The sequence below is a fragment of the Nycticebus coucang genome, chromosome 13 (assembly GCF_027406575.1).
Source record: "Nycticebus coucang isolate mNycCou1 chromosome 13, mNycCou1.pri, whole genome shotgun sequence".
Classification (NCBI taxonomy): domain Eukaryota; kingdom Metazoa; phylum Chordata; class Mammalia; order Primates; family Lorisidae; genus Nycticebus; species Nycticebus coucang.
Window position 1 is genome coordinate 92,440,455 of NC_069792.1, and position 576,716 is coordinate 93,017,170.

The following is a 576,716-nucleotide window of genomic DNA, read 5'->3' on the forward strand; positions in this document are numbered from 1 at the left end:
TCACTTGTAGCAGCCCTATGCTCAAATCAGCAAATATTTAGTTTCAATAGGTACTCCCTGGACTCAAGCCAGTCAATCATATATTAAATAGGAAAAAATAAAAGACCAGAGAGATTTCAAAATAATTTTAGCTCCCCGAGAATATAACTCCCTAGAGAATGAAATATGGTTGGTTGACTTGTACATATGCTGCCTTAGAATGCGTTTTTAGGACAAAGTATGAACGATAATACATCATGATCCATGCTACCCAGTGACACACCTGGGACTGCTGGGTAGGGTTGCACATGTTGTGCACTGCAGAAAGGTGCTTAGCAAGGGGACAAGTAGAGGCCGGAATGTAGCCAATGCTCAACTTCAGAGCTTGTCCTTTTCAGGGTTGCATCAATCCCATGCATGATTCCTTCTCCGTCCATGAAACCAGATTGACATTAAGGGTGAGAAATGGAGTCTCCAGATGAAAATTGGCATTCCCTGGCAACTCCATTGGTGAGTAGAATTTACTTCAGAGGAGCCCAGAGACCCCTTTGCAGTCACGTCCACATGACTGAGGCCAATGTGACCTTGGACAATTTAGTCACTACATGACACTGTATCACGATTTTTTTATAGTTACCATCACATCATGAGGGAATGCCAGGACACGTCTGAACTGGGTGGCAGGCTGGGACACTGGAATCACTTACTCCAAACTCTTGTTTTGCAGATGAGATCACTGAAGCTCAAAGACCGGAAAAATTATGGGAAAAATATGCCACTTTCCAGTCTCATGACTCCCAGTCCAGTGTTATCATAATCAGAGTACAACCCATGAGTTGTTGTGAGGACTGCGGTGAGTTGATCTGTGGGAGGCACTTACCACAGTGCCTGCTTAGAAACAGTGGGAATTACAGTTACAGCGTCTGCCTGCAGGAAAAGGCTTTACACACAGCAGCTGTGACCGTGAAGGCCTCCCTGCTGTTACCTAATTCCTGATCTGAGTGGGAGTCCCCATTTGGTGAAGGCGGGTCAGGTCAGCGCAGTGGCTCTCTGCTCCTTTTCTCTGGTGATGCTTCTTTCTGGGGCACCTTCCCCTGGGTCATCTTGCAGCTCCCGTAAGACAGGCTGAGGGCAAGGTTCACCTTCCGCCTCCTTGGTTATGTTTATTGAATACAAATGAGCAAAAGTGACCTTATTACAGACATAACCTTGGCCCTGCCCTAATTTGTTTTTTATAAGCAAGTTACAGAGAGGGATGATCAGGGAGCTCTCACTTCATGGATGCAGAGTAAAAGTTCTGGAGGTGGATGGTGGTGATGGTTATACAAAAAAAGCGAATGTACTTAATGCTACTGGGCTGTGCACTTAAAGGCGGCTAAGAAGGTCGCTAGCATGTGAGTTTTACCACAGTGTTTAAAAAGTAAGTTATAAAATTTAGGGCTTGATTTCTTTAAGCACACATTTTCATGTATTGGGTCATTCCTGGTGCCAAGTGCTCTGCTGAGCACACCCTGTGTACCATCTGGTATCAGCACCCAAAGATGTTTACTATCACATACCTCATTTTCTAGTGTCTGAGGGGACTCTCAGATGGTCAGTCACTTTCCAAAGTCACTTTTGCCCAGAAAGAGGCACTATGGCAATGGGCAGACCCAGGACTCCAGCTGAGGTGGGCCAGTCCAACTTAAGTCTTTGCTCTACGTCTATGACCCTAACTGCCAGGCTGGTCATTCAATCCAAACTAAGAGGCCCAGTGATTATGCACCGAAGTTTCATAATCATTGGTGATACTCTCTTGGGAGGACCCTCAGACTGTCCAGCCACTCCCTGGGGTGTGTTATCACAGCAGATGACAACCTTTCACTCAGAGCCCAGAAAAGGGAAGTCACAGTGTCAGCCAGAAAGGTGGCGGCACATGGTCAGCCCTGAGTGACCAGGATGGCGACTGAATCTGGGGGACATGCATGTTCAGGTCCTGGGCTGGGGCGACCAGGGCTGCTGCACTCCAGGACCCTTGTTTTGGCCAAGCCAGTACAGGGCTATGTCCACCCAAAGGAAGGACCTTCTCTCTCTCCCCTAATCTGCCCAAGGAGGCTTCTGGGGCTGCCATGGCCCCGGGGGCTGGTGCTGTCCTTGTGGGACTGAGAAAGTCCCTCAGGCCTCACTACAGTCTGCATGCCAGGTTTGAAGCCCTGGTCAATTTTGCAGCAGCCCAGGCAATGTTTAAGAGCAAGGCCTTGCTAGCTGGACGGACCCAGGCTCTTTTGCTTGTGGGGTGCCCTGAGCCATTTTCCTGGCTAATGAAATGCGTGTAATCCTACGGATTACAGGGGAAACTCTGGTTAAGGCAGAACCTCATGCCTGGCCCATAGCAGGAAGAACTGCCCAGAGTTAATGGTGATGGTTTCTCCAGCTGTTGCCCTGGGAAGGGCCGCCAGCCGGCACAGGTCTGCAGAATCCTCACTGGCGGGGGTGGGAGATCTCTCCCTTAGGTGAGTTCACCGGGTGCCGCCCGTGTGGCCTTGTATCGCCTCGCAGACAGGCTTAGGGTTCCCTTGACTGCATCCTCCCTGCTTCCCTCTCTCCCTCCTCTCTTTCTCCATCCATCCCTGTGCCTCTTTCTCTGTCCATTCCTCCCTCTCTCCCACTTTTCCCCTCCATCCCCCTTTCCCCCCTCCTTCCCTCTTTGGCTCCCACCCCCTCAGAGCTGGGTGCCTACCGTGAATGTTCCACTTGAATGCAGTTGGAGGATGCATGGCTTAGAACAGAGGGAGCCTGAGTCCTTTATACCCCAAGGAAAGACCCCTAGTCACATGACCGTCTCCCCTCCTCACATAAGAAAGCAGCCTTTCATGAGCAGGGCAGGTGGGCTGCCGAGGGGAGGGCGGCCTCTTAACACAGAAGCTCGGAACAGGCCAGGACTACATATTAAGAGGCCACATCTCGAGCTCGGAGGAGACCCAGGGTGTAATTAGAGAACAATGGGGGCCTGTTCCACACCACCCCACGGCACCTCAAAGGCTTGGAGGCCCCTGGATTATGTCTCAGGGTGAGCAGGGGAACTCTGAGGGATGAAAGACTTAGGAAGGTCACGTGGGCTCCCCACAAGGAAAAGGACTGCCTTTGTCTGGTCTAGTTAATTCTTCAGCAGGAGGCTCACTGGGGTGATTCTGCATATATGGTCTTGACCTCAGACCTGGGAATTTGATGCCTCTTTCTGGGAGTTTGCTGCCCAAGCTGTGGGGCAGGGTGCGGTGAGGCTTCCTGATCAGACACCTTAGGTTCTACTGCCAGCCCTGCTAGAGTACAGCGTGACCTTGACCATGTCACCGTGCAGTCCTGGCTTCCTAGGGTTAGCAGGAGGCAGTAAGCCTTGTCCCGCGTGTGCGGGCGCTATTTGAGTCCTGCTTCCTCTCTCCTCCTCTTCACATCCTCTTGGAAAGTGTTTTCTTTCCTGGTTTTAACAAGGAGAACTAACATAATGTGCCACAAATGTTTGATGGCCTCACCATCCCTAGAGCAGCCCCACCATTGCTGTTCTCAGAATGGAGCAATGGAGCTCCGTTTTACAGATGAGAAAAAACTGTGTTGAGGTTGAAGGATCTGTCAAAGCTCAGGTGTGATGGGTCATTCTGGGATGCCGGTTGGCCTGGCCATGAACCCTCTGAGCTGCTCACCTGCCGCTGCCTCCTGCAGAAGATGACCCCTCAGAGGATTAAGTCAGGGATCAGGTGAGGCTTTACAGAAGCCACTGAATGGTTTCTTCGTCGGTAGCTGTCGTTGTTCCCGGAAGCTTTGGTTTGAAGACCATCAGCTGTTGTTCAGGATCACGTGTGTGCGCACTAAGGCATGTGGCTGTGTTGCCCCTACTCTCTTCTAATTAGCACAGAAGGCCCACTGTGTTTAAAACTACCAGGTCAACAGGGACATTTGGCTCAACATAACAAAATCCACCTTGCAGCATTCCGAGAGTGTAGCTACTGTGCAGTTCTGAGGCGTGATGACAGCCCGCACAGGTGTGTTGTTCTAGACGTTTCATGGGGATTGGAGAAGAAGGTTCATTATCTCCCCATTGCCCCCAACAGGATGTCTTAATCTTACGTTGGCATTTTGGGCCAAACCTTTCTTTTTTTGCATGGGAGCCATCCTGCATACTGTAGCATCCCGGGTCTCTACACATGAGATGCCAGTGGCACTCCGCACCAAGTTGTGACAACCAAACATGCCTCTGGACGGAGCCCTGTGTCCCAGGGGAGGCCAAATCACTCCTGATTGAGAACCACTGGCCTCCAATGTCCCTGAAAGCTTGGCCTTCATTATTCCGTTGGTGGAATAATGTGAGAGGGAAGTTTTCACAAGAACCCGGACAGAGGAGAAAAAGTCTGTTCTAAATTAAGTATTTAGAATTGCAGATTTCAGGCTGCGTGCGGTGGCTCACATCTGTAATCCTAGCACTCTGGGAAGCTGAAGTGGGTGGATCCACTAAGCTCAGAAGTCTGAGATCAGCCTGAACCAAGCGAGACCCCATCTCTTCTAAAAATAGAAAAACTATCCGGGCATTGTGGCAGGTGCCTATACTCTCAGCTACTTGGGAGGCTGAGACAAGAGGGTCGCTTGAGCCCAAGACTTTGAGGTTGCAGTGAGCTATGATGCCACAGCTCTCTACCCCAGGTGACAGAGTGAGACTCTGTCTTAAAAAAAAAAAAAAAAAAGCATTGCAGATTTTGTTATAACAGCACCTGACTTCTTCACTCACACAAATCCATAGCACAAGTGTACCTATGCGGAAGTAGGAGACGCGCTCTGGGGCCGGGAAACACAGACACCGGCTTCTTTCCTCCCTCCTCCCCCTTCCCTCCCTTTTCTTGTCCTTGTCCCCCTCCCTCTCTTTCTCTTTCTCCCCCCTTTCTCTCTTCCTCTCCCTCCCTCTCTCCCTCTTTCCCTCGTCTCCTCGCTCTTTCTTTTTCCAACTGAACTGATCTTTTGTGCATGAATGAATATACAGAAATGCAACTGCACCTTGGCTGCCAGGAAGAATGCAGTTTAATGATGTTCCAAGCGTAAGAACAATCTCCTTCATCAGCTCAGGTACAATAACTGTCCCATCTTTGGTCCCACATCAGTCCTGCACCACTGGTGGCCACAGATGCACCAAGTGGTAGGAACTCCAGTGCAGCAGCAACTCGGAGGCCACCCTGTTGCCTGAGTCACCCCCTGACTCAGGATTTACTCCGCTGAGGAGGGGATAGACCTCCCCTAAACTCCAGGAGACCCATGGGCTCCAGGCACTGGTCAGTTCACTCCTGAGCCCTGTTTTTCTCCGGCCACTGCTGCTGTTATGAAAGATGGGGTGACATAGAAAACTGGTCCTATATGGTCCTTTGAGCCTTTGTCTTTGGTACTGGGCTGGATCCATGTGCAGGCCTCAGAAATACTGCAGGATTGAGCTTTGTAAGTTACAGTCATGTTTACTCCCCCAAGGTATGTGGTAGCCATGTCCAAGTGGGCTTTCCCCATGAGTGAGTAGCCCTGGTGTCAAACACAGGCCCACAGTTCATTCCTTAGGGTAAGTTACTCTTTGAGGAACCTTGGGGATCCTTACCTTAATTCATGTCAATGTGTGGGTCTAATCAAATGAACACATACTTATCAAATGGGCCTTTCCTCTTGATTCCTATTTAGTAGGAGTCCCTGTCCCCCCTGGAAAATTTTCTTTGTCTTCTTCTCTGCAAACTGGAGCCCCAAAGTCATGACAGTAGGTATTTATGAGATTGACATTTACATAAACTCAAATGTTCTGGAGATTAAAAAGAAATCTCACTATATATGACTAGACAGAGGAGTGACTGGCTGCTCCTCTACTTAAAGTTCAAGTTCTACCTCCCCAAGCACCTTACTCTTTACAGACAACTAGTGCCAGGGCAGTCAAGTGTCTTCCATGGGAGAAAATTGTCCTACTTGGATCGTGAATAGAAAGTGACTTTCCTCACAAAAGGGCAGCCCCAGGTCACAGAATGGGGATAACTGATAGCCACTCAGGGTCCTGAGGTGACAGAGTGGAGAAGGGGCACCGGATGTATCAGGAAGAAAGCTACCCCTGGTAATGAGGGACAAAACATCTGGGCAGACATGGTTAGGGATGCTCGGCTCAGAGGCTCAGCATCTACGTGGACGTCGGAGCAGCCAAAAACCTGAAGATAGTAAAACACAGGACCTGATAAAGTGAAGGGGACACCCCAGAGTGTGGGTGCTCAGCAAAGGGCGGACTCAGCACATACAGAATGTTCAAACCCTGCACCTTCTAGAGGGAGTTCTGGCCTTTGACCAGCTCCTGAGGGCAAACCTCAACCCTAGGAATGTTCTGCCCCATGAGTGTCTTTGTACACTTGGGGCTTTGGGCAATGCCAGATGGTTGATGCTCACAGTGGGATCGATGGTGGGGACCTTAGGTCATGCAGTCTCAGGCAGAGCTCTCAAGGGACTGGAGACAGTACCTATGTCTGGCCGTGCAGGCAAGCACTCCATTCCTGCATGACTGACCCCCAGGGAAATTGCAGGACACCAAGGCTTGGATATGCTTTCCTGGCGGACTGCACTCGTAAGTGCCGTTACACACGTTGCGGGAGAATTAAGCACTGACCGCACAACTCCCCTTGGAGAGGAAGACTGGAAGCTCACGGCCAGGCTCCCAGGAACTCTGCTCTCAATGCTTTTCACTTTTGCTGATTTCTATCTGTAGCCTTTTGTTGTAATCAATGACAAAAATAAACATAATAGTTTTTCTGAATTCCAGGAGTCCGTCTATTGAATCACTGAACCTGACAGTGCCCTTGGGGCCCCTGAATATAGTGGGACCCACAAAAGAGAAATCCAGAGAAGGTAGCAATAAAAACAACTCTCCAAACTGCCTCCCCATGGGACATTTCCATCATCTGCTACTTAATGCGGCTTGGAATATTATCTAGATCCCATAGTATGACAAATTTGACTAGTTGTATATAAGCAAGTTTTAGTTAACTGGACAGAAAAATTCTATGCGACTCTCTCCAGAGCATGGACTCCCTCTTTCTTAATCAACTTTTTTCATTGTTTTCTGAAAGTCTCAGGTCTAAGTTACCTCAGGTACTGTGCCAGGACTAGGTTGGTTAGGCCAGTGTGCCCACTCACCCCCAATCCTTTCTATTAGAATTGCTGTGAGCATCACAGGAGTTTCTTGTGCACAGGTATCGTGTTTCCTTGGCTTTGAAGCAGACAGGGGCTTCTGGTGTTGCTGCATTGTTTGTGATGCCTCCAACATGGGGCTTTCTACCCTCAATATGTTACACAGATTCTCAGGACAGACATAAGTATTACTCCCCCAAACAACCACTTTCAATCAATTGATGATCTCGTTGGAACCTGGGTGAATCCTGCGAATATAGCCCCCTTGAGACACGAGCCAGGGTGAGTGGATGTGCCCTGGAGTGAGAGTTAGGCTCTAGTATTATTTTCAAGGTCTTACACAGACTTGCAGATATTCTCAAGGCATTTTTGTTTTAAGGCTGAAAAAAAAAATGAGAAAGAACTCAGGGTAATGAGACAGAAATATTACAGAGTCATGAATTAAACTCAAACAGCTCCAGTGTTGGTTCAGGGTGTAGGTATGAGATGGTGCATCAGACAGGAGTCATTCAGAGTCAGGGTCAGAGAGTGGGAGGGGGTCCCCTCCAGTTAGCTGCAAAGTTGAGTAAGGAGCAGCCCATATTTCTCTACCCTTTGCTCAGAGTACTTTTCCCGACACTCAGCTGTATCTAATTTGCACCCTCAGTTTGCATGACATTAATTAAACTCATTAAAACCTTCAGTAAATGCAATATGCTGGACTTACAGAGAAGTGAGAAGAAAAACTACTGAACTGTATGTTTGGAAGATTTCCTATTCCCTCCCCTGCGTACCAGGTAAAGGGGTTTTGGCCTTGATTTCTGAACCTTCCGCTCTTAATGCTCCTCATCTATTTTTTAACAGAGGGGTAGGCGAGGGTACAAAGAGAAGGCGGGAAAAGTGAGCTGGTGGATTCGTGTAAGTCATAGCGAAGCTGCCTTTGAGAGCATAAACAGAGAACAGAGGCAGAAGGAAATCAAAGCAAGCAGAGGAGGCCCGTGGAGAGAGAGAAGCTCCAGAGAGCTTGGTTTTGGGACAGTCGTTGAGTGACAGGCTGGAAAATGAGGCATAAAGAGAGGCTCTGAAATGGTGGCTTGTGAGACGTGGGAGACGACGGAGGGAAAAGAACAAGAGGAGTTTCTAAGAAGTGTTGTGGGGAATCCCGGGGATCCCACCTGATGTTTTACAAGGGCGGGAGAGAAGATTGGATAGCTCGCCTGTAGTCTGTTTGTTTAAATGTAAAACATTGCCAGTCCTAGGTTCTAGGAACACTCAGCTTATATTTGGGCTACATTAAGAAGGGGTTTCCCACAGGTTTTGGTATACTTTGTAGTTCCATGATTTTTGGAGGACCTGAGTCCCTTGACATGATAAAATGGATAAGCCATTGATTTGGGGACCTGCAGACACTTTTGTCTGCAGATATGGGAGGAAAAAACAAAGCTGATGCTGAACACATCTGAGGGCAAGTGAGGCTGTGAAGCCGTCAGGATGGAGACTGGGCATCACACGCCCACTTCACGCTGCTTTCTTTTCCCTCAATTATTTGTACCCATTTTTCTTTAGTCAGGAATTTCAGTGTTTATGTAGGTTTGTCTTTAGTTATATTTTTGTTTGCCTTTCTGTATTAACAGCTTACTTGGGGACTCAGAGGCTAGCAGACATGCCTGAGTTCCCACAGAGAGCAACAGTGCTTGGTCAGGCTTACACCTGCATTTTTATTTTCTTTTTTGCAGTTTTTGACCGGGGCCAGGTTTGAACCCACCACCTCTGGTATGTGGGGCTAGCGCCCTACTCCTCTGAGCCACAGGCACTGGCCCACCTGCATTTTTCTTTCTTATACCTTATTGCAAACGTCAAGCTGTTAGTTGAAGGGGAATCAGGCATACTAGACTCCAGCATGAATGAATGACTGGGTGAGCTGTGACATTTCCACGGCCTCCTGCTAGGGCAGGAAAATCACTCTGAGTGACAGGATGCTTTGCTATAATGCATTCACTGTGAAGTCACAACGCAGGAAAGCAGTGTACGTACTGTGAGAGTGCAACAGCCTTTTCACCCTCTGACAGACATACGTTGCATTCTTCAGATACCAGGAATAGTACTCAGGACAGTACCTGAAGATTTAAACCAGAGTTGGGAGCAATTACTATCCTGTGATTAGAAGGCAGCCAGCGTAAAAATAAGTAAGTACATAAATATGAATGTATGGCCAATTGTCCATAGTGAGGAACCCGTTTGTCTTCATAGAGCTTCAGAGGAGAGGTAGGAGAGGACGCTGTGTGGGTAAAAGCTCATATTTGGGGGTTAGCAAGACTTATTTTTAGTCCTAGGTCCACTACTTAGTAGGTAGGATGTGAGACTTCAGGCTGATAACTTAATTTTCTGGACTTTAGTGTACATATATATGTATACTTATATATATGTGTGTATGTATATGAAAGGCAAATAAAAGAATCTATACTCACAGGTTATAAGAGGATTAAATGAGATAAAATGTGTAAAGTTCATGCACAGGGCCCAGCATATAAGAGGTGCTCAATAAATGATGGTGCACGTCTGTTTTTGTGGGCGGTGGGGAGAGAGGGGGTAGAGGTCTGCTACTGTCAACAATGCAGCACCTCATGAGCGAATATCCTGCTCTTGGTCAGGGCAACAGGAGTTGCTCTGAAGGGCTGTAGTGGGAAGATCAGTGTCACGTTATCAGGAAGGAGAGTTTTCCCTGCAGGCTGTGTCACTGACTCCAGGTATGACTCTGGGAATTCATCTTCTTTCCAATCCCTTGTCTGATCTATGAGGTGGTGGCACTAAACATTTTCTAATTTTCCTACCATTTTGCAACCAACTTCTCAAATGCAGCTCATTGTAAAGATTTCCCAGGTACTATCACTCCCAATTTTCAAGGACATGTAAAACTCAGGAAACTGAGGCAGAGAGATTAACCCCCTTGCCCAAGGACACACTGCTTCCAAGTGGTAGTGCTGGATTTTAACCCAGGTGAGCCACTCCATGCCAGAGTACACAGTCACTGAACAGGCACTAAGACCAGTATTTGAGTCTGGGGGTACAGAGCCGAAGCCATCGTAAGGATTCCTTGTAGAAGCTGGAACCGCAGAAGAGACAGAGCTGTTTTTGGAAACTTTGCCCAAAGCAGAGAGACACAGGGAGAAGTTCTCTGGCTTCTTCCTATACTACCCCGCAATCTCCTACCAATCTCTTCCACTCGGCAAACTAACACAAGGCTGTCAGCAAGGTGTTCTGGGAATGCAGTCGGCATAACTTGGCCCTCTTCACTAAAGAGCAGAAAAGAGGACGAGCAGGAAATGGACCCGAGGGTCAGGAGGCCAAGGCTGGACACAACCAGGGCTGCTTTTCCTCTGAGCTGAGACCCCACACTCTTAAGGAGACCTTCAAAAGCGTAAGAGAGAGGATGTCAAGCTTGGTCAGCTCAACAGCTGACAGGGCCACCAGGCATTTAGTTGCCATAGCAACAACACGCAGTGTGTGCTAGAGGTGGATACAGACTTGGTGGTGGGAGTGGACGAGAGAGCACCCACAGCATTGTCTGCGGCAGCAACTGCAGAGGGCCGTTTCCAGGCACCAGGGAAGAACAATTAGATGCATCATTTCATTTCATTTCACTTTGTTCTCACAACACTGTCAGTACAGGCAACAATGCTGCTGTCCTTCTGTGGGAGCGTGCTCCTGGAATTGTGTGGCCTGGAACACAGAGGACTACACGCCCATTTGGTACACAAACAAACTGAGGTTCAGAAAGACTAAATGACTATCCCAGGACCACATAGCTTATAAGTGGCAGAGCCTAAATTAAACCCAATCTTCAAGCCCATCCTCCTTACGACATACAGTATAGTAAGCTACTTACATGTTGGGGGTAGCCTCGATTTTATGGTCTAATCTCATTCCTCCTCAGCTATTTTGACAATGTGTAAGGCATATTTTCTCATTACAACAGCCACGAAATTTCTCAGGAAGCTTCCACCAGGAGAGGTTATCAAACTAACTACCCTGGGGAATTATTTGCTTTTGAAAACGATGTTACTACATGGACAAACATGGTCCAAACGAAGGTGTTCTGTGAAGCTTCAAACAAAACATAGGTTCTAGCAACCGCAGAAACAGAACCCACACTTTCACAAACAAAAGAGATGCCATTTTGTGCCTTAATTCACTTTGACAGAGTACATGACTCACAGGCTAAATGGTAATTTTCTGCCTCTATGATTAGGAGAGGAACTATTTCAACATGACATGTCCCATTACTAAGCTCTCTGACAGGGGGATCCTTCAGGCATATAGTGAGGGAAATGAATGATAGACAAGTGGCCATTGTTATTACTTTGCAAGGAATAGAGTCAAGATCCTGTTAAGGACAAGAATATGCATCCCTCGCCTAGACTACAGGAAGCATTTCTCATGCAGAAAAGGCTTGATGGACTTAGAAGGAAACCAGCTGTTAAGGTGGCCTGTTCTTGAAGGCAGAAATCAGCTGCAATTCCACAGCCAGAATGAGCTGCAGTATTGAAGCACTTACCACTGCACCAGCCACTTGAGCCAGACCGGAGCCGCTACACCCTCTGTGGGGTCAGCTGCAGCCTGGGCAGAGCAGGAGCCAGGGACACTTGAGTTGGGCCGAAGGCAGAAAGTTTGTAAGATACCAGGAGGGGAAGGGACCAGGGCTCTCACACCCTGCGAGAAGGAAGTGTATGTCCCAAGGGTGGTGTTAGGGATCCTACACTGGAAAGATTTCAAGAGATGACCAGGGGAGGGAGATGATGTGAAGAGAGGGAGTTTAGGGTGTCTCAGTTTAAAAATCAGAGTTGAGGGCCAAAATTCAAGGGTTCCATATGTCATATTTGTTCTGAATGAGGAGTGAATATAAGACTTGGCAGGATAGATGGAGATCTACAGCAAAAGCCAAAGACAAATTATTTGTATGTGTAAGAGGTAACCCAGGTGTTTGAAAGGGCAAGGTTGTCCTGAACAGGAACATATGTTGAGACAGTTCTCTTCCATCTTTGCTGCAGGGACATTAAACATCTCAGTGGTCCTAAGGTGTCCAGGTGACCTGTCACTCCATCTTTGCACATGTTTTTTCTTTTGCCTAGAGTGACCTCCCCTGTTTTCTCCTGGGAAAACTTCTTTTCCTCTATCCAACCCTGTTGGGTGTTTCCTCTGGGGTTCCACAGCATGTTATTCCGATCTGTTATAATAGCACTTGTCAACTGCTTTGAAATTTATCTCTTTACATTGCCAACTTCTCCACTAAATAGTTGGTTTCTCTCTCTCTCTCTTTTATCATAGAGGCTGTGTTATTTATTCAACAAACATTCTGAGTAACACCCCCTCCCACTCTGGAATTCTTGGAATTCAGTAGATGAGTTTATGGAACAATTCACCATTCATTGAAAGTGCATTCAATTCATGCATTCATTGAAAACACAGGGAAAGGAAGGGACAAGTCCAGGTGGACAGATGCCTCATTGCTCCAATTTGAACTTGAACTTCTCCCTGGAAATGCATGTCTTCATTTGATTGATTCAGCCAATATCTACACTATGAATGTTTTCAAATGTGATATTTTCCCCCAATGGGATATGGTTGAACAGGCTTTTGCCTGGGTACATGGCTTGATTCTATCACCTTCTATATTACATTTTTTCTTTATGTGACCATTTCTTCTCCCCAGTTATAAACCATCAGACTACTTCTGAGTCACCTGTGTATCCTTATGGCTTATCCCATTGCATCACTGATATGTAGGAGAGAACAGGTGTTGCTGATTCCAAGAATTAGTGAGTAAAAGTCCTAATAAGTGGGCTCATCCTAGGCAATATAGAAAGTATTGTTGTGAAAGTTTCTTCTTCTTTGGGTCTCTGGGTCTTCCTTATTGCCCTTTTTGGATGAAGGAAATGTCCACACTGAGGAGTCCACACTAAGAAATCCAATATCAGGAAAAGAAAGGGTTGAAGGGAAAAGGCAGCACACCGGAGCTTGGGGTTCAGAGGAGAGAATAATGGAGATTTCAAAACCTGTTGGATTTTGCGGATAGACTTTGAAAATAACATTAAAGATCTTAGAAATTAGCCTGCAGGAATACTTATCTATTCTGTGTTACTTGGTGCTGGGTTTATACCCAAGAATAAATTGCAGAAGAAAAAAAAAATAAAGAAATAAAAGCTTGTAAACATTTCAGGGCAGAAAAATGTCCATGCCTACATCTTCTTAAAATAAGGTGGGATTTGCTTTCTAATTTTATTTTTACAAACTTTTCATTTGACTAGAAGATAACTGCTAGAAATTTATGAAAAACATTTCCTTCAGATGCAGGGACAAATCCTCTGATTATTCTCTTCTAGCAAATATCATCAGGCTGAGGGAACTGGGTTCAAGGAATAGTCAAAGTCCTCTGAAGTAATTCTTCTTGACAAGACAAGCTCAACACCATTAAATTCAGCACAACTCAATTCGACTCAACTCAACACAACTCAACTCAACAACTCAATACAACTCAACTCAACTCAACATAACACAACTCAACTCCTCAGCACAACTCAACCCAACTCAGTTGGATACTACTCATCTTCATTTCAATTCAACTCAGTTGTACTTCTTATGTCAGGTCCTGCAATTGGCTCTGGAGACCCAGATATGAATTAGGTTCTATGACGGATCTCAAGAATGTGACTATCTAGTAGAGGAATCACTAAAACTCCTTTCCTTGATGTACCCCCTGCCACCTGTGTGTAGATTATTTGGTGTCTGACTACCTCATGGCCTGCAGAGAAGTCATACAGAAAAAGAAGCTTATAAATATTAGATGTGAAAATCTGCCCCTGGGCCAGGTTACCTCAGGGCCTCTGTCCTGGGATTCATCTGGCTCCGGCAGAGGCATTGCTGAAAGAAGCGGCACAGCTCCATCAAGCATTGGTTGAGCTTTTGGACGGCCAGCGTGAGAGGAGCAGCTGCCATGGCCCCCTCTTTGAGGAGGGGCTGAGGGCACCCTAGAAGATACAATTTTAGAGCAGTCAAATCCATGAGGCTTTAGCAAGCATCTCCCTTTTGTTAAGCTCTGTACCAGGTGAATCCAGTCTAATGTCAGGTAGTTCTGTGACAGACAGGCACACATAGGGGTGCTTCACCATTGCCTCTTAAAACTAGGTGGAGAGAAGGTGGGGATCAAGTTCCTGAAGGACATCAGAGATAGTTTCTCTGAGGATCAAATATTGAACAAAGATCTAAAACACTGATGAGAAATACATCGCATGGAGGGCATTTCTGGTGTAAGGGACAGAGTATACCGAGGACTCAACAGTATGGAAGGGGTTGGCTTACTGAGGGAAAATGGAGAAAAATTTGAGTACAGAGGCTATGGGTATGTGTACGCACAATGTGTATGTGTGCCTGTGTGTACAGGTATGTGTGTATGTTTGCGTGTCTGTGCATGTACATGTGTGCGTGCCCATGTACAAGGGGGAGAGAAGGGAGGCACAGGTGGTTGAAAGATGAAACCAGCCTGCTGGGTCATTGGGGAACTAAGTTCTGAGTTTGTGAGTTCTCTGTCTCCATAAACTGAAGATTAAGTATGCTTCAGTGAACCAAATTTCACTGTTGCTTAATATGTGGCTCTTAAGGAGAAGGAGGCAAGCAATAAAAGAAGGAAACAATAGATTTTTTTTTAAGGTTCCATCTCCTTGGGATCTCCTGAGGCTGGCACAGCTTCCTCTGGCTACAGCTATGTTTTCTTATATGGAAAAAAAGCAGACCCCTTCTTGTCATATAGGGTGACTGGTAGGATTATATGAGACAATCATAGAAATGAACAATAAATAATAACTATTATATTGATTTATTTACTAAAAATTTCTTGAGCACTCTCTACATGCCTCACACCAATAGGGCTATAACAATGAATAAAAAGAGAAAGGCCTTTCTCTCCCACAATGTACCTTTTAGGGACTGGAAGATTATATTAGGATACTACTGATAATTTTCCAACAAAGAAGCACTAATCACTATCAAAAAATGACCTAAAACCTAGAAATAAGCAAAAAGGATCACTAGTATAGTTCAGTTATTGTCCAGTAGACTGTCTGGAGATTGGTCATATAGGAGTGCACACCATTAATTGACTTTCTATTGGACAGATCATTTTACAACTCTGAAGGGGTAAAGGTTAACTGATGGAAATATACACGATTCTTATCTAAGAGTGATGCAGATAATTTCTGTCCATAGCAATGTGAATGAATTTTGCATGGTAGAAGATTTTTGCTCAGTTAAAAATTATCAGTATAGGATATCAAATTAATAGCAGTATAGGATAGCAAATTAATTTGAAATTAATTGAAAATTCCTTTGACTGCCTATGACATTCTCTCATCTTCCTGGTTTCCTTATTAATTGATAAGTTAAATAACGTTATTGAGATGTTAACATGTATTCATTTGGTATCTTTATGAATCATGTTTTTATAGTTTTGAAAACTGTAACTTAGCAGTATTATATTTATTAGAGTGGAGAAGAGACCCCTACTGTCAGAAAAAGACTTAAAGAAAAATGATAGAAAGGAAATATTTTATCCTGAGTCAACTAGAACATTAAACCTTCCCGAACACTTGTCAATTTCCACCAATATAGCATGACTTTTCTCTAATATTTATTGAGCACCTGATGTATCTCAGGCCCTTGCATAAGTTCTTTGCATACGTTATTTCATTTAATCCTTATAAAATCTTGCGAGGTGGTTACAGAAGTATATAGAAGATACTAAGAGTCTGAGTGATTCTGAGGCCAGATAAGTAATACAACAGGGAGTGACCCTATCAAGTTCTGACTCTGGAGCTCATGCCCCTATCCACCACCCTTTACTACATGGACATAATTATCTTTCCTGGGGTTCGATTCCTATGCCCCCTTTCCCTAGTGCACTACCACCACATTTCTCTAACATGAGAAATGATGCTCAGAAATCTACTCAGTTGCTCAAACTTGGGCATGGTTCCTTCCCTCTTGTGCTCGCTCCATGACCATCACATCCTCTTGATTTTCTTTCCTAAATATCACTCACAGCCTCCCTATTACACAATCACCACCATGCCATGCTGAGTCATAATGTAACTTCAGGCAAAAGAAAAATTGTACCCCCCATATACATGTTGCCTTGCCATAATCACCACCCAGCCCCACTGGCTGTTGTTAGCACAGAAGTCTCCTCGCCAGTCTCCCCACTCCCAGCAACCCCCTGTAATCTCTTTTCTGCCTTCAGAGAACCTGTTTTGTAACACAAATCTGATGATGTCACTCTCACCTGGCTCAGAAGACAATCCCTCTCCTTGAAGTGGTGACAAGGCCCGGTGATCGCACTCCTGCCCGTCTCTCCAGCCTCATTTGATACCACTCTCACCTTCGGCACCATTATTCTAGCTGCAGGGCCCTCCCTCTGTCCCTGGGAGACATCAGTCCTTTTGTACCACAGTGCCTTTGCTTACGCTCTGCCTCTGGTGGGGATGCATGGGTAGAGGTAACCTTGTCCAGACGCCACTTTCTTAGCCAATAAACTCTTGAATGATGCCCCCAGCTGGAAATCATCTCTTCATCTCTGGACACGTAGCATTTACTGCTTCTTCTCTTAAGAAACTCACTACTTTCCTTCTTAAACTGTAGCCTTTATTTATTTATTTATTTATTTTTGGCGTATATGGCACATCTCAGGAGAGAGAACACAGAGGGGTGGAATGAGCACAAGCCTTAGAATTAGACAAATCTGGCTGGAAATGCGGTTTCCTTTTATCTGTACGATTCCCTAGAGTTGCTCCATGAAGATAACATTTCTACTTTCCAGAATTATTGTGAGGAGAAAGTAAGAATGGATCCTGCACTGTGCCTCACACACAGTAGGAGCTCAGTAAGTATTTATAGAATGAATGAGTGAACAGCAAAGACTTTGTGGCATGATGTGTGTGTGTGTGTGTGTGTGTGTGTGCAGAATAATTTCCTGGAAGACACAGAGCACCTTTAGTTTACAATTATATTCTTCATTACATAGGTGGATGAAAGATGGATGGATGGATAATAAATAGATAGTGATAACTAGATAGATAGTTATCTGCTTGGCGGGTAGGTGAATGGATAGAAAGATGCATGGACAGATATGATCAATATTTGTTAGACGTATAGATAAGGTAAATGACAGATAAAGGGATGACAAATGGGTGGGTGGATGGATAGATATGGTAAATATCGGCTAGGTAGGCTGATAAGTAGGCAGAGAACTATATGGATACAGATGTATGGACATGGACATGTAGGTGTAGACACGGATGTACATACAGTTAACTTGTTTTCTAAGACTCCATCCAAAAAGCCCCCATGTGCACTAGCACTGTGCTAAAAAGAATTCCTGGGGGAAAACGGGATATCATTTCCTTTGGTAGCATAATCATGTCTCCACGTCTGAAAGGCCCAGTCACCATTCACTGCAGGCTGACAGCAGGGCTGAGGCAGATCTGAGGAGATAGGAAAAGGCAGACGGAGCAGCCTCCCGCAGTTTAATAATGCGCTGTTGACATATGCCCGGATAGTCCAGCAACACTCAGGAAATGAGTACAGAAAGGGAGCCAGGACTGCCAGGGGCCTGAGGACCCAACCAGCTCTGAATGATTGACTTGGTATAGATTTCTTTGTTATGAAAACCGACTCAATGGGAAAGAAGAGAGTGAGGCAACCAAAAGCTGCAAAAAATGCAGCAAAGCCACAGAAAGTTAGTCCCGAGCCTCTGTCCAGGCAGCAAAGCCACAGAAAGTCAGCCCCGAGCCTCTGTCTATGCAGCAAAGCCACAGAGAGTTAGTCCCCAGCCTCTCTCTGGAGTTCTGAAAACCCACGAGAAGTCCTGAAAATAATTGTTCTTCAGATCTACAAGAATTCAGTGTCCTTTGACACAGAGCAATGGTAAGCCACACCCAGACAATGGGGCTGGATTTTGGAGTCCTTTTTTATTCCCTTGCCCATCTCTGCCAGCCATTGTGCTCATAGTAAGAGCACCTTCTATTTGGAAAGTGCCCAGCCTGCTGCTCAGTAGATGCCCACTCTATAGAAGTGACTGAATTATATTATACGGAGCCTTATAGCTCCAAATCACTTCCCCAGACGTTATTTTACTTAATACAAAACCACAAGGGAGAGAAAAACACAGACATTTTTAGGGCCCATAGTAATTGCAATTCTTTTTCTTTTGCAATTGAGGACTATAAATCCTGGAAGCTGAGTGCTAGAGGCCATCTCACCAGTAAATGGGTGAGCTAGGATTCAAATTCTAGCATTCTGACCCTACATTTATCAAATAAGCCTCAATTTATTGTACCATACAACCTCGTTCAAAATAAGCCCAAGCAATAGTGGTGACCGGGCACTGATACTCACTTGACACTTGGTGGGGTCTTGGGAACAGCACTGGTTCTTCCCTGGGGGTGAATGGCCAATCTGCAGGAAGATCACCTGCAAAGGGCAAGAGTGGCCTTCCAAAAGTCAAATGGCATAGCTTCGAGTGGTGCACATAGTCAGAGAATCATAACACCTTAAGGATAAAGCATTCTCAAAATATATAGGGAAATGGTAACCAAGAAAGAGGGAAGTGATTTATACAAGATCACACAGCAAGTTAGCAGCACAGCAAGGCTTATAAACCAGTTCTCCTGCCTCTTTTCCTGCTGGAACCAATAAAGTATTAAACAAGAACCAACTTTGTTTGTTGTCCCACCATGCCCCTGCCCCCAGGCTATGTTTTCCCCATGGTATTGAGTTTCTCTCTCCTCTGAGGTGTCCTTACCTGTCTGTAGATCTTTGGGGGCTGATGCCTTGGTTGGACTTGTGGTCTGTGTACCAGGAGTGAATGTTCCTGGGATGAGATGAAAGAGAGGTGAGCCTGCCTCTTTTCTAGGGGAACCTGATCAGGAGAGGAAGCCCTGTGCCTCCAGTCCTGCCAATTCAACCAATATGGATTAAGCCATGTACTGAGAAGGGTGCTGAGGATTCAGGGCTGAATAAGAAAGAGCCGCAACGGAGGTGCTCTCCGTATAGAAGAGGAAATGGACAAATCTCCCCGGCAACTGTGAATAGCATGATGGGTTGGTTGGAAGCCTGCTGACACTGGTAAGATGGTGACACTGAATGGGACAGTGATGGTGTGGAACAAGAAGTGTCCAACTTGGGGGCTTGTGGGCAAAGAGAAAATGTCTCGGTGTTCACATCAGACGACCCACTAGTGCTGGGCTGCAAAATAATGCATACACATTTTAAGGGACGTTATCTATGAATTACTTTTTGAAGTTGAATTACAGTAGCAATGTGTCATACGAGGTTTGCTCAAAAAATGGTGTTAATCAAATGAATGCTACCATTACCCTGTGATGGACAAAAAGTCAAAGAAAATGTCAAAAACATGATTGTCGTTTGAAGCGTGCAAGACCATTTTGAAGTGCTATTTGAAATTCAAGAACGTTGCAGAAGTGTAACCACAAGGAAGGCAGAACCAGCAACTGCTTAGCAATTGCACCATTTGTGTGAGTTTGAGGTGCGTGGTACTCTGAGTGACGTGCACAGGGAAGCTCTGGAAGGCCTCTTTTTAGCATGTTCATCAAGCCTTGGTTTGGGGGACACATCAAACTCAATCATTCTCGTCAAGATTCTGGCCGCTGGCCAAACCAGCAAAGCAGACCCCTTTGAGGGGTCGAGAAGATCAAACAGGCAATTTCACCCATGTGGACACGTGGAAAGAAGGAGTGAGGTTGAGATGCAACCTGAGCACAGATGATGGGCACCCAAAACGGCCAGGGCAGGTGGCATCCCCTCTGGGACAAGTAGCATGGCAGTTAGTGAAGAGAATGGGCCTTCCAGGCAGATGTGCAAAGACCCTGACGCATGAGCAGTGAGTAGTTCTGTGTGGCTGGAGACTGAGGGGGAGGGATGCGGTGAGACCACGTAGCAGGCAGGGCACAGAACCTGGCTCCATCCCACACAGTGGAGATACTGCAGGTTACTTATGAAGCTTCTCTGCTAGGCTTCTGGGTATTGCAGCATCGAATTCAACATGGCTTGCACTCCAGTGCAGCACCAGAGATAAGCATGTAACACCTTCACACAGTAACAATGACAGGCGGGAGGACGGCCCTGGAGCAATCTAGCAATTCTCTAAGGATGGGCCAGCGTCTTCTTTTGATTTTCCTTCATGCTTTGGACTTTAAACACCCAACACAGGAGTCAGCGGATGCTTGTGCCTGAACGCGTTTCTATGTAGTTCTTAGCCACACCCACATGCAGAGTTTGCTTGTTTACCAAATCACAGAGGGTTAGTACTGAAAGGGACCCAGGACAAAAGCACATGCACACTCTCCTGTGGAGGGTGTCTTGTTTGCCACTATCCTTTCCAAAGTGTGTCTCCTGAAGCCAACAGCAATGCCTTCGCTGCGGGTAGCGTGCAGCCGCCGCTGTGTGTAGGGTGGGACTTGCCATTGACTGAGAGCTTTCCCAGCACGGTGCATTGAGACAGACATGGTCTAAGTTAATCATCAGAGCAAGTCTAAAATCTCCCATTTCACGGGTGAGAAAACCAAGACTTAGAGGGGTAAGGAAAGTGCCCAAGGACACAGAGTGGGGGGTAGAGCCAAGATTTCAGCCCATGTCTGAAATAGACACCAGAGCTCACAGTCCCAGAACCGTGCTGACTGCTGTCGTCCACTTGACCAAACCAAAGTGCAATAGCTTTAACTTTCCCATACACACACACACACACACACATACACACACACACACGCACACACACACACACGCCTAAACCAACTGAACTCACGCCATCATGTCAGGTGTCTATGTAATGAGAGTTACCAAAATGGCTCTCCCTGGCCTGTTTGTGCAATTGAGATTTTGAGCCTGAAGTTAAGACTTCACATTTACATCTATAAAATTTCAATACTCCTCTCCCTGTATTCCTTAAGAAATTCAATATTTTGACAACTTTTATTGATTGCCTACTGAGTTTCACAGGAACCTGAGATTGAAGATGTACGTAAGTCTTGAGGAGAACATAGTCCAGAGGGGAGTTAAGTCAAGTTTGCAGACACCGACAGCACGCTTATGAGAATGTCACCATCCATTGACCTCCATTGACCTTGGTGGGCATAGAAGAAGGGCTTCTGGCCAGACTGCAAGTATCAGAGTAAGAGATTTGAAAAAGAAATAAAACCTTTTGTCTCCTTGTAGGAATAGAAAATGTGGAAAATTCATGGAGCTGGAATAAAGAAATAAAAATCAGTACTTCCCAGGTACAGTCTTACGTACAAGGTTAATATGTTATGAATTTCTTTTCAGTCTTATTTTGCTTTGTTTTCTATTCTCTGTTTATATATATATATTTTGAGATGGAATCTCACTGTGTCACCCTTGGTAGACTGCTGTGGCCTTGCAGCTCACAGCAACCTCAAACTCTTGGGCTTAAGCAATTCTCTTGTCTCAGCCTCCCAGTAGCAGGGACCACAGAAGCCCACCACAATGCAGGCTGTTTTTTCTTGTTACTGTTGTCATTGTTGCTTAGCAGGCCCTGGCTGGGTTAGAACCCACCAGCCCTGGTGCATGTGGTGGTGCTCTAACCATTTAGTTACGGGGGGCTGAGCCCTATTCTCTGCATATTTATTACATACACGTTACATGCACACACACATAAATATATACATACATACAAAACTTAGATTGCACTCAACAATTTCCCCCCTGCTTTTTAGAGCTCAGGCCTTCCTCGTTACATGATGATATGTTAGCATGGATATAATATCTGTATATGTTACCAAGGTGTATGTTATGGTGCATTGTATATGTGTATAATATAATACTGTTAATGTAATCGTATTAATACTAGGCCAAAAAAAGGAAGTCAAACTATCTTGAGGAAATAGTGTTGACTTCTAGGGGTCACTCATTTAATGGACAGAAAAATAAGGAAAAGGAGAAGAAATTGAGGAATGGGCTTCGCGAAGCAGGAGCTCATTCATTCAAAGATGGGACAAACAGGGTGTGGTGAAAGGAAGGAGGAGAAAGTGTTTCTTTATAATCACTGTGCTCCTTATATTTATATGCCTGTAGGTGGGTTATATTTTAAAAATTTAGAAAGATAGTGCTAAAGATAGTGCTAAATTTAAATTTGAAAGGGGGAGGGAAGGAGCGAGCCTCCTTTCGTACCTGGGGTTGTGCTGGTCTGGGGAGGGCTGCCAGGTGCGTCTGTCATCCCAGCAGGAGGCCCCACAAGGCTAACTGTGGTCATGGCTTCCTCGGCCCCTGCAGGAGATGATGGTGTGGAGGGACCTGCTTCCCAGGGCGGCCCTCCAGTTTTTTTCTCACCGATGGTCTGAGCCCAGGGCACAGACAGTGGAGAAGCCCAAGTCTCTCCGTTGGCTGTTACCCAAGGAGTTCTGGCCATTCCCATGGTAGCTGCATCCTCAAAGAGACAGTAACAGATCACTGATACGCTTGACCACTTTGATTGAGACACAAAATTGTCCAGACATTGACTTGTTGTCAAAGGGCAAATGCAAGCCCATGTGTAATACGGATAATCCAGGAGGATTAAACTGTAACCTGAACTGAAATAAATGGGCAAACTAAACTTCATTTTTTGAAACACTAATTATATATATATATATTAAAAAAAAAAACACATACAGCTGGGTGTGGTGGCTCACGCCTGTAATTTCAGCACTTTGGAAAGCCAAAGCAGGAGGATGGCTTGAGGCCAGGCGTTTGAGGTCAGCCTGGGTAATACGGAGAGACCCCCATCAACACACAAACATAGAAATCTTAACCAGTCATGTGGTGTGCACCTGTAGCCCTAGCTACACAGGAGGCTCAGACAGGAGGATAGTTTGAGCTCAGGAGGTTGAGGTTGCAGGAAGCTATGATGATGCCAATGTACTCCAGCCTTCGTGACAGAGTTAGACTGTTCAAAATCAAAACTAAACAAACAAAATATTCTTCCCAATCTCTTAGGACACCCCCCTGCCCCCAATCCGTTACTGTAGTGTCTTTCAACATTTTTTTTTTTTAATCTCAGGGCACACTTGAATCAGTGTTAAACTTCCGTGGTACACTCATATTATGCCAATCAAAAAAAAAAAAAAAGAGTAATTTAAGTAATGATCTTTAAAACTGTTTACAGCACACCTAAGATCCTCTCACAGAACACCAGTGTCCCATGGCACGCTGGTTGAAAATCACTGAGTTGGCATATATGTTGACGAGGTCAGCGGGCTGTTTCCTGAATTTAAAAACTGTATCACGTGACACAGTGAAGATATTATGGGATCTGAGGGGAGGAGACCTGAAAAAGTTACTTCTGCTCCTGCTTCTTTTATGCTGTGAACTTTTGGGCAAACGAGTTAACACTTTGTAGCTTTTTCATTAAAACAAAGGTACTTAACTCACAAATAATATTTGTCCTGCAACATCACAGGATTGTTGTGAGTTAAGGCAAATTTTTCTTTATTGTTCTTCTAAAATTTGTTAGACGTATACATTATATATATTCCCATAGTTGAAATTAAAATAATTTTTTCAAGTTTTGCAAAAACAATTCCTATTGGAGGATTTTTAAACCTGTGAGTTAAGTCGGGAACAATTTCCCTCTTTAAAATATTTGGATTTCTCATCCAGAACATGGTAGATCCCTTCAAGTATTTACATCCTTTATTTCTCTCCCTGAAGTTTTGTACCCTCACTTCTCCTTTTAGGGTGATAGCTAGATTTTTATGATTTTTCTTGCCACTAACAATTACATTGCTTTCATATCATCCCAGAAAGTTTTCTGCTTTTGTTCAAGTGTCATGATGCATCTATTGTACTAATCTTGTATAGTAAATCTAAGAATTTTCTGGTGAAGTTGAGTCTCTTTCTGCACCAAGCAGTCAGCCTTATTTCCTTGTCACTTGACTCTATCAATCCTGCCTCCTTGGGGAATCCTATGTCTCCCATCCCAGATCCATGGGCTCAGGAAGGAAAGAGAACATTTGCGGAGATGTGTTGTTAACAGCTGGCCTAGCATCTGGTAGCAGACACGTGAATGAATCAATGAATTCTGATGACTGGTCCAGTGTTGGAACTCACTGAGATAATGCCTCTCAGTAAAAAGTCTCACCTTATTTTCTGACAGGAAAGGGGGGATAAGCATGCCTTTGAGTCTTCAGTGGTCACATGTACAAGAGGCTGGGCAGGAAGAAGCCTCTAGCCACTGGCAGCAGCTTTCCCCACTGGACTCTACTCATTACCACGCTCCTGGCATCCTTACCCAGCTTGTTTCACATGGACCTAAGCATGTTATAAAATGTTGACTTCACCATTTCGTGTAAAATGCTTTCCTGAAGTGAAAATACCTTATGCCTCAGTGTTGTGTGATTGTTTAAGATGTTAGCCTTGGGGGAGGCTGGGTGAAGAGTACCAGGGTACTCTGTGTTGTTTCCACGACTTCTTCGGAGTCTTAAACTTGTTCAAAATAAAGTTATATAGATACATGTCAGAAGTCCATTACACCCATGACATTTGCTGCCTTAGCTTGGTCCTGTTGAACCTGTGCTGGCCCCTCTAGCTCTCCCACAGGAGGGAGGCTGAAGCACAGGTGCAGGTGGTGAAGGGACATGGGGAATGACTTGACTTGTTTATGTGAGAGCCTAGAGAGAGCCGGACAGAGACACAGCAGAGGGGAGGAATGGGCGAGAGTGCATCTTACCCAAGGTGGGGAGAGTCTGAGAGACAATGCCGCCCGTGGCTGTGGCTGTGGCTGTGGCCCTGGAGGGAAGCCCGGGAAGCCCACCCGTGCTCAGAATCTCTTCTCCTTCTGAAGGAACAGGTATCTCCCTCCAGGGAGATGTTCTCAGAGCAAATGCCCAGTGTGTGCTCCGGGCCCAGCGTGGGGGACTTGTGCTGGGTAGTGTTTGCTGGCTTCTGGTCGCAGGTCCTGAAGTCCCAGTGGTTCCTGTGGTAGCTGCACCTTCGGGGAGACAGACAACACTAGCCTAACATGCTTGACACTTTGGTCATGAAAAACTATGTAACCAGAGAAAGGTCACTAGACAATAATTACGTTGAATGAAGAGAGCCAAACCTTATCCCAAATAGTGCCAAATGCTACCCAAAGAAGTGTTTCTCCTTAAATGATAAACTAAGCTATCAGTCTCCAACAGAGCTGTGTGTTGAATCATGGTGTACAGAATGGAAAGTCCTGAATATGTCGGGCATTGTCCATTTCCGGAACAGATCCTGACCCCAGGCAGAGTCCCTGCCCCACCTCTAGGCCTCAGCCACTCCCTGGCTCTGGGACTTGTACCCAGCTCTGGTACAACACAGTTCAACAAAGTGCCTGGGGCAGCTGCAGTCTCAAGTGTGCCAGGTGCAACCCTGTTCTGGAGGCTGTGGCAGGAGTCTGGGAGTTGGCACCACCCAGGGTGCTAGACACACTGCTGGTCAATGTGTGATTGATAACAGGGGATTTCTCTGTCACTCACCCAGGGTGCCAGACACACTGCTGGTCAATGTGTGATTGATAACAGGGGATTTCTCTGTCACTCACCCAGGGTGCCAGACACACTGCTGGTCAATGTGCGATTGATAACAGGGGATTTCTCTGTCACTCACCCAGGGTGCCAGACACACTGCTGGTCAATGTGTAATTGATGACAGGAGGTTTCTCTGCCATCTCCCAGAAGTCAGAAAGATTCCTTCCTGCAAAAGTCACAGCAACGAGATCAAGTCGTAGGTTTCTCCTGCTGGAGGGGTGTGCCTAATTCTCAGCCCAGAGAGCTCATTGAGGAATGGCTGGTGGATCACCTGATTTTCCCGTCATCACACAGATGAAGATACAGTTGGATTCATTGCTTGGACTCACTGTAACAGAAAGCACACGCAGTAAGGCGGAGCCGTGGGTCTGACGCATCTTTGGAAGAAACAAAAATTATGCTGGGAATGACTAGTTTAGTATATTATAGGAAAATAAAGTGAACTCCTTACTCCCAAGGCAGCTCTGGTTTTCGGATTTCTTTCTTTCAGTTGGCTGGGGTAAGAAGTGATGAAAGGGACACCCTCCAGGGTCCACTTCTAAGCTTACAACACCAACTCTGTCACTTAGTAGCTATGCAAACATGAGTCAACTGCTTGGCTGCTTCGGAACACAGTCTAGCCTTCTTTAAAATGGTGAAGATTCAAATTCCACACTGTCTTATTTGTAATCCCCAAATCTCAAACATCTCCGTACAATGGAACATTTTGTGTGAGTTTGGTACCAAAAGTCATTCGGTGGCAAAACCTGACTTGAAAGGTGTGAAGCTACTATAGTCTTTATCTGTTGTACTTAGTGTAAAGGGCCGTTCTGCAGAACAACCACTAACGGGTTTGATTAGAGTAGGTGTCCCTGGGTGATCTTGGCCTTGTATAGTGCGACACCCTACTAGACCTTCAAAAGTCTGAAAACTTACGAATTTCTAAAGCACTTCTCTGTGAAGATGCTGCTTAAGGACTGCAGATGGACCGGTATGTCCCTATGAGCGGGACATTGAGATGATGTGTGTGGAGCCGCAAGTATGCTGTATAGCAGATAGAAGAGCATGGCCAATAGCCAGAATAGCAATTATTGTTATTAGTAATTCGTTACTATTATTCTATACATTAGTATGGTGACTAAGAATGGGCTGAGAGCTGAGTGGTCTTGGGCCAGTTGGTTAACCTCTCTAGGACAGAGTTTCCTCACTGTCCAGGAGGAATACACCCAGCAGCTATCCTGTGAGGTACAGTGAAGGTCCAGGGGGGTGTATGTGGAAAGCCCTCCAAAGAGTCCCTGTTAACTAGGGATGGCAACCATTACCCTGTCTCCTGCTTTGAAGACAGTGCTGCTCCACAGTGAGCCCCACCATCTTTCTGCTGAGACCAACTGTTGAGCTGTTGGCTGGATCTGTACTTTTCAAAGTGGGTCCCCAGGAGACATGCTCTGCCTGGGGGTTATATGAAGCCAGCTTATAAATGAGGTCTACCTTTCTTAATTGCAATTCAAACATGTGTTTAGGCTCCATAGAGATCTAAACCTGAATTCTGACACCAACCTTGAGCAAAATATTCAACCTCTATGGATCTCAGTTTTCTCACCCTTAAAAAGTTAGCTTAGCTCTGTACCAGAAACTGTTCTCTTGAGTCTGCCAAGATTCTTCCGATTTTGAGCCTTGGATTCTTCCTCCAATTTTCAGGACCCCAGGAATAGCCTTATTTGAAAGATGGAGCCTTTGAATACTGGTGTTAGAAGCTGGACTGCACTGATTATCTAAATAAGGCTGAAAGGTCCTAGCAGCCTGGCCTCTGGCAGAGGCTGGGGGTGGAATCCAATCAGCTACATTATCTTCCACGGCGGACGTCAAACCTCAACATTGCCAAGTATTTTCAAGTTGAACACACCTGAGAGGATGGAGGTGGATTTAAAAATCTCTGTGAGGTAGCTGGTAGAATTCCCAATGATATCCACCAGCAGGGCTGTAAAATCTGCAAGACAGATTCAGGAGGGTGAAATTTCTGATGCAGAAACTAAAGGGAAACGTATGTTGTACTTGAATTTTTCAGAGTAAGGTTTATAAGTTTAACTGAGTTTAGGGTATTGAGAAATATCAACTATTATATAGACTAGAGAAATATTACTAATTCTAAAAAAGAAAAAGTCTTAATGCCAGGCAGGCAGGACTTTTGATCTGCTGTTATAATTTCCTTTCTCCTTCCATCATCCTCTCCCTCTGTCCCTTCTCTACTAACACCGAACAGCCGTTGTTGAATAATGCTGGTTTGTTTCTGGGTCCCTCCTTCCTCCATTTATTTCATCTGATGGTTTTCAAACACCAAATCCATCTGATGGGAAGCAGACCCATGGACATGCAATCTAAATTTACATCATTTTGGATTTTGGACATTCAATGTTAAATTTAGTGGTGGGTTATCAACTATGCACTATCAAAAGAGACAAGGCCCTTCATAAAATTATCACCAGGAGCCTCATCTACTGCCCACCTCATTAAGAGGGCAGATGGGGGGAGGTCTGACAGAAACTCTGCTCAGAAAGCTCAGGTTGTAAAATCTTTGTGAACTTTCTCTCTGAGCAGGGTTTAAATGGGGCCATTGCTTGACATGGCAGGTGCTGCTGGCCAGTGAAATTCCTGATATACTTCTAGGCAAAGAGCTGCCACCTCCCCTGTTCATGTGTGGCTTTCTAGGATCCAGCTAAAACAAGGGGACAAGATTTGGGGATCTCAAAAAGTGATTTCTGAAACAGGACGCTTCTTGGTTCAGCTGGATTATTTCCCATCATGCCTTGTATAAATACCTCCCTCACTCCTGAAGGGGATTATGAGTTGGGACAGGAGCAGGCTGACTTTATAAGACAGAACCCAGAGAGAGAGGAAAATGTGAGGTGACAACTGATGGACGTGCAGCGTGCTTTGACGGAAGAAGGCGGCCACTGCTATGTGTGAGCCAGTGCCGTGATACACTCTGACCACATCAGAAGTGATAGAACTTGCCCAGGGACCCAGCACACCAGGCAGAGCTTGGATTTCAGCTGAGGTCTGCCTTAGGCCAATGTATGCTATTTTATAAGTAGTTAACTTATCTGTGGATAAATGCTTTTCAAACAATTATTTCAAATGTGTAGAAATATGCTTTGGCTCATGAAATAAGATTTTTAAAATTTTATTTTTATCTTTCATGTAATCAGGCAAAGGACTCACCCAGCACAAAATCTCACCCCCAGCAGAAGCTAATAAAATGGTGACAAAGATATGATTATGAAAATTTTTTTTCCCTTTCACATATATTTTGTTGATGAGATTCACAGGACATTAGGTATTCAGTGAAGTATCTAACACATAGTACTCATCAAATTTTGGTAACTATGATCTTCATAATTGTCACATTATTTATTTTAGAAATTCCACTAGGCTGGAGAGGGTATGAAACGGGGAGCTTTACACACAAAGATGTTTGATGAAAGATTATTTATACATAGAAAAATCTAAATCTAACCAAAAGTCCAAGAACAGAATATTGGCTAAGAAAATACTTGCTTTCATAGGTAACATATCCATTACAAGTATTTATGAAGTTTGTAAAATGGTGGAAAATATTTTTAATATTAGATTAAGTAGGAAAATGAGAAGGAGGCTTTAGTTTACCTCACTGGGGTGGGGAGCCTGCAGTCTTGGGGCCACGTGTGGCCTTCCAGATCCTTGAGTTCAGCCTTTTGACTGAATCCAAATTTTATAAAATAAATACTTTGAATAAAAAATGGGGCCTTAGTGTGTGTCACACTTTATGGGGGCAAGACATGATTGCAAGAGGGACTTTACCTAACAATTGCAATCAGTATAACTGGCTTATTGTACCCTCAATGAATCCCCAACAATAAAAAAAAACAAAAACAAAAAAATCTAAAGTATTTGTCATGAACTCTAATATTCAAATAAATAATTTTAAATATTTAAAAAAAAATTTGTTTTATGAAGTTTGGATTCAGTGGAGGCGACTTACAGATCTGGAGGGCTACAGGTGACCTTGGAAGCTGTTCTTTTATTCCAAAATTAGAATTTTTACAATGGACTATAAACTTCTGTATGATCTGTAACACCTTCCCTACTATGTCCTCACCAATCTGAGTTCATTTCCATGACTCTCTGCCCTAGCTCACCTTCCCCTGCTGGGCCATCCTTTCTGGCCCTCACTCTGCTGCCTTGCATTTGCCTTGAACACTGACCCCAGGAGCCACAGGGATGGGCCCCCACTTCCTGATGGTCACTCCTCAACCCTCACCTCCTTACGGGAGATTTTCCAGGTCATCCTACATATGGCCACAGTTCCCACCATGACTTTCTTCCTCAGCTTTCCCTCTGTTTCACTGTCCTCATAGTCAAGCTCTCAGCCCACATACTGTTTATTTACCTACCATTTGCTTATATACTCTTGTTCTCATCTAAAAATCTAAGTTCCATGACAGCGGGAGGTATGTCCACTCTGTTGTGTGGTACCTGCTCTCTGCCACACCTACAGGAGTATCTGGCTCATAGTATGGGCTCAGTAAAAAATTGCTGAATGGATAAATTAGCAGGGAGAAAGTAATTGTCTCTTCCATTTGTCAGGATTCTCTAAATACAAGTAATATGTAATACTTTTAATTTTTAATTATAAAAGTAACACATGGATACACTGTCACGAGAAAAAATGTTCAGATCCTGAGAGGCTCCCTTAATCAACATTTTTCCACTCCAAAACACACACTCCAATCTTCTTTTCAGAGATAATCACCTATCTGGTGTCTAGATAAGTATTTTTTAAATAAATAATATCATGTCCTTTGTGTTATTTTGTAACTTTCTTCTTCTAATTAAAAACTTCGTAGGAATTTTTCAGTGCTCAGGCCAAACCTGACCACAATTCATGCATAAACATATTGCCTGTGTCTGCTTTCCGTAGTTTAATTCTAGAGTAGATTTGCCATTTTTCTAAAGGCAGCTATTTAGTTTGTTTCCAGATTTTGCAATTTAAAAAGTGTTTCCTAAACATTTTCTTCTTGCCTCTGCATACCCCGAGGGTAAAACCAAAAAAAGAACTTTATGGGATAACAAATGCACACATATTAAAGTGTAATAGATACCACCATATTTTCCTGTCTTCCTCTGTGGAAAACAAAAACAAAACAATACAGACTTATCTAAAGGGGCATAAACAAAATGGGAAAGCTATAAGCCTCAGAGTCAGCTGTGCTCACCTGATAAGTCATTGGTCCGATTGCTTACACAGTAGCAGTACCTCGTGGGAAACTTGGCAGGGTCCACAGTCTTGAGGTGAGAAACTGTGAAGAGAAAGGACTCACACAGAGATCCTGACATGTGTGCAGGCCACTGCCCCCACCACCAGCATGAAGACGAGCCGCCAGCACTTACTGTTGTAGATGGCCACAGAAAGCTTGTGGAAGGCAAAAGAACTGTAGGAAGTGATGCTCAGCAGGGAGAAGAACTTCTTGCTATCTACCAAAGACATGGGGTAAAGATGCAGGCAAATGCCACCAGCGTAGGAATAGACAGACAATGACGTGAGCAAGCACATTGGTAATACAAATTAATAAAAACAATGAACAAATGATAAAAATAAACTGTAAAATAATAAAAATGAGAAATGATAAACTAAAATAAAGCTAAACCTGACGACCCAACTCAGGTCACTTGGTGGTATTTCCTGATTCACTCTTAAGTTGTGGCAACTCCCATGAGAGTCCAAGGTGTAGTTAGTGTCCTGAGGCTGCTGTAACAAATTACCACAAACTTAGTGGCTTAAAACATTAGAAATGTATCCTCTCACTCTCCTTTTAGGGGTTCTAGGGGGGAGTCTGTTCTCATCTCTTTCAGCTCTGGTGGCTGCCTACATCCCTTGGCTTGTGGCCACATCCCTCTGCCCCTTCTTCATATCACCTTTTCCTCTTCACGTGTCTCTCTTTGCCTTTTTCTCATGGCATTTGGCAAAACTCAGATAATCCTTAATTATCTCCTCATCTCATGATTAGATATTTAAATTAATCACACTTGTTGCCCTGTGAGGTGATTAATATTCTCTCTTTGACATATGAGGTAGTATCCTCTGGTAATTATGAAGTGAATATCTTTGTGTGGACTATGAGACAAGGGAAAACAGAACTTTTTTTTTTTAAACAAAGAGTAGTAACATAAACAGCCAGGTTCAGTAACAAATGAATGAGCATCATACCAACACTTACTGCCTGCTCTCTGTTTATATCCGGGAAGCAGTGTGCTAAGGGAAGGTCTTTCCACACTACGGTCTGACAATCAGCCACCTGCATCAGCTTGCTGGGCATACTTGTTAAAAAGGCACATTCTTGGGTGTGAACCCAGAACTACTCAATCAGATCAGAGAGAAATAGGAGGATTGGGACTCCTAGGATTCCAAATTTTAACAAAGTCCTCAGGTGATTTTTTTTACTTATGCAAATTTGTGACCTACTGAGATCGTGGCTGAAATGGAAGAACCATTAAACCTTGGTGCATCCAGATCCCTGGCAGTGCCCATTCCCCCCAGGATCCCTGCTATTATCCTTGCAAAGCACAAAGACCAAACACCTGTGGGGCCCTAGTGCTGATTTTATTAATATAAGCTCTTCGGAAGAATGAGGCAAGTCGAGGTTGAATAGCCTCACAGTCAGTTTTTTCATGTTTTTCTGATGGTTAAGAATGACCGAAAGCCCTTGGTAATAATGCACATTTGGGCTCCTTCCAAGCTCAGCTGGATCAAAGTCTCAGGGCAAGGATCTGGTGAGTTGTGTATCTAATAAGCAGTTCAGGTGTTTCTTACCATGCAGGAAGTCCGGGCTGGATCACAAACTGCAGTTAAACAGACCTGGATTCTAATTCTACCTGGCAATGAACATGCCCCAATTTCTACCTCTATAAAATGAGAATGGCAGTGCCACCTCATGGGGTTACACCAGGATTAAATTAGTGGCTGGAAATGTTATGAGCTCCTTAAAGGTACAAGTTAGGACTTTTGAGTCTCTGCAGCATTGTGCAGAATCCAGCAGGGGAAAGAACACACGTGATAAGTGTCCAGGGCCGGGAGGGCTAGGCTGTGTAGAACAGCCTCTACCTGATGCTTCCGTCTCTCCACAGCACCCACTGGAGGTGCAGCACCACCATCTTATTGTGCACCTCCGAGGCAGTGCTATCAATGCGACTCTCACGAGCAAACTGGAGGCAGGGGCCCTATCTTTGTGACTGCAGCTTTAGGCATTGGGAAGGGGATGACTAGCTCCTCAAACAATGTTGAGGAGTCAGTAACTGAGTAAAGAGGTGTAAGGCCACCAAGCATAGTTACACAGTTGTGTACTACATAATCCTAGGAAATGCCATTCCCCTAGATGACAATGCTGGGTTATGCATACTGTTTACTCTCTGTTACTCTTTTCTTCCACCCCTGGAGTGGAAGCTTCCCCAGGCCAGGGATTTTTGTCCTTTATTCATTGCTTTACTCCCTAATACTTAGAATAGTACTTGGCATAGAATAGGTGCTCCAAAGTTACTTATTGAAGAAGTGGACTTTAAATAAGGAGTGTGCACTAGGCTTCTCAGTCATTCATTTGGTACACACTCTGGATAAATTATTTTCTTGGAAGCCACAATAACATAGAAAGGAGATTAGAATACTATAGTAGGCACTCAGAAATCCAGAATCACACTAACTCAATCAGCGAATGCTTCTTGGAAGTTTATGGCAATAAAGTTACAATTACAAACGTCTGCACCCAGGCCACGTGAGGAGTGCAGTTTGTTCTCAAGATGCCATAAGCCTTCTTCCTTCTGATATTTTCAGTCTCATCTTGACATAGGGAGGGCAATGTATTCTCCACTCTGAACATGGAGCAACAGAGACACAGAGTGACCTTGCGTGTCTTCTCCAGGTCAAAGTGAGGTTCAAAAGAGAAGTTGGTACAAGACAAAATGGGCCCAGATTGTGCTTTAAAAAATGATTACCTTTTAAAGCTCTGCTCAGCATCCCATTCACAAGCTCCGTAAGGTTAAGTGCAGACAGATCGATCGACCTTGCAGGTAGCTCTGAAAGAGATTCAAAGATAACATCACTGGCAGGCTTTTCTCAGCAACAGAAAAAGTCCTTGCTTTCCAAACCTCCGGCAGATGCACTTGCTCTTTGGACGTGGGCTGAACATACGCCAAGTGCCAGGTACAAGGGGATGGAAGGCAAGAGGCGGTTCTCGTCCGTAAAAGGTAACACCCAACATGGTGACTCAGGTAGTCTGGAGAAATACAAACAGAGCACAAGAAACTCTTTGAACCACATTTGATCTCTTCAGTTGGAGAGAACAGCGGTTAGAGGAAACATCTCATCGTAATGGAAGCCCGGGGGCTTTGTAGGAATTCTCAACAGCTCTGTATTTGTGTAACAGTAAGCCTCATATCTTGAGTAAGCATTGACATTTTCTGGAAAGATTTTTTAAAATTCCACGATTTCCCTACGTGGACTCCATTCTCGGAGATTTAGATCTAATTAGTCTGGGACGTGATCCAAACATCAGTATGGGGACAAGCCCCAGTAGGTGCTGGCAGTGTATAGCCGAGTACAGAGACAGTGCTAGGCAAAATGTGCCCCCTGCAATTCCTACTTACTCCTTGAAGATTTAAAAACAACAGCTGGCAAGGTGGGTGCAGTGATAACATGAAAAGAAAAAAGCTCAGCTGACAAGGTAGAGGTAGACGCCAATGTTCCCCTTTATATTTTTACAAACATTGTCTTTTTCAACTGTTAGTTGATGTTCAAGTAATGACCGGAGAGATCCCCTTCTGTGGGCATGGAGGACAGAGGTCAAGGGTGGGGGGGAATCTGCACCTAATTCACAGCCCAGGCCACCATGGAATGGGGGAGGGGCTCACCTGTGGTAGCGAGAAGTGCCACCCCCTTCTCCTTCCTCTCTCCTCCTCTGAGGCCAAACCCTGCCAAGGGAAAAGCCTTCATGAGAGAAATGTGGGTCTTCAATCCTAGCCTGGAGCTGGAGAGGCCTTGGAGGCCACCACTACGGCAGCTCTTAGCCCAGGAGTGTCAGAATCCAGGGACACTGAGGAAAGGCAGGTCGCAGGGCCCCCTGTCCCCCTGAGCCCCCTCTTGCAAACCCTAATGTCTTTGGGCAGGTTGTTACCTGGAAAGCCACATTTCAATAAATAATGCAAGGTGATTCCAACGCAGGGGGCATGATCCACCCCACCCCATTACTAGGCTGGGACGCTGGGGCTCAGAGAGAAGCAGAGTCCATGCATTTGCACAACTGAGCCGTGCTCGGGAAGGGCTCAGAACTTGCCCCTTAGAACTGCAGCACAGGGGCCAAATTATTCGGCCTCTTGCCAGTTGGCGACTTTTATGCTACTAAAGAAAAAAGTGTCAAAAATTTTTTTTGAAATGTCAGAGACAATCATTCATTCATTGAACGGCTACGCATTGGGGGCCAAGTAACACACTAGGCATAGGGTATAAAGTGGTAAGTGGGAGGGAAGCAAGTCTCCAGCTGGGAGAGCTTCCTGTCTGTGACCTTGTCAGGGAGGAGAGTCAGGGACAGGGCAGGGACGGGTGAGGAATATTGCTGCAAAGAGAAGCAGGGTCCTGTGTGAACCTCCATCAGGGCACTAACTCCGTGTAGGGACACAGAGAAGGCTCCTGTGAAGTGACATTAATCTGAGAGCAGAAAAATCGGTTATTTGGGATTCGATGATATATAATTATACTGCATTATAACTATTGTTGCAATGATTTTTTTCATTTTACATTCAGATGAAGAATGTGCTTTATGTCCATTTTATACATAAAAAAACCAAGACACAGAGTCTGAAAATTCCTGACAGAGTAAGTCAGGATGTAGGGCTGCCCTAGTTACCTGTTGCACCAAGGAGAACCTCATCATCTTCCTTCTTAACATCTTTATTCCCAAACATTGAAATCAAAGTTTTCATGAGTAAGATAGTATCCCAGAAGTGCAGCCTCACACAATTCATAACAACCTTAGAAATCGTTTTGTCCAACACCCTCCTCAAAGGATGAGTAAACCAGGACCCCAAATAGTTAAGTGGTGAATTAACTCCCACGTGAGGCTAGTGGCTAAAATGAATTTAGAACACAGGTATCTCAGCTCTTTGTCCATATTATTCTCCCTTGCTTTTTATTTTATTTTATCTTATTTTGGCAAGAAAACTTAACACGAGGTCTTCCCTCTTAATGCATTTTTACCTGCACCTGCAGTGTTGTCACTCATCTTCCCTGTGTCATGGAGCAGGTGTCTGGGACATACTCATCAGGCATAACTGGAACTCAATCCACCCTTCCTCCTCCTTCAGCCCTTGGTGATCACCTTTCAACTCTGTCCTGTGAATTTGACTATTTTTGAGACCTCTTGTAAGAGGTATTTGTCCTTCTGTGACTGACACGGCACTCTGCATAACACCCTCCGGGCTCATCGGTGTTATAGGGTATGGCGACAGTTTCTTCTTTTTTACGAGACTGAATAGTACTGTGCTGTACACGTATATAAGCCACATTTCCTTTATTCATTCCTCCATTAGCAAATGACTTCTAGGTAGTTCTCAAGAATCCTGTTGAAACTGAGGTCAAGTCAGTTTTATCAGTTAGCTCTTTGGTCAGACATTAAAACTTCTGGAGCCAGAGGGAGGTGGGGACTATAAATACCTTTCCCCCCAACAGGGCTACCAAAACAAGGGGTTACGTTATAACAAAAGAAAGTCCAAGACAGACATTAGTCATTAAGTGTGTCTGTCAATAATCTGGGTCTCTAGCTTGGAGGAGGCCAGCTCTGTCTCTGCAGGTGCTCCGAGTGGCAGTGGACCCGAGGGAGCCATCACTCTGAAGTACCTGTGGTAAGATCTGTGGGTGGCTCTATTAATCTTGCTTGTCACCTGCCTGGGCAACAGAGTCCTCCACGCAGGCGAGGGACTCAGGATCATCTGAGTTCTGAATCTCCAGGCTGCAGGGATGCTATGGGCTGTGGGGCTTGTGGGATTCCTGTGTCTTTCCAGACAGAATGTTGCACCCTGCACAATCTTTCTTTCCGAGCATCTTTCTTTTATATCACTCCTTTCACCAAAAAAAAAAAAGCATTATTTCTACCATTCTTTCTTCTAATTACAAATTCTTGGGTGGATTTTGAAAACTATATTTGCATCGTGAGCCATATACCCTTGAAGCCCAGGTTTTTGAATAGTAGGTAACATGGAAGTATTTTTTTTTAAGCTGAATTGCCAGACAGATCATGTAAAGGCATTGTTCTATTTTTGGTTAAAAAGACCACCGTAGTAGCATCTTTAAAGTGGAAGATACCTGGCATTTTTACACTTCTTCATGATTAGTATTTTTTTACCTTTGGTCCTTTATGATAACCTGTGAAGCAGAAATTGTTTCCATTTAAAGAGAAGTTTGGAGGATCAGATAAAAAAAAGTATGGAAAATTGTCCTGCTTATACACAATACATTGGAGCAATCGGCATCCCCGAGAAAGGGTCGTGGACGGCTGAAGGAGCATTTTAACCTTAAATACTCTTGTAACTTTTGCTCTTTGAACCATGTGAATGTATTTATTAAAAATAAGTAAAATCTTCAAAATAAAGGGTAATGATTTCCCCTCCTAAACCAAAAGCATACCATAAAATTATCCTGTTTGTTTACCAAAAATTTAGGGACAGAAACCTGGTCCCTGAGCCTCTTTTTCTGCTGCCATGTATTCATCATCTCACTGCACAGCTAACTTCATACCAGCCAAAAAGAATGGCAAGGAAAGATGAAATGATTACCAAGGTGATGATGGCAAATAACAATACCTCCCATTGTAAAACCTCCTGCCATCAGGAGAATGTCACGGTCCTTGTGAATTTAATAAGATCATGAGAATCCAAGTAGTCAGTGAACCATAAAATAATAAGCAGCTCATAGGAGCTATTACAGTGCCTGTCAGAGCATTAGCTACAGACCCCACTTCCATTAATGGCTAGAGAAAACAAGACTCAGGGACATCAGGGAAATTGCTCCAGAACAGGGTGAACCAGGGAGGAGCTCCTGCCCGTTTACCTGGTGTAGGTAGCAAGGCCATTCCCTTTTATTTCTTGGCTTGTCCTTTAATGCCAGACAGTAAAGCAAAACAGGTTTCATCAGAGAAATTATAACCCAGACATAACATCAGAGAGAGTTTAATTCAAAATACCCATTTTATAGATGAGAAAATTAAGATCTGGTGTTGTGAAGTGACCTGCTTAAAATCCCGAATCTGTTCATTCATTTAATCATGTAGTTAGCAAATATTTATTGACCAACTATAATAAAATGAGTGATTGATAATGTTATAGAGCACCGAGGAATTGCTGGTCATCGTGTGTGTTTGGAAGGCAGACACCAGGGAAATGAACTCAAGGATGTAACCGTAAACAATGTCGAACAGTTCGAAGGCAATCATGAGAGTGTGTAAAGGGAAGTCTGATCTTGTCTCGGGAATCTGGAAGCCTTCCCTGGGAAGGAGCTATTGAGCTGAGGTCTGAAGGATGAGTAATATTTGAGTAGGATTTTAGTGGATGAGAGAGTATTGGATGTATACAGAACAGCACATACCCAGCATATGAGCTAGGCTTGAGTATCGCTTTAGAGCAGCAGTTCTCAACCTGTGGGTCGTGACCTCTTTGTAACAATGAAAATATATCCTGCATATCAGATATTTACCTTATGATTCATAACAGTAGCGAAATTACAGTTAGGAAGTAGCAACGAATATAATTTATGGTTGGGGGTCACCACAACATGAGGACTGTATTAAGGTTGCGGCCTTAGGAAGGTTGAGAAGCACTACTTTGGAGGATTGAAAGGCAGCCGGCAGGGATGAAGTGGCAAGACCGGAGGAGATGGAGATCTTAGAGACTGGTGATGACGAGGCAGGCAGGGTCCTACAGGGCCTGTGAAAAGCTGGGGACACTGCATGAAGAAGTCAATGAATAATTTGGGGCAGGAGAGGGTCGAGAGAGAGGAACGCAGAAGGCGACATAAGGAAAGAGTGCTCAGGATGTAAGTGGAGAGAGGATCTTGAAGAGACAAGACGGAAAGCTGATTAAGACAGTTCTCTCCATAGTCCCGAAAAAGGGAAACGATGGTGTGGACGAGGGGGTTAACTGCGGGGGTGAAGACAATTCTATTGGGTAAATGAGACTCAAACAGTCAGAAAACAACAGAAATAGGGAATTTATTATTGTCATTTGCATCAAATTCATTTCGGATTCTGGGCAGAAATGTTGGCTGCTAAGGTTCTCTAAGCACAGTGAATACTCAAACTTTGTAGCTGAGACACTTTTGGAACTCGGACCAGACCCACCTGTGTTCCAAAGGGACAGGACACATACCAGGCCCAAGCACAGCCTCACCAGAGGACCAGGTAGCAGGAATCCAGCCATCTTCGCAATACTCAGGCCACCTGGAGGGAAGCAAGTAAGAACTTGGAGGAACCCGGCTGGATTACTAAACACAGTGATGCCCAAGGTCCTCTGAGGAAAGTGAATGGGGCGTCATTAGAATTACTGTCTGAAAAAGGCTTTGTTCTCGTTAGGAGAGGTTAGGATGCTGGTGGTAACACATTAACTCCAGTTTCATTGGCTTCATTCAACAAAAGGTGACTTTTTGTTTACAGTGTATATTCGTGTATATTAGCAGCGATCTGATGGCTCTGCTCTTGAGGCCTCCTGTTAATTGAGGCTCCACCATCTTGTAGCTCTCTCTGTAACTGTGGCCTCTTTAGTGACTGATTCACTGTGGCAATGGAAGGAGAGCTGCATGTTGCACACCAACTCTAAAGCACTCTGGCAGGAAGCAACCCATTCACCTTTGCTTATAGTCCATGCCAGAATCACTCCCATGGTCTTGCATGACTGCAGGAAATCTGGGAGGACGGGAGGGGCTGCATGCATACTCGGGGAGCACTAAGGAAATCTGGGAAAATGGGGGAGTGCGAGCATACTCGGGGAGCATTAATGTCTCTTCTATGAGTTTTCTGGCTAAACGGCCATCTAAACAAATGGGAAATGTCCTCTAAACACAGCACCACTATTGCTCATCGATAGGAAGATAATGTTGCTGTAGAGTAAATGTCAGGGTTCAGAGTCACTTTCCTTCCTGTAGCACTGCATGCCAGCCATTCTTTGGGGGCATTTGCTGTGCAAAATCATCATGATAGTTACAGCTGCAAAACTAATAAGCATAATGGGAAAAAAGTCATTTTATCATAAAGACACTTGCGCTCAAATGTTTTAACAGTGCAATTCACGAGTGCAAAGATGCGGAACAACCCAAGTGCTCAGCAATATGTGAGTGAAATGATAAATCGTGGGGTATGCATACCATGGAATATTATTCAACCATAGAAAAAGATGAAGATTTTTTTTTTTTTTTTTTTTTGCAGTTTTTGGCCAGGACTGGGATTGAACCCACCACCTCCGGTATATGGGGCCGGCGCCCTACTCCTTTGAGCCACAGGCGCTGCTCAAGATGAAGATCTTTTATCTTTTGGAACAAACTGGAGGAGTTTGGAGACCATTCTCCTGAGTGAAGTGCTGTAACACTTCATGTTTGTAATGGGATAACAAACATGACACATACTTCATACTAGACTGGATTTAGTAAACTAAAACTTATATGTGCATATGGGAGCAAAATTCGGTGAAATTCAAGTAGGGGGAGGAGGGAAGGGAACGGGTAAATTCCTACCCAGTGGGCACATTGAAAAGACGTGCCTATAACTCTGACTTTAACCTTACATAAGCAAACTATGTAACCACAGCATATGTACCTCCTTAATAATAACAAAATTTTAAAAGGATAATGGTAAAATTTATTAAGCGCTTTCTGCATGCCAGCAGCTGCACAGAGTCTGTGATGCACACTGTCACTTGGTAACTGCACACGGTCTCTGCGGAGAAGTATACGGGTAACACCCATTTAACATGCAGACTGCACAGATTTGGTTTGAAAAGAGCAGATATTTGCCACTGGTAGAGCATTGAGTCGATCTGGAAGGTGAATTGGGAGGGAAGAAAATCAAGACCATGCATCCTAGGGTTGGAAGAAAATATTTCAGGAGCTGAGCATCTTCATAGCAAATTGTATGTTGAGAAGTTCTGCTGTCTCTTAGAAATGGGAACCCCTGTGGCATTTTCTTTCGAGTGATCCCAGTAAACACTTAAATTGCTTTTTAATTATTCACAGATATCTGACGGGTTTTTCTTCTAGATGCCAACTTGAACAGAGACAGGCTGTACAAGGGGGAAAGAGGATGGGGCTTTCTTAGAGTTCTCTTGTTCTCGTCAATCTGTTGACTCTCTGAATCTCAGTTTTCCTCATCTGTAAAATGGGGTTAAGAAAACCTAGTTCACAGTGTCTTTGTGAAGATTTAAGATACTGAATCCAAAGCCTTTAACCCAGTGTCTGGCACATAGTAGTTCTCAGACTACCTATCAGGGATCAAGTTCAGGCTGGAGACACAGGCCAGAAGACAGAGCCAACATTGCCTCTTCCCTTGAACTGCTTTGTGACTCCGAGGATACAGACGCATGCCCAACTAAGTCACACTCAAGACCAACTGTGCAAAGTTCTGGACAGAGATTGACAAGGGGAAAAAGAGAGATGGGGGGAGGGAGGAAGAGAAAACCTCACGAATCGAGGATTTAGCATTCCCTCCAAAAAAGTGGTACTGAAAGTGAAGTGGGAGGTGGGCAGGCAATCTGGGGATTCCCTCCTCTGCAACTCAACTGCTATGGAGACATTACCCTGCCTTTCTGAGCCTGTGTAGAGCATGGACAGAATACCTTGAAGGTATCTGGTGAAGATTTATAATGAGATCATGAAATACGATGATGCCGACTGCAATCTCTGGGATATGGTAGATCCTTGGGAATCTTATTTCTTTCTTATTCTTTTATCTTTTCCTACTTCCTCCTCCTCCATTCCTCTTTTGTGTCCATGCCAGGGTTCAGCATCATACCACAGGCAGAAGAGGTGAACAAATACAAATTTATACCAGAAAACCAATTAATTGTATGTATATAATGGCTACAATTGTTTTGACACTCACTTCATTATGTTAGCCACTCTTTTCTATTTACTAAAAGTAAACAGGCTAACATTTATTACTTTAATTTCTATTGATTTTGTCCTTGGAGAAAAATGCATTTTTCCTTCTGTCTGTTTTTTTTTTTTTGTTGTTGTTGTTGTTTGCCATTGGCCAACTCTACTATATATTTAGATTAAGTTTGCCAGATCTAGTGAATAAAAATACAAGATACCCAGTTACATTTAGTTAAATTTTAGATAATGTTAAATAATATTTTAATACATCGCATGTTTTGAAACATCCCTAGTTTGGAGAGTTGGAGAATTTTATTAATGAAAACTTCACAGCTTATACAGGCAACTGGATGGAATTCACCTCACAGCAGAACTGAGAACATCTGGTCTCCCTGGGCTCCACCTTGGAAGCCTGGGCCACTGTGACAGCCCAGGGCAAGGGAGGAGCCTGGTTTAAAGTCAGACAGACTTGATTTGAACCTTGACTTGGACTTGGCCACTGTGATCTGGACCAAATTACTTTACCTTCAGTCACTCAAAAAATATTAGTGGAGCCCATGGCACAGTTGTTACAAGCACAAGAGTCAGAGGGCGGCTTGGAGTTACGTCCTTGCTCTGCTCTTTGCTAACTGCGCAAGTTCCTCGCTCTCCCTGTGCCTCAGTTTCCTCTCTCAAGACTGTCATGGGAACTGAAATATGTTGCATTTATAAACTGCAATGGACAGTGTCTGGCACAGAGCCAGCATCATATAAATTTTTAACAAATAAATAAAAGTGATGGTACTTAATAAAAGATGTTGGGACTCCAATAAGCAATCAGCAAGACAGAGGATGTTCTCCATAGGATGGAGTTACTACCCTCAAAGTCCTATCTTACAGAGACCAGGTCAGATGTCCAGTACTTTACCATAAAACCAATTTGTCATTATTTTACTGTCTTTCTCAGGGCTATTACTGGATAACTATTAATGAATTGTTTCTTCGGGGACACCTGCAGAAAAGCAAGTCATTTAGTAATAGGACAGCAATAACATTGTACTGAAGGGAAATCAGAATACACCCCCCCAAACCACGCCGCTTTGGCATATGGGGTATTTTGAGTGGAAGACCATTGAGGATTTGCAGATGCAGAAAGAAACCTTCTCTGAGCTTCTCCGGACTTCTTATCTGACTCTGTGAAGACACTTCTGAGCAATGAGGATTGCGAAACAGCCCCTGTCCCAGGGCAGTTTCACGGCCGTGAAGGCAATGGAAAGCCAACATGGAGGCGGGCTTGGACAAACAAACTTTACTAGAATAACCCCTGTGTTCCATTAGTGTCCCCATATATTTGCCTTCCCACCATTTGCCCCACTAGAAGCTCAAAACCATGCTCCTTTATCTTGTCACTGCTCCACAAATGCATCATTGTTTTGTTGAAATGATATACAAGCCTCCTGGTCTAATGGCTCCTTTGGGATTTTCATTTCATTTTTGTGAGCCCCCTTGACGAGCATATGAGCAAATCGTTTCCTCTTGTTAAGCTGTCTTTGGTCAGTTCACTTTGCATGACCCCAGACATGCAAAGGATCTAACTGGGTAGAGAAAACAAGTTTTCCTTCTCTCTGACAGTATAATTTATTGAACATCCTTTGTTGGGCCTGTGATCTCTCTTATTTTACCTCTTCAAGTATCCTGTGGGCCACTGATATTCCCTTTACATAAGAGAATGACCCAGGGATCTGAGGTGTAGCCCCCAGTCTACCGTTCCAGGGTTTCAAAGTGGGAGAAGTGGGATTTGAACTGTGGTCTCTCAGACACTTAAGTCCATGCCCATCCCCTTTTTATCTGTTCTATCCTCCTGCCTTCCAGGTACCATCCTGGAGTGCCAATAAAGGGCCTAATAGTAAAAACAAGCAGAATCAATTATTTCAAAGCATCTTGGTGGTGGAAGGGGTTGGAGACCTAGTCGCACTCCCAGGGTAGATCTGAGGAGTGCTATTTTGACTGATGAGCTGGGTATCCACCCAAGAGTCTTGTGAAACTAATTCACAACTTGTCTGTGTTGGGTCACAACAGCCCTAGGGCTAGTAATATGGACAGTACAGATGAAACCTCTGGAGTTTCCATTAAGCATTGCATTATCTCCACTTAACCAAAATCCCAAATCACCAAAGGTAGCTGGATCTGACAAGCAAACCTGTCTTTCTCCCTGTACTTTGCAACCAAATGATACCTGATCAGACACAGAATAAGGACAACGTGCTGTGGAAAGGTGAAAACTCACACGGAAGCATCACCTGGTCTGAGCCAGGCATGGTGAGTGATGACTGTTCTTGAGATGTCATCATGGTCCACTTACTCAGCAACCTTCCGTGTCAGTATGAGCTCCCCTTCCTGAAGAGGAACGAGAGACTGGGAGTCTAGACAGTCATTAAGCTGTTTTGGGAAGCCCTGGACTTTAAACTCAAGCAATTGGCTCCAAAAGCTATGAGATAACACGATGATGTTTGGAACTGACTTTAAAAGCATCTAATAAAGAAAAAGAAGTGAAAAATCTGGTATTTGCTGACTGTTTGATATACTAGGAGTTTTTAGATATGATAACTTATTGGGCCTACTAATTGCCATTAACCTTATTGTATAGTTTTGAGGAATACTAGGCTCGGACAAGCAAGTGGCCTGAGGGAACACAGCTGAAACAGCCAGCATTGGGACCCTAGACTGTTTGCTGCCAAAATCCATCATTGGTTGAACACCAGCTAAGAAGGTGTAATGCTTTAGCTGTCGCTGTGCTGCCAGCCACTGTTCAGTGCATTCTTTCAACCTCATTCCAATTCTTCGGATTTAAGGTCATGTTTCCTTTATCACAGATGTGAGGGCAAGCCATCTTGCTAGCTGATGACTGCATTTAAGATTCTAATCAATAAGCTAAAAGGAAAAATGGAAAGAAATAGATGGTGATCAAATGAGCCAGGGATGGAGGCTTAGCTAAGCAGTGCGTAGATCCTGGATGATAGAAGCTGCTCATATGATTCGCATCCAGGAGCCCAGAGCTGGGGATTACAGCAAATGCATTACTTAGCTGGCTGAAGGCTTTGGAGGGGTGGGGGGGACAAAAAAGAGTTTAAAATATCTACTGTATATGACTTACCTGTCTCCTGAGCAGGATAAATGACTTCAAAGAACTTAAACAGCCAGAAAGATTAACAGCTGGGTTAGAGCCGTGGGGTTTATATGAGTTCTTAGTGAAAGATACAGGGATGGGATGGGGAGAGGTTTGATAATTTTGCTTTAAAGTTTAAATCCTCTGGGGGAAAAGAAAATGAAATAATAATCCTACCCAAATCTTAGAGTGGTGAAAGAGGATCAACTGCATGGGGGAGAAATGCCTGAGTGATGAGCTGAATAGAATCTGTGAGAAGAATGACAATGCTCTGATTCAGCTCGGGATGGGAAAACTTCGCCGACAGTAATTACACGTATTGAAGCAGAACAGGAGTCCCCAGGTCTAGGTGAGGACTGGCTTCTTCCCATTGCAAAGGCCTGTGGGTAAGTGTCATCTGGCATGCAGGCCAGAAGAGTCTTCTGCAGATATGGCCTAGCTGAAGGCTATAGTCAATTTCAGCAGGTGCCTAGAGCCGGGTGGGCAAGCCTACCTGTTTTCATATGGACTGCAATCTCAGGATGATTTTAAACAGTTGAGAAAGACCAAAGAAAGAAAATATTTTATGATATGTAAACAGTGCATTAAATTCAAGTATCAGTGTCTACAAATAAAGTTTTATTTGAATATTGTCACACTCGTTCATTTGGGTACTGCATTTGGCCTACGATGGCAGAGTTGAGCAGTTGTGCCAGAGACTGTATGGCCCACAAAGTCTAGAATATTTACTACTATTTACTGACCCCTTATATGATAGAAAAGTTTGCCAACTCCAGGCCTAGAGGAACCCCTGTAGCTAGATTCCTTCTACTCTTAGAGCCCAAGTTCAAGACTCTTCTTTTCTAGGTTGCCGGAACTGCCTGCTAACTTACCATTGTGCTGTCCCACCTTTGCTTCCTGGAATCAGTTTCCTTTCTATCAGCCACGGTGATCTGTTTTTAAATAACTTTCTTGAGCTATAATTTACCCATTTTAAGTGTAAAATTCAATGTAAATTTACCAAATTGCACAACCATCATTACCATATTCTTGTTTTAGAATATTTCTATCACCCCATTAATATTCTTTCTGTCCATTTATAGTCAATCTCCATCAGCAGTCCCAGAAAACTGCTAAATTACCTTCAATATGTATAGATTTGTCTTTTCTGGGCATCTCAGGTAATTGCACTGATGCTATATGTAGTCAGAGGAATCTTTTAAAATCATGAATCAGATCATGTCACTACTTTGCTTATAATTCTCCCATACTTTTCTTCAGTACTTGGTACAAAATCCTATTCTTTACCATGGCCACAAGGATTCAAAGTCTCTATCCATACCTCATGTTATTTTTCCCTTGTTCAAAGCCTTCCAGTGACATCTCAGGAACTTTGCGCTGGCTGTTCCCTCTGATTGGCACACTCTTCCCCAGCCTTCACAAATGACTGGCTCCTTCCTATTCTTCAGTTATCAGTAGAGATGTCACCTATAATTGGATGCCTCACAAAAGGACGGTCCACTAAAACCCTGAGCATGACTCAAACTCCAATTATTGTGTTTGTCTGTTGGCTTGCTTATCTAAGATATGTTTCCTGCCAAAGATGTCAGATTCATGAGATTGGGGGGCTCGTCTGCCATATTTGTTTACCACCATTTCCCAGGATCTAGTGCAATGCCTGACATAATATCTGTGCAACAAGTCAATCAATCAATTTATGTTTAGCTGGACCTTTAGTAAAAGCCCCTAAATCAGGTCTGGGCAAGGTGGCTTCACGCCTATAAACCTAGCACTCTGGGAGGATGAGGCAGGTTGATTGCCTGAGCTCATGCATTCAAGACTAGCCAGAGTAAGATCCTGTCTCTAAAAATTGCCAGGTGTTGTAGTGGGTGCCTGTAGTCCCAGGTACTTGGGAGGCTGAGGCAAGAGAATCCCTTGAGCCCAAGAGTTTGAGGTTGCTGTGAGCTAAGATGCCATGGCACTCTACCAAGGGTGACAAAGTGAGACTCTGTTTAAAAAAAAAAATAACTCCTCCTTTCTTTACACCAGTATTTTTCAACCTTTTTTATGTCATAGCACACTCAAATCTATCCTGTCTCATGATTTTCAATGTTATCTATAAAATGTTGAATTGATAGATACAGTCATGCATCACCTAATGACGGGGATATGTTTTGAGAAAAGCATCACTAGTCAATTTCATCACTGTGTAAGAATGTTGTAGATGATGTAGCCTTGATGAGGTAGCCTGCTGCACACCAACCCTGTGTGGTCTGGCCTAATGCTCTAGGCTGCATATCTGTACAGCAATAGGCAGTTGTAAACCAATGGCATTTGTGTAGCTAAACATAAAAAATGTACAGTAAAAATACAGTATAATTATTTTTAATGGTGCACCTGTATAGGGCACTTACTATGAATGGAGCTGCAGGACTGGAAGTTGCTCTGGGTGAGTCAGTGAGTGCGAGATGAGTGAATGTGAAGGCCTAGGACGCTGCGGGGCACTACTGCAGACTTTATAAACACTGCACACTTAGGCCACATTAAATTTGTTATAAAACAATATTTTTCTTTCTTCAGTAATAAATTAATTTGGCTACCTTTTTACTTTATAAAGTTATTTTTTTAATGTTTTGACTCTTTCGTAATAACATTTAGTGTAAGACAAACACAGTCGTCCAAACTTATTTTCTTTCTCTATTTATTCTATAAGATTTTTACTATTTTTAAATTCTTTTACTTTTTAAATTTTTTGCTAAATACAAAGACACAAACACAGGCATTAGCCTAGGCCTGCACAGGGTCAAGATAGATCATCAAGACCATTGTCTTTCACCTCGACATGTTGTCCCACTGGAAGGTCTCTGGGGCATTAACACACATGGAGCTGTCCTCTCCTGTGATAACAATGCCTTCATCTGGATACCTTCTGAAGGATCTGCCTGAGGCTGTTTTATAGTCAACATTTTTTTTTTATAAGTAGAAGGAATAACTCTAAAATAATGAAAAAAGTATCCTATAATAGATAAACTAATAACATAGCTGTTTATTATCATTATCCAATATTATGTACTATATGCAATTGTGTGTGCTGTACTTTCAGATGACGGACAGTGCAGTAGGCTTATTCACATCAGCAGGGCCATGAACACATGAGTAAGGCATTGCATTTTGTTAAGATAGCTCAAATGTCACCAAGTGATAAGAATTTTTTATCTCCATTATACTGCATGGAGCCCTCATGACATGTGTGATCTGTTGTCAATGAACACATCCTTGTACAGTGCATGATTACATAAATACAGGTACACTATAGATATAGGTATAGACACAGGTACAGATGCATCTCTGATCCTAAAGTTTCTTCTCCTTAACTCTACACTCAAAGACTACTGGACATTTCCACCAAATGTTTCTTGTCCATTTCAAATTTAACATGTAGAAAACCATGTTCAAGCTCTTATGGCAAACCTGCCCCTTCCGCAGTCTTCTACCCCATCTCAGTGGTAGCTTCACTCTTCCTGGTGTTCATCAAAGGGCTTTGCAGTCATCCTGAGTCTTCTCTCACATCTCACATCTACCCCATCAGTAACTTCTGTCAACTCTGTTCTTAAAATGTATCCAGATCCCAAACATTCCTCGCCATCTTCACTGCTGTCACTCTGCCCCCAGCCTCTCGGGGCTGCCCTTGGGCTATGGCCACCATGCAGGGATCCTCCTGACTAACCTTCCTGCTTCTGCTTTGCCTCCTCCAGTGTCTTCTCAGTACAGCACTCAGGGAAATCCTTTGTAACAAAAATCAGATCTTGGCACCTCTCTACTCAAAGCCCTGCAGTGACTTTCCTTTTGGCTCACGGTAAAAAAGCAAATATCCTTATAAAAGCTCACAAGACCCTCTATGACCTGACCCCTGCTTCTTCCCCAGGTTCATCTCTTACTCTCTTCCCTCTGCTGACTCTTCTTGCCCTGCACTGGCCTGAGCCAAACCTGCCCATAACCAGGAGATAAACTGCTAGGAATGCTTTCATATCTGATGCAGGGATAGGACAGGGGATAATTGGACTTGTCTCAGGGGAGACACCTTACACGTCGCTAGTGTGGGGAAACCATGGAGTTCTGGGTCAACCAGATCACTGTGCACATTGTTGAGAGCTGACATTAGGAACAATAACTGGTTCCCAGGAGTATCTGAGACTTAAGGTTGTGAATGGGCTTTTGGTCTATTTGTGCAGATGGAAAGGGATTTTCTCAGGGATATATTTTTAGCCCTTTTCTCTGTCATGGAGTTGCCTGAGACTAGGGATGAGTAAGTCTTGTTTGGGGAGGAATGTATGGTTGCAGTGTGGGTGCTCTCCCACAACTGCAAAGTTGGTCATAGACATTTGTGCTGATCGACATGGATCTTGCCACCAGCTGATGTCCACTTAGCAGATGAGCAGCAGTTGCCTGCCCTGGTTCCCCAGAGGCTACAGACACTATTTCCACAATGGATCGTGGCCATAGGCATAATGAATGCCTTGTCCAGTGTTGGTCAACTTTGTCCTTTAACTCACAGAGTAAATCATGGCAACTAGGTTGGGTTTTGGTTTACTTTGTGTGTATTTATCTTTTCCTACTTAGACCCTGACTGATCCAACCAACCACAACTGCTGGAGAAGCAGACAGAGAAGGGACTTGAGTGAGTAAACATGGTGAGTTAAAGGAGTTTATCCTTTAACTCCTTCTTAGTTAGCAGAGATTTTTGTTCAAAATGAAAAGTTCTAATGAATTATTAGCTAAGGATAACTCTTTGGAGTCAGACTTCTTGAGTTTCTGCTTCTACCATTTATTAGCTCTGTCACCTGTGACAAGGGACTAAATTCTCTAAACCTTCATGTCCCTAGCTACAGAATAGGGATGATAGTAGTTTTGATCTCAGAGACTTATAATGATGATTAAATGAGATGATTCACTAAAAATACTTGGTAAGATGTCTAGCACATGTGTATGCTCAGTACATATTGGTTTTCATTGTCATGGCTAACAGAACTGAGCTTGGGAGAGGATTGTAAAGGACAGATACAGAAATGAAGTAGACATCCTTTTTAGCTGGAGGAAGTTTTCTGAGCTCTAATATTCCCTTCACTCATCTATGAAGACAATACCAAGTAGTCCATGCTGATTTTGAGAAATTCCTAGTTACCTAGAGTGATAGACAGGCTCTTTGAGGGTCCTTCTTAAACCTTGAGTGTAGGCAATATCTGTGACTTGATTCTAATTGATAAAATAGGGCAAAGGTGATGGGTTGCCAGTTCCATGATTATGTTACATAAAATTGCCTCTTTCTTGCTAGCAGACTGCCCCCAACCCATTTTGGTGAAGCAAAAAGCTCTGTTATAAACTGCCCTAGGGAAAGAAAAGCACATGTGACAAGTAACTAAGAGCTGCCTCTGCCCAACCACCAGGAAGAAATGAGGTCCTCAGACTAGCAACACTCAAGGAACTGAACTGTTCCTAGCATGAGTGTGGAGTGGAGTTTTTCTCTAGTTGAGCCTCAGATAAGATCACAGCTCCAGCTTGCACCTGAATGAAGACTTGTGAGACCTTAAAGCAAAGGATTCAGTTAAGCTGAGTTTAGACTCCTGATCTACAGAAACTGTGAGATATTACATGTGTGTTGCCTTTAACTGCCAAGTTGATGGTGATATTGTTACACAGCACTAGCTAACTAATACACCTGCAATGTGGCTGCATTAACTCACTATTGTATTCTTTAACACTTACAGGCACTGTGCTGACTTCAGAGGACAAAGATTAGCAAGACTCAGTTTCTAACCTTGAACAATTCACAGAATAGCAACGGGGGGCATGTGATGAAGCTAGACACTGAAACCACTGAGAAAATCATAAAAATAGAGATGCTGTGATAGATGTCTGTATAGGGTGTACCATCAAGGCAAAAAGGTAGAGAATGGTTTGTTCCACCTGGAGGATGAAGGATTCAGGAAAGACTTCTCTATGGAAGTGATGTCTTAGCAAAGTCTTGGAAGTGAGTGTTTCACTGGTAAAAGAAACTCCATTACCAAAATATAGCATTATTTAAAAGCTGGCAGCCTGGGCAACATAGCAAGAACCATCTTTACAAAAACTTAAAAACAAAATTGCCAGGTGTGGCAGCACATGCCTGTAGTCCCAGATACTCAAGAGTTTGAGAAAGGAAGATCCCTTGAGACAGGAGTTTGAGGCTGCAATGAACTATGATCATGCCACTACACTCCAGCGTGGATGGCTATATCTCAAAAAAATTTTGTTTTAATTAAAATTAAAAAAGAAAATCTGGGTGTGTCTGGGTGGGGCATGCTTTTCTTCACAAAGTAGAAGAGCAGGGGGAGGAGACAAGATGGCTGACTGAAGCCAGCTTTCCATAGAGGCTCCCGTCCAGAAGGAGAGTTAAAGGACAAAAATTCAGCAAGTAACCTGGTGGATTTGAGCTCCACTAAGAGAGAAGGTTGTAGAATGCATGTCAACCCCGCTGAGGAGAGCTGCAACCACAAGGATACAAACAAAAGGGGAACCGCAGAGTTGTTCTGTTCTGTTCTGTCAGTAACATTAATCAGGGGCAACACTGGACCTGAATGAAAACCCCTCAACATTCATCAAGCACCCAAGGTTGTCAGGCCTCACCTCCTCCTGCTGCAGAGAGGCAGAGCACAGTGGCCTGGCAGACTTCCTTGTGATTCAGGCAGGTACAAATTCTTGGAGTACCGATTCACTACAGGCAACTGGGTCAGCCAACTGCAGGGCTATCAGTGACTAGATGTGAAGTGGTGCAAGGTGGGGAAGGAGGCAGCAACCTTCCCAGACTGATTTATTGGCTGGGTGGCTTCTCCTGACTCCACGCAGCACTGGAGCAAGCCAAACCAGAGTGGTCACCAGACCCCTGTGATCCAGTTCCCAGAGACCTCTTAAACTCTCTGACCCGAGACAGGTGCAGATTGAGACAATTGATTTGGACCTTTTTGAACTGAACCAATGGCCTGAGGACAAATCAGGTGGTGCCCTGGGTGCATGGTGGTAGGAAGGTTTGATTTTTCTTCTCCAATTGTTTGCCGGTGGGGGGCGGGGTGACTTAATTGCTGATATTTCTCCACAGCTGAGACTTCAATCCAAAGTATCTGTTTCACCAGGGTGGAACAGAAACCAGCTGAAAACAAGACGGAACCACTTAGCCCCACCACACCAGACAGGGCCCCAGTTTCTCAGGCCACAACACTGTACGGGCCCTCGACAAAGCCCCAGGGGAAAAAATCAGAGGGAGTAAAACAACCATGGGGCGGAATCAGAGGAAAAACTCTGATAACATGAATAACCAGAATAGATCAACCCCCCCAAGGAAAGATATGGCAGATGCAATTGAAGATCCCATTCATAAACAACTGGCTGAGATGTCAGAAATCGAATTCAGAATTTGGATTGCAGACAAGATTAACAAAGTGGAATTAGGAATTCGAGGAGAAATTCAAAAGCTGTCTCAAGAATTTAACGAATTTAAAGACAAAACCACCAAAGACTTAGACACACTGAAGCAAGAATTTGCAGCCCTCAAAGATATGAAAAATACAGTAGAATCCCTCAGCAACAGAATGGAGCAAGCAGAAGAAAGGATTTCTGACATTGAAGATAAAGCCTTTGAACGCTCCCAAACTCTCAAAGAGGAAGAGAAATGGAGAGCAAAAATGAATCATTCTCTCCAAGAGCTCTGGGATAATTCAAAGAAGGTGAATATCCGAATCATAGGGGTTCCAGAAACAGATGAAGTGGCCTCGCTGGGCACAGAGGCCCTTCTGCATGAAATTATGAAAGAGAATTTTCCAGACATGCCTAGAGATTCTGAAATTCAGATAGCAGACAGCTTCAGAACCCCAGCACGACTCAACCCCAATAAGACATCCCCCAGGCATATCATAATTAACTTCACTAAAGTTAATATGAAGGAGAAAATCCTCAAAGCTGCCAGGAGAAAGAAAACCATTACCTTCAAAGGGAAGAATATTAGAATGACTGCAGATCTCTCTGCTGAAACTTTTCAAGCCAGAAGAGGGTGGTCACCGACTTTTAATCTCCTAAAGCAAAATAACTTTCAACTCCAGATCTTGTATCCAGCTAAACTGAGTTTAATTTATGATGGAGAAATTAAATACTTTAATGACATTCATATGTTGAAGAAATTTGCCATAACCAAACCAGCTCTTCAGGATATTCTCAGACCTAGCCTCCATAATGACCAACCCAATCCTATACCACAAAAAATAAACTCACTCAGAAACTTTGGATCAAACTCCAATTTCCACACTGGTGAAAGGATTAAAAATGCCCACTGGACTTTTGAAAAACTCGATACCCAAAACTTCACTAGACTTATCAATATTCTCCATTAATGTGAACGGCTTAAACTGTCCTCTAAAAAGGCATAGGTTAGATGATTGGATACAAAAACTCAGGCCAGATATTTGTTGCATACAAGATTCACATCTTAACTTAAAAGACAAACACAGACTCAGGGTGAAAGGATGGTCGTCCATATTTCAGGCAAATGGTAATCAGAAAAAAGCAGGTGTTGCAATTTTATTTGCAGATACAATAGGTTTTAAACCAACAAAAGTAAGGAAGGACAAGAATGGTCACTTCATATTTGTTAAGGGTAATACTCAATATGATGAGATCTCAATTATTAATATCTATGCACCCAACCAGAATGCACCTCAATTTATAAGAGAAACTCTAATAGACATGAGCAACTTGATTTCCTCCAGCTCCATAATCGTTGGAGATTTCAACACTCCTTTGGCAGTGTTGGATCGATCCTCCAACAAGAAGCTGAGCAAAGAAATCTTAGATTTAAACCTAACCATCCAACATTTGGATTTAGCAGACATCTACAGAACATTTCATCCCAAAAAAACTGAATATACATACTTCTCATCAGCCCATGGAACTTACTCCAAAATCGATCACATCTTAGGTCACAAGTCTAACCTCAGTAAATTTAAAGGAATAGAAATTATTCCATGCATCTTTTTGGACCACCATGGAATAAAACTTGAGCTGAGTAACAACAGGAATCTGCATACTCATACAAAAACATGGAAGTTAAATAACCTTATCTGAATGATAGCTGGGTTAGAGAGAGATTAAGAAAGAAAGCGCCAATTTTTTGGAACAAAACAACAATGAAGACACGAACTATCAGAACCTCTGGGACACCACAAAGGCAGTTCTAAGAGGGAAATTTATATCACTACAAGCCTTCCTCAAGACAACGGAAAGAGAGGAAGTTAACAACTTAATGGGACATCTCAAGAAACTGGAAAAGGAAGAAAATTCCAACCCCAAACCCAGTAGAAGAAAAGAAATAACCAAAATTAGAGCAGAATTAAATGAAATTGAAAACAAAAGAATAATACAACAGATCAATAAATCAAAAAGCTGGTTTTTTGAAAAGGTCAATAAAATAGATGAACCTTTGGTCAACCTAATCAGGAAAAAAAGAGTAAAATCTCTAATCTCATCAATCAGAAACAACAAAGATGAAATAACAACAGACTCCTCAGAAATCAAAAAAATCCTTAATGAATATTACAAGAAACTTTATTCTCAGAAATATGAAAATCTGAAGGAAATTGACCAATACTTGGAAGCATGTCACCTTCCAAGACTTAGCCAGAATCAAGTGGAAATGTTGAACAGGCCCATATCAAGTTCAGAAATAACATCAACCATACAAAACCTCCCTAAAAAGGAAAACCCGGGACCAGATGGTTTCATGTCAGAATTCTACCAAACCTTTAAAGAGGAATTAGTACCTATATTACTCAACCTGTTCCAAAAGGTAGAAAAAGAAGGAAGACAACCCAACACATTCTATGAAGCCAACATCACCCTGATCCCCAAACCAGGAAAAGACCCAACAAGAAAAGAAAATTATAGACCGATATCACTAATGAATATAGATGCAAAAATATTCAACAAGATCCTAACAAACAGAATCCAGCAACACATCAAAGAAATTATACATCATGACCAAGTCTGTTTTATCCCAGGATCTCAAGGCTGGTTCAATATACGTAAATCTATAAATGTAATCCAGCACATAAACAAATTAAAAAACAAAGACCATATGATTCTCTCAATCGATGCAGAAAAAGCTTTTGACAATATCCAGCATACCTTCATGATAAGAACACTTAAGAAAATCAGTATAGAAGGGACATTTCTTTAACTGATAGAGGCCATCTACAGCAAACCCACAGCCAATATCATATTGAATGGAGTCAAATTGGAATCATTTCCACTCAGATCAGAAACCAGACAAGGCTGTCCATTGTCTCCATTGCTTTTTAACATTGTAATGGAAGTTTTAGCCACTGCAATTAGGGAAGAAAAGGCGATCAAGGGTATCCATATAGGGTCAGAAGAGATCAAACTTTCGCTCTTCGCAGATGATATGATAGTATGTCTGGAAAACACTAGGGACTCTACTACAAAACTTTTAGAAGTGATCAAGGAATACAGCAGCATCGCAGGTTACAAAATCAACATTCATAAATCATTTATATATACCAACAACAGTCATAAATCATTTATATATACCAACAACAGTCAAGTTGAAAAAACAGTTAAGGACTCTATCCCATTCACAGTAGTGCCAAAGAAGATGAAATATTTGGGAATTTATCTAACAAAGGACGTGAAAGATCTCTATAAAGAGAACTATGAAACTCTAAGAAAAGAAATAACTGAAAATATTAACAAATGGAAAAATATACCATGCTCATGGCTGGGAAGAATCAACATTATCAAAATGTCCATACTACCCAAAGCAATATATAATTTCAGTGCAATCCCTATTAAAGCTCCACTGTCATACTTTAAAGATCTGAAAAAACAATACTTCGTTTTAATATGGAATCAGAAAAAAACCTCGAATAGCCAAAACATTACTCAGAAATAAAAACAAAGCAGGAGGAATCACACTATCAGACCTCAGACTTTACTACAAATCGATAGTGATCAAAACAGCATGGTATTGGCACAAAAACAGAGAAGTAGATATCTGGAACAGAATAGAGAACCAAGAGATGAATCCAGCTACTTACCGTTATTTAATCTTTGAGAAGCCAATTAAAAACATTCAGTGGGGAAAAGATTCCCTATTTAACCAGTGGTGCTGGGTGAACTGGCTGGCAACCTGTAGAAGACTGAAAGTGTACCCACACCTTTCACCATTAACTAAGATAGACTCTCACTGGATCAAAGATTTAAACTTAAGACATGAAACTATAAAAAAATACTAGAGGAGAGTGCAGGAAAAACCCTTGAAGAAATCGGGCTGGGTGGGTATTTTATGAGGAGGACCCCCTGGGCAATTGAAGCAGCTTCAAAAATGCACTACTGGGACTTGATCAAACTAAAATCTTCTGCACAGCCAAGAACACAGTAAGTAAAGCAAGCAAACAGCCCTCAGAATGGGAGAAGATATTTGCAGGTTATGTCTCTGACAAAGGTTTAATAACCAGAATCCACAGAGAACTCAAACGCATTAGCAAGAATAGAACAAGGGATCCCATCGCAGGCTGGGCAAGGGATTTGAAGAGAAACTTCTCTGAAGAAAAGAGGCGCACAGCCTTCAGACATATGAAAAAATGCTCATCATCTTTAATCATCAGAGAAATGCAAATCAAAACTACTTTGAGATACCATCTAACTCCAGTGAGACTAGCCTATATCACAAAATCCCAAGACCAGAGATGTTGGCGAGGATGTGGAGAAAAGGGAACACTTTTGCACTGCTGGTGGGAATGGAAATTAATACATTCCTTTTGGAAAGAGATATGGAGAACACTTAGAGATCTAAAAATAGACCTGCCATTCAATCCTGTAATCCCTCTACTGGGCATATACCCAGAAGACCAAAAAGCACATCATAACAAAGATATTTGTACCAGAATGTTTATTGCAGCTCAATTCATAATTGCTAAGTCATGGAAGAAGCCCAAGTGCCCATCGATCCACGAATGGATTAATAAATTGTGGTACATGTACACCATGGAATATTATGCAGCCTTAAAGAAAGATGGAGACTTTACACCTCTTTCATGTTTACATGGATGGAGCTGGAACATATTCTTCTTAGTAAAGTATCTCAAGAATGGAAGAAAAAGTACTCAGTGTACTTAACCCTACTATGAAACTAATTTAGGGTTTGCACATGAAAGCTATAACCCAGTTACAACCTAAGAATAGGGGGAAGGGGGAAAGGGAGGGGAGGGAGGGGGGATGTGGGTAGAGGGAAGGGGATCGGTGGGATCACACCAGCGGTGCATCTTACAAGGGTATATGTGAAACTTGGTAAACGGTCTGTAAAGCTAGTGAATGATGCCCCATGATCATATCAATGTACACAGCTATGATTTAATAAAAATAAATAAATAAATAAATAAATAAAGTAGAAGAGCATAGAGTGTGTGTACAGTACAGGGTGTGTAGTGGACAGTTGGGGAATATGACACCTGGCTAAATAGGGAAAGGTGGGGGTGGCAGGTGGCTTATCATCAAGGACTCTGTGTTCTAAAGCAAAATTTAAAAAAATTTAATTGTAGGTAATGTAGAAGAGCCACTGGAAAGTTTAAATAGTGATTGTATGAGTGGATTTCTGTTTCTTAAAGCCCACTGTGGCACAAACACTTCAGAGAATGGACTCAAGGAAAGATGTAGAGGCAGAGATAACAGCTGGAAGACAGGAAGGGAAAAAGCATGGCACAAAGAGGACTGTCCTCAGAGGGTCACGAGAAGTCAGCGGCTATGCAGGGTGGAAGTGAGAAGGGGGCCAAGGCTGCCTCCTAAGCCTCTGGCACAGGTGCTTATATGGACTGCTGCTGCCAGGCCCAAGAGGGGACGGGAGAAGGGAGCAGGATTGCAGGGGTAGAGGCAGGAGAGAAGTGATGGGTTCCTTGTGAGGGTGCCATTTGTTATTGAGAAGAAAGGATGGCAAAACTCTTTCTGCCAACAAGAGGAACAGAGACTGGTGGGCAGAGAGAAATTTTACAGCAGCTAGATAGGAGGGAGATAGTTTCTTTGAAAGAAAAACTCTGAAAATGAATCCTGAGAATGGTGGTGGAGATGGGAGGCAGAAGTCAGGAGGGAACAGGGATGTGGGACAAGATTTTCCTCACCACCCTGCAGTTTCTTTGACCTAAGGACAGACAGTTCCAAGAGCCCTAGTTCACCTTCAAGACCTTGTCTGCCTAGACCATCTCCTTCTCCCCTTCTGTATTCCAAACACACTCGACATCTTAGTCTCCAGAGTGCTGGCATGCTCTGCTTCCCCAGGGTATAAATGTCATGAGTTGTTTGTCATAGGTAGCAGATACCACAGGAACAAGAATATAAAAGCACAATTTTCCTTAAACGGAACTGCTGAGCCAAGCCTATCTCATGCTTCTGGGGCTTTGCATATTCTCTTGCAGGTGTCTGGCAGGTCTCTCTTCTCCACTCCCTTCTTCATTTTTGGCTTTGCCTTGGGCAATATGCATAAATATTCCATTCATACCTCATTTTGTATAAGGAACCTTCTCTGATACTTCTGATATGAGCCAGTACCACTCTTGGTATTTCCATTAAACTCTTGATTATCTCTATCATCGTACCTCTAACAGACCTGAAATTATCTTCCAGCCAATACTTTCCTACCACTGAAATGTGAAATATTATATTCTCAGTGCTGGGCTCATGGTAGACACGTAACTACTAGTTCTTTTTTTTTTTTTCCTTTTTTGAGACAGAGTCTCACTCTTGGTAGAGTGCCATGGCATCATCATAGTTCATAGTAACCACAAAATCTTGGGCTCAAGTGATCCTCTTGCCTCAGCCTTTCGAGTAGCTGGGACTACAGGTGCCCACCACAATGCCTGGGTATTTTCTAAGGATGGGGTCTCACTCTTCTTACTCAGGTTGGTCTCGGACTCCTGAGCTCAGGCAATCCACCCACCTTGGCCTTTCAGAGTGCTGGGATTACAGATGTGAGCCACCTCACCCAGCCACAACCACTAGTTCTTAAATAAGTACGTGCTCCTTGAACTAAACTGAACAGAGTATTGGGAGAAAGAAGCAAGGATTATAACCAACATCCTAATCTAAGGGAACACAGTTGGAAAACTGGCCTGTGAAGGAATCATGCCCACCGATGGTCCAATTTGTAATAGAAAAATATTGAGAATTTGTTCTTGGCTGCTGCATTTGAACTGTACACCCCACTGATAGGGAGAAAAATCTTGCTAATATTTTGTGCAATTAAATTATTTCCATACATGTTTATGACTCTAGCAACTCCCAGGGGAACTTTCTCATGTCCTCATTTTATTCCCTGGGCAATAGCTATACCTGTGTAGATCTTGTGATCATTTAATGCTAACAAGGAAAGCCACAGGCTCAATCATAACATCCATGTGGTGAACAAAGCTATATATTCAATGCGTATTTCCTTGTGCTGGGCAGTCATGAAGGCTACATTTCCATAGCAGCCTTGTAGGTTGTCATGTCACTGATCTTGGGCAATGACAACGTGAGTGCAAGTGATGAGTCACTTCGAGTCCAAGACAGACAGGAGAGGCCAGCCTGGCTTTTCTGCATTCTCCCCTCCTAGTTCTGTGGATGGAAGTGAGGGGCTGTAGCACTTTAGAGCCCACTATGGAAATAGTCCAAATCCTTGCATCACTCTTTGGAACTCAGACAATCCACCCTGGACTGTGACCTGAGAAAGACATAAAATCTTCATTGTGTTAGGCCACTGACATTGAGAGGCTTTTCCATTGCAGGAGACAGCATCATTTATCATAAATAACACAATCTCATAAGGGCTGTTTTAAAGCAAATAACATTCCTCCACATAACCACTGAAATGTCTATTTATTAATAAGTGGTGCAATATTTATTTAAGATAGAACATAAAAAATCAGGTAAGAATTGTTTGCATAATATGTATGGAAATCAACCTATTAAAGTTGTTCAAATATTGGACAAAGCCAGAATATAAATTACACGTACAGTTTAAAAATTACAGGAAATCATATTATAAAGAGCACTAAAGGCCACTTGTGGAATAGTTGTGTTCCCCTGTAAGCCAGAATGTAAAGAAAGCCTACTCAGAGCACGGAGACAAATCCAGGGAGCAAGGCACCAGAATTCTATGCCATAAAGGGGGTCAAAGAAAATACAACCCAAAATCAAATACAATGGATTCACATCACTGGAAACCTCGATTTTTTTCTTCAATGATTGGTGTTCTTCAATCATTTCTACATTAGAAAATGAAAAAAAAAATAGCCATATCCCATCTGAAACAAGGTCGCTGTCGTTTTTCTCTTTAAGACAAGAAAGGATTGACTTATTTGATGATGTTCACCTGTCTTTCCAAGGCGATTTTTCAGGATGGGGCACAGCCAACTTTACGTCTTCAACAGCAAAATGTCTGAGTTTTAACAGAATAGCTGCCCCAATCTTGGACCACACAACCCTCAGGGGAACTTTGGAGGGTGGAGCTGCCCTCCCCTCACTCGGCTATTCAGTATTCAGTGGAATAAAAAAGGGCACAATTACCTGGTCAGGTTGGCTTCCATGAGGAACCTTGGTCTTTTAATATCAAGAAAGAGAGACACAACTGTTCTGAACTGAACTGAAATGAAAACGGATAATGTTTTTATAGACTGGCCTGTCTCTTCAGGGTTTCAAAGCCCTGAAATAAAGGTACAGTCCGGAGACAAAAGACCAGAGTCAGCAGAGCTGAGGAGGAGATATTTGAACTTGTTGGTGAAAGACAATGACAAGAGGTCCTTGGGGGCAAAGAACAAGGGGTGCTTGTGGGATTATCTGCAGCTGCACCAAACTCTGAGAGCTAATGGATTCCAACATGAACCAGGTGAATAATTTATGTGGCATTATTTTCTGCCACTGACAGCTGGATCGTGAAACCACTCAGAGGAACAGCTGAGCCAGGCACTACTCTTCTCTCCAGGGAACTGGGGGTCTGTGATCAGTTTCCCGTAAGGCTGAGTGGACACAGAAGGGCAAGCCATGATGAGGAGCATGGGGCGTGATCTGGGAGCGTTTCATAGACCTGGGAGACTCAGCTGGGGGTGGAAGGAGAACACGCTTTGCAGGTACAAGGGCTTTGGCTAAAATCGTGGCTCTACCTCTTATCATGTGTGACCTTTGACAAGGTCTTTTCCCTCACAGCTTCAGTTTCCTCATCTGTAAGATAGAGACAGTAACATTTCCCTCATGGGGCTGTGATGAGGATGGCATGGAGTGTAGAGAGAGTTGTTATGTCACATGCAATCCAGAGAGCTTCGAGTCAAGTTTCTCTCCCCTTCCCTGACTTCAGTTTTATAGACAGAGGAAGGGAATGGAACATTGAAAGAAAACATATTCTCATTTTTTATTATTCTTAGGTATCAAATTGCAGTCCATTTGACACGTCTAAGAGGAATTACAAGTACATTCCTGAGGACTGAGCTAGGCTTTAGACTGCTTCATTGTAAGCCATTTTCAAATTATTCTTACATGTAGCCTATTTTTGATTCTGTCAAAAATTATTATTTCCCCCTGAAACTTAACTTTAAACCCAGAACAATTTTATCTGGAAGAAGGAGACCTAAGGAGAATGACAACCTTTACAATTGCTGCGTCAACTGTTGCTGTTCAAGAACTTGGCCACTCTTCTTCCTGATTATCTCTTAGGACTCGTCAGTTTAGCCTGACTCAGGCAGACTGAACATCCTATCCTTGGGTTTAACAAGGAACATTGTGGAGTCCTGGAATATTCTAGCAAAGCTATCCTAAGCACAACATAAGTGGAAACCACCTATGGAGAGCTTCATTTGAGCCAACAGAGGCCTGCTTACTTCCTAAAATAATTTCCTAGTTACACAAATGTAAGATGTCTTAAATGAATCAAATGAATCCTGTTTCTGTCTTTTTAGTTTTTGGAGAAAGCGCTATAAAAGTACCTGGCTATGAGCTGGCCATATGGCGATTCTCTGGGACAAAGAAAGAGGAACCAGGCTGGGTTCAGATGAGACCCAGAGATCTCAGAACAAAGGGACACCTTTGGTAAACTTGGGGCCACATAGAGCCCCAAAGAAATCACATATTAGTTTAGAGATTTTTTAAAAAGAAATCCTGTTAATTGGCCTATAGATAAGGATACAACTTGAAGCATGAGCTGAATGAGTCCAAGGCATGGGCCAAGAAGGTGAACAAGTCCAAGCTTGGCAGGACAAGGAGGGATCAAAGTAGGAGAGATCAGAGGAGGGGAGGGTAGAAGGGCTCTCCTGGCCATGGGGTCATTCTCCTTCTTTTCCTTTCTCAAGTGCACCCAGAGGCAGGGGGTTTTGCTATGCCTTTTGAAGACAGCAGGAATGTGGGAGAAGGAACATTTTCATCTTTCAAGGCATGGGGACATCAATCATACATGCACTCTAGAGATGGGAAGAAGTTCCCCAAATGTGTCTGCCTTAGTAGTTTCTCAAATGGGCTGGGAATTTTCAGGGCTCAACAGGAATGCTTTTTTCTCACTTCCTATTTTACTTTTAGGTTTTTGTCTCCTCTGGACCAGGAGTCAGGAGACCTGGATTCTGGATTCATTCTGCTACTCAATTACTTGCTCAATCACTGACAGACTTGGAGTGATTCCCTTCACTCTGGGCCTCTGTTTCTTGATCCATGGTTGTTCTGGGTGACCAAAGTCTTTTCTTGCTCTGAGCATGTAAGAATCTATGAAATTATGTCTGTCTTCTTGTGTCTATGAGAATATATCAAACAGTAAGCATGATTCTCCTGCAGGGTTGCTGAGGTCAAGACTCTTAAAGACTAGAAACAATCTGCCCAGGCAGGGTTTGAGCAAGCTTGAACTCTTCCTTCTGGAAGTTCCTTCACTCATTGGTAGAGTGTCATGCCATCATGGCACACTTGACTTTCCTCATGAAACTATGAGCCCTTTCATATTTAATCATTCCTGCCATTTGGTTTTTCCTCCTACAAATAAACCATCCTTTGAAGAATGCTACAACACCTGGTACTGTATGTCCAGTGGGCCAGCACAGCTCAGCCACTGGACCCAATATTCCTGCTGTTTTCTTTCCAACATTCCTTTTCTTTCCCATTTCGATGAGAAAAAGTAAACATTTTTATCTGCAGAGACGTACTTATTTAAAAAGCAATTCTGAAAGTGCCTGATATTTTCATGTAATAACTGGGATTGTACCTCCACTCAAAACAATTGTTTCTGAAAACAATTTTCTGGTGTGAATTTAGAATTCATAAATAATAACAAAGACTGAAACAATGGAGTCAACACAAACTTACAAAAAAAAAAAAAAGAAGGAACATAATTAACAGTCCCTGGTATGTGTCAGTTACTGTACTAGGGGCTTTAATTGTATTTTGATTGTCTCATTTGAAAATCAAAACAGGACAGAAGAATCAAATACTTTCGAAGTCCTGAATTCAAATTTTCTTCTAGGTCATCTCTGTGTGCTTCCTCCTATTCTTCAATGCTTCCTCCTATTCTTCAATAGTATCATCACTGGCTTCCAAAAACATTAACACCATCCAGAAGAGCCATTACCTGGCTCTTAACATGCTAACTTGGTCATTGGTGAGGGGATACCTGCTGCCTAGTTTAAGGGCAAGTTGGCTCAGTCTTGAATGGTGTAACATCAGTAATATAAGAATACTGGGCTGTTTTTGATATAAAGAAAGAACTTAGACTTTTTAAAGTTCATCTTGAAATAAGCAAGCCTTCAAGGACAAGTGAGGATTCAGAGCAAATTCCTAAGGATGGGTGGGATTCAGAGAGCAAAGAAAATCTTGTGATCTTAGGTACCTTGAAAGCATATTTATGAAAACCGTATATACCAGCTATGAGGCACCTGCAGGGGAAGCAAAGAGTTTGGGGAATCCTGTGGATTGTTTGGTAGAACTGTCAGACTTCTTCTCTTGTCCCAGCAGATTTGATCTGCAAGACATCTCTCTCTTGAGATAGATGCTGTGCCATAGTCTCTTGGTCAACATGATGAAATGGAAGTAACTCAGCTTGCCTGGTCTTGATCTTGGTAGAGATTTAGAGAGGAGGAGAAAGATCATTTCTCCAAGATATCCTAGAACCCCTTTCTTGCATAGTTTTGAACCCAAACTTGAAGTCCCCATTTGACCCACTCAGTCTTCCCTGGACTGATGGGATCATTACTATTTTGGTGCAAAATTTTTACTCTCGCTTTCTTTCATGTTCAATTTTCCATTGTTTCCAGGCTAGGAAGCAGTCCTTTCTGTATAGAGTTGTCTGCAGAGATAAAATCAGATGCAGTTTGAAGGAACCTCCAGTATTTGAGGCCACCAGATTCCTAAAATTTTGATGGCAGAAACTGTGGTTTTTCTTAATCTCTGAATTTCCAGTGCATTGCATAATTCTTGGCATACAGTGGTGATGAATAAACCTTGTCAAGTGGATAAACAAATAAATTATTCATTATTACACTCTCATTATAGTAGCATGGAAATACGAGAATGGTTTTGCCAAATTATGAGTAGATCCTGTTATGTTGGGATTTTCTACAAGTAATTAATGTTTTCAAACTATAGTGTCTAGGCACTGCTTTGCACAAAATAGACACAGGAAGCATTGTTGATTGATTTGTTCACTTTGGCTTATAAACCTTGGGGTTTTCTAGTTGGTTTTCAAGAAAACTAGAGCTTTATAATATCAGTGTCATATCTAATAAGGCTAAGTTCTCAGTTCTAAGAATAAATATAGTTGTTGAATAAATGTTTCTTAATTATTTTTCTTTTCCTCCAATATTTTTTTCTTAAACTTTTGCTGTTTGCTTGTGTGCTGGTTTTTAATAGTCAAAACTCACACTTGATCTCAAGTACTTTTCTTTTAGCCCATTAGAATTACCCTTCACTTACCATTTGTAAAGTTGATTTATTTCACTCATTTGGATCCTGCTAAAATATGAACTCTTAAATTTTCCTTATGTCATACTGTGACACAGAAACCAAACCCATATGATAGGATCACAGTTTTACCTGAGAAAATCATTCCTAGTTTTTATGATAGAATTAAGTTGTCACTACTTCATGGTTTCTGCCAAAATTACTGCAATTTCCTGGGCAAGTTCTCTAGCAACTAGCATAGCCGAGGTTATATAATCTTGGACCATGTTATTAACCAATTCCTTTGCATTGTTCCATCATGCCATTCCTTTGCCTGACAAAAGGATCTTTTGGGGAAGATCCTTCCCACAACTCATTCAATCCCAGACCCTGAACTTCCGTTTCCTTGACTGAGCCATGTTGGTTGAGGTTGCCTATGAGTAAGCAACTTCAGTATATTTTGTTTGCTCTTCTGGAATGCATGTTTTTTTAATAAAAAGGGGAAGTAGAATTATCCCAGAAGATTATTTTTCTTTTTCCCTTATGTTTTCTTAGATGGGGGAAAAATAGCTCTTAAGAGACTCATCATTTATTCATTCATGAAACATGTATTTTGTCTGTGTCCACACTGATAAAGACAACTTACTAATCTTGCAAACATACTGGTGATCAACACCAGCCCAATCCCCGCTGTCCTGGCCTTATGATCTAGCAGAGCAGCTGGACTGCCCACCTATGGTTTAGAAAATAGCACAAGTTCCATTTCTTTCTAGGTTATTAGAAGAACCAAAGGTAGTTATTCTAAATCTGGATACATGGCAAGTCTTTTTAGCTACAACTCCTTTGAGTTGCTGGAATTCTATTTGTAAGATTCTGAAACTAGTAAGTTCTGCAAGAATATTTAAGTTAAGAAAAATAATTGGTGCATATGTAGAGAATTTGATTCATTCTCCAGAATTGTTTTATGATTTCCAATACCTCAAATACACAAAGAACATAACAATATGTTGTATGGCAGGTAGTGCAATCCCCTCTGATGAAAGATGATACTGGGGAGACCAGAATTAAGAACCAAGACCCCAGGAAGAGGCATAGGGTTTCTTAGGTAATAGCTCCCAATTGATTATTCAGTTGTATTGAAGGGAGGGGGAAGAAGACAAAATGACCTGTGCCTTTGTCCTTGAGATTGCCAGAAGGTCAAATGAAAAACCACAGGGGAGGCACTTCATATTGAATGTGTGTGATCACTCTTATGTATTTCTCATCTCAGACTTCAAGGTCCTCACCCATCCCTTCATTGGCCCTCTGTGGAAAACTCTCTTCTCCCACTCACAATGCTCACCTTTGGCCAGGGACTTCAGACTTTGGTTGTAAGCTCCTCAAGTCAGGGGCCAAGCTCTTAGCACCCCTATATTCTGAGCCTTTTGCTTAGTACCTGTGGGTTGAAAGGAACCAGTCTCTGAAGAAGTATCTTCTCTTTCCAACATAGTGCATTAGGTAATGACAAAACCTCCACGGGCAGCCTGCCATAGCTACTGGGGCTCTTGCCAAGACTTTGAGGAAGAATATGGATGTTGGTTGCATGCAGTCATTTGTTTAGGTCATTTAAATCATCTGGGTGGTCACCATGGCAACCACCCACAACCAGTGCTTGAGTGTGTGAAAGGAGTGAGCCGATAACAATGTGGTGTAGTCATTCAGCTAATTCAGCCCACGTCTAACAAAAACCTTTCCCATCAAAATTTGTGATAGCAGTAGTAACATAAGAGGCCCCAGGGTGGCTTGTGCTTTAATATTGGGCTTATATTCTAGGGCAGTGCTCTTCAGGCTGACTGCTTACCCTTCAGCTAGTCTTATGGCAAGGTATGGTCTTAGCATTTTCATTAAGAAATAGAGGAATAACATTGGATGGTTCTAGAAATTTTGCCTATTTGCATGTCGGTAAACGTAGCTACCTTGCATTGTTATTTTTCTGGATCCCAAACACAATGCACAGAGTGAGCATGTTTTGCATTAAAACCAGACATGCACCTCCTGCTGGATAAACTGTGGTACATGCTCACCACATGACACAAAGGATGGGCATCTTGGCGCCATTGTGTAAATGGTGGAGTGTTGTGGTGAGGGGAAGCCAGGGAAGGGAGGATCTGAAGGCCAGACTTTGACTCCTGGCTCTCCACAGGACAACTGAGTGACCCTGTGTGTCACTTTACCTGAGCCTAGGATTTCTCATTTTTAAAAAGAAGTGCTTGGGCTAGCTAATCCTCCATGCCTTCTTGACTCTCATAATTTCTGTTAGGTGGATATTCTGTACTTAAGTGTCACGGGGAGGAACGTGAACTGGAACCTCATTTTCAAGGCACTGAATTTAGCTCCTGCCCAGAAGGCCACCCCTACTTTTGACAAATTCCATTGTCCTTGGCTACCTAAATTAGAAACTATTTTACGTGTGTGTGCATCTATCTACTTTTTTCCCCTACCAATTCATAACTCATCAGAAATGCTACACTTGAAATTACCACCTTTTACAGACAAGGAAACTGAGGCATGATACTGAACAATATCAGATCAAATCGGGTATTTTTGAGAGCTTTTTAAATAATTCTGCCAGTTTTTCCTTAATAAAGTATTTGTTTAAATTCTTGGTTTTGGAGATGTGATGACTCATTTTTTTTTTTTTTCTAATGTTAGCTCTGTAGTTAGCAGCCTCATGGATACACAATGTGATTTTGTTGAGAAAATTATTTCCTTACTTTAGAAAATGTTAATCACTGGAGTGTTTTCTACAAGGGGGCAATGATCCTAGAAATAACGTGACTCCTTTCTCTGCTTACCAAATGAAAACCCAAACCAGCCAACCAAATGAATAGCACAGCTTGTCAATAATTTCTCCCTGCACTGGCCCAATCATGATCAAAAGTAAGAAGAGCAGATAAGTGTATGCTAGAAGAGATTAGCGGTACCATTTATATAGTGAAAAGTCATGCAAACCATGCTGAAAAGGAAGTGCTTCGTCGTGGCAACATGGAGAGGAAGGAGGCTGTGGAAGCCTCTGCCTGGGTGGGGGCCACCACGCACATGCCTGCATCTGATGCAGCCCTTGGTGGCCCCGTCGGTAAGCGTCTGGTGTGAGAGTGAGTGAACTGTACAAAGTCCGCCTACATTACAAGGAGGAGTCAGCCAGTGACCCCTTTTAAACGGGCTTATTGGAAGGGGTCCACACGGAATCGGAAATCCCGTCCCCTGTGGACGACAGAGGCATGGAGCCGCTGGGCGTGAAGGGGTCCGTGTCTGTGTCCGTCTCACCCTCGGCAAGGTACCGCTTCTCCCTCATCCAGCTCGAACCCCCATTGGGGCCAAAGGCATAATCGTCTCTGTCCTGAGAGATGCTGAAGCCACTTGGAGACCGCTCCAGCTCCTCATGGTTGACTGACATAAGGGACAGAGGTGTGTCGCTGTCCCGTGTGACGCTGCATCTCTGCCGGGGGGAGATTCGGTCCGAGTAGGGCCCGTGCAGTTCAGCCTGGGAGTGGCAGCTCACTCGGGAGTCCAGAAGAGTTAAGATGGGTAGGACGGTGGGTCTTTCCGCGTATGTTGTCACCGAGGAAGGAAGTGTCCCCTGACTCTTTCCAGAACTGGGTCCCCCTCGGGGCAGGTCTCCGGGATCATGTGCAAAAAACCCGTAGGGGCCGACTTTGTCGATGGGCACCTGGTGGAAGCTGTAGGGGAGGTCAGGGGGGCCTGTCTCAGAATAGTTACAGATGATGGTTTTCAAATCCGAATACCTGTTGTCCTCTTCCTTCTGTCCCCCCGCTGGCGAGGCGGCCCCCTGGCCGGGGCCGAGCTCCGTGACCTGCACCTGCAGCCGCTCCATGTGCTGCATGTGCATGTCCACCAGGAAGTCCAGTTTCCTCCCCATGTCCTGAACCTGGAAAACAGAAGGAGGCAGTGACTGCTTCCCTGGCACGCTGGGCTCGCCGTGACTGCTCCGAAGGAAATATAGAGTTACTGTGTCTACATTCCAGGAGGGAAGAGAATTCTAGCAAGTCTTAATAGTAAGAACAGCAACTAATAATGTGTTGCATGTCTCCTACTCATAGGCCCTGCACAAATATTAGCACTAAATTATAGAGACAACTGACCTAAAGGCTTTCCTGAAATCAAAGGCTGAGAGCAGAGAGATGGTTTGAGGAAGTCCTTCTTTGCCCTCCAGAGGAGGGGATAGCTTGCTAAAGCTGCCTGGGTTAAGGAGCAGGTGTCCCTGATTTACGAACATTTCTTTAGACCGAATCACATGTCTCCTAACTTTACACTAAATAAATGTCACTGCCAATTTCCATGAGGATCATATCAATCCTTTTATTTTATTTAGAACCCAAAATGGGAACCATGAAGAAGTGAGAGGAAATCTGAAGTTTTTAGGGGGGGGGGGTGCATATATCAAGAATGTTGTTTTTCATTATTAAAATTTAATTTATAATCTCTACTCAGATAAGCTTTGCTGGTCTGTCAGTGCCTCTGTTTCCTCACCTGTAGGATGGAGATAATAAATTATAAAAATTTATAAAATTGTAAGATACTCTTAACTTTCATAGAGCTAAACATCACAGGTGTTTCTCCCACGTGGCGATGCAAGCCCCACAGATACCAGGGTAGTGGTTACCAAGAATCAAGCTCTTCAGAACCGGAGGGCCTACCCAGGGGCCCTGAGGGGCAGCAGAAGCTGCATCTGTTCTTGTGGGGAACTTGCGTGAGCACATTTTCACGAGTTTGTGAGCACATGTGTGTGACACAAGAACCTGGATTAAAAGTTTTGCTTCTCCTGGCAATATCCTTTGCAAGCTGTGCACCCCGTTTGCCCTTGAACATTTTCTCTGCTTCCTGATGCTCTTTTAGTTTCACTTTCTGGAAATCCAGTACTCTAACTTGAGGAACGTTATAAATCACATATAGTCTGTAATGCTTCTTATTTGTTACAGGATTTCTTAGAATACTTAGTTAAGTCAGTGATTTGAGAGATGCTAAAGGGTCCAGGTCACCCAGTTCCACAAGACTATTGTTGGTGAGAATGAGTTCTGTCAGACAGGGCAGAGCCTGATCCAGTCCCTCACCTATACGGCATATTCTATTATTGTTCACTAATAATGTTTTCAGTCTTCTCAACAAGGGAAAACCATCCAGTTTCCTGATCTCATTGTCAGAAAAATCAATAGCATCAAACTGGTCTTGCTCTGACAATCTACAATTCACTGTCCTGACATATATTCTCATTTTACATAAGATATGAGCACAGCGAGAGACAGTGGCAGGATCTGAGTGTTAGTTACTGGTGTCACACCCAAGCCTCAACAGTCACTAACACAGAGCATTCGGGACCTGACTCTGCTTGTTAACTCATTTAATGTTGACAAGTTTATAAGGTAGATGCGATTATGGTATCTGTCCTACAGGTGAGGAAACAGAGGTTCAGACAGATTAGTAGTGCTGAGGTTATAAATGAAATTTTAAAAATGAAAAACAATATTCTTGATGTACCCTGTCCCCCCAAAATTCAGATTTTCTTTCACTTCTGTATGGATCCCATTTGGGGTTCTGAATAAAATCAAAGAATTGATAGAATCCTAATGGAAATTGGCAGTGACATTTATTTAGTGTAAACTTAGGCAGATGATGCTAGAATCTGAGCTAGCAAACTATGGAAGCCAGAGTGAGCCTCACGGGTGCTGGGAGTGACTTTCTCTTTCCACCTGAGTGAGCCTCCCCCATATACCCAGATCTCTTCACACAGGCCACCCACGGAGTGGACAATGACAAAAGGAGAACTAAAGACGCACAAAGGGAAAAATGGGCACGGAGGGTAACTAACACTTCTTACACAACCACCACGATGTGCAGATGACAGCAGCCACCGCCGTGCCAGCTAATATTTGGATGCATCCGCTCACTTCGTACTTACAGCAATTTCATGAAGTATTTAAAATCCCCATATGACAGACAAGGAAGATGCTTAGAACAATTAACTTGCATGTTATCATCCAGTTAGTAAAGGCCAAATCAGTGATTTCATTTCCCTAATGTTTTGTTGAATGGTAGATAGTATTAATCAAGTATCTCATCTCCCTATAAAAATGGCAGTTGAAAATAAATTTTATATACTTGCTTTTTGGTGAAGGAAAGAAAAGACCTACCTGTCTTTCAACTTTCACGAACTTCCCCATCATGCTTTGGTCTTCAGTTTCTGAGGTGGACGGCCTGGCTACATATGGTTCATTCCTAAGAAAAAGCCAACACGTCTGTAAGATCATTACATCTATTTTGCTTTGCAAGGTAATTCCAGCGAGGCAGGCCAAGGCCCAGGAGTCATCGTTCTCAGTCTCATCCTCATCTTGTGCAGCCTGAAAGAGAACCACTCAACTCTGCAGGCGTGAGGGTGTGTGAGTCGGGAAGAGGCAGAACTTTCCTGCCTTCAACCCTGGTATCTCATGCTTTCCTTCACTGTAGGAGAATTTGAAACCAAATATTCAGCTATAATAAGAAGGCTTGCCTTGGGTTAAAATTGCTAAAGCACCTAACAGTGCTTAGAGTGTTTAGTTTCTTTCAATGAAATTTCTTTGTTTTTCAGTCTCAGACTGCTGCTTGAGAACATCTATTCTGAATATGTGTGTGTGAGAGAGAGAGAGGAAGGGGTTGTCTAATCTCCAAAATTATATATAGGAGGAACAACTATTTCATCTGGCTAGTTTTGTTAGAAATGGAAAACAAATGCTGAATCTGGAAAATGATTCAAAAGATGGCACGGGGGATGGGATTGAGACGTGTGCTGAATTTATTCTTTGGCTAGGCATAGTGAATGCTGGCCTACATTCCAGTTAGTTGCAATATTTTTATGTTCTATGTAGATGAGAACTCTCAGGGAGCCCAAAATTATTCATGTTAGGCATTTATTGACAGTTGATTTTTCTTTCTTTTAGGCTACTAAATCCTGGTAAATCCTTGGCCTGTCTTTGGCTAAGCAGTCTTCAATTAAGGCAGATGTCAAAAACTGATGACCTGTAATTTAATCCAGCCTACTCGGGTTTTCCTGGGCCTGTACAAGGTTTTAAAACATGTAAGCCATCTCAAAAATGGAGAATTTCACATAAAAAAATCGGAATATTCTCCTTTTTTGAAAAATTAGACTATGGGGAAACAGAGGACCTTAATTCTTAAAATTAGCAATCATAAAACACACAGCAATTACCTCCTTTAGATGGGGCACATGCGCTTTATGTCCTCACGGCCCCGTCACTCCCTGGTGTATCCCCAAGACCGAAGCACACCCCTTTTCACCGTGCCATGTTTTTGCTCCTTTTATAAGAGGAAGTTACATAGTATTTCTTAAGCCTGACTCCCTCAATCACCTATCTTACACACCTTGAAGACATTTGGGAATAAAGAGATGTAAATTCAGGTAGTAGACTTCCTAAAGGATGCCCTACTCAAACTTTTAAAATGTTTTTTTGGAGGGAGGAGACCTGCTCTATTGAGGGACAAAACTTCTGTGCTGCAATGTTGATGGGGGCCTGACATCTGACTGCCTTCTCTGGCTCTGTCCTGAGAGGGCTACTGGTCAACACAACAGGAAGAGGTAGGCAGACGATTATCAGTGCTGCAGGCTCTGCTAACATGACAGGTTCTTCTGGTTCTAATAAAAAGCATACATTGCCTCTTGTTTTATAACTAGGAAACTGGTGTGGTTATTTTCATTTTCAAAACCATAAAAAGAGGCTGGGTGTGGTGGCTCACACCTGTAATCCTAGCACTCTGGGAAGCCAAGGCAGGTGGATTGCCTGAGCTCAGGAGTTCAAGACCAGCCTGAGGCAGAGGAAGACCCCATCTCTAAAGATAGCCAGGTGTTGTGGCAGGTGCCTGTAGTTCAGCTTGGGAGGCTGAGGCAGAGGATCTTTTCAGCCCAAGATTTTGAGGTTGCTGTGAGCTATGATGATGCCATGGCACTATACTGAGGGTGACAGAGTGAGACACTATCTCAAAAAAAAATAAAACAAAAAACATAAAAGGAAGTATCACCCACATGGTTTGGGAAGAGGGGCCCAAAGTCTTTTGTACAGAAACCTTTCAAATGGCCACACTGCAACAAGTTTCAAACTCTCTCTTCTTTTTATTTAGGGGAGTGGCCACTTTACCCGCATAAAGGACCCAAACTGAGATCTGGGGGTGGGGATGTTCCACAGGCCCGTAAGTCCATGTTCATGAGCCCCACCTGGGAGACTGCTGGGATGGGTAGGTAAATGCTGCCCCTTTCTGAGACTTCTTATGTTTAGGAGTAGATGGAGGTCCAGGGGTGAAAATCATATCTATTCTGAAAGACACAAAGAAAAGATGGATTAAATTCCACATAACCTTGTTTTGGCAGTAAAACAAATCATTCCATTCCCCCTGAAATCAGATACGGGTTTGGAGTAGATAAGGAAAAGAAAGCGAGAGAGACAGAAAAAGAGAGAGAAGCCATAGCCTCAGCATGTTCTTATCCATTGTTCTTTCTCTCCTGGTCCTGACAGCATCTTTCCATCCCGGGGGAGAGGGAGACAGACAAACCACTGAAGCAGGGTGAGGGCCACATCTTGTTTTCTTTTTTTTTTCCATATCCTTTAATGAATGCAAATATATTAACAGAAAAGACCCCCCCCAAACTATACAATTTCTTAAATAAGTCAGGAAAAGTAAAAAGACACAAAATTACATTGCTTCAATGCAAATAGAACACACACATCACAGCCACACTTGTGTTTTCCCAGATTTTCACAAAGAAAACGGGTCACCGTATTTCTCAGTGAAGACCCATACTATACTCTGGCTAATCAGAGACTTCCAAACTTTTTTCTTTAAAAAGAACATTTTTAATAGACTAAATACTGGTTATCACTGAGTTTTTGTTTAAGGTACAACAGCGGCATGGTTTAAATGTTATTTGCAGTTCTTGGAAAAAATAAAAAATTTAATGTAATGAAATACAGAAAAAGTAGGGACCACCTTTCATTATTTTGAGTACCATTGTTCTCTTGAAAAAATATTCCAACCTTCTAAAATCCCAGTTAAGAACCATTTCCAAGGGGAAAAATAAATCCAAAGCCATAAAATAACTACTGAACAAAAGTATGTGTGCACATCTTGTTTTCTTCATAAGAAATGTCACATGTGTGCAGCTCTTTGATCCTTCATCCAAACATCTAGTTAGGGAGTTTTTACAGCAAAAGCCAAGGCTCCGTTTTCACTGTGCACATCACTGCTGCTCCCTGAGCCTCTCTGGCCACTGGAAGGACAGATGCAACCCCAGCTCCCGCTTCTGCTTCCATTTCTGCAGGAGGCCCCGGCTCTCATTCTACGCCAGGATCAACAGGAGAGAAACGTTTCCCATTGTGCTGCCAGGTTTGGGTGGGAGCAGGCTTGAAGGTTCACCACAGACCCCAAACCATTAAGACGAAGCACAGGTCACTCTCTCCTCTCTGGAAACCCAACTGCTCCTCCTTTAGTCACTGCTGTATCCTAAATCAGCCTTCCTTTCTCTCTGGCCCACTGCAACCTAGACACGGCAAGGAAAATGCAATTCATCTTGCAGGCAGTCAACCTCTAGCTACAACTCCTAGAGAGACATTTGCCCAAAAACATAGCAAAAATTGTGACAGTGTGATGATCCACTCTGTGCTCATTAAGATTGGCTGATGGTTTTAGAATCTGGTATGTCTTAGACATCATGCTCCCTGGCTCTGTCTGTCAGAGAGCCACACTCACATAAGTAACGGCACCTTAGGCTCAGCATTCGTTCACACATGTGTTCAGCAGGCATTGAACACTCACTGTGTGCCTGCCGCTATGCTAGGACGTGAAAGTTGATATCCCAGTTAGAGACGATGCAAGGTCATGTATAACCACACCACCCACCCAACAGCATTGTTAATTCCCAAGCCCGGCAGTGGACGTTCCTTTCACTCAGCAGGCCATGCTGGGGGGAAACATTACTCAGGAAGCTAAGGCCCAGAGAGGATTCATGGAAATTGGAAATCTCACGGATTTTCAACCAATCAGAAAATGAATCGCAAATAGGATTCTGGTTGACTGACTGTTGTTCAGTGAATCTTGACATCATGCAGCTCTTTATTTAAAAACATTTTTTTAAAGATATTCTTACAAATTATTAAAGAGTTGGCAAATTTAAAAAGTAGGAAAAAATAAGTCACACATGAACTCATCATCTCAATATAGCTACTGAGATCCCTTGAGGGAAGTCCTTTTCCTTCATCTAGGCCCCTACGTGAAAGAATGTGTGAGTGCCCTGTGTATTTCTGAATAAACACGTGTGTGTGCATTTTTGTAATAATGTCATACATACATTAGTTAACATCTCAAGACTAGGTAGAGTATATTTACTTTGTGATATATGTAATATGTAAACATATGTATGTGTAAGGATATATACATATGTCTGAGTATATTATTACTAATCATATCCTATATATATTCACAAATCACATAATTTTTAAAAAAATCTAATTGTGTACTTTTTCTACATACCACTTGGTGGCTACATAACATTTTAATGAGATCAGGTGCCATTTTTTTTTCTTAACCACTGTCTCATAATTAAGGAAGTGCCGTGTTTCAGAGAGAACAGGGACTTTGGCAACTGTTAGGCCTGTTTAATTCCCAGCTCTGCCACCTACCAGCTACTTAGCTGGATAATTCTGGGCGAGTCCTTTGTCCTTTCAGCTTCACCTCATTGAAAAAATGACATTGTAATGCCATAGTTTGGGGGGTTATAAAGGATTAGACACATATCAGTAGCTAATTTAGGAGTTTAATAAAAATAAATAAAATTTGTGGCAATTATTAGTTAAGGATCGATGCTATTTCCATATTTTCACTATTACAGTATCTGATGAATTTTTTTTGATGAAAATTTTTAATATGGGAAAAAAATTGTTTACAATTGGCCAATTGGAGTCAGTTTAGATGATCCCAATTTTGTTGACAACAAGGAAAGCATTGCAGGCAGCATCCAGGGGAACATGAGCCTTCTCCTGTCCATCAGCCTGGCCAGGGGCTCCCCTCGGCCACAGCAATAAGCTTCTTCACCATCTACTCGAGCTGGGGCATTAACATCCCCAATGTTTGATGAACACTTTTGTTCTTAAAAATTTGCCCTGCATTTTGGATTATTTCTGGATGTCTTTCATCATAAACTCTAAGGTTCACATGGCTGTGACTCCTGAGTAGTCAGGAGAGCACAGTCCCTCCAGATGCGACCATCTTACCTCGTCTGAAGGTACTTGATCCTGGAAAGCATGTCGAGATGCCCCGCGGAATACTGCTCAATCACATCCTTCACATCGTAAGGCCTCAAAGTCTCCTTGAATTTTTTTTTATAGAGACGGAATTGTAGAATTCTGTAGGGCAAAAATTAAGGCTTTGTGTGTCATGGATGGAGAATGAAGGAAATTGTAATACAAAGCTAGCAAACTCAGGGGCAGGGGAAGAAAAGAAACAAAGAGAAAACACCTTTCTGTAAAGAACTTCCAACTTTTGGGTCTGGTTCTGCCCCTTCAAACCATACAGAGTTAGGCTGGCTAGTACCTCACCGTCATGACTCCCTCCCTTTAACCACTTGAATAGCAAGGAGGTGACTATCATAATAAGCCAGAGAGACACTGAGCTTAGGAACTATCCTAATAATAGATCAATGTGTAGATGACACATCTGTGATTGAAAGAACTTCAGCATCTTCCCAGGACCCCCCTGGCTAAAAAGGCCAGAGCTGCTCCTCAGACCCAGGCTGTGGGCTGACCAGGTCCATGCACTTCATCTGTCAGCCCATGTATCTCATCCACTGCAGCCTCTTTAGTTCTTTTGCTTTTGAGCTCCTAAAAAAGAAAAAAACTAGTTTCCATTTCCTGAGTTTTCTCTGGTTCATTATAAAATGGGACACCTGGTACAGAGAGGTGAGGTCAAACCCTCACCTCCATCCTTTATTGTTTCTTTTGTGGGAACCAATAAAGCCACTCTGGATGGCTAACACTCCTTGAGAGGCCCACCATGCAAGTGGCACCCACTGTGTGCACAGTGTCAGTTACAGCCCCAAATCACAGGTCAGTGTTGGAGGCCACAGCCCATCCCAGACCTGCCATCTCACAATTGCAAAAATCTTTCTTATTGTGCAAAGTTCTTTTGTTACGGCTTATGGCTCCAGCTTCTAAACACTATTTTGGCCAGCTGACTGTAACATCTAATTTACTTGTCATCCTTCCTTACTTCATAGAAGCCTTCCCTTTGCACAGTTCCACTTGAGGCAAGAGTCTGCACACTGTGGTTCACAGGTCGAATCTGGCCCACTGCTTATTTTTGGAAGTAAAGTTTTATTGGATATCAGCCATACCTGTTCATTTATGTACTGTGTTGGGGCTCAGAAAATAATACCCCAAGATGAAGGCTTCAGAAGCAAAAGTTTCTCTCTGATCTTTTCCTGCCCTCTTGATTCTCAGGTCCATTTTCCCCAAGTGATAGAAACTAGAATTCCTCTTCCCCAAGGCAGATCATAGAAACCAGAACCCCTTTTTCTCAAAATCCAGACATAAAACCTAAAAAAAAATATTACTTTAACTTTCCCTCTGCTTTTCTGTATAAAAACTGGCCAAAAAAGAAAGTATCTGAACTACCTTGTTTGCTTGTTGGATATAAGACTCCCATTCCAGAGAGGCTGGGAATCAGGGGTCCTCAAACTACGGCCCACGGGCCACATGAGGCGGTGTGATTGTATTTGTTCCCATTTTGTTTTTTTACTTCAAAATAAGATACATGCAGTGTGCATAGGAATTTGTTCATAGTTTTTTGTTTTTTTTTTTTAAACTATAGTCCGGCCCTCCAACAGTCTGAGAGACAGTGAACTGGCCTCTTGTTTAAAAAGTTTGAGGAGCCCTGAGTCAGGCTGGCTGGGTTTTCCTACTCAGTCTATTAGCACTGGATCATACCCTTTTAGTCCAGTCATATTTCTACATGGCTATCCGTACTTCATTGAACCTAAGCATAAAAATGGACAATTTCCACCCTGAATGTTTGGATCATCATTCTGAAGACTCCTGTGTACTCACGCAAACTATATTTGTGAGCATTTTTTCCCAATTAATCTACTTTTTGCAGGTTGATTTTTTTGTGAACCTTCAGAGGGCCAAGGGGAACTCCCTCTCCTAGATCCCCACAACTGTTGCTGCTGTTTTTGTGCAGTTACAATGACAACAAAGACCAAAGACCTATGGACCACAAAACCTAAAATATTCCTATTTGGTCGTTTCTAGAAAAAGTTCGCCAATGCCTAAATTAAGGCATCAGTAAAAATGCTAAAAATAAGAAGGTAGAAACCAGACTACGACATTTCCCAGGAGAGACTCCCTCTAGGTTTTCTTTGAATAATGTCATTTATCCAGATAGTTTTGTCATCATCAACCACATTGACATCATGTCATATGCAATTGTATTATGAGAAAGTAGGTCAAAGGTTTTGCTGAGGTCTACATAGTATAACACCATTTTGGTCCCCTGACCTACAGGATTGCTAATGATGCTGAAAATATCATGACCAGTTTTTAGAAGATTCAACTTAGTTTCCAGAATTCACTGTCACCCGTATAAAGCACTTACATGCCCATATCCTGATAAAGTTTTTAAAGTTGTAGTATACTTTTAAATTTTCTTGCAGAATCCTAAAGTGAAATAGAAATAGCCATGGTGGATTCCAGTACAGTCAAAAAATCTACAATTTATTATCTTGTTAGGAATGTTAATGAAAAAGGACAACTTGGGGTCCTTCCTCTTTGCTAGGAGGAAACTTTCCACTGGCTGGTCCATCGGCCTGTGTCCGGCCCGTGCTGCCGCAGCCTGGGAGCCAAGCTGGGCAAGTGGGAAGGCCAGGCCCGGCTGTATGTGGCCACCAGATGGTCGCCGGACACACCAGAACTGGGCAGCTGGGAAGCGGGGCGCTGACAGCTGACAGGGGAGCTGCCCCCCAGAGCAGTAAGGATGCCCCCTGAAGGGACATGGAGTTGCTCAGAAACAGCCTGATTAAATAAATAAATAAATAAATAAATAAATAAAAAGGACAACTTGGATGAAGATAGGCGAAGAAAAATAATTTTGAGTAAGAGAAAAACCCATGTCAATACACCCCGATCCTAACACCCTGTAAACTGAATGGTGGTTAAAGCAAGAGAAGAGCTTAGAAAAAACATTTGGAAATAATGCTGCGAGGGTGGAGGGAGCATGTTTTTAACAAGGCAAGCAAGTGTCACCATAATGACTTCTAATGTCAGAATCGTCCTCGAGGCAGCATCCCCCATATAGTATGTATGTACTCTTTGGACCCAACTCAGAATTACTGCAGGGGCTTCCTGCTCCCTTCTCAAAGCCCAAGAGCCCTTTGCAAGATGCTCCCATGGGAGTTCAGCTGGGCCTGGGGAGGCAGTGGGCAGGAGGAAGGGGCGTTACCTGACAGCTCGGATGGCGGCCTTCAGGGTGGGGATCATGTCTTCAATGGGGAAGTCATTCCCGTAGCCCCTGTCTTCCGCCATGGGATCACCTGTCCCAGCATCTGGGAGGAAGACGCATAAATCAGGCCAGTCACACCCTGGGGACGTCACTGTTCAGCCATCGCCTTCTAAGCCTCTGGATTAGTCAGCCTCGAGCCTTTGTTCCCACTTTGTGAAACTATGCAATGTCCTCTAGTGGGACCGCGTTCAGCCCATCTTCTCCTCCTGAAGTCGGAGTCAGAGGTATATGCAGCTGGGGACAGGCGGAGGGTGGGAAGAGGCTAGAAGGGAGGCCAAGTGAGTTCCACAGTCCTGGAGTGGCCCCTCTGAGCAAGCAGAGGTCACATGCCAACATCTAGCATTCTTGCTCTGCCAGTCTCTCTCCTGGTGACCCTGGGAGGTCACTTTCTGAATTGTGCACACCTTAGCGGTCTTGGATAAGGCTAATTGGTTGATGGAACTCAAGGTTTGGCTCAGACTCTGCAGACACTGGCTTTCCTGCTATTTCTCTTTGCATATGCACAAGAGGCCATATCTCCTGTGGGCCTCACAGGATGATTTTCTAACACTTCTTTCTACCCTCAGGGGCACTGGGGTTCTATCTCCAGTTCACTTTGTACCTAGACCCTCCCCATCCTTCAAGTTGACCTCTATACTCATCACAGCTACCCCTGGAAACCAGGGTGACATGTCCTGAGGCTCCCAGGAGGAATCTGGGCTGACAGTGATGGAGTTGGTGGAATAGAAAAATGGCTAGAATGGCAGCCTCATGTTCCACGACTCCCGAGAGCGGATCACAGACACCTCCAGCCAAAAGGACAGGAATAAGGGGAAGGAAGAAGTTGGTTTGGGTGGGAGGGGAGAGGGCTACCCTGTGGACTTGAGGGACAGGGAGAGGTGAGGAGGGAGGAGTGGAGGAGATGGCATGGAGAGAGGAAACACGTTACCTTCAGAGCTCTGCCAGAAAGCGTAGGCTTTCATGCGGAAGGCGGTGCGGAAACGCTCTTTATTGTTTAAGCCAACAGGCTTTGGTTCTTTAGAAGGACTTTCTTCTATGGCATCTACATTCAGAGGGGTAAATAGCTTTCCTTTAGTATTGCTACCACGAGGATTAGAAAGGCGAACCCGATCCAAGAGACCCAGCTTTTGGCTACAAAATAAGCAAAAGTGAACAATTTTCCTCCTTCAGTGCAGGCTCTTCAAATTTCCCGTCCCGCCATAAAGACTCACACATTCTCCTCCAAGGAAGCATGCGGACCATGCACTCCTCTGCTGAAGAATTTGATTAAGCAGTCAGTCTGATTAAGGAGGGTGAAGCACGCATCCTGTTAAGGGGGCTCAAAAATTTACTGGCTATTACACCTTGGGCAAGTTTGGTAACTTGTCTGAACTTTAGTGTCCTCGTACGCTTAAGTGGAGGCCACGTGAGACAGAGCTGTGAAACACCTGCTCATTGCCTATGTCGCGGTCAGCCTTCCCCACGCCCACCCTCTGCGCCTGTGGCCTCCTAGCTCTCCTTCGTAGCATCTCCTGGTGCCCAGGAAGTCATTTTACTCAGACAAATCCTTATCAAATGTTCCTTGAGCAGAACCAAACAACAGAGGACATAAAGCAGGAATTAATTCTTACTCTGCTGGCCACAGACAGACTCCACACTTAGAATTGACTAACTCCTAGCTAAAATGTAGCTTCTTTTTCAATGATGAATGTGGGTCACAAAGCCCAGTAATACCCTCAGTGCCTGTGTCCTCCCACAACAGAAAGCACGGAGTTTTGAATCTTGTTATCTCCAGGTACTATTCATGCTCATCATTAGTATCGTGACAACAGCCAACCTGCCGCTAGGTCTTGTCATTAAGCTCCTCACAAACACAGACGACCACGTCTTGAAGTTTTAAATGTTTTGATAATTTTTTCAATGTAGTCAGCTTCTTTTGTACTGTGCATTGCTTTTTATTTAAAGGTTCAATTATTACTGTGAAAAGGGGCCCATGGGCTTCACAATACTGCCAGGGGGTTATTTACTGCAAAAAAACATCAGCAACTCCAACATGAAGTTGCCCTGGTAGGAAAAGCCAGTTGCACCTTGACTTAAGCCAGGTCCATCTTTCCCATCTGGCTGACTTTGGGCAAATGGGTGACCTTTTGAGCCTTAGTACCACATCTGTAAAATAGGGATACACATTCCCTGCTTCCCCTGGTTATGGTGAGATGATGTTTGTCAAGGATATGACACAGAGGTGGACACATAGCAGGTGCTCTGTACATACTAATGTTGTCCCTCTATTTCTCAACTTCCCCCCTGCCCTTCCCACGGTGAGCATAAGGATAAAGGCCTTTTTGTATGGGGATTTCCAAAGACAGCCACATTGCATGTTTGTACACATCAGCTTCCTCCCCACTACCCCACAAGGGGCTTGGCACACAACATATACTGACGTGCTCGCGTCATTGGGGAATAAATGAGCACATGAAAGAATGTGGCTGGTTGAATCAGCTCTTCATGGGTTTGAGACAACGTATTTTTCAAAGAGTGTGTGCGGTTAGGACACCATGTGTTTCCATCAGAAGCTGCTGGTGTCTGTGCCGCTTGGTGCATGCAGGGATCCTGGGGTTGGTGCTGCAGAGACGGGGTGTGGGTACTCCTGCCCGTGCTCTCTGAACACCAGCTCCTCATCTGTTAAGGGGCTTCATGGAGGTTTGGAGTATATGACACATGCTATCTGTAACATTTGCTGCCTACAGCCTGGCGTACAGAAGGCGTTAAGAAATACCTGAAATAACAGATGAGCAAATGATTGACCAAGTAAATGCTTCTGTGAAAGAGCAGTGGGCACTCACTATCCCCGACTCCTTCCAGACCTGTCCTTCTCTCCCAGTTCTACTGAGGAATCCTATGAATAACCATCTCAGGGTAAATTTAGAGAAACTCCAATATTCATCCAGCTCCATCTTCCCTGAATCAAAGTAAAAGTTTTTGAAACCGCTTTCCTGATGAATGGATGAATGGCTGGATGAATGGCTAATAGAACAGAGACCATATCAGGGCCAGTAAGTTAAAAACAGTGTGCGAAGCAGGAACTCAGGTGGACACACACAGAAGGCTAGCCTGCTCCATGCTGTGTGGAGACTGTACATTTCCGTGTCTGGCTGCCCCCATCGAGTCCTAGTTAGACAGGGACTTTTTCCTGGTTATCTGTGAACCCAGCAAATCCCCCTGCTTATCACACCTGGATATTCAGCATAGAGGCTAAAATCATGGGATTGGGGCAAAGCTAGCCTGGGTGAGCCTGTCCTGACAAACCATACAGCCTAGGACACATCACTTATGCCGTCTGGCCCTCAGGATCTCAGCAGCAAAACAATGACCATAAGCCTTGATTTGCAAGGATGTTTAAGGGTGAAATGAGGCAAAGCATGCCAGGTGCTCAGCAGGCTGTCCGGGATGCAGGAAGCGCGCAGGAAACGCTGGCTGTTATCCTTATCTTGGTGAGTAATCCTCCCACAGAAGCAGGACAAGGCTGACCACGTGTATGAAAAGGATGGATACAATTTCCTTGGCCACAAAAAATGTTTTGTTCTTTTATTTACATGAATGGAGTGAATTTCAGGGATTTATATATTAGTTTACTGTACTCCTAAATGCTTGTCTCCAAACATCCCACACTGTCATTGCACCCCACCTCTGCAGGAAGTAAGTCTACAAGAAGCTTAATTCCGAATAAACAAAAGAAGACAAAATTAATTGCAGCTACTTTGTCCTAACTTGAAATTTCATTATAATTACTGAATATTTAGAAAGACAGGGAGAGGACTCTCTTTGGTTCTATCTGTGTTGGGATTTAGGATTTGCTTGTTTTGGCATTTAAAATACTTCGCTGTAACCTCTAACCATTTAAAGTGCTGAGACCATGTTCACTTAAACCCCATTCATCACAGACGACAGTTTAGACACCATCAGAAATTCAGGTGCATCGTTGGGCGTAAGTCAGATGCCTCAGTTCCAAATTATTTGCAGCCGCTGCACCTAAGAGGCTTATGGAATTCTTCCTGCAGCAAAGGGGATGATCGGCTTACTTCTTAATTGCGTTGCCTGAAATCCAAGACCCTAAAGGATAGTTAAATGCAAGGCAAAGTTCACCTTTGAAACTCAAAACTCTTTTCTGCCTTTTCCGTATCGATTTCCAGTGCACAGTTCAGGTCTTGTTCTAGGAGGCCACTGCAGATCTTGCAAGAAAAGCCTTCTTTGGAACTGATATCAGATTTCCTTGGAAAGCCAGAGTTCCTGATTTGATTTAGTGCAGGTGAACAATTCCAAACGTGACTTGTAGAAAATGCAAATAAATGGACTGGGGATGGGACAGTAAAATCAAGCTCGTTCTGTCCAGGCTCCTGCCCAGCTGTCAGCACCCCAGAACTCCAGCCAGGTCGGGCTCTGTGCAGTTTCCTGACACTTAGCACTTTGCACATGCTGAGAACTCTACCTGGGGAAACCTTCATCACTTCTTTCATCTAAATGACTCTTGGTTTTGTCCTAAACTTGGCCTAAGCATCAGCCCCAAGGCTCACCTATCAGCATGTCTGGATGCTCAGTGCAGCAACTAAGACCCCTCAGACATCCATTCACTGTGCCCCTAGAACAATTTGATGCTTGGGCACCATAACAAAATCATCATTGGTTCTCCACTGAGGATGAATCTGACCCTGCCCCAACACCGCCTACCAGGAGACATTTAGTGATGAACCTTCATAGTTAACTACATCCCCACATTGACTATCTCCTTCAGTTAACCTAATTTTTGTAGACTGGACATGCACCACATGTACTTAATGGAAGTTCCTTATGTTGACCACCTCTGTATGTTAGCCAGTTTGTTATGGTCCGTCAGGTGGTCAACTTACAGAGGTTTTGTATTTTTTGTTGTTGTTGCTGAGACAACTACTGCTGACCCCGCAGTGGCGAGCACTCCTGCCATCTAGTGGACAGAGGCAAAGACACCGTTAAACATCCTGCAACTCACAAGAACTATCTGTCCCAAATATCAATAGTGCTGAGGTTGAAAAACTAAAAGGCAAGCTTTAGAGCCAGAAACAACCCTGCTCAATTGTATATCCAGCAGCTATCCCAGTTGCTGGCATATTGTAAACCTGAAGGCATTATTATGATGTTGTCTGAATGAAGGAAGGAATACAATATTCAACTTTTTCATTAATAAAATGTAATTTTATTACATTATTAATTTTATTACATTCAGCTGAGGGAGAGAGTGCTGTGTTCTGAAAAGAGCACTGGGTTCAAATTTCTATTCAGTAATTAACATTTCAGCTTCATTAAGTCACTAACTCTTTCTGATTCAATTTCTTCATCTGTAAAATGAACCTAACATTACTTATTTATTAAACAAGGTATTCGACATGTGGTAAATATGAGGATCCTAGAAACGTTCTGAGTTTAATACAGTGGTGATTAAAACAGAAGTGCTTTTCAGCTTCCAGTGAGCTTGTGATAAAGTCAGAAAGATATACAGTAAGACGCATTCATTGTTAGAAATCAGACAAGGGAACAGGGTGCAGTGACAAAGAATAATGGCAGGTCTACTTGGGTAGAGTGGTCAGGGAAGACGTCTTGAGTGGGTGGGAAGCCAGTCACAGGAGTCCAGGAGGAAGATGGTGATAGTCAAGATACAGGGACATGAAGGGTGAGAGGGGGACTGATCTCCAAGAAAAGAACTCTCTAGACAGAAGAAGCAAGGGGCAGGAAGACTGGGAATGGGGGCCTAAAGGGAGGGCACGTGGTCTAAACAACCTAGGTGAGGGCAGAGTGGCACCAGATAAAATCAGAGGCCATTCAGGGATCTTGGATCATGGGTGGAAGGATGATAGCTGGATGGATGAATGATGAATGGATGCAGCGTCACTAGAGTAAAAGAAAACAAAACCAAACCAAGAGTAATTGAAGAAGTGGTTAACCTTCATGCCATTTGATCTGAGAGCTCAGTGAGATGGCACAGACAGACTGACCAGCACAGGGCAGCTATGGGGGTTAAGGATTTAATTTTTTTTTCCTTTTTACCTTCATTCTTCCATCTTCCTACCTTTCCATGTAGAAGGGTGGGCCTAACACAGATCTGAAGTCACCTTTTAGTAGGCTCTTCTAGCACCATGCCCTATCCTGAGAAAGATGGAGAGGCATACAGGTAATAAACATCTGTCACATTTCACGTGCCACACAGTAAGCAAGGAGGGCTGAGGGGATGTACTGCGTGAAACGTCTGTTTTCAGGCTGATGGGAGCAAGCCAAGGAGCTGTGACTCGTTCTTGTGTTCTGAGGAATGACGTGCTCACAGGTAGAGAGCAGGCACGTGAGGCAGAGGGAGGATCATGCTGTCTCTTATTTTTAAAGTCATAAAAATGGGATTTCCATACTCTCAGAAGAATTAACAAGCAGCCTCTAGCCTTCTACTGGCTTCTCTCAATGGGAGGAGGTGAATGATCTGATTGGGTTACAGTGAGTGTGCAGTAGTTACTGGTTCACGTTCATTTATCAGGAGAGTTCCATAGTAAATGTCAGAGTTCAGATATGGTCTTTCCCCAGCTCTCTGCACCCTGTGGCTGGCTGGGTGAGTATCTGCTCTGTGCCCTGGAGGCTTCCGAGGCCAGACTTGGTGGGAATTGTTATGAAGCTCCTTGTTGCGCCCAGATCAAACCCTGCTTTACTCAGCAAATGTAACCTATGTTTTAATCCTTCTCTGATTCCTAGGTCTATTTCTCAATTGATTCATAATCCAATTATGAATCAAAATTATTCCAAAATGAAAATTGAGACACAGTCTTCAGGACGGGTCTGGGATTCCTCTGGGTTTAAACAAAATTGGTCCTCTGGAGTCTCCCCTCTGCATCTTCATGACTCTGCAGCCTGGGCCAGAGCTGCAAGGTCTGGGTGGCAGAGAGAATATTAATAGCCATGGGATTGTGTTCAGGCCTTGTGTTTTGCTCTGGGTAACAGTTTTCTCATCAGTAAAGTTAGGAAATTGTATTATTTGATCTCTACATTACCTTTAGTTAACACTGATTCTGAGGTGTTTTTCTGCCAACATGACTCTGACAGATAAATTTTATGTGGCTGACACCACAGAAAGAAGGCAAAGTTTGAATCACAGAATCTGGCCAAATGCTCCCTTACTCCATATAAGATCCTGGCTCTGTGCTTTTTCTCACCTCTATAGCCTCCTCTCACGGCAGAGACTCCAGCTACGTGAGCCAAAAAAGGTACAAGAAAACAAAATAAGCAAGGACTGATTAGATAACTACACCCAATATCCAGAGGGGATTCATGGTGGTTGGGACCAGAAACTTTGGAGCTAGGCCACAGGATCCAAGTTGTGCTCTTGTTACTTTCTAGCCATGTGACCGACTTACCTATCTGAACCTCATTCTCAGCTACAAAATGGGGATTAAAAGTAGTACCTACGAGGCTAGGTGCGGTGCCTCACACCTGTCATCTCAGTACTCTGGGAGGCTAAGGTAGGTTGATTACTTGAGCTCAGAAGTTTGAGACCAGCCTGAGAAAAAGTGAGACCCCATCTCTGCCAAAAAACAGAAAAGCTAGCAGGGCATAGTGGCGCATGCCTATAATCCTAGCTATTCAGGAGGCTGAGGCAGAAGGATCACTTGAATTCATGAGTCTGAGATTGCTCTGAGTTAGGTGAGGCTATGCAACAGAGTGAGACTCTGCCTGAAAAGAAAAACAACAACAACAAAAAACCAACAACAACAACAAAAAAACCCCAAATAGTACCTGCCTCTTAGGGTGAGTATGAAGCAATTAATAAACATTCTTTGTAAGTTATTATTACAATACTTGAATTCTTTGATCCAAAGAACAGTCCTCTGCTAAATTTGACAGCTCAGTAATGGAACAGATATAATCACCAGATGAAGATAAAGCAGGTCCCTAGGATAAATTTCTTCCCTTTCCAAAGACAGATACAGAGAAGAAAAGTCCTGATGGCTGCTGTTGAGATGAAATGGTTTGAAGATACAAAGTGAACCAATGGGCTCAGACAAGCAATTGTCAACACAGGTAACTGTTGTAAGAACGTATGCCATATGATTATTAGGAATTTGAAAATTCATAGGTAGCATTTCTGAATGGATGCCATTTTTGTCTGCTTGATGTTTCATCCTCACCCTGGGACGAAATGGGAACTGATTCTCCCCACTTTCACCAAGTGATTCTAATGGGGGATGCTAACCGTGGCACCTTCCTTTGCACCCACCCACTCCAACAGTGGGAACCTGGCCCAGAGGTTAGTCAGGAGTGGCCTCTACCTTCCAAGTCATAGGGATTGTCCAGGCTGTGATATGTGGCCCAAATTGAGCAAATGGGAGTGCTTCTCTGGGATTTTAAAAACCAATGTTGGGTGAAGGATAGATGGACAGAATAAAGAAGAAAAAGAAGGTGATACTGAATCTTTGGGCATGAGCTTCATTGGTATGGAGAGTCATTTGATGTAGTGAAATCATCACAGAGAGACCAATAGAGGCAAGAGATGGAGAGAAGAAACCCAGAGGGCCCCATTCCTGTGCCGCGGGGTCCCCACCTGCTCTGCCGGCTGGCTGTGTGAGTCATTGCCTTGCTCTCTTCATCTGAGGTAGTTCAAGCTGTGTCTATGACACTTGCAGAATGGAGAGCTTATCCATCCATCCACCCACCCACTCTCCCATAAGTTCATGTCTACAGAATGCTGCCTACTGCCAGGCTGTGGTCCAGGCATTTCGTCAGGTGCTAGAAACAGAGCAGTGAGTAGAACAGGCGAGGCTCTTGTAAACTTTTGTTATTAGTACATATTGAGTATTATAATTTTTTTTTTTTTTTGCAGTTTCTTTTGGCCGGGGCTGGGTTTGAACCCGCCACCTCCAGCATATGGGGCTGGCACCCTACTCCTTTGAGCCACAGGCGCCGCCCCGAGTGTTACAATTTTAATACAGGTTACCCCTTTCTTGAAATGTGTATACATTTTTGGCACCTTCAATATCAAGAGGATAGATATTGAGGAATGTGGGTGGAAGGTCAGGGAAGGCCACTCTTGGGAAGTGACATCAGGCCCAGCCCCAAATGAAGTGAAGGAGCAGCTCTGAAGACGCGAGGTAAGATTTCTGGAGAACAAGTGTCAAGACGGTGTGCCTGTTGTATTCATGACCTCACTTGACTCATGGACAACCAGGAGGGCACAACAACCCATGTGCTGCCGGCAGGGCCAACCCGGTGTGGGAGGAGCACAGGCTTCTGCAGAGAGACCTGCATTGCAAAGACCCACCGTGGCTATTTCTGAGCTTGACTTGGGTGTAAGTTATGTGAATGCTTGAGCTCAACTTCCTCATAAGTGAAATGGAGTTACAATACATTCTTTACTGGGTCATGTATCTACTCACTCAGCAGATATTTACGGGGCACATCCTATATTTCAGGCACAGTGTCAGCTTTGTGAAGCTCATGACCTAGACCAGTGTTTTGGAAACTTTTTGATCCCCTGGCACACTTGAACTTATTGCTAAACGTCTACGGCACACTTAAATTACGTCAACAAACAAAAGAGTAAAAATATATACTTACTATGCTTTGAACTTCTTTTGAAAATAATTTAATTATCTTTAAAGTTTTGGGGGCACATCTAAGATCTTCTCAGGGCACACCAGTGTGTCACGGCATACAGGTTGAAAATCACTGGTCTACAGAGAGTGTATGTTTCCTTCTCAGGATCTGTGATTCTAAAGTTAACCAGAAGGAAGGCAGCCAACTTCTACAGGTGCCCCGAGGGTTGCCGTACATAGGGAAAATGGGGAATTATAGCTAAATGCACCTTTATATTTACAAAATATTCATAATAAAATTTAACAAGAAGAATATTTTGTAAATATTATCCACACACATATGTGTTCTCTTAGGGAATCTCTGAGTCCTAAGAGCAGCATGGGTGGGGTATCCTAACTAGGTTAGGAGGGATGGGTGGTGTCAACTGCCTCCCTTTTTACAAGAATCAAGTAAGGTAACATATACAAAGTGCTCATGATGAAATGGTCAAAGCCAATCTCTCAGTCATAATACGGATTCAGCTGGGCTTCTGTTCCTCAAACAAGTCCATATAAATCAGAACAGCCAAGACAACTCTTACAAAGCAACAGCTTTATAACTAACTATGAGCTTGAGCTCTTTCCAGTAAGTTGAATAAAAAGTTATTTTTCTAGACCCCAAAGTAGCCCCAGGAGCTGTTAAGTCAGAAAATACAATTCTTTACTCAGCTGACAAGTAAACAAATGTGTGGGATGCTTAAGCGAGAAGGAGGCAGCGAGATGAATGGCCACGGTTTAGAAAGGCTAACACAGGAAGGTTGAACACCAGTCACCTGTCAGCTGGTGGGGGAGGCTATTGGAAGGGGGAAGATGGGTGTCACTAAGTTTTTTTTTTTTTTTGGCCGGGGCTGGGTTTGAACCCGCCACCTCCGGCATATGGGACCGGCGCCCTACTCCTTGAGCCACAGGTGCCGCCCAGGTGTCACTAAGTTTTAATCTAACACATACGTACCCTGCTGACCGTGCTCCAGTCACCTTGTTTCCCGCTTTCCTGGGTAAAGGAATTGACCCCTCGGTAGACAATTCTACCACCCTCTGAATTCTGTTTGGATCTGTATAGAAAAGGCTCTAAAAGGCTCACCTTTCCAGTGAGAAGCCGACAAAGGGTTCTCAACCTGTGGGTTACGACCCCTTTGTAACAACGAAAATACACTGCAGCATTAGGAAGGTTGAGAACCAGTGCTCTAAAGGTAGATTTAATAATTCACTGGAAGGATTAACACCTGCATGATTTAAAGCCCTGCTGGTCATGAGAGAAGAAGGGTAAAGAATGCCCTGTTGGGAGCCCTGAGACCAGGTATCACGACTGCTGGTGCCCATGGGCTGTGTGGCCTGGGTGAGCCTGTCCTCTCTGGGGCCCTCAGCTTCTATAGACACATCTGGAAGAGCTCTCTGTGGCAGCTTCCCAGTCTGCCTCCGGAGCCAAGAGCTGCTGGGGTCCTCTAGCAACTGCCCTGGTGTTGTCACTGTCAGTTGCCCATCCCTGCTTGCTGATCTCTCCAAACACCCCTGCAGTCTAAACTGGGTCCAGGTGAGAAACTCGCGGGCAGCTTGAAAACGCACAGAAAGGGCCCAGAAGCTGTGCCATCTGTCAGATCATGTTGGACAGAGCTTCCTGGGCTCGATCAGGAGGACCAGACTCAGCTTCCCAAAGGCCACTTTTCTCAAGTGGGTCCCCTACAAGGCAGTTCAGGGTCGTCTCACCTCCTTTGAACAAATTTTGTCACTATAGAAGCAGACAGTTGGACTTGAGTGTCCAGGAGATCAATTGTGAGGCCTTACATGCAGTTTTTCAGCAATCATGGTTTAAAAACATATAGACATATATATATACACACACACACACATAAATATGCACATATGTTTATGTCTATGAATATATAAGTAGTTTACACTGATCTTTGCAAAAGATGGTTTTTCTTTATAGTCTAGAACAGAGTCCCTAGTTTCTCCTACATTGTGACATTGAGTGGAGAAGAGGAAACGAGGTCAGTTAGAGAAACGATCATAACCCAGAAGCTTCTGCAGTCTCGGCAGGGCCCTGCAGCAAATGTGGTTTACTGGGAAACCTCTGCAGTTTTAGGAATCATGAATTAACAGCCTCATTCACTTTCTGAAGAGCCATCTGTGAGCCCAAGAAAACAAAGCAGTATGTCATGGAAACAGCACATTTGTAATATTCATACCTGACTTCGAATTCTGGTCTTGCCACTCAGTAGTTGCTGTGTGACCCAAAGGGAGTGACTCAACCTCTCTGAGTAGCTGGAAGTCCTGGCACAGAACCTAGCCCTCAGGATACACCAAATACACGTGGCTGCTGCTCTGATTCCTATTAAGGTGTCCTTGGGTAAATCAGCATGAAAGTGGCAGAGGAATGTGGGAGTCCGCAGCAACAGTAAGTCCCCATGTCCTGACCTGTGACCAGCACAGCCGCCCTGTGCCAGACAGAAACACACCCTCTTCCCGACACAGTGATGGGAAGAAGGGGCTCATAAGCAGAAACCTACCTGGCTGCTGCCTCCAGCTGTTCTTTCCTGTAAGAAGAGGAAGGGAAAAAATAAAGCATAAATTCCCAGCCTTCGCTCCAAAGCTTCCCTCTGAAGTTGACGAAGCAGAGCTGGGCTCTAGGACAGGTTGGTGACTGTGGAGGGAAACCATGAGGGAAGGAGGGTCCCCAGCCAGACTCCAGGCTGCCCCAGCGACCGCGGCTCTGCACGTTCCCCTTCCTTCCCTTCCCCTCCCGTCATTCAGCCAGGAAAGGATTGCTGAGCACCGACTCTGCCCCAGGCCTTGCGCTGGGCTCAGAGGATTTGTTTAAGGGTAGGGACAGACCAGGAAACCAAGAAAGGCTTAATGTAGCAGCCACACCCCATGTAACTCTGTCACCACCACCGCCATCATGGTTGACACTCTCATCACTGCTAACATTTACTGAGCAATAATTATTACTGAAATACCAGTTTAAGCATTTTTATGGATTAATTCATTGAATCCTCATAATAATCCTATGAGGTTAAGTACCATTATGATCCCATTTTCCTGAAGAAAAAAATTGAGGCACAGACAGGCTAAATTAACTGCTCAGGGCTTGAAGGAAGTGGAACAGGTACTTGTCTGTTAAGTTCTACCTCGAGGGGCCTCTCCTTGGGGTTCTCATACATCGGCCTGGAGTCTACACTGAGCCAATCCCTTCCCAGGTGAGGTCATACCCTGTCTTCAGGTCACACCGTCTTAGACCAGGTATGGTCCATGAACTCCTGAGGGCAGAGCCTCTGGGTTTTATTTCCCCTCTAAAATCTGAGCACCCTATACTCCAGCCCATGGGGAATGTCCACTAATTGGTGAAGGAATGACTGGCCATTCCTAGAAACCAAGGTGTGTGGGCAGAGAAGGAGAGGATCACAGCAGAGAAGCAAAAGGGCCCATTGGAGAGTGAAGAACTCTCATGTCCAGAGTGAGCCCTGCACTGGTCACAGCATCCTCTGAGCCTGCTTCCGCTCTTGGGCAATAAAGGTTAGTTGGTCTCAAAGCATGAGTACAGAAAAATCTGTGACTTTCTAGGATTCTCTAGGTCTTCAAATCCAGAGAAAGGGAGAGTTACAAAAAGAGGGGGCAGGGAAAGTGAGCAGGGAGCTGAAGGCAAGACTGGAGAAGTCACCACGGAGAGAAGGGTTAGAGAATCAGAGGCACCACGGCCTACCCCTTCCTCACATTCCAGATGACTCCTCCTGCCTCCTCCTCCTCCTCCTCATCATCATCATCAGACGTTTCCCTACTCACCTCCTAGCCGAGGACCTTGACTCACTTTCCTGAGATTGCCTGTGGTCCCACCACCAAGTCACCAAACTGATACCCTGTGATGCCCAACCCACCCCCTACTTTGGGCAGGTCGATGAAGGACCCACGCTCTCAGTGACAGCCCACCCTCCACTGTTCTCCCCACCACCTGACCCTCCCCACTGCACTCACAAACATCCTTCTCTACTAGACTCTGCCCATGAAGGAAAAATCGAACGGTGCTAATGGTGGTTTCTGAGGATGATAATCTGGGCGCTTAGGGTCTTCCTTCCCTGCTCCCCCCATCCCTTCTGTGCTGTAGCATCAGCACTTCCTCCAGCCCAGACTGAACACCTGCTGAGGGCCGAGGACTAGACAATGAATGTCACCCATTTACCCAATTTAGCCATCACAGCAACAATCTTCAGAAGGGGGTATTCTTACGCGAATAACTCTCATCTCATTTTACTTTTCCAATTTTCTCCCTAAATAATGTTTTCTTCCAAGAGAAACAGGGGGAAAAACATGAGCTTTGGCATAAGACCTGGGTTCCCATCTTGGTTCCAATATCTATTAACTGAGTGGTATGAGGCAAGCTAATTTATTGCACTGATGCTCTGATTATGTGGTTACAAAGAAGGGAGTTACCTAATCCATTAGTCTACCTACCTCCCAAGACATCCCCAAGCTTAGATAACGTAGCGTACATGAAAGCAGACCCAAAGCTATGTGGCCACATGAAATGACCACTGCATATAGTGTCCCTTCTCCACTTCCAGGCACTCCAATAATTCTAATCTTGGTCATAAAAGAAACAAGTCCTGGATACACATGAACTAGCTCTTCTTGGCCAAGGATCTTCTACTTCATGGCCTTAAGTACCTTCCTCTCTGTTTCAGTCCTAACATGTCTCAATTCCAGAGCAATGTTGTCAGTAGTCAGCCCCTAGTCATATATGGTTATTAAAATTAAAAATCTAGTTCCTTGGTTGCACTTGTAATAGTCACATGGTCAATAGCCCATATGTGGCCAGCAGCAACCATATTGGACAGTACAGCTATAGAATATGTGAAGTTGGGTAAAACCGCACTGTCACTTTTAGGAGACCTGGCAGTGTGCCTGCTCTTTTGTTGATGAAAAGCGATGTCTGGTTTTTAACATCTGCCCTCATCCCTGCTTATATACGAGGCTGTTTAATCTACCATATCCCACCCTGGCATCCTTCCACGCCTTCTCAGACTCCTACCACTCACTTATACTAATTCTACAAAGCATCTACTGTCAGCAGGTCAGAAGACCGGGGTGTGGTCTCAGATGTGCCCAACTTGATGTGTGGGCTTGAGCAAATTCCTGAGCTTTTCAGGGTGGGGGGTCCCAGTTTCTTCACTTATAATATTGAGTTTGGACTCAAAACTTTCTGAGTTTCTTTGCAATTCAAAAAAATGAGTCTATAATTGTAGGTAGTAAAAAGAAAAAGAAGAAGAAAAACAGACCACCACCATCCATCGCAGCTAGCCCTAAACACACAGATCTGTGCAAATTAACAAAGGCCTACACCGAGCTGGAAATTTTGACATGGCAGGACTGTTGCAAGGGGGCTAAACAACTTCATCCTTCAATACCTTCTGTAGGAATGTACACTGATCCAACTGCTATGAAAACAGTCTCATTCCTCAAAGAGTTAAACCTAAACTTGCCAGTTCTACTCATAGCCAGGTACCCAAGGCACTTGAACACACATGTCCACGCAATAATGTGCGCCTGAATGTTCATAGCTGCATCATTCACAGTAGCCAAAAGTGGAAACAACTCAAATGTCCATCACCTGATTAATGAATTTAAACATGTGGTGTACATAAAGGGATATTCTACAGCCATAAAAAAGAATAAAGAGTTCTAGTATGTACTCTGACATCGATGAAACTTGAAAACATTACGTGAAATGAAAGAAACCATACATAAAAGACAACACATTACAAGATTTTGCTATTATATTATTACAGAATAGAGAGACTAGAGACAGAAAGTCGATTTGTGGTTGCAGAAGCTGGAGGAAAAGAGGAACCAGGAGTAACTGCTAATGAGCACAGGGTTTCTTTCTGGGATGGTGAATTGTTCTGGAATTAGCTAGTGATGTTCCATGGTCTACTTTGTCAACATACTCGGAACACTGAATTTTCCTCTTTATAAGGGTACCTTTTATCCTATGTGGAATCCTCTTACAGGTCATGAAATATGTATCTCAATGAAGTTATTTTTTAAAAAAGGCACAAAATACCAAAGGGAAAAAAAAAGAACTTTAGAAGGCAGGTGAGAGACACCAGCACATTGTCAGGTGCTTCTCTACCGTTAACACAGAGTGGGTTGAATTCAGGGACCTTCTCTTTCCGGGGGACAGCCTTGCTTCAGAATGGTTGCTAAGTCAATTTCTCTACTGACTTTATACTTTCATCCTTGAGAAACAAAGAGGAAGAATGAAATGTTCTCTCTTCATTTACATATTGTTCCCACATCACAGCCGCAGTCTGCAGAGCGCCGTATTCCTCCAAGTCCCTAGCAGCTAGGACAAGGCCTTATTTATAATAAACCACCCCAAAGAGTGGGTCCATTGCCAAGACCTTGAGATACATAGCACACATCTTGATTCTGCGTCCAAAGTGTTCTTGCTTTTGGGTTCAAGGTCACCGTGTTCTCCTAAGGGGAAGTCTTCTGCCCGTTCTAAGAGACTCTGCTTTGTGACATCCAAAAGCCTCAACAACTGCACCAGTAATAGAATTTTAGAACCAAACAGAAACATGTAGGTCATCTTCTGAGTGTGTAAGTCTAACTACAAGAAGACACAGTGAATAAGCCCAAACTGTATCATTCCTTTATTGAAGATGTTTTCCCCTCTTCTTCCCAGCCCTCTGCAGGTTCTCAGTCCCTTTGTCTGTTCTCTTTCAGGCTCACCCTCCGGTCTCCCTTCTTATTGCTTTCACCATGGTCTAGGGCTCTCATTTCCTCTTATTCTGAACCTTGCAAGCATTTACTAACTGACTCCTTGTTCTGACCCTTGAGCCTGCCCAATCCACCCTCCACACTTGCTCCTGTGACCTTCCTGGAATACAGTCTGTTCATGTAATTCTCTGGCTGACCAGTTAGACTTCTTCGCAAGTCACATGTCACTGGCCCTCCATGGTCTGCCCCAGTGCTCAGCTCATACAACATCAGTAGAAATAGAAATTCTATTCAGTAGAAAGAATAGAACAGAAAGAAGCACAGCCATTCACATCTCTTTAGGAGTGAACATGATGGGATGGGAGCAGGGGATGTGGGTGGAGACCTGAACCTAGAGGGCCTGGAGATTACAGTCAGGCTTTGGACATTCTTCTCTTTGATGTGGTCACCTGATGGAAGATTTGATGCAGGAAAATGAGTCAGTAGAACCCAAATATCCTTTATTTCCTGAAATCTTTACCATGATGTGGTGATGGAGGTGAAAAGACAAATTGAGGGAGAGTTCAAAGCCTGATTGCAGGCACAATAATGAGTGTGTAAGAAGCTGGGGGGGTGGCTTAGAGGAGCCTTCCACTTATTACTGGGGCATATTGTGGTCCACTGAACCTGCTCTGGAGCAAGTCCCAGCCCCATATGAGGCTAACTGTTCATGTACTTTTTCTTCCAAGCCAATAGCTCTGGGAGTCTAGCATCCTACCCACAACCTCACCAATCTGAGCTCAGGGCCACCATATCGCAAACCTTCTATTTTCGAAGCCCACATAGTGAAAAGATCAAGGGTTTGGAGGCCTCTAGAAGTGGCTAACATTGGTCAAAATGTCCAAAGTTTCTGAGCCTGGCTCAGAGGGAATACAGACTTCAGCCTGTCTGCTGGTGGGGACTGCTGGCCCGAGTGTCAAACTCAACCCGGGACTCCTATTCTAGATGCTTTTACTACCCACCTGTATCAGGATTGCTGAAGGTGGGTGCCGGATCTGTGTTTTCCAGATCTGCATTTTCACAATCACCCCATTGAATCTAATGTACCTTGACATTTGAGAACCTCTGACTTATCTCATAGGGTTCCTGTCAGGATTAAACCAGCTATGAACTTGGGTCCCTGGAACATACCGACATCTAAGGTGCATCTCCCTCTCCCTTTCCCTACTTCTTTCCAAGGAAAAAAGTTCTTGTTTTTCCCTGAGCCCTTCAATTCTGTCTCCCACACCTGAGAACACAAAAAAGCATCTCTGGAAAGCCTGAGGATGACTCCTGCTACCTCCATTCACCTTCCCTTTCCCACACTACAGAGTGGTCTGCTGGTGCCAGGTGAGAGCAGCGCCTGGAATTGCTAGAGTGGCCTATTATCTGGGTTCCCTGCTTCCTCAGCCCACAGATCCTGCTCGTACATTGACAAGGCCTCTCCTCATCAGCCACTCCATGCTGGTAACCCCTGGCTGCACACTGGAAATCACCCAGGGAGCTTCACAAAACATTGATGTCCAGGCCCCAGCCCTAGAAATTCTGATTCAATTAATCTGACATGTGGCCTGGGCATTGAGATTTTTAAGCTCTCAGATAATTCTCATGTACAGCCTGGGCTGGGAACTTCTGCCCTGAAGGGTGGGTGTCCTTTAGGAAACCATGAAGCCACACACACAAATACAGCCCATAGGATGGATGGGCAGTCATGCCTTGAGCATTCAGATGAGTTGCCACTTGCCTGAAGAATGGAAAAGAGACGACTGATTCATAAAACCTCCATGTTGCCACCAGGTCAATCCGGTTGGGGTTGGTGGCATAATACCTCCAGGCAGCCTGAGGAGAAAAAAGAAGGGCAGGAGTGACCTGGTACCACCTGCCACTAAGCCCTTGATGTCTAAGAATTTGAATGTGCATTAAGCCAACATTTTGCCATTTTTTTTTTTTTTTTTTGGTTTTGGCCAGGGCTAGGTTTGAACCCTCCACCTCTGGCATATGGGACTGGCGCCCTACTCCTTGAGCCACAGGCACCGCCCAAGCCAACATTTCAAGAAACTTTTTGTAGTTCCTTTGGGAAGACAATGTTCCTTGACTATCCTGGAACTACAGAAAAAATTCCTTGACTATCCTAGTTGTCTATTTTAATCTGCACACGAACTTTATGGCCAGACTGTAATAGGTGGTGTAGTGAGTGGGGAGTAGAAATATGAATGGGAGTGGAGTGGCTATAAAATCCTTGATAGAAACAGGGACGACTCCTTCTAGAAGACTTCTTGAGACTTCTAAGTCAGATAGGAAAACAGTCTTTTATACCATTTCTGGGTGCAAGAGAGAGCCTGCAATGAGGTCTTAACACTATTATCCTGGAATCTTTGGGATGCTCTGATGATTTGGGGTTTGGGTATATGATGGGGGCAGATTTTTGGAGACTGGTACCAAACTAGAAACTACAATATGTAGAATACGTCATGTACTATACTGTGTCGACCCACAGGACACTACCCACTACTGGATAGGAACTCACGAGTGGCCGAGCACTCAGGCAGCTGCAGTTAGAATGAACACTCCACTCTCCTATTCACTGTGCTCTCCATTCCCAAGGGCTCATAACATCATGAAGCAGGAACTCCCTCTGAAGGGGGAGAGGAAGTCTTTCTGCCTTTTCACCACCTCTCATGGCTCTCCATAGCCCCTACCCCATGAAGGGTGAGGGATGGAGGTGGAGAACTGGCAGGTGCACAGCAGCCCCTGGTCCATGGTGTCTACTGGGCAGGGCAAGCAGTGAAGTGACTCAGCACTTCACATACACAGGGTGTCTGTTTCTATCTTGGCTTCTGGACTTTCTACCCATGGCAGATGTGAAGAAGCCAGCTGTCCTTGTAGATGACTGGCTAAAACCTCAAACTTGGGGCTGACCTTTCCTTGTGGGTCCAGAGGTCAAGCCTGGAGTGGGAAGTGGCAGCAAAAAGGAGCCTAGTGCCTCTGAGGTCAGAGCCTAATTCTCTACTCCAATGTTATCAGTAAGCAAGCTGATGGTGTGATCCCTGAGTCCTGTGACTGTTTTCTTCTTAGCTTAGAACTTGAATGAGAGAGGGATAGGATTGCCACCATCAGGGCATGGTGAAACCAGCCACATAGATATTCAAGGAAATGCCCATAACCATCCACAAGCAAGCATGTGCAAGCAAGCCTGCTCCTGCCTGGGCGTATGCGTGTGCACTGCACCCCGCCCCCAGATCTGAGTCCCATTCCAGTTCATTCCCAGGCAGACAGACCTGAATGAGCTCAGCAGCTGGCTTCCTCCTTTTCTCAAAGTGCTTCTGACGGTGCTGCTCCTGCACCTTGAGTGCCAGCCCCGACCCCAGGATGCCCTGCAGGGAGAAGCAGGCAGGCAGTCAGAGTGCACCCCGGGGGTAGCAGATGTAATGGGACTCAGTAGCATTCCAAAGCCCTGTAGAGACAGCATCCCACAAAAAGGACAAAGGGGTGAGGACCCCTTCCTCCTCTTGGAGACAGTAAAGAGCTTGGGTAAATGGGACAAGCCTTGGAGTTCCCAAGGCCTGGATTCCAATCCTGACTCTGCCACTTTCCACCTGGGGCAAGCCTGTTAGCTGAGTTGCAATCTCAGTTTCTTCCACAGGGAGATGGATAATAGTACCCACCTCATAATTTTGTTAAGAAAAATGTGACATATGTATAGGAACTGCTTAGTAAGGTCTATAGATAGCCAGTAAATGTTAGTTACATTTAAAAACTATTTTAGCTGCATGGACTGTTACTCAAGACTTTTCTATAGCCACACTTCCCAGAACTGCGATATGTTTTGATTCCCAGGTCAAACTTGCATGTGGATTAAGTGGGTGGAAGCACGTACTTTTCAAGCTGAAGGAGATCTTGGAGACGGGGAAGCACCTCCATCCCCTTTGCCTATTTCCATGTTAAGAAAACTAAGGTCCAAAGAGGTCATATGCCCATTTCTTTTCTTAGAAAAGAAAAGACAAGCTGGAACTGCCAACAGAAAAAGAGCTTCACCAACACAAGAATGGGAGATGAAGAGGGTGGCAGAGGGGCTGTTATTTAAGAAAGCTTTTTCAAGCTTCATGATTAAGAGCAGGGTCTTAAAACCAGCAGACTTAGGATTCATGACTCTACAATCCAATAGCCTTGTGACTACAGAAAATTTACTAACCTAAGTAAAGCTTGGTTTTCTCATCTGAAAAATGGAGGTAAAAATACAACACCAAACTCATATTGTTGTCATGAAGATTAAACGAGGTGATGCAGGTAAGACATTTGGCATGATTTGGTCACACAGTAAGTTCAGTACACGCAATCTACTTTTATTGTTATATTTCTGACATTGGGCTTTGGGGGAAGGTATTCCATTACATTCCAAGACATTCTTGAGGGAAATGTATTTATTACACAAGGGATCAGACAAGGTAAAGGAGCTCACATATATGGAGTCCCTGCCCTGGGCAAGATGCTGGGAATGCACGAATGAAAAAAAATCACCCCACCCTCACAGTCCTCAGAGAGGCAGATTTGGAAACGTGCGATCCCAGCACAGGGCTAGAAATGTTTTTACAGAGTTATATCTGGAGGAGGCAACTAACTAAGCCTACTAAAGGCAGCACTGAAACTGTGCCTTGAGAGAGGTGCTGCTTGGAAGGGTTAGTCCTGGCAAAGGAGAGCAGGACAGACCATGGCAGAGAGGCAACACCCCTGAGATTAAGGAAATGGCTAGTGAGTGACAGGGCTTGGAATTTAGGGTATCAGATGATGGAAGACGAAGCTGAGGAGTTAATCTGGGGCCAGATGGTGAGGATCCTACATGTCACACTGGGGATGTCACAAATTGAAAGTACTTACCGCTGGAAGGGCAAAAAATGAGACGCCAATTAAGGAAAAGGTGGCAGCAATCAGACGGCCTTCCCAAGTTTTGGGGGTCTTGTCTCCATAGCCAATGGTGGCCAGTGTGATCTGAAAGGAGAAGACTTCAGACATGGGGCACCCGACCTGTAACCTCTGTGTCAGCTTGGCTAATGCTCCCATTTGGAACAAGATTTTGATGGGAGAAAAGACATGGAGCATCAAGTAACTTAGATGGGAGCCTTGAGACTTGTTTTAATTTCCTACCTGTAGTCAATAGGTCAACAAACATTTTAATAATTACAAACACACATATGTGCATTAATGTATGTATTTACAAATGTGTGATTCCATAAATAGCCATGTTTATGAATCTGTGTGCTTCTGAGTATATCTGTACATTTCGTGAATATGTGTGTGCATGTCAAATGTCTGTGCATGTGTCTGGGTTCTGGTCTGTGCAGTCTATTTCTGCATGTGTTTACATGTTTATGTTATCAGTACACATGTATTTGTGCACATGGGTGTGCGTATTGGAGGCGGAATATTATAGCGATTAACAGTGTAGTCTCTGGAGCTTGAATGAAATCAAATCTGAACTCAACCTTACTGGCTGAGAGGCCTTTGATTAGTTAATTAACCTCTTCATGCTATGATTTCCCCATTTTTCAAAAGAGGCTAATAATAGAAGTTGTTTGAGTTTAAAGTAGGTTAATAAATGAAAAGTTTTTGGAGTGAGACTCACAGGGATGTCCAACCATGCCCTGAGGCTGGCTGTGAATGCTTATTTAAGAGTTGCTTTGGGCCACACATTAAATACACAAACACTAACGAAAGCTGAGGAGCAAAAAAGACCCATGCATAATTTTCATGATTATCTGCCACCATAGATACCCCTGCCAGAGCAAAGTGAGCCTTCAGTAAATGCTACCGTTAGTACTAGGCATTCCGCAGTATGGGGATGAGCACACACAGGTCTGTGTACACATATATATTACCCACCAGTGGGTTTGTTTGCACATGTGTGACTTGGCTAGTGCACAGCCTATGACTAATAAGATAAGACTCCTAAAAGCAACCATATAATACTAAGCTCTGACTTCTAACAACCACCAGGGAAAAGTCTATCCCAAGTGCATGCCCTGGTGGGAGGGAGACTCCTGTCATCAGAGTCAGCGATAGAAGACTCTACCTCTGACTGCATGAAGCAGTCACCCAACTGAGCATTCCATGCCACATTCTTTCTCTGCCTGTTAACAGTCAATCCCCACAGGGTCGGCCTTCAAGTGAGTGACTCACCAAGCCCCACCAAAGGGCATCTGCGTAGGTCTCGAACTCCTCCTTCATCTCCTCTCCGTGTGCGCCCACCTCTGGCACATCTTTCTCCACCAGGTAGACAAGAAATGAAGACAAGATGAGTGTCAGGAAGCCGATATACCAGGCAGTGATGAGTTCCTGGAAGAAGAAGCAGATGAGGGACATGGTCACTGGGAAGTCCTCGGGTGGACGCTGGAGCCAGACCCCTGGAATTGGAACCCAGGTTTATCACCAGCCCTGTGATTGTGGGCAAATTATGCACCATCTCTGATCCTTACCTCCTATTAATGGAAAATGGCATCGGTGAATATGGCCATTAGTTCCAACATTAATTAACAAGTATATGGCTAGAAGGAAGGAGGAAGATTTCTGGCTTAGGGCCAGGGTGATATAGAGAGACGGCATAGATCAGCGTATCATTGAAGTTTAGAAAATACTGATCAACATAATTCCTAATCCTCTTTCCAGCTCCAACTTTCTCCATGTCTCTCACTCTATTTCAATTTCAAGGTTTGGCATGATAGTTTGGGCAGGGTGGAAGTTGGGGTTATTGGTGAACACAGTCTGGAGATTCAGCCTGGAATTCCTTCTGAGGCATCACAGAGAACAAAGATGTTCAAATTGATAGTCTTTCTACATCTGATCTTCTGCAGCCTGTCAACCAAACTTCTGGGCCAACAGAATATCATCAACAGCCCCCTGAATCCCTCTGTGACTTGCTCCTGTGGGCTGAACTGCCCTCCACTTATGGGACCAACCTACGAGCATCATCTTATCTTCAGCCTTATCCACCTGCATTGTGAAATTTTTCTGGATGTTTGTTCCCTCCATAAGGAGTTCAGCTGCAGTTCCTTTATTCTTTCTCTATTTTCCAAATAGACATCTCTACATCTCCAACCCTTTATTCTGCTCATTTGCCCATGGATCTGGCCTTCCCCATAGTATCACGACAGTCCTGGGAGTTCGCTCTACCATAGAGAGCAGGGGCGGCCCCATGGCACAGGCAATCCAGCATCCATTGCCCTTGGCGAGGGTCACCCTGCAGGGAGTTTGCCAAGGGAGAAGGTGCAATAGACAGTCATTCCCCAGACGCTGTAGAGCACGAGCCCCCTGCCTGTGGAGTGTGGTTCTAATGTTCACACATTTTTCACAGCTTCTGGGCCCAAATGAGGTCAGAGGTTTCAGCTGTTTAATGTGCACACAGAAAAACTGTTTTGCGTTATTAAGAGACAGCATAATAGTCACCAGTGAGGAGTGAGAATGGTTCCCATTCTGTACTTTGCAATTATTGAAAAGGCCATTCAAGATAATTCTGATTTTGCATAATTTTTGTCAGCAGTCTTGTGGCAGAACCTGTGACCGTCCCCCAGTATCCACCAGCTCCTCCACCTGCTGTGGCTCTCCTGCGTCAGGTTGGGGCTAAGGAACTAGGGTCCAGTCAGCGTGGGGAAGTGATGAGAGCAAGTCCCTTCTTGGCCCTAAATCCATAGTACAGGATGCTCCAGGCCCCTCTGCCGTGCTTCAGTGACTCAACATCTGTGTTGAAGACAGACGAGGCCCACCCAGCACCCAGCAGACACAGAGAGAGCAGGAAGACGTAGACACATTCGTGCCCAGCGGTGGGAGCTGCATGGCTTGTCTGTTCTGGGAGCAGAGCCTGTCTTATCCTAACTGGTTCAGAATTAACCTAGAAGTTTAAGTCTGTGTGACAGAGCTTCCCACTCTTCATCTCTAAGTGCCCAGAGGAGTCAAGTGTAGAACCTGACCCAGAATCAAATGAATAAATGAATGAGAAGTGAATTTGTAAATGCTTGCTCACCAGTGCCATGGGAGACTCCACTGGGGGAAGAGCTGCCTCCCGGCTCTGGCAGTGCAGTTTTCATGAGGACTCAGAACATATATTTTAGAATTTAGCATCAGTTCATAACCCTAAGTCTGTGAGCAGACAGCTCTGCTCCGGAGCCTTTTCCCATGAGAGGGTCCCTGCCTCAGTGGGGTCTGCAGTGTGAGCCCTTCTGTTCTCAGGAATCACATCACAAACATCCAGTGCTTGCTGGTAATTACAAGATCTGACAATTAAGTGTGTGAACTTGCCACCATGTGCAGAACTGATGAAAACATTGCAAAAATACAGTGAATTATATGTGAGAGTCTTTGGCTGGCTGTGAGAAGCATAGCAGACCAAGTAAACATTGATAGGAAAATTGTTTGGAAAATTTTAGCTCAAAATCATGGCCTGAAAAAGGTGTATGCAAAAATGGGCTCTTGCATCATGACAGCTCACACGGTACTGTCTGTGAGGGGGGTTTAGTTAGTAAACAAATTACTGTATTGGAACACTCTCCCCACTCACCTGATCTGGCCTATGGTGACCTTTTTCTTTACCTGAGATTAAGGAAACACACAATAACTAAGAGGGTGTCGTGAAGGCTATGTTAACCAGTGTGATGAAAAAATTTCCAATTGTATATAAAACCAGCACATTGTACCTCATGATTGCATTAATGTTCACAGCTATGATTTAATAATAATAATATAGAAAGGAGACGCAGAGAGTATCATGAGTGCTGGCTTCTGGCTGCTGGGTTCCACACCTGCTCAACCCTGTGAGACTCTGGAAGGGAATCGGACTAAGCGCCAGCCCTCCCAGCTTCTAATCTCCTTTGGAGAGGTTGCCAGCAGCACATCATTGGACACGGACTGCCTGGTTTGTGAACCACAGCATGACTGCCTTCCTCTTTCCCGTATCTGCTTCTTCATCAATGTAAGGAAGTAATAATACCACCCAACTCATGGGGGGCGGTGGATGTCAAATAATAAGTTCAAATACTAAGTTCAGCAACTGAACAATTCCTGTGATTGGGGTCCTTCCCAAGTGTCCTTTACAAGGATACTTCATTCAATTCACTTGGTTTCAATTCACATCGTCCTCACACCAGCCCTATAAGGTAAGTACATTACCATCCCACCTTTATAAATGCAGAAACCAAGACTCGGAGCAGGAGTCTGGATTCAAACCAGTGCCTGACTCCAGAACTTTCCTTCCTGCCACACGTTGCCTTGTGTGACCTCATTTCATCCTCTCAACAATCTACAGGTGCAGGCTCTGCTGTCCCTACTGTAAAAATGAGAAAACTGAGGGCCAAAAAGAAGTGCGTGACTTGCCCAAAGCAATTTGCATGTGGTGGAGCTGAGAGAGCTGCGCCCAGGTCTCCCGGTTCCTGCTCCCCGCACTGCACCTGTTCATGCTTTCCTCCTCTTCCTCGGCCTCCTTGTCACCATCTTTGGTGGTGGCAGAAGGACCACCCGTGTAAGGGCACTGGTGGGTGAGCCGCCCGCGGGGTCTGTGGCTTCCTGGTGCACTTACCTTGCTGTGGGCGCAGATGGCGGAGCCCAGCAGCTTCCAGGTGCCGCCCCTGCGGTCCATCCGGAGCATGCGCAGGATCTGCAGGAAGCGCAGGCTCCGCAGGGAGGTGGCCAGGACATTGCCCTGGTTGCCCACGGCGACCACGGGCACAGAGGCGATCAGCACAAAGATGTCTGGGGAAGGGACAGAGAGGACAGAGGTCAAGTGAAGGCAACGCGTCGTCACAGGTGCTGTCCACTGACAGATGGACACGTGCCGTGCAGGGGGACATCCCGAGCAGCGCTGTGTGAATGCTGACACCAGCTGCACGTGGTAAGTGGGATTATCCTCCGTGACTGATGTGGAAACAGAGGCTCCGAGCACGGCGGCCTTCCCCCGGCCTCACAGCCAGAGCGGTTGAGTTGGGATTGGGCACAGGCCTGTCAAACTCCACAGTGGGCTCCACACCACAGAGCCCCGATTTTCCAGTCTCCCTGGTGTGGGGACTGAGATTCGCTCTCAGGCATTATTTTACTGTGAATTTCCCTTAGAAGCATCACTGGAAACAGGAACGTGGGTGCAGGTAATTTACCAAGAGATACTCCCAGGAAGCAGGGATTGTAGAAGAAAGAGGAGGGAAAATACAATGTGGGGGGGGCGGGTAATTGAGGCCGCAGCTGAGTCTTTTCCGGCTGTGAGCAGGACACCTCCCATGATCACCTGTCTGAAGATGGGGAGGCTGCTCTGGTCCCCTGCTGCTGGAGGGTCACTTCTGGGACTATGAATGGCCCCACAATTCTGAGCTGCACCTGCCCAGTGATCTCCCTAAGCTGTTCAGAGAAGACTTTGGAATAGACTGTGGAAAGAAGTGAGGCCTATCCATGATGGGGGATGCTGGTATCAGAAGGTGGCAAAAAATGCCCACTATAGCCACAGATGAAACAGGAGAGGCCTCGGGGAGAGAGACACTTGTGAAATGGCTAAGCAGCCCCCAAAATCAATATCCAGAGTAGAAGAGAGGGGAACTGGTCTCTATTCCCTTCCGTGGCACTCAACACCCGTATCAGTTCTCATCCCACTGTCCTGCAGATGGTTTGCAAGTAAAAAGGATGCATGGCTAAGTAAATTTGGGAAAACTCAGTTAAGCAGGTTTTTAAAATTATTAGCAGACAAAAGCAATATTTTTCACAAAAGCCATATGAAGTGGTGGAGGAATGTAGGGTGGAAACACAGGCACATCAGGAAAGATGGCAGCAAGGACAGTGTGACGCTGAGGACCAGCCTTGTTTGTCCAGGGAGAGGGGGAGGGACCTGCAGCTTTGTGACTGCAGCTCATCCTGGGAGAACTGACACAGCCTTATGGGGGACGTGCCTGTCCTGGAGAGGTCCAGGTGCCATACTCTGGGGTGTTCTCAAAGTGGACAGGAATCTTTTAATATCTGGGTATAACCCATCCCAAAGCTACTCGTACACAGACACACACACACACACACACACACACACATTCTCTCTCTCTCTACTACTACCCTGTTTCCCTGAAAATAAGACATCCTCCGAAAATAAGACCTATTCACAGGAAAGCTAAGACGTCCCCTGAAAATAAGACCTAGCGCATCTTTGGGAGCACACCTTAAAATAAGACACTGTCTTATTTTTGGGGAAACAGGGTACATTCGAAATGCTGAGAAAAAACCCCAACAGCTTCAGAAGTCCAACTTTGGCTACAGGTGGGGACAAGGCAGAGAGGCCACAACCGCAGCTGCACAGAGATAAGTCTGGCATCTCGGATAAAAGACGCGGCCCAGCTCTCCTCTGGGCCAGCTGTCCATCCCTGAAGGCCTGTGTTTAGTCCTGCCAGTCACTTTTTAAAAAGGAGGTGAGTAATGAGCAGCATGTTGCGTGGAGGAGAGGGACTATGATGCTGAGAACATTTGTTGTAAAGTAGAAGCCATCAACGACCTTTCTCCCGGACAGAAGACTGCTGGAGGGGAAGGAAGAATGGAATGACTAGACTCAAACGTCTGAAGAAAGAGGGGTTAAGATGAGGGTAATTACTTTGATTGGTAGTGAGGACCCCATGACTGTGGGCATACCAGAAGAGTCTGGGTGAACACATAAAGGCTGATGCCAGGGACTGGAGCATCAGACAGGAGGGTGTGTTGCACTAAATGCCTTTGGATGACATTCTGTGACCCTGTAACTTTAACCCTTCCCAGGGATTTGAAGCTCCAAGACTCCTAGCTGTCACTCAAGGAGATTTTGTCCTGTCACTGCATGGATCTTAGCAGCATTTTCAGATGGGACCACTTGGGCCCACACTGCACCAATAGCAAGAGTTCCCATGTGCTCTATTATCAAACATCCCTGCACCTGGATGGGAGGAGTCCAGTGACACTCTCAAAGCAACCTTCATATCAAGACGTAAGACCACACCTGTTAGGATGGACTCTGCTCCTGACCACCTGTGGGACAGGAAAATGACTCAGCTCTGTGAGCTTCAGTTTCCACCTCTGTAAAATGGGCATAATGTGGTCCAATAGAATTAAATTCTCAACCAGCAATGGGGTCTCATCTACTACCCCCACCCTGACCAGTCTGGAAATGTGTGGCTAATTTTGATTGTCACAGTGAGTTGGGGTGCTACTAGTCTGGGGACCAGGGAAGCACAGCGTCCTGCCACCTGCTGGCTCCTTCACAACCCAAATACCAAGAGTTACTTCTCCTCCCACTGCCCAATTAAGAATCCCTGCCCTGTAGCACTGTCATGAGGATAAGCCATGGAAGGTGGGGATGGTGGGGCTGTCCCTCTTCATCTGGCCTCACAATGTACATGGTTTCCCAGAACAGTTACTTAGAACTTTCTCAGAGGAGGAAAGAAGGGAGCTGAGGAGACCCCCTGGTGCGGGGTTGAGGCTTACCCAACATGCACAGGGGCTTCCTGGCGAACTTCAGGCGTCCACGCCAGCCTTTGTAGCGGCAGCAGCAGCCGGCTGCCCAGATCCTCAAAGCAAACTCAGCTCCGAAGATGAAAATAGCGAATGTCTCCTGCATGGAAGAGCAAATGGACAGGATTAGCTGGGACCCAGTCACTGGAATGAGCAATTTCTGTCCTGAAGATCCACAGAACTAGATCTCTGTTGTTGCTGTGGTGCTAGCTGTCCCCAACACTGGTGAGCCCTGCAACATGATTACTTCTTCTTTTTCGTTGCTTTTATTCCAATGGGTTACTTTTTAAAAAAGTCCTTTTAATGTACAAAACGCCCCCCAGAAATGCAGTTAGAACAGAAAGAGAGGCGTTGATGAAGCACAGTCCATTTCTTCCACCCGGTGTCTGGGCTCTGGTGTTGCTATTTGCCGCTATCAGTTATTATACTGAGCGTGGCTCTTGGGCTGGGAATCTCCCAAGTGTTTGGTAATATTATGCTCAGCTTGAATTTTGAGAGACCAAGGCATACAGTAGTTAAACAGATTTATCAAGGCCATGGAGTGGCAAAGAAGGGCTCCCAAGCTCAGGTAACTCAGCTTCAGGGCTCATGTCCTGCAGACCTCAGCCCCACTGCCTCCTCTCCCCTTCTGCACCTCCGTGATGATCAGCACAGACACCTTCACCTCTTTCTCTTCTGTGACCTCCTTGGGACCCTCGAGGCCTTGTTGCTCCACAGCAATTCCTGAAACTTAGTTCCTGGACTAGGATGGTGCACAAGGATTTCTCCCATCAGGTCTCAGCTCTGGGCCGTGCAGTTGTAAAAAGCTGCCCTCAGAGCAGTCTGCTGGCTTTGGAGCAGTGAAGGCAGGTCCAGTGTGAGGCAAAGACTTTGCTACTCTGTGAACACTAATTAGGGGGCCAGCATCCTTCCCTATGTGGACACTGGGGCCACACCCTGTGATCAGGACCACCTTAAGAGGTGAGGCTGACTCCTCATCTACCAGGGGCACAGTCAGGACCCCAGTTAAGGGCCTAGTTGGCTAGTGCTGTCCTGGGGCTGGAGAAGGGGCAAGTCCTTCCTGGGATCCCCTACAGGCAAGGTGTTAAGGCTGGCCCAGCCCACACCAGCATCTGCTCCTCACCTGGCCTTGCGTCCTTTAGGCAAGGATATGACCAGAGTCAGGTGGTAACTAGGCAACTTGCCGAAGAATTCTCAGCCCACTCTTTCCTGCACACCCCCTGATGGGGAACAGAGAGTGGAAACAGGTGGAGGTCCCCACCATGGAGGCCTTAGAGGTTTTATGTAGAAAGGGGATTCTGTACTTGGCCTTGAAGAGATCCTCAAATTTAGGATGTAGGACATTGGCGAGAAAAAGCAGAGGCAGATTTCAGAATAGAAATGGCCTTTGGGTTAACTTCTAAGAGGGCTGGGATATGTCTGATAGTGTGCATTAGTTTTTATTTTAACCTGTTGATTTCCACTTATCTTTAAAGTGGGATAGCAAGTCCCTACCAGGAATGTCGTTCTCTCCATCTGTGCCCATAGCAGGCCTCACCAAGTGAGGGAGACATTGCTTTTTCTTGAGCCTGGACTTGGCAGGAGACCCAAGGGCAGCCTCCTCATCATCATGGAAATGTAACCATTGCCTAATCCAGCAGTATGCAGGTGGCCATCGTACCAGTAACAGCAGCCAGTCTCCCGATGCAGTCTCGTATTCCTTGAACGTGGTCAGAACAGCCAGAATCAAACACCCCAGGACAATCAGGAACCTAGAAGGGAAGAAAGAGACTAAGAAACCTTGGAGTCCTCCAACTTCCACTGCACATTGCTGTGTGCTGGACACGCTGGCCCATTTAATATTCCTGACAAATCTATAAGGCAGGTAGGAATTATTGGACCTGTTAAAGACAACAAGGTGAGAAAGGTCGAACATTGCATACTTTTACGTAACCAGCTAATTAGGAATATCATTTAGTTAGAATTCAAACTAGATCATCTAGTCCCAACCTAGGAGAGCTACAGACTCCCAAATGGTGAAAAGTTAACACAAGTTTTGGTAAATCAACAAGAACATGAATAAATGAACAATGTGTCCTCCACATATAGGACTTTGTTTTGAAAATAGATGAAGATGTTTTCTTAGTTGGAAGAAAACATGAATTTACTACAAAGATTCAAAAATTCAGCAAAGACTTCTGTTACCAAGTATGAATATTCCATTTTATAGTCAATAGCTACTAAAGGAAAGAACTTCTTTCCATTAAAGATCTTCAGAATTGTTTTTGAAGTGCTAGAAAGAATAAGAACCTTCCCACTGAAGGATTCTGCCTGTGGGTCTAATTTGTAGAAAAGTCACGTGGTTCATGTCTCTGCCTCAGGCATAAGCACACTGAAATAATTCTTTAGGGTTTTTGTCTTTATAAACTCTGGGGTGGGGGGAATGTGTGGTGTGAGTGTGTGTCTATGTCTGTGAGACAGAGAAAGTCTGTGCTTCATGGTTTCGGCAAAGAAAAATGGTTCTCACTGTTGGTGAAGAATCTCTGGTTCAGTGATGGCCAGTGTGAGGTTCCCTAGGTGTCTAAGAGGGAATTTACAAGGTAGGGTTCAAGAGTGAGGCTTGCCAGCCCATCTACCGAGCTCTCCTATTCCAGGTCAGCCGGCTGCCTATCCTAGTTAGTTCCATGCTTTTTCAGCTTTTGCGTATTCATTCATTCAATATTTACATGGCAGACACTGGAGACACAGGGGTGGAATTCAATGATGAGTAAGTAGATTGTACCCATGAGGTCACAGTCCAGACAAACAGCAGGCTGCCGCATGTGATGGTAAAACCATGATGTAAGGAGGATGGAAATGTCTGCTCCTGGCCTTGGCTGGGACACAAGTCCTGGCCCTGACCCTTAGTGATCCTGATCACATTTTCTGATGAATAAACTTGCTGATCTGCAGATTCGAATCTTTGTATTTCCAACCCTGCCTAGGAAGCTAACCAAGATTCCCACCTCCCCCATATTTGGCCATTTTACTTGAAATTCATGACTCTGACTCATACCTGGAATCTTCCTATCCTGAGTTCCAAATCTTCTTCTTAGATGGTGAAGATGATGGTGGTGACAACATCAGCAATTCTCCTACCACTTGCCACCTTCTGTGTACTCCCAACAACCTCCCACATTAAACAAAATGGTTCCCATTCTGGAGATGAAGAAATTCATAAAAAGGAATCATTGCCATCAGGGTAATTGTATTGTCAGTAAAATGACCACAGAATTTGGAGTCCAAAGACATGGGCTCAAAAGGAGGCCTTGGTGCTCTCTGTGTGATTTTGAGCAGCACATTGACATTGGTGTCCCAATCTCCTCATCTGTAGGATGGGAATAGTGAGTCTGCCTAGAACTCATAACTACTGCAAGGACTGCAGGAAGTTCTGGTTGTGGGGAAGTATTTGGCCAACTGTTCAGGATCATGGTGTTCTCAAAGGCACATGCCTCAACGCTGGCCAACCAGGCCCTCGGGAGCAAGCATGGAACTTAATTACTCTTGGAAGATTCTGCAATAACATATTCCACTTCTCTCAAGACTTTAATTTATTCATTCACAGGCTTTGTAGACAAGACCTAGATTAGAATCCCCTCCCTCCTCCTACACTCTGTATGTTCTTCCACAAATTATACAATCTCTCAGCATCTTGGTCTCCTTCTGTGTAAAATGAATCCAATGAAAGGGCCCATATTCTCCATTATTCTCTGACATAAGATGTGTCAGGTGCCTAGGAAGGTGCCTGGCAGATAGTGAGGCTCCAGTAAGAGTTAGCTATTATTTTACTGCAACTTAATATCCGTTTATTCCATGCTTCTTCTCAGGCATAGCACTGGTTTAAAGGATACAAACACGAATAAAATGTATCCTCATTTTTAAGGACCCCTTAGTTTAATGGTGAAAACAGAGGGCAAATAATTACATGCAAGTGTGGCTTTGAGGGTACAGAGTTAGAAGCATCAGGGAGGACTTGGGACCAAGAGGTTGTAAGGATATCCTTAGCTTAGCTACAACTGACTATATGTCCATATTTATCTAGCATGTCTTTTACCATTTTATGTGCATTGACCTGGGGTATGGCCCCCTAACAGTGTGAACAACATGCTCAAGTGGAAAGAATACAAAAGTTCACAGACACCAAACCCAGATTGATATCCCTCAGTAATGGTTCATGATCTGGCCTTGTCCTCCTTACGGCTTCATCATCTCACCACTTCCTGACTCCCAGGTTGGTCATAGGAATGGTAGCATTTTCTTAAACTCTCTCAGCTCCTGTGCTGTCTCAATGCTCTTCTACTCTGCCTGTCCCTACCATGTCCCCCACTGTCTACCAGCTAATGCTTTGGCAGCACCAGTCACATCCTGCTCCAGAGCCTTCCCACACACCAGCTGCTCTCTGCAGGTGCCCTGTATGGTCCCTTCCCTGGGACCCCTGGAACCCTAAAGCATCTCTACTCCAGGACTGATTAAAACTTGCGATCATTTTGTAGGGGTTTACTTGCATTGTGTGCTAAATAAAACATCGTCTCATAATGTCCGGCACTAGCATTCCTTTTAGGGAGGGAACTGTCTTTGTCTAGTGAAATACTTTATTGAGCCTATTGTGCTGGAAGTTGAAACCTAAAGACAAGAGGCTGCTGAACTCTTTGATAATAAAAAAAAATAACCAGAAATTGTAGATGGGAAGTGATGTTGAGGGCAAACTGGAGATGAGATAGGGAAGATATTGAGGGAAAATGGAGATGAGATGGGGGTTGTGCTAGGGGAAAAATTGAAGATGAGATAGGGGGTGATGTTAAGGGTAAATTGGAGATGAGATAGGGGTCATGTTGAGGGAAAATTGGAGATGGGGATTGATGTTGAGGGACAGGAATGACAAAAAATAAGAGGATATGGCCTAGCCGTATGCTGAAGGACTTTTAAGAACAAGATTGTCTAAAAGTTTGAATTCTAGCTAGATGCGATGGCTCATGACTGTAATCCTAAGCACTTTGGGAGGCTCAGGCAGGTGGACTGCCTGAGCTTGGGAGTTTGAGCAGCCTGAGCAAGAGCAAGACCCCATCTTTACTAAAAAATAAAATAGAAAAAGTAGCAGGGTGTTGTGGCAGGCACCTGCAGTTCTGGCTACGGGGAAGGCTGAGACAAGAAAATTGCTTGAGCCCAAGAGTTTGAGGTTGCTGTGAGCTATGATGCTACGGCACTCTACCCAGAGTGACAGAGTGAGATTCTGTCAATAAATAAAGAAATGAGCTTAAGTTCTTTGCCCTGAAAAGCAATCCACCTCCACCAACCATAGCCTTGTGAGCAGCTTTGACTTCAGCTTCCATTGAACGTGGAGCTGTACTCCACTCCTGGTCAATGGTGAACTAATTTGGCAGGAACAGGACCCCTCAGGCAGACTTGGAGAGTTTACTCAGCTTCCTGTACTTGAACTAAACGTAAATCTTAGGAAGATTCTACCAGGTATGTTCATGGTGACCATGCCCTCAACTGATCCCCAGGGAGTCTGGCTCTTGTGTAATGGCCTCTCCTGAGTGCAAGCAGGAACTGTGACTGGATTCTAACAATAGAATATGGCAACAGTGACAGGCTGTCCCTTGTTTGCTTAAGTTTTGCTATATGGCAAAGGCAATAGGATAGTCACATCTGTGATTATGTTACATTATGTAAGATTTCGTCTTCACAGACTGGAGCTAGAGATTCTCCAGCTGAAGTTTTGAGGAGCTTGTAAGAGCTTTTGGGCAAGGAACTATGGTGGCTTCTGGGACCTGAGAGCAGTCCCCAGCTGATGACCAGCATGAAAGTGGGACCTGTCCTAGAACTGCAAGGACCAATAATCATGTGAGCTTGGAGTATGGCACCAGGCGCCAGAGAGAAACATGGTCTGGCCAACATATTGATTGCTGCTTTGTGGGACCCTGAGCAGAGGACTCCATTATGCTGTGTCCAGACTCCTAAACCACGGAAGCTGTGAAATTTAAAAACTGTGTTGTTATATAAGCCACTAAGTGACAATTTGTTATGCAGCAATAGAAACTCTGTGGGAGGGGAATCTGCACCTAGCTAGTGCACCTAGCTTTTATAGAGTGAGGTAACCCACATTACCTCGCTGATGTCTGAGCTGCATTTGTGGGCTTCATCTATAGGACTCCACCCCCAAGATCAGAGATTGTGTCTTGTTCCTCTCTGTATTCCAGTGACCAGCTCGAAGCCTACAACTTAATACTAATTGATAAGTGTTTGGAGAATGGATAAAAATACCTCAGAGATTAGCAATCGCCCTGCTGTTGTAATTAAAGGCCAGAGATATAAGGTGGTCCTAGAGGGATAGTCCAGAGTGCTATCTGAAGGGTTTTTTTGTCAAATGAAGAGTTGGAACTTTATTTTGCAGATTTTAAAAATATGTATTTGTTGGTATATGTGTCTATTTCCATGTCCATATCTCTACCTATATCTGTGTCCCAGACCAGGCTCTAACAGGATAGGAAGGTAACATGACCGGCTGACAAGAGAGGATGAGGCTGAACTGAAGAAATGATGGGTGCTGTGAAAGAAAACCCTTCTGGTGGTCCCAGCAGGATTTTTGACTAATGAGATATGGAGGCTGAGGAAGAGGAACATCAGGAGGGCACCCGGGGTAGGGAAAGGATGGACGATGAGCTATCCTCAGACGCCCGGAGGTTTATAGTGGGGCCAGTAGAACCACCAAGAAAAATGCCATGTGGGTAGCACCAGGTGAGGTCCGAGTGGAAATATACATTAGGCTGATCAAAATCTAAGTCTTAGGCTTAGACAAGAGGCCAGGGTTGAAGACCTAACTCCCCTTCAGCTCTAGTCATCTTATTTTAGAGTCAGGGAATCATTCAGCCTTAGCCACCCACCAAAATGAGCCTCAGCCTAGTTCCCATCTACAGGGAGCATGCAGAACCCAGATACAGCCAGCAGGGGCAGCACTTTTCCACAGATCATCCGCAAGCCCTGGAATCTACTTTCTGATTGGGGAGAACAATCATTGACTTGCAAAGCTACAATCATCCAGAAAGCTCCCTTTAACCTGAGATGCAGCAATGCTCCTTATTTTCTCACACATTTCAATTTACCCTTAAAATACGAACTCTATTTCAGACTGAAACCGTCTTACTGAAACCAGAGGTCTACAGGACCCTGACGTGGCGCCAGGGTGGTCTTCCCCTTCTGCTCCTGTTCTGGCTTCCTCTCTCTCCGTGACTCACCACTGCTCCTTCTCTTCCTTCCCTTTTGCCTTTGTCACTCGGCTTCCTTCTCTGTAGCCTTGACTGTTTAATGTACTTTCTCTTCTTGTCCCCCCCTTCTCCCCTTTCTTTTCCTTCCTTTCCTTCCCATTCCTCTCCCCTCCTCTCCCTTCTTTCTCTGTTCCTAATCTACCACTCCTTACCCCTCCTACAACCTGCAGGAGTGAGCGAGGGTTTGTGGCCAGGGGTCTGGGGAGAGCAATGGCAGCCTTCCGTCTGCATCATCCCAGCTGTCCTTAACAAACGATCCCGGTCAGGCTCAATAGTCTTGAATACCCTGAAATCAGCCCCTGTATCCTAGATGCTTCCACCCTCAGTATTCTCTCTCTAGCCTCTGCTGTCTTCCAACAAAGCCAGGGTTGGGAAGGTGGGAGGGAGATGACACAAGAAAGGCTGCTCTGTAGCTGAACCTGGTTCTACCGTGTAAGGTGCAGGGGGCTTGAGACAAGGACCAGTGCATTGTCCAGGCCTACTCGGTTCCTTCCCCTGTCGGGTAGCAGGCAAGGGAGGCACAGGCAGCTTCTGCAGAAGCAGATGTAAGGGATGACCACAGTGGTACCAGGAAATCTCTGCCACCTCTTCTCACTCATGCTTGGCATCCCTTGACAGGCAGCACAGCTGGGTCCACCGGAAATAAGAAGCAAGATTAAACAGCCAAACATCTGCTCACAGCCTTCATTCGTGGCAAGACAAAGAGGGAAAACTCCAGCATTGACCTAGTAATTTCTTTCGCACATCACTTTCTCTCGTATGCACTCCTGAGAGCAACACTGCAAGGCAAAGGCATTATCATTATTTTGTTTGTATCTACATTTTACACACAGAGAACTGAGCCTCCAGCTCAGGCAGCAGGGTCACTGAGGGACCAAATAGTGAAGGGTTAAACTGTGCTAAGAGCTGACACTGGGGCCTTAAATGAGAACCTGTAGAGGACAAGGCGTAGTCAGAGCCAGTTTCAGAACAGGGAGAGCAGTCACACTCCCAATTCAGCTATGAATGAATAATTTCTTCCCTTCTTTTCCTCTGGAGTCCCAGGTTTGGGGGAGAAAATCTCAGTACTATTTCTGGATAGTTCCCAGAGATCCCTGATGGCTGCTGCCCTAATTTCAGTTGTTCAGAGGCAGCTTCCCAGTCTGCAAAATGTCATAGATGCAGGGAGGAAGGCAGCACTTCACCTAGCTAGACTGTCCACCCTAGAATCCTTGTCTGTCTGCCATTAAACAGGGATGTGTAGAAACATTCTTCCTAGCCAGGTGACACCAGAACGAAAATGTCTAGAAGAGCAGGTGTTGCTGACATCGTAGTTAGCTGCACCTGTCCAGACCCCTGAGTATCATTGCTGGTCTTTGCTCTCAAGTAGAAGACACAACCCAAAAAGGCAATGACCAACCTCAGATTGATTACACCAGGCTCTTACTCATCCTTAACTGAAATGCCTCCGAGGTATTACCTATTAGGCAGCTCCAAAGAGGATGTTTGAGTCATCTCCTAATGCGTTGCTCTATTTTCTCAGAACAGGGTTGACAAATCATTTTTATCTCGTCAACTCACTATGATGGGTCAAAGAATGCTGTGTTGAAGAGAATTTAGATTGTGGTTAAATTAATGGGGTGAGATGCTACTATCAATTACTGAGGCTTTCATCGGCGCAGGGAAACTTTGCCATCCTCTGGGAACCCAGACATGAGTATGTAAGTCACAACTAAAATCATTTCACTAATGCTTCTTTTTCCTGACTTGACTCATGACAAGCTCTTCCCAAACTTCTAGTAACTGGAACTTTCAAGGGTCCTTAAGAAGGGTTTATTCTTATTCCTTCTTCTTACAGAAAGGAAATTTGTACACCAAAGGTCTGAGTGACGTTCCCATCCTTTCAGAGATTGGGTGAGAACCCTGGCCTCCTAGCTCCCAGCAGGGTACATCTCCCACATTCCACTCTGTTTTGTTTTTGGTAAACTCAAGAGGGAACCTTTATTTACATGTCTGCTATTCTTTTAGCTGGCTATAGTCCATCCCCTCTATTAAATCCCATCAATATCAGGGCAAAAGGCAAAACATCACACACCAGTGCCATTCAGGAAATTTAAATAAAAGAGGTGTTCACCTTCCCTTTTGAGGGCTGAGCTCTATTCTTCCTCATTGAACATTTATCCATTCTCCCCAAATATGTAGTGTGCCTATTTACCCGTGAGGTGCCTAGTAACTAAAAACCATGTCATCAGACATCAGGGACTTAAAATACAAAGAATACTTCTGAAATCATTCAAAATGTTTCCACCTCGTAGTACTATCTTAAACATTGCACAGCTCCTACACCACTAAAACAGCATGGGAAACAAATAAACGCCCTGTGTAGTGAGATTGCATTCCAGGGTCAGCAATGTGACACACCGCTAAGCCAGGCAGGGCAGGCATCTGCAGGAAGGTCCCCTGGAGAGCCTCCAGGGCTATTTCACACTCTGAGCTGGAGAGAGGTAACGAGAGCAGCAGGTGAAGAGAAAGGAGACGTAGAAGCAGGTGTTAGGAGAGGATGCCTTTCACCACTTCCTCTCACACCTCCATACACATATTCCTGTATCATTTTTAGTTTTCTTTAATATTTTTGTTTGTTTTTTAATTTAAAAAAAATTTTATAACATTAGGGAGTACACATGTTTTTTTTTTATCTGTGACCGCTATTTATTACTGCTGTTATTTTGTGAATATTGTTACTAAAAAATTGAATTTGTGAATATAATTATAAAAAATTCTTTACATGATAATTATATAAATATAACAAATATAAGAGAAAAATTAGGAAAATAACTTTTTTATCTATCAAAATCTACATTTTATATAAATGTTTATTCATAGTTATATATTACAAGTCAAAATTAATACGACTTTACTGAAATACAGTTAGATAGCATATTGAAAAAGTAATTTATTACAACCAAATGTAGATTATGCAAGTTTAGAGCTAGATGTAAATTACTCTCTTAATATTATTACTAGTACATTTGTATTAGTAGATGATATGCAAAGAACTCTGTTACTCAATTGTATCTCTTTTTTTGTTTATTTTTTATTAAATCATAACTGTATACATTGATATGATCATGGGGCATCATACACATGTTTTGTTTATATGCTTTGTTTTTGTACAGATTTAGTCAAAGTTGTAAGTGTGCCCTTCACCCAGATAGTGTGCACTGTACCCAATAGGTGTGAATTTACCTATCCCATCCCCCGACTCCAGCTGGATTTTCATTGAGATTTACTCCCACAGGTGCACTTACGTGTTGATCAAGTTCCAATTTGGTATTGAGAACATGTGTTTGGTTTTCCATTCTTGTGATGTTTCACTTAGAAGAATGATTTCCAGTTCCATTTCTAGGCGGAAAGATACTAGATTGCCATTTTTCCAGTATCACTTTTTAAAGAAGAGATATCTGATTATGCCAACTCCCCTTTGTAAACATAGCTGTGGGTTTCTCATTCAAAAAAGGGTAAAGTTCTAACTCTTTAGCATGGTGAAACTGGTTTCCCCAAATCAGAGCGTGTCATGAAAGAATGAATAAAAAACATGTTCTAACTATATGCTGTCTCCAAGATACTTTAATTCCCAAGACATAAGTAGGTTGCTAGTGAAAGGACAGAAAATGCTAGTTCATTCCAACAGTAGCCAAATTAGAGCTGGGGTGGCCATAAAAATATCAGACTTTAAAATAGACTTTAAGGCAAAAATTGTTATAAGGACAAAGGGGAACACTGTATATCAAAAAAGGGCCAATCTATGAAGAAGATATAACAATAACAAACATATGCACATCCAAAATACAAGAAGCTTCTTTACAAAGCTCACGTCTTCACTTTTTCACCCTCCACTCACACCAAACTTGTAACTTAACCAAAAGACAACGGGCTCTTACAAATTCTGTTCTCTCCTATACACACCCTTTCTTCCTCTTGCCCAACCAACACTTCCTTTTCCCTCTTTAAGGCTCAGCTCAAATGTCACCTCCTCTGGTAAGTCTTTTTTCACTAATTTACTCACTCAACAAAACATTTACTGATCATTTATTACATGCCAGGAATCAGGAACAGTCTTTGCTCCCAAGAGCTAAGGTCCCATCATCTCTTGCTCTCCAAGCAATACCATGAAATCCCACAGCGCATGCGGTGAAGATTTTGTTCTTTTCTTCTCATAGAATTCACCCATACCCTGCCATGTACTTAGCCTCTAGGACCCGTGCATTCAACAATGAACAAAGTATATCATACCCTGCTTGCATCCCATGTACCCGTGTTCTCTGATAGGCCAATGTGGCGAAGCAGCAATACTATAATTTTCCTCTTGTAATCATGGTGCCCAGTCAGTGCACAGCTTCCCCAGGGGACTAGTTCAAAGGTGACCAGAGTGATATTCAGCAATGAGGTATGTAGCTCTTTTTTCTAGGATATGTTCATGAACTGAACTGTCTGACCTCATAAAGTAAAGGTAACGGGATGTCACTTCTATGATTAGGTTGCAAATGACTATGAATTCCATCTTGTTGCTCAAATACCTCTTTAAATTTTTAATTTTTTTTGTAGAGACAAGGTCTCACCATGTTGCCCAGGCTTTGTAAACCTCAAGTGATCTTTCTGCCTGAGCCTCCCAAAGTGCTAGGAGTATAGCTGTGAGCTACCATGCCCATTGTCTTGATGGTTTTGAAGCAAACTGTTATGTTGGAGAAGCTGGTGTAGTATGGAACCAAATGTGGCTGCCAGCCAGCAACCACAAAAGAATCTTGGAAGAGATTCCTTCCTCAGGTTAGCCCTAGGTAAGACCTGGCTGACATTGTTAACTGTAGCCTTTTTGAGAAACACTTAACAGAAGACCCAGGGAAGCTGCTTCTGGACTCCTAATGCACAGAAAATATAAAACAAACATGTGTGTTGTGTACGCTCCCAATTTTTATAGTAGTTTATTATGCAGTAATAGGTAACTAACACTGGTTCTCCAATATCTAAATTTTGGTACACCACTTAGCAACAAGATGATCTTGGGCAGGTTTATTTTTCTGAACTTCAGTTTCATCCTATAAAACAAGAGTGACAAATCAAGGGATCTTTATTATCTTAATATTCTTTATCCTGGTGTTTGTAGTTAAGAGATTGCACCAGGGCGGCAAAGATTTTTGTAAGGAATAGGTACTTCCTTAATCAGGTCTCCATGCAAACAACCTTGAAAATTTAACTATAAATTGTAGCCTGTATCTAGGGCGTGCCATGGCTTTGCAAAGTGGGGAGGCAAAGTTTACAAAAGATGCAGAATTTCACACCATTGATGGAAATGATGATTGAAAGCTGTTCTAAAAATAGCAGGGTCATTGATAAGAGATGAGCTTGCAGAAAAAAAAATCACTGACAAATCAATCGATACTTTAAAGGATTAAAAAACTCGTATAATGCTGTCCGCAAAAATGCTGGGAAAATAAAATGTGAAGTCATATTGTATAACATACAATATACACATTATATAATACACAATTTTGGCATTAAAAAGTAAACCTCCGAATTAACACTTGATTCAGTCTTTGTTCACGCTAAATATTAGAGCCTAGTTGCCATTATAAACTAAATTTTATTAACTCTGAGATACAATAAATGCTTTTCTTTTCTACTTCAATTACATTTTTTTGACATAAATACTATTTTGTCTTCCCTGTTTAGTAAGGAGTGCTGGAGCCCAATTTCAAAAGGTTCCCCTTAAATACAACATTTTACTGATTCCTAATAACTATGAAATAAATGTATCCTCTAAACCTACCTCATGGGATGATCAAACTGGATTAAAAGACAATCACTTAAAAGTGTAAATACATGGATGTGCTTAGAATTCTGGCAAGTAGTGGGCACTTATCAAGTGCTAATAGGAAGTACTCCAAATTTGACTTAAGAGCATGTAGAAAAAAATAGTCATTAAAAACTTCCATACACAGTTATAATTTAATTAAAAACTAAAAAAAACTTCATGTTCCATTTTTTTTGTTGTTGAGACAGAGTCTCACTATGTTGCTCTTGGTAGAGTGCTGTGGCATCACAGCTCACAGCAACCTCAAACTCTTGGGCTTAAGGGATTCTCTTGCCTCAGTCTCCCAAGTAGCTAGGACTATAAGCCCCCGCCACAACACACAACTATTTTTTTTTGTTGTAGTTGTCATTGTTGTTTAGCAGGCCCAGACTGGATTTGAACCTGCCAGCCCCAGTGTATGTGGCTGGAGCCCTAACCACTGAGCAACGAGCGCCAAGCCAGCTTCCATGTTGTTGATATGGGGAGAGAAAATCAAATTTATAAATAACCGTAGGGAAATCTATATCTATTTCCATATCCATGTTTATGTCTGTATCATAGTCATATCAATTTATAAATTCGTAGATGTATAGGGTAGATGAAAGTTTTGGCCCCCTACACCAAGAGTTAGCAAACTATGGCCTTCTACCTGTTTTCATACAAAAAAAAATAATTTATTAGACCACAGCACACTTATTTACTTATTGCCTATGGTTGTTTCTGTGATGGAACAACACACTTGAGCAGCTGCAACAGAAACAGTCTGGCCCATAAACAGTGTAATACTTACTATCTAGCTCTTTAAGGAAAAGTTTGCCAAGTTTTTTCTCTAAGAAAAAGTTTGCCAACTTCTGATCTAAATAAACTAAGAGTCCAGGGCAATTTAATTTAATCAATCCCATCTGAGGACATGTTACATGTCTACTACTATATAGAAAAAAATATTTAAAACTTAAAAGTAAAGGACTTAATCTTAACACCTCTGTTGAATTAGATAACAGAGCATTTCAGATGATGTGGAGAAATAAAACTGGTGTATATCCAGGTTTTGTTGAGTTCTCTTTAAAGAAATTAATAAAAATTATGAATAAAATTAGTAGAGGGCCTGCAGTTTAAGGCTTTTTAGTTTCATAGTGACTCTGCTCAGGAAACATCTATTTACATTCCGTGGTCTGTTACCATGTGCATCTCTTTCTGAGTGCTCTGTCTTGGCTTTTAAATAAGTCAACAGCCCTTTGCAAAGTCACTGTTGCCACCCTAGGGCCTGCTTGTGATGATAAGTCTCAGTCTGTTTCCTGTTGCTATAAGAGAAAAGTGTAGAAACTGGGCCATTTATACACAATAGACGTTTATTTTTCTCTCTCAGTTGTGGATCTAGGAGTCCAGACGCACGGTGTTGGCATCTGGTGAGAGCCTTTTGCATCATTTAATGAGACAGCATGTGAGCAGCGGAGCAAGATGGAGACAACCTGCTCTCATAACCAACCCACTCTTGAGGTCACAGGTCCACTCCTGAGACAATGGTATTAACCCACACATGAGGACAAAGCCCTCACACCTCGTCACCCCTCAAACGCTGTTGCTCTGGGGATGAAGTTTCCCATACATGGACTTAGGGAGACGCATTCAAACCACAGCATGCTGACCCTTACTCCAAACTTCATGTCCTTCTCACATACAAATACATTTATTATGTCCCAATAGACCTAAAAGTCTTAACTCTTTCCAACATCAACTCAAGTCCAAGTCTCATGTGAATCAGATCTGGGTAAGACTCAAGGGACAATTCATCCTAAGGCAAATTCCCCCTCCAGATGTGAGCCTATAACTTTTTTTTTTTTTTTTTTGGCTATGGCTGGGTTTGAACCCACCACCTCCAGCATATGGGGCCAGCGCCCTACCCCTTTGAGCCACAGGTGCCATCCAGCTAGTTATCTGCTTCCCAAGTGCAGTGTTGGAACAGGTACAAGATTGATATCCCCATTCCCAAAGGAAGCAATAGGCAAGAAGACAGGAATAACAGGCTCCAATCAAGTCCAAAACCCAGCAGGGCAGACGTTAACTATTAAGACCTCAGAATAATCTTCCACTGCATGTACCACCTCCTAGACACACAGGGGAAGGGGTTGGACCCCGAGGCCTTAGGTATCCCTGTCCCTATGGCTGTGCTAGGCTCAGTCCATCCAGTAGCTCTCACAGATTGAAGTCTCAGACCTGCAGCATTCCCGGACTGGAGTTGCACGTTAGTTCTGGGGTCTGGCCCTCTAGCTCTGGGGTCTCACGGGCTGTCAACTCCCATGACTTCATTAGGCACTGCCCTAGAGAGAGCTCTCTGCAGTGGCTCCGTCCCTGTAACAAGTCTCTGCCTGGCTTCCCAGGCTCTCTGCAATATCCTTTGAAATCTAGATGAAGGCTACCACGGTCTCACAGCTCTTGCATTCTTTGCACCTGCAGAATTAGCACCACATGAATGCGGCCAAGGTTCATGGCTTGTGCCTCCTGGAACTGCAGGTTGAGCTGCACTCCAGCCACCTAATCATGGCTGGAGTGGTAGAGGTCCCTCCTCTCAACACTGTTGCACTGAAGATTAAGTTTCCAACACATGAACTTTGGAGGACATATTTAATCCACAGCATGGTACTAACTAACAGTGGTGCTTTTGGCTTTGGATCTGTTCTGGGAGCAAAGATCTGAGGTGCAGGATAGAAAATGCTGAGGTCCTGGAAGCATCTTTCTGGAGATCATGCCATTCTCCCCAGTCTTAATGACGAGAACCTGGCTTCCTCCTGTTCGCATCCATCTCTTTGGTGAATGCTCACTTGACATTAGTCACTATTCTCTCCTGAACGTGCTTTTTATATTCTTCACAGGGCCAGGCTGAAAGTTTTCCAAATCTTTCCATTCTGTCCACCTTTTAATTATAAATTCTGCCTTCATGTCATCCTCTCTTCCCTTATTTTACTGTATGCAGACAAAAGAAGCCACGCAGTACTTGAATGGACTTTGCTGCTTAGATAGTTCTGCTGCCAGAGATTCTAGTTCATTTCTTTTAAATTCTGTCTTTCATAAAGCCCTAGGACATGGACACAATTCAGCCAAGTTCTTTGTCACATTATAACAAGAATAGTCTTTACTGTAGTTTCCATTACCCTGATCCTCACTTTTGTCTGACACCTCATCAGAATGGCTTTAACAACACTGTGGTTTCTACAGAAGAAATCTCTATGAATACTTAGACTTCCACAGATAGCTCTTATCTTCTGAGTCCTCCCCAGAATCACCCTTAATGCTCCATTCATGGAAATAGGGGATTTTTTTACTTTTTTTTTTAGCCTGCTTCTCCAAATTCTTCCAGCTTTTGACCATTACCCAGTTTCAAAGCCACTTTCATATTTTCAGGTATTTCTTACAGCAACAGCCCCACTTCCCAGTAGTGATTCTCAGTCTTTTAGTATGGCTATAACTGAATAGCACAGACTGGGTAATTTAAAAAGAAAATACATTTATTTTCTACAGTTCTCAAGGCTGGGAAGTCACACATCACGGTGATGGCCTCTTGCAAGGCCTTCCTGCCACATCGTCCTATGGCAGAAGGTGGGAGGATGAGGGAGGGTAAGTGAAGGAGCAAGGGAAGGAGAGAGTTTCTCTTCCTTCCTTTGTATGAGAACAAACCCCTCCCGCGATAGCAGCAGTAATCCATTCATGAGGGCACAGCCCTCAGGACCGAATCCCCACTGCAAGGTCCACCTCTCAACACTGTTGCACTGAGGATCCAGTTTCCAACACATGAACTTTGGAGACATATTTAATCCACAGCATGGTACTAACAGTGGTGCTTTTGGCTTTGAGGCAAATTTCTTTTTGACCCCACCAAGCATCATGGGTGTTCTTGTCAGGAAAGACCTGGAGCCCTGGAGTTGGGTGCATCAGGGTCTCGAGTCCAGCTTTACTGCTGACCTCCACCTCCTCTCATCTCTGGAGTGAGAATACAGTGTATACCCTGGAAGAGGATTCAATGAAATAATGGATGTAAAATCTCTAGTGGAAGACAGTAGGGACTCAGTAAATGGCACTGTCTCTTCAACTTCTGACAAAGGCATGCCCACTTATAAATTATTTATAACTAGAAGCATAAATTTGGGAATCATCTGGGAATGAGTTTAAATTTTGACTGCATTATTTATTGCTGTGTGACTTTTAGAAAGTAACTTAACCTGTCTGACTCTTCAATCCCTCATGTTTATCAGAGGGATAAACCTCACAGAGTTGCAGTGAAAACTGCAAATGCCTCAGTTTCTTCTTCTGTAAAGAAGGGATAAAAAATGCTTAGGCCAGTTCATGATAGATGCTACTGTTATTATTAATACAATTGCTTTTTTTTTTTTTGTAGAGACAGAGTCTCACTTTATCGCCCTCGGTAGAGTGCTGTGGCCTCACACAGCTCACTCTATTTCTTATTATTACATAAAACAGTGTCTAGGCAGTTCGTAAATTCTCAACACCTGAATGGAACTGTCATTATTATGATACATTTGGACTTCATCAAACATATATCATCTCTGGAGAACTCCACCAAGTCACACTGTAACTATGTTCCATTGTCTTTCAGACACCGTCAATTGTAAGACACACCATAATTGTACAAACTACTGAGAAAGGAAACTGCCAATTAAATTATGACAGCTATTGATTATATTTCACATCCTCACTTCGGAGATGTTAAAAAGGGGGGAAATGCACCTTAGAACTGATAAAACGGAAGTAGGCAAAGGTTCCTGATAGCCAAGTCGTTAAGGACAAGCCCTCTAAATAGGATGGAGTGTTAGGAAGTGACTCTCGGTGTACTGGAGGCGAGCTGGAGGCAGATCCTCAGTCTCTAACACCAGCACGACGCACACACTGAAGTAGGGTCTGTCTGGCCTAAGCTCTTCCCTTTCTTATTCCTGTCATTCCCACACCAGAGCAGTGCACTGCCCACCCTCACCTCCCACTCCTGCACCTCCAGGCACACCTGAGCCCTTGGCAAATTGTCTATTCTTCCCTTAAAATAATATTGTATGTCTGGTCTACCTCTCTCTGCCTCTGCTAAGCCACAGTCATTTCTCTACTTGATCACTCCTGCAGGCTCTTCCCGGTCTCCTATGCCCTCTGTCACTCTTGCCCCTCCAATGAATCTGCCAGACAGCAGACCCATCTTTCCCCAGCCTCATTTCTACACTTGTCTTCTAGCTCCTGGCTTGACTTGGTGGCATTAAGGGATTTGTTTTGTTCCCCATGTCCTTTTGTCTTCTCCTCCTGACCTCCCAGCTCCTCCCCTGACCCTTTATGCCCACAGAGCCACCTGGCACTTAGCCAACACGATTTATTAGCAAGCAAAGTTTTAGGAGTTGGGCAAATCTGGCTTCAAATTCTCGATCTTGTTTGTAGCCACTTGTCTCACCTCTGGAAGCTGCAATCTCCTTCTTTATGAGACTGAGTGAATAAAAGGCCAGTATAAACACGGCCAGAGCAAGTGAGGAGCTGGCCTACAGAAGCTGGCAATTTCCAGCTCAGTGCCCGGAGCACAGACCCCTCCCCACCCATTTTCTTTAACTTTCAACCACGGTGATAAGATTGTGTCACCTTACAGAACCACGCCTCATGCCCAACACATCCCCAGGAAAGAAATGCAACATTTCTTTAATATCCATTCTAGAAAGCTGACCTGGAAGGTTAGACGAGACACAAAAGTGCCTGAGCTTCATTGCACTTGGCCCACTCTTACTAGAACCATTTTTATTGGCATTTTCATAATTCCTTCAAGAACTTGTCATGGGACACAGGGTATCAGAATCAGACAGCTGGCTGGGGTACGTGGTACCTGCCATCAGAAAAGGTAAGAAAGTAAACCTTGGAAAATCAGAAGAGAGAGAAAGCAGGTGCCCACTTCTCTTTGTTATAGAAGTCCGTGCGACATCACAAGGTGGGGAAGACAAAGATGTTATTAAAAACCATAAGCCTCGGGCGGCGCCTGTGGCTCAAAGGAGTATGGCGTTGGCCCCATATGCCGGGGGTGGTGGGTTCAAACCCAGCCCCGGCCAAAAACTGCAAAAATAAACAAACAAACAAAAAAACCCAAAACCCCATAAGCCTCAAATTGAACTTTGCAAACATAATATTCTTTTCTTCACACCACGGGTGGTATTTGTTGAGGTCTGAATCTGTTCTGTGGACGCCCACTTTGCCAAGAGCATGATGCCAAACCTCACAAGGATGACAAATGTAGCAAACACCTGCAAAGTGCCTACTATGCACATCAATAAAGCACTGACTACATACAAGACACTAAACCAAAAGCAGTATAAACTTGTGAAAAGATCATGACCTTCAGAATCAGACACTGTCTTTAGTTCCAGCCCCTTCTCCTCAAGTTGTGGTTGAACCCTGGCTCAGGTTAATTTCTCTTAGCCTTGGCCTTCTTTATTTGTTAGTTGGTGATAGCAGTGCCCACTCGGTGAGGCTGTAGTGGAGATGGGGATAAAGGATGCAGCATGTCTCAGATGCTGTGGGAGGTGGAGATGTTAATGGTGGGGTTCAGTGCTGTGACTGCAGGGGGTGGGTGCAGCACCCTGCTTCTAGGAGAGCCAGAGCAGAAACCATGACAGGCAGCTGACGTGACAGATATCCCAAGGTGGAGGGTCGTTTCTCTTTCCAGCGAAGGTTCCTCAGATGCAATTTCTTGGGCCCAGGAGGAGAAGGCCTTTGGTATATGAGGGTGGAAGGAGAAAGGTAGCATGGGAAATGGAAGACAGATGACAAGGCTCCCCTTGACCTTCCCACCTTCTAGAAAGAGAGGGGCATATCTACGTCAGGCTCACAGAAGATGCAGTGTTTTTCTCCAGCCCTGCCTAACATCTTCCCACCCAGCCAGGAGGATCTCCCGGGAGGCTCTGAGGGCTTGCAGTCCAGAGCCGGGAGTCTAGAGCACCTGCTCTAGGCCACGTCTGTCCTTCCACCACACGGCACCTCGGTCCCCATGGCATCCCACTCCTCTGCCTCTGCCCTGATGGCCTTTTCCTCTGCCTCTCCCACTGCGGGTCCAAGCTGTCCCAGCTTCTGCTTGGTTCCTGATCCCTTTTCATGTCCACCATCTGATACCTTCATCCTAGGCTTGTCTAGTCTTCTGGGTTTAAAAGACTCACTTGAGAAAAGAGATTCAGAAGCAAACAAGAGAAATGAAAATAGAAGATTATATTGCATTCTAAACTTGAAATAAATCAACTATTTTCATTTTCCTTTGTCCCTTTCTAGCCTAAGGACACAGTCATCTATTATTTTTACAGATTCACACTGTGACAGTGTTACATTCTGCATTTGATCTTATTAAAGCATAAATATTCTACTTAGCTATAAAATATTCAAAACAATCATGTTTAATGGAAGAGCAACATCGTATGGCATCAGCACCCTAAAGTACATGCATAACCATTGCCACGATGCCCTGGCAAACACATGGATCTTTGTCCATACAGTTTGTCTTTATTTTATTTATAGACAGAGTCTCACTTTATCACCCTTGGTAGAGTGCCATGGCGTCACAGCTCACAGCAACCTCCAGCTCTTGGACTTAGGTGATTCTCTTGCCTCAGCCTCCCGGGTAGCTGGGACCACAGGCGCCCGCCACAACGTCCGGCTATTTTTTGTTGCAGCTTGGCGGGGGCCGGGTTTGAACCCGCCACCCTCGGTATATGGGGCCAACGCCCTACTCACTGAGCCCAAGGTGTCGCCCAATAGAGTTTGTCTTTATTTAAGACACTTTTTAAAATAATCTCTTCAATATCTGGGCTTTGAACATCATGTGGATTCTTGATGCATTCTTACCAGATGGCTTTTTCACAGGGGTGGTATGACTTTACCCTGTCTCTAGGGGTAATGAATGAGGCCCCCACTTTCATCCCAATTTCACCAACACTGGCTATTACCACTTGCTAATCATATTGCTAGTTGAATGGGTATACAATGGCACCTGGAATTTGCATTTTAATAGGGAATAAAGCTTTGCACCAAAAGACTAAGGCATTTATTATGAGACCTCCAGCTGAGGAATGGAGGACCTAGGAGAAATGAGAATAGTCTTCTCAGCAGCTCTGAAATTATCCCAAGTAGGCATTCACCTTCCCTACTCATACAGCAGCCAAATCAGACTCCAGCCTTTCGACCATTTTCAGGCTGAAGGCAGTGGAGAAAAGGCCAATGTGTAATTGGCATATTACTTACTTATCTTACCATGTCCTGGAGACTTTTTCACTCAGATATAAAAATAAGTCTTCTCAGACCCAAACCAAAAGGTCCAAATATCTTATATTCTCTTATCCCACTAGCACCCTCCTACAAACGGCCCCACTTGTTTCTTCTGAGAACCAGACTGTAGACACAAAGAAGATCTCAGTCCATGCTGTTTTCCTCCCAGCATGACACAGACACAGATTATTCTCACTTCATTTTTCTCTTTTCCTTTTGGAAATCTCATTAGAATGGAAACATTGAGTGGCTTCAAGTTTCCAAAATGAAAGGGATTAAAAAGGGAAAAATAGCCGTGCACGATGCCAGCATTAACACAGCAGAGATGACATCTGTTTGCCCAGCTGTGCTTCTAGAAACAATAGTCATCACGGGTAATTGTGGTAGTTATTTTCTTTCCACCCTGGGTTCTGCGTTTGTCTCTACATGCCCCTGGATTTTACATTCTTTCACTCAGTCCTTCGTTCAATACACGTTTACTGAGCAATTATGCTGTACCAAGCCCTAGGTCAAGTACAGAGGTGGCCCAAAATATAGTTCTACCTTTCAGATATTTATGGCCTTATAAGGAAGCCAAACACTCCATGGACAGTGCCAGCATTAGCATGGGTATGCCACATGCTACTCTGCCAGACACAGGATGGTCAACAGTGCCCTTCTGAGCTCTCTGTGGTTGGCAGATAACAGCAGCAATTTCAAAAGTGGACAGGACCTGCATTGTGGAAACCCCTTCCTCTCACCTGTTCCATAGGCTAGTCCCTTACCTTAAGGGAAAAATGGAGGAAGGTCCTCACTAGCCACTGGAGCAGCGAGTTACCTTGGCTTGGGTTCTCTTGGTCATATTTGTCCCCCGTTCCCAGGACTGGTGTCAAATGTCATGCAGGAGGCACACATTTATCTGGAAGGGCCCTCAGAAAATAAGGACAGGCTGCATACATTTTGAGATGTAGGAAAAGAACGGTAGCAAGAGGAAATAATACTAGAGGCAGGAAATATTTCAAATCTGTGCCACCAACTCTCTGGGTAATATTGGACAAATGGGTCTAACCAACTGACCTCTTAGAGCAGCTGTAAGACGTCAGCTGGGGGAATCACATGAGAGCACACACACACAATTCTAGCACCGTTCCTAGCACATAGTAGGCCTTCCGTTCAGGCTTATTCCGTACCTCTCCAGAAGATACTTTTTGGATCTGGAACAGGTTTGTAACTTTTATTGGCATCAGAAGGTGTAGCCGGGAGATTTGGCGCTGCAGGCTATGTAGAAGGAAGCAGACCAGACACAGTGTGGCTCAGCACAGGTCCCAGAGGTTCAATTACCTGGGAACAGTCATGAGCAGGCAGCAGAAAGGCCCTTTCTCGGGGACCGTTTACTGGCATAGGAGGACAGATGGGCCACTTCTGGGAGCTTGTCTTCCAGACACCCTGGGCGTCCTTCTGTCAGTCCCCACTTTCTCTGAGAATAATAGGCATCAAGTGTTCCAGTCACTGGTCTCTGTCAGTCTTGACCTTTGGGAAGGATCTGAACACTCTGCGAGGTGCCTCCTCACTCTCCAAGCTCCTGCCATTCAGCTGTGCCTAATCTCTTTCCTTCCTAGCAACCTTTGTCGCCAGCTGAAAGGGGTCTAACCTCCTTAGACAAGGAGATTTGCATGTGAAAAAAAACGTTTCTGTTTCAGTGGAAAATTACGCCTGGTCTGGGCTATCAGATTCTAGTCCTGTTCATTATTTTTGAGCTATTTAGGGCCACCTGTGTACACACACACGCATATTAAAAAATCCTGCATCATACAAACATCCCCAAACCCATACAGCAGTTTAGCTTATCATCTTCCTTCCTTCCTTCCTCCCTCCCTCCCTGCCTCCCTTCCTTTCACAGAGTCTCAAGCTGTTGCCCTGGGTAGAGTGCCAGGGCGTCACAGCTCATAGCAATCTCAAACTCTTGGGCTTAAGTGATTCTCTTGCCTCAGCCACCCAAGTAGCTGGGACTACAGGTGCCTGCCTCAATGCCCGGCTATTTTTTGGTTGTAGTTGTCATTGTTGTTTGGCAGGCCCAGGCTGGATTTGAACCTGCCAGCTCCGGTGTATGTGGCTGGCGCCCTAGCCGCTTGAGCTACAGGCGCCAAGCTGGCTTGTAACTTTTCAGCTTTATCACAGTGCAACAATGATACACATTCAGTAGAAACTGGACTTTAAAGACCCATACAACCATTCTATTTTTCACTTTCTGCACAGTGTTCACTAAGTTACATGAGCTATTCAATATTTTTTTACAAAATAGGTGATTTTCCCTAAGTATAGGTTAGTAAAAGTGTTCTGAGCATGTTTAAGGTGGGTGAGGCCAAGCTATGATGTTAGGTGGGGGTCAGATGTATTAAATGCATTCTTGGCCTAATGCTACATTCAATTTATGATGAGTTTATTGGGACACAACTCACAAGTCAAGGAGCACCTGTGTGTGTGTGCGTGTGTGCACATGAGTACGCATAGGTATATGTTATATCCTATATCCATATGAATAATTTCACCTTTTCCAAAACATTTTCTTTTAATAAGAACCTTCTTTAAGGATATAATGATGACTGGGATTTCCTGGGGATCATCACATCCTAGAACTGTGGTATGCAAAGGTAGCTGCAAATTGAAGTCACCTACAAATCTTAACAAACGCCCTCAACACACACGTCTTCTGAGTTCTTGCTCTGGGTGGAGCAATGCTGGAAACCAGCATTGGGATAGTGGTCAGGGTAGGTAGAGTCAGGGTGGAGAGCTGCTCTCCGGAAGGGGTCTGTCCCCAGTTCACTTGGAGGGCTCCCGAATCTGGCTGGGTGACTGTGACTGCTGTCTCCCTCTGGTCACCATCACAGAAGCACACGAGCCTGCAGCGAGTGTCTGCCACTCGCTTCCAGAGCCAGCAATGGAGAGAGAAAGGCTGCAGCAAAATGGTGTTACACTTCGATGCTATCCTGTATGTTGGGAAAGAAGGTCATGAACACCATCGTAAAGACTGTATACCCTACTATCATCAGCGGGACGAGGGGGGAGTTATATTTACATCCGGGGGGTTGTGAAAATTAAAAGATGACCCTTTAAAAGAGGGTGACACACGGTCAGTCAATGGCTGTTACTCGTGAAGCCCTGCACAGGAGCCATGGTTGGCAGCTTCCCATGGCAGAGACGGTTGGGTCTTCTGTGCCCTGTGGACCTGTCATGTGGCTCCTATCACAGTGGGTCTTCCATCCGTCCACCCATTTCTCAAGCCCATAGCCCCCTCACTGATATCATGCCCTTTGTCCAGCATTGAGCAAAGTGCAAAGCATGCATCATTTTGTTAATCTTCCCAGCAAACCATTGATATATTATTGCCATTTTCAAGATGGGCAAAAATAGCCTAAAATATGTAAGAACAAAATTTTGCTTTAATAGAAAAGTACACAGTGGTTAGGTCGCATCCTTCCAGGTTATCTGACTCAAGTCTGTCATTGTCTTTGAGTTATTTTATAGCACTGTACATTGTAAGAAGTCAATTATACAGTCACTGATACATGATCCGTGGTTTTATAATAATAAATGTGAAAAAAAAAGAGTCAGAATTTCCGTTTTAGGTAAGTGCACTTTGAAAAGTTAGCAATGTCATGCGAGTGCCCCAACCTCCAGGGAATTCGGGGCTGTCTGGGTTGCCTTATGGCAGGACCTCCGGATATTTGTCTTTGGGACGTGTTCTACTCTACCTGTACCCAGGGTAGTGACCCTTACATCTGTGCACAAGGCCTATCTGACCCGTGTTGAGTGAAAGGACATCCCCTTCCATGAGCTCAGGCAGGTGGCAGGTCCACGTAAGAAGGAGTCTCTGGCAGGGGACCAGGTTACAAGATACCCTGCCCTGTGCCTCTTCCCATAGACAAGTCCTCCTCCTCTCCCTCGGCACAGTCTCCAGGCCTGAGCCTCACCCTCCTTGACCTTGAGACACAGCCCTTGACAGCTACCAAGTGTGGCCCAGTGCTGCCTGTGGAGGAGGGGAGCTCCCAGTCACGCCACTAGCCCGCCCAGACAGCCTCCGACCTCCCTGGAGTTTGGGGCACCCCCACAACACTGCTGCCTTTTCAAACTGAACTTATGCAAAACCGAAGCCCGGATTTTTTTCACATTTATTTTTATGAAACCACAGGTCCTCCATCAGCGCGTGTGTGAATGACTTCAACATGGACCTAAATACAGGCCTTCACATTTACCATCCATAGTTCAGTTTCATCTTCTTACACCTAACACCTATCTCCAACTACTGCAATCATTTGGGGAGCTCACTTCTGCTGCCAGAGTGTCACCTGTCCCAGCTACGTCATCTCAGCGTCTGACTAGCAGCACGGAGGGCTCTTTCACTGACCAAGGTCCCACTCTCCTTCTACAACTTTCTACTGCTTCCCCACACCCCCAACCCCTTTGGGAGAAGGATTCTGACTTTGGTTTCCCACTCCCTCCATCTGCCGGAGTTGGTCTCCTTGAAAGAGCTTTGCCACTTTGGCAGAACAGGCCTTTTCACCATGCCACATCTGAGGTTAGCTGCTGATTACATGCCAGATCAGGCCCAAAGACCCAACCCAACTCCAGTTACACTCAGCTCCCGGGAAGAGCACAACATGCCCGGACACTGAGCTGGTGGTAAAGCTTCCCTTGGTCTGCCCCTCCCTGGCTCACAGGCTCTCCGCATAGGCCCAGCCCTGATTTGAAAAGCATCCTAGCCACAGTAACAAAGACCCTGGATCCATTTATCAAGGTCCCCTTAACCCCGTGGGGCTTTAATAGGGACTGAGTAAGTGATTCCTCCTTAAGGCTGACTTACAAGCTGCGTGAGAAAGTTGTGGTGAGTGCAGCATTCAGATGGGATTTCCCCCTTCTCTATAGAGATGAGGACGCTAAGTTTTCTCCTTGAAATGAGGACAAGGAAAAATATACCGATGGAAAGTGTAGATAATGACTCAGAAGTAATGTACCTGGCCAGTGTACTGTACACACACTAGTCTTCACTAGAAAGAAAATTCCAAGCCCGGAGTGCATGGCAGTGAAAAGACCTAGGATCAGAGTTGGGAGACTTGGGGCCGAAAGCTCCTGGAGGACCTAGGACAAGTCACTTTACCTCTCCTCTCTGAGCTAGCTTCTTCCAAGAAACCAGATAACTTCTAGTTCTACTGAGGCACAGCTCACAGCTGATGCAGTTGATGTGATCCTGGAAACAAGGGGGTAAACTTGTCACCGCAACCGAAGACGATTTTGAAGGAACCAGGCCAGTGTTTCTTTCTGTTTTTCTCTCTCTTTTCCTTCTTTCTTCTTAGTTTCTTCCCAACTTCCATCCCTTCTCTTCTTCCTTCTTTTAGGAGCAGAATTCATTATTTGAAAATAAATCTTAGGCAGAAATCCAATAAATATTATAGGAGAAAGGATGGTGGCCTTGTGGGTGACACGGATGAGGGTCATCCCTGACTATTCATCCCTGAGGGGATCCCTCTTCCCGCCGGCCCTCTCTCCACTACACACACACACACACACACGCATTGGCATCATTCATGAATCAATGGATTAGGAGAATTCCTTATTTGAAAGAGTCTTTGTTTTGATGAATATACTACCTGAGAAATAAAAATGATACTGCCACACATGGAGTGACAAAGCACTTCCCTATCACTACCTCATTAACTCTTCCCTATAACATGCCAAACTGGGTAATACACCCCAGGCCACAGCTGGGGGACCTGGGGACAATGTTCAGGATGCCTTAGGTCTCCAGGAATAGCTGCTGAATGATGGGACTTGGAGACCCCCCCACCCAGCTAACCCCTTCTAGGGTTGGGTCTGAAAATCCTCTGGCCTCTGCTCATCCACAGGTGCTGGGATTCCCTCTGTGGGGCACGTGACCACTTCCCAATCTGTAGTGCAGATTATCAGTTGGGCTTCTGGGAAGTGGACACACCTGACCTGCCCCCTGGCTGGAGAAGGCAGCCTCGTCCCCCACATTTAAGTCCCAATTCAGCCAATCTGTAGCTGTGCAAACTTAGGAAGTCATTTAATCTTTCTGAACCTCTATTTTATCACCTGAAAAACTGGAGTAATAACAATGTTTATCTCATACGATTTGTATGTAGATTCCATGAGATTCTGCACATGAAAGAAACATGCAGTGAACACTAAGAGTGTGGGAGAAAGAAAATTATATATAATCCAAGTTAACTATAACCAGTTAACAACAACAGAAACAAGAGTAATATGGTATGTAAGGCGGTACCACGCTTCATAGTAGAAGATAAATCTATGTTTTGTTTTCTTCTCTTCATGGAGATTTTTAAAGGGGTGGGGAGGTATTCTAAGATTCAAAGGTTTGGGGAAGGTCCCTCTTGTCCTGAAAGACTGCAGCAGATGTCGTCCTGCTCTGCCCCATCTCCAATTGAGGACTTTTCCCTGTTCCCCAGGCTCCTGTCTGCAGCCAGCCTGAACCTGCCACCCTTCAATGAAATTCTTTATCTCTTTTGTATCTGTATGGTGGAAACATTCTATAATGCTTACATTTAACATAACTGTCTCCTTGCTTACTTGTGTGGCAAAAACATTCATACTCTATTCTTAATAGTATAGAAGTGTATCATTGCATTATGTATATTAGGTTGGATCCCCCAAACCTTCTGTATATCAAATCAGCACATAGTACCCCATAAATGCATTAATGTACATAGTTATGACTTAATAAATAAAAAAAGAAATATTATATAATGCTGAGCCTCTCTGCCCCACTCATGTCAGCAGCTTGAAATTTACCACGGGGAAGTAATTTACACCAGAGAAATACACAAACACTACAAATCAGGTCTCTGCCCTCCCCTGCCCAGGGTTGGTTGTTAAACTTTCATCCACACACTTCTGCAGAGGGTCCTCAAAGAGTATCCGGAGGGGAGAGGGAAGAAACCAAGCTACTTCATTCATTCATCAGACATGTTTCTTGCTGGTCACCTGCTAGGTGTGGTGTGCATTTAGCCACAATGTCTTAATGGCTAGCCTGCAATGCTGATTCACTGAATCTCCACCTCCTGGGAGTGGAAGCCTTTGTAATATACAGGGAGGCTCAACTATTGAATATCTTCCAATAAATGCACTTTGATGACTTTCCAGCTTGTGTGCAGTAGCTCCAATAACTACAAAGAGCTTCCCAGGAGAGGTCTGGCCAGGCCTGCTTCAGTAAACTGAAAAGGATCATTTAAAAGCAACCTATTAAGTATTTGTATGCAAATGGCCCTGCCAGGCTCCCAAAAAAACAGTTTTTTCTCCTAAGGAGGTTAAATATTTTCAGTCTTGTTTATGTTATTAATTTGCTTAGTTACATGTATGCTTGTGGGTGTATTTTTAATAGAGGGTGCAAAGAGCTTGTGAGGTGAGCCTTATCTCTGAAATATAAATGGAGGAGGTTTATGAACTCATCAAAATGACCACAGACCTTGCTGTACCCCACCCCATGGAGAATAAATCTCTGCCCTGTTCCTGTTTGGTAGCCATGGTGCAACCTGCAGGCGAGAGAAATGAAACAGAAAAATGAATCAACTCCAGACAGATCACACCCCTAGCACCTTGGACAGTGCCCAGCACAGGTGCAACCCACAGGATGCATAGATCCCAAGATTGGCAATCATTAAAAATCATGAATGTAAGTGGACTTGGCTGTGGTTGTGTTACAGGAATTACATGTAAAGTCATAAATTAATACACGGAATGCATACATTGGTTTAGCTGGAAAAGGTGGGACATCTCAAAGTGGGGTAGAGGATAGGGATGGAGTGGTTTACAGGTTACAGGTGGGTTTAAAGACTCTAATTTGTAAATGGTTAAAGAAATGAATTTGTCTAAAGGCTTAGAATGTTTTAAGTTAGTTAAGGAAGTCTGTTAATCAGACACAAGCCACTGGCCACATACCCAAACTCAAGTGATTTGTTACGTAAATTGAAGACCTGCAGGTGTGGTTAAAGCTTTGTTTTGCACATCCTCAGGCCTGTTAATGAGTTAGAAAGCATATTCTACAAGAAGGGAGGGATCATGAATGTCGGACCTCCCTTCTCATGGCTAGCACCTCAGTTTTAGAGTATCCCCTTGGCCAAGGAGGGCTCCATTTCGTCAACAAGGGGAGGAGGAGCTTACAATTTTATTCATATACATGCTTTGAGAGGTTAATCTGGAGAGGGCAAGGATCTTATTGACTTTTCATTCCCTAGTAGGGCATACAATACCTGGCACTTACCAACTGTTTAATACTTGTTTAGTAAACATAAACGATTAATAAATTATTAAAATCCAGGAACAAAAATAAACTCCAGAATCATATTTTATTTTCAGATGGATTTAATTTATTGATTTAAAATTTACACTTGCATCCTTCCAGAAAGTAATGGAGATCATCTGTAATTAAAGTATAGACACATACAAATATAAATAGGATTAATTGCTTTTTAAAATTTAACTTTATTGATTGGTTAACTCAGGGTCTGCCTGATGACTTTTGGACTTCTTTCTGGTGGTGGAGATTCTGAGCACTTCCATGTCCTTAAAAGTAAGGAGCTATCTTCCTGAAAACATTATGCCTTTCTCTTCCTTAATTCTGACTAGTCTCCCAACTAATTGGTCTTAATTGGTGGGGTCTGACACACCAGTTTGTCAATCGTCAGGAGCATAATGTACTTTCAAGAACCAAACCCAAGGCAGGCTTTCTCATTTTGCCATACTATCTACTCCTGAAAAGTGTTAAAATTAGATTTATTACGACTAACTGAGTCAAAGGGAACAGGACAATCTTTTTTCTAAGTGGCTGAAAAATAAAACAACTCCCTCATAAATAACCTTGATTTGGATACTTTTTGGAGTTCTCAACAAAGCTATGTCCTAACTTTCCATTCTGCTTATTGGAACCTGTTGTGCCAAGCTTCAACTACATAATGGTAATTCAACTAATTGGAAGAAGAAAAGAAGGAACAGAGAGGGTGAAAAAGGCCTGAAAAAGGGTAAAATGTTTTATAAGTTGTAATATTATAATAAATCTTAATCAAATAAATTCAAGTTGTTTCCTTAACTCCCCCCTGCCCCCCCAGTCCTCTCTCTAACTCTTTTTGGGAGTTAAAACCTACATCCCTGCCCTAAGACCACAGGAGGTGACTCAGTGGAATTGTCAGGCAAAGGACAATTTTTCAGAGATTGATCAGGAACACGAGCTACCATTAAACAGTAATAGCACCAAGCTTAAAACTCCTTTTAAAGCTCTTTCTGCTTATAGAGAGAACAAATAGTACTTTAAGAGTCTGCCATTCTTTTGATTTTCCAGAAAAATCAATGAACTTCTCCTTCGTTTTCCTCAAATCACTTGCCCTCGTTCTTCTGATGGGTGGCAGGGACAAGTACCAAACTTTTGGCAACAAGAGAGAGGCGGGAAGAAAGGGTCAGGTGTTGAAATTGAGCATTGGCTGTGTTCTGCGTTCCAAGCACATGCTAGGCACTAGGCTGTTGCTGAACAGGGCAGATGTGGTCACTTTTCTTCTCTCTCTGTGCTTACAGTTTACAGAAGGAGGCTCCATAAATCATACATTTAACACAGGCTGAGGTGGAGTGGGCCCTCCGGGTTGTCTCCTCTTTGCAAATCAGGAGAACATTTGACAGTGATTCTCATCAAGATTTGTTCTATGTGAGAACCAGGAGGAAAAACTACACTTGGTTGGCAGAAGCAATAGTGAGGAATATTGTGCCCAAGGAAAAGAACTTCTAAAATATCTTCCTTGTTGTAAAGGGATGTGATGAGACTGATTCAAAAGTGGCTCATGCTCAGTCTCTGCTCAAAGGAAGAAAGTACTGAGTTCACAGATAGAGTTGAATGTACTCACGAGAAAGTTGTGTGGTCATCCAGAAAGAACACGGCAACCCTTTCCAGGGAGTGAGACAGAGGCAGCATACAGCTCTAGATTCTTCTAAAAGCTCACCAGAAGCAAGTAGAATCAGGTGGAAATTAGCATACAGAAGACAGGATGGTGAGTGAGTACATGGGATTCAGGACCAAGACCTGGAATGATAGGAAAGATCTTTCACCTGTTTACAGGTGCTATGCCTGGGTATTTGTCATGTCCTGGAGTCTGCTAAGACCACCTGGCAAAAGCCAGGTACGAGTACTCTTCCAAATCAAGTTTCAGTCACTTCACATTGGTAGCTTGGACTTGACAACGGTGGCAGTATTTACAGCCTAGAAAGCAGCAAATGCTACAAATCAGGACTTTTCTTTGATAGAAGTTATATTTACCAGCATATCGAGTCCAGACTAATAGCCTAAAAGACCTGCATGCAACCAAGAATTTAGAGTGGTAACAGATAGCACTGGCTACCTTGGAAGTAATGCACTTCCCCTCACCTGATACTGCGTATAAGCCATGATATTCAAGTATCAGTTGGAGGCATGGAACAAACGACCTTGAAGTTTGATTTCCCCCTGAGATTCTGCATGTCTACACAAAAATATTTATGAATAATTTTAAGAGTCAATTGATGATAATGTATGCATGAGAATTAGATACCATGGTGTAAAGTGTTTCCATCCATTGCTGTTGGAAAGGATGTGTGCGTGTATGTGTGAGTGCATGAGGGAGGTAAAGGAGATCAGGGTTTTGTAGTATTTATAAAATAAACTAAGGAATCGACAAGTAGCTAGGGCCTGAATTGTATTAAATGCTAAGAAATGCAAACAAAGACATGAAAAAATGCTCATCATCTTTAATCATCAGAAAATGCAAATCAAAACTATTTTGAAATATCACCTAAGTCCAGTAAAATTAGCCCACATCACAAAATCCCCAAACTGCAGGTGTTAGCATGGATGTGGAGAGAAGGGAACACTTCTCTGTGGTATATGTACGCCATGGAATACTATCTACACTGCTGGTGGGATTGCAAACCAATGCAGCCTTTTTGGAAAAAAAGTATGGAGAATTCTCAAGGAACTAAAAGTTGATCTACCATTTGATTCTGCAGTTCTGTTACTAGGTATCAACTCAGATGAACAAAAATCATTTTACAAAAAAGACATTTGCACCAGAATGTTTATTGCACCCCAATTCATAACTTCCCAGTCGTGGAAGCAGCCTAAATTCTCACCAACCCATGAATGGATTAAGAAATTGTGGTATATGTATGCCATGGAATACTATGCAGTTATAAAAAAGATGGAGATTTTAGATCTTTTATGGTTACCTAGATGGAGCTGGAACATATTCTTCTTAGTAAAGTATCTCTCAAGAGGGTATATGTGAATCCTAGTAAATGTGGAATGTAAAGGTCTTAGCAAAATAACTAAGAAAATGCTACAAAAGCTATGTTAACTAATGTGATGAAAATGTGTCAAACGATCTATGAACCAAGTGTATGGTGCCGCATGATCATACTAGTGTACACAGCTATGGTTTAATAAAAATAAAAATAAAAAAAAAGAATGGAATAAAATGTATCCAATGTACTCAATATTATTATGAAACCAATATATAATCACTTACACATTCATATGAATGATAAAACACAAATATAGTCCAGAAAAAAGGAGGGGAGAGGAGTAAAAAGGGAGGGGAGGGGAGGCGGAGTGGGGGAGTGTATTTGGCGGGATCTCACCTAATGTGCACAATGCAAGGGTACATTTCAAAACAACTAAGAGTATATTGCAAATGATAAGTAAGTGAAGTGATGGTTATGTTAATCAGTTTGATTTAAGCATTCCAGGCTATATATCAAATCATCACATTGTACCTCATAAATGTATAGAGTTATGATTTAATAAAAATTTAAAAAATACTACAAGGAAAAAAAAAGTCATCATTCATATAGATAATAAAAATATAACCAGAGATAAATTGGCAAAAAGTAGATGAAAATGATAATATTCCAAAATAAGCTTTACAATTTTTAAAATACTACCTTTCTTGGTGTTTCCTTTTGTTACACTCCTAACTACTTTCAAGCTTCAGTTACATTTGTCAGCTTTCAACATCACTTGACTCCTAGTTATTACAAATAAGTCATAAACAATTAAAAAAAAAACCCTGCATTTTAGCTATCAAGGACCATGCTATTTTGTGTCAGTGTAAAGAGAAGCAGACTGAGGCTAGCACACGACCACCCCCGGAGGATGGCAGAGTGTCAAGTTATCACCAAGCTCCTGCAGCTTCTGAAATCTGGGACCAAGCAGAAGAAAACAGGTCTCATTTCAGATCCTGCCAAGACCAAATCAATGAAAATGAACTTCATGCTTGTGGGGAGAATAGCGCTCTTTGTCTGCATTTTGGCAACACTCTCTAAGGGATAAAAATAAAAAATAACATTTATATCAGGGTTTGGAAATTTCACTTCCATTATCCTGTTGAACTTCACATAAGCCTTAGGGAAAAGTATCACTGACTTCATTTTTTCAGAAGACAAAACTGAATTTCAGAAAACTTAAGTCACTGACCCACAGCCACACAGAAGGAAGTGGCAAACACAAGATAATATATGAAATCAAGTACCTAAAACTCACTTCTCTCCTGCCAAATCCATACAGTGGTCCTTATTTCTTCCACTGAGATAGATCGTGACTTCTCATTTCTCAACTCAGAGCCCAGGACAGACTAGGCCCCTCAGACCCTGGCCTCAAGGTCCCTGGGCTCTTCTTCACCCATCACTTTCTGTGTACCAGAAGCTCTAGTCACACTGGACTCTAATTTCTAAGAATTTTCTAAGTGCTAAGGCTATGCACCTGCTATTCTCTCTGTTCCATATCTCTTTGTATCCCCATGCTGCTTATCAAAAATTTAATCATGATTCAAAGTTTAGCTCAGCTCTCACCTAGTCTGTGACATCTTTCCAGTCTTCCTAAGAAAATCTTCTTTTTGTTTTTCTTCTGTTGTCACTGTACTCCTTTCTCATTTTCACTTTTGGGACAGAGTTGTTTGGGAGCTGCAATGGGCTGAATTACGTCCTTCCTCCCTCCCGTACCTCAGAATGTGACCGTATTTGATTATGGAGCCTTTACAAAGATTATTACATTTTTTAAAAGGCCACAGAGGTGGGTCCTAATCTAATACAACTCATGTCCTTATTAAAAGAGAACATTAAGAGTGGTGCCTGTGGCTCAACGGAGTAGGACGCCAGCCCCATATGCCGGAGGTGGCGGGTTCAAACCCAGCCCTGGCCAAAAACTGCAAAAAAAAAAAAAAAAGAGAGAGAACATTTGTAGACAAAAAGAGACAGCAGGGCTGAGTGTGCACAGGAGAAAGACCACGAGAGGACCCGGTGAGAAGGGAGCCACCCGCCAGCTAAGAAGAAAGGCTTCAGGAAAAGCCGACACTTCATAACACCTTGCTGACTCCTGTATCATGGACTGCTAGAATCGTGGGGAAATAAATTTCTGTGGCTTAAGCACACAGTCTGTCATATTTTGTTATGGTAGCCCTAGTAAACAAATGCTGGGGACCTTCTTCACTGGTCCTTTGTAGAAACCTGGCCCACTTGAAGGTGATAATGACCAGGCAGCGGGCCCCTTGCAGAGTCACTCCCAGTGACTGCTGACACTCTCCTGGGAGTCCGAGGAGGAAGCCTCAGTTAATCCCAGCTTCCTCACTTCTGCTTTCCTACATGGGTGGTTCCTCTATAGCTGTTTTTACCTTGGGATGATAATAAACATTCCCTTACTATAATTCCTGGGTACCTGGGACTCTGCACCTCTGTTACTCTACACATTTTGTTCTAGTACGGCCTTGATAGTCTTACTCTTCTTTTTCTCTTTTTAATATGTATATATTCAAGGTGCATAACATGTTGTTTTGACGTACATAGGAAATGTACATTGATGTACAAAGTGAAATGATGACTACAGTTAAGTAAATTAACCTACCATCACTTTCTATAGTTACCTTTTTGTGGTTTTGGTAAGAGTACTTAAAATATACTCTTTAGCAAATTTTCCGTATACCATCCCAGATTATTAACGACAGCCCTCATGGTCCAGGTCAGATCGTCTAGACTTCCTCAATCTACATAACTGCACATTTGCACCACTTGACCTACTCCTTCTCACTTCCTCCTCTTCCTCAACCCCCAGTAACCACTGTTCTACTCTCTACTTCCATATATTCACTCTTCTTTAGATTCCACATATAAATGAGACTATGTTGTCGTTTTCTTTCTGTGTGTGGCTTATTTCACTGGGCATAGCGTCCTTTTGATTCACCCATATTGTCACAAATAGCAGGGTCTCCTTCTTGCCCTAGGCTGAATCATTAGGACTCCAAAGATAAACCACAGTCTCCTACTTGGGGACTTGGAGAGGCGGGATCTGGTGAGGACATCAGCTCATATAATTGGCATCTGTTACAGAATGCTTCCAGGGCAGGAGGGCTCTTGGGCTTTGGGAGGTAAGACAGGAAGGGGGCTGATCACTCACCTTTTCTAAGCTATGTTTGCATCTTCTATTTGGGAAGCCAGCTCTGTTAATAACTGTTTGTTTCTCTGCCTGAGGGCCATGTGGGATCTAGCTCACCTGTTTACAGGTGACAGAACCAAACAGCCCTCCCAGCCTTAACCCAAGTCGGCCTCCCCTGGAAAGATCCAATCAGCATTCAAATTGGCCCCTTGCCAAGTCTCCTAGTAGGAAATGCCCTTGGAGGCTGCAAAGTCTTCATTTGCAAACTGACAGTCACTTCTTCAGTTTCCAAGGCCAGGATAAAAACAGCTCTCTACCTTCCGATAGGAAGCCTCTGCTAGAGCAGAGAAAGATCACACCCACGCCCAGCTGAAACTCATCTTCCATTTTTCTCAGCCTGTCACTGTTGAGGAAGAGACAGCTGCTGCGGCTGCTGCCACCCCAGGCAGGCAGGGAGAGAGACAGGAGAGCCCCAACCTCTTACCATATTAAGTCACAGAAATTTTCTTACAATATGTCTCCCTGCCACTCACTCAGGAAGGTCCCTGTGACATCATTTTGAAAGTTTCTACAGAGAACGGAAAGATGGGATCAAACCTCAGTTCCCTAATCAATGAAAAGACATAATTCTTAAAAGTCTACACTTAAAGGAAGAGCAAAGGGTGAGCAGGAGGGAGGGAGGTGGGAGAAGGAAGAGCAGAGAGAGGGAAGCGGGGTGGGGGTCTGGGTCTCGGTGTGTGACACACCTTTGGGGGGCAAGATACAAGTATAAGAGGGACTTTACCTAAAAATGCAATCCGTGTAATCTGCTTTCTTATACCCTCGATGAATCCTCAACAATTAAAAAAAAATCTATACTAATTGTTGGAAAGAATGTGCTATATTTCACGAGCTTCTTTTCCCCAAAGCTTTTTATTTTTGCTGTTTTTCCAGACATTTTGGTGTAGCCATATATCCGTTGGGTTGTTTTCCACGGCATCAATTCCCACTCCCCTCTGGAATTATATCCACGTCTCACCAAGAACCTTGCTTAGTGTTGAAGGGTGAATTGCGTCCGCCCCACCTCTAAAAATATAGGTTGAAGTCCCAATCCTCCAGTACCTCAGCAAGTGACCTTGTTTGGAAACAGAGTGTTTCCAGAGGTCATGAGGTTAAGATGAGGTCACCAGGTTAAGCTCTAATACAATGTGACTGGTGTCCTTACACAAAGGGAAATTTGGACATAGAGAGAGACATGCCAGAGGGAAGATGATGTGAAGACATAGAGAAAACTGGTGAGGTGACCAGAATGACACAGCTACAAGTCGGGGATGCCAACGATTTCCAGGAAACACCAGAAGTGCAGGAAAGCTGAGGACGGACTCTTCCCTGGAGCAGTCAGAGAGAGTATGGCCCTGCCCAGGTACGCAGTGCAGACTTGTGGCTTCTGAAGCTGTGACACAGTAACTTTCTGTTCCTTTGAGCCACCAGTTTATGGTACTTTGTTACAGCGGCCCCCGAGAAACTAACAAACTTAATTAGTTGGGTCTACTCACTGAGCCTTCTGAGCTTTTCCTTTGACTTGGGATGTTCACTCTGATAAGAATGGAATTGTGCCCCCTCCAAAACTCCTATGGTGAAGCCCTGATCTCCAATGTGACTGTATTTTGAGATGGGGCCTTTAGGGAGGTAATAAGGTTAAATAAAGACATAGGGTGGAGAATATCCATGGGATTGGCATTCTTATAAACAGAGGACACTGCTTTCTCTCTACATACACAGAGAAAGACCACGGAAGGACACAGTGGGGGTGGCCTTCAACAAGCCAGAAGACAGTGTTTGTCCAAAACCAAATGTGCTGGCACCTGGGTCACGGATTTCCATCTGTGAGAAAGTCAATTCCTGTTGTTCAGCCACCTGCCTGGGGTGTTTTCTCATGGCAGCCCAAGCTGACAGATATACACCCCAAGTCTCTGCAGAGTTCCAGGCCACATCCACACTTTGCACAATGGCTCCAAGTCATAAGGCTCACTGGCTCCTTCCCCCAATCCTTAGCAAGAGTGACCCAAAAGCTGCACAGTGATTCTAATTCTAGATATTCTTAGAAAATTACATTGACTGAGCCTTTAAAACATACCAGGCAATGTGCCCAGCACTTTGGATGTCCTGTCCCTTACACCCTTCATGCCAGTAATAGTGGCTACTGTCCCAATAATTTCCAGAAAAGGTAACAGCATCAGAAACTAAGTAATTGGTCAAGGTCACCCAACTAGAGAATGGAGACACCTAGATTTAAATCATAGGCAAATGGCTCCTTTGAACATGCTCATTCCCCTGTACCATGGCAGAAACCACTGCTGGATAGGAACTATCCAAGTCTGCAGTCTTGCTTCTGCAAATGTGATTCAGCCACATCGGGCATCACTGTAGCACCAGGCCTTCTCAGTCTTCCGTGGGTACACAGATGACTGGGGGGATGTGTTACATGGCAGACTCTCATTCAGAAGGTCTGGGGCTCAGTGAGTGTCCTGGTGCCACTGAGGCTGGAGTGGGAGATGGACACCACAGAGCTCAGGGGTCAATGCTTTCATGCTTTCTTTTCTTTTTTATAATTTCAGATTAATAGGAGGGTACAAATGTAGGTTACGTTGTTTCTGTTTCTATTTTATTTTTTAATTTGGCCGGGGCTGGGTTTGAACCTGCCACCTCCGGCATATGGGATCGGCGCCCTACCCGCTGAGCCACAGGCGCCACCCCGTTGTTTCCGTTTCTAAGGTAAAGTTCACGTTGTAGGTGATCCCTCTACCCAGGGGGCTTACTGAACACCCCCACACTGTGCACCTTCGGTGGGATCCTGCCTGTCACCCTCCTTGCTCCTCTTCCTCCTTCCCCTCACTAGAATATACTTGTGCTTTTCTTTTTTGTGAGGGGCAGTTGTTTATATATTGGTTTCCTATTAGTATTGAGCACATTGGATACGTTTTTTTTCCCGTTCTTAAGATACTTTACTAAGAAGAATGTGTTTCAGCTCTATCCAGGTGAACACAAAAGATGTAAAGTTTCCATCTTCTCTTGTGGCTGAATAGCACTCCATGGTGTATGTATACCGTCGTTTGTTAATCTACTCATGGGTTGATGGCAGTTGGGTTTCTAATTGTCACCTGAATGCATTCTTCATCACACATATTCAGAATCTACTCTGCTCCTAGCAATGTGCTGGGTAATCGAGACACAAATAAGAATTAAAAACTTGATTTTAAATTCCTTACAGACATGGGCTGCTATTTTGACTCATTTCCCTTTGAACAACCAACATGGGGCACGTAATAGGCACGTGGTCAGCGTACCTGTACTCCCCTTTTAAGTAGCACATTCAAATAGCAAAATCATGACGGAAATTCACCCTTGTGACAGATGTTCTTAGTCAATGGTTACTATTCATTTTTCCTTCCCTCCCTAACTCCTGGAGATCTACTTTCATTAAGAGTAACCCCAAATTCTCACTCTCAGCTTCCCTTGTAGATTGAGGTGGTCGGGTGACATTATTTTGGCCAATGAAATGTGAGAGGACTTTTCTTAGCTTTTCCTTATAAAAGGGTTCCTATGATTTCCTTCTTTGGTCTTGTCCTTGGATTTAACACAAGTAGATGCAGTATTTTAGGTGACGATGAGGCAACTAACATTAGGGAAAAGCCAAGATAACGGTTTATACAGCCCTGTCACTGTTGAGCTGCTGAACAATATCAACCACTGCCTGTTTCATCTATCTTGTCATGTAAGAAAAGAAAACCCTCTCCTTTAAGCCAATCGTACTGCTACCAAGAGTGATCCCAACCAACACTACCTACTCCTAGGTTAGGACATTTTAATCATTGTACCAACTAAGGTAAAATTAGCTAATTCAAAAGCTGGGAGTAGAGCCACATTCAACATGACAACAACATGTTTCCAAAATCAGTTCCAACCAAACACTAACCAGGAGCAGATTCCATGATTTGATGTAGATCCTGTTGGAAGCAGATCTTCCATTTTCATTGTGCCTTGCTGTCTAATCCAGATTCTGTTATTCCGTTTCATAAAATTATTTCAACTCAGGTGTTGGCATAGAAAATGCTAAATCACAGGTTTACCTGATCGTTGCCCGCTTAACCCTGATGGGTGAGGGAAGCCTAGCACCTTCAGGATGCATTTTAGGTTACGTTTGAACTGCAGCCTCCACATTAGCATCAACTCATGGCTAATACATCATGACTAATACAGCCTACTCCAAAGGCATCATTGGAACTTTTATTTCCTCCTTCACATTTCGATGAGATGGGAGGAAAAAGCAGAAACCTGCATCCTGCTTTCATCCATTCACCTCCCACACAAATACATCACTCTTCTTCACTGCTTAAGGGAGATACCAACAGGTTCCCTCCAGAACCTCCAACAGGTTCCCTCATTTCTTTGTCTCTGCCAGAGGACAAAGAAAAAAAGTTTGCTCATATCAGTATTTGATAGAAGCCTAATAGGGACATATAACATAAACGAGACGCTTCTATATATGACGGAATCCCATCTTACTGCTAACTGTACATTCTGAAGGAGGAGAAGCAGGCGAAAATGCAAAGCGCTGTTGGTATTCCAGCTGAAGCAACAAAGGAAAAGGTCTAATCTGATCCGTGGGAAAAATGATGATGTGAATAAATCAAGTGACTAAATAATTTACTGCCTAAACCAGATGACTCTTCCCAGTGAAAGGCAGAGCTATTAATTATTCTGGGACAATAGGCATAAAGTAGAATAGAGCTGGACAAACCAGGATGTGTAATCATCCCATAAACAAGGGCTGCCTCTAGTTTGTTCCCAAGTACACGCAGCTCGGCGGGACGTGTACAGAGGAAATGGGCTCACTCTATATTTGCAGATAGGAAAGAAAATGAATGATTGTTTGCATTTGTGAAACCCTTTGGGGTTTTCTATGGTAGCCCGTGTCCAAGCCTCCCCTAGTCTTGCTTAATAAAGTGTGTGTTAACATCCTTGTTTTGTAAACAAGGTCACTGAATCTCAGAAGGGTTGTGATTTGTGTGAGACCGTACAGCTTAGCGGTCGTGGAGGCGGAACTGCCCCCAACACTTCCCATGAAAAGTTATTATTATTGATATTTTTTGCCCATTGGCAGGTGAAAGGCCAAACATTTCTTCCAAAGGATTCTTTCCAGCTTTGAGAAATTGGCTCAGAGGACTCCTGAACAGAGTTCTTGAAAGCCAGCCCCAAGGTGGGGCTGCCTTCGGAGTGTGAGTGGAGGCAGGGGACAGGTAGCCACAAGAAGATTCAGTGAGAGAGGCCTCAAAACAGAAGAAAAATGACACCTTTGGAACACACACTGCATCCAGAGCACTGTGATAGACACGTACGAATTATGTCTTACCTGATTTTCACAACAAACACATAAGCTAGGTGTTCATGTTCCCATTTTTCAGATTGGGAAACCGAGGCCCAGACCAATTAGGTGAGGTTTTCATGATTAGGCAGCTGGTGAGTTGTAGGTCCAAGAGCCCCACAGACTGTGTGCTCTTGTCGCCACATTGGATTGTCTGACATGGAAAATTGGAAGCCTTGGGACTGTCTCTCCATGGCCACTGTTGCCCTGGTGCCGCCCCATCCAGCCTTACTGGGGCCAATGTTGGGGCTTTCTTGTCTCACCCTATATAGTTCATTTGCCACACGGTGGCAGAACGATCACTTTAAAAAGAAAATCAGATTTAGTGGTAATGGCTACACAACCTCGGGAATATACAAAAAATCACTGAATTATGCATGTTAAAATGGTGGATTTCGAGGTATGTGGCTTATATCTCAAAAAAATACCCTGGGAAGCCAACAAAATGACAAACTGCAATCTTTTTAAATGTAAGTTAGATTCCACTGTTTCCCTTAATGCTTTCCATTGATTTCCCACTGAAGCATGTTTGGAATAACATGAAGGTTTCTGGGTGTCCTGGGAACCCTAAGTGGCCACCTCTGATCTCCCTCCTTGCCTGGCCACCCTGTGTATTCTGCCAGGCCTTCAGTGAGCCCACCCTGTGAACTCCCAGCTCAGACGTCTGTGTTTACTTGACACTGTGCCTGCAACACTCCCCTGCTCTCAGGATGGCTGGCTTCTTTGTGTCATTTAGTTCTCAGCCAAAATATCCTCTTATAAAGGCCTTCCCTGAACAAGCAGGATACTCTGGCACCTCTCTAAGCCACTTTCAATAGCACCAGCCTGTTCATGTCTTGATAGTATTTAACGCTTCTGAAATCATCTGATATATGGGTATGGGTGTCGTCAGCAGCCTCCCCTGCGTGGCAGGTGCTCCTGGCTGGAGTGGGCTCCTTGCCGGGCTTCTTCACAGCTCTAACTCTGTGACCCTGCACAGGGCCTGACGGGGAACGGTGGACGAATGGGATTCTTCTCTGGACAAATCCATCAGAAAAACCCTGTTTCTCATCCACACTAACATGGCAGTGAGACTGGGCAAAACTGGAGAGCGGAGAGTTATTGTTCACCTCTTCTTAACTCTGTCACTCCTGGGAACCAAGTTACAGAATCTCTATTGAAAAGGGAAAACTGTTTTAATTTGGAAAATATTTGAACCTGCCAGAGAGTGAACATTTTGAAATCCCTTTCCTGAGGGACAATTGTTTGCAAACGGTAGCAGCTTAGCCATGACCTCCATTAGGTTAGTCACTCCAAACACACAAAACAAATGACAAATCTCAAATCTTTGAAGCTTGAAGCTTGTGGGGACTCCAATGCCTTTCTTGTAAGAAAAGGCTAAAGACAATATGATCGTACTGAGACTCAGAAGCCGGGTCCTGATTGAGAATGACTGAGATGAATGCTAATAATTAAAACAGCAAAATAACTATGACTGCTGTTCAGTGAGTAGTCGCCACATGCCAAGTCCCACACTAGGAGATTGACCTATGTTATCTCTTTATTCTGGCAGCAGGCAGAATTCTCAGGGGACTCCCATGACTCCCTGCTCCTACATAATTCCCAGGACTATGGTTGTGATGGATTTCACTCCTGTGACCAGTTCCTTTTATGTCTATATACTCCTCATGGAGTCCTATTCAGTGATAAGAAAGATTGAAATAATGTCCTTTGCAGCAACTTGGATGGCACTGGAATCCATTATCCTGAGTAAAGTAACTCAGGAATAAAAATAAATAAATGTCACATATTCTCACTTATAAGTGGGAGCTAAATTATTGCAACACAGGGGCACGTAGAGTGATACGAAGCACACTGGGGACTCAAAAAGGAGAGGGTATGAGGAAGGAAAAGTTACTTCTGGGGTACAGTGTACACTATCCCCAGGTGGTGGGTGCACCAAAGCCCCAACTTGATCACTGTACCATATATACATGTAACAGAATTCAACTTACTAAAAAAATTGAAGCAGAAAGGAGAAAAAGACATAAAAAATCCCGTAATAAATACACTTTTAACTCTCAAAAAAAGCAAAAGTAAAAACAAAGTGAAACAAAACTATAGGTGTCTCCTGGCATTGCTAAGCTAATTTCAGGTATGACTAGAACCTTGCTCAAGCACTGTCCCTTCTGCGGAGGCGTGGCTGGCAAGCAGCAGAGCAAGGCTTCGTGTGTATTTACAGCCACTCCCCATCCCCTGGATCACCCCCAGAACTCCTGTCAAATCAGCTGCAGCATTAGATTCTCACAGGAGTGTGAACCCTACTTCAAAATGTGTGTGTGCGGGATCTAGGTTGTGTGCTGCTCATGAGAATCTAATGCCTGATGATCTGAGGTGCAGTTCTGGGGCTGATGCTAGTGCTGGGGAGAGGCTGCAAATACAGATCATCATTAGCAGAGAGGTGTGAATGCACAGAGAACATAGTGAATCAATTGCTTGCAGACTCATATCAAAATCGTCCCCTTCCTCCCGCAGTCTGTGGAAAAATGATCTGCCATAAAACTGGTCCTTGGGGCGGCGCCTGTAGCTCAGTCGGTAGGGCGCCGGCCCCATATACCGAGGGTGGCAGGTTCAAACCCGGCCTCGGCTGAACTGCAACTAAAAAATAGCCGGGCGTTGTGGCGGGCGCCTGTAGTCCCAGCTACTCGGGAGGCTGAGGCAAGAGAATCCCTTAAGCCCAGCAGTTGGAGGTTGCTGTGAGCTGTGTGATGCCACGGCACTCTACCGAGGACCATAAAGCGAGACTCTGTCTCTACAAAACAAAAACAAACAAACAAAAAACTGGTCCTTGGTGCCAAAAAGTCTGGGGACTACTGTCCTAACACATGAAAAAATAAAAGCAGAGTAAGAGATTGAGGGAATTTAACACCTCTGTAAATACCTCTAAGGCTTTTTCTTGGAGAATTAAAGTGCATTACATGAGAGTCACTGATTTAGGAAGCCAGGGATGTAGGACATGACAAAATGAGACTTAAAATAACTAGAGAAAAGAGAAAGTTAATGGGAGACATTTAGCCTTGGACATTAACACTGAAATTGACAGACTGACACATCTGGAATTCCACGCCTGGTACTGCAATTTGCTGATCCACGTGTAACTCTCACATTAATTTCTGGCGAAATGTGACATTTAAGATAGGGTCACATGATTGAACAATAGATGGCCAATTATAGATTGATTATAGGAAAACCCTCGGTTAAAGTTAATACAGAACTCCCTAAAGTTGAATCGTAGCTCTACCCCATGCTAGTTGAGTGATCCCAGATAAGTCATTTCCACTCTTCCAGCCTCCATTTCCATGTTGGGGGAATAATACTGAGTCGTTGTGAATATTTAAAGGTCTGATATAATAAGATGAAGAACAACTTTTGACACAAAATAGGTAATCAAATATATGCCAAGTTTTCCATCTTCCATCTTCATTTCCAATCATGGCCTTTGAGGCCCTCAGACAGGATTTAAATCCTGGCTCTGCCACTTAATTTTATTACCCAAAAATGTTCTAGGTCTAAAGGAAATTTTGCAGCATGATTCTAATGCACCAATTCTGGCTGGGGAACTCTGCAGGGAAGCTGTCTTCAGACACTAAAAGTTGACACACAGATTCGGAGGATGGCCACATCCGCAAGCCAGATGCCATGATTCCTAATTCCAGCCACCTGCCACCTCCATCCTCTACTGTGCCCACCTCCCCTGTGTACTAATCCCAGCAAATAAATCAGACTTTCCTCCAAATGGGCAACCAATACCTACCTATATGCCAGAGACATCACAGGAAGCCCACGGACTCTTGACCACTAAGAGTGATCCCAGGGCCACTTCCCCATGAGGGCACAGGTATTAGTCTTATTCACTAATGTATCTCAAGAGCCTCCCCTTATGCCTGGCACATAATAGGTTCTCATTAAATACTGTTGAAACACGAAAGATGGAATACATGAATTAGACTACTATCTACCTGGCATTGTATTAAGAATTGTATGCAGGTGTCTCAGAACAACCCAATGAGATAATCACTGTTCTTAGAACCATTTTACAGATGAGAAGACAACATGATTTTAAATAACTTGCCCGAGATCACAGACCTGAAAACTACCAGAGCTCCTACCATTGCATGTACATGCTTCTGAGCACAATGTAAAATTCTTCTTAGCTTATAAAGATGTTTACGCTGTCTGTTTATTTTATAATCATTCCGTTATAGTTATTATCATCATCATCACCTGCTTTTGTCCTTAGAAAACACTGAATAGTAGAGGAGACAATGATCAGTCCATTTTTTTACTGAAGTGCTAGGCTGCATCAAGCATTACACAGTCAAGGGCATCTGGATAGTTTAGTTTGATTGAGAACTTATTCCTCTCTGCAAAACCACTCAAGAGCAATAAAAAATCTTTTGAGGCATGAAGTAAACTCAGCTAATTTTTCTTTGCATGCATTAGTGGAAAAGAAATATCTATTTGAATCATGTAGCATGACCAGTGCCTCCTATGTGGGTAAAGTGGAGTTACTGGCCTGAGAGGTGACGAATGCGTCTGCTTGTTTCTGTCCAACAGGTTTTCCACTAGTCAATCAAGACACTTATTAAATACTTACTATGTGTAGGACACTGTGCAAGGAATGATGGGAGTGAGTGGGTGGAAAGCATTCCGACCCTGTGTAGGAAGCCAAGGGGCTCTCACTTCCCTGTGATTATCTGATAATCTGCCTCATCTGATTATCAAAACAGCTTCACGAGACTGGCACTGTTTACTCTTAAAGATGTCTAGGGACCTGCCGAGACCATAAGAAGAAAAGCTGGAATTTGAACCTAGACCTGGTTCCAGACTTGCAAGTTGAACCTCTACATTACACCACCGCATCATTTAGTTTTATAGTAATATATTTCCTTACTTGTCTTCCTGATAAGTAGGTGGCAGAAAGCTCAGATTTAAAGTTACACTAAAAATTTCAACTCTACTGCTACTACCTTCACTGCTGTATCCCCAAACCCCAGGACAGTGCCAGGCACATAGAAGGTGCCAAATGAACATTCAGTAAATGAATGGATAATTGAATGATCTTTTGTATTTGAATCACCATGGTTTGCTATGAATTTTGAACCTTGCTATGAATCTAACATTGCACTTTTTTGAGGAACAGAACAACATTTATGTTCATTTATAAGCACTTTGTTTACCCAAATCCTGTGGAGTAGGCCTCAGTTTCCTAGTTTTGTAAATAAAAACATAACTCTCAGAGAGAATAAGAAAGTAGGTCTGGGTCAGATGAATTTTAGGCAGGAGGCTAGAACTCCACTTCCATTCTACTGTGATGTTTTACACAAATAAACAGTGGGGCTCTTCAAATGTTTCTGAGGAGGAATAAGATGGTGAGATCTCTGTTGTAGAAGGAACTCTGCAGGAGTGGATGAAAAGCACCAAGATGTAAGGAAAGAACCACCTGATGAACATGCTAGTTCAGTTCTGACATGTACCTATGAGGTTTAGCTTTCAGAACATTGAGCCCATTCTACATATGAGCAACCAAGGCTCAAAAGGTTGACTCATCTGCCCAAACTTATAAAGCTGGCAAGCGGAAGAGGCAGGATTTGGATTCCTACATGTCAGATCTGATACCACCTTGCGACCCTGATGATTCTCCAGTCTTACTGCTGAAATGCTCAAAAAAGAAAAGAAACATGAGCTGGAATTGTGCCCCAGGCTTTCTGAAGGAAGTGATAGGTGACTTTGATTTGGAAAAAAGAGCCAGTGACAAGGAAACAGGGAGGGAATTCTAGGCAGGGAAATCACAGGGGATTAATGGGGGGTGGGGGGGAAGAAGTGCAAGTGAGGCCCTGCAGATTAAAAAGTAGAAAATATAGTTAACCCTTTTCTTACCCCAGTATGGAGATTGTCATGAAATCTCCACCAAGCAAGACAACAGTGCTTTAAGGAAAGAGAAATAGCTTTGGAGTCAGATTTGGCATTGGAGGGCCTGAGAGTCCCAGCTCTGGGTGTTTGGATAAATGACTGAACTTCCCTGAACCTCAATTTCATAGCAAGAGAAAGTAACTAAAAGTTCAACGTACACAGTGAGTGCTCAACCATTGTTTGTTCCCTTCATCCCTTCCTTTGACTGATGGTCCTAGGGCAGAAATGCCTGACAATTGTCCTTGCATCCTGATTCTAAGCTTTCAGGATAATACTTGGCTTCACAATTTGGTTATTTTCATTTTTGGACTGGGCCTGCGTCCCCATCCTTTCCTGGAAATCAGAGGGAGATCAATGGCAAAAAGCATTTACTGAGCCTTCAGATGCTGCGTGTTGAAAGGAAAGCTGCAGCCTAGTGAAGAGAGAGATGTCCTGGATGTCACTGGAGGTCCCTGCAAAGATTCAACCACTGACAAGTGACTCTTGATCTCCCTACATACACCACCTGGAACCTCAGAACTGGTCAGTGTCAGAGACATCAGATAGTTCAGGGTTCTCAAACTTTATGATGATTTCTCCATGTTTATTCACCACTTGAGCCAACAATAACTTACCTTTCTTGATCTTGAATTATATTTTAACATACAAATGTTTAATTTATTTTAACAGATAACTTTATATTATTATTTGATTTAATACAAGGAAACTGTAAAAATAAATATAATAAAGAGACTATAAATAATAAACAGATATCATTGCCTGCTTGATGTTCTGAGCTCAGCGGTTACTCTTTTTTTGTTTAAGAAAGAGAGAGAGGAAGAAAAGAAGAGAGCGGAAAGAAGGAAGGAATCAGAGAGAGGGTGGGAGTAAAGTTTACTAGCACTAGTAAATGATAGAGAGGTGTTACAGATATACTACGCCTAAAATGAGACTTCTTCCTCTTACCCAGAAGGATCAAAAGAATGAAAAGGGGAAAACTCTCACACAATGTGATTCACTTCTATTTGACATCCTGTTTCTCCATTTATTTTTTGAGAACATCTCATGAACAAAACTTGTATTTGGGAAAACATGGACTCAGCCTCTCCTTCTGTACATGGGAGTCTGAGCTCCAGTCTGAGGATTTCCAGTTTAAGTCCCACTGTACAGAACGGAGCCAATGTCCTCTCTGCTCCCTTTCCAAGAAGCCTGGGAATGCTGTGCTTTTCTCATTTCTGTCTGTGCCATCCCATAATCATGTATCGGCTACTCTGGAGCCTTGAGGTAAAAGTCTTTTCATTATTTATAGAAGCATAGTTTTCATTATAAAAGTAACAGAACCACAACACCCAACTTAACCAGTGCAAGGAAAAGATGAAGAAGCTACCCACAACCCTACCACACTATCCATGGAGGGGGCCAGCATTTCTTTTATTCATTTATTTACATAAGTGTTATCACAAAATTCATGCTTTTTAAAAAGCATCTTGAATAAGTCTTGGGAAAGAACTGTCTCCTGTGACTATTTTCATGTGACTGTACCTCTGTTTCCTCATTTTCAAAATGTGGATGATACCATTGTACTTTTTCTGTGCAGTTGTAAGGATTCAAAGAGATGACATATGTAAAATACTGTGAGCCTGTTGTTTAATTTCACCGTTCTAGAAAACTCCTATCCATGCATCAAAACCCTATTCAGATATGTTCTCTTATAGAAAAACTTCCCTTCGGCCTGAAATACTCTCCTTTTATATTATGTCTGCAGCCCATGTGTGCACCTAATGTTGTTTTTAGCAACTGGACTCTAAATATTGTAATGTTATACAAATACATTTATTGGTTAAAAAAAATACAGATAAGTTTAAAACTTTCTGGATTTTTAAACTATTTTTCCCCAAGCTCACCAAGAAAACAATTTAGTTGCTTCTACCACTTATCTTCCAAGCTAACCATTAAGTTGACATAAATTCATGTATCTCTTACACAACTATATCATACTCAATATATTATTTTCCCACAGTAGTTTAAAGATATCAGAACATATAGTTATCTCACTCTCTCTAACTACTAGTTTGTGCCAATGTATTTAGCTATTCCCCAACATATATGTTGCTACATCCTTGTACATGGCATCTTGGGCAATTAATTACCTTTTGTTTGCTTGTCTAGAAGTTAGACTGTGAGTTCCTTGGGAATAGAGTCTAAATTCTATTTACCAGAGTAGTTCTTTAATGAAGCAGAGTATTTTGTTATATCCAAAATGCTCAATACATAGTTGATGAATGAATGAATGAAAAGAAAATCAAAGTATCCCTTCAGACTCCAGACTGAAGAGAAACAAGGAGACTTTCCTGATCTTTCCTTCTCAATTCACTGACCTTGAGGATTCAGAGCACGGCCAATTCTCCACACGGGGCATGGCCAGGGGCCCTCAGTTATTTTAGGGGAGCCCAGCTGCTGACAGTAAACAAACTGCCCGTCCCATTTTCTGATTCTTGTGCAAAAGCTCAGAGCCCTTTGGGCACAGGCAAAAGGGATTTAATAATTCTATGAAATAAATAAATAATTGCTTTTTAAAATAGCCAAATGGGATATTTCCAATAAACTACTTGTCTACAGGAGAGAAGAAATGTGGGGGGAGAGAGAAATGCCCAAAGCAGCAAATTTAAGAAGCTATAAAGGTAACGGAAATAGGAGGTTTGCAGAGAAACGTGCTGTTTTAGCATCCCATCTTCAGGGCACTGCTGGGGTATTCGTTTCTTTTATGAGGCGGCCATGAAGTTGGAAATAGAAGCAACACTCTAAATCATTATTTAGCAAGAGGGGAGCAATTTCTTTGCCTAGGCAAGCCTGACTGCCGTCGTGATAATGCCCCTTGTTCATTTGTTCTCACTCTCCAAGCAGCTGAAAATATTTGATAAATTGTTACAGCCTGTGCTTTACCGTGACATGCCATTACATCAGATTATTTAATGGAATGTTCCATCTTGGAGTTGAGACAGACTTCCTGCCTTTATTTTTGCTTTCCCTTCCATTTGGAATGCCTTCCTTCCACTCCATCTTTCCGAGCCAACTCTACTGACTTCACAGCTCTCGGCCCGAGCATTACCTTCTCCAGAAAGTCTTCAGCACCATGGAGAGGTACACTGCAGTGGCTAGGACGCGCCAGGATTGCAGCGGCTGCAACGCACTGGGCTTTGCACATGTGACACTCTCAGTTCTGCCCAAGTGCTTGGAACTCACAGTCTCATTTTCAGGATTTGTAAAATAGAAAGAATATTGGCACCTACCTCTGAAAGTTCATGGAAAGATGAGACTTTTACAAAGCACTTGCCAATAAACCAGTGCCCAAGAAATTATAGTCATAGCAATGATTGTTATTATACGCTTTATCACTTGATGTCTCCTCTGTGAAAGTCAAGCTGGTGTCTCTCCTCTGTATACTACAGCATCCTGTAACTGCCTTACGGTGGCTCTTATTGTACTGTCCTAGCGTCTTATATTTACCTGCCTTCCCCTCTAGCTGTGACCTCCTGGAGGGCCCAGTTTCTCTGTGAATTCTAACAAAATTCTGATCTTTATTAATATACGTTTATTTTCTCCACTGTCTTATTTTATCTGCACAGTACACCCAGAGATTAAGCTGGATAACTTTTAAATTTTCTTTGGATGGGAGACAAAATGAACTTCAAAGTGGCAGAGTGACATTACCAGAGTCCCTCAGCAATGACAAAGCCCAGGTGTCCCCCCAGGAAGGCTCTTTGTACCAAAACACAACCTTGTTGTCATCTGTGAACTCACATTAGCCAACTCGACTCCTTGTTTGCTAAAGAGCAATGGAAAAGCGTATTAATGACTGAGAATGTTCTATTAGGATTGATTGTTTGGAACAAGAAGGGACAAATGAAAACAAAAGTAGCAAACACTTAAATACCACTTACCAGGTGCCAAGAACTGTGCGGAGCACTTCACAAATGTTAACTTGTTTAATTCCAACCAAAAGCTTAGGACTGGGTCCTATTATTCTCAGTAAGTGCGTATGTTATTTCTACATCAACATATAGAAATTTAGAGGCTGGAAGAGATCTATGGATTAACTTCTGAGAATCACTAACCTGGGGTCTAGTATCAGAAAAGTAAGCAATTATCTGATGTCTCTAAAATTTCATCAGTTCTCTTCCCCAAAATAGTAGCTATAATTCCTACAAAGCCAAAGAAGAGGTAGGAAATGCTTCTCTTAAATGCAGGTGTGTAGTTTTGATACATACAGCTCATGGAACTGTAATGCTACATGATGGTTAATGGAACTGGCTGTGGACCCAGAAAGCTCTGCCCAGCTCTGCCATTTATTGGCTGGGGAACTTTTGGTTCAAGAGTGTTTAGCAATTTTTTAATGAAGAGAAACAGGGTGACCCTGTGCAATATCTTCTATATGTGGGTCATGGGTTTAGGCCTAAGTTAATTGCTTGGTACATAGACCATGGATGAAGCCCAATGCATTTAAAATATTTAATAAAGTGTTAAGTTTTGGGAGGCAGGTTAAAATAAAGTTACACCTACTTTAAAATATGTAGTAGGATTTGGGGGTCCTCAATGGCTTGATTGTACATGAGCAGAGAGTATAAAACAATCTCTGAGGAGACTTTTGGCCCATCTGCAGACCATTTCTCCATCTCCAGGAAGATGGGGCAGACCTCAAGTTGAGATGCTGGTGTCTCACAGGACATACGGGCTCTTCCCTGGATCACTGGGAATTCTGCCCATGGGTTGGCTTTGATCCAGTAATATGTAATAGCTGCCCTCAAGGTGCTCAAAGAGGGTGATCTCAAGCTCATCCTGGCCCACTGTGTATCAACATTTTCACAGAAAGAAACTTTATTGACGGAGGATTTTGTAATGTGAAGTTCATCAATTCCCCAACAGATAGTCTAATATTGGTGGTTCAACTATAAAAAGACATGTCCACTGTGAGGAGAATCCCAACTATTTTAGAAGATCATGCATGTTACTCCATATAATATGTATCTTTTTATGGGAGAGAGAAGGAAAAGCAGAGAGAAGGAAGGAGGGAGTGTGGTGGGGCCTTGGTGTGTGCCACACCTTCTGGGGGCAAGACATGATTGCAAGAGGGACTTTACCCAACAAATGCAATCAGCGTAACCTGGCTTATTGTACCCTCAATGAATCCCCAACAATAAAAAAAAAAAGAAAAGAAAAGAGAACTCCTTTTGAAAAGAAAACTTCTGAAAGGTTATAGTTTTCCAGAGCATTTATAATGTTTCTTTTTGTGTTTTCTTCAGAACAAGCCACTCTGGGGTCCCGATTGAGTTCCTATTACTGTGTTGCCGGTTGAAGGCAAACAGCCAAGACAGCCAGGTTGGCACACCTACAGAGGAAGCATGTTGGTCACACTGGGCTCAGTCAGGATCTATCTGCGCTGCCATTTACGTTTTCCTTTCTGGTTTGGCTTCCTGTTAATATCCTATGTATGCTATAGGCCACCTCAAATCCTTTCCAGAATGAGGCCTCAAATAAAATAGTAAGAGAATGCCCAGAGAGAGATCTGAACCCCATGGACCAGTGAAGATTCTACCATAACCAAGCAGATGAACCAGGCCCCTTGAAGAACTTTGTCCTTACAAAGTTATTGCATTTAGGTCTTTACATACCTCACTGTGATCTGAAGAGTTATCATCACTGTAGCTAATAAAAGTGTGGGGGACAGATGAAATAATTTTTCTATTCAGAAGTCCATTGGTCCTTCCTGTCTTCTGGATATTTCTTAGAAAGTGCTATAGAATTTTTGCATTGGGGTGAGTCCTGGCATGAGTTTATTCCCATTTTTCTCCTGATGGGGTGACCACTGTGTGTGATCCCAGTTGGCATCACCTGCTCCTTATGTCTCAAGGTTCTTGAGGGTGCTTCTAAGGATGCGCTGACCTGATGCCTCCTAATGGTCCTCTTTTAATCACGGCTCATAGACACGCGGAGAATGACACTGTCTGTTCTCTCATCTTCCTTTCATCCCTGGCTTTTAAGAGGCAGCTAATTTATTCTGTGACCCTCCTTGGTAGAACATTTATACCATTTCTGGAAAGCTCCATTCCACTTTTTCAGGGAGGGATTTTACCAGCACACAAGTACTTCTACATCCCTTTGCAAAATTCACCCACATATCCTTTCAAGCATAATCACACATTTATGGAGGTGTCCTATGTGCAAAGGAATAAAACCCCAACTACTCTCCAAAAGTTTGCTTTCCAGTAGAATTTGGGATTCATTTTCACAAAGCAAAAAAAAAAAAAAAACCAGCAAGATTTGGAATATAGATGTCAGCTCTCCTCGTGGCTCTGAGTCCAGCGGCCAGCTGTTGACAGTTGGGGTTTGGTGAGACTACTCCATAGCGTAATAATGGCTCCTTCCCATACTCAGGAAAATTAAGTGAGATAATGTATGCTAAGCAACTTGCAAAGTGCCTAGTGATAAAAACAGGAACAAACATAACTGTCTACTGTGTGCCAAGTACTGGTATATAGATACTAACATTATCTCCACCTAACAAAAGAAGAAACTGAGGCACAAAGAAGACGGCCCCAAAGTCATAATGGTGATAAACGTGAGCTCCAGGATTTGTGCTGAGGTTGTGTGACTCTGGAAACAATCTGCTGTGCCACAGCTCCTGGGACACAGGGGCGCTGAGGAGGGTGTTTGCATTCTCTCTCTGCTGCCTCTTCTGCTTTACACACTTCTCTTCCCTCCTCCTCTCCTCAGTGGGCTTAGATAAAAAGTCTACAAGATACATCACATGTTTCTAACCGTTCAGTTTTCTTGTGGCTTCCCCTTCCACCAATACTAATAGCACAGAACACTCAGAGAATCCAACAAGGATTGATTTTGCAGTGACCTGGAAATTTTCTCCATATATTCCTGGCTTTTGGGCAAAACCTCAGAAAAAAATTACTGTAGAAAATAAGCTTCTCTCTACCGTGAAGGCCTCTGGAAAAAGTCCCACAGGCTTCCTCTGTGGCCCACATTCTAAAGTTCAAGTGCATAAATAGCCTGGGTGGAAAAAGTAGATAGGAGCTATTTTCTACTGAGAAGATGTAAGGAGTGTGTTTTCGGAGCCCAGATCTCATACAGCTTTATGAATTTGTTACTAAATTGTGGTCTGTGGATCAGCATCGCCTGGAAACTTGTTAAAATGTAGACTGGTAGGACTCACACTGGACAAACCCAATTGGATTCCACACTTTAAAAGGTTCATGTGTTCCCAGAAGTGGGAGGAGTGCTGCTCTAGGAAAGGGAGAAAGGTGCAAGAAATTAGCAGGAGAGTGCATGTCTTCCCCACAGCATAGTGACGGGGAGTAGACACACTGCACTTTATGCAAATGAGTGACAGGTGAGCAAGTAACAGAAATTGTAGGGACTTTAAGGAACAAATTAACAATTAAAAAATACCACTTGTATATACAATTTAAAAATACAGACAACGCATAAAGTTAGGTAAATTAACATATTTCCTGAGGATGTTACCATAATCACAGAACTGTTTGGTATATGACTGTCTTTGTCATATCATATTTTAATGACATGTGTCTGTCTGCTTGAGATTATGAGCTCGCTGAGGGCAAGGAGTGTATGTTATTCCTCTTTGCATTCCTGAAGCCTGAAAATAAAGGTTTTAAGAATTAATGAATGAAGAGGAAATCAAAAATCAAAATAAACTTTTCTGGACCTCTGAAAACTAACTGAAATTTGGTTAAACTCAGGCATGTGCTTAGCCCAATGCATTTAGTTTTATCCAAAAATTTGAAAGTGTTATACAAAATAAAAATTGCCTGAGTTGGTTAGACCAATGAACTTTGTTTCATTTTAATTTGTTTTAATCTCATTCTCCCTACCCCTCTATCTCCATAATAGCTTTGAAAATCAGTAGGCCCACAAATCACAGTGGAAACCAGCAACCCAGCAGCATCTGGAAAGGACAAAATGGAGCTAGAGTCCTTCCAAGGCCCAAGTCCCAGACAGCTTTCATTGGCTGGTCAGTCTGCTGGTTCCCTGGAAAATTCCACTGACAGGATCTATATTTGGCCTGGCTCAGAAATTATCCAGTGATATCAGGCTTTTCTCTAGAGAAATTAAAAAAAAAAAAAAACAAGCAGTGTCAATTGTTAAACATTGTAGTTCTCTGAGCCACATACAAGAGTTGGAAATACAACTAATTAACAAAAAAAATAAAAAATAAAATAAAAAACCTAAAAGGAAAAATTTGGTACAGGGATTTTGCTACATATTTCTTGGAATCTAGTAAACCAAGCACATGGATAGAGCTGGATACACATCCAGGGATAAGTGCATGCCAAGGAAGACCTGAGAAAGCTCTAAGCTCTCACCTCTTGAAGATTTTAAGGCTCTGTGAAAGAAGACATGAAGACAAAGGTGGAGTTACAAACTAGCTACCTGAGCATTGAAGGTATATCCTAGCATATACACAGAGATCCTTAGTAAAGGCTGAAAAACTTATTCATCTAAGAAAATTTAAAAATTTTCAGTCCAGTCATTAGCTGATCACTTAGCTAACAGAACAAACAGAAATAACAACACTAAGTCCTTGGAGGAATCTAATTTCGAGAGTTGTTACATTTTATTATTTAAAATGTTCAGTTTCTGGCTTGGCACTGTAGCTTTGTGGTTAGGGTGCTGGCCACATACACTGGGGCTGGCAGGTTCAAACCCAGCCTGGGCATGCTAAACAACAATGACAACAACAAAATAGCCAGGCATTGTGGTGGTGCCTGTAGTCCCAGCTACTTGGGAGGTTGAGGCAAGAGAATTGCTTAAGCCCAAGAGTTTGAGTTTGCTGTGAGCTGTGATGCCACGGCATTCTACTGAAGGCAACATAGTGAGACTCTAAAAAAAAGTTCAGTTGCAGAAAAAGGCCATTCATAGAACAAAAATATTTTTACTCATGCACAAGGAAAAACAAACAAACATAAAAAGCCAATAAATAGAAACTTGCCTGTGAGGAATCCCAAATGTAAGACTTACCAGACAAAGATATTAAGTATGCTACTTTAAATATGGTTAAAAAACTGAAGAAAACCATGTACAGTGAACTAAAGGACATGTGAAAACAATGTCTCACCAAATACAACAATAAAAACAGAATTTATATGTAAAAAAATAACAAAACAGTGAGCGGGGTGGTTCAATAGAGGGAGGGTTAATGGTGGGATCACACCTATGGAGCATCTTGCAAGGGTACAAGTCAAATCTATCAAGTATTGAACACAAATGTCTTAATACTATAATTAAGTAAATGAGGTGAAAGCTATGTTAATTAGTAGGATGTAAGCACTCCAATTTGTGCAAATAACCAACACATTGAATCCCACAAAGGCATAAATGTATTCATGATCTATGTATATATGACTTAAAAAAATAAAGAGACAACTGGTGAAAAAATAACAAAATAGAAAAGGACATTAAATGAAATGAAAAATTCTGGAGATGAACCCAATTCATGTTACAGCTAGAAGAGAAGAGATAAGCCACCTTGCAGATTAACCAATTGAGGTTATACAATCTAAGAAACACACACACACAAAATAAAAATAAAGAAAAGTGAACAGAGCTTCAGAGACTTGTAAGACATCACGCAATGTACCAAAATATGCATATGGGAATTCCAGAAGTAGAGGAGTGAAAAAAATAGTCAAGAAATTATTTGAAGAATTATTACTAGGGTGGTGCCTGTGGCTCAGTGGGTAGGGCGCTGGCCCCATATACTGAGGGTGGTGGGTTTGAACCCAGCCCCAGACAAACTGCAACAAAAAAATAGCCGGGCATTGTGGCAGGTGCTTGTAGTCCCAGCTAATTAGGAGGCTGGGGCAAGAGAATTGCCTAAGCCCAAGAGCTGGAGGTTACTGTGAGCTGTGATGTCACACCACTCTACTGAGGGCAAGAAAGTGAAACTATCTAAAAACAAAACAAAACAAAACAAAACAAAGAACTATCAACAAAAATTCCCAAATTTGATTAAAAAAATACTAATTTACACATCCAAGAAACTCAATGAAATTCAAGTAGAAAAACTTTCATAATGAGAGTTTCACCAAAGCCAAAAATAGAATTTTGAAAGCACAAGGAAAAGCAACTTATCATATACGAGTCATTCTGGACACTATTAACAGCTAACTTCTTATTAGGAACCAAAGAAGCCAGAAGACAGTGGGATGACATATTAAGAGTGTTTTAAAAAAAAAAACAACACTTTTTTATGTACTGTCAACTAAGAATTCTCTATTCAGGAAAAATACTGCTAAAAAATGACAGGCACAGAGATTTTGTTACTTGCAGACCTGCTCTGCCCCTCAAGAAATACCGAAAAGGGCGTTTCAGACTGAAAGGAAAGGACGTTAGACAGTCACTCAAATCCACATAAAGAAATAATGACAACAGTAAAGGCAAATACGTAAGTTAACTATTAAATACATTATAAATGTATTTCTGTGTGGAGCTTTTTCTATATAATTGAAAAGACAACTACTGGGGGGAGGGCAATTGGTGGGATCACAGCTATGGTGTATCTTACAAAGGTATATGTGAAACTTACTAAATGTAGAATATAAATGTCTTAACACAACAACTAAGAAAATGCCAGGAAGGCTATGTTAACCAGTGTGATGAAAATATTTCAAATTGCATATAAAACCAGTGCATGGTGCCCCTTGATTGCATTAATGTACACAGCTATGAATTAATAATAAAAAAAGAAGAAAACACAACTACTTACAGTAACAATTATAAATCTGTATTCATAAGCAATGTATAAAGATATAACTTGTATAACAATAGTAGCACAAAGGAGGGGGCTGAGAAGGGAGCTATATAGAAGAAAAGCTTTTTATAAACTATTAAAATTAAATTGGTATTAATCTGAATCAGATTATTATAAATTAAAAAATAATTTTATTTTTTTATTGTTAAATCATAGCTGTGTACATTAGTGCAATCAAGGGGTACAATGTGCTGGTTTCATATACAATCTGAAATATTCTCATCAAACTGTTCAATGTAGCCTTCATGGCATTTTCTTAGTTATTGTATGTAGACATTTATATTTTGCCTTTAGTAAGTTTCACCTGTACCCATTGGAAGATGCACTGTAGATGTGGCCCGACCGATTACCGTCCCTCCACCCTAACCTCCCCCCTCCCTTCCCCTTCCTTGGCCCTTTCCCCATAGTCTTGTGCTATAGTTGGGTTATAGCCTTCATGTGAAAGCTATAAATTAGCTTCATAGTAGGGCTGAGTATTGGATACTTTTTCTTCCATTCCTGAGGTACTCTGCTAAGAAGAGACAATAACTCAAAAAAAAAAAAAAAAGTTGAAGAAATGATAAGAGAATAAAGCAGAACACTAGAAAGTATCTATTTACTACAAAAACAGTAAAGGAGGAATAGAAGACAATAGAAGAAATTATACATATAGAAAACAAATAGAAAAATGGGAGACAAATCTTAACAACATCAGTTATCACATTAAATATTAGTAGATTAAACATTTCTGATTGAAATTTTTTTTGATTAAAGGGAGAGTTTGGCAAAATGGATGAAAAACCATGTTTAAACTATACGCTGTCTATAAGAGATACACATTAGATTTAAAGACATTAAAAGACAAATACATGCTTAGAAAAGTCCAAACTATCCAAACAGTACCCAATGAGAGATGGAGTTGCTATACCATTGTCAAATAATAGACTTTATGACAAAAATTTTTACTACATAAAAAGAGAGAATTTTGTAACGATAAAAGAGTCACTCCATCAAAAAGATATGATAATTATAAGACCTCGTTTCTACTAAAAATAGAAAAATTAGCTGGGCTTTGTGAAGGTGCCTGTAGTCCAAACTACTTGAGAGGCTGAGGCATGAGGATCACTTGAGCCCAACAGTTCAAGGTTGCTGACAGCTGTGATGTCACCATGACACTCAATCCCAAGGTGACATAGTGAGACTCTTGTCTTAAAACAAAACAAAGCACTGTCCACCCCACAATAGCAAAATACACAGTCTTCTCCAGTACCCATAAAATCTTTCCCAGCATATAAGGGAAAGATATACTGGGCCATAAAACAAGTTTCAAAAAGCTAAAAGAATTGAAGTAATACAAATAAAATTCCCCAATCACAGTGTAAAAAACAAGTAATTGAAATTTGGGAAATTCATAAATATATGAGAATAAAATAATACATTCTTAAATAATCAAGGATTTAAAGATGGAATCATGAGAGATTAGAAAATACTTTGAAATGAACAAGAATAAAAATACAACATACTGAAACTTATAAGATACAACAGAGTTGGTACTTAGAGAAAAAACGTACAATTATAAATCTATATTAAAAAAGAATAAAGATCTCAAACAAATAATCTAAATTTCCCTTATGAAACTGAAAAAAAGCATAGAAAATAAACTACAAATTAGGCAGAAGAGAATAACAATGACTAGAGCAGAAAAGAATAAAATAGGAAACAGAAAAAAATAGAGGAAGTTAATAAAATCACAAATTGGTCCTTTGAGAAGATTCACAAAATCATCAAACCTTTAGTTAGAGGGACAAAGAGAAAAAGAGACATGGTTCAAGATATTAAAATATGGACCTTGAGATCAGAGCAAGATGGCGGCCGACTAGCAGCTTCCTTGCATCTGGGCACCGTGAGTCTGGGGAGATAGGACTCCAGGCATCTCTGGCTGGTGGGATCTGCCTATCATCACCCCTGTGAGGATACAGGGAGTCAGCAAGAGACTTCTGGACCCCAAGAGGAGGACTAAAACAGTGGAAAACCGGCAAGTGGTTGCGTGTGTTCAATTGGTCTAAACCCGCCCGCAACTGTAAGTTCAGTAGCAGTGAGACTGCAAACCGGAAAGGCCTTACCTATGAACTATTTTGATGTCTTTGGACTTGGTACTCAGTTGAACTGCCTTGGGGAGAGCCTGAGCGGGAGTGCGGAGAACTTTGGCCATTGTCTAGGGCCCCAGTCTGAGCCGCTGAGCCAGACGGAGCTAATAGTGTTTGGCTGTGGGCCACAGGGAGCCATTGTGAGTGATCTGCCCTGGCAAGCTCCGCCCTCAGGGTTGCAGAGCTAGAATCAGGTGGGAGCTGGTAACCTAGCGACTGAGTAGCCTAAGGGTGGTGTCTGAGCTGCCTTGCAGCCCTAACCCTCAGGGGCAGATTGAGACTGGTTTTGGCACACTGGGTAAGTGGATAGCCACTTCAACAGTGATTCCAGGGACAAGCACTTTCCTGGGAAACCTTCTGCTCAGCAAGTATACAAGTTCAAAGTGCCTTTCAAGTGGGCTGAAGAGAGATTTAGGGTGTCTACCTGCTGGGGTTTGAGAAATCAGCAGCCTCCAGTCATATCAGAACTGTGATTAACATCTTGTACCCCAGAAGACCACGTGTTGCACAGACAATATTCAATAACATATACATACTGCTTTCTTTTTGGTTGTGTTTCTTTTTTTTTTCTTTTTTTGGTTTGGATGTTTTTTTGTTTATTTTGATGTTGTTGATGTTTTGTTTTTTAATTTCAACCTTTTCCGTACAGATCTTTTTTCTTTCTCAATTTTTCTAGTTTAATTATAATTTCCCATTGCTGCCTTTTTCAATAACTAGAATTTCATTTTTGCTAGTGTTTCTACCGCTATTACTTGGGTTTTTCACCCAATTCTATCCCGTAAAGTTTTCTGTTTGCTTGTTTTGGTTTGATTTATAGCGTTTTTGTCTTTCCTCTCTACTTGGTGGAGGTGGGGTACTGTGTCGGATCAGGTTACCAAAGAGCTGCTGAGCTCAAGGGAACCACCCAACTGGGCACCCCCAGAAGGTGGTTTTTTTTTTTTTAAGGTTGTGTCAAAGTAACCTACTATACAACTATATTGCTCCATCTCCCTCTTTCTGTGCGTCTCTTCTTTTTATCAATATTCCTTTTATCCACCCCCTCTCCTTTCTTTATTTTTTTTTCTTTTCTTGTCACTCGGTCCTCCTTTCTTTCATCCCTTTCTTGCTCTTCAACCTTCTCACCCTCCTGGTCGTGTACCAAAAAGAATCATCGAACCCTTAGTCCACAGGCACGAGAACTTAAAGAGCAAGAGGCAGTGAAAGGAAAATTAGGGCAAGGAAACAGATAAAAGAAATCACTCATGAGGAAGAATCAGCAGAAAACTCCAGGCAACATGAAGAACCAGTCCAGAACAACCCCACCAAGGGACCATGAGGTAGCTACTGCAGAGGATTCCACCTATAAAGAAATGTTAGGAATGACAGAAAGGGAATTTAGAATACACATAATGAAAACAATGAAAGAAATAATGAAAACAATAAAGGAAACTGCTAATAAAGTGGAAAATAACCAAAAGGAAATCCAAAAACAGAATCAAATAAAAGATGAACGATATGAAGAATATAAAAAGGATATAACAGAGCTGAAGGAACTGAAACAGTCAATTAGGGAACTTAAGGATGCAATGGAAAGTATCAGCAATAGGTTAGACCATACAGAAGAAAGAATTTCAGAGGTAGAAGACAAAGTTCTTGAGATAACTCAGATAGTAAAAGAGGCAGAAAAGAAGAGAGAGAAAGCAGAACGTTCACTGTCAGAATTATGGGACTTTATGAAGCGTTCCAACATACGAGTTATAGGAATTCCAGAAGGGGAAGAAGAATGCCCCAGAGGAATGGAAGCCATACTAGAGAATATTATAAAAGAAAATTTCCCAAATATCACCAAAGATTCTGACACACTGCTTTCAGAGGGATATCAGACCCCAGGTCGCCTCAACTCTCACTGAGCTTCTCCAAGACACATTGTGATGAACCTGTCCAAAGTCAAGACAAAAGAAAAGATTCTGCAAGCTGCCAGAAGTAAGCGCCAGTTGACCTACAGGGGCAAATCCATCAGATTGACTGCAGACTTCTCTAATGAAACTTTCCAAGCAAGAAGACAATGGTCATCTACCTTTAATCTACTTAAACAGAACAATTTCCAGCCCAGAATTCTGTACCCTGCTAAGCTAAGCTTCAAAATTGATGGAGAAATCAAATCATTTACGGATATACAAACATTGAGGAAATTTGCCACAACAAGAACAGCTCTACAGGAAATACTTCAACCTGTTCTGCACACTGACCACCACAATGGATCAGCAGCAAAGTAAGAACTCAGAAATTAAAGGACAGAACCTAACCTCCACACTGATGCAAAAGATAAAACTAAGCAATGGACTCTCACTAAATAAGATGAATAGAATACTACCACACTTATCAATTATCTCAATAAATGTTAATGGCTTGAATTCCCCACTGAAGAGACATAGATTGGCTGACTGGATTAAAAAACACAAGCCATCCATTTGCTGTCTGCAAGAAACACACGTGGCTTCAAAAGACAAATTAAAGCTCTGAGTCAAGGGTTGGAAGACAATTCTTCAGGCAAATGGAATTCAGAAGAAAAGAGGAGTTGCAATCCTATTTTCAGATACATGTGGATTTAAAGCAACTAAAGTCAAAAAAGACAAAGATGGTCACTTTATATTGGTCAAGGGAAAAATACAACAAGAAGACGTTTCAATTCTAAATATTTATGCACCCAATTTAAATGCTTCCAGATCTTACTCAGTCTGAGCAATATGATATCTGAATAATACCATAATTACAGGTGACTTTAACACTCCTCTTACAGAGCTAGACACATCCTCTAAACAGAAATTAAACAAAGATATAAGAGATTTAAATGAGCCCCTAGAACAACTGTGCTTGATAGACACATATACAACACTCCATCCCAAACATAAAGAATATACATTCTTCTCCTCACCCCATGGAACATTCTCCAAAATTGATCATATCCTGGGACACAAAACAAACATCAACAGAATCAAAAGAATTGAAATTTTACCTTGTATCTTCTCAGACCATAAGGCACTAAAGGTGGAACTCAACTGTAACAAAAACCCTCGACCCCACACAAAGGCATGGAAATTAAACTATCTTCTGTTGAATAACAGATGGGTGCAGGAAGAAATAAAGCAGGAAATCATTAACTTCTTTGAGCATAACAACAATGAAGACACAAGCTACCAAAACCTGTGGGATACTGCAAAAGCAGTTTTGAGAGGAAAATTCATCACTTTAGATGCCTACATTCGAAAAACAGAAAGAGAGCGTATCAACAATCTCACAAGCCATCTTATGGAATTGGAAAAAGAAGAACAATCTAAGCCTAAACTCAGTACAAGAAAAGAAAACTCCAAAATCAAATCTGAAAATGAAATTGAAAACAAAGAATCATTCAGAAAATTAAAGAAACAAGGAGTTGGTTTTTTGAAAAAATAAATAAAGTAGATAAACCATTGGCCAGACTAATGAGGAATAGAGAAGTAAAATCTCTAGTAATCTCAATCAGAAATGATAAAGGGGAAATAACAACTGATACAACAGAGATACAAGAGATCATCTCTGAATACTACCAGAAACTCTATGCCCAGAAATTTGACAATGTGAAGGAAATGGATCAATATTTGGAATCAGACCCTCTCCCTAGACTTACCCGGGAAGAAATAGAGCTCCTGAACAGACCAGTTTCAAGCACTGAGATCAAAGAAACAATAAAAAATCTTCCAACCAAAAAATTCCCTGGTTCAGATGGCTTCAAACCAGAATTCTATCAAACCTTCAAGGAAGAGCTTATTCCTGTACTGCAGAAATTATTCCAAAAAATTGAGGAAGAAGGAATCTTCCCCAACACATTCTATGAAGCAAACATCACCCTGATACCAAAACCAGGAAAAGACCCAAACAAAAAGGAGAATTTCAGACCAATCTCACTCATGAATATAGATGCAAAAATTCTGAACAAAATCCTAGCCCAATAGATTACAGCTTATCATCAAAAAAGTCATTCATCATGATCAAGTAGGCTTCATCCAGGGATGCAAGGCTGGTTTAACATACGCAAGTCCATAAACGTTATCCACCATATTAACAGAGGCAAAAATAAAGATTACATGATCCTCTCAATAGATGCAGAAAAAGCATTTGATAAAATCCAGCATCCTTTTCTAATTAGAACACTGAAGAGTATAGGCCTAGGTGGCACATTTCTAAAACTGATTGAAGCTATCTATGACAAACCCACAGCTAATATTTTACTGAATGGAGTAAAACTGAAAGCTTTTCCTCTTAGAACTGGAACCAGACAAGGTTGTCCTCTGTCACCTTTACTATTCAACATAGTGCTGGAAGTTCTAGCCAATACAATTAGGCAAGACAAGGAAATAAATGGAATCCAAATGGGAGCAGAGGAGGTCAAACTCTCCCTCTTTGCTGATGACATGATCTTATACTTAGTGAACCCCAAAGACTCAACCACAAGACTCCTAGATGTCATCAAAAAATACAGTAATGTTTCAGGATATAAAATCAATGTCCACAAGTTAGTAGCCTTTGTATACACCAGTAATAGTGAAGATGAGAAGCTAATTAAGGACACAACTCCCTTCACCACAGTTTCAAAGGAAATGAAATACCTAGGAATATACCTAACGAAGGAGGTGAAGGACCTCTATAAAAAAAAATTACAAAATCCTCTGAAAGGAAATAGCAGAGGATATTAATAAATGGAAGAACATACCATGCTCATAGATGGGAAGAATCAACATTGTTAAAATGTCTATACTTCCCAAAGCAATCTACCTATTCAATGCCATTCCTATCAAAATACCAACATCGTACTTTCAAGATTTGGAGAAAATGATTCTGTGTTTTGTATGGAACTGGAAAAAGCCCCGTATAGCTAAGGCAGTTCTTAGTAATAAAAATAAAGCTGGGGGCATCAGTACCCCAGATTTTAGTCTGTACTACAAAGCCATAGTGGTCAAGACAGCATGGTACTGGCACAAAAACAGAGACATAGACACTTGGAATTCAATTGAAAACCAAGAAATGAAACTAACATCTTACAACCACCTAATCTTCGATAAACCAAACAAGAACATACCTTGGGGGAAAGACTCCCTATTCAATAAATGGTGTTGGGAGAACTGGATGTCTACATGTCAAAGACTGAAACTTTCCCCACTCACAAAAATTGATTCAAAATGGATAAAGGACTTAAATTTAAGGCATGAAACAATAAAAATCCTCAAAGAAAGCATAAGAAAAACACTGGAAGATATTGGCCTGGGGAAAGACTTCATGAAGAAGACTGCCATGGCAATTGCAACAACAACAAAAATAAACAATTCAGACTTCATTAAACTGAAAAGCTTCTGTACAGCTAAGGACACAATAACCAAAGCCAAGAGACAACCTACATAATGGGAAAGGATATTTGCATATTTTCAATCAGACAAAAGCTTGATAACTAGGATCTATAGAGAACTCAAATTAATCCACATGAAAAAAGCCAACAATCCCATATATCAATCGGCAAGAGATATGAATAGAACCTTCTCTAAAGATGACAGACGAATGGCTAACAAACACATGAAAACATGTTCATCATCTCTATATATTAGAGAAATGCAAATCAAAACAACCCTGAGATATCATCTAACCCCAGTGAGAATGGCCCACATCACAAAATCTCAAAACTGCAGATGCTGGCGTGGATGTGGAGAGAAGGGAACACTTTTACACTTCTGGTGGGACTGCAAACTAGTACAACCTTTCTGGAAGGAAGTATGGAGAAACCTCAAAGCACTCAAGCTAGACCTCCCGTTTGATCCTGCAATCCCATTACTGGGCATCTACCCAGAAGGAAAAAAAATCCTTTTATCATAAGGACACTTGTACTAGACCGTTTATTGCAGCTCAATTTACAATCGCCAAAATGTGGAAACAGCCTAAATGCCCACCAACCCAGGAATGGATTAAAAAGCTATGGTACATGTATACCATGGAATACTATTCAGCTATTTAAAAAAAATGGAGACTTTATATCCTTCGCATTAACCTGGATGGACGTGGAAGACATTATTCTTAGTAAAGCATCACAAGAATGGAGAAGCATGAATCCTATGTACTCAATTTTGATATGAGGACAATTAATGACAATTAAGGTTATGGGGGGGGAGGAAAAGCAGAAAGAGGGACGGAGGGAGGGGGTTGGAGCCTTGGTGTGTGTCACACTTTATGGGGGCAAGACATGATTGCAAGAGGGACTTTACCTAACAATTGCAATCACTGTAACCTGGCTTATTGTACCTTCAATGAATCCCCAACAATAAAAATAAATAAATAAAATAAAATAAAATATGGAACTTGAATGTTTATAGAAGCACGATTCACACTGCTTCGTGATTAAAACAGAAGTGGATTCATAAAATCTGGTCTATGCTTACCATGAAGTACTGCTCAGGCATACAATAATGGTGATCCAGTGTCTTTTGTAACAGCCTGGATGGAAGTGGAGACCATTCTTCTAAGTGAAGTTTCACGAGAATGAAAAAACAAGCACCACATGTATCAATACTGCATTGAAACCAGTTGATCAATACTTAAGTGCACATGTGAAAGTAAAACTCAATGAAAATTAAAGTAAGTCAGAGGGACGGGGAGAAGATGGGTAAATTCACACTTAACAGGTACAATCCACACTTTCTGGGTGAAGGACACGCTTATTAACTTTGACTTAACACATGCAAAAACAAATTACATAACCAAAATGTGCACACCCCTACAATATTCTGAAATTTAAAATGATTTGGAATAAAATAGAGAGCATTATTACTGATCTTTTTTTTTTTTTTTTTTTCAATTTTTGGCTGGTGCTGGGTTTGAACCTGCCAACTCCGGTATATGGGGCTGGCACCCTAGTCCTTTGAGCCACAGGCACTGCCCCATTACTGATCTTAAAGAAATAAAGAGGATAATAAGAAAATGCTATGAATAATTGTATACCAGAAAAATTAGATAGCCTAATGAAATGAACACTTTCCTAGAAAGACACAAACTACCAAAACCGATTTTTAAAAAATTAAAAATCTGGCTCGGCACCTGTGGCTCTAGCGCCTAAGGCGCCAGCCACATACACCTGAGTTGGTGGGTTCGAATCCAGCCCAGGCCCACCAAACAACAATGATGGCTGCAACCAAAAAATAGCCGGGCATTATGGCAGGTGCCTGTAGTCCCAGCTACTTGGGAGGTGGAGGGGGAGAATCACTTGAGCCTAGGAGTTGGAGATTACTGTGAGCTGTGATGCCACGGCACTCTACCCAGGGTGACAGCTTGAGGCGCTGTCTCAAAAAAAGAAAAGAAAAAAGAAAAAAATAAAAATCTGAATAGACTTTAACAAATAAAGAGACTAAATGAGTAACAATAAAATACCCTCTCACCATAAAAAAGACTATTACCAAATGCCTTCTCTGGTGATTTTCTACCAGACATTAAAAGGAGATTCAGCCACAATACTTCACTCTTCTACCATAAAAAAAAGGAGAAAAAATTTCCCAACTCATGAGGCCAGTACTACTCTGATAACAAAACCAGATAAAAATATCACATGAAAATGAAACTGCAAATTAACATCCATTATGAATATAGATGCAAAATATCTCAACGAAATACTAGCAAACAGAATCCAGCAACAAATGGAAAGGATTATACGTCATGACCAAGTGAAATTTATCCCAGCGGTGCAGTCTGATTCAACATATGGCATCAGTCAATGGAATACACAATATTAATAGAATAAAAGACACACAAAAAAACCCTACACATGATTATCTTAATAGACAGAAAAATAACTGACAAAACTTACCACCTTTCATGAGACAAATGATAATAAACCAGACAAGTAAAAGGGAAGTTACTCAACCTGATAAAAGGCACCTTCTAAAAACATACAGCTAAGGTCACATGTAAAGATTAAAGACTAAATGCTTCCCCTTGCAAAATCAGGAGCAAACAAGATAAGAATTCTATTCTCCCCATTTCTATTCAACTTTGTAAGATTCTCCCCAGGACAGTTAGGCAGAAAAAGAAATAAAAAGCATCTGAATTAGAAAAAAGACTTAAACTATCTCTATTTGCAACTGGCATGCTCTTGTGCCCAGATATTCCAAGGAAAGCCACTAAAAAGCTATTAGAACTAATAAACAAGTTCAGCAAAGTTACAAGATGCAAGGTCAATATTCAAAAATCAACTATATTTCCAAACACTAGTAAGAAACATCCTGAAAATTAAATTAATAATACAATTACATGTATGGTAGCATCAAAAAACCACTTAGGAATAAATTTAAGGAGAGAAGTATAAAGCTTATAGTCTGAAAATCATAAAACATCATTGAGGTTCATTTTTAAAGGTTTAAATAAATGTTAAGACATTTTGTGTTCATGTACTAAAAGACCTAATATTGCTAATATAAAAATCACTCCCCAACTAGATCTATAGAGTCAATATAATCCCCATCAAATTCCTAGCTGTGGATATTAAAGAAATTCACAACCAGGATCAACTAGCTTCAGTTTGACCTATATCTCAGTTTTCTACTCCAATTTCGTAGGTGATTTTCAAATATAAGGGGGAGGCCACACGAATTCGTGACAGTCTTCTATGTTTTCTCTTCCATCTGAACTATGGGGCTAGAAGGGCTGTGTCATCCCCTCCCACAAGGAGTAAGGACAGTTACTCATTCACACAGCAATTCCTTGCTCACCAGGCAGAGTGTGTCAAATATCATTCCGTGAGCTGAAAATACAAACATGGGAAGAATAAGCAAAAAACCATTCTTCCTCTTGAGGAGCTTATGTTCCAGTGGGGCACAGACAATTAAAACAGCAACCCAAATCCCCAATAAATACATAGTACGTCAGATGGTGGTGAGTGCTATAGAAAATATTATAATTAAGCTGGGTAAGAGGGAAACGGAGTGGACTTCTGGTAGAGCAGGAAGGCACAGGGAGTAAGCATGAGCTGGGAAGTTGCAATCCACATAGTCTTTTCTTGCTTTTCTCCACGGGGTACTCTCTAACCTACTCCCATCTTTCCTAAGACAGTAGATGAAATTAAATGTTACCTGCTTGGAACTGCGACAGTTTCCATTTATCCATTTTTGCTTTGCTCCACCCCACCTGTCTCCCTCCCTCTGTCTATCTACCCAATTCTCATTCCATCCCACATTCCACCCATCCATCCAATCGCATATTCATATTTTTATTCATTCATTCTTTGATTATTGAGACGTCATTCGTGCAACATAAAATTCAGGCTTTTAAAATGTAAAATACAGTGGTTGATAAATTTAAGCAACCCTTGCCACTATCTATTTTCAGAACATTTTATCACTTTACAAAGAAACCTCATACCAACTCACCATTCCCAACAGACTTAAAATTTAAGTCTATGAGGAGGAGACAAAGGCCTCGGAATGTGCAGGCAGCTCTGTGTCTGGAATGAGTTAAGAAAAGTGGAGGGTGGGTGAGTATCCCGAAGCCCTTTTGATGTACTGATTTTCTCCTGAAGACAGTTGCCTCCTCCTTTTTACTGCCATGCCCCTGCGTGCAGCTGCCTCCATGTGTCCCTGCTTCTCTGCCCCAGTCAAGGCAGAGCTCCTCGCCCAGCAGAGCTCCGTTCTGCCAAATGGCCCTGCAGAATCCCACCCAGTTGTCCCACTCTCACTGTGCGGTGCACCCCAAGCTCCCCCCGGGCATACTTTTGTTCCCTGACTAGTCCACTTCAGCATCCTCAGCCCTGCACGGCTTCCCAAATGGAAGCTTGGAAGAGAAAGGTAACATGCAGTTTTCCCTCTGTTTGCCACAGGAAAGAGGCGTGTGGCAGGATGTGTGGGTGACAAGTACAGGGGGGACCGAGCTGGCAGGCCCAGATGTGACAGGAGAACAAGGAAGAGCACCAACGGAGCTGTCCTGTGGGAAGGACTCGGACCTTGCTGCCCCAGCTGCGCAGCTCCCTGTTTCCAGCCTTCACCTGCACAGCCCCGGGTGCTAACGTCAACAGCCTGCATGGGAATTAGGCTGTTCCACTTGTTTGCATCTAGGCTACACATGACAATTCTTCCTGTGCAGTGACAAGGCTGGGACCAGCATGCAGTCAGTGAGGCACTCACCTTGGGCAGAAAACTCAAGGGGTCCCTTGTGCATGAACGCTCATAGCAGCATCAGTCATCATACCCCAGAAGTGGACACGACCCCAATGTCCATCAGTTGATGAATAGATGAAGAAAATGTGGTATGTCCATATGATGTATTTTTATTTGGCAATAAGGATGAACCTTGAAAACATTATGGTAAGTAAAAGAAGCCAGACACAAAATTTTTATATAACAGGTATGGAAATGTCCATAACAGGTCAATCTATACAGAATGAAAAGTAGATTCGTGGTTGCCCTTCACTGCTCCTAATTTGAGGGATGAGGGGGTGCTACCCAAAGGGCATGGAGTTTCTTTTCAGGGTGATAAAAATGTTCTAAATTTGATTTTGGTTATGGTTATACAACTCTGTGAATATAATTTGAAAAAACATTGAATTGCACACTTTAAATGTGGTATGTGAATTCTATCTCCATAAAGCTGTTACAAAAGCAAACTTAATGGGGTGCCAAAGATCTCCACAATCAAGATTTATGGCGAACAAAATATCAAAGTGTTTAACCATGATGGGATCAGACTCTGTGCTGGCGTGACTCACCCTGACTCACTCCCTGCTCATCTGGGCCCTGCGTAGCCAATGTACATGCGTGATGAACTCCTTACTTAGAACAGTGGGGACTCCTGCAGAGGGATTGTAACCCAGGGGGAGGGGAGACACATGCAGAATATTTTATTTCTCAAGTTGGATGGTGGGGCCACTCATGTTTATTATAATTAAATATTAAAATATTTTCCCCAAAGACATTTATTTAAAGAAAGCAAATTTTACAAGACCATTAAATAATCTGCAGCATAAATAACCAATAAAACAAAGCAACATCCTCTTCCCCCAAATTGTCCATTGGTGCATGATGGGGAATCCAGTGGCAATTCAAGGACCCAGACCTCATGTGCCACTGCACTTGTCCCACATGGAAGTGCAGTGATGGGGAATCGTGGTCCAGATTCCCCACATTCACTCCCACTTCCCTGCTTCTGTATTTGCTGAGTACATCTCCACACCAGGCCTTGTGCTAGGCAGCACAGATTCCCAGAAGAGCGTACACGGCTTCCACAGTCCAGGAGCCCAGCATCTCACATGGCAACACCAGGGGCACAATGGACCAGTAGATAGTCACACAGTGTGCTCTGGGGCATGACCAGGTCTAAGTGGGGTGCAAGGGAGGGCCTTTATCAGCAAGAAACTTCTGAGGAGCTCAGGATGGCAAGGTGTGGGTGGAGCACCCAGCAGTGGAGAGAAAGTGTACAAAGGTCAAGAGACAAGTCTGGACAGGCCACACTTGGCAGCACCTCGTACCATGATGGGCTCGTGAAGATAGAGGCTTGAGATAAAGAGGGTGGAGTCAAAAACCAATGGGTGCTTTGGGTGTTCTTGACACCACGAAGCTGCCACACCAGTCTCGAACAGACATTAGAGCAAAAGGAAGTCTTTCTGTCTGTTACCTGGGGGGCTGTGTATTGAGATCCTCTCTCCCAAACCTTCCTGGACATCTCTTGTAAAAATAACTGGGACTCGCCAAGGCTGGTGTGCAGGAAATCCAGTGAGCAGACATGAGATGGGCCTGCTCAGAGAGTCAACGGGAAGGAAAGGAACTTTCAGCCACACAGTGGCCTCCTGACAGGGGTCCAAGCAGGGACCCTGTATCAGAATCTCCTGTGGGACTTCATAAAATACTACAGGAGGCCCATCCTAGAAACCCAGATGCCAGCGGGTCTGCGCGGCAAGGCACTAACAGGAATGAGTCCCAGAGCCCATCTGCCTGGGTCCAAAGGTCTCTGTGACTAGCTGTAGTCTTGTTTTTCTGTGCTAAGCTTCTCTTTCTACATTTCAGGATATGGACTTACAGAATTTCCATAACTGTTAAAAGAACTTAGAATCTAGCCTGGCCTTTACTAAGCCTATAAGGATGACTTGTTACAATCACCTATTAGCTCTAACTTTCAAAGGATCTGTAGGCTGGAGTAGAGACCCACAGCAAAAAGAAACACCTGGCATAATAAAAAAAAAATCCAGGCTTGGGCTTCGACAGACCTGTGAGTTGTGTAAACTTGGATAAGACACTTAACTCTCTGAACTGCAACTGTCCCACTTGTGACATGGGAATCACTTGTAACGCTGTTGAAAGGCCTGGTAGTAATAAGGGTACAGGTCTCCACATAGGGCCTAGCACATAGTAGGTGTGCAACTATTATTGTGGTTGCTAAGGCATTCTAGAATAGGATCTTAGGTAATTTCAACTGGGTCTGGTTGTTTTAGGATATAAGTAGCCATTTATCCTTTTTGCCTAGATGAAGTCGGTCCTCTAAATTTCCTAACAGGAATTTCTTTGCTTATAGCAGCAAAGCCACCAACTGTCAACCCTGTGCTTAGAGCTCCAGGAGGGAAGTGTTAATAGTGCAAATGTAATTCCTTGGCAGAGAGTCCTTCCATCACTTCCCTGCTCTCCCAAGAAACTGAGTTGTAAGGACAGGAAAAAGGAACATTGCGTTCTTCGTCATAGCCACTGCTCCCAAAGGGGGCTGCGTCCCTGATGACTCTAGCTGCCCTCCCACCCCCAGACAGTGTCTGGGAGGTGTAGCCCATTACCATGGAGATGAGGACTTTTCCCACAGAGGCAGCCAGCGAGCTCTCCTTCAGCGAGGCTCATGCGTCACACATCTTACATCAGTCTGGCATATCTCAGCAGTGAAACACGCAAATTGTTCAAACTGACGTCATTGTACACCACCGCCCCTGTGCCTGCCGCTCATAAAGAACTGAGCTCATCTGGCTTTTAAATGGCCTCATATGTCAGTTTGTCTTAAATCCCCTTCCTTTTTCCCTCCCTAGAATGAGTGAGGAATGAGTTAATGTCAGGGATTTTTCTGTCTATCCTTTGTGAGCTCCCTGAGCTTTGGGAATTTGTCTTTCCTTCTTGGGCTCTCCTACAGGCCTGTGATGGCAAGCCATGTAGAGCAGAGAGCCAGGCACCTGCCACGGCCATCACACTTCAGCTGGGGACCATGGCCAGGCACTCTGTCAAAACCCTGGGTCCCCTGTGAAAGAGATTTAAATGTACTACCTCCCAGAGTGTAATTAGGAGTGAATGATACCATTTACATAAAGTGCTTTTCAGATTTTAAGGCTGCTTGCAATGCTGTCTTGAAATACTTATTTACGCAGCCAAAGCATGTGTTTAGAGTTGCTTGGTGGACAAATTTCTCAGGATGTGTTCTTTGCAGAGGCAGAACAGAAAAGTTTCCAAGAGTCATAAATGATGGAAGACCAGCTCAGGGGATTGGGGGCAATGTGGGTAGGGAGCTAAAATCAGCATCTCTTCTAAGCCAGCAGGCAAGAACACATTTTATCAAGTAATCCTCACAGTCACTCTGAATGAGGTATTACTGTCCTTGTCTCGCAGATGGGAAAATGGGGAAGGGCTGGGCTGCAAGCTCCTCACAGCCTGTTTCTGATGCTTTTCGAACACTCCGACTGCCAATCCCAGCCTGCCTCTTGGTGGGTGTGGCCAATGGGATGGGAGGAAAGTGCCACCACGCCACTCTCTTTCCCCTGCAATCGGAAAACAGAGGGGTTCTCAAAATGGAGCTGCATGGAATTCCTGAGAGTGTGTGCAAGCCGGACTGTCAGGCTCTGCTCCAGCACATCTGATCCCACAGGTCTGGAATAAAGCCTGAGAACTTGACTTTCCAACAAATAACCAGGGGATGCTGCCAGGGCCACACTTGAGAGAGAATCTCTGTTCTAGGGCAGGGCAGGCCACAGGATGAAAAGTGCCTGAATCCCTGAATCACTGTATGGAGTCAAGCCCCACCTCTCACTGCATTCAGGATCTGGAAATCTGTGTTATATGTCTGAAATTTAAGGGTTTAATTATCACAGCTGGTAGCAGGACACTTGAAGTGAAGGCTAAAGAAAATATTTTCCTCATGTGAAAATGGGTGTCTTTATAAAAATCAAAAGTTCCTGATGGGAGTGAGGAGGAACCCTTAGTTTCGTATCTAGACCTCCAGTATCACACCTCCAGTGTGATTTCTATTGACTACAGTCGTGACACCAAGAACCACCTTCCAATTCCACTACGCATAAAAAGTAGCTACAATCCACTATTAGGGAAACAAGCAAAGAAACAACATTTCTCACTTAACCAGGGTCATTAATTATATTGAACCTGCTACACTGGGCTTCAGCCGTATCTCTTCCTCTGCCATCATGACAGAGATGTGGTACCCACTTGCTCTGTGTCAGGCACTGTGAAGTTCTTTGCATGTCCTCTAGCACTTAATCCTAGTATGCATTTCCTGGAGGTATGTAATGTTTTTCTGCTTACAGCTGGCTGATTAATCTTCTCAAAGCAATACTTGGAAGATGCCATTCTCCTGATGAAAACCTTCAGGGCCTCTTTATGTCCTACATAGAAAAGTTTAAACTCCTCAGCATGGCCTGAAATTTGCTCCAAAATCTCCTATATAACTACTGGTCACTCCTAAATTCTAATTTTAGTTTGCGCCAGTGACTTTCAAATGTTAGAGTATATCATAGCTCCTGGGAAGACTAGGGACAGGGGCCAGAGTGGTGGCTCGGGCCTATAATCCCAGCACTTTGGGACTGTGGCAGGAGGATCAATTGAGGCCAGTTCAAGAGCAGCCTGGTTAACATAATGAGACTCTGTTTCTACTAAATAAAAAAAAAAAAATCTGGTTGTGGTGGTGCACACATGTAGTTCTAGCTACTTGGGAGGGTGAGGAGAAAGGATCACCTGAACCCGGAAATGTGAGACTGGAGTGAGCTATGAATGTGGACTGCGTGACTAACCCAGGCAGATTCTGAGACCCCACTCAAATCTCCTTAACAAAAATCACTGGTGATGAAGCCCAGGAATCTGCATTTTTTTTTTTTTTTTTTTTTTAGTCAGAATCTCACTTTGTCACACATGGTAAAGTGCTATGGCATCACAGCTCACAACAACCTCAAATGATTCTCTTCCCTCACCCTCCCAAGTAGCTGGGACTACAGGGACCTGCCACAATGATCAGCTTTTTTTTGTTGCAGTTGTCATTCTTGTTTCGTGGGCTCAGGCCGGGTTCGAACCCGCCTGCCTCTGTGTGTGCAGGTGGTGCCCCACCCACTGAGCTTGGGTGCGAAGCCAGGAATCTGCATTAATAATAGACTTTTTAAAAAAAGAGTGGCTTTAGGGGGCTGGGGGCAGTGGCTCATGCCTGTAATCCTAGCACCTGGAGACCAAGGTGGACTGCTTGAGCTCAGGAGTTCAAGACCAGCCTAAGCAAGAGTGAGACCCCACCTCTAAAAAATACCCAGGTGGAGAAGACAAGATGGCTAACTGAAGCCAGCTTTCCACAGAGGCTCCCGTCCAGAAGGAGAGTTAAAGGACAAAAATTCAGCAAGTAACCTGGTGGATTTGAGCTGCACTAAGAGAGAAGGTTGTAGAACACACGTCAACCCCGCTGAGGCGAGCTGCGACCACAAGAATACAAAACAAAAGGGGAACTGCAGAGTTGTTCTGTTCTGTTCTGTCAGTAACATTAATCAGGGGCAAGACTGGACCTGAGTGAAAACCTCTCAACCTTCATCAAGCGCCCAAGGTTGTCAGGCCTCACCTCCTCCTGCTGGAGAGAGGCAGAGCGCAGGGGCCTGGCAGACTTCCTTGTGATTCAGGCAGGTACAAAATCTTGGAGTACCGATTCACTACAGGCAACTGGGTCAGCCAACTGCAGGGCTATCAGTGACTGGATGTGAAGTGGTGCAAGGTGGGGAAGGAGGCAGCAACCTTCCCAGACTGATTTATTGGCTGGGTGGCTTCTCCTGACTCCACGCAGCACTGGAGCAAGCCACACCAGAGTAGTCACCAGACCCCTGTGATCCAGTTCCCAGAGACCTCTTAAACTCTCTGACCCGAGACAGGTGCAGACTGAGACAATTGATTTGGACCTTTTTGAACTGAACCAATCGCCTGAGAACAAATCAGGTGGTGCCCTGGGTGCACGCATGGTGGTAGGAAGGTTCGATTTTTCTTTTCCAATTGTTTGCCGGTGGGGGGTGGGGTGACTTAATTGCTGATATTTCTCCACAGCTGAGACTTCAATCCAAAGTATCTGTTTCACCAGGGTGGAACAGAAACCAGCTGAAAACAAGACAGAACCACTTAGCCCCACCACACAAGACAGGGCCCCAGTTTCTCAGGCCACAACACTGTACGGGCCCTCGACAAAGCCCCAGGGGAGAAAATCAGAGGGAGTAAAACAACCATGGGGCGGAATCAGCGGAAAAACTCTGGTAACATGAATAACCAGAATAGATCAACCCCCCCAAAGGAAAGATATGGCAGATGCAATTGAAGATCCCATTCATAAACAACTAGCTGAGATGTCAGAAATCGAATTCAGAATTTGGATTGCAGACAAGATTAACAAAGTGGAATTAGGAATTCGAGGAGAAATTCAAAAGCTGTCTCAAGAATTTAACAAATTTAAAGACAAAACCACCAAAGACTTAGAAACACTGAAGCAAGAATTTGCAGCCCTCAAAGATATGAAAAATACAGTAGAATCCCTCAGCAACAGAATGGAGCAAGCAGAAGAAAGGATTTCTGACATCGAAGATAAAGCCTTTGAACGCTCCCAAACTCTCAAAGAGGAAGAGAAATGGAGAGCAAAAACGGATCATTCTCTCCAAGAGCTCTGGGATAATTCAAAGAAGGCGAATATCCGAATCATAGGGGTTCCAGAAACAGATGAAGTGGCCTCGCTGGGCACAGAGGCCCTTCTGCATGAAATTATGAAAGAGAATTTTCCAGACATGCCTAGAGATTCTGAAATTCAGATAGCAGACAGCTTCAGAACCTCAGCACGACTCAACCCCAATAAGACATCCCCCAGGCATATCATAATTAACTTCACTAAAGTTAATATGAAGGAGAAAATCCTCAAAGCTGTCAGGAGAAAGAAAACCATTACCTTCAAAGGGAAGAATATTAGAATGACTGCAGATCTCTCTGCTGAAACTTTTCAAGCCAGAAGAGGGTGGTCACCGAATTTTAATCTCCCAAAGCAAAATAACTTTCAACCCCGGATCTTGTATCCAGCTAAACTGAGTTTCATTTATGATGGAGAAATTAAATACTTTAATGACATTCATATGTTGAAGAAATTTGCCATAACCAAACCAGCTCTTCAGGATATTCTCAGACCTAGCCTCCATAATGACCAACCCAATCCTATACCACAAAAGTAAACTCACTCAGAAACTTCAGATCAAATTCCAATTTCCACACTGGCGAAAGGATTAAAAATGCCCACTGGACTTTTGAAAAACTCGATACCCAAAACTTCACAAGTCTTATCAATATTCTCCATTAATGCGAATGGCTTAAAATGTCCTCTAAACAGGCATAAGTTAGCTGATTGGATACAAAAACTCAGGCCAGATATTTGTTGCATACAAGAGTCACATCTTAACTTAAAAGACAAATACAGACTCAGGGTGAAAGGATGGTCGTCCATATTTCAGGCAAATGGTAATGAGAAAAAAGCAGGTGTTGCAATTTTATTTGCAGATACAATAGGCTTTAAACCAACAAAAGTAAGGAAGGACAAGAATGGTCACTTCATATTTGTTAAGGGTAATACTCAATATGATGAGCTCTCAATTATTAATATCTATGCACCCAACCAGAATGCACCTCAATTTATAAGAGAAACTCTAACAGACATGAGCAACTTGATTTCCTCCAGCTCCATAATCGTCGGAGATTTCAACACTCCTTTGGCAGTGTTGGATCGATCCTCCAACAAGAAGCTGAGCAAAGAAATCTTAGATTTAAACCTAACCATCCAACACTTAAATGTAGCAGACATCTACAGAACATTTCATCCCAACAAAACTGAATACACATACTTCTCATCAGCCCATGGAACTTACTCCCAAATGGATCACATCTTAGGTCACAAGTCTAACCTTAGTAAATTAAAGGAATAGAAATTATTCCATGCATCTTCTCAGACCACCATGGAATAAAACTTGAGCTGAGTAACAACAGGAATCTGCATACTCATACAAAAACATGGAAGTTAAATAACCTTATGCTGAATGATAGCTGGGTCAGAGAGAGATTAAGAAAGAAATCGCCCATTTTTTGGAACAAAACGACAATGAAGACACAAACTATCAGAACCTCTGGGACACCGCAAAGGCAGTTCTAAGAGGGAAATTTATAGCACTACAAGCCTTCCTCAAGAGAACGGAAAGAGACGAAGTTAACAACTTAATGGGATATCTCAAGCAACTGGAAAAGGAAGAACATTGCAACCCCAAACCCAGTAGAAGAAAAGAAATAACCAAAATTAGAGCAGAATTAAATGAAATTGAAAACAAAAGAATAATACAACAGATCAATAAATCAAAAAGCTGGTTTTTTGAAAAGGTCAATAAAATAGATAAACCTCTGGCCAACCTAATCAGGAAAAAAAGAGTAAAATCTCTAATCTCATCAATCAGAAGCAACAAAGACGAAATAACAACGAATTCCTCAGAAATCCAAAAAATCCTTAATGAATATTACAAGAAACTTTATTCGCAGAAATATGAAAATCTGAAGGAAATTGACCAATACTTGGAAGCACGTCACCTTCCAAGACTTAGCCAGAATCAAGTGGAAATGTTGAACAGGCCCATATCAAGTTCGGAAATAGCATCAAAAATACAAAACCTCCCTAAAAAGAAAAGCCCGGGACCAGATGGTTTCACATCTGAATTCTACCAAACCTTTAAAGAGGAATTAGTACCTATATTACTCAACCTGTTCCAAAAGGTAGAAAAAGAAGGAAGACTACCCAACACGTTCTATGAAGCAAACATCACCCTGATCCCCAAACCAGGAAAAGACCCAACAAGAAAAGAAAATTATAGACCGATATCACTAATGAATATAGATGCAAAAATATTCATGAGATCCTAACAAACAGAATCCAGCAACACATCAAACAAATTATACATCATGACCAATTCGGTTTTATCCCAGGATCCCAAGTCTGGTTCAATATACATAAATCTATAAATGTAATCCAGCACATAAACAAATTAAAAAACAAAGACCATATGATTTTCTCAATCGATGCAGAAAAAGCTTTTGATAATATCCAGCATCCCTTCATGATCAGAACACTTAAGAAAATCGGTATAGAAGGGACATTTCTTAAACTGATAGAGGCCATCTACAGCAAACCCACAGCGAATATCATATTGAATGGAGTTAAATTGGAATCATTTCCACTCAGATCAGGAACCAGACAAGGCTGCCCATTGTCTCCATTGCTTTTTAACATTGTAATGGAAGTTTTCGCCACTGCAATTAGGGAAGAAAAGGCGATCAAGGGTATCCATATAGGGTCAGAAGAGATCAAACTTTCACTCTTCGCAGATGATATGATAGTATATCTGGAAAACACTAGGGACTCTACTACAAAACTTTTAGAAGTGATCAAGGAATACAGCAGCGTCTCAGGTTACAAAATCAACATTCATAAATCGGTAGCCTTTATATATACCAACAACAATCAAGTTGAAAAAACAGTTAAGGACTCTATCCCATTCACAGTAGTGTCAAAGAAGATGAAATATTTGGGAATTTATCTAACAAAGGATGTGAAAGATCTCTATAAAGAGAACTATGAAACTCTAAGAAAAGAAATAGCTGAAAATATTAACAAATAGAAAAACATACCATGCTCATGGCTGGGAAGAATCAATATTGTTAAAATGTCTATACTACCCAAAGCAATATATAATTTCAATGCAATCCCTATTAAAGCTCCACTGTCAGACTTTAAAGATCTTGAAAAAACAATACTTCGTTTTATACGGAATCAGAAAAAACCTTGACTAGCCAAGACATTACTCAGAAATAAAAACAAAGCAGGAGGAATCACACTATCAGACCTCAGACTATACTACAAATCAATAGTGATCAAAACAGCTTGGTATTGGCACAAAAACAGAGAAGTAGATGTCTGGAACAGAATAGAGAACCAAGAGATGAATCCAGCTACTTACCGTTATTTAATCTTTGACAAGCCAATTAAAAACATTCAGTGGGGAAAAGATTCCCTATTTAACAAACGGTGCTGGGTGAACTGGCTGGCAACCTGTAGAAGACTGAAAGTGGACCCACACCTTTCACCATTAACTAAGATAGACTCTCACTGGATCAAAGATTTAAACTTAAGACATGAAACTATAAAAATACTAGAGAAGAGTGCAGGGAAAACCCTTGAAGAAATCGGGCTGGGCGGGTATTTTATGAGGAGGACCCCCCGGGCAATTGAAGCAGCTTCAAAAATACACTACTGGGACTTGATCAAACTAAAAAGCTTCTGCACAGCCAAGAACACAATAAGTAAAGCAAGCAGACAGCCCTCAGAATGGGAGAAGATATTTGCAGGTTATGTCTATGACAAAGGTTTAATAACCAGAATCCACAGAGAACTCAAACGCATTAGCAAGAATAGAACAAGGGATCCCATCGCAGGCTGGGCAAGGGATTTGAAGAGAAACTTCTCTGAAGAAGACAGGCGCGCGGCCTTCAGACGTATGAAAAAATGCTCATCATCTTTAATCATCAGAGAAATGCAAATCAAAACTACTTTGAGATACCATCTAACTCCAGTGAGACTAGCCTATATCACAAAATCCCAAGACCAGAGATGTTGGCACGGATGTGGAGAAAAGGGAACACTTTTGCACTGCTGGTGGGAATGCAAATTAATACATTCCTTTTGGAAAGAGATATGGAGAACACTTAGAGATCTAAAAATAGATCTGCCATTCAATCCTGTAATTCCTCTACTGGGCATATACCCAGAAGACCAAAAAGCACATCATGACAAAGATATTTGTACCAGAATGTTTATTGCAGCTCAATTCATAATTGCTAAGTCATGGAAGAAGCCCAAGTGCCCATCTATCCACGAATGGATTAATAAATTGTGGTACATGTACACCATGGAATATTATGCAGCCTTAAAGAAAGATGGAGACTTTACCTCTTTCATGTTTACATGGATGCAGCTGGAATATTCTTCTTAGTAAAGTATCTCAAGAATGGAAGAAAAAGTACCCAATGTACTCAGCCCTACTATGAAACTAATTTAGGGTTTTCACATGAAAGCTATAACCCAGTTACAACCTAAGAATAGGAGGAAGGGGGAAAGGGAGGGGAGGGAGAGGGGAGGTGGGTAGAGGGAAGGGGATCGGTGGGATTACACCAGCGGTGCATCTTACAAGGGTATATGTGAAACTTGGTAAACGGTCTGTAAGGCTAGTGAATGATGCCCCATGATCATATTAATGTACACAGCTATGATTTAATAAAAAAAAATAATAATAAAAATGAAAAAAAATAAAAATAGCCGGGCATGTGGCAGGCACCTGGAGTCCCAGCTACTCTGGAGGCTGAGGCAGAAGGATCACTTGAGACCAAGAGTTTGAGGTTGCTGTGAGCTATGATGTCACAGCACTCTACTGAGGGCGATAGAGTGAGACTTTGTCTCAAAAAAAAAAAAAAAAAGGTGGTTTTAGGTTTACAACAAAAATGAACAGAAAATAAAGATTTCCCCATATGCTCTTACTCCCACCACATACACCTCTCCTACCATCAGTGTGCCCCACCAGCCTGGTACCTTGGTTACAACTGATGAACTTGCCATCCCTGACAAGGGTCCATCCTTTAAAGTAGAGTTGGCAAAGATACAATGTCACATGCCCACTGCTACAGGACCATCCCGGGTAGCTTCCCTGACCTACAACTCCTCAGGGTCCTGCCCATTCATCCCCCTTCACCCCTCACCTCTGCATCACTGACTTTCTTAGCCTCTCCCGAGCTTTGCCTTTCCCAGAATGTCCTGTAGTTGAAGCCATCCAGTATGTAGCCTTTCCCCACTGGCTCCTCTTACTTAGTGATGTGCATTGAAAGTCCCTCCATGTCACTTCATGGCTTGATAGCTCATTTCTTTTTAGTGCTGAGTAACATTCCATGTCTGATGTACACAGTTTCTTTATCCCCTCACCTACTAAAGGACACATTGGTCGCTTCCAAGTTTGGGCAATTATGAATAAAGCTGCTCTAAAGCAACTGTGCAGGGTTTTTGTATGGACATCGGTTTTCAACTCCTTTAGGTACGTACCAAGGAGCAGGACTTGGATCCTATGATAAGAGTGTGTTTAGTTTTAGAAGAAACTGCCACATTGCCTTCCGCAGGGACTGCACCATTTTGCATTCCCACCAACAGTGAATGGGAGCTCCTGCCGCCGCGCACCCTTGTAGGCATTTGGTATGGATAGTGTCCTGGATTTTGATAAGTGTGGGGTGGCACCTGACTTTTGTTATGCTTTGCATTTCCTTAATACAATATGATGCAATGTATGTACGATCCGAATCATCTTTTCATATGCTTAGTGCCTTCAACTTATCTTCTTTGGTGATGTAGCCATGAAGGTTCTTCAGTCAGACGGAGGGAGGGTGAATGGTGAGATCACACCTATGGTGCATAATGCAAGGGTACGTGTCGGATTTATTAAGTATAGAGTATAAATGTGTCAACACAATAAGTAAGCGAGATGAGGTTTATATTAACCAGTGTGATGCAAACGCTCCTAATTCTATATGAAATCAGCACATTGTACCCCATACACACACTCATATATACACGATCTATGCGTTTATGATTTAATTTTTTTTAAAAAAAGGTTCTTTAGTCTATTTTTTTAAAATGGTTCGTCTGGATTTTTTGTATATTTAAGTAACAGTTCTTTATCTGATGTGTCATTTACAAATATTCTCTCCCCATCTGTGGCTTGTCTTTTTATTCTCTTGACAGTGTCTCTCGGGGCAAAAAAAAAATTTATTTTAATGAAGTCTTGCTTATCAATTCTTTCTTTCACAGATGCCTTTGGTGTTACATCTCAGAAGTCATTATCATCCCCAAGGTCATCTAGATGGCCTTCTGAGTTACCGTCTATGAATTTTATGATTTTATGTTTTATATTTAGTTCTAGGATCTATTTTTACTTATTTGTGAAGGGTAGTGTGTCTAGATTCTTTTTTTTTTTTTTTTTTTGCATGTAGGTGCCCAGTTTTTCTGAAAAGACTATCTTTTCTCTGTTGGATTGTCCTTCCTAGAATCTGAATTTTTACTAAGCTCTCTCAGTGATTCTGACATGTTTGGTCCAAAGAACCACACCTTGAAAAGCACTATTTTTTACACATTAATTCATTGTTAATTCATGAACATTGAAACAACCAGTCCTCAACTCCCTGTTGCCAATTAGACTTTGTATCAGAGAGAAATTGCCTCTTAGTTAAAACCTCCAAAACAGCAGCTGGCATTGCCTTAAGGAAGGAACAAATCTTGTCTTCCCCACTAGACGGTAGGGCTCTGGAAGACAAGGCCCCAGTCTCAGGAATCTTTACCTGTTTCTCCTGATGCCTCCTCTCCATCCTCCCTCGATCACAGCCAGGCCTAACATAAGAAGTTGCTAGAGAGCAGAGCTCAAAAAATACTTGTTGAAATGAAATTTCTGTCTTTTTGCATTCAGTTAACCATGCAAAAAGCATTGGGTGGGGGTGCAGCAAAAGGATGCAGCTCCCTATGCAGCCCAGACCTCCCCTAACAGAGAATTCACAGTTTGACTGCCAGCTCTAACATGGTTAATTGTCAAGCCATTTTTTTTTTTTGTAGAGACAGAGTCTCACTGTACCGCCCTCGGGTAGAGTGCCGTGGTGTCACCCGGCTCACAGCAACCTCCAACTCCTGGGCTTAAGCGATTCTCTTGCCTCAGCCTCCGGAGTAGCTGGGACTACAGGCGCCCGCTACAACGCCCGGCTATTTTTTGGTTGCAGTTTGGCTGGGGCTGGGTTTGAACCTGCCACCCTCGGCATATGGGGCCGGCACCCTACTCACTGAGCCACAGGCGCTGCCCTGTCAAGCCATTTTCAAATAGCCCATTTTCTATGAGAACCGCATTCTCTAACCTTCCCACTTTCTTATTAAACACCTGCAGCTGTTCTAAGATTTCTAAGCTTTATACTTTTTCTGAAAAAAAAAAAAAAATTAAGCAGACTTTATTATTCAGCTTTGCTACAGTAACCAGAGAAAACTTTAACTTGATATTTTTCGATTAAAGCTCTAGCAATGGGCGTTGACACTGCCAGATTGAAAACTGGTGGTTGGGAAAAGGCTGTTTTTCTAAAAATACCAAGTTAAGAATTTTCCAGTTTCCAATCACAGGAAAGAGAATCTCCATATGCAGGGAGTCCTAGTCACAGACACTTTATTGCAGAAATGGGCACATTTTGTTTTCTAAACACATTCATTTGAAGCTGTCCTTCTAAGAGCTGTGGGTAACAGAAAGAAAAACCCGCAACAACTCTTTTTATCTCTTACACTGGGCAAGATGTCAAGCCTTTTTGTGCCTCAGTATACTCACTTTTACAATAAGGTCTGGAACCAGGGATTGGCAACTATAGCCTCTGGGCCAAACCTGCAGCTTGTTTTTATAAATAAAGTTTTATTGGCACATAACCACACCCATTCCTTTAAATATTGTCTATGGCTGCTTTCGAGTGCTTTATCAAGGCCAAGGCAGAAGTGAGTGGTTGCAACGGAGACCAGCCAAGTCTGAAATATGTCCTATAGGCATATTTGCCAGAATGTTTTTACAGAAGAATATTTTTAGGGGAATATTCATTTTTGGAAACAATTTGCCAACTCCTGGACCACACCCTTTCAATCCCAGAGTTTAAGAGGAAGTTATGTCATTTATCTATTCATTCAATACTGAATTTGAACATGTCGGATGAAGCCCAAGATTGTTCATTTTGACAAGTTCCCTAAGAGATTGCTCTGCAGTCTGCACCTTAACATTTGGGAAGTGCTGGAGCAGGCAATGGTGTTGCAGTGATTTAAACCACTTAGTGTCCGAGTCAAGATAAAGAGGAGAGACTTGATTCCAGGTTACCGCAAACACATATTGTGCCCTGATGATGTGCAAGGCTAACTCTTGCAGACACTGCAGACACAGACAGAACAACTGGTACAACCTCACTGCTTCATGGAGCTCATGCTGTACCCAGAAGGCCCTTGGGGGGGTGGGTCTGTGCACCTCAAGAAACAGCCCTTGCTCCAGGGCCTGGGCCAGTGCCTGACACCAAGTGGACACAGGTGACACTTTGTCACTGACATTATCTAACCACAGCATGACACCCATGTCATTATGAAGGGGCTGGCCAAAGGACTACATAGCCGCACGCTAAAACAAAAACTGCTATTACATTGGGTAGAACCAAGAAAAAGATGGGTCTCTCCTATGACCTGCTTTGTCTTATTTACTTGTTTGCTTTTTAGTCTCTTGAGAAGTCTGCTACCCAACTTGTTTCTTTTTTTTCCTTCAGACAGAGCCCCACCTTAGACCCTGAGCAGAGTGCAATGGTGTCATAGCTCACTGCAACCTCAGACTCGGGCTGTGGGCATCCGAGAAGCTGCTGGGATTGCAGGTGCTCACCACGGTGCCTGGCTGGGTTTTTCATTTTTTTAGGAGTCAGGGTCTCACGCTCGCTCAAGCAAGTCTCAAACTCCTGAGCTCAAGCAATTCTCCCTCCTCAGCCTCCCACAGTGCTAGGATTACAGGCATGAGCCGCAGCACCCAACTTGTTTCTATAGTAGTCTTGACTACCGTGAATTCCACTTCCAGTAACATCCTTCAACCTCCACCATCGGCTGAGAGCTTCCAGTCCTTCATGGTTCCTTTTATTCTTGTTCTAATGAATCGTGCTATTTTACTGGTTTGTGGCCTTCTCAAATCAATTTGGGAAAGTTAAATTTGAAAATGAATGTAATAGATGTACCATAATGATTACAATGAAAATATCCTGTAAATATAAATGATATCACCATCTCTGTACCCACCACAGCTCTCCCCACTGTGTACCCTGGGATATTCATTGCCTTCCCTTTTCCAGATGAGGAAGGAAAGCTGTGACTCACTGCACTGGGCTGAGTCCAAGATAGAATTATATGAACCCAAAACTGTGATGGCTGTTGTCTTTTGGACGGAGACTGGAATAGACAGTGGCTTTGTTGTCATCCTGACCAGGATACAGAATAACTTCATCTCTCACTAGCTCTGGGGAACTACCTTAGGCCTCCTGCTTATTTCTCTGAGCCTCAGTTTTTTAATCTGTAAAATGGAGATAGTAATTGGTAGTATTTTATAGTTCCTCAGAGCCATTGGCAGGGTTGATTAGGAGCTCTTGGGACTCAGAGGGGATGGCTGCATGTGGAGATGAGCTGGAATCTGGGCTGTGATCAAGAGACACACGATTGATCCATGGGTCCCCTTGACTAAAGTCTGCCACAATTTCTGTAGCCACTGCCAGAAGGAAGAGTCAGAATGACTGGGCTCTGCTTCTTTTCGGGCCAGGAATGAGTTCTTTGGCAGGTCAGCTTCTTCATATGCTAGGTAAGAATAACTACCGCCCAACAGCTGTTCACAAAAGGTTCCACTGGCTCCCAGCCCCTCTATGCAGAATACAGTGCTCCTTCCTTGTGCCTCTAACATATCGGGAACTTATTTCTGTCCTGCCCATGGTGCATTTCATTTAATCAGCAGCTAACAGGGCTGGGCTCCAGACATACCCATCTTCCAGGAACTTGACCTTCAGTAGCAGAGAGAGAGATATCAACAAATAAATAAGCGCAAACTGTGCAGAGTTCAGTGGGATGCCGGGAGGTAGGCAGCTATATCTGTAAGAGGTGACTGAGCCAGGATCGGGAGGATAAGCAGAAGCCAGCAGCACAGAGTGAGGTTGAGGGGTATCTTAGTCCAGAGCACAGGGCCGGGCAGGAAAGCACAGAGGCCCATTCAGCCGGAGTGAACAGGGAGAAGGCAGAGCAGGAAGCGAAGAGGACACAGAAGACAGAAGCCACACCAGGCAGGAGGTTATCTACCAAGGTAAGGGGTGCGGGTTTAATTAGGAGTGGAAAAGGAGGTGCGGGAATCACAGGACGGTTTCAAGTGGTGTCAAGAAGTGACTTGTATTCCTTTGAGGATGGCATTGGTTGAGGGCAGTCAGTATCCAGTTTTTCTTTTCCTCCCAGTGCATGTCCAATGGTTAACACAGAGTAGTCACTCAATGACTATCCATAGAATGGGAGAACCAATAAGAAGAAAATGGACATATGGGAAATGTGGGGAAAGGCTCTCTAAACCACACAGCACTCTCAATGTGAATGGTTAATTGCTATTATTTGAAGGCTATTTACATGCCCTTTCAAACCCAATAAAAACAGAGTCAATGAATTCATCGCATGAACCCTTGGGGGGAGGACTAGGAAGTGACCCTGAAGGACGGGCCAGCACGGTGGCTTTCCCCCAATCAGCCCTGTGTCTCCTCATCATTATCAGCAATGGCAAAGGCCCAGGCTCTGGGAGTTGGAAGGAGCTCTGATGGTGGTCTGCCCCACCCTAGAGGCAAACATAAGCCTGTGGGATCTTCCTGAGAATCACTGGAATGTTCCAGAATAAATGTGCATTCATTCTCACTGTGGACCCCTGCCGACTTCCAAAGCATCTGCTGAACCCAAATAATAAAACTAAAACACTGCTTCGACTGACCATGATTTTTTGAGCACATACTACATGCTGCCATTGCACCAAGTACCTGTTCAGGCCCCCACCTGATCTGCATGGTAGCCCCAGTGATGGGCATCACAGAACAGGTCTCTCTGATTCTAGGAAAATAAGCCCAAGCATAAAAGAACCCAATTTTTATTTTATAGCTCATTTGAGGAAGTGACACTAGCAACTACATTCATTGTCCCCTCATCACAAATCAGAACTCGTCCTTGATACTTTCCGTGGATTATCCCGTGCGGGGCTCACACCCACTGCAGGAGGTGGGCACCCTTTTTGGGTTTGACAGGAAAGGAAATGGAGGTGCTGAGGTATAAGTAATGCAGCAAAGGTCCCACAGAGGAGTGGCAAAGAGACAGCCCCAGACAGATCAGTGGCAGGCCATCATGCTTAGCAGGGAGCCTGCTGTCACCTGCCTCAACACCAGCCCCACCAGACTCCCCGGTTTCCTGCTCAGAACGTCAATGGTGGGGAGCTCGTTACCACCCCCCTCCACAAGGCAGCCCATTCTGCTTCCAGGCAGTGATGGATGGACCTGTAAAACAATTTCCTTATATTGACTAAAATGTCTTCTCTCACTTCCATTGTGCGTTTTCATCCTATTCAGCACTGGGGCCACACCTGCATTACTTCAGAACATCAAAACTACCCTCCATGGTCAGCACCATCAACACCAAGACTGAATCCTAAAGAGTGTGTGCCTCAGAGGGAACCAGACAAAACCAGGCCAAGTCCCTGCTCCACCAGTCAGAGCAGCGTGCATGTGAGAAACTGCTCAACACTTGGGGGTCCGCATCCTGGTGTGTATAGTGGGGACAACACCAGTAATAACACCTGTCTCAAAACAACGCTGTAGATCCAGATGCCATGATGTCTACACAGTGCTTGGAACAGACTAATAAATGATACTTCAAGGTTGTCATCTTCCTAGAATGAACGTACCACGTCCATGAGAGACAAAAATTACAACTGATGAAAAATGCAACAGAACTTGAAGATGCAAAAAAACCCATAAATGAACAATGATATTTTTTAACAAAGAAAGAAAAAAATACTTTATTGAATCTTATGTGCTAACCACTTTTGTGTTTTCTATTCTAAGTTTACATCCTACGAAATAGATGTCATCCACCTCATTTCACAAAAAGAAAAAAAACCTCTGAGACTCGAGGATGTCAAGCAACTTGTCCAAAGTCCCACAGCTTATCAGTAGCAAAGTCAGACCCAAGACTCTTGATCCAAATCCAGTCCTCTTTCTACTTTGTCTTCTTTTCCCTCCAGCATCTGGCCAAGGGATTATCAGCGTTTGCTCCCCTGGGATAGATACAGATCACGCTGAGGGGCTCCACAACTGAGTTTGCAAAGCAAATCCTCAAAAGTCTTGGAGAGGGAACTGTGAGGATGCCAAATTAATCCACAGGAGGACTCAGTAGAGAAGGAGCGAAGGGGAAGACTGGCTGGGGAGACAGATTTTTTGAGCGTCTTTTTGCAAAATCTAAAAATTACTAACCTTCTACATGTCAAAAGATATTTTTTTGTCAACACATGCAAGAACACCCTGTTAAGAAGGAACCCAAATGAGCAGATGGATGAGATCGCAGACTCACGGATGCTGAAGCTGGAAAAGTCCCTGACCCAGGCCCCCACCCCCAACCTGCCCAAGCCCTGCCTTTGAACTAGGCTGGGTTAAGTAGCTTCAGAGAGCCTGCAGGCTGCTGGGTTTGGACTGAATCTCACTCTTGGAACACCATGGTGGATGGAGTTGGGAGTTTTTTGTTTGGTTGGCTTTTTTTTTTTTTTTGCTTCTTATAATGCTACCTCTGTCTCCACCTTCCACCTTTCCCTCTGCTTTCTCTGCTCTCCATTGCCTCTGGGTAAACAAACAGAGAATCCTCATGTTTACTCCAGAAATTTGAAACTCAGAGATGTCATATAAAGTGCTTTCACATAGGCTGATAAAATTAATATGCAAAAGTAGAAACATAAACCCCAATATCGTTCCCAATTTAGTCTGTACTTCTCATGGTGGGGGTGGGGGAATAAAGAAAGAGGATACGTAGGGCCGGACTCAGGGACTTACACCTGCAATACTAGCACTCTGGGAGGTCAAGGCAGGTGGATCCCTTGAGCTCACGAGTTCGAGACCAGCCTAAACAAGACTGAGACCCCCATCTCTACTAAAAATGAAAATCTGAAGCAAGAGGATTGCTTGAGCCCAAGAGTTTGAGGTTGCTGTGAGCTATAATGCCATGACACTCTACCAAGGGTGACAAAGTGAGACTCTGTCTCAAAAAAAGAAAATGAAACAAGATACACATAGATACATAACCAGCATTGTTCTCAAGGAAATGTCTACTAGTGCCAGGTTGGCACAAGTTTCCTGGTACTCGTCTCTGAAAGAGCAGCTTGCCGTGGACCAACTCTCACTTTCCCGTGACAGTGCTTTCACATAGGTTGATAAGATCAGTGTAGAATGATCAGTAGAATGGGACATGTGAGCCAGCATGATGTTACACCCCATGCTGCTTGGTGGCACACCTGTCATTCTAGCTACTCAGGAGGCTGGGGAAGGGGGATTGCTTGAACACAAGAGTTCAAGGCTGCAGTGAGCTATAATGCCACTGCACTCCAGCTTGGGTGACAGAGTAAGATTTTGTTTCCAAAAAACAAACAAACAAAAATTCCTAAGTCATTTTACCGTGCAGTCTGACTGAGAACCTTGGACCAGAGGATCATAATGAGCCCTTCTCAACAACTCCTGCTAACATGCCAGTGGCCATGGTTCTGGTGGGGGGATTTAGTTTAGGGTCAGTTAGATCTGGGTTTACTCCACACTAATTAAAAGAGTATCCATGGACATGTGGGCCAAATGCCCAAATGTTTGACTCTATTGGTAGCTCTGGAGGAAGATCACTGATTAAAACACATTGCATGGTGCCTGACGCACAGTAGATGATTTATAAAGGGTACATGCTATTCCCCAGTAAGACACGGACTCACTGAAAATCAACTCATTCTCTCAGCTAGCATGCTCCTCGCTCACTCTTGGTGTTAGCTGAAGCCCACGGGATTAACCACCAAGGCTAGAATTCTATCTAAGATGGGCTGTGAGGATGAGTGGGGCTGGAGGTTCTTTCAGTGCCACTTAGATCACAATTCAGCCCTAACTGCCAGCCAGGCCTGATTTCCTCTGTAATCGTGAGTTTCTAGAATGTCTGAAGGACTCTCACTAGACCTGTGGACAGTTCCTGCAGCCTCCAGTCAACAATCTTGGAGTTCACACTCCCAAATTCTAGTGGCAACGCTAACATTTTTAAGTGGTTATGGGGCCTTACAATAGTCACTCTCTCTCTTGACTTAGGGTCCTTGTAATGGTTAATGTCTGGGTTTGCAATCAAATTGGCTGGGCCACACAGATGTGTGGTCAAATGCTATTCTGAATGCTTCTGTGGTGGTGGTTATGGATGATAATTACATTCAAATCAATGGATTTTGAGTAAAATAGATCGCTCTCCACATGTGGGTGGGACTCCTCATTTAATTGGCTGAAGGTTTGACTAGAACAAAAGACTGGGCTCCCCTGAGCAAGGTGGATTCCACAGCAGATAATGGTGGACTTGAACTGCTATATTCACTCTTCCCAGGCTCTCCAGCTATGTCCCTCCCCCAAATCCCCTTGCAGATTTTGGACTTGCTAGCCTCCATAACTGCCTGAGCCAACTCCTTAAAATAAATTTCTATTATTATGCACACGGACACACATCATTGGTTCTGTTTCTCTGGAGAAGTATGTCTAACACGGTCCTCAGATATAAAATGTGTGTGTGTGCATGTGTGTATTATGAAATGTTAACTTAGGTGAACATTTTCAAAGTGTGATACATGGAATGATCATAGAAGCTTCTCAAACAGAAAAAAAAATCTTGTGATTATATCTAATACACGTGAGAAAGTCTAGGTTAAATAAAGTTGAAGTTAATGCAGGACTTTTCAAATCCTTGAAACCTTTAATATGTTCATATAAACTGTGATTCTGGTGCAAACTGTCTACAACACAACCTGCACTTATTTGATTATACAATTCTTTTGTTGTGTGAATATTCTAGATTTCTTAAACTGAGGTCCATAGATCTTTTCCCCCAAAGAGTATGGGGGGAACAATTCAGAGGGCCAACCCAAGAACTTAAGATAGCAGAATATTACTCATTTTCATTGGCCTCCAATTCAAGCACCAATAAACCACAGCCTATGGGTCAAATCCCTCCCCACTGCCTGTTTTTATTTAAAAAAAAATTTGTATTGTTTTACTGGAACACAATCATGTCCACTTGTTTATATTTTGTCTGTGGCTATTTCTTGCTATAATAGCCGGAATGAGTACTTGTGACAAAGACTGTAAGTTTGGAGAACATGAAAAGTCAAAAAAAAATCTGGCTATTCACAGTATGATAATGTGATTTACACTCAGAATATATAGCTTGATCTTCATCCCTGGTTCCTGGTACAGAGATCCTAAAATCCTTATAATTTCAGGTTCCTGGTGCAGACATCCTAAAATCCTTATAATTTCATCAGCAGTAGGGGTAACAAAAACAAACTTACTTCTAATATTTGATCTTTTACCCCAGTTTTAGATACTGAGCTCCTAATCCCTTTGAATTTCTGGAGTGATAGACGCATCTTCTGGTCTAATGAGGTAACTATTGTGGGTTCCTGGATGGGGACTGTCCAGCAGAAAGACCAAGCCATGATTAGAGCTTGGAACTTTCTCCCAGGAAGAAGAAAGGGGCTGAAGACTGAATAAATAGGCAAATCATGCCTGCACAATGAAAATTCTCTAAAAATTCCTCAGCCAGCTCCATTCATGTAAACATAAATTGTATATAAAATCAGCACATTGTACCCCACAAATCCATTAATGTATACAGTTATGATTTAAGAAAAAAATGTTAAGAAAAAGAAAAAAGGAAGAAAAATTCCTGAACCAGAAAGCTTTTGGACTGGTGAACAAAACCACATCCAGTGTACCCCAACTCCATGGGGACAGATGCTCCTACCTTGGGGTCCTTCAAAGCTCACCCTGTGTACCGTGTGTCTCTTCATCTATTTATTTTGTCCTTTAAAATATACTCTATAATAAATTTGCAATAGTAAACAAACTATTTTCCTGGGTTCTGTGAGTTGCTGTAGGGATTTACTGAACACAGGGGTGTTGTGCGAACCTCTGATTTGTAGCTACGTTAGATGAAGTTTTGGGTAGCCTGATAGCTGGGGATGAATCTTTAACCCACGGGATCTGATGCTATCTCCACATAGGCAATGTCACAATCCAGTTAAATTGTAGGACACCCAGCTGGTTTCAGAAAATTGGTCAGTGTAGAAAGAAAACATACATCTGGTCGTAGAAGTCTTGAAGGTTGAGAATACAGTAGTAAAAAAAATAGTTTGGTTTTTTCCCCTAAGCATACAGAAATAATTTTTTGATCCCTGCTCTAATTGAGCATTAACATTTTCTTCAGTTATGAATGTAGGAGACTATAGTATTATTAATAGTGACTGTGACTTTGTCACCAAAAGAAATCACAGATATTTTAATATCACATCATAATCGTAGCAGATATCTTGAAATAACATTGACACGCTTCACTGCTTTGCAATTATGGTAGTCATTAGGCCTGTTGCCAGATCTTGTTATTTCATGTGTTAATAAGGTCGCACATATATTACGATTTCTCATTTAAAAAAAAAGTAACTATATTTAAATGTAATTAGCTTTCTTTGTAATCCTACAAATTTTATTTTATGCATTTAAAAACATTTTTCTGAGAATTCCATAGGCAGGTTGCCAAAAGGATGGGTTGCCCAGACAATATATAAGAATGCTGATCCAGGAGACTGGTTTCCTAGGACTGCACATGGTAATGGCATTTGCCTTGAGTGTGTCTGTATCTCCCCAAGTTCTGGGGAGATAGATAAGAGAGGTGCAGAATCTGAAATAGGATCCATGACTAGAAATTTTGATTAGGAAGGAGGTTAAGCATCTTTCTCATGACAATCAATGTCATGACCACGGACTCACTGTCCCTCACAGCATTCTGGGCAGTCATCAGGAATGTGCTTTTTTGGATGAGAAAATGGGTTCCCCAGGCTGCTTTTGGCCCTTGGTCATTTCTATTCAACATGAGCTCTGGCCACAGCACTGTACAGGCCACTCTTCTGGTTTGGATTTTTAGATAAGAGGCCCTAGGACCCTTTGCTGATTTTCTCTTTGTACTTCTTTTTTTTTTTTTTTTTTTTTTTTTGTAGAGACAGAGTCTCACTTTATGGCCCTTGGTAGAGTGCCGTGGCATCACACAGCTCACAGCAACCTCCAGCTCCTGGGCTTAAGCGATTCTCTTGCCTCAGCCTCCCGAGTAGCTGGGACTACAGGCGCCCGCCACAGCACCCGGCTATTTTTTTGTTGCAGTTTGGCCGGGGCTGGGCCTGAACCCGCCACCCTCGGTATATGGGGCCAGCACCCTACTCACTGAGCCACAGGCGCTGCCCACTTTGTACTTCTTTTTAATAAATGGAAGGACATGAGACTCTTCTGAGCCTGGTTTCCACAACTGCAAAGTTATATGCTATTACCTGGTCTGTTGATGATGAAACATACAAACATACATGTCTACACACATGCATATGATTATATATGTAAACATATTTGCACACACAAATATGCACACGCATATACGTATGTTGTACGTGTGTACGTGCACATATACATATAGTCATGTGTGTACATGTGCATACGTAGTGTACACACGGATATACACACAGATGTACACATGACACTCACAGTTATGAAGCTCAAGAGAGATCACGGACTTGAGAAGCTTTGATAAACCCCATAAGGAATTAACTATTAGGAAAAGAGTATTATAGACATCCATTTATTTATTCAACATAGTTTATTGAGTACCCAACATATGTCAGACCTGGGTCAAGGTGCTGGAGATACAGTAGTGAATAAGAAAATCCAAGTCTCTGGACTCATGGAATTTACTCTTTAGAGGGGGAAAGATAAGCAAAGAACCATTAGCAAATACTCAAGATAATGTCGGAGAGAGAGAAATTCTATGAAGAAGATATTTCAGGGAGCCTTGATTGAGGGGGGTGGGCTACTTTAACTTGGGTGGTTGAAGTTGGTGGAAGTGACATTTAAACAGAGAGGTGAGGGACCAAGGAGCCAGCCATGGGGAGATATGCAGAAAGCGTGTTCCTGGCAGAGGGAACAGCTGGTGTAAAATCCAAAGGTGGAAATGAGATAATCACGTTCAAGGACGAATGTGATGTCATTCCTTTTTTCTTGTTTGCAGTGAAGTTGCATCTGCTCTGTAGTTGGCAGGGAACACAGGTAGGATATGAGCATGGACAGCTATGCTGGGGATGGTCCCCGGGTTAAGTGCCATAGGGTATTGAGCACAGGAGAAAGAAGTGATGCAGTTCCTTTATTTTCTGAAAAGCCTGGACTCTAGGTAGATGAGAATGAAGCAAGCATCCATGGTGGCTATTCAGCTTAGGGCGGGAAGAGAAAGCTGAGGATCAGGAGCTCACATTTATTAGATACCAGCTGTATTCAGTGGCAGGCAGATATGTTTTCATTTAATTAATAGTCCACATCAGCCCTGTGGACGAGATACCATTAACTCTACTGGAATTTGGAAACAGATTGAGGCTGAGCACCTTGGTCTGTGTTATACCACTAACACCAAGTGCCCTTCCATTAGGACGGCTATGTCCCCTGAATACACAGTCAAGTGGTACCTTACAGGCAATTCCCATTGAGTGCCAGCACTACCCAGGGAATGAGGCACCTGCCCCTCTTTTGCCACCTTACTCCAGCAAGGCAGCACTGACTCTTGTGTGAAATAATATACATGTGTATTGTTCATCTACTTCATTGCATCTCCATGGCCATGCTGTAAATATTTGCCTAGGTGAATTGAACTAAGACCTCCTAAAAAGCATGATATGAGAGCAAGACCTGAAGACTAGAAGCCTAGGGAAAGTCTGGAACTTCTTAGACATTGGTTAAGTGGTCATGACCAGAATGCTGATGGAAGTGCAGACAGTCTCAGGTGGAAATGAGGAATATCTTACTGGGAACTGGAGTAAAGGCCATCCTTCCTATACAGCAACAGAGAGCTTCCCTACATTGCTTCCATGCCCTAGGGCTTTGAGGAAGGCTGAAAGTTAAGAGCAATGGAATAGCATGTCTGGCAAAAGAAACTTCTAAGCAGCAAATCACTTAAGTTGCTCTGTGTTCACTTCTAAGCACTTACAGTGAGCTGTCAGAGAAAAAAGAAGTAGAGTGAAGAGATTTGGACAATTTGCATTCTGGTCATACAGTAGAAAACGAAAGAATGTTTTCAGGAAAGGAAGACAAGGATATGGCCTAGAGACCATTGCCTAGACACCATTCGCTCAGGAAATTCATGTGCTAGAAGAGCCCTAGGTGTTAGTCATCAAGATAATGGGTAAAAGAACCCTGAAAGCATTTCTGAGATCTTCAAGGCTGCCTCTCCCACAATAGGCTCAGGGGCCTAAAGAGGCAGAATGGTTTTGGGAATTGTGCTAGGAGCACCCTCTACTGGCTGACTGCCCAGGCTTACTACAAGACTGCTCCCAACCTTTGAGGACAGTGCCTCTGGGTCACCCTAACCATGGTCCTGTGTGTAGTTCCATCCACCACTCCAGAATGAGTAGGTGGCAGACCACCAGCAAGCAGCGCCCACTTGGTGCTGATTCAGAGGTGTGCAGAATGCAAGAGCCGTGGAGGTGTGGCTTCCTCTACCTAAATGTCAAAGGATGTTACAGGAAAGCCTGTGGGCCCAGGGAGAAACCTGCCATGGGGGCACAAAACTGCAAAGAGTCTCCAAAAGAGCAATGCTCGGTGAAAATTTGAGACCAGGGTCACCATCAAGACCCGAGAATGGGAGAGTCACCAGCACCACGCAAAACCTGCCCAGGAGAGCCACAAGCAGCAGCATGAAACTTCAACCTGAGAGAATAACCCCACGGGCTGCACCTGGAATCCATCCACCACCCCAGTCTGTCCAGGAAGCAGAGTGTGGAGTGAAAGACTTTAAGATTTAATGTCTGCTCTGCTGGGTTTCAGATTTGTTTTAGGCCAGATGGATCTATCTATTTTCAAAAAAGATAACTTGTTTTTGATTTTACAGGCTTATAGTCATAAGACTTTGCCTTGAGCAAAAGGCAATGGAATAGCGTATCTGGCAGAAGAGATATGCAGAGATCTCTCAAATGACATTTTGACCTTTTCAGTTGATGTTAGAATGAACCAAGACTTTTGGGATTACCTGAAGGGAATGATTGCACTTTGCAAGTGAGAAGAACATGAGTTTTTGGTGTCCAAGGGTAGAATGCTGTGGTTTAGATATGGTTTGTTTCCGCCATCAGAAATTTAGTTGGCAGTTGAAATTTAATTACCAATATGGCCATGTTGGGAGGTGGTGCCTTTAGGTTATTAAGATGGATTAATGTCTTTCCCTGGAAATGTGGTTGGTTCTTGTGGGAATCAACCTCAGGGATGGATTAGTTCCCATGGGAGCAGGTCATGATAAAGCAAGTGTGCCTTCCTGTTTGCTCCCTTTGCGTGCACTCACTTGTCCATCTGCTTTTTTTGCCATGCTGTGATGCAGCTTAAGACCTTCACTAGATGTCACCAGCTGACCTTGAACTTGCTAGCCTCCAGAACCATGAGCCAAAATAAACCTCTTTTCTTTAGAATGACCCAATCTCTTGGACTCTGTTATAGCAACACAAAACAAAGTAAGACAAGTGTTTGGATTTAAAAAAAATGCCTTAGATACAATAACCTGATCTTTCCCTCTAACATGAACATGGAAACATTTCCCCATGTAATTAAAAATGTTATGGAATCATTTTCCATAACCACATACATAGACTGGCCAAGTGTGGTCACACACCCAAATGGGATGACTTCAAGGGATAATGGAAGTGCAATGTAGGCATGTTAAGGGGTGTCGGCATAAAACCAGAGGGAGTGGTTGGAATCAAAGCCAAGCTGGCCATGCTGGCCCAAATAAAGATATTCAAGGTCAATTTATTTAAATATTTGACAATCTAGTAATTTTACTAGAGTTATGTCCCCTCCAAATTTAAAAATAGATATTTAAACAAAACTTGTAAACAACTATTCATAGAATCTCTATTCACACTAGCCAAAAAATAAAAACACCCAAATATCCATGAATGAATGAATGCAGAAATAAAATGTGGTCTATCCACATGATGGAATATTATTCACCCATAAAAGGAAGCATTGATACATGTTACTGTGTGGATGAGCCTTAAAATCATTATGTTGAATATAAGAAGCCAGAGAGAAACTACGTGTAGTTCCTGTGTATGATTCAAGTATCTGGGACAGATAAATCTAGTGAGACAGAAAACTTATCAGTGGTTACTATGGGCTGAGGGAAAATGGGATGGGAATAATTGCTCAATGAGTACAGAGTCTCTGTTCAAGGCAATGAAAATGTTTGAGAACTAGACAGAGGTGACGGTTGTACAGCACTGTATACTAAATACCATTAAAATGTACACTTTAAAATGATTAATTTTGTGTTACTAAAATTTAGTCTGAATTTTCAAAAGTTGACAAGTCACATTTCTGGTTTAGATTCCCTCACTGCCAACTTGTGAGCTTTAAAAGAGATGATTTTGTTAGCCCTCTCCTTCTCATTTAACATTTAAGTTATAGCTCACTTTTTATATCATGAAGATTGCAGCAATGAATATTTTGACAAATGATATATTTTCACATTTTGTGTTATTCCTTTAGAATAGATTCTAGCAGATGACATTCTCAGGTTGTGGAAGAACCATGGATGTTCTTATGACAAAGTTACTGTCTAGCACAACTGGAATAAGTCAGTCCCCCACAACTGCTACCTGAGAGGTCTCCATAATTTCATCCTCACCAGCTTTCCCATGTTACCTTTCTTATAAATTGCTTGCATGATACAGTACATGAGGCATCTCAGTTTTTTCCTTAGCTCTTTAAAAAATAATTTCTCAATATCAACTTCCTTTAGCAAGTCCTTCCCTGTACATGTGAGCTGCTCTGTAGTTTTCAGACTGCCTGTTCTCCCCTGACTCCATAAGTCACCCCCATTGCTTTTGCCTGTGCTGCACCTGTCGTTTCAAATGTCCTTTCTTCCCTGCTCCTCTGAATGATTAGTACCTACACATTACATTCATCAAGGCTGAGGCTGCTGCACTTCTTTCCAGCTCTCCGACTCTCCAGCACTGTATTGTTTCTACATCTCAACTACCAAAGCCCTTTGTCCCTTCCACTTTCATGGTGCAGCACATTGTATGGGAGGTTTTTTTGGTTTTTAGTTTTTTTCTTACGTGTCTCTTTTTGTTCTCAAGATTTTGAAATCCTTTAGTACAGGACTAATATAACTGGAATATTAGGACTAAAAGAACTGGAACATATTTACAAAACTCCAAGTTGAACTGAACCTACTAGCATAGTCCCTGACCCAGTCTTCCACCTGATTTATCTGTATGGATGTACCCAGGCTTTCAAAGGCACAGAGATGCAGTGAGAATGCTGAAGAGCCATTCACAATAGAGAAGAGTGGTATTATTTGTACTAATGGACATCAAGGTCTTGTACATGGGACATGGTTTCACTACTTGTGATGTAAGTGTAAAGGCAGATGTTTGAAAGGGCAGAGCTATGCCTGGTGTCCAAGAAATTGAAGTAGATTTCAAAGTGATTCTGAAAGCAGAAATGTTAACGGTGCTGAAAAGACATGGAATGTGAGAGGTGTGCTAACATCAAAATTATGTGGAGAATATACGGGTCCTCTTTCAACAAGAATATCCACCAAGTAAGCTGGAGAGACAGACAGAGACAGAGAGAAAGAAGAGTTCTGACCATCATTTTATGGAGTGCTAATTAAAAATACTTAGATTCTAATGGTGAGCACTTCCATGCATCACCGTTTATATGATCAGTAACTTGGTTACAAAGTTGTCTATGGCTGCTGTAACACATTTTCAAAAATTCAGTGGCCTAAGACAAAATAAATTAATTTTCCCAGAATTCTGGAATCCAGAAGTCTTAAGTCAGTATCACTGAGCTGGAAGGCCTTCCCTGCCTTCCCTCGCGGTGCTCTAGAGCAAAGCCTTCACTGTTTCTTCCAGCTTCTGGCGGTTGCTGACGCTCTTTGGCCTGTGGCTGAGTCACCTCCAGCCTCTGCATTATTTCCCCATGGCACTTTTCTCTTCTGTGTGTCAAAATCCTCTATGTCTCCTGTTATAAGGATACATGTGATTACATTTGAAGACCACCAGAATAATCTCAGATAATTTTGCATCTTAAGATCCTTAACTTCATCACATCTGCAAAGTTCTTAAAATAACATTCACAGGTTCCAGGGATCAGGATATGGATCTTAAAGGGGGCCATTGTTCAGTCTACTGCAAATATAAAAATAGGAGACAGCCTCAGTTTGCTATAAAGCTCTAAGACAAGTAATGCATTTGTATTATATCTCCTTGTTATATTACCGACTTCCTAAAGGTGAGAATGTGAAGGCAAGTCTCTTATCCAATCTGTGACTGCATCACTAATTTCAAACAGAAAATCCCAACTCCAAGTGGTATTAAGTCCCAATGGCTAATCCCACACATCCCCCTCCCTCTGCCCACCTCCCCCCTCCATCCCCTCCCTTTCCCCCTTCCCCCTATTCTTAGGTTGTAATTGGGTTATAGCTTTCATGTGAAAGCCATAAATTAGTTTCATAGTAGGGCTGAGTACATTGGATACTTTTTCTTCCATTCTTCAGATACGAAGAAGAATATGTTCCAGCTCCATCCACGTAAACATGAAAGAGGTAAAGTCACCATCTTTCTTTAAGGCTGCATAATATTCCATGGTGTACATATACCACAATCTTAGCACAATAACTAAGAAAATGCCAGGAAGGCTATGTTAACCAGTGTGATGAAAATGTGTCAAACGGTCTATGAAACTAGTGTATGGTGCCCCATGATCACATTAATGTACACAGCTATGATTTAATTAAAAAAAAAGTCCCAATGGCAAGATTCTACTCTCTACCTCTTTTATAGACACTTCCTTGCTTGTACAGGAGTTCAGTTTCCACATTTGTAGAAAGATGGTTTTGTATAATAGACTTTAATTCATTCAGTTAATGTGGAAGCCGGTCCCAAAGCTCATCCTTGAAAGTCACATCATGTGCTTTCATAGAAAATCTAAAATCTTGGTAAGGAGGAGAAAATTCACAATATATACTCATTTCTGATACAGAATGCCTGCTTAGTATTTCAACTAGTCACTAAGTTAAGAATGTTAAAGTGATTTGTGTCATCATGGCATCCTCAAGGTCTAGCCAAAGGCTAAAGAGAACAGAAGGAGATGGGACAAGAGAGGAAGATAGAAGTCATTCCAGACAGAAGCTCTTAATAGGTCTTGGTAAATGTGTTGTGCTTTATCCCAAGAACAATGGAAAGCACTGGTGTGTCTTGTTTAGAGCTGGGGTAGGGAGGGGTGAGATAGGTCCCCACCTGCATTCTCTCATGGATTACTCTAATTGCCAGGTGGAGATTCAAATGGTTGAAGCAAGAATGGTTGGGGGAGACTACAGTCATCCTGGGTTAATCTTACGTTAGCTTGAACTTAGGGATTGCATTGGAGTTGGAGAAGTGGATACTATAGGTAATACTTGCAGATGGAGCCATGAGGGCTTGGTGGATGGGGAGGGTGCAAAAAAGGGGAGGTTTAAGGATGTTTTATAAGTTTCTGGTAGATAAGGGATAGAAGGCCACCCACTGAGTCAGAAAGAATTAAAACCAAGCCAGGTTTTAGATATCTACCCCGTTTCCCGAAAATAAGACATCCTCCGAAAATAAGACCTACTTACAGGAAAGATAAGATGTCCCTGAAAATAAGACCTAGTGCGTCTTTGGGAGCACACCTTAAAATAAGACACTGTCTTATGTTCAGGAAAACAGGGTAAATGCTGATAAGAAGGCAAGTGGACTCTTGGACAGGAAGCAGATACACAACTATGAGAGGTCTGCATGGTAGAATACTGGAGTCCTGCTCATGGATGAGATTCTTTAGGGACAATGCTCTGTCTAGAAGGGACGGGAAGACACCAGGACATATATGGCCATGGAAGCTGAAGGAGGAAGAGATTTCAAGAAGTGCTGAATACTGCTGAAGTGTCAAATACAATGGAGGCTGGAACATATCCGCTGGGCTTACGGCCATGGATTGGGGGTCTAGGCAGGAATTATGTTGGTAGATCATAGGGGAAAAAAGCCAGAATGGGGTGGGTAGAAGGGGAGCAATTGAAGATAGCAATTGAGACAACACTTTTGAGGATTCACGGAGTCAGGTAATGCATACAAAGCAGTCAGCGTGACGTTACCACCGAGTAGGTGGATGGTAAATGTTAATTTCTTTGCCTTCCTCGTCTTGAACACAAATTGACTTTCCCTCTTGGTTACTGAGAGAGATTAACACAAATGTTTCTTTTGTGGCTTTGGGAAAGTACCCATAAAAATGATTTCTATTGCCAAGACACAGCTTGCTGATGTGAAATATAACCAGGGCTGTTTATTATTCTTATTGTTTTCCAGAACCTTGCAAATGTCAGATAATCTAAACCTATGTCATCATAAAGACAATTTGTTAGTTCTATACCTAAAAGTGAATTAATTTTTATGCTGCTGTTAGAGTTCTCAGACATGGTTCTCAATCACACCCAACCACACTTAGTTTAGGTAATACTATCCTCAGTGTGCATCTGTGATGGAACATGGGGTTCATGTTATATATTTGACTTATTAAAAATCCATGAGAGACTTCACTCAGAGAAAATAAAGGCTTTTTCCATCTATATGTAACTAGATAAGCCAGGACCTCTGAGCTGTGGGGTGGTACATTCGCTCATCCCATCCATAACTGAGTATCAGAGGCCATATGAAAACCCTATGGGGAAAACAACAATTAAAAAGCATTAAGCCTGTCTTGGAAGATAAAATTGAAAAAGATCTGTTGGGCTCCATGAGCAGCAGACAACAGAAGAGAGATAACCTGCAGACAGTGTGGGGCCATCTCCCCATGGAGATCTGAAGACCTTTTGTCTCCAAGACAGCCCACCCCACCCCGTCCTGTTCAAGTCCTACAATTGTTCACTGCCTGCACTTTTCAGAGTTCTGAAGTCTCTTTTTCACATGTTGAGTTACAAACTGTGAAAATGATTGCTTGCCTGACCTATTGACACTTTAAGTCATAGTCATGTATATAAAAAATGGAAAAAGTTTGAATGTTGCTGGGGTGAAGAGCTCCTTCCGATGGCTGGGTGTCAGGTGTTGGGATCGCCTCACTGTCTACAGCAGGTGATTAGTAACTGCTCACAGTAATTGAATACTTTACCATACATCAGGAAGTGTCTCGAGACTTTATATGCATCATCTCATCTAATCATCACCCAATCCTAAGAGTAGGAGGCAAATATTATTCATCCTCACTGTGAAACAGAGGAAAAAGAGGTTCAGAGAGACCAAGTCTTGTGCTAATAACTTGTAGAGCTACAACCCAAATCCAGGCTTCCTGACTGCCGAGATTAAGGTATTGACCAACCCATTACAAATGTCTCTAAATGGCCAGGTGGATATATGGGAGGAAAGGAAGAAGGAAAGAAGGACAGATAGAAAGGACAGGTGGAAATATGGTCAAATAGATGCATGGATGGGTAGTGAGAGAGAACAGAGGAAAGAAAGGATGAGTGGAAAGTTAAATGTATGGATATTCATATGTCTTAGGGTCAGTAAAAACCACAAACTTCCAGGAGAACTAGAAACAATGATTTACCACTGACTGTCCTATTGTCTAATCCAGTTTTGCCTAAGAATGATTATCAGTTACTGCAATGCTGTTCCTCTCCCTGTAGGGTGGTGTCAGACCTCAGAAGAGGCAAGTCTTCAACCTGGGAGGCAGAGACAGGAAAACCCTGGGTGGGGACGCGGGTTATAGCTCCTCAGGTCTTGCTGAGGTGTGAGTTGTCATCCAGATTAAGTCGCTATCTGGCAAGTGGCATGAAGCAAATATGTCAGGCAGGGGTCTTGATCCCGTCAGGGCTCCTGAAACTAGGGACACAACCAGTGAGTCCTGGAAAGACCCAGAACTCTCCTTCTCAAATCATGTATTGAAATTAGCTTCCTCAGAGGCTATGAGATTATTCCTCTCATGCTCTCCCTCAGGGCTCACTACAGTATCTTTGGAAGAGTTTATCCCAGCCAAGTTGGAGTGAATCAGAGGCAGGGAGTTAGGGATCTTGGGGCTCTTGCTGAGAGGTGAGGATCAGGTCTTTGCTGGGGGCCACCTTAGGAGAAAAGGACATCAGAGAGAGAGAAAATCTGAAGCTTTATTTAGGAAGAACAGAATCAAGGATGGTCTATAGGTTACCAGTGTGAAATTCTGATTCTGAGGCTAAATGGCATTGATTTAATTCTCCCGGGGACACATCTGTAAGTACTCATGGAGTGATGACTGGTAAGTTCCTCTGTCTTTTCTGCAAACCTGTAGGCTCTAGACTGACTATGCTGAGTTACACTGGTCAGTAACCAGTCACAGCCAGCACTGTCCCCAGTGAGTGGTATTTTATGCACCTTTTGTCTATAGGAGTGTGGACCAGATAAACTGATGGTAAAAGGAATAATTAGCACACTGAGTAACTATTCTGGGTCAGGGATTTTATAGAGATTCTCTCTATTCCTTCAAGACGGTGGATACTTGGAATGTGGCTAGTATGTCTGAGGGGCTGAACTTTAGATTTTATTTACCTATTTTAATTAGCTTCAACTTACACAACCATGTGTGGCCAGTGAGGACCATACTGGGAAATGCATAAATGGAATATTTCCATTGTTGCAGAAAATCCCACTGGACACTCTTGCCTGAGGGCTTTGGGCAGCTCTTCATAGAGGTCCCGGAAACCCTGTTTTGACAGAGGAAGAAACGAAGGCTGAGATGTCTGATCATCTGCCCAAAGAGACCAAATGTGCAGGTAGCAAGGCTGGGATTTGAACTTTGGTCTTTCCAACTTCAAAGCCTATTTTTATTTCGTGACCCTACATTTACAACTCTGACTTCACGGATGATTTGCTCGACAGCAACAGCTGTCCTTGTCCAAGGTGGTTTATTGTGGCTTCTCACACAGCTTTCCCCACCACATTACAAACACAAACTAACCTTATGTCATAAATACTATGTATCCTCAATTATTTTAAACATATATCTAGATGTCAGTGGATCGGTCACAATAGGAGAGGTCATGCTACAGTGCCACACACCCGCTAAGTCTCTGTGGCTGAGAGTGATGCAAATTCACTTCTGCCTCCCTCCCAGGGCAAGCCCAACATAGGGCCACCTGGGCTCTGCCAGGGGAGGCTATGGTGCTACCCGGTCTTCTCCAGCCCCCTGCACCCACTGCCAGAGCAGCCCCTTACAGGGGAGCAAATATGTGATAGTAACTCCCACAAGCCACCCATTGTTCTGGTGTTTATCTCTTTCACATAAAAGTGTCTCTTAAGTCATATGAACTCTTGCTCTTGGCTGTTCAGACTCTGAAATCACATTTATGTCTTTGTTCCCTCAGAAGACTTCCTCAGGCACCCAGACTGCAGCCCCTGCACTGAACTTTTGTGTCTGAGGATGGGAACAGCATTTGTTTTCTGCCCACAAGGAGCATCACGGCTAGTAGGGGACACATAAGGCCACCAATCATCCCAATTTGCCCAGGAAGGACTGAGTAGTTTCCTGGAACATGGGACTATAAGTGTCAAAAGTAGAACAGCCCAGGGCAAACGCTCTCTGTATTCACAGGGCGTGGGGTTTGCTGGGCACCCTACACAAGTCTGTGGACTATCGTAGCCCTGTTGGAGCATTCTGATGGGATGGCGAGGGAGGTTCTGAAAACAGGGAGACAGAAGGTAGTGGTGGGCTCATCAATCAGAGTGTGGGATGGAAGCTTCTGGAGGGGAAGTTCCACCAGGCAGGAGGAACAGTGCACACACACTCACACACACACAGAATCAAGAGAGCACATGGCTCGTTCAGACAACTACAAATGGTTAACTACGGCAGGTGCATAGAGCCTGAGGTGGAAACACCATAACACACTGATTCAGAATTTCTGGAAGGGAAGTCTGGAAGGTTTTTTTTTTTTTTTGGCCGGGGCAGGGTTTGAACCTGCCACCTCCAGCATATGGGACCGGCGCCCTACTGCTTGAGCCACAGGCGCCGCCCGTCTGGAAGGTTTTTAAAATTCATTTACCTTTTATTTTGATTAAAATTATTTTCAAAAGGAAATACAACCATATGATTGAGTTCAACAGGGTCTAGACTAATCAACTGTTCCCCTTACCACAGGCAACCAAGGTTTCTAGTTTCTTTCATGTTTTTTTCAGACATAGTCTGTGCAGATAAAAGAAAATATGCACATTCTCCTCCCCTAAATTGTCTCCCCCACATATGTCACCACATTTTGCATTCATCGCTTAAAAATCTAACCTGGAGGTGGTTCCAGAACATTAGAATTCACACGGAAGCTAGATCCTTGAGCAATTCTGATGAATATCCAGGTCAAGACCTACATTGCATTTTTAAACATGGTTAGAATGAAGAAGAGAAAGGAAAAACCTGGTTAATCTTGCCCCAAGATTTGAGAAAGGACACATCCCGGTTCTGGAAAATGGAAAATAATCAGGGAGAAGCCAGCCCCCTTCAGTCTGCAGGTCACAGCGTCCCTCATAATCACACACACAACTTTTGTAAAGTCTCAACCGAGCAACACTTTCCTGCCCATCTGAAAAATGAAGCAATTTAAATTCTGTTTATAAGGTCACATAAATAAGTCCAAGGCCAGGCAATGAGGGAAGTGCTTTCCCTACCGGCAGAGGGGCAGGTTGGCTGCTCCCGGGCGGGTGTCCCACTTTCCTGCCCTCCCAGAACTCCTTGGGCTTCCGTCCACCTCAGCACGCACAGCGAGGGATCATCAGTATCGTCTGATGTGTCTGTGTCCCCAACTAGAGGATGCTTTCTGAGGACAGGGGTTATGCCTCATTCATCTTTGTCTCCAATAATGTGGCTGCCACACAGCAAACACCCTCAACAATCTGAGTCCTATTGCAATGGAGGCGAGGGGGGTGAGGGGCAAACTGCAGGAATGTGTGTCTATTAAGGGAAAGAAAGAAAAGGAAATGACAAGAATAGACTGCAGGCCATTCTGTCATGGAAAGTGACACTGTTTTTTGCATTTTCCCTTCCTGACGGGAAAGCCCTTGCTGCCATTTCACTCAGAGAATGTTGGAAGTGTCGGCCGCCCATATGAAGGAGTGCCCTGCACAGAAACAAGAATATATGCATTTGCTTTACGGGTTCTATTTTTGTTCCTGGTAAGAAGGCTATTTCTGTCCCAACTTTGAGGGGCGGCTGAAAGCAGGCATGCTGTAGCTATAGCTCTTAGAAAGTGGCACATTTTTTTTCTTTTTTTCTTTTCTTTTCTTTCTTTCTTTCTTTTTTTTTTTTTTTTTTTTTGCAGTTTTTGGCCAGGGCCAGGTTTGAATCTGCCATCTCCGGTATATAGGGCTGGCACCCCTATTCCTTGAGCCACAGGCGCCACCCATAATGGGCACATTGTTCAAACTAGTAATGCTCAGAGGCTTGGGACCGTGGTGGGAACTCCCGAACTCTGGGACACAGCAGCACTTGGCACCATGCTGCTATAACTATAGCATCAGAGCCAGATGGGTCTCATGCCCTGGCAGGAGGGAAACAGCCACGGTTTCTAAAAGCTCCCTGGGGATGGTCCACCCAACATGCACCAAAATAGAATCTCTGGGGAAGCCCACACCCCAAAAGTCTGTTTTAAACTGTATCTCAGGCAATCTTCCTATAAAGGCACTCTCCGCCTGCCTGCCCTTTGGCATGTTAGCTCTCCTTCCCGACCCCTGGTGCTCCCAGGGGGACTGGCACCACTAACCTCCAGACATGATGTTAAGAGTGAGAGATGATGAACTGATGAACAAGCAGTCTGTCGCACAGGAAGCAAGGGCTCACTGGCATCAGGACGGTGAAATTATTATTATTATTAACCCGATACTGTAAAAGGGATTAAGCCAGCCAAAGCAGAAAGGGGACATTGCCAGTTTACGTATTTTTCCTTTCAATTTTGCTAGAGAGAAGGCTCATAGTTGACCAGTGCTTGTAAGTCAGACCAAGAGGTGACAGGCCTGTTTGGTCTCTCCCCCACTTTCTACTTTACGCCCCTCTGATATCCAAATTCTCCCCCCAAATGCTATCTCTGCCAAGACACACTCTAGTTTCCAGCTGCCTACTGGTTGGCTGCTTCTGGAGAATCCCAGTCCCGCACTTTGAGCCTCCTCCACCACCACCCTTTGCTTGTCTTTGGCCCTTTACCTTCTTTCCCAGGGCAGATGAACGTAGACTCCCTACTCAAGGACCAAAAAAGGGATAAACTCTGAATACCTTCTCCAGGCTTCCAGGCCCTGCATACTTGGCTCTATCTTGCCCATCCCACCTCAATCCCAGCATACACCCACCCCATCATATCCTGCTCCTTCCAAGGCAGCACCCCCTTCTTGCTGCAAAATGAGCCCTTCCCACTCCAGCCTCCATGGCCATCCTCCCTGCCCACCATGTCCTCTTTCCCTTCTACCTACACTCTGGGCCACCCTGTCAGGTGGGCAGTAGTAAAATCCCACTCATATCAACTTTCCCTGGGGAGTCTTTCCTGATTGCTGCAGTCCTTACCATGCACCTTTTCCTGAAATCCTAAAGGATAATGTACCCACAATTAAACAATTCAACAAAGAAGCATTTACTGATCACCTACTAAGTGACAATAGGGCTGACAATGATGGTGATTCAGTGGGAATATTGAAAGAAGGTATTTCTTGGTGATCGATAGGATTAGGAAGGTGAGGAAGATGAAAGAACCTAAAAGGACCCGGTAATTTCTGGCCTGATAATTAGGCCTGAGATTTAGATAATTAGGCCTCAGATAATTAGGCCTCAACTCACTGAGATGACAAAGGAGTCATCATCCTTTGAGAGGATGAAGGACTGGGGTCCAGCGGTAGGAGGGGGATGCAAAGCTGTTGCAATATGAGGCTGTTGCCCATGCTTGGGGAGCTATGTCCAGCAGAGCCTTGGCTATATGAATTGTACAGCCCTGGAACTCTAGAATTCTCTGGCTAAGGGAAGAAACCCACAAATAAGCCCACACGTTATAATACAAAGTGGTAAATGCTATAGGTAAAGTGGACACAGAACCAAAAGAGCCCCGAGGGAGAAGCAAATGCCTGGGGATGCTGGGAGACTTGTAAGGGAGGTGAGATGGCCCTGGAGCTGGGGCTGGAGGACTGGTAGAGGTTCGACACAGGAACAAGTGGAAAGGGCGTGCTGGGATGAAGGAACAGCATGTGGAAACGTACTGAAGCGGGTATGAGCAGGGGGGTTCTAGAAGCGGCCAGCTGGTCAGAGTAGAGCGTGTGAAGGAAGCCTGGGCTGTGCAGCTAGGGCAGATGAAAGGGCTGCCAAATAACGTCCCTGCACCAAACACGACCCCTAGACATTCTTGGTCTACAAAGCAGTCTAAAAGACTAGGCATTTTTCATCAAAATCTGGATTTTCTTCTCCTATCGAAAGAGAAAGAAGGGCCTGGGTTTTCATTTTCAAAGTGATCACAGTCAGGCCGAGTGGTGGCTACTCCCTTGGAACAGCCATGGCTGTCCTTATGGCCACATCCCCAAACTGCCGCTTACCCTTATCTGCACAGACCCTTGTGGGGCATTTGAGACTGGGCCATTGCTGGATCTGGGAAACAGTGCTGGGAAGTCCAGTCTAATTTGTGAGTTGCTGCAGAACTGCTGGGGCAAGGGAGGTCAGGGTGGACAGGTAACAGAGACACAGGGACAAGGCCATTTCCTTCAGTTCCTTCCTCTGGGAGGGTGGACCCCAAGCCAGCCATGAACAGAACCCCATCTGAAAATTCTCCAGTCTTTAGAGCCAGCGTCCTGGGTCTCTGCTTTCCTCTCTCTCTGGCCTTCTCAGTTAAGAATGTTGGATCCCAAGTATTGAGTCAGAATGGCTCTACCCAATGATTTAACCAAGACATCCACCCACCCCACGACCCTTCTGCAGGGCAGTGCTTTGACCCACAGCTGCCCCAGATGTCCAGAGATTATGTATCTGTACAGGAGGCTGCTGGCTGCTTCTGCATGCTGCTCAGGAGAACCTAGTGAATTACATCACAGCCTCCAGACGCTGCTGATCCACACCCTACTGGGGAGGCGTGCTGGGGAATGCAGTCTGCTGGAGGAAGAGAAGAAAGCCAAAGGGCGGCGTGCTTAAAATACTCCCAGCTGGAGCTATTGATCGCCCTGAAACAGAGTGGGGAAAGAGCCCCGGAGGGAGGCAGAGTGGCCCAAATTTTCTCTCAGCAGAGATCTTCTTGATCTACAGAATTTAAACCTACAAAGGAAATGGATGAGGTTGGTGCCAACAGGCCAGTGCTATAGCATCATCACTTTGCTGCTTCTGGAACCCATTAAGGAGACAACGATGCCTTCACTCATTTGCTACACTTTTTCCTTGTACCTCTTGTGTGCCTCCTACAGGGACTCAGTCCATCCTCAGACCTCACAGTCTATTAAGAAATGTGTACAGCTAAACAAATAACTAGTACAATGTGAAAAGTGCATCGACTGGGATATTCACTAAGTATAACATTGACTCATATTTGTAATTTCAGTTGGGTATTATAGAGACTTCATGGAAAAAGAGAGAGTTGAGTTGGATCTTGAAGGATGAGTAGGAAATTGGTTTGGAGACTAAGAGGAAGGATGTGCAGGCTCTAAGGCAGAAGGAACCCTGAGGGCACGAAGCTGAGTATCTTTGGGCCTCGTGAGAACCGGGTTCTTGTCCTGGTTCCACCAATTCCCAGCAAAGTGACTAGGAACATCTTAACCTCACCAGGACTCAGTTTTCTCATATCTAAAATGTAGATACTAAGTGCTTCCCTTACAGGGTTATTTAGAGAGACACTGTCCAATACAGAAACCCTAACCATTGGGGGCTATTTAAGTCATACATTAATTAAAATTAAATAAACATTAAAAATCCTATTCCTCATCCATAGTAGTGACAGTACAAATGCTCTGGTGTCCCACACAGCACTATATTGAACAGTGAAGACTAAAACGTTTCCATTGTTGCAAAAAGTTCTAGTGGACAGGGCTGATTTAAAGGATGAGAATTCTGCATATAAAAGTCACTCTGCATAGTTCTTGGCACATAAAAATGTTCAGTAACATGGGCGATGCCTGTGGTTCAAAGGAGTAGGGAGCCGGCCCCATATGCTGGAGGTGGCGGGTTCAAACCCAGGGCCAGCCAAAAACTGCAAAAAAAAAAAAAAAGTTCAGTAACATAATTACACCTAAATAATTATCATTTATAGAGGCCTAGAGCAATAATTTTCAAAGTGTGAAATGAATGAAGGAGAGATACACAGGTAAGGAAGAATTGCCATCGCTGGGAAATCAGGTGATGAGGGAGGGAGAGAAGGAAGGAGAAAGGGAAGGAGGGAGAAAGCAGGCATATAGGCAGCAGGAGGGCCAGTTCTGCAATTGTTGCTCAGGGCCCTTTCTCCCTTTCCTGCTCTAACCAGTGCCTGGGCGGCTGATCCCTGCAGACGACCTCATCTGAGCTCCCTTGTTGTCTGGATTCTAATAGGGTTTGGCTAATGCGAGTGAGAAATAATACAGAAGCCAATTTGCAAAATGAACAATGACCCACAAAAGGGATAAACTGATCCAGTCATGACATGCAACACAAATTAAGCTCAAAATGTTTTAAACAACAGCTCATCAGTCCCATATGTTCCAAGCTAAGACAAACTGATGTCATAATAACTTCGTGTGAATGCCTAACTTCCAGGCAAGATTACGGATTGTTCCAGCACATCACCTAGATCATAAATTCTGACCCAACTCTGTCCAGACTGTGTTTATCAGCTTCTGCCCTGAAACGGTCCTATGACTAATCCCAACCCCTTACTACCTTACAGGTATGTTCCCAATTTCCCCCTTTTGAGACATTCTTAAGATTCTGTTGCTGGGCTGCTCTTCCTTAATCATGACATTTAATAGGCCCAGCTTGGTAAGAGGACTAGTTTTTCCCATGGCAGGTGCTTTGAAAGGAAACAACAGCAGAAGTGAGGAGGGTGGGAAGCAGGTGAGGCTTTCCTTTCCACTCTTCACCCTGTTTCAGGACTGACACTGCCTGTAGCTGCCCCCCGCCCCCACCAGTGTAGCTTGGGCTTAGGGCCCCTCCTTTACCAGCTCTAGTAACCTGGGGGTGGTAATGGCTTTTGGGATTATTAGCCTCACAATTCGTCATTTTTTACACAATATCCTGTCCATCTTTTATACAACCTCCCTTCATGGAAGAGTTTTTATTTGTGAGCAAAATGTATTTCTTGATGCCAGCTAGTGCAAGTTACCATTTATTATTAAGCAACATGCTGAGCTCCCTTCCCTGAGTGTCTTCTGAGACATGTGCACAATAGGTATTCACCTTCATTTTACAGATGAGGGAATGAATTTGTAAGGATAAGTGACTCACCCAAGGCCAAGTCCGTCAGTGTTCAGCGCAGGAACACTTTTCAAATTCAGATGTCTATGTGTTTTCTACTACTCTGCACTGAACCCAAGCGTGGGTGTTTGAAAAATAGCTCTCTCCTTCCCTCTAATGAATGTTCTGTTAGTTCCTGGAGTTTGTTCTCAGTGTTTATGTTTTTGTTTTTTTCTCCTCCAATCCTGGTAACACTCTGACTTTGCATTAAGCTTTCACAGCCTCCTTCAAGAACTGACATATCTTTTTTACTTCTTCCTTGTAAGAAGCCATTGGCCAAAAAAAAAAGAAGAAAAAATCAACCACTTTTCTGGCAGATTTCTGATCATTTCAGGCTTCAGCCTTGAAAGATACCAATGTCCTTAGACCCATCACTGCAGAGACCAGATGATGACTTTTAAGGAGGATATGGTACTACCCTGGAACCTCAAATGGATCCTCCTATCCAATTCACAGATCTGTTTCCCAATTGATAACACATAGATATAACACAACTGGATCATACCAATAAATGCACATCTAAATTTACACCAAGAGACACTACTATAGAAATCAGATAATCCAGGAAGAGTCAGTATGAATTAAAAGTTAAAGCAAATGGTAATAAAATCTTCCTAGATGAAGCAGGTAACCTTAGAAAGACTGATCTTTAAGGGAGAACCTCATGAGTGATGTTGATTAGTTATGTACACCCAAATTGTTCTACGGGATGAGAATAATGGAATATACCCTAGATTAACAAAGGCAGACCCTTCACAGCACCCTCCCCTTATATTTTGAGGTGAGAAGTCATGGAAGAATATGCATAATGAATCTGTGGGGATTCTGTATAGAAGCAAATCAAGATAGGACAGAAAATGACTCAGAGGCTGGGAAAGTCCTGTTCAGTGCCCTTGTAGAAGAAGGCTGCATCCCTCATTTTATTTAACTGAGGTTGATCCAGCCAGCTAGCCAAGGAATTGTTCTTTACCAATCAATGACTGAGCATATAAATCTGAACTTAAAAAAATATGAAAGTTTGTGGTAGGTTGGTGGCAAGTGTAAGAATTTGGGCCAGTAATAGCTTCAGTGCAGGGGAAACGAGCTGCCACTGAGCTATGCAGAACCTGTGTTCAACAGTGACACCATGTGTTGAGAAATTACAACAAGTGTAGACCTAATATATTTACCAATTTTCTTGACAGGAACATTAAAATCAAGACTGGCTCCTTTCTGAGCTCCATAACTCCCTGGAGATTGTGGTTGATTCAAGATGGAACTACAAGTCTTTCTGAGGATAAGAAATAAACTAGAAAGTAGAAGTGAAGTAGGTTATAGCAGTCACACTGGGAGACCTGGGACTTAGTTCTGGGGTTGTCACTTGCAGTGTGTGATTTAGGCTGAATCATTTCATTTCTCTTGGCTTAATCATCTCATCTTCAAAACATCTTTTCCAGATCCAAGACTCCCAGAGGACATAAGCTTCATAACAAGACTGATGTTTTGTTCACCGCAATATCCCCAGAGCGCAGTGGATAGCACACAGTGCTCACTCATAAATGCTTGCTTAATTGAATTGAATTAATGATCTTAAGCATTCCTCTGTAGATTCAGCCTTGAGGCAAATGGGAGGGAAAAATCAGCTTTGTGCCAGGATATTGGTCATTAAAGAAATTACAGTAGTGCCAAGCACCTGGAAGACAGCAGATAGACGTTCACCTCTAACAGTAGATCAGAGAGGTTATGTGACTTGGGGAGTTGCACAGATATCCAAGCTATAAGAGTGAACTGCTAACCACATGATAAGGCTTTTGCAGCCACAACGCTGGGTTGAAGAAGGATACGAAGGCAGGACAAATCCACATCTTTTTAATCACAAAGTCTTACAAACAGGTCCCCTCTGTGAGAGCTTGAATCCTAGCTGTCTCAGAAAGAACTCTGGACCATGAAATACTGATCTTGGAAGGACCCTAAAGACTGACCTTCCCAAATGTCAGTAGTTCAGATAACCATCACCATCCTTGCTTTGTCAAGATACAATTTCTAGTTTTCATTACTTTTTGTGTTATTTTAAATAAATTTTCTTTTCCACTTGAATATAATTACCATATAAGAAAAGGAAACTTTATATCACAACTTTTAGTAGGAAAGCCAGATCCCCTCACATAAGTGAGTTACTGTAAGAATAAATGTGCTGGCCCAAAAATGTTATTAAGTTCAAATAAATTTAAAAACTTAGTTAATAAATCTGTGCCCACCCACCCCCCACATTCATGGTAGGAGGCTGAGTGGCAGGGCAGGAACAGCCCTGTGCAGATCCCTGGCTGGCTGCTGCCCTGCTGGGACTAGCCCTGCACACCCGCAGTCTTTCTGCTGATACCCCAGTGGCTATGCACGGCACGCATTAGGTGCTTCTCTGTCTTAATAGCTGTGTACCTGCAGGCCTGTCTCCATTTAACATAAAAATCTCCCAATTCCCATTGTGTTCTCTCTTTCTCTCTCTCTCCATGACTGAGTTGCCTATAGCCTCTTAAGGCTCCTCTCACTCCAATCTCCATAGGGAGAGCAGAGTTTGGGGGCAGCATGCTCCCAGGGAGTCACAATGGGGAGGGCCTGGGAAAGAGTAAGCTATAGGAAGAGAGGTGGGGTGGGTACCGGAGGCTCAGCCCTGCTGCTTGGGTACCTGACTGAGACAGGGCCGGTCATTTCCCTCCACTTCCCTCCTTATAAAATGATCAAGCAGATAGACAGGCACTTTTCAAAAGTGGGGCCAGAGCTGACCAGAGGCATCTACAACTGAACATCTTTACTAGTGTAGGTCAAATTCATCACTCCACCCGCTAGATAAACTTGGAGTTAGAAAAGTGGTATGCGAACTTAGTAGTCTCCATTTTTAAAATGGGTTAAAAGTAACTTTTTAAAACTATATCCAAATAAATTTTGGAATTGATTCCTTGAAATATTGGGTGTTAGGCAGGGAGAAAAAATAGGTGATTATTGGGAAGTAGTAAAGGTTCCTTATGAACAAATTGTGTCACAGTCACCTTATGTCTATTTTTAACAAGACAATGAGCCGGGTAGATAAAAGTTACTTGTTTATTCAGTAAATCTACACTGAACAGCTGCAACATGTCAGGGAGTTTGCTGGGTGCCCCACAGCAACTGCCCTGGCACAGCAGGACAGCAAAGAGACATCACCAAATATTCAGGAAGCTGAGAAATAAGATTGCCCTCTGGTCATTAATGTGTTTTAAAAGTAAGCAAACAGAATTGGAGAAAAGATATGTAAACTGTCCTTAAGGAGACAGATAAAGGTTCAAATTATACCCATCCAGCAGCCCCTGTCCAGTCTCCTTCCGCTTCTCATTAAAATACTATCGAGGACACAGGGAAAAGTCAAAATGTCCTAACTCATAAACACACTGGAAACCCTTTTATAAGCCAATCATTAGCAGAATTGAGAAGAAATGTTTCATACTATATTTGATGAATTCACACATGTTAAGTGCTTGGAACAGTATCTGGCACATGAAATATTAAATACATGTTAATTATTATTAGCATAAAGTCAAAGGAGCTGGGCTGAGGAAAAGAATTGGTGACCTCTGCAGATGTTGTCCTGTGAAAGAGAGGAAAAGACCCCCTGTGAGGCTGAAGGGTGGAGAGCAGGTGCAGTGGGATGACTAGGATCTCCCAAATCAGGTCTCCTCGGAACTCCAAAGTATGACCTTATTTGGAAATAGTTTTTGCTAAAGTAATTAGTTAGGGTGAAGAAGAGATCATACTGGAGGAAGGCAGGTACCAAATCCAAAGACCAGTGTTGTTAAAAGAGGAGGAAGACACAGATGCACTCCAGGAACATGTCCATGTAAAGACGAGGCAGAGGCTAACGTGGTGCACGCACGGAGCAAGGGGTGGAAGGAGCTGGCTGCCACCTAGGAAGACGGAGGGGCAGACTCTTCCCTCCAGCCTTAGAGGGAGCATGTCCCGGCCTACACTTTAAGACTTGTGGCCCCTGGAACCAATGCAGGATATATTTCTGTTGTTTGAAGCCACCCAGTGTGGCTGTGTTACGGCAGCCCCAGGATACTATTTGGAGTATCTGTCTCTCTTCTCCATTGGCAGAGGACGAGGGTCTGTATTAATAAATAAAGTGGGTGGCCCACTCCTGCTTTTGAGTGCTGCTTCATAAATCAGCAGATACTGTTTTCTGTCACTTCTGATCTTTTTGTCCTTAAGGAAAAGCCAAAACAGAGAAAAGCCATGGCAGAGAAGAGACATGTGTCTGGGGGAGGGAACCAGCACAGGGGAGCATTGTACTGAGGGTGGAGGTAGGAAGATTTGGTGGGGAGGGCCTCATGTGCAGGGGCTCGGGGTCTTTCATGTGCTCCACCACTGTGGATTGATGGAAAGCTGAGCTGCCTGGCATGGAAGCTCCCGCCACCATTCATCAGAACTGCACAAAGCAATCACCTAAGAGACCTGAGGGCCTGAGCAAGGGATCATGCAAGTGAACCTTCTGGCTGTACATCTGGGGAAAGGCTGTGTCCACTATGGTGGCAGTGGGCAGGGCCATAGGCAAGCCACACAGCTCTGCCTGTTGGCAAACGCTGGCCAAGGAAGATACTCCCTGCTGACACATAAATTAAAAGGAGAAAATAATCACTGCGGAGCCTATGAAAAGAACATTATTATGTGAGTGAAAGAGAATATTATCCTGAAATCTGAAAGAGAATACCTCCAAAAATAAGTGCTACAGAAGCCTGAAGAATATTTTAGAAAAACAGAAAAGGCTTTGGCAACAGGATGAAAGAGAACCTGGTCTCTGTGAAAGAGGAATAAAGTTACAAGATACTTTGCAAGAAAAGGAGAATTGGGTGTGACAAAAGGCACATATGGACATTAAGAAGATGGATGCAAAAGTTTTTCATAAATATGTTAACATATTTCAGTATTACCGAAGGATGTGTTCAAGAACACAGAAGTGGTGTAGAAGCTTAAAATCAGTAATCAGTCATTGGTATCTCTAAGACATTTGATAAACACATTATCCATTCTTGAAAAAAATCAAGTAAACTAAAAATATAGGGTTATTTTGTTGACATGAGAGAGTATCTTACTCATGAGCCATGAGGCAAATCTGACAAATGACATGAACAAGACCAGGCCACACAGTATCAGTACAATAATTTAATATTATCCTTTCAAAAACTACAGTCGGAGGAATTAGGATCAGAAATAAAAGTTCTGGTTTTGCAAACATGACTGTCTCTCTCTAGAAATAGAGGTAATGTTTACTGAGCCTTCATGAGGACCAGACATTGGCTCACACTTGGTTAGGTTTCCAGCTGAATCTTCACAATAACCTTAAGAGGTAGGTGCTGTGATTATGTATTCAGTGAGCAGACAAGGAAAACGAAGAACCCAAGGGTTAATTTGCTCCAGTTGTACAACAGTAAGTGCCGAGACAGATATGTGGGCTCTAAGAGCGATGTCTGACTGAGTTCTCCCAAGCAAGTCAAGAGAACAGCAACCCAAGCAAAGCAAGCACTACGGTAGGCAGATGTACAAGTAAACACATCCTCCCAAAGTAAAGCATTTCCTGTATATAATAACCATTTTAAAAAGACAAAACTTTTTAAAAATTCCATTTAAATTAACAAAACCAACAACAATGACTCTGACAACTTTCCCAGGAACAAAAAGAAAAAATCTTAACACTACATAGATGGATCTTGAGGACCATAGATAAGGGAAAAACATGTTTCTGAGAGAAAAGACTAACTGGCAAAATGTTGATCATTTCTCAAATAATTGTACCCTCAACTTAATTCCTAAGGAAAGCCAAAGATCTTGGTGTAGACATAGTTAAACTTACTCATTCTTAAGTACGACTGTGAGAATATATCAAAAGATTCAGAGAATCTGAGCCATGTGAGGGGCCTCACCCTAAAAAGAAATAATTGTCATGAAGTGCCTTTAATAATAAAAACAGGAAGATACAAGAATTGTTCCTTGCATAGCAAGAATTATTGAATAAAGGCAGTGAAGTAGAGTACATGGAAACAAGTCCAAGGAAAGATGAAATTTAGTTAAAGGTGAAGGTAGCACCACAAATGAGAGAAAGAAGAGAGACCGAAGAAATATTTTTCAGTATAGTTCGTGAAAGCAGACATTTCCTCTAATTCAAACACTGCAATAATACTAGGAGTCCTAACAGAGGGCATGATATTTGAGAGGCCTATTGAAATATGAACAGGATTAGGTCAGATGTACGAGTAAGGTAGCATTTATAATAAAGAAGATAAAACAGTGAGGAAAAATAAATATTCTGGTGCAAATGTTAAAAAAAAAAAAAAGAAGAAGATAAATATGCAATGCCGGATGTGATGGAGAAAACATCTTCAGTCATTTGCAAGAAATTTACCAATGGTGTGATAGGGAACAGCAAGAAAGAAGACCACAAAGGTAAACTGGATTTAGTTATGGAGTTTGGACTCTATCCTACGAGTGATGGAGACCCCACTGCTGAACAGTTTGAAGAGGGTAAGTGATACGGTCAGGTTAGTACTTTGAAGATCAGTTAGCTGGCCATATGGAGGAGAAACAGGAAATTGAATGTATTAGAGCATGGCCGCAAGAGCCAGAGTATGATGGAGTGTGGACCTGGGCAAGGACAATGTGGGGAAGGGGATGGGAAGGAACAGAGCCAAGATTGCTTAGGTGGTAGAACCAGCTAGACTGAGAGTAACAGGGTAATGGGAAGGTATCAGAAAGGTGAAAGAGTGAAGCAGAGATTATGGTCTTGGTTTCTGGTTAGCAGGCATCAGGGCCACTGCTGGAGATGAGGAATTCTAGGGCAGAAGGGATACTGGTTAGAATGTGACCTTGACTGTGGGAGGAGGGATGTAAAAGCTCATACATACTCTCAGCATCTGACTTGTCGACTGCCCACCTTTAAAGAAAGGCTGGAACATTTTTCCATGGTTCGATTTGTTTATCTTTAGGGTCTTAGGGGTTGGAATGTTGGGTCTCTTCTATAAGCAGTTTCTCCAAGTTTTCCTCAAGTTTCTTCAAGGTGGAAGATAATTTATTTTCCATGACAGCTCCGTTCTTGTTGGTTCTCCTTCCGCAAGGGCAATCCATGCCCTTTATTTTTCTTATATCTGAAATATTTCTATTCAATTAGCTAATTTATCCCTAAAGTCATATCCTTCACTTTAATAAGAGGAAAATGAGGCCACTCTATGTATTATTAAACTTCATTTCAGGCTGAAATGGAATTATAAACTAGCGGTAGCTCCTCTCATCTGTCGCAAGTTATTGGCCTATGAATCATGCTTCTGAATGGGTTTCAGTCTTGGAGGCAGTAGGGAAGCTGTCTTAAAATAGCCTGAATATAGCTCAATGAATATTTTTGAGAAGTTGATAATTTTGGAAACTTTTATAGGAACATTCTTACTAACGACAACCCTGGAACAGGGAATCTACTTCAGGTTTTGAACTTGTGAGTTACTGTGTTTATTTCTTTGCCTGCTTTCTTTCTTGAATGCAGTGGTATTCTAAAAGATCACATATTATCCCCAGATGAGGCTTAGTGATTAAATAGGGACTTTTAAACCTCAACTCTAGATTTCAGTGGTTCACTCCAGCATAAACCCTCCTGGAATCACCGTGTCCTGAAAGACTGTATTTAAATCCTCATCTTGCCTCATCTCAACTGAAAGGTTCATATAGTTCCCCTCTTCTCCCCCTCTGCTTCCTTCCTACCCCTTTCTTTTAGAGACAAGTTCTTGCAGGTGGTAGTGCAGTGGCATTATTGTAGCTCATGATAGCCTCGAACTTCTGGGCCCGAGTGATGCTCCTGCCTCAGCCCTCTGAGTATCTGGGACTACACGGGCATGCCATCAGGCCTGGATAACTTTTCTTATTTTTATGTAGAGCTCAGGTCTTGCTATGTTGTCCAAGCTGGCCTTGAACACTGAGCCTCAAGTGATCCTCCTACCTAAACCTCCCAAAGTCCTGGGATTGTAGGTGTGAGCCACTGTGCCTGACCTCTTGTCTCCTTCTGAATCACTCTGACCTTAATGCACTGCTCACCACTTCACAGAGTGGAATGTTCAGGAATAATAAAGTCTCTAAAACTAGAAAGATCTGGTTAGAATCCTCCCTAGTTCTGTGATTTGAGGCAACTTTCTGATGTCCCCAGGGCTCCGATTCCTCAACTGTGAAGTGGAGAAAGCGAGAGTTCCTCCTGCGCAGCTCAGTGTGTGATCCCAGGGAAGTGTGGGGAGAGCAGCAGCCCAGAGCAAGTGCTCAGTTGTGCGCGCGCACACACACACACACACACACAGCACTCTCAGCACAGGATCCCGTGTTGCTGCAGACCAGCTGTGTGAACTTGGGTGAGTCATCCACCCTCTCAAAGCTCAATTACCACTATCTCAAAATGCCAAAATGAAGGGAATGGGTGTGATGTGTTCAGTCATTGAACAAATTTGCCAATTCTGTGGGAGACACCGTGAGACACTATAGAAGCATGAGTGGCCTTGAATCCACCATCCTCGGGAACCCTGGGATCTTACCTTTAAGGATATCTAAATCCCACGACCTTGGAGAAGTACCTTAGGAATGCAAGAGAACCATTGGGTTGTGAGTGCTGGAAGATGCCAAGAGTTAGGGGAAGGTTTTAGGAGCACTGAATTGTAACAGGCTAGAACTACGAATTCCAAAAATGTGAACTCTGGAGATGCTAGAAGGTGAGGTAAAACAAGGCAATCCAGAACACGGGAAAAATACGTGAAAGGGTGTGTTTGGGGAAAGGGAGGGCATGTTAAGAGCTATGTATTTTCTTCTCTGAAGGTTAGGAAAGCTGTGCATCTAACCACACAGATATATGTGTGATATATATTATTGGGGAAAACTGAGGCTCAGAGAGGTTGAGTAGCTTAGTTAAGCTCAAAATCACTCATCTTAGGTGATGGGAGTCTGACCCTGATTTTTTTTATTATCCTCTATTGCAGATATTTTTCTCCTCAATCCTAGGAAACTAAAAACAATACATTATCAGAATTTGTCCCTCCTTAACTGAGAAGACTCTGCTATGTTCTGGAATTGGAGGTGAGGGGAAAGCACCCTCCTCAAGACCATTGTGACAATGAAGCCGTGGGCTGCCTGCTGACGCCTGTCTGTCCACCCTGCACAGGACTCTCTTCCCGCTGTGCAAGACTCCCGAGGGGAGAGATTGGAGGCTTATTGGCCTATCTCCCAGTAACAGCTGGCTCAGTACTTGCTTGTTGAGAAAGATGAAAGAATAAACCAACACACAGGTGCCTAAAAAACACAACTGGGGTCAGAACAAAGACTGAGGGCAGGTTTATCTGGAGACAGGCTTCCAGGACTCTGGGGACCCTGAGGTTGGTCGGATCCTGGTCCGATGGCCCTGTGAAATAAGTGTCACTGAACTGGCACCACAAAGCAGCAGCAGCCTTGCCAGACGATGTGATGGATGATGGTGACAAGTCCCTCTGGACTCACGCGTCTTCTCTCGCCCATCAGTAATCCTTGGATCATTGGCGCGGCATGATGTAATGGGCTTTCCATCGCTCTAATAGTCTGGCCTGTCAGTGTGGCTTTATCTCAACATGTACAGGGTAAAAGGCCCTGAAGCCTGTTCAGGACTCTATACTAGGAGACTTTCAGAAAAATTCAGCATCGAAGGCTAGCCCCCTTCTTACCCTGTCGGTTCTGCAGACGTGATGTGCCCCCAGCCTCACAGCGCTGATGGTGTCCAGCCATGAAAAAACTTAGTTCCATTCTTGAACTATATGTTGAATTAATATACAACATAAAAGGTAAATATATGTCAGCCATGATTTCTAATAAACCCGTAGATTTTATTTCTAATAGATAGTATGTACAGCTTTAATTTTGAAAGTATAATTCTTAAAAAAGGGTTGGGCGCAGTGGCTCACACCTGTAATCCCAGCACTCTGGGAGGCCAAGGAGGGTGGATTGCCTGAGCTCACAGGTTTGAGACCAGCCTGAGCCAGAGCGAGACCTCATCTCTAAAAATAGCCAGGCATTGTGGCAGACACCTATAGTCCCAGCTACTCGGGAGGCTGAGGCAAGAGAATTGTTAGAGCCCAAGAGTTTGAGGTTGCTGTGGGCTATGATGCCATGGGACTCTACCGAGGGTGACAAAGTAAAACTCTGTCTCAAAAAAAAAGGAAGGGAGGGAAGGAGGGAAGGAGGAAAGGAAGGAAGGAAATTCAGGAGGAAGGCTCAGAAGGCTCAGGTCGGAAGATGGAGCTGAGACAAATGTTAAGTTCCTACTATTTCATGCACATGAATACGGATTTTTCTTTCACTGCAAAACCAAAAGGTGACATGAGAGATGGCCCAGCGCTCCTACACAGAAACGGCTGTCACTGCATGGGAACATCTCTATTTTCCTGATGATTGACTGAAAGTTTCCCTCGGCTCTGACTGAACCTGCTCAAAGACCAAAGGCAACTTCAGTGCCCAAAAAATCTGCATCATGGATAAAAGGGGAAGTTGCAGCTTTGCAGAAATCACTACAGCACCTGTGCGAAAAAGGGCTGGTGGTTCTTGCCCAGAATGGGTGAAGCTGAGAAGGACGTCAAGCGCCACCTCCCTCTCCTGCACCAACGGTTCCCTCATCCACTAGATAAGGAGCTTCATGAAGAAATGCTTTGAAAACAGGGCACTTGCAAGGGTATCTATAGATGTCTTACTGGTGGTCATTTCAAAGTGATCAGGGTTTTCATTTTCAATAACTTTTTAAATTCAAAGTCAAGTTGACATAACATTAACCATTTTAAAGTGAACAATTCAATGACATTTAGTGCATTTGCAATGCCATGCAATCACCGCCATCTACCCACTTCTGAAACCTCAGCTACTCTCCATACCCAGCCCCAGGCCTCAGAAACCACCAGTCCATATCCTGCCTCTACAGACTCACCCATTCTGAATACTCACATTAGTGAAATCACACACTTTCACCTCACGTCTTGCACTTAACATGTTCTCAAGATGCACTGCTCAAGACAACAGGCCCAGGGCAGAGAACACAACCTGTCCACGCCCCAGAGCACTCACATTCCAGCAAAGGAGACCACGGTAAACTATTCAGTATGCAACAAAGTTAACGACTGTGGAGAAACGTCAAGCCAGGAGAAAAGTTGGAGCTGGAGAGCGTCAAATGCATCTCAGAGATGGGCGGCCTGGCCCCAGGCCACCTCCTGGATGCTGGCCCCTCCGGCAGCACCTCCTCACCTGGGCTCAGCCCACTCATCCCTGCCTCTTAGGGAGGACCAGACGTGAAAACAAGAAATGCCACACACGGGAAGATGGACTCAACTCTGAAGACAGCGAGGCGTCCTCAGAGAGCCCTCACAGCTAGGAGCAGCTCTTACTTAGCTGCCTCGGAGGGCTACCACTCTGAGCAGACCAGGCCACACGCCCTGCCGTGTCAGTGTTGGCTTAAAGAGTGGTGAAGACCAGTGCTGGCCAAATCTCTTCTATAGAGCAACAAAAGCAGCAGCAAGGAACATGAATTTGGAAACACGGTCAAGCAAAACAACTAAGGAAATGAACCACCTGGATGAGCAATGAAGAGGCAGGCGGCCCAAGAGTTTTCAATCAAGAAAGAAGTACACGTTCTCTTCTTCTCGTCTTACCTAGCATACAGGCCTCTCGTTACTACAGCCATTTTTTCTGCTCTGTTTTCTGACAGTGAAATCAACTTTCAGAAAACAGAGAAGAGAGCTGAGAGACGATGTCTGACTGTGAAAAACAAACCTACATCTGAACTTTTCCATTAAATGAGCCGATAAATTACCTATGTTGAATAAACCACTTAGAGCTGGAGCTTCTGCTATGAACAGTGTCAAGAATCTTGCTGCAGAGTAACTTTGAATAGCTACAGAGATGTAAGGGAGGACCACGGTTGACAGAGGGGCACTGTAGGGGCAAAGCGCTGTGTAAGTAGTAGATGCCGGTATCTAAGTACACACGTGTGCACAAGACAGTAGGTGCCTGGTGCTCCCTCTGCACCTCCCAGCAGAGTGGTCTGACTGGGTTACTTCCTGTCATCTGTGAAGTGGAGATAATCCTTAGTGACGTCCACCAGTGCACTTCCCAGGAAGCAAGTTACACGGAGCCTAGCTGCAGAAAATGATCAGGTGCTCTGAGACTAGGAGACTCCCATATTCCCTCTGGCCAAGAGGCCCTGCTGTGTCACTCATCATTGCTGGATGGAGTGATCAGTGTTTACTTGTCTGTCATCCTACTAAACCCAAAGCTCCACAAAGGCAGAAAATGCTGCTTCACTGTTCTCCTAGCAGAGTATCCAACATGGTGTGGGTGCACGATTAAATGGGGGCTACCTGTGAACGGGTCATGAGTGGCTTTGTGAAGGAGGCAGGCAGGAAGGAGGGAGAAGTGGGGAAAAGTCATTCCAAGATGAGGGACCAGCCTCAGCAAAAACCAGAAGTGGCTTCTTTTGCACATTTGGAGCAGTTCTGCTGATGCGTTCCGATAAAAGATGAAATAAGAAAAAATAAGAATCTGGAATGCTACTTTAAAGATTCAGACTCTGTAACATGGGCCCTGGAGGCATTGTAGACCACAGGGAGTAATAATATATGACCTACTCCTAGCTAAATTTATTGCCTTTGTAAACCAAAACTTGAATGTCCTGGGTTTTCTTCCTTGCTCTGCCAAGGACGACAAAATACGGAGACTATGTTGCTGTCCATCTCAAATTATGCCTAAAACATCCCATATAAAGAAAACCATTGCTTTGGAAATAACAGCCTCTAAGGAAAATTTTAAGACAAGAATGAGAACCAAGAAAGCAAATGCAAGATCAAATATATAAAACGAGTTCGACATCGTAGAAAAAGGCTTTGACTGACTTTAGAAGCAGTTCCATAACATGGAAGATAATTATTTTACCTTTCTGAACCTCTCATTTGCCAAGACTTTTTTTTTTTTAAACTAGGAATGGATGCTAGATTTCTCAAATGCTTTTTAATGTTTCTTATCAGAAGATCAGATGACTCTTTCATAGTTTGTTAATATGGTGACTTGCATTGATTGGTTTTAGGATGTTAAACCAACCTTGCATACTTGGTAATATTTTTACCTGGTCCTGATGTGGCATCGTTTTTACCTTCAAAATACATGAAATATGTAGGAATGAATCTGACAAAAGGTATGAAGGATCTGTTCACTTAGATAGTCCTTGGGGCAGATGGTGAGGGTCTGAAATGAGACCCCACAAGTGGGAATAGGGAGGTGTGGTTGCCTTTCAGAGGCTTCTCCTATCAACAACAGCTTGTGATGCAAGTCAGTGTCTCCCTCAGCACCAACTCAATAACTTCGCAAGTGGCATAGTCTACACTTGGCGGCGGGCTACTTGGAGAAATGTAATTATTTGGGGATCTCATTTCCTCAGATGGGTCATCACCAACTGTGTCCAAAGGCCTTCATGACAGGCTTGTTTTTAATTGTTTACTTGGGGCCTTGGAAGCCAGTGCAGTCTAGAATTGGCATCTGTGGGATGAAGACAAAAATTTTCTGCTTAAGATTCCCATGCAGGCGTATCTGAGTTGAGCAACTGCCTGCACAGTTTCATCTGCTGTCTAAAGGCCTGGATTGTGTGGTGGTCACGCTTTGGCATATCAGCCAGGTTTCAATAAAAGGTAGGCCCTACCTACCCCTAGTCCACATACATATACATGCCGGGAAACCCAGTGGGTTATTTTTTAATTCTGACAGTATCTCTGGTGCTCAGGGCTGTGAGGTGGGGAAAAGATGGGGTCCTCCGTGTTACCTGAGACCATTCTGTGTCTCAGTGCTGTCTTGCCTAGTCACGCCTGTAATCCCAGCATTCTGGGAGGCCAACGTGGGTGGATTGCCTGAGCTCACAGGTTTAAGACCAGCCTGAGCCAAAGCTAGACTTCGTCTCTAAAAATAGTGGGGTTTGTGGTGAGCACCCGTAGTCCCAGTTACTTGGGAGGCTGAGGCAAGAGAATTGCTTGAGCCTAAGAGTTTGAGGTTGCTGTGAGCTGTGACACCACAGCATGCTACCAAGGGTGACAAAATGAGACTCTGTCTCGAAAAAAAATAATAAAATAAAATAAAATTCTTAAAAAAATTTAACATACAGTTGGATTTTTATAGTTCCCAGTTTCCACAACATTTTCCTATATTTTATCTGGGGAGTAAGCCTCAGCCCTGGAGGCCAAATTTTGAGGTTAGAATCCCAGGCTTTTGCTTACCAGGTTTATGGCACTGGACAAGTTTATTCATTAGTTAAATGGGGCTGATACAAGGAATGACTGAGAGAACTTGGGTGAACAGTATCCACTCAAGTGAATGCTGGCCATCTCTGATGGGGATGGCATCACTTGCCTGTTTTACAGATGAAGCAGTTGAGGCTCAGGGAAGTTACATGATTTTCTCAAGGTCACAGTGTCACCAAAACTCAGGACACAAAGGTCACCACTAGCCACCAGCTTGAAACGTTCCCAAATTGTTTGTGATCCATATAATCCTCCCTGACCTTCTTGCCCCACCTAATTCTGAGGACAATAAATAGCTCATGCTCTACTTAGAGGAATAGCTGGAACTTGGTCTTGGGAGGTGTCTAATATACACTGACAGCCTTTTCTGCTCAGAGCCAGGGACCCTGAAATTACATTCAGCACCAAGCAGAAGAGAGAAGTCTTAATGAAACATGAGCTGCCATTATTTATAACAGAAAACAAATCAGGACTAGTGCCTGGTGAAGCTTCCCAACATTTGCAATTTACCAGCACCTCCATCTGCACCTACTGATTCCCTCTCCGCACTTGCAACCAGGAGATATGCCTCTTTACCCACAGTCCTTCTTTCTCTGTAGTATATTCCAACCCTAGCTGGCCATTAGAATCACCTGGCTAACATTTAAAAAGTAAATTAAGAGAGATACCGAGACCTGCCTATTTACCGAGTTCAGATTTAGATGGTCTAAAGTAAGACCTGGTCTCCATCGCTCCAAGCTACCAGGTGATATAATGTACAGATAGGTAGAGACCAGAGTTGTAGGTTGTGGCTGTTGAGTGGCTGGTTTGTTGGAAATGTAAAGTCATCTCACTTTGTAGAGTCTCCATTTCAGAAGGAGTCAGTCATTCATAGAAACTCACAATGCCCACTACATAAGGTGCTGTCTCCCTAACCAATCCTCCAGCTCCTTCCCTTCCTGCCTGGCTCTAGTTACCCTACTTAAACCTGGCTAGTGCCCTCCACTACCAGCTAAAACCTACCTTTGGCATGACCTTCTCACCCTGGTGAAACCTGGCCAGGGCTCCACCATCTCATAGAAGCCCTGGGCTTATCATGAACACTATACTCTTCTTCACTCTGCAACTTGACACCAGACACATCCCTAGGAACACTCCCCCTCCCTCTGCTCCTCCCTCTCCAGGCCCTGAACCCTCCTTGTCTGTGCCTTCGGGGGCCTCCTGTTACCATTGGCTTTCTTTCTCTCTGTTTCCAGATCCACCTGTGTCACCTCCTGGTTGGGCTGGCTCCTGGGGAATGAAATGCAAACTTCCCAGCAAGACCCATGATCTCAGCAAGGGCCTTCCCGGTGTCCCCTGGTTTCCTAATCAGGTTTTCTGTGGCTCCTCCATGTGATTTATACCTGAGCCAAATGCATCTATGTTGCATTTGAGGACAGACCATCCACCACCACCCTCTGTGTTTCCACCCAGGCTGTTCTTTGTACCAAATGTGTCCCCTCACTCCAGTGTACCCTGTGAAATCCAACTTATCATTTAACATCAGTGACCTGTTAGTGCCCAGCTCCCCACCTGTGCCAGCCACGCCCAGTGCTCACCGACCTCCCCTATAGCCCAATGGGACAGGTGCTATTATTACGCCCAGGTAACAGGTGGGATCCAAGCACAGAGAGGTGTGTTTTTTAAAAGCAAAATGCTTGTACTAGTTTGAGGGTGAGGTGGAAGAGAAAAGGTGAAAAGGGAGGTGAGAGAATAGAGGTGCCCAAAGATGAGAGGTCAGAGTCGCAGGGCAGGTACCGGCAGGGGTGGGGAGACTCACAAAGAGATTTTGGCCAGTGAGTAATTCTTGGGGGCATATTCCTCAAAATACAAAGATGTCTGACATCCAGTTAAAATTGTTTGCTATCTCTCTAGTGCAGGATTTATTTCCCCATCCCTTATAATACCCCAGACTCTCAGCAAAGTTGACTTTATACACAAACGCTCCGAGAAAGTGATTTGGAGAGAAATCAGCACACGAGGCTTGGGAGGACACCTCTGCTGGCTGGAGCAGGGAGGTGAGTAGGCAAGACAGGACGGAGATGCAGAATTCACTGGGGCGAGAAGCTCAGAGCCAGGTGAGAAGCTCATCTTTTCCCCACCTCACAGCCCTGAGCACCAGAGAATTAAAAAATAACCCACTGGGTTTCCCAGCATGTATACATATGTGGAATAGGGGCAGGTAGGTCCTACCTTTCATTGAAACTTGGCTGATGTGCCAAAGCATGATGACCACACAATCCAGGCCCTTAGACAGCAGATGAAACTGTGCAGGCAGAAAAAAATGTGCTTCCATGCTCACTCGCTCAGCTCAGATACGCCTGCATGGGAACCTTGGGCAGAAAACTTTTGTCTTCATCCCACAGATGCCAATTCTAGACTGCACAGGATTCCAAGGCCCCAAGTAAGCAATTAAAAACAAGCCTGTCGTGAAGGCCTTTGGACATAGTTGGTGATGACCCATCTGAGGAAATGAGATCCCCAAATAATTACATTTCTCCAAGCAGCTCACAGCTAAGTACAGACTGTGGCACTTGTGAGGTTATTGGGTTGGTGCTGACATTAGCACCTGGGGCCCTTTGTTTCAGAGGGTTCAGACAGCAGTGATTATGTCTGCAGGACACTGAGTGCTCCCAGGGGTGCTCCAGCCAGGCGAGCTTCCCTGCCCATCCCAACTGCGTTGGGAGGGAGCTCTGTCTGCACAAGGGAGCACGGGAGCAGCTTCCATTGGTCCCAACCGAGCTAGGCTCCCAGGCACACATTCACATCTGACTGCTTAGATGCCACCTGCCTTCTTTCTCAAAGAGAATCCTGATTTCATGCACTTAAAGACAGGAGGGTTGGGAAGAGATCCCAGGACCTCGAGAATACAGGTACTAGGTGGACCGGTCCTGGACAGGGGTCAGGAAACTGCAGCCAGTAGGCCAAACCCAAGCAATCCAGTCTGCCACCTGTTTTCATCACATTTTACAGGAAGATGCCACACCTATTCGCTATGGATCGTCCACAGCCACTTCCTCCCTGTATCGGCAGAGGTGGGGAGTTGTGGCAGAGGCCGTGTGTGGCCCACACAACCTAAAATATTTGCTTCCTATCTGGCCCTTTACAAAAATGCTTGCTGACCTTTGACATGTCCCAGATTGTATTGTTTTCCCCAAAATCCTGCTCCTCGAGTTTTAGGAAATGGCAACCTGTTTGAAATTGGTGAACCATGACTTGGGCTTATTGACCTCCAGTCCTTCCCGCCCCCCCACCTCCCTTCCATCAAACCACTGCATCCACTAGTCCACACGCCTGGTGTCTGTCATCTGTCCTCCTCCGCACTAGTTGAGTTCTATTCGCACTGCTGCTGAGCCACCAAGCTGACCACACCTCTCAGCCTGGCCCACCTCAAGTCCACTGTCTCTCTCCTGCAGATGAAACTTTTTATAAAATACACCTGATGGTGCCACTTCCTTCTTGCAAACTCAATATGCTTTCGTCACCTACAAAAGAAAGTATGTGCTCTTGGCTGTGGCCACAAGGCCCCCCACTCTGATCCTGGACAATCTCTCAGCCTCCTGTCCTGTGGCTACTTCTGCAGCGCCGTGTCCTAGTTCCATGCAGCTTACAGAGTGTCTGAGATCATCACAGAGAGTTTCATGCCTCTGTGTCCTGGTACGTGACGCCGTTCCCTGAGTCTGTGATGCCCCCGGGTGTTTTCCATGGAAATATCCTTCACGCCTTTCAATGCCACATTCAAATGTCAGCACAATGCCAGGAAGCCTTCCCTCATGCTCCTGTTGCCCAGCAGCAGGGCTAATTCCTCCTCTTCTAGCTGCCGTGGGCTTAGCTTTCTGCACCCTTTCTTTATTCTAACATCTTCGATTGCATTCTCTCTTCTCTTCAAAACCGTACAATTCTTGAAAACTGGCACCTTGTTCATATGCTCCTATATTTATAACCTCTAAGCCCAGCATCTCAAAATTGGTAGCTATTTGTTAGCTGAGTTAATTACCTAAAGGTATGAATGAACAGACGGTGAAGGCAGACAGCACTTTGCCCCACGTTGTCATCTTCAACAACTCTTTCCCCTCTCACCTTTACCTTTCCCAGTACCTGCATCTCCAGGGAAGGACCACACTTGAGGACAAGGAGAGTGAACACAGTTTAACTTGGAGACTAGAGATAATTGTCAAACAGAAATTCTCTTTTCATTAGGCAATCATTTACGCAGCACCTATTATATGCCAATCCTTAATTACTTTCCATATATATATTATCTGAAATAATCACATCAAGAAGGTAAGGAGTTGAGTAGATCAGCCCCCTTTTGTAAGATGAGGGTAGATGGTCACCCTCCCAGGCTCTCACAGCTGCCCAGTGCCCAGCCCAGCTGTCCCCAGCACAGTGTGCTGCCTTCCTGAGTGCTATTGTGTTGTTTCGTGAAGCAAAGTTAAAAGCTTCCCAGCCCAAAAAATCCCAGAAGAATTTTGTATTCACTGTCCTAGTTTTCTGTTTTTTGGAGGTTTTTTTTTTTTTTTTTTTTAGAAAACAATAAATCAGGGCAGCATGTTCCCTGGCCCCAATCCCACTGTCTCTAGGATTGCCACACACCCTCGCTCGGTAGGAGCCCTGGAGTGGCAGTGCTGACACCCAGGCAGCAACACTAGCTTTTTTTGAGGCTTTTCCTGAGTCCTAGAGGTGCGGATGAGGTAGTAGGACAGTTACTCAGGTAGTAAAAGAAAAGAAAATAAGCTATTTTAGAGAGCTTAAATGGATTTCATTGAGCATCAGTCTCCCTCCTCTGGGCCTCAACTTCATGAGAAAAGAGAGGGTTGGCTGGTGTTAGGGCTAAATTGCATCCCCTAAAATTCAAATGTTAACATGCTCAACTCTAGCACACCAGAATGTGATTGCATTTGCTGATAAGGTCTTTCAGAGGTAATTAAGTTAAAATGAGGTCATTCGGGTGGCCTCCCCTCGTGACTGGAGTCCTTAGAAGAGGAGATTTGAGCAGAGTTGCATCCAGAGGGAAGACTGTGTGAAGACACAGGAAGAAGACAACCATCTGCAAGCCAGGGAATAAGAACACTGCCTTCCTGGGGCTTCTCATGGAGGGAGGGAGGCAATACTCAAATCAGCAAGAAAATCGCAGATAACACAGATGCTCTGCAAAGCATGGAAACAGGGCAACAGGCAGCCCTTGAAAGCACTGCCATGCTGATGTGATGAAAACCAAGAAAAAAAGAGAAAACGTCACCCCTTCTTCATGGCAGAGGCAGCCCCAGGTATTAAGCCCCCACGGCCGGCCTCCACCAGCCCACACCGTGTGCATCAACTCAGGTAGCAAAGCGATGCCACAGAAAATCCTCAGATGCTAAGAACACGTCAGTGCTGAACTTGCAGCTTCCCCAGTCCTGGAAGGATTTTCTAATTCTGCATATACAGCAGAACCTCTGCTAGGGGAAGAAGATAGGAGCTTCTGAGATTCCCCTGAAATCAGCCTTTGTTGTCCTCAGAGGCCCTAAATGAGGCTCCTGCGTGTCTCTCCCTGGTCATGCCTGGGAGAAGCAGCAGCCAGGTGTTAACACCGGGTTCCCTAGTCTAGTAAGTGGACTAGCAGCCCCTGCTGCTACCGCTTCCTCCTTCCCCCTCAGCTCCACCTCCCACCTTCTCCTCTCTAAAGATACTTACCAAGCACCTGCTACACTAAAGGACCTGTGTGAGGCACTGCAGAGGCGACACGGGATAGTATTAATATCATGGGATGTAAACAAGTAAAGAGGAAAAATGACACAAATATTATACGCAGTACTGATGTAGGTCAGGAAGAGTGTTCCCTGATGGGCTACTTCGTTTATCCCAATAAAAACCTATCTTTCCAACACTGAAGACCAAGAGCGGCTGCAGATCTGTGAACAGTGGTCAGAGCAGTCCTGAGTGGTGAATGTATCCCACAGCCCACCTGCAGATGGATGGGCAGACCCCTCAGCCTCCCACGCTCCCCTTCTCTTCCCCTGGGCCTGTGAGTCTCCCTCTCGGCTTCTCCCCTTGGCCCCCGTCCCTCACTGACATTCCCATCTGTCTGTTACGTCTGTCTGCCTCCTTCTCTTACCACTGTCTTGCCCTTCCATGAAACGTAGCTGGGTTTTTTTTTAAATGTTTCAGCATTGAACAAGAGTTTATATTCCCCGTTTTAATTAAAATCTAATGAGTGTCAAAACAGCACAAAGTGCCAAATGAATATATATAACTGTCCGCAGGAAGAGTCGGGGATAAATGCTGGAAGGGATGGTTCTTGGTGGCAGGTGCACAGGTTCAAGCCCTCTATGTCCTTATGTAGGCCGTTCTTCACTGGGTAAGCTTTCTAACCCCTTGAAAGTGAATGCAATTTTAACAATTCCAGTGTCCTCAGATTTTTATATATCTTTTTATTTATAGAGAAATCCCCAACTAGGGGAGCAGCCTATTTCTTTAGCATGAGTCATTGATGGGTTGCTATGGGTTGGTAAAAAAGAATAGATGTCCCTACTTTGTCCTGAAATAGGAAAAAAGAGAACTGGCATTTTTGATCCTTTAAATAGAAGCAAGTTCAACTTCAAGGGGTTAAAAAGCTAAAAAATCCAAGAGAGAGAGCAGTAAGGGAGAAATAGACAGCATCCAGGGAGTCAAAAGGGTGGACAAAGGGACCTGTGTCCTGGTGAGAAAAAAGAGAGAATGAAGGTGGGGGCGGGCAGGGACCTTGATGACCTGGGTTCAAAATCTGTCCCCACAGCAGCTCACCTTCTAGCTGTGAAAGTCAGGGCAAACTTGAATTTTTTGAGCCTCGCTTTTCTTATCTTTACTTGGGGATACTAACCCTGAACTTGCAGGTTCCTTTCTTCCCTTCACATCCTCTATTTTTTACCTGGCTAATTCCTAGTCTTCCTCTAACCACTACTCACAGGGACCCCCCTTGCCCCGGGGGGCCTATTTTGCCCAAGCTGCAGGCCCCTCCTGCAGGCTCTCACCTACCCACACAGTCTGCCTGCTTGTCCACCATGAGTCTCCATCAGAACAGATTTAAATGACCTGCTTCCTCCTTAGCTGCTGAGCTCCCAGGCAGGTGACAGCTAAAAGCTATAACCCCCAAATCTAAAGCATAGTAAGTTCTCAATAAAAACTTGCTGTAAGATAATAGCCAGCAATAGAGATAAATTCTCCCCATTCTACTGGGAAAAACAGGCAATAATAAATAGTTATGGATCATAATGTTTAATATATAATACATAAGGTATATAATATAATAATGTATGAAATATTATATGTTAAGTAATAAGAGCCAATAATGTATAATTGTTTAAAAATTTTAAAGTATATGTGTGTGTGTCTATATGCACACATACACAAACATACTCCTACACATGTCCAGGCAGATGGCATGGCAGGGACAGAGGCCCTGCAGGGGTGAGGAAGGAGATCAGCATGGCTAGTCAGTAGAGCTCTTGCACCACATTCTGGCCTATGTTAGCCCTGGGTGCAGTACTGTATCCATCACCTGCCTTACTCTCAGGAGATCTCCATGTCATTCGTGCCACTCAGAGGTCATGTGGTGCCCACTGGTGGGAAGTCCTAAAGAGGCACTGATCATCCCTGGCTCCTGATGTGACAGCCCTAGGTAGTCCCCTCCACTCGAATGTGGCCTAGATGTAGTGACTTGCTCCGAATACATGGATTAGGACAGAGTGATGGGATGTCACTTTGGCATCCTTCTTAGGGGCCCTGTCTCACGTTCTCCTTCACTTTTCCTCAGATCACCAGCCCTAGGGGAAGCCGTGTCATGAGGCAGCTCACGGAGAAGTCACTGTGGGGAGGGACTAAGGCCTGCTAAAAACCACACGGCTGAGCCCAGAAGCAGACCCTCCCTCCCCACACCAGCCCTCAGATGAGACTGTTGCCACAGGCGCCAGTGACAGCTTGGCAGCAGCACATAACAAAGCTTGAGCCAGAGGCACACAGAACCCAGTAAGCCACAGCCAGACTCCTGACCCAGAGAAATTATGTGATAATAAATATTTTGTGTGTTTGTTTTTCTTTTTAAGAGACAAGGTCTCACTTTGTTGTCCAGCATGATGGCAGTGGCATGATCATAGCTCTCAGCAACCTCAGTCTCCTGGGCTCAAGTGACTCTCCTGCCACAGCCTCCCAGGTAGCTGGAACTACTGGTGTACACCACCACAGTCAGCTAATTTTTCTATTTTCTATGTTGCTCAGGCTGGTCTCAAACTTCTGACCTCAAGTGATCTTTCTGCCTTGGCCTCCCAAGTGCTAGAATTATAGGTCAGACACTGCCTGCCTGATACCTGGTTCTTTAAATTGCTACATTTTGGACTCATTCATTAAGCAGCAATAGATAACTATGGATAATTAATGCAGTTCACAATGGCATTAGCATAGTCCTTGGTTTGGGGAAAAGCACCATCTCCCATCCACCCTACGGAAATCACTGATTTGTATGCTCATCTTGCTTTCTTCTCACCACTCACTTGATTAATGCCCTGAAATAGTTTTGTCAGCACAAAGAATGGCCTCAGCACAGCAACTTAACTATAAAGCTTGGGTAAATCATGCAATTTCTCTAAGTCTCAGTTTCCACGTCTGTAGAATGGGTATGTGCTGGGCTCCTTCTCAGGATTATTTTCAGATTCAGTGAGATGATGACCATGAACATGTTTCAGTCTACCAAGCTCTACAAGGCAGACTGTGACAGGGCCAGTTTTCTCAGGGACCAGAGACTGAGCACGGGAAGCTTAACAGCACTCCCCCAGGATCACCCAGTTTTCCCAGGATGGCATGTCAAGCTCTCAGTCCAGAGAGGTAGCCCAGAAATGTATCAAGCATCCCACCCCTGCAGAAGGCACCCATTGCAAGGTTGGTTGGACAGCTCCTACATGCACAATGTGCCATGTCCCCCGACCCCTGAGCTCCAGCTCTATCTGCTAGGGACACACAGAGACAAGGAATCAAACCTTCTGCCATATGAGAGCCCTTCAGGACTGAGAAGTGACCTAACAGTGGGTGTTCCTCTTCTCTGTTTTCTTTACTCCTGAACACACTTTTCCAGCTGGTTCTTCAATCCTTCCCTTGTCCCTCACCAGACACAGAACTTCATTTATCAATATGTTCTCATGATGTCAAACCAATCAAACTCCTGCTTCTGACTGCCAAGGCTTAGCTCAAGATGTCCCCTCCATGTGGAATTCTCTGGAATTCTCAGTGTCCTTGCCTGGCCCAACCTGCCATTATTCTTCCAAGAAGCCTTTCTAGGACCTGTGCCCTCAGCCTGGCTGGATCCCTCCCTGGCACAGCACTGCCCCTCCCGTCATGCTCACCTCTCTTGTCCCTTGTATCACCATGCCTCCCTGCATGTTTGTGGGCCTGCTCTTGACACTGCAAACGTCTTCAGTGCTGGTGTGGTTCATCTCGAATCCACAGCGTTTGTTCACAGTGAGAGAGTGGATGGATGGATGGACAGATGGATAGATGGACAATGAGCAAAGAAATAGAACACCTATTCCTAATAAGACAGGGTTCCATGGCCACTCACCCCAATGTCATTGTCCTGGGTATGTACACTTTCTAAAGAGGTTTCTTTGTTCTTCAAAGTAAGGTCTGGCCATTCCTCCTGGCCTAACACAGAGAAAGCTTTACCAACCATCCCTTTGAGCCCTGTGGGTACAAGTGTCATTACTTCATTGGTAAGAGAGTTTTACTTGAGAGAGAGAGAGAAAACGAAGGAACAAGCCTGGGTTAACACCCTGCCATACTTCCAGGCCTTACAAATTTTTCGTCAGTAAGATGCTGTCCCACATAAATACAAACTCAGGGGAAAGGGTCTTAGGAAAGCTCAGAATCAATACTTTAAGAAGTTATTTCCCTTTATAAACATAATACCTCCTCGCTGCCAATAATGTGGAAAAGAGAGAGATGCAGAAGAATGAAAAATGAATTAGTCAAAATTTCACAACCCAGAATCAGCTATTTATAGTATCTGATAAATTTTCTGTGCAGGGATTTTGTGTATTTGTCATGATTCAATGATACTACATACTCTAATGTGCATCCTGATTTTCTTTTTCTCCTAAACACAGTAACATAAGTTTTTGTTCCTATGTTATCATGAATGTGTTACAAAACCAAATATGAATGACCATATAATATTCTAACAAGGGCACATACCACCTTGGAATCCCTCAAGGAACCTGCAACCCAGTGGTAGAGACAGATATAGTTGATTGAAATCTTCCCCTATTCCTGGGCATTTAGGTTGTTCCCAACTTTCTTATTATTAGAAACGATGTCCCAGGGAACTTACATGTCTAACATGAAATTATTTCCATATATATATATTTTTTTTTTTTTTTTGCAGTTTTTGGCTGGGGCTGGGTTTGAACCCGCCACCTCCGGCATATGGGGCCGGTGCCCTATTCCTTTGAGCCACAGATGCCGCCCAAAATTATTTCCTTAAGTTCAGTAAGTTTCCCAGAAATGCAGATAATGGAGAAAGGGAATAAGCTCGCTGTGGCTCTTTATACCTACTGCCTTCTAGGCGGACTGCACCCAAGCGACCTCTGTGCAGTGGACTGTGAGTGCCTATCTCTTGTGATCCCCAAGCTCAGGGCCTCAGAAACGCCTAACTAACTACGGCAAGGCGGCAGGTGGAACCCAACGCACACTGGGATATTTAAGAGCATGTCTTGCTGGGAAGACTTCCCAAGCCAGGCCATTTTTGCCGGATTCTGAGTTTACTTAATGCCCCCCCTTCTTCAATCCCACTGCCTCTTCATGACAGCAGCACCTCCCATCTCTTGCCTGGGTCACATGGCAGCCTCCATACTCTGGCTTCTATCTGTCTGATTTGCTTTATTTCTCATCTTTCAGCCAAAGTGCTCTAAAATTAAAACTCTAAAACCAAATTATCTTAGACATTTTTCAGTGGCTGCCCAATGCCCTCCCAAGGCTTTCCATCATTCCCTAACTTCTCTCCAGTCTTGCCATCCGTTCCGCACCCCATCCCTTCCTCACTCTGTAATAGGTATCACTAGGTGCCTGTGGTAGGCTCAGAAGTGTGAAAATTGACTGGACATAAGCGGTAAGGGTGAGCTCCTGTCCTCAGAGGCTCTCGGTCTGACGGAGGAACCAAAGGATGACAGTTCATGGGGGTGGGGTCCAACAGTGCAATAGGCAGGGGGCAGGGCATCGATGTCAGGGCTCCTTGCTTTTCACTCAGAGTCCATCCTTTCCAAATACAAACAAGCAATTCCAAAAGAGATTTAGATCTAGACTCCAAACTCAAAATCAAAGAGAAACTGTCCATGAGGGGGTATAAGGGCTTCCCCAGCCAAGAGCCATATAGTTACCTCCTACCTTATGAATGATGAGCTGGTACCAACAGGTCACGTGTGGGTCACTGGTTTGGGACTCAGAAGACATTTCTACAGACATGGAGTTCACAGCATATCAAGGGCTCCTCAGCATCCCCACAGCCCGCTGACCTTGCAGTTTAAGAGGCACAGCGCAGACACCATTGATATGGTGGAGGCATTCAGGCTCGATGCGAGGACAGAGGTCGGCATGCCCAGGCCTCTGCCTGGCTCACATAACCACTCAGTGCTGACCATCCTCGCCTTGTGGGGGTAGATTCTGTGCCATATGGCTGATCTTAGAAGTCTGACAGTGTAGAAATGAGCTTTGCAAACCATTAACCAAAAGAGAAACTTCATAAAATGCACATTGTATTCTTATCACCTAAATAATAATTTTTTTCAAATCAATTTAATATAATAAAGATAGGAACCATCTTGGGGCTACATAGGGTTGAGGCAGGTAAGGGGAAAAGTTCACTGGTAAATCTCAGATGGCCAAAGGGTTAGAGAAATAAATAGCTTCTACAATTTCCTTTCTTTTCAGATTTATTCAGATGTTCAGGGTGCTGGGCAGAGTGCAATGGGGAGCAATATGGACACATTCATTTGAATTCTCAGAGTGATCCCCTGACAGTTGGTATTATTACCAAGCCCAGAAGGATACCAAAAGTCAGACGGCTTAGTGCGTAAAGGCAAGTCTGTCTCCCCAGTGATACTCCAGCAGGGAGGAGTGGCTGGGAGCCCAGACCCAGGAGTCTGACTGTTTAGGTTGAAATCCCAGCTTTGTCATCACCTACCTTTGTAAGTCTAGAAAAGCCACATACTTTCTTTGAGGGATAATGGCATGAACATAATTGTGGTACTTACCTCAGAGGGTTACTGGATGATGAGTTCAATACGATAGCACTTTGATCAGAAAGGCAGCTGACACATGTGTGCTGTTCATTTCACCCCTCTTGCTGTTGTTTGGTTCACTGCTCTTTGGAAATTGGTGCTGGGACAGTGGTGTGTGGAGGGAAGCTGAGGGTATCAGAACTCTCACTAGCATCTGCCTCAGATGGCTCCCGCCAGTCCAGAATTCCCATCTGTGCCCTCAGGAACATGCTGGTTGTTTGTCAGCAGAAGCCCTTTCTTATTGAGGGGATGTTGGCACAGAAAAAAACTGAGCTGATGCTGGCATAAGCGAGCCTTCCCTTATAGGGCTCATATAATGTGGATTGATTTGAGGGTGGCTGGCTTGGGCTCTAGAGAAGCCAGTGTTAAGAAAGGGAAGGGACCACAGGGCAAATCCAGTAAAGAGGGTGCACGTGTATCGGAAAGTGCCTCTTCCCACAGTATAAAAGTGCCTAAAATGAGATGGAAAAGGCATCAGAATGAAGAGGGAGAAACCTGGACTCTTGTCCCACCATTAGCTGGGCAGCTGTGCGGCCTCGGGCCAGGCTCTTCCCCTCTTTGGGCCTTAGACACCTCCTCTGAACAAGGAAAGGCCTGGACCAAAACTAGAAGCAGGGCCAAAAAGGAAGTAAAGGATTTTTTCGTGAATAAGAATCAATGTTGTTGATTAACTTCAGCCTCCTTCCACTCATTCATCCATTCAAATTGGACCTAGAGGGCCCCTTCCTTCCCCACCCCACCCCCAACATACCTTACAAATCTGAACTGAATGAGTGTGTCCTCTGCCCATTCCAAATGCCTGCAATGCAACCCCTTCCCTCAGGCACCTGCGAGTCCCAGATTTCCTGCTAGATGGAGCCCCTGTGCTGCACTGCACCGCCAGGACCATGGTTAGCTCCCTCAATGGTTTCTCAGAAAAATCCACTCCCACTAAACATTGCATCAGTTTGGATCCTTAAAATTGTGGGTGGGAGAAGGCAAGGCACCGGAAGGGTTACCTGACAAGCAAACAGCCTTGTCTCCTGGCTCCTCTCTGTCCCCTGTTCCCAGTGTTCTGCCATCACCATAAAGTCCAAATCCTTCTGCCTCCATTAGGCAGACTGGCTTCCTCTTTCCCCAAAGCCTGGGCCCCTGGCAACACTCAGAATCTAGGAAGAGAGAGGCAGTAGCTTTTGTTAGCAAACTTGTAAACCCAAACCCATGGAGCACCCAGGGGTATAAAGGCACCCTCTGTAAAGAAACTCACTCTTCTTAAGGAGCAGACTAGATTCTAAGCAGTAAAAAGTAATTTCCTTCATCACACTTATACTGAGCACCTACTAAGTAACAGGAACAGTGCTGAATGCTTTAACGAATTTTCAGCCACTAGCTACATGTGTTTATTATATAAATTTAAATTAATTACAATGAAATCACATTTAAAATTTGTTCCTCAGTTGCAGTAGCCACATTACAAGTACTCAGCAGTCACATGCAGCTCATGGCTACCACATTGGACCCCACAGATATGGAACATTTTCATCATCTCAGAAAGTTCTATTGGACAGCTCTGGTCTAGCAGGAGCAGAGAAAGAGAAAGCTATGCCAGACAGGAGGAAAAGAATGGAACAGAAGGAAGAGGTCTCCTTCCCGAGCTCAGCACTAATCCCTCACCCGCAGGCAGGAGTCATCCATACACCTCAATGGAAGAGGTACCCACTGGAGAGCCAGCAGGTTCATTTTTTTTTTTTCAACATTAAAATAAGATGAGGATTTCCATCCATGCAGCTGGAGGCAATTTCTTTCCATCTCAGGATGCTCATCTCAATCCTCCTCCCCTTTACTCCTGATCTCCCTGTCTTGTTCATGCCTGTCACACCCATAGACACTCCACCTCACATCACAAATGTGGATGAGCATGTCTCCTGGCACTATCCCCCTGTGAACGCCTTCACCACCCTCAGTTCCTAGCATGGAAATTTGATAACATAATGCATAAATGAACAAGTCAGTGGAAAATGAGTGAATAAGTAATTGGAAGAACGAAGAAATGGATCAAAGCATGCATCCTGGTCCATTCCCTTTGGGCTTAATCTGGCGTCTCTGTCATAACCCATCTAATAACTGTTGAACTTGGAGAGGTTAAGGCTCTGTTTTCAGCTGCCTGGTTACCATCTCTCTAATCTTAGAAACCTGTGAAAAAGAGACACACAGGGTGCATCCACCTCTAATCACTCTGGGAAATGCCTATATAAAACCATGCAGTTTTACTAGGCAAGAATAACTCTCATGAGTCACTTTCCTTTCTCTAAAAAATGGGATAATTTGGCATGCACAGAAACATCCCTGCTTTTTCACACAGGCTTTCTTCCTATTCCTGTTCCTTTCAGACTTAGAGAAGTGCTCTTTCTGCTTGTGAAAGCAAAACGCTCTCCATGTGTTCTTGATCCAATCAACAACCTTCTACTTCCTCTGGGCATAAACCCACCAATCACTGCTGCCTCCTGTGCCCCACCTCTTCCCACTGTCGCGGGGACTAGTTTTCTGCAAGTTCAGCTGGAGGAGGATATCCCCTTATCATCTTTCTAATATGACCTACACTCAACGGACTTCCCCTGGCTCAAACTCAAACCCTGACCCACTGTTTTCTCTTCTCTTCTCTTTCTTTTTCTTTTCTTTTCTTTCACTATCAAATCTCTTAAAAGAAGCAGCACTGTGCCCTCACTTCCCATTAACCCTAAAACCTGACCCTGTGCTCATCCACTGACATTTCTTTGTAAAAAACACTGTCCCCATTTTCCTTACCCAAAGTACCATCCAACTTATCAAATTTTATCCTTCTCGATGTGTTGTACTCGAGTGAAAAAGGAAAAAAATGGAATCTGTGAATGTTTTTTGTTTGATTGAGATAGTATTTTAGAAATAGGAAAATTTAACATGAAAACCCAGATTTTTCACTTCTTATTATAAATTAGGTCTAGTGAAGTCTTTTTTCCTACTCAGAAGCAATTAGCAGAAGCAGCAGTTACTGTATTCAGAGAAGAGAGAGTCTGCAGTTTCCCGCAGGCCCCACCACTCCCTACTGCCTCACTCTAGCTAGGCCACTCATTTCTAATACTTGCCAGGCCACTGAGACATTTAGGTCTGTAACTCTGGGCTGAAAAGTTCAAACTCCTAATAACAATATGCTTTTCCACCTTTAAAGTAGTGTTTCAATAGTTCTGAAGATATAGTCATAAAAAGTCTGAACATAACTGATTGAACAAATTGAGCATGAATTATATGCAATTCTTCCTTTTGAGATTCGACTTTTATTCTCTCATCACTGCCATCCCTATAATGAAACCTACCATCTCTATAACCAATCCTTTGCTCACATTCTGGTCTTTCCTTAATCAACTACCTAAGCATCAAACAAAAAACAAGGCCACTTCTTCAAGGCCAATGTACTGATTACTGAGCTGTCCGACAAGCCAATACCTCTGTCTGAGTATGCTGAGACCATCATGGTATGCACAGGGCTTAAATCCAATCCTGCTCTGACCCTGCACAAGTCTTAAAGACTGCTTAGACCACTCACCTCTCATTCTTAAAGTACTATCCCACCCTCGGGGCCGGGGATTACTGTGTTCAGTGGATTTGACTGCTCAGTTCATTCATTTATTCTTTATTCATTACAATTGTATTGAGAGTACACTGTATTCCAGACCCTGAGCTGGGCACAGGAAAGACAGCTTTATTTATGGCCTTCTTTTGATGTCTTCATTTTACTTATCTGCATTCATGTCTTGGCATCATAATTTGAAACTAATGCCTGGGCCTAGTCTGTGTTCCACGCACCAAGCTGGGGAAATACCCCTACACAAGATTCCATAAATGCTTACAAAATTGGATTGGATCTGTGGACCCCAAGCTGGCAGAGGATGGGGAAGACAGAAGCTTGCTGAACTCAGAGGAATCAATCCCAATGCTCTCCCAGCCTCATTAGTACCATCTGGGCTGCGTCATGGGCCAGTGAAGCGAGGCAGGAAAGAGCCACCACCACGCTGCTGCCGGTGGATTCCTCGGACCTGCTGATGAAAGCCTTCCTCGGTTGGCTTTCCAGCTGCTCCTACCACCCAAGAGATCTCCCCTCCCTGATTTCCTGTGCTGGAAGTGACCTCCTGGGGGGACCACTACTTGGAGTTCTGGTTCTGTGGCTCTCCAGGCTCTAGTCTGCAACCCTCAGTTCCATATTTTCTCTTCCACCCTGGAATGAAAGCCATATCTGCACCAAATCTGCTCAATGAAGAGGACAGGAAATGAAATGAGATGTGCAGCCAAGATACGACTCCCCTTTCCAATTTGAAAACTGTGGCTGAACAAATGAAAGATTCTCCGATAAGTTTAACATGTTCTCTGTGCTTAAATCAAGCTCGTTGCTGAGCAATAGTTGGCCTCTGAATACAGGTGAGAAATGGAGGCCTGTTTGGGGGCAGGATTTGAGCAAGTGCACAGGCATATTATGGGAGATATCTAGGGAGAAAAAGGGATTCTCCCATGATAGACTGTAATGCCTTCCGGTGAACGCGAGTAGCAAGGAAATCGCCACAACTTACAGAGTACTGGAGGGGGAGTGCCCTCTTCTCTCTAATAACAGAAATGTATAACTAGTTCACACATTCCCTAAACATTTAATGTCCTTCTCGGTAATTTCACAAATGTATCATATTCAAAGACATCACCAAAGCTAGATCTATGCGTGGTTGAGAGGGAAGCTTTCCACCAGGTGCCATTCGAGGAAACCTCACATCTTCCTTCCCTTTTGTCTCCACCACAAGCCTGTACTCCATCAGTAGACTGTAGTCCTGAAATTTTCAAGGCTAGAATTCATCTTGAAAGGTCTAACTAAAGAAACAAATTGATGAATCCATTTGCTATAGGCTCATCACATTATGTGGAGAAAAAACAAAATAAAGTGTCCTAAATAGAGGAATGAATTTATTACTAAACGTGATGAAAAAGGCCAGGGTACTAGAGACAGACCCGGATTTGAATGCAAAGACTAATCCGGATCTCACATAGCTCGGACGTGGATTACAGGAGATTGTGTGTGAAAGGTGTTAGTTGTATGTGGCGCTAAGACAGACAAGTGGTGAATTTGTTGTAGGTGCTGAGCACTGTCCTGAGCACTTTCCATGTACTGGCTCATCGAGTCTGCAAGAGGACCCTACAATGCGATGCAATTATGGTCCACACAGTGCAGAAGAAGAGCCCGAGGCCCAGAGGAGCTAAGAAACATGCCCGGGGCTCACATTGTTCAGGGTGGAACCAGAATTTGAATGTCCAGAGCCCAGAAAGCCAAAGCACAGCAAGTGGCTTTGTTTATATTCGTGAGAAAGATGGGCTATGGGCTCAAGGTATAGCAATCTGATGGGAACACTCGTGTGGCGAGCAAAATCCAGGCTCGGGTGAGAGGGGCAAGGGAGACTGGAGAACACGTGGGTGGGCTCCACGGGGCGGAGGCAGCTGGGTGCTTTTGGTGGGGCAGCCTGAGGACAGGGCTTCCTGGAGGCTTGGGAAAAGGGAGAGAGGAGATGCAGGAGCTCCAGGGAGAGGAGCAGGGGCTGAGATAGACTGACCAGTCTCTCAAAGTCCACCTTGCAGCCAACATGCAGCTCAGGTGGCCAAAAATACAGTTCCACTAGACAAGCAGTTCTCAACCTGTGGGTCACAAGCCTTTGTAACAAGGAAAATACATCCCGAATATCAGATACTTAGATTATGATTCATAGCAGTAGCAAAATTACAGTTATGAAGTAGCAACAAAAATAATTGTATGATTGGGGGTCACTACAACATAAGGAACTGTATTAAAGGGTCACGGCATTAGGGAGGTTGAGAACCACTGCGCTAGACCATGTTCCCATTTGGTGGGCTGAGCAAGGGGCACAGAGTGGTGACTCTAACTTGCAGAGGGACTCAGGTAGATCCCTGTTGCTCTCAGGCCCTCCGGACACTGATGAAATTTCAAACAGCACTGCTGCAGAAGTCAGACATGACGACTGGGGTTCTGGTTAAAGAGCAGAGGGCCCATAGTCACTCACTGTCTCTTCTGTGTTAGTAGACTCGACCTGTCCCGCCTTCCTTAATCTGCCTTAAGGATGAAAAGAAAAATTAAATACATTTGGAACCTTGGCAATAGTACATAAAACTGAGGGAGTGTGGTGGTTCAAGAATTTCCTGAAGCAACTAGTTGGTACTAAGAGCCTGCACCATGCCAGACCTGGGCAAGGCAGTGGGGATGTAGGGAACAAGGTGGTCCTTACCCGTAAAATAACACCAGACCATGAAGACAACCCTACACAAATAATCACCTGTGAACAGTGGTGATAGACAGCATGAAAGAAAGATCCTGTGTACAGTAACAGCGCACACTTTGGATGAGGGCAACTATTGGGATGAATCCCGTCTTGATACTTTCCAACTGGGCAATTTGTTTTTCCCATTACATAACCCATCCTGAGTCTCAGCACATTTATTGCTGAAAGGCAAGAGGCTTGGAGAGTGGTGGGGTCAGGAGATGATCATCACAGCACTTGGCATGTAAGAGCTGAATGAATAGTTCTGTCCATACTATGGTTAAGCCTATAACAACATTGACAATGATAATGACAATGAGAACTATGGTAGAGATGACGGAATGGTGATGACAGTGAAGATGACGGAGTGATGATGGATGGTGACAAAGGATGCCGGCATAAGGGATGCTGTCATGCTGGTCCCATCCATTTTCCCTTCACAGTGGACTCATACAGGCTATTCTTTTTTTCTTTTATGAAATCTTTTTTTTTTTATTGTTGGGGATTCATTGAGGGTACAATAAGACAGGTTACACTGATTGCAATTGTTAGGCAAAGTCCCTCTTGCAATCATGTCTTGCCCCCATACAGGCTATTCTACAAGTGAGTTTAGAACTGAAAGCCTATGTGGGTGCCTTGATCTGCCACCAAGTTCCAAAAAGGCAGAATGACATTTCCACACTAGATTTCTTCGGTTACTTCTCTTCTGGCCTCTGCTCATGCAAGTGCCACCTCACTCACTCTGAGAAAATGCCAGCCTCTTCGGGGTGAGCCGGAGCCTAGGGAGGCAGAGGCGGGAGCATTTCCAAAGGTCAGAATGACTCAGCCATCCTCCGAGAAGGCTTGGGTGATAGGGAGGTGACGCTGTCAGCACAAGGAAACAGTAGAACCCTCTCCACCATCTCCATCATGACTAAAAGCCTGCCTCACTGATTTTTTGCCCTCTTCTGAAAGTCTAATGAAGGAACCTGGGTGCTTGCTATATTAGAATTGCAACTAATGGTTCAACTTCAAAGCCTCTTAGCAAACTCTTCAATGTTTGCTTGGACAAATCTCCCAAGAGGTCCAGCTGGAAGAAAAGTCATGCCCAAGAAGTTACAGGGTCTCCCACCAGCCAGCCTTGCTGAGCCCATAGGCCAGAGCCCAGGAGAGCAGAACACGAAGCACTGGAAGCTGCTCCCTCCAGCCTGTGTTCTCCAAGAACAGAGCAGTCCCCCAAACACAGCAGCAGCTTTACGAGTCAGGGAAGCTGGTGACACTTCTGGAGACACTGGGGAGGGGGTATGTGGAGCAGATCAGGTTAAGGAGGAGGGTAGCAGTCTGGGCATACAGTTGAATGGGACCCCCTCTAGGTGAAGAAGCCAGCATTTTTGCCACCAGCGTCTACTGCTTTATGCTGTCTGATCCACACATAGCCTGAGTCTGTGACCCAGGGCTAGGTGTGTTTAATGATTCCTATGCCCTTAGGGCAGGGGTCCTCAAACATTTTAAACAGGGGGCCAGTTCACTGTCCCTCAGACTGTTGGAGGGCCGGACTATAGTTAAAAAAAAAAAAAAAAAAAAACTACGAACAAATTTCCTATGCACACACTGCACGTATCTTATTTTGAAATAAAAAAACAAAATGAGAACAAATACAATCACACCACTTCATGTGGCCCGCGGGCCGTAGTTTGAGGACCCCTACCTTAGGGTCTGTGGTTCTCAGAAACAAGATGTGGTAGACAAAGCACCCGAGAATAAATAGCCATGGATTCCATTCCCAACTTTGCCAGGAACAAGTGGTTGGACCACTGCCAAGTCCCTGGTCCTCTCTTTAGTTATCAAATATTTCAAGTAGCCCTTTTGACCCTCCAGGCCGTCCTGAAGTATTAGAGTACTGCACTACCGATTTTCGTGCTTTGCTTTATGCTAACACTCCCATGCTGGGAATACAACCCTGAACCACAAGGTTGGGTTCTCTTACCTTGTGGAATTATCTCCTGGTCGGGGGGAGTGGACGCACATGACAAATGACACAGTCGGGTGAGGTGAGAGGATGGGTCCTGCAGAGCAGGGACAGCGGCAACCTAATTTATTTACACGACTACATCAAAGAAGATCTTACTTGAAAAGAATAATCTTTAAACTGAGATAGGAAACCCTGAGCAAGATTTATCCAGGTAAAAAGAGAAACTGTTCCACTATTCCAGAAAAGAGGGTCCACTATTCCAGGGCAGAAACGGCTGGACACTTCTCTGATCTCGTTACATTTCCCATATTGTAATTTACAGCAAAATACTACATTATAAAGACTGTGACCTTTTCCTACAAGTTGACTCTAATTCACACTCTAAGGGAAGTGAATTACTATTTGCAGCTTCTAATCAAAACCCAGCGCTATGAGGATTACAAACCAGGGTATGAACCACCCTAATTTGGAATCAACACCTACCGAGGTGGTCACTTAGCACTTAAAACCGATCTGTGTACATTTGCACCAGAGGGTGACTCTAACTTGCAGAGGGACTCAGGTAGATCCCTGTTGCTCTCAGGCCCTCCGGACACTGATGAAATTTCAAACAGCACTGCTGCAGAAGTCAGACATGCAGAGGGTTTGCTGACTTGCATACGGGCTGTTAGAAATACCACTGTAGCCACCTCCAAGTGGGTACTAAATCATTTGACACCAAATAGCTCACAATACTGTTGATTTGTTTTGCTTTTTACATGCATGACATTGTCCACACGTTGGCAGAACTAAATCCTAAACTTGCTTTCACTACAACTTGCCATGTGAGTGAGGCTATAGGGAGGAAACATACGGTCCACCCCCCACATCCCCAGAGCCCACCTATCACTAGCTACACGAAGTATGAATATTCACCAGAAGAATCTGACTTTTGCAGAAGAGCCAAATTGAACTGGATCCCTTTTTAACAGCCTCATTCTCCTTGCCTGCAAAAGCCAGAAGTTAGGTTGACCCTGAGTTTCCTTCCAAATGCCCCTAGAGTGGTGCTGGTTATAGAAATGCGGGTTGTCAGATCTGGAAGAGACTCAGCCAAGACCCTGATGCCCAGAGAGGTACAGTAGCTTACCCAGCATCACACAGCAAATTAGTGACTCAGGCAGCATGTGTGGCTGAGCTGTCCAGTTCCTATTCTACTTGAATGGGGGAGATCATGAGGACAGCTTTACTTTACCTCAAACTAGTAGGTAATGAGAGGGCTTCCAAATGGGGCAATTCATTACATCAGAAGCAGCATGGCTAAGAGATGAGCTGTAATTTTCCGTGCCTTATAGGTGGTAGGTGGGAAGAATAGAAAGAGCAGAGAGAAAGAAGTCTGCTGTACTGCAGGACTCATCTTGGACAGAGTGGACTTCCCCAGCCCTTCCGTCTGGGCTTATCGTGACCTGCTTTTGGCTAGTAAGATATTACAGGATGTTAGCAGATGTGATGTGAGCAGAAGCTTGGGTTATGCAGGCATGTTTGGACATGCCCTCTTACGCCTCGGCCAAGCCCTGAAAGTACATGTGTAATTACTGCAGTGGTCACAGGAGGCGAGACACAGAGCACATCCAGCCCAGCCAACCTGCAGACCTGCGGATGGCCCGGGAGCTATCCGGCCCAGCCCAGCCTTGAGTAGCTGCCCCTAGGCTCCTGCAGACATGTGAGCAAGCTCAGCGGGGCTCACAGAACCACTGCAGCCCATCAGAAGACCCATGAGAATAAGGGTAGATTGAGACACACCGCTGGAGACAGCTGGTTTACACAGCATTTTCGTGGCAACAGCTGACTGATGTACTCAGAGCTGAAGTGGCCCAAAGCCGCACCTCTAGTAAGAATGTAGCTAGAATTTGAACTCTGCGTGAAGTGAGATCATGCTTTGTGGACATGGTGAGCAGTTAGCTAACCATCTAAGTGGAGCCTCCTCTTTCAAAGAGTGAAAGGGGACACTGAATGTTGCTTTGGACCTGTGAAGTGATCCGGAAGCATTAGGGGCCTCCCCACCCCACACTTAGTGAGGTATGTACAGCATTTTTGGCAGTCTGGATCTGTCTTATAGCCACCAAAGAGCTCAAAACATGTGGTGTCTTCACAGTTTGACACACATCCCCAGCCAACCCCTTGCAAGAAAGTTCCTTCCAACGAAAACATCAGGATTTCAGAATTTCATGGTAGGAAAATTCAGCCACGCCGATGCCAGCTCTACTTTGCCCTAATACTCCCTGGCTGGTGCCACTGCCAAGTGTTCCAGCTGTCTTTTGTGCTGGTCTTCCTAACAAGTCCAGGGACAGAGGGGCTTTACAGATAAGGCACGGAAGTCCAGTGGAGCCAAGCTGCCTGTTACAGTCACCCAGCAAATGAGTCCCTGAGGGCGATGATGGCAAAGTAGGGGCCATGGCATCCCCTGAGACAGTCTGGGGTAGCTTTTCAGCCTTCATCACATACAAGAGTCTCTGCTCAATACTGCTTAGGATTAGGTTAGACGGCCAAGGAGGAAGTATTATCAAACCCTGACCCCATGGGCCCATCTTGCAGTTCCACCGAACTTTTCTTTAGGAATTCTAATTCCCATTTAAAAACAAAAACAAACAAACAAACAAAAACCCTTAGAATGAAAAACTCAAGACAGAAATTGTTTGTTTCTGTTTTTCTTTTTTAACAGAGCAACTCCACTCACTTTGCTAATGTCAGGAGACTGAGGGGTCATCCTGGAGCTCCAGGTGGGGGCTCTTCACCCATGTGATCTACTCATCCCACACCACAGACAGCCAGGGGGTCCACCCCCTCCCCACCCTTCCCACCCTCCATGCCCCCACTCTCACATACTTCTGCTCACCCCACAGAGACAGATCCCATTAATGTGACTTGAATATCTACCAAGCACTAGGATGCAGGAACATAAATTGTCCCATGGAATCCTCAATCCCCAAGGCTGGGCCAGATCATTCCCACTGTGATGTCATCCCACAGATGACAGAAGTGAGGCTCGCAGCCATAAACTGCCAGAGGTCACAGAGCTTAGCCAGTGTTAGACCCAGGGAGGAACTGGCTTCTGTCCCCAAAGACTATTCCTTTTTCTTCCCTTCTTACATTTATTCATTCAAAACACAACAAAACAAAAGCTGTACCCTTGGGGATGCTATGGTGAACAAATTCCATTAGAAACAATCTCCCCAAGCTCCCATTTCAGCTCTCTAATTTCCACCACAGCCAGCACCACCCACCCCTCAGTGAAAAGCGTGGGGAGGAGGCTTAATACCAAAGACCTTAGATTCACTCAAATTAGGTATCATCTCCTCAGTGGTGGCCACTCACAACTGGGGACACTCTGGTTTATCTGCTAGAGGTCAGGCCACACAGCTCAGGACTCAGGACTTCCTGTGCCCACTTGGAGGTGACTACCCCTGGGCTGTGGACCGAGCAGCGTTGTGCCCACTGAGCCAGAGTCACACTCCTCAACCCTTGCCTCAGTTTCTCTACTGTCTCCAAGAAACACTGGCTTCTGTGAGCGAGAAAAGTACTTAATATTCCCATTCCTGTGGAGTTCAGTTCTGGAACTGCCTGTGGGCAGTGGTCATACTGGGTGCCTGAGGCTCCATTCCTTCATTTCTATCTGCACTGAATGCCTTGCACCCCACCTTCCTCAGCAGGTTCACAGTCATTGTAATAGCTCACAGTTATTCACAGCATGCCAGGAGCCAAAGCATAGTTTTGGCTCATTTTATGAATTTGCTCACTTAATCCTAATAAAAATCTTATGCCACGATGGGGGTGGCACTGTTATCAATCTAGGGCTCAGAGAGCTTATGTAACTTACCAAAGTTACAGAACACACACAAAAAAACTGATCTGAGGTTCGCACCCAAGCAGTGCCCTGAGGCAGACATTCTCAAGGGAGAGGAGGGGTTAAAAGCGGGTAGAGGCAAAGGGCAAAGGGATGATTTTGCCCTCCTGGGACATTTAGCATTGTCCAGAAACAGTTTTGGTTGTCAACAGAGGTTGGAGGTGCTGCTAGCATCTAGTGGGCAGAGGCAGCCACACTGCTGAGCATCAGGCCACGCACAGAACAGTCACCCACCGCGAAGACTGAACTGGCCAGAAGTGTCGATGGTGCTGAGGCTAGAAAACCGGCGAGTTCAGAGACACGAAGACTGGAAGACTCGGTAGGGAAGCCACTGCCTGGGGCTGCTGTGATGATTAAGGGCACGCTGGGACCCTAATGCTCAGGAGCACTGGACAGGGAGGGCGTTACTTAGCTCTGGGAGTCACAGATCGAACCACAAGATGGCGCAAGAACGTGACAACAGTGAGGCCAAAGTGCTCCTCTTTTCTCTTTGATTTTATTTTTCATTTTGATGGAGATTATGCTATTTTAACACTGTTGTGGCAAAAATGCTGGATGACTCATGTGTCATGATTTGCGTAGCTGATTTCATGAGTTTTTGACAGTTCCTGGTTTCTGTATAGGATTATTTTCCATCTGTGGCGGGGGTCTGTGCTCGTGGCCCACTGCTCTGACCCCAGTTCCACACTCCGCCTGATGTCCAGTAAACGCCGGTTTGGATTCATGGAAGGAACGACAAAATGCAGGATTCTGACTGGCAGACCGGGGAGAAGGCACAGGGTGGAGAGAAGGAATGGGAGGGGAATGAAAGGGAGCTTCCAGCAAGACAACCAGGAAAAAAAAAAAAAAAAAAATGACAGACAACTTGGGGCAGCTGTTGGGCCCATAAAAAGGGTTCAAACCTGAGAGCTGGACAGATGTGTGCTCAAACCATGGCTCTTTCACTATGAGGGACTTTGAACAAACCTGAGAATCACTTAATGATCTCACCCTTATCTGTAATTTGATTTAAAAATATAGTACCTGCTTTGAAAAACTTTGGATTCTTACAGCAATAAGACAAAGTCATAAGCAAAGAGAACACTGTAAACTCTAAAATGGCTACAGGTGGAGGTTACTAGACTCAGATGTGCTTTTAAGTGTGTGTTCCCCATTTGTCTACTAAAAGGAAAAAAAAAAAAAAAGACCAAAGCCCTGAGCCAGGTACTGCAAGGAATGCACAATGAAAGCGCAGTCCCTGGCTGAGGGCTTCTGTCAAGGGGGGGTCTTGAATTGTGTAAGTTCTGTAAAATGCAGGAGCTTATCTGATTTCCTGTCTAGTGCCCAGCCTAGGCTGAGAACTCACAGAACCTCCTTTATACGGGTTTGAAGAAAAGCTAAGTAGGATATCTATCAGAGAGGGATCTGACTGCTATGTACCATCGTAGGATAGAATTCACTATTAGTGTATTTGCCATTTTCAGGGCCTCCCCTCCCATAAGTAGACTCATATAACCAAACTCAAAGAGACTGATGTATAAACCCACATGTCAACTGATTTCTATATAGTGGGAATAATTGCCAAGGATACCAGATACTACTTCCATAGGCCAGGTGATCCTTGATATAATTAGAAATTGGTTTTGTGCAACACAGGACATTACTCACACTATTTGAGTATTTCCTCACTCAAATGAGGAAATAATGGCACTGAGCTTCTAGCCAATCTGACATTTCCATTTCTTCTCCAAGGATACAGAGTCATTAAACCAGCTAGATCGTATTCCTGGGTGCCTGAGAGAACGTCCTACCTTGCTCCTCAGACACCCCCGTCCCTGATCCTATGGTGAGTCAACTCTACTCCTGATGGGGAATTCTTTCCCCAGATGGCCTGACCTTCTGTGAGATGGCAGCTTGGTCTTGCTCTGGACTCAGAGCCATTCTGCCTTGTACATCTTGGATCTCTTCCTCTGGGGGCCGAATTCCTGGCTCATCTCTTCTTGGCTCCTTTATCACTGGGCTTGTGGAGTCGGTGGAGACCCCAGTCCTCCCTGCTGGCTTCTTCTCACTACAGTTCTCAGTATACAGCCATCTGGTCTGGGGGTGGGTCAGAGAAATGTGGGCTCAATATGGTGCAGCCTGCCCCATTGATAAAACCCCAGAAGGCAAAAAGCTCTGGGTAAAGATGGAAATCATCTCTGTTCTTTATGCTACTTAATTAAGAACTAATCTAGTTATGAAAATATCACAAAGCTCCTCTAGAAACCAGACTGGGGTCAGGATTTAGAATGTGTCCATTTACCTTATTGCAGAGCTGTGGGCTCCATACTTATAAATCACTGCTATAAAAAGACTTCTAGGCTATTTGTTACTCAGTGATGAGCAAGGATCACACATCTAGGAAGAGCTCTCTCTCACAAGTAGGGACTGGGGTGCCATCCAGGGCCTCTTTGCCTCTCCACACACCCCCATCCCACCCAACCACCACAGCCACTCTGCCAGGGAGCACTGCAGTCCCAGGAAGCTAGCCATGACCCTTCAGAGTTCTCAGTTCAGGCAGAAGCACCTGACCCAGGCTGGGCCAATCAGAATGCCCCACCTCTCTCTGCCACAGTGATTGGTCCAGAGATTGGCGTGTGATCCAGGTCTGCCAATCAGAACCCTTCCCAGGAAAGTTTCAGAGTAGGATTGAAGAGTTAAAACCCAAGGCAATTAGACCCCAGTTTCAAGCTGGCAGCAATCGTGTCTCCATGCTCATGAGAGAACAGGTCTGAAAGAATGAAGCTGGCAAGCAAAGAGAAGCAGGAATGAAGGAGTAAATGCTGGTAGGTCCTGAGTGTTCTCCTGGTTTCTACGAAACCTACCCACTTCATGCTTAAAATACTGCAGTGAGGATTCAGTCACTTGTCAGCAAGGAGTCCAGGCTCATTGGACCTTAGAGGCACTTTCACCCACAGACATGTTTGAGCCAAGTCCTTTCACTACCTTTGAATTTGCCTTTAGAAACTCCAAAAATTTCATGGATTCTCAGGTGGTTCTCTTACTTGGGGAGTGGAACAATAAAAGGCAAATATCATCTTGGTAAACCGGGCTTTGAGGGCAGGCTGACCTGGGTATAGATGGCAGAGCATCCACTTAGGGAGGTGATGACCTTGGCAAGCACCCTCTGTCCCTGAGCCCCAGTTTCCCCATCTGCACAATGGATGTGACTGTGATTGGCGGACCTCCTGAGACTCAGCATAGTGCCAGGCAGTGTACGGAGGCTCCATGAATGTTAGTTCCTTCCAGTTCATATAGCAGCAGAAGACAGCCCTGCGTTCAGTCTGTTCACCTGGAGCCATCAGACTGGCATCTTGGAAAAAATATAAGTGCCATTCAAAGCCAAGTTTCTACAAGAACAATGTGCTGGGAAGACAGCTGGATGGGGACAGAAGACCTTGTCCTGAGCTGACTATGAAGTCCTGTTTTGTGAAGCCCACTCTCATTTCTTATAAACTGAAGGAACCACTGGAGTATCCTGGAAACTCCTTCAACCCCCCATGGAAGTCATTGGGAGTTTGTGAAAAGCTAAGCACAGTAGAACCTCTGTAAGCTGACCCCCCAGGGACTGTAACAAACTGGTCAGCATACAGAGGTGGTCGACGTGAGGAACTAGGCCTGCCGTACGGATGCAGACATGTAGAGCACGTCTGCTCTATGACAATTAGGTCAGCTTGAGGAAGTGGTCACTGTAGGGAGGTGGTTCTACTGGACTTCCCATCCACTGCCTCGTACAGTCACAGCCACATGCAGAAGAGCATTTTTTTCTCCCTGTTTTGCAGAAAAGGAAATTGAGGCAGGGGTAAGTGGCTTCTCTCAGTTTGAGCATCAAGAAACTGGAAGAACCAGGATTCATTCCCAGCCTGACTCCAGAAGCTGCATCTTAACCACTGCAACCATGTGTCTGCACACACACACACACACACAAAGCGTACACACGTACACACACGTACATATGGCACACAGACATGCACACTTACATGTGCACGGGCGATACTCTCAGACACACAGCATACATGTGTACACACACACACACACGTTCCCCCGATACACAGAACGGTTAGTGCAACAGCTCGTCTAGGGCCACCTAGAAAAGTCACCCCAGGGGCTGCCTCAGAGCCTCCCACTAACCTCTCCCCCCGCCGCTGCTGTCAGAGCGAGGCTCTTGCCCTGAACACATTCTCCAGCACTTGGGTCCTGCTGCCTGGCACTGTCTGCCCATGGACTGTGGAGCCCCCCACCTCAGGGCACACAGGCCTGCTCTCCCCTGGTCAGGCATACTCTGAACCAGATGGCCTAGGATGAGTCTGCTGGATTCTTCCTTTGTCTCTTCTCCCAGGACAGATATCTCTAGGGGACCGTTCTCAGGAGGGGGTATGGTAGTTAGGACAGGGCACTGGTTTGAGAAGCTTCTGCTCCCCCTTGCTCACTGTGCAGCCTTGGACTGTCACTTCACCTCTTAGGGCTTCAGTTTCCACACTTGTAAAATGGAGACAGGTGGCTGGGACAACTGGGCTTTCAGAGCTTCAGCACGATTGACCTTCGAAGATGAATAACTCCTTGTCTGGGGACTGTGCCTTGCATTGTAGTGAGTTTAACAGCATCCCTCACCCTACTCACTAGGGGCCAGCAGCTCTGTCCCACCGCCAAGCTGTGACAAACACAAATGTTCCCAGGGGTGCAGAATTGCATCCAGCTGAGAGTGGTCTCCAAGGGCCCTTCCAGGTCTAGCACTCTGGCCTCCTCAGCACTGTCAGGGTCACATTTGTCACGGCACCGAGTGCCCCTCTCCAGACAGGGACAGCCTCTCTAACTGGCTGCTGTATCCCCAGGCTCCCTGGCCAACCTAAGCATTGGACAAATTATGGACAGTGCCCATCCTGCTTTCCACACTGTCCCTTCATCTGACAGTCTCTAGGAGGGGAGGAAGTGATTCAATCTCTTCTCTCTTCTTTTCTTGAAGCTCCATACAGGCGAGGGCATTTCTGCCTGATTGCCGGGGGAGACCAACATTCCAGACACACTTCTCAGGTCTCTCCCTACTCCTGACTTGCTCTTCCCCAGGCAAAGAAGGAACTGGTTGATAGCAGCCCCACAGCTATGGGTGCCCAGTACTCAAGAAAGCAGGAATGATGATGTGAGGGCCGTTAGGTAGACCCTGATCCTCCATAGAACTGGCTGGGTATGTGTCTGCTCTGCAAACCCATCTTTCCCCTTAGGAACATCTTGTGTTATTGATTCAGAAAGGGAAATATTAGGGAGCTCTTGGGCTCAAGGGGAAGCCCCTTTTGCCAGCACATTATTATAGGCTGCAAAGTTGCTATCTGTCTACATGACTCCATCTGACTGCGCTCCGATTTCTTAACTGCTTCACAATCCGGAAGGAAGAAGATTGTGACTAATGTCCCCCCAAAACTCCAACACCTGGCACTTAGTAGATGCTAAATAAATAGTCATTGAGTGGATGCTGGTGAGTGATGGCCCAGAAAGAGGGTGGTCTCTCTGAAGCAGTGAGTTCCCATCACAAGAGATAAAAAGAGAGTGGTGGCTTCGTGACAGAAATGTCACAGAGGCAACCAAAGTGTGACTTGTGGACTGGATTAGATGTCCTTTAAAATGTGTACCAGGCTTGAGGTTTTATTGTCAAGCCTGAGGTTTTATTGTCAAGCCTGTATGGTTCAAGACAGAGTAAAGTAAATCTAAAGCTATTTTGTTAATAATAAGGAAGAAAGGCTTTGGCATTCTGAAAGTTGAGTCACTTGCCCAGGGAGGACCAAGACCATCTTGAAAATCATCCCTTTTTAAAGGAGCCAGAGAATATCATGTTACTCACCCAGTCAGACCATCTGGCATGAGATTCATTTGACTTCGAACAAAAATAACACCCACTTTCTTTATGTTCCTGTCTTACCTAGGGCTTTCCCCAAAGCAGAGCCTGTGAAAAGGGCCTGGGGTAGGTGGTTGCTTTGGGAGGCAACTCTAGGAAGCAAGAGTGAGGAAGTGAGCAGGTAGAAGGAGGCAGGAAAAGACCAAAGTCAATGTGAGGGTGCCATGCAGGGAACCGGGGGTCTCAAGACCATTCCCAATTCTCACAGAATCTTCCAGACTTATGTGCACAAAGGACAGGAGTCTGGAGAATTCAGCCACATCTCCTCTCCCCTTCTGTATGAGCCGGCACTGTCATTCACTGTCTTGCACTTGTGGTCCAAGTTTACGTGCATGCAAGCAGCATGGGGTCACCCGGCAAGTCTGAGCTGCCCCAGGCTGCCCCAGCTGAAAAGAGATGTGGAGTGAGCAGAGGGGACATGGGGCACCACAAGCAGCTGCAGTCCCGCACTCTACTGACCCACATCCTCCAGGGCTCCAGTCTCACAGCCCTGCATGCCTAACCCTGGCTGTCAGTCCTCAGACAGTCTTCCTTGCTCAAAACCCATACGACTGCAAGGTAAGCCCAAATCATGCGTGCTGTCTTTGAAACACCCATGATGGGACTCTCAGCTCATTGGCCCATCTCAAACTCAAGCTGCTCCTCCTCCAACTAGAACCTTCTCTCTGCACCCCAGTGAGTCACCTGCCCTTCCTTGCTCATTGCCTGACCCAAAAGCCTTTGGGCTTTGGCCCTAAAGTTCTCTCTGCCTGGAAAAGAAAACTCTCTTCATTTCCATCTATCAAATTCTCTCCTGTCCTTGACAGTGCAGCTGAAACAGCATTTCTTCCTCAGAAAGTTGCTCCTTTATCAGAGTACTTAACACGCTGCATTGTAATTTGTGTTAAGCTTGGTGTCCCCAGAAAAAGGAGCCTCTTGAGATTAGAGACATGGTCTTAATCCAGCTTTTTTTTGGGGGGGGGGGGTAGGAGTTGCTGGCATGAAGGGGATATTCAGGGAATGTCTGCTGAGTATCTGAATGACTCTGATAAACTCCTGTATTTAGGGCCTACTTCTCCCACTTGGGACCAAAGAAGGTGGAAGAGCTGAGTTAGTTTTCTGAAGCATTTTCTGAGTAGCCCTAGAACTACAAGATGCTTCTAAACATACTCTGAGGCATAATGACTCTGGGAGATGCTCCATCCTGGGATCCCCTCCAGGAGTCACCACAAAAGACAATTCCTTTCAACTCTGTTTAACTCGGCAGCAATCCACAGACTCATTCGGCTGCAGAAAGCTAAACGTTATTAACACCTGATAAAATCTAGATCAGGTAGGCTATCTAAAAGGCACGCTGGGCACAGGTGCAGCGATGCCTTTGGATCCTTTCAGTTTAAGAATTCTGTAATCACCATCAACTTCTGACTAAACTGAACATTACACATTTATTTATGTATCTTTAGAGATGGGTTTTGCTCTGTTGCCCAGGCTAGAGTGCAGTGGTCACGGTTCACTGTAACCTCAAACTCTTAGGTCAAGTAATCCTCCCACATCAGCCTCCCAAGTAGCTGGGACTGCAGGTGTGTGCCACCAGATCCAGCTAAGCTTTTGTATTTATTTTCTGTAGAAATGGTATCTCACTGTGTTGCTCAGGCTGGTCTCAAATGATCCTCCTGCTTCAGCCTCCCAAAGTGCCGAGATTATAAGTGTGAACCACCAGCTCTGGCCATGCATATTTATTTGATTCAGAAAAAAAGAAAAAAAAAAAAAGTCCCAGAGGTTCTCAGAGGTGCAAGCAGTGAGCTTGCTGCTGTGACTAAGCCCGTTTAGAAGCAAAGAGAATTTCCCCCAAGTGCTAAAGACATTAACCTGAAATTCAAATATGGAAATTGGACAGTATCAGAGAATTTATTTGAGGTCCATGGAGGTGCTCGAAACCCTGAAATCATACACTAATTTGTGTGAATGCACAGTATCCCTGGGGAAGGACTCAACCTCTCGCTGTATTCTCATGGGGATCTGTGAGTCCCCAAGGGCTCAGGACCCCTGGATTCAGGTCAGTCAGATTGCTGGTCCTCAAGAAATGCACAGGCCAACCTAGCCAACTCCCCATGAGGAGGGAAGACATAGCTGTGCCACCCTTCCCTGTTGGAACTCTGCCTCTCAAAGAATTACCTGCACGTGCTCACACGACACCTTGGCCCTGCACCTGACCTCTCCAACGTCTCCATTTCCTTACCTGTCCCAATTGGGAACCTCATGTGTAATTGTAGGAGGGTCAGATAAAATGAGAAAGTTACACTAACAGATAGTAGTGAGATACTCAGCCACATTACATACCACTTCAAAACCCAGGAAAATCCTCACTTGTTAGTTTAAATCTAAGAAGGAGAGATGTTTCCTTTTTGATTCAGATCAGGGCTATCTTGAAAGGCAACCTGTAGCCTCTACTGAGTAACCAAACACCTCCTGCTTCCTGAAACAGCCTCCGGCTTGTGTAAGACTCTTGGCCCTCTGCCTCTCCCAGGCTGGTCATTCCCAGAGCCACTTGTTACCCCTCTTATCTCTCTGGTTTCTGTTCCATGCCCTCACTTAGCAATCAGTCAATCTCCAAACTCCTAGCCCATTCTATAGATGAGGCTGAGGTGCACAACCATGAGGTTATACTCTAAGACAACAGCTAACAAGCTAGCGTGCTGGACACCAAAGCCCAGCCTCCACCACTCTGAAACCCCGTAGTTGGGTTAAAAAAGGAGTTGCACTGCTCGGGAGGCGGAGGCAAGAGAATCGCTTAAGCCCAGGAGTTGGAGGTTGCTGTGAGCTGTGTGAGGCCACGGCACTCTACCGAGGGCCATAAAGTGAGACTCTGTCTCTACAAAAAAAAAAAAAAAAAAGGAGTTGCAACAAGAACACTCCACTCACCTGGGTTGTGCGCTGAATAAACCTCCCCAGCCCCTTACTCCAAGATTCTTCCAGCAAAACTCTCTCCCAGTAGTTGTGTCTGAGGGCCTTTCTGTCTAATATTTTTTTAATGTATTGAGCTTTTAAAAATAGAATTTTTTTATCCCCTGAATTTCTCAGGGTGAGGACTTGCAGTTCATTGCTGTTTTTGTCGTTATTGTTGTTGTTTTGTTTTGTTTGAGACAGAGTCTTACTTTGTTGCCCTGGGTAGAATGCCATAGCATCATAGCTCACAGCAACCTCAAACTCTTGGGCTCAAATGATCCTCTTGCCTCAGCCTCCTGAGTGACTAGGACTACAGGCACCTGCCACACACCTGGCTAGTTTTATTTTTTTATTTTTTCATTGTAGAATGTAAATGTTTTGGCACAGTAACTGGCTATTTTTAGACATGGAGTTTCACTCTTGCTCAGGCTGGTCTCGAACTCCTGAGCTCAAGCAATCCACCTGCCTCAGCCTGCCAGAGTTCTGGGATTACAGGCATGAGCCACCATGCCTGGTCTCATTACTGTTTAATTGTGTCTTAGAATAGCAGCTCTGTTTACCGGACTGTGAAATTTCTGTTTGTGGAAATCTTCTTAACACACAAATAAAGGATCTTGAACAGATCACCCAAAAAAGGAAAAAGAGGAGATCGACCAAATAGCTATCTAAAATAGTCAACATTAAAGTAACCAAAGATATGAAAATGAAATAAACTTCCTTTCTTATCAATCAAATTAGAAAAAAATCGAGATGGCGGTACAACAGGATTCTCAATTATTGAGGAAGAAAAAGAACACTGGTAATTATATTTTGAAAACTAACCTAGACAAGATCTATTTAAACTTGTAAAAGGTCCATTCATATTCATGAAAACAAGTCAGAGATTTACAGGCCTATCTAAGTCCTTCAGTTTTACATGTAATAATGTAATAGTGGAAAACAGAAACCTCCCTATGGCACATCTGGAGGAAGAAATATTATGCACAATTATGTTAGCAAATACTGATTAATAATATTGTAAGATACTTATGTTTCATGTGCATGAAACAAGTAGGATCTTGAATTATATGATGAAAAACTTGGACAAAGGACAGACATTCAGGAGACTTCTTAAAATGTTAACAGAGGGTAACATTTCATGGGTGGCTTGGATGATTTTCTCTATCAATATTTTTTCTATTGCTCATATTACAATATTTCAAAGGGGACCATTATCAATTTTATACTGGAAAAAATAAACATCATTTAAAAAACTCAAAATATACTTATACATCTTAAAAGACCTTTCTCTATTTTAGTTTGTCGCAAAGGAAGTTATTTTCTAAGAAGGTCACATCTCTACCTGTAGAAATCTTTTAATTCTTACTACTTATCCAAATTCAAATCACGCCTTAAGGACCTGCCAAAATGCCACTTGGCAAGTCATTTGCAATCATCTGCTGAGCATCATCCCACCAGCAGAATAAACAGAAGCCATGCCCTTGAGAAGTTCGGGTCAGTTCAGGGAAATCAGTGTTTAAACAAACAAACAAGAAGTGAGGACATGTTGGGACATCCTCCACCAAAGAGAACACTGGGGCAATGAGTTCAGGCCAGCAGCTCCCGATGGTGCCTTGTGTCCCCTCTGCTCACCCTATATCTCCTGGGGCTGCCTGGGGCAGCTCAGACTTACCAAGTGACCTCCTATGGCTGTGTGCATGTAAGCTCGGACTGAAAGTGCTGTGTGTTTATTCCTAAGTAAGTCTCAGGAGGCACTACTGGAAGGGGACAGTCACAGGGTACCCTGATGCCAGGAAGTGGACCATTTGAGCCAGGCTTTGAAGAGGACATGGAATTAGCCAGGCACCAAGGGAGAGGTGGACAAGCATGTGAGTGCAGAGGCAGGCAGGCTTGAAGGCCAGTGTGGTCTTCAGAGGCTGGGAGAGTCACAGCTGGCAGGACACCAGATGCACTGAGCCGGGAAATGACAAGAGGACACCAGAGGGCTTATGGCCATGCTAAGGAGACTTGTAATGAGGGTATATGAACAGACCCAAAAGAACCCAGGGTCAACCTGGGTTTTTAAGGCTGCAGTGAAAAGGAGGCAACAGTTAGGAAATCCCATTAGGCAAATATCTGAGCAGTGAATGGGGGGAGTTGCAAACACCTGACGGATGCCTGTCACCTAGCAGACCCTCTCTGAGTATCGTGAACAAGACAGACAAAGGCTGGGGATGCTGAGAAGCCAGATCAGAAGCAGGACGTTAACACAAACCACCACCTACAGAGAGTAACAGGGTGTGGAGCATCTCCAACTACTAAGCTCAGATCTCTCAAATGGTAACAATAGTTCTGAAGAGCATCAGTAGATGAAACACGAAAACACGTAAGGGTGTCACCTGGCAGGTGGGTTTCAGTAGACGAAGAGTGTGGACTTCTTAGAGCCTTATTAGTAGCTAATGTGTAGTATAACTCTCTGACGATGGGTGTTTCCCAAGTTATTCTGCCATTTAATCATTCCTGGGCCCAAATATATTTTGCCATTGAACCCTTGTTCCCATAATTTATTAATGTCCTTTGAAATTGCACATTGGAAAATGCTACCAGTGAAAGGAGAAAAGGGGGCAAAGGAAGTGGATTTGGTACAGACACACGTTCACATAAAGGACCCAAGGAGGCATCATCCATGCAGGCAGGCCCATGTTCTTCAGGTCCATACTTCAAAAGGACCCACGGTGACCTGATTCTGTTGCACACTGCCACCCTGGATGGGGCTTCTCTTGGCCTACAAACTTAGCCCAGTGGTTTACCGGTGGCTCCCACATGCTCTCACATTCGCTTGTGTTTTCCCACACCAACTTCTAGCTGAACCTCCACTGCCCACATCTCTTCTGCTTGTCTTATGTTCTTCCTCCCTCTCACGCTTACCGAATGTCATCTTTGTGCCAGGGACTGGTGAATTTTGGCTTGGGCTGTTCTCCTTTATCCCTACTTGACCCTATACTTGAAACTACAATCTCTCAAAGAATCTAAACTCAGATGCAATTATCTGTCTTTTTACAAATGTCCGTGTACATCATTGACGTTTGTGTTACTGCTCTTGGCTAGCAGCAACATAATTTACCTCTTCATTTGTGACCCTGATATTTGCGGAAAAATATTGTCCCCAAATGGCATTAGTTTCATCTCCTCAATCCATCTTTCCTGACACTTAGTCAATGATTCTCTAGCTCTAATTCATCACATCGGACATAATGCAAAAATTGAATTAAAATATTTCAGGGCAGGTAGAATACAGATTAGGACACAGAATGTGGTGGTTAGCATTGTGAAGGCAACACTTCAAAGCACTTACAAGTAAATTACTTTCAGCAGGAGACAGGGAGTGGGGACCACCCCAATCTAGGGCTCCAAGTGTTGGCAACACACCTGTGTAACAGATAGCTCATTGCTCTGGGCTGATAATCCCACATGATGTAGCTACTCTGAATTGCCTAAGCCTTCTACATTGAATCTGCCCCTTCACTCTGAAAAAGTTCTCTGTCATCCTGGGGGATGGAAGGGGCAGTTCTGTTTATCATCTGGGAGACTTCAGGAAGTAAAGTGGTTTAGTGCCCAGGCTAGAGGAGTGTCACTGCTCCTTTTCTATAAATCCCACAAGATAAAAAGATTCCAGTGTGCTTGGATCACTGTTGTAGGCTCGGGACATTATTCTTCTAATGGTACCAGAACAGTAGGTACTTAACATATAGTATTTAACTAATGGGTTCAGTAAATGGATGGATGGATGGGTAGACAGATACGTTAGCGTGTGTTCATGCCAATACTGTTACTACTAGTAGTCATATAATAGCAAACATTGATAGTTGCCTAATCACTTTTTTGCTGTAGATTATTTAATTTAACCCATCAACAGCACTGTGAAGTAGGTACTATTACTACCTATCTCCTTTTACAGACAAAGAAGCTGGGAACGGTAACTTGGTCAAAATCATACAGCTAAGACATGGATGTCTCCTGATCTCTACCTTTATCTCGTGACACAGAATATCAACAGAAAGGTGAAGAGGGCTGCCTCAAGCAGTCCTGATCCTGATTTTGTTTTGTATATTTTGCATTTTTTGTTGTTTGTATATTGCATTTCTTCACTCATTCATTTAAAATGTATTCCTTTTTATACATAGAGCCAAGTACAAAGACTGGCACACAGTAACAGCATAATAAATCATGTTGAACAAAATACTGGGAAAATGTTAAACCTGTTTCCCACTGGGCTCCATCTCAGGTGTAAAGGAGCTATCATTTATTGGGAACCTAGTCTGTACTAGGCATGGTGCTAGATGCATTACACAAATGAATTAATTTAATTCTTACAACAATTCCAGGCATTTCCCCTACATTTTACCCATAAGAGAAGACAATGAGTACCTACGTGTGGTTTTCCCCATTACACTGTCTGTTTCCAGCCATTTCCCAGTGCAGCACCACAGTTGGAGGGGAAGAAGACTTTGGGTTTTCAGGCTGGCTCTGCCATTTTTCAGCTGTGTGCAACCTTAGACCAATTACTCCTCACTTCTGAGTGCCTTAGTTTCCTCAGCCATAAAATAGACATGATGATAATAATGCTATAGGGCTCACAGTTTGTTGTTTACTAAACAAGTTAATGTTGGCAAAGAATGAAACAGAATTTGGAACAAAGTGGACATCTGATTTGTGCATCTACTTATCTAGTTTTAAAAAGTACCATGAAGTTTATATTGAGATGAATTATATAGATGAACATAAACAGAATTAACATCTTCATGATGTTGTGGCTCCTTTCCTAATTTTCATGCCTCCAGTTCCTTTCTCTTGCATAATCATGTTGGCTAGTATGGCTAGTACAATGTTAAATAACAATGTTGTAGTACAATGTTAAATGTTAAATAACAATGTTGCCAATGGATACTCTCCCCTTTTACCCTCGGTCACTCTGAATACTTCCACTGTTCTCTCAGTAAGCATGATGCTGGCTTTTGAATTAAGGTACATATATTTTATCAAATAAAAATGCCTGTGGCTCAGTGAGTAGGGCGCCAGCCCCATGTACCGAGGGTGGCGAGTTCAAACCCGGCCCCTGCCAAACTGCAACAAAAATAGCCAGGTGTTGTGGTGGGTGCCTGTGGTCCCAACTACTGGGAGGCTGAGGCAAGAGAATCACTTAAGCCCAGGAATTGGAGGTTGCTGTGAGCTGTGACGTCACAGCACTCTACCGAGGGTAATAAAGTGAGATTCTGTCTCCACACACACAAAAAAAACAAACTAAGCATCAGTTCTAATTTTACTGAGAAAATTTTCAAAAAGCATTAATATATGCTGAATTTTGGTGACTGTCTTTTAAATATCTGTCAGGATGATCATATGCTTGTTCTCCTTAGAGTAACTTAAATTGAGATGAAAAATAGTTACAGATCTTCTAATATTACTATTCCAGAACAAATTCCATCTGATCATGAAATATTCTTTTAATGGATTGCTGGACTCTGTTTGCTAATATTTTATTTAGAATGTTTGCCTTATATTCATAAGTGAGATTGGACTGTAGTTTTCTATTTTGGGGCAGTAGTCATTGAATTTTGGCATTATCGCTACAATTGCTTTATAAAAAGACTTTGGAAATTTTCCTTATTCTTCTGTCTGAGCTGCACATCTTAAAAAATGAGCAAGAATTAGTTAAGGGAAGGAGGTTGGAAGGATAAAAGAAGAAAGTGTTACACTTAAGTCCCAAACATAAGAAGAAAAAAGCAGACATCAGAATGTGCAGAGAACCCTCAGGCAGGGGCCACATCACACATCTCAAACCCTAATCCTGCTCAGAGGCACCTGCATACAATTTCTTTCTTTTGCCTATTGATCCACAATGATTTTCTATATTAGTGTTATTTTTTTCTTCTTCAGCAAGATTAAAAGACCCTCTGGCCTGAATGTTTATTGCAGCCCAATTTATAATTGCTAAGTCATGGAAGAAGCCCAGGTGTGCCCATCGATCCACGAATGGATTAATAAATTGTGGTATATGTACACCATGGAATATTATGCAGCCTTAAAGAAAGATGGAGACTTTACCTCTTTCATGTTTACATGGATAGAGCTGGAACATATTCTTCTTAGTAAAGTATCTCAAGAATGGAAGAGAAAGTACCCAATGTACTCAGCCCTACTATGAGACTAATTTAGGGTTTTCACATGAAAGCTATAACCCAGTTACAACCTAAGAATAGGGGGAAGGGGGAAAGGGAGGGGAGGGAGGGGGAGGTAGAGGGAAGGGGATTGGTGGGATTACACCAGGGGTGCATCTTACAAGGGTATATGTGAAACTTGGTAAACGGTCTGTGAAGCTAGTGAATGATGCCCCATGATTATATCAATGTACACAGCTATGATTTAATAAAAATAAATAAATAAATAAATAAATAAATAAAAGACCCTCTGTTTACCCCAGAGAAGAAGTTCTTCGCGTAAACTCTTTACAGGTGTGTAAAGAGCTGGGCCAAGGCAGCTCACTGATAAATTAAGTCATTCACACTCATCAAGTCTTTCATTCACTCAATATTGAACCTGCTGGCAAGACTAGGATAAAATATGATATAGCCCCCGCTTGGAAGATCTTAGAGTCTAGCATGAAAGATTAATAGAAGTCTGGCTCTAATCTGCATAACAAATTAAGCTACTAGCTGGATTTTTTTTTTCAACTACAAAAGTTTTCCCTACAGATTTTTCTTAAACCTCTAGTGCCTGCCAGCAAAATCTCAAGATAGAATCAGACAACAGGAACATTCCTGGGATAAGTTGGAGGCAGGAGAACTTGCTGAGTTTTACCAGTCCTTCTGGTAGACCTAGTGCTGAGAGGTCATCTTGAGCCTTCTGCTAATACCTTTCTCCCAGATCACTTCTCAGAATGAATTACACTCATGTGTCACTGTGCCCCACTGGGAATGACATAGCTCCCAAGATCTCTTCCCTCCTAAACATTTGAGAATCACAACGCTCAGAGAATTAGAACATATGGCTGGGCACACAGTAGGTATTTATTTAAAAAATTACTCACCAGCTCGTATTTTGACCTTCAGATTCTTGAATACCACGTTTGCATAAATAATCCTACTGAAAGTGAAGATAATACCTCCTCTACCTGTCACAGTTTCCAGTGGCTTTCCAATGTCCCTCTGCTTGCCAAGCTCCAGGACAGCAGGGACAACAAACCACACACAGTAGGCACTTAATAAATATCTACACACATGAATGAATGAATGAATGAATGAATTTGTTTGTGATCCCTTCGTGCCCAGCACAATGTGTGAACAGCAGCAGGTGCTTAATGCATGCTTACTAAATGAATGGGTGGATAAATGAATGAGCCAATGAATCTCCTCGCAGAAACCTGGCCACATAGAAGGAACAAATGTGATCAAGGGTGTCCTGTAATGCCCTTCTGCTGCTTGCCTGGGGCAGTGAGGCCCAAGCATCCCTGGCTGGCGGGGGAGGGGAGGGGCGCTATGGTGAGTGGCCGGCTGCTCCCTTTGGCAGGCTCTCTGTGCATTAGAACCCTGTGTTTTCTCCCTGGCCTCAAACGGCCCCAATCAATTGGGAAGAAGAGAGCAAGGTGTTCAAGCCAAGTTCAATTGCGGAGCAATGGGGGATCCAGTTACATCATTGGCACGGCTGGGAACCACCTACTAGCGGGCTGGGCAGGCACTGGGGAACAGAGCCCACTGCCGGGAACAGTCTTCTTACTGGTACTGCGGAAAGTAATCTTTGTGTTAATAACCAAAGGCAGCGTGCAAAGTGCCAGGCGCTGTGCAAAGTGCTTTTCCTGCCTGACCCCACTCACTCTTCACATTCCTCAATGAAGTCAAAGTCACTATCTCCTTTTCTCAGATTAGGAAACTGAGGCACAGAAAGGTAAAGTCAATTGTCCAAGAGCCAGCAATTGCTCAGTAAGGGCCTGAGTGCCAGCCTCTGAGCCTGTAAACCTCTGCTCTAGGTTTCTCTGCCCTCTCCATTTTGCAAATCTCCCCTGAAGGTTCCCCATCTCCCAGACACCCTCAGTTATGACTCACAGCTGCAGACATTGCTGACCGACCACCAGCCACAGGAAAGCTACTGCAGACAGGACTCTTCTCACACCCTCAGCAGAAACCCAGGATTCTTGTCTCCTGCAGCAGGACACGGGGCACTTAGTAGGCACCTAATGCACATTCATTGGTCATCTGTGTCACTGGGCTCTAGTCACTTCCAGGGCCTATTTATTCCTCTGGCATCTTTAGCCACCGTGTGGATCTGCAATGTGATCTACCAGAAACAGTACTGAATCCCAAAGCAGACACTTGATAATTTGGGTAAGTTACTTATTCTCGAAGAAATTTTATCATTGCTCTAAATGGGACTAATAGTCTACCTCCTGGGGTTATCAAATTTATACCGCAAATATTTACTGAGTACTGAGTCATCCCTGGTTCAAGGAACATGCAATCCAGAGCAGGAGGCAGATGTGGAAGCCAACAGCTTCAAAAAGGCATGGTGAGAGCAAGAATTCCAGCAGGCAGCGGGCAGTGGAATACAGGAGGGAGACATCCAACTGGCCTGGGTAGCCAGGGAAGACTTCTTGGAGGAGGAGACACCCAAGGTGAGTCATCAAGGATGAGAGGAACATGACTGATAGGTAAATAGGTGTCAATTATGACTACCTTCAGCACGCTGGTCCCCACGGAGGAGCAGGACTTGTCAAAGACCAGATGCTGTCTGAGATCTTACTCTCTTAGAAGCAGAGAAAAATACTTCCACAGACATGAAGTTGGCACTTGTCTTCATGTCCAACTAGAAACAACCAGGTAAATCCAACACCACCCTCCATGAATAGGATAAAGTTCTATCCCTTTAAGACTCAAGAAACATAGGCTGATCCTCCCAAGTGGTGGCTCTGATGTGAGCAGCCAGTTAACTCCAGTGCAAATATCAGCAGAGAAGGGAGGCCTCATGCTTTTTCCATCTCCCTCCGAGCAGGACAGCACATTATGCCACTGTCCTTTGGTGAGGACCTTCCTTAAGCTTGGGCTTATCATTGAATCTTGAGAGCTACTCCAGGGGGAATTTGTAGCCATTTAAGATGTCCTTTTACACAGGGTGGTAGAAAGCCCCAGTTAATCTCCAGAGGAAAGAGCAGCCAGTCTCCCAGGAGTGTTCAACCCCAGACCCGCCGCAGGTACTGGCTCCCGCCTAGCCCACTTGTCTCCAGTGTGTGGTCTCCTTGCTTCAATTTTGCAGCCTCCGATCCAACAATGGCAACATCCCTACCCCTTAAGTGGCTCCCTCTGGGCTTCCAGCATCCTTATTCCATTTTTTGAAGGGTCTATCCCAAAATGTGGAATCTGCTTTCTTGCTTACTCAATGAGTAAGGTCCATAGGTCTTTTTCTCTAAGACTGTAGCTTCCGTTGGGCTCTGGAATCAGGCTGCCTGTCTCTGACACTATCCCACCTCTGATACTCACTAGGTAAATGTCCTCAGGCAATTTCTTCCACCTCTCCAAGCCTCAAGCTTCTCATCTGTATCATGGACACTCTACTCCCCTAGGGCTGTTCTGAGATGGAGCAGAGTCCACCCAGGTGGGCCTAGGAGCACACATCACTCCCTTTAGCATTAGCTCAAGGCTGGTTGTTAGGTAATTGCCCCAGAGAAGCCCCTCCTGCTTTCTACAGACCAAGATTAACTATGACCTGCCCCTAACGCCTCTTCCGGCCAGGGCAGTAACTCCTTATTGCTATTCTAGCCTCCCATCACCATTCTAAGACTTCCCCTAACTGAACCTCTATAGCTTTCTCTCTCACGCACGTGCTCTCTCTCTCTCTCCCCTCCTCTCTCTCTGTCTCTCTCGGTCTCTCCTCTCTCTCTCCCCGTCTCTCCCCACCCCCCTTTCCTCTCTCTCTCTTTTCTCCCTTTTCTCTTCTTTTCTCTCCTCCTTGGTGCTGTTCTGCAGCATCCCTCCCTCACCAATAAAAACCTTTCATACAAGCCTTGAGATCTTTGCCGGTCGAGTGCCCCGCCTTTCAACAGTGTCCAGCTGAGGTCCTGCAGCTGTCATCCAGGTAGACCACTAGGTTCTCCCTTCTCACTTCAAAAGACAGGCTCACAAATGTCCACCTGCCGAGCTCCCCTGGCCCCATCCACGCAGAACTCTTCTACTAAGGAGGCCTTTCTTTTCTTTTCTTTCTTTCTTTTTTTTTTTTTGAGACAGAGTCTATGTCACCCTCGGTAGACTGCCCTAGTGTCATAGCTCACAGCAACCTCAAACTCGTGGGCTCAAGCAATTCTCTTGCCTCAGCCTCCTGAGTAGCTGGGACTACAGGCACCCACCACAACTCCTGGCTATTTTTTTATTTTAGCAGACCAGGGCTGGGTTCGAACCCACCAGCCTGGGTGCATATGGCGGGCACCCTAACCACTGAGCTACGGGTATCGAGCAAAGGAAGCCTTTCTTAATGCAAGTAAAATAATGAATTCGCATCACTCAAGACCTCCAACATTGGAAGTGAGCATTGAACAGTCAACCACCTGCAGTCCAAACAGATAAGGAGGGAGGCCAGAGGGACAGTGCTGAGACCCCCCACCTTGGAAACTCACTTAACCTCTCCTGGTCTCCATTTATTTATTCCTACCATTGGTCTAATAGTAAAATACCTAACAGGCAAGGCCACTGGGAAAATGACATGAGAAGATGGGCCTTAAAAGGCTAGCATGCTCACTCTCTACCCAAGAAAGAATGGGTAGACCAAATGGGCAGGCCAGGGCTGGGTTTGAACCCACCAGCCTGGGTGCACGTGGAGACCAAAAACAAGCAAGTAAGATATTTAATTTGAGGAAAATGGTTTTGACCTCCAAGACCCCCTGAAAAGGTCTTGAGACTCCAGAGGATGGGGAGTGCAGCTGCTTTAAGTGTTTTCTTCCACACTGTTCACCAGCAGTTGGGTCTCTCCTCCCTCCCTCTCCCAGACCTCCCTGCAAGAAGCAAGAATGCACAGCCTCACCTCCTGCCTGTGTGTCTTTGTGAGGCTGCCCTCTCTCTCTTCTCCACCCCTGGAGACTCACCACAGGCACCACTTCCTTTAGGAACTCCCCCAGATCCCTCCACTGCAGCCCAGGTAAGCGCTCACCTGTGCTCACCTAGCATTTACTCCCTGAGCACATCACCGGAGCATTCACCACCCTGGAGTCAGTTATGTAGGTTAGGAAAGCATCTCTTTTACTGACTTTGAGCTCCTTGAGGGGCATGGGTGTGTCATTCACCCCTATGAGTCATCATGAAGCCCAGGGCCCAGCTCACATCGGAGCCTCATGAAACACCCATGAGGATGTGTTTTTATCTAACTGAACTACCTAGCATGCCAAATCTATTTCTCTCTACTTAAAGTCATCTGTCCAAATTCCCATTCCCCACAGTTATTAGCCTAATTCTTCAATTCTGAGAGACATGCTTATTTCTCCCCACATTATTATATTTCTGAAATCAGAAGGTCTTAAATTGATGTGTACTTCTAACATTTCCGATATTTCACTTCTTGAAAAGTTGTAGTTAAACTGATGGCCTATCTTACAATCAGCAGCAGTTCACATTATGAGTATAATTACTTTATTCCAAATATGATGCTGGCAATCCACAATCCTGCACTTAACTGAGCTCTTCCATAAAGCCCTGGCACTGTTCCTTCAATAACCCACCCAGCCCCGGTGTACGTACGGAGCAATGGTCCCATTAACTAACAGGGAGAAAGGAATGGAAGAATTTCAGGGAATGAAGCCTAAATGTTGAGAACTGAGAGAGTCTCTGGAGAAGGTGCCAGCCAGCCTCAAGCCACCTGATCTAGAAAAATATGCTGCTGTTTTACATGTGACTGTTGAGACATCCAAGAGGTCGGTCCCAGCACCTTTGTTTTTGACCCCTGCCATAGCTCACATTTGCATATTTCTTGCCATTTAGCCAATTGCTTTTACATCCATTAGAGCATTTGGTCTTCTCTGCATCCTATCTGGAAGTCACAGCAGGGGATCTGTCTCCTCATTTCTCTAAAGAGGAATTTGAGGCCCAGAGAGGCAAGGAACGCTGACTTAAATCAGAATAGAGACCAGATTCCCAAAAAGCAGAGTTCCTGTCCACATTCATCCCCTGCACTGTGACACTGCCATCTATCCAGAACAATTGAAAAGAGCATGTGAAAGGGCAGAACAAGGAGGGAGGGAGGGAGGGGAAAGGGAGGCGTGATGGTTAGTGACATGTGATACCTCGGCCAGGCTGAGGGATGCCCAGGTCGCTGGTAAAACTAGATTTCTGGGTGTGTCTATGAGCTTCCAGAACGAATTAACATGATTTAGCAGACTGAGTAAAGAAGATTGCCCAAATTGCTAGTGTGAGTGGGCACCATCCTATCCATTGAGGACCCAAACAGAACAAAAGGGCAGAGAAAGGGACAATGTGATTCATTGGCCTCGGCTGGGGTGGCCTTCTTCTTCTGCTCTCTGATATCGGGGCTCCTGGTTCTTGGGTTTTCAGATATGGACTGAAACTCCACCCTGCCTTTCCCTGGGTCTCCGGCTTACAGATGGCAGGCAGTGGGACTTCTCTGTCTCCACCAGCACATAAGCCAACCCCTCCTAATAAATGTCTTTCTGTTTACCTATGTGGATCCTCTTGCTCTGTCTCTCTGGAGAACCCCAATTACCACATAGGTGAAGGTGCAAAAGCAGAAGACCCAGGGGACAGGAGAGGTGAGGAAGAGGCAGGGTGAGGCTGGGTCAGGAAGTCCCCAGAACTCCCTCCCTCCCCACCAGGGACGAGTGGCTCTCAGTATACTGACATTGCTGTTTTGATCCTTTCTACCTATGGCCCAGATGATGAGACCTGTGAGGATGGAGATTTTGTTTGTTCTGTTCGTGACTCTCGTCCATCCCTGAGCTGAGCACAGCAACAGGAAACAGTGGATGCTCAATAAATATTAGCTTCACATATGGTGGGCCTTGGAGTCGGGGTAGCATGGAGCCAATAACTTTATTCCCTTGGACTCAGTTTCTCTATCTATAAAATAGGGATAAAAAAGTCTTTCTCAGACGACTGTCTCAAGGATTAAATGAAATCACTCAGTCAATAGTGCTTAAAACTCAGTAAACATTGCCACTGTTAGGTCTGAACCCCAGAGTCCCAATGCTATCTCTGCAAAGAGGACCTTTGTTGGGAAATAGAGTTATCGATGCATTATACAGACTTGGAAGAAGTTCTGCAAGAACAAATTACTTTACTTTGAAAGGTGACATTTTTTAAAAAATGGAAGAAACGTATTATAAAATACAAACACATTTTTTTAAAGTTGGACAACAGAAAAGGATTAAGTAAATATAAGTGATACTCCATGCTTAGGTCAATAATCATATTGCTGCAGTAATTGTCATATCAGTGTCATTCTTTCTAGGACACTTTCCCATGCACTGTCTTCAATAATGGGACTAACCTCTATATGGAGGCTGACCTGCTGACTGCCCACTCCCAGACCATTCCCATCCACCCTGCTCACTCACATTCCCAGGATTTGACTGTTAATTAGGCGAGGATAAGTCACAGACACCCCATTCTCCTTCCCATGAGTGGTTTGTGAGTGAAAGAACAGCCGGGCGGTCAATTCTGGGCAATAAGATGGTAAAGGACAGGGTGAGCATGGGTAAAACACTTTCTAGGTTTATAGAAGGTTACACTCTTTTTCCTATTTCTGTACTTAACTCCACAGAGAAGTGATATTTGGGACAGCAGCAGACGTGTTTCAACCACAACAAGCAACTTACGGTTGACTTCAGGGGAATCACTGAGACGGCAAAGGAAGCCGTGAAGTCCTGGAGCATTTGACCTAATCAAGCCAGCACTTCTTGTTCTGCAGGAAAATAAATGCCCCTGATGGATGAGGCCCCTTCCTTTGGGCTCTCCCCATTCAGTTGGGCTGTCTGTTACTTGCAGCCAAAAGCTTCCTTGCCACACAGGTCTTACTTCTAACCTGGTTTGTGTATTTGCTTCTGACCTTCTCTGTACATCAGGGAACAGACATCTATGAAAGACTTACTACTTGCAAGTACTTTATGAAGCACCTTACATAGATTGTCTCCTTGTTAATCCTCACCACAAGTCTTCATAGTCAAAATGATAAGCTCTATGTTTTTTTCTTCAGAAAGAAGCCAAAGCTTGGAAGGGACAAATAAGATAGCAACTAAATGGAGAGGCCAGGATGTGACTCAGGTCACTCAGTTCACAGTCTAAGTTTCTTCTCCATAATTACAGCCCTCATGATTCCCCCATCATGGAGGGAGAACGGCTGCACAGCCCCCTCCACTGAGGGCCCCATCCACAGAGGTGAGCCCTCCTCTCCGCCCTCCCCGCCCCTCCCCAGCTGGCCTTCCATGTTCAGCATCCTCTAATTACCCTGGTTCCTGAATACACATAACAGTAATATTCCCCAATTGCCTCTTCCTATAATTTCATGTTACAGGTCCCTTCAAATAGAAAGTCCTTAATTTTAATTGCATATTACGTTCCCTTTTGGAGGGCAGACAGCTATTTATTCCTCCAGTTAATTGTTCAAGAGACAAAGACATGGAACATATCTCACCAAATTAAGTATTTGCTAGTTGCTATTACTACTGGGGCTACATTATACAGCCCTGATTTCCTTTCTAGGAACTCCTGAGGAATCTTGGCATCTTAAAAAAAATTCTTTGGCTTGGCCTAGCTATGATTATATAAAAGCCAACAAATCCTGATGTTGTATTATTACTGGTGATAATAATAGTAATTAAGACAATGTATAGACATATAGTCATATGCTTTACTCAATGAGAGAAGAAACGAAGTAAAAAATGGTGTTCATTGAATACCTACTGTGTGGCAGGCACTGGCCTACGCCGGAGAGAAACTCAGCCCACTAGCTCATCCTCATCCAAGAAGTTAAGGAACTCTGCGCCTCATTTTCACAGATGAGAACTGAAGGGTAGAGAAGAAAAACTGCTTGTCTGCACCAAGTGCACAGCGGAGCATCAGAACTGGTGGGTTTTGAGTGCAGGCCGGTGTAAGGCTCCTGTAGGGTGACCTCATAGCCATCAGCTCCCTCTGGCCTCACTACTTGCACAGGAGAACAATGCAGGCATTTCCGTGCTACTTTGTAGATACGGTCACCTGCATAAACACGAAAAGATTTTCCCAATTTGGTGCATCAAGCTGTGCATCAGAAACTGGATGAAGAAGGTGCCGGTACTTGTGCAAAACAGCCCCCTGAGACTAGGAAGGCTACCTTGTCTACTTCAGAAAGGGTGAGGCTGAGCTCCTGCCTGCACACACATGCTGGACCTCCCTCCTGGTCTCCCCACCCCAGGCTCCACACAGCCATGCCCACGGCTGAGGGAGGGAACTTGAGTCACGTTCACCAGACTTAAGACTTCTGGAGTGTTTGTTTGTTTTTGAGAAGAGTCTCACTCTGGCACCCTGAGTATTGTGCAGTAGCACCATGGCTCACAGCAACCTTTAGCTCTTGGGCTCAAGCCATTGTCTTGTGTCAGTTTTTCTATTGTTAGTAGAGACAGGGTCTCAGTCTTGCTTAGGCTGGTCTTGAACTTCTGAGCTCAAGCAATCCACCTACCTTGACCTCCCAGAGTGTGAGAATTACAATCGTGAACCACCCTGGCCAGACAAGACTTCTTGTTATTTCCCAGGGAGTCAGTTCTATAGCTGAACAGGAGACAATGCCCAGGGAGGGACCATCGCTTCATGTAATTAGTATGTAAGGAGTCCCCATCCTTCACACAGGCAGCTGCTGTCACACAGAGATATGGAAGGCACAGCTCTGCAGATCTCCCAGCCCGGGGGAGAGTCCCAGCTCATCATGACCTATGGCCAAAGCATGGTGCCAAGCATCGGGATAGAGGCTTGAGACGTAAAGAAAGGAGAATGCAGCAAAGAAAAGATGAGTAGTCAGGGAGGCTGAGAAACATACTAGCCTGGAGGTAATTATCGAGTGCCACTGTGCGCTGGGCATCTACACACATGTGCTGAATCCACCCAGTGCCCCTACAGGCTCAGTCTGTTGACCATACCTTTACAAATGTGGAAACTGAGCCTCAGTGAGGTTATGTCCCTTGCTCACGGCTGCACAGCTAAGCAGTGGCAGTGTTAACATTCAAGCCCAGATTGCTGTGACAGCAAAGCTCACTCCCTATGTGAGACAGCCACCAACCCTGGCCCAGACTGGCATGTGCAGAATCTCCACAGCTGAGACTTACTGACAGCTGCGCTGGCACATCCATACATTCACTAGAGTCATGAATGACACAAATGTCCATTAGGAAGTGACAGCCCCTCCCAAAGAAGCACCATAGAGGGTCTAGGGCTCTCAAGCAATCGGACCCCAAAATGTTAGCAGAGCTAGGTCCGTCATACAGGAAGGCAGAGGAGAGGACTTTCCTACAGACAGAAAATTCCTTGTTGGCTAACTCCTGCCTACAAACTGGCCACACTCATTCCACACACACTTACTCAGCACCAGCTGTGTCCCAGGCACTGTTCTAGGTGGTTAGGATAACAAGTAGACAAAACAAGGCTGGCCCCGTGGTGCTGATACACTGATGGTGGATGCAGGCAGCTGAATACCCCCAGTATCCATGAGCTCCAAACCCCTGAAGAAAAGCCCAGAGGCCCAAAGACCCTCCCTTCACCTTAGCCTGTCCCCCACCCGCAATCCTGTACAGTGGGGGATCAGAGAGGCTGGGCAGGCTTTATCTGAGGTCAGGCTGAGCCTGTGGCAGAAGTGGGGACAGAACCTCCTGAACATATAGGACGTATAGGTGGACACCTAATGGGCTTGGTAGCCAAACTCCATCTCCCCAGGAACCTGGAGGTCCACAATGGGGGAGTTACCTCCACAAGAGGTCTGTCTCCTGCACTGACCAGGCACACACCCTGTGTCAACCATGGTCACGCAGCACTGCACCCTCAGTACCTTTACTGAGAAATGATTTGCAGGCCATAAAATTTAACAGTGTTTTGAACCAACTCATTAAGGGGTCAGACCTTTTGAGGTATGGAAACAAGATGCCAGGAGAGAGAGATGTCTTTAGTTTCAAGAGGGTCAGTGCAGACTTAAGCTCTGGGCTGCTCGTGAACTGGGAAGGGGACAGGGGGGTGGCAGGGGCATACCACCCTGGTTGTACCACGCAAGAACCAGGTAAGAAATGGCTCTGCCACTCCTCAGCTCTGTTCGTTTGGGTAAAATCATTGACCTTCTGTGAACCTCAGTGTTCCCATCTGTAAAGCTGAGCCAAGGAAATAGGCACCTGCCTCAGAGACCTGCTGGACAGATGAAATGAAACAGGGTCTGGCTCCAGGCTCTCAGCAGCATCATTCAGAATAGAAAAGCTGCAACCCCTTGCTTCTAAGGACCCACAGTTGAAAACATCATACTCCCAGGCTACCCCTTGCCTTCTTTCTCCACGGAGCTGGCAGCTTCGCTTTGGAAACCAGGTGTTCACATACCCCCACTACTGGAATCCAAGGAGAGAAGGAAGGAGGGGGACAAGCCGTGGAGGAATAGCTGCAGCCGCTGCTTGGGCAGCAGAGGTTTCTGTGCAGGCCAGGTTTATGAGCAGGGAGCAGGATCGTCATGGTGATAGGGCCCCGGCAGTGGAGGCACCACACTCTGCAGGAAGCTGGGGCGGGGCGGGGAGGGGCTCAAGTGCTCAGTAGAGGTCACAGGGAGCCTCAGGACAGGAGACAGGTGACAGGCGAGAGGAGAAGCAGCGGTAGTTACCAGCTGGTCCTTCCGCTCAGTGCTGAGAGACTCAGGTCCTGCATTCATATATCCTGTACACCTGCATTGGGCCTGATGTCATGTGCCTTCAACTAGATCTAAGCAACTGGAGACAGACACAGCAACTGTCTCTCCAGCCAGAGCCCCCGGGGGCAGGGCCTGGGTGCATGCAGGGGACACTGGCCTTGTGGGAGGAGTTCCAGGTAGGGGGTGGGAGGGCTTCCTGATGGCAGAAGATCCTTAGATAGGCAACTCTCCCAGATGTCCCCGTGCAGGTGGGGCCGACCTCTGAGCATTGCTGAGCAGGGAACCCAACCGGGCTGTTCCCCGCACCTGGCTGTGTAACTTCAGGCAAGCCAATGACCTTTCTGCACCTCAGCTTCTCCTCTGAAATTAAGGATTAAATGAGTGGACACAGGAAAACCATCTAAAGTGTGTCTGAGTTGTGTGTCGGTCCAGCCTCATGGAGGGACAGGGAGTCGATGCTGGAACTTCAGTCTGTCACTAGGGAAATTCCCACGCAGCCTTGGAGCCCAAATCAGTTCTCCTTCTACACGGAGGCTGGCTTCTCTGCCCGAGACCAGCTCCGCTGACCCCACACCTCCACATAAACCTGCCCTGGGCTGTCTCGTCTGCCCCCTGCTCTTGGGCACTGCCACCCCCATCTCTGTGCGTCCATCCCCAGCGAGGAGGTGTCACTTGGGGACTGAGCACCACGTCTCTCCACAGATGAATAAACAGAAGGATGAGGGAGATAAATAGCGATTTCCCCAAGAGAAGAACAGACAGAAAAAAAAAAAATCACTATCGATTTGTAGTAAAGTCTGAGGTCTGGTAGTGTGATTCCTCCTGTCTTGTTTTTATTTCTGAGTAATGTCTTGGCTATTCGAGGTTTTTTCTGATTCCATATAAAACGAAGTAATGTTTTTTCAAGATCTTTAAAATATGACAGTGGAGCTTTAATAGGGAGTGCATTGAAATTATATATTGCTTTGGGTAGTATGGACATTTTGATAATGTTGATTCTTCCTAGCCATGAGCATGGTATGTTTTTCCATTTGTTAACATTTTCAGCTATTTCTTTTCTTAGAGTTTCATAGTTCTCTTTATAGAGATCTTTCACGTCTTTTGTTAGGTAAATTCCCAAATATTTCATCTTCTTTGGCGCTACTGTGAATGGGATAGAGTCCTTAACTGCTTTTTCAATTTGACTGTTGTTGGTGTATATAAAGGCTACCGATTTATGAATGTTGATTTTGTAACCTGAGACACTGCTGTATTCCTTGATCACTTCTAGGAGTTTTGTAGTAGAGTCCCTAGTGTTTTCCAGATACACAATCATATCATCTGCGAAGAGCGAGAGTTTGATCTCTTCTGACCCTATATGGATACCCTTGATCGCCTTTTCTTCCCTAATTGCGGTGGCTAAAACTTCCATTACAATGTTGAAAAGCAATGGAGACAATGGGCAGCCTTGTCTGGTTCCTGATCTGAGTGGAAATGATTCCAATTTAACTCCATTCAATATGATATTGGCTGTGGGTTTGCTGTAGATAGCCTCTATCAGTTTAAGAAAAGTCCCTTCTAGACCAATTTTCTTGAGTGTTCTGATCAGAAAAAACCTCGAATAGCCAAGACATTACTCAGAAATAAAAACAAAACAGGAGGAATCACACTACCAGACCTCAGACTTTACTACAAATCGATAGTGATCAAAACAGCATGGTATTGGCACAAAAACAGAGAAGTAGATATCTGGAATAGAATAGAGAACCAAGAGATGAATCCAGCTACTTACCGCTATTTGATTTTTGACAAGCCAATTAAAAACATTCAGTGGGGAAAAGATTCCCTATTTAACAAATGGTGCTGGGTGAACTGGCTGGCAACCTGCAGAAGACTGAAATTGGACCCACACCTTTCACCATTAACTAAGATAGACTCTCATTGGATTAAAGATTTAAACTTAAGACATGAAACTATAAAAATACTAGAGGAGAATGCAGGGAAAACCCTTGAAGAAATTGGTCTGGGTGAGTATTTCATGAGGAGAACCCCCCGGGCAATTGAAGCAGCTTCAAAAATACACTACTGGGACTTGATCAAACTAAAAAGCTTCTGCACAGCTAAGAACACAGTAAGCAGAGCAAGCAGACAGCCCTCAGAATGGGAGAAGATATTTGCAGGGTATATCTCTGACAAAGGTTTAATAACCAGAATCCACAGAGAACTCAAACGCATCAGCAAGAAAAAAACAAGGGATCCCATCGCAGGCTGGGCAAGGGATTTGAAGAGAAACTTCTCTGAAGAAGACAGGCGCACGGCCTTCAGACATATGAAAAAATGCTCATCATCTTTAATCATCAGAGAAATGCAAATCAAAACTACTTTGAGATATCATCTAACTCCAATGAGACTAGCCTATATCACAAAATCTCAAGACCAGAGATGTTGGTGTGGATGCGGAGAAAAGGGAACACTTCTGCACTGCTGGTGGGAATGCAAATTAATTCATTCCTTTTGGAAAGATATATGGAGAACACTCAGAGATCTAAAAATAGATCTGCCATTCAATCCTGTAATTCCTCTGCTGGGCATATACCCAGAAGACCAAAAATCACAACATAACAAAGATATTTGTACCAGAATGTTTATTGCAGCCCAATTCATAATAGCTAAGTCATGGAAAAAGCCCAAGTGCCCATCGATCCACGAATGGATTAATAAATTGTGGTATATGTATACCATGGAATACTATGCAGCCTTAAAGAAAGATGGAGACTTTACCTCTTTCATGTTTGCATGGATGGAGCTGGAACATATTCTTCTTAGTAAAGTATCCCAAGAATGGAAGAAAAAATACCCAATGTACACAGCCCTACTATGAAACTAATTTGGGACTCTCACATGAAAGCTATAACCCAGCTACAACTTAACAATAGGGAGAAGTGGGAAAGGGGGCGGTGGGTAGAGGGAGGGGAATCGGTGGGATCACACCTGTGGTGCATATTACAGGGGTATTTGCGAAACTTGGTAAATGTAGAATGTAAATGTTTTGGCACAGTAACTGAGATAACGCCGGAAAGGCTATGCTAACCACTGTGATAAAAATGTGTCAAATGGTTTATGGAGTGAGAGTATGATGCCCCATAATCATATCATTGTATACAGTTATGATTTAATAAAATAAATAAATAAAAAAAAAAGATATTTAAAAAAAAAAAAATCATTAGTTTTTTCTTGTTGTTAAGAGACAAGGTCTCACTCTGTTGCCCAGGCTGCAGTGGGGCAGTGTGATCACAGTTCACGGCAACCTCAAACTCCTGGGCTCCAGCAATCCTCCCGCCTCAACTCCTCTCTGGTAGCTGGGGCTACAGGCATGTGCCACCACATCTGGCTAATTTTTTTTTTTTCCTTTTGTAGAAATGGGGTCTCATTATGCTGCTCAGGCTAACCTCAAACTCCTAGCCTCAAGCAATCCTCCCATATCAGCCTCCCAAAGTGTCAACATTACAGGTGTGAGTGACCAAACCTGGCTGATAATAAACATCTTGAAGTAATGTGACTGCGGTTTTGGAATTCCAGGATGCAGGCAGACTCCTACAAGGACACAAACAGAAACAGAGAGGTCACGTACAAGGGAAGATGAAACACCCAGCAGGCGGCCCCGAGGCTTCGTACCATGCGCTGAACCTCACGAGGCAGCAGCTCCTCCAAGCAGGAGCTTAACGGGGAAAGGCTGCAGCCCAGGACTTCTACAGCTGCCAGCTGGTCATCCATGTGGGACAGCAACTCAGAGACACAACCACAAAGCCCTCCTTCAAGGAGAGTTTTTAAATATTTGGAAGTAACTGCTGGGAAAATTGAGAGCAGGATTTATACATTCCCAATCAAAAGAGGCAGTGTAATAAAATCAGACTGCCTAGGTTGGAGTACCTGCTCTGCTGCTCTATGCTGAAGGTTAAGTTCTTTGATCTCTTGCTGACTCACTTTCCTATCTGTAAAATGGGAACATTGATGGTACCCGCCTCACAGGATTGTGTGAGAGTTAAACAATGCTTTGTCCAGTGAGCAGGATGGAGCAGGCTGCTGCGGTGGGTGCTATGACGTTAACCAGATCCTCCTTCAGAAATAAAAAATCCCTCCTCCTTTGCCCTGCCATCTCCAGGTGCTAGAATGCTCTACCAGAACTCCTCAGCAACCAGTTCTTGGAGGACTGCCTCCAAGAAAACTCCTCATCCAAGATCATCTCTTTCCAGAGGTGGTCCTTAACCAATGACGGACCGAAACAGGCCCAGCCCCTTCCCCCAACTTGGGACAATTCTGAAAGATCATCCCAGTGTCAGAGGCTGTGGGGGAGTGGGCTGAGGACCTTGTAGGGACTGCAGTGAGTGGTGCTGACAACTCCCTCTGCTCAGCCCTGCTTCTGTTCCTTCCTCCCCAAAGCTGCTCCCTGACAGACACACGCATGCGGGCAGCCATCTCCTGGTTTCTGTCCTCGGGAGCCCACCTGACAAAAAAGTGATGGCAGTGATTTGAACACGTCCCTAGGGGCTCATGTGTTGGAAATTTAACCCCCAGTGCAGCAGTGCCGGGGGCTGTGCTAAGAAGGGGCTACTGACTCCTATCCCAGCAAGTAAGGAGGTTAGCTCTCTTAAGAGTAGGCTTGTTACCAAAGCAAGTTCTGTTCTCCCTTGTTCTCTGGAGTTCTCAAGACCCTTCTGCCATCCACCACGGGCTGCCAGAAGGCCCTGGCCTTGGAGAGTGGAACAGTGGTTGCCAGGGGTTGGGGAGGAAAGAGAGGAGTAAGAAATAGGGAAAAATTGGTCAATGGGTACAAAGTCACAGTGCAGAGGGGTAAGCTCTGGTGTTCTACTGAACAGTAAGTAGGGTGATTAGTCTTAACAATATTATATTGTATATTTCAGAATGATTAAAAGAGAATTTTTTTTTTCAGATTAAGGCTAAAGTACAAACAATTAGGTTACATTGTTTGCACCTGTTAAAGTCCAAGTTGTAGTTCTCCCCTCCCCTAGGAGGTGTGCCCTATACCCTCACATGGTGCCTGTTAGGTGAGGGCTCACCAATTCCCTCCTTCCCCCCCTCCTCTTCCTCTCCCCCCAACCTTGAGTTTTATTGTGTTTTTCTCATGTGTGGGCGTGCATTTATTCATCTAGTAGTTTCTCCTTAGCAAAGTATCACAAGAATGGAAAAGCAAATACCTTATGTACTCAATACTAATATGAAACCAGTAGACAAATACACACTAAAAAAGGATTTTGAATGCTCTCAGCACCAAGAAATGATAAATGTGGAAGGTGATAAATATGCTGAATACCTTGATTTCTATGCTATGTATATATTACACTCCACCCCATAAATATATGTAATTATGTGTCAATAAAAATAAATAAGGCCCTCACTAGATATGGGCTCCTCAACTGACCTTAACTTCAAAACTATAAGACGTAATATATTTTCTTTATAAACTACCCAGCCTCAGGTATTCTGTTATAACAACATAACACAAGCTAAGACATAAGTGGACACAGAGGCCCCCGGCACGGCACCATCCCTTAGCACTGGCCAGCATCTTGGAAGCAGGGTGAAGGCCTTGCATCATTTTCACCCAGAACGGAGTATCATTCATTTTGGCAGGATAAGGGAACATATTCTGAGTGTAGGTATCTCTGCTATCCTCAGGACTTCAGCCAGCACCATGATTTAAGGAACTGCAGAGTGACTGACTGACCAGCACTGGATTCCACTTGTCAGACCAAGGGATCCACTTTAGAGCAAAAGGGGTGTGGAAGTGGCTGGGAGTAAGAAATATAATACCAAGGAAATATAATGAACAGGAAGCAGTAAAAAATCCCAAGATGGTAAGAAGGACACATGATCAAACATATAGGTTACAATTTGTTCAAATCTCCTTAAAACACTCTAATCGAGTAAAAAAAAAAGAAAACTCAAGTATAACAATTTGCTACCTATTAGATCATATCTAAAACAAAGTGCCAGAGAAAAAGAAAAAAATAAAATAAAGGGCCCTGGGATGGGGCCAGGGGTCAAGGAAGAGATTAGGCTTTCAGGGATTGCTTATATGGTTGGATAAGATCCTCTAGGAGATTTTGATATATGTGTAGGTCACTACAAAAGTTTTGAGACAGACTGTATTATGGTCCATTAATTCACTTTCAAGAAACACTGTCAACAGCGTCCTTTCTGATTCACACATGCAAGTTTCAACTTGCTCAGTTTACCAATGTTCCTGGAAGGGGTTCATTTGCTTCCGTCCACACAGATTTTATGTTTCTCTATTTTTGTGCATCTCAAAACTCTCATAATGACCCATGTACCTTCCTAGGAGAGCATGCTCCCCTGATGGAAACAAAATGATAACAAGTACATTTCATATAACTATATCTCCCTTAAAAGCTAGAATATAAGATCAGTATCCAAAGCTGTTCTCAGAAGAGAATGTGCATAGCCTTGAATGCTGTCAATATTGGAGGAGGCTAAGTTAAAATAAATAACGTGAGGCTTCAACAGATTTTTTTTTATTTTTAGGAAAAAGCTTAATGGAATTAAAAATATAATAACATAAATTAAGAGTAAAATTTCAAAATAAATCCAAGAGCCAGTTAAACATAAAGAAATAAAACTTTACTAAGAAGTTTATATAATCACAGAGATACATTTTTAAATCTCAAAAATAAATAGAATACAAATGTCTTAACATGATAACTAAGAAAATGCCATGAAGGCTATGTTAACCTGTTTGATGAAAATATTTCAAATCGTATATAAAACCAGCACATTGTACCCCATGATTGCATTAATGTACACAGCTATGATTTAATAAAAAAGAAAGAGGAAAAATAAATAATAAATAGAAAAGCCACAGAGTGAGAAAAGATATTTGCTACACATGTAACTAAGAAGGGAGTTTTTGTTTGTTTGTTTGTTTTGTTTTTATCCCTAATACCTAAGGAAAACATGGGCAACCTAATGGAAAAGTGATACAGCCACTGGAGTACCCACTTCACAAAAGAGGCTATCCAAATGGTTTTTAACCAAATGAAAAATAGGCAACTTCAGGAGCTAACAGGGAACTGCAAATTAAGGCCACAGGGAGACCTGTTCACATACCCACCAGCGCATCTAATATGACCATGGCTGACAAGACAAGAGTTAAGGAGAACCCTCTTATGCTGTTGCTAGGAGTATGAAATGCTATGCCCTCTTTGGAAATCACTTAGACATTATGTACTATATTTAAAGAGAAACATAGCTTTTGCCCAGCAATTGTGTGCCTAGGTGTAAACCTTGCAAACATGTGCTTATATGTACCAAAAAACACACACCCAAAAAACTCCTAGCAGTAATATTTGCAATCATCCTACATAAGAACCTGGCCAGACATCTGTTAGTGGTGATCAGTGGCACAGACACACAACAGGGTCTACACAGAAGTGAAAATGAACGACCTAGAGCTACACGCCACAACAGGGATACAGCTCACAAATAGAAGGCCGAATGGAAAAAACTAGACACCAAATAACACTTTCTATAGGTTTTCAATTACACAAATCTAAACCAGGCAAAGAGAAAGTACAGTGTTGAGGGACAATGCTTGGGTAAAGAAAGCATAAAGAAACGTAAGCAGAGAGATGGGGGAAGGGAAGAGCAGAGAGAGGGAAGGAGGGAGGGGGTGGGGTCTCGGTGTGTGACACACCTTTTGGGGGCAAGGCACAATTGTAAGAAGGACTTCACCTAACAAATGCAATCAGTGTAACCTGGTTTCAATCTCCAACGTTAAAAATAATAATAATAAAAAATATATGTATCTCTCTATATAAAAGAAAAACGAGAAAGCAAGGACCATAAAATGGTAGGGTTGCTTTCTGGGTAGGGTCTGGGCTCAGAGTAAAAAGGGACAAGGCAGGGCGCCTAGGTGTTCTCATTCCTGGTGGTGACACAACTGTTCCCTCTACAATAATTCAGCTGTACATTGTTTTCTTCTTTTTGAGTATGATATTTCACCATAAAAAAATGATATTAAAGCAACACCATAAAAATACTAACTCCCCGGCCCCACCCCAGACCAGTGAAATCAGAATCTCTAAGTGCAGGCTGTGGTATTGGTGTTTTATAAACACTCCCAAGGTGGTTTTTTCATGGGTGAGGGCTGAGAAACCGTGGAGCTCTGTGTAAGCGGAAGCCCAGGCTCTCTGGCCTGTATGCCTGAAATGAAATGCAGTCTCTTCCTCACCTGGTCTCCAAGACTCTGGGCGCCTCCGTATGCCTCAACTTCCTCTTCTGTGAAATGGGTGTAATAACAGTACTGATGTGATGAGGTTCCAGAGATTATAAACGCGAACACTTATGAAGGGTCTCAGGGTTGGAGAACCAGAAGCCTTGGGGCCACAGGTGGCTTTCTGTTCCTTTGAGTGTGGCCTTTTGACTGAATCCAAATTTTAGAGAACAAATCCTTTTAATAAAGGGATTGAGCTGCACTTGGGGATCCGGAGGGCCTCAAGTCAACCAGCATTAGGCGAGTAGCTTTATAATCACAAAGTAGCAATACATCTCTTTTTAAATGAGATAATTATGAACCGGAGAGCTGGTCATAATTCCAAATATTTAGCAAACACTTTTTAAATGTCATTACTATTGAATATATGGTTTCCACAATCTTTGGATGAACTAGGATGCTCCTCAGTTGTGGAAAACCTCTATCCTTTCAGACTGGGACATATCACCACTTGGAATATATCCTCTAGTTTTTAATCTTGTAAATCCCCCGGAGATGCAGCCCAGGCCCTTCTTTCCTTGACTCTGCTGGCAGTGTCCAGATTATGCCTCGTTAAGTGGGAACAGACATGCTCCTCTAGACTGAGGCTTATTTGTTCTGTGGGTCAGAAACTAGCCCTGAAGACGAAGGCCAGATCTTAAAAATTCACTGGCCGGATATCTTTGGGCCAGGAGCATAACCTCTGCAAGCCTCAGCATCCACATCTGCAAAACGGAGAGGATAACAAAGATAGCTCTCAACTCAAAATGTGTTGATGAGGCGGTGCTGCGAAGAAAAGGGGTAAAAAAGCCTCTAGGGGCCCAGCTAAAAAATGCTTGACGCCCACATGCCCAGTAGAAGGCTGGGTAATGGTGCTGATAAAACAAATTCCATAGGTGGATCTGGATTTTAGGAGCCTGCTGAGCTAAAACAAACACCACAAACCACTGCTAGCATGCACTTGGGTACACAAGGCTTGACAAGGGAGAAGAGTTGGAGAGATCCCTTCCCACAGGTCCACAGCAATCAGCCGGGAAGAAACATCTTTCTCTTTCTGCAGCAGGAGACTCAAAAACAGCTATCCCATTTCTCTTTTTTCTAACCCCCTCAAGACACATTCTCATGTAAATGCAAGCCAGCCTTCCGCACCACATTCTCTGTGGGGATCAGCCTTCTGTAGCCAGGAGTCTCGCAGATGATTTTAATGCTTCCTATACAGATGCTCACAGGGCCCAGGTAGCCGCTGTCTTGGAAACTGCCTTCTGCACTGGCAGAGGGTGGGTGTGGACACAGTATGTCTTTCTGAGCTGGAGAAAGGAAAGTGGCAATCCGTTCTAAAGCCTCGCCAAATATATGTTCTGACAGTGACAAATGAACAGCAAGGCGCTTGCAGTCACACCCTGCTCCTGTGGGGTGCGTGCTCGTTTTTGTGTGTGCACATCCTACTGTTGTAAACCACCGTGGACTTTAATTACCCAGCCACACCACGCCCGATGGTTTTAACGCCTGCAGCATCTGCCTTTGGAGGAACACATGTGATTACAGCACCATTCCTCTGACCTACACGGAGTCACTTTCTCTTCCAGGAGGACTGTGGCTCTTCAGCGGAAACCCTTTAGAACCTGTCTATTGTTCCTGCCTTGGCTTAAAATTTCCAAAGGCAAATTTCACCATGTGTGGTTCAAAAATAGAGGCACTATGCTGGCCCTTGGCCCCCACCCAGGCCCAGTACTTCCCGAATCTCTGCTACCACTTGCCCTCTTCCTAACTGTGCCCTAGCACACTACAACAGTTCACCCCAGGGCCTTTGCACTGGCTCTGATCTGTAGGTTCTTATCCCACACGCCTGTGTGTTCATCCCTTCTCCCTCAACTCTATACCCAAATGTCATCTTCCCACTGAGCCTCCCTGTGCCCCCCTTTAAAATGGCAGCACTCCTTCCCCACTTTTACCTTCCCCAACCCTACTCTATTTTAATCCGTAGTATTTTCATCTCAAAATTGAAGATAAAGTTTATCCTTTTCTTAGTAGTTCTTTATTGTCTGTGTTTCCAGGATGCAAACAACGTCCTGGCTGTTCTACTTCTCTGTACCCAGCATGAAGCACACAGCACGTGCTTAAAAAAGGCTTCTGAACCCTTGTGGCCATCCCACTCCTCACCCCCTGGAGCCTTCTATCTGTGAAGAAGTCAACGTCCTTGCAGGCACATTGTTGTTGAAATATCGCCTCCAGGGAGAGGTCACCCTACCCAAACAGCCTTTCCTGCTAGTCCTCATCACCACCTGACATTATATAATAGAAAGGGGCAGTTTTGTCTTTGCTGGTGTTCATGGCTCTATCCCAACCACCCAGAACAGGAGTTGGCAAGCTTTTTTCTCTGTTGAAAAGACTAGGGCAGTGGTTCTCAACCTTCCTAATGCCACAGCCCTTTAATACAGTTCCTATGGGTTAAGGGTGAGAACCACTGGACTAGAGAGTCAATGTGTTTGGTTTTGCAAGCCTACTGCTCCTCAGCTCTGCACTTGTGCCACACAGAAGCTGTCACTGACAGTATGTAAACAAATACGCATGGCTGGTTCCCAAATAAAACTTTATTTATAAAAACAGGCAGTGGGTCCGGTATGGCTGTCAGGCCACAGTTTACTGACTCCTGATCTAGAATAATGCCTGGCACATAGTGGGTGTTCCATAAATATCTGCCAAATGAGTGAACTGAATAATTTATCACTCAGGTGATCTTTCAAACATGTCCTTTCATTCACAGAACAGCTTCTAACCTAAAGACTATTATCCTCCACGTAAAGGTGAAAGGACAGAGGCTAAGGAAGCTCCCTGGCTCTTCCAAGGCCATCACCATGAGTGACAAAGCAAGGGCTAAAATTCAGGTCTTCCAGGTCCCTGCTCTTTCCACCACTGGACACGTATCTTCCATTCCTGCTGCACATTCTGTGAAAATGCCAAGTCATGCCAAAGATGATAACTGCAATTCTTCACCACCCACTGTGCATAGATTCCTTCACTCATCTGTCCAGCCAGGGCTTGCCAACTACCCACTGTGTGCCCTTGCTCAGCTCAGTGTGATCCGATCTTTACTCAGACTCAGACTCTACATTCAAGACAAAGGAGCTACAAGAGCAGCAGCAGGTCAGCCACGCGCCAGGCACCCAGCCTCAGGCATCAGAGTCCTGATTCCGACTCTGGGAGGGACTTCAGGGAGAGAGGGGCTAATCAGGCAAGGATGGCGAGGGCCCCCAGGTGCCAGACACTGTGCTACGTACATCCTCGCCATGCTTGGGAGGGAGTGGGCATCAGAGAAAACTCGAAGTTTGGGGAGGTCTGGGGGGGAAAGTTGAATTTCTGCCCTGGGGCTCAGGAGAGGCTTTAGTTAAAGGTCTTGGTTAATCCATGGGTTCCAGGAGTCAGACCTGGAGTCACTTCCCAGGCATACCACTGAACAGCTGTGGCAACCCTGAAACCATAACTCTGATTCTCCACGTCATGGAAATAGTGATACAAATAACCTCCCACCTGCCCACCTCCCATAAAATTTGGGCTAATACATGTAATGCCTGCCCCACTGTAAGTACTTAAACTGTGGTCATAATTATCATTCTGGTCACTCCTGAATGACCCAAGAGGCTGAGCATGTGTGATTAGTGTGGGGGAGGACAGAGAAGCTTAAGAGTCGTAGTAGTTCAGGAGGACTCTGTTTAATAAGTAGCTTGAAGCCAGATTGGATCCCAAATGGGGTCATTTGCTTACTTAACCAGCACCCAGCACTGGGGAGGGATTCTGCCTGCTGACAAGAGCAGGTGAATTGCACCCGAGCCAGAGCCACCTGGATGTCCTCAGAAGACAAACTGTACTTCTGCCCAGAGATGTAACTAAAGACCAATGATGAACTCCAGTTGCACAGGACATAGAAGCAGAGCTGTGCCTGCTGGCGACAGGTCCTGCCTCACACATTGGGATCCCATGCATGGGAATGCTGATAAGCACTTCATTAACGCACCCTTTCAGCTGGGCTGGTTTTTTTTCTGGAACTCTCCATCCACACCACATCCTAACAGAAGCATCAAGAGGTCTAACATGGTAGCAAAAAGATGGCTAGAGTTTGGTTTGACACAATGCAGTTCAAATCAAAGTGGTACCTACTCTATCCAATACACCATTTGCTACCCACAATGGCCCTTTTTTAAACTACCCCAAGCATCTTAGCTCAGGGCAACTCTGTAACATAAAAACAAATCCAGGAAAGTGATGAGGCTTTCAATGACATAGTAATACCACTTTGTGTTTATTTATAGCGTCTCCACCCTAAGGAGATTTCTGATTCTCCAAGCGTTACAGAGCTTCTACAAGGGTGTGCCTGGGACTTTCTTAGATGTCCCTGATTTCATCCTCTCAAAAGCTCCCTGAGGGCACTAGGTCCAACTTCACAGGGGCTGCAGCTGAGGCTCAGGGAGCTGTAGAGACTTAGCCAAGTCAAACAAGGAAGTCAATACAATCTCACTGCAATGTCACACCTCCCAAAGACCAGGAATGGATTTTACTCCTGGGGACCAGACCTGGCAGGTGGCATCTAGCGGTGGAATAAGCCCTCGTGTTCTTCTGGTGCCAGGCCCAGGCCGTAGTCCCAGACAGACCTGAGTTCAGCCCCAGCTCAGCCACTCCAGCCTGTATGGACTTGAGCTCATTACTCAATTTCTTTAATTTCTATTTCGTCACCCAATGGACAGAGCTGAGCCTAGACTCTAGACTCTATTCCTCAGGATTGTTGTGAAGAGTAAACGAGCACACTGCTGCCATCTCACCTTCATTCCAGATCCGTCTGCTCAGCTCGCTACACGGGCTGTCTCGTTTCACTTTCAGGATGGCGCCCTCTCTGCCCCCATTTGACAGAGCAGATAACACACACTCGGGGCTCCGATTTCAATATCCATGGAGATCAATTCTCTAGCCACTACCTCCGTCAAGATCAAGGACCTGGTAGGATCTTTGCTGAATGTACATAAAAGAAAAATTTCTGCTTTTACTGTAAAACACAAAACAAAACAAAAGCCTGACCTGCTCGGAGCCACACCCATGCTGAAACCCAGAACCTGACACAGCGGTAACTTCACGTGTTGTACTGCCAAGAGGGCAGAGTTTTTTCCTTTTCCTTTCAAATTTGACCTCAAATGTGTCCAGTCTTGCCCCTTTACATTCAAAAACCTTGATAATAAACCCTGGGAAGGTGAGAACAGCTACAGGAGGCAAGGCCCCAAGAATCCCAGCCTCTGTGCATACACCTTTACCGGCGATTTAATCAAACACAAGACCAGGGGCTGCTGTGAAGGAATTCTATAGACACAGTGAGACCCCAAAATAGTTGACCAAAGGCAGAGAGATGATCGGGGTCAATCTGACCTGAGAAAAGCCTTAGCTGCCTGAAGTAGTCCAAAGGAATAGAGGGATCTTGCTGGAGGTGGTGAGGGTTGAAAGAAAAGCGCTGGGAAGGAATGGGAGAAAAGGGGTGTGTGTGTGTGTAAATCTGTGTGAGAGTCTGTGTGAGTCTATGTGTGTATGAGACTGTGTGAGCGAATGTTGTGTGTGAGTCTGTGTGAGTCTGTGTGTATGAGTCTATGTATGTGTGAGTCTGTGTGTGTGAGTGTATGTGTGTCTGTGTGTGAGTCTGTGGCTGTGTGTAAGTCTGTGTCTGTGTGTCTGTGTGAGTCTGTGTGTGAATCTGTGTATGTGTGTGTGTGTGTCTGTAAGTCTGTGTGTCTGTGTGTGTGAGTCTGTGTGTCTGTGTGTGTGTGAGTGTGTGTGTCTGAGTGTAACTTAAGGGAGTCATGGGCGTCATCCCAGGGTGGTGCCATTCATTCCCCAAATGGTTTATTTTTATTACTGAGGAAGGAAGGAAGGAGGGAGGGAAGGCAATGCCTAAGACACACATCTGATTCAGTTGATCTAGTTGGGTAGCGGCTTAATGGACTGACAATTTTACCAAATCACTTCTTAAAACCTCTTTACTCAGTGTAAGAAACCAAGCCAGGCACATTGTGCCCAGTGGACTCCTGCCTGATGTCCACCCCATCCACCTGACCCGAACTCTGCGCCCCTGTTAATGCACAATGAGCAGAAAATGGGGGTAATAGCAGTCCTTGCAGTTGGGTGAAAAGGTGGCTTGGGAGCCAAGCACTTGTTTGAACCCAGGGCTCCTCCTCCTTGCTGTGGCCACCTGGGCAGGGTGTCCAACCTCCCTGAGCCTCAGCTGCCTTTTCTACGATGGGGTGGTCAGAATAAGACAGCCTATACCAAATATGGCTGGATGGGAACCACATAAACTCTCACTCGGGGTAGTTCTGGGTACACAGTAGACCCTTACAAAATACTCTTTTCTTCTGATCTGATCCTTGTGGAACTAGGACATGTTTTCTGGAGCCCATCAGCTATGAATTTGAACAGGTTTTCAGTAAAGTGTGCTCAACGAGGGGTGAGCATGGAGAACAAAGGAATCTCCTTAACTCACGGACTATTTACTGTGAAAGGTCATTTCATTTCACTAATAGTACTAAGAAAGGGCAAAAAAATTTGATAATTCCCAGAGAAGTTAAGTAACTTTTTTAGTAACTTTTCCCTCTCTTTTTTTCTTTTTTTTAGAGACACAGTCTCACTTTGTCACCCTCAGTAGAGTGCTGTCTCATCACAGCTCACAGCAACCTCCAGCTTAGGTGATTCTCTTGCCTCAGCCTCCCAAATAGCTGGGACTACAGGCACCCGCCACAACATCCAGCTATTTTTTTTTTTTTTTTTGCAGTTTGGCCAGGGCTGGCTTGAACCCACCACCTTCGGTATATGGGGCCAGCACCCTACGCACTGAGCCACAGGTGCCGCCCAGGTAACTTTCCCAAGTGTACACAGAACTCAAAATTGTTACCACCTCACTTCAAGACTTTGTTTTCTTCATAGTCAACTAAATGTCAATTATTCTATTTATCCATCCATCTATTAAAAATTCTAGGATTTTTTTATCTTTGAATTTTTTTTTTCATTTCAATATGTTTAGGGGGTACATGTGTTTTTTGTTATATTGGTGAAAGGAATCATGCTGAAGTAAGGGTTTGTACTTGTTACCAGAATCGCGTACATTGTACCCAGTGGGTAATTTCTTATCCCTCATCCTCCTCCCACTCCCCCGTCCTAGCTTCCAATGTCCATTACACCACTCTGGGACCATATGTACAAGATTCTTTTAAGGAAAAGTATATCTGCTATGAAAAAATTCAAATTTATAAAAACATTTACTCCTTGCGTCTAGCAATGCAAAGTTCTCTGTGCATCTGTATATTTGGGGGGTTATGCTGGGCAGAAGGAAGACTGGTGGTGCCGGGGCAAACCCTGAGAATCACAGCTCTGGAGAAACATGAAATTCCACCCACAAGTTTTAAAAATCAAGTTGTTAAATATTTTTCTCTTTTTTCAAAAGTAAACACAATTCCCAGAATCCAGTCTTATTCTCTACAAGAAGTTCATGCTGAACCAAAAGATAGTAGCAGTGAGCTACAGGTCTCTGCTGTTCTGTGACCAGTTGGTTAATTTTTATTTGTGTGTGTGTGTGTGTGTGTGTGTGTGTGTGTGTGTGAGAGAGAGAGAGAGAGAGAGAGAGAGAGGCATAGTCCTCCTCAATTTTGGAGCTTCTTAATTTTGCTTTTGCACTTCATGCATTTTCTTGAAAGTGCATTCTCATGGATTGACAAGAAACCAATTTATACTGCCTGTTATATTTAAGTGACATTTTCAGAAATGATTTGCTTCTTATTCACATTTTCTAAATTCTCTATGTACTTTCCTCTGCCAAAAAAAAATTTTTTTTCAAGTGTCAGAATCTCATTTGGGGTGCCCCAACAATTCAACATTTCATTGTTGAAGGTTACTTGCATAAGCCCTTTTCCCTATTAAAATGCTATTTTAGTTTTGCTGGAGATGTATAAATAGTATAAATCAGTGCAGGTTAAGCAGCTGGATACAGAAAGACAGGCAGAGATTGGATGATGCTTAAGGTGCAGAGGTGGGAGAGGCAAGAGAGAGGGGAGAACCAGATTGAGGGTGTAGAGGGGCCAGGAAAATGGGCTAAGAAAAGAGGGAGAAAGAAGCAAGCAAATAAATTACACAGCCTGTCTGATAGATGGAAAGGGCTTTCCAAGAACCCAGGGGATACTGACAACTGTCCAAAGGACAGGGAAGCTGAATTTCAGACTGTTCTTCCTGCAGCCCCATCTCTGGGCTGCGACAGCGAGGCCAGGTGTCATGTGACTTCTGACCAGACGGTGAAGCCACCACACCTGCACACGCCCAAGGTCAAGTTCAGAGCAGTCATAGGTCACCTGCCTTTGAGCCTGGTCATCCTAGAAGTCCACCAATGAAACAGGAAGGCTTCTCCAAACCTCTGTGCAAATAACGGCAAGTGTCTGCAGCGCCGCTGGAGCACACACTATGACGTAACAGGCACGTATGATTCAGACGTTTACACACAAGTTCTGTGTCTCCACATGCAGTAGAAACAACTTGGTCTGCAGGTTCTTATGAACAGTGATGCATTAAAAACTCTTTTAATGAGTTACAGAAATAGCTCTCACCTAGGTGAGTCCACAGAGTACCTAAGCCTCAGCTTTGGGGGAGTATTTTTTTTTCCTTTCAATGCACGTGATCATTTTTGCAGGAAGCAGTTATACTTGAATGTAAGCAACCAGCTGCCTGTTTCTCAAGATCTTAAGAATATACTTCTCCCATACACCCAGTGGGCCCCCTAGTTTCTTGTTTTCTGCTTCCTCTGATCCCTTTCCTTGCCATTCTGGCCTTGTGGAGGCATTTCAAATCTGAGGTCCACAGAAGTAGGCAAAGGGAGAGAAAAGCTCCCCAGCCCCTCAAAAAAAACACTAAGATTTTGTTAACTCCTTTCACTGTCTGAAATTAACAACTGGGAAGAGCTCCTCCTGTATTGTTGAAAGAATTTTATGGGCACCTTTATTAAAATTATTTTCACAATGCCTTATCACACATGTCTGAGCCCCCACTATATGGTGAGACACTTGGGGACAGAGTAATCCTGCCCACGTTCAGGTTCCAGCTACTCACCACCTCCCAGGCATTTGACTTCAGTAAATACTCTCTCTGAGCCTCCGTTTTCTCTTCTATAAAATGGAAACATTAGGCACTTAAACCTCAGAGAACCACTGTGACAAAGTATCAGAGGACTTAAGCAAGGCCTCTGGGTCTACTGGGCTGTGCAAATGAGCTACTTGGACAGTGGTGAATCAGGCTTCCTTACTCCCAGACCTGGACAATAACCTATCAGGAGCCAATGCTAATGAAAGGGTAAGAGCAGGAGAACCCAAGACAGCTATCAGGGAAGGCTTCCTGGAAGCAACGTGCCTTGGCAAGACCTGTGAGGTTTCAGAACTGGTGGGTGAGCGGTGGCACCTGCAGGGCCTCTGCTCTTCGCCCATTCAGTCCTCCACGTCCTCAGCAAGGGGACGCGGCATCTCCCTGTCTGCCTCCTCTCTGGTATCGGCTTCTTTTGTGCAATGAAGAAATTGTGCTGAAAACAAGCTCACGTACTGTTACTGTCCCCCGTAACAGTAGCTATTTGATCCTGACACAGAGATGGGTTTGTGGCTCATTTAACCCCGGCCTATCTTAGTTACAGGCACTCAGTGGAACCCCAGGGCTGGCTTTCTATACACCTGTGCTCAAACATGCACCTTGTGTAACAATCTAAATGAAGTCCACATCTGATCAACTTTGAACAATTGAGTCTCACAGGACAGCTACCAGCAGCCCCAGCTTCAAGAAGAGGCTTGTCCACAATTTATCAGCATAATGGAGAACCAGTTCTGGGGCCTGGCAATGCCACTGTGAGTCCCTGGACAGCGGTCCCCACATCAGCTGTAGCTCTGATTGCCAGGCAAGCCCAGGCGGGTCAGGCAAGCAGCAGATGTGTGCTCTGAGAAGATCTCCCCTCCCACCTCACTTCTGTGAGACAAACACTCACAGGGCCTCATCCCAGGGAGGAAGGGACAGCCAGTGAGAAAGAGCCTATGAAGAAATAGAGTGGGGATGCCTCCAGCAGCCCAGGGGTGCGCCCGGACACAAGGGCATCTGTTCTGATCCCTCCCACTCCCTTACATCATCTCACTAGCTGTTTCCCCACAATATTGAAAGGCAGGTGATTTAGTCTGTTTCACATCTGCCCAGAGGGAGGCCTGTCCGGGCCTCTAGCACTGATGTCAGCACTTTGTTCATTCCCCCAGCCTGTGCTTGAGACCACGGCCAGTGTTCAAGAGAAGCCAGCTGGGAAACCCTTATTTCAGTTTCATAAAACTAAAGCAGGACTGTTGGGGGTAGGGTGAGGTCCAGGAGAGCAGCAGAGCAGTCCTGCCAGGGAGCAAATCTGCATAGGAACGCCTGCCTCAGCCACTGCCAGCAGTGGGGGCCTGAACAAGGAGCCCTGGCCACAGAGCGCAGCTGGTGATCTGTCAAGGAGCACAGAGAGAATGAGAGGTTCCTTCCACTTGAAAGTCTCGTGTCCATTTCATCCCCATGAACATGGACCCTGGCAATGCCAAGGATCATTGAAACATTAATGGCAATAAATATATCCACACCCAAAAGGCTATCAAAGATTCTCCCCCTGTCATCCTACCCTCTGCCTGGCCCACCCTGTCAGTGCTGAACCAAGTGCTTGGGGCTTACACTTGAGAGCAGGGCTGGCCCCATCCACCCAGCAGCCTCTAGAACCAAAGCTAATCCCTGAAGAAGGAACCGGTGGTATCTTTGGAATGCTGCTGGGATCACATTGTCCAGAGCTGTCCCTTGCCCAGAGAGTGCATATGTGGAGAGGATGAGGGGGCAGGTGCGAGTGGGTCATCCAAGGACGGGATGGGCCTCCCATTTTGCTCTTACTTCTATCCACTGCCTGTTGCATGCCAACTTCCTTCCTGGCTTAATGAGAAGGAGCCCAGCTTGAGACTCGACCCCATAGCCAGGCCCCTTCCCACCTGCATTGTGCTGGTGGCAAACAACACACTTGCTTCTGGTGAGCAATTAGACTGAGCTCATTCTCTTAATTCTCTTTCTTCTACAAGACAAATCACAGCTAAATACGAACCTCCAGCACATTTTAATTCAGAGAAGCACTGCAGATTTATTATGGGGTATGGTCTTCCAAATTTCTCCCGGAAGAGCCCGCAGTGACCTAATGGGTAGTTTATGAAGGCCTTCCCTGGCACATGGGCAGGCCTTGCGTGCAGTTTCAGAATGATTCCTAATAGGTGAAGCACACAGGGATTTTTCGGGCAGTAAAACTATTCCACAGACACTAAAATGTTAACTACGTGACAACATGCATTTGGCAAAACCCACACAACTATACAACACAAAGAGAGACTAGTAATTAAACTACATGAATTTGAGGGAATAACAATGTACCAATATTGTTTCATTAATTGTAACAAACGTGCTACACTAATGCAAAATGTTAATAATAAGGGAAATTGGGTGGCAGGATAGGGGGTAGTAGAGAACTTTCTGTACTCTGGCCAATTTTTCTGGTAAACCTAAAACTTCCCCCCCAAAATAAAATTTATTCCTTGAAAGACAAAAAATTGTTCAAACGAGGACTTTTGTCTCAAAGACAGCTGTAACCCTAGGCCCTCTTTTGGGTCCTTGGGAGGCCCCTGAGACCTGAGCTGGACTGATGGTCGCTCCCTGGACTGCTCCAGCCTGAGGCAGCCTGAGGCGTCTGGGCCCAGACGGGGAGCTCATTTCCGCTCGCTGTTCTTGTTGTTGCAGTTTTTGGCAGGGCTGGGTTTGAACCCACCACTTCTGGAGTATAGGGCCAGCGCCCTACTCCTTGAGCCACAGGCACGGCTCAATTTCCACTCTCTGGAGAGCAGCCTACTCCAAAGGCTGCATCTGGCTTTGGGTTCATTAATTATCATTTGGGGTGCATGCAGACCCAGCTGGAGCTTGCCCCCTTGCCAAGCCTCAGAAGCTCCACCTTTTAAAGGGATATTAGTGATCCACCCGAACTGTGGAGATGGTGAACTCTGAAAGCCTCAATGACAAAAATACCATACTTCATCTTCCACTGGTCAACATCTACGAATCCCTCAAAATCCAGTTGAGGAGCCATGTCCCCTGCCCCCTGCCCCCATGGAAGCCTCCTCTGACCCACCCAGTCCGGGTCCTTGTGGGCTCCCGCTGGGCTCCCAGAGCACCCAGGCTCTCCCTGCCTCAGAGAAACATCTGTCTTCTTTGCTAGTCGTTTGGGTCCTGCAGAGAACAGGACCTGTGTTTATATTATTATTATCATTATTATTATTAAATCGTAGCTGTATACATTTAAATCTACTAAGTGTAGAATATAAATGTCTTAACACAATAACTAAGAAAATGCAGTGAAGGCTACGTTAACCAGGAACCGTGTTTTATTCATTGTTTGGAAACCTCAGGAAAAATAAAACTGCAGTCTGACTTATTTCCGGCTACTCAGGCCTCACCAAGGGGCCAGAGGAACGGGGCAGGCAGGACACTATCCCCTCTCCAGGGCTGCTTTTGAATCACTTCTCCCAGACTCTCTTTGGGCCACAAGTCACCCTGTGCACATCCGTCGACCTGCCCCTGCCTCCACCAACACGTCTCAGGTTTGCCCACTTCCTTTTCTCCTCCAAAGCTCAGAATAGGAGAAAAACAAAAAACAAAACTCAGAATAGGAAGGCAAAAAGGACAAAAAAGGCTTAATTATGAAAAAAAGAAAGTAGGACAAAGGTATGTTCTGCAGATTACTGATTCTAGATGGAAAAAAGGGTCACATATGAAAATCTCTAAGGGAGAATACGTTCCAGCTCTATCCATGTAAACATGAAAGAGGTAAAGTCTCCATCTTTCTTTAAGGCTGCATAATAGTCCATGGTGTACATATACCACAGTTTATTATTCCATTCATGGATTGATGGGCACTTGGGCTTTTTCCATGACTTAGCAATTATGAATTGGTCTGCAATAAACATTCTGGTATAAATAGCTTTGTTATAATGTGATTTTTGGTCTTCTGGGTATATACTTAGTAGAGGAATTATAGGATTGAATGGCAGTAAAGTATGTCAAGAATGAAAGAAAAAGTATCCAATGTACTCAGCCCTACTATGAAACTAAGTTATGGCTTTCATATGAAAGCTATAACCCAGTTATAACCTAAGAATATGGGAAAGGGGGTGAGGGAGGGGGGAGGATGGGCAGAGGGAGGGTGATTGGTGGGATTACACCTGTGGTGCATCTCACAAGGGTACATGTGAAACTTAGTAAATGTAGAATATATATGTCTCAACATAATAAAAAAGAAAATGCCAGGAAGGCTATGTTAACCAGTGTGATGAAAATGTGTCAAACGTTCTATAAAACCAGTGTATAGTGCCCCATGATCGCATTAATGTACACAGCTGTGATTTAATAATAATAATAAAAAAAGAAGTACAAGCTTGCAGGAGGCAGGAAAAAAATCTCCAAGGGAAGGTGGGCTTCTGCAATTTTGAGAAAATTTTCCTGCTGCCTTGGCCCCTCTCTCCCTCCTCCTCTTGAAGAGCTGGGGTGGTCTCCTGACACATCAGCTTGGTCAGCAGTCATGTAATCAAACATTAGGTATTTCCTGGGAAGATAATTTATAGATGTGATTGAAGTCCCTAATCAGTTGATTTTAAGTAAGGGGAGATTATCCCAGATAATCAAGGTGCATCTGATTCAATCAGTTTAAAGGCCCTAAAAGCGCAGGTAACACTGCCCTGATGAAGAGGAACCTCCTGACGCAGGACAGGAGCTCCAGTCTGCCCTTCCCAACAGTTTCCCTGAGGGTTCCAGACTCGCCTGGTCAGCTTCACAATCACATAAGCCACGTCCTTGCAAATGATCTCTCAGCACACACCTCCTATTAGCTCTGCCCACGTGGAAGGGCCTTGGCTGACACGAGGACTCAAAATCTCGAGCAGTCATTGAAGCCGCACTTTGAGCTGCTTGGGAGGATGAGACAAGGAAGGGAGTTAACATTCACCAAGCATTTTATAAAAGTCCAGGCTTTTCGTAAATGATACTCGTTTATCTGAACCTTTGCAACAGCCCCACTGTCCTGATCTTCCAGGTGAGGGAAAGGGAAGACCCCCAAGTGACTCACCTACAACCACCGTTAGGAAACAAAATGAGAGTCTGTACACACGTCTCCAGAGCATAAAGCCTGTGTTTCCCACACACAGGGTCTGGGAAAGGCAGGGGGGTGGTGATGAGAGGGGATGGGGACAGCTGAGGAGATGGCACACACCCTGGGGTAATTTTTCCTTCCTCAAAAGTTGACCACAGTGCTGCCGCTGGGCAAGGTTTTAAGAAGCAGCCAGAGAGGAGACACTAGCTCCTCCGGAACACACAGGAGAGGCCCGAGAAGGGGACAAGTTCCAATGTGAGTTCCCAGTTTTCATGCCATACGGAGGGCTCTTCTTGGTGCATGAAATCAGCAGTTCCACAAAAAACAGCTCTGAGATGTCCCAAGCCTCGTTCTCCCCACTTACTCCACCTGCAGCACCCAGCCACCCAGGGTGGACACAGGCTGCTCTTGTGTTTGGTTTCAGGGTGAGAGAAGTGCTAAGGCTCGTGACCCCCCAGCAACCAGATGGTGAAACTCCATAACATCTGGGGACTCCTCCACTCCATCAGTGAGCTCTGATAAAGCACCCACTCCGTGTCAGGGGCCGTGCTGGGGCAAGGTGGGGTGTGAAGATGAACGGGGTGTGGGGCCTGCCTTCCAGGAGTTTGTGACTTACGGTGGAGACTGACAAGTTCAAAAACTCTGGCTGGGTCAAGGCAAGATCAGCGCTGTAGTCGGGCCCAATCATTTCTTCATTCCACAAGCATTTCTTCATGCAATAATCACTGCAGATTTAGTGCTGGAGTGCATCCACCATGCAGCAGGGATGACAGGCAGCAAAAATGGGGAAGGGACTCCAGAAGGCTGCCTGGAGGAGGTGGTCCTGAAGGGAACAGCTCCTGCCCTGAGATGTAACCGCTCCTCCTCCTCCCTAAATCTCTATCTCCAAACAGCCTCCAGGTCAGGCAAGGCAATGCTCAACTAAACATTCAGCCTCAGAGAATAACACGCCAGGCAGAAGTGTTCCAGGTGGGTGGCTGTGTGGGAGTGACTTAAATCCTCTGTGCAACAGCTTCATTTTTTGTGAGCAGGGAGTAATCATGCCAAATTTTCCGATTTAACAAGGCTATCATCGTGAGGATTATACCTTTTGATAGAAGGAAGAGTGCCATGTCACAGTGTGGAACCCCAGGTATTGCCTGGACGTCAATTAATCAGGACAGATGGTGTGGGGGGTGCCAATTGCTAATAACGCTTTCCTTGCTGGATCAAGTGGAGCTTGAGATAGAAGAATTAGGGGGTAGGAAAGGAGGAACTTGAGAACTTAGCACTGCAAATACACCCAAACCCACATAGAACTTCAATATTGCAACAGTCGGACTGCCCACTGAGTACCAGCCTTGCTTCTAAGGTTCCCTTTCCTCTAAGGACAAAGGAAAAGAAATGTCAGTAAGTTATATATGGCCATGAAGATCTGTCCCTGCCTTCTTCTCAGTCTCATCTACTACAACTCCAATCCTGAGCATCACTCACCCAGCACACACGGGCTCACGTACAGACACACACACAGCCCCCGAGCAAGACTGAGCTACCACGGTCCCTCAGTCCCATGACACCATTAAGCTTAAGAAAAAAGACATTGGTTTAACAAGGGATAAGGCAGGGCTGGGCAGGGAGTAGACGCTACATTAAACACATAATTTAATTGACTCTTGATTTTAAGCGTTTTAAAGAAAAAGTGCATCTGATGGGAGAAACAGGGCAAGTTAATTTCATGTGGTGTGAAGACCATTTCATGAGATCTTAAATGATGAAAGGGAAAGAAAAAGCAAGAGCTTATTTTTCTTCCCCCCTTTATGAACCAAGCCAGGCCCTTTGTTCCAAGGCCGGGCACCTTTGCTTTTTACACCAGTTGTCAAAACAAGCCTAAAATATCTCTGCACTCAGGCTTTTATCCAGAAGAGAGGTGTATACAGACAGGCAGGTACAGAGGAGAAGGGAGGAGGGTGGAGTAGCAGTGAGGTGAGCCCCGCAGGAGGCAGACACCCTCCCCTGCTTCACTCCAGGATGAGGAAAGACCTCCAATGAGGCAGGGGTCTCCGCAGAGAGCCCTCGTCCTCCAAGCTTGGCAGAGCCACCCACCTCAAATGGACTGTGGCGTTACTCCTCTGGCCTTTCAGTGACAGTGGCCGGTTCTTCCTAAAAACTTGGGCTCTGGTATCATCTTGAACGGACAGCAAGAACAGAGCCCCAAAACAAAGCAGAGCGATTTCTCTGTCCACCCTGGAACGTGGGGGCTTAGATCCAGATTACAGTGGATTTAGCCGGGTTACACAAGTCCATGTGTGTTTCATTTCTCCTACCTATGAACTGGGGGGGTTTCACACGGGCTGCATTTCAGCCCCCGGACCAAAGCAGTGCAGTCGTGGTCCCTCCTCCTGGCCCTTCTTCCCAGAAGATGGGACTAGTCCTTGACCCTTCCTCCATCACAGAGATTAAGGCACAGAGAAACTGCCAGCTTGCTCTGTCTCCACATCAGTGCAGTACCTGGCTAGGGGCTCCCACACTTCCCCTGCCTTCAACTACCTGGAAAGCTCGTGAAGAACACATCTTCCCAGTGCCACTTCCAAGGAGTCTGATTCTGTGGGTCTGTGGTGGAACGCAGAAGTTCACATGCCTCCAAATCACTGGGTTCAAGGACCCCCCCACCCCCATCACAACCTGAGGAGCTCTGAACAAAGAGGACGGGCCATCTGTGAGGTTACAGTTATAGTTGCACATTACAGGATGGAGAAGAGGCTTCCAGAAGTAGATGCTGGAAAACTGGCTGAGGGAAGTGGCTGGGTGGGTAGCTGAAGAAATGAGTGAGTAAATGAATTAATTTAGTAATAATGGACTCATTCACTCACTCACCCACCCACCACATAATTAATAAATGTACATCCCCAAGGGCTATAAAAAGTATTGTGAAGACTCTAAATGCCAGATAACATTACTTTTTTTTTTTTTATTGTTGGGGATTCATTGAGGGTACAATAAGCCAGGTTACACTGATTGCAATTGTTAGGTAAAGTCCCTCTTGCAATCATGTCTTGCCCTGTTTTGAAAAAATCCTTGCAAACTAAATGTGTAACATGGGATCGTTTTCCCAAGATTCTCCCTAGAAAGCTTTGGCATAGTCCTCCATAGAGATATTTTCAAGAATGTTAAGTGTCTCAAGCCTATTTGCCAAGTTCTGGTGCATGGAGTTGGAAGCGTCTGCCTCTACTGCTTGGAGTGCATTCCTGGGTGCACTGGAGCCCCGCTGTGCCACTCTGGTCCTCTGTGTGTCTCCCTGACTCTGCACCCAGGGTCTGAAGTACAGGGATGAACTGAACACGGGCCCTGCAGGAGGCATGTTTGTCAGATGCTCTCCCAGACCCCTTCCCTGACGTATGTGCCCAGGACAATGTCCTCCTCGGGGACAGTGAGCAGCACTCCCAGATAGGAGTGTACTCCTGCAGTTATTTACCTATGTAATTAAGGTCCCAGTTGACAGAGATTGTCCTGAGTGGGCCTGGTCTAACCTGCTGAGCTCACATCAGAGGTGAGAGCTCAAAGTGCCAAGAAAGGAGAGGGCTTTGTGACAACAATGACACCTGGCAGCTAGGAGCTGAAAACCAACCCTGCCTGACAGCCAGCAAGGAAACAGGGCCTGGGTCCTACAACAGCAAGGAACTGAATTCTGCCAACAGCCAGTGGGCGTGGAAGAGGACCTGGAGCCCGGGGTGAGACATACTGACACCCTCATTTCTGCCTCATGAGACTCAGCGGAGAACATGTACCAGGACTTCTGATCTACACAATCTGCAAGATAATAAATAATGGGTGTTATCAGCTGCTAAATTTGTGGTAATGTGATATAGCAGTGAAAAACTCATAGAGTCCCTTCCCCCAAGCAGCTCACAGACATCCTGGGGTATGACAAGCACTAGCAAGTAATTACTGTGCTCTATTGTTTCCAAGGCTATAGCAATTCAGCTTTATTACTTTTTAAAAGTTGAGCCCAACTTGCCCTCAGAAAATTTTTCCTTCCCATGTCTGCATCTACTTAATCTACGCACTTGTGTTGAGCTCCTGTTCTGTGCCTGATACTGTGCTAGACCCCCAAGGATGCAATGTGACCCCAGCACAGTTCCTGGTCCTCTGACCTTGGCCCCAAATATCCTTCCCTCGCCTTGTGCAACCCACTGATGTCCAAAGACGCAGCTTAAAGGCTGTCTTGTTGACCCATCTAGAGGCCCCATCAAAACAAACAGCTCCATTCTCAAGAGCCTCATGTGTGAAAAAGAAAAAAAACAGAAGCAAAAAACAACCTCCCTCCTCAGAATTTCCACAGCAAATGTCATGGCACTTGGCTTAACTGGTTTGGGCTCCGCTGTGCACCTGAACTAAATGAGTGTGTATGCAGCTTGCTGACCTGCTACCTCCTTGGGGACAGGGGCTGTGCCTCTCAATCTATGCTCACAATTCAACTCTGGACATGTGGACGATGGTCAGGAAACACTGGCCAAATCACAAACCCCGTATGACTCTTCTCTCCCTGCAGCTCCTCACCAACTAGCCTTGGTTCTACCTGTGAGAGGTCAGTCCACACTGAAATGGAGGAGACAGGGTTCAGGGGAGACACAGAAGTAGTTGGATACGCAGCTGACTTATAAGACCAGCTTTGCCTGACGTCCGCAACCAGCCAGACTGCCTGGCCCCTGGCCAGCACGATAGGTGCCCTTTGCTTGTGCAGAAAGTCAGTTTCAGAAGTGTTATCTACAAACTGAATTTCTGCAGTCAAACCTTATTTTTAAAGTGGCAGGGTCTCTGTCCACTGAAGGGATTATTATAATGAGTCTCATCTCAAAGTGAGGACTCACTTAAGGTATTTTTAATACCACCAATTTGAAAGGGATGTAAGATAGGTTACAATAAATACAGAAACCGATGGGGAAACTAAAGGTTGCCAAAAAGGGAGACTTTAAATTACTGGGAAGGGAGCAAGACAGGCCAAGAGTCTGAAATGAGATAATCCCGGAGCCTCTTGAAAACCAGGACAAAAAGGGAAGACGCTGGACTTTTCTAGCTGTTGTTGCCAGATGGAAAGAAGCAAAAGCGTTTGCCTGGAGAGAGAAACCTGTCCTTGGAGCTCAGTTATGGGCAGGTCACAGGTGAATTCCATGAGAAAATGCATCACACAGAGGGCGGCACCTGTGGCTCAAAGGTGTAGGGTGCCGGCCCCATATGCTGGAAGTGGTGGGTTCAAACCCAGCCCTGGCCAAAAACTGCAAAAAAAAAAAAAAAGAAAGAAAATGCATCACATGGAGAGTATCTGTCACCCTGCCTGACACATAGTAAGGACCCAGTGATTGCCAGTTAGCAGTGGTGGCAGCAGCTGCATTTTCATATGCTCTTTAAAAAAGAGAACTGGACAGGATAGGATGTTCCCTGTAATGTTCCGCAGAAAGCTTGTGTTTTCAACAAGAGTTTGAGAGACACGGAGTTCTGCAAATGCCAAGGTCATGCCATTACATGATAACTCCGGAGAGAGATTTTTGGAGACCGCTTAGCTAATTTGCAGGTAGCGTGACAGATGGCAAAATGGGACTCTGCGGCCTGTTTCGGCCAGGCCTTCATACAACACTGCCACCTGCCCCGCTTCTCACAGGCCAGACCAGGGTCTGTGATCTCACTGCACGTACAAAGCACCTGGGCATCTTGTTCTAGCAGCTTCTGACTCAGAAGGTCTAGAGTGGGCCTGAAAAGTCCCCTTTCGCAAAGCTGCACATGTCACTGATACTATGGAGGGAGGTGCTAGGCCAGCAAACCAGGTCTGCACAGGGCAGGCTGCAACCTGGTGAGAACCACACCCATTACCTACTGTAAACTTGCTTGAGGATTCCCAGCCTGAGGAGGTGGAAGAGAAAGGTCTTGGCATCTTGTGAATTTAGCGCCCCTGGGGGAGGAGAGGAGGACCTCACCACTGCATCTCAGACCTACTAAGAAGCTTGTAAGAGACCACCTGGAGAGTGTACTGTCCTCAGACCTTGGGGACATGGCAGCCAGCAGTCCAGAAGGCTCGATTCCCAGGGGATGTCTGGAAATGCTCTCTGGACAGAAAAAGGCAGGGGTGGCCCTGGGTGGACAGCCCTGGAGGGGTGCTGCAGGAGGTAGCAACACTAAGGAGTCAGGGGCTTTGGTGATGGAAGCTCCCAAGGCCTGGGAAGGGCCCAGGGAGGAGTCAGAGGCTGCAAATATCTGCCAGGGCCAGAGAAAAGCAAAGGAAACCCGCACATGAGGGTGACATGCACAGGCGTCCGCCTGCTCCTGCCCTCTCTCCCTCCCTGTGCTCTCACCCACAGGGGCCAGAGGAAGCCCTGGTCTGGGCTGCTGCTTTCTACAATGAGATAGCTCCTGGGACTCCAAACCAACCGCAGGACTTCGGATTTTCTGAGCACACAGAAAAGCCATGGGCTGAAACGGCCAACAGGGGGACGATAATGTCACGGCTGCCTGTGCCCCAGGCAGCATCCTGCTCAATGAACCACTTGTGCCACCCGCTCTGAGCACCAACTCAGCCAGCTGGCCTTAGGCTACTGGGGTCTGAACCCCAGCTGCACCCCTTTCTAATTGTGTTCCTTCCCCGGCTACAGGGTGGAGAAAGAATGAAGGAAGCCCAGGCCTGGCACCCAGAAGGCACCCAACTGACGGTGCCCTCCTGGTTCCAGAAGACCTGTGTGCTCTAAAATGGTGCTTCTTCTCCAACATGAAAGAGCTTCAGAATCACCCAGAGTGGTGATTAAAAGTGCAAACTCTGGGGCTTCCCCCTAGGAAATCTGGATTCACCATGTCTCCCTAGGACTCAGGACCCACTTTGATCCTTCCCTCCCGGCGATTCTGACTCAGGTGATCCACAGAGGGGAAGATGCTCATGAAGGCTGCTGGCTTTAAAGAGAGTGAATAGAGTGGACGGACATTCCTGCCCCAAAGGAATACTAACCTGTCTCTAGCCAGGTTCAGCCAGACCTCAGGGTTCTGGAAATGTTTCAGGCTTGAAACAGAAATCCTTTTGTAAATGTCACTGGCCGCCTGGGCTGACTGAAGGTAAAAGAAGGGGGAACACTTGTGCAGCCCACACGCATGCCCTCAGCCTGACAGCAGTGCCACGGGAAAGCTGCCCAGCAAGACCCCTGATAGACACAGGTGGAGGCCCTGACAGTGCCCATAGGGAGTCCGGTGCAGAAGGGAAGACAGCATGGCCACCACCCCAGGACAGTAGGGAGTAGACTGTCTAGCACATTTGGGGCCCCATGCCATGCCTAGGGAGGGACCCTGAGCACAAAACAGGGTCCTGCTGAGGTTCCAATCAGACCGAGAGCTCAGTCCTGCTGACCTTGTTCATTCAAAGCAAAGTGATGCTGCCCTGACCCAGGAGACAGCCTTGACTTCCCATCCCCAACCCCCTAGCACATGGGTTTTGTGGCCTCTGTTCCCTGACACTTCCCAGTGCCGTACACACCAGGTGCTTGGGAAATGTATGTTGCTCAGATAAAAGGATGAACAGGATGAGCAGGTGAATCGGGACGCGAGTGAGTGAGTGAAGGTGCCAACTCATCTCCCATTTTCCAAGTTTCCTTTTTTCAGCTTCTACACACTGCAGCCTAAGTGCTCTTGCCGCACACAGCGCAGATGCCCTTAAGTTCCTCTCCCACCCAATAGCCTTCAGTGGCTCTCGCTGGATCACCCACAAACCTCCTGTGCTCTCAGGACTTACCCGACCCAGCTCCTGACGACACTTCATCCGTCTGTGCACAGCTTCCTGACAACACCGGCTATTCTTGGGCTCCTGTCAAAATCCTTCTTCATGTAGGTTACTCTAGGACACCCTCCAAACATCCATGAAATTATCACCTCCTCCAGGAAGCCTCCCTGACTGCTTCAGGCTGGGTTAAGTAGTTTTCAATCAACAGTTATTTATTAATTCAGCAGAAAGTTATTAAATACCTACTCCGTGTCAGCAACTCCCTCCTTTAAGACTCCATAACATTCTATCCAAATGTCTATTTATTGCTGTTCTATTCCTAAAAAAGGCCATTGTACACAGGAGGAATAAAACGCAGAATGACAAAATAAACCAACCCTGTAATTCCCAGGAGATGGGCGTATATCCCCATGGTTAAAGAATGTTGTCAGACATTGTTAAGGACACCGTGTGAGGGAAACTACCCCGTCTCCTCCAGAGCAGAGCAAAGCTTTTGCCACCTGTGGCATCAGCAGCATTTCCACTGCATCCTCTTCAGAAGCCGAGGCTCCTGCCCGTCTCCTCCAAGAAGCAGGGCTTCCTCAGCACGTCTGAGTGTCACGCTGTCTGCAGAAGCACGTGACTGGGGAATCCCATCTGTTCGTGCACGCACGCCCACCCATGACAAATGAATTCATCTGCAGTGTTTGCCAGTAGCTGCTTCAGAAGCAAAGGAGACTGGCAATGAATTATTCATCCCAAGGAGATGCTTGGCCCAGCCTTCCAGAGCAGGGGCAGCCTGGAGAAGCCCCCCTCATCTGCAAGGCTCAGGGCCCATTACATAAAATGATAATTAACAATAATGGAGCACTCATCTCTCATTGAGTCCCTACCATACTCCCTGCTGACAGTTTAACCTATATTATTTAATTTCATTTTCATAACAGCCCCTCAGAATATCAGGTGTCATCATCCCCATTTTTAGCACTGCAGAATGGCAAGGCGAGCACCCTGGGCCCTGCAGGTTTCTGTGGTTCCCATGAGGTGTGTGCCCGTGCAGGAAGAAGAGACAGGGAAGCCCAGGGAAGTCCAGAGAGTGATCCCCATGGGCAGAGCTGGGAAATGCCTGGCCTCCCTCCGCTCTGCGGATTTAACATTCCCGGCAGCACGTGGATCAGGCAGGATGACTTGCGCTGAGCCCTCGCCAGCCCCAGCCATGTCAAACGCAGCTGCTATTTCTAGCAGCTTCTCTATCAGAGAAGCCCTGTCGCCTTGATACGGCTGAATCAGTGATTTTAGAAGATGGACGTGCTGTTAGATACGGCAAGGGGTGCAGGGAGGAGGGGAGGCAGGGGAGGCAGAGGGTGCTCCCAGGAGCACATCCAAAGCAATCATTCCCGTCCAGCCCCATGGACTGCAGGTGAGAAAGTCAAAGGGACAAGCGATATGACCCTTTGAGAAAAGAAATAAAAACAAAAGTAAGCGTGAAACAAAATGGACGGAGGAAACAGACATTTTAAGTATGTTAGAAATGTCTCTCACACCCCTCATTTCACAAAGGATTTGGTGTCACCTACAAGATTGTGCACACTCTGGCAAGACGGAAATATGCTAATAGGAAATCAGAGGAATGATAAACACTGAACGATGAAAAGGATGTCTGGCAGAAATAGAGATGGAGAAGGGACTGAGTTAGGGCTCCAAGCCCCGAATCACCACCCAGGGAGGCGCTGCAGGCAGTCAGCTGAGTTGAAGATGCTGACAGAGTCTCTGTGTCCCTCCAGAGTTCTCAGGCTGGATTGCATCACCTCGGCCGCCAGAGCTAATGAAGCTACAGAAATTCATGTGCAGGGGCCTCCTGGGCCACCTCTCAGTCTCCCCTTGAGCCATGTCGCGCCCTGGCCTTGAGCCCAGGCTGCTTCCCTCTCCTTCCAGTTTTCCCCCTGCAGCCTCAGTTTCCTTCCAGCTCTGCTCCTCTAGCCTGATGGCCTTTGCCCACCTGCAGGTAGCAGGTATTAGGATTCAGCAGCCTCCACTGCAGCCTGGCCTAGTGCAAAGACACCAGAGAGGTGTTATCACCACGTGGTGAGGAGAGGGGGCTTCCCTGGACTTCCCTCTAACATGGCAATGCCAGCCCTGTTGCTTATCACCCGTCTCCCCCAGGAGTCTGGGGACTCTTTGACTGCAGAGGCTGAGTCTTACCCACTCTGGATTCCTGGGACCTGGTCCCTAGCTGCTAAAGCCAATAGCAGTGACATGCAGCCTGTGACTCATATTTTAGCAGTGACAGTGCCCAAGGACCTTGGCTACTCTGTGCTCCACAGGCTGGATGGGATTCTGTTTCTATCTGTATTTTGACTACATGAATCCAGCCTGTGTCAGGAGCAGGACCCAGAGGAGCACCTCCAGGCTCTGGTGCTGTCCATGGTCTGGACAGTTCTGTTGCCCATTAAGGAGTGAGGAATTGCCCAAACCATGCATTTTCAATGGGACAAAAACTGGCACTTGGGGGGCAAAAGATATCTCAGCTATTGCAATGATCTGTGGCACTTCTAAGAGTCATAGCACATGCACAGTATATCTTTGGCACAAAAATGTCATGAGATTAGGAAGAAAAGGCCTAAAAAGGCTCATCAGATCAATGATCACAAACAAAACATTGAGAAACACTGGTCTGTGCTATTCACACAGGACGGCCCAGCTATACCTCATTTCTCAGAAGAGGAACCAGAGGCTCAGGGAGGTCATGTGACTTACCCAGACCATGGTGGTGGCACCAAAATAGGACTCAGTCTAGGTCTGGGGGACTGGTTCTTCTTTAAGACACCTTCAATCCAGGGGAATGAGACATTTATCTGAGGCATTCAAGATTTTTTTTTTTTTTCATTTTGGTGTTTCTAAACAAGAAAGGAGTTTTGTTTGTTTGTTTTTAAAACACTTAGGCTTGGCGCCTGTAGCACAGTGGTTATAGTGCCAGCCACATGCACTGAGGTTGGCGGGTTCAAACCCAACCTGGGCCAGCAAAACAACAATGACAACTGCAACAAAAAAATAACCGAGCACTGGGGCGGGTGCCTATAGTTCCAGCTACTTAGGAGACTAAGGCAAGAGAATGGCTTAAGCCCAAGCGAGTTTGAGGTTGCTGTGAGCTGTGGCGCCACAGCGCTCTATGGAGGGCGACATAGTGAGACTGTCTCAATAAAAAAAAAAGAAAGAAAGAAATTAATATCTAGATATATTCATTGCTAAGATAGTATTTCTCTCAACACATTTTACCTTCTCTTTATAATTCCAAACTAGATGTCCTAGAGAATCAAAACTTTGTCTTCTCCTTAGAATTCCAAACCAGTATTTAATAATTTAGACATTCCTTCAAGAGGAATTGAAGGGGTAGGAGGCAGCTGACACCAAGGATAGACTGAGGAGTAAGACAAAGAAGGTGTCCTCAGGGGCGCGCAGTCTAGGCCCAGGGCTGGGTCGACTCTGAGAAAAGACCAAGCCCAGGAAGCTTCAGGGAGCAGAGAGGGAGCCGGGGAGTTGCAGGTGGCATTACAGAAGGAGTCCCTCCGAGCTTAAGGAAGAGTAGGAGTTCCCCTGCTGGATAAGACAGAGAGGGAATCTGAGCAGACGGGCTGACATGTGCAAGGGCACCCATAGGAGGGAGCTTGGAGGGTGGAGGTGCTAACAGTTCCCAGGGAGAAACTTATGTCTAAGTAACCACCACTGTTATTTGGTCCTCTGTCCTTCTGCCCAAAGAAACTGAGCGGGATAAGCCTAATCCCTGTTTAACCTGACAGGCTGTATGAGTCCAAGTTCCAAATACAAACATGGAAATTGGGGAACATTCTATAAGGAGACTACTTATAAAGGTGGGGCAAGGTTTAGGGAATTGGACAAATGGAGGTGAAGTCCCCTGGGATTGGCAATCACAGAGAACTAACCCTAAGCTACAGGTCCAGGGCAAGGAGCAATTATCACCAACCAGTGGAGTTGGTCACTGAGCAAGAGGGCTCCCAAGAAGGGCTGTGGCCACCTGGTCTCAGCAGGGAGGGGACCAGGTGAGGCCTTTCCTTCCAGCTCTGACTCAGATTTCCTGCTGGTGCTCCATCAGTGCCCAACCAGATTCAGAGGGCAGGAAGCCACTGGTGAAATTCACAAGATCAGACCCGTATGGTCGGGAATGGATTTGGAGAGGTGAATGGAAAATACCCAGCCCACGGACAGCTGTGGACAACATTGACTTTTCCTTTTTTTTTTTTCTTAAGAGGGAGGAAAGAAGAGAGAGAGAGAAACAGCAACATCTACATTTTCTTAAACCCAGCCTGTCTATACATGACCCCTGTTCTGACGACACACACACGCCCGTGTGCTTGGGGAGGAGTTGTGACCACTTAACAACAACATAGCCATGTGACTGGGACCTGGGTAAAATTCACTCCTTCATTCATTCATTTCAGGTACTGCGCTGAGTAAGAAGGATAAGTCTGTGAACAATTAACTTGCTTCCTACTGGAGTTCAAGCAAAGTGAGCCAAGCTGGGCCATAAGAAGCTCAGTTCTGGAACCTCTGTGGGTGACAACGGGAAAGGGATGTTCTCTTTCTGCTGGCCCTGGAGTTGAGAGGATGTGTCTGGCGACCTGGGAGAGAGCTGGTGGGGGCAGAGTGTGGGCGAGAGGCTCACGGATGGGCTCACCCAAAGTCAAGGATATAAAAGTGCTCCTGGCTCACAAGCAAAGGGAATATTTCTCCACCAAACCACTCTCCTTCAGCTTCGAGAGATTTTCTGAAGGCACCTGGGATCAGGGATGAGACCCTGAACAGTGTGGCAGCTATAGTTGGGACTAGGAAGCTGACTCTGGATTTTTTCTGAATAAAAACATTATTACTCACACTGAATGACCCACCCAGTAGAAAATGAGGAGGAAATAATTACTTTAAAGGCTGAGGATGAGAAACATGCAAGCCCACACCACAGCGTCTGAAGAGGAGCAGTGCTGACTGGCAGCCATAGGGAAGGATCCTAGGATCTGTGACGGAGCTAAGGAAACATCTCCGGCTTCTGCCAGGGTTTAATGAGGCGTGCGGGAGAACAGGAAAAACGCAGGGAGGGAACCCGGAGCTCTGGGTCAGAACCTAGTTCTGCATTGAATGGGCTTTGTGATTGGGGTTAAAAGTCATTTACTCCCCATTCTCAGATTTAGCTATTTCAACTGCTAAATTTAAAAAGTAGATAGCTGTAAGGGCTGTGAGCATGGGCACAGAGAAAGGCAAGGAAAAGTGACAGCATCATGGACATACCTTGGTTCAAGTCCCAATTCAAACTTGAAAAGCCACATGACATAAGGCAAGCCAGTCTCTAAGCCGCAGTGTTCTCATCTGTAAAATGGGTGTGACAGCATCTCCCATAGCCATCTTTGTAAGGGCTGGGAGATAAAGATGCAGAGTGATATCCAGGATATAGAGAAACACCAGGATCCCTGAGAAGAGACTGTTCTGGAAAGGCCAGAAGATGCTTCCTAGCCCACAGTCCTAAGGGTTTGGGGGCTAAGGTGTGGCAGCCTCTATGAAGAAGGGGCAGATTCCTTCCTCTCGTAGGCTCCCAGCTGAACAACTGAGTTCTCTCATCATGGACTGAACACAGGATCTTTCACCCTCACAATTTTCAGCTGTAAGTAAAAACCTTGAAAATTATTACGAGTATATGGATTTCAGGATTTACAGGTCACAGACGTAGTTGGAGACAGAGGAGCCTTATTAAAATGGAATAAGTGCAGTATTTTTCATTTGAATATTGATTTTAAGAAGATTATCTCCCTCTGTGCTACCACTGTGCTTTCCCAGATGCCAAATGTCACAAGGGAAGCCCAGCGTCTTGAGTCCTAACTCTTGGGATCAGGCAGAGTCCTTCTCAGCCTTAAAATGCTTGCCAGGAAAACCTTGGTGGAGGCCACAGAAACAAGACTCCCACCCCACCCCTACCCCTGGAGTCCTCTGCGCCCTTAGAGAGTGCCTGCTGCAGATGAAATGGGAACTGTTCTCCACGAGGATGCTGTACGCAGGGGCTCCTGTACCAGCTTTATTGCTAACCCTTGAAACAAATCTGTGGTGGTCAATATTATTAGTCTAGCTTAGAGATGAGGAAACTGAGGCTCAAAAATTCCTAAGCGACTTGTCAAAGCAACACGGGAACAAGGCCTGAAGTTGAGCTCAAAACTGGGTTCTCTCAAATATGTCATTCTCCCTCCAAAGCACAGAAACCAACAGAGTTGCCATGCTGAAATACTCAGGGACGGTCTCAGTCCATTCAGGCTTCCCTGGCAGAGTGCCACAGAGTGGGTGGCTGATAAACAACAGGGATTTATTTCTCAGTTTCTGGAGGCTGGGAGTCCAGTAGCAGGGTGCCTGCATGGTTGGGTTCTCGGCCTTCTTCTGCAGGCTGATGACTTCTTGTATCCTCACGTGAAGAACACAGGAGCCCTCTCTGGTCTCTTCTATAAAGGCACAGTTCCCACTGTGGAAGCTACCCCAGGATCTACTCACTTTCCCAAGCCCCACCTCCTAATGCCGTCACACTGGGAGTTAGAATTTCAACAGATGGAATCCGGGGGCACACATACATTCAGTTCATCACAGGGAACCCACCCACCTAAGGGGACAAGTGTCTGGCTGAGTGAGTCCTGATGTGTCTAAGAAAGCATGAGTCATTGCAGGGTCAGAGACACAGATGAGTGGGGCTTGTCAGTCCCCTGGACTGCCACAGCCAAGACAGCAGCCCAGTGGCACCTGCAGCTTTGTCCCTTTCCCTGGAGTTGGAAGCACCCAGCACCAGGACTGGCTGCCTCCTTGGCAGACACCCGGAAATGTGTGGGCTGTGTTCTTAAATCAAAAGAAGATAGAGATATAGACCAGATCCCAGGCAGCACACAGGGAGGTCACCGTGCTCTGAACAGACTCCCAGAGGGAAGAATCCTCTAGGCAAGCACGGGTGTCTATTCACTCCCAGTCTGCCTCCATGAATAACTAATCTGGACAGAGCCTCAGGAAGCCTCAGGGTACTAAGACGTGCTGATCCAAGTCTGATAGAGGAAGCACCCTGTTGAGGTGCTGTCTGTGCTCTGCATTCCCTCAGTCTGTGAGGAGACTGTCTGCTTCTCGAACCAACGGCTCCGCAGCCTGGGAGCACAGCACAGAACATGCCCCTGCGTTTCTCCCCACCAAGAACTGTGCCTAATTCCCCTCCATCACCCCAGCCCCTGACTAGCACATAGTGGGTGCTCAAAAAAATGTTGCTGGGGTCCATGTGGAATACATTTACATTTTAATCCCAAAAGTAAATATGGCATGTGAAAGGTAAACTAGAAGGGAAGACTGGTATACACCAGGGGGCAGCTTGAGCAGGGTGGGGGGAGGGGCAGGGGGGAGGAGGCCAAGGTCAGTGTTTAACAAGTGTACACATCTGACATGTTTAGAAAAGGCTCACTGTATTTTGTATATGTTCTGATTGGCTACATATACATGTGTAGACACAGCTTCGGTTACCTGCAAATGTGGGTAATATTTTATGGTATGTGATGACCAAATATATTTGTGCATGTGACTGGTCATACAAGCTCTTAGCAAATTGGGAGCTTCCCCCAGGCCAAGAAGAACTCTAGAAAAATGAAAATCCAACAACTTAGGCACAAATGTTTGGTAAGAGGTCTCAAGAAACCAGCGTTGCGAAATGGGAAATGCTCTCCGATAACCACCAGGGACAAAGGGTAGATGATTAAGAAACAGCAGACACGGGTGGTGCCTGTGGCTCAAAGGGGTAGGTAGTGGGTTCAAACCCAGCCCTGGCCAGAAACTGCAAAAAAAAGACAGAGAAAAAGAAAAATAGAAACAGCAGCCACGACATGCAGGGTACATTTTTAAAGGTGCTTGAAACCTGCAGAAAGAGCACAAGGAATACACAAGCCCAGAGAGCAGAAGAAACGTGCCAGGGCTGAGAACGGGCAAGGGCCTGACCTTGGGGACAGCGCTGGAGACGAGACAGGGGGCCAGTTTAGGCTGATGGAGGGCGACATGGATGAAAGCAATCCTTTTAACCTCAGCTAGTGGCTCTGTCTTCCAAAAAAAATAAATTTTCCTGACCTGGAAATGAGGAATAAGCAGGAAAAAGTTGGAACACAGGGAAGATATTACTAGGATGCAAGACGCTGCCTAGAACAGACCCTCTACCTAGATCTGCCTGCAGAATCACAGAGGAAATTTATTTTCTTAAAAAGGAGGCATGGGGAAGATGCCTGGACCCTTAGGATGGCCAAACAGAGGCTCCATTTTCCTCAAGGAGCCAGGAAGGGCCCAGGCTTGAGTCATCACACTGGTTCTGCAGCTCCAGCCCTCCTGCCTCCAGCTCTGCTGCCCCACCCCTCCTGCCTTCAGTTCTGACTCCCCACCCTTCCTGCCTCCAGTTCTGATGCCCCACCCCTCCTGCCTCCAGTTCTGATGCCCCTTCTGCCTCTCTCCTTCCAGGAGGATCCTGAGGCCCAGGGTATTACAGCTGTACCATCAGCATCAGGAAGCGTGGTGTCAGAACCTCCACTCAGAGCTGTAGCCCTCTCCCCCCGACTGCCTCCATAGCACCTCTACCCACCAAAGCTGGCAGACAAGGAACACCCACCACCTCCAAAGTGGACCCTGGATCCCACCTCCAAACTTCAGCTTCCAGACTGCCCTTCTCAGGAAATGCTGCCACCATCTAACCCAGTTGCTTCAATCAGAGACCTTCAACCCTTCCCTCTACCTGCATGAAACTTTCAGAATAAATCTAGAGAGGCCTGCTTGTCCTTCACCTCCACCCGCAGCACGCAAGTCCAACCTACTGCCACCTGACACTGCATCAGTCCAGGGGTCCCTCCCAGGCTCTGTACCAAGCCCATCCTCAACAAGGCAGCCAGAGGGGTCCCCCCAAACCAGACATTCTGCCCTACATTTAAATCTGCAAACTCACCTCCTGCTGCCTCCCTGGGGTGCCCAGCACTCACTCCTCTGGCCTTCCTGTAGTTCCTGGCCATGGAGCTCTCCCACAGGAGGACCTCAGAACACAGGTTCCTACAAGAATCACCTCCTCCATCAGCGCTGGTGCGCCTGGCTCCCCACCTGGCAGCTGTGCTTCAGGAATGCCCCCTCCACCGCTCTCCATTTCACTCATCTCTCTTTCCAATCTTGTGCACAATTATTCCTCCATTTAATTGTCTCCTGCTTAGGAGAGGAAGTGATGGATCCTTAAGCCTAGGCCTAGGGAAGCAAGGGGATCCTGAGGGGGAAGGGAGGGCGTGGGGAGAATTTTAAGCACAGAGAATCAATCCTAGCAGTGAAAACACAGGGAACAGCAACTCCTGGGGTCAGGGGGGAGCGATTGAGACTGTGAAACCAGGCAGGGGACCCAGGGGACCTCACTGGGCCAAACTGTGAGCCCCTTCCCAGGACCCACACATTCTAGGTCCTCCACTGGCAAAGTGCCAGTCCCTTCTCCAGGGGTGGGAAGAAGCCAGAATTCTTTGTTTGATGAGGTCTGACAAGATGGTACATTCCCATGTCCCCACTCTCACTGTTGCCTGTTTAGAGGGTAACACAGTGTCAGTGTAGCGTGGAGCACAGCAGCTGTCAGGTCACTACAGCTGGCAAGGGCCAAAAAAAAGCACTTCTGGGAACAGACTGCAAAGCCGCCCACCAAACTTGCGTTGGTGTTACACTGTTACAGGACTGTTGGTGTTACACTGTTACAGGACGTTACCCCAACTCCATGAGGTGGGTCCATTTTCCAGCAACTTCTCTGCCCTTTGGACCCCCAGAGCTTCTTCCACCAAATGCCAATACTCACTACTAAACATTCTTTAGGAAAGGGAGGGGAGAGGCAGTAGTTAAGAGTGTGGGCTCCAGCCAGACTCCCAGATTGGCCACGAGACACTTAACCTCTTCTTAGAGGCAAGTCTTTCATTTGCATTAAGAGGTCATTAACAGCCCTATCTCACAGGGCTGTTCTGAAGATCAAATGGGCAAATCTCCCTGTGGAAGGAAGGTGCATGTATCCCCATTTTGCAGCTGAGTAAACTAAGGTTCAGAGAGGTTAATTTAGGTGAGGTCACACAGGTCCAAGTGGCAGAGTCAGTGCAGTCTCATGCCAGAGTCCATGCTCCTGACCTCTGAGCCACACCGACCTTCCCAGGGTGCAGGTGGAGCCTGCCCTAAGCACCTGCCCATCCAGCATCAAGATCCAGGCAGAGAAGCAGCTCTGAAGGTGGTTCCAGGACACTGAAAAAAATATATTGTGCTTCAGCTGAGTTAAGTATAACTACATCCTGCGCACGACCAAAACTAGGTCAAAAGAATTATTTCTGGGATTTAACAACAGCAAAAAAAAAAAAAAAAAAAAAAAAAAAATACAGCAGGACTACCCAAATGTGTCTCCATCCTTTGCAGCTGAGTGATTGCAAATGAAGAGCTTATTCTTCTTTTCCACTGTGTCAAATAGTTGTTCCTGACTAGCATGAACTGGGATGAACTGGTTCCAGCTGGCGACGGCCACACACCAAAGCCCACACCCATGTCCATGTAGTTGTCTCCAGGCATGGTGAGGTGGGATATGGGCATTCCACGGAGCCGATGTGCACCCAACCCCCCTCCGTCTGTCCCACTGCCCTCCAGCCCCTCCCCACTCAGAATGTCACCACTGCTAAAGGATTCCAGTCTCTCCAACTCCAAGGCTCTAACTTATATCCCAGCACTCCCCTCCCTTTGCAGATGAGGAAACAAGTGGTTGCAATTCTCACTGCCCGTTAGTGGCAGATCAGAATTCTCAGGACTCAGGACGGCCACCTTCCTCCCCACCAGCAGGAGGTTCTTGGGACACATGGGTGTATTAGTTTACTGGGGCTGCCTTCACACCTAGCCACAGAATGGGTGGCTTCAAACAGCAGAGGTACACTGCATCTCAATTCTGGAGGCCTGAGTCTGAAATCAGGAGTCGTCAGGGCTTTGTTCCCACTGACAGCTCTAGGAGAGAATCCTTTCTTGCTTATTCCAGATTTCGATGTTCCTTGGTTTGTGGCTACGAACTGCAATCTCTGCTCTGCCTGCACGAGGCCTTCTCCTCTCCTGTCCATGTGTCTCCCCAGTGAGAAGGAGACTCTCATTGGATCTAGAGCCCACCCAGGTAAATCCAAGATGATCTCATCTTAAGATCCCTAACTTCATTCTATCTATAAAGACCTTTTTTTCCCAAGTAAGTTCACATTCACAAGTGCCAGAGGTTAAAACACCTATATATATTTTAGAGGTTGTCTCCAGGCATGGAGACTAACCCACTGTGATGAATTTCTGGGGATTCCAGGTGACCTTGGAAATCAGAAATTTGTGAGAACCACTGCATGGGTAAAGACCCTGAGATCCAAGTTACATCTGCCCACAAAGTAAAGTCAATAGATCGGCAGTAAAGCCGCCCTCCAGTGCACACCAGCTCATACAGTAACAAGAGAGACACTGATTGCACGATATCCAGATAAAGAGATCAGCTCCTGCTTACTAAAGGCAGACCGGAACCGGGCACTGCTCTAATTCAGCTAATTCATCACGCATCCCACGTTTCCCCCTTACCGCCACTGTGAGGTAGGTAGTAAGTGAAGCTGTGTGACTTCAATTCTGTGATTTCCTCACCGTAAACATCATAACAATAATATCTGTGCTGAGAGGACATTATGATGACAAAGGGGGAAATGTATAGGAAACGCCTAGCATGGTGACACATACTCAGCGTAAACTTAGGTCATGACTCCATCGTCATTCATTACTCCTCTCTTTATTCAACATCTACATCGGATTTTTTTTTTAAATCATTGCCATACCTCCTTTCATAATAGTTGTGACCCCAAAACCTCCATAGGGTGTAAACAGTAGTCATACACTTGATGTGTTATTTTAAATGCATGCAAGAAGTTTGCTGTTTCAACGAACCCCTCGGGAACTCCTGCCATAAGGCTTGAGATCCTGGGCATATGAATATTAATCTGCGAAGGTGTCTGCTCTGCTCATCTGTATGCACAGTCACATTCTAATTATGTAAGGGAGGCATCACTGCCATCAGCTTAATGAGTCCCTGTTTTCCATCTTCGTTGTACTCAATCCCATTGACTGGTTACCTTGTTCTCTGGTTCTTAGACAATGCCTGAATTACTTGAGAATATTTTGGTTCTCCCAACACCACAATGTGACAACACAAAGAGAAATAGAGAAGGAAATGAATTCTGTCATCAAACAATGCCCAGGTGCAAAGAAAAACAAACACAGACACACAACATTTGACTCTGCAAGCAGCGTTTGGCAGGGGCCTGCGTGGTGAGGTGGGACTGGCTTTGAGGTCCAGCAACCCTGGCTTCCAATTTCAGCTCTTCTGATCCCAGCTGTGCTGTAAGACCTAAAATTAAGGATCAATACCATGTGCTGCTGCTTGGACATCTGGTGACACTGGGAGTGTCTGAAAGTTCCCCTCTCACAGATAAGGTCCCTTAGACCAACAACTCTACAAATGGGAAGTCCAGCATAGTTCCTGTGTATCCCTCTTGATAAGCCTCCCATGGGTCCTCCTGTTCATGCCAATCCCAACTGCAGTCTCATGGGACCACTGTGGCATGTGGTACCCTCCTCCCCGCAGATGCGAGTATATGAGTCATCCGCCCAGCGTCACCCATGTCAGCCGTTGTATGTTCAGCCACTCCCATACCAATGGCATGCTTAAAGCACCAGCTCTGTGAACTTGGCCAAACTCTCTGAGCAATGGTTTTGTCATTTTCTAAAGAATAATAAAAAGCTTCTTGCCAAGAACTACTCCCCCACCTCCAAAATAAAATAAACATAAAAGCAAACAGATAAATAACCACTGAGACTGGACTACATGTTCCACCCACTCCCTCGCTTTCACAAATAAACAACATTTAGATACCTGCAGAAGGGACAGGCTAGAATCCTTCTAACTCTAATATATATGAACTATGATTAATCAGTGATGGGGGTAGAGATTAAAACTATAAAGCTATCTGCATAAGAATGACAAATACATCACCAGGAGAGTGTTGTGTGGTGCAGGAAGGGCAGAAGATTTGCCAGATATGCAGAATTTAAATGATTGTTGGTGCTCCCCAAGCACTGTCTTGAGAAGGCTCTAGCAGCAGCAGGCTATGATTGATTAGTGATGTCTGCCACTGGCAGAGGAGTAGGCTAATATAGTAGGCTGATGGCATAGGTGGCCCTTCCTCCTTAGCAGGAAAAAGAGCCACATTTCACACAGGGCACTGGGGCTCTAGTCAGTCCGCCTGTCAGAGCCGCAGTTTGTCTATCTGTAAGGTAAGAGAACTTAATGACCTCTGAGATCCCACCCTCCTCTTTCTTGCCTGGTCTGCTTTAATCTAGTGAAATCACATTCTGGGAGCAGCTAGGATGGGGCCATGAGTCTGCTGACCTCAGAAAAGGGAGAGAAGAAACCCCTCCCTACCACTCCCTTGGCTAACTATATTTTTTGCCAGATTAACCCTTAAAATCCTATCAGGTTTGACTCCAAAGGAAGTGTCAAAAGCAAAGGATTTGCTGTAAGCTGCATGTGCTGTCTGCAACAGCATCTACAGTGTAAGAATCATGCCCTTTGTTCCAGCAAGGCTTGGGATCTGGGAAGCAAAGCCAAAGAAACCTAAGTTCCTGCTGGGGCCCTGTGCACATTGCCTCCCAAATTCCCTGTGGAGGAGGAGCTCTCCTGGCTTCCCACTGGCAGGAGGAAGGTGGGAAGCAGATCCTCAATCTTTTCCCCTCCAAGGAGCAAAAACAACAGCTGAGCACAGCGTTGAGAAAATGGCTCAGACTGGTCTCTCTTCAAAGAGGCCCAGATCCCTTTTCAATAAAATAGCCTTTAATCACTTTAAAGATTTTATTAAAAATTCCCCATGGACCAATTACAGGCAATGTTTCCTCACCACGATCTATCCAGAAATCATGCCCAAGTCTTCACGTGCCACAGGCTGAGGATGCTCCTGCGGCCTGCTGTCTCTCCTCGTGTCCCCAGGGCGTCTGTCTCTATGTCTCTGACTCTGGGCATGAAGATGTCCCTGTGTCAATCTCTGTCCCTCTGTGACTTGGCCTCTCTCTATTTATCAGTACCTACACGCTGTCCCTACCCTCTGCTCTCTGTTCCCTAATTGAAGTTTTCCTCTTCTTGTTCTCCCCTGCCTCACTCTGCCCCTCTGTTCACTCTTCCGCCACCCTGTCTTCCTCTCTGAGATCCCTCCTTGGGCTGTTCTCCCACCACCCATCTCTCTTTGTGAGATCCTTCTCTCTCTCTCCAGTCCTGGTCTCTAGGCTTTCCTTTGATTCTTTATGCCTTCAAGAAATCTTTTCCAACTTGGAATGACTGCCAAAGCTAGCCAAAAATTCCTTGGAAACATACCCTCTCAGCTATTTTTGCATAAGGCAACTTATTTACAAAACATTATTACAATAATTAACACAAACAATTTAAAACAGCAATCATAGCCTCTGGTCCCTGGAAAGCAGCACATAGAAATTAGTCAGCGTTCCTTTCTTGCCCCTAGACCCCTGGAGCAAATACACACACACAGAGCTTTCTGCCTTTCACCACAAATGATTAACCCTTGAGACACTACCAACCTCGTGACTTCTTTCAGTACATGTTAAAAATGCAAGACACAGCAAGCTAGGCCCATTTTAAATTGCATATGTAAATTAACACCTGATAAAACTATTTAGCACATACCTCACCAGGAGCATCACTTAATATGATGGCATTTTAGAATATTTTTCCCACCAGGAAAAAACTATATTCATTCAATTATACAAATAGATATTAAGCACCCTTTGTTTCTGAGGGCTGACATAAGAATAATAGGCCTCCCCTGCTCCAAAGGCATTTAAACACTGATGGAGGAAATGAATAACCAAACAGAACATTATTTCATGTATGATAAAGGCAGAAGAACAGAGTGTGGTCAGGAGGACCCCACAGTGACTTCTCAGCTTACTTCTTGAAAGATGGGTTCGTCACTGCAAGCCAGCAGACAGAAGGAGACACCGGCATTGGGATTCATGCCAAATTTTGCTTAATGCTGCATATTTCCCAAAACATTATTTGAAAATACTTCCCCTAAGATCCATCTGCTTTAACCCTCATAAGCACAGTGCCAGGCACCTCTGGGGTACCTGATCCAGGCTCGTCAAGCATCGTGAAGGAGTGAAGGACGTCCCAGCTGAGCAGCCATCATGCCTTGTCTAATCTCTGCAGCCTCAGCATCCAGCCTGGGTCTGGCTTCCAGCACACATGTACGTGTGCACCAAATGAGTCTCTGAGCGAGGCAGGAAGCAGAGGCATCGGTATCCTCCTCTGATAGATAATTAAAGTAAGACAGAAAACATAATCCCCTGGCCATGTCATCCAGCTAATTAGGAAAGCTGTTGAAAATAGAACAGTAGTTGCTTATCTACTATGAGATTCCTTCCACCTAATACACGCACTATTCTCTTAATACCGATTTCTTTCATATCCCAAAGAACATGCACTTCAAGATCCATCTTCAAAGGCTTGTCTCACCAAATAGAAGCAGAAAGCATGCTAGGAATGGAAGTTTTCCAATCGCCCTGCTCAAAGAGTTCCTCTGCTTACACCTGAGACTGTTTCCAGAATCAAGCTCTCCAATTCATTTGTTCATTTCTTCATTCACTCAACAAGCAGGCACTCACGCTCAGACACCCGTGCCATGCGCTGACCCAGAGAGTGAGGGACTCGCCTGGCCCTGGGCAGCTGACTGTCCTTCAAAGACCGTCTCAACCAGAGAGGCCTCTTGCTTCTTTCATGAACTGACGAAATAATTTCTAATTTTCCATAGCAATTCATGTTCAGTCTGTGCTTTAGTTAGATTTCCACCCCTAGATCTTCCTTTATAAGCATCATTTGGAATTACTTTAACAAACACTAATCCCAATTCTATCCCAGATGAAGTAAATCAGACTCTTTAAGGTGGGGAAGAATAGAAATGGGGCATCACACATGTTTAAAGTACCCAAACAATTCTTAGGAGCAAGCATTTCCACAGCACCCTCTCCGTGGCATGGTGCAAAAAGGCTACAGAACCAGGAGTCCAAGGCCCCGTGCCAGCTGCAGGTGCTCCACCAACCTGCCACATGACATTGGGCCGCCCACTTACCTTCCTTCAGCTCAGTTTTCTCCTGTGTGAAATCAAGGAGTTGACCTAAGAGCTCCACCAGCAGGACCTTCGAGCTGCCCTCGTCTTAGTTCTAACCTGCTTACAGCCACCACTCCAGAAGATGCCTGGCAGCAGCACTGGAGACCCCCAGCTCCACGCGCGCCTCCCGTGTGTTCTGAAGAGTTAAGTCTGTTTTGGAAAATGTTTGCTCTTTGGGGCACATCTCTCCAGGGGATAGAAATGGGAAGCTTCTTCCACAAACTCTCACAAGGTGATAAATGAATACACCTCAAGAGTGGATCAATTTGCCCTTCCTCCCACCATCACCACACGCCCACCCTGCCTTAGACTTGGGCTTGGTAGGAGCGGCTGGCCCTTGCTATTCCTCACGCGTCCACACCTCCCCGGCCTCTCCCCCTGCTCTCCCCCTGCCCCATGAATGTGCCACCTGACGGTGATCTCCTGATTCAGCTTGGCTTTGTGCCTGAGAACCACCACCAACTCCTCATCTCCACCCTGCCCATACCGGGTTCCAGAACCTTCCCTCCTCTGACTGCCCCCAAGTCGTGCCCCATCTAACTCCTCCCTGTTTCCCTGAGGCCCTTGACATCCTAAATACCCTGTGGCAGGATTCTTCCACCCAATCAGGTCCCGTGTACCCTCTATTCCCTGAAAGTTGTGTTTTCCTCCAGCCTCCCTCACCTGCTCCCACCTACACCAGAATCACACTGTCCCAGAATCCAGAGAGACTGGGGACAGTAAGGGTCAGTCCTCTCATTCCAGGGCTCCATCCTGCTCCAACTGTCCTGCAAAATGACCCTCCACTTTCCACTGCTCAGAGCTAGGAGACACACAGGACGCCCTGACCAGCTCTAGTCTCTAGGAAGGTCCCTGCCATCCCTGTAACTCCTGGGTCCACTCCTCTCAGCACCCAGAGCTCAGCGGAGCAGGGCAGGGCATTCTCTCTGGGCTGGCCTCTTCTGTCTCACCAGCCCATGGAGCCCAGCTTACCTGAGAAAGGACTCCATGTACATTCAGGTACAGACCAAACTGTGTCAGCTGTGGTCCAGACTAGGAGGAGAGGGGAATCAGTAACAGTCTCAGGGCACATCTAGAGATGCCTCATTTCATAGCCCCATTGAAAAAATTTTCACCCTTCCTGCTGAGATAGTGTCTCGTCTCACAGAGACCCAAGGGAGGAAAGAACACATGCGGCCAGCCCTTTGCTCCCCCACCGGGCACATGCCAAGACCTTCCCATCTATGCTCTTAAACTAGATCCGAGGATTCATATCTTGTTTATTTTTCTCTTGCTAAATGGGCAGCCTTGGGCAAGTGACGTCACATCTCTAGGCATCAATATTGCTTTCTCTTAACTGATTTTAACAACGTCTACCCGTGGGGTTGTTGGGAGGAATCACTGAGAACCATAGGTAAAACACTTACTGAGTTCATTTCACTGAACTTGCCTTGTGTCCAAAGTTTTCCTGTTAATTCTTCATTGACCCAAAACAGAAATTCACATCCCCATGGGACCACTTCAATCATACTTATCATTATATCTACAGCACCTGGGATGGGACAGGGATCTTGGCAGGCCCTGTGTACCAGTCTGACAGTGAACTGGAATTGAGTTAATCAGGGCAGGACTCCACGGCAACCCCACTCTCCAGTGCTAGTGCTTCCAGGGCCTAAGGCAGAAATGAATACAGCAAAAACCCAAGACATAGAGCAAACGAAAGTCTGTCAAAATATTGGACATTATTTTCAAGTCCAGAGTTAAATCAATTAAGAATTTATTTAAATAAAGTTGAGCACTGAGACTAGATTGAAAGGCACGCCCCGTTTCCTACATTCTAACATACCTACTACACCAGCCTCCTAAACGACTCTTCTTCCTTCAGAAACCCGCCTTTCTGCTCCATACTGGACTCTATAGGTACAGTGACCCTTCTAAGGCAAACCCAGTTGCCACACTGCCCTGAATAAGCCCTCATTCTGTTAACACAACGTAGGACTCTGTCCTTCATCGCAGCCGGCCTACCTGTCCCTTTCATATCCCATGTCCGTCCGTCCTTTACCGAAATCCTTTATTTAGATGCCTGTGTTCCCCACGAGACTAAAAGCTCCCTGAGGGCAAGAATTAGAGTGTCTTGCTTGAGCCAGAAAACAGGGAAAGGGCTCAGGAATTGGTCATTGAACAAATGACTCGTTTCATACTAAGAATAATGTGCCACCAGTGGAAGAGAACACACCACCAGAGGCAGCAACTACAGAACCCCAAATTCTGGATTAGATCCAATCACAAATAATTTAAAATCATAATGACCAGGCATGGTGGCTCATGCCTAGAATCCTAGCACTCTGGGAGGCCCAGGAAGGTGGACGGCCTGAGTTCCTGAGTTCAAGACCAGCTTGAGCCAAAGCAAGACCTTGTTTCTGCTAAAAATAGAAAAACTAGCCAGGTTTTGTGGTGGTCACCTGTAGTCCCAGCTAGATTGCTTGAGCCTAGGAGTTTGACGGTTCCATGAGCTATGATGCCATAGCCGGGGCAACAGAGTGAGGCTCTGTCTCAAAAAACATATAAATAAATGAAATAATTTTTTCTACATAGTAGAAGAAGAGTCCCCATTTTGTGTTTCTACAGTTATTGCCCTTTCAAGGTGCAAAGTATCGTAACTGGAGTCAAAGGGTCTTTTAGTATTAGAAGAGAACTGAAGAGGCATCCTGAATTCTCCAGGAGGTTATCTCATGCTTTACTGTGAGTGTCTGGATCGGAGATGTCCTGGAAGTCAACCCTTGTCATTTGGATCATTATCCCCTACCAGTTCCTTATTCAAGGAGAAGCCACCACCAGCCACTCCGCTATAGAGAACAGCCCCCTACTGATGTGAGTTTGTTCTGACTCAGCGGAAGATGGGCACAGCCAGATGCTTCTCCATTTCCTTTAGGGTCTGTTTCCATTTCAATCCATCAAATGTATGTTCATCTCCAACCACAGACACAGCCTTCTAATTCCTAAAAGTTACTGCGGAGAAAACAAGATCAAAACATGTTGGGAGAACTGAACACTGCTGTTGTAGAAGTCCGAGGAAGCTAAGAAGCATGTATTAAATTGATGATTGTTTTATTTTTGTAGCTATTGGTAGGTAGTTATTAAAAAATGAACTATTATTTCCATGACATTTTAACGTCACTAATTTGTACTCAATCTTTCCATCACCCTATCCTGCTTGGTTTTTCTGCATAGATTTTTTCCCCTGTTTAATTACGACATTTTCTTACATCTTATATGTGTGTGTGTGTATGTAACACCTACATGCAACGTTCCCTCAACTACAAGGCACATCCCATGAATGTAGAGGTTGTTTTTTCTCTTTTGCTCACAGATACATTCCAAGCACCTAGACTAGTGGCTGGCACGCAGCAGACGCCGGATAAATATTTTCTGAGTGAGTCAGATACGTGGCCTTCACAACCCTCCAGGCAGGCATTTTTATTCCCATTATAGAAAAGAGAAAATGGAGATGTAAAGAAGTTAAATGATTTATCGAGATTATACCTCAAACTCAGATATAGCTTGCTCTAAATCAACTAAGATTTTTAAGCAAAATCAAAACGATGGGAATGCAGGAAAGTTCCAGGAGCTGTGTCAGGTAAGATCAAGGGGCTGACAGGACGCTCGTGGGCGATGCTCAGACGTGGACAAGGATACGTGGTGCATGGTCCATATCAAATGTCTACTGTGGACAGCAGGTGCTGGAAGAGTGAGAGAAAAAAGGATTCATGGGCCATGGAAACCAGCGAAGGCTTCAGAAAGGAGGTGACCAAGGACCAGATGTCCCTACAAGGCTGGGCAGGAATTGGTATTACAGGGAAACAAAGTGAACTGCTGTAAGTTTTCCTGAGTCCGAAAAGTTTGCCTTCAAAGTTCAGCTATCTGGACCTACCGCACACCATGAATGCAACTTATCCACTCCTTAGACATTTGCTGAGCAGCACCCACCAAGTTCCAGGGGTCCTGTCCCAAAGCCGTGTGTGCAGGGATAAACTGGCATGGGGCACAGTGGGTACACAAGCCTGTAAGCTAAGAAAGGACGGGAGAAGTTCAAGGAGCATTGTAGGGCACCCCGGCCCACAGATCCAATGCTTCCACTGATGATTATTTTGTTTTATTTTATTCTTTAATGTGTTAATGTATTCGTATTTCCAGCACATAAGGATGCTCAAATATTCTGTGGAATACCACAGTAGTAAGTTAAGGCACATGAACAGGTTTGGGGTTCTTCAGATGAGGGAAGTGAAGCTGAGAGCCACTGTGCCAGCTGACTTGGATCCTTCCAAGTCAGTCAGAGGCTGGAATGACTCTCCCTGTAGACGAGGAAATAAAGCTCAGAGAACTTAAAGAATTGCCTAACAAGTGCAGGAACCAGATCAGCCAACTCAGTGTGACTTTACCCCTGTAAGCCACACTCTACATAGCACCACTGGGGGATACATTTCTTATCTCTACTTTACTGATAAAGGAACTGAGAGTAATTCACCCCCAATCAAACTGGATTCAAGCACAGACAGAGTAACAAAAGGGAAACTAAAGAAAAAGAAAGTAACTGTAGACCATTTTTTCAAGCAATCCTGCCCCAGCTCTATGAGAATTGGCCCCAGAAAGGATAGAGTCCAAATTTATTGAATGGCTTTTTTTATAACAATTCATAATCATTATGCATTTATTCCATGAAATCTCTTGCCTTCTTTACAGCAGACGTCCTAATTATGTTCTATAATCAAGATTTTCACATAATACACACTCTGTTAACATAAAGCCAGATAAGATAACCTCTCAAGTCAACACAGTTTCTTAGATAAGTTTTAATTTACTTTAATTAGAGATGCTTCACTCTGCTGAGCCAGCAGCAAGTGGTATTATCAAAAAAATTTTTAAAGCAATACTTAAAATTGGAAATGAACCCTGATTTTTACTCTACCACATCCAAATACTATAAAGAAGTTATATGTTAGGGGCAGTGCCTGTGGCTCAAAGGAGTAGGTCACCAGCCCCATATGCCAGAGGTGGTGGGTTCAAACCCAGCCCCAGCCAAAAACTGCAAAAAAAAAAAGTTACATTTTCTATAAACTGTTAAGTCAGCATGATTAACAGTCACTTTCAGTATTTCTTAAGTTACTTTCAATATTTCTTAAGCAGTATCTAGATCATGCAGAATATCTGAAGTTCTTTCAAATTTTAATGCTTGTAACTTACGAAGAAAACCAAAAATAGCAGTATGTTATTGATTTTGTTTAAATATTTCTTTAAATGATAGTATACCTTGAGTTAAAATGAAAGGCAAAATAGCTTCTATGGACACTAGTTTGGAGATCATTTTTACATGAATCTTCTTTGAGCCAAGCAAATATTTTTGTTTTCTTGTTTCAATTTCCTTATATTTGACAGAAATATCATTTTTGTTGCATATTTCATATGTGTTCCTTTTGCTTCTCCAGGTTTTTAAAACTTTTTTTTAATACATAGAAGTAAAACAGCAAAAATATTCATTTTTCTTCTTCTTTTTTTTGGTTATTCCAGGAGGAACAGAAATCCACAGGGAAAGCCCTGGGTTGGAGTCAGTTCTCACTGGGCTCCAGCCGTCCAAAGATTGGGCTGGGAGGGACCCTCCCATGGGGTTACAGATTTTCACCCATGTGTACAATCAGCTTAGGCAAGTCTCCGAGTCCCCCATCTTTGGCCTGCTCTCTTTCAAGCCAGATTTGGAATGGTCTCTGTGCCTCAGTTTCCTAATACTTAAAATGGGGACCAGTAGTGCCTCACTGCCTACCTTACAGGTAAAGAATACTGAACGTGTCTGCTCTTTGCAAAAGCAAATGTCTACTTCTAACAAATTAATTTAGTTCACATACAGAAATGTGCCATGTTTCACCATGTACAATGTGCATATTTTTGCCCCAATTTTTGAAGACGGATGTTATACATGGGTAGTACTATTTGTGACCAATGCACAAAATTTCTTATAGCTTGTATCCATTCTTATGTTTTGTAATTATTTGTTACACAAAATTTCTCGAACCATAACGTTAAAAAATAAATGCTAAAATTTCATTATAATATAAAATACAAGTACCTAAATATAAACAAACAAAAAGCTGAATCAAAAAAAAAATTAAGATGAAAGATTTTTCCTTAAAGTTTGGGCCAAAATGTGGGTGCACATTATACATGGGAGCGCATGATATATGGCAAAAATGGTAATGTTACTTATACGTGTTCTTCGGTAAATACTTTTAATATGCCATACTCATTTGATAAAACAACTTTATTCTTTTTTTTTTTGCAGTTTTTGGACGGGGCCGGGTCTGAACCCACCACCTCCAGCATATGGGGCCAGCGCCCCACTCACTGAGCTACAGGTGCCACCCAAAACAACTTTATTCTTTCACATCACTGTTTTGACACTAAAATGCCTTTTGACTCCTCCAACTCAATTTTCAGAGAATACCATCTTCCCTTGCATCTAGGTAGTACAGGAGAGAGACATCTTCTGAAACCATCCACAGTGCTAAAACCCCATTATCTTAGGCCCCCAAAGTCCATTCATTTCTGAGGGTGCCTTACAGTATAACCACTGACTCTACTGATGCTTTTCTTTCGGAGTTCTTTAAAATGATTGTTCGTGACGATTTAACTTGCATTTATGAGATTATCACCCCAGGAAAAATGATTAAACTCATTAAATAGCTCTGTACGTGCTTGTGTGTGCACGCTAAAACAATTCCACTAAGTGACTGCTATGAGTTTTTAAAACTAGCACATACTACAGTCATATCACAGACAAATATGCTTTACTCAAATAGTAATTTGTTGTCATGAAATAAAACCATTGTCACAGTGCTCTCTAATATTAATTTTGTAAAGACTCAATTATAAGGATAGTCTTCTTATGATAAATACATTTGGGATAAAACCACTTTCTATTCAGGCCTATGAGTATCTGATGTAAGACTAAAATTCCTGCCCCTGTCCAAACTTCTCAGAGGTCCTCAGATACACAGAAATCTCTTCTTGTAACTTGGACCAAGCCGTCTCAATCTTTGGAGCTCTTGGGCTGCTTCCAAATGCAGGAAAAAATAGTGGAAGGGATCAAGGCCTCTGCCCTGATTCCACCCCGCCCGTTCCTCCTTTCACCTGTTTCCTGAGATCGGCAAAGCCTGGTTTCTCTGTGGTCTGTGACAACCAGCAGGAGGTATGCTCAGAACCCAAGGCCTTTGGCCAGGCTCCTTACCCAGGGAAGAATCCCTACAGAGTGTGGGCAAAGCTGCTTGGCCCTGGGCCAATGCACGTCTGAGAGTGGAGGTGTCAGCTGGTAGGACAGCCCTGGCTCAGGTGGTCTGTTTGCTCTCTGTGGAGATCATGGAGAGAAATTTAACACTGGGGAGAGAGACAAGGAGACTGAGCTCAGATCAATGAATATGGTCACAGTCAGATGCTCTAAAGACAACCGCCATGCCTCGTTTCTGATCACTAGCAGGGCTGGAGAAAAGTCTGGGCCACAACTTTTAGGGGGTCTTGAAGAAGAGACTGAAGCATTCTAGGCACAGTTTTATGAGATAACCTTGAGAGCCATTCCAATCAGACACATAAGATGTTTAATAGTCAGGGACAGTCTGCAGCCACACCATCGTGAAACCAAAATTTGGCTTCCCTTTGTACCTTCTTTTGTTAAGAGCCCTCATAGCCCTGGACTACTCAAACACCTGTCCCCTTACCAGCTGGCTCCCCCTCACCCCAATACTTCATATCAAGATTTATGCTGCACTTTTTTTCTATGTAAGATGTCCCTAACCCCTTCAGGCAAAGTCAGAATTTACCCACCCTGAATGTCATTACTTCTGGACTGAGCAGCAAAGGGTGGTCAAGAAAAGTTAGACCCAGAGAATTCAACTCATGTCTGTTAGGTAATTGCCCCAGAGAAAGCCCCTCCCCTAGAAAGCCCCTTCCCTACTGACTGACCAAGACTAGCTGTCTCACTCTTAAAGTTACAGCTTCCCGCTGACAATTTCAAACGTATGGCCTGCCCCTAACGGCTCTTCCCGCCAGAGCAGTAACTCCTTATTGGCTACTCTACCGTCCTGTCACCATTCTAAGACTTCCCTAACTGAACTTATATAAAAGGGCTCTCTCGCTCTCTCCTCTCTCCCCCTCCCTTTCCTCTCTCTCTCTCTCTCCTTTTCTCTCCTCCTTGGTGCCGCTCTGCAGCATCCCTCCCTCGGCCAATAAAAAGCAGAGCATCCCTCCCTCGGCCAATAAAAACCTTTCGTACAAGCCTTGGTGGTCTGTGAGATCTCTGCCTGTCGAGTGCCCCCCTTTCAATGTGAATAGACGTTTTGAAGCAAAGTGCACAATTACAAATCTAAGTTTCCATGCCTATTTTAAAGATGGAAAACTAAGGCTCAGGGAGACAAGGCAGAATAGCAGTGGGGCTGGAACTCACCAGTAGGCCCCTCTGACCCCCTAGTAGGATCTCTTCTTATTGAGAAAGGAGGTGCTTCTACTGAGGCCCAGGATGTTCACATCCTAATCCCCAGAACCTCCTATACTATCAATATTAAATACACATTGCTTCCCTCATGGAATAGCTTTACATTTTTGGGGGGTAGCTTTATGTTTATTGTTATGACTCCTTGATTAATCTCTGTCTCCCCCCTCTAGAGTCAGAGAACCACTGGGTTTATGTTCATCATCGCCTTCCCTGATGCCAAGCACAGAGCCTGACATACAGCAAAGGCTAAAACATAATTGCAGAACGCACCACTGGCTGCAAAGATGGGCTCCAACTGCCAACATCAAACTTCTCACGTGCTGGCCTCTGCCAAGATGGGCCAGATTCTCTCCCTCCCTCCCGCCCCTCCCATGCCAAGCTACCTGCTCTCTCCCATCCTGGAGGAGCTGGCTCCTGCTCCCACGGGCCTAAGAGTCTCCAACCAGCCCTATGAAATCAACCTATTCTCCCTCCCCAAAGAAATATCCAAGACAGAAAAAACACTCCCACAGTGCTGAAAGCATGTCCCGTCTTTAAACATTGTCCTGCTTTTTATTTTATTCATAACTAGGCAACCTGAAGCTTTAGCAGGATACACTTTTTTCTCTCTTCCAGATTTAGAGAAAAAATGTTTGAGATTATTTTTAACTGAGAACACCCAGCCCCTTCCCCCCACCCAACACCCTCTGGAATCTGTGCTTGGAAACCCTGTCTCTGTCCCAGAGACAGACTCCTGCCTGGGGAGGCTGAAGCAGCTCAGGCCATAAATCCTCATCCTGGGCTGGTAATCCACATAGAGAGGAATGACAAATGCTCTATTTAGCCCTATTTCCAAGGAAATTAGAATTACAAATTGGAGCTATCAGCTATGCTAAGGCCTGCTTGAGCATAACCTTTGGAAATAAAGGTGGGAGGGGATAGGGAAGGGCTGGCATCTGAGCCCCTGTCACTGTCAAGGGAGCTTTCACAGAGATCCACCCCCACAGTGGGGATTGCCCCTCTTCCCCCACCCCCAGCACCACCAATTAGGGCCAGGCCCTGGAGAATTCACTCCAGCTTTGTTCACTGCTAAAGGCACCAAACCAGGTAAGCAATCACTTCCAGGGAAAGTGCAGAAAATTGCTTCTTTAATTGGGTAGATTCTAGCACTAAGAATAATTTAATTGAAAAACAGCATTAATGAGAATCAAAAGGCTTTGAAAGGAGTTGGAGGGAGATGCCCATGTGTCAGAGATGAGTGAAAACCAGCCAGGATTCACAAAAGGCACATGACTACATCCGTCATCCCCCCACTTACTCACTCCCCAACACCCTCTCCCCCTGCACAGACATACAAGCCCCCGAGAGATGGTTTTGTTGCATTTTATTGTTTTAATTTTGTAGCAAGTAATGTGATATGAGGCAAAGGATGTGGGTTTATCGTCCGTGGGGTGGGCCCAGGTCCTGCTCCTGCTATGACAGGGTGAAGTCACCCAGCCCCCTGAGACTCTCCCCACCTGTTTTCTTTATTAACTTAACAACTCCTTCCCCCACTAAGTGCCAGGTACTGTTCTCAGAGCCTTACAAATACCAAGAAATTGAATCCTCATACCAAGCCCTTGAGACAGCACAGTTTTTTGTGTGTCCTTTCCCGCAGATTGGAAACCCGAGAGGTACAAGGAGGTTGAAAACGGGCCTGAGCGATACAGCTGGGGAATTACAGGACCGGGACTTGAAGCCGGTAGTCTGGCTCCAGAGCCCATGTCTGGCAATACTTGAAGACCATGCTGTCACCCTTCAATTCCCACTTCCCGAGGGTGGCAGCACTGAGGGGACGTGGGCATGGTGCCAAACTCTGTCTCACGACGTGGCTGAGGCCCCTCGGGCCCTTCTCACTTGTTCCTCCTGCCCTGCTCCCCTGGCCACCAAATGGCTCCTGGCACAAAGCTCTGCTTCTGAGCTCTGAGTGGAAACGCTGAGAATTCTTAGCACGTGTTTGCATGCCACAGCCAGGGTCACACCTCCTGCCCCCGGTGGAGAGTCCCTACATGGAATATGACAGAAACATTAATATTATTCTGAACAGTGATGCAGAGTCACAGCAAACAATCAGCCTGGTAGGGAGGATGAGATGCAGGGCTCTGCAGCCCAGCAGCCAGGGTCTGAACTTGGGCAAGTCATGTAGCTTCACTACGCCTCCTTTCCGTCTTATAAAAATAGAGAAATAAAATAACAAATCCTACTCCAAAGCATCGTGCAAATTAAGAATGTTAAAATAAGTACGGCTCTACAGGACGCTACCGGGAAGGTGGTATTAGACTCCCGTCATCCACCATATTCTCCAGACCTTGCACCAATGGCCTACCACTTCTTCCAGGCTTGGGACCATTGCTTTCAAGAAAAAATACTCAATTCTCAATAAAATGTGGAAAACGTCTTTTGTAATTTCATTGCCATTTGCTCACCAGGTTTCTTTGCTGCCAGCATCCCCGGCCTTCCCCTAACATGGCAAAACTGTGTTTAGCTGCATTCTTGATTAATTGTACTGCTTCTTATCTGATATAAACTTTGATTTGAAATCAGACATTTCATATTTAGTGACCTCATGAATGTGAGGGGTTAGTGTTGGCACTGCCCCTTGGTGCTCTGCGGGCTATACTGAGGCCAGTAGATTGCAGAGGGCATGGGAGGTTGGTGGCACAGGGCTTGGATTGAATCAGACACAGGACCACACCAGGTCACTCGGCATCTTCGAGTCTCTTCCTTTTATATCAAATAAATAAAATAATAATTCCCGCCCATCTCACCTGATTCTGAGGATTCAATGAAGCAGTGTGCTTTGGAAATTAAAAAATAATCCAAAAACATAGAGCTTTATTCCTAGCACAAAAGTAGTCAGTGAAAAAGTTCAAGGAGCCTTGGATTTCAGAGCAACCAAATGAGCCAAAACCTTCAGGGCATTTCCAGATAACATTCCCTGCACCTGGTCTATATCATCTTGTAATTCTCACAGCCCCATGCCCACTTTATAGATAGGAAAACTGAGGCTCAGGAAGACAAAAGGACCGGTAAGTGTCATGGAACGTGGTGGAGTGAGCTCTGACCCGAGTCCCACGCTCTTAATCGTGGCATTACATTGTCACTGTCACTTCATGCAGAAGCAGAGTTGTCCGTTCAGAAGAGAAGAGTCTCTGGCCTAAGGCCAGGAGGAGAAGAGGCTGCTATTAGCAAAGGCATGGAGGGAAGAAGCAAATAACAACAAAATAATTATTATTAATATCAATTATTGAGCTCTTGTCACATGCCAGGCATTTCCCATACAGAACTCTTTGCAATGACCCCATTTTACAGATGAGAAAATTGAGACTCATAGAGGTTACAGAACTGGCCAAAAGTCATGCAGTTAATAAACGTTTTATTTCATTCCACATCTGAGGCCAGAACTCAGCTGTTTCTTTAAATTTTGGATTTGTTTTGGACCTGTTTTCCTATAAAACATTCCAAGATTTTCCAGGCAAGAAGTCCATCTTACTTGCCCCTGTCCCCCGGATACCCTGCACAATGCCAGGTACAGAGTAATGTGCTCCATGGACATTTACAGAGTTGCACTATGCTTTAATCACCTATCTATTCAAACACTGAATCTTTACAGGATGAGGGCCTAGAAGGAATAATGACCCTTTCACAGGGGTCGCCTAAGACCATCCTGCATATCAGATATTTAAATTACGATTCTTGACAGTAGCAAAATTAGTTATAAAGTAGCAACAAAAATAATTTTATGGTTGGGGGTCACCACAACATGAGGAACTATATTAAAGGGTCGCAGCATTAGGAAGGTTGAGAACCACTGCTCTAGGGGGAGTTCAGCTTTGATATGCAAGGAAAAAGATGCAAAAAAAAAAAAAAGTAGAGGAAGGATGTGCATTCAGTGAATTCTGCATTTTGGCTGTTGCTATTTCATAGCTAAGGAAAAACTCAGCAAAGCAATCTCTGGTCACAGCTAGCAAACCACCCTTTCTTTGCATATCTATCTTTCCAACCCACAATCTGTGCCATTTGGATTTCATGGTCTAAAAATATCTTCCAAACTTCCAAGTATATTGGCATAGGCTGGTGGACTCAAATTTTTAATCCATTTGTAAATGTTTTCACACAGCTCTTTTTTTATTTTTTCTCCTTGAATTCTATTTCTTGCTGAATCACTTCCATCATTCAGTTTGGCATTTATTGTGAGCAGGAAGGAAATCTTGAACACAAATGTCAGCCAGGGCCCTGAAGGCTCCCGAAGGCTGCAGAGCGTGTGCGAGAACGCAGAGCCAGCACTGACCGGAGAGGGGGCGGCTGCCACGGGACAGTGGGCAGAGCACAGGCTTTGGGGTTGACTCTTCTGGCTGTGTGACTCTCAGCAAAATCCTAGACTTCTCTGAGCATGTTTCCTCAGCGACCACATGGGATAATGACATTCAGTTTAGTGGAGCCTCTGCAGAGACTCAGTGGGTTACAGCATCACCAGGCAGGAGCTTTGTAAATGGCTCCATTCTGAATTGTAGGCGCCATCTTGGAACACGTCTCAGAAAGATGTGTTCCTGCTCCCCATTTCTAGTCAGGGCAAAGTCAGCCTTACAAAACACACACCCATTCAGGTCAAACACAACATTTGTACCCTCGTATTAATCTGAAAATAAAAAATAAAAAAATATAATACATACCCAATCATGCCACTCTGTGCTGTGAAGCCTGGTGGCCTAAGACCCTACTACACAGCCATATCCAGTTTCTGATCCTCCCTTCACACAGGCCTCCCCAGCTGCCTGCCCCTCGGCCTCCACAAAGGATGTTCCTACTTGCCTCCTGTGGCTTTGTCCTCCACATCAGGTCCTCCCCTCGACCACTCACTCCCCTGCCCCACCTCTCCAGACCCCCACAGGAAGTGACACGTCTGCTGGTACACTCCCCCAGGTCCGCAGACTCACCCTCTCCTCCACAGGCAATGAGTGGGTCACAGGCTCCATGCCGTCCCCATCGCTGTGGCCTGGAGTGACAGACAGGTTGGCTGATTCCAGACATTGTGACTAAGAATACAGAGGGAGACAGTCCCCAAAGTGAAATGACCGGCTAGATGTGGGGAGACAAGCATTAGTGGTTAATGGCCGACTCTAGTGCCCCAGTAGGAGTAAGGAACAGGGTGGGGGTCACACATGTGCCGAGCCAGTCCAGGCTGTAAAGTTTTACAAACTGGGACATTAAGGTCCAAGATGGGCCTTCGGCATGCCCCAGTTCATGCCAGGTCATCCTGTGCATGGCCCCCACATCAGCCCTCTCCCTACCGTGTGGCTAGCTCCCCCAACCCCCAGGACAATATCTTCACATGTCAATGGAGTCCACATGCAGCAGTTGCAGCCACAAGCCGGGCAACAGAAGACGTGAGGACCAGTTTCTACAGAGAAGGTCTGGGGTGACAGGGCCCTGCAGGACTGACTTCACACCATATCCCACAGGCGCAAGGCAGACGTGTGGCGAAGTGAAGAGGAAGGACAGTCTCGTCACCCAGATGCCCTTCTTTCCTCACCTTCCTTTTCCCTCAGTCCCTCCATGGGCATCTGGGACAAGGGGAGGGGGCAGGGGAGAAGAAAAGCAGAGCCGGCAAGGGGAATCCCAGGATGGAAGGAGGGGTGGGCTTGGGAGAAAACCCTCTGGAAACAATCCCTGTGACGCCCTGTGCTATGGGCCTTTCTGAAGAGCTTCTACTCAACATGGCCTGCAGAATCACCTCCTGTGGGAAAACCTCCATGAGGCACCCGGCCCCCACCCAGGCAGACGTTGGCCCTGCCTCCCCCAACGTGTCCACTGGGTAGGGGACACTCTGCACATTCTATCTGTATGACTTTGCGATCATCCCCACAGCTCACCTCCTTGGGGACAGAGAATGAGTAGGTGCCCAATAAATGTTTAAGGACTTAGTTTATGACGCAGAAGCCCAAAGTGCAGGGGAGAAGATGCAGTCATGGCATGAACAGACCCATAGGTGGAGGAGGGGAGGCAGGGGACTCTCCACACAGGGCACCAGGCTGCTACCGCAGAGGACAGGGCTCGGCAGAGTCACCACAGTCATCTAATGATGATAACTGTTACAAATATTTAAGCACGGCATTTTCTCCAATGAATTGATGAGATGAGATGTGATATCCCCAGGCCTTAAGCAACACGAAGGGGCTGAGACCAGGACAGGCTCAGGGGTTGGCATGTTCGGCTGGCCAGAGTGTCAAGGGGCTCAGATAGGATAGGAAAATGAAGTAATGGGACATTTTCTAATCACGTTCATTTTTTCACAGGACTAAACATAACAGCGTGGGAGAGGACACCTGAAGTCACTTATATACCAACATAAAATTTACCACTTTACCCATTTTTCGAAGTGTACAGCTGGGGAGCATTAACTACACACAGTGCTATGTGGCCATAACCACCTCCGCCTCCAGAACACTTCCGCCACCCTCAGAATGCAACTCTGTTCCCAGCAAGCAAAGCTCCACCTCCCTCCCTCCCCAGCCCCCGGCAACCACACTCTCCCTTCTGTCTCTGTGGATTTGCAACTCTAGGCACCTCATATCAGTGGAACCACACAGCACTAGTCCCATTTCCCTTAGCGTAATGTCCTCAAGGGTCAGCGGTGTGGTAGCTGGGTCAAAACTTCCTTCCTTTTTAAGGCTGAGTAGTATTCATGCAAACACTGTTTTGTCACCTCCACTGGAATCTTCTAGCAAAGATGAGGCACTCCCTGATTCCAGAACAACTGTGCCCCTGCAGTTAAGTTTGCCTGGCGCCAAGCTTTGGGTGCCACAGAAGGGGTCCTTGCCTTCGCTTCTGCCCATTGCTTCTGGCTCCGGCCAGTGAAAGCCACAGAGATGTCAACCCCTCACCCACAGGACAGAGCTCACAGCCTTCTTCTCTTCTTCCAACAAACTAGTTGCACTCCATCTGTCAAACCCTGGCCACGCTGCTCACACTCCTCCGGACAGCCTAGTGAATCAGTCTGGGTTAATCAGTCAACTAACACACACTGGGGCTGGCCCCATGCTGGGAGTGGGGGGCACTGCAATGAACTTGCCATGGTCTTTGCTGTCCAGAGCTCATGATGCAATAAACTGCGACAAACAAGGAAATAAACACACAACTTACAATTACAGCCTGGAAGAATACAAAAATGGTGAAGACTTGGGGTGAGGGAGGCGCCTCCTGGAACCTGAGAAAGCCACTTGCGTGTTTAGGGAACAGCACCCAAGACCAGCAAGGGTCCCCTGGGGAGGCAGCCCTGGGGCTCTTTGGAAGGAGAGCAGGCTGCAAGGGAAGAGCCCAGCTGAGGGGAGAGAGGGGAGCAAGGGCCGGATCATGAGGGAACTGTGAGCCTCAGTGAGGAGGTGGTTCTATTCCAAGGTCAGCAGACAGCCCCTAAAAGGCTTCCAGTAGGGGATGGGGGGTCTGTGGGTTGGAGGAATGCATAATGTAGTTCACAATGGAAAAAGATGACCCAGGCAGCTGTCTGGTGGAAAATAAATGAATAAGAGCAGAAGGCAGAAGAAATGTCAGGATAATGCAGGAGACAGGGCCAGAGACGTCAGACTGCCCGAATCACAAGACAGGACTCCCTGAGGCCAGTGACCGTGATGCAGCCCTCGCCACATCCTCAGATCTTCCCACATTAGAACCTGGGGCCTAACACCAGCGGGGCTGCTCTGGGCTGAGAGGCCCCTTCAAGATGGGTAGTGTCCCCAACCCCAGTTCAGAGGCCAGCAACTCCCTCCCATTCCTCTGCAGACCCGCTGACTCCCTCCTCTGCCAGCTGGCCTGTGACCAGTCAATTCCCATTGATCTGTTTGTCATCTTTGAGCACAGACATCAACTGACTTCAAAACTGGACCAGAATCCAAATCCACATACAACAGACCCTGGCTAAATTCTACTCAGAGGAAAGGGTGGCTATAAGGACGTGGAAGGACAGCTGACCTGGCCCAACCCGATGGAAGCTTCTCCTCTGGCTGCCCCACTCCTGCAGTCCCCATGAAAGCCAGAGTCATGCAGCCATCTGAGAGCAGTTTCCAGCATCCGTGTTCAGACCTGGGTTTTGGTTTGGATGCTTCAAGGTCAAAGGAGTTAGTCAGTAATGATTGTTAAACACAGACCTCATGTACAGCACTGTGCCTGAGACTGTCCATTGTAGGGAAACATCTGACCCGTGGCTCTTGCCTGCAATAGGACCACCATCTGGGTGGGATGCTCATAGCAGACCTTGCCACGGCAGAGCCTAATGTGGGATGAATCAAGTGCCAGCTCCACCAGGGCCCAGGGAGAAAGGCCCAGAGAAGGATTGCAGGGGAGAACACAGGCTTATCTCCAGGCCCATGTGGGCTCTGTCCGAGCTCCCCGGCCTACCAGCGGTGTGCCCCTGAGCGTGTCACCCAACCTCTCTGAGCCTCCTCTTCCTCATGTCCACACCAGTCATACAAGATTAAAAGCATTTATAATGCACCCACAGTGGTAGATTCATAGCAGTAACTTCCTTTTTCCAGAGTTTATTGCATCAACTCTGCCCTGTTCCAAGCACTTCATATAAATGCATGCATTTTATTCTCTCAACACTTTTGAAGGAAGGAAAGGTGAGTCTCCTCCACTTTATAGACAAAGAAATGGAAACTGAAGGAATGAACAAACTGTCCAAAGTTACTAAGCCAGCAACCACTCATCTCAGAACCCGATATGTCCCCATCCTTTGTCGCTCTGCCACCCTGGGGAGCAGCAGATGAAATGGGCTGGAGAAGTCAGAGAAACTCAGAGAGGAGCTGGATGCAGAAAAAAGCATGAGAATGGTTTGTGCTGCCACGCTCACAGCAGCCGAAACGTGGAACAACCCACGTGTCCAGCAATGACTGATGGAGGTGTATATGTGTGGTAGAGTATTATACAGCTAGAAAAAGGAAGGGAATTTGGACACATGCTGTAAGAGTGATGAAACTCGAGGACAAGGACAAATTCCATGCAATTCCGCTCCTGTGAGGTACTTAAAACAGTTACAATCACACAGACGGAGGAACGGCGGCTGCCAGGGCCTGGGCAGGGGAATGGGGACTTACTGTTTAATGAGTACAACATTTCCGTTTTGCAAGATGAAAAAAGTAATTCTGTGGCTGGACCGTGGTGATGATTGCACAACAATGTGAGTATATTTAATACCACTGAACTGTACTTGAAAATGTGGTTAAAATGGTCAATTTTACGTTGTACAAATTTTACTACACTTAAAAATACACTGCTGTGGCAAAAGAGGGCTATGCTCCTGCTCCACTGCTGCTCCAACTCCCCACATGCTCATTTGGATTTACTCCTTCATTCCCGCAGGTGGCATTTTCTGTTTTTCAGCTGGAACCCTGGGGGCCTTGACCCAGCTTCACCATCACCATCATCAATCATAGCAGATGCTCACAGCTCCCACTCTGTGCCCTGCACTCTTCAGTGTTTTATCTCCACTAACTTACGTGATCATCACGACCACATTTCTGGGTGGAAACTATCAATCTCCCCATTTTATAGATGGGGAAACTGAGATCCAGAGGACTGAAGTAACTTACCCAAGGTGATGCCACTAGGATTCAGACTCCCCGCTCCAACATACCCTTGTCACCGGACAGGGCATTCTGCAGGCTGCAGAGGAGAGGGTCTGCCTCCTGACGAGGCTCCAGGAGCCAGCTTGCTGCTTCTGCCCTTTCCACTGTCAGCACTTCCCACTGTTATTCTTTTTCCAGGTGAAAGCAACAAGGTCCCCAGCTTAATTTGTTTCATATGGTGACACTAATTAACGTTCCAAACACCAGAGCTTGGGGATTGAGGAGTACGTGTGCGCACGCATACACAAGTGCCTGCGGTTTGTAACTTTCATTTTCCCCAACTTTTGAAGGGATGTATATGGACATTTTACCCGAGGTAAACTCTTTCTCTTCTCTGCCTTCAGTCCTGACCCTGACCCTGACCCTGACACCAGTCCATCCTTCCCTCCACAGATCAAAGAGTTTTGAAGGGATGTATATGGATATTTTACCTGAGGCAAAAAGCAGTTCTGGCTTTCTTGAAGTAATAAAAAACCCACAATCCTGCAGCCTCCTACATACAGCAGAACCTCCATAGTTGACCACCTCCCTATGTGGACCACTTCTCAGAGTTGACCTAATTTCCATAGAATAGACATGTACCTCATTTACGTGTCAGTACAGTAGGCCCAGTTCCTTATGTTGAACAGTTTGTTACAGTCCCTTGAGGGGTCTCTTTACAGAGAGGTTCTACTGTAGATGTTTTTGTTCGACTCATCACTGACAGTAGGAACTCTGGGAAGCTGAGGCCAGAGGCCTTAACCAGAGTCATGGCCTTTGGGACGAGAAGTTGTACAGATCACAGAGGCTAGTGGTTCTCAAACAAGGGTGCCATCACCCCAATCGCAAACTTTGGAAAGCCTGGAGGTCTGGTTGACCACAGCTGGGGAGTCTAACAGCATCTGTGAGTAGGAGCCCAGGTGCTGAGCTTCCTGCAAAGTGGGCAATATCCCCGCCCAATGTGGAACAGTCCCATCCATAATGCTAACAGCTTCTCCCCTACTGAGAAACCCTAAAAAGCATCCAACTTTTTAAAAGCAACACTCAAGTGTTTCAGGAAAGAACGGCACAGAAACTACAGTTTGTTGTTGAAGGTCCCATAGAAATTCCACAGCTAAGCAAAGTCCTATCTTCCCCCAACCCCCGGCTATATCTCCTATTTCATCCTGTCACCCTGCAGCTCCTCCACCCACTCCATTGCCACACACACACAGCCCCAGCTGCAGCCCCTGGGAAATGATCACTCTTGAGTCACCTCCTGCATTTTCCTGCCTCCAAGGCTTTGCCAGTGACTCCTCTCTGCCTTCTGCCCTGACACCAGTCCATCCTTCTCTCCCTAGATCAAAGGCTGCCTCCTCCAGCCTGCTGGAGCTGCATCTCAGAACCACCCACACAATCCACCTGAGTTGTGACTTCCTGCCTGCATGCCAAACTGTCAGCGTCTGACAGCAGTTCTTCAGCATGACCATCACCATCAACAGTATCCTGCCAGTTGCTCAGCAGCCGATCTGCCACCTACGGTGACAGGGGTCTACTAGGGCAGGTCTTATTATCCCATCTTACTCAGGACGAATTTGAGGCTCAGGAAGGTTAAGCAACTTGCTGGAGGTAGCACAGGTGGAAAAATAAAGATTTGATCCCAAGTCTGATAAAAGCATCCACAGTGTGGCTAAAGTTTACCCTGCCTTCCTCTGTGGTCCTGAGCACATCCACTGCCTGTCACCTCAACAGTGAGAAACCCAGCTCCCACCATCACCACCTTCCCCTTAGCTGCTCAATTCCAGTATATGAGCACAACAGAATGACTGGGCCATATCCCTATGGGAAACAACTTTGTCCACTACAGTATAGCACTTACATGCTGTTCTTTCTGCCTTCAGTCTTACAGACTTAGACACCACTCATTGCCAAAGCTGCTTGGGTCGGCACCTTGGTCAGCACCCTCTTCCCCCATCACCTGTAATCATTTGTTTGTAATACATGTAATGGAATAATTTATTTCATTTATTTGTTACAAGTAAATGAAATTTTCTCGTTACCATCTGCATTCTTTTCTGGGACTCCCTGACCTCCTAATTATTATTTTTTTTAGTTTGCAAACACAATGTTCACTTTTAATGCTGTAAAGTCCTATAGGTTTTGAAAAATACATTAAGTCATGTATCCACCATCACAGTATCATACGCATCATTTCACCACCCTAAAATATCACCCTGTGCTTCATTTATTTAATTCCTCCCCACCCTTTGAGCCCTTGGCAATTGTAATATAGTTTTGCCTTTTCCACAATGTCATATGATTGAAATCACAACGTATGTAGCCTTTTCAGACTAGTTTCTGTCAGTTTGCCATATGCATTTAAGATTTATCATTTTTTTGCTTGATAGCTTATTTCTTTTCATGACTGCATCATAGTCCATTGTATGGATGTACAATAATTTTTTCATCCATTCATCTTCTGAAGGACATATGGTTGCATTGTTTTTGGTGATTATGAACAAAAAAACTACAAACACTTGTAGGAATGTTTTTGTATGCATATGAGATTTCAAATAAATTAGGTAAATAATTAGGACCACAATTACTGGACACTACAGTAACACCGTATTTAGCTTTGTAAGAAATTATCTGTCACCGAGGTGGCTTGCTATCTTTCATTCCCACCAACAATGAAGTGGAGTTCCTGTTGCTCCATATCCTTGTCAACATTTGATACTGTCATTGTTTGGGATTTTAGCCACACCTGTTTTAATAGGCATATAGTGATATCTAATTATTGCTATTGCCTAATTGCCTACTTATTTATAATTATGGCTGGGAATCATTTCATATACTTATACATCATCTGTATATCTTCTTTGGCGAGATGTCTGTTTAGATGTTTTGTCTATTTTTAATTGAGTTTTTTAATGTGTACTTTTTTATTGTTTGGGATTCATTGAGGGTACGAAGAATTAGGTTACACTGATTGCATTTGTTAGATAAAGTCCCTCTTATAATTGTGTCCACCCCCAAGATGTGTGCCATATACCGTGACTCCCCATCCCCTCCTTTCTTTCCGCTCCATAATCCCTCATTCCCCTAACCCATCCTTTGAGTTTGAGTACACTGGATTCTTTTATTTATTTATTTACTTATTTATTTATTTATTTATTTTTAGAGACAGAGTCTCACTATGTCACCCTCAGTAGAGTGTCATGGAGTCACAGCTCACAGCAACCTCAAACTCTTGGGCTTAAGCAATTCTCTTGCCTCAGCCTCCAACATAGCTGGGACTACAGGCACCCTCCACAACACCCAGCTATATTTCTGTTGCTGTCATTGTTGTTTACCAAGCCTGGGCTGGGTTCCAACCTGCCAGCCACAGTATATGCAACTGGGACCCTAACCACTGAGCCACGGGTGCCAAGTCAGTACACTGGATTCTTACTTCTCCATTCTTATGATGCTCTACTAGGAAGAATGTGTTCCACCTCCCCAGGTTAATATAAAAGATGCAAATTCTTCATCTTTTTTAATGGCTTAATATTATTCGATGGTATCATATAGCACAGCTTGTTAATCCATTCCTGGGTTGGTGGATATTTAAGGCTGTTTCCAAATTTTGGCAATTGTAAATTGAGCTGTGATAAACAGTCTAGTGCAAATGTCCTTATGATAAAAGGATATTTTTTCTTCTGGGTAGATATCTAGATCTAGTAATGGGATTGCAGAATCGAATGGAAGGTCTGATTTGAGTTCCTTGAGAATTCTCCATGCTTCCTTCCAAAAATGTTGCATTAGTTTGCAGTCCCACCAGCAGTGTGAAAGTGTTCCCTTCTCTCCACATCCACTCTAGCATCTGCAGCTTTGAGACTTTGTGATGTGGGCCATTCTCACTGGGGTTAGGTGATATCTCAGGGTGTTTTTTTTTTTATTAAATCATAGCTGTGTACATTAATGTGATCATGGGGCACCATACACTAGTTTCATAGACCGTTTGACACATTTTCATCACACTGGTTAACATAGCCTTCCTGGCATTTTCTTTGTTATTGTGCTAAGACATTTACATTCCACATTTACTAAGTTTCACATATACCCTTGTAAGATGCATCACAGGTGTAATCCCACCAATCCTTCTCCCTCTGCCCACCTCCCCCCTCCATCCCCTCCCTTTCCCCCTTTCCCCTATTCTTAGGTTGTAACTGGGTTATAGCTTTCATGTGAAAGCCATAAATTAGTTTCATAGTATGGCTGAGTACATTGGATACTTTTTCTTCCATTCTTGGGATACTTTACTAAGAAGAATATGTTCCAGCTCCATCCATATAAACATGAAAGAGGTAAAGTCTCCATCTTTCTTTAAGGCTGCATAATATTCCATGGTGTACATATACCACAGTTTATTAATCCATTCGTGGATCGATGGGCACTTGGGCTTTTTCCATGACTTAGCAATTATGAATAGGGCTGCAATAAATATTTTGGTACAATATCTTTGTTGTGATGTGATTTTTGGTCTTCTGGGATTATGCCTAGTAGAGGAATTATAGGATTGAATGGCAGATCTATTTTTAGATCTCTAAGTGTTCTCCATACATCTTTCCAAAAGGAATGTATTAATTTGCATTCCCACCAGCAGTGTAGAAGTGTTCCCTTTTCTCCACATCCGCGCCAACATCTCTGGTCTTGGGATTTTGTGATATAGGCTAGTCTTACTGGAGTTAAATGATATCTCAAAGTAGTTTTGATTTGCATTTCTCTGATGATTAAAGATGATGAGCATTTTTTCATATGTCTGTAGGCCGCACGCCTGTCTTCTTCAGAGAAGTTTCTCTTCAAATCCCTTGCCCAGCCTGTGATGGGATGAGTTGCATTTCTCCCATGATTAGGGACGATGAGCATTTTTTCATATGTTTATTAACCACGTGTCTTCATCTTTAGAAAAGATTCTACTCATGTCTCTTGCCCAGTGATGTATGGGATTGTTGATCAATTTGAGTTCTCTGCAGCTCTGAGTTATCAAGCTTTTGTCTGATTCATAATATACAAATATCTTTTCCCATTCTGAAGGTTGTCTATTTGCTGTGGTTGTTGTTTCCTTAGCTGTACAGAAGATTTTCAGTTTAATTAAGTCCCATTTGTTTATTTTTGTTGTTGTTGCAATTGCCATGGAAGTTTTATTCATAAAATCTTTCCCTAGGCCAATATCGTCAAATGTTTTATCCATATTTTCTTTCAGGATTTTTATGTTTCATGCCTTAGGTTTAAATTTTTTATCCTTGAATGAATTTTTGTAAGTGGTATGACATGCAGGTCCAGTTTCAGTCTTTACATGTAGTTATCCAGTTTTCCCACAGCAGAAGATATTAACAAATGGAAGAAAATACCATGCTCATGGCTGGGAAGAATCAACATTGTGAAAATGTCTTTACTTCCCAAAGCAATCTACAGATTCAATGCAATCCCCATTAAAATACCATCATTATACTTTCAAGTTTTGGACAAAATAATTCTTCATTTTCTATGGAACCAGAAAAAAAAATGTATAACCAAGGCAATTCTTAGGAATAAAAATAAAGCCAAGGTTATCACCCTACCAGACTTTAGGCTATACTACAACAAGGCCATAGTGATCAAAACAGCATGGTACCAGCACAAAAATAGAGATATTGACATTTTGAATCGAACAGAAAACCATGAGATGAAACTAACATCTTACAGCCACCTGATACTTGATAAACCAAACAAGAAACATACACTGAGGAAAAGAATCCCTATTCAATAAATGGCGTTGGGAGAACTGGATAGCCACATTTAATTGAGTTTTTATTGTTAAATTTTAACAGTTCTTTGTATGTTTGGTACACCTTCTTTATCAGATACTTGTTTTACAAATATTAATATCTCCCCCAGTCAGTGGCTTTGTATTTTTGTTCTCTTAATAGTGTCTTTTATCCATTAAATATTCATAACTACTCTTCTGCAGATGAGAAAAACGAAAGTTCCAAATGACTTTTCCATAGTATCATTTTAGTCTTGTATATACTGTATACACTGTAAAATCAACCAGCTATCGCATGACCTTATAAATAAACTAAAAACTACTGAACTGCACATGTTAAATGGCAAATTTTATGGTATGTAAGTTATACTTCAATTTTTTAAAAAACTGGTAAAAAGAAAATCAACAGCCAGTGAGTGACAATGGTAAAAATATGAACTCAGGACTTTTGACCAGAAATTGCACTCAAAACATCTGAGCCCAATTCCCAGCCCTGCCCCAGTAAAACCCTGAGAAAGGCAGATAATTTTTTCTGAGCCTCAGTGTCCCCAGTAATAAGATAAGGGCCAATTATATACATTAGATAGCATTGTCACCATGTTTTTCATGGTTCACCTCATACCCTGGACAGAGTAAGTCAATAAAGAATAAAAGGAATGATTACTACTATTATTATTATGCTTCTTAATGTGTAAAAATTGGAGGACATTCTCTCTCTCTCTGTGCCTACCAGAATTCCGTTTCTATGAGATGAAATCATAGCAATTCATTCAGTAATGTGCCAGGTTTCTCACTCCAGTGAAGCTAAAACCTTCTAGATGTCTCTCCCCTTTCTCTGCAAGTAAGCAAAACGCAAGGTATGTTCAGAAGTGCAATGAGATTTTATAATATAAACTCAGTGCCGGGCCATCTAGCGGTCATGGGGGCCAGGCGAGAGTTTTCCTCAGCATCTCTGTTTCCTAGGAAACGGGCCAGGAAACAGAATCTTCTTTTGTATACCTCTTTCTAAAGTCCTTCCTTTTACCATAATGTTATGTCAAAACTTACGCACTTGATCATGTTCAGGGGTATAACCTTAGGGTAGACATTACGGGCCTCTACTGACTGTCCATTGCCTTTATTCCCTGTCACCATTCTTATCTTAGCAGAACAGGGAAAGAGTGGGACGGAACAGACTTTATCCTGTATCTACTATAAACCCAGACCAGACTTCCGATGGTACCAGAGCCATTTCATTTAACCTTTCCAGGTGGGTAGGCATGCTCCACGCTACAGAGGAGGAAACAGGTTTAGGCAGATTCAGTGGTTTACTCAAGGCTACTTGGCTACAAAATAATACTGCCAGCACTCAAAGCCAGTACTCATCTGTATCTGGGTCTGCTTCTGTCACTGAGACTGACACCCCTTGGGGGCTGGCACTGTGCGCAGGTGTGCAATGCGACTTTGCATCCAGCAGGCCACGTGCAGCATTAGGCTCCAGGCTGCAGAGAATGCATGCTTACGTGTATGGTATGTCCAGCTAAAAATCGCGTTTTTAGCCTCCTTCCACAGCTCAACTCAAGGTTCACCCAGCTCTAGGTTTATAAACCCACTTTCCCTTGCATCCCTTTCCACACCTTTCCTTCAATGTGTGAAGAATCTAAAGAAGGAGGATTCTAAACACATCCTTTGTCAGGGTCATGGCTGCACATCAGAATATGAAGGGAGAAGTGGTCTCCCCCTGTGCACATGATGTACTCTACTTCTTGGAGGTGGAAACCTTTCCTGACCCATTTAAACAGCATTGACAACTTTACCTGAACTCCAAGGAGACCCAGGCTAAGCATGTGTTAGAGTCAGCACCACACCACTATGCAATTATGTGTGTATTCACCTACTCAACTGGGAGCCCCTCAAGAGCAGAAACAGACTGACTGGCCCCTGTATTCTCTAATCCTGGCTGACAGCTGCCACCTAGTAGGCCTGAAATCAGTGTCTGCTGAGTGATCACTCAGCATATCTTGAGTTTGATGAGCAGATATCTGAGGGGACGCACATCCAGCCCAAAGGATTACGATGTTTTCATGAAATTTCTTCCCAACCACATAAGGTGTTGAAATCACGGCACAAAAGAGGCATGGGAGAAGAAATCTCAGCGTTTCCTTCAGCATTCCAGAATTGGGAGCATTAATCCCCTCCCCAGAAAACCAGCACTTAGGCAAAGGACTGAAGTCCCAGCAACAAAGATCACAACCATGTGGTGACTGCGGTCAGAGGGCAGAGCCGCTGCTTGGAGACAGGAGAGCTCTCTCACCATGGCTGCTGGGCCCATCTCCCAGCAGAATCAGGATGCCACCGTATACCTGGGGGGTCTGAATGAGAAGGTGAGTGAACCACTGCTGTGGGAACTATTTCTCCAGGCAGGTCCAGTAGTCAACACCCATTAAAAAAAAACACGGGTGGCGCCTGTGGCTCAAAGGAGTAGGGTGACGGCTCCATATGCTGGAGGTGGTGGGTTCAAACCCAACCCCAGCCAAAAACTGAAAGAAAAAGAAAAAAAAAACACTCAAAGGGGAAAAGGAGGGGAGGAAGGAAGGATGGGTGGAGGGAGGGTGATTGGTGGGATTACACCTACGGTGCATCTTACAAGGGTACATGTGAAACTTACTAAATATAGAATATAAATGTCTTAACACAATAACTAAGAAAATGCCAGGAAGGCTATGTTAACCATTTTGATGAAAATATTTCAAATTGTATAGAAAACCAGTGTATGGTGCCCCATGATTGCATTAATGTACACAGCTATGATTTAATAAAAAAAAAAAAGATCACAACCAAGATCCCTCCATTTTCTCAAAAAAAGATGTGTTTATAAGAGCAATCAGAATATCTATTTGAATCTTATTTTGAAAGTGCTAATGCTTCTCACACTATAAATCAGTAAGATTCCTCATTCTTTGAAAGTATCACGAAAGCCACTTAGAATTATAAAGTCAGCGAGACTGAAGTTGTCCATGCTTTTTGAAAATAACACTCCCGTTCCATGTGACAAGAATTACTAATATGTGAACATACTGTACTATCAACGAGGAGACAGGCAATTTCTGCCCCAAAGGCTGACACAGCCAGTGACCAACTTTCCTGGTGCCTTTGGGGACTCTACGGTCCTGGCACATAGTAAGAGCTTAGCAAGGTCAGCTATCGTTAGATACCAGCCCCTGAAACCACATTTTTACAAATACTTTTCATTCAGATTATTTTTCCTGAATGACTATCCTAAATGGAAAATTAATGAGAGGAAAAAACACTAGGGAATTAACACAACGCTCAGGCCTCAAGACGTCTTTAAGAACCACTGAAAAAAAACAGAGGCACATGCTTGAGCCTTAAGTCATAATATTTTCTTCAATTAAGAACCAGGGAATGTGTAGCGGTTGCCACCAGCAGCCCTCTCATTTGTCCTCAGGACTCCAGCCCCTGCCAAAGGTAGGCTAAACCCCGCATGTCTTTGTCTGCGGGATTTCTCTGCCCCTGGGAGCAGCCCTTAACCAGCGATGGCTGGAGTTCAAGACCATTCTGCACTGTTCCACACCGTATCTCAGGGATCTTGTAAAGACTGAGCCTCGAGTACCCTTGTGGTAATGTGCTTATCAGTGCAACCCTACAGTCTTCTCACTCTTTCTTACATCCTCCCCTTTCCCTAATTTTACTTAATTCTCCAATTTTTTTCTTGGCATCACCTCCTAAATTATGTATTCTTGGTTATGAATGCTATGGCCTCCAAGTGGGCAAAATGGATTCTTGGGGATAGGGCAGGGTGAAAAAAAATCTTACTCTTTGTTGATCAAGCCCAGATACACACACAGTTCACTAAAGGCATACCCAGCATTACCTGTGGTGCTATTTCTTAAGTAAGAGCAATTAGAGGGAAAAACGTCTGAAAAGAATCCTTAAAGAGAAGATGATGACAACAAAGCTGAGCAACTCTGTGCTGAACAACACACTTGCACCAAGCTCCTGGCCTCAGGGTCCAGCTTCTGGGGAACACAAGTTAAGCTACGTTGACAGCACTCAGACTTCGTCCAACCCTTTCAATAACCTGGAAGGCAGGGAATGTTCACTCCATTTCTCAGATAAGAAAATGGAGCGTATTAGAAGTAAGATGACTTACTGGAGACCACAGAGTAAATCAGCAGAAGATGCAAGGTGTAAAGTTGAGTTTCCTGATGAGTAGGCCAGTATTCCCCATACAGAGTGCCGGCACACAGAAATAACACTAAAAAAAGGCAGTGACTGTTAAAAATAAAAATAAACTAGATCTCTGTAAATGGACCAAGGATGGTGCTGCCCCACAGGTGATTATATAAACAAACCTGCTGATAAAAATATTAGTTGCCATTAATGTGATGATTTTGAATGTCCTAAGTCACTGCTGAGTTCAGTGGAGATCACACACTATTTTGTAGGACTCTCGGTAGAGGACTGGATTGAGGGAGGGAAGGGTACAGAAGAGGGGATCTCAGTTGTGGGATTTTGGCAGGAAAAGAAGCCCCCCTCAGCCAGAGGCCAAAAGGAGCTGGTGTAGGGACCCCTGATCAGTCCACCTGCAGCTGCATTCACTCTTTCTTCTGTTCATTCATAAATAAACAACCCACCAAGAATCAAGAAGAAAATGTGGCCCTGGGCAAAAACTCATCTTACCTTTGAAAGAAAACATTTTGAACAAATATCCCTGGCCTCCCTGAGATAACAGGAAAGATCTCATCAAGCAAATCTACAGGTTGGACAGGATTTTACTCAGATGCTAAGACAGCTTCCAGCTCAGAGGAAATGGGCCACAGGTAGGATGGACTGTAGCTGCTGGAGGACACAAGGGGAGGCCCGTGTATCTGAATGGACACCAGCCTGGGAAGAAGACCTCTCCAAAGTCCTTTCCTTGTCATCTGGCCAGGGTGACCTCAGGCAAGTTCCTAACAGCCCTGAGCCTCGGCCTCCTCTTCTTGGAAGTGCCTCCAGTCCTAACAGCCTCTAATCTTTCTAAGCTGCAAAGAGCTTTCTCCGTGTTGGGTCCGCAAATGCCTTAAGCGTCGTGACTGTCTGCTGATTAGTTTGATTAGCCCTGCTGATTATCAAGGACCGCTGGCTTCATTGTTCGGACTAGCATCCCCAGGGGGAGAAGCATCCATAACTGATGTACTGGAGGGGGAACGAGTGGAAGCCGGGATTTCCGGAGAGGGCAGAGGAAGGCAGATAAACAGTCTGATGGCACTGAGTGATTTCCATTAGGACAGGTGGTCTGGGCTGGAAGAGCATATTCTTCCAGTCCAGTAACTTCAATTTCTATTGGATAAGATTTCACCCTTTCCACCTAAGAAGACCTCATCAAGGTAGAAGTAAACTGAAACTACTGTGGCAAGGGGTCAATGGCAAGGGAGCTCAATGCATGGCCTGCCTGCTCCTCCGGTGCTGGCTTATCAAAACCTGCTTTGGTGATTTATAGGTAAGCAGGCATTTGTTAGAACCGTAACAGTTGCTAATGCATATAAAGCAGATAGGGGTGAGATGAAGATCCCCGATGGTGACGGTGCCCAAGAGGTGACATGATAAAGATGGCCGGGCGCGGTGGCTCACGCCTGTAATCCCAGCACTGTGGGAGGCTGAGGAGGGAGAATCACTTGAGCTCAGGAGTTTGAGACTCACCTGAGCGACAGTGAGACCCCAACTCATGAAATAAATGGAAAAACCCAGCTGGGCGCCGCGGTGAGCACCTGTAATCCCAGCAGCTTCGGGAGGCTGAGGCAGTGGGGTGCCCGCAACCTGAGTCTGAGGTTGTGGTGGGCTACCACGCCCACTGCACTCTGCTCAGGGGCATAGGGTGGGACCCTGTCTCAAAAAAAAAAAAGAATGAAATGATGTAAAAACATTAGTTACTACTAATAGGCTGGTTTTCTAAGGTTCCACTCAACTGTTAAACTCCTGCAGTCCTAATGATTTTATAAGACTTTTAAAGGGGAGAGGAAGAGAGGGTATACCCTAAAGTCTTCAGCATGGAGAGAAGCCCAGCTCAGGGGAAGCCATCTGGAGCCTGTGTGTGGGAAACTCCATAAGCCACAGGCATAGGTGATCATTCTCGTTTAGTCATCAACTACAGGCAAGAGGAAGTCTTGCTCCTGTGTTACAACCTAACTTGTTCCCTAAAGAAAACATTTCAAACAAATTCCACTGTCCCTTCTGGGACAAAATGAACAGTCCCCCACAACAAGGCTACAATTCAGATAGGATTTTATGTACATCCCATGACATCTGAAAAACCAGAGGAGGCCTAAGAAGTCTCCAAACTTGTTATTCTTTCCATTCTTCCAAAAAGTGATCACCGTAGAAAGCTGGCATGCCTGCAGACAGATATGCTAAGTTATACGGGTAATGGGTTCACAGGTTCTCAATAAAAATACACAGTGATGATCAGGTGATGCAACACAGAGAAATGTGGCAAATCCACGGCTGAGTTCAACTGAGTTGGGCAAATGCTTCAGCCCAACATAGATGAGGTCCCAATTGTGGGACCTGCCTGATTCTTCCGTAGCTATAAGAAAAAGCTACCTCAGAACGCTGCCCTCTCTGTAGCTCTCAAAGCACTGACTCCCGTGCAGTCTCATAGGATTCCTACACTGATCCTATGCAACGGTATTGCAATGCCCGTTTTGCAGACTGTGCGAGGAGAGGTGTCAAAATCATAGTTCATGCAGCTCTCCTGAAAACTCATTCAATGCGTTTCTGATAAACCCACAGCTGTCTTGTGCTATCCCAAACCAGCACCACAGAACACAGAGTCTAAAAGAGGTGTTTACGCAGTCCATACTTGAAGACCTTTCCTATGCTTCTCTTGATACTGTCCCAATTGTTAAAAGATTAAATAAGTTTTATTTACATTCTGTTAAAACCTTAAGACTCAGACAAAAAAGAAAAAGGGAGCTGGATCTTGACCTTCGGGAAAATAATGCAGGGTTACACTTGATCTGTGAAACTTTTATTAAACACTTATGGAATTTTTAAAACTGAACACAAACTTGAAAGGAGGACCTTCCAAATGATGCAACAACAACTTACATTCAATAGAATTTAGCATTCTGTTCTCCAAGTAGGGAGAGAAAGACTAGGTACCAACTGGACAAACAGTAGAGCTCTTCATCTCATCCCCATCTGCTTAAACCTTCCATGGAGAAGACCATCCTTTTTCCTGCTCTCCTGAGGTTCTTCATTGCACATTCTATTACTGCATTTGCTAAACTACTTATGTGTAGTTGTTTCAGGTCTCTCTCTCCATAGGGAAAGAACTCAGGCCCATCTCCCTCAAGAGCTTGGCACAAAACTTGACACCTTGTGGGGACTCAGCATGTGCAGACTGGAAATGAGTGAGCTGCACCGTTCCGTATGTTTGGCATTTCCAAAGTCCAAGGTTGAGAAAAGCTTGGAGACTGGTCTATATTTAGAATCCATGAATCCAAGAAAGCCCATTCAGTTTGGCCAACAGTTGCTGGCTTCAGATCCGAATCACCAGAAGACAATGCCTGTCATTAGTATTCATGTGTTTGTGCGTGTTAAATCTTCTCTTAAAGAGAAGAAAATGTTTAAGAAATTTTAAAAAGTCAAAAGAGTCAATGGTATACGTATATTCTCTTCACCTGCCTTTACCAATTGTTGATCATCTGGTCCATTTGCTTCCCTCTCACACTGCCTGTGGATGCGCTAAACCATCTGAAAGTTCCTTACAGATACCATGCTTCTCTCACCCCTAACTACCGTGCCATGCATCACATTAAAAAACAGAACTTCCACCTACATAACCACAATGCCATGTTCACACTCAAGAAATTAATTGTGATACAGCAGTATTATCTAATATCAAGTTCATGTTCAAATTCTCTTAATTATCCCTATAGTATCTTTATTATTATTTATTTTTCTCCATTCAGAATCCAATTAAGGATCAAGCATTGCGTTTGGTTGCTACGTCTCTTTAGCTCCCTTTCACCGAGACAGTACCCCTCATCTTCTTTTGCTTGCTCAGCAACACGGACCTTTTGGAAGAGGCCCTGCAAGGTATCTCTCAGGTTTCCCTACAATTTGAATTTGTCTCTTACTTCTTCATGATTAAATTCAGACCGTTTCAGGTGCTACTGCAGGTACGTTGTACATTTCCACTGAATCACATAAGAAGTGTGGCGTTAGTCTGGCTCATTATGCACAAGCTTGATAACTTTGGTTGAGGTAGGAATTATTATCTTTGTAGTATAAATAAACTGAAATTCAGAAAGGTTGAGCAAATTACTCCAGGACACACAGAAGGAACGACCAGAACTGGATTCAACCCAGATCTGCCCCCAAAGACGATGCTATTACCACCAAATAAAGAAGAATACCTTCTCAAAATCCTTGCTTCTCAAAAATGAGAAGGAAATTGACAATACTGAGGAAGAAAATGTGAAGAGGGAGATTGGCGGGATGGAAAAAGGTAAGGCTTGATAGAGACTGGTTAATAAGATCGACATGGAGTGGGAGATAAGAACGGACAAAGTATGTGGGAGCAGAAAAGGAGGAGTGTGCGCTAAATAAATAGAGTGGGAGAAACCAGATTGGCTAGCAAAAAAACTGATATCCCTTCAGTAATGAGTTACAGATCATAGGACTGGGCGAGATGCTGCTGAAGGGGTTCCTTCAGCTCTGGCTGCAAAGTTGACCAGATAACCAAATTATGAGACTTCTGCTAAAATGAATGATGTTGGCATGACAGTCTATGTTCCACAGGGCAGAGATTGTTTTGTTTTGTTTGTCACTATATCCCTAATATCTACAAGAGTACCTGACACGGAGAAGGCACCAAGAAAGACTATTGCCTGAACGATATTAATAACACAACTATTAGTGAGTATTTCTTCTATTCAAGGTGCTTTTAACCTTACAAGAGCCTATAATTTACTGGTAACATTTTTCAGATGAAGAAAACTGAAGTTCAGAGATACAGTAATTTGCCCAAGACTTGCTATAAGAGGCAAAGCTAGTTTAGGAATCCCAATTTCTCTTACTCTAGATCTGACAAGACTTTGCATTCCTGACCTGTCTGGTCTCCACTGCACTGACTGTGGCCCTCCTAGCCAATGCTAAGTCTACCAGCCAGGCCCTTTACATTCCAGAGAAGCTGCTGGGTCCCTGTGTCTGGCCTGCCAGATGTCCCTAGAGCCAGCCCACCTCAGAATGCCATCAGTGGGGATTTCTTGTGATCATTTCCCCCTGGTTTGTCAACAGAAGCATGATTGATCATCCCCAGCTGGCTGTAGTGAGATGACCAGGGCAGCACGATGCCTGTACGGTGCCAAGTCAGATGAACGCCAACGTGAGGTCAGCATCTCTGCACTAACACGTGAGGAAGGGGGAGTCCCCGGACAGCCCCAGGATGGTCACAGTGGCAGGCACATATGACTTTTACAGAGATTCCTTCTCAGGATCAACTAGTGCATACTGCGTGCCTGATGCTGGGCTAACTGAATTCACATACACTATTTGCTGTGAGCCTAAAAGCCACCCTGTGACAGGCAGTATCAAATGTCAAAGTCCCCACTTACAGATCATCCCCAACTTGGCTTGTGCAAAGTCACAGAGACTTAAGGCTTAAGTCCAAATGTGAACTCCTAGAGCACTGTATTTTCCAGAAGATCAGAATCTCTCGCATAAGGTGGGGAAAAAAAGCAAAGAATTTTTCAGCCTCAGTGGATTTAAAGCACGGTCTCCCATCCTTTTCCTCCCCTCATTGTCCATTTTTGGACTTCCAAAAACTCTTCTTATAATTAAAATCTTGTGATGCTGACTTTGGCTTCTTACTGTTCTTGTTATAATAGTAAAGTTATCGCAACAAAGTCTGATTAACCAGAAGCCTGAGAGAATTCTTTAAAGTATTCATTCAGCAAATGCTTACTTGGTGTCTAGCACAGGCTCTGCAGCCTGCCAGGGAGTAAGAAGGCTAAAGAAGAATGACACAGTCCCTGCTCTCAAAGTAGCTTTCCACTCAATGAGGCAGATGAGAAAAGAAAGAGGGACGGAGGGAGGGGGTGGGGCCTTGCTGTGTGTCACACTTTATGGGGGCAAGACATGATTGCAAGAGGGACTTTACCTAACAATTGTAATCAGTGTAACCTGGCTTATTGTACCCTCAATGAATCCCCAACAATAAAAAAAAAAAAGAAAAAAAAGGAAAGAAAAAAAGCATTTTAAAATAAATCATAAACATTGACTTAAAAAAAAAAAAGAAAATAGATCAACTCAATGCTAGGTGCAAAATGCTATAGCTGAGAAGCTGCAGAAGAAGGACAAGTCCAGCTTAGCCGGGAGGGTCTCAGAAAGGCTTCCTGGAGGAGGTGACACTGGAGTTTGGCCAAGGTGATGGTGAATGGCCAGGAGAAAGTAAGAGGATGGGCGTGAAAGGCAAAAGGAGCAGGGTGGGAATTTGATTGATTTTGCATTTCCTGTGTTCCTCCTTTAGAAAAGAGAAAAACATTCTCATCTCATGGATCTCACCCATTAAAAAAAAACAGCATGCCCTAGATTGTAAGCCCATGGTCCGCCCAATTTCCTGCCCCCCTTGTACCATTAGCCACAGCCCAGAAGAGGATAATGGCTATTTAGAAGCATGAACTTCAATCCTTGCAAAATCCTGAATCATCAATGAAAGGTTCAATTTTATTCACTTGACTGGACTTCCTCCTAAGTTGGAGAAAGGCTGCACTGTGCACCTGCTAACTGAGTGTGCTTCAGTCTCCGGAGGTCAATCCCACCCAACATGGGTTTCCTGTATAACTCCAAACTACTCAGAATATGCTATCCCACCAGCACCCAAGGTCATCCCACATTTCCCTAACACTGTGGTTCTCTGGGTTATGACCAGCTCCTGCCTTGATTCCAAACTCCCATTTCTAGCCACTTGCCATGTGAGAGCTAGGAAGAGGCTGAGGCATTACTAAGGGGAAAAGAGCACGCCGTGACACTGAGCATCATAACCGATGTCCTGCGATTGTTAGCACAGAGTCAGAACTGGGATCTGGGCTCAGAAACAGAGCTGACCCGCTGCATTCAGATGTGAGCTCTAGAAGCAGGAGCTGCGTGGTTGTGCATAATGCTAATGCGCTTCCTCTCTTGACGTTTTGCTATCTCCATCTATAAAATGGAGATGATATAATCCCCACTTCATAGAATCATGTAAAAATTAAACAAACTATATGCATCTGCATGTATGAAAGTAGCTAGCTAGATATCTGATCTTCCTTCTCATAAAGTCTTAAATTTTCCTGGGCCCTGGGAGACTGAGGCTATTGGTTCGGATATTAGCAAACCTGCTTCCAGGTGATAGAATCGTGCTAGAGAAGGATCAAAGTGAGGCTTGGTCAATCAGAGGCCTCAGCTATCCCTTCCCAAGACTGGGCCAGGGGTGCTGGCTAGGAAAAGGGAAAGAAGGAAAAAGAGGGAGCCCAGGTGGGACCCCAGATTGGGACATTCGTCAACACTTACTGAACAACATTCTGTGCACGAGGACACGCGAGTCTGTGTTACATCTGTGTGCACTCAACTAACTCACTGTGCCTTTTTGCTGTTACCATCACATATTCTGGTATTCAACTAAACACTAAAAGAAACAGAAACGTGAATTCATTTTTAATCCTTTTTTAACGCCTAAAAAGAGCAAATGAAAGTGAAACAACTGCTAAGTCCACTTTCCAGCCAGATCCCCACCAACACCTGCAAATACACATACAGAGAGACACCAAAATCCACGCTCCTGGGAAGACGCCCCACCTCCACCCTCACCCCGCCTCTGCCCCTGGTTCCCTGGGCTTTGGGTAACCTCTGGCAAGAAACCTGTTGCTGAGAGTGAGGCCCCGTGTGGACTCCCCCACCTGGTGGCTGAATCTGGAAAAGCTTTTCCAGCTAAGGAAGACTGGCAGTGTAAGTAACTCAAGGCCCCTTGCGCCCTTCCCATGGTATCAGCCATGGGTCAACTGGAGAACAGAGAGGAAAATCCACTGCTGAAGGCACATGAGGGCGTGAAGTGAGGAGGAGTCAAGGTCATGACCCGTTCCCTAATGAAACTTGGTAACAATCCAACGCTGCCAGCCCCCGAGGTGTATGTGTTGACAGCCTAGATTTCCAGTCCTGAGTGAGGAGCCAGCACTACCACCCTCTCCCCTTCTTTCAAATACGGGTAGATTTTCCATCCTCTCCTGGCAATACATTTGCATCCTGACTGGCAAGGAGACTCTTTGTAGGGAAAGAGTGTCCAGGCCAGGCCCCTCGCATCCCTGGGGCTGGCCCAGCCTAAGCACGAGAAAGGGCTGCAGTTGAGGCTGAAGATACAAGAGAAATCAAATCATGGAGATGTTTCGATCCAAAAAATACCCCCCACCCCAACCTCCTGGTTCTGTTAAATCCCAGCCCCTCCTTCCAAGCTTAGACACACACGCAGACGCGCACACACACCCTATGGGCGGTGCGCGCCACTCCCAACCCCAACTCCACGATATATTATCTGAACTCGGGAGCGACGATCCCAGGAGAAAGGATCCGCCCCAAACAGAAACACAACGGTCATGGGTGGACCCGTTTTATCTTGTTAAATCTCCACACTCATTGGAAAAACCACGTCGTTCTTTCAAGCTTGGATATTAACACCTCGAGGTGCCACAAATGCGCACCCGCACGCGCCACACATCAATCCAATCTCCGAATTAGCTTGGAAAGCACGTTTGATCTTTCAGGCTTCGGTGTCCGACCCCCGGAGAGCGGCTCCCGCCACTAGACACACACAGCACAGAAACCCGCACCCAGAGCAGGCTGGGCTCCAGTTCAGCTGGAGAGCGTCATATAAAGCCCCGGGGACTTCCCCGCCTCCAGCCCGGTCCCCGAACCCCACAACGCGCGCAGCCGCCGAGGGGCACCCCGAGCGGCCGGGTACTCACACCAGCGCGTGGTAGAGCAGCGCCCAGCCCCGCGGTCTCTCCAGGGCGTCGTAGATCAAAGTTTGGATGCGCCGGTACTTGGCGTTGTTTCTCTTGACAGGGCGGCTCAGCGGGGTCTTGGCCAGCAGCCCGATGCCCTGCGGGGTCCTCCGCGGCCCCTCGTCGCGGCCGCCGCCCTCCAGCAGCAGGGTCCCGTCTTTGTCAGCTCCGGCCCCAAGCGCCAAGGTGACTTGCTCCACGTCTCCAGGCGCCAGCCCCACTTTCCGTTCCTCGTCTCCGGCCACCGCCGCCGCGTCCCCACCGGCCGGGTTAGCGGCCCCGCCGCCTCCGTCGCCCCCGTCGCCGCCGCCGCCAGCCGCCCCCGCCGCCTTGCGCGCCTTGAGCCCCATCTGCCTCGCCCCCGCCGGCCGCTTCGCCTTCTCCGCTGCTTTTTGGGGAAGAAGGGGCGCTCGGGGTGCGTGGACCAGGCGGCGGCGGCGGCTGCAAGCCCGGGAACTCCAATGCCATGATCCGCGCGCCCCTCCCCACCCACCCCCTACCCAAAAGCAGGCAAAGGAGGGCCCCCGGGGGGCAAGGGAGGCCAGGTGGGGGGTCAGGAGGTCACATCACGCGCGGGTCAGCCGTGGGACCACTAGGGGAGCGGGCCGGGGGCTTCGGGAAGCCGGCGAGGGCGCGCGAGGCTGGCGAGGAGGCGCTAGGGCGCGCGGCGGCGGGAGCCTGGCACCAGCGCTCCGGGGCGGCGGCGGCGGCGGCGGCACCCGGGCCGGCGAGCCCGAGACAGCATCGCAGTTTATTTACAAGCCCAGTGCCAGCCGCCCTCCCGCCTGCCACACGCGCCGCCGCCGCCGCCGCCGCCGCCTCCTCCCTCCTCCGCTCTCCCACCCGCGCTCCTCCCCGCGCGCTCCAGCCTCAGCCCCGCAGCAGCAAGCGCGCCGCGGCCGGAGCGCACGCCGCCTCCCGCCCTCCCTCCCTCGCCGGGGTGGGGCCCCATTGTCCCGCCCCGTCGCGGCGGGAGGCCCGGCGGCGCCCCGCCCCTTCCCACCGCCCCCAACCCCAGCGCGCAGGAGGGAACCGGGATGGCAGGGGCGCCGCAGCCAAGCCGGGAGCGCTTTGCTGCTGCGCGGGGCTCCCCGAGCTCTCGTAGGCGTTGGGGTTTCCCTCGGGCGGGGCATGGTGGGGAAAAGAGGGGAAGAGGAGCGCGGACTGGGGGTGTCTTCCTAGCGCATTCTCCCTGTGATTGCAGCTTTACATTCCCCCCCCCCCTTTCCCCTGCTTCCAAGTTATCGGTTGGCCAAGGCCAAGTGCAGAGCAAACCCACCGGCTCTGTGGTAGCAGCGCTTGTGGCTCCCTGCTCCCTTTGGTTCACGGTTCACCGGGGACACTGCAGCCCTCGCCTCTCCTGGTCCTTGAGAGCACCTCCGACAGCTTGGAGGGACAGAGAGCCGAAGAAATAGATTCAGAATCTTTGGTTCTTGCTTATCTCCTTACTTGGACTCTAGACAAGTTATTCCTTCTCTCGCCCAAATTTTGGATCTAGTTTATCACTAAAACTCCCAGGAGGGATCTTCCTTGGCAAAGAGCAATGCTCTCCATCCAGGGGAGATGAGGTCTCTGCACCCACAAAGCTTGCGTGTTGGTGAGAAGTAGGAAACAGGGAAAAGGCAAACTGGAACAGTGTAATTTCCAATTTGGCAAATAGTAAGAAGGAGTAAAATACGGTGCTGTGTTAGACTGATGAGGGAAACGTCTTTAAATTGGCTGGTCCTGGAAGGCCTGGAAGGTGACAGTTTGAGATGAGACCTCAGGGAGCAGCGGAACAATAAGGGCAGAGGCGAGAGTGGAGGAAGAGGGGGCCGCGGCCAGTTAGGCAGGGGCTAGATCTTGTAAGTCACTGGCAAAGGCTGGGGGCATCTTGCACTTGCCGATCTCTACCACCCTGAGAGAAGGCCCCCATTTCATAGGTCCTGGTACCTCCTCCCACCCTCTCCCCTCATGTCTCCTGGCTGGGGGAGGTGGGGGAGGGCGGCTATGACCTATCCTGAGTATATAAGCAAAGAGAAATCAGGGGCCTGTAAGAATATCAGCTCTGGATTTGCCAGGAAGAATTGGCCAATGAGAGAAAAGAAGAAAAGCAAAGCGAAGGAAAGAGAAGAAAACAGAGGGGAGGGAGGAGGGGAGAGGAGATGGAATAGGGGAGGGGTGAGACATAGAAGGGTATGGAGTGAAGACCAAGAAAGGGGTCAGAGAAGGCCCACCTGTGTAGAAGGACTGTCAGAGGGGAGAACTTAAGTCCCTGAACCAAGAAGAGGGGCCTTTCCAGAAAGTTAAAGTATAAGGCTAAAATCATTCAAACAGTGTGGTTTTGGCACAAAAAGGAACTATTCAATGCAACAGAATAGCTTTCTAGAAACTTATCCAGGATGAGAATGTATTAAGATTGTCAGGAGTCCTGACAATCACCTGATGAGAGAGATTGTGCATAGGTCCATGGGCTACAGGATGGGTTTGTGAGGGTTACACGAATTAGCATGTGAAAATATGACTGGCATGGTGCTCCTGCTGCAATGCTCCCTGCACAGTAGGACCCCGTGTGTTTATGAATAGATTAATGCTCAGCAGTGATTTGGAAAACAGCTACCAGTTAGTTAGGGAAAACTCTGGGAAGGAGAAAAAGCCAAAGGAAAGGGTTGGAAAAGCTCCCAGTGGGAACTGGGCACCCTGCTTCTTAGCCTTGCCATCCACGCACACCAGACATATTGCTTTCTGCCCCAGTTGAATCCCAGCTACCCAGGAAACAGATCTCACCTTTGTGTTTGAGCACCGTTCCTTTAGTAGCTGCTCTTCCCCCTCAATCCCTTCCTGAAGTATTTATTCATAACATTTATCACTGTCAAAAATTACCACATGTACATGTTGTTTACTTATCTACTGTTATCTTACTAAACAAAAGCAAGGACTAAGCATCCCTGAAGCCTGGGAGGGTGGCTGTCACATGGTGGGCTCCCAGTCCTTATAGATAATGAAGAGTGAATGAAGTGTGCGAAGCTCCCAGCACAACGCCTGGTACACAATTAAGCATTCAGTGTATGCCTGTAGATAAGATGTGTGTTTTGTTTTACCATTGTGAAAGTCTTCATTCTTAGGACATTTTAGTACTCCTTGCAACTTCAGCAACATGGTGACAAAGACACGTTGACAGTACTTAACATAAAAAGCACCGCTGGGTATACATAAAAGAGGACGTGTCAAGGGCCACATAGAAAGAAGACACGAGAATGTATCACTGTGCAATTAATCAAAAGTTCAGATTCCCCAAATGACAGCTTGGATCCTCAGGTACGTGAGGAGACTTCTATTTTGATGGGAGCTAGAGACTGTCAACTATTAATGTTTTGAGATAAAGTGCAGGGGATGTTTTCACCCCCTCCCCCCCCCCCAACACCATCGCAAAGGATGAGGTAAAGTCAGTAACTCAGGTCTGACTAGATCCAATGACAGGGAAACTGCCAGGTAGTTGAGTTGGGGAAATTGATTTGTTGCAATGGTTGTATAATCCAATGGAGAGTGTGCTTAGATTTCTAATCGGGGCTTTGGAAATATCATGAAAAACGGGGAGTTTCATTTAAGGGACTAATCATAGTGCTCCTTAGCACAGGTTCCAACTAAAGGAATCAAAACTTCCTATATCCCATTGGAAAGAAACTTTTTGGAGGCCTAAATTCCCTGAAAGCTGAACATGTCACAAAGGCAGAGTTAGTGACCAAATACCAGCAAGGCTCAGGCAGGGGACTGTATTGCAAACAACACATATTCACCTAGCTTTGAGTCCCAGCTCATAGTGTAACAGTGAAAACCCAACCACTTGCTAATCCTCAAGTTTACCACCTGCTTCCCTTCCTCCATACCTTTGTTTTTGTTTTTTTCTTTTCTCTTTAGCTGGTCTTTATCTCAATGTACAGATGAGTTGTACAGATGAACTCTTTCTCCCTTGAGAATGAGGAAAGGGCTTTCTCTGAGCCCCCATTACTACCTCTGTAAATCCTCCTTTCCAGGGTTGCAAGCCTCCAGTAATAAGATGATATTCTGGTGATGGTTATTATAGCTGTCATCAAATGAGCAGGACAGAGTCTCAAGTTCACAGGCATATGCTAATAGCGATCCTGCCTGTCCTCTTATTCTGTTCCAAAACACACTAAATAACTGTTTCAGACCATTTTAGAATTCACTTTTGTTATTTGTTGCACAAGAAATGCAAAGTAGTTGTAGAGAAATGGTGGAATGTAAATCAGCCAAAAGGCAGCGATAATAATTTGTCATCTTGTTGCCCAGCAATACTCTCTGTGACTATTTCGTTGGTGAGAGAACTGCAGCATGCCTGACCTGCAAACTGCAGAAACCAATGCTGAGGTCCAAATGTGGCACCTTCCCTGAGGGACCAGCCAGCCACCTGGCAGCAAGTTGATTAACACTGGACCTTCCAATCACAAGTCGGGGTGGACCTGTGCCCTCACTGGAATAGACACACATCCTGAACACAAAATTGCTTCTCCTGCCTGTAATGCTTGTGCCAACACCACCATCCAGGCACTTAGAAATACTTTCCTTACGATCAAAGAATTCCACACAGAATTGCTTTTAATCAAATAATGTGTCCCCAAAATGCTTGCTCTTGACCTGCAGATAAACAGTGAGAGAAGCCAGTGAGACAGGTCTTTGTATCCTTTGGTTGTTTGAAAAACACAGAGCAAGCTCCGATTTTGAGGCTAGTAACAACCGAGGCCAAAAAGGAATACGTTTGGAAAGGAAAGATTCCAGGACTCTCCCGGGTGCACTTTTCATTCTTGAAAATCCAACTTGAACAGATCCCTACATGGCTCTCCTCTTCCTCTCCACATCTGCTCTTGTCTTCTCTTTCTGACGTCATATCAGTCCACAGTGTGGCAGAGGAGGGGCGAAGCCTCCCTGGGTATGAAGAAGAGGCATAAAGGATAGCCTTGCCCATGTGACTCAGCAGAAGAGGGCAGCGTAAGGTGTGGCATTTAACCAGACAGTCCTGGTTCTGTGACTTTGTGGGGCCCCCATCTAGCTTTAGTTTCCTCATCTATACAACAAGATAATGTTTCCTACCCTTTCTGCCTCAGAAGGGGTCTGAGTACTATCCCCAGGGGATCCACGGTGAGTTAGAACTTCGCAGTGCTGTGCACATTTACTGTATTACTCAAAGGCATCTGGACACAGCTTCATGGAAGGCAGCTTGAGTCAGGCATCACAAAGCACGGACGAGCCCTGAGCCCAGTGGCATGCGCCTTCACTCCAGAAGGCAGTGATGAAAGGGTATCCCTCAGATTGTTCTCAGCTGAAAGAAGTGTTTCTTTCCCCGCCTCACATTTGAACTTTCCATATTAACCTTTAATTTTGCATGTTCCTTAATGTCACTTTTGTCTTTCCTTTGAAATAATTATGTTGAGTAAAATCTTTAATTCATCCATTTAATGAAGTCTTTCATTCATCCTTCCAATGAGCATTCACCTGTTTCATGCATTGCTCTCCATTGATGAGAAATAGGAGAAAAAGAATTTAAGAAATTAAATATATATTTGGTTGCAAAGATGAGATTAGAAAGTTCAAAACATTATATTCATCTCTCTATGGTCATCGCTTCCAATGACCTTGCTCATGATAGATGCTTATTATCATTGTAACAGGCTTACTGACTACCTGACACTAGGCTGAGTGCTTTCTATACATTAGCTCATTTAGTCCTCTCAACAAAGTTACAAGAGAGGCATTATGGTTATTGCTGTCTGTACCAACCAGGGGGAACCTGATATTCACAGGGGTTAAGTATCCTGCCCAACATTACATGGCTAAGAAATGACAGCCCAGGATTCAAGCTCAGATGAATCTGGAATCTACATTTTAGACCTTTACATTGTTTTACATATTGAGAATATCATGCCAGGTAGAGGTTTGGCACAGGCAAAGACTTGGAGACAAGACAAAATGTAGAGTTCCCAGAGCAAGTGGCGAGATGGCTACAGGCAGTCATGGATGGAACAGGGGCGTCCACACATAGGTCCGCTTGGACATGGACCACCAGACTTAGAAACTTGGGGGCTATGGTTGTAATAGACAGAGATCAATGTGGTCCCAGGTGGGGACAGAAAGGGCTTTCTGACCACTCTGTGGAGGACAGATTGAGAGAGAGAGAAACCAATTCAAAGAGAACGATGACAAGGCAGAATCTTGCAGAGAGAGGTTGAGGCCCAGGAGGAAAGTGGTGGCAGATCCTGGAGCAGAGGGTTTGGCTGTGACAGGCACTCAGAGTGTCAAGAATTGATACCTGCAAAAAGGCAGGGCTGGGTCATGGGTCTCGTGCCGTTTCAGAAGCAGAAACAACCCCCTGCTCCCCAGTCCCTGCCTCTCTCTATTCTGACCTCGGCAGGCTCCCTGCTGGGCTGAACATCCCTTTTCTGGCTCCAGTAATTGGCTCCCTGGGCAGCCGGTTCCTTTCTGTCCACCAAATGAAGCTCCTTCTCTTTGGGGCCTGATGGTTCACCCAATACCATTTACATATTCCAATTATCCACTGCCATTTTCCTGATAATAAGCCCATGTCCCTGTGTTTAAGAGCGACTGCTGGTACATGAGGGCTGAAGGTGGCAGGCAAAGACTCTATTCACAGTGTCTTCACACAAAAGAGCGCCGGGGCCACCTTCTCACCTCCCTCTATCCCTGCTGGACTGACTCGCACCCAGCAGAGCTATGTGCCTCCTTACCCTGCTCCACAGATGCCACAATGCTCCCTTTACCATGGTGACAAGAAGAAATGCCAACTGGAGAGGCACCCCCTGTTCTTCCTGTGATCATAAAGGACTCATGGGTCCCTTAGTCAGTCACAGGCACAGACCTCGTTAATGCCAAGGCTTTCTTAATTTCTATTTCAGAATTCTTTGCAGAGGTGAAGCTGCTGTTTGGCTGGTAAGTAACTGGACAGGGGGGCTGTGAGGAGCTACATAATGATGCTGAAGGGAGAGCTCAGCCAAAGCCTGCTCTAGGAAGGAATTCTGTTCCTGAAAAATGCTCAGTGTTTGACCCTGGATGAGTTAAATAACCAGTCTCAGCTTCACCTATAGAGTAGGGATGATAATAATGACCTTTAAGGGATCTGTCAGGATTAAGGGAGTTAATATACATCAAACTTGGGCGGTGCCTGTGGCTCAGTGAGTAGGGGGCCGGCCCCATATACCGAGGGTGGCAGGTTCAAACCCAGCCCCAGCCAAACTGCAACAAAAAATAGCCAGGCGTTGTGGCGGGTGCTTGTAGTCCCAGCTACTCAGGAGGCTGAGGCAAGAGAATCACCTAAGCCCAAGAACTGGAGGTTGCTGTGAGCTGTGACACCACAGCACTTTACCGAGGGTGACAAAGTGAAACTCTGTCTCAAAAAAAAAAAAAAATACATCAAACTTTAGAGGCATCTAATACTTATTAATTGATGTAATATTAACAGTAACTTATAATTAATATTGCACTTAAATTAGAAGAGAACTTTTGAGTATCCAGCCCATCACTGCTCTACTTTTTTTAAACAGTGACCTATTTCTGTATCACCCAGTTCACATAATACAATGTACAGCCCAGTCTACATAATAAAATAACTGAAATAATATTTTGTATTCCATATTTTATAAAATGCTAATTGCCAACTATATTAGTTGGCAAGGGCTGTCATGACAAAATACCCCAGATTGAGTGGCTGAAACAACAGACGTGTATTTCCTCACGGTTCTGGAGTCCGAGAGCCCAAGACCAAGTTGCTGATGGGTTACCTTCCCTTGAGGCCTCTCTCTTTGCCTGGGAGAGATGGCCTTTGCCCTGTATCTCCCCAAGGGCTTTACCCTTTATGTGTGCGTTCTTGTGCCTCTGTATGCCCAAATTTCTTCTTCTTATAAAGACATAAATCAGCCTGCACGAGGGCTCACCCTAATGGCCTTGTTTTAGCTCAGTTTCCCCTTTAAAGGACCTGTCTACCAATGCAGTCACATTGTGAAGTCCCAGTGCTAAGGGCTTCAATGTATGGATTTGGGGGAGGTCATACAGGAACCCACTAACGTGATTTCCATTCCACTGAGGGGTCATGACTTTAGCCAATAAAATGTTAATCTTGTTCAATCTTTAGACAAACCTTCTGTGTAAAGCAATTTGAGGATCATTGCCTCCCAGGAAGGAGGTTATCCACGGTGGAAGAACCAATATACTCACCACTTACTAAGTTACGTGCTGTGGCCAGGACCTAGGCTGAGCATCTTTCCTTCTTCCCTTATTAGTTGTCACAACGTCTAAAGAAGTAGATATAACACAAATACACATTCAAAACTGTATGCAGATTTCCCAGATTCAAAGAACCAAGAGAGAGATCCAAACCCAGATTTTTCGCAAAAGCCCAGAAGCTGGTGTCCCCATTATTAGTAAGCTCTTCCTGCTAAGATGCAATTTTCCTTAGGTAATATGAATAACAAAAGATTTTAAATTGGGGACAATTTAAAATTGTCTGACCTCCTTATTGGAGGCCAGAAATGGCACAAATTTTAGTGTTTGAAAACCTAGATTTTAATTCGAGCCTTGGCGATGTTCATGTGGCCCTGAGTAAAAGTTCTCTTATACTCAGATTCCTCCTCTGGAAAGTGGACCTATAAATAAGACTCACCTCATGTGGTTGTGCTGAGGTTCAAAGCCGACTGTAGAGACATGAAGTACTTATTGCTGTAGCACAACCGATGCCTTGGGCCACATCTCATTGCTGTTCTGACCTACTATTAATGTCTCTGAAGTTCATTTTCTATTATTATCCTTGTATTTATACATTATTATGTCCATAATAATGACTTTCTCAGAAGACTATTGGGAGATGAGATGATTTAACACACGCATGGCATTGCGTTATTTATAACTTACATCTTTTGATGCTCCACATTGATCAAGGAGGAAAAAAAGGAAAAGAATATATCTTTCTTCCTCAAAGAAGAACATCCAATTCTCTTTGATCTTGAGTTTGGGTCCCTTTTAAATGGGTTTTATTTTAAAATTTTGTGAGATCACGCTAAACAGGCTTTATGAGTGTACGTCCTGTCCAGGGCTTACAAACAAACCCCTTGTCTGCAGGAACCAGGCAGGTGACATGAAAGTCTTGGGGCTTGTGTGAAGTGCTATGCACAGAATCTCCCACAAGAGGGAGCACTTCATAAATGGTAGCAGTGAGTATGACTGGGATGAGGACAAGGAGAAAGAGGAAAAACAGGAAGAATTAAGAGAAAGAGGAAGAAACTCTTGGGCCCTGGATGCTGGGGATTCAGGGCTTCCCCCTCTGTTATCCATCACCCAGGCTCCATAAAGACAACAGCCTATTCTAGGGAGGATCCCCGTGCTATGATTTTGTTGTCAAGCTTTCTCTATGGGTGATACCCCTAAGTGATTTTCAACCTACCCTGAAAATCCTTATTGTCCCTCTTTGGTCATTTATCATAAGGATTTTTTCCTATTTATTAACTGCCTCAAAAAAAAAATAAAACAAAACAAAACAAAATCCATTAAAATACCACACACCATTTCTTGTTTGCATGTGCTTTATTATAGCTGTCAATTTCCATTAACTTAAAATATTTTCTTAAATTTGTTAGGTAAAATAACTGTCATTTTGCATTCCCCCAAAGCATAGTTCTGCAAACCCCAGGGGCTATAAGTCCCCTGTTAGGGCCATGTTTGCCCACTGACGTTCAGCAGTCAACATCCATTTTAAAACATCCCTGGAGAGGGTAAAATATATTCATGAAAACTCTCCCACTACTGAAAGATGATGTCACAAAACCAAGTATTAGAGTGAGTTCATTTCCAAACGTAACCTCTGTTTGGCCCACCATATTTTCTTTCACTTTTGGAAAAGGGGCCAAAGGTCAGACGGGATGTCTAAGTTTCTTGTTCCCGTAAGTGTGCATGGTGCCTCTCTGTCCAGATTTTTTGCGTTTCTTAGCACAGGCTGATGTGGTCTTCAAATCAGGAGAATGATTACTGTTCAGTAAACACTCACTCCACCAATATCCAAAGGAGGACTCTACTTCTCACTAAAGATGGGCTTCTTCCTATAACTTGCTTTGGACAATGGAATATGGGCAGAAGTGAAAATGAGTGGCTTCCCAGTGTAGGTGTTAAGAGCACCACGTGTTCATGCTTGCTTCCCTGGGGGACCCCTGCTAGAAGAAGGGCACACCCCAGGGGCCCCTGCTATGCCCTCCATCCTGGGCACCAAATGAGGCATGTCTGTCTCACCAACCAGCAGACATGTGAGCAGAAGAATAACCTCTATTGAAATTGTCACCATTTTCTGAATAAGGAAAAATCAGAAATTGGAAAAGAGATTATTCAAAGTTCTTTCAGGGGAAAGCCAAAATTCTCTGGGTATCTGCATCTCCCACTGACTTCCTACTGAGGATGCTGAAGGGATAAAAGGTAACTTGTGGAAACCTGCTAACAATGCAAATGAATTGTCTAGTCCAGATACAATTGATTTGTGCCCTGTAGAAAAGATAACCTCAGAGATTACATTTTATAACCTTTTGAATATTAACCTGTTTTGCATATTTTAGCAAACTTATTTCACTATTCCTGCTTGTCTGTGTACTTTTCTGTTCTATACAATCTCCTTTGAGCTGGTCTTCATGTATTACTAATTCCTTTGTTACTTAATGAGTTGGATAAAAAGCTTTGACGTGTATTCATTTTATATGTACATGAGAGTTATGTTTTTAACTTTTAAAATAAACTTTAGCATTGGTTGTGAGCAGGGGCTAACTTACGGGGACTCTGATCAAATGTCACTTAACATTCTGGGGCAGCTACATGGCCATCTGGGCTTCCATGTCCGTATCTGCAAAGTGAGGGTTTGTCCTGAGAGTCTTGTGTATGGAGCAAGAGGATTATAAACCCATTTTACAGGTAAAGGTGCTGTGCACCAGTCTCAAAGAGACTTTGAGAGATTTAAAGAATTCCTCTGTCTTCCACGTTAGTTCACCATCTGCTGGACCATGCACCAAAGAGACCTCTGGCTACACAGGACTGCTGGACATAGGAGGCCACAGTGTCAGTGCTGACTCCCTTGTTTTTGTCCTTAGTTAATGATGAAAAGCCCTCAGGCAGAGTGAGGTCAGGAAGAAGACCAACAAGGGCCTTTGTATGGAATTCTGAACAGAAACTGCCGTAAAAGCCAGACTCACATCAACAAGGATTCAGATCAAGGACCTTAGGATTGGGGAGCAGAATTATCAGACGAAAGGAGAAAAATTACATGATTGAGGAGCTCTGGCTTAATCAAGAGGTTATGTGAACCCTAATTTCTAATGTTAATGGGGACTATTATGTGTTTCTATGCAATTCTGGAAGATTTATGCCTATCTTAATGGCTGGAGATGTCCTTCAAATTTTCCATCTGCCCTGGAATAGGTCTAATGTGATAACAAACAGGAAATCGACTGGGCTAAGAGACTTGCAGTTCTATTTTGTACCATAAAGTACACAAGGCTGCTGACATCGCATATTAATTAGCTGATTCTTCCCTTTCCAAATTAAGAGCTCAGTTTTGTATTACTTGCACGGATATAAAACTTGGCTGTATGGTTTTGGATGCATGGAGATCTCCACTTGCTATTTTTAGAGCACCACCTAATAGTTTCTAGATTTTCCAGCCCTGAGAATGAATGAGAGAAGGCACAACCAAAACCATGAAAAATCTCTCTCTCACCATTTAGGAAGATGACCGGGGAGGATAAGAAGAGAGTGAACGTGATTGCAGTAAAGTGTTTCAGAAGCATGTCATCTTCCAAATCACCTGGTGTGGTTTCATTTTGCAGTCACAGGGAATCTACTGAACCTCCTGTTCCCTTCTCATGAGCTTAAGGTTCTAGGGTTTAGGCCAATCGAAGGCTAAGGACTGATGTTCCCTACTTCCCTTTTTCTGTGTATATGTTTAAAAACTCTTTTACTCGTTCATTTAATAAATAATATAGCACAATTACAATATGCCAGGTACTCTACTAGGTGCCAGAAATACAGCTATAAACAAAACAGGCAGAAATTCTTACACTTAGCTTATATTCAAGTGAGGGAGACCGACAATAAACACAACTGAAGGTAAATAGGAGCAAGATTTTACTTGATGTTCCAGTTATTTGCAGCCATGTAACCAACCATCCCAAACTCACTCGCGCAAAGCAACCTCCCTCGATTTATGCATGTGGATTCTGTGGAATTCCTACCACACAGCAAGGATGGCCTGTTTCCTCTTTTCAACATTTGGGCCTTGTTGGGATTAGGGGGTCCTGGTTCCCCGGACCCAGGTTGACCTGGTTTGATTACTTGGCTGAGCTAGACAGTTCTACTGAATCACAGAGGTGATCAAAAGTCAAAATGAGTGAAAACTGAAAATAAAACTGGAGTAGCACAGGCTGCATGAATAGAAAGAAAGCAGAAGTAACCTGCACAAGTTTTAGTGCTCTCCATTTGAAATTGGTTACACCTCTTTCACAGGCCTCTCTGCACCTCTAGGCATTATTGTCCATTTCTATTGGTTATTGATTATTGCCTTTCTCTATTGGTCCTTGGTTACCTAGGTTACCTTATACTCACACTCTTTTCCCTTTTTTTGAAGAGAGTTGCTGAATGGGGAATGTTCCTATGGGCCCTCCAACTTCCTTGTTCAGCAGCCCGAGCTTTCCTCCCTTCCCCCTCAAAGGTTCTTTCTCAGAGTCACCGCTCAGGCCCCGGCTGGGACTGTCAGTGACTCAGCTGGTTGTATGAGGTCGGGTGAGAAGATACATCTTCACCAGATGCATCTTTTCACGCCTTCACAGAAAATGGCTGGAAGCTGCGCTCAGCTGGGACTGTGGGTCAGGGTGCCTACACATGGCCTCCCCAGTGTGGTCATCTCAGGATAGGGGGACTTCTTAGATGGCAACTGAATGGCCAGTGAATGAGGCAGAAAGCAGCCTTTTATGACCTAGCCTCAGAAGTCACCTTGGGTCACCTGTGATATGCGCCATTGGTCAACGAGTCAAAGCCCACTGATGTTCAGGAAGATGGGAAATGGTCAATGGGCAATGTTTTATACAATTTGTGACTATATTTTAAAATCAGCATACTACTTTAGGGTCAATTTGTTGCAGGAAAATGAAGTCTGATCCAGAGAAAGAAATACCCAAACATCTGTGTTTAAAAGAGGAAGAGCTTTATTTCAGCTGGAGGAGCCACAGTAGACTACAGTCCAACAATGACTGAACTCCCCAACTGTTCTTTCCCTTTTATTTCCAGCCAAAGGTTCCTTGTCCATGAGTGCCCTTCTTATTGGTCAGTTTGAATTGAGCTGGAGAAGGCAGGCAAAGGCTTTTACAGAACCACAGTCTTTTATGGAAGTGGAAGCAAGAGTTAGTTTCAAAGTCCCAGGAAGTTAAGTTTCTACAAATTCCTAAGAGTGGAGTTACTATGGGGAGGACTTTGCAGGAATGTCCTTGGGGTCTCGTGAGAAGACTTTCATTCTTTCAGACTTTACTTTTCCTGGATGTCCTCTCTCAAATTCATTATCATGGGAAGGGCCTTGGATTTAAAGTCGATCAAATTGGAGTTGAGTAGTGGATCCAGCACATGCTTATTACTTGGGAAGCATTACTGTGCACCTGTGGGTTAGTCACCGTGCTGGGGCTGTGGGTGGAGCTGGATGCAGTTTCTCCCCTCCAAGTGAAGCAGGAATGGGAGATGACTCAATACCAAATTGTAAGTACACCCTTTGGTAAGTGCGGTGACAGCAGCACATAGAAGACTATGCTTCCACATAGAAATAGGAATTAGCTAACTTGGGAAATCATTTACATCTCTCTGCCTTTAGTGTCTTTGTTTGAATAATGAGGCTGATAATACCTACATTATGAGGCTGGTACAAGGGTTAGATGAGTCACTGAAGTAGCCCTCAATCTCCTCACTTCACCCCCTGTAGGTCATGAAAATCGCTTCTCACCGTCTGATATTTTCCTACTTGGCTTTTTGGTTTGCTTGTTTCCTTGCTTATTGTCTGAACTCCCCAAACAAAAATCCAAGAAATGCAATATATCATTTAGGCTGTGGTATAGAACATGAGCTATCTTTTTCTAGAAAGCTCTGCTCCTCAGATACGTGCATGCCTCACTCCTTCACCTTCAACAAAAACTGCTGATATGTGGCCTAATCATTCTACTGAAAATTGTATCCCATAACCCTTCCTATAACCCCTGATCCTACTTTGCTCTAAATTTCTTTTTCCTATGGCTTGTAGCTTCCAACGTGATCTACATACATTTTACATGTGCTGTGTTTATTGTCTCACAGGGGTGGGGGGGTCTTCATTTTAGTCACTGATACATCTCAGGTACCTGTAACTGCACCCTCCTCATGGTAGAAGAGAAGAATGCATTGGGAGGGGCAGAGCCCTGGGTCAGAAGTATGTAGGGGGTCCTTTGTAAGCCAGGATAAAGAGTTGGGATATTTTTCCAAAATAAAATAAGCATTGTAGAATTTTATAGGGAAGCATGACATGAACTGATTTATGTTTTTATATTACTTTGGATTATACGAGGTTGAGACTGGACAGAAGGAGATGCATTAGGAGCTGTTTCAGGAGTCAGGAGAGAGGATTGGACCTTGGTGGTAATGCTGGAGATGAAGAGATGGGAACAGCAATAGGAGGTGTCTGAACCTTGAAGGTAGAACTGACAGGACATGTTAATGGGTAGGGAAAAGGGTGAACAGAAGAAAATCAAAGATGACTAATAGGATTTTGATTTGAATATCCAGGTACAAGGTGATACCATTTATGTAAATAAGACTGAGAAAGAAGCAAAAGCGTGTGAGTGTGGTGAACGTGTAGTTTGGTGCGTGTAGTTTGGTGTGTGCAGTACAGTGTGTGTGCAGTGTGGTATTTGTGGTGTGGTGTATGTAGTGTGGGGTGTGGGGTGTATGGTGTGGTGTGTGTAGTGTGGTGTGTAAGTGGGGTATGTGTGTGTGTGTGTCTGTGGTGTGTGTAGTATGTTGTGTGTATAGTGGCATAGGAAGGTATCGTGGAGGGGGCTGTAATTCAAAATTTTATCACACTTTTGATAGTTGAGATATGAACATCAGACATCCTGATAGAGTATTCTCCATCTATAATCCATCTGAAGGAAATAATCATAAGTGCCCACCAAGATACAGAAAGGTTCTTCATTGCATGATTATATTCGTAAGTCAAAACCTGGAAACCCCCACAATGTCCAGCATTATGAGATTTGATGAAGTCAATTCCAGGTCCTACATATGTTAGAGCAGCAGTCCCCTACCTTTTTGGCACCAGGGACTGGTTTTGTGGAAGACAATTTTTCCATGGAATGGTGGCAGTAGAGGGTGGTTTTGATATGAATCTGCAAGTAATTGATGTGTATGGTCTCTGCACAGTCAAACCTCTCTGCTAATGATGCTCTGTGTTTGCAGCTCTTTCCCTAGGATTAGCACCTCAGCTCCACCTCAGATCATCATCATCAGTCTCCTAAGCAGTGCTCAACTTAGATTCCTCACACACAGTTTACAGTAGGGTTCCTGCTCCTATGAGAACCTAAGGCCACCATTGATCTGACAGAAGGTGGAGCTCAGGTGGTGATGTGAGTGATGGGAGTGGCTGTAAATACAGATGAAACTTCGGTTCCTAACAGGCCAAGGACCAGTACCAGTCCACAGCTTGTAGGTTGGGCATTACAGTGTTACAGAGGACTGCCTGGTCTTCTACATGCTGCTTATGACGATTGTAATGACACTGAAAATTCTCATTAAATGAACAAATGGCTAGGCAAATGCTTGCTGCATGGTGTATTTATAGAGAAATACCCACCGAATACCCTCATATTTCATGGTTTGTAGGCACACAAACCATGAACATTTAGAACTGCAAGAAATCTCAGAGGTCATCATTTCAAATTGCTTGCTCTAGCTTAGAGAAAGAAAAGATCACTGAAGACTAAGGAGGCTAGAGAGGTCCTTGTTTAAGTTGTGAAATCTGATCCTGTTAATGGGGAAAGACCTGAAACGAGTGGGTCCCATGTCCTGGTATAATTGCTGTTCCTTAGCCTGGTGACAACTCGGTGTTGACTATCTCTTCATTTGGCTTTTTCACAGTAAGTGAGGCAGTTGATAATCCCATGGATTCCCTACTTCTTGGGTTTCCACAGTGCAGAGGCCATGATTCTTCCTTATGACATAGAGAGTTTCAGCTGCAAAGAGCTGTAGAGCTCACCTCTTCTAGCCCACTCATAACTCAGCTAATGTGAAGAAGACAGAGACCTTCCCAAAGGCACACATGCTTCACTAAATATCGGTTTATAGATTTCAGCAGAATAGGCAGAAACAAACAAAGGATGTAAAAATTTGGCCATTAGAGAAAACACTGATGACAGAAAAAAAAAATCAATTAGCTTTGGTCTTAAAAAAAAAATCAATTGTGAATTTAATTGATTTCAAATAAAAATATTTTCCAGCTTTATTAGTAAGATACATTATTAGTTCACTGAAAGTCATGCTTGCATCAAGCATTAGTGTCTAAGAAGAAAAACTAGGCTTCTACACAACTTTTATTTCCCACTTCTAGTCTTGTCCCCATTGGTGATCCATTGTGTACCCCAAAATGGAAGTCATCATCTCACACACCCCTGCTGCCTGAAATTTCTGTGCCTGAAACTGTTCAACAGGTACCATTTTCTATGAAATGAAGGCTGAAGTCCCAGAGCTGATCTCTGCCTCCTTCTCCAGCCCTCTTGCCCACACCTGCCCTCTCCTAATGTGCTGTTTCTAGACCTGATCTTTGCTTATGCTCTTCTTTTGACCCTGCATATCTCTTCTCCCCTGGTTCACAGGACAAACATCTTCTCATCTTTCCAGACTCAGCCGAGCATCATCTTCTCTATGAAGCCTTGTCTGACTTCTCTCATCCTAGCTGGACCTGCCATCTTTCTCCTTTGTAACTGATTATACATCACTCTGCACTGGCTGCCGTCCTAGACAGAGTAACAATTCATGGTATTTATTTCTTTGCTTGTCTATCCCCAGGTAGACTGAAATCTTGAAAACAGGAAATAAGTTATTTCATGTTGGTATCTGCAGTACCTACTATGATGCTGTCATTCACTCATTTAACGAAAATTGATTAAGTTACTGTTGTTTTTTTTTGTAGAGACAGAGTCTCACTTTATGGCCCTCGGTAGAGTGCCGTGGCCTCACACAGCTCACCGCAACCTCCAACTCCTGGGCTTAAGCGATTCTCTTGCCTCAGCCTCCCGAGTAGCTGGGACTACAGGCGCCTGCCACAACGCCTGGCTATTTTTTGGTTGCAGTTTGGCCGGGGCCGGGTTTGAACCCACCACCCTCAGTATATGGGGCCGGCGCCCTACCGACTGAGCCACAGGCGCCGCCCTGATTAAGTTACTGTTAAGTTCCCTGCACTCTTGTAGGTACAGCAGAAAGAGTAGAGTAGCAGAGACTGCACTTGCTTGCCAAAATCCCCTTCTGCTATGGTGGTAGATTTTTTTTTTTTAATCTGAGTACATGGGGAGCCATTTTCCAGCCTCCCTGGCAGTTTTGTGGTCATATGAACAAGTTAAAGCTAGTGGAATGTGAATGGAAGTAATGTGTGCACTTCCTGGGCCATGATCTTTATTATTATTATTTTTTAATGTATTAACTTCTTATTTTGAAACGTGCAGAAAAGTTGCAAAAACAGTACAAAGAATTCCTATATATCCTTTACACAGATTCACAAAGTTAACATCTTATCACATTTGATTTATCCTTCCCTCTCTCCCTGTCCTTCCCTCTTCCTCTTAAAGGGGAGAAGAGCCCTTCCTTTTCTTCTCTCCTTTTCCTGCTAGCTTGAATATGGACATGATGATGGGAGTGGCAGCAGCCATTGTAGACCACACGATGGTAGCTACAGGTTGAGGATGGCAGAACAATTTGGAAATAGACTAATTTTCCTTTACCCTCAAGCCTTCACACCATCCTTGAACCCTTTCTAAACTTACATGAGAAAGAAAAATTAATGTTCAGCTTATTCAAACCAATGTGTCTGGGGGCTTCTTTGTTATAGCAGCCAACTCTATATCTTGGTCACATAAACACTGTCTCAATCAGACGTGGTCTTTTTACTGATTGAACTTTACCATAGACACTGAACACATAAGTAACTAAAGGAATAAATGAGTAAGTAGTTAAAGGTCTAACTAGAGAGAACTAGGTAGAAAAATAAACATAAATGATTTACTCATTTGTCACAACAGACGGATAGCATCATATACTATGAGGATGAAATTATTTGTAGCCAGTGAGTTTAGGCATTTCAGCTTCATTCCCCCGTATGCCTCTCCCTCTGCATGTGAAGCCACTGTGGTTCTTTACTTCTCCCTTTACACGTTGTCCTTATTCTGTTTCCTCTTCATCTTTTCCAGAGCCACAGCTCTAATTTGGCCCCTCATTACCTATTACCTAAATCATGGCTCTAGTTAGTGAGCTGGCCTCTCCACCCTCCCGCCAACCTCCCTGCTGTTGCCATGGCAACCTTCCCCGGGCACAGGGCTGATCAAAACCTTGAAGGGTGCCCCTCTGCTTTCAGGTAACAGGCCAACCACCTTAAATTAGCTCCAGGCTCCAGCCCAGCCCCCTTCCCCGCCTCCTCTCCCACTGGCTTTCCCCACCTACGCTGTGTCCCTGTCCCACTTACTATTTCTTTCTCAATGCCATTCTTTCAAGCGATCCCTTTCCCTGAAATGGATCATCCAGCCCCACTCCAGCCTCTGCTTGTTAAAATGCTAGCCTTCTTTCAAAGTCTGGCAAAATGTGTCTCCTTTATAAGGCCTTTTTTTTTTTTTTTTTAATGTTTTAGAGTCAAAAGGGTTCTATCCTCTCTTTGAACATTCTTTGCCTTCCACATTCCTAATATAGCATTTGTCATGCTTAGATTAGGATTCATTGCAAGGAGGGTGGCGTGGAGAGATGATATGATACCAATGTTAATAACAATGAAAATAACAGTAACAATAATGTCTAATCATTGGCTGAGGGCTTGCTGCATGCCAGGTCCTATCCTGAGGGCTTTCCCTACTTTTTAAGGTGTCCTCAGCAATCCTGCGGGGTAGCTCCAGTTAGAGCTAGGAAGTCATAGGCACAGAGACGGTAAGCAACCTGCCCAGGGTCATGCTGCTGGGGTTCTGAATCTCAACCTGATCATTTACTAAGCACATGAACTTAGGCAAGTCTTAGTATCCTCATCTTTCTACCATTTATTGACATAACTGTATGATATAATGTACAGGGAGTATTCAGGACAGTTCCATGTACACTGAAAGTGCTCAACTCATCCCATCTTATCTGTCAAACTACATTTCATGTCTTATATCATGACTACCCACACAGTTCCCTGTATGTGATAGGTGCCTATAAAATCTTTATGCTGAAATTTATGCTTTGGATTGGAAGCCAAGGTCCCAGGCATACTCACTCTGCCAAGTAGCTCCAGATACCAAAGACAGGAGTGTATTGCCTGTGGCTCAGACTGCTGGTCATTCACCAACACTTCCTTCTTTACTACCTCGTTAGTAACAACAGTAGGCCGAGGGCACGGTGGCTCATGCCTGTAATCCTAGCACTCTGGGAGGCTGAGGCGGGAGGATTTCTTGAGCTCAGGAGTTCTAGATCAGCCTTAGCAAGAGCGAAACCCCATCTAAAAATGGAAAAATTAGCCGGGCATTGTACGTGGGCACGTGTAGTCCCAGCTACTTGGGAGGCTGACACAAGGGTATCCCTTGAGCCTAGGAGTTTGATGTTGCTGTGAGCTAGGAGATGCCACTGCACTCTATCCAGGGTGACAGAGTGAGACTCTGTCTCAAAAGAAAAGAAAAACCAACAACAATATTTTTTAGCTCAAAACAAGTTTCTCTTGCTGCTAGATAGGCCCATATAGCTCAGTTCTGACCACCTTTGTGAGCAGAAGTGAGGGGGAGTGAGGTGCCTCTCTTTCTCCTGTCCTCCTTCTTGCCACCTGGGATGAGGATGTGAAAGGGAATCCTCATGGACCCCTCAGACAGAGGAGGTCACACCCTAGAGATGGCAGCAGAGGGAAGAAAGATCCTGGTCCCTGAGCTTACATTAAGATTGACACAGGACAAAAGTTAACTTCTGACTTGTTTAAGCCACTGTATTTGAACTTGTTACAGCCATCAAACTGATATCCCAAGTAGTATTGTCACAGGCACCAAGGTGAACACAGATGCATTATGAAGTAGTCACTAGCTGAAAACCCTTAGGGAAGGTACGTAAGTACTCAGTGCTTCCATCCCCTCATCTGTAAGGTGAGCAGCAGGGACACCCGTGCTGCAGGGTTGATGAGCTAACGCATGTAAGTTGCTTAGCACAAGGCTTGGCACACACTAGGAGCTCAATAAATTCTAGCAATTATTGTTATTAAAAGTAAGCTAAAATTGCAGCTCTCCAGATACCTACCCCTGTATCTAGCTGGGGTGCTGATTCTGCTCCTGAAATAGCTGGTGCAATGATCTCATCCTCCCATGTTTACAGAATTTGCTACACAAATATGTTTCTCTCCAGCCCCTTCTACTGATGTCATCTTTGCCCTCCACACCTTGACCTTGTGCCAAAGCACAGAAAGGCTTCTATCAGCACCAGAAGGAAAGCAGAGAGGAAAGTCACAGAACTGTCACCATGACGCATTTCTGAACTAGCTGGTAGATCTTCAGGGCATATGATTTGCTCAATAGAGGGGTCAGGGGAACAAAACACATTTTTACCAAGGACATCCCATGGCCTAGCATATTCGCAGGCAGTATACATTTCCTATAGTCCTCACATCATCCCTCCATGGTCACTGATACAATAGCCCAGATGTTAAAATTAAAGATGAGAGATGTGAAATGAGTGGCCCAAGTCACACAGCTGGACAAGGAGAGATGCGTATCCTCAGATAGCAGCTGGTTTAAGTGAAGTCAGAGGTCTCAACATTTCGAGGGTCATAATTTAGCAGCTAGGTGGCATCAAGGAATGTTAAAGTATCTCTGGGATCCCCTCCAGAAATCCAGAAAGGCAAGGAATGTTAAGAGATCTCTGAATTCACTCAGACCAGCTTGCCACCTGTGGGTGAGGGAATACCAGCATGAAAATTGATTTATTTGGCCCTTGAGGAAAATCCTCTTATTAAAAACATTCCTGTCCTTTGCCATCTGCCTTTTAGCATTGAAGCCCCAAGCGGCTCACCACTGCCATGAGGACTCCCAATTCAAAGCTTCTCCTTCTCAGGGAGACAGAACCCCAGAGTTTCGTCCAGTGTTCTGGCAGAGTGACTGCCTCTCCCAGTAGGATGCTTTCTGGCTTCCAGATTATATTTTACTCTCAGGTTATACTTAAGCTTAAGTAAGAGAGACTCCAGATATCAGGAATAAATATTTTCTTAAATAAACAAGGAAGGAGTGTTGCTAGAAATTAGACATCTGTGCTCAGGGCTTCTGAGGCTATGCTTGAGTCCCAAGGGTTTGAAAGTCCAGGGGAAGGTCTCGGGGCTGTGGCAGATGGAAATGGGAGGCAGCTTGGGCTAGAGAGCTAATGCAGGTGAATCACTGCCCTTCTGGCCCTTGGTTCTACCTGAGCAGCTTCCCTATGGTTTGTTCATAAATTGGAGTTTACTCAACACAACTTGGAGGAAAAAGTGGGGGGGTGGTGGTGGTTCTGCTAGGACTAAGAAACAAACAAACAAAAAACTGTCAAAGTGATAGGAATATTAGAAAAATTCCTGATAGAAGATAAAAATAAAAATTGTGGCTCTAAGTCCTGCTCTCCCATTGTGAGTCCTTGTGCAAATTTCTTTACCTTCAGAGCTTCAATTTCCCCATGTGCAAAATGGAAAAACCAAGTATCAATTTGGAGGGTTGTTTTGAAAATTGAGATGATAGTTGTCTGGTAACATTATTTCACTTCCAGAAATCTGTGCTCTGACCTGGATCCCCACCTTCTTTCCCCAAAGGATGTACTTTGAAGAAAGGAAAACAACAACAACATACAGATTACACAGTTAGGGTGTGTTTAAGCCAGCTCTCTCAGAATCATTTTCTAATGTTAATGTGTATTACTGAGCTCAGTCCAGAACTGCTAAATCAAAACTTGAAGGGTAGGCTGGTTCTCTGAATTCACATTTTAAATAAGCACACCGGATAATTCCTGTGCATGTGGAAATATGAAAATTCCTGACTCAGGTGGTGATAACTGGCCATATCTGCACAACCCACAAATGGCTAAAATTAAAAAGACACCACCAAATGTTGATAAGGGAAGCAAAGCAACTGGAATTATTATAAACATCAGGCAGGAGTTTAAAATAGTGTAATGACTTTAGAAAATTGTTTAGAAGTATCTTCTAAAGCTAAATAGAAGGTGTTTCCATGAACTAGCAGTTTCATGGTAGAGGTACATACTCAGGAGAAGGGAATGTGTAATGTTTACAAAAGCCGTCTACAACATACTCACAGACTCTTTCTTCACCGTAATTCCAAACTGCAAGTAACCCAAATGCTCGTCAATAAGCAAACGTTTGAAGAAATTGAGACATGTTCAGTTGTCAGAAAACATTTTTTTCTAAGACTTGAAAAAGGGCCAAAGAGATGCGTTGAGTGCCTCTTTGTGCAATGTTGTATGGTTGGGTGCTATCTAGAGGATCTCTCAAGTTTATCTGAGGGTAGAGGGGATACACCCGCCTTTCCATTGTCTAAGCAACTTGACCTTCTAGAAAACTGATGGCAATTCAAATGTTTTCTGTTCACAGCAAAGAAAAGAATTTCTGTGTACAGAAAAGAAAACAAATTCTGTCTGAGAATATAAACCTCAGTAAATCAAATTCTCATGGGATTCTGTTTTTAACATCGTATTGACTCTGTCATTAACTAATGAGTTGAATAAAATCTTTGATATATGGTCAGTGTATATTTTTATAAGAGTAAGGGTATTAATTTGGGAAAATGATAATTTAGATGTGTAATTTAAAACTGCATGCAGTATAAAATAACAACTCATAATGTGCTGAAATACAGATGAATTGCTAAGACCTTATGTTGATTAAAAGAAGCTAAACACAAAAGATCATGTGCCATACAATTTCATTTGTATCAAAAATGGGCAAAACCAAAGTATGGTTTTGGAGGTCAGAATAATGGTTACCTCTGGCAAGTGATGGCATAGTGACCAGGATAAAGCACATGCGAAACTTCTAGGTGATGAAAATATGCGTGGCAGTGGTTACGTGGGAGGACACACCTATAAAAATCATCAGAGTGAAAATTTAAGCTATATTCACTCTTCCATATGGAAGTTGTAGCTCAATTATTTTTTTAAATCAAACTTAAAAAAAAAAATGGTACTTAATCGTCTCAGCACTGGTGTTATCCTATCAGCACAGGACAGCACTTCATCCTCTCAGCAATAGTGTTACGTTGCTGTAACTAACCTCCCCCCAGTCCTTTGAACCCTCAGAGCCAGGTACAGTGGGAGATAACGGGGACAAATGGCCCTGTGGCTGACTGCTTCATCACAGGCCAGCTTGAAAGATGCTCCCTGACCCAGGTCTCCAGAGCTGTGCCTAGTAACACACTTGGTCACTCTAACAGCTCCATTAAAGTGGCCGAGGGCAGGAATAACCCCAGGTCGAGAGAGCTGGATGTAGACAGATGCTCTTCATTTTAAGTCTCAGCAAAATGTATTTTAAAGAAGCCCTAAAAAGCTTTATAAGGAAAGTCTGTCAAGAATCATCACAGGCATCCATCTTGAAAATAGCACCATCAGCAACATCTTTTACACAAAATCAAATCAAAACAGAATCTTTGCCTAGAAAGGAAACTTCAAGCCCTTCGCATCTTTCTTGTGTGCAGGTGTCCATCCCTGATGCCCTCCAGAGCTTCCCTGGCAAGGGGCCCTCCAGCCTTCACCACTGACAAGGGAGCTCACTGCTCCTCACTATTTATGACAGAACCCATTGGGGATTTACTCTGCTTCACCAGGTGACTCGTCACACCAGCCCAGTGATGTAGCTGCTATCATTATCACCATTTCACAGGTGAGAAAACTGAGGCTTAGAAAGATTAGCTTACCTGCTCAAGACCGACCACACAATAGGGAAGGGGAAAAGTCAGGGTTCTAACTCAGCTCTGCCTTTCCTAGGCCAGACCTTCTGCTGGATTCCCTTTCCAGGCAAACCAATCCCATGCTAGGGAAGTCCTGATATTTGGAAAAGTTGTCCTTATAATGACAACAGTCTGCCTTTTAACAGCCCCCTCTCCAGTGTCTTCCAAGTTATTCTGCTTTTATGCCTTGGAGCCACCCAAGACATCCATTATTTTCTCATATGTGAGACTATTTCACCTATTTGAAAATACTTCACATTTCTAAGTGTTCTCTTTTCCACAAAAAAATATAGATAACTTTTACTTTCCAGTCATCAACTACCTGGATTTGTCAGGGACTTGGGGGTCCTCCCAAGATGAGGGACTTCCAGTGGGAAAACAGACACAGCCCCAACAAACAAGGTGAGTTGGTTACCCTGCTTCTGAGCATGTGAAAATGGTGTCACTCGATGCATAGATTTTTTAAAAATTTTCTTGTCAAGGAGTATTCTCCATGATAACTGTATCATTCAAAATTCTTGCAAATCTAAAAACCATACTTCAACTGGCTTAACAAAAAAAAAAAAAAAAAAAAAAAAAAAAGGAACTTATGGATTCCTGGAACAAAAAGTCCAGAGTTCCAGGAATAGGAGCGCCCAGAGGCAAGATCCCACCTCTCATCTTTTGTCTTCCTTTGAACTCCTCCAGTTTGCCAGGGAGAAAAATCTCCCTGTCTTCAAAGGCCACTCCATTCAAAAGACATGTCCCCACAAAACCCCAGGCCCAATGGCAGTGGCCACCCATCACCCGAGGCACACTCTGATGAGAGAGCATCATTTTCTGGTGATCTCAGTTCTTACACACCTATCTCCCACCCCGCCACCCACTGACTGTGGGTTCCTGAATCCCAAGGTCTTCATCTTGTTTGTTGTCATTCCTCTCTCCTTTAACCTCATCCTTCACAGAGTTCCTGGTGTTTGTTGAACGAATAAAGATCGTTTTAACTTGTGGCAAAGACTGTTTGCAGCCACCTGATATCCACATCCTCTCTTTTTCTCAGCTGAGAACCTCAATTTTATACAGCCGGACAATGCTCCCAGCCAAAAAACAACTTTTTCCAGCTTCTCATACAGCTAGATGAGACCATGAGACTACCCTTTGGTCAAGGAGATTTAAGTAGAAGCCTCATAGGGAACTGCCCAGAAAGTTGTTTTAAGGAGCTGACTCGGTGGGAAGGAGCCTTTTGCCTTCCAGGGGTTCTCCTGTTGACTGTGTGAAAAGATGTCAAAGTTCCACAGATTTCTTGAATTAGGACTAATATTGAGGACAGAAATAATTTAGTGAAGAAGTCAGAATAGACAGATCAGTGGTTGACTACTTGAAGAAAGTGTGAAGTTGCCATTATAGTCTTGATTTCTTTGTCCCAGCATCTTTTTACATGATAGGGAAATAAACTATCCTATTTAAACTACTGTTATTTTTGGTTTTCCCACTGTTTGTGTATTACTTTTAGTTCATAATCCATTGTCTGTTTGAACAAAGAAATATGTGTATGTATAATGGGTGGAAATTAGATTAACTTTTTGTTAACTAATTTTAAAAGTGAAGTTCACCTATAACTACAACTCTTTCAGTTTCCTGTTTAAGGAATTGAATCAAGGAGGATTAATACCTTTTTTAAAATTAAACTACTGAGATAAAATATGAGTGGGTGTCTGTAATGTGTTTTCTGACTTAAGAGTCCTGAAAAAACTCTGATGGAGAGAAATTGGTACCTACTGAACGAGGAAGGGTTAATAACAGATCTGTTTCACCATGATATATGGGGAGACTTCTGTTCCTTTAACATGAAGTCTTCTTCATACTTCCTGCCTTAGTCTGAGGTAAAAACTTACCCTACTTATTCACATGAAGATAATGAAGGAGCCAGATCTTAAGGAAAGCTCATGACATCTGGAGAGGCACATTTCAGGTGAGATCTTTATAGTATGTCTTGTAAGAAGGGGCTGCTTTCTTCTTTTAAGGGGAAAGAGGCTGCCCTATTAGAGCTTAGGAGAATTTGAGGTTTTAACATTCTCAGCCAGCCTCAACAGCCCAAATATCCCCATGCTTGGTATCATAGTCCCACTCTTTCTTTATCATGGCCTAGACTTTAATATAGGAGACCTGTCAAGATTACATGTAATTTCCTTTGAAACTCTGCCTTTTTAAGTAATCTAAATAATTGGATCCTGGGCCATGATGTCAACACAGTCTGCCCTGTGACTGTAGCAGATGAGATTCTTCTTTAAAACTGCCTTGGATGATGGGTGGCGCCTGTGGCTCAAAAGAGTAGGGCACCGGCCCCATATGCCAGAGATGGTGGGTTCAAGCCCAGCCCTGGCCAAAAACTGAAAAAAAAAAAAAAAAAAAAAACTGCCTTGGATGGGACGGTGCCTGTGGCTCAGTGGGTAGGGCACTGGCCCCATATACCAAGGGTGGTGGGTTCGAACCCGGCCCTGACCAAACTGCAACAAAAAATAGCTGGGTTTTGTGGTGGGCGCCTATAGTCCCAGCTACTCAGGAGGCTGAGTCAAGAGAATCGCCTAAGCCCAAGAGTTGGAAGTTGCTGTGAGCTGTGATGCCACAGCACTCTGCTGAGGGTGACGAAATGAGACTGTGTCTCAAAAAATAAAAATTAAAAAAAAAAAAACAATAAAACTGCCTTGGAGACTGTCTTAGTCTGTGGTGATATAAAGCAATACCTAAGGCTGTGCAATTTATTAAAAAAAAGAGGTCTATTTAGCTCATGGTTTTTCAGGCTGTACCATAAGCATAGCACTGGTGTCTGTCTGTTCAGCTTCTGGTGAGGGCCTCATGCTACTTCCACTCATGGGAGGAGAAGGGCAGCCACACGGTGGGAGAGGAAAGATGGAGAGGGAGGGAGGTGCCAAGCTCTTTTTTCAACAATCACCTTTCTTCAGAATGGCAGAAGGAGAACTGACTCGTGAGGGATCTGCCCCCATAATTCAAACACCTTCCACCAGGCCCCACCTCCAATGCTGGGAATCAAATTTCATAATGAGGTTAGGAGGGTCAAATATTCAAATTATACCTGAGACAGTCTGGCTTTCATGGAAGCTCTAAATTTGTAATTAACCCTTCTGATTTTATCTTTTTCATTTTTAAAGCTTCAAATGCTATCGAAAGAGGTCATTCCATATCATGCTTCTCATAATTATCATTGCCTACATACTGGTCAAATGCAGCTGCCATTTGATCTCCCAAGCCTTGCATTTCTGAGGTAGCTCATTCCAATTAAATGATAAATGAAATTTTAGTAATGTTGGTGCCATTTCATGTAAAGGTTATTATTACACACTTAACCAAAAGCAATGGATTTTGTCTTGCCTTCAGACTCTCAGGAAATTTACCTCCAAAATTTTATCTGGATCATCTGTTTTCTTGGATCATTTCTGGAACCAGTTGTCTGAGCCTGGGGTTCCTCAAAAGCTATTCCTGAGCTCAGATGGATGGGTTTCACACCAGGAGTGCAAGACAGAGAGAGAGAGAGAGAGAGAGAGACAAGGGGGGAAAGAAAGAAAATGCAGGCCAGCCACAGTTTCATAAGAAAACAGTCTGTGGCTTGGTCATGAGGGATATCTCTTGTATGGAATCACTGCGTCAAGGGAAGGGAAAAAGGGAAATGTGTGTGCGTGTATTTCTTACAGGCTTCTCACTTCATGGCTCACTGTTCTACATCTATCCCATAGGGTATTAACATAAATATTTAACTAGTGTTTTTTGCTCCTACAGACACCCAATAGGGAAGCCAGCGTCAGGATGGGTGTGATTGGCTTGGCCCTAGGTGTTGGAACAGGTTCAGTTCCCTGAAGGATAAGCCTGATTGAGACTGGGTTGAGAGAAGGCTGAGATAATGGCAATGTTAGGACCTGAGACTCTGGTCACAAGGGCTTTACAACCATAGGAAGGGCATGAGCAAGGAGACTCCTGGAAAGAGAGCCCCAGGGGACCTCAACTATTGCATAAACTGGATGAAGTGGCTCACACCTATAATTCTAATGCTCTGGGAGGCTGAGGCGGGGGGATTGCATGAGCTCAGGAATTTGAGACCAGCCCGAGCAAGAGGAAGATCCCATTTCTACTAAAAACTAGCTGGGCTTTGGGGCGGGCACCTGCAGTCCCAGCTACTTAAGAGACTAAGGTAAGAAAATCACTTGAGCTCAAGAGTTTGCTGTGAGCTATGATGCCACAGTGCTCCACCCAGGGCTGAATTAAGAGTCTACCTCTATATAAAAAAAAATAATAATTATATATATAAATGTATACACACACACACACTATTGCAGAAACAAGGCCAACCTATCGTTGAGCTCATTGTTCCCCATTTGTCCCCTTCCTCATTTATTCCTTCTCTTTCTTTACTCTGTTCTGTTCCCTTATATGCCTGCCCTAAGGACTATATTGTTCCTCATACCTTTCCATGTCACTTGTAGTTGAATTCCACTCATGGTGGTATAGTAGATCAGTAAATGGAAGAAGGAGTGGCCAGAAAATAGCTCCTCCCACTCCCTTCCTGACTGACGCTGTGATCCTAGCAGTGGCTGCGTCTTTCTGTGGCTAAGTACTTGTGGAGGGCCCTTCTTCTGTGAGTCCACTAACACTGGTCCTTCTCCCTTCCCTTTCAGGCTGAGAGTTGGTAATGGCTTCCTACCTGAGTTCCTCAACATCCCCCAATGATACCCTGTACCCAGTGCAGGCATCTGTGTATGGACTCTTATTAAATTCCCTTCAAGGTCCCAGACGAGTTCCTTCTGTTTCCTAGTGGGACACTAAGTCTACATGTTCTTTCTTCTCATTCAGTTGTTATATCAATTCTTGTATGAGCCTTTTTGTTTTAAATTAATGTTCTTCTTAACTTATCCTAGCACATTATGACTATATAAATGGGTCCTTATCACTTAGAACACATTTCCTCCGCTTCTATATTTCTCATAGGTTGGAGTCTGTTTCTGCCTGCTCTATTCATTTGCGGAGTGTATCTATTTCTTCTCGGTGTATTTCCTTCTGTGCTGTATTTGCCTAGTCATTGTGTCATTTCTTTCCATCTGGCTCCTGCATGAGCAGCTCTGTGCAGATGTTCTATTTGCTCTGATACTTTGGGACTGATTTACTGACTCTTCTCTCACTGTACCTAAATTCAGTTAACCTTCTCTCCAAAGCATAGTTGTTTGGTTGTCTCTCCACTTTTCAAACCCAGAGGGAGGATCTGAGATACACACATATGCACGTACATGGGTGCACACACTCACCCACCCATACACACTATGGATAATGTCACTGAGTTTTTGGCTAGTTTTTCTTAAAACAGCTGAGGTTTTTTTCTCTACCTCTGATCTTTTGCTGTTTGCACAAACCTTTTTATTTTTTTCCTCTTTTTTTTTTTTTTTTTTTTTTGTAGAGATAGTCTCACTGTACCGCCCTCGGTAGAGTGCCGTGGCCTCACACAGCTCACAGCAACCTCTAGCTCTTGGGCTTACGCGATTCTCCTTTGAAGAAGTATCCTCAGGCTTTCAAAGTTCTCTCCAAGTCCCTGAGGGGCAGGCACTTGCACATGAATCAACTCAGTGTTTTCTCAAGAACTGCAACTCCTGGAAGCTGAGTTATTAGCTTCCATTTGCCTCTGTAACAAATCACTGCAAGTTCAGTGCTTAAAACAACATAATGCATTATCTTACAGTTCTAGACACCAGAAATCTAAAATTACAGAGCTGCATTTCTGAGGAGGCTCCAGGAGTGTGTGCCAGGTTGAGTAGTGGTCTTCCTCAAATTCATACCCATCCAGAACGTCAAAATGTGGCCTTATTTGGAAATAGGCTCTTTGCAAATGTAATTAATTAAATTATCAGGAGGTTACATCGGTTTGAGAGAGCTACAGAGACACAGCTAGAGAAAGTAACCATGTGAAGATGAAGGCAGGAATTGGGCCGAGGCAGCTGCAGGCCAAGAAATGCCGAGGATTGAAGCCACCTGCATAAGCAGGAAGGATTACTCTTTAGAGGCTTTGAAGGGAGCTTGACCCTAAAGATGCCTTTGGTTTTGGACTTCTACTGTTGCACATCGGGAGATAATACATTTCTATGTTAAACTACCCACTTTGCGGTACTCTGTTTGAGAGCTTTAGAAACATATGCAGGGAGAATCCATTCCCTTGCCCCCTTCAGCTTCTAGAACCTGCCCTCATTTCTTGGATTAGGGGCCCCACATTAATCCAATCTCTGTTTTCATTATCTTATAACTTCTCTCTGACAAGGGTCTTCTCAAGGAACCTTGATTACATTGGTCCCTCCCATATTATCTCGGATAATATCCCTATCTCAAGAATCTTAATCACATTTTTAAAGTCTTTTTTGGTCATATAATGTAACATCTTCACAGGTTCCTGGGATTAAGAAACATGAACATTTTTTGAAGGGAATGTTCAAAATAGTTTTGGGAAAAAAACTATTCTTCCTGTCAAAGCTGGATTGACTCCTTGGAGCTTGAGCTATGACAATGGTATCAAATAAATTGGATAACAACAGAAATTCCCTGACTTTATAAAAAGGGAAGTGTCAGAAGGCTCCCAGGCTTGGGGGTGTTATTGCAGATTTGTTTTGTAAGACCTGAGAACCTGCTACCTGACTATGTGTCCTGAGAGGGCTCAGACAACACTCTCTTCATTAAGAAAGCAGTGTCATGGTGAAGGGCGAGTATGAAAATCTCTGATGGGAGCCACCATCAAAGGACAAGGTTGACAACTGAAGATGCTCATGGACCTGAGTTGACTAACATCAATTATAATAATGGGATTCCTGAAGCAGTGACCAGGTGGCAGATCTTAACCTCTAGAAGAAAGGGGGACTTAATCAGTTACTTAGTCCAAATGTAGGGCTGGTAATTGGAGTGCTTTGATCCACAGCAACCCTTGCTTAAGAGATCACAGTGGTCTTATGGTCAAGAAAGATGCATGCTTACTATTTATAACGATGTATAACACACTAGAGGTATTGCTTTCTATTTTTAATAATACATAGTTGAGAGCTGGCAAGCAGAAGGCTGATGTCATCCACCTCAATAGAAACCCGAGGTCCCCATCAAGTTTCCACACAGAGATAGTTACAGATACACAGTCTAACTGATGGAAGGGGGAGCCATGTTGACTCTGAAAAGTCAACACAAATACACACAATAAATACTTCTCCAGTCCTTACTCATGGGGCCAAAGGCTACTAAGCCAAGTGCAAGTCCACCAGAGGTGGACTTTTGGAGGTTGGATAATACCCAGCTCTTTTGGATATTGTTGCATACAGAGCCTGAGCGGATGTTGATACTACTTAGAGTTATTATACTGCTACAGTCAAAAGGTCACTATAGCCCACTCCTGTCAGGGTCAGCACATATGGAGGAGAGTGAGGATCCCAGCCTCCTGGAGACTCCTGAGGGAGCATGTTACAGACCTGGGAATCAGGTCTAGTGGGAGCATCCAAGGATGCAGAAGGAACAGCAGCATTCTCTGGGAACAGGGAGGGACTTGCATCCCTTGAACGCTGTTTGTGTGGGGTCACAGAGGTCAGCGTTTCTTACTTGTGATCTCATCTTTATCACTGTCTTGGTCAATCAGCTTTGTTGGTCCCACTTCAGGAGCAAGAAACTGGAACCTGGAGATATCAGGTGTATTGCCCAAAGTCAAAAAGAAGGTAAAGGACAGAACTAAATTTGAGCCCAGGCTGATTTCAAAGTTGTGTTCTCACCTATTAGGCAAAGGTCCTGGGTGTGGGTTCATGTTGAGGACCCCATCTTCCTTGAGGAAGGAGAGGCAGTCTAGGCAGTAGCAGAATTATCTTTCCCTTAGGAGAGCTAGGAAAACTTAACTAGATACTGAGAAGGGAAGTAATATAAAATCAAACCATCAATCTCTGGATGGATCAACAAAGACCCACTACTGTAGGCCAATGTCTGGATCCTACAGCCTGTTCTGCCTTCATACTTCAAGGCCAACAAGGGGCTGCATACCAACGGAGAAATGGGGCCTGTTTCGGACAGGATGAATTCCACCTGCCTCAAGAGCAGATGGAGTCAGCCCCTGGGCTGAGCAGATGGAGTCAGCCCCTGGGAACATGATCCCTATTTTGCCAAAGATTTAAAGAGGTGACTCGAAAGCAAACTGATGGGAAAGGCAAAGTCAGGGCAGAGGTGGAAGGAAGTCAGCCCTGCCTCCCAGGGATTCTGTGTGATCCCAGACAAACTCCGCCCTTCTCTGGGTCTTAGCACCTTTTAATTTACCTGCCAATCGCTGAATTGCTTCAGCTCTGACAGTCCAGGACTCTCAGGAATACAACAAGCATCTGGTCTTGAAGAACAAATCTGTGTAGAGGGAAATCCTGCTGTTAGCAACAATGAGGAATACCCCACAATGTGCACAGTCGGGGAGAGCCCTCCTCTAGCTGTCATAATGTGGGTCTCAACTTTGAACAGCTCTTGGATGGTACAGAGATTATAATCTGATGATTTATGAGCAAAATGCCCCTTGCAGACCAGTTCTGCTTAACTAACAATGTGAATTACAAAAGAAAGGGAATTGGAGAGCCTTTACAGAGGGTGTGCCCTCCCTGGCGTGCCAGGGTCCTGCCCCCGCCTTTGCCTTAGCTCCTGAGGACACCGCGTTTGAGTTTTTGCCTCCAAATTAGAATTTTAATTTGTCTTGCAGAACAGTAGTTCAGCCTCCATTTCCTCCTGCTCCTCCTTGGCCACCGCAGGCCAAGAGGGAAGCTGTAATTTGTGGGCTGCCCTTTCATTGCAACGCGAGCAGCACAAATGCCTTAATCCTTTTTGCCCCGCGGAGCTGTGCCCGACAGCCAGGCCCCCAGAGGGCCTGAAGGCCAGCCTGAGCGGGATTCTCTCCCATGCATTATTCACACCAGTGCTTCCCTTTCTATTTTTAATGTTCAGCATGTAGCGGTTCCCTCCGCCAGCTATTTTTAGCATCATTGCTGCCAGCTGACAGCAGAGACAAAGGCAGCGAGGCACCTTGAGAATGACGAATGGCGATTTCAGTGATGAAAATAGAAAGGCCATTTTTCATCCAAGAAAGAAAGGGAAGAAAACATCTATAGTTGCAAAGTTGCCAGGGCTTGAATTGAATTTCTAATTTGGAACACATAGGCTTCCGTGCACGTAAAGGATTTTCTTACACGCACTCACATGCTCATCCTTTTCCCAGATCAAACGTACCCTCCCTCATGCAGTTTATCTGAGCTCTCCCCTCCCTGCTCTGGATGAGACCTCCACTCTCTAGATAAACCATCTACAGTATTGTGGTTCTCACACAAACTTGTAAATGTTTTAAACTTGTAAATGTGTGCTTCCCTGCAGGCTGTGAGCTCCTTGAAGGCACAGACTTCTTGTTAGGTTTCCATTGTCTAGTGCTAAGAAAACATAAGCATCCCCTGCCATCCAGAAGATGGCCAGGAGCTCATAATGGGGCCATATTATTCTCCTGTTGAACATACACAATGTCACTGAACACCAGAGTGACAGGGTTACTCTGAGACCATGAGAAAGTGAGACAAAATAAGATCACTTCATAATTTTTTCAGAGCACAAACAGAAACAAGTATGCTGGGCACCCACAAAATAGCAGATGCCCCCCATCAGTGACAGCTAATTCTTAGTCACAGATTTATTCTCTCTCTCTCTCTCTCTCATCTGCCCTGCTTATAGACAAGATTGATTGAGCTACCCAAATTGCCTCCACTTTCTGACAGCCCCAACCCACAGCAAATCCCTACTTCTTTAAACCTAGATCCAACTCTCCAAAGTCTGAATCCTATAATAGGTTCTTTATAGCACCCTTGCTGAGACACGTTTAGTTCCCCATGGTGCGCATTTTCCTTCGCTACAATGAGTAATAAACCTAATGGATTCAGCTATGGGAGTGGTCCTGGTGACCTTTGGTTAAAGGGTGCTGACAACATGGGGTCTCACATAAGTATAAGGTTAATGCACGTTTGATGGATAATATGAATAGCCAGGGCCAGGACTAGGGTGACACCAGCAAGGCACCCGGGTGCAGACCAGAGGGCCTGGGCACCTCGTCTGACACACTCTAATCCTAGCCCTGGGAGTAGCTGTCTTCCTGGGCGCCAGCTTTGTGCTGTACATGCGTCGGCTCTCTAGTTACAACTCACAGGACTTCCATAAGGTGGGTACTATTATTTCCATCTATTTTGGGATCAGAAAACAAAGATGAAGAAAGGAAGTAAATCTCCCCAGTCACCTATATATTTAGGGGTAGAGAAGAAACCTCACCAGGTCTGGCTGTATTCCTGCCACGTGTAATCAATCACACGTGTGTATGTGAAAAATGAGTGTGTAAGTTTAAATGCAAACTTTAAAGTAGTAGTAGGAATTTTAAGTGAAGAATTCTGTATGGAAGGCGCAGAGCAGAGTAGCTGACATGAGAAATACATATGTAATGAAGGCATTGCTGGTGGGGCCTGTATGGAATAGTTCAAGCTAATCATGTCATTATATCCCGCCTGCCAGTGACCGGCTCAGAACAAATATTTAACCTAATTCTAGGAACTGTGGGGCTTCTGAAAGTGGGTTCAGAATGAACCCTCAAAATGAACCCCTGGCAGGGCCAGTATCCTCCTCTCTGCGTTGCCTTGTTGGGGTGTGATTGGAATGTGGTTGTGGCTTTGGTGCACCTGGGTCCAGAGTGAGGCTGCCTTGAGCATGACTGCATGGACTTCTTGTCACCTGAGCCAAGTGCTTGCTCATTGGCGAGGCTGGTTCACCTTGGAGTTTGTGTTACTTGCACGAAGCTTACTCCTCTCATGCCCTTGCATAGCCATGCACTGGTTGTTCTGACTCTTCCTCTATCTCAGCCAAAACAGCACCTTACTCTGCATAATATGTTTGTAATAGGCCCACATGGCACTAACCATGACCTGAAATTGTATTACTCTCTGAACTCTTTGTGGACTCCTTGCCTTTCATTTCTAGAGGGTGAGCTCCGTCTGTCTCAATCATTGCTGCACCGTCACTGTATCAAACAGTGCTTGGCACAGAGGAGACGCTCAGGGAATATCTGTGGGATAAGTAAGTGGAAGGGTGTTTGAGCAAGTGAAAAGCCAGAGGAATCTACTTGTGAACCTTCACCAAAATTCAGCCTTTAATTATAGTTTCTATCCTTCAGATAGGAAGGGTGTGAAGAGACTGAATGACTTGCACAGTCACACAGTTGGAGAGAGGAGGACCAGGTGTCAAGGCCAAGTAGGTTTGACTATAATGTCCTTGTTCTCAGCCACAGTTCTTTACTGACGAATTGGGCATAGCAGGTATTTAGCTTCTCATCCAGTACACATTCTGTGTTTACCACGGTTTGGATGTGGCTTGTCTCTGCTAAAACTCATGTTGATATGTGATTCCCCGTGTGTCAGTGTTGGGGGTGGGGGGAGTGGGGCGGGAATCCCTCATGGGCAGATTAGCGCCCTCCTGTGGGAGTGGGTGAGATTTCACTCTGTGGAAGCAGGTAAGTTACCAGAGAGCCGGTTGCTATGAAAGTGAGTTTGGCTTCCCAGACTCTCTCTTGCTTTCTGCTTTGTCACGTGATCCCTTCCCACACACTCCTCTTCTGTGGTTTTCTGCCATGAGTTGAAGCAGTATGGGGCTCTCACAAGATGCAGCTGCCCAATATTGAATTTGGGCATCTTGAATTCTTGGAGGCACCAGAATTGTTAGCCATGCCAGGCGCAGTGGCTAACACCTGTAATCGTAGCTCTCTGGGAGGCTGAGGTGGGTGGATAGCTTGAACTCATGAGTTCAAGACAGCTGAGCAAAAGCGAGACCCCATCTCTACTAAAAATAGAAAAAGGGAGGTGGGAGAATCTTTTAAGCCCACGAGTCTGAGATTGCTGTGAGCTATGATGCCACAGCACTCTATTCAGAGCAACAGTTTGGGACTCTGAGTCAAAAAAAAAGGGGGGGGAATTGTGAGCCAAATAAACCTTTTTTCTGTTTAAATTACCCAACCTATCCTGTTACAGCAACACTAAACTGACAGAGACAATGCATAGGACGTGGCTACTCGGAATAAAGAGAGAATGTCACAGTCCCATCTCGTCTGCATTATTCAATCCACAGATGGTGGAAGGATTTCGACAGTGCTCTCAGAGATGAGACCAGGAGAGGTTCAAGCCACATTTAGTGAAAGAGGACGGACAAGCACCTGGGCAAAGGTGGTGGGTGCCCCAAGAGTGGTTGGGGGCTTGTCTTTATACTGGGCGTTGGAGGAGGGAGATTCCACAGGTTGCCAGAAGGCTTTGGCCTGGCAAGGGTCTTTCAGGCAGAACTCTTGGGGCAGGGCCAAGCAAGCCTTTTGTTCTGGGAGGAGAGACGGGGCAATGGATTAGGCACCTAACAAATGGAGTCCTGGATTAAATCCTCAGTGCCGTGTTTCGACCAAGAGGAAGGTATTTAGGGAAGAGAAATCTAAAGAATGAGAGATCTGAAAACTTTCAGGGATCTAGGAAAATGGTGACCAGAAAAAGAGTGGGAGGAAGATAATGGAATTTCTTGGGCAATGTATTCCCTCTGACCTTCCACTCACAGGTGAGGGAGCCGTGTGCCAGCTTCCCGGGGTGCGTGGTTTTACACGAATGGGATCATTGTAATGACAAATGAGAACATCTTGAAAGTGCAAAGAGGAGGACTTCAACAACATAGTTCTTCTGGTGGTTTTTATATCGGTGCTTCTCCCATTGGGATAATAGCTCAAAGATTTACCGTACCTACGTTTAGCCACCCTTTTCCGCTGGGCTAATAAATGTTCATCGTACTCGTCTATCAGCCCACAATTCGGGGCGGCCATCTCTCTGCTTCTTCATGGTTACACAGCCTCCTGGCTTCTAGTCCCCTGATGTCAATAGGCTGGAACTTCTGAAGATGGATCCACAGCAAAATCCTCTTTTTTTCAACCTCTAGACCTTTAATTTGCATATTTTTCTCATAGAGTCCCTTCTGTGCCCACTTCAGCCTGTAAAAGAAGATTATCGTTATCTTCAGGGGCCCATACAGTGGAAACCTAGAGATTTCAGAGAGACAGACCTCAGCTCAGTATCATGAAGAAACTTCAGTATTAGGGAGATCAGCTGAAAGATACAGTGTTCTGCTGTATGAACCAGTGAGCTGCCCAAGACAGGGAGTATGAAGCACGAGTTGCAGCTAGCTGGCAGAAACATGGAGACCACCAAGAGGAGGTGTGTGAGTCAGGGTGAGGGGTGTCAGCAGAAAGGAAAGATGGTGAAAGTAATCCCCAAGTCTTTAAATTCATAGGCTTCATCCTGCTCCATCTTTCTTGCAAATACATATTGTTAAGTATACTATAAATGAGATTGTGACTCCGACAACATTTTATTTAAAAAGTTTACTAAATTTGTAGTAGTATAGTTTTTCAATCAATGGACACTAAAAATAAAACTTAACACTATGCAGGAATTTGCAAAATTTCTTGACCCTAAATATGCCTTCTCATTCTTGAAAAAGTCAACATTGGAGTTTTAGCCATTCACACTATTCACACAAGGCACGAACAATCTGATTAGATGATATTTACATTTTTTTCCTGCTATGATATGAATGTTTGTATCTCCCTAACATTTGTGTGTTGAAATCTCACCCCGAGATGATGTTATTAAGAGGTGGGAGATTTGGGAGGTGATTGGGTCATGGGGGGAATCTCTCAGGAGTGGGATGAGTGAGCAGAGACGTCTTCCCTTCTACCATGTGAGGACAGAGCTAGCAGGTGCCATCTGTGAAATAGGAGGCAGACCCTCAGCAGATACCAAACCTGTCAGGATCTAGATTTGGGACTCCCAGCCTCCAGAACTGTGAGAACTAACTCCCCCGTTGTTTCTAATCCACCCAGTTCATAATATTTTGTTGTAGCAGCTCAGACAGACTTAGGTACTTCTAGACCAGTCCTTGGATTCTAAGCATTCACCTTTGATATAACATGATTTCACAAAAGAAAAAAAGAAGAAATAAATAGGCTATTAGCCACAATGAGATTGTGTGTGTGATTTAGTTTGTCACTAAGCAGCAATGGATTATTAAAAAAAAAAAAATAAGTAAGGGTCATGCCCATTAGAAAAAGGGAAATTGTGTTTAGTAATACAGTTGTCCTCATATCTATCATTGACATTAATTTAAGACATTTTTTCTTAAAAATTCATTTGGACAGGCCACTTAAGTCGCATTTACTTGGCCCTGAACTTTAGACATAAACTAAAGTGAACATTGATCACGTCTACACAGTCTGCAGGAACAGAAAAAAATTCCTAACGGAGACAGGTACTCAACCCTTCTTCATTCAGCTATGTAGTGGAGCTGAATGACACAGACAGCCATTCAAACCTGCAACAAGAGTTATTCAAACAGCACAAAGTAAGATTTTTTGAAAGCAAGTATTGTCAGAGTCCAGAGTTCTTGCTGGATTGGCTAAAAGTTTTTCTGAAAGATGGGCATTAGTCCTCATTTTTATGCAATTTATGTTAGAGAATATGTTTACTATTTTACCTAGGAGATCAAATGGCTTCTAGAGAATGAAGAATAAGTTTAATGAAACATTCCTTAATAGTATATTTGAGGGAGAAATCATCTAATTTTCATTTTTTAGGTAGCAGAAGAGTCCTTGGATTACAAGACAGGGCACCTGTGTTCTGGTTCAGTTTGTCTACATCAGAGTTTTATTCCTGTTCTCAATTCACCATGGGACTGTTTTAACCATATGGCCTTGGGTGGGCTATGAAGTCAAAGGAGATCTAGGTCAAAGGAGAGATTGAGAAAAGTTCTGCAGTTTTGCTATACACACAGCTCCCTGTGGAGCTCACAGCTGGCCACCCAGGGCCCCTCAGATAGGAACCAGGCTTGCTCATGCCTCAGCAGGAGAGAAGGGAACTGTGGCCAGGCACCTGTATTGTGATTTTTGTCAGGATAAGCGAGCTTAGAATTGGATAGTTATGTAGACCTTGACTTCCGTTTCTTCATCTTTAACTTGAGAGGACAAACTAAAGAGCTTTAAAGTTTTTTCAACTCTGAAGTTATTCGCATTGATGAAAGTGCTTTCTGAATTTGTTTGCAACATTTCCAAGAAACCTGTTGCTGGCCAGCTGGAATATGCTAGGAGCCTAATGTTAATAATAATTTTCCCAAATAATGCCAGCATTGTTTGGGATGCAAAGCATTCCAGAGAAAAAATATTCAATGAAAATTTAATTTTTACTATAGTATTCGAAGTCCTGGTAGTGAATCATGCATCTCAGCATTGCTCTCCCATCAGGTACAGATTTCAGGTCTGTAGGCTGTGCCCTGGACAGGCCTTTACCCTCCTACCTTGTCTCTAAGGATACTTCTTCCCCTGTAAAGTGTATTCCAACCTTCTTGAGGATAATGAATTTCATTGTCTATTCATTCATTCATTCAATTATGTAATAATTCAACAGACATATATTGACTCAAAATTTCCATTAACCAGGCATTGTATCTGCAGCAAAGATACAAAAATAAATAAGGCATTGCCTGCCCCCTCAGTGATGTCAATGCCCAGATCAGAAAGCTGTTCATTTTAGTAGACAGGGAATGTGAGAGAAGGCGTGGAACTCACAAAAAGGTCACAATTGTCAATCTGGCCTAAAAGAATGAACACACACATTTCTCTATAAATTGAATGGGGTTGGGGTTGGGAGGAATGGCTTGGCCTTCTCAAAAAAAAAAAAAAAAAGAAAGAAAGAAAGAAAGAAAAAGGAGAACAAAACAAAAACTGTGAAAATAATGATGTGTGGCTGCCTCTTTCTGGGCCTTTTTCATTTATTCAGCATCTTTTTACAAAACCCTACAGGCCAATGGTATTTTGATGTCTTTTGCTGAGGGTGATCCACTCTCTGAACACCCTCTCATTTCCCTCAAACACCCACTACTTTACCAAACCCATATTTCATCGGCAGGACCCTGCTGAGACTGAACCTTTGTGTTGTCTGCTGATGGGCCTCCTCCTGTTAATACAGCAGTGAGAAAAGCCACATGTGAAGGTGATTTGTGGAAATGAGCGGCTTGGTGTAGTGCAGGAGAGGAATTTATGATGACCTTGTATTGTAGAAAAAAGAAGGACACGACACAAGGGAATCACTCAGGTTGTCTCTAAGTATGAATTTGGCTGAGCTTGTGTGCTAGAAAATTCTAGTGCCTTGCAACTCTGAGAATCTACCATAAACTTAAGTCACAGTTGATATAAATAAATACCTTGTTTGTGGAATAGCATTACTTCTGCCTATCTGGTTCTATCAGTGGATGACAAGAAGATCTGGGGAGTGGGCGGGACTTTACTGGGCACTTGTGGGGCACCGTCCTGGGCAACTCATAGGAAGGGTCTCACTGATCTCACTGTAACCCTATGAGGTGGACATTCTCATTTTAGAGATACAGAAAATGAGACCCAGAGAAATAAGAAGGCAACAAGAAAAATTTACCAACTGAGCAGGAACAGGCAATTAAAATAACACTAAGATTAAAGATAACATCAGTTCAACCCAAAGAAGGGTATTATGGAGGATGGGTGGAGCAAAAGGAATCAGAGGTCATTTGGAAGGATGTTCTGATTGGGGGGGTTCAGATTTTGTTTTGTTCGTGCTTGATTTTTATTCTCCTGAGCTGCTGCTCCCATGTGTTTCCTTCCCCTTGAGTTTCCATATTTGCTACTTTAACAACTTTGTGGCCCAGATACATATACTTAGCACCCTGAGCTTCACACAGTGCCTCTGTGCCTGGAGCTCCCCTTCCCAGTGTCATGGTGGCAAGGATTTCCACCTGAATGTCCCACAAGAATAACATGCTTACACAAACTCACCCATCTCCTCCTCCTTGCTTCCAAGCTCACCATCTGCTCAATCTCCTCAGCTGTGACTGTGGATCTGTCCTTGGCTCCTGTGCCTCTCCTTTGCCGCCACATCCAACCATCTGAGACTATGGGTTCCACGTGCACTTCTGTGCCCTCCCCCTGCTCTGCGTCCCTCCGGCACTATTCTGGCTCAGGTCCACACCCCATCAACGGGACCTCTGCAACAGTTTTCCTTGATCTCCCATAAGACAGGCTATTTAGCAAGCTTTTCATTTTGGCACGTGCATTTTCCACTGAACAAAATCAACTTACACTGGTTTCCCCAGAAGTAAATACTAACACAGAGATTCACATGCAGATAATTTTCAAGGATGTGTTCCCAGGAGAACCTGATAAGGGACCAAGGAGACCCTGCTTAGAAAGAAGGGAAGAGGGAAGGAGTATAATTTGAGGCCAAGTCTCCAGCCTAATCCTACAGGGAAGTCTGGAGTAAAACAGATGTCCCAGAGAGTTTGTCCCAAGTCAAGTAAGGAGACTGGGCTTTCATATTCCTGCATCCAGCAGTCCTTGGCTGAGGAACACGCAGGGAGACTCAACTCCCAGCTGCTTCCTGCCCTCCGCACATGCATTGCCAGTAGCCTAAGTGCAGAGAGATGCAGGTGCTGGCAGATGGAAACAAAAGCTCAAAGCCCCCAGAAATTAGGGAGGATTTCATGGGAATAGGACAAGGGAACTCAGTGGATCCAGCTAGAGCACCAAAAATTCTGCTATCGAAATTTTCCAATGTTAAAGAATGGAGAGAAGTAAACTTTTCTGAGTACATCCCATGTGCAGTCACTCTGCAAGTGGGTATTACTTTCCTTATATTATTGTAATGGATAGTATCATCTTAACTAGGGGCTCCAGAATTTCTCAATTGGAAGATAATCCTAAGTAAGGTAATAATGTTAAGGGCTTGAGTGTCCAAGAGGTTATCTAAGTCCCTCTGCATGGGGAGTAAACCAGCTCTCCATGAGAAAGAGAAGAGAAATCAGGAGAGAGCGGAGAGGAAAGTCAGGCCGGGGGGAGGGCAGGGCACAGCAGAAGGCGGCGTAGTCAATGAGACGTCTCCAGTGATGACCTGACCAAGAGACCTTGAGAAAGGACAATGTCAGACCTGTTAATGATCAGGCGATGAGACACCTGGTAACCCAGAAAAAGCCAGCAGGAAACAATGTTCCCCCCAAAGTCAGCTGGGGTCAGCACGGTCGATACCTTGTCATAAGTGATTCCCCCAGCCCTCTTCTTTCCTTTCACTACTGAACAAAGGGACCCTCAGTTACCCCACTGCTCCTTTGCAGGTCCAGAGCCACTCCGCACTCCCCTGCCCTCTCCTCAGAGTCACACAGCAGAACCCAAACCCTGTGAGAAGCAGCTGCAGGCTCCTCCTAATGAGACGCCCCGCAGTTTCTCTGCTGTGTGGACTCCCTTTTGGCAACAAGTTAATAAACCGAACTTTGTTCGCCTTCAGGTGCATTTCTGAGGTGTATCTCATGGGCTTTACTAGACTTTTCACAGCAGAGCTGTCTAATAAATACATGATTTAACAGTGTCAAGGCTCACATAGATAACTCCTTCCTGCCACACTTCCTCCTTCTTGGTAACTCCCCAAGGCTCTGTGGGAGCAGGGTTCCAAGTGGGCTAAGTTTCACCCCAGGATTGATGCAACATGGTATAGAAATGTTACTGGATGAAGAAGGTCCAGCCATCCGTCACTGTCAGCTAATATGCAGAGACAGAGATAGGGTCACCAAACTTTATTTATCAGAAAGCAGGAATTCTGGAGAACAGTGAGAGTAGCCTCTCCAGGACTGTCCTGTTCTTCCATTTCCAAAATCAGTTTTACACATAATAGTTCAAAGTAAAATTCACGTTAATCTTTATCTTAATAATAATTGACATAACCCTTGGCCCATAATAAATAATAATCAGCATCACCCTAAACGACATTCCAATTCAAAAGGTAATCTCCTAAATCCATTGCCCTAAACGACTCAAGTTATACATTTTTTAGTTAAAGCTGAATTTACAGAACAGCAGGAATGAGAGACATGAGGTGAAGGTCACGTAGGACCGAACCCAGCCAGACCAGCTGAGTCGTCTCAGCCCTGGCCTGAATGACTCCATCTTATTCTCACAACATGTCGTTTAGAATAAGACAGAATAAGGATCCCAGAGGTCATGGTCATGAGGGAATTGAAATTTCCACCAGTAGCCACAGCCTGGCTGATGTGTGCTTCTGATTTCTGTGGAGTATGTGACCGTGGAAGGGGTGGAGGCCGAACCAGCCTTGAGTGAGGAGGCCCTGGGGCTCCCCTCCAGGCGTTCACTGTCTCCATCTTCCTTTCTGCAGCCTCCCTGAGTTTCACTGGGGGCAAGGCCAGCTGGCTAGAAGCTACATTTTCAAGTCTCCCATGAGTCAAGGTGTGGCCTTAAGCATTGGTCTGGCCCAAAAGATGGAAACACGAGAAATCTGCACAAGTTTAAGGTCCTTACAGTGGAAGCCCATTGCCCTTGTTCTATCTTATTGCTTCTGCCACATGGGCAGCTGGCACTGGTGAGTCGGCGTTGACCAAGTGGACAGAGCAACACCCCGAGATGCCACGCACCCGCCAGCAGCCTCACTGCCTGCCTGCCCCCTCCTGCCGTGTATGGGAGGGAGAAATAGCATGCATCTGCGTATGAATTCCTGACACTGGGAGTCTCTTTGTTGGAGCAACTTAGTCTATGCTCTGTTAAACAAATCTAGATCACAAAGGATTTGGAGACTCAGTTCATAACCAGCCTTCACACACAGGCCTAAAGAAGTCAGGTGATTTGTAGAAAATCATGTAGCTGATGGGAGTGAAACCCCAGGCTTGCTGGCCCACGTCCATACTCTCCATGCTCCTCTGCTCGGTACCAGGTCAGAACATCTGACCCAGCCTGTGTCTGAGCAGTGTCTGGGAACCATGATTCCCTCAGCTATGTCCATCTCTCTTAAGCACCCTCAAACTCCTGGCCTCACCCACATCCTCCAACCAAAGTGTCAGCTCCAAAATGCAGATATTTCTGTGATGTTTCCCTGCAGACACCTTGCCCCAGAGGGTACACTGTGATAAAAGCTCTGTGAGGATCATTCTGGCTCCTCTGGAAATACTGGGATGGCTGAAAGGGCTCACGCCTGCAATCCTAGCACTCAGGGAGGCCACAACAGGAGGATCACTTGAGCTTAGGAATTTGAGACCAGCCAGAGCAAGACTGAGACCCCATCTCTACTAAAAATAAAAAACTTGGCTGGGTGTCATGGCAAACTCCTGTACTTACAGCTGCTTGGGAGGCTAAGGCAGGATGATCACTTGAACCCAGAAGTTTGAGGTTGCTGTGAGGTAGGCTGATGCTATGGGACTCCAGCCCAGGCAACAGAGTGAGACTCTGCCTCAAAATAAAAGAAGCAGAAAATTTCACATCCAAATTATAACGTGAAAAAAAAAGAAGAAAGAATGAAAAAAGAGACAGGTTCCTCAGCCTCTTAAGCCCCAGGATGGAACTCCATGCCTCTGTTAATATTATGAACCAGTCTTTGTCTCTCGGGGCAGGACGATTGAAGAAACACCAGGACAGAGAAGTCAAGTGGAAAATCCAGACTTTAATGGCCCAACAATAATCCCCTTTCCTGGCATGTGGAACTGACAAAGTGCTCGCTCTCTCTCCCCAGCTAACTTTCCACTGATAAACGGCGGCCTGGCAGAGTGCACAGAACTTGGTCTTGCACCTCAAAACACCCTGCTTTGGATCCAAGCTCCCGCTAACTAATTCTGTAACCATAGATAAGTCAGTGAACTTTCTTGCTCTCAGCTTCCATGTTAATAAAGTGGGTATGATCCAAGGTTGTTGAGAGCATGAGGAGCACACTAGTAATAGCTGACATTTACAGAATGCTGCCTATTTGTTTGCCAGGCACCATCCTGTTATTCACAGGAAATCCTTCCTTTCTCCCCTGTGACTAACTGAGGAAGAAGGGAGAGAGAGAGAAGATCAGCCTCTCAATATGGACTTGGAAAGACCAGATCTGCTATGGCCTGTGTCTGCAGTGTGTGGGTCTGAGTGTGTGTGTGTGTGCGTGTGTGTGTGTGTGTAGCTTGAGGACAGACGAAGGTGGTGGAGTTTATACTCCAGTCTCATTAGATTTCCAAGCACCTGCAGAAAATGCATTCCCTCTCAGGGAAGGATGGGTTTACTTACTTGCCTCCCCAACCAGACTTCTATGATGGCAGAGGCTCTATTTATTTATCTTTGCAGTATTTATTTTCTTAGAGATACTTGCATTTTAAGAAAAGGAAGCCCTCAAAGAAAGATGCTAATTTCAAGAACATCCATGGGAGGCAGAATTGGGGGTTTGGGGGTGGGGAGAAGCAGGGCATTTCTTTCCTCCCTCAGCTGCACCCCCCTCATGTGGGCCTGCACTAATTCCAGTGTCCCTGTGGGACACCAGCCCCTAGTGCCACGACATTTCCTCCTCTCTTGTCCCTCTGTCTCAGGAGTGTTGGTGGCTTTCTGCTGTGGACAGTCCCCTTCCATCACCTCTGTAACTAATTTGAATTCTCTTGTGATTGTTACAGCTTTTCTGTTTTCTGGACTACATCTGGCCCTTAAACAAGGCCGGGAGTGAGGGTGGAGGCTAGGGGTGCCACCCATAAACACAGTTGAGAATCTGACTATACCTTTTGACTCCCCAAAGCATGAATACTGTTGACAGAAGACTTACCGGTAACACAGTTAACATATACTTGGTGTGTTTCATATGTATATGCTCTGTATTCTTACAATAAGACAACATTACTAAGAAAAGCGTAAGGAAAACATGTGTACTATTCATAAGAGGACGTGGGTCATCACAGAGGCCTTGGTCCTGGTTGTCTTCACATGGAGAAGGTTGAGGAGGAAAAGGAAGAGGAGGGGTGGCGGAGATGGAGGAGGATCCTCGCACCAGTGGACTCCAGCAGCTCAAGCCCAAGTCGATTCAAGGGTCAACTGTGTATGCGCCGTATACGGTACCAACAGTATCTCCTCGTTCGCCCGAACCCTGAGCAGCAGGGAAGTTCCCTGTGGGTGGGCCTCTCTCTCCCCTTCACACTCCTGTCCTAGCAGGCCTTGGGCATGTTTGAAGGGGGACTGAATGAGGGACAAATGACTAAAGGCACGAATCACTGGACGATTCCGCTGGAAGGGGCCCACGCTTCCTCCCTTCTTCCTGACTCCTTTTCACTCTGATTTCATCTTCTAAAGCTACAATGGTCCAAGTCTTTAACTTCCTGTCTGCCCTCACTTCCTTGGTGACTTTGCCCATCTTATTGCTTTAAATACAATTTATGTGTGAATGACTCCAAGTTTACATCCAGCCCAGAAGTTTCCTCTGGCTCCCAGGAACTGCCTGTGTCAGATTTCCACGAAGGCACATCTCCGACCAACATGTCTGAGACTGAACTCCTGACATTCTTCCCACAATCTCTCCCTGGCGATAAACAGCCATCTTATTCCCATAGGTCCATAGGCCCAAACCCTGGAAGTTAATTCTTGACTCTTCTCTCTCCAACCCCGTATTTGAACCATCAGCAAATCCTATTGCTTTATACTGAAATCTGTCTCCATCTGACCTCTTCCTGCCCCTCCAATGCCTTTTCCTAGTCCCAGACAGGGCCGTCCCTTACCTGCACCTGCTGTGGTAGCATCTGCTTGGCCTTCCTGTGGAGCAGCCTGACAGATCCTGACAAAATACAAGTCAAATCGTGTCATTTCTCTGCTCCTACCCCTGGACTTAGAGTGGAAGCCACCTTGTCATGAAGCCTCGGTGGCCCTGCATAAGCCAGCCCTGCATACCACCCCATCTTCTTCCTGATGTCACTCTCCCATCCGTGTCCACCTGGCTCCAGCCTCACCGCCCACCTCGGGGGCTTTGAACCTGCTGTTATATTGTCTATCTGGGATGGGCTTTTGTCAGATATCTGCTCTGCTCAGGTCTCACTTTCTCGGTGAGGCCATCTTGGTCCTACCTCTCCTCTAACTTCCTCTTACTCTTCCCTGCTCTGGCTTTTACCCATTTTTATCATAATTTTACTGATTTATCTCCTTATTGTCTGTCCCCGCTGCCTGCCTTGCCAACCTAAAGCTCCCTGAGGAGAGGTCCTATCTCTGTCTTTCATCCCCCACTGTCCCTGTGCTGGAATAGTGCTTCACACACCATAGCAGGTGACATATTTGTTAGAGCACTGGATGCACTGGACACGTGGGACACACCTTCTGGGTTTCCTACCCCACTCACGTCACAGTGCGGTTAATCACGTACTCTCTGCAATTGGACAGAGGTATGTTCAGACTTTACGACTTAATGACCTGGAGCCAAGGATTGGATCTCTGTTATTGAAAGTCTCATTTGCAAAGCAGGAATTTGAATTTATATCTTCTCAGAGCTTCTGAAGACCAAGACACAAAACATGGGCACCAGACATTCCCCCCAAACCCCTAGCTCTATGTGCCTTCCGTGTGAACTATGGTGTGGGTGTTGTCTGAGAATCTAGGATAATTTTGAAAGTCTCAAACATTCACTTAGTCTCACCTCTGAAATTAGCTGTGAAGTGTGAATGAAGCTAGCTTGCTGGCTTTGCAGCATTGGGCCTGAGATGTTACCTTATTATGTCAATCAATACACAATTTTAGTAGACACATTAACAACATTTAAATAGAATTTTGGCAAAATTTATGGATAATTGAGAAAAACAGATTGAAAAAATTTCCATTTTCTGGGCTTCCTTTTCCAAAACACCTTAAGAAATCCTTTCTCATAAATACTCCTCCCTCATATTTAACATTCAGCATTTCTTCTTGACCCTCACATACATTTATTTTGATTTAACAAAATATTTGATTTTAAAACGAATAAATTGAACTTCATTGAATATCTAGCATGGAAGGCAGCATCCCTGACCTCTCATTCATTTATTTACCCCACTTATTCATTGAGCAAATGTCTACTGCACACCTCATACATACAAGCGTCTTGGTTTGGCTCTCAGGGTAATGTAGAAGTAAATAAAAGACTCCACTTTCATAAAACTTATAATTTAAAAAGGGACAGAGTTTAAGATCTGCCCACAAATATCAACAATCCAATATTAAACTTGATCCAGAGAAATACAAAGGTGGAAAATGGTAATTCAGCAAAGGGGAGCAATTGCTGAGATAGTGTGAGCCATCCGGTCACGCTTACCCTCAGCCCCCTCTGTGCCATCTGTGTGTGTGTGCTCCCACGGAACATGAGGGAAAGAGGCAGAGGCTAACACCTGGGCTGGCCTTGGGCTGCTCCTCCTGTCCTGGCTGTTCTGCCTGCTCTTGCTCAGCCTGCCCCACCTTCCCATTGACACAGCCAAACGAAGCCTTTTCCAGTCTCAGCCGTGAGGCCACTATGTCATGGGGCTGCCTGTCCTTGTTTCTCCTGGTTCACTCCCACCTCCTTCCCGGGGCTATGGCTCTGTGGCTCAGTCACCGTGTCCTGTGATTGGACCTCCAGGGAGGGCTCCTTTGGACCTTCTTTGCCTCTCAGAAGGGACAAATCTCCTCCAAGGCTCACATAATACTGCCTTGCCCACGTGACCATTTATTTCATCAGCAGCAATATCATCCGTAGTATTTTTACTATAATAAATGTAATAAAACCACACTAAGTGCTTTGGATGAGGTATAAATGGCTTATTCATGACCAAAAGACATAATATAAATCGGCCACCATTTCTCTGCGGAGACTGAAAGTATGCATGGCTGGGGGGACTCTAAGGATGCTTGGTCAAGTGGGGGCAGAACATCAAATTGGGTAAAGTTTACTGACTTAGATGTACTTTCCTTAGATAACAGATTTTAACATCTTGCCAAGGCTCCCAAGAGGTGGTGTGAACTCATGATCCTGGATGCACAGGAAACACATTGCCTTATGCTGAGCACAGTTGCAAGGCTCGCACTGCTGTGCCAGCAGGTGGGAGAAAGAATGGGAACTCTCAGGGAAGTGGGCATGCTGGAGTTGACTTTCCATGACCATGCTGGGGAAAACTCATCAGATTATTCACAGGAGGCCCCAGAGGACAAAGCTTTTAAGGAACGCTCTGTTGAGTGGACACTGCTGACACAGTCTGGTGGAACTTCTCTGCAAGCCTGGGATGACGTAGGGAGGCTCTTAAAGAATGTGGCTTGCAGAAAACAATGGGGATGAAAGGGTCCTGAAACAATAAAGTCAGGTGGCAGCGTTGAGCTGTCTCAAATCAGGAGTTGCAACTACTCAATTATCAGACCAGGGGGCCTCACATGTGGAGGATCATGGAGACGGTTCACAGAAAACTGCATCCTTGGGAAAAACAGATGGGCAGGGACAAGGGTAATACTCAACTCATACAAACAAGAAATTGGGGATGATGGCCACCAAGGTAGTAGCTGAAAGTGAGTAGTTTGTCATTATTATCTTCCCTTTTCTAAGTTTCTCCTTAGGAAGAAAAGCCCATCAGAATCCTGGAGAATCATATCTGCCAAAATATGTGGAAAAGCAGATCTGAACAGAGGTCTGCCAATATATGTGGATGGGCTGCCCAGACTCTTCCTAGAGAGAGCTTGCTGCCAGGGGCAGGAGCATGACCAGCATGCAGCCTCTTGCTCCTCTGAGGTTTGACTGAGCTGGCTTACCCCAGATCGGGCCCTTCCTAGGGCAGCTAGTGACAGGACGAGACCGTGATAATCCATCTGGTGGGATTACTGTGGTTCCTCTGTCTCTTTCCCAACCCTACTTGCATCATCCTGATTTGAGGGTGCTGTAAGCCTGCTTGGTACTATAACCACCAGGACTGGTGCACCTACGGAGATGCCTACCCATATGCACACAGTCTAAAGGAAATACATTTTAAGATTCTGCTTTATGTAACAGGTCAGTGCAAAAGTCTGGAAAATCCTGGATGCAAATATAAACACAGGCTTATCATATGTATTCTGCTCTTAAGTTTTCTGGAAGACTTTTCATGTGTTCTCATCAGCTCATACAGGGTGCATTTTGTTTTCAGTCCAAGAAACTGACTGCCTGTCTTCAATGTCACCCATTGAACATGGCACCGACTAGCCACCATCCATCAACCTGGAGTCAATCTCTTTTCAACACTGCCGATCTTGCCAGGCTCAAGAAAGCATTTGTTCTCTGGGGGCTTCCAAAAATATTGACAGTTTTTGGAAGAGATTCAACACTAATTTGGGGGACTCTCTCTTTTCCTTTTCCATGGTGACAGCTTTCCTGACAGCATGAGGCTAAGCATTTCTGCTGTTTAGATGGTGATTTTTTTTTTTAAGATGACGATGATCTCATCTCGATGGCTCTGTGTGGAAAGGCACGAGGAGCAGAAGCATCTCACATGCCAGGCTTCGCAGTGGGATCTCGAGCGGCTGATGTCTTGTTGGATTGCTAGCACAACTGTGGTGCTGGGGTCAGGCTCTTTCTGCTGTCTGTGGCATTTGGGGAACCCTTGCTTCTAAATATAGCAGAGCTGCCATTTTCTTTTCCAAAAGGCCATTGGAAGCTCCTCTCCGTAGGGATGACATATGAGGCAAATGCCTTCTTCCCAAGGTACATGAGACAGGCCATCCCTCAGATGCGTCCTTTACTGTGCTGTCTTCAGACCCTTGCAGTGCCCTCCATCTAGAGTGCCTGCTCCTTCATTTCCACATGTCCACTGTCAGCTAACCTTACAATTGTTGTTGGCTCCAAGAAGTCTTCCCCCAGTCCCTCGCATTGGATTTAATATTTTTCTCATCTGAACATCCATAACATTGTAATTCTATACCTTAGAAATGATACTTGTGCAGCATTTTGATTTTCAAAACACTTTACACATTATTTAATCTCTACAATGTATTAGCCCATTTGTTTGTTGCAAGAGTTTTTTGCTGGGTAAGTCGTCAGTACTGTTCACACAATGTTCCTAGATCTCTGGGCACATAATAGGGTCACACATCCCTGTTTCTGTGAATTTAGGTGCAGTCACATGATTTGCTTTGTCCAAGAACATAGAACAGACATGTCATTTCTGGGCTATTGTTTTAAGAGCTACTATGAAATTTGTCATTTTCTTGTTTTCTCCTCACCATAATGACCAGTGATATTTAAGATTTTGGTTGCTCTGACAGCCTGGATTCTTTGCTAGGTGCTGGGGGTACAGATGGGTAAAAGTTGGTCCAGCCTGGAGGTGCTCATGGTCTAGTGTGGAATTACTGGAACTAGTGTTAATGCATAGATTGCTACAATAGAATTACATAATGACTGTATTGAAATATTTTCAAAATAACATAGGTATATGAAAGAAAAACCTTAAATGTACCTGGAAAGACTCATGGAAATAGTTACATTTGAACTGATTCACCAGGCAAAAAGTGGGGGTGGGTTCTTTCCAACAAAGGGAAGACCATTTGACAAAGAACTTGTAATGACAGATCAGATGGAGTGAATGATTGGCCTCCAAAAGAGATTATGATGAAGGATGACACCCAATGCCTTCACAAATATTTATCTTTATTATTATATGGCACAAAATAGGCACTGAGTAAATGATTCTCCCATGCCTCTCTTCCCACGTCAAACTCTGTATTGTTTCTGAGGTCAGGGAGGACGAAGACTATTTCACATTCTCTATGTCAATTTTCTACAAGGATACCCAGCTGTGGTGGGAATGCAAGCTAATACATTCCTTTTGGAAAGAAGTTTGGAGAACACTGAGAGATCTAAAAATTGACCTGCCTTTGGATCCTGCAATTCCTCTACTAGGAGTATATTCAAAAGACAAAAAATTACTTTGCAAAAAAGATATTTGCACCAGTTTATTCTTGGTGGCTCAATTCATAATAGCCAAGTCATGGAAGAAGCCCAAGTGCCCATCGACCCATGAAGGGATTAATAAACTGTGGTATATGTATACCATGGAATACTATGTAGCCTTAAAAAAGATGAAGCTTTTACCTCTTTTATGTTTACATGGAGGGATCTGGAACATATTCTCCTGAGTAAAATGTCTCAATAATGGAGGAAAAAGTATCCAATATACTCAGTATTTCTATGAAACCTACTTATATTTACTCTCACTTTCTTATGAAAAATAGAAAACAACTATAGCCCAGGATGAAGGAGAGAAATGGAGTGGGAAGGGAGGGGAGGAGGGAGGTTTGACAGAATGAGGGTAAAAGGCAGGGCCACACCTGTGGAGCATGTGACAAGGGTACAAGTCAAATCCGTCAAGTGCAGAACATAGATGTTTTGGCACAATAATCAAGTAAATAAGGTGAAAGCTATGTTGATTGGTTTGATTTAACCACGTCAGACTGTATAAAAAAAAAATCAGCACATCGTAACCCACATATGCATGAATGTATTCATGATCTATGTGTATTTGACTTAATAAAAAAAAAGAAAGAAAGAAAAAAGTATGGTGTTGTAAGTCAATGCCCTGATTCAAAACTGTCAAGCAAGGTTCTTCACAACCTTCCAAAGACAGTTCAAACAACCCCCAGGCAAGACATTCACAGTCTGATCCCAGGCATGTTTCCAGGATCAATTGTTTTCTATTCCTATTCCTACTGGAGCACCTGTCTGGAATATTCAACTCTCTGAGCCTTTATCCAGTCATCCCTCACTGTGAAGGCCTTATTCTACCAGGCAGAGTCTTGCCATTTTCAAGGTCTAATACATGAAGTCAAATTCTTCCCTGGTTCCCTCTCTTTTCTCCCACCGAGGAAATCTCTCTTCTCTGTTCTCATGCTGTTTTTATGAAGGTTCTGCCCCCTTAGGATTTGGGTAGTTTTAATATGATGTGTTTAAATGTAATTTTTATTTATCAGGCTTGGGGTTTATAGAACTTCTTTCACCTTTAGTTTATGTCTTTTGTCAGCATGAGAAAATTTCCAACCATTATCTCCTAAATACTGTTCCTACCACATTCTTGACTTTCTATCCTGAAATGGGCTCCATTAGCCTTTCTTCTGTGGTTACCTGCATTTTCTCTAATCTCATCGCATTCTAGATATTTTTTGGTTTACAGATTATCCTACTGGTTTGGTTTAATCTGCTGTTAAAGGAATCCGTTGAGATTTTAATTTCAGCATTGTGTTTTTCAGTTCCAAACTTTTAATTTTTTGATAGTTTCTGACTTACGGCCAAAATTCTCAATCCTTTCTTTTATTTTCTGGAGTATATAATGCGTATTTACTTTACAGTCTGAATTTGAAAACTCCATTATTGGATCTGTCTATGGATCTGTTCCTATTGCTTGTTTTGTTTTCTACTTCTATCAGCTTGTTTCCTTGTGTGCCTAGTTATTTTTTATTGAGTTACATATATAAAATATTGTATATTAAAAAATAGGCAAAGTGGATAATAGATATGACATGTCTATAATCCCTGATAGAGAGGGCATCTCATGATCTTCTGGATTTTGCCTAGGGTGACTTTAGAATGTGGCAGAGGGAGGTGAAGCCCAAATAGAGCAAAGAGGTTCTGGTGAGTGAGGAGCTGCCAAGGAGGCTGGAGTTTATGGGGATGGATGCCAGAGAGAAGAGACTTCGAGTAGCCACCAGGTCACTCAGTGGACATTCTAAAAGCCCTTTGTGTGGGCTCAGTCGTTAAGGTGCCAGCCCCATATACCAAGGGTGGTGGGTTCAAACCCAGCCCCGGCCAAACTGCAACAAAAAAATAGCCGGGCGTTGTGGCGGGCGCCTGTAGTCCTAGCTACTTGGGAGGCTGAGGCAAGAGAATCGCCTAAGACCAGGAGTTGGAGGTTGCTGTGAGCTGTGTGATGCCACAGCACTCTACCAAGGGCCATAAAGTGAGACTCTGTCTCAAAAAAAAAGCCCTTTGCCCTTTGTGAACCGAAGTAGCCACTGTGGTTATCTTATGCTTATCTTACTATGGGGGTTGGGAGGAAGTTAAGTTGCCTCTTAGCTCACAAGTCTTTGGTTTGAAAAGAACCATATTTAAGGAAACAAACCAATGAGCCTCATCTGTACCCAGAACTAGTTTAGATGATGAGATCCTGGACTCCAAGCTAAGGCTATGAGAGTGTGAGATTTGGGGCTTCTTGGGAAGGGATGACCATATTTTGCATGTGGTGAAATGGTTTATGACCAGATGTAGATCAGGGGAAAGAAGACCATGAATTCTCAGACATTGCTTCCCCTGAGAGGTGGGGGTCTAGGCCTCATCTCCTTGACCCCTGAGATCAGCTCCTAGACAAGAAGGTGCATGGAGGACCTATTTTCTGTCTGTCTCTGGAAGGTTGGATAAAAGGGGGCCCCTCTCTGCTTGGCAATCCCCCCCCCAGTGCATGTTATTTTCTGCTGTTGTCCAGAGGTAGGCTGGCAAAAGTGGTGGCCGCACAGAATCCCCTTGAGGAATAAGTATCTTCTTTTGGCTGGCTGGTACCAGTTTTTATGAGCAATTCTCTTGATCCCTCTTTCCCTTGGCTTCAAAGAAGAGAAGCTTCTCCACTTTCTCCAGCCCCCAGCAGATGGCTATGGGTAGGGAGGGAATGGAGGAGTATAACTTCCCCACATCAGTCCTGTGTGCCCTGAGCAGGCCCTCCACTCAGGTGTGCTAGAGGGAGCTGCAGGAGATAAGGCAGAGTTGTAGGAAATTTTCTGCCTAAATGACACCTCTTTGGAAGCCCCATTTAGAACGGGAGCCCTAGAGCAGCGGTTCTCAAACTGTGGGGCATGATCCCTTTGGGAGTCAAATGACCCTCTCACAGAGGTCGCCTAAGACCATCCTGCATATCAGATATTTACATTACGATTCATAACAGCGGAAAAATTACAGTTATGAAGTAGCAATGAAAATAATCTTATGGTTGGGGGTCACCACAACATGAGGAAATGTATTAAAGGGTTGCGGCATTAGGAAGGTTGAGAACCACTGCCCTAGAGCATCTTCTGTTTTCAGTTGTAGCCTTACTTTTACATCCTGGCAGGGGAAAAAAGTGAGGTCTCATTCAACCCTTAACAATGCCCTTTTACATAAATAGCATGTTGTCTATGTTTATCAGTTACCAATTGATTTTTAAAATTACTGCAATATAGATTAGGTCAAAATATAACCTTGCATCCTGCCTTTGAAACCTAACATTTCAATAGAACCATTTTCCACAACTTATCAAATTCTTTCTAGCAATGATTTTTGATGCCTGCAATTTACTTAGCTATGTCTTCACTGAATGTTAGATGCTTTAGAAAATTCCAGCATTATAAATGTGGCTGTGATGAACATCTTTGAGCATAAGACATTTTTATGAGATTCTGATTATTTTCTAAGGTTAGATGATCGGACTCAGAACTTTGAAGTCACAAGACATAAACATATTTAATATTCTTGCTACACCTTAAAAATGTTCTTTCCAAAAATGTATCAATTTACATCGCAGCCAGACACAGTTCTGAGAAGCCCAGATAGATTGGATTTTGAAGGGGAAATCAAAGGCACAAGGGGTTTTCCCTGTCCATAGAGAATGTCATCCTCTCTTGGTGTCCCTGCCAAAAGCAATTCTCTTTTGCGTGGACTGTGAAGCGTGACTGCTGTTTAAGCCAACGAAAGGCTGTCTAAAAATGGGATCTTACTTTTTTTTTTCAAGTGAGTGGGAAACAGTTGGCTCAAGATCTAAGCTTAGACATAGGAAAGTTTGAACTGAGCTACACTTTTTTTTTCATATGGGAGATTCACAATTGGATTTTCTTTTTACATCTAAAACATTCTGCAATAGAACTGGGATGGATATAGCTCTGAAATTTGGTTTCAAAACTGGGTTTAAATCCTGACTCATTACTGGTAATCTTGAATATCATAATTAACCTCTATAATTGAGTTTCCTTCACTATGCAATGAGGTTAAGAAGACTCATTGCCAAAGAGTTAGAAATAGTAACATTTGCCCGGTCTTTTCCCCTGGATCCCAGACTCTCTGCCTACACAACCTCTCTTTTTGGAGATCCAAGAGCATTTAAAACTTGACATGCCCTAGACTGAAATCCTCACCTTTCACTGTCCCAGATGATGATTTCAGGTCCCTGTAAATGTTGACTCATCCTTCCAGCTTCTCAAACACTTCCGTGCCACCCTTGACTCCTTTCTCTCTCAAAAAATGTGCATACTTCACCTGTAAATCCTGATGTGTGTCTACTCAAAATACATCCAGAATGCAGTCACTAGTCCCAAGTCTTCACTGCCACTCTGCCATCCAACCCAATGTCATCTCTAACAGATTCCTGGCTTTTCCTGTACCCTGATGAACAGCCAGAGGGCGCCTTACATTTTACTTTTTTTTTAAGTGAATGGGAGCCAGTGGCTCCCAACCCTTCAGTCCTCTAATGCCCTTCTCTATCAACCCTGTTCCACTTAGAATAAAAGCAAAGTCCTGACCGTGACCTGTTGCCTTGTCCTGGTCCCACTAGTACACCTCAGAGTTGACCTACCCAGTTGCTTGGAGATGTAATGTGCTCTCTTCAAAGGGGCAAGCCTGGACAGAACTATTTTGACCCAAAGCTCTCTTTGAGCCCTGAATTCTGGGGGGCTGCGGGTGCAGGGAGTAGTGCAACCCAGGGGAGCAGAGTGATTAGAAGGACATGGCAGACAAGGAGGACTTCACCTTCTCTGACCCTGGGATTCTGCTGATGGCTAGCACAGGCCTGCTGAGTTTCTGCTGAGTGCCCATTCTTGTCTGAAGTCAGCAGTCCGGGGGGTGCTAACCGCATTCAGGTAACACTTTAGAAGGTAATTTCATGTCCTACCTCAGTGCTGATCAGGCACTATTAATTTGGGGACACTTTAACACCACTTCACTGTGCCAGTTTAGCAACCTGGCTAATTAAGAAAAAAAAAAAAGAAATAAAGGGTTGATTTAAAGAGACAATACAATAAAAACATAATAAAGGGTCACTGCAAATGTTTTGATACAAGGAAGGAGTTTGAGATTCTATACATGTCAGTGGCGATAAAGCTAGGATGTTGTTGATACATTTATATGGAATTTGTATGTTTTTCTCATATATCAGTAAGGTGTAGTATAAAAGAAACATATATAGTAGGAAGCATATGGATTTGACATAAGATAGATTTGAGTTTAGTCCAGACTCTATTCTTACTAAAACAATTGGAGAAGTTGTTTAAACTCAATGAACTCCAAATGTCTCGTCTTTAAAATGCCAAATAATAGTTCTCACATTGCCAGGTTTTTTGGAGCTCAGAGCTGTGTATGACTTGTTCAGTGCTGTTTGTCCACAGTAGGCACTTTATACATGTTTACAGTGGGAATCTGGATGATAGCTTTACAGACTGAAAAAGTGTTCTTAACATGGATTTGGTGAATTAAGAGTTCTTTGTTCATAAAACCCCTTCATTATATTTCTGTATGAAGAACTGGAGGACCTGCAGGGCCTGGCGGAAAGATACTGTCTAGCGCAGGCTCACCTGGACATTCAGGACCCAGCACAGGGTCAGCAGAGCTGGGCCTCAGGGAAGTGAGGCCTTTGAATCCAGAATATAAAGCCTCTGGAGGATTCTGACTATAGGGTGGTGGCATGGAAGATAGAAACTCTGAGGCCAGTGTGGGGAAGTCATACAAGTGGCCTACTTGTGGCCAGGCTGTGAGCCAGGGCTCTTAGAAAACACTCTTGGCTAATACACAGGCCCTGTTCCTGGGGAGATGGGGAGAAAATGAAGTGGAATAATGCAGAGGTTGAGCTTACAAGGGTGAAGACCCAGACCAAAAAGTGTTCCTGAAGAAAAACGCGAGCAATATAAGTAAAATTTACAGTGTTAAGATGCTTGGGAGGGAATAAGCTTGCACCCATGAGTTCAGAGTCAAGGACTGTGAGATTCCAAATCAGTAGCCTTCATATATGCCAACAATCATCAATCTGAGAATAAAATCAAAGACTTTATTCCTTTCACAATAGCACCTAAGAAGATGAAATACCTGGGAATATATCTAACAAAAAATATGAAAGATCCCTATAAAGAGAATTATGAAACTTTGAGAAAGGAAGTAGCAGAAGATGTCAACAAATAGAAGAACATACCATGCTCATGGCTGGGAAGAATCAACATTGTTAAAATGTCCATACTAATGGGGGGGGGGCGGAGGAAAAGCAGAAAGAGGGACGGAGGGAGGGGGGTGGGTCCTTGGCGTGTGTCACACTTTATGGGGGCAAGACATGATTGCAAGAGGGACTTTACCTAACAATTGCAATCAGTGTAACCTGGCTTATTCCCTCAATGAATCTCCAACAATAAAAAAAAAAAAAAAATTACTGGAACTGGAAAAAAAAAAATGTCCATACTACCCAAAGCAATCTATAGATTTAACGCAATCCCAATCAAAGTGCCAATGTCATACTTTAATGAACTTGAAAAAATAGTGCTTCAATTCATATGCAACCAGAAAAAAACCTAAATAGCAAATACAGTTCTTAGAAATAAAAACAAATCTGGAGGCATGTTGTCAGACTTCAGGATATATTACAAGGCTATTATGATCAAAACAGCATGGTATTGGCACAAAAATAGAGATGTGGATCTATAGAATAGGATAATCTAAAGATGAATCCAGCCACGTATTGTCATTTAATCTTTGATAACCCTAACAAAAACATGCAATGGGGAAAAGAATCCTTATTTAACAAATGGTGCTGGGAGAACTTGTTATCCACATGTACTGAAACTGGACAAGTATCTCTTACCATTGACAAAAATTGATTCTCGCTGGATGAAAGATTTAAATTTAAGACACAAAACAATAAAACTTCTAGAAGAGAGTGTGAGGAAAACACTTGAAGATATTGGCCTGGGAAAAAAATTCATGAGAAAGAGCACCCCTAGTAATTTCATCAAGACCAAAAATAAATAACTGGGACTTGATCAAGCTAAAAAGCTTTTGCATAGCTAAGGGTACCACAAACAAAGCAAACACACAGCCTTCTGAATGGGAGAAGATTTTTGCATGTTATGAATCTGACAAAGGCCTCATAACTACAGAGAACTCAAATTAAACAATAAGAAAAGTACAAACAATCCTCTCTATAAGTGGGCAAGAGATTTGAACAGAAACTTCTCTGAGGATGACAGAAGAATGGCCAAAAAACACATGGAAAAATATTCGTCTTTAATCATCAGAGAAATGCAAATCAAAACCACTCTAAGATATCAGTTAACCCAAGCAAGATTAGCTCACATCACAAAGTTCCAAAACACCAGATGCTGGTGTGGATGTGGAAAGATGGGAACACTTCTACACTGCAGGTGGGATTACAAAGTATTACAACTTTTTTGGAGAGAAGTATAGAGAATCCTCAACTCTAGATCTTTTGAAGATCTAAAGGTAGACCTTCCATTTGACTCTGCAATCCCATTACCAGATATCTGCCCAGAAGAACAAAAATCATTTTACCACAAAGATATTTGCACTAGAATGTTTATTGTGGCGTGGCTTGATTCATAATTGCCAACTCGTGGAAGCAACCTAAGTGCCCATTATTCCATGAATGGATCAACAAACTGTGGTATATGTATACCATGGAATTTTATTCAGCCATTAAAAAAGATGTAGACTTTATATTTTTTACATTTACCTGGATGGGGCGGTGCCTATGGCTCAAAGAAGTAGGGCAATGGCCCCATATGCTGGAGGTGGTGTGTTCAAACTCAGCCCTGGCCAAAAACTGCAAAAACAAAAAACATTTACCTGGATGGAGTTGAAATACATTCTTCTTAGTAAAGTATCACAAGAATGGAAAAATAAATATCCAATGTACTCCATACTATTATGGAATCTATATATAAACACTTACTTGTTCTTAAGAACAATAAAACACTAATAGTCCAGTTCAGGGGTAGAGGGAAGCAGGAGTGGGGAGGACGTTTGGCAGAAGGAGGGAGGGCAGGAGGCTGGATCTCACCTAATGTGCACATTGTGAGAGAGTATAACACACCCCCTGGGTGAGGGGTTCTTCTACAAATGGAAATTTACCTTGGAAGTGAGAACAATGTAACCTAAAAATTGCGCCCTCATATTAATTTGGAAAAGTTAAAAAATTTTTAAAAAGGAGTGTGAGATTGATGGACATTTGTCTACACGAAAGGAGACATCAGAAATGGGCAATACATATTCCCTTCAACAAAGGTTTTGATAGTAATATGAAAATAAAACATTGCAACTTAGTTGATGCTCTACATGATATACTGTGCTTATAACAAACAATTGGCTTCAAAGATCACTACACTGTCTCATGATCAAGTAAAAATACCTGTCTTTCAAAAGTGAAAATGGAGTTTTATTTCCTAAAGTTATCCCTGCTTTAATTTTAGGATGTATCACTCAGTTTACTTTTGTAGCCATCTAGATAGTACACATTCTCCTATTCTTCCTTTCTAATAGAACCTTGATTTCCTTTGGTGTGAAATGGTGCGCAGTTAAAAATATTGTATCTCCAGCCTCCTTTGCAGCAAGTAGTGGCCATGTGTCAGAGGCTTGGCCAATGAGATGAACGTGGGAGCCATAATGCAGGGTCTGGTGTATGTGGAACATGCCCAGTCATACTGTCACTGTTTTCTGATTTCTCTTGCTTTTTTTTTTCTTTCTGGAACACAAAAGTGTTGCTTGAAGGTCCAGTGTCAGTTTGTAATAATAAAGGTGCAAAGTGATGCCAAGGATGACGGGATGGGAAGATGGAAAAGCCAGTGTTTCTGAACTAGCAGGCTGGCCCTAAATTAGTCCATTATGTGTTGGGTTTTTTGTTACCTGTAGCCAAATGCATCCCTAATTGACATAATTTTTAATTTTAGATACATCAAATGAAAGATGGACTTTTACTGTCTAACTTATGGGACATACATTAAGAAAAGGTGACAGGCCATTAACTGACATGGGGGTTAAGAGGGGCAGAGCTGAACAGCTAGAGACCATGAGCTCTGCTTTGAGAGACAGAGGAAGTGGCAATTTTTATAATCACAGGTTGGTATGCAAATTCTGATAAATGATTTTATCAGGAAAGAGAATATTTGAAACTTTGTAGATTCTTTCATTCTAAGGGATCAAAACCTGAGAAGGTACCCAAACTTTTGAAGGGAGCATTACGGGATAAGGTAGAATGTGAGTTTGAGAACCAGAAAGACAATGGTTCAAATCCCAGCTCTGCCACTCACTACTATGCACTGGAGTGAGTGGCTTAATCAGCCTGGGATTCAGTTTTCTCCTCTGTAAAATGGGGCCATGAAGTCTACCAGGAAAGGGGAACAGCCCACATCCTGGGCCATGTGAAGTCACCCCCTGGAGCTGGGGAGAGCACACTGGCACAACCAGATGTGGCAGTCCTGCCCAAGAACGTGGGCGACCAAGAAACAATCCTTTGCCATGGATATAAACTTACCGTCACAACACCTGTATGAAACAGATGTGGTTCTGTAAACAAGGAAACCAAGGTCAATAAGTGGCCCGAGGTCACAGTACTGGAACAAGACAGTGCAGACACTCTCATTCTGGTTCAGTTTGGCTCTTACATACTCACGCTATTTGCCAGAATTAGCAGAGATCACCAGCTTTTATTTTATGCCAAGACTGGTTTCATCTGGGAATATGGTCGTGCAGAGCACAGACCATATTCCAGCCTGTCTTGGAGCTCAGAGCCTGTCTTGGAGCTCAGAGACACCATACATCTAAGTCTGGACCAATGAGAAGCATGCAGGAACTCCAAAAAAGTTTTTTTGAGGACAGTTAACATGTACTCTTTTCCTTTGTCTGGCTGGCCCATGACTATGTTGGTTGGCACTCCAACAACCATATCAGGCCCTGACGTGACATCCAATTGAAAAGCCATGTGCTTCAGTGGAGAAGTGGAAAGTTAGAAGGCTGTTCCCTAATGACACCATGAAACCTCCAGACTAGTCTTGGATTCCCTGCCTTTGGACTCCTGTTCACTAGAGAAGAAATAAATGCCACTCTTATTTTATCCACTTATTTTATTTTCTGTTATCTGAAGCTAAAGGAATACTAATTTATATAACAGAAAGTCTAACTGCTATAACTAATGTGCCTGCTGGTGCTCTTGGTTTGTAAGCTTAGTCTGAGGTTGTGGGCCCCACACTTTGGTCAATTGCAAGGGGTAATTGAAGAGTGGCCCCAGTGGAAGGTCTGTGGTGAGTAGCGGGTGTGTTTCTATATTCTCAAGGTGTTCCTCTGAGACAGGCAGTTGAGGCATACAGGAGGAGCCCTGGGCTTGGAGTCAAGTCTAAATCCACCTGCTAGCAGCTCGCATTAGCAGCATGGCTTTGTGCTGGCTTCTAAGCCTCCCTGACCCTCAGGTCATCATCTGTAAAGCAGAGGTCATATAATCATTTCTTCCTCATTGTTGCTGTTGTGAAGACCAAACAGATGCTGAGTGTGAAAGGACCTGGCAGTTTTGCCTCTTTATAGGTCCTGGGTTAACGTTTATGAATGCAACATTGCTGAATCTGAATTTTTTCACCTTGTTGGCTCTCTCAATTACTTTCTCCTATGGTCCTACCTTAATGTTTAGCATAGTTGGGCTGCATTTGGAGGTCTTCTCAGGATGTGAACAGTCCAGGACAGGGCCAGGGGCTGAGCGTCTTTATGTGCCCAGGGTCCCCCATGGTGCCTGGTGTTCAGTGGCTCTCAGCATCATTTGCTGAATCCAGAGCTTTGATTTTTCCAAACCCTAATGGGGAAGGAAGGCAGTGGTGACTGCCAGTTATATTTTCCTTGACACCTCTGGTGATTAGTGAAGTTATATTTAGCCCCTAAAATAACCACAGCCCAGAACAAGGGTCGCTTGACTGGAGACTGAAATTGATGTACTCAGAGACAGGAGTAAAGAGGAATGGCCATGGGGGCCACAGGGACCTGGTTGTTTCCAGCCCTGTTTTCTTTTAGCCTTTGTGCTCTCATTTGCAACATAACACAGGTGACAGGTGGTTACTGAGATGACAACATGAGAGTGAGGCACTGAGGACACAGATGCAAGAGCCTGACCCCACTCTGCTCTCAAGAAACTGTCAGTCCATACAGGGGACAGCGTTACGGAAGCAGCCGAGACTGAGGCCAGAGGTCAGAGGGCCGAGTGTGGGGTGGGCTGGGTGTGAGATGGCCTTGTGAAGAGGCTGCAGGGCCCAGGACACCGTGCTACACCCTCCTATCCAGGCCCCTGGTGCAGAAACAGTGTTCAGCAGTCATGCACTAAAGCCTAAGAACAGAGGCAGGAAAACTTCAGAGACGAGAACTGGATGAGTAAATCCACGGCTGAGTGGAGAGTGCAGTCTGACCACCTTCTGGAGTTGCAGGACCTGTGAAACTATGTGTGCTTTTGAGGAGGGGTGGCAAGAGGCCAACGGACATATGATTAACCTTGCTTTGATGCAATCAACAAATACTCCCCATAGGTTCCCTCTGAACCAAGCACTGTGCTAAGCACTGGGGACACTAGGTGACCTGCATCTGGTCCCTGTCCTCGAGTAGTTATGATCAAGGGCACTGCAGATGAATAGAGCAGTAATTTCACTATGAGACAATTAAGGTTGAACTTATAGGTATCATGTTTTTTAAAATAAAAATACAGGAAAATGCTTCAGAAAATTATTGTGCCACTTCTGGGTGTAAGAAGCAGTGTGAAAGACATAGTTTGGGTACAATCTAAAAAATCTGAAGTTATTTTTGATGGTTTTTAGGAGAACCTGATAGGATACTTAAATGGAGGCTATAGCCAAGGACCCTGGTCCATAGTTATCAGGGATGTGTACGCCCAGGACTGGGGCTTGTAAGGTCTAACAGGAAGGAGGAAAGAACCAACTTGTGCGATTGGCCAGGGGATGGTGAGAAGGGGGTCAGGTGGTGGGACTTGGTGAATGCCCTTTTCCTGTCTGTCTCTATGAACTTCCAGAAATCTGTCTTCTCCCTGCTGAGCAAACTAGTTCAACATAAACTTGGAAGAACATGGAAATGAAAACAGAAAGAAAAAACAGACAAACTCCTGGTTTCCTGCCGAGGCAAATGCTTTGCTGGACCTCATGGAAGATTGACAAATGATTAAGGTAATTCTTTTAAGCACAAAGTGAGTGCTCTGAAAACACTGTCGGGAATGCTTTCACAGTGGAGGGGTGCCTCAGGCTTTGGTTCAGGGATGAAGTTGACAGTCACAGCTGCCCTTTGAGGCAGGTTCCCTTGTATGACCTAAGGGGAGACTTCCATAGCCCTTTAACCAAGAGAGAAATTGCATATTTTGACAGATCTCCTTTGAACAATTCTCAATGGAAAATGATTCTCTAGCCCAAGAGTTAAACATCTTTGCTGGGAAGGGTCAGATAGTCCATATTTCAGGCTTTGTGGGCTACAGGAAATCTGTCACCACCACTGAAAAATCTGTTACGCCACCGTGGTATAAAAGCACAGACAAAACAGATAAGCATGGCTGTGCTCCAAGTCAACCTAGTAAAGAGCAAAATTTGAATTTCCTACATTTTTGCATATCGTATTCTTCTTCTTTGATCCCCCCCCCCCACCATTTAAAAATGTAAAACCCGTTCTTAGTTCACCAGCTATCCAAAAACAGGCAGTGGGGAGATTTGGCCCTTGGCTTACTGATCCCAGCTCTTAGTCTGCAGAGTGTCCCAAAGGGTCAATGCATCTCCAATGTGATCCCTTCATGTGGCAAAATTGGTGGGTGTCCAGACTGACCAAGCTCGATGAAGAAAACAGCAATATAGTTAGGAAAAAAGTTTATGAACATAAAACTTCAAGTATATGGGGGGTGGAGACAAGATGGCTGACTGAAGCCAACTTTCCACAGAGGCTCCCGTCCAGAAGGAGAGTTAAAGGACAGAAATTTTGCAGGTAACCTGGTGGATTAGAGCTGCACCAAGAGAGAAGGTTGAAGAACACACATCAACCCCACTGAGGCGAGCTGTGACCCCAAGGATACAAACAAAAGGTACAAAATCCATCACCAAGCAGACAGGAGTCTCCTCTCCCATGAAAATGGCTCAGAGTGCCCCACAAACAAATGAGCAGAGTTCAAAGTTCCTCCCATTACACTCCATGGGAAAGACCCTCTAAAAACTGGACCTACCTCCCCTACTAGGGTGCTATGGCATTCTCCTGCCAGGCATAAAACTGTATAAAACTGTATATATTCTCTACCTGCAACTCTGAGCTCCCAGAACTCCCCTCCACTCTCACTCTGAGGTCTGGAGGCCTGTCTCCCAGGAGTACAGATTCTTGGGTGATTTCTCAAGGGGTGTGGACAGGGCCTAAACTGCAGCTGTCAATGCTGACTCTGCAGCATGGGAGTGAGGAGAGGATGGTTGGCTAAGAGGGAACCACACTGGAGCGGTGGTACCCCGAGGTGCAGAGAAGCAGCCGTCTTTTGGCAACAATAGGGCTCACTCCTGGATATTCAAAAGCCACACCCCCTGTCTCCTGGGCAACCAGAGGAGGCCGGGCATCTACTCAGGTGGCAACCACTATGGAACAGATCTGGGAAGGAAACACAGGCCCCATGAGTAAAGGGTTTGCTTGAGGCGGTACTGGCCTGGGTGGAGCGCGGGGACTAGAAACACACACGCAGAGCTGGGAAGTTGCCAGGGTGGGGCTGACTCAGAGGACCGCTTTACTGAGTGTAAGACGCACCCAGCCCTCAGGGGATCATCAGCCTATAGACAAAGGAAGACAGGAGGCTAGAACTGACAGGTAACCGAATACAAACCTGCAGAAGCAAAGACAGGGCCTGAGGCGCAGGCTCTGGGAACTCAAAACAGCTTCTGTTCTGCAGGGGAATTTAGCAGGGACAGAAACAAATTTCCGCAAAGTTGTTCTGTTCTGTTCTATCAGTAACATCAATCAGGGGCAGGGCTTGAACTGATTGAACACACCCCGGCCTCCATCAAGCACCTGAGGTTGTCAGGCCAAACCTCCCCCTGCTAGATAGAGGCAGAGCGCAGCAGCCTAGCTGAGCAGAAATAGATTTCCTTGTGATTCAGGCAGGTGCACACTCCTGGAGTATCTGTTCACTACAGGCAACTGGGTCACAGCCCTGTGGGGCTATCAGTGACTGGGTGTGACAGAGGTGCAAGGTGGGAAAGGAGGCATCAACCTTCCCAGACTACTCTAATTTCTGGGTTGGTCCTCCTGACTCCACGGAGCACTGAAGCAAGCCACATCTGAGTAGTCACCAGACCCTTGCGATCCAGTTGCCAGAGACATTTTAAACTCTCCCACCTGAGACAGGTGCTGACTGAGACAATTGATTTGGACCTTTTGAACTGAGCCAATCACCTGAGAACTATTCAGGTGATGCCCTGGGTGTGTGGTTGTAGGAAGATTTGATTTTCCTTTTCCAATTGTTACCTGTGGTGGGCGAGGTGACTTAATTGCTGGTATATCTCCACAGCTGAGACTTCAATCCACAGTAACTATTTCACTAGGGTCAAACAGAGACAGAACCACTTAGCCCCACCACACCAAACAGGTCTCCAGTTTCTCAGGCCATAGCACTGTACGGGTCCTCGACAAAGCTCCAGGGGAAAAATCAAGAGGTATAAAACAATCATGGGGTGAAATCAGAGGAAAAACTCTGGTAATCAGAGTTTATTTTACTCAGAAAAATTCTGAATAACCAGAATAGATCAACCCCCCCGCAAGGAAAGATATGGCAGATGTAACTGAAGATCGCATTCATAAATAGCTGTCCGAGATGTCAGAAATTGAATTCAGAATTTGGATTGCAAACAAGATTAATAAAATGGAGGAAAAGATGGCATTAGAAATTCGAGAAGCAATTCAAAAGTCGGAATTAGAAATTCGAGGAGAAATTAAAAAAAAAAGTTGTTTCAAGAATTTAACAAATTTAAAGACAAAATCACCAAAGATTTTCATGCACTGAAGCAAGAATTTGCAGCCCTCAAAGATCTGAAAAATACAGTAGAATACCCAGGTAACAGAGTGGAGAAAGCAGAAGAAAGGATTTCTGACATTGAAGACAAAGCCTTTGAACGCTCCCAAACTCTCAAAGAGGAAGAGAAATGGAGGGCAAAAACAAATCATTCTCTCAGAGAATTCTGGGATAATTCGAAGAAGGCTAATATCCACCTCATTGGAATCCCTGAATCTGATGAAGTGGCCTCGCTAGGCACAGAGGCCCTTCTCCATGAAATTATGAAAGAGAATTTTCCAGACATGCCTAGAGATTCTGAAATTCAGATAGCAGACAGTTTCAGAACCCCAGCAAGACTCAATCCCAATAAGACTCAATCCCACTAAAGTTAATATGAAGGAGAAAATTCTCAAAGCAGCCAGATGTAAGAAAGCCATTACCTACAAAAGGAAGAATATTAGAATGACTGCAGATCTCTCTGCTGAAAATTTTCAAGCCAGAAGAGGGTGGTCATCGACTTTTATTCTCCTAAAGCAAAATAACTTTCAAACCAGATCCTGTATCCAGCTAAACTGAGTTTCATTTATAATGGAGAAATTAAATACTTTAATGACATTCATATGTTAAAAAAGTTTGCCATAACCAAACCAGCTCTTCTGGATATTCTCAGACCTATCTTCCAATATGACCAACCCAATCCTCTACCACAAAAGTAAACTCACTCAGAAACTTTTGATCAAACTCCAACTTCCACACTGGCGAAATGTGGATTAAAAATGTCCACTGGAATTTCGAAAAACTCGACACCCCAAATTTTACCAGACTTATCAATATTCTCCATTAATGGGAACGGCTTAAACTGTCCTCTAAAGAGACATAGGTTAGCTCACTGGAAAAAAAACTAAGGCCAGATATTTGTTGCATACAAGAGCCACATCTTACCTTAAAAGACAAATATAGACTCAGGATGAAAGGATGGTCATCCATATTTCAGGCAAATGATAATCAGAAAAAAGCAGGTGTTGCAATTTTATTTGTAAATACAATAGGCTTTAAACCAACAAAAGTAAGGAAGGACAAGAATGGTCACTTCATATTTGTTAAGGGTAATACTCAATATGATGAGATTTCAATTATTAATATCTATGCACCCAACCAGAATGCACCTCAATTTATAAGAGAAACGCTAACAGACATGAGCAACTTGATTTCCTCCAGCTCCATAATCATTGGAGATTTCAACACTCCTTTGGCAGTGTTGGATCGATCCTCCAACAAGAAGCTGAGCAAAGAAATCTTAGATTTAAACCTAACCATTCAACATTTGGATTTAGCAGACATCTACAGAACATTTCATCCCAACAAAACTGAATACACATACTTCTCATCAGCCCACGGAACTTACTCCAAAATCGATCACATCTTAGGTCACAAGTCTAACCTCAGTAAATTTAAAGGAATAGAAATTATTCCATGCATCTTCTCGGACCACCATGGAATAAAACTTGAGCTGAGTAACAAAAGGAATCTGCATACTCGTACAAAAACATGGAAGTTAAATAACCTTATGTTGAATGATAGCTGGGTCAGAGATGAGATTAAGAAAGAAATCGCCAATTTTTTGGAACAAAACAACAATGAAGACACGAACTATCAGAACCTCTGGGACACCGCAAAGGCAGTTCTAAGAGGGAAATTTATAGCACTGCAAGCCTTCCTCAAGAGAACAGAAAGAGAGGAAGTTAACAACTTAATGGGACATCTCACGCAACTGGAAAAGGAAGAACATTCCAACCCCAAACCCAGTAGAAGAAAAGAAATACCAAAATTAGAGCAGAATTAAATGAAATTGAAAACACAAGAATTATACAACAGATCAATAAATCAAAAAGTTGGTTTTTTGAAAAGGTCAATAAAATAGATAAAACTTTGGCCAACCTAACCAGGAAAAAAAGAGTAAAATCTCTAATCTCATCAATCAGAAATGACAAAGATGATATAACAACAGACTCCTCAGAAATTCAAAAAATCTTTAATGAATAGTACAAGAAACTTTATTCTCAGAAATATGAAAATCTGAAGGAAATTGACCAATACTTGGAAGCACGTCACCTTCCAAGACTTAGCCAGAATTAAGTGGAAATGTTGAACAAGCCCATATCAAGTTCCAAAATAGCATTAATCATACAAAATCTCCCTAAAAAGAAAAGCCCGGGTCTAGATGGCTCCACGTCAGAATTCTACCAAAACTTTAAAGAGGAACTAGTACCTATATTACTCAACCTGTTCCAAAATGTAGAAAAAGAAGGAAGACTACGCAACATGTTCTATGAAGAAAATATCACCCGGAGCCCCAAACCAGGAAAAGACCCAACAAGAAAAGAAAAACATAGACCAATATCACTGATGAAGGTAGATGCAAAAATATTCAACAAGATCCTAACAAACAGAATCCAGCAACAGGTCAAGCACATTATGCATCGTGACCAAGTTGGTTTTATCCCAGAGTCTCAAGGATGGTTCAATATACATAAATCTGTAAGTATAATTCAGCACATACACAAATTAGAAAACAATGACCATATGATTCTCTCAATTAATGCATAAAAAGCTTTTGATAATATCCAGCATCCCTTCATGATCAGAACACTTAAGAAAATTGGTATAGAAGGGACATTTCTTAAACTGATAGAGGCAATCTACAGCAAACCCAGACCCAATATCGTATTGAATGGAGTTAAATTGAAATCATTTCCACTTAGATCAGGAACCAGACAAGGCTGCCCACTGTCTCCATTGCTCTTTAACATTGTAATGGAAGTTTTAGCCGCCGCAATTAGGGAAGAAAAGGCGATCAAGGGTATTCATATATGGTCAGAAGAGATCAAACTTTCGCTCTTCGCAAATGATATGATTGTATATCTGGAAAACACCAGGGATTCTACTACAAAACTCTTAGAAGTGATCAAGGAATACAGCAGCGTCTCAGGTTACAAAATCAACATTCACAAATTGGTAGCCTTTATATATACCAACAATAGTCAAGCTGAAAAAAACAGTTAAGGACTCTATTCCATTCACAGTAGTGCCAAGAAGATGAAATATTTGGGAGTTTATCTAACAAAGGACGTGAAAGATCTCTATAAAGAGAACTATGAAACTCTAAGAAAAAAATAGCTGAAAATGTTAACAAATGGAAAAACATACCATGCTCATGGCTGGGAAGAATCAACATGATTAAAATGTTGATACTACCCAAAGCAATATACAATTTTAACGCAATCCCTATTAAAGCTCCACTGTCATACTTTAAAGATCTTGAAAAAATAATACTTTGTTTTATATGGAATCAGAAAAAACCTCGAATAGCCAAGAAATTACTCAGAAGTAAAAACAAAGCAGGAGGAATCACGCTACCAGACCTCAGACTATACTATAAATTGATAGTGATCAAAACAGCATGGTACTGGCACAAAAACAGAGAAGTAGATGTCTGGAACCGAATAGAGAACCAAGAGATGAATCCAGCTACTTACCATTATTTTATCTTTGACAAGCCAATTAAAAACATTCAGTGGGTAAAAGATTCCCTATTTTAGGGCGGCGCCTGTGGCTCAGTCAGTAGGGCGCCGGCCCCACATACCGAGGGTGGCGGGTTCAAACCCGGCCCCTGCCAAACTGCAACCAAAAAATAGCCGGGCGTTGTGGCGGGCGCCTGTAATCCCAGCTACTCGGGAGGCTGAGGTAAGAGAATCACTTAAGCCCAGGAGTTGGAGGTTGCTGTGAGCTGTGTGAGGCCACGGCACTCTACCGAGGGCCATAAAGTGAGACTCTGTCTCTACAAAAAAAAAAAAGATTCCCTATTTAACAAATGGTGCTGGGTGAACTGGCTGGCAACCTTTAGAAGACTGAAACTGGACCCACACCTTTCACCATTAACTAAGATAGACTCTCACTGGATTCAAGATTTAAACTTAAGACATGAAACCATAAAAATATTAAAAGAGAGTACAGGGAAAACCCTTGAAGAAATCGGTCTGGGTGAGCATTTTATGAGAAGGACCCCCCGGGCAATTGAAGCAGCTTCAAAAATGCACCTACTGGGACCTGATCAAACTAAAAAGCTCTGCACAGCCAAGAACACAGTAAGTAAAGCAAGCAAACAGCCCTCAGAATGGGAGAAGATATTTGCAGGTTATGTCTCCGACAAAGGTTTAATAACCAGAATCCACAGTGATCTCAAATGTATAAGCAAGAAAAGAACAAGTGATCCCATCGCAGGCTGGGCAAGGGACTTGAAGAGTAACTTCTCTGAAGAAGACAGGCGCACGGCCTACAGACATATGAAAAAATGCTCATCATCTTTAATCATCAGAGAAATGCAAATAAGATTAGCCCGTATCACAAACTCTCAAGACCAGAGATGTTGGTGTGGATATGGAGAAAAGGGAACACTTCTACACTGCTGGTGGGAATGCAAATTAATACATTCCTTTTGGAAAGATGTTTGGAGAACACTTAGATATCTAAAAATAGATCTGCCATTCAATCCTATAATTCCTCTACTAGGCATATACCCAGAAGACCAAAAATCACATCATAACAAAGATATTTGTACCAGAATATTTATTGCAGCCCAATTCATAATTGCTAAGTCATGGAAAAAGCCCAAGTGCCCATCGATCCACGAATGGATTAATTGTGGTATATGTACACCACGGAATATTATGCAGCCTTGAAGAATGATGGAGACTTTACCTCTTTCATGTTTACATGGATGGAGCTGGAACATATTCTTCTTAGTAAAGTATCTCAAGAATGGAAGAAAAAGTATCCAATGTACTCAGCCCTACTATGAAACTAATTTATGGCTTTCATATGAAAGCTATAACCCAGTTATAACCTAAGAATAGGGGGAAGGGGGAAAGGGAGGGGAGGGAGGGGGGAGGATGGGTGGAGGGAGGATGACTGGTGGGATTAGAACTGCGGTACATCTTACAAGGGTACATGTGAAACTTAGTAAATGTAGAATGTAAATGTCTTAACACAATAACTAAGAAAATGCTAGGAAGGCCTTGTTAACCAGTGTGATGAAAATGTGTCAATCGGTCTATAAAACCAGTGTGTGGTGCCCCATGATCACATTAATGTACATATTTACTCTTTGTCTGGTCTTTGGGACTTGGTTCCATGAATTCTTCTTTCTTTAGTAAAGGCAGTTTATTAAATGTCTAATTAAATAAAGTGGTGATTTAATGGTTGCATGTTGTGTGTCTTTCCCTTTAAATGAGTTCACAAAGCAGGAAATGTCCTGGCAGATTACATACCCATGTGCTGTCTGGGAAGTTTGGCATCTCTGCAGATACTCTGAAGTCACCATACTTGCTTGCCCCGCTCTTCCCTCTGTCACTTCCCCTCCTCTCACAAGCACTTCAAATGCTCTGTGAATCAGGTACTAAAGGACGTACAAAAAATAAAAAAGGATCTTGAGCTAATCTCAAGAGGCTTGTCTTGTCCTTCAGTGGGGAACAGAAGATCCTGTCTCTTTGTGATTTCCAAAGGACGGATCCTATGAATGGTGTCAGGTATTTTTAGAAATTCTGTTATTCCCCACTCATTAGAATATAAGCTCCCAAGGAAAAAGACTTTTTACTTGTCACCCATGTACCTTAAAAGAATGCATTCATAAGCTCTCCTTGTGTTTGCCAAAAAAAATGTTGAGTGACCCCCAATCTGAAGTTGTTTATTTCTTGTTGGGTAAATTACTTCTCAACTTCCCTAAAGGTAATGTAAAAATAAGAAATCAGTATTGATTTAATGGGAGGCCAACTGGCAGGATCTCTTCTAACGTACACAATGTGAGGGTATTCAGCATGATGCCTGGGTGAAGGGCTCAACTACAACTTGAACTTTACCTTAGAATTAAAAACGGTGTAACCTGGACTGCATGGTGGCTCACGCCTATAATCCAAGCACTTTGGGAGGCCAAGGTGGGTGGATCTCTTGAGCTCAGAAATTGGAGACCAGCCTGAGCCAGAGCGAGACACCCCTAAGAAAATAGAAAAACTAGCTGGGCATTATGGCGGTGCCTGTAGTCTTGCTACTTGGGAGGCTGAGGTGAGGGGATCACTTGAGCCCAAGGGTCTGAGGCTGTTGTGAGCTGTGATGCCACAGCACTCTACCCAGGGTGACAAAGTGAGACTCTGTCTCAAAAGAAAAAAAGAAAAGAATGTAACCTAAATCTTTGTACACTCATATTAATTTGAAATTAAAAAAAATATTGATTTACTGATTCTCTTTCCCTTCTCTCCCCACTTAGGATCTAAGCTTCACTGAAAAGGATACTTCATATCCTTCAGAGAAGCCTCTTCAGGAGGAGCCTCCCTGTGGTCTGTTTCGTTTCCATGCTGAGGAATGTGCCGATCACGCACCTCGGTTGTTCTCTGTCATCCCGCTTCCCTGCACCCTTTGCACTCCTCCATAGACATCCAGTATTCTCTATTTAGTTTTTGTCCTTCATAGACTAATTTTGTGTCTCTTTGCAAACTCATTTCAGCATTTCTTACTGCCTGTTTGCTACGTGAGAGTGATTCTTGAGTGCTCCTTTGAACCACTTGTAACATCCCATTGGTTCACTCATCAATGAGTTAAATAAAATCTTTGACATATATTTATTTATATGTCTTTTCAGAAAATTACTTTTTGACAAAAGCAATTTTCTTCCAAATGCTATCAAATTTTGACATATGAGTCTTTCATTGTCATTTAAATGCAATAATTTCATTTATTTCATTTTGACCAAGCATTGCTACTTTAGTAGTAATTTTTTTCAACGGAAGATATAGTTTCAGTTATCCTTTTCTTATTGATTTTTAACCTTATTACATATCATCAAATAGGCTTAATTGATATATTTATATCCTTTCATCCCACAACACTTTCAGGGGTATTAAAATGATGAATGAAGCATAATAATGCAAAAAAAAAGAGCAAAGCAAAATCAGGTCATTGCACCACAAAGCAGGCCTCAGCGCGCACACAGGTGCATCTGAGACTGTCTGGGGGATGGTAGCATCACTGAAGAAAGCCTGACAGTGGTGAGAAGAAGTTACAGTGAAGGAGTGTTTGGAGACTCCCAAGACCATCTTCAGGTCAAGTAATTTGCTAGGAGGGCTCACAGGACTTAGCATATGGTCATATTTATGGGTGTAATTTATCACAACAAAAGGATATGAAGCAAAATCAACAAAGGGAAATATGGGGCAAAGTCTGGAAAGTTTCCAAGAGTCCCTTCCTGATGGGGTTACACAGGATGCATCCAATTCTTACAGCAACAAGTAGTGGCATGTGAAACATTGTCTCCTAGGAGCAGTCTTTAGAGACTTCATGTCCACGGTTTTTATTGTCTGCTTAAATCCCAGACCTTCCGAAGGGAAAGCAGGTGTTGAATACACACCACAGGTTCTGTTTAGGAACTGCAAGCCACTCCTGTCAGGTCTGGGGTTGGAAACCCTCCTGAAATCCAAGATCCAGGGTGCAAGCAAGCCTTTCCAAGGATGGTGGTCTTGGGCCTGCTCTATTAACTCATTTCCGCTTAAGGAACCTCTCAGGAGAGAACTCGGTGTGAAGGGAGGGGGCTTTGAGAGCCATCCCAGAACCAACTAAGGAGAGCCGTGCTTCAGAGTATACTGTGATGATTATTCCCAGATCTTCCTTTAGCAGAACCTGCTGGAATTAGGCTGAGTCCTAAGGAGAGGCACACTTTATGCAGGGTGGCTACTTAAATAAGAACTACCCCCGCCCTTTTCTGACTTGGAGGAGAATCCTAGCAATTCAGGGGAGGGCACCAGGTACAGAATGTTGCAGCATTTGATAATGTGCTCTTTTTGTGCTCTGATAACGGCTCTGTTTGTTCATGAGAAATGAGCCCAACCATTTCTTTCTGTGATAGCAGAAAGAATGTGGTGGTCACATGGTGTCTAAATTGGGTGTTTATTTGGGGGGAGGGAAGAATATTCATGGAGTGAGGTAAGTTTTACTTTGAATCTCAGAGTAGAAGATCCCACCCCACCTACTGCCTTGTTTTAGCAGGAATGCCCAATGTTTTCTTTTTTTTTTTTTCTCTCTGCCATGTGTTGGAAGAATAATTGTCTTGAGCCACCCATTAAATATACAAATACAAACTAAAGCTGATGAGAAAAAATAATGTCCATGAATACTCTTCATGATATCCAACATCACAGATAAGCAAAAAGAGTCCTCACAAAATTCGTGTGCAGGCCGTGAGCCACAGGTTGGACACACCTGAAAAGGGTAGAGCTTATTCTTCAGGAAGACCCCAGCCAAACCTCACAGAGTCTTGTGGTGAAACAAGAGCTCACCTTTCCCTCTGAGGTCCCCAGGATGATGTAAATGAAGAAGTTTTTAAGATATGATAGGAGGTTCAGACTTGATCACTTCTGTGGAGTTTGGTCTGGTACTTCCAAGAAAATGGGGCAGTAGGGATTGTGTTGGGGAAGACAGTACTTGAGAAGTAAGAGGAATGGAAAGGAAATTATGGTCAACGAGTACAAATTTAGGGCATTAACTCAGGTCTTAGGATCTGATGTCTTACCCCGAATGACAGGAAAGGGACTGGTTGAGGTCCAGTTCTTCACCAGCTATGTGAATGTTGGATCAATCACTTGAACTTCCCGGAAAGGATGCCCTAAGCTTTCCTGGAGACCCAGTTTGTGTTTTTACTTTGAGGACAGGTAGGTATGAGGGCAGGGAATCTCCAGGGTCAGTGCTCTCATTATGCAACTTCTAGGTGGCAGCTGTTGTCTACCCACAGTTGAAGCCACAGCAGGAGAGAGAAAAGGTGTTGTCATTTATACCCCAAACCCCCACATACACAAACAATGTAGGGCGGCAAGGAATAGTTTCAATTCGTGCAAAGTAGTCCATTCCCTAAAGTCTGAGGGTCCCCCCAAAACTGCTCTGGTAACCTCTCTAGCAAAGGATAATACGCAATTGCTGGACATGTTGGCTTCTCGAGAGCCCTGGGCATGGGTAGTGGACCAAGGAACAGCAACAGGGACTGGAGCCTGGAGGGAAGGATGTCCTCAGAAGGTGCTGTCCAGGTGGGCAAAGGAACACTGGTACTTTGAGGGATTCCCTAGGAAGACCAGGGGACACAAACTGGAGGTCCTTCGGCAGCAGGTGGGATCAGAACCAGGGAAATTTGAGTTAAGGCCATGACAATGATTTCAAATGTACTCACATATCGACACTTTGGGAAACGTGAGTTGTAGTAAAGTGCAAAGATACTAGAAGAAAAAATAATTGATGAATAGATAGGTAAGGACAGGTTACATTTCAGTGTGGCTCTCAAAGAAATAAAGCCAGAGGAAATTAAAATTTTTCTTTTTTATGTTTATCTGCACAACCCAAGGAACAATAAAGAGGATCTAATTCATAATTCTGAATAACCCTGCTCAACTGCCTCTGAGGATCTCTATTTGGCCTTGCATTGATTTGTACATATTTTTATCTGTAGAACTCACCAAAGGAGGAAGAGGCAGACAGTAGTGCAGGTTATAAAAATGGCCCTGGGGTAAAATTAAATATGCATCTCTCCCCATCACTGCCCATATCTTTTATTCATACAAGTGGGAAGGAACCACCTCCTCTTCTCCTTGAGAGCAGGGAAAGTCATGATGTCACCGGATAGAACTCATGCTTTATGGAAGAAGCAGGGCTTTGCAACGGACTGTATGTTACAACCGTCTCACAACAATTTCTCTTGTTTCACATTCTAGAACCTTGGCCTCTCCCAGCCAGGAGACTGTGCCCTCTCCTCTAGAACCAGCCCTTTCTAGTTGCCCTGGTCCGTGGGTGTGGCAGAGAAAGCTAAGTGACTTCCAAGGCCAGGTCCGAACCAGGCCACGAATTGCTCCATTGTTCCCATGGGATACACCACCCTTGGGACCTGGCTGCCATGCTCTAAGGAAACCCAGACTAGCTCTCACAGACATGTGCAAATGTTCTGGTCTTGAGGCCAGGTGAGGTCTGGTCAAAAGTCAGCATTTACTCCCCAGTGTGCGAGGGAAGAGACCTCCAGATAATGACAGCCTCCAGGTTTCAAGTTACCCTGATTTGGGGGTCTTCCAAAGGAGGCTCCACATGTAAGAAAGGAAAGGCAAGTTGTTCCCATTCTATCTGACCTACAGAAACCAAGAGCATAATAAAATGGATGTGTTCACATCACCAAGTGCAGAATAGTCTGTCGTGTTGGTGGTGGAAGGAAGCAGACAATAGCCCTCGGGTGCTGCTGGCGGGAGCTCATGGGTCACCGTGGCCAGTGATTTCTGCCCTCAATGGCACAGAAGCCTGGTACACTTCCCCAGTGCAGCTGAAGCAAGATGACAGCTCCTGACAGCAGACTTCATGTCTCTCTGAAAAGGCGCCCTTGTTTATAACTATTCCAACAACTGATGTTCTTGTCGGGGAATAGGCGCCTTGCACATTTGTCTCGCCTTCCCTGCCCCAGCAGACCTTCCACTCTGTCCCCCGGCCCTGGCAGCACTGCCCTGCCCTGTCCAACCCTGACAGATGCTCAGCTGGGCCCCTGGACTCAGCACATCACCAGCTTCAGGCCCATCGCACCACTGGCATGTGGCTCTCAAGAGTGGGGACCACTTCTGTGCAGCGGGCAAGCCGGGTGCCCACAGAGAGTTAGTGGGGATGTGACACACAGTGGCCTGGGCTGGGGTGCGATGTGCCCAGACTGGTTCTTAGAGAACATTGATACCAAGGAGGACTGAGGTGGGGACAACTTTGGAAGAGCAGGTGATGGGGACTGAACGCAGACAGTGGAGGTGAGCTTGGAGACGCTGGAGATCCTTTTCTTGAGGTAGAACTGATAGGACTTAGTTGTCAGCTGAATGTTGAACACAGGAAGCAGTGGACGCTCCGCAAGCGAATCCATAAAACAAAAGCCAGAAAAGAAAAGGCAGAAAAAAAGAAGTCAGAAAAAATGAGGGTGAAGACACTGAACTGAACAATAAGACACCAGGAGAAGACAGCAAAACGTTTGTCACCACCCGAGGCCTGGCCCCGAGAGCCCAGCGGCATCAGCGTAGAGCTGATGGTAGGGCCCAGGGAGTGTGCACTGAGCAGAGGATGGGGCCGGTAGGGACCCCGGGGCGACTGGTCTTTATGTGAAGGATGGTCATGGGCATAAGGGAGATAAGACGTGCAGCAGTGGGTCTGATCTGGCAAGCGACTCTGGCACCTAATACGGCTCCTTGCAAATCGTAGGTGCTTAGTGAGTGTTTGCTGAGCTAGAGACCCAGTATCTGTGCAAACTGCAGCTCATCTCTGACACCAGGAAAGCACTAGACCAAATGCAGGGCCAGGAAGGAGGGTGCAGACCCAAGAGCCCAGCCCGTTCAGCTGGGCTCTGCTACAGAGTGGCAGACCACAGACCTGGCGTGTGTCAATTACAGATGGGGCTGAGCTTCTCATCCAAATGTACCAGGCGAGCTGTGACAGGCTGCAAACGGTGACAGACACACACTGCCTGCCTCAACACAACTGTCAAGTGGAGGGCAGCCTTCCTGTGAGCAAGCAGGGACACCTCCGCTCGGGGGCCAGGGGTCTGGAACCAGACTCACACCTCCCCGGGTGGTCACTGCTGGAGGCCTCCTCTGGACATCTGAGGCCACTCACATGCAGGCAGGTCCCGCTGCCAGGCTCATCATCGTGGCTGGGCGTGTTATGCGGAGACGTGAACAGCTGTGCCGGGGAAAGGGACCACGTGGGCAGCGATGAGGAAGGGCCAGACCATGCTGCTCCAGAAAAGCCCGAGAAGAAAAGCAGCAGCAGCAGCGGGGAACACGTAGGGACGTGTCTGGGCATCGTGTCCAGTGACATGATCTTCCTTGTGGGGGCTGGGAGGAGGGCCAAAGGCCTCTCCTGCCTGGGTGATGCTGATGTGGGAAACAAGAGGAGACAAGACTCTGGAAAGACAGGAACAGAGGCAGTGAGTGAGGAGGGAGGGTTTGGAAGGAGCAGCCAGAGCACCCGATTCTGGACGCCTCAGTGCTCTGCAACTCTGGTTACTCTCAGCATAACTGAAAGTGGGACATCCGTCTTGTAGATGAGATCCCACAAAACCCGCTTCTCCTCCCACTGCCCTTGGATGAAGAGGTAGGCAGGACCTGGGGCATTCCCTCTTATTCTTGGGTAAGAGATGGCCGTGCAGCCACTTGAATCATATTCTTCGCCTCCGGCAGCAGCTGAGGTGTTTGCTGAGGTAGTGGAAGAAGGAAGCTGGGAACACCAGCCACCAGCTTCGACCACATGGCCAGCTACAAAGAGAACTAGAATCGTGACGGTCTCTCTTCCTTGCTCTGATATGAAGGTTGTGTATGTACACATATCCACATACAAAAATCCACCTGGTGTTTTGGGACACCTTTCCCATGGACACCCACCTGACTCACTAGGTCACGGTTGGATTTCCTTGGGGAAAGACCTCCTCTAGACACTGCCCAAACTCTTATAGTGTGAATCTTCCTCCTAGGCCCTGCAAGGGGGCCAACATGTACCAGGATGACCATGCATCGGAAGGAAAGAAATGCCCAGGCTTGTCGAGATGACTGGAAACTGGCTCTGAACAAACGATGATTCCTGGGGACCCAGAACAACACTGTGGCCCACAGTCAGGGTGGGCCGCATACTTACATCCATGTGTAAATTTTATCCATATGCTCAAATCTTTCTTTATTTTCCCATTCTAACATGAGATGTGTTAATAATGATTAACTTTATATCATGATGTTTAATTCATAGGATACAAAATCAGAGTGTGACTTCTCTAGAAGAGGAGTAACTATCCCTCCGGGATGGAAAAGGTCACACATGACGCTCAGTATCCTTTCTGGGACAGAGATGATGTCAGTTTTCTTGGGCTGCCATAAAAAACAAACAAACACAACAAAAACATAGCCTGGGTGGCTTAAACAACAGAAATTTACTCCTAACAGTTCTGGGGGCCCAAGGCCTGAGGCGAAGGTGCCAGCGGATCAGGCTCCCGGTGAGCAGCCTCTTGCTGACTTCGTGCTGTGCCCTCAGGTGACTGAGAGTGAGCTCTGGAGTCTCATCCTCTCCTTATAAGAACACACATCTGGTCATGAGTACTGGCCCTCAGGACTTCATGAAACCTACTCTTCTCCTTGGGCCCCACTCCATCTCCCCAAGCACTGGGGGTGAGGGCTTCAGCCTAGGAACCTGGGGACACTAACATTCAGTCCATAGTAGATAGTAGGTTTTGGTTTAGTCCGAAGTATAATTGTGTTCTGTCTTTATGTGGAGTTAAATATATAAATCTTCTGGATTATGGAATTCTAGCCTGGCTACGGTTGCTTTGCATCCCCTGGCCTGTGTGCTTCCCAGGGTGAGCTGACCAAAAGAAGAGCCTGCGTGAGTTTTGGGAGGTAACGTTCACTTCGCAGCTCCACCCACATTGGAATCCAATAGCTCTCTCAGAAACCATCCTTATTCCACTATATTTACAGTGCCTCAGGTTCCTAATGGGACACTGCCTGGAGATTTTGGTTCTTTGCTAAGATGTTACAGAGGCTGCTGTCAGAACCCTAACAGAGAAAGGCCCTATAGAGAGAGCTCTCGCCACCCTCGCCCCCTCCCTGACTCGCCTTCACAGCTCTTCTCAGCACCCCGCCCAGCACACGTGTGTACACTGTGTCACCAGAATCCCTGATGAATAGAGCAGGTGCTAGTTGTTCAGTATTTATTGGATGAACACTTGGGGGAACCTGATTTAAACACTGGTAGATCATGATCAGAGTAACAGCAATTTTTCCTACAGTGTATGCAGAATGTTGAAGTCATTATATTTTAGGTAAAGAAGGAAGTGGGGGGAAGAGTAGGATAGGGGTGAAGAAGGTAAAGGAGGAGAAGAGGAGGAAAGAGAGAGGAGGGGAGGGGAGGAAGGGAGAGGGAGGGGAAGGGGGAGGGGAGGGGAAGGGGGAGGGGAGGGGAGGCTGTGAACGTGGCTGACACTGCGGGAGCTTTGCACAGTTCACCTGGGGACAACTCTGTGCACAAGTCTTATTACCAGATTACAGGTGAAGCCCTTAAGGTCCAAAGGATTAATGGACTTGCAGAAGGTCTTTACAAAGTGGTTGAGCTGGAGTCCAAATATAGGGTGTCTGATTTCAAAACTCACATTTTTGCCATCACACCACGCCACCAGAGAAAGCAGATGTATCATGAGAAGAAAAATTGAAATGCTCTTTAAAATCGTATTAAAGCATCCCATTTGGGTCTGAAATTACAGACTTAACTTCTTAGCTCAACCAGTTTGCTGAATTACCAATTTAATAATCAGGCCTTCTATCTGTAACTTCATCTGTGCACTAGCAGGCAGTTCTGTGATTTATAACCAATGTTGTATGGAATAGTTGTGTGATCTTACTGATCAGCACAGGAGTTTTGACCTGCTCCGTTTCTGACCTGGGCCGGTTCACCCCTCCTTAGGCAACCTGGTGGTCCCCCACTCCCGGGAGGTCACCATATTGATGCCAAACTTAGTGCGGACATCCAATCGGCATAGCGCACTACAGCCCAGAACTCCTGGACTCAAGCGATCCTCCTGTCTCAGCCTCCTGAGTAGCTGGGACTACAGGCATGCGCCACCGCATCCGGCTATCTTACTGAACATTTTCAATACCAAGCCTTTGTTATAGACAATGATGAGTTATATTATTGAAGGTATACGTTTTAATTTTAAACTAGTTTAAGAATATTACTATACAAAATAAAAGTTAAAACATTAGAGCAATAATAATGATGATCAGCTCTGTGCAGAACCCCATAGATAACATACATAATGTCTCTACACCCATAAAATCTGGAGCTGATGGGTCATAGCCTTGGACAAGGCAGCCTGATGTTTCAAATCAGTGGAGGAACTTTAGGGTCATCTTCAAAGCCTGGGTCTTCCTCACTTGGGGTAGTTTGGGGTTCAGATTCCAGTCTTCTGGGTGTGTGTTTTTTCTCTTGAACTATGTTAGTTATATCAGGGAATGAATGTTTGCTGGGATCCACTTCTAGTTTTTCAGTGTGCTTGCTTCTACAACAACACAAAAGAAAAGGGACATTGATGTCACATCATTTAAAATTTCAAGTAGATTTGATTCATTCACTCATTTATTCAGAAAACATTGGCAAGTGATATCCCTGAAGCACAAGATAAAAATAAAAGACTGTCCTTAGCTTCAAGCAACTTAAAGCCTTGGGGAAACAAGATTCTGACCTGTGAAGGAAAAAAAAAAAAAGTGCTAAAACATGCTGCAGGGCTGTCCTGACATACAGGCAGTTGGAGGAGAGGTCACCCAGGAAACTCTGCTTACCTAAGACTTTTTTTTTTTTTTTTTTTTAATAATTGAAACGATACAGCAGCCAGAGCCCCATAGCCAGGATCAATAACAGAATCTCTCGTGAATGCAGCTTATCAGGCTTCTGGACCCTGTTGCGTCAGGCAATCCAACCCCTCAGGGTTTGGCAGGGGCATTTATACCACAAGTTCAGATGCATAGCAACGCTCGGCCACCAACTTGCCCTGCACAAAACCTGCGCCTGCTGCCTGCGCCCGGTTCTCAACACAGCACAAATGAAACAGAACAAGGAGGGACCTCTGTTGGCCAATGCTCCCAATATCATGGTCCAGAAGGAACTCTGCAGATGATGCAGGTCCCTGGGCTGCATTCCTGATGATTTTGATTCAATAGATCTGGACTTTGGCTCCATAATCTGTAGTTTTGTAATGCACCCTCCAGTGATTTTGATAACCAGTGAAGTTACTTTAAATTACAGTGCCATTCATTCATCCAACAGATTTATGCCTGCTACATTCCAGGGGCAATGCAGGCACCAGGGATGGTCTGTGCAAAGTTAGGCAAAGTTCCTGGTGATATCCAATAGCACAGTGTAGCTCTCTACCATAGAATTTGCTATACTGTCATGTAATTATCTCATTATTGGTTTGTTTTCCTACAAGACTGACATCTTTGCGACAAAGGTTTTTTTTTCACCTTGTACACTTGCATACAGCCATGCTGCATAAATACGTGTTGAATAAGTGAAAAAATACTGCTTTACTAGAGAAATAATGAAATTATATCAGAAATTATCTCTGACCTTAAAATAGAAATCACAATAGAAATCACAATATTCTTAATCCAGAATCTCCAAACTTATGTCCTCAAACTAAATTCATCCAGCAGTCCATTTTTGTTAGGGGAGGGAGTTTCCATTTTCCTCTAGAACTGTGAACTCTCTACTGACTTTGCAACCCCTCCTCCTCGTTTCTGTGATCTGCTCAGCCCTTGAAGGCCTTTGAGTTTTTAATTCCTTTTAGTATTTCGACTAATACACACAGACCTGTGAGGAAAAATACAAAGTACACAAAGAATATAAGATAGGTCTGAAGACCCAGATTGTACGCCATAAAGAAACTGAGTATGGCACAGGAGGAGGAGGGGATTCAGAGGGGCTTATGCATTCTCTGAACAGGTGGAAGAGGTGGGAGTGCTCTGCAGGATGGTAAAGGATGCAGATGCAGAGAGGGGAAACCAAAGCTCCAGATAAATGAACAGTGCCGTGCTCATGACCCATCGCATCTTCTCAGATGCCCCTGAGCAGCGGTATTCACTGACCCCTCTGCCTTTAAAGGGACAGAGATTCATGGCTTCTGCGATGAAGCTGCTTATCATCAATGCACAGGAAATAACAGGCCTCACAAGGTTGGAGGCTGACTGCAGAACAGAAAGAACACCCAGAGCCGGCCAGAGGTGACACTCTTTAGAAAGGCCCACCTGCAGGGCTGGGTGTTGGCTGCTAAATTGTTCCTGTCTTTTCATGAAACTTTCCCTAAACAATGAGGGTGATGCACTGTGCCCAGAAATGTATGCCGTCAGCATGGTTTATGCTCTCCTCCTGGGAGTACAGGGCTTTTTGGTACATGCTGGGCAGAGGGTACCTACTAGTCCCTAATAAAAACCCTGAGCAGTGAGTCTCTAATGAGCTTCCCCAAAGGACATTTCAAATGTGCTGTTGCAAATAATTATTAGAGGAGTTAAGTGGGTCCTGTGTGACTCTACAGGGAAAGGACCCTTGCTTGCACCTGGTACTCTCTGGATATGGCCCCTTTGCTGAATTTGCTATAATAAATCTTAGCCATGGGTATGAATATATGCTGAGTCCTATGAGTGGTTCCAAAAAATCACTGAATCTAGGATCATCTTGGGGACCCCTGACACACTGTCTTTTACTGAGATCTGTAGTGAGCCTCTTACCTGTGTCACTGAATCTTCAGAAAAGCTCATTACCACCTCCTTCGGACCCAGGGGTAAGATAAAAAGAGCAGCCAGCCAAGGACAATCCATAGATAAACAAGGCAGGGCTGGGCTGGGAATTGAATATGGGTCTGTGGTATTAACGTGACATATACTGTCACTCATAGAAAATCAAATACCATACACAGCACAGATAATCACTTTCCTACCTTTCACATCTGACTCATAAGATTAAATCCATCAAAAAAGTTCTCCATGTCTTTGTCCACTTTTTAATGGGGTTATTTTTTTCATGCTGATTTGTTTGAGTTCTTTGTAGATTCTGGATATTAGCCCTGTGGTGGACATGTAGTTTGTGAATACTTTCTCCCATTCTGTAGATTGTTTAGTTACTTTGTTCATTACTTCTTTTGCCATGCAAAAGATTTTTTATTGAGTCCCTTTTTAATTTAGAAATATTAAGGGGGTACTTGTTACATGGCTTGAGTCAGGGCCTATCATCTAACTAGTGTTCATTATACCTCTTGGGTGTTTTTTAAAATGCCATTTATTTATTTTTGTTGTATTTTGCCTTTAAGTCTTAGTTATAAACTCTTTGCCTAGTGTGTTGTCTAGAAGAGTTTTTCCTACATTTCTTCTAGAATTTGTATGGTCTCCTGCCTTACATTGAACTCTTCTATCTATCTTGAATTAAATTTTGTTTATGGTGAAAGATAGGGATCCAGTTTCTTTTTTTTTTCTTCTTCTTTTTCTTTGTTATCCCCTTCATCCTATTTCATTCTTCTGCATTTTTCCCAACTCCATTTATTAAATAAGGCTTCCTTTACCAGCATGGGCTATTGTCGGCTTTGTCAAAGGTCAGTTGGTTGTAGACGTCTGGTTGGTTTTATTTCTGGGCTCTCTATTCAATCTGTGTCTCTATTTTTATACTAGTCCCATGCAGTATTGGTTATTGAAGCTGTAAGTCAGGTAATGTGATGCCTCCAGATTTGTTCTTTTTGCTTAAGATTACTTTGGCTACTGATGCTCTTTTTTCATTCCGAACGGAACTTAGAATTTCTTTTTCTAGAGATGTGAAAAACGGCATTGGTATTGTGATGGGTGTCATGGTCAGCCTGTCAGTGACTTTAGTCAGTATGGACGTTTGAACCGTGTTGATTCTACCAGTCCGTGAGCTTTTCCCATTTGTTTGTGTCATCTGTGATTTCTTTCATTAGTGTTTTGTAGTTCTCCTTGTAGATATATTTCACCCTCTTAGTCAAGTATATTCCTAGGTAGTTAACTTTCTCTGTACCTACAGAAGTTTTTCAAGAGAAGATAGACAAATAGCTAACATATGAAAAAAGGCTCAACATCAACAGTCTTCAGGGAAATGGAAATCAAAACTACAATACGATGCTACCTTACCCCTGTCAGGCAAAAAAAAAAAAAAAAAAAAAAGATGCTGGTGTGTAGAGGGAAAAGAACACTTATTCATTGTTTCTGGGACTGCAAATTAGTACAACCTCTATGAAAAACAGTAAGGGGATTCTTCAAAGAAATGTAGACTTACCAAGTTGGTTTAGCAATCCCGCTATTGGGTATCCACCCAAAGGAAAAGAAGTCTTTATCAAAAAGACCTGTACTTGAATGTTTATGGGAGCACAATTCACAATTGCAAACATGTAGAATCAATCTAAGTGCCCATCAATTCATGAGTGGATAATGAAAATGTGGTATATATAGTGTATACCAGGGAGTGCTACTCAGCCATAAAAATGAATTACATAATGCCTTTTGCAGCAACTTGGGTGGAACTGGAGACTATTATCCTCAGTGAAGTATCTCAGAAATGAAAAAACAAACACTACGTGTACTTTCTAATAACTGGGAACTAAACAATGGGCACACACGTAGGCACAAAGAGATGTAAAGATCACTGGAAATCAAGAAGTGGAGAGTGTAGAGAGGTAAGGGACAAAAACATACCTGGTAACAGGCACACAACAAGCCTTTTGGAAAGAAGTTTGGAGAACACTTAGGGAACTAAAAGTAGGCCTGCCGTTCCATCCTTCAATTCCTCATGACCAAAAATCACTTTACAACAACGATATTTACACCAGAATGTTTATTGCAGCCCAATTCTTAACTGCCAAGTCACGGAAGTCATTTCGAAATGTCATACAGTTTTACAAAGAGACATCCAAGAAGGCAGAAAGAGATCCTAATACTCACAGGACCATCTCTAGGTGGGTCCGTAAGACGAACATGATTCGAAATGAAATTCCATTTCAGGTGTTTGTGTTTGTGTATAAACTTGCCAAGTTGATTCTAAAATATACAGAAGTACAAAGGGCCAAGAATAGCAAACTCACTGTTCAGAAGAATAAGGTGAGAGACTTCAGACCAGTTATAAATACTCATAAATCTGCAAAAATGAAGGCAGGGGAATAGTCAAGGGTCCAGAAACAGATGTGGGCACCTGATCCATGACAGAGGTGGGCTTGACGACCAACACAGACGAGATAAACTTTTTAACGAGAGTCACTCAGAGAGTAGGGTCCCCATATTGGAAAAATACCAAATTGTCATATCTTAAACATCAATTCCTGATACATTTGATTTTCCATCAAATTATACCTAAATGTGAAAGGCACAACTATAAAGTCTTATAAAAGGCTATCTTCATGATTTCTGGGTAGGAAATAATTTCTAGAACAAGACAAAAAGAAAAGAAAAAAGAATGAAAGAAAAAAAGAAAAACTCCAAACCATTAACTATGGAAAAAGTGTAATGATTTGGATCATTTTAAATCAAGATCTTCTGTTCATTAAAAGACACCATGAAGAGTTAAGAAGGCAAGCTCTAAATTTTATAATCCTGGTTTCACCTTTTATCAATTTTGTGATCCTGGGAAAATGTAACCTCTCAATCTCAGTGAAGTGAGAAATAATAGTATTTATCTTACCGTGTTATTTTTGAAGATAAAAGATACAATGTAGCCTGCAGTTAGCATTAAAGAAATCTCCTCACGACGTGGGATCACAAGAGGTCACCTAGTGTTACCCTTCCAGTCCCGATGGACAAAACCCCACCTCATCTCCTCTTCTCTCCCTCCACCACCTCCATAGCCTGAGAAAGGGGCCACTCCAGCCAAAAAAGGATCAAGAGGCCCCAGCTCCAGCACTCTGCTGCCGCATCTGTTGTCTGTCTTTGCCTCAAACCAACAACACTCCTGTCTGACCTCCGTCCCCACGTGCGGCTTTGATGAGCAGCTGTTTGGATGATGGGGTCACCCCGCCAAAGGCCGACACCTGGGCACAGTGAAGTTTGTCGAAGATTAAGAAGCACCACAAATGCCCTTGACACAGACATTTTAGGTGTGGTTGTGGGATGATCATTTCTCAGTAATCAAAATGAAAAAGGCAGCCCTTGCAAAAATGCCACAGGAGGGACTACTAGGAAGAGTTGTGCTAAGACGTCTTGAATCCTCAAGTGTAATCACAGTAATGATAGTTTTCCTGGGGTCTAAAAACCAGCTCCAAACTGTTTGTGATGATTTGGCTTCTCCGAGCTGGGATTCCTCACCAATTAGATTCAGATGCTTTACATGTGTTGATGCTGCTGGGGGTCAATTATGACTGTGAAGATTCATAATAGTCATAATACCCTGGAATCTTGTATCTGCAAGGGAAATCACTAAGCTGGGAAACAGGAGAGCTGATTGCCAAGGTTAAAACCAGCAGCACACTTTCCAGTAGGAATTCAATTCCATACCTGTTGTTCAAACAAACTTCATATTTAATAATCTCTACAAAACTTCAACATTTGTCTGTGAATATGCCAGTGCCTGCCTGCTTTATTATGCAATGCATAAATATAGCTCTTGTTCAGGTATTTTTTATGATGCTAATTCGAGCATATACACTTGTATCACAAAGATAGTTTGTCTTAGTTCAAAATAGATTTTACCATCTGGATGGTAAGAGTCTGGAAATCACGAGAAGTAGAAGGACAGTTGAGAGAAGTAGGACCTCCCTGTAGAAAAGAACTGAGAAATGGGAGAACTCGGAGCAAAATACTTTAAGGGGTGTCACTGCCTAAAGAGAGGGGCTTGGCTCTGAGGGTCTCCAGAAGGAGAGCTGGGATCCTCTCTTAGGACTCAGCGAGGCAGAGAGAGGACTCCTCACACTGGACATACTGAGAATGGCATGGATGTTAAGGTTCTGCTGGGAAAGGAATTTAATCAAAACCAAGATGATGACCATCAGGAGACTGACAAAAGGATGCATGATGAGGGCTCTTGGGTCTTTGGTGCCCCGCAAGTTGAGGAGTCTTTTGAAGTGACATGTGAATCATAAAAGGGAGGAAGAGAAAGCCATGGTATGAGCAGGGCTCATCAGAGCTTTCCCAACATGTCACAACTACATGGCCTTCAGGACACTAATTTCTCCCACCCCTAGTTGTGATGATTAAATGTGTTAATCCAGGAGGCACATAGCAAGTGCTCAGTAAATGTTAGCAGCCAGTCATGCTGATAGTGTCAGTCTTATTCTTATGGGACAGTGGAAACAAATCTGTATACAGATTTGTTTTTTAGGGATTAGGAGTCTATTGAAATCAAGAGTCCAAAGTTTGGGGAACAAACATTAACATTCATGGTATTAATGATTTAAATAGATCTTTATTTTGGAAGCTGCTGCTTCATTTTAGAAGCTGCATTCTACCCAACAGATGATAAGGGAGAGTCTCAGACAATGCAGCTGAGGACCAGGGGGTGGTACCTTGAGCTTGTTTGTCCTTTGCCTCTGTCCGAGGTAGTCTTCACTGACTTCAATGCTCGTCGGCCACCTGTGATTACTTCTTCCACCTAAAATAAAAATACAACACACGCCAAGTGGTGCATTACTCTCTAAGGTACCTTTAATATACATATAAAATACATATGTTTCAAAAGATGCTAAGATGTTTTAATGTTTTCTTTACATATTCAATAAAGGAGTCAACCTTGAAGTCCCTCTATGTGGTATAGAGAAGGTTCCATCACAAATTATGTGTTAACAATAGTCTTGTGAAGCCACAAGCTATCCTACCATTTCCAAAGGCCAAGCAAGCAGATATGGTGAATTAATTAATTTAACAAATACTATCTGAGAGCCAACAAGATGCCAGGCCATTTTGGCAGTGTGGGGGATAATGATGTGATTGCAACACTGCCTTTGAGATGCTCTCAGGTAGCTGTGCCACAGTAGAAAGGGCTTAAAGCTGGAAGGTCGAATCCCCTGCTCCCCCTGCTCACTAGGCCCTAACTTCTTCCTCTATAAAATAAAGGAATCAGCTTTTGATCTCAAAAGGCCTGTCTTGGTCTAAAAAAGTTCTATAATTCTACCACTTTTAAACTAAATAAGCTCAGTCCTAAGGATGTTGAGATCTCAATAAATAAAACTGATTCCATTCAACAAACACATTGGGAAGATGGTCCAGACCCAGCACCTCCCCTCAGGAAGCTCCTGGGATATCAGAGTAGAGGAGGAAGAAACCCAGTACTCATGAGACCCTAACCACGTGCTTGGCACACACCAGGTATTTTACATATTTTATTTAATCCCCACATCTCCCTATGAGACAGGGATTGCTCATATGGGAGAGAAGGAATTATACAACTCTCTCCTGTCCCTAGGTCTAGTTTTAAGACAGGGGCTTCTGCCCTTCCTTTTCAAGGAGGAGAATAACCTGCAGTGTGAGACTGACCAGTCCCTCCTCTGAGGAATGACTCATTCCTGCTCATATCTCCCTGGTGAGCAGGGTCATTGCCCTGAATGGCGAGGGCCATTGCCACCCTTTCTCTGTTCTGCCTGAGACTTACTGTGTGACACAGCTGTAATCCAGACCCATGCAACTAAGAAAAAGGGCTAGGCTTGGACTTTGAGGGTCTGTCATCTCCCCTGCTCCCATATGCTGCCTTAGACAAGTATGGTGGACTCACAATCTGTACATGAACGTGGGAAGGGAATTGGAAGTCCCAGTTTGGAAGCCCCAGGATTAGCCTCAACCCTAAGCCACCTTCCCCAATTCAAGTTTTACTAGCCTGTCCATTGGAGAGCTAGACATTTAATCAAATTAATACATAGGACAAGCCAATTAAAAACATTGGGGAAAAGATTCCCTATTTAACAAATGGTGCTGGGTGAACTGGCTGGCAACCTGTAGAAGACTGAAACTGGACCCACACCTTTCGCCATTAACTAAGATAGACTCTCACTGGATTAAAGATTTAAACTTAAGACATGAAACTATAAAAATACTAGAAGAGAGTACAGGGAAAACCCTTGAAGAAATCGGTCTGGGCAAATATTTTATGAGGAGGACCCCCCGGGGCAATTGAACCAGCTTCAAAAATACACTACTGGGACCTGATCAAACTAAAAAGATTCTGCACAGCCAAGAACATAGTAAGTAAAGTAAGCAAACAGCCCTCAGAATGGGAGAAGATATTTGCAGGTATGTCTCCGACAAAGGTTTAATAACCAGAATCCACAGAGAACTCAAATGTATAAGCAAGAAAAGAACAAGTGATCCCATCACAGGCTGGGCAAGGGACTTGAAGAGAAACTTCTCTGAAGAAGACAGGCACACGGCCTACAGACATATGAAAAAATGCTCATCATCTTTAATCATCAGAGAAATGCAAATCAATACTACCTTGAGATACCATCTAACTCCAGTAAGATTAGCCCATATCACAAAATCTCAAGACCAGAGATGTTGGCGTGGATGTGGAGAAAAGGGAACACTTCTACACTGCTGGTGGGAATGCAAATTAATACATTCCTTTTAGAAAGATGTTTGGAGAACACTTAGAGATCTAAAAATAGATCTGCCATTCAATCCTATAATTCCTCTACTAGGTATATACCCAGAAGACCAAAAATCACATGATAACAAAGATATTTGCACCAGAATTTTTATTGCAGCCCAATTCACAATTGCTAGGTCATGGAAAAAGCCCAAGTGCCCATCAATCCATGAATGGATTAATAACTTGTGGCATATGTACACCATGGAATATTATTCAGCCTTAAAGAAAGATGGAGACTTTACCTCTTTTGTGTTTACATGGATGGAGCTGGAACATATTCTTAGTAAAGGATCTCAAGAATGGAAGAAAAAGTATCCAATGTACTCAGCCCTACTATGAAACTAATTTATGGCTTTCATATGAAAGCTATAACCCAGTTATAACCTAAGAATAGGGGGAAGGGGAAGAGGGAGGGGAGGGAGCGGGGAGGATGGGCGGAGGGAGGGTGATTGGTGGGATTATACCTGCAGTGCATCTTACAAGGGTACATGTGAAACTTGGTAAATGTAGAATGTAAATGTCTTAACACAATAACTAAGAAAATGCCAGGAAGGCTATGTTAACCAGTGTGATGAAAATGTGTCAAACGGTCTATAAAACCAGTGTGTGGTGCCCCATGATCGCATTAGTGTACACAGCTATGATTTAATAATTAAAAAAAATAATACATATGGTCATTTGTTACCCATTTGACAAGGGATCCTTAGTTGGGTAATCCACTCAGTAGAACCTCCAAACCCCAGCCATTGTTTATCATGTCCATGCTTCAAAAAATATATGATGAGCAAAAAAATGAAGGAATGAATCCTAGTCTGAGGCAACAAGCTCAGGCAGGTGAGTAACTTTATGGATGTCCACTCCTGAACAGCAGAGCTTTTCCTACGGCACTGTCACGAGGTGGCCCCAAACCAGTTTTGACATAGTACAGTGGTGCCATTTTCTGTCTTATTTTATAAAAACGCAACATGTGCACAAATGTGTGATTTAGTTCAGCTCCCTTTCACAGGAGACCATGAATGCAGAAGTACATCTTTCCTTTCTCAGAGGCCTTCCTGCGGGTTGCAGGAAGATCCGCCTAAGATCCATCCTTTTAATATAGGAACGCCTGATTGGGGGAAAATAACACCATTAACATCAGAAATGGCTTGTGCAATGGCCAGATTTTTGCTGAGGCTCTGGAAAGAAAAAAAAAATGAATGCTACCAAAGACATTAAATTTCAAGGCTGAAAAAGCCTTGAAACATTCAGAAACGTTTCAAAAAGATGCAGTCTGCATTTCAGAAACTCTTAGAAGAATGCTGTGGAAGCCTCCAGAGCAAGGTTTACTGAATAATTAAAGAAGGTGACTCATGGACAGGTTCTCCCAACAAAGCAGGTTTTATTGTCAAACATGGTTTGTTTCGAAGTAGGCTAGTTCTAAAATGTTTCTTTCATTTGCTATATTTTAAAACCCACTTAATGTAATAATCTTATTATTTTCCACTGAGTTTTTGCTGGCCAATGCTGTTCAATGTTCGGATGTCAATACGGCAGTGACTGTTAAGACAGTTTTAATATGAAAACAACTGGCTTTCTTCCTTGTCTTTAATTGAAAGTGGGATGAATATAATTATTTCTTTACATACTGATGTAGCCTTAAGGAAATGAAAACATGTTTTGGCTGCTATTGCTTCAGTTATAATATACTGAACCATATCAATGTCAGTTGTGGATGAAAAAAAAAACAGAATTAAGAGGAGATTCCGTTTGGTTTTAAGGGAGGAGAGAGAGGCCAGGGGTTGTCAGGGTAAGAGAAGACGAGAGCTAGGAGAGCTGTGGTTGCATAGTATGTGTGAACAGTGCTTTCCAACAGAATTTCCTACAATTCTGTTTCATTCCAACATTTCTAAATATTCTAACATTACTGATGGAAATGTTCTATGCTATCCAACACAATAGCTGCCAGCTACAAGTGGCTACTGAGCATTCGAAATGTGGTTAGTGTGACTGGGAAACTGAAGTTTTAATTTTATTGAATTTTAATTACTTTTAACTTATATTTACCAGCCAGAGAGAACATGTCCAGAGTCAGCCCTAAATCCATATGTATTGGTCATGTGATGGGCTAACTCTTCTTCAGGTGCAATGGACAGTAAGTATCCATGCCAGATACCCTTGACTCATCTGTGGTCCTGGACCTTATTGCCTTTTCAATTCTGCAACTTTCTGCTCTTTCTGTGACATACCTGAGACCTGGAACTCTCAGGTGACCGTGAGACCGCAGCCTAAGTCCAATCTCTCTGATCAGTGTGGGGTCTAAAGGTTGAGCCCGATTCAGCCAACCTTACAGACCCACGTCAACCACAGAGCTCACCTAGGCGCTGGTTGAGGCCTCTGCTGGGTGTGCCCCACAGCTCAGCTTCTCCCTTTTCCCGTTCCTGGATCCTTTCCTCCCTCCCCAGGCACTGCTTAATACAAATTGTGCACGCTCATCTTTGTCTCAGAACCTATTTCCCAAAGAGCAATGACACCTTAGCACCTCTTAAAAATATCTTAATATTTTAATTACTTTAAATGAGGTCAATGTTAGTTAAAATTCATTAAAATATCAGCATCAAAAAAAAGCTCTGAAACCCAAAGTATGAGTTTTGTATTGCTTAGCATTGTAAATGCACCAACAAGAATGGGAGCATGTGCATAATTAGAGTCTTAAAACACCCTGTTTCTAACACTGTTATCTGTCACATAATAAGCACAGACAAAGACTATGTTTATGGAAATGCAAATAGTCACAAATTTGGAACTTTTCTTCACAGGGAATTTGCTGTGCACCAGAATCTAAATGCATGTCTTATTTTTAAAAGGTATTTTCAACTCATTTAGTTTCAAAGATTCTTTTAAGCTTAAAAGTTAGAATTAAGAAGTCAGCTATAAGAAAAATATCAACACCGACATTTGTATTAACACCGAAATTCATCTTAACGCCAACATTTATATTAACAGCAGGTTAAATTCTTCTGATAAGGTATGATTTACCCCAGCAGAGGACTATAGGCTCAGGGTTCTGAGGCTTTGCAGCCCTGACGTGTGGTTTCCCCTGAACCTGCAGCCCTGCACTGCTCTTCCCCAGGACGTGATGCTCATTAGCATCAAACACCATCTCGTTCATTTGAACTAAGTGTGTTTAGAAATAACTAATGGAAAAGTAGTAAGGGCCAGAATTTGTTTAATAAATTAGATAATGTGACACTAATGGCTTCCCGAGTCCACAGAGAGAAATGTAATCAACTACTTGAAAATTCAATTGTGGAATAGGCACAAAGGTACAAATTAACATTTTAATGATGTTGCATTATTTTAAATCTCATAGAGTTATGCAATTGAAAGTTAAAATGAACACAGAGGTAGTAATAGAGTTCACTTTGCTACAGAATACGCAAGTCCTTTCCAAGGCTTTTCAGAAGGATGACTTTCTAGCCTTTGCTTAAATAGTAACCCAGGTTGGAGTCTTGTTACCTTCTCAGGCAGCCCTCTACACTGAAATGATTAATATTTACTTTAACAAAATGCATGTGGCTGCTTCATCAACCACAAAAGGTACTTACCCCAAAGAACAGAGGCTATGTAAAATTATAGCAAAGTGGTGCAAGGGACAAACTTAGTTCTTAATCCCTCTACTAATTTAGGGTGAAGCACAGAAATTGCCAATAGCTGGCTATTTTTCAAGAATGATATAAAACAATGATCGTATATGTTTCAATTGAATATTTATATCAATTTATTTAAGAATGAGAAAATAATCATTCCATTTCAGATGAAGACTTGCTACTTGTAAATTAAAAGCGTGAATGGACAAAAGAAAGAGAATATAATCGTTCAGGGGAAGAAAAAAGCATGAGCAAAGATGAGAAAGTAAATGATGGCATTAAATAGCCCAGGATATTAGGCAGGTCACAGAGGGAGAGAAGGCTGAAAACTTGGGCAAAGGCCAGGCCTTGGGGAATTTATGTCAAGGTGCTTGGACTTTGCACAAGAGGTGATGGGATGCAGTGCTTTTTCTCCCTAGACCTAGGTGATACAGTTATTCACTTCAACTCAAGAGTAATGTTTTACACACCTTTCCTTACTTTCCTTAGACAATGTGTGTGATGTTAACAAAAATTCTAAGTCCAACAAAGTGATCACTTTTAAAGAAAGTGTCTCTTTCCTAAGTAGATAAAGAATTACTTTTCTTCTAATTTTAAGCCTATTTTTGTCAGGTTTCTGTTTCCTCACTCAACCCCACTCTGAAAATAGCAATGACACATGGTTCTTTGGGGAGATCATAGTGGCCGTCAAATTGATTTTAGGGATCCTCACATTTGAACTGTTGGTTAATTATACTGTGCTGTTGGGCTCTGGTTTGTCCACAGACTACTGATATGCATGTGCACATTTCTCTAGCTGACCATTGTCTCACTGGAGGTAGGTTTTGGACTCTGCACTCAAAATCACTTAGCACTTATGCATCCTCTTGAAAAGGATTAGCTGCATGAAATACAATCCATTATCCAAAGTTGCCCAGAGTGAAAGGACATGAAATTAACATGAAAGTTAAATGAATATAAATAAAAATAAATTACAAATAATTTAGCATTAACAATAAACTTTTACGCTCTTTAGTCTGGACCTTTGCAGGATTTTCATGAGGATGTGACATGTCTTAACTCGCAATACAGGTACTAAGCTTGTGTGCCCAAAAAACTCAACCTAGACCTACAGTTTGATCCTGCAATCCCTTACTGGGCATCTATCCAGAAGGAAAAAAAAAAACCCTTTTATTATAAAAACACTTGTACTAGGCTGTTTATCGCAGCCTAATGTACAATCGCTAAAATGTAGAAACAGCCTAAATGTCCTTCAACCCAGGAATGGATTGGTAAGCTGTGGTATACGTATACCATGGAATATTATTCAGCCATTAAAGAAAATGGAGATTTTTCAGTATTTGTATTAACTTGGATGGAGGTGGAACACATTATTCTTAGTGAAGCATCACAGGAATGGAGAAGTATGAATCTTATGTATTCAACTTTGATACGAGGACAATTAATGACAATTAATTGTGAAGAGTAATATTTTACACACATTCTCCATACTGCCGTCCAAAAAGGTTGTATTAGTTTGCAGTCCCACCAGCAGCGTAAAAGTGTTCTTTTCTTTCCACATCTGCACCAGCATCTGCAGTTTTGAGATTTTGTGATATAGGCCATTCTTGCTGGGGTTAGGTGATGTCTCAGGGTGGTTTTAATTTGCATTTCTCTAATAATTAGGGATGATGAGCATTTTATCATGTGTTTTCTAGTCATTCGTCTGTCGTCTTTAGAGAAGGTTATATTCATCTCTCTTACCCATTGATGTATGGGATTTGACAATGTGAAGGAAATGGATCAATATTTGGAATCACACCCTCTCCTTAGACTTAGCTCAGATGAAATGGAGCTCCTGAACAGACCAATGTCAAGCACTGAGATGAAAGAAACAATAAAAAATCTCCCCCCAAAAAGTGCCCTGGTCTAGATGGCTTCACACCAGAATTCTATCAAACCTTCAAAGAAGAGTTTATTCTTTTTACAGTAGAAATTATTCCAAAAAATTGAGGAAGAAGGAATCTTCCCCAACACGTTCTATGAAGCAAATATCACCCTGATACCAAAACCAGGAAAAGACCCAACTAAAAAGGAGAATTTCAGACCAATTTCACTCATGAATATAGATGCAAAAATTCTCAACAAAATCTAGCCAATAGATTACAGTTTATCATCAAAAAAGTCATGCATCATGATCAAGTAGGTTTCATCCTAGGGATTCAAGGCTGGTTTAATATATGCAAGTCCATAAATGTTATTCACTGTATCAACATAAGCAAAACCAAAGACTATATGATCCTCTCACTAGATGCAGAAAAAGCATTTGATAAAATCCAGCATTCTTTTCTAATTAGAACGCGGAGGAGTATAGGCATAGATGGCACATTTCTTAAACTGACCGAAGCTATCTATGACAAACCTGACAACTAATATTTTACAGATTGGAGCAAAACTGAAAGCTTTTCCTCTTAGAACTGGAAACAGACAAGGTCGTCCTCTGTCACCATTACTATTCAACATAATCCTGGAAGTTCTAGCCAATACAATTAGACAAGACAAGAAAATAAAGGGCATCCGAATGGGAGCAGAAGAGATCAAACTCTCCCTCTTTGCTGATGATATGATCTTATGCTTAGAGAGTTCTCTTTAGAGAATGCTAAAGACTCAACCACAAGACTCTTGGAAGTCACCAAAAAATACAGTAATGTCTCAGGATATAAAATCAATGTCCACAAGTCAGTTGCCTTTGTATACGCCAACAACAGTCAAGATGAGAGGCTAATTAAGGACAGAACTCCCTTCACCATAGCCCCAAAGAAATTGAAATACTTAGGAATATACATACCTAACAAAGGAGGTGAAGGACCTCTATAAGGAAAATTATGAACCCCTAAGAATGGAAATAGCAGAGGACTTTAACAAATGGAAGAAGATACCATGCTCATGACTGGGAAGAATCAACATTGTTAAATAATTCCGAGAGCAATTTACTGATTCAATGCCACCCCTATTAAAATATCAACATCCTACTTTCAAGACTTGAAAAAATGATTCTGCATTTTGTATGGAACCAGGAAAAAACCCGTATAGCTAAGGCAGTTCTTAGTAATAAAAACAAAGCCTAGGGTATCATCATACCAGATTTTAGGCTGTATTACAAGGCCATAGTGGTCAAGACAGCATGGTACTGGCACAAAAATAGAGACATAGACATTTGGAATTGAATAGAAAACCAGAAAATGAAACCAACGACTTACAGCCACCTAATCTTCGATAAACCAAACAAGAGCGTCCACTGGGGGAAAGACTCCCTTATTCAATAAATGGTGCTGGGAGAATTGGATATCCAGAAGTAAAAGATTGAAACTGGGCCCAGACCTTTCTCCACTCACAAACAATTGATTTAAGATGGATAAAGGACTTAAATTTAAGGCATAAAATGATAAAAATTCTTGAATAAAGAATAGGAAAAACACTGGAAGATACCAGCCTAGGGAAAGACTTTATGAGGAAGACTGCCATGTCAATAGCAACAACAACAATAATAAACAAATGGGACTTAATTAAACTGAAAAGGCTTCAGTACAGCCAAGGAGACAACAACCAAAGCAAATAGACAACCTACCCAATGGGAAAGGACATTTGCATATTTTGAATCAGACAAAAGCTTAATAACCAGGATCTATACAGAACTTCAATTAATCCACAAGATGATAAAGATTTTTTAAAGTGAGTAGATGATGGTAACATTCACTAAAATAAAGGATTTGGAAGGTATAGTCAGTTTGGAAAGAAAATAAAGTTTAGATATTAAGAAAAATCCTGGAAATACACACTTTAAAATTAGTAGTATTTAGGAAGTAACCTGAGGGCAATTCAATGGACAAGATCAATCAGAAGAGAGTAAGAAGGGAGTTAAATAAGGAACACAAAAGAAGGTAAACATTTAAGAAATGGGCAAAGGAAGAGGCACATGCAAAGGAGACTGCAAAAAAATGAACAGAGGGGTAGTAAATAAAAGAGGTACATGAGTATACGAAGCTATGAAAAGAGCTTAATTAAAAGGCAGAGGAGGCTCCAACAGTATCTAATGCAACGGAGAAATAAAGTAAAATAAGTACTGCAAAGTTTCTGTTAAGTTTAGTAAAAAAAAAAAAATTGTTCAATGTGATAGTTTGACAGATAAAAATAATAAACTTATTATGTAAGTCATATATAAAGCATGCACGCACACACTAAAGGTATTAAACAGCAATTGAAAGTGGGCAGCAGCGGGTTGACTAGAGGGAGGATGACACTTGACGGAAGGATTGCAATGAGTAAGAAGCATGTTGACGTGGCTTTTCAGTACAAGGCAGTGCCTGACCCTTGACAGATGGGGTGGCTAGTACTTAAGCACAAAGATGCACCCTTACTGGCTCAAGCAGCAAAAGATAAAATCTGAGACCATCAGGATTGTTGAAAAGTAAAAGATCCACAGAAAGGGGCCCCCAGAGAGGCATATAAACTCTACCCAAATCCTTGGCTGATCATGTGTGCTAGGCAGTGATTCTAAGGAGCTCAGCAAAATCCAAGAACCAGAAGCTTAAAACCAAATAAACAAACAAAACTAAGTTTCCATTCACAGCCTGGAGGAGATAGTGTTTAGAAAACTAATACAGTCAAATTAACTGTGACAGCAAAAGTCAACTTCCCAGAGAATAAAAGAATATGGTCCTCACAACATATCATCAACAATGTCCAAAACACAATAAAAATTTACTAGACATGTGAAGAAGTAAGAAAATTCTTCTGACTTCAACAAATAAAAAATGAATGGAAAAATGAATGATTGCAAGAGGGACTTTACCTAACAATTGCAATCAGTGTAACCTGGCTTATTGTACCCTCAATGAATTCCCAACAATAAAAAAAAAAAAAAAAAGAGAAAAAAAAATGAATGGAAAAAGACCACAAGATGATCTGGATATTAGAATTAAAGAATGGATAAAAATATCAGCAGAACAGCAGAAAAATCAGGTGCTTTTCTAAAACTGGAAATTCCATAAACGAAAGGTATAATACCTGAAATTTTTAAAAATCACTAAATAGAAATAACAGCAAAACAGAGAAGGCAGAAAAAATATCAATGAACTTGTAGATAGGTCAATAGAAATTATCCAATCTGAATAACAGAAGGAAGAGAGTTTTAAAAAGTGTACAAAGCAGCTCAGCGCCTATAGCTCAGCGGCTAGGGCGGGTGCCTATAGTCCCAGCTATTTGGGAGGCTGAGGCAAGAGAATGGCTTCAGCACAAGAGTTTGAGGTTGCTGTGAGCTGTGACACCACTGCACTCTACCAAGGGGGATATAGCAAGACTGTCTCCAAAAAAAAAAAAAAAAAGGCAAGCGTAAAAGTGCACAAAGCATCGGTGTCAGATGGGGCAAAATAATTCTGCAGATAGAGGTCTAGGAATATGTTTTTAAACAAGATTTCTCCAGGTGATTCTTATATCAAAAGCATGAATATACGCCTGGCTAGAGTCTTAAAGGAAAAGAAAAAAATAGAGGTTTAGGCCAGACTCCAAATTTAAATACATGTACATGGTGATTCAAGGAATGCATAGAACCAAAGTTGGACAGAAAAAAATAAAATCATATAGATATAAACAAAAGTTTTTACAGGACAACGTCTTTAAAGCAACCAGAGAAAAATATTTAGCAACAATGGAACAACAGCATCTTTAAAATATTGAACAATGAAAAGGAAAACCTGTCAAAAAGCTGTCAACCCATAACCAATGAAAACATTCTTTGAGAACGAAGGTATACTGGACAATTGGCGATGCTGAAAGAATTGGTCCTGGAATTGATCTACTGCTACAAACAACTAGAGAACGTAACAGAAATAAATATGACAACTCTTTCAGACAGTGGGTGACAGGCAGTGCAAGACTGTAATCTACAAGAGAAGGGGAGTAAATGTAAGGAGTCCTGTGATCATCTGGGCCTTCACTGGAGGCATTTTCCAAAAATAGATAAAGCATAAACCAATAAACAAAGAAATAAAATTTGAAAAGCAAAAAGTAAAACTCCATCCATTGACAACACAATTTTTTAAATATGAAAAGTTCTAAACAACTTATGAACAAAATAATCACTACTTCTAGTAGTTATGAACATTTAATAAGGTCAGCACACAAAATCACTTTTATTTCTGTATACTAGTAGCAAATTATTTACAAAATAAAATTTTAAAAACAATTTTATCATAATGACAAAACCTAATAACAATTCTAACAAAAGCCGTATAGTACTTCTACATTAAAAACTAAAAACTTTTGGTGAGAGATAAATTTTAAAACCCTTAATGGGGAATCCCCATGACCAGACGTTGGCAAACTTAATAATGTTAAGATGTTAGCTCTCCCCAAGGTGACCTACAGATTCAACGCAATCCTAATTGTCATCCCAACAAGGTTTTTGTAAGAAAATTGATAAACCAATACTTAAATTTATTTAAAAATATAAAGAGTAGGCAAATGATCATTAAAAAATAAATTATAAAAATTTAGGTTTATTATAAAGCTAATATAACCAACATAGCATGGTACTGGCACAAAGATAAACATGTCAATGGAACAAAATACAAAGCCTAAAAATAGATTCTTATTTATAGGACCATTGATTTTTGACAAAGGTACTAAAGCAATTCAATGGATAAAGTAAAATCTTTTAGTGCTAGACATGCATATTCCACATGGGGAAAAATAAACATCAACAGTTGCTACCTGCCTACATAAACATCGATTTGAAATGGATCACAGACCTAAAGGTAAAAGCTGAAATAATAAAGCGTCTAGAAGAAAATATAGTAGAATATAAAGCCAAAGATGTCTGGTCAGGAAATAGGAAGTAATTACCAAAAGAGAAATAAAATAAGAGACTCAAACCTAAAAATCTCTGCTTATTATATAATAATAAAATAAGCAAACCACTGGCTGGGAGAAAATATTTAAAAATCATATAAAGCATGGTAAATTATGAATAAGAAGCTTTAGGGGTTTTATTCTTCCACTAATATTTACTTGGTTCTATTCCAGACACTGAATGAGTCCTTGTCTCTACTCTCGTGAGCCACACATTTAGATAGGAGAAAACAAATTACACAAAATTCAATTTAAAAAGCCATTTCACATAGTAATAAACACTGTGACCAAAATAAACCAGATAATATAGCTAACAAAATATGACTGGGAGAAGAAAGTGACTGGCTATGTAGCTCTGGTATTCAGGAAAAGCACCCATGCAATGGTGACATTTGAGCTAAGACCTGCATAGTACAAAGGAGACAGATGTGAAAAGAAACAGTGGGCAGAATGCTCCTAGCAGAAGTCCTGTGGTGGGAAGGAGGTTACCGTGTTCCAGGAAAAGAAAAAAAAAAAGCTGTGTCTAGATAGAGTATAACGAGAGGAGGAAAGTGAAAAAAGATGCCAGAAACCCAGGCACAAGCTCCCTCGCACACAGCCTTCCAGGCCACAACAGGGAATCTGAAAATGATTCCAAGTCTTACAGAAAGCGGTGGTAGGTTTCAGCAAAGTCCTTCTGGCTTCCCTGTGAAGAAAGAATCAAAAGGTAACCAGAACAGAAGCAGTATAAACAGTGAGAAGGCTGCGTGAGGTAGTCAGGCCGGAGTTACTCTAACCCCGGGGCATGACAGGGTGGGGCAGGGGCTGGACATATTTTGACAGCAGCGCCAACACTCTGAAGGTGAGGCAAGTGAAGGATGCTTCCTAATCTTTGACTAGAACACCCGGTAGATGATATAGACATTTTCTGAAAAAAGGAGGCCTATGGGAGGAGCAGGCCTAGAGAAGAAAATCACAGATCCATTTACCCATTTTGAATTGTTGACACCAGCATCAGTGAGATGGTAAGACAGGAAGTCCATGCTGGCTATGCATTCATGTGGCTTGTCAGTTGGCAGATGCATATAAAATATCTTTGATTCCAAAGCCTGTAAGTTTGCCACTATTTGTATTTTTTATCTTCCAAATAACTATACTTTAAATTTTCCTGGTCTTGCCAGCTCTCTCCTCCTCTTCCCTTCTACCTGGCTGCTTTTCCCAGGTTACAAAGAAAACCTCTGGGAGCATTAGGCTGTCTCCTCCCTGAATTCTGGGGAATCTGGTTCCCACAGAATATATAACACTGCACAAAGCTGGTAAGAGAACAAGACATTTAGGGCTAGGGGGTTTCCCAACAGAGAACAGCAAGGGCAAAAGTCTTGGGAAGGGCGAGGCCAGGCCAGCAGGTCTTGCCATGGGCTGTATCCCCTCTCCTTGAAACCGTCTGGAAAGGTAAACCCATAAACTCCACTGCATTTCACTGTGCTTCCTGTCTGACTACTCTGCTCTTTTGCTTCACCTACCTGGGAGATTTCTTATACTTCTCTGAGATTATCTCATAAAAGATACAAAGAGGAAAAAAGGACAGGAAATGTCTCCTATGCTTTTCCTAAAAGCACTATCATAATCATGTCTGAGGGAAAGATCAACTGTCTACAAAAATATTTTTCTTTGTAGTAGAGGTTAGTCTTGTTTTCTCCTGGCAACTGGATTTGAGGGTGAGAAACCCACCTGCAAACGTATCTAGTAAATAGTGAACATCTGTGAGACCTGAACTGTCTCATCAGCATCACCTTCAGAAAAGACCTGAAAGTGTTGGAAAGGGTTTTGTGCCATAGACAGAAATGATATCTTGAGGTCAACCCTTCTATCCCATCCACAAACTAAGTCCCCATGACCTTCTCCCCCTTGTGGTGGTGGCATTCATGTTAGGTAATCATGTGAGCAAAGATCCACATGGACTTGCCTGACTGACTCCAGCCTCACTGCACAGAGAAAAATTAAACATCAGAAATCTAGAATGGAGGGCGGCGCCTGTGGCTCAAGGAGTAGGGCACCAGTCCCATATGCCGGAGGTGGCGAGTTCAAACCCTAACCCTGGCCAAAAACCAAAAAAAAAAAAAAAGAAATCTAGAATGGAAAAAAGAAATGCTCCCTATCCTGTTGTCCCTGGTATGGATCCAGAGCAACAGAGGCGTTGGCATGGTCCCCTGGCTGAGAGGACTGTGGTGAGATATGTCAGCCTCAAGACAGACAACGTCTTGAGTAATTACATCTGTGGTGTCTCCTGGTTCCCTCGGACTGATGTTTGACCTCACCTTTCCCTTCTCATTTGCTGGCCAGTAGAAGAATGATCTGTTACCTACCTTACCAGCTAATAAGAAAAAGGGATAGAGCCCATGTTAAGGAGCAGCTTTGCAGTTCTGTAGATGCTATGAAACCAAGTCACATAAGGAAAACCTTTGGACTCTTCATAGCCAGGAATTGGGGCATCATTTTACAGCAGAAAGCTAGCTCTGGAGCACCTCTTCTTTTATTTTCTTATAAAAACCTTACACAGACTCCAGAGGATGAGGAAGGGAATTAAACAGAAGATAAGATGCAGTTGATGGTTTTAGTTTCAGAGGTGGCTATTCCCCAGGGCCCCGTAAGCCTTCTTTCTATGCAGTCCAGAGGAGCCCTTCCCCTCACAACCAGAAGCCTCATGGGGCAATGTGAGGCCTCTGGGTTTCTAGCGCCCCCCAAAGCAGATTCCTTTCTTGAATCAAGGTCAGTTGTATAGGGAGTTCATGGTGAGATGTGACTAACATTTCGAGCAGCAAAGTCCTGACCTTCATCTGACATATACTACATTTTATTCTGAAGCATTTATTTAGTTGAAAGCAAAAAATCTCATTATTTAAGTTACATTTATTTATTTAACTTCCAGGAAACCAGAAAGGAAAATGTCAACTCATTTGATCCAGAGGGAAGTCACAGAAGGTTTTAGAAAGAAGCTTCACTATGACCTTGAAGGAAATAATTACCTCCAGATAACGTGTTTCCTTGTCCTTCTGTTGACAACATAGCCAGGTAACTGCAGAGGTATCTTCCAATGAAAATTGTATGAGGAATCATAGAGGAAAGGATACATTTCATTATATCTAATTTTAAGGCTGAAAAAATACAGGTTCCTCCTTTCTTAAAATGTGTATACATATTTTAGCACCCTATATATACACATATATGTATACACACACACACATATGTAAAATTTGAGTTCATGGATAATACCAACTCTTGCTGGAAAGGATTTTCACTGGGTTTTGCTTGGCACTGTGGGTGCTACTTATCTGAGACTACCTTCACTCAAGTTCAAGGCCCCATTTGGGGGCTGTTTAGGTAATGTGACAGCAGGCTGCAAGAGGACTGGCCTACTTCTTATTTATCTAATTTCTAGGTTATAATCCTTCAGCATAACCATCCCAAAATGCAAGTGATTTACTAGAGTCCCTTCCTTGACAGGCTCTGACTTAACTTTTCCTTCCCACCCCTGGGTGGTCACTGAAAGCATGATTTATCCTCTTAGCCATTCCTTCCGGATCAGTGGACAGTAACTGTTCACTATCTTATTAGGTTCTGAGGCTATGAAGATGTTTTTGAAATATGTAGTCCATCTTCCTTGGTAATTGGCAGATGATGAGCATAAATAAAGAAGAGAAGGGGCCCCAGAAGTGAATGATTGCACATGCCAACTTTCAGAAGCCTGAATGTGAGAAAGAACCAGCAATGAAGCCGCCAGTGGCAAAGGGCATCCCAGGAACAGTATCTGGTGACACGGAAAGAATTAAATCAAAGTGGCGTAGCTAAAGCCAAGTGACCAAGGGTCTAAAAATAGAGGGACTGATTAAAGGTGTAAAAAAATACTGAAAGGCCAAGTACGAGGGGGATCGGCATTGATTTGGTAACATGGAGACCTCAGAAAGAGACGCTGCAGTGTAGGGTGGTTGGGGAGGAGCTAGGGCCTAACTGAGGTTGGTTTTAGAGATTATGAAAAAAGAATCGAAATAGCAACTACTGATGTCTGGTTTAAGAGGTTTTCAATAAAGTGGATCAAGGTAAATCGGGGATTTTTATATGCAGTCCGGACATATCCACTCACTAGCTCTTGGGCACTCAAGTTGATCCCACATCTTTGCTATTGTGAACTGACAGCCTGTTTCCTAAGGTAAGATCCAGAGAGGTGAAACTAAGTGAAGCAGTACAGAGAGGAGACAATTTACAAAGGGGAAAAAAAGGTCTTTCAAAGGTGAGTGGAGACAGTAACCAGTGCATACCTAGAGGGTTTGTATAGACCTCAGGCAGCTCATTCACAGACTCGAGGAGGAAGGCCGGCCAAGCAAAGGAATATAATGCAGGAAGGTTAGCAGATAGGCTGGTTGAAGTATATGGAATTTATCTTTGAAAGCTTCTTTTTTCATTGTTGGAAGGCTTAGGAATGAGAGATGAAAGAGTGGAAGAGTGAATGGAGCAGAGAAACCTAGAAGATTTCACCACAGACCTACTTGACAATCCATTAGATCCACTTGACGATGGGAGAATAACAGTGAGTTTATGTGAGGCAGGTCACAAGTGCATTTGAGCAGAGAGAAAGTACTGTGAAACAAGAATCCAAATAATAAGGAGTGGGGAGTCTAAGTCCATTTGTTAAAAAAAGCGTGATGTGTTTTACTGACCTTAATATGTGACCTTCACCTCCTGGGCTCAGTATAAGCAAATCAAGCAAGAATGTTCACCAACTGAAGTGGTAAATACATTTTGCTGTTCAGTTCAGATGGCAAATTCCTTAACCTCAGTTAATTATTCTGAAAGAACACCCAAAGGAAATCATGAAGCATATTCTTGGAGTGTTCCTGTAGCTTGTCAATTGAGAATCTAGATGGGAATTAAATTTAATGATTTGACGCAAGTCAACAAGCGTCCCAGTGAATGCAAAACTTCAGTTAAATCTTGTTAAGTTGGACTGTGGTGAGATCATATGCCAAATATCCCCAGGATGATGATGAAAAGATTATTTATGTACATACAACTTAGTCTGATTACATATTTAAATAAAAAGACTGAAGGCCATGCATAAACTCTTAGGAAATGTGATAGGGAATAATCCCACCCAAAATAGAAACTAAAATCACACAAAATGGTAACTAAAATAAACTTTAAAGAATGTGCAGCAACTATAGAGAGAAAACTACAAAAAAACCCCAAAACCCTCTGAGGAACATCAAATAAAAGTAATAACGGAGAAACACATTATTTGATATCCAATTTTGATAATGTAAATATATCAGTTCATTCCTAGTCCAATCTATAAACTCAATGCGACCTAAATTATTATAAACAATTATTACCAAGTAGAAGTGTTAATTATTTAATAATATGAATTACTAATACTGAGTAATTTCAATTAACAAGAAACATTAATGTAGTGTGTAGTATGTTCCAAGAGCTGTTCCAGATGCTTTGTTGAGATTAACTTACATAATCCTTAAAACAATCTGGTGAGGCCTCAGTTGTTGTTCATATAAATTTATAGATAAGAGATCTGAGTCACAGATAGGTCAATCATTTGCCAAGGTCACATAGCTGCTGAGTGAAATACTGGAGTTTAACTCAGGTTCACTGGCTCCAGAGCCCATTCTCTTAATTGTATCTTTTCATTGCCTCTAATTCCATGACAACAAGAATTTCAATGGTCTTTTTGGAGGCAGAATTTGATAGACTCTTTTAAAGTTAACCTGGAATAATATACATGGAAAAATAATTAGGCAATGTTTTGGAGGAAGAATAATTTAAGGAAGATGTATTAAAAGGATGCATTTGATGTATTCACTCATTTATGGAACACCCACTTATTCTCTTCTACGCTCTGTTCAAGAACAAACAAAAATCCCTAGTCTCATGAAGCTTACATTCTTGTTGGGGGAAGTAGAAAAAGAAATAAATGTTTAAATATTTATGCTGTCAGTCGTATTAAGTTCCATGAAGAAAAACAGAGCAGGAATAGGGGATATAGAATGCTAGGGTAGGGGAAGAGATGTTTTTTAAATATGGGCATCCAGGAAAGGCCTCCCTGGCATAATGACACTTGAAAAGAAACATGAAACCGAGGGTGGCGGGTTCAAACCCAGCCCTGGCTGAACTGCAACCAAAAAATAGCTGGGCGTTGTGGCGGCCGCCTGTAGTCCCAGCTACTCGGGAGGCTGAGGCAAGAGAATCGCTTACGCCCAGGAGTTGGAGGTTGCTGTGAGCTGTGTGATGCCATGGCACTCTACCGAGGGCCATAAAGTGAGACTCTGTCTCTACAAAAAAAAAAAAAAAAAAAGAAACATGAAAAAGATGAGAGAGCAAATTATGAGTGCTTCATAGAGAAGGACATTCCAGCAGAGGGAACAGCAACTGCAAAGGTCCTGGGGTAGAAAGGTGCTTATCAAGTTTGTGAAACAGCAGAAGGCAAATGTGGCCAGAATGACTACAGAGAGTGAAGTGGAAGAGGATGATGTCAGAGTGATAACAGAGGTGTGGGGAGATGGGTTGCCAACAGACCTGACCTTTAACTCTGAATGAAATGGGAAAAGTGACTTGGCCCGGTACACATATACAGTCATGTGCCATGCAATGATGTTTGATCAAGAAGGGACCATGTACTCTATAATTAGTTTAAGAAATGTCCCTTCTATATCAATTTTCTTAAGTGTTCTGATCATGAAGGGATGCTGGATATTATCAAAAGCTTTTTCTGCGTCAATTGTGAGAATCATATGGTCTGTATTTTTTAGTTTGTTTATGTGCTGAATTACATTTATAGATTTACGTATATTGAACCAGCCTTGAGACCCTGATAAATCCCACTTGGTCATGGTGTATAATTTTTTTGATGTGTTGTTGGATTCTGTTCGTTAGGATCTTATTGAGTATTTTTGCATCAATATTCATTAGTGATATTGTTCTACAATTTTCTTTTCTTGTTGGATCTTTCCCTGGTTTGGGGATCAAGGTGATGTTTGCTTCGTAGAAAATGTTAGGTAATATTCCTTCTTTTTCTATATTTTGGAAGAGGTTTAGTGATATAGGTAGTAGTTCTTCTTTAAAGGTTTGGAAGAATTCTGACGTAAAGCCATCTGGTCCTGGGCTTTTCTTTTTAGGGAGATTTTGTATAGTTGATGCTATTTCAGAACTTGATATAGGCCTGTTCAACATCTCCACTTCGTTCTGGCTAAGTCTTGGTAGGTGGTGTACTTCCAGGTATTGGTCGATTTCTTTCAGATTTTCATATTTCTAAGAGTAGAGTTTCTTGTAGTATTTGTTAAGGATTTTTTGAATTTCTGAGGGGTCTGTTGTTATTTCATCGTTACCATTTCTGACTGATGAAATTAGGGATTTTACTCTTTTTTTCCTGGTTAGGTTGGCCAAAGGTTTATCTATTTTATTGATCTTTTTAAAAAAAACAACTTTTGGATTTATTGATCTGTTTTATAATTCTTTTGTTTTCAATTTCATTTAATTCTGCTCTGATTTTGGTTATTTCTTTTCTTCTGCTGGGTTTGGGGTTGGAATGTTCTTCCTTCTCCAGTTGCTTGAGATGTCCCATTAAGTTATTAACTTCCTCTCTTTCCGTTTTCTCGAGGAAGGCTTGCAGTGCTATAAATTTCCCTCTTAGGACTGCCTTTGCAGTATCCCAGAGGTTCTAATAATTCGTGTCTTCATTGTTGTTTTGTTCCAAAAATTTGGTGATTTCCTTCTTAATCTCGTCTATAACCCATCTATCCTTCAGCATAAGGTTGTTTAGCTTCCATGTTTTTGTATGGGTATGCAGGTTCCTGTTGTTGTTGAGTTCAACTTTTATTCCATGATGGTCTGAGAAGATGCAAGGAATAATTTCTATTTTTTTAAATTTGCTGAGGTTAGATTTGTGGCCTAGGATGTGGTCGATTTTGGAGTATGTTCCATGGGCTGATGAGAATAATGTATATTCAGTTTTGTTGGGATGAAATATTCTGCAGATGTCTGTTATGTCCAGATGTTGAGTGGTTAAGTTTAAATCTAAAACTTCTTTGCTTAGCTTCTTTTTGGAGGATCTATCTAGCACTGCCAAAGGGGTTATAAAATCTCAAACTACTATGGAACTGGAGGAAATCAAGTTGCTCATGTCTGTTAGAGTTTCTCTTATAAATTTAGGTGCATTCTGGTTGGGTGCATAAATATTAATAATTGAAATCTCATCATATTGACTATTACCTTTAAGAAATATGAAGTGTCCGTCCTTATCCTTCCCTATTTCAGTTGGTTTAAAGCCTATTGCATCTGCGAATAGGATTGCAACGCCTATTTTTTTCTGCTTTCCATTTGCCTGGAGTATAGAGGACCATCCCTTCACCTTCGGTCTATATTTGTCTTTTAATGTAAGATGAGATTCTTGTATGCAGCAGATATCTAGCTTGAGTTTTTGTATCCAGTCAGCCAACCTGTGCCTCTTTAAAGGACAATTTAAAGCATTAACATTAATAGAGGCCATCTACAGCAAACCCACAGCCAATATCATACTGAATAGAGTTAAATTGAAATCATGTCCACTTAGATCAGGAACCAGGCAAGGTTGCCCATTGTCTCCATTGCTCTTTAACATTGTAATGGAAGTTTTAGCCATTGCAATTAGGGAAGAAAAGGCAATCAAGGGGATCCACATAGAGTTAGAAGAGATCAAACTTTCACTCTTCGCAGATGATATGATTGTATATCTGGAAAATACTAGGGATTCTACTACAAAACTTTTAGAAGTGATCAAGGAATACAGCAATGTCTCAGGCTACAAAATCAACACCCATAAATCTGTAGCCTTTATATATACCAACAATAACCAAGCTGAAAAAGCAGTCAAGGACTCTATTCCTTTCACAGTAGTGCCAAAGAAGACGAAATATTTGGGAGTATACCTAACAAAGGACGTGAAAGATCTCTACAAAGACAACTATGAAACTTTAAGAAAAGAAATAGCTGAAGATGTTAACAAATGGAAAAACATACCATGCTCATGGCTGGGAAGAATCAACATTGTTAAAATGTCTATACTACCCAAAGCAATATATAATTTTAATGCAATTCCTATTAAAGCTCCATTCTCATATTTTAAAGATCTTGAAAAAATAATACTTCATTTTATATGGAATCAGAAAAAAACCCGAATAGCCAAAACATTACTCAGCAATAAAAACACAGCAGGAGGAATCATGCTACCAGACCTGAGACTATACTATAAATCGATAGTGATCAAAGCAGCATGGTACTGGCACAAAAACAGAGAAGTAGATGTCTGGAACTGAATAGAGAACCAAGAGATGAATCCAGTTCCTTACCGTTATTTGATCTTTGAAAAGCCAATTAAAAACATTCAGTGGGGAAAAGATTCCCTATTTAACAAATGGTGCTGGGTGAACCGGCTGGCAACCTGTAGAAGACTGAAACTGGACCCACACCTTTCACCATTAACTAAGTTAGACTCTCACTGGATAAAAGATTTAAACTTAAGACATGAAACTATAAAAATACTTGAAGAAAGTGCAGGGAAAACTCTTGAAGCAATCGGCCTGGGTGAATATTTTATGAGGAGGATTCCCCAGGCAATTGAAACAGTATCAAAAATACATTACTGGGACCTGATCAACTAAAAAGCTTCTGCACAGCCAAGAACATAGTAAGTAAAGCAAGCAGACAGCCCTCAGAATGGGAGAAAATATTTGCAGGTTATACCTCCGATAAAGGTCTAATAACCAGAATCCACAGAGAACTCAAATTAGCAAGAAAAGAACACGTGATCCCATCTCAGGGTGGGCAAGGGACTTGAAGAGAAACTTCTCTAAAGAAGACAGACACACCATCTACAGACACATTTAAAAAAGCTCATAATCCTTAATCATCAGAGAAATGCAAATCAAAACTACTTCGAGATATCACCTAACCCCAGTAAGAGTAGCCCACATAACAAAATCCCAAAACCAGAGATGTTGGCGTGGATATGGAGGAAAGGGCACACTTCTACACTGCTGGTGGGAATGGACACTAATATGTTCCTTTTGGAAGGATGTTTGGAGAATACTTAGAGACCTAAAAATAGACCTGCCATTCGATCCTATAATTCCTTTACTAGGTTTATACCCAGAAGACCAAAAATCAGAATATAACAAAGACATCTGTACCAGAATGTTTATTGCAGCCTAATTCATAATTGCTAAGTCATGGAAGAAGCCCCAGTGCCCATCAACCCACGAATGGACTAGCAAATTGTGGTACATGTATACCATGGAATATTATGCAGCCTTAAAGAAAGATGGAGACTCTTTCATGTTTACATGGATGGAGCTGGAACATATTCTTCTTAGCAAAGTATCTCGGGAATGGAAGAAAAAGTATCCAATGTACTCAGCCCAACTATGAAGCTAATTTATAGCTTTCACATGAAGGCTATAACCCAACTATAGCACAAGACTATGGGGAATGGGACAAAGAAGTGGAAGGGAGGGGGGAGGTTACAATGGAGGGAGGGTATTGGGCGGGGCCACACCTACGGTGCATCTTAGAATGGGTACAGGCGAAACTTACTAAAGGCAGAACACAAATGTCTACATACAATAACTAAGAAAATGCCATGAAGGCTACATTGAACAGTTTGATGAGAATATTTCAGATTGTATATGAAACTAGCACATTGTACCCCTTGATTGCACTAATGTACACAGCTATGATTTAACAATAAAAAATAAATAAATAAATAAATAAAAGAAAGAAAAAAAAGAAAGGGACCGTGTATATGATGGAGGTCCTGTAAGATTATAATGGAGATGAAAAATTCCTATTGCCTAGTAACCATAGTGGCCACGATGTTGTAGCACAACACACGACTCTGCATTTGTGGTTATGCCGTTGTAGACGAATCTACTGCACTGCTAGTCACATAAGAGTACAGCATATACAATTATGCACAGTACATAATACTTGGTGATGAAAATGAGTAACTATGTATCTACGACATCAAGCTTCTTATCGTTATTTTATCTACAGAGTGTGTACCTTCTACTCATTAAAAATAGAATATAACAGCTCCGTAAGTGTTATTACCCCTGAAGACCTTCCAGCGGGCCAGATGTGGAGATGGAAGACAGTGACACTGGTCATCCTGACTCTGTGTAGGTCTAGGCTAATACGTGTGTTTGTGTCTTAGTATTTAATGAAGTATAAAAAAATGAAAAAATCAAAAATAGAAAAAAGCTTACAGAACAAGCATATAATAATATTTTGGTACAGTTCTACAATGTTTGTGTTTTAAGCTAAGTGTTATTACAAAAGAGTCAAAAGTTAAAAAATGTTTACAAAATAAAAAAGTTAAGGTTAGCTAAGGTTAGTTTACTATTAAAGAAAAAATCTTCGTAAAAATAAATTCACGTAGCCTAGGTGTATAGTGTCTATAAAGTCTACAGCAGTGCTAGGCCCTCATGTTCACTCAGGATGCACCCAGGGACTCACCAGATCAACTTCCAGTCCTGCAAGCTCCATACATAGCAAGTGCCCAATACAACAGGTGCACCATTTTTTATGGACTTCCATTGCCTGATGCTACCTTTATGAGATGGCCAGAGTATTGGTTCATCTACTACTCCACTTAACATGTCCAGCCCAGACAGCCATCCTGATAAAACGGTACAGGAGGCAGCGTGGGAGACAAATGAAGCTATAAAGACAGTGAATGGAGACCAGAATCCCAGCCTCATGCCACCGGTTGTGTATTTGTGTATTACAAAGATCTACTGTATATCACATACTTGGTGGGGATGTTGAGCAGCATCTAAGATTGAACTCATACATCAAGGTTACTTTAACATAGTAGTTTAAAAGTCTTTAAAAACGTATCCCTCAAGGGAAAATATTATAGTTTATTAATGAAGAAAGAGTAGAACTATTCCTAGTCTGTCCACATAAATCATCTCATCTTCAACCAAACACTTCTAAAATGCTTTTTCCTTAATAATACATTTATTAAAGTTTTCATGTGTTTTTTATGTAAAAAGTTTAAATAGATACAAAAAGAAAAAGGAGTAGTGTGTGTATGCCATGGAATGTTATTTAGTCATAAAAAAGATGGAGGCTTTGCATCTTTTGTATTTACCTGGATGGATTTGGAGAACATTATCCTAAGTAGAGTACCTTAAGAATGGAAAAGCAAGCATCCCATGTACTGAGCTCTAACCTGAAACTAGCAGATCAGCAACTACAGGCCCACACAAGAGAAAAACATAATTTTACATTTAAGAAAGGGGAAAGGGGGAAGAAGGCTGGCTAAGTTCCCACCTATCGGCGACAATGTAGGGGTATATGGCATACTTTCTGCGTGAAAGATTCAATTCCAACTCAGACTTTGGACTCTACCATAGAAATGTAAATAACGTAACCTAATTGTATGTACCCTCATATTAACCTGAAATTAAAAATAAAGGGAAATGAAGGCAGAATGTTACATTAATCTAAGACTCATAAGCAATGACAGTAGAGGTTTCCTCACTAATTATCTGGTATCCTGCAAGAGGTACATAAATTATACGTCTTGATTTCCCTTTAGGAAATAGCAGAGCTCCTATTTAATCTTTGGCTTTTCAGTTAGAAGCTTCAACAACAAAAAAAGGCTGCTGATCATAGTGTCATGCAAATATCTATATCAAAGCACTAAAGTAATTCTATTGTTGCTTAGGTTTCCCTATAGGATATCATAGTTATTACAGAAGTCACTCCTTAATTTGTTGTGGTCACCAAGGACAATGGATTCTTATAGTTGTGTTTGTTATTTCACTGCTTGACAACAAATTGCATTTGCTGTTTTATTGTCTCAGAGTAAAAATACATTAATTGGTTATCTATCATCAATTTGCTGGAAATTGGCTATAAGAAAATGCAGGATTATTAAATCATTATGAAAATCTTACTGGTTAATCAAGTTTATGCTTTTTGTAGCAGACACTACTACCCACATTCCCCCATACAGAGAAACCCATATTGACTGGTTTATCTAGTCTTCCCCTTTGAAATCTGAGTGATTTGGGGGAAAGTTGACCTCTCCTCTAGCTCACAGGATGAAGTGTGATTAATAGAAACTAATCCAAGTATAGTCGTCTGTCAGGATCTGTGGGGGACTGGTCTTCTGACCTCTCACAGATAACATCCACTGATGCTCACGTCTCTGATATAAAATGGTGCAACAGTTGGACATCAACTATATACATCCTCCTGTATACGTTAAATAATTTCTACATTACTTATAATGCCTAATACAATGTAAATCTTATGTAAATAATTTTTCTACTGTCTTGTTTAGGTAATCATAACAAGAAAAAGCTGCACATGTTAAGTACAACTGTAATTTCCCCTCCGTATTTCTTTCTTTCTTTTTTTTTTTTTTTGAGACAGAGTTTTACTTGGTCACCCTTGGTAGAGGGCCATGGCATCTTAATGCACAGCAATCTTAAATTCTTTGGGCTCAAACAATCCTCCTGCCTCAACCTCTCAAGTAGCTGGGACTACAGGCACCTGCCACAACGCCTGGCTATTTTTTTAGAGACGGGGTCTCGCTCTGGCTTAGGCTGGTTTTGAACCTGGTAGCTCAGGCAATCCACTTACCTTGGCCTCCCAAGTGCTGCGATTACAGGCGTGAGCCACTGCACCCAGCTATCACACATATTTCTCTTTTGTTGTTGTTGTTATTTTTCCTTTTATTAAATCATATATGCATAGATCATGAATACATTTATGCCTTTGTGGGATTCAATGTGGTTGATTTTTTTGTACAAATTGGATTGCTTACATCCAACTAATCAACATAGATTTCCCCTCATTAACCTAACCACTGTGTTAAGATATTTGCATTCTATACTTGATAGACTTGATCTGTAACCTTGCAATATGCTCCATAGGTGTGGTCCCCTGTTTACCCTCCCTCTATCAAACCACCCCTCTCTCCTCACATCTCCCACCCCTTCTCTCCTTCGTCCTGGGCTATAGTTGTGATTCATTTTTCATATGAAAGTGTGAGTGATTACAAATTTGTTTCATAGTAGTACTAAGTACATTGGATATTTTTTTTCCATTTCTGAGATATTTTGCTAAGAAGAATATTTTCCAGTTCCATCCATGTAAACATAAAAGAGGTAGTCTCCATCTTTTTTTAATGCTGCATAGTATTCCATGGTATACATATAGCACAATTTATTACTCTATTCATGGGTCGATGGGCACTTCTCTGATTCTTAATTGGATGAATCCATGGATGCTGAACCCAGGGATACAAAGGGCCAACTGTCCTATCATCCCTGTGGCCAGAGATTGGTTTAATTGTTCAGGATTATGCTAGTCATGACTTGATGGGCTCTTTAACTAATTTGGACTAATTGGTGCAGAAGATTTTTTTTTTTTTTTTTTTTGAGACACAGTCTTACTATGTCACCCTTGGTAGAGTACCATGGTGTCACAGCTTAACCTTCAACTCTCAGGCTTAGCGATTCTCTTGCCTCAGCCTTCCAAGTAGCTAGGACTACAGGTGCCCGCCACAATGCCTGGCTATTTTTTTGTTGCAGTTGTCATTGTTGTTCAGCTGTCCTGGGCTGGGTTTGAACCCGCCAGCCTCAGTGCATGTAGTCAGCACCGTAACCAGCTATGGTGCCAAGCCAGGTGCAGAAGAATTTTATTCCATACTGAAGGGAGAGATCCTCTCTCTGTGTCTCTTTCTCTGATTCTTTTTCTATTTCACACAAGGTAAGAACAAAAAAATGTTGCCCAAATTACTATATGTGCACATCTCATGGAAAGAAACCAATGTTAGGACAAAGCTGACATATCAGAAAGACCCTGTCCCTACCTGCCTGGGGCCCTCCCTACCTTCTCCTATATTGTTTTAAGAAATAAAATGTTTCATTATGGCAAAAACCAGTTTTGTTTGGTGTTTCTGCAGCTTAATAGGAAACAGCCAAGTCCTAACTCAATCATATGATCTATAATGAGGAATCCAGATACTCTATATATACAAATTATTGTTATTATCATCATCATTATTTAGAGACAGGGTCTCACTCTGTTGCCCAGGCTGCAGTGCGTTAGCATGATCATATCTTGAACTCCTAGGCTCAAGCAATCCTGCCTCAGCCTCCTGAGTAGCTAGGACTATAGGCATGTATCACCATACCCAGATAATTTTTCATGTACTTCATAGACAAGAGGTCTCACTATGTTGCCTAGACTGGTCTCAAACTCCTAGCCTCAAGTGATCTTCTCAAAGTGCTGGAATTACCTGTATGAGCCACCATGCCTGGCCATAATTATTTCCAGTTTAATTTCCTAAAATTCTCTTAAGGAAGAATAAGCCACTTCAGGATCCAACCACACCCTGTCTTATCTTTCGACTACTATAAGCATTTGTTCTTCTACCTTAGTTGGTGTAAGTAGATTCTCTGCTTCTCTCCACTTTGATCAGAAGTCATCATCAGTCTTGACAGATCAAGTTCCTTGAGGAACCAACACATCCAGACTTGAAATTAAGCCAAATGACATTACCTACCTTGGGCATGCAAATAACCAAATGTCCTGTTGTCTGAGATCTTTTAGCAGAGCTGCTATCAGGTTTGACTTCTGCAGGCAGGACAAGCTGAAATGGCTGAAAATAATCAGGAGGTGTCATCAAGACTGAGGACACGTTACAAGAGAAGGTTACTGCAAAAGCTATTTTCATTACAAATTCAGAACACGCCATTCAATTAAGAGATGTGTTTAGATGTCAGGGAAAAAGTAATACATGAGCTATGCCTGAATATCCATAACTATTTTTACCAGTTTTAACAAATAGTCTAACAGTCATCAATTATAAACAAGGAAACACTCATGGGTCCACTTATGGATAAAAAGTAATTTATAAATAAAACTTACTGTAAAACATCAATATATCGTCCCCAAGTCTTCAAGCTAACTCACATGAATCGTCAGAATCAGCAAAAGTACTATTTCAAAAATGATAAAATTATAGTTGCTAGGAAGGAAATCATTGACAGTTTAGAGTAAGTATACTACATGAATGGGCTATCACCTACACAGGCTGTCACCCATGTTATCAGCTTGGAAAAAAAGCACAGCACAATGGGCACAGGTTTAACATATTAATTCAATCAGGCTACACAATGACCAGAGCCATGTTCACTGTAGACCATTCCATGGAATAAAGCCATGTGCCTAAAAAACAGCACTCTGGTTGGGTTTCTCTTTTTCTATTTTCATGATACTGTAAAAAAAGAATGAAGGCAACATAGCTTACTTAATTCAAGGGTTAGCTTTTAAAATTGAAATAGCCTACAGTGTCACTACATTACCTTGCCTTTGACCATGACTCTCACGTAAGTCGGCTGTACATCAACATCAATTAAAGAGGTATCCATGTACCTGCAAAGTTAAACACAATCTTACCATTTTCAACATTATGTTTAAAGCAGTACAAATACAAATTCACACATACATGACCATTTAAGCGAAGGAAGTTTAAAATTTTCATGCAAAACAAGTCTTTAAACGTTGTCTCAAGTTAATCGCCAGACCGAAGGAAATTCAACATATCAGCAATTTCATTTTTAGACCCACAAGTACATTTGGCATTGATTGCCCCTAACCCAAAAATATCTGAGGTCTAAAACACCAGAGGTTTGCAAAAAACAGCCTGCCATGTTCTTTCATGAATATTTTATTTTAAGCCCCTAAGACTTGAATAGCCAGGAATGCTGAATCTACTCTGCTAGAGGCCTGAAAGCATCAGCGCCTTCTTCCTTGGTGGCTCGCGATGTCCTGCAGATGTTCTGCAGCTGCCCTGCTGCTGTCGCTCCTGGAAGCCTAGCCTGCTTCTCCCCTAGAAGGACTTCTAATGAATAAGCAAAGCCTTCCATTTATGACAGTGATGACTCCAAGATCAGGTGGCAATTACTCTCCTCAACTCATGAACAAATAAAAATTTAGATTTCACATCACTAGTCAAAGTCAGAAGTTTAGCCAGATAATTATTTTTACATACAGTAGAACCTCCATAGTTAATCACCTCCCTACATTGACCACCTCTTTCAGCTGACCAATATCCACAGACTAGATATGCACCCCACGTACAGATCAGTACGATAGGCCTAGTTCCTTGTGTTGACCACCTCCATATGTTCACCAGTTTGTTACCGTCCCTTGGGTGGTCAACTTACAGAGGTTCTATTGTATTTTCAAATACTAGTTGTGAACAGTAGATAAGGCAATGCTGATTCAAAAGTCACAAATATGAAGGCAGATAAGCTCATGCGGGGGTTACGGGCACAGGCTTGGGAGTGACAGAAATGTGGAGAACTATCTCCACCCACTCCTGCATTTTTACCTGGAGCACAATACTTAACCCGCTAAGCCTCAGTTTTGTCATCTGTAAAATGAGGATAATAATAGTTCCTATCCCCTAAAATTGCCGGGAATATACATGCATAATGTTATTATTAATGAAGTATTATGATACATTGTTTAATAAAAATTTTTATAATAATAAAATAGAGACAAAGTTTTCTACAGTGTCACGTGTGATATCCACTTTAATGGATCACGTATTCTCTTCCAGGTTTAGGTTTCCGAAAGTGTTCATCTGTCCTTAGTTGCAAGGTCCATCTCTGCCAGGAACAATCTGACATTTCATTGCAAAGAAAAATACTTCTCAACCGTCAATTTTCATTGCTCACATCACCACCTCTCTCTGACCACCCTCATACCACCAACTAACAGACCCCACACACCCTTATTCCCTGTCCCTGAAGGCCAGATGAGGGCTCAGGATGCTGCCTGGGCAGGTCTTCTCCTCTATAAGTGCTTATCAGAGGCCCATTTAACATCTGTCCCCATAGGGGAAGGTGAGGGGAGAGCATGGCTGGTTTTAGAACACGCCATTCACAGTCCCCAGTAACTGGCACATTGTAGGTATTCTACAGATATTTGCTGAATAAAGGCAAGAAGTATACAGGAAGGAATGAATGGCCTTTCCTTTATGCATTGATATGCCAATAGAAACAACAGGGAATTTTAGCATAATTCATTCAGATGGTATCATGGGAATGGAAGAGTTTTACTACAGAGACAGGAGAAGTATCACTATCCTTAAAATTTGTGAATGTGGGATGAGGAAAGTTCCCATCAGAGGATAGAACAGGAAGCAGCCCACAGAGCTGAAATTGAAGAGTTATGGATTCATTAAACTCCAGAAACAAGGGCTAAAAATGGAAAAGGCTTAAAAGAATAAAACGGTGAATGTTTAATTAAAAACCAAACGAATCAACAAACAAAAAACAGAAAGGAGAGCTTGGACTTGGGAAGCTGGAGGAACAGAGCATGAAGTTATCTAGAGAAGAACTAGAAAGGCCCACACTGAGGCCGGCCCCAGTTCACAAGAGCCACGGTGGAAACCACTCAGGCGTTTCAGCGTTAGAAGGCGAATGGTCCGATGAAATTTGGTGTGTCATGTAATGGAATAGTATTTGGCCGTATAAAGGAGGGGGATTGTGATGCCCACTACAACATGAATAAGCCTTGAAGACCTTACAGAAGTGAAAGAAGCCAGACCAAAGGTTGCATTTTCTCTGATTTCATTTATGTGAAGTATCCAGAACAGGTAAGTCTACAGAGACAGAGAGCAGGTCAGTGGTTGCAGTGGGAGGGAGAAAGGGAAGCGACTGCCAACTGAGTATGAGGGCTCTCTGGGGATAATAAACATTTTATGGAACTAGACAGTGGTAAGGGTTGCACAACACTGTGAATTTATTACTGAGTTGTACAATTTGAAATAGTTGAAATGATGAATTTTAAGTTATGTGTATTTTACAACAGTTACAAAAGCAAAGTTGGAGGAAAACCCGGGGTTTATATTCGGGGTCCTCCAATCAGTTTCCTTTGACAAGACTTATGCTCTGAACATTTATCCTCCTGTGGGTAATTCCAGGAAAACAATCCTCCCTACCTCCCAGGGAAACTGAGAGATTAAATAGAGCACACAAAAAGGCATTAAAAAGAGAAAAGCTTTTATTATAATTCATGCATGAAAATGTCACACTCCCACTATCAGTATTCATTCATTCATTCTTGTACTGATTGAGCATCTCACAGGTGCCAGGCACTATTTTTCATGCAAGAGATACCCAGAGAGGAACAAACAGAACAGAGTGACTTGACCACAAAATTTTAAACTTTGTGAAAAGGCGAGGAGACATAGAAGGAAGTTCTGGGGCAAAGGTAGGAATTGGTTTTTGTTGGATTGTGAGGCCTCTTCAGTAAGGTGACTTCTGAACAGAGGCCTGAAGGATGTGAGGCAGCAAGCCTCCAGGACACCTCAGGTACGAGCGATACAGGAAAAGGGAAGCTCAGCCCGCAGTCCCTGAGATGTCGCAAGTGGACACAGAGCACACCACAAGGATCTCGGACAGTGAGCCAGAACCTGAAATCCTGGAATGAGGCAGAGTGAGCTGGTGTTTTCAGGTGACTCCCACAACAAAAGGCAGAGAGTGGTACAGGCTGAGGGTGTGAGTGGCATTTCAGGAAGGTGAGAGGGAGAAGGGTCTAGCTGTGGTGCTGAGGAGCAAGCAGAATGGCTGTGACCCCCTGGCTCCCCAGAATAAAGAAAGGATGAGAAGTCTTCCATGATGTGAGAGAGCAGCAGGGAAGAAGCATCTGCCTGTGGCAAAGCAGCTGCTTGGTGCACCCCAGGTCTCTAAGATGGGACTGAGGGAGGGAGCCGCCCACGTGATGCTTGTTAGTACAGCAAAGCATACTGGGAAAACAGGGAGGAATTTAACAGCAAAGAGCAGGGGGGTCCTTATGGTACCAGCACTAGAAAATAGCAGGCTCTGAGGATTATTTAAACTCTGCCTTAGCCATTCCAGACTTCATAGGCAAGCAATTTTGAGTTTATTTACTTTTCCTTTCATATTCATGTTTTTAAAAATTATAGCAAGTTCTGTCTTAAAAAAATCAACTCTTCATTTAAGTACATGACAAATAAAATTCCATTTCAAAATGTTTCAGAACTCAAAAGATGGCTACTGCAAAGGAAAACAGGCAGAAATGTCAGTAAATAAAATGTCTTTACCTATAGACAGCAAGGTCCAAGATGATCTGGTTATGTTTTTCATCATCTTTCAAAGAGAATTCAAGTCTAGGAATAATTCATTTGGGAAAAAAAAGACGATGTCTTTAGGATACTGTAAAATAACCACATCACATAATCAAAAATAAAGTTGATGATAATTACATAATAATCTCCAATGACAAACTTATTTTGATAATTATATAATAAAAATTTGATGTTAATTTTGAAATTTCAAAAGAAATGCACAATATATTAATAAAATAGTTATGCTTATGTTGTTTAAATCTGAGAGTCTTAAGGTAAATTACATACAAAAAATTAGCTTTGGTGCAGAGCTAGAGACATCTGGTGGCTGAAGTTTTCTTTTCCATTTCGTGTGTTTGCTAGAAGCAAACTAAAATATCAGAATTATTTATAGAGAACTTAAAGGTTGTATTAGCCTCCGCTTTACCCAGCATTCTATTCTGCAAGTTTTATACAGTCCTGTCCTCCTTCCTTGGTTTTTCCATCTTTGTTCTCCTTTCACTGTGGACCTTTCCATCGCCTGGGGAAAGGCTGGGACCTCTCATTGTCTATTGCCTCTGTTTTATAGACAAAGCAATGGAGGTTTGTGGGGGTTGGCACGGCTGGGGAAGAGACTGCAGGACGCTGGATAGACAGGATTTCACGGCCCTAAGTCTTTCGACTGAACCCTGTGGCTGGGTCCTAGGTCCACCTTCCACACTAGCAACCCACTATTCAGAATTACCTGGTCAATTTTCTTGAACATTTCACTTATTATGCAGGGTGTCCATAAAGTTCGTGTGCAATTTACAATGTAAACCTATTTTAAGTTGCACATGAACTTCATGGACACCCTGTATTATTCTATAAAATATATAACCCAACAATATTAAGGAACATAAGATAAACTGTTTGGGAAAATGTACAGTCAGATTTGGCTGTGAGCAGTGAGTCTGTTCATGGCAGGCACTATCTCATTGCTCCCAACAACCCAACCATGTGGGACTTCCTCAGCATCTCCAAGGACCTAGGCATGATTTTATCTCATCTCAGGAACCTTTCCATGTGCTGTCCCATCTGCCTTGACTGCTTATTTCTCAATTCCCCAACCAGCCAACTTGAATTCTCTCCTTGATCACTTAACAGGTAATTTCAGAGGGGTTTTCTATGGCAAGACAACTATTCATCACCTAGTATCTGTTCCCCCTTTATCCTCAGTGAAAGGAACCATGATTTTGACTGGTTTATTCTACAACAATAGGATGTAGAATAAAATCTACAATTTTCAGCCCCCCTCGCAGCTAGGTAAGGTCGTGTGAGAGAAAGAGTTGTATAATACTTTCCAAAGAATGTTTCCTAAAAGAGGGAATGTGTGTCCTTTCTTCCTTCCCTTTCTCTTTATTCAGCTGAGTAAAAGAGATTTTAGGAGGTCAAATGATAAACCATGGGGGCTACTTAACAAAATACTGAAAGTGTCCAGGCAAGGGAAAGTATTGGCTCACTCTCAGCCGGTGGTGGTGGAGTTAATGAGAGGCTGCTGGGTTTGGGTAATATTGAAGGAAGAGTTCATAGGGCTCACTGATAAAATAAGAGAGAAGAATCAAGAATGAATCGTTTGGGGTCTTGACAAACGAGCAGATGCTTATTACTGAGATGGACAACATGCAACACCACACAACCCAGCAGAGAGGGAAGGCATCAGAGTTCTGTACTGGTCGCGATAAGTTATGCAGTAACTATTTTATAATTGTTTCTACACAGTGACAGCAAAGAGCTAAGTGAATAGACAAACCTTGAGCTCAGGGAAGAGGTTGGATCATGCTGAGAAGAATGTAAAGATAGTCTTTCAAGCCATGAGATTTGGTGAGAGCCCTGAAGAGTGGAAAGAGAAGAGAGCTGAAGAATTTCACTCAAAGTACTCAGGAGGCAAAATAAAAAGGATCCAGCAAAGTATAAATGATGAGCTGCCAGTAACATAGAAGAAAAATCAGAAGTAAAAGGAAAAAAAAAAAAACTTTAAGAAGGAAGGTAATGATCGCTTTGATCAAATCTGCCAGGTCACGTAAGGCAGGGACTGCGGTTTGAACAATGAATGCAGCAGTGATGGGACTAAGCCTCAGCATGACGGAAGTTTCAAGAAGGAGCGTGACGTATGAGACGGAAACTGAAGACAGACAACTTTGTTAGGAACTTCGGCTACTAAGTCAGGGCAGGGAAATAGAGCTGAGGCGGGAAGAGAAACTGAGGAAGGGAAGTTGTTGTTCTTTCTTTTAACATGGAGGTTATTACAATTTGTTTATATGTAAGTAAGACTGATCCAGCAGAGTGAAGAGAAGAGCTAACTGAGAAGCCAAGTCCTTGACAGGAGAGGGAACGGGATCGGGGGCCAGCAGAGACTGACTTGTGATAGGAAGTTCACCCAGAGCAACTAGAGAGAAGAGGATATCCAGGACAAGCCCAGGCATGGTAATTAATTGCTGTTGGGAGGAAAAGAAAACTGATCGCTTCTGTTTTCTCGATGAAATAAAAAATAAGGTCCTCGGTTAAGACTGTGAAAGGGTCAGGGAGTGGTGGAGGCACAGAGAGAGGAAAAGGTTTAAGAGCAGTTTACAGAAGAGCAGAGGCAGGGACTGCCCAAGAAGATACCAGGAGATGGCCAGAGTCCATTTGAGATCTGTGGCCATGAATTTATAGTCTATGACCAGTGAATAGACATAAATTGTTTCCTCCAGCCATGTGGGAGGACCAGCCCAGGGTGGGTAGAGGAGAGATTAAACAGGACTGGGCTTTGTGAGGCAAGGATAATGGAAAGGGGAAAAGGACAAGAGAGCCAAAGATGTTTGCCATGATAATGACATAGCAAATGAAATGATAAAAGTAAATAGGTTTGAGTAATACAAGAAAGTGAGATTTAGTCTGTAGGCATTTGGGTCTATATTTTGACCGCAAAAGGCCCATCTGCCCTGCTTTCTAGTTAAGCTATTAGACAGAAAGGATACCTCAGGTACTACTATACTTGAGGATTTTCCGTTTGACTATTTTTCTTCTCCTTAAATTAATTGAGGTATTTAAATCAATTTCTTTCCTTAAGCTCTCGAATGCTTTGCTCCAGAGTAGAAAGTAGATGTGGAGGGGATGTTTCAGCATTCTCAATCTGCTCAACACATTTTCAGGGCAAAGTTTTATGAATTCATAAACACAATAACACAGCAGCAATTTTCAGACATAAAACCGTATATGGTCCAAAGCTCTCTGAGATTCATAAAAAACATTTCCATATGTTAAGATCATTTTCTGGATGCTAAGAAAATTATCCACTTGAAAACATAATAGATGTTATGCTTTTAAAGATGCACAAAATGGTATTATCATTAAACTCATCAAACTTAAAAGCAGCCAGTATATTCTTTGCAGAGCAAACCTAGAATTGAAGCAACAGTTGGCCAACACCACAAATTTTGCCTCGTTAGTGTCTATTTTTTTTTTTTTTTCACTCACTTGGGCTCGTTTACATTCAGGGCTCTCCCATCTTCCCTGATCAGAGTCCTGGGCGGCTTCACTTTCTTGTTTTTTCCACTGAGGATTATGGGTAGGTGAGAACAAGGGGGAGTGGGGAGAGGGAAAAATAAGCAAAACAATTATAAAAGTAAGTAATAAATTTTTGTGAAATGGCTTAAAAAAAGCAATATAACTTTGGTGAATATATCAATAATTCATTGGCAGAGAGCCCATTCTTTTAATTCTATGCTGGAAATTGATAATCAAGCCATGTTTTTATATGGTTATCTAGAAAGCAAAAGTGTAACCAAGACAGTATTCCAGATAATTAAAATGGGAAGAAAATACTCTTGTTCATGACCCATCCACGAATATTTAAATAAGTGTATTTTGGAGGAGGTGGAGCAAGATGGCGGCCGAGTAACAGCTTCGTTACATCTGAGTACCGTGAGTCTGGGGAGATAGGACTCCAGGCATCTCTGGCTGGTGGGATCTGCCTATCATCACTCCTATGAGGATACAGGGAGTCAGCAAGAGACATCTGGACCCCAAGAGGAGGACTAAAACAGTGGAAAACCGGCAAGTGGTCGTGTGTGTTCAATCCGTCTAAACCCGCCTGCAACTGTAAGTTCAGTAGCAGCGAGACTGCAAACCAGAAAGGCCTTACCTGTGAACTGTTTTGGTGTCCTTGGACTTGGCACTGAGTTGAACTGCCTTGGGGAGGGCCTGAGCGGGAGTGCGGAGAACTTTGGCCATTGTCTAGGGCCCCAGTCTGAGCCGCTGAGCCAGACGGAGCTAATAGTGTTTGGCGGTGGGTCACACGGAACCATTGTCAGTGATCTGCCCCGGCAAGCTCCGCCCTCAGGGTCGCAGAGCTAGAAGCGGGTGGGAGCTGGTAACCCAGCAACCAAGTAGCCTAAGGGTGGGGTCTGAGCCGCCTTGCAGCCCTAACCCTCAGGGGCAGAGTGAGACCGGTTTTGGCACACCGGGTAAGTGGATAGCCACTTCAGCAGTGATTCCAGCGAGAAAGTTGGGAAAGCTTCTGCTCAGCAAGTTTACAAGTTCAAAGTGCCTTTTAAGTGGCTGAAGAGAGATTTAGGGTGTCTACCTGCTAAGGTTTGAGAAATCAGCAGCCTCCAGTCGTATCAGAACTGTGATTAACATCTCATAACCCGGAAGACCACGTGTTGCCCAGAGAATATTCAATAACATATACAAACTGCTTTGATTTTGGTTGTGTATTTTTTCTTTTTTTTTTTTGGTTTGGTTGTTTTTTTTGTTTATTTTGATGTTGTTGAAGCTCTTTTGTTTTTTAATTTCAATCTTTTCCATACAGATCCTTTTTCTTTCTCAATTTTTCTAGTTTAATTATAATTTCCCAGTGCTGCCTTTTTTAATAACTAGAACTTCATTTTTGCTAGTGTTTCTACCGCTATCATTTGGTTTTTCACCCAATTTTATCCCTGCAAAGTCTTCTGTTTGCTTGTTTTGGTTTGACTTATAGCATTTTTGTCTTTCCTCTCTACTTGGTGGAGGTGGGGTACTATGTCTGATCAGGTTAGCAAAGAGCTGCTGACCTCAAGGGAACCACCCAACTGGGCACTCCCAGAAGGTGGGGTTTTTTTAAGTTTGTGTCAGAGTACCCTACTGTACACCTATATTGCCCTGTCTCCCTCTTTCTGTGCCTCTCTTCTTTTTGTCAATATTCCTTATACCCACCCCCTCTCCTTTCTCTATCTTTCTTTTTTCTCTTATCACTTGGTCCTCCTTTCTTTCATCCCTTTTTTGCTCTTCAACCTTCTCACCCTTCTGGTACAGTAACCCTTAGTCCACAGGCACAAGAACTTAAAGAGCAAGAGGAAGTGAAAGGACAATTAGGGCAAGGAAACAGATAAAAGAAATCACTCGTGAGGAAGAATCAGTAGAAAACTCCAGGCAACATGAAGAACCAGTCTAGAACAACCCCACCAAGGGACCATGAGGTAGCTACTGCAGATGATTCCACCTGTAAAGAAATGTTAGGAATGACAGAAAAGGAATTTAGAATACACATGTTGAAAACAATGAAAGAAATGATGGAAACAATGAAGGAAATTGCTAATAAAGTGGAAAATAACCAAAAGGAAATCCAAAAACAGAATCAAATAAGAGACGAACGAATGAAGAATATAAAAAGGATATAGCAGAGCTGAAGGAACTGAAACAGTCAATTAGGGAACTTAAAGATGCAATGGAAAGTATCAGCAACAGGTTAGACCATGCAGAAGAAAGAATTTCAGAGGTAGAAGACAAAGTTCTTGAGATAACTCAGATAGTAAAAGAGGCAGAAAAGAAGAGAGAGAAAGCAGAACGTTCACTGTCAGAATTATGGGACTTTATGAAGCGTTCCAACATACGAGTTATAGGAATTCCAGAAGGGGAAGAAGAATGCCCCAGAGGAATGGAAGCCATACTAGAGAATATTATAAAAGAAAATTTCCCAAACATCACCAAAGATTCTGACACACTGCTTTCAGAGGGCTATCGGACCCCAGGTCGCCTCAACTATAACCGAGCTTCTCCAAGACACATTGTGATGAACCTGTCCAAAGTCAAGACAAAAGAAAAGATGCTGCAAGCTGCCAGGAGTAAGCGCCAGTTGACCTACAGGGGCAAATCCATCAGAGTGACCGCAGACTTCTCTAATGAAACTTTCCAAGCAAGAAGACAATGGTCATCTACCTTTAATCTACTAAAACAGAACAATTTCCAGCCCAGAATTCTGTACCCTGCTGAGCTAAGCTTCAAAATTGACGGAGAAATCAAATCATTTACGGATATACAAACATTGAGGAAATTCGCCACAACAAGACCAGCTCTACAGGAAATACTTCAACCTGTTCTGCACACTGACCACCACAATGGATCAGCAGCAAAGTAAGAACTCAGAAATCAAAGGACAGAACCTAACCTCCACACCGATGCAAAAGATAAAACTAAGCAATGGACTCTCACCAAATAAGACGAATAGAATACTACCACACTTATCAATTATCTCAATAAATGTTAATGGCTTGAATTCCCCACTGAAGAGACATAGATTGGCTGACTGGATTAAAAAACACAAGCCATCCATTTGCTGTCTGCAAGAAACACACCTGGCTTCAAAAGACAAATTAAAGCTCCGAGTCAAGGGTTGGAAGACAATTTTTCAGGCAAATGGAATTCAGAAGAAAAGAGGAGTTGCAATCTTATTTTCAGATACATGTGGATTTAAAGCAACTAAAGTCAAAAAAGACAAAGATGGTCACTTTATATTGGTCAGGGGAATACAACAACAAGAAGACATTTCAATTCTAAATATTTATGCACGCAATTTAAATGCTCCCAGATTCTTGAAGCAGACCTTAATCAGTCTGAGAAATATGATATCTCATAATACCATCATAACAGGGGACTTTAACACTCCTCTTACAGAGCTGGACAGATCCTCTAAACAGAAATTAAACAAAGATATAAGAGATTTAAATGAGACCCTAGAACAACTGTGCTTGATAGACGCATATAGAACACTTCACCCCAAAGATAAAGAATATACATTCTTCTCATCACCCCATGGAACATTCCCCAAAATTGATCATATCCTGGGACACAAAACAAATATCAACAGAATCAAAAGAATTGAAATTTTACCTTGTATCTTCTCAGACCATAGGCACTAAAGGTGGAACTCAACTCTAACAAAAATGCTCAACCCCACCCAAAGGCATGGAAATTAAACAATCTTCTGTTGAATAACAGATGGGTGCAGGAAGAAATAAAACAGGAAATCATTAACTTCCTTGAGCATAACAACAATGAAGACACAAGCTACCAAAACCTGTGGGATACTGCAAAAGCAGTTTTGAGAGGAAAATTCATCGCTTTAGATGCCTACATTCGAAAAACAGAAAGAGAGCACATCAACAATCTCACAAGAGATCTTATGGAATTGGAAAAAGAAGAACAATCTAAGCCTAAACTCAGTAGAAGAAAAGAAATATCCAAAATCAAATCAGAGATCAATGAAATTGAAAACAAAAGAATCATTCAGAAAATTAATGAAACAAGGATTTGGTTTTTTGAAAAAATAAATAAAATAGATAAACCATTGGCCAGACTAACTAGAAATAGAAAAGTAAAATCTCTAGTAACCTCAATCAGAAACGATAAAGGGGAAATAACAACTGATCCCACAGAGATACAAGAGATCATCTCTGAATACTACCAGAAACTCTATGCCCAGAAATTTGACAATGTGAAGGAAATGGATCAATATTTGGAATCACACCCTGTCCCTAGACTTAGCCAGGAATAAATAGAGCTCCTGAACAGACCAATTTCAAACACTGAGATCAAAGAAACAATAAAAAATCTTCCAACCAAAAAATGCCCTGGTCCAGATGGCTTCACTCCAGAATTCTATCAAACCTTCAAGGAAGAGCTTATTCCTGTACTGCAGAAATTATTCCAAAAAACTGAGGAAGAAGGAATCTTCCACAACACATTCTATGAAGCAAACATCACCCTGATACCAAAACCAGGAAAAGACCCAAACAAAAAGGAGAATTTCAGACCAATCTCACTCATGAATATAGACGCAAAAATTCTCAACAAAATCCTAGCCAATAGATTACAGCTTATCATCAAAAAAGCCATTCATCATGATCAAGTAGGCTTCATCCCAGGGATGCAAGGCTGGTTTAATATACCCACGTCCATAAACGTTATCCACCATATTAACAGAGGCAAAAATAAAGATCACATGATCCTCTCAATAGATGCAGAAAAAGCATTTGATAAAATCCAGTATCCTTTTCTAATTAGAACACTGAAGAGTATAGGCATAGGTGGCACATTTCTAAAACTGATTGAAGCTATCTATGACAAACCCACAGCCAATATTTTACTGAATGGAGTAAAACTGAAAGCTTTTCCTCTTAGAACTGGAACCAGACAAGGTTGTCCTCTGTCACCTTTACTATTCAACATAGTGCTGGAAGTTCTAGCCAATACAATTAGGCAAGACAAGGAAATAAAGGGAACCCAAATGGGAGCAGAGGAGGTCAAACTCTCCCTCTTTGCTGATGACATGATCTTATACTTAGAGAACCCCAAAGACTCAACCACAAGACTCCTAGAAGTCATCAAAAAATACAGTAATGTTTCAGGATATAAAATCAATGTCCACAAGTCAGTAGCCTTTGTATACACCAATAACAGTCAAGATGAGAAGCTAATTAAGGACACAACTCCCTTCACCATAGTTTCAAAGAAAATGAAATACCTAGGAATATACCTAACGAAGGAGGTGAAGGACCTCTATAAAGAAAACTATGAAATCCTCAGAAAGGAAATAGCAGAGGATATTAACACATGGAAGAACATACCATGCTCATGGATGGGAAGAATCAACATTGTTAAAATGTCTATACTTCCCAAAGCAATCTACCTATTCAATGCCATTCCTATCAAAGTACCTACATCGTACTTTCAAGATTTGGAAAAAATGATTCTGCGTTTTGTATGGAACCGGAAAAAACCCCGTATAGCTAAGGCAGTTCTTAGTAATAAAAATAAAGCTGGGGGCATCAGCATACCAGATTTTAGTCTGTACTACAAAGCCATAGTGGTCAAGACAGCATGGTACTGGCACAAAAACAGAGACATAGACACTTGGAATTGAATTGAAAACCAAGAAACGAAACTAACATCTTACAACCACCTAATCTTTGATAAACCAAACAAGAACTTACCTTGGGGGAAAGACTCCCTATTCAATAAATGGTGTTGGGAGAACTGGATGTCTACATGTAAAAGACTGAAACTGGACCCACACCTTTTCCCACTCACAAAAATTGATTCAAGATGGATAAAGGACTTAAATTTAAGGCATGAAACAATAAAAATCCTCAAAGAAAGCATAGGAAAAACACTGGAAGATATTGGCCTGGGGGAAGACTTCATGAAGAAGACTGCCATGGCAATTGCAACAACAACAAAAATAAACAAATGGGACTTCATTAAACTGAAAAGCTTCTGTACAGCTAAGGACACAATAACCAAAGCAAAGAGACAACCTACACAATGGGAAAGGATATTTGCATATTTTCAATCAAGCAAAAGCTTGATAACTAGGATCTATAGAGAACTCAAATTAATCCACATGAAAAAAGCCAACAATGCCATATATCAATGGGCAAGAGACATGAATAGAACTTTCTCTAAAGATGACAGACGAATGGCTAACAAACACATGAAAACATGTTCATCATCTCTATATATTAGAGAAATGCAAATCAAAACAACCCTGAGATATCATCTAACCCCAGTGAGAATGGCCCACATCACAAAATCTCAAAACTGCAGATGCTGGCGTGGATGTGGAGAGAAGGGAACACTTTTACACTGCTGGTGGGACTGCAAACTAGTACAACCTTTCTGGAAGGAAGTATGGAGAAACCTCAAAGCACTCAAGCTAGACCTCTCATTTGATCCTGCAATCCCATTACTGGGCATCTACCCAGAAGGAAAAAAATTCTTTTATCATAAGGACACTTGTACTAGACTGTTTATTGCAGCTCAATTTACAATCGCCAAAATGTGGAAACAGCCTAAATGCCCACCAAACCAGGAGTGGATTAACAAGCTGTGGTATATGTATACCATGGAATACTATTCAGCCATTAAAAAAAATGGAGACTTTACATCCTTCGTATTAACCTGTATGGACATGGAAGACATTATTCTTAGTAAAGCATCACAAGAATGGAGAAGCATGAATCCTATGTACTCAATCTTGATATGAGGACAATTAATGACAATTAAGGTTATGGGGGGGGAAGCAGAAAGAGGGATGGAGGGAGGGGGCTGGGGCCTTAGTGTGTGTCACACTTTATGGGGGCAAGACATGATTGCAAGAGGGACTTTACCTAACCATTGCATTCAGTGTAACTGGCTTATTGTACCCTCAATGAATCCCCAACAATAAAAAAAAAAAAAAAAGAGATTGATAATTATATGAAAGCTGATATCTAAATTGATAAGCATAATTTCTAGTTATCTCCATCAGCTACTGGTTTGTGATACAAAAATTACTGTATCTGTGGGGGTATATGTATACCATGGAATGCTATTCAGCTGTTAAAAAAGATGGGGACATTATATCTTTTGTATTAACCTGGATGAAGTTGAAACACATTCTTTTTAGTAAAGCATCATGAGAATGGAAAAAATAAAATAAAATAAGTATATTTTATGCATAATTTACCCAGGTAACTGTCAATCCCCCATTCATGTATAGCTTGCTTCTGCTTTAGTTAAAATTATAATTTTTAAAGTACCAACTGGAAGCTATTCTATAGAAATGAAAGTACCAGCATATAAAGATCCATAAAAAAAGGATATTTCCCAGCATTATTTGTAGTGGAAATGTTATGAATGTCCATCAATGGAGGAATGATTGGATCAGCTGCGGTTTATTCACTCTATGAATTAATTTTTATTCACGCTATGAATTAATTTGTTGCTATTAAAAACATATTTGCTCTTTACTTACTGATCTAGAAAAATCTTGATGTATTCAGTGGGAATAAACATATACAATATAAGCACATTTTTGTTTTTTAAAAAAAGACCCCCCAAAACTAAATTTGCAGAGATAATTTTTACAATTATAAAGGTTAAAAAAATATGTGGTGGGTGCCTATTAACACTCATTATGCTGAAGGGCTGAATAGAAGGGAAAGAAGGGAGCAAAGAAGAGAAGATTCATAAAATAATGTGAAATAAAAATGCAGTATGTAAATTCTATTTAAAACATTGCTGAAAATACATAAAAACTTAAATACGCGTACTTGGACAGCAAATAGAAGACTAAGTGGACAAGTATGTTTAGATGTGAAATTGTAGGCAATTCTTTGCCTTGAATTTCTATTGCATTTTTTTTTAGACAAAAGGGATTTCCATTCTTTATTAAGCTCTCATTTTAGGACATATCAATTTGTACTCTTTGTAAAAAAACATGGCATTAAAAAAAAAAAAAGATGAGTTTTTTCCTCTTGCTTCCAAAATTCATATCCATCTCCCTAGATAATTAGGAGCAGAATTAAGTGGAAAAAGTAACACATACTGTACGTCATCACATTTTCAGTTGAATTTTTCTCCAAATGGTACTTTTATAAATTAAAACAACTAACTAAATCCAGTATCAGCCAATTATTGCTGGGTAATGAGGAATAAAGCAAGTATATAAATAATCTGGCAACTTAACCTTTTAACTCAGACTTAGTGACAAATTGGATGAGAAAGAAGTTATGATGTGGGGGTATATGTATATACACATATGCCTATGTTACAAATTTGTGCAGGGGGGGTGTCACCTTGCAACAATCAATCAAGAGGAAGAATAGTAATTCATTTAAAAGTTTGAAACTGGTCATGCCTTTAGAATCTCAACACTGTTATTTCTTTGTATGGTATTCCAATAAATGCCATTTAAGACTGTTAGCTGAAGCCTAGGTAAGAAGAAGGTCTGTTTTGAGAATAGCATTTATCATTCCCCAAAATAGTTTGGAAAATGATGCAGATTATGTATTGTACTTTAAATATAGATTTTGTATCAGTTTATTTTATTTTTTTAAATAATCATAAACATTTCCCTGCATCTTAAATTTGGTGTTCAGATCTAAGTAAATAAATATTTCAATGACCCAGGTAGGACACTGATGAGACATCCAGAAATACTTGGCTTCACCCTACTCACTGCAGATAATAGCAGAGTTAGGATCAAACAGACCTCAGACTATACTATAAATCGATAGTGATCAAAACAGTATGGTACTGGCACAAAAACAGAGAAGTAGATGTCTGGAACGGAATAGAGAACCAAGAGATGAACCCAGCCACTTACCCTTATTTGATCTTGAACAAGCCAATTAAAAACATCCAGTGGGAAAAGATTCCCTATTTAACAAATGGTGCTGGGTGAACTGGCTGGCAACCTTTAGAAGACTGAAACTGGACCCACACCTTTTACCATTAACTAAGATAGACTCTCACTGGATTAAAGGTTTAAACTTAAGACATGAAACTATAAAAATACTAGAAGAGAGTGCAGGGAAAACCCTTGAAGAAATCTGTCTGGGCGAGTATTTTATGAGGAGGACCCCCGGGGCAATTGAAGCAGCTTCAAAAATAAACTACTGGGACCTGATCAAACTAAAAAGCTTCTGCAAAGCCAAGAACACAGTAAGTAAAGCAAGCAAACAGCCCTCAGAATGGGAGAAGATATTTGCAGGTTATGTCTCTGATAAAAGTTTAATAACCAGAATCCACAGAGAACTCAAACGTGTAAGCAAGAAAAGAACAAGTGATCTCATCGCAGGCTGGGCAAGGGACTTGAAGAGAAACTTCTCTAAAGAAGACAGGTTCACAGCCTACAGACATATGAAAAAATGCTCATCATATTTAATCATCAGAGAAATGCAAATCAAAACTACCTTGAGATACCATCTAACTCCAGTAAGATTAGCTCATATCACAAAATCCCAAGACCAGAGATGTTGGTGTGGATGTGGAGAAAAGGGAACACTTCTACACTGCTGGTGGGAATGCAAATTAATACATTCCTTTTGGAAAGATGTTTGGAGAACACTTAGAGATCTAAAAATAGATCTGCCATTCAATCCTGTAATTCCTCTACTAGGTATGTACCCAGAAGACCAAAAATCACATTATAACAAAGATATTTGCACCAGAATGTTTATTGCAGCCAAATCCACAATTGCTAAGTCATGGAAAAAGCCCAAGTGCCCATCGATCCACGAATGGATTAATAAATTGTGGTATATGTACACCATGGAATATTATGCAGCCTTAAAGAAAGATGGAGACTTTACCTCTTTCATGTTTACATGGATGGAGCTGAAACATATTCTTCTTAGTAAAGTATCTCAAGAATGGAAGAAAAAGTATCCAATGTACTCAGCCCTACTATGAAACTAATTTATGGCTTTCATATGAAAGCTATAACCTAAGAATATGGGGAAGGGGAAAAGAGAGGGGACGGAGGGGGAGGATGGGCAGAGGGAGGGTCATTGGTGGGATTACACCTACGGTGCATCTTACAAGGGTACATGTGAAACTTAGTAAATGTAGAATATAATTGTCTTAATATAATAACTAAGAAAATGCCAGGAAGGCAATGTTAACCAGTGTGATGAAAATGTGTCAAACTGTTTATAAAACCAGTGTATGGTGTCCCATGATCACATTAATGTACACAGCTATGATTTAATATTAATTAAAAAAAAGATTGATCTTATCCTTGTTTTTTCCCAGTTAATGAAAATAGCTATCTGAGCAAAGAGGCAAACATCTCAGGGACCCATTAGATTGGCAGACTGTAACACCCGAATAGCAGCTTAGACCTCCATACAATTCAGCTTTACTTTTATCAGTGTTAGAGGGGGAAAAATTTTTTTTTTCTACTGATTTCAGGCTCAATAGATTATGGATTGCATATATATTCTATAAATACGTAGAACTTCCATTTCAAAGGACTCTTGAACCTGACTCTTGAGCCTGCAAAGCATTTTCACATTTGTTGGTTCATCTCACTTTGTTAATAATACAGTGGGGTCGCTAAAACCAGTATGATAATCACCACTTAACAGAGGAGAAGCAACTGAGGGAAAGTTAGGTATCTTACTTGCCACATAGAGGGTGATAACTAAGGCAAGACACGAATACATAGTTTCTGAGGCCATTCATGTTTCTCCCAAAGCACTACGTGGACTCTCAGTGTACAAAATAACCGCATTCAACAAATATTTTAGATAAAATTTGATTTTAATTGTTGTACTTTCCCATCTTTCTAATTAACAAAGAAAGTTTTAGGAAAGCAGTAGAGATTTCAAATAGTTTTTCTACCCTTTTAGTTCCTTGCTTTTAGCTGATAATCACAGGAAGAGATGTTACCTTTCACTTGAGTCATTGCCATGCAGATTACTGTATTTCAGAGTTAATTGATCACCTGCTCAAGCTCATGAATACTAAGTATTCCCATAAGTGATACATTTTACATACTAGACTTAAGCAATGACATGAGATGAGATGACATAGAGCCCACCTTTGAAAAAGCTACCCTGAAAATAACAGTTGAAGCATCTTAGCTTCTAACAAATCATCAGATTATATCTAAACAATTCAAAAGTGAATTACACTGTTAAATGACAAAGAGAGTTGTATTAGGAAAAATAAAATGCCTAGTGAAACTAACTCCTAATTTACCATTTTCACATTAATAGAAAAGACACAGGAACTCATTCACCCCACAAAATGACCTTAGTTTTTTTTTTTTTTGTAACACAGTAACTAGTATTCCTAACCTAGGCCACACTATTGTTAGATACTACACGTAGTTGTATTAAAGGTGATTAAAAAGCTAAAGACATACAAATGAAACCCTACCTAAGATATCATAATTCATAATGTTTTGAAGACGGTATTATGATGTTAATGAATGGTAGCTGATAGAAATTCAACAAAAAGCTGCACTTTGAAAAATCAAGATCTATATGTGAGGGCTAGCAACGGTTTAACACAGATGATGGGTAAAATAATGTGCAATCACAAAAGTGAGTTTATAGGAGAGTGTTGCCTCTTCTCCTAGGGAAAAAAAAAATGGCATACCTTAATTTTTCTTGTTTTTCTCTTTGCTTTTCCATGTGTCTAAGAGTTTCCAATCTAGATTCAGGAGTAAAAAAAGAGGGCTTATTCCAAAATTCCACATCATCTTCGCTTTCATCTAGTTTTTTGTTGTTGTGTTCCTCTCCTTGTATTTCTGGTCCCTGGAGGCAATCTTTGTTCTCTAAAGATGAACTAGGATAAACAAACAGATACAGAGCACATAAGAACAATAATGTGTATAAGAGTTTCATCCTCAAAAGTATCCAATGTACTCAGCCCTACTATGAAACTAATTTATGGCTTTCACATGAAAGCTATAACCCAGTTATAACCTAAGAATAGGTGGAAGGGGGAGAGGGAGGGGAGGGAGGGGAGGGAGGGGGGAGGTGGACAGAGGGAGGGGATTGGTGGGATTACACCTGCGGTGCATCTTACAAGGGTACATGTGAAACTTAGTAAATGTGGAATGTAAATGTCTTAGCACAATAACTAAGAAAATGCCATGTGTCAAACGGTCTATAAAACCAGTGTATGGTGCCCCATGATCGCATTAAAGTACACAGCTATGATTTAATAATAATAAAAAAAAAAGTTTCATCCTCAACATCTCAGATGCTTTTCTTATGTTTATCTTTTTGCCTTTGAGTGTGAAAGTGACTCTGAAAGTCTGATCAAGCCCTGCCGGAGGACACTGCCCCCGTGACACTGGGAAGGCCCTCATCATTATCATCAGACCAGGCAGTAATCAGATGCCAAGGTTCACAGACCTGGCCAATATGAGTTATCAGGGTAGTTTTATAAAAAGGACAGACTGCTGGGCTCCCATGGGTGAGTCTCTTTAGTAGGTCTGGAGTAGGGCCTTGGAATCTGTTTTGCAACATTTCAAGAGGTTCTGATGATCAGACAAGCATGGGGACCCCTGGGCCTTAGCCATCACCCCACCTCCAGTCTTGTGTCATCAATTCCACTTTCCACATTACTCCTAGAGGGATCTTTCTCACAGGCAAGTTGGATCATATTATTTTCAGGTTCTTTAACAATTCTCTACCTCCAAAATTCTCTTATGCGACATATGAAACCTTCCATGGTGTAGCCTCTGCCTGCTTTATTTTTCATAGATAACTTTGAGTATATAGCTTTATATGAATGACTTCTGATTACATAGTTTTATGTGTAACAGCTCTCAGTTTTCTTTCATTTATGTTTTGTGAACTGTGAGAGAATTGAACAATGTCTCTACATGCCATCATATGGGTATTATATAAGCTATTCAAGATGGACTCCAGAAATATTCATTGTGCATCTTCTGTGTGCCAGGGACCAGAGATATAACCCTGGTCAGGACAGACCACAACACTACATTCAGAAGATCCTATTCCAGTGGAGAGAAAATGACATCATTCAAGCAATAAACACTGGGTATAGCATCTCTTCCCTCACCTCTCCCTAGAAGGTACATTTTTAGAAAATGACATGAAATGAAAAAATTATATGAAGCCTTTAGTACCAAGTATATAATAGAGTAAGTACCAAAAAAATGTTGGGTTTTCTTCTTGTTACTAAAATAAGAAAAGTTCATCTAGTTGATCTTCAAATAAGATGTTTTTTTAACGGATGAACCAAAAATACTAGAACATGAAAAGTAAATAAACATAACATAGGAAAAAAATTCTGTTGAGATTCTTTACATAGAAAATACAACTAGATATTTTAATAAGCAAAACAGTATAAATTACTGAAACTAAATGTTCTGCCATATAGCTATAGTTCTTTACAAAAAACTGAAAAAAACAATCTACAAAGGGGAGCTATAATATCCTGGCTAATTGCCACTTAATTATTTCCATTTTCATTAAAATGATTTTTTCCTGGAAAGTGACTAATTGGTTCACTTTGACCCTTTGTAACCTAAAATAAAAATAATAAACATACAAATAACAGTACTTAAGAAAGTTATCAGCAATATCAGCTAATAACATAAGTCTCCAAAGGCAAAATGCATACAAATACACCAGGTGGATGATAAAAGAGGTGGTACTCATTAGATTGCGAACAAAAAAAATTTCTCTTCAATGACTTCTCTAGAATTCTCTTTCTACCCGTGAACAGCCAGCCTTTCTACCCACAGCCCTATAGTCACTTTTGAGAATGGTTTCATCTCAGTAATGTTCACTTTCAGATATTAAAAGCTCTGCAGTTTAAATCAAACTTTTCACTTATATCCAAATTGAAGTCATTTCCTCTTCAGACTCCTCTCTCCCCTGGCCCTATTCAAAATTGGACCGTGCCTGGAGAGAGATGCCTTTCACTCCCACCCTTCTTTGCTCACCTGGGGTGGAGGACAGATGGGGAGAAGGAGGTGAACATCTCCTACATGACAACTACTTTTACCACCTGGCTGTTGCTACTGTCTCTGGGCCAATGCCCAGATACTCACTTTCTGGTTTTGTGAGCACCTTTGTCATTCTTAAAGACACTGCAGGAGCCCTCTGAGACTATTGTTCCCTGTGGAGGTCGTCAGTATACTTCCCAGTTGGTCCTTTTGCGATAACCCTCAGCTTCTGCCCCTAGTAATCCACCCCAGAGTCTCTAATTGCAGCCACCCTCTGGACCTCAAGCCCAGCTCCTTCTACTAGAGGTACTTGGCCTGTACTCACAAATCCTTGCTGTGTGAAATGCTAGAAGTGTCAGCTATTTCCTTTTATGCCCTCTTTCCTGATCCTTCTGCTCCAGGCTGTTCCAGGCTACTTCCTATCTTTTCAGTTCTCCGGGACAGAGGCAGGTTCTAGCTGGGCAAGAGGTAAGATGCTCATCCCTCCTTCTTGCAGTCTCTGAATCTCTGTAGTGATTCTCCTTAACAGCCTTGAAAGGGGAATAGCCTCCTATTCTTCCCCAACTGAGTCAATGATCCACTCTATTTCAGCAGTCCTCCTCCAGCACGCTTATGTTTTGTTCATATAGGCCAGATGGGGAGATAGTGGTGAAGGCTGAAGAATCAGCTAGTCCTGTGCAAGAAACCTAACAACAAGCTTCTACTGAAATACAAGGAACCGATAATTTTAAACTTTTATAAACCAGGAATAGCAAATATCACCGGTACACTGTATGTGCCTATTACAACCTTGGTGCAAAATGCCAGGAAAAGATACAATGAGAAAAGGATATTATAGCATAAACGTGCTTATGAACATAGGTTCAAATATTATAAATGAAATATTAGCAAAATGAATGCAGCAATGCATTGATAAATATGTCATGGAAAAAGTAGGTTTATTTTAGAAATTCAAGGATGGTTTAATAGTAGAAAACCTATTAATGTGATTCAAGACATTAATAAGAAAACACAATTATTTCAATAGATTCATGGAAAGCATTTCATAGAAATCCAATATCTATAATGATAAAAGCTCTTTTCATCAATGGAGAATAGAAGAAAATTTACTTAATGTTACCAAAATAACCATAGCAAACATTATGTTTAATGATTAGAAAGAGAAAACATTCCTTTTGAAGTCAGGAACAAGACACTGATACCCATTCTTACGGCTGCTATCCTACCCCATACTGTCATCCTTGGCAAGTACATGAAGAAAACAAAGAGGAAGCAGAAGGATTAGAAATGCTTTTAAGCTGCTTCTTACAAAAATATGTTATTCTAAATAAAAAGCAAGATAATCTAGACATGATTGCATATTTTATAAAGGTCAGCAAGATTAATCCAATATCAGTATGCAGAAATCATCCATCTCTTTGTCAGAAAAAAGTAATTACATGTCTATTTCTCAAATCCTATTCTATAAGATACTTAGAAATCTAATGAAAGGTGGTGCAAGACCTTTACAGGGAAAATTAAAAACCTTATTGAAGGACTCAGAAGAAGATCTAAATAAATAGAGCTCTTTGGAAGTTCAGAAGGGAAAGAATCAATGTCAGGAAGATGTCAACTTTCCTCCAATTAACATATAAATTAAATGTAGTTTCAATCAAAATTCCACAGGCACTTTTAGGGAATTTTATTAGCTAAAATTCTTATAGAATACCAAAGGAGTAAGAATAATCATGATAATTTTGAAAAATGAGAATATCAAATATTAAGATTTGATATAAATTTATAGAAATTAAAAGAAGGTAGAGGTGGTCCTATGGAACAGTCTAGGAAACTCAGAAATGAACCCATGAATATGTGATTAGAAAGCATATGGTAGGGGCAGCAATTCAGATCAGTAGGAAAAGAATAGTACCTCAATAAATGTTGTGTGAGTAATTAGCTATCCACATGGAAAACAGGACCATACCTTATCCTGTAGACAAAGGTTAATTACAAATAGACAGATATAAACAAAAATGACCTTGGATAATAAGGAATTTAATAAAGAAGACATAAATATACAAAAATAAGTTTAATTGCATTATTTTTAAATTTCATAAAACAGAAGCACTTATAATCAAAGACAAATCATAGACTGAAAGAAGATATTTGCAAAGCACATAACCACCAAAGAATTTGTATCCAGACTATAAAGGAACTATAAATTGATAAGAAAAGAATTCATAATTGACTTAAGCAAAGGACTTGAATGGAAGAAATCTGGATAACCAATAAACATATAAGAAGATATTTAAGAGATTCAAATTCACTAGTAATTATAGAAATGCAAATTAATTTTAAAAATTAGATGCTACTTAACACCAAACTTCATGGGCCAATATTTTAAAGTATCAGATTGTCTAGTTTTCCCCAAGATTGAGAACTCTCCTATACTGTTAATACAAGAGTATAAATTAATAAAACTACTTTAGAAAATAATTTGGCAATAAATATAAAGTTGAAAAGACATCATATTGATGATGTAGCAATGTCACTGCCAAATATCCTATAGAAACTTCCATACCCATACATGGAAATGCTGTAACATTGTTTGAGAAAATGAAACAGAGAAATCAATGTAAATGGCCATCCAAAGAGAGCAAGGCTCATCAGTCAGCACCCAGTGATAGGGCCAACCATGTTGTCAGAGGTGGTGCATATTCTGATTGGTCAAGGCCAAGGAATCATGAGTGTTAAAATATTTTAAATATTACTTCTGAGTTAAATTATAATTTATTCATCCAACAGAATGTTATTCCATAGTTAAAACGAATGAATTCATTTTACATGTCTCCATATGCATAAATCTCAAAAGCATAATGTTGAATAAAAAGCCACCATTCATGCTAAACACACACACAAGCCTCGGTGAAGCAAAGACATTGAAAATATGGATGGGAGTGACATATACCCAATATGTACCAGTGTCAGGGCAGCAGACACCAGCGTTGGTGAAGAGAGTAATGGGATGAAGGAGAAGTTCTAAGGGTCTTCTACTATCTAGATGATGTTTTATTTCTTATGTAGAAAAAAAGATCCAAAGCAAAAAAACTATTGTCACTTATTAAATCTGGGTAGTGGAACTATAGCTGTCTATTTAACCATTTTTAAACATTTATGTATATCTGAAATATTTGATAATTATATTTTCTCAAGTTGAAGAGATTCTGTTACCTAAATATTTAAAGCTTTCACTGCATGAAATCAAATCAACTGACTATAGTTGCAGTTCACTATGTGTGTGTATAAACAAACAAGTGTGAAAAATTCAGAATTGTGACAAAGACAAATTGGAGAGTTATTAATCACATTAAAAATGTATTCAGCTTATAATTCAGAAAATTGAATGTTTTATGGTACAATTAGAATTATTCAGTTTATAATAATGTGATTTGCATTTAATGTTTCTAAAATATTCCTGCTTAATAAATCAAAGTACACCTGTTAATTCATCTTTCCTGTACATCTTTTATGGAAATTTCTCTGAGAATAATTGTAGATGCAAATTAAACTTCAAGTTTGGAAAGGCATTTTTTTTTTCTCTAGGAGAAGAAAGCCTCATAGAATATTATAATGGAATGTTCATATCCTTTCTTCCAAAATTCACATCATATTTTAGTCTTTGAATTATTCCTCCTGAATTTTGATGATACTGTGAACACGTTGGGAAGAGAACATAGTTTGCTGTGTTTAACAAAAGTTAAGGACTACAGAAAGTAAACTCTAATAAATGTACACACAGCGTAGCGCCGATATCTGTGTACCAACGTCCATCGAAGCCTGGGTGGCTTCTCTTCTTCTTGGGTTCCCTTTTGTGCTCTTCTTGAAGTTTCCTCTGAGCCTCTTCTTTCTCTTTGGTTCGTCTGAGGCAGTAAGCTTTTTCCTGCTCTCTGATTTGTTGCTTAATTTCTGGATAGTTCTGCAATGCCTGAATCCTTTCCGAACGCTCGATTTCTTTACCATCCAACCACTTAAATAAAAAACAAAAAATACAGTATAAGCATTCAATTATAATTGAGTCACTGTGAATCAGTCCTGGGTTAGTTTTGATTAGAATTTTTTAAATTTAGAAATAATAGTGTGCTATAGCGATAAAGTCTTTTTAGAAGTAACTAATGGGAATTATCAAAAACATAGATTGAAATCCATGTATATTTCATGTAATTAACAAAGTTTACAAGGTATGTTTACTGGTAGTATTAACAAGTAGGTTTTCTGTTAAAGCCAGTAATTAATGACAAGCTCTCAAAATACTTTATATTAATTTTATAACTGTTCACAATACCAAGAATTTCAATGCTTAGGTCAAATCACAGCTCCAAAGTATAACAGTGACACTTCCCAAACATTCTCTACAAAAAAGACCCTTGAATATTACACACAACTGGGCTCTAATGCAAATGAGCCCACGTTCCACCCTAGACAACAAGAGGAACAGAATATGTCATTAATTGTAATAACATTGATCTGATATTTTTATAAAGATTTTCCAGAGTAAAATATTAAAATAAAAGCATCAACTGAAATCTGAAATGTCAAAGCTAACAGTTAAAAGATACCTATCTATCTGGACTCATTCTAGAAAATGAGGTCAGGTACTTATGAAGGTATGATTGGCAGATAATGGCTCTTCAACAATGTTCATGTTCTAATCTCCATGAATGTTACTTTACACGGCAAAACAGACTTTACACATGTGATTAAAGTAAGGATCTTGGATGATCAGGATAATCCTAATCAAGACCACTGAGGTCCTTGAAAGTGAGAGAGGCAGGCAGAAGTGGTAGCACCAGAGTTGTGAAGAGAGATGGACATGCCACCCTGCTGGCTTTGAAGGTGGAAGGAGAGGCCTTGAGCTCAGAAACGCAGGCACCACCTAGAAGGTGAACCAGCCAAAGAAAGGGATTCTCCCCTGGAGAGGAGAATCCAGGAGGAGGCTGGATTGGAGGCTCCTTGCCAACAACTTGACATTAGTGCAGTGAAACGGTTTCTGACCTCCAGAACTATAAGATAATAAATTTGTATTGTGTTTAGCCACTAAGTTTCTGTGAATTTATGTGCCATAGCAGCAGGAGGAAATACATAAAAGGGAAGAATACACACAAAACTTTAGTAAAATATAAATTTAAAAACTATCAACATCAGTTATGAGTCAAAATTATACTATGGAGATTTGGGAATAAAAATTTTGAAGGGTTTAGTCACAAGAACTCATACGGCTGCTATAGATAAGCTGTAGACTTGACTCTAAGCTTTGTAGGAACAAAAGCCAAATAGAAAAACATAATCAGTTACACAATTTTCAAAGTCTTTAATGAAAAAATATGCTAGCTTCTATCCTTTTTCTCAGGCAGGGGTCCCCAATCTTTTGGCACTCTGAATGAGTTTTACAAAACACAATTTTTCCATGGAAGGGGGGGATTAGATTCTCATAAGGAGTGCGCAAGCTAGATTCCCTCGCTGCACAGCTCACAGCAGGGTTTGCCCTCCTATAAGAACCTTGATGCTGCTGCTCTTGTGATAGGAGGCAGAGCTCAGGAAGTGATGTGAGCAGTTGGGGGCGGCTGTAAATACAGATGAACCTGTGCTCCCTTGCCCACAGCTCACCTCCTTCAGCGTGGCCTATTTCTTAACAGGCCATACACAGATACTGGTCCAATCGGTGACCCAGGGGTTGGGGTCCACAGCTCTAACATTTAGTCTAAAACACATTTCTAAAGTAGAGTTTAATAATGGAGATCCTGAATGATGTCATGTATTATTTCTGTAGAAAACATAGCCGTGGAGTAAAAGGCTTCATAAGGCCGTTCCTGTAGTAGCCATCAATGAAAAACCGAGGACATACAGATAAAATCCAACTCAACAAACCTATTTCAATAAATTACTGAGTACAATAGTCACTAACAAATGAACTTAGTAATTACTAAGTAATTTAATAATTACTTAAGTGATAAGCAACTGCAGTCCACACACTTAAATTAACCTAGTTTAATATAGGGCTGGCATCTAATCCATTTGGAAAATTCTAAATAAATAAAATTTATTTATTATATAAGCATATTTATCTATATAACAAACATTATATATTATATTACATAATAATTATATTATGTATAAATATATGAATGAATGAATATATTTTATATATTATTTTACATAGTATTTTTATAAATATAAACACATTAATAGAAATATAACTATACATAATTATGATTCAGAAAATTCTATAAGTATATTAATATACATATATAACTATCATAATTATAATATTTTGGAAAATTTAGGATAAATATAATTTCTTTCAACCAGAATTCTGATGAATGTTGGAAAGCAAGGTAATAATTTCTTGCTTGTATTTGGAGTGCACTGATTGATATATTGATTGATTTAATATGTACATTAATATATACACTCGGTTTAAGTAAATATTGATGATTAGACACATTGTTTCTAAAAGACTAAGACTCTGCCACCTTACTGACATGAACCAAAAGACCATCAGTTGGTAACTGATGGCAAATTTCAGACTGTGCTTCAGCACTTATTTTAGGGACTTCAAATTATCTGATAATTTCTGTAGGTAGTCTTTGAAATTGGCCCTCATTTCCTTAAGCCCAAATCACATCTGAGTTTAGAAGCCCTAATAACAGATTAAGTTTTAAGCCGAGCCTTTCTTTATCTTTCTTCACAGGGTATTTTTGTAACAGCAGAGTGCTCACACTTACTAATAATACCCTGTTTCCCCGAAAATAAGACAGTGTCTTATTTTAAGGAGTTCCCAAAGACACGCTAGGTCTTATTTTCAGAGGACATCTTATCTTTCCTGTAAGTAGGTCTTATTTTCAGAGGATGTCTTATTTTTGGGGAAACAGGGTAATTGTGCATGTGCTACAGCAAAGAAGAAAAAGAGAAACTAAGGTGTATTGCAGACCCTACAGGACTCCTTTAAAACAGAATTATCCCATTATAAATGAGGTATGCAATTCAAAGGTAGTGGAAAGATGATCAAACCCTGGTTTATTTGCTAAGAAATCTGTTTTATACTGTGCAACAACAGTACCTGGAGTGGTTCGGATGTGAGGAAGGGAACACTCGGAAAGGGCTGACTCTCTCACCCCTCTTCTCTCTCTCTCTTTTTTTTTTAATTGTTAACTCATAGCTGTGTACATTAGTGCAATCAAGGGGTACAATGTGCTGAAATATTCTCATCAAACTGCTCAACGTAGCCTTCATGGCATTTTCTTAGTTATTGTATGTAGACATTTGTATTCTGCCTTTAGTAAGCTTTGCCTGTACCCATTCTAAGATGCACTGTAGGTGTGGCCCCACCCATTACTCTTCCTCCGCCCTAACCTCCCCCCTCCCTGCCCCTTCCTTGGCCCTTTCCTCATAGTCTTGTGCTATAGTTGGGTTATAGCCTTCATGCGAAAGCTATAATTTAGCTTCATAGTAGGGCTAAGTACATTGGATACTTTTTTTTCCATTCCTGAGGTACTTTGCTAAGAAGAATATGTTCCTGCTCCATCCATGTAAACATGAAAGAGGTAAAGTCTCCATCTTTCTTTAAGGCTGCATAATATTCCATGGTATACATGTACCACAATTTGCTAGTCCATTCGTGGGTCGATGGGCACTTGGGCTTCTTCCAAGACTTAGCAATTATGAATTGGGCTGCAATGAACATTCTGGTACAGATGTATTTGTTTATAATGTGATTTTTGGTCTTCTGGGTATAAACCTAGTAAAGCAATTAAAGGATCGAATGGCAGGTCTATTTTTAGGTCTCTAAGTATTCTCCAAACATCCTTCCAGAAGGAACGTATTAGTGTGCATTCCCACCAGCAGTGTAGAAGTGTGCCCTTTTCTCCACATCCACGCCAACATCTCTGGTTTGGGGATTTTGTTATGTGGGCTACTCTTACTGAGGTTAGGTGATATCTCAAAGTAGTTTTGATTTGCATTTCTCTGATGATTAAGGATGGTGAGCTTTTTTTTCATGTGTTTGTAGATCGTGCGTCTGTCTCCTTTAGAGACATTTCTCTTCAAGTCCCTTGCCCACCCTGAGATGGGATCACATGTTCTGTTCTTGCTAATACGTTTGAGTTCTCTGTGGATTCTGGTTATTAGACCTTCATCGGAGGTATAACCTGCAAATATTTTCTCCCATTCTGAGAGCTGTCTGCTTGCTTTACTTACTGTGTTCTTGGCTGTGCAGAAGCTTTTTAGTTTGATCAGGTCCCAGTAGTGTATTTTTGATACTGCTTCAATTGCCTGGGGAGTCCTCCTCATAAAATATACCCAGGCCAATTCCTTTAAGAGTTTTCCCTGTACTTTCTTCAAGTATTTTTATAGCTTCATGTCTTAAGTTTAAATGTTTTATCCAATGAGAGTCTATCTTAGTTAATGGTGAAAGGTGTAGGTCCAGTTTCAATCTTCTACACGTTGCCAGCTGGTTCACCCAGCACCATTTGTTAAATAGGGAGTCTTTTCCCCACTGAATGTTTTAAATTGGCTTGTCACAGATCAAATAATGGTAAGTAGCTGGAATCATCTCTTGGTTCTCTATTCTGTTCCAGACATCTACCTCTCTGTTTTTGTGCCAATAACATGCTGTTTTGATCACTATCGATTTATAGTACAGTCTCAGGTCTGGTAGTGTGATTCCTGCTGCTTTGTTTTTATTGCTGAGTAATGTTTTGACTATTCAAGGTTTTTTCTGATTCCATATAAAACAAAGTATTATTTTTTCAAGATCTTTAAAATATGACAATGGAGCTTTAATAGGAATTGCATTAAAATTATATATTGCTTTGGGTAGTATAGATATTTTAACAATGTTCATTCTCACCTCTCACCTCTTCTCTTTCATGAGAGAGACCCACTTCCAACTCTCTTTGGAAATGCTCTAAACTTTCTTTGTTCTTAAATAAAATTTCTAAAAAAAAGAAAAAGAATGCCAATTTTCAAAAAGAGGCTATTGTATGTTATCTGAAAAGAAAGACTTGACCCAAAACATGTACATTGACCTAGAGAGAGGCAGTGAGTGTGGTCATAGTGTGGGTGTGGTTATACCGTGGATGGTGGTATCTTCATGATCAGATACGCATAGGTCCAAATCCCACCTGTGCCACTTGTCAGAACTGTCAGCTTAAACAAGCCCTGTCATCCTCATCTCTGAGTGCACCTAATTTTCTCCCTGCACGGGTCTAGGAGGATTGTGCACAAAGTACCTGGCACTCATGTGATGGCTCTCATACCTCTAGCCTGCAGGCCGCAGCAGCACTGACATGCCCCAGTTGTGGCAACCAGGCCTTCCTGACCATGAACCCTTCCAAGGCAATGTGTTGCAATGTTGCAACACAGGATCTATTTCTATGATATTCTCGTTCTCATCAGTTCATTTTATAGGAAGTTATTTATAGTGATGAGAAGTCTGGATAATGTTGTAGATAATTTATCATTTATTCTAGATTCTATTGTCTGAGTCACTCATTCTCTTAATCTAAGAAATTTTGTATTAATACAAACATTTTCCATTAATCCAGCAGTCAGCAATCTCTCAACTACAGAGAATACAGAAGTCCAATTAACAATTCTTTTCTGAGAACTAAGAAAATGCTTATTACAAATACGTTCAAATTCATTGATGATATACAGGAATTTAAGATTAAAGTAATAATGAGATATTATTTTATAGAGATCGTATTGGCAAAAAATTGTATTGGCATGTCAGTGCTTCTGGAGATAAAATGGAAAGGGTGCTCAAAATTGGTGACAACTATAGGACTAAACTTCTTGGAAGGCATCTAGCAACACATTTTAAAATTAAAAGTATTACTATTTCGTGATGCATCAATTCCATATCTAAGGATCAATTTCATAAAAATTAAAATACCAATATTTTAGAAAATATGTAAAATGAGAGTAAAGCTTGATTTATGAAGGCAAAAGAATACTTGAAACCAAGTGACTGTCGGCAGTTCAATAATCGGTGGGCAAGAGACATGAATTGAACCTTTTCTGAAGAAGACAGATGGATTTGACCAAAAAACACATGAAAACATGTTCATCATCCCTCATCATCAGAGAAATACAAATCAAACCCTTCCCCTCCCATGACATCACCTAACCCCAGTGAGAAGAGCCCACATCACAGAGTCCCGGAGCTGCAGGTGCTGGCGTGGGTAGAGAGAGAAGGGAACACTTTTACATTGTTGGTTGGATTACAAACTGATACAGTCTCTTTGAAAAGAAGTATGAGGGATCATCAAAGAGCTAAAAGTAGACCTTCCATTTGATTCTGCAACCTCATTACTAGATATCCATCCAGAAATAAAATCATTTTATCATAAGGGCATTTGCATTAGAATGCTTATTGCAGCTCAATTTACAATTGCCAAGATGTGGGATCAACCCAAGTGCTCATCAACCCATGAATGGATTAATAAACTGTGGTATATACATACCATGGAATTCTATTCAGCCATAAAGAAAGATGGAGACTACATCTTTTGTATTAACCTGGATGGAGTTGAAAAACTTTCTCCCTGTCAGACCTGACCCAGGGACTCTGGGGATGGAACACAGCCATTTGTGCTTACAAAACCTTCCAAGTATTCTGCTGCACACTAAAGAGGCCCACTGCCACAGAAAATGAATTAAGAAAAAGCAATGATAAAAATAATTATAAAAGCACAGTAGTTTAAGACTACGTACAAAGGTACAGATATGTCGCTGGAGCTACCTCTAAAACCCTATGCTGTTGGTTTATTATTAGTAATGATGAATTATAATTAGATGAACTGAACTCATCAAGAAATAGTTGAATTAAGTTTTGTATGTTTAGAATGAGAAAGGCAGAAAGTATACAATTTATTTTTCAAAGATTTATTAAAGCTATTCAAACAATGTTAAAGGTTTAAAAGGCCACAGAAGTAGTTCTGATTCTCTGAAACATTCCACTCCCTGAAGGCAACACCTTTTACGACAACCCTGTGAAAAACTCAGGAATCCTAAGGTATATGTGAGGCTTGGTAAATGTGGAATGTAAATGTCTTAGCAAAGTAACTAAGAAAATGCCAGGAGGGCTATGTCAACTAATGTGATGAAAATGGGTCAAATGGTCTATGAACCAAGTGTATGGTGCCCCATGATCATATTGATGTACACAGCTATAATTTAATAAAAAAAAAAAGAAAGACTCAGGAATTATTATAGTTTCTGATTTTCATTTTTCTGCATCATTAGAACAAGCTTACTTTTAATTGTTGAAGAGTTGCCACCACAAATTGCCTGTAGCCATCAAAGTCGGCACACGGGTTACCCATGAGAAAGAGCTCTTTCAGATGGATGTTGTGCTGTAGGGTCTTAACACTGCTCAGCTCTCCAATAAAATTTATCGTCAAGTCAAGTTTTGTCAGCCATTCACATCCTGTTGAGAAAAAAAAAAGTAAAATATTATCCAGCCTTAAAGAAAGATGGAGACTTTACCTCTTTCATGTTTACGTGGATGGAGCTGGAACATACTCTTCTTAGTAAAGTATCTCAAGAATGGAAGAAAAAGTATCCAATGTACTCAGCCCTACTATGAAACTAATTTATGGCTTTCATATGAAAGCTATAACCCAGTTATGACCTAAGAATATGGGGAAGGGGGAGAGGGAGTGGAGGGAGGGGCGAGGATGGGCGGAGGGAGGGTGATTGGTGGGATTACACCTGCAGTGCATCTTACAAGGGTATATGTGAAACTTAGTAAATGTAGAATGTAAATGTCTTAACACAATAACTAAGAAAATGCCAGGAAGGCTATGTTAACCAGTGTGATCAAAATATGTCAAATGGTCTATAAAACCAGTGCATGATGCCTCATGATCGCATTAATGTACACAACTATGATTTAATAAAAAATAAAAAAAAATAGAAAAAAACATAAACGGGTCATTGATAAGGGAAAAAAAAGACACAATGAGGAAGAATAGTTATAAAACTAAGTTATAATAGTGAAAGTTGAAAAAAATTAAAAAAGAAGAAGCACCTGTTACTACATTGTTATTTCGTCTCTTTGTCCTATTTAATCTGGGTTGATTGTTTCTATTCTTTCTGCTTCAAATGGCTTTAAAGATTTTCATAATAAAAAGTTAAAACAAAAAAAGTTTTTAAAGGGGGAGGAAAGTTATAAAGAATATTTCTAGGCCTCATGGCATCAGTAGCAAACCCAGATTTTAACAACTGAGTGACTTCTAGCAGAAAAGACATGTGCACTGAAGTCAGAAAGCCTGGGTTCAAGGCCAGTCCAGTCCCTTCTATCTGCCTGAACTTACTATCTCTGAGCCTGGGGGTATTCTTATCTGTAATGTAGGAAGAATAAAACCATCCTCGCCTAGCTGAGAGACCTCAATAAACTTACACACAGGGAAGCACGAATGACCCACTGGCTCTCAAAAAAACACTCATTCGTATCCTTCCTTTGCATCTTCCCTACTTTGGAAGACAGTTTGTCTAGGATGAGATAATGAAACTCAAAATCTAAGGATTTCCACTCCTAGGAAAATCAAGTAGACCTACTTTTCCCTATTCCTCCTGCTTAGTACACCTAAAAATGCTGGACATTATATGTAAAACAAAGATAACAAAACTGAAAAGTGTAGGGAAGAAAGCAGAACCTACTAGGAAACTTAAGATCTGAAGAACAATATGGTGGTGTATACCTAGGGTTGTGTTGTGTTTCAGTTTTGGCTTCATACATCCTAGACTCTGAAGCAGAAAGAATAGTACAATAAACAGCCATATACCCATCATCTACATTCAACAACAACAACAACAACAAAAAAAATTAAGATGGAAAAAAGATGTATATAATAGACTATAATAGAAGTAACAATTGTAATATTTTAAAATCTGCTTACCATGAGGAGATTTTTCAGAAATATTAACTCAAACAGTCTTAATCATTTTTCTATCTGCAATTCTCCTTATTTTCAACCCCTTCATCCTTCTGGCCAGAGAAAATCACCTTCCTTGCTTATACTTACAAGGCTGTTTGATAATTTTAGTCATTCTAGCCAAAAAAAAAAAAAAAAAAAAATCACTTTCCTTGTTTATATTTACAAGGCTGGTTAACATTTGGTCACTGGTATGAAGAAAATCAAGTGTAAGCTACTAGGGGAGCCTACATCAGAGCGAAACTCCCTTGAGAGAACACTCGGGAGTCTGTCCTCCTCTTGGAGGGTCAGAGGTCCCAGTTCCCTGAACCCAGTTGACCTGGTTCAATTACTCAATTACCTAGCTAAGCTAGAAAGTTCAACTGAGGCACGGTGGTAGAGAAGCAAAAGTGAGTGGAAACTGAAAATAAAATTGGAGTAGCACACGCAGTGTGGATAGAAATCAAAAGTAACCTGCACACATTTCAGTGTAACAAAGAGAGATTTAAAAAGAATAAAGTTTAGAGCACTTCCAAAGAGAGCTGGAAGTGGGTCCCTCTCGTGGAGGAGAAAAGGTGAGAGAGACAGTGCAAAGGCCTGCAGGGGTGTTGAAATGGGTCGCAAACCTTCCATTGGCCTCTCCGTACCTCCTGGCAGTACCGTCCTTGTCTACTGGTCACTGACGGCCTCTTTCTACTGGTCATTAGTTACCTAGGTTACCTCAAACCCACATTCTTAAGGGCCCTCCAGACTTCATGGTTCAGCCAGCCAGGTTTTCCTTCCACTCCCCTTGAAGTCTCTTTCTTAGTGGGCCTTCTCAGTCCTAAGAGTTTTTCCAGGTAATTAAGACATACTTCCCCTTGGAGGGTCACAGTGGGAAGTTCTCCCCCAAAGAAAGGCATTTCATAAAACCAATGCCTCAGAACCTGTATTCCAAAGTCACCTAGAAGAGAAAGAATGGCCCCAAGACTACCAAGAACTGAACTGAAGATATCCACAGAGGCGAAGAACGGAGTCTATGATGCTTAGAGGAATAACAGGAACAGGGGGAGCATGGTTTTTATAGTGAATCTGACACATCCATTTTCATTACAGAGATAGCCAGATGCTATAGAAACTTCAATCAAACTCAAATTGGAATTTGAATTAATTCCCTCACTCACATTCCATGGGGGCTTAGTAGTTATGAGTCTAGACTTTGAAATTAGACAGACATGAGTTCAAATACTACCTCTGTCTCATTCTTGCTAATATGACTTTGGTTAAGTTATAAGCCTTAGCCTCCTCATCTGGAGAAATACAATAGTATTGGTATCTGGTTCAGGAGTTGTCAATGAAGACAAGATAATACATGTAAAGTGCTCAGTTAGCATAGTACCTGCCACTTAAGAGTGTCTGTAAACATATGGCATGATTAGAATAGCTCAATGATCACTCTTCTATTATCATTTGGCTTCTTGGACAATGTGCCCACAGGGAAAGAAGGAAGTATAGCTGTCTCATGAGCATAGAGTTTGCTCTCTTACTATGAATGAAGGAAGAGTTGGGCTGGTTTGTGAGACAGCCTCTGCAGGCTTGGTTCAGCATTAGGCTGTCTCTCCCTATGACTGACCCATGCTCATGGGACTGACATGGCAGTTTCAGCCTTCAGAATCTAGAGAGCCACCCCCAGCTGACAACCCTGCTCTACCACGTTCTGCACTCATTTCTTCAAATTTCTACACATCCTTGCCATATGCTTCCTAAGTATATTACTACTTTTAGGTCATTGTTTTGTTATAATTTAGAGTGAACTTTTGTTTTGTTTTTGAATTTTTTTTTTTTTATTAAATCATAGCTGTGTACGTCAATATGATCATGGGGCACCATACACTTGTTTCATAGAATATTTGACACATTTTTAACTCATTAGTTGACATAGCCCTCCTGGCACTATCCTAGTTACTTTGTCAAGACATTTACATTCCACATGTGGTGCATCTTACAAGGGTACATGTGAGCCTTGGCAAATGTGGATTGTTCTTAAGATATTAATGTCAGCAACATGAATCTGATTCAGATTGGTTCATATCTATACAACTCTGTCACCTTTGGTAAGGTTTTCCTCATTCCTAAAGGCTAGAAAGTGGAACTAACTTTGTTAAATCACAGTGTTCTCTCCCTTCAAGGGTGACATAGTCTAGGATTCCACCCTTGACACAATATTCTCTCTTACTATCTTCTTGATGACAACAGTCATGGTCATTGTTTCACCAAACCCAGATTCTGATGACTCCCAAATGATATCCCATATCTGACCTTCCAATTAAATATCATACTTCTATTTCCAAATGCCTGCAAAGCATACCCCATCACATTCAACATGTTTAAAATGGAAACTATATAACTCCTCTCATGTTCCAAACTTCAGCACAGCTTCTCTGCCCTCTGTGTGTCTAAATTATATTAACGCCATCACCATGCCATGAACATGACACCAAAGGTCATGTCATGAACTTGAAATAAACTTAAATTTCTTTCTTAACCATTTAAGTCATCAGCCAAGCCTTGAAGATCTTCATAATCCTATAACCTCCCATTCAGGTTTTTATCACCTTTTGCATGAAATATGGCAATAATCTCCTAAATTATCTAGCCATTTCAAGAATATAAAAAGTTCAAAAGAATGGAAAAACGTAGAAATACATATAAAAGATGAGCCTGGAAAAGCTCATCAAAGTTTTTCAAAGCAAGGAAGTGCTCAAAGAATGGAAGGAAAACACCAAGACATGGCAACCTACTAAAAAAGGCTCCTCTGGCCAAAGCTGGGACGACGTGATCATCAAACTAAATAACAGTAATAACATGATCCACTGAATAAATACAAGAATCTATGAATCTACACTGATGAAAGTAATGTGAATAAATAATTGAGGGAGAAGACAAAGTTTTTCCTTAAATCATAATGTCATCTAATAAATATAAAAAGAATGATAGAATTAGAAAAATCGGGATAATACTAAAACTAGTGCATGTAGGTATGATGAAAAACAGAATGTTTACATAATGTCAAAGTACCTTCCCACAAATAATTTGTTAGTTAGAAGCAAAGTATAACAACTTTGTAGTAGTGAAACCTGGTAGACCCTTTCTTTCAGTTCCTTCTATGGCAATCAGACACTCTGTAACACTCACATTACTTCACTTTACCTCTCTATACAGCATTGGTCCTACCTAATATTTTTTCTTATTTTGTTTGAGTGTGTGTGACCTGTCTTCACCTATTAGAATATAAACTCCTTGGAGACTAGGAAACTGTCTTGTTCATTACTTTATTTCCTGTGCATAAAAGAGTTGGCATAAGAGAGGAGGTCCAGAAATACTTGTAGAAAAAAGGAAGTGATGGAGAGAGAAAAAGAAAGGAGAAAGGAAAGAATTAGGGGGGAAGACAGAAGATAAATAGGTAAAGGTAACAGATTAGTCAGTAGCGAGATTACCTGGTTCAGGCAAAAACTAAAGGAAGTAAAACGTTAAAGATAATTGAGCAACTGAGTATAAAATAGAATTGACCACACTGAGTTTAGGTCACCACCATGTGATTATTATAGTTGGACTTTAAATTCTAGCAAATATAATTGCCTGATATAAAATAAATCAGTAGCAAGAGAAGACATTTACATTCCCAATTCAGAAAAAAATGGTTAAGCAAACTCCAATACATCTATTCAATGTACTGTTATAAGAACATTAAAAATGATGGTTTTGAAAACTGTATCATAGCATGGGGGAAAGATTATGGTATAATGAAAATGGAAAAAGTAAGATAAAACACTACCCCTACACTAAAATTATAACAACATGAAGGAAAAGACAGGAAAAATGAACTTAGCACAATGGTAACAGTAACAGTAAAATTAAGAGTAAAATTATTCTGTCTAACAATTTTGCATCATGATTATATTTGAGGCTTTTAAAGTACATACAAAAGAAAAAATACATGAAATTGGTAGAAAATTAAGACATAATCGGTAGAGTTTTTACCAGTGTCATAAATCTGCTTTCTAGGCACGTAATATGCTTATTAACTATATGGCTAATGCTTATTCGGTCTTTCAGATACAGTATCTTATTTAATCCTACCACCATGCCTATGAAAGAAATATTACAATTACTACCACGGTTTTAGGTCAGATAGCTATGTGCCAGTGGGCACCTGGCTCCACGACGGCCACATCACATGCACTCAGGCCATTCCTCATAGAGAGTGGAGTCCATTCCTTCTGCCCCCACTGTATCTGGGCTGCCCCTGTGACTGTGGTGACCATGAAGTTCTGGGGATGCCCAGATGTCTTGGAGTGCTCGCATTGGAAGGCTTGCTCTTGGAACAATTGCTCTGGGACATGTTAGAAGCTAAATAAAATATCTGTGTACCTTGAGTCTGCCATGCTGTGAGAATCTGAGCCCCTTGGGGAACCATGAAGGCAGTGAGAGAACAAACTCTGCCTGCGTGGTTAGAGGCAGGCCCAGAAGCAGCATCAGATGAGGAACTGAAGAAGCCGTCTTGAAGGTGGATCCCCTAACAAACAGCTGTTTCAGTGATGCCACGGATCAGAGAGGAACCATCCAGCCAAACTCCTCCTGAATTGCTGACTCACAAATTGTTTGTGTTGGCTAGCAGGGGTAGGGGGAGCTATTTTAAAACTAAGTTTTTAGGCAGTTTTTTTTTTCTTTCAATAGGTAATTGGAACTGTACAGCAAATGAGCTAAGAAATTACCAAAGTTTGCGCAGTTCCTAAATGGAGGTGTTGGGATTTGAACCCAAATCTGTCCACCTATAAAGCTTCTCTGAACTGATCCACTAGAAGGCTCTTTGCCAATGTTAGCCATTAGTTGTTAAAATATCATAATCACCACCATCATCTTAAAATTCTTGAGCTGAAATTTTGTTAAACACATATTTTAAGTCTGTAATAAAAGCACCTGTTACTACCCAGGGGATGGGTGGCACAGGACAGGACTTGCCTGGAATTCATTACCCAGGCATGAAGGCCAGAGCAGGCTGGAGGAAGGTAGGTTAAGAAAGGCTGAGATTAAAAGTGAGTCAGCAGGAAAGTGAGTGTAATCTCCTCAATAAAGAGTTAATTCAAAAGACTAAGTACCATAAACGGGTTCATATCCCAAATACCTTTATAATATCCTGCTAATTGGATATAAAAAACCTAAGGAGTGTGGGTAGAAGGGAATTGAGAACCTTGTGGATAGTGCAAGAGAACAAAATCTGCATCTTCTGTGTTAGGAAGTCAATAGATTATGTCTAAAGTAAGAATATAGAGCAATAATAGATGAACATGAAATAAGTACAGTACTTGAAAATATGGAGATAAACATGATGTGAATGCTTTTTCGGACATATGTAGCAGAAGAAACAGGGCTACTGAGTGGTCACCTCTACTGGATAGGACATTGGGGTCTGAGGATGGTGAAAAGGGACTGCTATTTTCTCAACATAAGTGTAGCACTTTGAACTTTTAAACTATCTATTGTATTTCAATGGTAAAAATATTAATTATTAAAAAAAATGACTATCCAGAAATGTATAAGAAGAAATGCTTTTATATATTCCATATTTTACTATTATGAAAGAAATTCAGTAACTTCACATCTTCTAAAATAATTATTTAAATGAGAAAAGAGATACTGTGGCTCATGCCTGTAATCCCAGCACTCTGGGAGGCTGAATTGGGAGGATTGTTTGAACTCAGGAATTCTAGACCAGCCTGAGCAAGAGTGAGACTCCATCTCTACTTAAAAAAAAAAATAGGAAAATTAGCTAAGCATCATGGCAGATGCCTGCAGTCCCAGCTACTAAGGAGGCTGAGGCAAGAGGATCACTTGAGCCCAAGAAATTCAGATTGCTGTGAGCTATGATACCATAGCACTCTACTTGGTGACAGAGTAAGACTCTGTGTCCAACCCCCCACCAAAAAAAAAGACAGAGAAAGAGAAAGGACAACAAAATCATTATTTCTATTAAATTAACAAAGATATAGACAAAAATTTTAAAACATATTGACAAGCCTATGAAATAATAGTTTACAGTTTAGCCCACAATCTCTTGATACATATAATAGATGTTTAACTTCATTTTTCTCCCTACAGCCAGAATTTCATTGGCAGGGAGGGAGAGTTCCAATCAACTGGAAACAGGTAATTTATACAAAGCTGTTCAGAACAGTTCTATTCAGAATAACAAATATAATTAAAAACACTTCATGTACCATATAATAACGACTTATTTAAAACACATCAATACATGTAATAATGCATTTGTTAAATTACAAAAATGTTTACTCAGTTGCTATTTCAGCAACATACGTGAATGCTATGTAAAACTATATATAAGCATAACTAAGTCTATATCCACGTCTGCATGTTTGTTCTACATTGGCAAAAATGCTAGATGGATTTTATAAATGTGGAAGATGGGCGGCGCCTGTGGCTCAGTGAGTAGGGCGCCGGCCCCATATACCGAGGGTGGCGGGTTCAAACCCGGCCCCGGCCAAACTGCAACCAAAAAATAGCTGGGCGTTGTGGCGGGCGCCTGTAGTCCCAGCTACTTGGGAGGCTGGGGCAGGAGAATCGCTTCAGCCCAGGAGTTGGAGGTTGCTGTGAGCTGTGTGAGCACTCTACCGAGGGCCATAAAGTGAGACTCTGTCTCTACAAAAAAAAAAAATAAAAATAAATGTGGAAGATACACATGAGCACTCGGATTTAAGATATGGGTTACATTTTGTATTTCTTAAGTTTACTTTGGGAGACTCTGGAAGATATTTAAATTAAATTTTTCCTTCATGTAAGAAGGGGCTGACATTTGAAAGTCTCCAAGGAGGTGAAAAATTGATATATTTTTGGATTTTGTTATAATTTTGTAGAGGAAGAGCCCTCCAAATGTTCATTATATTTCAAAGTGACAAATCTTAATTGGCCTACACATAAGAAATTAAACCATATTTGCCATCCTAAAGATGAACAATTCTGGCCAAATTGCCCAAGTTTGAGAAAATCTCCTCTCCGGAGTCAGGCAATTGTTCCTTCAGCTGAGTCCCAGCCTTTATCTCCTGTTCTCAAACATCTAGCTCAGGGCCCCTTTGGGGGTCTAAAAATCACTGACATCAACAACACTGACTGCTGAAGGCAGGGCTGGGGGAGCTACACAAGTAGAAAGCCCATCACTTTCCCCAGGTTAGTGTGTGTAAGGGATGGGGGTGGGTGGGGTGGGTGGGGCGTGGTTGGGAGGGGAAGGCCCTTTATTCTACCTTGGTGAATCCTCAACAAGCAAAAAAGACAAAAAAACTCTAGCTATTTTTGACAATCAGGACATAAAAAGGAAAAAGAGCCCAAAACATTTATTTTTAAAATTATGTTCATATTTACTCAGGTAGGTGGGTTAAATGTGTATATTCATCTTCCTCTCACCTCAAACCTTTAAACAAAAAGCACATATTTGCCAGTAAATAAGATACATTCTCCCTCTCCCCGTCCCACCCCTGACTAAACAATCCTCAAATTGCCCTCCACCCAATTCTCCATATTGGAGCTGGAGGGCAAAGCATCAGTGGAAGACCTACTCAGGTGGACTCTGGATGGCAGTTCACAACACTCAAAAAGACAATAGGGATGATGCTGTCCTCTAGTGGCAGATAAATAAAACAGAACTTTTCATATCCTGTAAGATACTTTCTCAATAAAAATAATAAACCGTGGACAACCCAATTGAGAGTTTTAACCATTTCTCTGACATTTTAGATTGAAACGTCATTACCACAAAACATAAGGAGTAGATTTCATTATTCCATTTGTTTGTAAGAGAACAGGTCTGGACAATGTTATCTTTGGGGGAGTCATGAATCCATTTTTAATGTAGAAAAATACAACTGTTGGGTTTGCGGCTTTAATAGTGGTAATTTTTCTAGGTTTTGTGGATGAAAATTAAAAAGTTATGATGTGAATTTATGTTGTTGATAGATAACCTTGATAGTTACTAAAATATCCATTTCTACACTAATAGGCAAATAGGCTAAAATCCACCATGACCTAAGTAAAATCCTAATTTTAGCTATTGGCAGATGGGAGTGGGGTGCGGAGAGCAGCTTGCCTGCCTCTGCTCTGTGCCCCTGTACTCTTAAGTAAAGTCTGCCAGTCAGCATGCTCCACCCAGTCGCAAAGAGCACAGTGGCTCTGCCAGGCAGGCAAGAGGCTGGATGCGGAAACCAGCCTCATAAATACAGAATAAGCCCACATAAGCCACCTAATAAACCAAATTCTTTATAATTATAATCAGATGCCAAATATAATCAGCACAAAATAAATGGGTGCAAAGTAAAATGGAAAGCCTTGGATGAAAAGATATAATTCAGGGAGTGAAAGAAATTGAAAGCAAAAATTCTTAAAAAGTATCTCTAAAGATATTTTAGAAGATACATCATCCATAAAACAACAACACACACTACAGAAAATCAGAGTATAGGAGTGAGTTCAGAAGAATACCAATTATGGCCAAAAACAAAAGAGTTTATCATATGTGAACTAAATTATAGAATGAACAGAGACAGAGATGATTTAACTCTGGTGAAACATTCTAGAATGTATAATGAGAAGGTTTAAATAAAAGATCAAAGTTAATAGGCACAGATAAGTCTAATATAACAAAAACTGAATTAAGAGAAGTTCTCAAGGAGATTAAAGAAAACAGAGAAATCAAAGTCATTGGCAAATATGATAAACAGATAGATGGAAAAAGGAAAGAAGGAGAGCAGGAGGGAGAGAAGTAGGGATGGAGTGAAAAAATTATCAACCAAGAATTCTATATCTGGAAAAACTTTCCTTCAAAAATGAAAAAGAAATTAAGATACTTCTAGATAAACAAAAACTAAAGTTTGTCACTAGCAATGTCTGTACCTGACACCACAAAAAGATACTAAAGGGGGTTTTTCAGGGTGAAATAAAAAGACACTTGAGAGAAACTCAAATTGATATGAAAAAATAAGTATTGGGCTGGGCGTGGCGGCTCACGCCTGTAATATTAGCACTCTGGGAGGCCAAGGCTGGTGGATTGCTTGAGCTCATGTTCAAGACCTGCCTGAACAAAAAGTGACACCCTGTCTCTACTAAAAAAATAGAAAAACTGAGGCAAGAAGATCACTTGAGCCCAAGAGTTGGAGCCTGCTATGAGCTATGATGCCATGGCACTCTACCTTGGGCAACAGCTTGAGACTCTGTCTCAAAAAAAAAAAAAAAGGATCATCACTGAGGGTAACTATATAGGTAAATATAAAGGGAATATAAATGTATTTTTGAACTATTTTTCTCCTAACTTATTTAAAAGATGACTCAAAAAAAGAAACAATAAATTGATGTTGTTGGGTAGGTAATATATAAAGATATAATTTATGACACGAACAGCATAAAGAAGGGGAGGGAAAACACCCTGTATAGTGAAATTTTATATACTATTAAAATTAAGTTAGCATTAATCTGAATTAGACTGTTATATATTAAGATGCTAATTGTAATTCCCAGGGAAACCACCAAGAAAATAACCAAACTATATATATTAAAAGCAACAACATAGAATTAAAATCACACACACACACAAATCTAACAAAAATAAATGTAGCAATATAAAAACAGAAGAACAAAGTAGATACAAGATCTATATATACAATAGAAAACATATAGCAAAATAGTAGATACAAATTCTACCTTATCACTAACTACACTAAATGTAAATGAATTAAAGTCTCTAATTAAAAGGCAGAGTTTAACAGGATGGATTAAATATAAAAACATGATCTATCTGTATGCTGTTCAAAAAGAAACACTTTAGATTCAAAGACAAAAATAATTAGAAAGTTAATGGATGGGGAAAATAATACCATGCGAATAGTAAACAAACCAAAAGAAATGGAGTGGCTATAGTGATATCAAACAAAATAAACCTTAAGACAAAGATTGTTATTAGAAACAATGAAGGGCATCTTATAGTAATAATAAGGTCAATTCATCAAAAAGATAAAATAATTATAAACATTTATGCACCTAAAAGCAGAGTCCTTAAATGCATAAAGCAAAACCTGACACGATTAAAGGGAGAAATAGATAACTCAACAATAAATAGGTGGAGACTTAAAAAACTTGCTTTCAATAATGAATAAAACACTAAACAGAATATTAACAAGGAATCAGAAAAGTAAAACAATACTAAAAGAAAAAATATATAGATTTAATAAATATAGTTAGAACATGCCACCCAAGAATAGCAGAATACCCATTCTTCTCAAATGCACATGGAGCACCCTCTAAGATAGACCAAAAGATTAGGTTATCAAACAAGTATCAATAAATTTGAAAAGATTGAAATTATAGATAGTACTTTTCTGATTCCTAGTAGAATGAAACTAGAAATCAGTAAAAGAAAAAGGTTTGGAAAATTCATAAATACGTGGAAATTAAACAATACTCCTAAATAAGCAATGCATCAAAGAAGAAATCACAAGAGAAATAAATCAGAAAAATACTTTGAGATGAATTAAAACAAAAATACAATATACTAAAACTTAATAGATGCAAGGAAAGTAATTCACTGGGGAAAATTCAGAGCTATAAATACCTATCTAAAGAAAAAAAAAAACCTCTCAAATCAATAACTTAGCCAGCACAGTGGCTCACACCTATAATCCTAGCACTCTGGGAGGCCAAGGTAGGAGAATCCCTTGACCTCAGGACTTTGAGAACAGCCTGAGCAAGAACAGTATCTCATCTCTACTGAAAATAGAAAAAAATTAGCTGGGCATGTGGCTCACACCTGTAGTCCCAGCTATGCAGGAGTCTGAGATGAGAGGACTGCTTGAACTCAGAAGTTTGGGGTTTATGTGAGCTAGGCTGATACCACAGCACTCTAGCTTGGGAAACAGAGCTAGACTCTGTCTCAAAATAATAAAATTAACAACTTAATTTGACACCTTAAGAAACTATGAAAAAAGAGGAAAATTCAACACAAATAAAGACATGGAAAGAAGCAATAAATATTACAGTGTAGATAAATAAAACAGAATATAAAACAATAGAGAAAATTCAATAAAGTCAAAAGTTGGTTCTTTCATAACATCGACCAAATTGACAAACTTTCAGTGACCCTAAATCAAAAGAAAATGAGAAAAGTCTCAAATTTACTAAAATTGAGAATGGAAGATGAGATGTTACTATCGATCTTAGAGAACTTAAAAGGATTATAAAGGAGTAATAAAAACAATCATATGGCAATGAATATTATTACCTGGGTGAAAAAGACAAATTATAGACATAACCTACCAAAAATGACTCAAGAAGAAACAGAAAATCTGAATAGGTCTATAACAAGCAAAGAGATTAAGTTACTAATCTAAAGCTTTCCATGAAGAAAAGTATTGGACCAAAAGACTTTCTCTTGTATTCTAACAAATGTTTAGAGAATTAACACCAAATCTTCACAAACTCTCCAAAAATAAAAAAAGAAGCACTTCTCAATTCATTAAGAATTATCCTGACAGAAAACCAAAGACTTCTCAAGAAAGAAAAAATACAGCAAAACTAAGAATATCTGTGCTTCCAAGGTCACCATAAAGAAAGTTAAAAAGAAAATCAACAAGATGAGAGAATGTATTTGTAGTTATCTGATTGTGGTCTAGCATCCAGAGTATCTAAAGAACTCTTACAACTCAACAGTAAAAAGATATATGACATAATTAAAACATGGGCCAAAGGTTTGGATAAACATTTCTCTAAAGAAGATTCTCAAATGGACAATAAGCGCATAAAAAATGTTCATCATTAGTCATTAGGTAAATGCAAACCAGAAACATAAGAACATACCACTACATACCCATTATGATGGGATATCCACTAGAAAAACAAAAATATCTTCCTACCTTAAAAAAACATTGTTTATAGAAAGTATTAGTGAAGTTGTGTAGAAATAGGTACTTGCATTCACTCAGTGCAAGTATAAGTTGATACAATCTTTTTGAAGAACAATTTGGCAGTATCTTTCAATGTATGTGTATTTACAGCATTTTGGCCGGGGCTGGGTTTGAACCCGCCACCTCCGGCATATGGGGCCAGCGCCCTACTCCTTTGAGCCACAGGCACCGCCCAATGTATGTGTATTTAAATGCAGGAATTACACTTCTAAGTATCTATCCTAGAAAAAAACATGCACATGCACACAAAGTACAACACAGAAGGATGCTCGTTGCAGCCATGCTTATTATAGCAAGATGCTGGAATCAATCCAAATGTCCATCTGCAGGCAGATGGTTAGATAAATCAGTCCATAGTCATTCCAGTACATAGCCCCATGCTCCCGTTCCTGGATATCCAAACAGCAGGGTAATTTCAGGGAAGAAATTAACTTTCAAGACAATACATACAGTATGATCCCATTGATAGAAAACAAAATGAAATGAAACTACCTTCTATACACCAAAAGCGTCAACTCCGGCTATATGCCAAAGTCCAGGTTAGAAAGGCATGAAATTTTATTTTAGAATTTATATATCACTTTATTGTTTGGGCTTTCACAAGAATAAATATAAGATTTATGTAAAATGTTTGTTAAAGAAGCATACCTGTTGTTATGCTATACATTAAAATCTAATTTTAAATCTCAATTTTAATTCATAATAAAATAGAAAGGGAAAATTCTTACCTTCCAAATTTTCTATTTTTTCAATGTTGTTTAAAGCCAAATTCAAATATTCAAGTTTCTTCAGTCTACTGACATTTTCTGAAACATACAAATAATGTAATTAACAAAGTTTCAAGATAAAAGACATTTTTACATAATTGTGAAAACAATAAAAGAGTCTAAGGGTTATTATTTTGGATAGAAAAACCATTGTGCTTTTTCAAATCTACACCAGTATATATCAGACATTGTAGTCATCTATCACGTCCCTGCCCAGTCCCAATACCAGATGGTTAGGTTTAGCCACGCTGAGCCAATGCACAGCAACGCAATCTTTCTTGCTAGTGACAGCTCAGGAATCTAGGCTTAAGCCAACCAGCTCGTGGCAGTCTCCCGGCAACCATGTGGCACAGGAGAGGGCATGCATAGCAAGTACTGCCAATCAGATGAAAGCGAAAGACCTCTGTTCTATGCTCGGGGATTTCTTAATAAGGAAGAAAGTACCAATCCTACTGATACTCACGTTCAATCATGAGGGGAGCAGCTGAAGGGTGAAGCTCACACTGTATCAAGTAGAGCAGAGACGTGGAATCTGTCCCACGTCTGCACTCAGCGTGGGTAAGAAAATAGATTTCCTTACCATTCCGCTACATTGAGTTTTTTTTTTTTTTAATTTCAAGCCAAAATCAATCTGACACATGATTATTTTTTGTTAAATAAAAAAATGTAAAAAAAAAAAAACCAAAAAACTTTGAAAGCCCATATAGGCAAAACAAGCATAAACAAATCATAGAAACTCTGTAGAATGAGGCCTTTAACAAACTGATAATAATGCCCTAACTAACATTACTGAGGGCTTATTATAATACACATGATGCAATATTCTACGTATTTTGCTTATATTGTCTAATTTAATAGCCCTAAAAGGTTAAAAAGTATTATTTCCTTTTTACAAATGACAGTATCAAAGTACAGAGCATGAATCCACTTGTCCAAAGTTAAGTGGTAGAGCCAGTAAATTCGACTCCAGAGCCTGGTACTAATTCATGATACTACACCTTAAGAGAACAGTCCTTTCTAAGATGACAGGAATGCGAAAACTCTGCTGAGAAATGTCCATTTGAGGCAGCCTCACTTAACTAATGCTCCTCTGCCCATTCCTCAGGGATAATATGAAAATCAAAACATGATGATATGTAATCATCACCCTAAATAGTTCATCTAAAATTGACAAAACATCATATATTTGTTTCCATAGACCTGAGTAAAAATTCTGGGTCTCAGTTTACTCATTTTCTAAAATGAAGATTTTTTAAAAAATTACTAAAGTTTGGGGGGCACCTGTGGCTCAAAGGAGTAGGGTGCCGGCCCCATAGGCCAGAGGTGGCCGGTTCAAACCCAGCCCAGGCCAAAAACTGGAAAAAAAAAATTACTAAAGTTTCACACAGAAATTAAATTATGCCAAGTAATACTAATGTTTACAAAAGGTTCTCTAGCAACAGCTGAGCATTCAATAGTCAACAGATTTGTAGGTTTCTGTGTGCCAAGAATTATGATAGACAGTGTCTAGTCTGCATCCTGCACAAAAATAAAGTTATCATTGTTAAAACTGTCAGCCCACAGCAAAAATAGCTGCTCAACGTAACATTCCCCTTTTCTATCTTTGTTATATGTATAACCCTCTAAATGGTGGAAAAATTAAAAAAGTCACCTGCTAAGGAAAAAGGTAAGATTTGTTCAGGGAGGGTTTCCAAAATTAACTCTTTGAGAACAACAGGCCTCATTTGATTGGACAGAGCCTCTTGGGCAGAGGGGAGGAGTAAGTTTGAGAGTTCTAGGCCAGACCATTCTGGAAGCAATGCTCACCAATTGCCACAAGCAGACCCACAAACTTGAAGTGAACCCAAGTCCCTTCTCAGTTTCAAGAAGCTCTGTGGCCCTCAGCTTCCTTCAGGCATGAGGCCCATTGGGAAGCCACTGAAATGTCTATTACTGGAGCAGGGTCCCACCCCTCCAGAGTCTGACTCAGTGGATCTCAGGTAGGGCCTAGAATCTGTGCTTTGACCAGACCCCAGATGGTGTTCAGCTCATGCTGGAGCCAGGCTGAGCAGGGCCTTCCTCCACAGCCCATCTGTACCTTCCAGGGAGGAAAGGAGCTTTAGGAAAGGCAACTGTCTCACAAACTTCCACCTAAATGGCACAAGACCAATTCTGGATCCTACAGAAATAGTTTTACTTACAAAATAAGTATCTAACTGCCTATGGGTGAAGTAGCACTGAAAAATCCCATTATTATGATTTAAAAGAGTGTTTAATTTAAGAATACTTTGGAAGCAAAAATTTAAGCTTTCTCACAGCCCTGAAAAAGACTGAAATACTATGCTACTAATTAGTAATTGTGATGGACCCAGCTGTGGAGATTAAAATTTTGGGAACTCTTTTAGATCTGTACAATTAGAACTGTTCTCTAATGCCCCCATACATGAAAGCTGGTAGTTTTCTGTAATCGCCTTTTTAATTGAACAATATGAGAGAGTTTCTAATTTCTGGTAAAGTGAAAAATGCCAAAAATAATTATCTGAAGAAATACAGAGAATTTTAGTAAATCTTTAAAAAACGATGCAAATCTAGGCTTTTTATGATCCTAAAGCCCAGTTTCAATTATTTACGAAACTAGAGGCAACCACATCACCAGGATTTCTCAGTCTCAGCGGTACTAACACTTTGAGCTGGAGAATTCTTTCCTCAGGCCCCTCCTGAGCATTGTAGGATGGTCAGCAATATCCCTGCCCTCTACGTGAGACCCCTGCCCACACACACGTGACAGCCAAATGCCCTCTGTTGGACACTGCTGCACATCACCCTAGCAAGTTAAATACAGGGTGGCCATAAAGTTTGTGTGCAACTTAAAATAGTGTGCAATCTAAAATTGCACACAAACTTTATGGCCACCCCGTATAACCATAAAAGCCACTCTCTGCATTCCACTACCAGAGCACAGAGAGGCTGGTGCTCATTGCCTCACCAACCCTAGTTCCAGCCCTTTTCCTCCAGCCCTAGTCTCTTCCTTCTTCTGTCCCCTTCTTCATTTGGCTGGCCTGGAACACACAATCAAATTAATAACAGCAGCAACACAGCAGCCGTCCTTTAATCATTACTTATCTCATGGTGAGCATAATTCTAAGCATATCATTTCACGCAATCCTTATACCAATTTGTATGTCAGCTGTTATTATCCGTTTCACAGATGGCAAAACTAAGACTCAGACACGTTAATGGATGTGTCTAATTTCACACAGCTTGTAAGTCGCAGAGTCAGGGTTCCAAGCCAGGTCTGCCTGACACCAAAGCCACTAAACTTTGGTTTTCTGAGTATTGGGAATATTCCTCCTGTTTCCACGTGGCAGGACTTCCATCAGCGCTGTGGTCCCCAACTTTTTTGGCACCAGGGACAGGTTTCATAGAAGACAATTTTTCTACAAACAGAAAGGAGAAGGGCAGTGGGGGAACATCAGTTTCTCACAGGAGTGCACAGCCCAGACCCTCACATGAGCAATTTATGGTAGGGTTTGCACTCCTACGAGAATCTAATGCTGTCCCTGGTCTGACAGGAGGTGGAGCTCAGACGTGGGTGATGCGAACAATCGGGAGCAGCTACAAATACAGAGGAAGCTTCACTCGCTTGCCCTCCACTCACTCCCTGCTGCCCAGTGCCAGCACCTGTTTGCAGCCAGAGGGCCGGGGACCACAGCGTTAGAGTGACGCCACATGTCTCCTTTCTGTCTCTGGGTTTGTCATTCTTACGTGTGGGAGTGTTATGCTGGGGGTGAGGGAAGGGTCAACTTATCTGATGGGTTAATTGGGAGAAGAAACTGAACATGCCCAGTCCTACACCATCTTGCCTGGCTTCTGGGATCTTCCCTCCAGCAGAGAGTATATGGTTTCATCCCCTCCCGCCATAAAGCAAGGACCCTCCTGGGCAGGGAAAGGTCTGTTTGTCCAGTTCTGCATGTGACTGGGTAGAAAGGTTTAATCTGGGAGCCCACTTTGCTGCAAGTTTAAGCCACATTTTTCCGAGAGCTTTATTAGTTATAATGTTGATGTTTTGATCTTCATCTACCAAACTCCTATATTTACCCTCATTTTCATTCTAAATTGAATCCCCCTCAGTACCCAATAACAAGCACAATTTCTTGCACATATTTGCTCACAGTAAACACAGCAGAACCAGCCCTTGCCATCTGGGGTAACTTGATAAGGACTTGTTCAATTCCCACTCTGAATAAGTGGTATAAAACCATGACAAGTACTTAGATTATATTCTCCCTTTCAAAAAATCAGGTCAATCAATGTGTTCCCCAACTTCACCTGCTCTCCTAACTCCCTGATGGAGATATTCTTTTGGGCAATGAGCCTCACTACACATGGAAAGCTTCAGGGAAATGTTCCAGACACATTACTGAAAGAAAGCCATGTCTATTTTCTCATGTAATTCATTTTTGGTGTTTGTCTTCCTCTAAAAATAAGACTGCACTCCCCAAATTTCCCTTATTTAAAATGTTAAAGAAACCATGAGAACAAAGTACTGAAACTTACCAATTTTTCCAATAAGATTATTTTGAAGATAGAGAATTTTTAAATCCTGGCACCATTTGTCAATATGTTCTAGTTTTTCTATTTCTTGCTGATGCAAGGAGAGTTCCTCCAGGGAAAAAATTATACAGTCATTGTGTTCAGCATTTCGTCTAATAAGATCTTCAGTGACTGGAAGAAAAGTTGTTACATATTAATTCCTCTCCCCATTGTTCAACATCAGGTTATTGCCTTATAAATGTGATGGGGTTTTGTCTTTTTTTTTTTTTTTGGATGTCAAATGTCAATTCTCCAGACCCAAGTGATTTTCAACATGAAATAGATCAGAAAAATAATTCCTGGAGTTTTTGCAACACCATGATGTGAGTCAGAAGGAAGAACAAGCCGCGGTCTCATCTTACTCGCTTTGGAATGTGTAGGGTCTACATACATTTTACTATATGGATGGCGGCAGTTGACAGTTAATGGCTATGAGAATGTCGATATGGAATCTTATCGTGGTACCATGTCAAAATGGATGAGATCCACTAACTGATCTGAGACAGGCAACTTGCTACTGAGAGGCACAGCAGGGCTGGTAGAGGGCAGAAAAAAAAAAAAAAGTCTCTACCAATTAGGAAATGTCATTCATTCATACATTCATTTAACTCACTTTGTTAGTTTAACTAAAGCTTAAGAGAAGGGAAAGGAACACCCCAGATCTTTCATTGCAATCATTTTTAAACTTCAGAATGTTATGGATATATGGATGTGTTAGTTACATAGTTTGGTTTTGTATATTTTAAGTCAAGGATAAAAGTCTGCCCTTCACCCAAAAAGTGTGCATTATACCTTTTAGGTGTGAATTTACCCATCGGTTCCTTCTCATAAAGTAGTTTTACTTGTTTTGTTTCTACGAATAATAAAAGCTACTTACAGGAGGAGGGAAATGGGAGTTCCACCCCTCTGGGAAGACCAGCGTGTAGCACTGGGGTCACCTGACCCAGAAGGTCAGTTTTGGCAGTCCCAGGTTACAAATGAGATAGGTTCTGTAGGTTTGTTCTTAAGTTAAATTTGTATGTAAGTTGGCACAGGTGCATTTACTAATTACCTGTAATAGCCTCAGTTTTTGAGTTGTTGATAAGGACAACAGTTTTCAGATGTTGGTAACTTGGAAACTAATATTTGATGACAATGACAACAGCACCAGGGGAGACTGGACACAGTGCTATGGTCCATGGTTGAAGCCAAGAACAAAATCATGAACCATCTTTGTAAGATGCACTGAAAGTCAAGAGGTAATGACAAAGGAGAAACCATGCATTTTCCAGTACTATTGGTTCAGCTCCCGCAGCACAGTGGTTACAGCGCCAGCCACATACACCAAGGGTGCCGGGTTCAAATCTGGCCTGGGCCAACTAAACAACAATGACAACTGCAACAAAAAATGGCCGGACGTTGTGGTGGGTGCCTGTAGTCCCAGTTACTTGGGAGCCTGAGTCAAGAGAAACACTTTAGCCCACTAGTTTGAGGTTGCTGTGAGCTGTGATGCCATAGTACTCTACTGAGGGCAACATAGTGAGACTCTGTCTAAAAAAAAAAAAAAAATAGTATTAACATACAGCAGAAGCTCTGTAAGGTGACTCTCCAAGGGACTATAACAAATTGATCAACATCCAGAAGTGGTCAACATAAGGAACTAGGCCTACCGTATTGATATGTACATGTGGTGCATGTCCAGGTCTGTGAAAATCAGGTCAACTGAAAGAGATGGTCAATGTGGGGAGGCGGCCAATCATGGAGGTTCTACTGGAGTTAGACCCTCACATTTTATGTAGCATATGGAGATAATGCATGTACACCCCAGGAGATAATAAAGACTTATCATTACTTACCAAATGCCAGGCACTGTCCTAAATGCTTTGCAAGTATTAATGTATGAATATGTAGAGTAATTATTCACATTTTCCATATGAGGATTGAAGCACCGAGAGTTTAAATAACCTTCCTAGATCTTGGTAGTAAGTGCTAGGGCCAGGTTTTAAATCCACAGTCCAGTGCCAGATCACGTGCCCACAACTACTATTTAACACTGCCTCAAATGAGCAAGTAAGAGCCTTTGGGGGCTCCAGGCTCCCTGAATGTGCTGAGACAAAGTTCTTTACAGCACCTTTGGCTGTCCCACCTCTACAGTCTTCAGAGTGGAGTTTGCCTGTTTTCTGTAATGTAAAAACATGTATAAACATGATCATTTGAGTGCAGTTAGCTGAATGCTCTGCTACTTCTTCTAGGAGATAGGGTTATTGCAATGACAGTTCTCTACAAGAAAGACAAGGGAAATGCAGAGGTTGAGAGATTAAAATACCACAGATGGGAGCTATCCCTGCTGTTCTAAGCTTTAGTTCAGCTAATGGGCAGAGATGGCCACAAACCAGGGTCCTGGGGAGGGTCAGGCCAAAGGGCCCAGGAAGGAGGCTAAAAGTGCAGCCCTACCAGCCCTGGCTCACGGGCTCCGACTGTCAGCTGCACTCTGCTGTGCTTGAATTCCACCACTAGGTTGTGAACCAGTTTAAATAGACTGGAAAGAGCAAAGGAACAAACACATACACACACAACTTTCCGAAACAAAAACCTGTCAGAGAAGAGCAGTAAAATTACTCTCTAACCTCCCCACCAAAACTGGTTCTAATAAGAAATAAATGGGTACAGCCAATCTGAGGAAAGAGCAAAGCTGCTCTGTAAAGTAAAATGTACTGCCTACATCTACAATTTACCTATAAGAATTCTCTTAGCAAGGATACAAAATGGGTTAAGGGGTTGAGATGCCACAACCCGTGTTCTCTGGGCTAACGTAAAATGTGAGAATTATTCGGCACTATTTACAAGACCCTCAGTGATTAATGGCGAAATATGTGACTTAAACCATACAAATCTGTGGAGCAAGGGGGTGGATCATTACAGGTCTTGCTGCAGTCAGACCTGGAGTACATGGGGCCAGACAGATGTGCCATCAAGGTGCCAAGCCTACCTCCAAGCCTTGCACTGGCTGCTACTTTAGGTTCATTCCTAAAGACAAACCATGCTATGCATCCCAACAACCAGGGGTATCCAGGGAACAAATGTTTTCCAGGGATGTGGATGGCTTGGCTGTGTCCATGCCCATACATGGGCACAAGGGTCCAGGATAGAGCCAGAGACAGCAAGAGGAGGAGCAGGCCAGGGGGCCAACTGTCCCCAACCCACCACTCTGTCTTGGAACTGCAAGAAGTCTGAGAAACTTAGTATTAGATGCTGCTGCCTTCCGAGTTGTTATGAAGGTATACTTGTCAAAGAAAGAAGATGAGTTTGATTTAACAGTTTGATTTTGACTTGATACATACAGATACACTTGAGCATTTACATACAGTCCTGACTCACAAGGAGCACTGTTGATGGCTACTTGGGTACCCATACTGAAGACATAACCTAACGTGACCCCCATAAGAGCAGTTATCAGGGGTTAAGCTGAATGTGTGCAGGGGAATTCTGGTAGCATCTTGAACATCACCTGATCTCTGGCCTCCTACGGCCAGGGGAGCATCTGCTCAGCTCACACGTGACTTCCTGCCTCTTGGGGCTGCTCATGATATCCCAGGCTCCCCCAGGAAGGAGGCTAAAAGTTAAGGCTTTTCACTTTTGAAGGGTTTTCCAGTTTGTCTAACACTAAAGATTTACAGAGTTGACAAAGTTCCTACGGTCAACCCTACACCAAATATCCTTCACTATTCTCTTGCTGCACCTCTCAAAATTTAAGAAACTCTCTTCTTCAGGCTATTACATGTGCAAATGTGATCATTTGCACACAATTGTCAAATCTTCCCTTTAAGAGGTGTGTAGATATTAGGGAGGAATCCTGTATCTCCACATATCCTAACCATGAGAAGTAAGATGACAGGAATCACTATTAGCTTAAAGGGGTTGGGGTGAGGGCACCTCCCTTAGCATAAGGTTCACTCACATACATGCACACACACAAAGAAAAGGAGGGCACAGCAGTTCATCCAGCCCAACAGAGAAGTCTGCCCAGCAGCAACAATTACACACAATTAGGATAGATTAAAAGAAAACAAAGACTTGTGGAGGAAGGCAGAATTGTGAAGGTCTGGAATTTCCCAGTGGACCTTTTCTAAACTCTTCTGTAACAAGGACACTGCTATGTGCTTGTTAAGCACTCAAGCAATTGTTGTTACACGATATTGCTTCACCCATCGTGACAAACATCAATGCAAGCAGAGCCCCAATAAGAAATACAGAACAATATGTTCATGATATAATGGAGATTACGGTGTGTCATGTTTTTTAATAAGAAAGCATTTTGATGTTTTACATACTATCTAATCTGGCCAAACATACTTTAATTCCAAGGAGCCCTGTACATCTTTAGAAATTCCTACTCTAAATAACCTAGCACCAAACCTCCATGAGATCATTCTAGGGATTTAAAAATGTTTTGCAAGCATTAATGTCATCATCAGACTATTTCAAGAGAGACGGTATTACAGTATCTATTATAGAGAACATGCCAAGACGCTGTATAAAACATATTGCTTTCACTTAGTTTAGAACATTTCAACTAGTAAAATCTAGGACAGATGGATTCTGAGGAGTGTCTCACCCATACCAGTGAGAGCTTGATGAAGAATATTGACAGCTTTCGCCACAGACGCACACGCGTCTCGCTGAAAGAGGCTGCTGAGGAATCCAAAGGCTTAATCAAAACTGAGCAGCCAGCCTGGGCTTCTTTTCAATTCCTTATATGACTGGGTTTTCTATTATTATAAGGAGTATCAATAAAATGATTTTGTGGGGACAAAGGGAAGGAGGAGGTTTCTGAGATGTTGGAGGTTGCCCTGCTGTGCTCATTTTCACAAAGGTTTTCAGTACATTGAGCAAAGTTCTACAACTCCCTAAGCCAACAATTTAGTGTTCATTCCTTCAGGGTTCATATCACGTTTTGCAAATAGCCCTCTCTTTCCTGCTGGATCACAAAAAGCATCAACCAATATGTGTTTATTGCAGATTTTGCAGAATTTTCAAACATCTTGATTTCCCTAGCAAATACATTTATTAAATAGAGATCTAATATTACAAATGGGTTACAAATAAGTGGTTACCTCTTATGGCATCTAAACTTTTTTCTTTTACCATTTGTAACGGAAACCTTAAAAAACAGGATTCCACATGTCCTTCCTTTTCCTACTGACCTACAGTGATCACAGTGAGCATCAGTAGCCATTCAGTACCCTAAGCCAGTGATACCGTTAGGGGCTATGGATGTGGAGTGAACGAAGTGCCATGGGGCAATGACAAGGCACACAGAAAGCAAAATGAGTAGAGGAGGGTGTGATCAGTGCTATGGAGTGAGAAAGGGAGGTCAGAGAGGCTTCACGGAGGAGAAAGCTGAGCAGAATCTTGAAATGAGAGTTGGTGTTTGCCAGATGAACAAACGAGGAAAGGGCATCCCAGGCTATCGTGGATGATAGCATGCGCCACCCAGATCCTCCTCCAACACTGAAGGATTCATTCTTCCAGCTTCTTGGAGCTCTGCAGGAAGACATCCCCCCAGCTAACCACCCACGTAGAGGAACACCTCAGCTGAAAGAGGCACCTCGACCAAGGTCATATCCTTTCCCAGGGAAGGCCACATCCAATGACCAGTTAATGTCGGAGCTTAAAATGTCCAGTTCTTCATCCCAACTTTGGCAAGTTATAAAGTCCATTATAAGCTTAGAGCTCCTAAAGTTGGTTAATTAAGGCCTGTGTTAAGATGCATCACAGCCCAATTTCCCTCTCTGTCCCATCTGGCTTTCTTCTCTACCTACCTGAACAACATTCGTAATAAACTTCCTGCACACTTGTCTCCATCTTAAAGTCTGCTTCCTAGGGAACCCAACCTGGAAGAGTTAATACCAGAAGTGGCCCACATGAGCAGATTCTAGCCAAGATGGGATTTTGGAGTTGGATCACCTGCTGCCATGGCGGCAATAAGGACACCATTGCTGGTTGCAGGTGGAACCCAGGGCCTGGCCCAAGGTAGCTATGAATTGCAAAACTTTCACTGGTGTTGAGCAGAGACGGAATACTAGTGGTAGGGAATGCACTAGTGAGTATGACATGTCAGGCATTAGAGAACTATGGAAGGAATCTGTAACTTAGAGGAGAGTTGCATTGGGTGGCTGCTGTTAAACACAATTGATAAGAAAGGCTGAGAGAGATCAATCACATATTGAAAGCTACATGTGAAAACCAGAAAACCCTACAGATAGTATAGATAGTGGTTTTAATTTCCCGAAACCAGAGGGCAGAAGAAGCTCAGGACCAGGACTTCTAAGAGTAACAGGGACGTCAAGGTTCTAGACGTGATAGAGCCATAAAACAGTGCTTACACGACAGCCTACAATGACTAAAAATAAATACAAATATATGAAAGTATGCTTTAAAAAAAAACCTTGGACATGTTTTTCAACAACATGAAAAATGATAAAAACAGCATATCAAAATTTGCAATTTTCAGTGAAAACTTTACTTAGAGGGAAATTCATAGCACTAAATACCCATAAATAGGAGGGAAAAAAAGGTTTCAGATATCAGCTTTCACTTTAAGAAACTGGAAAAAAATAAATACAAAATAATCAGAAGTATAAGATTATAATAGAAACCAAGGAAATGAAAAGTGGAAAAGCAATAGAGAAAAAGAATCAGTAAAAATTAAATCTAGCTCATAAGAATAAAATGAGTAAACTTCAGGCATCAGACCTTCCCTGTAAGATCTGGCACATCAGAGAGAAGGAGGCCTACTTGTCAGTTACGCTGCTGAAACAACTTCCTTTCAGGCCACTGTCTTTCACTTCAACTCCTACATGGTCAAGCCATGCTTCTGAGCAAACCTCATGACTCTTCTGACAAATTTCTAAATTCTTAGTAAAAACCTGTAGAGTATGATCTGATCCCTGCCTCCCTGCCCCTCCGGTCTTCTCTCTACACCCTCCAGCCTTTCTTTCTGTCCTTTACCCTAACTCCAGTTAGTGACAATTTGCCATCAAGAGGGCCTGTTCATTCTCACCTCTGGGCATTCACAGGCCCTCCTGTTTTCTTGCCAGACAACACTGCTCCATCTTCCCTGGAGTTAAGTCCCCTGCCTGCACTCTCGGGGCTCAGGCAGCCCGTCACCTGCTGTAGCCACCATACTAAGTGTTTGCCTTCTCTCTTACTCGGAGGGCTGGCCCACCCAGGTCTTGTTCTTCTCTGCATCCTCAAAGCCTGACTCAGGGTAGGCACTCCAATACCAGTCTGGTAAGTTAGTGAGTTAGCAAATGAAAGTGGGCAGGATTCAGAGAAAGAGGGCTAAGGATCATCTACAAGGAAATTTTTAAAAGGTTAAGGAGCAAAACAAAGAAACAAACTAGGATGAGACCAGGGCGTGGGGAGGCAGCCCTGACAGGAAATACAAGCAATTGGTTTAGGAAGGAGTTTTAACATTTACAAATCACTGTCTCTCCCTTCTCCTCTGTGAGCTTCAGGTCTTCCAGAGCAGAAACCCAATCATCTGACACAGTCTCTTGAATGAAAAATATTAACTATGACATGTTTACAACGTTAAGTGATAAATTGGGTGGAAGTGTACAAAACTGCCACTTGGGAAGTTCAATAACGTTGTTGTCATCAGAACAGTTCAATCCAATATCAGTAACTGTTAACGGCATTACCTAGCTGTCTAGCAGTATATTTTAAAACATTTTTACAACACTTATTGTGTCTGTAAAACAATGTTATTATTATCTTCATCTTCAAGATTAAGAAGCTGGGGTCCAAAGAGGTGAAGTCACTCTCCCAAGGACACGGGGGCGTGTAAGTTGAGGAGGGAGGATTTAAACCCTAACTCCGGAGTCTGCATCCTTGACCGCAGGCTACACGCCTCCTGCAGAGTCTGAGGGCAGCGACTCCAGTATACAGTCTGCCTGCGACCACGCGACAGGCGGGGACACTGGCTGGCCCAACCCCACTCGCCCACATCAAGTCCGAGGCCTTCTTGTCCCCTTACCCTCCACCTCCAGCTCATTTTACACAGGGGGAATCTGAGCCTCGAAAGGCCAGGCCGCCCAGCCACTCCGCGGAGGCCCCGCACACGGTCTGTCTGCACCGGGCGAAGGCCCAGGCGGGGTCTGGGTCGCCCCGGGCGCGCAGGGAGGGGCAGCGCGGGTCTGGAGCCCGCGGCGAGGGTCCCAGGACCAGGGGCGACGCCCGCAAGGGGGACGATCAGGGGCAGAAAGTGGAGAGGGACGCTTACTCCGGCCCATGGCGCCTCTCGGGTTTGCTGGCCCCGCAAGCCCGCCTGGGACCCGGCCCGCGGAGGAGTCCCTTCTGCTTTCTCAGTCGCGCCTCGGCACGTCGCATCGGAATTCGGGCGCCATGGCAACGGGGACTCTACGGCGGCGGCGCGGGGTCAGGCGGCGACGCGTTTCCTGCGCCCCGGGAGGCGCGAGCGGGCGGGACCGCGGTGCAGAAGGCTCTGGGGGGAGGCCGGTGGCTCGTCCCAGCCCAAATCTAGTCTTGGTCAACGTCCTCACCCTCCACCTTCCGCAGACTGCTTCTCTCTCCCCAAATCCATAGTCCAAACTGCACAAAATCACGGGATAATTTCCTGATGAGATCTGCCTCATCGCCGTGACTTTCACGGTGTCCTATACTTCTTCGGTCCTTTTTTTTTTTTTTTTAACTAAGGCTCCCAAAGGTAGGAGATCGAGATTTGACCCCCCCGCCCCCCATTTACCAGCATTGTGACCTTAAGCTTCCTTTGCCTCCGTTTCCCCATCTGTAGGATGAGTAATAAATGAGTAATCATAACCTTGGGATTCCTGTGAATCTTTGATGAGGTGATGTGAGTGCTCGAAAGACTTTGAAAAACGCAGGCTTGGTATAAAGGGTAGTTCTCATTGCTGTATTCTGTCTATTTAAAGTCACCTCCAACACCAGTTAATTTCCAGCTAACAAGTTTTATAAAATCACCCCTCATCAATTTCCCTCCCCCTATCAATTTTCCTTCCCAGCACTCTCCTGATTATAAAGTATGGAAAGTATATCTCCTATAGCCCCCTACTCCCTGCGAAGGGGTCCAACAGCCTTGCCCCTGTTCTGTAAACCAGAAAGGACATCAGCAAGCTCAGATATTAAGGTGTTGGCATTTTAATGCATTACACCTCCCAAGAATTTTTAATGTGTTGTTATAACAAAAGTAATTATCACTCTCTACCCATTTGTTAAAAAAAAGTAATATGTAAAAGATAAAACCTCCTCCTATCACAGTCATAATAAACAGTATGGAGAGCATGCTTCTTATCACCATCCGTGTATTACCTCTGCATTTTAACAGAAGACTCATAGAGCAATGCTGAGTACAAAGAAATTAATTCTTTCATCAGATAACTGTTAAACATTTACTGTTGGCATTTATTAGGGTTTAGCAAGTGGAGACAGGATCATGAACTTAGAGAGGCAGCAAAGTCAAATACAGTGCAGTGAAGGAGGGGCTGGGGACACTGCTCAGTTTGTCAGTGGAGAGAACTGTACAGAAAGAAGAGTTTTAGACAGTAAGCCTGAGAGATTAGATTCAGGTAATGGAGGCCCTGAATGCCAGGCCAAAGGAACCCAACTGAAACGGGACCTATTTGCCAATATCTAGGATAAGATCTGGTTCCAGGGACAGAGTTTTAACAGATTGTCCCAACCTCAGTGTCCCTGTGAGGGTAGAAATATTTGAAATTCCAAAAACTAAAGTGACATCTACTATTTTATTTTATTGAAAGCAGAACAGCATAGGTGACAAGCAGGAGCTCTGGCATTGGAAATGTGGTTCAGATCCACAAATTTACTACTGCGTGTCATGGGACAGATGACTCCACCTTTCAGAGTTGGAAATTCTCCATTTCTGCATAAAGAGGCCAATATGGAAACAAATATCTACTGCTGTGTCCCTAAAGAGTCTGAATGTGAGCATGTGATTATTCATGGGGGAGATGAAATGCCATGTACAACAGCCGGTGAGTTTAGCATGTATGCCTATGCCTTAACTTTTGCATGTTGACAGAAAGGGGTTCATCAAAACTATAATCAAAAAAGGACAGAGCTTTTGGCAAGGAGCAGATACCAGGAGGTATTCCAGGTAGAAAGGTTACTTTCTAAGTTGACAGAGGCATGCAGTGAGGCCCAGTATAAAGGATCTCAGCTGCTGGGTCAGAGAGACCCAGAGAGGCAATCCAGGGATCTAAAAAGTTCCCAAGAGTAATGGCAACCCAGGGGTCTGAGAGGTTGGCTCTGAGCTTCTGTCCTCTCCCTCAGAACTACTCATTCTTGAACACTCATCCTAACTCTTCTGTTATCTCATTGTTGAAGTGACTACTATGGTTTGAATGTTTTTGTCCCCTCCAAAATTCATATCACAACATAATCCTAAATATAGCAGTACTAAGAGGTGTGGTCTTTGGGGGGGTGATTGAGTCATAAGGGATCCACCCTCACAAATGAGATTGGGCTCCTTATAAAAGGGGTTAAGGGAGGGAGTTTGCTCCCTTTAGCCCCTCCTGTCTCTTCTGTCATGTGAGGACACAGCATTCCCCACTCTGGAGAAAAAGCAGCAAGAAGGTGCCATCTTGGAAGCAGAAACAAGACTCTTACCAGGCCCTCAGCCTGCCAGTGCCTTGATTCTGGACTTCTAACTTCCTGAGTTAGGAGATGCAAACTTCTATTCTTTACAGATTACCCAGTCTCAGGCATTCTGTTGTAACAGCACAAACTAGGACAGTGTCTTTGGATTTTTACTGTGAAACTTAATATCTGTGAGACCAGAGTATTCTATTCATTTATTCGTAAGCAAACAAACAAGGAACTGTCATTCTTCTGGGTTAAAATTTCTAAGATGTTTTTAAGCATGGTGTACCTAACACTGCTCACATGCTTTGAAACGTCAAACTCAATTCTCACAGTAATCCTCAGGCCAGGTTATCATCAACATATGACAGATAAGAAAACAGAAGCCTAGTGAGATGATATTACGAGAGCATCATGAGTCAGGATTTCATATACCTAAACCTGAATTTTTTAACTACTTCATTTTCTATACTGATAGCTACTTGAGAGCAGAGAGGAAGGTGGTTTGTTTTGTATTGTTTCTCCATCTCTTAATCCTAGCCCTAGCACAATTTCTGATACTGTTAGGTTGTCCAATAAATACTTGTTGAACAATTGACGAAAGAGTCAGTGAGCCAGTCTCTCTGGGATCTGGGCTATCCTGGGTGTAAGGACCACATCTTGTGACTTCAGTAGCATCACCACAGAGACACCCATATTGTAAGGGGATCTAACAAGCTCCACAGGAAGAGTGCCCCATTCTTCTGGTCACTGGACAAGTCTTCATCACGGGACCTATTCACCAATATCTAGGATAAGATCTGGTTCCAGGGAAAGAGTTTTAACAGATTGTCCCAACCTCTTGGTGGAGTGGAGGAAAGCCTTGGATGATAAAGCAGAGAAACCAGCAGCAGCTCCTTTGTAATTTATAAGAGGCCAGGCTGGGCTGTTTATGTTGTGTCCTTCCTTAACTCAACATCACAATCACCCTGTTTCTTAGAAACAGAGCACCTCTAGGGTAAGACGGACATATGTACAATGTGCTGTGATTGTCACAGACCCCTGACAGGCAGGAAAATTGGGAAATAAATCACAATGTGACAGCTGCGAGTGAACCCAGTTCATTTCACTCAAAGTGAATGAAGTCGTTTAAAAAGCCATGATGTGTGTGTGTTTATGCACATCATTGTTCCAACTAGAGTTGCTTCCTAAGCTCCTGGAACAAGATGAGGGGTGCTTCCTAAGAAAGCTGCTGCCACATTTTGTGCATATAAGTAGAAGAAATAAATCTTGAAGAGAGTTTTTTTTTTTTTTTTTTAATTCCAGTAACAGTAAACTAATCGTCCTATACTCTTTTGTGCTGGATAAATTCCAGGGACATTGACTTACAAAGAAGTTTGGTTCATTTGATTTTTACTGTTAGATATAATTCAGTATTTTTATGATGTGTGACCAATACTGTGGCTACAATTCCATTGTACTTGCCTTCATTTACCTTTAGAATAGTTTCTTCATTCCCACTTCATGACAAGTAAACCAAGCTCCCACCTTTAGCAGCACCTCTACAATTTCAGTTCATTTCTTCCCTTCCTTCCTTTCTGTCTTCCTTCCATCCACCAGCAAGTATCCAGTACCTTCCAATACCAGGCACGGGGAGGACAAATTGACACAACACAGGTAAAACCCTTAGAAGAGTATATGACGTGTAGGAAGTATTCAGTATGGGCTAACCATTCATTTTTGAAAATGAACTAATCTCCTCCATAAATAGTGATCCTAAAAAGTGGGCATCAATGTTATCCCCATTTTACAGATAAAGACACTCAGTTTACTCTGTAACAATCCAGTGAAAAGGATCTGAGAAAACCAAACTGAACTGCTTTGCTTGTCTCTGGGGAGATTGAGGTAGAACAGCAGCATTTAGGTTGGTTTGTTGCATCTATCTGAGAATTGACTTCCTCTCCCATCTGGTAAGGACAGGAAATGAGAAGAGAGGTGGAATAGGACAACTACATCATTTTCCCAGGATTTTATCGGCCCATTTCCATAAGAATTAACTTGTGTTGTTGGATCTGAGTTCTCCAAACATCAGACACTCCAGTGATCAAAGGGAAGTACAAAAACATCTCAAAATCAAGTGTATAATGAATTTTAAATGATTAGTTTATTTGTCCAAACTTCTTCTCATCTCCATTAGTCTAATAAAGGCACAAGTTAACATAGTAAGAAGGACTTTTACTAATTTGGATATACTCATAAGGGGAGTAACTAAGATGTCTCACTCCACCACTGAGGGATTAAGTACAGGGGCCTTAAGCACTTTACTTAAAATCACAGTGTCTTAATTTCCTTATCTGCAAAGTGGGAAAAATTAAAATGCTTACTTAATTCTATTTTAACAAGGTTTAAAAAGATGGTGTGTAAAGTTTTTGCCCATAATAAGTACTTTATACATCTCAGTTTGAAATGTGAAGGTTTTAAAACATGACTGCAAATTATCTTTCATTCCACCCAATTGAAGGATGATACCTGTTGCCCTTTCCTCAAATCCAGAAATGCTTCTGACTACTTTGACCAATAGAATCTAAGAGAAGATACAGCAAGAGACATGCAAAACTAGTTCATAAAATCCTTGCAGCCTCCACTTTGCAGAACACTGGCTCTTGGGGCTCTGAGCCACCATGTCTGGAGGAGTTACATGTGGATGCTACCTCTAGCCAAGCCTCAGCTTTCCAGCCCTATCTGCTTGGGAACTAGACACAGGAATGGGCCCATTTTGTACCCTCTAACCCAGCTCATCCATCAGCTAAATACAACTAAATGACTGACCTCTGTCAATGTCACATGGAACAGATGCATCATCCAGCTGATCCCTGCCCGAATTCTTGACCCACAAAATCATGAGATATATTCAAATATTTGTTTTAAATTTTTGGCTAGTTTTAATACAGCAAAAGATAGATGAAATGTTAGGACTGACTGCCATGGGAAGTGGACAAGTCCCTTTCTCTTCTGGGTTCAATGGGGTGAACTGTCTCTGCAGGATGGTGATGCCTCATTTACATAGGAATCCAGATTCAATTGCTTTTAACTTTAGCTGCCAGTCTTCCATGCAAAAAAAAAAAAAAGAAAAGAAAAAAATTTTTTTGAGACAGAGTCATGCTCTGTCACCCAGGCAGAGCAGTAGAGTGCAGTGGTAGGACTATAGCTCATTGCAACCTCAGACTCCTGGGCTCAAGCAATTTGATTCTTCTGACTGGGCCTCCCAAGTTGCTGGGACTACAGCTGTATGGTGTGCAGCACACACACCTTTTTGTAGAGACAAGGTCTTGCTCTTGCTCAGGCTTGTCTTGAACTCCTGACTTCAAGCAATCCTCTTGCCTAGGCCTCCCAGAGAGATAGAATTACAGGCATGGGCCACCATACCCTGCTTACTGCTGTGCAAATTCTAATACATGAGACACACAAAAGAGGATCTTAACAGGTTGAACAGATGTCGATGGCCTTGAGCACCAACCTGAAGGGAGCTGAGACAACCCAAGCCATGATCGCTCTTTATAAACCTAACAAAAGAACAGTACATGTCTGATTTTGTTTGATGTTAAAGGTAGAACACCTGCTCCCAGTTCATGGGAAATTCCTTAAAAGGAGTTTTTCGCCCACTCCCTCTGAGCCCGCTAAGCCCACTCTTTATGTACCCAGAACAACCAGCTGGCATGCCCTAAACCCCATGGTGGTCCCCAGAGTCCTTTCTCAGTCCGAAATTTGGTAACTGTAGATTCTCCTCCTGTTTAACTAAGCCAATAATTCTCACCTGAAAAGTAGACCAGCATAAAATACTGGCGTGTGTATTAAATCCCATTAATTAAAAATCCCATTAATTAACTTAAACCCTTTGTTTACTGTCAGAGCAGATTATTACACATCTGTTTGAGTAATTCGCCCACTACACCCCCACAACATTGCAGGGAAAAGGCTCAGATCAGTTAGTCACTGCCACAAGGAACAAATGTTTACTAGGGGTAAATCTCAAATGCACAGAGCATCCAGGGGATAGGACACAGTGTGTCATTTCCCATCAGGTCAGCCTTTCTTGACACAAAGGCCACCTGGCACCCCCTTTTCCTTTTTAATCTCCTAACTTGTTTTCCTATTTGCTGCTCACCTGGGCTTCTCTTGTGCCTCCGAACTCTAGTCCACCAGAACCCCAGGGGGCAAGATCTGTGCCATCCTGGCTCCTACCCAGCCTTGGTGGGGGGAGACTAAGTCTTCAGATTCTTCTGAGTAGAGAGTGTCTAATACAAGATGGAATTTTGCCCTTACTGTTCATTTCTCATAGTGTTACTTTTGAAGTGGACATTTTGCCATGTCTCTGCGCCCAGCATCTATTCCCCTGGGTCTTGTTGGAGGGCAATTCCAATTACCAGTTTCATCCTCCAGAAGCTAAAAGTGACCCTGTTGTTTTTTTCCCACCCCTGGAACAACAATGATGTGAGGACACATGACCTAAATTTGCTCCTATGGAACCCCTGTGGACAGAGAAAGTTGGGGAGGTCATCACTGTGGTCCTGGCCAGGCCATTTTTCTTGGAGGATGGCTGGTATGTTTCATGCCTCTAGCTTCTTGGCACTCCCAGGCACCTCCAGTTTTCACCCCTTACAAATGTTGGTGCCTCTACAGCAAATTGTTGGAGCCAACTACACACTGTTAGAAGGAACTTGCTCCGCACAAGTTTGCCATCACTTCTGACACCACTGCAAGTTCAAGGTGCTCCCAAACCACTCAGTTTCAACAGTCTCTGAGGAGGACTGACAGAACTTACAGAAAGCTGTTACACTCACAGTTACAGTTCAATACAGGGGAAGGATGCAGTTCAAGATCAGCCATGAAAAGAGACGCAGAGGGCAGAGTCCAGAAGCTTTTGTTGTTCTCTCCCGATGGAGTCAGGGCACATTACTCTCCTGGGGCTGAGCTTACAGAGACTGTAAGTGACTTATGGAAGACTGCCAACCAAGAAAACTCACCTATGCTTTGGTGTCCAGACTTTTTACTGGGGCTTCATCATATTGTATAATTGATTGATTTCCCATGTCGTCTTGGACTCAACCGATACCATGTAATATGAAGTCACCACGCCCACCTCCAGTTACATTATTGGTCTTTCTGGCATGTAAATCCCCCACCCTAAGACTACATGGGGGTAGTCAGACCCTGCTGTAAATCATATTATTAGATTAACACTGTGATCCAATGGTTCCAGAGAAAAAAAGACACCAGAGATTACTTCCCAAAAGCTGAAGACAGGTCAAGGCCAAATTCTTTACTACACACCTCCCCAGATTCTCATAATTCATATGTGCTTCCCAGTATTCTTTCAATTCTTTTGATTCTGTTGCCAAGGTCATTTTCATTGCTAGCAACAAAGAACCCTAACTGATAAGCATTGCTGCCTATGGTGCTAAAAGATATCCTTCCCACTAGAGAGGGAAGAGCCGAACCAAAGAGTGATGGCAATAGAGAGTTTCAGTCTTGCACCTAGTGCCGTGTAAATATCAGTACATTTCTAAAGACTCATCTGAGAAAGGTAGTGTCCAAAGATTTTCCTTGCTTAATTTATTTCCTTCAGGAATTTTGTCATTTTCTGTCACTTCCTACCAGACAAGTAGGAGCAGGTGCAGGAGGCCTAAAAAAACATTATAAAAAAAGAAACCTAAAACGATCTATCCACTAATTTAATTTTCTCTGAGAATTGAGTAAACAACAGCTTTATTCAGTTTTAGTGTTAGAACACCTGAGTCCAGCTCATAGAACGCTGGTATCCACAGATGATTGTTTGAGACCCACTGAGTTCTCCCAACTATAGACAGGGGCTGTGAGTAAATGAAACCCACCAAAATTAAATTCATGTCTCCAAAACATTAATTCTTCCTAATATAATCTACTAGGATAAACTTGAAATGAGGCCCCTGAGGAAACTGCAAGTAACTGCCAATTTTGCTAATGATAATAAGTTTATTTTAATTGCTAATATATTCCTAATTACTCTAGTTCTAAAATGTTTACTTCACTGTCAGTCATCCTGTTTGATTTATGTTCTTTGTGAAAAGACTTTGTCACATCAATCAATCCTTTTCAAGTTTGGTGGCAGGTGCTGAAAATGATCTCACCTTTTTTTGTCACACAGCTCTGCCGGGCAACATTCGTCCAAAAGCAGAAAGCGGCCTTACCCACAAAATCTTTCAGAACTCATAGCTGCCCCTTCTAGCTTCCAGAGAAGTCATATTTTCAAGGCTTTGATTACATGACCAAAGAGGGGTGTCATTGTGTGTTTGGAACTCTGTTTTTAATCTAATCTTCTACCTGCTTTGTATCTCACCTACCTGGATATGTGTGTGTGTGAGAGAAAGAGAGAAGACAGGAGAGAGAGAGAGAGAGAAATAAAAAGGATAAAATTTTATTTCCGGAGCACGATGTAGTTAGTATAAAGGTTCCTAATTTGTGTGGACGTAAGTATCCCATTAATCCAGTCATTCATTTTTTCCTTCCGCAAATAGTATTGAGCTCCTGGGGCTGGAGACAGAGTGGTGATCAAGACTGAAAAGATTTCAACCATCCTGAAAGTTTTCTATTCATGGGGGGAACAGACAATAAACAAGTTAATAAAATACTACACAAGGAGTCTGCATTTAATGATGTGGGCTGAGAAATAAAAGTGGGGTGATAGAATAGGTGTAGAGGAGGGCTGCTTTGGGTAATCACAGTAGGTCTTCAAGTGTCGTCTTGGAAGACTTGACATTTGGGGTGAGACCTGAGGACAATGACACACACAGCTGAGGGGAGATCTGTCCTAAGGAGAGACAGACACGCACGCTCAAAGGCTGAGGGGAGCTTGACCTACTCAAGGAGCGGAAAAGGGAGGCTAGCACGAGGGGGCAGGTGAGTGAGGAGGAAGGGTAGGCATCACGGGGAGGCAAATAAGCATGTTTGTAAGGAGAAAGAGTGTCATTCTAAATGGGATGGGAAGCTTTTACCTGGTGTGGAGTTGCTGGGTTCTGATTCATATCTTTAAAAGATTATTTTGGCTTCAGGGTGGAAAATGGACCATGGTGGGGTTGGGTTGGGAGCAGCAAGCCTGGAAGCAGTGAGGACGGAAAGAAGCTTCTTCATGGATAAGGAGGAAGACTGTGCGCCAGCTGGGCAAGGAAGTTAGCAGTAGGGATAGAGGGAAGCGGGCAAGTTCAGGACAGTTTTGGAAGAAGAAAACCTGGGACTTCCTGAGGAGGGAAGAGAGAAATTATTGATGCCCTCTGTTTTCTTGCTGATAGTGTTCATTGAAATGAGGAAGATTAAAGGGCAGGAGTGGAGGAAGAATAGATTTGGACATGTCAAGTTTGTAATGCCTACTCCCGTACCGCTGGTAGATAGCATGGGGCACATTTGTTTTATTAATTGTCCCATCCCTGGTCTGTCTCCCCTGAGCTACAAACTTCATGATGATAGAAACCATGGTTTTTTCCAGTTTTTCTTCCCCGGCACCTATCTTTGTGCCTCAAATACACTCAACAAATAAAGAAAAGTTTGCTGGATGAATAACTAAACAAAAGAATATTTAGAGTCTACTTCTAGTCTGAGAAAAACTGCTGTAAAGCAAAGATCAAGGAGGGAAAGCTGCTAAAAACCACAAAGGATGAAATACGGACAATATATTAAAACTTTGGCTGTCTGTGTTTACTTAGGCATTTCCTTTAAGTGCCTACCTATGTGGGTGACCAAATTATCAGAATGGAAATCTTTCATTCATTCATTCAACAAGTAGTTTTTGAGCTGTTTCTGTATGGCAGGCCCTGGCCTGTGTACTTGGCTGCATCAATGAAAAACATGAAGACGGCTGCCCTGCAGACGCTTGCGTTCCCCCAGAATGACGAGGTGATTGTCGCCCTGCTCTGACCAGTGAATCTTTTTTCTTATCATACTTCATGAAGCCAGGGTGACTGTGCCTTCCCAGAGCAAGAGCTGCCTCATTTCATCTCTTTAGGCAGGCAGCTGGGACAGACTTTGTCACTGGTGCTACTAGCTCCAAGTTTTGTACGCATTCTTCCATTTTATCCTCACCCGCCTCACACAGTGCACTTGGTCATCCCTATTTCATAGATGTGGAAATGGAAGCTTAGGGGTAAGTGACTTGGCTAAAATGGAAGCTCAGGGCCTGAACTCGTGTCTGCTTGACTCCCAAGCTCACGCTCTTCATTACTAAATGACTCTGCTTTGGGTTTCAGTATTAGCCTGTGCCAACAATAAGCTAACGTACCATGGAACCCAGTGCGTACTGAGTAGAAAACATGCCTCCAGGAACTGCGCGGCTTCCTTTTCCAAGGGTATGTAAGCCAGGTACAAATCATATAGGATCTTAAAATTACTACTTTATTTGTATACTAAATTATTTCATGTAAATTATGGAACAGTATAAAAATGTAACATCCTGATATCTACCCCCAAACCAAATACATTTCTAATGTCTTTTCTATCTTGATATAAGACAGATCATAAAGTTTTGGTTCAACTCTCATTCAAATCAAACAATAGCATTGATAACCAGAGACCTGATGGCCTCACACAGTCCCACTTCTCAATACCATGACATTGGAGGCTAAGTCTCCAGCACGCGAACTCTGGGGCCACATTCAAACTATAGCACTTCCTCCTTCACTGTGTAGTTATTGCCCAACCTGATCACCTGGAGTCTGACTTCCTGTGGAAATATTTTACACTCATCACAGAAGACATCTTTTGGCTTGACCTGACCAGCATCCACCCTCCTCTCTTCTGGTCACAGCACCCTGAATCTTCGCCAAAGAGCTTTCCCTCCACTTTGGGTGTGATTGAGTCCAGCTCCAGGCTGCAGAAGAGTGCTGCGTCTAAGGCCTGGCCAAGAGGATTCTGCCTTCCTCTGACCACAGTGATTGGTGCATGTGTAAAAACATGATCCACGCTGGCCATCAAGACAATGAGAACCAGTGAGCATCAAGCCTGAGACTGTGCTGTGACTCCCAGACACCCGGCTGCTCTCCAGCCCCTGCACTAACTCATGCTGGTTTACCACGGAACCCTCTATACATCTGTGGAGAGGAACCTGCATGAGAATAAAGTCAACGTATGGGAGAAAAGACCCAAGAGGTGGAGAGAGATGCCTGAGGGCATAATATGTGCGTCTGGATCAAGCTATCGCTAAAAGTTGACCCTGAACTTTCTGTACATATGAGACACTAATTTTCCTTTTCTTAAGCGAGCCTGAGTTAGATGTCACTTACTTGCAACTTACAGGACCGTTTTTTAATATGCTCGGGAACACTTTAAAGTACTTTACATATGTATAAAAGATTAGTGGATATATATTCTAATGCATGCAATGGAACTAAGAGGTTTTTTGCTAGTTTCCTTACAATTTTAATTCAAGAAAATTTAAAACAATATGGCCTGTTTCCTCTAGAAGATTTTAAGTCTGGCTCAAAAATTGTTCTTTATATTCTGATGTATAAGCTATAAGAAGGTGTCCGTGCCCAAGTAATGTGATCAGGAGGGAAGCATGGTACATGGCCCAAGACCTAAGGTTACTCCCTGTTTTCTAACGGATGAGCTATGAAACACAGAGCAAGTCATTGGACATTTCTTTGCCTCTTCTTTAAAATGGGATGATAATAAGATGTATCTTAAGAACTGGTTGAACATCAGACAGAGAGGATCTCTGTCTTTGGGCTTTGGAATCTACAGAGCGCTCACAAATGTCAGCTGCTGTTATTTGTACTTGAAATGTAAATGCTTGCAGAGGTAAGGGTGGGACTTTGGTGCCAAATCATCAGGATTTTGCTTTTTCTATTTATTGACTTTGCAAATGTTCAAAGTGTCATGCCCATTTTACCATGTCAACAACAAAAAAAAAAGATGAGGTGGGGTGTGGTGGCTCATGCCTGTAGTCCTAGCGCTCTGGGAGGACAAGGCTGTTGGATTGATCAAGCTCAGGAAGTGAGAGTAGCCTGAGCAAGAGTGAGACCCCGTCTCTCCTAAAAATAGAAAAACTAATTGAGTGTGCTGGTGCATGTCTGTAGTCTCAGCTACTTGGGAGGCTGAGGCAAGAGGACCACTCAAGCCCAAGAGTTTGAGGTTGTTATAGGTTGTGATGCCACAGCACTCTACTCAGGACAACAGAATGAGACTCTCTCAAAACAAAAACAAAAAGCCAATAAAAAGATGTATAAGGACAAAGTTAATAATGTCACCCCAGCAATCAAATGACACTCCCTAAAATAAATGTCATTAACAGTTTCTTGTGTGTTTTCCATATTCCTTTATGCTTATTCCTATATAAGCACATTTTCTTTTTATTGCTTTTATAAAAATAGAAATATACGAAAGACATTGCTCTAAAATTAGTTTTTGTGAAACATTAAAATATGCCATGTCCATTCTCTGTGACAAATAAATAGCAATTTTTAAATGGCTATTTGATAAAACTTCTTTACTTCTGTGGGCCAATTTGACTCACAGTTTTAAGAAACTGCATAATATGGGTTACCTAAATGATTTGGGAAGTTTTTTTACTGACCTTTTAATTTTTAGATTTTCAATCAGAGGTTTTCAGAAAAGATTGCAAAGACAATGTAGACAGTTCCCATGTAAAAAACATACCCAGAGCCCCCTATTGTTAATACCTTATATAAGTGCAGTGTGTTTGTTATAATCAAAGAATAATGTTCATACACTACAGGGTATCCCAAAATTTGCCCCTAAAGTCACCATACCTTGGGAAAACGCTAAATCTACCTTTGTTTACAATGTATTTATTACAAAATTTTACAAAATGGTGGCCACCTCTTTGTAAGGTTTTGTAATGAATATTTTGTAAAGAAATACATTTAGCTACAATTTCCCATTTTCCCCATCTGTAGCCACTTTAGTGGTGCCTTTTGGGATATGCTATATTATGAAGCAAAGACCATAATGTATTTCATTTCCTTAGCTGCTCCCTAGGATCCTTTTACTATTCCAGGATCCCCGGTACACCATGTCACACTTAGTCACGTCTGCTTGGGCTTCTCTTGGCTACAACGGTTTCTTAGGCTCTCCTTGGTTTCGATGACCTTGACAATTTCAAAAATCTGTTGTCAGGTGTTTTACAGAATGTCCTTCCTTAGGGAAGGTCTGCTTTTTTTTTTTTTTCCTAATGATTAAACTGGAGTTATGGGATTTTCAGAGGAGGATTGAAGAAATAAAGTGTCATTTTCATAACATCAAGGGTGCATGTTTACCACACAATGGATCACTGCTGGATGTCAGCCTTGATCGCCCGGCTAGAGTAATTATTAATTTTTTAAGTATTTTAAATTATTTTAAAATAATTTTTAAATATTAATTTTTTTGGTTTCTGCACTGTACAGTTACTCTTTCCTCTTCCCTGGGCTCAGCCTTCTCTCCACTCTCTACTTTTTGGAAGAAAGCCACTTTGTGTAGCCTACACCTAAGAAGTGGGGAGTTGTGTGTATTATTTGGATTTCCTCTGCACAGAAGATTAGTGTATTCTTCCCTCATTTACTTATTTATCCAATTTATATCAGTATGAGCATGTGGATAGTGCTTATTTTATATTTTGGGTTAGAATCCAATAATACTTTATTTTCTTGCTCACCTTGGTTCAACTTTGGCCATCAGCAACTCTTTCAGCTGGATTCTATTTCATTTTGAGACACACTCATCATTGTGTACTTTTGTTTTGTTTTGCTTTATTTATTTTAGCACTTCCTTCACTTTTCCTGCTCTGGGCTCATCTCATTTAGTCTCAGAATCAGTGATTCTCTAATGATTCCTGGTGCCTTTCATAAGAGAATGGTATCAGAAACCACAATGGGTTTGAGGAAGAACCAGGTGACTGGAGGATAATGTGTGAGGGCTGAGTGTGTCCAGGTGAGTCAGGAGAGCGGTCCAGGCAGGAGATAAACACCCTGAAGTCCATAGCAAGGGGTCAGCAGATCACTTTTGGAACAATAAGAAACCAGCGCATGGCTGGAGCCCAAGAGTGATGCAATACAATTTGCTGTTAAAGAGCCCATTCTGGCTGCTCTCTGAAGTAGCGAATAGGCTGGGCATGGTGGCTCGTGCTCATAATCCCAGCACTTTGGGAGGCTTGATGCTGAAGGATTGCTTGAGCCCAGGAGTTGGAGACCATCCTGAGCAATAGTGAGACCCTGTCTCTACAAAAAAAAAAGAAAGAAAAATTTCAGTGGTGGTGGTACACACCTATAGTACCAGCTACTCAGGAAGCTGAGTCAAGAAGATCACTTGAGGTGCATCTTACAAAGGTACATGTGAAACTTAGTAAATGTAGAATATAAATGTCTTAACACAATAACTAAGAAAATGCCAGGAAGGCTATGTTAACCAGTGCGATGAAAATGTGTCAAACGGTCTATAAAACCAGTGTATGGTGCCCCATGATCACATTAATGTACACAGCTATGATTTAATAAAAAAAAAAAAAAGATTGCTTAAGCCCAGGAGTTTGAGGTTGCTGTGAATTAGGCTGACCCCACTGTATTCCAGCCTGAACAACAGAGTCCCATTCAGTTCCCCCCGACACACAAAAAAAGTGAATGTTAAGGGGCTGGTGAAAGTAAGAACAGAAGTAAGGAGACCACTTCGGAGGCTAATGGTGTTGGCTTAGAAAAGGTCATAGTAGGAATAGTGAGAAATAAGTCAGAGAAGCGGGCCGGGCACCAACAGGGCTCACTAGTTATTTGTTAAGTTTTGAGGTAGGGAGAGAACTCGACGATGGCCTGCCACAAGTCATGAAAATAAACTGATTTATTGTTTTAAAAAATAAGAATTTGCACTATAAAGAAGCTCAGTTTTCCCAGGAACCTGGGCCATAAAGTTCTCTCTCCACGGACATGAGTTTCTTCAGCAATGAAAGAGGAGGCTGGGTCAGATCGTTGTGTCCCTCAGCCTGTGAGCTCAGAGCTGGGGAGCCTGCCGAACCAGGGCAGCAGTCATGAGTCTGAAGTGACCAGTCCTAATGATAGATCTTGGTTAAGGAGTCGGAGGACAGCAGTAAAGACAAACACGGAAAGTGGTATTTCTAACCTCTAGGTATTGACATGACCATGGCCAAAACAGAGCTAGGGCTTGCTGCTTCCTGAAGACCGGAAGGCCTTGGTACCACTTCACTGCCCTTTGCAGGTGTCTGTCTCCAACCCGGCCTGTTCCCATTTCCCAGTCACCCTGTTCCAGGTCCTTTTATCAACCCGTACTTTGGCAAGGGCTACCATGTGCTAACTTCTTACTTCCCTCTCTTGCCTGTTTCCCTGGGGGAAAGAAACAACCATTGAAACCCATCCTGTATGGGGGCAAAAGAACCAGGAAGAGGCTGATGTGATTTCAATGTGTGAGCTTGTCATTGCTCAGAAGCAAATAATGAAGCAGCCCTGTTTCTTCTTATCTACGAATAAGTACACACACAAGGGGCAGCTTCCAGCAGTGAAGTGGACATTGTAGGACAGGGCTGCAGCCCATGATGCTGGCAAGTGAGACAGTGGGGAAGAAGAAAAGATGGCAGTGTTTGCAGCAGGGACCTGGAAGGGGCCTCCCTCTGGGGAGGAGAGTGGAGGGAAATAGCAAAAGACATGGGGACAGAGAGAAAGCCAGACATGGGAAGAGAAGAAAAGTTGCAGAGAGCTGGAGCGAGAGGAGAATAAGCACAGAGAAGCAAAAGAAAAAGAGAAGGCATTTCATTCCTATGGCTTCGTTCTTTCCATACGGACGGATGCCATTACTTCAGTCAACAAACACAGAATGTCTCTATATAAAATACACAGCATGAATATATACATCCATAAAAACAAACAATATATAAATACATATGCACACGTTCACATACAAGTGTGTATGTCTGTATGTGTGTGTGTTTCTATACACGTTCATACTAGGAACTGATCACTGCTTTTGGCATTGGAATTATGGAAGCAAAACAGCAGCAACAAAAAGAGTTCCTGCCCTCACGGAGCTTGTATCAAGCAGGAAGATGTAGCAAACAAACCAGTAAGCAGGTAAATACACAGGCATCAGGAGGTACTGAGTGCTGTGGGGGAAAGCTTGCAGAGGCAGGAGGTGGGAGGCGGAGGAGGGGATGCTGCCCTGTAAGGGAGAAGATGGTGGTCAGAATGTGCGATGCCTGGGAGGAGAGCTCCAGCAGGGGAGCAGCAGGTGCATGTGCCCAGGGAAGAGTGTCCTCAGCAGAGCCAGGAAGGCCTGCGTGGCTGGAATAGAGCAAGCGGGAAGCGGGCGAGGGCAGAAATGAAGCAGGGCCACAGTGTTGGAGGCTGGGAGCCTCTGAGAACTTTGGCTTTTCCTGGAGGGACATGGGAGCCACTGAAGGATTTTGAGTAAATGAACGTCATACCATGTCTTTTCATGTAACAGGAGCACTTTGGCTTTTGTGTTGGCAGTAGGCTATAGGAAAAGAAGCCAGAAACATGGACATTGGTTAAAGAGGCAACTGCGGGTCAGCTAAGCACGAGGGGTTGATAACACTGAAGTTGGTAAGCAGGGGTCAAGTTTGAGCTGTATTTTGAAGGTGGACCCAAGTGAAGGATCCCCCAATGGACTGGTTGTAGGTTGTAAGAGGAGTTGTCATGGAGCCATTTGTGTCCCCACCCAAATTTATATTTATATGAGACACAAGTGAGGTCTTTAGGGTGGGCCCTACTCCAACATGACTGCTGTCCTCATCAGAGGGGACTTTGGACACAGACACATAAGAGGGACAATGACAAAGGCACAGAAAAAGGACAGCCATCTTCAGGCCAAGTGGAGAGGGCTCAGGGGAAACCAGCTCCTTGGAGACCCCCATCTCAGGCTTCTGCACGTCAGAGCTGCAAGACAATTGTGGTTTAAGGCCCCCGGTTTGTGGTGTGCAGTTGCATTACAGCAACCCCAGAAAACTAGCCAAGGAGTCAAAGATGAGTTCCAGTGTTTTCATTTGAAACTCTGAAAAGATGGCATTGCCATTAACTAAGATAGCTAAGACAGCAGAGGGACAGGTTTGGAGGGGGTGGGAATTGCGAACTCGGCCTTGGATGTGTTAAATCTGATGTATGTGTTAGATGCTGGATGGGAATCCCGAAGAGGCAGTTGGGTAAATGCACGTGGAGAGATATCGGGCTGGAGACGCAGATGGAGGAGTCACGGCTTGGAGAGGTGTTTACACTCATAGATGAGACCTCTCTAGGAGGGAGAGCCTGCAGAAGAGAGGGATGGAATACTCCAAAATTTAACAGTAGCAAAAATGTAAGATTTAGCAAAGAAGACATGAAACCAATGAGGTAAAATGAGACGTCAACGGGAACAGTCCTTTGAGAGGGAGGGAGTCATGAACTACATCAAGCCCTGCTGGAGGGCAGGTCAAATGGGGACCAAGCATTGACTGGTGGACGTGATGGTGTTGAAGGCTGTTTGTCTTGTTTATCATTGGTGGATGGTGGGAGTGACATCCTGATTGGGGTGGGTTTGAGAATTACTTACAGGAGCACTGGGGAAAAATAACCATAGAAAACAAATTCACCAAGGAATTTTGCTGCTATTGTAAGCAGAGAAATGGAGGATGGGGGTACTTATAAGTGATGTGGAATCAAGAGAGAGTCTTAGTTAAGACGGGTATTATTACATCATGCTGGCATGCTGCTGCCTGTAAGAGAGAGAGAGAATAATTCATGGAACCATTTCCATAAGTGGAGAGGAGAGGGTGGGCTGCAATATACGGGTGGTGAGTTGGCCCTAGACAGCAGGAAAGACTCTCCTTCCACAGAAACAGGAAGGAAGGCAGAGTAGGAACAGATGCCCGTAGGTGGGATATATGTGGCAGCAACAGCTAGTGGTGTCTTCATAATTGTTTCTATTTTCTCAGTAAAATTGGAAGGAAAGACCTCAGCTAAGAATGTACAGGGAGAGGGTATATTGAAGGTTTGAGGAGTGAGGATAAGGTATGAGATAGTCACCTGCTGAAGGGGAAAGTGAATAAATAGAACTTGGGGAGGTGATTGTCATGCACCGCCAAACACATCTCGAGACTTGCGGTTATGAATTCAAAGAAAGGCTTGGTCGTGTTTTTTTTTCCTCAAGCCACGTTCAGTGTGTGGGTGAAGTTGCATAATAGATTATAGTGTTAGATTCCACCAGAGTTAGAGTTTTATTAGGAGAGCACGGTGAATGGAGAGAGGTGCATGGGAATGGTTTTGATATTAGCTTGGAACCTAAGCTGAATGAAAACAGAAATGAAGATGTGAGAGAGAACCCGTGAAAGGTGTCAGGATCCATGGAATCGATCCCAGTTGTTGAAAAATTATTGGAGGTGGAAAAGGAGTGAGCTGGAAAGATGGGGATGGTTAGGAGTGGAACGTTCAATGCTGATAGCACAGAGGAGGAGGTGTGCTGACTGGGGAGGATAAGCTCCAGGGTTTGGCCGTGAGATGCATGACTAATTTAGAGTGGAAGACAAGATCGTAAGCAGGAAAGCAGGAAAGAAAGTGGGTGGCCAGACCGGAAGCATGTGAGGAATTACTCGATGCGATTAAGCTATTAGAGAAATACAAGTCAGAACCACAATGAGACACCACTTTACACCCACTCAGGGTTGGCTGTAATAAAAAGATAGACATTGTTGGGAGGCGGAGCAAGATGGCAGCCGAGTAACAGCTTCCTTGCATCTGGGCACCGTGAGTCTGGGGATATAGGACTCCAGGCATCTCTGGCTGGTGGGATCTGCCTATCATCACCCCTGAGAGGATACAGGGAGTCAGCGAGAGACTTCTGGACCCCAAGAGGAGGACTAAAACAGTGGAAAACCGGCAAGTGGTCACGTGTGTTCAATCGGTCTAAACCCGCCCGCAACTGTAAGTTCAGTAGCAGCGAGACTGCAAACCAGAAAGGCCTTACCTGTGAACTGTTTTGGTGTCTTTGGACTTGGCACTCAGCTGAACTGCCTTGGGGAGAGCCTGAGCAGGAGTGCGGAGAACTTTGGCCTTTGTCTAGGGCCCCAGTCTGAGCCGCTGAGCCAGACAGAGCTAACAGTGTTTGGCTCTGGGTCACAGGCAGACATTGTGAGTGATCTGCCCCGGCAAGCTCCGCCCTCAGGGTCGCAGAGCTGGAATTGGGTGGGAGCTGGTAACCCAGCGACCAAGTAGCCTAAGGGCGGGGTCTGAGCCGCCTTGCAGCCCTAACCCTCCGGGGCAGAGAGAGACCAGTTTTGGCACACTGGGTAAGTGGATAGCCACTTCACCAGTGATTCCAGCGACAAGCACTTCCCTGAGAAAGCTTCTGCTCAGTAAGTGAACAAGTTCAAAGTGCCTTTTAAGTGGGCTGAAGAGAGATTTAGGGTGTCTACCTGCTGGGGTTTGAGAAACTAGCAGCCTCCAGTCGTATCAGAACTGTGATTAATATCTCATACCCCAGAAGACCATGTGTTGCCCAGACAATGTTCAATAACACATACATACCGCTTTGTTTTTGGTTGTGTTTTTTTTTTGGATTGGTTGTTTTTTTTTGTTTATTTTGATGTTGTTGATTGTTGTTTTGTTTTTTAAGTTCAACCTTTTCCATACAGATCCTTTTTCTTTCTCAATTTTTCTAGTTTAATTATAATTTCCCATTGCTGCCTATTTCAATAATTAGAACTTCATTTTTGTTAGTGTTTCTACCGCTATTATTTGGTTTTTCCAGCCAATTTTATCCCATAAAGTTTTCTGTTTGCTTGTTTTGGTTTGATTTATAGCATTTTTGTCTTTCCTCTCTACTTGGTGGAGGTGGGGTACTCTGTCTGATCAGGTTAGCAAAGAGCTGCTGACCTCAAGGGAACCACTCAACTGGGCACCCCCAGAAGGCGGTTTTTTTTTTTAAGGGTTGTATCAAAGTACCCTACTGTACACCTATATTGCTCTGTCTCCCTCTTTCTGTGCCTCTCTTCTTTTTGTCAATATTCCTTTTACCCACCCTCTCTCCTTTCTCTATTTTTCTTTTTTTTTCTTATCACTCGGTCCTCCTTTCTTTCATCCCTTTTTTGCTCTTAAACCTTCTCACCCTTCTGGTCCTGTACCCCTTAGTCCACAGGCACGAGAACTTAAAGAGCAAGAGGAAGTGAAAGGAAAACAAGGGCAAGGAAACAGATAAAATAAATCACCCATGAGGAAGAATCAGCAGAAAACTCCAGGCAACATGAAGAACCAGTCCAGAACAACCCCGCCAAGGGACCATGAGGTAGCTACGTCAGAGGATTCCACCTATAAAGAAATGTTAGGAATGACAGAAAGAGAATTTAGAATACACATGTTGAAAATAATGAAAGAAATGATGGAAACAATGAAGGAAACTGCTAATAAAGTGGAAAATAACCAAAAGGAAATCCAAAAACAGAATCAAATAAGAGATGAACGATATGAAGAATATAAAAAGGATATAGCAGAGCTGAAGGAAATGAAACAGTCAATCAGGGAACTTAAAGATGCAATGGAAAGTATCAGCAACAGGTTAGACCATGCAGAAGAAAGAATTACAGAGGTAGAAGACAAAGTTTTTGAGATAACTCAGATAGTAAAAGAGGCAGAAAAGAAGAGAGAGAAAGCAGAACGTTCACTGTCAGAATTATGGGACTTTATGAAGCGTTCCAACATACGAGTTATAGGAATTCCAGAAGGGGAAGAAGAATGCCCCAGAAGAATGGAAGCCATACTAGAGAATATTATAAAAGAAAATTTCCCAACATCACCAAAGATTCTGACACACTGCTTTCAGAGGGCTATCGGACCCCAGGTCGCCTCAACTCTAACCGAGCTTCTCCAAGACACATTGTGATGAACCTGTCCAAAGTCAAGACAAAAGAAAAGATTCTGCAAGCTGCCAGGAGTAAGCGCCAGTTGACCTACAGGGGCAAATCCATCAGAGTGACCGCGGACTTCTCTAATGAAACTTTCCAAGCAAGAAGACAATGGTCATCTACCTTTAATCTACTTAAACAGAACAATTTCCAGCCCAGAATTCTGTACCCTGCTAAGCTAAGCTTCAAAATTGACGGAGAAATCAAATCATTTACGGATATACAAACATTGAGAAAATTTGCCACAAGACCAGCTCTACAGGAAATACTTCAACCTGTTCTGCACACTGACCACCGCAATGGATCAGCAGCAAAGTAAGAACTCAGAAATTAAAGGACAGAACCAAACCTCCACACTGATGCAAAAGATAAAACTAAGCAATGGACTCTCACAAAATAAGATGAATAGACTACTACCACACTTATCAATTATCTCAATAAATGTTAATGGCTTGAATTCCCCACTGAAGAGACATAGATTGGTTGACTGGATTAAAAAACACAAGCCATCCATTTGCTGTCTGCAAGAAACACACCTGGCTTCAAAAGACAAATTAAAGCTCCAAGTCAAGGGTTGGAAAACAATTTTTCAGGCAAATGGAATTCAGAAGAAAAGAGGAGTTGCAATCTTATTTTCAGATACATGTGGATTTAAAGCAACTAAAGTCAAAAAAGACAAAGATGGTCACTTTATATTGGTCAAGGGAAACATACAACAAGAAGACATTTCAATTCTAATTATTTATGCACCCAATTTAAATGCTCCCAGATTCTTGAAACAGACCTTACTCAGTCTGAGCAATATGATATCTGATAATACCATCATAACAGGGGACCTTAACACTCCTCTTACAGAGCTGGACAGATCCTCTAAACAGAAATTAAACAAGGATATAAGAGACTTAAATGAGACCCTAGAACAACTGTGCTTGATAGACGCATAAAGAACACTCCATCCCAAAGATAAAGAATATACATTCTTCTCATCACCACATGGAACATTCTCCAAAATTGATCATATCCTGGGACACAAAACAAATATCAACAGAATCAAAAGAACTGAAATTTTACCTTGTATCTTCTCAGACCATAAGGCGCTAAAGGTGGAACTCAACTCTAACAAAAATGCTCGACCCCACCCAAAGGCATGGAAATTAAACAATCTTCTGTTGAATAACAGATGGGTGAAGGAAGAAATAAAACAGGAAATCATTAACTTCCTTGAGCATAACAACAATGAAGACACAAGCTACCAAAACCTGTGGGATACTGCAAAAGCAGTTTTGAGAGGAAAATTCATCGCTTTAGATGCCTACATTCGAAAAACAGAAAGAGAGAACATCAACAATCTCACAAGAGATCTTATGGAATTGGAAAAAGAAGAACAATCTAAGCCTAAACTCAGTAGAAGAAAAGAAATATCCAAAATCAAATCAGAGATCAATGAAATTGAAAACAAAAGAATCATTCAGAAAATTAATGAAACAAGGAGTTGGTTTTTTGAAAAAATAAATAAAATAGATAAACCATTGGCCAGACTAATGAGGAATAGAAAAGTAAAATCTGTAGTAACCTCAATCAGAAATGATACAGGGGAAATAACAACTGATCCCACAGAGATACAAGAGATCATCTCTGAATACTACCAGAAACTCTATGCCCAGAATTTTGACAGTGTGAAAGAAATGGATCAATATTTGGAATCACACCCTCTCCCTAGATTCAGCCAGGAAGAAATAGAGCTCCTGAACAGACCAATTTCAAGCACTGAGATCAAAGAAACAATAAAAAATCTTCCAACCAAAAAATGCCCTGGTCCAGATGGCTTCACTCCAGAATTCTATCAGACCTTCAAGGAAGAGCTTATTCCTGTACTGCAGAAATTATTCCAAAAAATTGAGGAAGAAGGAATCTTCCCCAACACATTCTATGAAGCAAACATCACCCTGATACCAAAACCAGGAAAAGACCCAAACAAAAAGGAGAATTTCAGACCAATCTCACTCATGAACATAGATGCAAAAATTCTCAACAAAATCCTACCCAATAGATTACAGCTTATCATCAAAAAAGCCATTCATCATGATCAAGTAGGCTTCATCCCAGGGATGCAAGGCTGGTTGAACATACGCAAGTCTGTAAACGTTATCCACCATATTAACAGAGGCAAAAATAAAGATCACATGATCCTCTCAATAGATGCAGAAAAAGCATTTGATAAAATCCAGCATCCTTTTCTAATTAGAACACTGAAGAGTATAGGCATAGGTGGCACATTTCTAAAACTGATTGAAGCTATCTATGACAAACCCACAGCCAATATTTTACTGAATGGAGTAAAACTCAAAGCTTTTCCTCTTAGAACTGGAACCAGACAAGGTTGTCCTCTGTCACCTTTACTATTCAACGTAGTGCTGGAAGTTCTAGCCAATACAATTAGGCAAGACAAGGAAATAAAGGGAATCCAAATGGGAGCAGAGGAGGTCAAACTCTCCCTCTTTGCTGACGACACGATCTTATACTTAGAGAACCCCAAAGATTCAACCACAAGACTCCTAGAAGTCATCAAAAAATACAGTAATGTTTCAGGATATAAAATCAATGTCCACAAGTCAGTAGCCTTTGTGTACACCAATAACAGTCAAGATGAGAAGCTAATTAAGGACACAACTCCCTTCACCATAGTCTCAAAGAAAATGAAATACCTAGGAATATACCTAACGAAGGAGGTGAAGGACCTCTATAAAGAAAACTATGAAATCCTCAGAAAGGAAATAGCAGAGGATATTAATAAATGGAAGAACATACCATGCTCATGGATGGGAAGAATCAACATTGTTAAAATGTCTATACTTCCCAAAGCAATCTACCTATTCAATGCCATTCCTATCAAAATACCAACATCGTACTTTCAAGATTTGGAAAAAATGATTCTGCGTTTTGTATGGAACCGGAAAAAACCCCGTATAGCTAAAGCAGTTCTCTGTAACAAAAATAAGGGGGCATCAGCATACCAGATTTGAGTCTGTACTACAAAGCCATAGTGCTCAAGACAGCATGGTACTGGCACAAAAACAGAGACATAGACACTTGGAATCGAATTGAAAACCAAGAAATGAAACTAACATCTTACAACCACCTACTCTTTGATAAACCAAACAAGAACATACCTTGGGGGAAAGACTCCCTATTCAATAAATGGTGTTGGGAGAACTGGATGTCTACATGTAAAAGACTGAAACTGGACCCACACTTTTCCCCACTCACAAAAATTGATTCAAGATGGATAAAGGACTTAAACTTAAGGCATGAAACAATAAAAATCCTCCAAGAAAGCATAGGAAAAACACTGGAAGATATTGGCCTGGGGAAAGACTACATGAAGAAGTCTGCCATGGCAATTGCAACAACAACAAAAATAAACAAATGGGACTTCATTAAACTGAAAAGCTTCTGTGCAGCTAAGGAGACAATAACCAAAGCAAAGAGACAACCTACACAATGGGAAAGGATATTTGCATATTTTCAATCAGACAAAAGCTTGATAACTAGGATCTATAGAGAACTCAAATTAATCCACATGAAAAAAGCCAACAATCCCTTATATCAATGGGCAAGAGACATGAATAGAACTTTCTGTAAAGACGACAGACGAATGGCTAACAAACACATGAAAAAATGTTCATCATCTCTATATATTAGAGAAATGCAAATCAAAACAACCCTGAGATATCATCTAACCCCAGTGAGAATGGCCCACATCACAAAATCTCAAAACTGCAGATCCTGGCGTGGATGTGGAGAGAAGGGAACACTTTTACACTGCTGGTGGGACTGCAAACTAGTACAACCTTTCTGGAAGGAAGTATGGAGAAACCTCAAAGCACTCAACCTAGACCTCCCATTTGATCCTGCAATCCCATTACTGGGCATCTACCCAGAAGGAAAGAAATCCTTTTATCATAAGGACACTTGTACTAGACTGTTTATTGCAGCTCAATTTACAATCGCCAAAATGTGGAAACAGCCTAAATGCCCACCAACCCAGGAATGGATTAACAAGCTGTGGTATATGTATACCATGGAATACTATTCAGCCATTAAAAAAAATGGAGCCTTTATATCCTTTGTATTAACCTGGATGGACGTGGAAGACATTATTCTTAGTAAAGCATCACAAGAATGGAGAAGCATGAATCCTATGTACTCAATTTTGATATGAGGACAATTAATGACAATTATGGTTATGGGGGGGAAACAGAAAGAGGGAAGGAGGGAGGTGGGTGGGGCCTTGGTGTGTGTCGCACTTTATGGGGGCAAGACATGATTGCAAGAGGGACTTTACCAAACAATTGCAATCAGTGTAACCTGGCTTATTGTACCCTCAATGAATCCCCAACAATAAAAAAAAAAAAAAAAACACACACAAAAAAAAAGATAGACATTGTCACGCATTGTAGAGGTTATGGGAGAAAATGGAACACTCAAAGTCCTGCTGGTGAGAATATAAAGTGGTACACCCACATGGAAAAGCAGTTTGGCATGCTCTTAAAAAGCATAAATTTGCTCTAGCAAATAACATCCCTAGGTATCTACCCAAAGGAAATTAAAGCGCACGTCTCCACGAAGTCTTGTATATAAATTTCATAACAGCATTTTTCATAAGAACCCAAGAGTTGAAACAACTCAAACCTCAGTGGTAAATGTTGATCCATCAGTGGGTAAATGGATGAACAAATGCAATATATCCATATAAAAATGAAGTAGAGATTCATGGTACGACATGGATGGACCTTAAAAACATCATGAAAGAAGTCAGATGCAAGACCACATGTTTGTGTGAAATGTCTAGAGTGGGCAACTCTTTAGAGACAGAAAGTAGATTAGTGGCTGCATGGGTGTGGGGGGTGGGGCTGGGAGTGAGAACTGACTACAAATGGCAGGAAGGGTCTTTTGGGGATGACATGTGTAGCAGCCCATATAGCCTATGGCTAGGAAGAGTGAGAGTTATAAGAAACACCTGTAGCTCAATAATGGCACACCTTGGTGAAAAAGGGCATGGGGAGGGATTTAGCTCTCCTAACAAGCATGAGAGAACTCGCGAGATGAGAGCAGTGGTGAATTGGCAGTCTATACACCTGTGGTGTTGAGAGGCACGAGATCAACCTTATATTAGGCTGGAGGAGAAGGCAGTCGGGAACGTGCACATTTTCTTATGGACTGTTCACTGTGACTCTGTTGCTTCTCTGGCCTGTAGAATGCCAGCACAGCGTCTCTGCTGAAGATTACTAAGCTTTGCTAAAGACTGCTTTACACTCTCAAAGACTATCTCTCTCTCCTTTCTGCTAAAGTAGATAGCCTTCAGGCACCTGAGAGCAATTGTTAGCAAGGTAGCATAGCAGTCCTTATCATCCAGAACCTAGATAAGCCGGCCAGAGGCCTGGCAAGTCCCGACCCTGACAAGCGGTGGCAGCGGTGGGCTGTGACAAATGGCATAGTCAGCAGGATTTGGTGAAGGGAAATAAGCTTTAGCAAATAAAAGCCGCCAGCAAACAAAAGAAAAGGGAGAAAAATAGAGGGAAAAGAAATATGTAAGAGATAAAAGACAGGGTGGTGCCTGTGGAGTAGGGTGCCGGCCCCATATGCTGGAGGTGGTGGGTTCAAAACCCAGCCCTGGCCAAAAACTGCAAAAAAAAAAAAAAAAAAAAAAAAAAAAAAGTAGGCCTTCATCTAGGTTTCTTCCCTTCTACGTTTTCTCTTTTCCAATTCTAACTACCTCTTCTGTGGAAAAAAAACAATGTCTTTAGTAGAGGAAAGAGAAAAGATACAACTAGGAGATAAGAACCTTTAGCAAACAAAAGCCTTTGGACTGGGTGGGTGAGAAAAGCCTTGGCAAAACAGCAAAGAAAAGAAGTTTGGGAATAGGTTGCAAGAGTTAACAAAGTTAGGGAAAGGAATCCTTAGTTGCTTTCCCCTATACCAACGTCTACTTTCAGCAGGAGCAGCTTTGGAAATATCCACACCCCCTGTTCCTCTAAGGCAGGGGTCCTCAAATTACAGCCCGCGGGCCACATGAGGTGGTGTGATTGTATTTGTTCTCGTTTTGTTTTTTTTTGCTTCAAAATAAGATGTGCAGTGTGCATAGGAATTTGTTCATAGTTTTTTTAAACTATAGTCTGGCCCTCCAATGGTCTGAGGGACAGTGAACTGGCCCCCACATTTAAAAAGTTCGAGGACCCCTGCAGGCAATGAAAGGTTCAATTTGAAAGGTGAAAGATTGTAAGAGGTGGCACAGAAAAAGCCAGAAGAGGAAAATTATGGCAAATGAGAAACAACCGCTGAAAGATCAGTCCTACAGTTGAAGGCAATAAAAGCTATATTGGCAGAGCAACTCAGAACAAACAGCCAGAAGGTCAGCTGAGAAATCCCCCAGTTAACATCAAATACCAGAAAGGTGGGACGTGAGGCCATCACTTAAAAGAAGTTTCTCTTTAAGTGATCCAGGGAAGCAAAGTCTGTAAACTTCCAGGTATATGCCTCAAGGCAAAGGACTGTGCCCTCAATGCAATAGGAATGAAAGAAGTTAAAATGACTACCCTGTTTCCCTGAAAATAAGACATCCTCTGAAAATAAAACCTAATCACAGGAACGATAAGACGTCCCCTGAAAGTAAGACCTAGCGTGTGTTTGGAAGCGTACCTTAATATAAGACACCATCTTATTTTCGGGGAAACGGTAGTTTCTTGAACATCTGTCAAACTATTCTTTAAACTAGTTATTGGAAAAACAGTAAAATTCAATTTTATGCCATGAGAATGCCCGTAGGTGTGACAGACCTGTGAAGCCTCAGAGTTTGAGGACATTAAACCAGACCAATGGATGCTGGGAGGACAGTCAGATGAAATTTTTTTGTGGTATGTTTGGTTATCCTGCATGGTGAAGGGGTAACCCACCTCTCATCAGCGTTGTGTTCTATAACCGGGTCCAGCCAAAGAGACTGGACACAGCCCAAAGGGGAAAGGGACACTCGGTGACTCCTTTTGGAAGCCTATGAGAGGACAAAAAGGGAGGGAAGCGTGGATAAGACCGAGGGGGATCCTCTGTTAAAGAGACAGAAACTTCGGCCATGCCAAACCACCTTTGTGCTAGGGAAACTCCATTAGAATTAAGGTCTGGAATCAGCAAAAGAATTATGCTGGAAAAGCTGTCTATGAAAGCAGGGAAAACTCCTATCAAG

The 576,716-nt window shown here is 43.3% G+C and overlaps 3 protein-coding genes and 1 long non-coding RNA gene across 5 annotated transcripts; 1 reads left to right on the plus strand and 3 right to left on the minus strand.

Annotated features, from left to right (window-relative positions):
- Positions 1 to 7,476: 7,476 nt before the first annotated feature.
- HHLA1 (HERV-H LTR-associating 1) lies at positions 7,477 to 39,200 on the minus strand. Its single transcript, XM_053559623.1, is given in 16 exon segments — positions 7,477 to 7,520; positions 9,154 to 9,236; positions 13,991 to 14,144; positions 18,562 to 18,636; positions 18,968 to 19,036; positions 22,369 to 22,617; positions 24,905 to 25,165; positions 25,810 to 25,896; positions 26,002 to 26,058; positions 27,613 to 27,696; positions 30,962 to 31,045; positions 31,137 to 31,220; positions 33,732 to 33,812; positions 34,647 to 34,706; positions 37,837 to 37,896; positions 39,122 to 39,200. Coding segments are annotated over 16 exon segments (1,611 nt in total).
- Positions 39,201 to 59,914: 20,714 nt separating this feature from the next.
- KCNQ3 (potassium voltage-gated channel subfamily Q member 3) lies at positions 59,915 to 370,599 on the minus strand. The gene is made up of 15 exons (XM_053558265.1): positions 370,051 to 370,599; positions 110,033 to 110,123; positions 108,346 to 108,472; positions 105,449 to 105,621; positions 102,064 to 102,219; positions 100,765 to 100,875; positions 99,168 to 99,263; positions 97,634 to 97,728; positions 91,665 to 91,691; positions 80,472 to 80,674; positions 79,484 to 79,586; positions 76,264 to 76,395; positions 73,215 to 73,313; positions 71,143 to 71,227; positions 59,915 to 68,882 (listed from the first exon to the last, which is right to left on the minus strand). The coding sequence occupies exons 1-15, from the start codon at positions 370,437 to 370,439 to the stop codon at positions 68,148 to 68,150; spliced, it is 2,622 nt and encodes an 873-aa protein (XP_053414240.1). The 5' UTR covers positions 370,440 to 370,599; the 3' UTR covers positions 59,915 to 68,147.
- LOC128563151 (uncharacterized) lies at positions 276,949 to 286,860 on the plus strand. The gene is made up of 3 exons (XR_008373750.1): positions 276,949 to 277,167; positions 277,291 to 277,454; positions 282,596 to 286,860. It is a non-coding gene; the product is annotated as an uncharacterized LOC128563151 (long non-coding RNA).
- Positions 370,600 to 452,049: 81,450 nt separating the features above from the next.
- DNAAF11 (dynein axonemal assembly factor 11) lies at positions 452,050 to 548,310 on the minus strand. 2 transcript variants are annotated; one of them, XM_053558266.1, is made up of 12 exons: positions 548,234 to 548,310; positions 539,932 to 540,099; positions 535,357 to 535,434; positions 520,971 to 521,143; positions 513,453 to 513,682; positions 507,348 to 507,536; positions 495,636 to 495,713; positions 492,135 to 492,200; positions 488,362 to 488,431; positions 487,560 to 487,655; positions 459,367 to 459,452; positions 452,050 to 452,379 (listed from the first exon to the last, which is right to left on the minus strand). In XM_053558266.1, exons 1-12 carry the CDS (start codon positions 548,241 to 548,243, stop codon positions 452,202 to 452,204), a joined length of 1,422 nt encoding a protein of 473 aa, XP_053414241.1. In that variant the 5' UTR covers positions 548,244 to 548,310; the 3' UTR covers positions 452,050 to 452,201. The 2 variants fall into 2 exon arrangements, with proteins under 2 accessions (XP_053414241.1, XP_053414242.1); XM_053558267.1 differs by lacking the exon at positions 495,636 to 495,713.
- Between the last annotated feature and the right edge of the window lie 28,406 nt (positions 548,311 to 576,716).

What these genes read in the sequence shown, in the direction of transcription:
- DNAAF11 (XM_053558266.1), bottom strand. An exon ending in TAATCTTATTGGAAAAATTG is followed by an intron (nt 535,435 to 539,931) that starts GTAAGTTTCAGT and finishes TGTATGTTTCAG; the next exon opens with AAAATGTCAGTAGACTGAAG. An exon ending in ACAGATATCGGCGCTACGCT is followed by an intron (nt 507,537 to 513,452) that starts GTGTGTACATTT and finishes TGTTTATCCTAG; the next exon opens with TTCATCTTTAGAGAACAAAG.
- KCNQ3 (XM_053558265.1), bottom strand. Translation starts at nt 370,439, where the DNA reads ATGGGGCTCAAGGCGCGCAAGGCGGCGGGGGCGGCTGGCGGCGGCGGC. An exon ending in TTTCTGGCAGAGCTCTGAAG is followed by an intron (nt 79,587 to 80,471) that starts GTAACGTGTTTC and finishes TCTTCCTCCCAG; the next exon opens with ATGCTGGGACAGGTGATCCC. An exon ending in TCGTGAAAGTTGAAAGACAG is followed by an intron (nt 68,883 to 71,142) that starts GTAGGTCTTTTC and finishes TCTGTTTTCCAG; the next exon opens with GTTCAGGACATGGGGAGGAA.